A 483821-nucleotide genomic window follows, 5' to 3' on the forward strand; every position below is an offset into this window, starting at 1 on the left:
GCTGTAAGTGTCTATTAAATGCACAGAAAGGAGGAATAAGCAATAGGGCAGGATTCTGGCATGACTGGATTTTTGAACATAATATCATCAAAATATCGAAATCCATCAGAACAACATTCTGAGTCTCGGCAGTCACCATTGACTTTTTTCTCTCTACATCCGCCCCTCCACTCCAGCTTTATTGTGATGAGAATAACAAATAAAAAATGTATATAGTTAAGGTATCCAATGTATTGTTTTGATATATGTATATGTGAAGTGATTACCACAGTTAAGCTAATAAGCATATCCATCACTTCACATATTACTTTTTTAAAATTGAAGTATAGTCAGTTTACAATGCATCAATTGTTTCTGGTGTACAGCATAATGCTTCAGTTATACATATACATACATATATTTGTTTTCATATTCTTTTTCATTGTAGGTTAGTACAAGATATTGAATAGAGTTCCCTGTGCTGTACAGTATACACTTTTTGTTTATCCATATTACCTTTTGTGTGTGTGTGTGGTGAGAACATTTAAGATCTATTCTATTAAATGTCAAGTATACAGTATATTAACTGTTAACTGCAGTCACCATGATGTACATTAGGTCCTTTCCATTGACTTTCTAGTAGTCAAATTCAGTGATTTCATATGAGTTTTTATTCTTTTTGATCTCTATGTAACATATTTGATTGTCTTAGCCAGTCCCTCTCTCTTGAAGTGCTTTACTTGGCGTTTATGCCATGTTACTTCACTAGTTACTTATGGTAACTCAATCTATTAGTTTTATTTGCCTGTCTTTTGGCAAAAAAAGTACCCCTGAGATGTTATGGGAATGCCCTCCCCCTGACAATCTCAGCGCATATGATCTCCTTCCACTAACAGCTCAAGAGGTGGGCAATTGATTGACTCTCACATGTGAGTGGAACAGGAAATAGAGCGTGGAGCTTGCTGTGGCCGTTTGGCTACTACTTGGAATTTGAGGCTAGAGCCTAAGTGGCCAGAAGCAGAGTGGAGCAATGAAGCTCTTGGTGACATCCTGGTTTTTGAGTCCCATATCCAGATGTACTTGAAACGAGCCTATCAGAAACTTTTCTGAGACAACAGCCAATAAATCCTCCCTCTCCACCATGATTTTGGCTTAAACCAGTTTGATTTGGGTTTTCTTTCTTTTGCCATCTAAACAACACTAAAACAACGCTTGTGTTTCACTGTGTATATATAAATGAATAGAGAAAGTTCTGGAAATACACATTCCAAATGGATCGGTGTGGTTATCTCTGGGGAAAGGGGACTGTTATGATGGGAGACGTGATTGGAAAGAAATCTGTAGCTATATAGCTAAAACCTCTCTCTGCTTTCCCCCTTCTACTGTGGGTCCTTAGTGTTTCTGAAGGCTGTAAAGCAAATGTACTTACTAACTTCGGCTTTCGGATTTAGCTTGCCAGCTAATAATGGTGCTCATAATTATTATTTACTCTGCAATAGCAATTAGATCTGTTTCAAAATTCTTTTTCATTTCTAGTAAGTTGAGTCGTTGCTGTACCATTATCTGCTCTGAAACTAAGAAAACAAGGCACAAACTAATTTAGTGGTTTGTCCAGAGTTTTACAGTAAAACACTGACAGGGCTGAGATGCATGGCTTCTCATCCTTAGCCAGTGGGGCTTCCCATTTCATCATAATTTGCAGTCGGGACAGGCTTCACGGAACTACATTTTAGAATCATATTGTGGTGCTGAACTGAACTTGATTCCCTCCAAGGACTGAGAAGAACTCTGTTTAAGTCTGTGATGCCTTTTTTTTTTTTCATGTCATATTTCTTTTCAGATGTAAACTGATCCCAGTTATTTATTTAGGTGCCCCGATGATAGGCAGCAAAACCACTTTAAGTAGTTTAGTGTTCTGCGACACAAAAGCTGAATTCCCAGGAAAGGACGCTCAGGAGCCGAGGTGTTCCTGCTAGGAGCAAAAGGCAGTTGGTTTCATCTCAGCAAGAAGGAACTGTCAACAGTACCTGCTAATTCTCATCTGGGAAGCCCTGCTTTCTTTAAGAAAAAAAGAAAAAAGAAAAAAAATCAATGAACGAACTCACCACCAGGTGGCGCACTTTTATAACAGCGGGCACAGAAAAGGGCTCGCTCCTACCTGAATCTTTTCTGAGGCCTGAATATTACAGAGTTCATTGCTCCAGAGCTAAAAGCTCTCTCTGTTTAACTGATCCCTGGGAATTAGGAGAGAGCCTTTCTTTAAAGCCATACAATAAGTTTAAACAGTTAAGCCCTCTGAGCTCACTAATTCATTTTTCCTTGTTGCTGGAAATGAAAGTGCTATATTATGGAGATAATCATGACAGATAATTCAAAGGAAAGCAATTTTGACAAATTCTAATATGACTTTATATTGAAACTGAGACGATGACAAAATGCTTTTCTTTAAAAGGAAACAGTTTTAGGCTTCAGGGAAAAAATAGGCCTCAGACGAATTAACCTTTTGCTCAAATAAGGAAAATAAAAGAGCACTGAAATGCTAAGGAATACAATTATATGATGCTTTACCTCCTGCCCTGAGTCTGAAGAATGAAAGCAAATCAGAGAGACAAAGTCAATGTCTCTCTTCTAAAGTGAAGCTGTATAAAATGATTTGCTAATGACTTAAAGCGAGGGAAAAAAAAAAACCCCACAATGAACTCAACAGTTTAAAACACTGGTGGCAAGTAATATCATCTTTGCTTTGTTTCAAGCAAACAGGCAGTTAAAATTGCCCTACAAGTGGAAGGCAATAGTGCAGATTTCTCAGGGGAGAAAGAGCCTTCCTTTGGGTGGGCATGTTGGGAGAGTTAGGTGGAGATTGCCTGTTAAACACCAAATCGGATCAAGCCTTAGGTTTACTTTGTATCCGTGGGAGCTACCTCGTGATGCAAGACTGGAATGTATAAATGTGAATTTTCCTTCACACACCAGGGATCCCTGGAAGGAGGTTTCAGATTCGCCTGGTGGGAGATTATCTCCGTCCTCAAAGGAATAACATGTACCATGCCTTTAAAACAAGCGTACGTTGAGGAGGGACTGGCGATGAGAGGAAACTGAATTGCTCCAGAGCCAACTCATTTATGTCACAATATTATAAAAGGAGGAAGGGTACTGTGCCATAACAGGACATCTTTTTTCTACACCGTTCCAGCCTTGGCCATGCTCAAACTGTTTTAAAGGGTTCTCTCTTTGCCTTTGCAAACCGTGCCATCATCATCGGCCGGTTTCTCGGTCTAGAAGCCTATTGCTGGGCACTCAGACATGGGCCTGCTCCTCAGCAGCATCCCCCAAACTAGGGGTAATTCCTGACAGATGAGAGAGCCCTAAAAGGAGGAGCCTAGGTCAGGGGTCGCCCTCGACCTGAGGGCGGGGTTTAGGGGTCCGGGGAGGGCTGAGCCTGGCCCCGCCTAGGGAAGGGGCGGAGCGTGCCCGCGACCCCGCCCCGCCGGCGGGGCTGCACGTGACCCGCGACCCCGCCTCCCGCCCGCCCGCTCCGCAGCGCCAGCTCGGCAGGCGCGGGGCGTGAGTGTCGAGTGAGAGCCGCCGGGCGCTGCGGGCAGCAACTTTGTCCCCGGAGCGGCCACGGCGGCGGCGGCGGCGGCGGCTGCTGCCGTGGCAGTCCGAGCGGGCGCCGGGAGGAGGAAGGCGGCGGCGGCTCGGTGTGCGCGCGCGGGCCGTCCAGCCCTCCGAGACCGCCGGCCCGCGGAGCCTCGTTCCCCCCCGGGTAGCCCCGGGCCCCTGCCCTATGTCCCGCAAGGCGAGCGAGAATGTGGAGTACACGCTGCGGAGCCTGAGCAGCCTGATGGGCGAGCGGCGCAGGAAGCAGCAGGAGCCGGACGCGGCGAGCACGGCCGGGGAGCGCAGCCTCTTGGCGGCCGCGGAGTCGAGCGCCAGCCTGCAGGGCGCGGGCGGGGGCGCGGGCGGCGGCGGCGGCGGCGTCGGGGACCTGGAGCGCGCGGCGCGGCGGCAGTTCCAGCAGGACGAGACCCCCGCCTTCGTGTACGTGGTGGCCGTCTTCTCGGCGCTGGGCGGCTTCCTGTTCGGCTATGACACCGGCGTGGTGTCGGGGGCCATGCTGCTGCTCAAGCGGCAGCTCAGCCTGGACGCGCTGTGGCAGGAGCTGCTGGTGTCCAGCACGGTGGGGGCGGCCGCCGTCTCGGCGCTGGCCGGCGGGGCCCTCAACGGCGCCTTCGGCCGCCGCGCCGCCATCCTGCTGGCCAGTGCCCTCTTCACCGCCGGCTCCGCCGTGCTGGCCGCGGCCAACAACAAGGAGACGCTGCTCGCCGGCCGCCTGGTTGTGGGGCTCGGCATCGGTGAGTTCGGGCTCGGCGAAGGGCGCCCGGGGGCCCCTGGCGACACCGCCCTTGACCCTGGCCGCTGCCTTCCTTTTGCACCCTCCGGGGTCCCCGTCGGGTCTCGCCGGGTCCAGAGAATGCTCATCTTCTAGCTCCTGCTCCGAGAGCCCATCTGTTTGTTAGTCCGGCCTCCCGGACACCCCCGGGGTGGGGGTGGGCGTTCGCCGTGGGCTCCCGGAGCCCGCGTGGAATCCTTGATCGCCCCCAGACAAGTGAATCCGCGTGACTGTTGCCTCTCAGCACTTCCAGGAACCCCGCGCATCCCCAGCTTTTTGCTTGATCCAACCCTGCCTGATGCCCATCCAGAGCTTCGAAGGGAGGGTCGCTTTCCTTTCCTGCCTCGTTTCACTTTGTTTCTCTACTGCTAGACCCTTTGATTTTTCTAGGATCCCAGACTCCAAACCCAGTCAGTCTTAAAGTCACAGTAAGAGAATTTTTAAAGTTAATCATGACATCTGGACTTTATTCTTTGCTTCTCTTCTCTTTCTTTCTCTAGGCATTTTGGGGGGGGGGGGATGGAGTATTATTTTTCTCTTATTTTGCTTTTACTTTTCGTATTGCCCTTTACTTTCATCTTTTTCCCAAGTGAATTCTTGGCTTTTCCTGTTTTCTGACTTTTTTTCCTTTAAACCCATATTCAACTCATTCTCCTTTTGCCTCTCCTGCTTTCCCTTGGGCCATGTTCACTTCCTAAATTCATTTAGAAACTACTCACTCTGTGGATAAATGCCCAGCAAGGTAGATGTTTGCAATTTACTTCAAAAATGGAAGGATTAAGATTCCCTTGGCATTGATTTTTCACCCCGGTTGCTGAGCAGGGGAGGTGCAATTGGCAAGTTCTTGGCAGATGGAAGCTATTTGGAATGTGCTCAGTATTATTAGAAAGCACTTTTGAGGCAAAGTAGGGGGTTGAGACTTGAATCTCGCTAGTAATTTTTCTAGGATGCCGCTGATGCTTTTTTAATGTTTCGTTTCATGATTCAGATCTGTGTTTCCTGTAGGGTGCTGTTGAAGGATTTCTTCCCCATGGCAGGGGTTTTGATGAAAGAGCCTGTTAAGCCTGGGGCTCTTGATGGATGATCTGTCCATTCACCACTTGTTTGACGTTTATGCTTTTCACCTCTTCTCTGTAGGCTCTGAACGGGAGGGAACCACTGGCCTAAAACCCAGATCACTGCACTTTATATCCAAAATCTCTCATTACTGACTTCCCTTTTGTTTGTTTATTGCACTGTTAATTAGTAAAGCAGGGTAAAGCTCTCAGTAAAGTGTTAAGTTGGCTCATAAAGTCCAAAATGATCAAAACGTACAGCTGAAATGAAACCTGTTTATATAGGAGCAGCCTGTGTCTTCAGGACTCTTTTCTCAGTCTTCTCTGCATGGGACACCCAGACCACCTTTTTTATCTCTTCTGACATTGAAATAATGTAATTTTAGGTAGCAACATTTGTTCAGTAAGACTGAATCTGACTTGGGATTCAAAATTCAGTGCTGTTGTGCAGAAATCTGTAAAAGTTCCCTTGTGTGTAGCTCTGGTAAGTGTTGGATGTTTGGATATTATGTTGACTCTTTTATCTGATAGGAAAATGGAGCACCTACGTGTATAAGGCCCCCTCCCAGAGGCTGTGAGCAGAACAGTGAGGGGCGCTGATGCTCCAGTTAGAGTGGCAGATCAGGATGAAAGCAAGGTAGAACTTGCCAAGCTCTGTTTAAAAGGCTCGCAGAGAGGGCTGCTGAGTTAGAAAAGGGTGCAGTCACCCCTGACAGGAAAGCTTCAGCTCTTCCAGGTTGAAATGGTGTGTTGATAAGTAGTATTTTAACGGTAGAAATGAGGAGAGGACTTTCTAAGTCAGGGATCGAATAAAGAAAGGAAAGCAAAGGCCGTGCTTTGGGGAACCAGGTGGGTGCAGCAGAGAGGACGGAGCAGGAGGTAAGATTGGAAAGGTTGATGTGCAGGAACTGTGGATGTGCTTGTGTCTCCCAGCCTCGTTCCCTGGCACCTGGGCTGCTTGCTTGAGGATGGAGCCAGCTGGGATGTGGTCCTGAGTTAGTCTTGGCATGGCCTGTCTCACTCCTGGGGGATCGCCCCTTCGAATAGCAGTCCTGATCCAGAGTTCTGTTAAAAACCCTTCTCACTTATAAAATCAAGAATGTTTTAAGGTCATAAGCAGGCTTTGAAATAGGCCGCGTTAAACACCACCACCTTTCACGTAAAACCCTTAAACTCACGAAGGTCACTAACCATTCAAGAAAGAAGTCACAAATATTTTTAGCTACAAGGAAATGGGTCCTTAACATGAGCATTTTTGAGGGGATGCAAAATCAGTTTTGCTTATTTTAGTACAATAAATCTGGGTTTATTTCAGGCCTTTTTAAGTAGTTAAATTTTATGTGTGGTCAGGAGCTTTTTTTTTTTTTTTCCATCCTTTTGATATTTAGTAAATGTTGACAAATAACAAAATGTGTCTTCTGATACCTTTTCCCGACAGGTTTGCAGTGATTCTTTCTTTCACAGATTGACCTGCAATACATGTAAGGCCGGCAAGGACAGGGCTTTTTGCTCTTCTTGTTCACTTGATGTCCTCCTAGCCCACAGGAGTACTTGCTAAGTAAATGAGTGACTAGTACGCAGAAATGTTAAAAAATTCCATTGCTGATAGGGTATTGCTCTAAGTTAGGATTGTTACTAAAAAAAAAAAAAAAAGGTGTATCATGAAATATTTGAAAGGCCATCTAAGGGTTTTAGTTTGTAATAATGCAGTGACATCATTTCATGCATTCATATGTTCAACAAATACTAATTGAGCTTCCATTATTGATTCTGTCAATTTTGGGGGGAAGGGCAGTAATTAGACAGATAAAAAGCCAACCCTGGAGGTGTTCATTCTCTAATGGAACGGAAAGGCCATCAACAAGCAATTAAAATACAGTAGAGGTTTCTCTAAGTGCCATGGGAAATGCAGAAGTGTAGGCAATTGAATTTGGGGTGAGGGGGGCACGGAGAAAATAGAACACACAATTAAGGTTTTTCAGAAACAGATATTTGAAGGGTGAGTAGGAGTTCTGCAGATTTACAGACAGCCATGAAAGGAACTAGTGTTTGTTTAGTGCTTTAGTATATGCTGGGCACCCTGCTGTTCCTTTACACATTATCTCACTGCATCCTTCTAGCGTTTTGAAACAGGTCCCCCTTGGCTGGGTGTGGAAACAGCTGACAGGCAGAGCTCAGAGGTAATGTGAGTTAGGTTCCAGACCAACTCGCCAAAATAAAGTGAATATTGCAGTAAAGCGAGTCGCACAAACTTTCCGGTTTCCCAGTGCATAGCAAAGTTATGGTTACACTATGCTGTAGCTTGTTATGTCTCAAAAAAACAACGTACAGATCTTAATTTAAAAATACTTAATTGCTAAAAAATGTTAACCATAATGTGAACCTTCAGGTAGTAATCTTTGGGTGGAGGGTCTTACCTCCTTCCATGTTGATGGCTGCTGACTGATGGGGGTGGTGGCTGTTGAAGGTGGAGGTAGCTGTGGCAATTTCTTAAAATAAGACCACAGTGAAGTTTGCTGCATCAATTGATTGATCCTTTCACAAATGATTTCTCTGTAGCCTCCACTGCTGTTTGATAGCATTTTACCCATAGTTGGAGCTTTCAAAATTGGAGTTAGCCCTCTCAGACGCTGCCACTACTTTATCCACTAACTTTATGCAGCATATTCTAAATCTGTCATTGTCATCTCAGCAGCCTGCACAGCATCTTCACCAGGCGTAGACTCCGTCTTGAGAAACCACTATCTTTGCTCGTCCAGAGGAAGCAGCTCCTTAGCTGTGAACATTTTATCGTGAGGTTGCAGCAACTCAGTCACAGCCTCAGGCTCTACTTCTAATTCTACGTCTCTTGCTGTTTCCACCACATCTGCACGCACTTCCTCCACCGAAGTTTTGAACCCCTCAGAGTCATCCATGAGGGTGAAAATCAACTTTTCCAAACTCTTTGGAATGCTGATATTTTGACCTCTTCCCATGAATCATGAATATTCTTAATGGCACTTGGAATGATGAATTCTTTCCAGAAGATCTTCAATGGACTTTGACCACATTCATCAGAGGAATTGTTGTCAATGGCAGCTATAGCCTTACACAATGCATTTCTTAAAAATAATAAGACTTGAATGTCGAAATTACTCCTTGATCCATGGGCTGCAGAATGGATGCTGTGTTAGCAGGCATGAAAACAACATCGATCTCATACATCTCCATTAGAGCTCTTGGATGACCAGTGAGCAGTAATATTTTGAAAGGAATCTTCTCTTCTGAGCAGTAGGTCTCAATAGAAGGCTTAAAATATTCAGGAAACCATGTTGTAAACAGATGTGCTGTCATCCTGGCTTTGTTCCATTCACAGAGCACAGGCAGGGTAGATTAAGCCTAATTCTTAAGGGCCCTAGGGTTTTCAGAATGGTACACGAGCATTGGCTTCCACTTAAAGCCACCGGCTGCATTTGCCCCTAACAAGGCAATCACTGTGTCCCTTGAAGCCTTGAAGGCAGACCTTGACTTCTCTCTTGCTATATAAGTTCTTGATGGAATTTTCTTCCAATATAAGGCAGTTTCGTCTGCACTGAACCTCTGTCGTTTGGTGTGGCCACCTTTGTGAATTATCTGACCTAGATCTTCTGGATAACTTGCACTTTTAGGCCATCAGGATGGCTTCTTTCCTGAAATCTCAGGAACCAACCTCTGCTCACTTTAGACTTCTCTTCTGCAGCTTCTTTGCCTCTCAGCCTCCATAGAATCAAAGAGAGTTAGGTCCTTGCTCTGGACCAGGCTTTGGCTTAAGGAAATGTTATAGCTGGTTTGATCTGGTTTGATCTTCTGTCCAGACCACTACAGCTTTCTCCATATTAGCGAGAGGACTGCTTTCTTATCAGTCATGTTATTCTCTGGAGTCGTGCTTTTAATTTCCTCCGACTTTGCATTCACAGCTTGGCCAGCGGGTGCAAGAGGCTGAGCTTTTGGCCAGTCTGCGCTTTTGACACGCCTTCCTCACTGAGCTTAACCATTTCTAGCTTTTGATTTAAAGTGAGAGATCTGTGACTCTTCACTTCACTTGGGCACTTAAGAGACTAGTAAGTGTAGGGATATTAACTGGCCTAATTTAAATATCAGTGTGTCTTGGGGAAAATGGGAGGCTTGAGGACAGGGAGAGAGAGGCTGGGGAGCCTCTGGTTCCTGGAGCAGTCAGAACAAACACATCACTGACTGATTACGTTCCCATCGTAGATGGGTGTGGTTTGTGACGGCCCCAAGCAGCCGCAATAGTGACATCAAAGATTGCTGCCTGCAGGTCATCGTTAACAATTGTAATAATGATGGGAAGTGCTTGAAATATTGTGAAAATTACCAAAATGTGACACAGAGATACGGAGTGAGCAAATGCTGCTGGAAACATGGTATCCATGGGCTTGTTCCATGCAGGGTTGCCACACACCTTCAATTTGTAAAAAATGCAGTATCTGCAAAGCCCAGTGAAGCAAGGTTTGCAGTAAAACAAGGCATAGCAATTAAATAACAAGGTCACTGGTACAGAATCAGGACTGAAAAACCAAAACCTCAGAGTCTTGCTCTTTTGATTACTGGGCCTTAAAGTTAGCGTTAACAGCAGGTGTAAAGGCGTTGAAAAGTCAAAGCAGCAATGAAGCATAAAGTCAGTGAAGGGTGATGATGGGGTGATCGTAAAACTGGAATGATTCTTTGAGGGTGTGGACTAGGCTGAAGAGGGTTTATCTGGCTGTGACCATGAGGGGCAGGCTTTGGAGGTCATGAATGATATAATTAGATTAAACTGACCTTGAAAAAAAATTTTTTTTCTTTAAACCATTCTGCTTTTAAATTCCTCCTTTCTTCTCCAAACTTTGGTCAACAACAACAACAACAAAAAAGCAATTAGAAAGAAAGAAAAATACAGGAGGCTGCATATAAGAAAAGAGTTTATTTGGGATCTTAAGAATTGTGATTTGTTAGACAGATTCAGGTCAATGCAGAAAGAGTGCTCCAAGGAAGGGAGTCAGGTAAAGATAAAAGGTCATAAGGTTGTTAAAAGTTGCCGGGCGAGAATCCTGACTGTCTCAGAAGCAAGTTGGAAAATTCCTAACCTTAAGGAATCACGAGTTGTTTTAGGATAGGGGTCCAGTAAGTAGCTTGAGTTTCTGGTGGGTGTTCTGGGTGACTTTACTAGGTCAAAAGGCCAGATTCCATCCAGGCTGAGAAATGCACTTTCCTAACGGCCTCCCGGCTCTGTTTAAGAGAGCTCTCTCTGCATTACATTCTTATTTTCCTTTCACACCTTCTTCTTTGAATTTATTAGTATTAGAAATCTTTTGCCAAGATGATTACTAACGGGTGAGTAAAACGTGTGGCCGTGAATTACTGGAGTAGGAAGTCGGTGGTACTACAGAATCAGCTTACTGAGAACCTGTTTTGAAAATGGCGTTGTTTGAGGTTTTTGGCTTCACCAGAGGTTCCTTTAGTTCCTCTGGTTTGTTTTGCTCTTAACCATGACTTGAGTCCTGGGACCAGACTTTCTCCATTTTTTCCTGCCCTGTTACCTCTGACATCAAACTTTTTAAACTTCAAGGCTCAAATTTCAAATGGGACACACAGTTGCAAGCTCAGAATGTATTGTATTCTTCAGAGTAATCTTATTTTGTACGTCCTTGACACAGTTACATTTTGCAAGTTTGTGTTTACCAGTATTGTACCTACAGGCAAAGTTTGAGGTGTGGTTCGATACAAAAGTATTGGAGGAATGTGAGTTTGCACATTTGTTGTGTGATTGTTGTCTGGGACCTTGTGTCTCTCATGCTCAACACACACACAAGGTTGTGAAAGGACAGAGTATAAGAACATAGTACCGTTATCATTGTTAGCATGTACGTAACCAAAAAGCAGTCAGTGTAATTTAGCCTGCTCCATGGTGTTGGCATTTACTCTGCTCCCCATTATAAGTGGTGATTTAGCACCTGTGTAGGGCACATCCAAAAATCTCTTAAGTTCAGATGTTACCAGTGTTCAAAACCTTTACTGGGAATTGATGTATTCACTTACACAGCACGGGTTTGCTGAATTAATCTTTGATTTACAAGAGTTTCTCGTCTGTCAGCCTCTGTTTCACTACTCCCTCTCCTGGAACACACTTGGTAGCTGCATTTTGCAGCTTGTAAATGCTATGTTACAGCCTGTTGAGTAATACTTTTCAAAAATACTACTTTTTTTTTTCAAGCGGCACTTTGAATTTTTATCCTTTAATGGAAAGCAAGTAAAAATCTCGTTTGATCAGAAAGTCATGCAATACTGAGATTCATATCAATAAAGAATTTCATTTAAGGTAACCATGGTTGGTCAGAATCAGGCAGATTTTTTAATAGCTCATCAGCTAGTGCAATTTTTTTTGTTTTTTGCAATCAAGTTTGTTCCACCTGCCCCCCACTCCCCCAACCACGATTTCTTTCAGTTTTATATTCTTTTAAAGCAGGATTTCTGTATTGGATTTATTCTTGTTCCTGGTGTGAAACCAACATGTAAAGTCAAACTTTGACTTCTGTTTCCTTGTTTCATACACACTGACAGTTTGTGCGCACCGCCCCGCCCTCCTACCCCCACACTTTTATATCTGGCACTGTTGACGTTGTGGTGTTATAGTGAGAATTATGACCTGATTATGTTTACCTAGTAGTATTGCAACACCCTTGTCAGTAAGATGACAAAAGTCTGTCAATGTTGAGCTCCGTGAGGTTGTTCATGTGACTTCTGCATAAAACATGTTTTTCGCCCATCCTTACTTCCCTCTTCTCTATTTTAAGCCAAAGTAAGAACAGTCTGAGTTGACTGATTCACACTCTTGTCTTTGGCTTTAATACCTCTAATGACCCACCTGCTGGTAGATCTCAGACAGCAAGCAGTCTTTGCCATCTTAACTCAAAAGCACACATAGCTGTTGTCCTTTTTTCCTCCTGATTGGACTCGGTCCCTTTATGCCTCCTTCCTGTCTACAAGGCTTCTCATTTCCTTAACTTCTATTTCCTTTGACCTTCAGAGTAAAGAGTATGCAACACTTCTGTAGAGAAAACGTCATTGTCTGAAAGACAATCTCTACCCAGCAGAAAACCCCAAAATGTTTTTACACATTTAAAATTTAACTTTCCTGGATGTAGAGAGAGAAAAACAATAGCCGAGTTTTACGGATACTTTGAAACTCCAGTTGGGAGTGATGCATGCTTCATACTTGGGCCTGTTTATTAAATAATTAGCACCATTCTTTGGAATGAGGTGGTCTGGAATATGTATCAAAAGTTACACAGCAGAAGCCTCATTTTACAAAAGGCTGAGTAGTGTGACGGAGTCACCAGTGCCACCTTGCATGGTGGCATCAGGGTGGCGCCATCACCCTCTGCGCTGATGCCAGCATCTCCCTGTCCCGCCCCCAGGGGGTCTCCACAGTTACTTGGAGGCAGAATGTGATTTGGCAATCGATTTAGCTGCCAATACCCTGGAAGTGATAATACCTGGCATTTGTTACATGCTTCGCCTGTGGCAGACACTCTCCTAACCCTTTTGCATATATTCACATAATTTTCATAATAACCCAGTGAGCTAATACTATTACAGGCATACCTCATTTTATTGCACTTAAGAGATAATTGCTTTTTTTTTTTTTTAACAAATTGAAGTTTTGCGGCAGTCCTGCATTGAGCAAGTCTGTTTGTGCCATTTCCCCAACAACATTTACTCACTTGGCATCTATGTGTCAGATATTGGTAATTGTTGCAATATTTTAAGCTTTTTCACTATTATATTTGTTACCGTGATTTGTGATACCACTGCGAAAAATTACGACTTGCTGAAGGCCCGGGTGATGGCTAATATTTTTAGCATTAAAGTCTTTTTTAATTAAAATATGTACATTGAGTTTTTAGACTTAATTTTGACTTGCTTTATTGCCATATTTTCCTTATTGTGATGGTGTGGAACTGAACCTGCAGTATTCTCGGGGTATGCCTGTATCTTCTTTTAAAGAAAAAGGTATTTCGGCAGAAAGGGGTGAAGTAACTTTCTCGTGGTCACAGGGTTCCTGAGTGGTGGAGCTGGAGATCGCTCACCAGAGGTCTGGCTTCAGAGTCTCCATGCTCAACTGCTCTGTAGCTCTGTCCCTTCTCCCTAGAACTAGCATAATTGTTTTTTACCATGATACGTTGTGTGATTGTTACTTTTAAAATATAAAAATTTAAAATGGGTTTTTCAAGAACCCAGCCATAGCGTATCAAGGAGAGACAACGGGGAAAGCAAAGCTTAGGGGTTAGAACATCTCTGCTTTGCTAAGAGCTTGTGAGCAGGGATGCCTGTAATCAGAGCTGCTCTGTTGCACAACTCCAGGGGGCGCATTCCCACTGTATTCACCCTCGAGGGGGAGCCTTCACATGAGATAGAGTGAAAATGGGGTCCCCTGGATTTGGATAACACACAGCTACTGCCTGTGAGACAGCAAATAAAATTTTCAAAGTGCTTTTTTCTGCTTTATCCTCACAGTTCATGATATCCTCTCTGCATGGAACGAGCTTTTCCATAACATTGTCTCTGCCCCTTGTCCTGACACCATTTATTGAGTGAGTTTTTTAGGTGTTGGAGAGACAAAGATGAAACTAGTCCCTTTTCTTCAAAGACCTAAGTCTAGTGAGTAAAAGGCAAAACCCAGGAGCACAGAAACGTGTCGTTAATCCTGCGGTAGAAGTATCTGTAGGGTGTTCACCATCCTTCCAGGTCCAGCTTTACTGTGCGGGCTTTCTCAGTTGGCCTCTGCTAAGCACTGACACTTTCTCTGAACCGCACTTGTGGCATTTAACTGCATTATTCCTTGCAATATACATCTTTTTGGCGGTGATTCATCTCCCCTGGTAGAACAGAAACTCATGGGGTTAGGTAATTAGGTGTTAATAGTTTTGATGTCCTTTTACTGCACTTAGTAACACTATTTATATATTAAGCTCTTAAATATGTAGCAAACTAAGGAGTGCATAAAAGTAACACCCAAAAGCACATCGCTGTAGCTGCATGCTAGAAGCCTCCGATGTGTACTTAATTGCTGCACTGTTAATTCAGAAACTGGAGTAACATGGTGGTAAGGCTTTAGCCATCTGGATTCACGCTGCCTGGGCTCACACCCTGGCCACTAGCTCCCTGGGCGACAGGATCAAGTTCTGGGCTTCAGTTTCCTCATCTGTAGAATGGTGATAACACCTGCCTCCTAGAATGTTATGAGGATTAAATGAGTCCATGTTTAAAGTGTGCTTTCACAGTGCCTGGTAAAGCAAAGCATCAGAGTTTACTAGACATCCGCACATAAGATACATAACTTTGGGCATTTAGCACTGTGTGCCTCAGTTTCCATGTCTCTGAAGTGGGTTTTATGATAGCACTTAGAAATTAGGTTGTTGTAGAAAGTAAATGAGCTAATGCATGTGAAAATATCTGGCTGTGAATAAATGGTAGATCTGAGGAGCTGTAGCCACCTTGATCATTGCCTTATCCCTGCTGTTTTGCAGTCAACAGGAATAAAAGTACCCTTAGACTTTTATGTTTATCATAACTAGTTAACAGAAGAGTAAAAATTCTGTAATGTAAAGCGGACAGTCAGACTTGAAAGACTGAATGAGTAGTTTAAAAGTGGGCAGTACTCTTTCTTTCAAGTGTTAGTTACATTATGTGAAATTTCCTTCTAGCAGGAGAGATGGAGTTTTGAACTGGATCTTGCGGAAAGTTACAAACATTGGTTGTCTGAGGGAAGGGTCCGTTTCTGGTGGGGGAAGACGGAAGTGATAACTGTAAAGCATTGAGGAGGTCAGGCAGTTTTCTTGGCTAGGTGGAGGGGCTGAATACGAAAGTTAAAATGTGAACCTGTTTGTTAGAACCAGTAGTAAAGAACCAGTTGGAGCTGTGGTATTAGATCTGTCTTGTCATGTAGTATTTTATATGCTTATTTATAGACAAAACAGTTAATTCTCAGTGGAAAAGATACATCTGCTATTTAGGATGCAACGGATGAATAGTTTCAATAAAAACTTGAAAGTAATAGTTTTGGAATAAAAAGATTTTTAATAATGGAAGCTTTCATATGAAACTCCATTATCATATTTTTGGGTTTGGTTTATGACTCCATGTCAGGAACTCATTCCGTACAACATAGCAAGAAAATTGGGAACTAAAATCGTGTACATAGTATTTCAAGGACTAAACATTAACCATTTGATGTTTGCTTAGCAACTGCTTGTATTTTTGAAAGAAAAATTACAAGGGCTGAAAATAAGTTGCAAACACATCTCTCAGTGGATTTCAAAGATTCTTGAAATCTAGTCATTATTAGGAATTAATATCAGCATAAAATTTGAAGCAGTTACTGCTGTGTCTACTCTACCTAATTCTGATATATACTATAAAATCATAAAGAAAATTGCTTCTAGAACTCCCCCCTCCTCTATTTTTGGGTGGCCCAGTATAGTCAGTGTAACATGACTCTCTGTGATTTTGTAGGTGGGAAAGCATGTATATCTGGACTATCTCAGAGGTAATGGCAGGGCCCCTTCTTCCTGCCTGCCAGTGAAGTTGGTGAGGCTGGAAAATGCACAAAAAACACACAGAATCAAAACTGTTCAGATCCTTGGTCATGCCTCGTGAAAGCAAGCTTGCTGGGAATTTTTGTAAAATATTTCATTATATTCGCTCCTATGTTAGAAAAATATTTAGAATTTTTAGCAGTTTACTATTCCTTCTTCTGCATGTTTGTCCTTTTTAAATTATTTTTGATGTTAAAATTCATCTAGTACTGCAAAGAACGTAGAGCTCAAACACTTTGTCATTTTTCATTAAATACTCTCTACTGTGAAATTTGTAACCTTCATTTCCTGGGATACAAGAGAGGTATTTTAAAAACTCAAAATAGAGGAGGGTATAGCTCAGTGGTAGAGTGCCTGCTTAGCATGCATGAGATCCTGGGTTCAATCCCCAGCACCTCCATTGAAAAAAAAAAAAAAGCAACTAAAATTAAACCCAATTACTTCCTTCCTCCAAAAAAATTAAAAAAATAAAAATAAAAGCTCAAAATAGGGTAGGCCCTAAACAAAGTCCATTCTTTATGCCTGTGTATGTATGTGGTTTATGTGCATTCAGTCATTAACCAAGAAGGTTATTTTCCTTAGGTTAAGAATGAATTAAAGGAACTGCAGAGAGGTTAGGTAAGTTAGTACCGTTTGTGCTGAGATACAAATCCAGGTTTCTGATCAAGGACCAGTGTCCTGTCCACTATGTGATAAATGCAGTTCTTGAGTGTGAAAACTTAAGAGGAGTCACGAGGATATATCCTAGGTTAGGACAAATATATAAATAATATGTTTAAATACTATAATAATATATTATTAAAAGCAGAAAAGAGATGAACAGAGTAAAAGTTTCAGTAGTAGATCCAACTATTTGTAAGAGTTTAACTTTGAACAAATCAGAAAAGACAACGGGAAAAAATAATTATTAATAAATAATTGAGAAAAAGAAATATGAAAAAAATAATGTAGATGAAATGTGATCTCATATTCTCAATACCATATTTGTTTAAGAAACTACAGTTTAGAAAAGAGGAATGTTAACAAATTGAAAAATAAAAATCATATGGCTTTTATTATATCTCATATCTCAATAGATGCAGAAAAAGCTTTTGACAAAATTCAACATCCATTTATGATAAAGAGTCTCCACAGAGTGGGTACAGAGGGAACATACATTGCCATAATAAAAGCTGTATTTGACAAACCCGCAGCTAACATCATACTAAATGGTGAAAAGCTGAAAGCATTTCTTCAAAGATCAGGAAAAGGCAAGAAAGCCCATTCTAACCACTTGTATTCAACACAGTATTGGAAGTCCTACGCACAGCAATCAGACAAGAAAGAAATAAAAGGAATCCAGATTGCAAAAGAAGAAATAAAACTGTTGATGTTTGCAGATAGTATGATTCTATTCATAGAAAATCCTAAAGATGCCACCAGAGAACTACTACAGCTCATCAATGAATTTGGTCAAGTTGTAGGATACAAAATTAATATACAGAAATTGTTGTGTTTCTATACACTAACACCAGCTCTTGGTTTGATTCATTTTTTTCTATTGTTTTTTAATCTCTATTTATTTCCTCCCTGATCTTTATTATTTCCTTCCTTCTGCTGACTCTTGGTTTTGTTTGCTCTTCCTTTTCTAATTCTTTTAGCTGGTAGGTTAGAATGTTTATTTAAGATTGTTCTTCAATATTGTTAACATGGCCATAATGCCAAAGGCAATCTATAGATTTAATGCAATCCCTATCAAATTACCCAGGACATTTTTCACAGAACTAGAACAAATCATAATAAAATTTATATGAAATCACAAAAGACCCAGAATTGTCAAAGCAATACTGAAGGAAAAGAATGAAGCTGGAGGAATGACCTTCCTGGACTTCAGACAATACTACAGAGCTACAGTAATCAAAACAGCATGGTGTTGGTACAAAAACAGACATATGGATCAATAGAACAGAATAGAGAGCCCAGAAATGAACCCACAAAGTTTTGGTCAATTAATCTTTGACAAAGGAGGCAAGAACATACAATGGAGTAAAGACAGTCTCTTCGGCAAATGGTGTTGGGAAAACTGGAAAGCTGCATGTAAATCGATGAAGTTAGATTACTTCCTCACACCACACACAAAAATAAACTCAAAATGGCTTAAAGATTTAAACATAGGACAAGACACAATAAAGCTCCTAGAAGAAAACATAGGCAAAACATTATCTCACGTACATCTCAGCAATGTTCTCCTAGAGCAGTCTACCCAAGCAATAGAAATAAAAATAAACAAATGTGACCTAAATAAACATACAGGCTTTTGCACAGCAAAGGAAACCATAAGCAAAACAAAACAAAATCCCATCCTATGGAATGGGAAAAAAGTATTTGCAAAAGATGATACTGACAAGGGCTTGAGTTTCAGAATATATAAACAGCTCATATGACTTAATAAGAAAAAAACAAACAACCCAATCCAAAAATGGGCAGAAGACCTAAACACACAATTCTCCAGTGAAGACATACAAATGACCAATGGGCACATGAAAAAATGCTCAATATCACTAATTATCAGAGAAATGCAAATCAAAACTACAATGGGGTATCACCTCACACCAGTCAGAATGGCCATCATTCAAAAGTCCACAAATGATAAATACTGGAGAGGGTGTGGAGAAAAGGGAACCGTCTTCCACTGTTGGTGGGAATGCAGTTTGGTGCAGCCATTGTGGAAAACAGTATGGAGATTCCTCAAAAGACTAAAAATAGACTTACCATATGACCCAGCAGCCCCACTCCTGGGCATGTATCCAGAGGGAACCTTAATTCAAAAAGACACCTGCACCCCAATGTTCATAGCAGCACTATTTGCAATAGCCAAGACATGGAAACAATCTAAATGTGCATCGACAGATGACTGGATAAAGAAGTAGTGGTATATTTCTACAATGGAATACTACTCAGCTATAAAAATGATAAAATAATGCCATTTGTAGCAACATGAATGGCCCTGGAGAATGTCATTCTAAGTGAAGTAAGCCAGAAAAGAGAAAAATGCCATATGATATCACTCATATGTGGAATCAAAAAAAAAAAGACAATTGAACTTATATAAAACAGAAACAGACTCACAGATGTAGAATACATACTTGTGGTTAACAGAGGGGAGGAGGATGGGAAAGGATAAACTGGGAGACTGAGATTTTTCAGGTGCTGACTGGTATATATAAAATAGGTAAACAAGTTTATACTGTATAGTACAGGAAAATATATTCAATATCTTGTACTAGCTTATGTTGAAAAAGAATATGAAAATGAATACATGTAGATCCATGAATGACATTGTGCTGTACACCAGAAATGGACACAAAATTGTAAATTGACTATACCTCAATTAAAAAAAAACTCACAAAAACAATTAATTAGATGTGTGGAAGACTTGATTAGACCTTTTTCCAAAGAAGACATACAGATGGCCAGCAGACATGTGAAAAGATGCTCAACATCACTAATCATCAGAGAAATGCAAATCAGAACCAACAAGATCTCACCCACACCTGTCGGAATGGCTGTCATCAGAAAGACTACAAATAACAAATGTTGGCAAGGATGTGGAGCAAAGGGAACCCTTGCATACTATTGATGGGGAATGTAAGTTGGTGCAGCCACTATGGAAAACAGTATGGAGGTTCCTTAAAAAACTAAAAATAGAACTGGCATTTGATCCAGCAATTCCTCTCCTGGGTATGTATCTGAAGAAAACGAACACACTAATTTGAAAAGATACATGTACCCCAATGTTCATAGCAGCATTATTTGTAATAGCTAATATGTGGAAGTAACCTAAACTGAGTAGATAAAGATGTGGTATGTACACGTACACACACACACACACACACACACAAAATATGGAATACTTCTCAGCCATAAGAAAAAGTGAAATTTTGTCATTTACATCAACATTTGTGAACCTGAAAAATATTATGCTTGATGAAGTAAATCAGAAAGACAAATACTCTGTAATGACTTATATGTGGAATTTGAAAAATGAATATAACAAAACAGAAGCAGACTCATGGATATAGAGGATAAACTAGTATTTATCTGTAGGGGGAGGGTCAAGATAAGGGGTAGGGGATTAAGAGATTCAGGCTACTATGTATGAAATAAATCTATAAGGATATAGTGTACATTACAGGGAATATAGCCAAGATTTTTAATAACTTTAAGTAACTTTTAAATCTATAAAAATTTTGAATCACTGTGTTTATGCCTGAAATTACTATAATATTGTAAGTCAACTATACCTCTATTAAAAAAAAGTGTTAAAATGTCATCAAAATTTAAAAGGAATGGAGTGATTTTCTTTCATCTGTGTCAATGACATTGTTATTTATATTCTAATTTTTACAATCTCCCAGTCAGAGGTTTTAAAAGCAGATGACACATTGGGAAAATATTGTGGTACATTTTTTTTTTACATAAAACTAAATATATTTATACTCAAAAGCATATTAAGTAGACTATTTGCAGCACGAGAAAATGCAATTAGTAAGTAAACACTTGGGAAAGTGTTCAACCTTGTTAAAAATTAGAAGTGAAAATTAAGACAACATTGTGTTTAGTAAATTAGCGAATTAGAAAAAAACTCAGGGCTAGTTGCACCCTAGGAAAAGATTTTCTAGTTTAAAATATGTTGGAACAATTTTCTTTGGAGAATGTTCTAGATAATGGCCTGGCATATTTAACATGTTTCATGCATTTGTTCTTTTGTTCATTAATTCTACAGACCTATTTTGAATTACAAATATATTTCAGATACCAAAGTAAATACTTAGAATATGGAAGGCGAGGTTCACTTTGAAAATTGTTGGTACTCTTTGATTTGGAAATTTCACTTGAGGAATTATAATATACAGAAATAAAAGAAAAACTCATTTTGCATGAAGATATTTATAGATTACAATATGTAATTTTTTTTTAAACTCGGGGGAACCTCTACCTAGTGATTGAGAAATGATCAAGTACACCATGGTATGTGCTAGAACATTACATCACCATTAATATGAAAACGTGGATCTGAGATACATATAAATCCACAAATAAAAAGGCTGAAGGAAAAAAAGTAAGTGTAAGGACAGACTGATTACACTTATCTAAAAAGTTATGGCTGGACATGGAGTTTGGAAGAAGGCATAAAATTGTAAGTATAATTTAAAATGGTCTGTGAATTTAATTTTAAAAACTATTTTGTATTTGTCACTATTACTCCACCTGGCTTTCAGATTTTTGTTTTGAACTACACAGACATATATAACAGAAGACTTCAGCGGTAGGATTTTTTTAACAAAATAAATTTTACCTTTTATGGAATGGACTTTTAAAGAAATGATGACAAAAATGTTATAAAGACTCTCATCATATGAAAGTTGCATTGTTGTATTTGTCTCCCAGTTTTTAACTCAGTGTGTTAATTATCAGGACTTTGTGATATGTGATGTGCATTTTTTGGATTTTTTTTTTTAAATGAATCTCAGGAAAGTATGTTGGTTACTTCCTCACTGATAAAAACAGACACATTCAGAATGAGGATCTGCGTCCCCAGACTCCCTCGTCTGCATGCTTCCTCACATGTCCCGGCCTGCACCTTGCCCAGAGGTGGTCTTCCTGTTCTTGTGGACCCACTTTTCCTGGCCAAGGCTTGTGTCTGAGATCTCATCCCCTCTGTCCTATTCAAAGCCAGCATTCCAGCTGTTTCCCCCTTTCTTTCATAAATTTCTCTTTCTCCTGGGTCATTCCCATAAGCATGCACACATGCTGTTGTTTCTACCATCTTTAAAAAAAAAACACAACTTTTCACCCCATTTCATCTTCCAGTTACTGTCCCATTTATCTTTTTTTCTTTACACAAAACAGTTGCCTCGGATGTTCCTTCTCTACAGTTCCTCTCTTTCCATTTTTGTGACCCCCTTTCCAGGCAGGATTTTGCCCTCACCGCTCCACCAGAGTTGCTCAGGGTTCCGTGCCGTCTGTGGCGCTCAGTCCAAGGGGAGCTTTGAGTCCTCATCCTGCTTGACCTGTCAAAGTCGTTTGACACAGGAAATCATGACTTTGTGAAACACTTTCATTGGCTTCTTGGAAACATACTGTCCTCTTCTGCAATGTCCTTTGCAGATTCTTCCTCATCTCCCGCCCCCCTTTACCGTTGGCAAGCCCCAGGGATGATCACTCCTTGGAGCTCTCCTCTACGTTTACATTCACACCACAGGTGATACCGCCCCATCTCCTTAGCAAGCCTTCTGCGGGCTGCCCAAGTCTAGATTTCAGTCCAGACCTCTCCAGATCTCCAGACTCCTATCCACAGCTTCTCACCCAGCTTCCTGCATTGCCTCCCATCTTCTACATACGAGGTAAGGGCATCCTCTGTTTGGGCCCAAAGCCTTGGAGTTGTCCTTGGCTCCTTCTCAGGCCCCACATCCAGTCTGCCAGGAAAACCTCTGAATCTCTATTCTTACAGATTATATAAGTATAATCAGCTTCTGTACTAGACTATTTCTCATCACTTCCACTGCTGTTTCAACCCGATCCAAAATGCTGTCTCTCATTTGGAGCATTGCAACTCTCCTGACACTTCTCTGCTTTCTCGTGACACTTGTGTCATCTTTTCTCCACATGGCAGCCAGAGTGATGCTCAAATAAATCAGATCGTGCCGTTCACTGGCACCCTGCTGCCCTCACTACTTCCCCACCTCGCTCAGAGGAGAAGCCGCGGGCCTGCTGTGCTGTAGTGTTCCTGCCCTGCCCCTCCTCCTGTGACCTCACCTCCTCCTGCTTCTCTGCCCTGACTCCAGCCACGCTGGCCTCCAGGGGACTTAACAGTCATCCTTCCAGGCCTTTACAAGGGCTGCTTCCTCTGCTACGAAAGCAGTCCCCAGGTACGCACTTGAGTCCCTCAACTTTGCATCTCCTCAGACATCTCTTACTGAGCTCCTCCTTCATCTCTCTGTTTGAAGTTGCAGCCCCCACCACTGGCACCCCTATTCTCTTTTTAAAAACTTCATATTATTTTACCCTTTTATTCCTCCCTGCTTTATTTTTCTTTATAACACCTTGCACTAACTGATATTTATGTTATTACACATTCTTTCCCTCCGCTAGAATGTGATCTCCATGAAGGCAGGTTTTTATTTTTCTGTTTTGTTTACCCTCGTTCCACGAGTGCATAGCATAGTACCTGGCACACAGCAATGAGTAGGTAAAAACTAAAGCCGTATAACCCTGGTGAGTAATTTTGAGCTGAGACTGGATTATCTGTGCACCAGGGATATTGTAGAACGTTTGTGCGGTGGGTGGAGATCATGTTCCCTGCTCTGACAAGTCTGTAGTTTCAAACTTTTTAAAGTAGTTGGAAAAAAAAAACCACTTTTAAGTTTAATTAAGATGTTTTAAACTCTTACATTATTCTTAATACCTGGGACAAAAGTGGATCTCTTCGTCAGTCTTGCCAAGTCCAAAGAGATGGAAGTTGATTTGTGTATGAAAGGTGATCAGGCAGACTCTCAGGAGTGGATTCACAGTCACTACATTGACGTACAATGGTAGAGTGATTTGGGATGCAAGCGTAGCACATGGTGCATGTCCTTTCCAAGGGCTACTAATGCGCTAATGTCTCTGCTCTTTCCTGGAAGGGAGATCTGTGGGAAGAAAGATTATGATTCAAATAGTTGCATCTTTGTAGCTGAACCTGGAATTAACACAAAATGGGAAGGGGTGTTAAAGAGGCACATTGCACCCAGACTATAAAAGAGACCTGGTCAGGTTTCCCGACCTTCAGCCGTCTCTGTGACGAGTCCAGTTTACAGAGTTCATTAACTCTTTCTCCTGGAGAATACTGGATATGGAATTTGAAATCTCTTGTTCTTTTTTTAGTGCTTAATCCATATTTTATATTCTATAATAGATTTCATTAAGTAGTTACATGCTTGTAGCTTGGGATTCAAAACATAAAAGACTTTTTAATTTACAGATTTACTTTCAAATGTAGGGGACAAAACCTATTGGTAAGTGTTATTGTGATGTGATAAATTTTAAAAGACAGTATGAAATGTATGGAATTTAAAAAATGAGTATTCTGATCTTGAGGATTCCTCTGATCCCTATTTTAATTCTGGGTATGAAAAGTGGGGTTATGTTTCAAGTGAAGCCAATCTGTTACTGTTTATACCAGTGAAGTGGCGTCACCACTCTAAGTTGTGATAATTAAAATTCTAGTCTTAGATTACATTTTAAGCTTACGCTTGACTCTTCAGTGCTTCAGATAAATGTGGAAAATTAAATTGTCCAACAAAATAATCAAATTATGCTATGAAGACCTGGATCAAGCCAGGTTTTCCAGTTTACTATTCTAGTTTATAATCTTGTAAACCCCTTTAACTCTTAATACCTGTGAAACAATCCTTGTATTCCAGACACACTTTCTTACGCTTTTATACCGTGTCTATTAACATAGGTGATATTCAGATCTCATTGATCTAGATAGTAATAAAAAAAATATGCAGGGCACAGTAGGACACGTAAAATCTACCTGGAGCTAGCAAGTCAGCTTCACAAAGAATTTACTTCGTAGAGTTCTTGTATTGGTCAGTTGATAAAATACTTTCTGTTAAAAGCTTAGTGTAGTTCCTAGTACTCAGTAAGTGCTCAATAAATATTAACTGAATGTTGTTGTTCTTGTAATTGTGTCTTTACATAGCTGTTTTTTCTACCATAAAGTAAATTTTAAGAGTATAGAGACCATGTCATTTGCCCTCCCCCAACCCCCATTTTAATCCCTGTGGTCTAGCTGAGCGCTGGCACTTGTGTTTGATCTGAATTTTTCCTCCCATTTTCTCTCTTTTGTAGACAGACATCAGTGCCTGTTGGATTGGTGAACAGAGCTAGACTACACTGATTAACTTTTCCTGGCACGTTAGTAATGAAAACCTTAGGTAGAGCTATAATTTGCATGTTTGTATGAGTACAAATAGGCCACTTAACTAGTAGCACATCCATAATTCCTGGCTAAATGCATTTGAGAGAAATTTCAAAATTTTCATAGTGTGGTTTGAACCTTAAAATTTAGGACTGGGTAGAAAGAAATAGAAGTTACCGTGTTAAATAGGTGACTTGTCATTACTCTTTGTTGTTAATAGTTGGCCAGTTTGAACTTTAATTGCTGTTTACGCTGTTGTATGGTATAAAAAACACAACAAAAGATGCTGACAATATGCTTTTACTTTTAAATCAGATGTTCTCCTTATCCTGTGAAATAAATAGGAATAAATAAATGACACTTTAAAGCATCTCATGATATTCAGATGAGTGAATTTATTCTGTCAATATTTAACTCACTGCACAAAGTATGATGCATAAAGTAGAATTCAGGGGTCTTATTTTATATAACAGAGGGTATACTTGTGTACATTTTTACCAAGAATCTCTTACTAAAGATTCTATGGTAGTAACTTCATTTTCTTTTTCATAAGGTGATATAAAATAGCCACAAATACGAAGGATGTTATTTATTGTGAATGAGCAGATATTGAAATCTGGGAAGTAAGAACTCATTTAAAAAAAAAAAGAGTTTCTTAACCTGATTAAGAAAAACATGAAAACAAACACATAATTCTGTGATATTCATTTGGTTAATTACACAGTCATTTATTTAATCTTCATCTGTGCAAAAGATCATTTTGTTCTGGACGTTTTCAAAATTATATTTTAAAATTTAATACCATTTTCAAATACGCATTTATATGTTTTGAGCATTGAGAATTGTAGTTATTGATAAGAGTTAAAGCTTTGCGTATAGATAGCTGCTGCTGTGGTTAACAGTTATTTTTTAGTTGCTGTAAGTGGACAACTAGTAGACTTAATCCCACTCAGATTAGAAAAATTGTTAGACGTGGAAGTGTCAGTGCATTTTTTATTTCTAAGCAGTCATGGAGATTAGGTACCCAGACATAAGACATAGAAAGTGTATTTTGAAGAATCTATGGTTCTGACCTCCAGGCAGTTGAATGGGTATTCAGGTGCAGTTTCTGCTAACTTGTAATTGTTTTTAATGTGTGATTTGAGGTCAGTCAGAAAGACAGCAATTTTAAAATAAAGTGGTCTAGTAAAATCAGTGTTTAAATGTCATCTTTTTCAGGTTAGATAATATCGATAAAATATTCAAGTTCTACCAAGTAGATTTCTTTTTCTTCTTCTTCTTTGTTTTTGAATAAGAACTGCCTACACTTTGGGACTTATTATCTTTAACTGTTCCTCTTTTGGGCTTCATGTCCTGAAAGAAACGTTGTACCACTGATTGCTTTTATTTAATAGATTAAACACAGTTTCAGGCCATTAAAAAAAAATGAGGGTCTCTCTTCCTCCCTCCCTTCCTTCATACAAAAATTTAGTTAAAGACAGTGGAAGGAAAAACCTGGAGGGTTAGGATGAGTTTTTAATACTCTTTCTGTCTGTAGTCTTTAATTTTTTAATTTAAAAATTTTTATTCTGATAGAAGCACTTAACATGATACCTCCTCTTACATTTTTCAGTGTACGGTGTTGATAACTAGGTATAGTTATCAGAGCTCCAGACTTACGCATTGAGCTTAACTGAAACTTTGTGCCCGTCTCCTGCTGCCCACAGCCCCTGGCAACCACCCTTCTGCTCTCTACTTCTATGCGCTTGACTGTTTTAGATACGTCATTTAAGTGGAGTCAGGTAGTATTCCAGTCTCTCCAGCTGGAGCTGTTTCCTTTGTCTGAAACATATTTCTTCCCCTAGGCATTGTTCAAAGTATTCTTGTGTGTTAACTCACTTAATCCTCACGCCATGCAATAATGTTATTATTTTATACAAGTGGGATCATAGACACTGGGGAGATTAAATAACTTTCTGAAGGACATACATTTAAGTTGTGGAGGTGAGATTTGCACCCAGTAGTTAACCCCAGAGTCTCGTCTCTTAATCATTACATCATGCTTTCTAGAGCTGGTGATAAGGATCTGTGTCTCACAGAGTTGGCCTGGGAAATAAATGACACAAACTGTACAAAGCTCTTAGGGCAGTGCCTGGCACATAGCAAATATCTACTGAATGTTAGCTATTAACATATTAGATTTTGATTTTAATAAGTCTACCATGTGTCTGCCTCAGTGGGATAGTGTTAACAATATTTATGCTGATTGTGTTATGAGTTGTTCCATGAGCTTATATAATTTTCCAACCACTTCTGAGTCCTTGGTTTCTTTGCTTTAATTATAGGGAAAATAAAACCCACTTCATAGTGGTTTCATGAGTATTAAATTAGGTAGCATTACATAAGAGTCTAGTAGTGTTGGCGTACTCTGCTCCTTTATGAGACGTGAGTTCCTTAAACACAGGGTCGGTATTTTATTATTTTTGTGTCCAACCAAGGGTGTATCACAGCTCCTGGCACATAGTACGCATTTTGTAAATGCTTGTAGAATAAGTGAATGAGGGCAACTTGGAAGGGGAAAGAACTAAAGGAAGGACATATGTGTGGAAATTTTTCTCCTGGACGTAATTTTCTTCTAGAGAAAAAAACAGATCATTTGAAGGCTACGTGGATCTAAAAGCTTAATTTTAATTGTATTTAATTCCAAAATATTATGCAACTCATGTGGCCACTTAAGGCCTGAAGAATGGGCGAGAAAGTGGAAAGGCAAAGAAAGGGTAAGAGACTCAGTAAGTAATGTAGACGTGTCACACTCTGAAACTCAAGCTAACTCTTGAGCAGTAGCTTTGCGGTCTTAGCACCAATGATCATGGGCCTTTGGACATCAGATTAGATGATTAGCCTTTATTTTCACAAAAGTTATTTACTATTTGCCTTTCGGTCTTTGCTGAATCCTTTCTGAGTGGGCCTGCGTCAAAGGTGGTAGTGAGGAGGCGTGGGAAGTTGAAAGGGGTGTGTGTGTGTGTGGTTGTATCACCAGTAACAAGAGCAGATAACTTGGTATTTGATTAAATTAAACGGAGAACCTACTCTCTACGTCCACTGTCAGAGCTGAGGCAGCAATTGGGAGGGAAGGTCTGTTTCTAGGGTTAGATGTGATGTTCTGTCTTCGGGCCTAATTATGCCTCTTGGGGTGAGGTAGTGAAACTTACGTCCTGGGACTGACCTTTGGTGACTACATGAGAGAAATCTAGCTTGACTGGTCATTCCTTCAGTTTGGAGACTTCTCCAGAAATATATTGCAGTGTTAGCTCAAGGGAACAGACCAGGATCTGTCCTTGGCTTTAGAAGCACACCTAATCACGCTATCCATCAGTCGTGTCCTGGCACTTCGGAATGCCCCGATCACGTTGCAGGTTTTTCTGTGTGTGGACGAGAGACAACAGTGCCTCCATTGTCTTTTCCTTAGTTTCTGTTTAGCTTTTAAGACTGAGTTGTCTGGTATACCTTCTGCTCGTGATACAGTGAGGAAAAGCATGTAGTATTTTTTCCACCAATGGGAAAAATAAAATCTCTCTTACTCTTAGGGATGAAATATGAGACTGGACATGTAACTTCTTGCTCGTGGGCCTATCTTGTTTTTTAGTTCAGGTTTGGTTCTCCTGTGTTCTTGGTGACCCCACAGGTTAAGAAAACAAGTGTCATCGAAGGAAAAGACCACACTTTCTTTTATCACAGCAGCAAGTGTTTACTTTTACTTACTCTTTTATTTACTTTATGAATAGATAAAATGAGAAGTCTTCAAATTAAATTGTGTTTCAGAAGGTTGATATCAGGTGGAAACAGGAAGATAAAGGAAAAAAAATCGCCCTTCTAGGCCACCTGCGTTTTGGCTGCCAGTGTATCTGCGGCTGGTGGTCAGATCTCCCAGGTGCTGTTGCTTCAGAAGTTTCCCAGTCTTTGCTCTTGCTTGGAAAGCAGCATGGTGTAGTGGAGTGAAGGGAACTTGGCATATGAAACTGGAAATCCTGTGTTACGGTCTTGCTTTTGTCCTTACTTAAATATGTGATTTTTGAACAAGTCACTTAACCCCTCGGCGCTTGCTTTCTCTTCTGTAAAGTGACAGAGGTCTATCCGATTCTGGATAAAGTTTCTTCTAACATAGGCACTTCATTGACCAGGTGAGAGAAGAGAAAAAGGAACAGGGAGGTGATCTGCCACCTTCTCAGGCCCCCTTCTCAGTGTGAAGTGGACACAAAACCAGTGTAACAGGAGAGAGAGCTCAATCCTGGTCTCAGAAAATTACACAATGCTACATGGATAGCCTAAGGTCATTATGAAAATGAGGCATTAAGCCAAAAGCTGTCCTATGGTAAATCTTCTTGCATTCATCCCTAAATCATTTTAACTTTTAATAGACTGCTGTTTCCCTCCACTAAGAATTGGTGCTCAATTCTGGACAGTTCTTCAGTTGAATGACCTCATTTAAGTTGAATTTTGTTCTTTGATCCAGCCCTGTGAGCCAAGCTTGCTTTGCTGGCTGTTTGTGTATTTCTTGTTATTTAAAGCGTCTTGTTGAAACTGAAGTGTACAATCTTTGAAAGTGGTTTTTTTTTTTTAATGGAAAAGTATTGCATTGAAAGGTGGCTTTGTGTTTTCATAGACCGCACAATTCTAAGCCAACTGACATGGTTTCAAAGTAGTTTTTGGTGGATAGAATACACAGGTAAGTACTTGAGGGCCCAGTGGTAGTAGTTTGAAGTGTTTGTAAGTATTAAGGACGGAGAAAAAAGCATGACCTAGGTCTGGAGTTTCTTGTTTGTTTCTGCAGTGTCTTAGAATAGATGGATGCTTTGCTGTTACCTTGCCAGATGTGCACTTCACCTTTAATTAGATACATTTACATATGTCAGGTAAAGGCATTTGGTCTAATAGCCAATATTCTAAGCACCTACTTGTCACTGATAATGTTGGAATGCCTTTTACCACCTTCCAAATCCAGTTTTGAATCTATACTGTATGATCTAAAGGAAAACAGTTGCATTTTAAAATATGATGAGTGATGTCTAGTGCTGGTTAAAATGGAGCAGTAAGTCCTCTACATCCTGACTCTCCACTGATTACAGCTAAAACCTCTGGAAATGATATAAAACACAACTGAGGACTGAAAAGTAGATGACAGCAGGCAGATTAGGGAGGGAGTTCAAAATTTGAAGCCTAGCTGGTATGGCAGTGAACTAGCTTTCTTTTTTTCCTCCTTAATCTCCTGGCTGTGGCTTGTGGGTGGGCTTTTTGCTGCTGTTTTCCTCTCCTTCAGCCTAGGCCGCAAAGCCGTGCTGCTGCAGTTGTGGTGGCGGTGGTGCAGGACACTGGGACGGAGCCCACTTCCTGTCGAAAGAAACCAGGAAAGGGGTCTCTGGGGTCTAGACAGTGTCAGGGGAAATTACTATCACTTTTCTCTCTAGTTTCTCTTGCTGCTTTGCCTCCAGGGCAGTCCCAGATACGTGGAACTGTGTGACAGTGTAGAAGATAAAAGTTCTGAGAGAAATCCTGAACCTCTAGACAACAGATTGTGAAAAGGGGACCTTGGGAGCCAGAGAGTGTCAGGGAGATTTTGGAGAGGAGAGAACTGAAAAGGGGGAGCCTCTAAATTGTGTATCAATCAACAGAAGTCTCAAGTTCACCCCAAGCTGCAACTGCACAGATCAGTTATGCTCAAAGAGGCATAACAAAGGTTTTGTGAACTCAACTATGGTATAAACTACCATTCAAGTCCCAGACTACCCCCTAACTAACCCAGGTAACTTAACTGAAAATGAATTTGACATTAAACTATTTCCTACATAAGACAGGGAAGAATTTGTGTTCTAAACCTAACTAGGTTGATTGACTACTCAAATAAAATAATCCACATTTGCTAAAGGATTTTAACAGTACCTAGAGACTCATAGCATAATTTTCAATGTGTCTAGAATATAACCTAAAATTACTCGACATACAAAGGACCGAGGAAATCTGAATGGCTCTCAAAGGAAAAATCAACAGATGCTAACTGCAAGATGACACAGATGATGGGTTTATCAAAGAATTTTAAAACAGCTTTTATAACCAGGATCCAAGAGGTAAAAGTGAACATTTTTGAAATGAATGAAAAGATAGATGTTCTGAGCAAAAAAAAAAAAAAAGAAATTCTAAAAAAGAACCAAATGTATATTTAGAACTGAAAAATACAATATCTGAAAGTAAAAAAAAAAAAAACTGAAAAACAAAAATCTGCATAGGCTTTACAGAAGGGATAAAACAGAAGAGTCAGTGACTTAAGATAGATCTGTAGAAATTATTCAAACAGTAGAAATTATCCAAAAGAAAAAACAAATTTTGATTAAGCCTAAGGGACCTGTCAGACAACATTAGAGGGTCTTAAATTTATGACACGGGGATCCCAAAAGGAGAGAAGAAAGAGTTGGATTCGGGAAAAAAAAATAAAGAAGTGATGGCTGAAAACTTAATTTGGTGAAAGATATAAACTGACAGTTTCAAGAAATTCAGTGAATTTCTGTATCCTGATTGTGGTGGCGGTTACATGACTATATATTTGTCAAAATTCATAGAACTGTACACCAAAAGGAGCAAATTTTACAGTATATAAATTTAAAAATAAGTTCATTCCCTTTTATACAAATGAGGGATCTGAAACTTGGAGATGTTAAATTTTTTAAGCTAATAAGTGTCAGAGGCCTCATTTCTTCCTTTTAATTCTTGGTTTTTCAGTCTTGGCAGTAATGATATATTAGGCTGGACAGTTCTTTGTTGTAGGGAGTATCTTGTGCACTGTTTGATAGCACCATCTGTGGCCTGTACCCTTTTGATGCCAGTAGCAAACCTCCTGTCCCCATCTGAGACAATCAGAATTTCTCCAGATGTTGTGAAATGTTCCCTTAGTTGTTGGAACTGGGAAGAGTTGTCCCCGTTTGAGCCCCACTGCTGTCACCCATACATTGACTATATGCAACCTGTTTGGTCATCAGTTTCCTCATAAGAAACGGGGCTGATAACTGGTCCTGCCTATTTAAGAAGGTGGTCCTAAGCATCAAAGTAGATGATAACGTGGAAGTGCTTTGCCAAGTGCAAAACTCCAAATAGATTTTATTATTTAAGGTTGTTGGGAATAAAAAATAAAATTCTGGGGAGAAAAAGATGCTCAGGGGAGAAGGGGAGTACCTATTATGATTACAACTAAAGAATAAATATATTTTATGTTTGTTTGTTTGTTTGTTTGTTTATTTATTTATTTAATTTTTACTTATTTATTTTTAACACCTTTGTTGTGGTATGACTCCTGTACAGTACACTACACATATTCCAGATGTACAATTTGACAAATTCTGATCGATGTATAAACCAGTGAAGCCATCACCACAATCAAGACAGCTAACATTTCCATCACTCCCAGGAAGAGCAGGAAGGGATAAATTGAGAGATTGAAGAAAAACATCTTGAATAGAGATTGAGAAGATTGATGTTTAAGGAAAGATGTAGAATGACTGTTCAAACAGGACCTCGTTGGACGGTATAACTTCAGTGGGGTCTCTAAAGTCCAGGTGCTGGCCCACAATTTTCAAGTCTACAAAATCGATTTTTTCCCCCCAGTTCCTACTGAGGTGATGAGGTTGAAGGACGCCGTTTCCCACTAATCTAGCGCAGAACGGGTGGAGGAAGGACCAGAATAAGCCTTTTGTGAAAGCAGCGGAGCGAGCGCCCAGTGGGCAGAGTGCACAGTTTATCTGCTCTGCTTTTTTTGTTGTTGTTTTTCCCTCCTTACCGTTATGGAAGGATGCTTGGTGAACTTGCCGTCAGCACGGAGGGAGTTAGTAGCTTACCTGCAATATAGTTGGTGATATTTAAGCACTCATTTTCCTTCTGTTTATTTCCAATCTGGAGAGAAAGTGACCAAATCAAGTACTCTTTAATTTTTTTTTTTTTAGGGCGATTTTTTTTTACCTTTTCAATGCTGGAGACACATTGACAAGTCTCACTTTGGCTTTTTTTTTTTTTTCTCACCCTGGATTTCATGCAGACATTCTGTTGGCATTCTGTTAACATACTTGTTGTTCAAACCAATAATAATTCGAGTGATTAGTTTACATCAGATTCCATTCATGCCTTCCTGAGGGCGTGTTCTGACCACCTCGATTTATAATAGCCTTGGTGTTTGGAAGCCTCCAATCAAGAATTTGTTTATAAACCTCCTTTTAGGGAAAGGAGCCATAATAATAACAGCTCTCTTGTAATGATTACGAATAACTCTCTTAAGCTGATTACACTTCAGAAATAATGAGCAGTATAAAATCAGTGGTGCTCAGTAATTATTTAATGTGAAACCTATTGATGACATCCAGAATTTGAAAAGTCATAGCAAGTAAATAATGTGTGCCTGGTGGACTTGTCTGAAAGGAAAGTTTAAATGGCAAATGATTAGGAGATTTTAAAGCATGGGGTGTTTGATAAATAGATAAAAAAAACTATTGAAAGTCATCTGCTTTCTGAGATGGAAGGTAGGCACCATTCTCTCCTCTTCTCACTGCAGTTCTAATTAATTTGCGTATTCTACATTTCCAGGGTAGCAAGATAGCATCTCTACACACTAGTAATTTGGTAGTTGCTAATGGTTTAAAAGAAAATGTACTGTCACAGAAATGTCAGCTATTATGCTGGATACTATAGTCCAGGAGATACTTCTTTTTCTTTTTTTCTAACTTTCTCCTGTCTGTTACTTGACACATGCAAAATCTACATTGTCTACAAAATTAATATTTCATCTTACTGAAGATCCCTTATTATTATTATTGTTATTGAATGTCATCAAAAAGATTGCTTAGAAACATTAAATGAGTAAGTGTAATATGCAGTTTCTTTCATTAATCTGTATGTACTTTTCTCAGTGTATCTGCTGTACCATGAAGACTTGGAGATCTTAGATAAATTCTAATTTTTCTCCCTTTCCTCCCTCTCTCTTCCATTCCACAGATATTAAGTACCTAATATTTGCAAACATACACCAGGTTTTCCTTATACTTTGTTTGTATGACTATTATAATTATGAAATATATAACTATCTTGTCTATTAAGCATACATCAGAAACAAATGTGTAAAAAGACTCTTCCTCTGCTCATTTATATCTAGACATTCCTAGACATGGCTGGTCATACGTGATTTGCTCCCAATTTGTTGCAGGCGAGCCCTGTGGTCAACTCTTGGTTACTCAGGCACTTTTCTAGCCCTTTCTTCCTAGTCCTGTTTTTGGGCCATTTCACATTTGGACAAGAAAAAAAAAAAAGAGAGACTTTAGATTCAGTGGGATAATTTGATATTTATTCATTTTATCTACATTTATATTTTGTGGAATATTTTCATAATTATTTTAAAATTTATGAAAAGTGCCTAAAATTCGGAAGGCTAAGTTTTCCATGAAACAATACTTGTTCATCATGGTAAGAACAAACAGTTTTTTACCAGAAGCAACCTGTGTGTGAGGCTAAACCATGAAGATGGGGAAAGAGGAAAGAAAGCCAATGAAAAAATTGGTATAAATGACAAATATTCTTCGAGTAAGTAAAATAGAAGTTGGAGAAAGAAAAGACATAGGGGAAAACATATCTGTTAATTTTAGTGGTTTCTTCAGCCCTACATTTTACCAACAACATACTGGTGACCTGAATAGACATGTCATAAATTAGTAATACTAATTAGTATTAGTAAAGAGGAAAATAAAATAGAAATTTATGTTTAAAGAGACTGTAGAATGATGCTGTAAATTACCACTGATTCCAAAGAATGAATACTTTTGTGTAAATTAAAAAAGCTAGTTAAACAAGATTTTCAAAATAATATTAACCATGTTTACTGTATTTAAATAACAGACCCAGCCTATGATTTAAAGTTCCTTCAGAGAAAATTCTTAGATACAAAAAGCAGAAAAGCTTATTTAATTTAGGCAATAAAATGAACACTTTCACTTTCTCCCATACATGATCTGATTGAATCCAAAAGCCTCTTGGTTTAGGATTATCACCCACATTTTATCGATGGATAAAAACAGGTTAAATAATTTGCCCATGGTCACATATGAAGTGTAACAGAGCTGCAAACTGAGTATTGTCTGTTACTGAAATCTAAATACTTTGTTCTCTCCATATGCCACTCTGTGACTTGCTTTAGTAGTTTAATTTCCCTAGGAATGTTAAAACTAAGTCTGTAAGATCATTAAGTCTCATGATTCTAGAAAAAAAGAAACTTTTTAAATTTAACTTTGGGATTTGGCTTTTGACAGTTATGTGACTGTGATATAACCATTCATTAAGATGTAATAATTTTCTTTTCATTAAATTACCTCCTTTTCACTTGCAAGCCTTGCTCTTCCATGGCACTGCCTGACAGATCCAAAGTGATCCTCCCCGCCTACGAATGTAGGAGCACTTCTTATCTTTAGTGTTCATTTCACACTACCTATTATGCATTATTATTCACTGGTTGTGTGTTTTGTGTCTCCAGCCATGTTATAGGTTCCTTGTATTTTATCTTTATGTGTAGACATGGCATCTTATGATAGTGTGTGTTCAGTGTTTCCTGAATGAGTGATTATTATTGCTTGTTTATATCTTAGCTCTACCCCTAAAATATGATGGGTCATCTCCTCATAGTGAATGTTCATCAGGCAGAGTTTGAAGATGATGAAAACCTTTGCTCCTCTGTTGCTTCCTGAAAGAGTGCATCTTATTTCTTTGACCAGACCCTCATATGATCATACTCGAGTTTTCCTTTAGGGTAGTTATATTTTAGGTAGGGAAGATTGGAAGAGATGTCTATGGCTTTGTTTTATGGCTGGCTTTAGGACCTTTGATATTATCCTCCGTACAGCTTGTCTTTCCACTCAGTGCTTTAAAGTTTTGTCTAAAACTTTCTGGCCAGACCTCTTTACCTGCAGACTGTGGTTCTAGGGACTCAAAGTTACTTTAATCAATAATTAATCTCAAATGTCTGCTTTTAGGTACATCCGTAGACAGCTTGTTTTAATTGTGTGTGTGTGCGCGTGTGCATGCATGAGCTTTCTTAAATTGTTTTTAATATGTATGTGACCTTGGGTATTTTGTTTACTTCATTTAAGCTTCTGGTTCTTTAGTTAGTTGTATAACAGGGCTAACAATGCCTATTCCAAAGTGCAGTTGTGAGAATTAAAATGAAAGGTGTTCAAGAAATTATTATTGTTCATCTCCTGATTTACTTCATCTCCACTGTGGTTAAATTTTGTAGAGTATCACAATCAAATATCCCTGTCCTTTCGAAATAATTTGGCTCTTTGGGTCACTTCAGCTTGCGGTGAAGAAGTTATAAGCTATCTGTGCCATGTAGAATTTTTATAGAATCCTAGTAGACAGCTAACAACATTTTTTAAACAGTCAGGTTTTGAGGGGTAACAGAGAGACCTGGGTACGTTAATAAAATAGCCAGAAGGATCTATAATTATTGTATAACCGTAGTAGTTTATTTTCATGTTGACAATCCTGATGTAGAGTGTCCTTCATTTTTCTTTCTGGTCTCACTTAAATATTAGTTCTCTACTTACTCATTTTTTAGTAGCTAGACGTTAAGCTTTTCAAGATTGACTTATAACGTCCTGGTATCCTCAGTTATAGACCATCCACAGTATTTGCTGAATGAATTATATTATAAATGAAAAATAGAGGATTGTTTTGTGTCATTTAATGATGATGATATCCATGTGTAGGTTTAAAACTTTTTATTTTAATCTGTGTTGCTCGGTTTTAAGGAAAAAAGTAATTTTTCTTTGAAATAATTTTTATATTGAAGTTTAATGAGTTTTGATTTACTAAATTATCATCAAATTAACAGGTTTTTGAAGGGTTTCTAGTAATATGCCTAATGATTACCATGATTTCTTCTGTACTTCTCACAACTAACTCTGTAGTATTTTATAGGAGCCTCATATAACATCCTGATGGAATATTAATGTTCTTGATTAAACATTCTGCTGTATTTGTTGTGATGGAAACCTAATATATTGAGGTATAACTATGAGATGTAGCAGGCTTGTTATGGCTTCCTATTTTAATAAGTAATTTTAATAAGGCAGAAAGCTGTGGGGCACTTACTTGAAGTGAAATTCAGTTGATCAGGAAAAGAAATTCCTTGCACTGTGGGAGTTCATTAGCTTTTTTAGAATTATTGTCGTATTTATTCTTTATTTCCTTCTTTCATCAATAAATAATTACTTCATGCTAGGTATTTTTACTTAAATTGAAATGCAACAAAACTACATTTATTATTATTTTTTAAACTTACAAGTTAAAAATTTAAGACCCCTCAGTTGTAAGAAATGGACCTGATATTTTAAAATATATTTATAATTGATACGGAAGACTTTTTCACACCAAGCCCACTGTAGAAAAATAACCCAGTGTTTGATATGTGTTGCATAAGCACTGATGTTTGGTTTTAACAAAAGGAAAAAAAGAACAGTTCATGAAACCCACCATCATTACTTTTCTGAGGTAAGCTGAATAAAAACAAGGTGAAGTTAAGTCGGTCATAGTTTTGGAGTTACACACCTTAATTGATCTATCCTTGTTGACTCTCTGGTTGGAATCATTCCTTGGGTTTATAAATAGCCCAGATTTGGTAGACCAGATGAATGTGTGTGGTTATTGTCATTTCATTGCTATGGTAATTCTACAATTAGTGTGGACGTTGCTGGCAAGCTCCTGGGCCAGTGTTTTGATGTACTGACTTGGAAGTGGAGGAATAAAACCCTTCTCACAGCTGCTGTGTGATTCTGAATAGAGAAGCAGCAGCTGAGGTTTTTTTTTTTTTTCCAGTTTTATACTAATTTAGTATATGTAGACATCATCCTTCAAATGAATTGTTGGCAGGAATATCTCCTTTTTTTCTGCTATTTGTTAAAGGGAAAGCAAATTTAGGTTTCAAGTAAATATTGGGACAAAAATTGTGAAAGTTCCAGAGAGTAGTCTTGGAACTAAAATTTCTTTCTCTCTTTTGACTTTAAAACTGAGATGTTACAAATGGTGGAACAATCAGTAATCTACAAAATTTGACTGGATTTTTTAACTTATAGAAATATATAGACTTATCCCATTCCTTGGGATAAAATTCACAGTCTTTCAGAGAGATGGATGAAGGAAAATCTATATTAAAAAAAACTGGAAAATAGGTACTGGAAAATGCTAGTTGTATCTGCATGTAGCTTACTGGCTATTAACTTTTTCAGTAAATGTCACTTTAAAAATGAAATACAATTACTTTTTACTCTTACACCAGTCACCAAGTTCTCAGAAAGGTAGATAAAGCAGTATAAATAATTCAAGCTTTCAAAAAGAAAACTTTTCTCTAAACTTAGTAATTAATGTTAATGTTATACTCAAACATTTTAGGAAAACTTTTTCCTACTCAAGGTAGATTTGATTGTTTATTTTAAAGTCTTAAAGTTTTTTTTTTTCTAACAGCTTAATACTTTTTATAAACATAGAAACCCAGTGTAATTTTGTTTTTCTAGGAATATAAAAGCTTATACCATGCAGTAGAGTTTAGTTTAACCATTGGTTTTTATTCTGAAAGTACTCCTAAAGTAGTTTAGAGTTGGCTTTTAAATTTACCACTACTTCTTTATCCAGTCATCTGTTGATGGATATTTAGATTGTCCACCGACAGATGACTGGATAAAGAAGTAGTGGTATATTTCTACAATGGAATACTACTCAGCCATAAAAATGATAAAAGAATGCCATTTGTAGCAACATGGATGGTCCTGGAGAATGTCATTCTAAGTGAAGTAAGCCAGAAAGAGAAAAATACCGTATGATATCACTTATATGTGCAATCTAAAAAAAAAAAAGACAAATGAACTTATATATAAAACAGAAACAGACTCACAGACAAAGAATACAGACTTGTGGTTGCCAGGGGGGAAGAGGGTAGGAAGGGATAAACTGGGAGTTTGAGATTTGAAGATACTGACTGGTATATATAAAACAGATAAACAAGTTTATACTGTATATCACAAGGAAACATACTCAATATCTTGTAGTAGCTTACAGTGAAAAAAATATGAAAATAAATATATGTATATTCATGAATGACTGAAGCATTGTCTGTACACCAGAAACTGACACAATATTGTAAACTGACTATACCACAATAAAAAAATTAATAGAATAAATTTTATTTTTAATTATAAACATCTTTTTCTCATTTTCCCTGAAAATCCTCAAATATATAAAATCAGATATGCTTTTTTCTTTCTGTTTTGTGTTATCAACAAATAGTCAATATTTTATTTTTTATATCATCTGCGTGTTTACAAGCTGTGAGTGCTTTGCTTTCTCTTTCTGATGCTACAAAAGTAAGAAAACAAGAAATTTAGTATTTTTTGTGAATCTGTACTATAGTAGTCTCAATTTCTGGTCAGTGTGCTACCCTCTGTCATCAGCTAGGGTAGATTAAATCAAGAATTTGCAGATCTTCTCATTACAAAACAGTGGCCTCATTACAAACTTTATAGGTTTGATTTTGGAATTTCTTTCTTTAACTCAGCTTGAGTTGATATAGTGAGAGGTAGGGGTCAATTTTATTTTTTAATATGTTGATACCCAGTTATCTCACCATGGTTTGTTACAAGGTCCATCTCTTTTCTTGATCTACAGTACCTCGACTGCTGTATATCAAGTGTTGGTGTATGGGAGTGTCTCATTCTGAATGTTCTGTTCTATTGGTCTCGATGCAGTATGTGGTTATCATAGCATTATAATAAGCCTTGACACTATGGGTGGGCAAGTCGTCCTTTATTTTTTCTCAAGAGTATAGTGACTATTCTGTGTCTCTTGATTTCCATCAAAGTGTAACTTGCAAATTTCCAGTTTTATTTTCAGCTTGACAAGTTTAAAAAAAAGGGCCCACAAGCTTGTTGGGGTTTTGACTTAAAATGTGTTGAACTTATCTATCAATTTGGAAAAATTGGCATCTTTATAATACTGAGTTTTCTAATCTATGAACATAATTTATCCATCAATATTGAGATATTCTTTAATTTTGTAAAAACTAGGTCTTATAATTTTCTCTTTTAAAGTCCTTTTCCACCCCCGCCTTTTAGTAGTGTGACAGCAGTGGGGTTCAGTAGAAAACTGTACTTCGAACTTTGAATTTTGAGCTTTTCCCAGGCTAGCAATATGCGATTTGACACTCTTGTGATGGTGGGCAGGGCAGTGAGCCACAGCTCCCTGTCAGCCATGCAATCATGAGGAGAAACAACTGATATGCTTATGACCATTCTGTACCTATTAATCATCCTGTTTTTAATTTCAGTACAACATTCAGCAAAATTATATGAGATGTTCAACACTTTATTATAAAATAGGCTTTGTGTTAGATGATTTTGCCCAACTGTAGGCTAATGTAAGTGTTCTGAACACATTGAAAACATGTTCGGTAGGTTAGCTACGTTAAATGCTTTTTTTGACCCAAGATATTTTCAACTTACAATGAGTTTATCTGGCTATAACCCCATTGTAAGTCAAGGATCTGTCCTTGAAACTAGACACTTTATATTTGTTGATGCTGTTGGTAATGGTATATTGTAAAATTTTATTTTCAGTAGCTGCTAGTGTATAGATGTATAGTAGATTTTTGTGTACTTTTTTTTAATCCAGTGATACTGTTAAGCAATTTTATTAAATTCTAGTAATGTATCTGAAGTATTTTGGGGATTTAAAAAATACACAATTTGATTATTTGCAAATGATTTTTTTCCCTTTCAAATCTTCTACGTATTTTCTTGTCTTATTGCACTGGTTAGACTCTCTATAGTTCAATAGAAGTCTTTGTCCCAACTTCAGATAAAGTACTTTAATCATTTTCTTGTTAAGTATGCTGTTTGCTATGAATTTTTTGGTGCATACCTTTTATCAAATTAATAATAGTCCTCATTTATTTTTCACTTGCTCTTTTTAAAATTTCTAATCATTGATGTAGAATTTTATCTAATATATTTTGTGTGTCTATTGATAGAAGCATATCACACTTCTTTGATCTCTTAATAAAGTATAGACATTAACTGATATTGTATTAGGAGCCTAATCTTGGTTCGTGGGATAGGATGATACATTTTTATGCAGTGGTGGGTTGCTAAGTTTGGTTTGTTACATGTTCTTAGGATTCTTTTTTTAATCTGCTCACTTGTGATACAGGACTTTGGAATTACGCTGGCCTTTTTTAGGTTTAAGCATGTCAAGAACTGTGAAGGGTGTGAGGTTTTTTTCTGCTTGTAAGCCGGAAGTTAACCTGCCATAGTTTTATGGATTCTGGGAGAAGGCACAAGTTTCCTGGGTCAGAGATGAAGGACAGATTTTTATGCAGAACAATACCCAGAGAATCAGCATTTTTGTTCCTGTTCCCTGAGCCCCAGTTCCTACATGGTAATGTGAAGAGAACCAGATAACACTTGTGCATACAGTGGATTTTGTTATAGGAGAGGATCTCTGAGCTTAAGAAATTCAAACTTTGTAATGGGCAGTAAGCATTCCTGCCTTCTACTTTGGTGGGAGATACGATGTGTATCTTCAAGGCTGTATTCAAAACGACCCTTTGCTCTGAAGAGAGACACTCTTTCTGTCTTCTGTGGTATACTAAACATCTTTGAAAAGATAGTATGGAACAAAGCAGTCAGTGCCTACTTGTAAGACATGCAAAAACGCAAGAGATCCTTGAAGAATAGTCTCCCAATACAATTTGTTTCTTGAAAGTTTGGTAGAACTAGTTATATAAAACCATCTAGACCTGAAGTTTTCCTTATGGAAATATATATTTTTTTGACCATTGATCTTGTTTCCTTGATGGTTGCAGGACTATTCAGGCTTTATAATTATTCCTGAATTGTTTTTCCTTAGGAATGTGTCCGTTCATCTATTTCTCTGTCTCTCTTTTTTTTTTTTTAAGTATCACTCTCCTGTTAATTGCTTTAAGGTTGGAAATCATGATCCATATCATTTTCACCCTTTGATATGGTGAGGATTGTTTCATGGATTAGTTGATGGTCAGTTTTTATAACTGCTCCATTTGTGCTTGTAACAATATGTAAATCTTCCCTTGTTGAATATAGAGATCATAAGGTAGACAGACATAGGTCCACTTTAATTGTATTGTTCACATCATTTGTGTTTTTTGACTGAACTCATTTCCTACATCTGCCAAGTACTGATTTAGATGCATTACTGTCACCTACTATGATTGTGGATTTATCTGTTTCTTCTTGTATTTCTGTCATCTTTTGTTCTGAATATTTTGAAACCACATGTTTAAGGTCAGATACAGCTTAAGAGGTGAATCGAGCCCTTTATCATTAGCAAATGATCTGTTTGGTCTTTAATACTTTTTGCTCTAATGTTTATTTTGTGTGGATGAATATGCCTACTTCAGCTTTCTATTGTTTAGACTTTTCATCATTTATCTTTTTTATTCTTTTGTTTTCAATCTTGACCCTATGCTTTTACCTTGTGTTTTTTTGGTACAAAAATCAAGTGTGCATTTTAAATGCAGACAGATTGCTTTAAATCCAGGCTGATTGCTCTTCTTTTTACTTGGTACATTTGATCCTTTTACACATATTATAATTATTGATGTAATTGTATTTGTATCTGTATTTACACCCCTAACTTTTTGTGCTTCTTTTTCTCACCTTTTTGAATTACCTTGTATGTATATATATTTTTTCTCATGCAACTTTCTCTCAACTAGTTTGGAAGTTATATTTTGTTTGCTTTTATTTTTTAGTAGTTGCTATTGAAATTTTACTCATGTGTATTTAACATAACAAAGTCGGAAGTTACACAATATCCTTATCTTTCTTCTGAGTAATACAAGCAACTTAACAGCACATTAACTCCTTTAGCCTCCTCTCAACTCTAATTCTGTTTCTTCATGTATTTTGATTTTTTTCATGAGTTTGCATTTATACACCACAAGATATTGCTACTGTTTTTTTAGTTGTTTTTTTCTTTAGATTTTTGTATATATTTACCAAATTCTATGTTCTTCATTCCTTCTTGCATCTGTATTTTTTGTGAATGACTTGTTTGAATCACTTTTTGTCTGAAATACAAAATACTGTGATTTATAAAAATATGTATTTGGTTATTCAGGTGTCCAAAATATATTTCTTATAGGTATTTGGTCTTCATCCATAGTTCTTGGATCACACCTCCCAAAATCTTTGGAATTTTGTAAGTGTTCAGAGTGATAAACGTGTCTTTTGTTATGTTAATGAGGTGATTTTTGGAAAGCACTTAAGGATGGGGGTTGGTTGCCAGTACAGCCAACCACATAATTAGAGGGTTGGAACATTCATTTCCACCCCCAGTGACCTCTGGGGAGGAGGGTAAAGCAGTCACCAGTGGCCAGTGATCTAATCAACCATGCCTATGGATTGAAGCCTCCATAAAACCCCAAAAGGAAGGTCCAGAGAGCTTCCAAGTCAGGGATTACATGGAGGTCCTAGGAGAGTGACTCGTGGAGAGGGCATGGAAGTTCTGCATCCTTTCCCCGTACCTTGACCTATGCGTGTCTTCCATCTGGCTGTTCCTGTGTTATAACCTTTTATAATAAACTGGTGATCTCATATAAGTAAAAATTTTCTCTAAGTTCTGTGTGCTGCTCTCGCAAATAAATCAAACCCTAGGAGGAGGTTGTGGAAACCTTTGGTTTATAGCCAGTCAGTTAGAAGTACAGGTAAGAACTTGGACTTGCAGTTGGCATCTTGAGTTGGAGAAGGGCACTGGAATTTGCACCCAGTTGATCAGAAGCGCAGCCAGAGTTTACAACTGGCATCTGAAATTGGCAGCAGGGAGAAGGTGCGTGGGGCGGGAGGCAGTCTTGTAGGACTGAGTCCTCGACCTGTGGAATCCAATGCTGTCTCTGAGTAGCTAGTGTTAGAATTGAGTTGAATTCTCAGACACTGTTGGTATCTGAGAACTGCTTTTGATACAGGGAAGCAACCCCGCCTCCCTTGCCAAACACACACACACACTCACACACACACACACACACACTGAAATTGGGTCCTCAAAGAAATATGCTTTTGGAATTTTGCCTTTGTTCTTTTTTTTCAAAGTTAGCATAATAAACATTTCTTTATCTCTCATTATATATGTGTAATGTGTCAGACTGTCCCCACAGTCTGTCATGGATCCAGGCTGGTGGAGGATCCACTACCCCAGAGCTGGACCATCTGAGACACATGGACTCCCTCATATTTGTTATAGGGGAAGAGAACCCTGAAGGGTCTATACAAGAGTTACAGGAATGTGTATCCCTTCAGCTCACAGCTTGCTAATCTGTCATGTACAGGGCAGCGAACTCCTCTTTCAGGCTTGGTAGGAGAGGAGAAATGGATGTGAATAATCACTCTGAGACTCTCTTCAGGTAGATTTTTTTTAAATTGTAAAATCATTATTTTTCTTTTTTTCCATCTAGTTGTACTGAGCTATAATTGACATACAAGTCTACATAAGTTTAAGGTGTATAGCATAGTGATGTGACTTACATATATCATGAAATGATTATTACAGTAAGTTTAGTGAACATCCATCATCTCCTATGGATACAGAATTAAAGATATTGAGAAATGTATTTTCCTTGTGATAAGAAATCTTAGGATTTACTATCTCGGCAGTTTTCATTTATAACATACAGCAGTGTTAGTTATATTTATTATGTTGTGTATTATATCCCTGGTACTTATTTATCTTATAACTGGAAGTTTGTACCTTTTGATTGCCTTCATCCAAGTCCCCCCTTGTTCTTGAAAGTGAGTTTCTTCTGTTGGAGTAGAAACTTAGATTGATATTTATATTCTCTCAGCACAAGGAAAATTTAACTGTTTTCTGGGTTCCATTGTTACTGGCTAGAAGTCAGCTGTCATTTAACAGAGAAAGTCTAATGGTAATTAGAAGATTGGAGATGGCCAAAATACTATGGCATTTCTTGATTTTTACTATTGTATTTTCAAAGAAACTAATTATACAGGAGAATCTCCCTTCTCTCATTTCTGATCACCTCCCATACGTATGAAAAAAAAAAAAAAACTCACAAGCTTAAAGTTCGAACATACCTGAAGAAAGAAAACCTCAGGACTTGGGGGATCCTTTCCAACTTTCCAAGACAAATGTTAACAAAAGGAAGTTTTAAATTTTTTTTGCATTTAAAGCCAGCTATTTAAAATTTCATCAAGTTTAAATCAGTCCTTTGAAAATGAACTTAAATGATCTTTAGGTATGTATCTATTATTTGTCATCGACTCATGATCCTTCACGTCTGTCTGTCCTCTGTACAGATAATGTCCTTCTACCTACTCTACCTTCTCTTGAATAGGAACTTGACTTTCTATAATAGGAACAGATTGAAATATGCCACTGACATATTTACAGATGGAGATTGCAAATTATAATACAAAAAGGAAAAGACAATGAGCTAGGTATTTTTACAGTTAAATCATTAAAGTAAAATGTGAGTAGCAGCAGTGGTAACAGTCATCTTACCTCATCATTTGTCAAAGAGTTGGAAATCACTACTCCTGTTCTGGCGTGTTAGTGTCACAAAGCTTCTGGAGCAGATATAGATGATTCCGGAGTTAATGCTGGCTAATTTGTGCCAGAGCTTGTCTCTGTTGATTGAGTCAGAGCTGCCATTAGATGTACAAGTAGAGTGAAAGATGTTTATAAGCCCTGGAGAGTAATACAGGGGTTCATTTTAATCACCTCTTTCTAAAGCTAGCTCTTTTCACAGTCACCTGGCTTGGTATTTGTCATACCACTTGGAGTCTATTTCTAACAGTATTAGTTGTGTATTTGCTTATTGCTTAAGGATCCATATACTCTCTTCAGGCCTTATAAGAAAAAAAAAAAGTGTTGCAAAACATTGATAAATGTTTCACTGTGATTGTTTCCTACAATGTCAAAGAATCAAGCAAATAGTCTTAGAAAGTTACACATACTTTCCTGATATACTAAAGAACAAAATATGAAGTTGATTATATCTATTAAAATAATCTTAACTCTGTGCTAAAGAGAACCTAAAGACCTTCTCTCTCTTTCACTCCATTCCCTTTTATCATTTGTAAGGTTTAGCTTTCTTAAAGCTAGATGATACAGAACTAGAGCTTCTAAAAGCAGACTCTTTGTTTAATTTTAGTGTGGCTCTACTTCTTACAGGAAATTTTTCCATTTTCTATTTCAAATGTTTCTTGGACTATTACTGAACCAAACTTGGGTCCACTTGCCCACATACAGTAAAGCCAATCTGCTGACACCGGGTTGTGGTGAAGGAAAGTACAGCATTTATTGCAGAGCACTAAGCAAGGAGAATGGGCAGATCATGCTCAGAACCTACACTCCTAATGACTTTTGGGAAAGGGATTTTAAATGCAGTGTGAGGGAGGGGGCTGCAGGGTGCATGATCAGCTTGTGCACAGTGGTTGACATCAACGTGATGTTTCAAGTATCATCAGCCTTCTGGTTTCAACTGGTCTGGGGCCTATGTGCTTGTGGTCAGTGTTTTCATCTGGTGATGGAGGGGGTCTGCTACCTGTAAAACAATTTAGGAATATGTGTCAGGCCTTTATCTATATCTTTCAGGGAAGAGTTTGGTAATTCTACTGTCTGGCAGTTTATAGTCTAAATTGTTAACAGCTTTCCAGCCTAGCAGCTGTTTTTTGCTTCTTCATCTTCACATTTCCTAATTATTAACTCTTGAGCCAGCTTTTTGAGACTCAAGGGAGGCCTGGGATACTAAAGCAAAAGGTTTTTACTTCAAAGGACAGGGACACAGGGGCTTGTATGTGGTTTCAGGACAGAACCTGCAAAAAGTGTACATGTAGAAAATAATTCCCTATTTTATAGTAATGAAATGAGAAGTGAAAGCAAACTTAGCTATGTTCCTCATTAAAAATTTAAAACGTTATAATAAATCCTCATGATTACTATGGATTATTATTGAAGAGTCTAGGGAAGTGAGTGTGTGTCATTGTTTGTAGATCTTAAAAGAGTGTACCTTTTTCCTTTGCATTTTTACTTGGTAAAGTTATGTGTACTGATTTTGAGTAAAGCAGCATAGGGATATCCATATGCTCTAGATAGAAAGATAATATTAGAAGAGTTTGGGAAAGATGATATCTGTTGGTGGGTGGCTTACATGATTTTTACCACTTGAAAAAACTCAAAAGCCAGGATCATTCAGTCTACTTTTTAGAGGCACAGGAAATCATTAATAGAGATCATTGGTAATGAAGATGGACATTATGTTGTGCTATGAATCTATGCCTCTTTGAACATTAAAAAAAAAGCAGGAATTTTAGTGTAATAATTACTCAGGCTTAGCGTTCTAACCAGGTAAAATGTTTAGTGATTGTTACCAAGTGCTGAAAGTGGAAAAGGCCAGTTAATGCTTTGAAGTGGTTATCAGACAAGCCAAAAAATTCTTTCTATGTAACTGAAGAAATGTCTTACTTAAAACTGGGGAAAGAGATGAGCCCCAAGTAGAATAATTGAATGAGCATGCAGTGGTCCACTATTCAGCTAGATTTCTGTAGTCTGACTAAGTGAGGGGCAGATTCTCTGAGCCATTGATGCTAGTTTCCCTCTTCTTATAGCTTTTGTGTTGTTAATCTTGGGGTTAGAGTAGAGATTGTTACAAAAATAGTAAATTGGTGATTTATCTTCTGAGATTTTTCTTACTTGAGAATGGCTTTCAGGTGCTCATGCCTGAAAGACAACTTGGCAAGATATAAAATACTTGGATTACATTTTCTCCTTAAATTTGTCAGTTAGTGTTATATGGCATTTTATATTGCTTGGTTTTTATTACTTTGTATGTAAGGTTTTTTTCCCCTCTTTCTGCCCTATCCATAAGAAAACTGATCAATTTCTGTTAACTTTGCAACTCAGAACTATTCCCAGGATGTGTCTAGCTGTTACCACCTACTCTTGGGCCCATTTATTATTTTTCTTAATAATGGTTTATTTTTCAAAAATATCTTGTACAGTTTAAATTCCTTTGATTTCCATTTCTTAAATTGAAGTAAAATTGACGTTATAAGTGAGGTATAATTATATTAGTTTCAGGGGTCCAACATGATTATTTGATATTTGTACCTATTACAAAATGATCATCACAATAAGTCTAGTTAACATCCATCACTACATATAGATGCAAATTTTTTTTCCCTTGTGATGAGAACTTTTAAGATTTACTGTTGAAGCAACTTTCAAGTATGTAGCAAAGTATTAACAGTAGCCGCTGTGCTGTATGTTACATCCCCATGGCTTATCTATTTTATAACTGAAAGTTGGTACTTTTTGATTTCCTTCACCCATTTCTGCCACTCCCAATCACTGACCCTGTTAACCATTAATCTATTCTCTATAACTATGAGTTTGTGTGTGTGTTTTTAAAAAATTCTACATGTAAATGAGATTATATGATATTTGTCTTAATTTGTCTGGCTTAGTTTGCTTAGTATAATGCCTTCAGAGTCCATCCATTTGGTCACAGATGACAAGACTTCATTCTTTTTATGGCTAAATAATATTTTGTTGTATAAACATACCACATTTTCTTTATTCATTTGTCCCTGGACACTTAGATTGTTTCCATAGCTTGGCTATTGTAAATAATCATTCAGTGAACATGGATGCATGTACCTTTTCCAGTTAGTATTTTTGTTTTCTTTGGATAACAGAAGTGGAACTGTTGGATCTTAATGGTAGTTCTATTGTAATTTTTTGAGGACCCACCATATACTATATTCCATTTGAAGTCCTGAAGGGGAAAAATGTGTAACCTAGGATACTCTACCTAGCAAGATTATCATTTAGAATAGATGAAGATAAAGAATTTCTCAGACAAGCAAAAACTAAATACAGAAATACTAAACCTACCCTAAAATACATACTGAAAAGTCTTCTTTAATTAGAAAAGAAGTGATAATCTATAGGAAAGAGAAAGTCACAATAAGAAAGACAAATATATAGAAAGATTGAAGATCACTTAAATAAGCTAGTACTTAATCTGTACAGTACAAAGACCAAAAAAATTTGTAAAGGTAATTGTAAGTACAATTAACAGCAAAATGATAAAAATGAATATGTGATATAGGACATCAAAATCACAAAATGTTGGGGAATGGAGTAAAAGATATATATCTTTTAGAATATGTTTGAAGTTATATGACTGTCAATCTAAAGCAAGTAGATATAGTTTGGGTTAACATAATTGAAAACCAGGGTAACAAATCAGAAACATAAAATAGATTCATAAAACCCAAAAAGAAAGGAACTCTAGAACAATAAAAAAGAAAACCTTCAAACCACAATAGAGAAAACAAAAAGAAGGAATTAACAAAGAATTACAAAATAAATTGGAAAACAAGGCTTAAAATGGTAATAAGTACATATCTTTCAATAATTATTTTAAATGTCAGTGTACTAAATGCTCTGATCAAAAGACATAGAGTTGCTGATTGGAGAGAAAAACAACCTACAATACGCTGTCTACAAGGGACTGTTTAGGGCAGTAAGAATCAGATTGAAAGTGAGGAGATGGAAAAAGATAATTTGTGCAAATGGAAATGACAGGAAAGTGGGGGCAGCAATATCAGACAAAATAGACTTTAAAACAAAGTCTATTACAAAAGATAAGGATAATATATAATGGTAAAGAGATCATACCAGAAGAGGATATCATACTTGTTAACATATGTGCACCCAATATAGGAGCACCTAAATATATAAAGCAAATACTAGCAGACATGAAGGGATAAATTGAAAGTAATACAATATTAGTAACAGACTTTAACACCCCACTGATATCAATGGAAAGATCTTCCAGATAGAAAATCAATAAACAGGGATCCTAAATGACACAAACAGACCATGGGGAGTTAATTGATATCCACAAGGGACTACATCCAAGAGAAACAGAATACACATTCTTTTCAAGCTCTCATGGAACATTCTCTAGGTTAGACCATATACTAGGTCACAAAACAAGCCTCAACCAATTTAAGAGGATATAAATTATTTTAAGCATCTTTTCTGATGACAATGATATGAAACCAGAAATCAACCACAGAAATAAAAATGGGAAAAAAGCTATCACATAGAGACTAAACAACATGCTACTCAAAAATCAGTAGTTCAACAATGAAATCAAAGCAGAACTCAGAAAATACCTTGAGACAAATGACAATGAAAACACAACTTTACAAAATCTGTGGGGTGAAGCAAAAGTAGTTCTGAGAAGGAAGCCTTTATGAAATAAGAAAAATCTCAAATGAAAAACCTGACCTACCACCTAAAAGAATTAGAACAAGAAGAACAAATGAAACCCAATTTCAGCAGAAAGAAGGAAAGATCAGAGAGGAAATAGATAAAGATTTTAAGAAATACAAAAATATCAGTAAAACCAAGAGCTGTTTTTTAGAAGCATAGACAAAATCAACAGACCTCTGGCCAGGCTCACCAAGAAGAAAGGAGAGAGTATCCACATAAAATAAGGAAAGAAAGAAGAGAAATAACAACCAGTCAACAAAAGAAAGGACAAAAACCACATAATCATCTCAGTAAATCCAGAGAAAGCATTTGATAAAATCCAACATCCATTCATGATAGAAACTCTTGCCAAAGTGGTAGAGGGAGCACATCTCAACCTAATAAAAGCTACTTATGACAAACCCACAGCCAGCATCATGCTCAATGGTGAAGGCTAGAAAGCCTTCCCACCAAAATCTGGAACAAGACAAGGATGTCCATTCTTACCACTTCTATTCAATGTAGTATTAGAAGTCCTGGCCATAGCAATCAGACAAGAAAAAGAAAGAAAAAGGACCCAGATTGGAAGGGAAGAGGTAAAATCATCAATATGAAGATGACATGAAACTATATGTAGAAAACTCTAGAGACCCCACCCAAAGTCTACTAGAACTGACAAACGAATTCAGCAAGGTGGCAGGATACAAGATTAACATACAGAAATCTGTTGCATTTCTTTACACTAACAATGAAATACCAAAGGAAAGTAGAATTTTTTTTTCTTTTAAAATGACCTTAAAAAATAAAATACGTAGGAATAATCCTGACCAAGAAGGTGAAAGATTTGTAGGCAGGGAACTACAAAACATTGATAAAGGAAATTGAAGATGATTTAAAGAAATGGAAAGATATCCTATGTTCTTGGATTGGAAGAATTAATATTGCTGAAATAGCCATAGCAAAAGAGAATGTGACAATGAATGTATGTATGTTCATGTGTAACTGAAAAATTGTGCTCTACACTGGAATTTGACACAACATTGTAAAATGACTATAACTCAATAAAAACATGTTTATACAAAAAAAATAGCCATAATACCCATGCCAATCTACAGATTTAATCCCTATCAAATTACCCATGACATTTTTCACAGTAGAACAAGTAATTCTAAAATTTGTATGGAACCACAAAAGACCTAGAATTGCCAGAGCAATATTAAGAAAAAAGAACAAAGCTGGAGGCATAACCCTTCCATACTTCAGACAATACTCCAAGGCTACAGTAATCAAAACAGCATGGCATTGACACAAAAACAGACATATAGATCAATGGAACAGAATAGAGAGCCTAGAAATGAATCCACACACCTACAGTCAATTAATGTACAACAAAGAAGGCAACAATATACAGTGGAGAAAAAAGTCTCTTCAGCAAGTAGTGTTGGGAAAGCTGGACAGCTACATGTGAAATCGATGAAACTAGAACACTGCTTCATACCATATGTAAAAGTAAATTTAGAATGGTTTAAAAACCTAAATATAAAACGTGACACCATAAAACTTCTAGAAGAGAATATAAACAAGACATTTCAGACATAAATCATGGCAATATTTTTTTAGATAGCTCTCCCAAGGCAAAAGAAATAAAAACAAATGTAAATAATTGGGAACTAATTAAATTAAAAGCTTTTGCACTGTGAAGGGAAGAATCAACAAACCAAAAAGACAAAGTACAGAATGGGAGAAAATATTTGTAACTGATGCTGCCAACAAGGGGTTAATATCAAAATAAGGAAACAGCTCATATAACTCAATATGGGGAAAAAAAGCCCAATCAAAAAATCGGCAAATTACTTAAATAGACATTTCTCCAAAGAAGACATACAGGTGGCCAACAGTAGAAAAGGTACTCAACATTGTTAATTATTAGAGAAATTCAAATCAAAACCAGAATGAGATATCACCTCATACTGTTTAAAATGTCTATCACCAAAAAAATCTACTAATAATATATGCTGAAATGATAAGAAAATGGAACCCCTTACACAGTTGGTGGAATGTAAATTGGTGCAGCCACTATGGAAAACGGTATGGAGGTTCCTTAAAAAACTAGAAGTATTACTACCATACGTAATTCTAGTCCTGGTTATATATCTAGAAAAAAACAAAAACACTAATTTGAAAAGATGCATGCACTCCAGTGTTCATAGAAGCACTGTTTATAATAACCAAGACATGGAAACAGCTCAAGTGCTCATCAGCAGACTACTGGTTTAAGGAGTAGTGATATTTATACACACACACACACACACGCACACACACATATATTTTTCAATATCTTGTAACCTTTAATGGAAAATAATCTGAGAAAAATATATAAATGAATCACTTTACTGTATACCAGAAAACACAATATTGTAACACAATATTGTAAATCAGCTATACTTTAATAAAAATATTAATTCTTCCAAAGCATTAGCCCAGAATATTTTTCCATTTATTTTTGTTTTCTTCACTTTACTTCATCAGTGTCTTATATTTATTAGTGTAGAGCCCTTTCAATCCCCTGGTTAAGTTTATTTCTAGTCATTTTATTCTTTTGGATGCAATTATAAATGAAACTGTTTCCTTAATTATCTTTCTGATAGTTCATTATTAATGTGTAGAAATGTAGCAGATTTCTGTATATTAATTTTATATCCTGGAATTTTACTGAATTTATTTATTAGTTAACTGTTCTTCAATAGAGTCTTTAAGTAAGGATTTTCCACATATATTATCATGTCATTTACAAATAGTGACAATTTTACATCTTCCTTTTCAATTTGGATGACTTTTATCTCTTTTTCTTTCCTAATTGCTGTGGCTAAGACATCTAATGCTATTTTGAATAAAAGTGGAGAAAGTGCACATCCTTGTCATGTTCCTGATCTTAGAGGAAACACTTTCAGCTTTTACCATTGCATATGTATTTTGTGGACTTGTCCTATATGGTTTTTATTATGTTCAGTACATTTCCTTTGTATTCACATTGGTGAGAATTTTTATTACTAATGGATGTTGAATTTTGTCAAATGCTTTTTCTGTGTGTATTGAGATGATCATATGATTTATATCCTTCATTAATATGCTGTATCACATTGATTGATTTGTAGATATTGACCCATTCTTGCATCCCTGGGATAAATTTTGCTTGATTATGATGTATGATTTTTCTTAACATATAGCTGAATTTGCTTTGCTAATATTTTGTGGAGGTTTTTTCCTTTATATTTTTCAGGGATATTAGCCTGTGATTTTACTTATTTATTTTTATTTTTAGTAGTATTTCTATCTGTTTTTAGTATCATGGTTATACTGGGTTAGTGACATGAAGTGTTCCTTGCTGTTCTATTTTGTTGGAAGAGTTTGTGAAGTACATGTAGTAATTCCTTTTTAAATGTTTGGTGGAATTCACCAGTTAAGCTATCTGGTTATGGACTTTATAGGGAGTTTTTAAACTACTGAATGAATCTTATTAGTTGTGATCTGTCTGTTAAGATTTTCAATTTGTTAATGATTCAGTCTTATAAAGCTGTATGTTTTTTTTCTTTTTAAAGAAACAGCTGTTGGTTTCATTGATTTTTTTTTCTATTGTCTTTTTTTTAGTTTCTGTTTCTTTTATTTCTATTCTGATATTTGTTATTTCCTTCCTTCTACTATTTTTGGGTTGTGTTTGTTCTAGTTCCTCTAGGTGTAAGGCTAGGCTGTTTATTTAAGATTTTTAAAAATATTTTTTTGAGATAGGCATTTATTACTCTGAAATTCCCCTCTTAGAACTGCTTTTGCTGTATCCCATAAGTTTTGGTATGCTTTATTGTTATTTTTGTTTGTCATAGGCATGTTTTGATTTCACTTTTGATTTCTTTGTTAACTCGTTGTTTGTTTAGATGTATGTTGTTTAGTCGCTATGTATTTTCAACTCTTTTATTTTCTTTTTGTGATTGATTATTAGTTTTATACCATTGCAGTTGTAAAAGTTACTTGATACGATTTCAGCTTCCTTAAATTTGTTTAGATTTGTTTTATGGCCTTACATATGATCTATCCTGGAGACTATTTCATGTGCACTTGAGAAAAATGTGAATTCTTTTGCTTTTGTGTGGAATGTTCTGTACATACCTGTTAAGGCCATCTAGTCTAATGTATCCTTTAAGGCCAATACATCCTTATTAATTTTCTTTCTTATGTAAGTGGGTTATTAAATTCCCCTAGTATTATTATGTTGCTGTCTGTTATTTCTTTTAGGTATGTTAATATTGCTTTATATATTTAATTGCTCCTTTTTTGGGTGCATAAATATTTACAAATGTTCAATTGTCTTGTGAGATTGACTGCTTTATCACAATTTAATATCCTTCTTTATCTTCTATTACAGTCTTTATTTTAAAGCCTATTTAGTTTGATATAAGTATAGCTACCCCACTTTTCTTCTGGTTTCCATTTGCATAGAGTATCTTAACCATCCTTTCACTTCTCTTCTATATTTGTCCTTACATCTGAAGTGCATCTCTTACAGGCAGTATAGTATATGGGTCTTTTTTTTTCAATCCATTCAACCACTCTGTATCTTTTCATTGGTGCATGTGGTCCATTTACATTTAAAGTAATTATTGATAGCTGTGCTTATTTCCATTTTCTTAATCATTTTGGCTGTTTTGTATTTCCTCTGTTTCTTCTGTTGCTCTCTTTCTTTGTTGTTTGATTATTTTCTCTAGATGTGTTTAGATTCCTTTCTCGTTATCTTTTGTGTACCTTTTTTTGCATGGTGGTTACATGTAACAATTTATAACAATCCATTTTAAGTGGGTGAAAAGTTAAATTTTAATGCATTTAAAAACTCTGCACTTTTACTCTCCTTCCCACATTTTATTTTTGATGTTATGTTTTATATCTCTTTATATTATATATCCTTTAAGTAATTATTGTAATTACAATTATTTTTACTATTGTCTCTTAACTTTTACATTAGTTTTATAGGTGATATATATGCTACCTTTACGGTATATTTATTTGCTTTTACTAGTGAGACTCATACTTTCATATGCTTTCTTGTTACTAATTAGCACCCTTTCTTTTCATCTTAAAAAAAAGCCTTTTTAATATTTCTTATAAGGCCAGTTTAGTGTTCATGTACTTTTTTAGCTTCTTCTTATCTGGAAAACTCTTTATCTCTCCTTCAATTCTGAATGATATCTTTACCAGTTTGAGTATTCTGGTTGGAAGTTTTTTTTTTTCTTTCATCACTTTGAATATATCACGCCACTCCCTTCTGGTCTACAAAGTTTCTGCTGAAAAATCTCCTGATACTCTTATGGAAATTCCCTTGTATATAAGAAGTGTGTTTTTCTCTTGCTGCTTTTAAGATGCTCTCTTTGTCTTTATCTTTTAACATTTAATTGTAACATGCATTGGTGTGAGTCTCTTTGGGTTCATCTTTTTTTGATGGTCTCTGAGCTTTTCAGATCTGGTTGTCTTTTTCTTTCCTGAAGTTAGGGAAGTTTTTAGGCATTATTTGTTCAAACAAGTTTTCTGCGCCTTTCTCACCTTTTTTCTCCTTCTGGGACAAGAGTAATGTGAATGTTAGTTCACTTGATGTTGTCTCATACGTCCCTTAATTTCATTTTTAGAATTTCTTTTTTCATTTTGCTGCTCTGTCTTGGTGAGTTCCACCACTTTATCTTCCAACTCACTGATCCAGTCTTTTACTTCACTCAGTCTGCTATTGGAACCCTGTGGTGTATTTTTCAGTTTAGCTATTGTATTCCTCATCTCTGTGACTTCTGTCTGGTACTTTCTTATGTTTTCAGTCTTTGTTGAAATTCTTGCTGTGTTCCTCCATTGTTCTCCCAAGTTAGGTGAGCAGTTTTATGACCATTACTTTGATCAGGTCGGTTACTTATCTCCATTTCAGTAAAGTTGTTTCTTCTAAGGTTTTGTCTTATTCTTTCACTTGAAACATATTCCTTGGTTTCTTTCTTTCTTTTTTTCCTTTGCTCTCTGTTTTGGTTTCTGTGTATTAAATGAAACAAAAAAACCTCTCTCAGTCTTGATTATTGGCCATGTATAGAATATGAAACTTAGCGATTGCTCAGGCCTGCTCCAGCTCTTGGTTGTTTCTCAAACCTTTGTGATTGTCCAAGCAGCCTACTTTATTTTTAATAGCTTCCGTTGAGGGTGTGCCAAGACCAGTCAGTGTCCCAGTGGAGAGGGTCTTAGTCAATACCTACATTCAGGCTGATGGGAAGGCAGACCCTCAGGCAATGTCTCTTAAAGAGTACAAATATATATAGTCATGTGGGACTGCCAGCCCTGTGGGCTCTTCGAGTCAGGTGATCTGGAGGTGTCCCCTGGGCGGCAGTCACAAAAATCAGGGCTTCAGACAAGTGTACTAACTTCCCTCTCAGAGATACTGATGAGCTTAGCGAGGTGGAGGCGGAGTGAGTGCAGCAGTGTTGGTCCCCATTCTGCTCTCTGGGAGGTCACTTCCAGCCTCTAGTTTGCCAAAGCTGAAGCCTGCCCCTCAGGCTGAACCTCCGTGACTAGCAAGCAGGCTTCTTTCACAGAAAGCCTAGGAGTGTGTTTCAGTCGGCTGTCTCTGTTGTCCTCTGGGGGTGGTAGCCTGCTGAGAGGTGTCCTTTTGACTGTTACAGTCCTGGGTCCAGAAACACCGCCTTCACTCCCAGCCCCGGCCACCAGAGCCAGGTGATCAAGGGCTATCTCCTAGGCAGCAGCCCTAAAAACCAGGGCGCCAGTTGTAAAAGTGGGGGAACCAGACATATAAAAGAGCTCCCCTTGGAAAGAGTCCAATGCCCTGGCGCACTGTAGAGGGAGAGGGTGGAGTTGGTAGCCTTCCTCCCAGGTCTCAGGACAGGTTGACGATCAGACCTTGGATGTGTGTTTAACCGGAAGCCTGCCCCTCAGGCTGCTGCTGTGATGGCGCCCAATAGGACTCTTTCACAAAATTGAGCACCTGACTCCTTGTTCTTCCTGTGCTCTGGGGTGGGGAGCAGGCAGCGGTTTAAGCACTCTTTCTCTGTTGGTTACTGTTCTGTGGGACCCGCCAGCCACGCCCCACTGGCCACCAGAGCCAGGCATCGTAGAGGTATCCAGCCCCTGGCAGCAGCCACAAAAATCAGGGTGTCACACAAAGGCATAAGCTCCTTCCTGTGAGATACCTGTGAGCTGGGGTGGGGCAGAGAGAGAGCGCAAAGATTACATCCCCCTGCCTGTGTTCACTGACAGCCCCTCTGTAGGCCCTGTAAGTGTGCCCAACTAGAAGCCAGCCCTCAGGCCAAAGCTCCCAGACAGGCAAATAGGCTTATTTCTCGGGAAGGCTGGAGTGTGTTTTAGCCTGCTATTTGTGCAGTGCTCTGACTGTGGCAGTCTGCCAAAAAGTGTTTCTCCAATTGTTACCATCGTGTGGCACCCAGGGACACAAGCCCTCCCCACCCCCACCCCGGCCTCCAGAACCAGGAGCTTCAGGAGATCAAGGAGCATCCCCTTGGCAGCAGCTGCACAAAAACAGATCACAAGTAAAAACTCAGGCTCCAGATATGTGTGGGAGTTTCCCTCTGGGAGACACTGGAGCTCTTGGATCATGACAGAGATGGGGGGTACAAAGACGGCACCAAATATAAAAATGAATACGTGTATATTCATATATATGACTGAAGAATTGTGCTGTACACCAGAAATTGACACAACATTGTAAACTGACTATACCTCGATAAAAAAAATTAAAAATAAAGATGGCACAGTTGAGAAAAGGAAAAAATACCGAAGGAAAAGAAAAGAAACAAAAGAAAAAGAAAAGAAACAAAAGAAAGAGAAAAAAAAAAGAGGAAAAAGGGAAAGAAAAAAAAAGATGGCATCCACTGGCTTTAGCGAGGCAGATGGGTGTGTGCAAGGTGGTACCCACTGGCTGGAGCATAAAGATGCACCAGCAGGAAAGAAAAAAGTAAAGCATGGGGGTGTGTGTGCCTGCCAGGTTTAGCAGGGCAGAGAGAGAACAGGAAGATGGTGCCTACCAGCCTGTGCTCTGGAGACTATCCCAGGAGGCCCCAGCCCCTCAGAGTTACCCTTGTAAAGTGGAAATGAGTCTCATATTAAGTCTGATCACTTTTCAAAGGACTGCTTCTCCACTGGGGTGGGTGAGTCTTTGCATTGGCCCTTTAAGAGCCATTCCTCAGTTTGTCCCAGGCTGTGGGTCTAATGGATGTGAGTTCTATTGGTTTTCAAAGCTAGATATTTTGGGGGCTCGTCTCTCAGTTGCCAGTCTTAAAAGTTGGGGTGCCCGATGATACTTGCCTCTCATTTGCCTGATGTGAAGGGGTCACTCTGCCAGTTTTATAAGTTTTTTCCCAGAGGAAATTGTTCTATATAATGCTATTGATTTGTTGTGTCTGTGGGAGGAGGTGAGTCCAGAATCTTCTAACGTTGCCATCTTGAACTGGAACCTCTGCTTTCCATTCTTGGACAGCATCTCAAACTGATATCCCACACTGCTTCAAATTTCACACAGCTTCATCTCTGTTATTTACTGTCTCCAAGGTGGTGCTTACTTCTGTAATTATTTACATATTCTGCTAGTAAACTTCTAGTGTTCTTGCAAACCCATTCCCTATTTGATTTCATTTTGTTGTCTTTATTTGAGTCGATTTCCTCCTCCTGGCTCCTAGTTCCTGCTTTTTAGGTAAGACTCAACCCTATATTGAAGAACAGCTTAAACAGTTTTGGTGAGGTGTTTTCATTTATTTTGATACTTTCCTATTTTCTTTAATAGTTCCTTTTCTTTTACTCCTCCAGTCTTTATATTGCATGAATATTTCTATAGCTAAATTCTAGCCCTAGGTTTATTTTATTCTGTATATATATCTTTTCTATATTTTATCTACACCTATTCGTTTACAATCTATATTCAGATGATTCAAAGCCTTTTAGCTCCAGTTTGGGTCCACATTGTTGTTGTCCTTAGAACATTTACCTCCAGATGTCACGTTGCCTTGAATATGACAGAGCACCACTTATGTTGCTGCTGCTGAATTCACTGCCTTGAGGAAAATGTATTGATTTCTTATTAACCTTTGTGTGTTCCATTTGTCAGGTGGATGCTGGAATGTTATGTTGTTAACTTAAGATGATTTTGTACTGTAAGGGTGCTAAACCAGTATCAAGATTGTTGGATATGGCTACGTATGGATCTGTTTTGTGTGGCTATTTTCTTTGGCCTACAGAGTGTATTGTATCTTAGTTGTTATGTAAGCCACTTTATACCTTATATCTTAAGCTCAGTCAGCTTCTATATTTATGGTACCTGCCTAGCTTATGAAAGAAGTCATGCCCCTTAATGGGAAAGAACAGTTAGAACAAAAATATTTGCAATATAATGAGTTAAAGCTACTCAGAAAGACTTATGGAAAAAATATTGCAAATTATAACCGAATTTTAATAGTGGTTATCTATGGGTAGTGTGATTAGAGAGGTGCTTTCTCATTACCTTACTTCTTACTTGTAGTTTCCAAATTATCTTTAATGAATAACATATTTAGTATAAAACCAGTCGAGACTAACTTAAAAGGATGTGGTTTTGTGTACGTATCCCATAATACTAAGCACCAACTGTTAAGCCCAGGTCTGTGCTTGACACTTAGACAAATTATAATTCAGAAGATACATGAGATACCAACATTCCATTAAAGGGTTTGTCGTCCTGCTTTGAGAAACAATGTGATACAGGCTCTACTGAGATGTTACCAGTGAAAAAGAACACGGGCAGATCCATAGAATATTCTCAGGTTATATAAAGGAAGAGGCCACTTAGGCTGTGAGGGACGGCACTGGGTTGAAATGATGGTGATATGTTTGGAATGTCATCTCCATAGATAGTCTTTCTCATAACCTGGTTCTTCTTTGTGTTGTATGTATTGTCATCACTTTGGGACTTACTGCTCTTTGACGTTGCCCAGTAGATTTTTTGAGTGTGTTAAGCCTTGTTGTTCGGGAAAGAGGCAAAAACAAAAGCAAAAACTGAATTCTAAGGTGTTAACATCCTGGTAAATGGAGATACTTGACTCTTTGGAGGAATGCGGACATACCAGTCCCGGGCAGGACCGCCAAACTGAAACAGCTACGGTGAGGGATACTATTTGTTTAGACAGATTCTTTTTCTTTGTATTAAACTTCATTCTTTAGAGATCATAGAGCAACAATTTACAAAATGAAATTAGGACCTCATAATCCTTTTTGTTCATGAAGCATTATTAGGAAAAGGTAGCTTCATGTGCTTCTGGGGAGCTAATTAGTTGCTGCCTGGCTTATCGTGCTGAGAGGCTGCTGTGATTCATGGGTATTTACCCATCACAACAGGATTTTCTAATGCTATTTGGTTATGAAATTATTTATACCCTGACTCAGGGCTTTAAAAGGGCTTCCAGCAGTTTTTGAAAGCCAACTCTGAGCTCAGGAGCGTTTTGTGCGGCTCATGGTCAATCAGCGGGGCAAGTGTGAACTGGGGCTTCACAGCAACGTCTGAGGTGTGGCTTTCTGGTGCGACTCCTCCAGACAAATGTGATAATGAGTTTCCATCGATGTAGGCCTTTTTGTTTTGTAAGAAGTCTTAACTTTTAATAAATATTCAGAAACAATACCAACACAGATTTTTGTGGTTGCGTTTACTCTAATAAGCTAACGATGACAAGAGCTTGTACCGCTACATTCTTTATGTTCATTTCAATTCACGAGTTCAGTGTGGATAATTAAGAATTTGTTCTTTCTTTATGAGATATTCTTTTTTTGGATTACTGATTGGAATAGGGCAGAAATCAGAAGCTCTTTATAGAACACTCCCCAGCTTTAAATATCTTTAACTACATTCATTTATGAAGCACCTCATTTTTAATTTGGGGAATCTTAGGCAGTATTACTTAACTGTCCTTCACTGGGATAGTCAGCTTTGCTGTTTCCCCAAAGTGAGAAGGAGATTTTGGGGTGACATAGCCTTAACGTTCAAGGCTTTCCCAGCGTGGGCATTACGTTTAGGAATCCACAGATTATGGTCTGCGTGGGTTGTTTTATTGACGGCAGAGTGAATTGACAGGACCTGTGCTTGACGTGCATGTTGGACAGGTGTAATCACAGTGACCCTGCAGCCTGTTCCTCTTCCTGATCATCAGTATTCTTTTATGGTCTCCATTTTCATTAAGCAGTTTTATGAAAGCAAATTTTAAACTTGTCTAGTTTGAAATTATACAGTGAAAAACATTTGGTTCTTACTTTTTTTTTTACTAATTCATCTGAGCTCTTGAACATGACATTTGGTGGCAGTGAGTCACATAGCAGACAGCAGAGGCAGGGAAGAGATCCACCCTTCCTGCCCCTTGAAGTTCATTTTGTGCTCGCTAGGGTAGGAGGGCCAAAAATAAAACGGGCCTGAGAAAGTGCCAAAGGGTCACATCCTAAACAGAGGCACGTCACTCAGTCCTTCAGTGACACGTTAACAAAGATTCGGGGACCTGAATCTATGAGATCCACCTTGACAGTAACTTATTATGTGACTTTCTAAAGATCTTTTCTTGTCTGTCACTGAGGCTGGGTTTCTTTACCTTTTCTAAAGGCTAGTGAGTGATACTTGTCCCGCCTGCCTACTGAAAGGGCGACCGTACGTGAAATGCAAAATGGTAATATAGAAAGACTTTAGAAAATAACATAGTATTCAAGGGTAAAGTAGATGCTTGCTGGTCACGTCTCTTTCTTCCTCCTTAAATATCGGAGTTTTTCAGGACTCTCTTCTAGGCATTCTTGCTGTGTTCCATTTCGGGGAAGTCTCATCCATTCCCATGTTTTCAATTGTATGTACCGTCCACACAGAACCATCTTTTGAGATCCAGATATTTTATAAACCCCAAACTCCACGGTACCCAGTCTCAGTTTGGAGTTACATTGAAAGAAATGCAGTCTAGCAACTAAAAGCAATTAAATAGTAATACTCCTCCTTTCTTGCTTCGCAAAGAATATAATAGCACGGAGGTTACAATTCAGCAATATTTCAAAAAATCTCTTAACCACCCTGCCCCCCTACCACAGCCACAATCAATCTCTGTGTTCTAGGCTCCCAATTTTTTTCCATACTGACCCTGAGTCTCTCACTCACAACTCCCTCCAGTCTTTTTTCATTTGAACTTCTCACAAACTAAATCTTCAGCCCATGTTTTTTTCTCTCTAGACTTTTTTTTTTTTTTTTTTTTGCCTAGCATGGTAATAGCTTAAGAACTAGGCTGGCAAAGACCAAATTCTCCCTTGAGGATGAGAGAGGAAGAAAAGTTTATTTATTTTGGCAAAGACTCTTATTTGGGTAGGAGAAAAGAGGAGTCTGGAATATTTACATGTAAATGATCTGTATTCCCAGCACTCTTAGGGAGAGCTCTGCTTGTTCTTTACTTGAATATTTTGCAGAGCACTTCTGACTCAGCCTGTCTAAAACTTGACATGATTTTCTACCCAAACTTAATTTTCTCTAATATCCCTTATCTTCGTACAAAACATGCACCACGTTCCTAGTTGCTAATTCAGGGCCATGAACACCCTCGGATTCTTCCTCTCCTCCTCATCCTTCACAGTACCACTCAGATTCTCTTTAGCCTAGATACCAAATACATACTTCTGGAGTTTCTCCATTTTACTCTGTCTCTGCTGTTGCCACCACAGGCTTTTATGTTTAAGATCATTTGTTTTGTCTTTTTTTTTTTTTTTTGGTGGGGAGAGGTAATTAAGTTTTTATTTCTTAATTTTTTCAATGAAGCACCTGGAGCTTGAACCCAGGACTTCGTGCATGCTAAGCACACACTCTACCACTCAGCTTTACCCTTCCCCTCTTTAAGATCATTTGTTTTTGAAGAGTGGAAATTCCTAAAGTGCTGTCCGTTGTAAGCTGTTTCTGAAATGTACATCTGGCCAACTGAATAAGGCAATTTAATGCAGAGATTTCTAATGAGTAAACCAGTTAAGAGTTTTGGTGTGTCGACTGGAAATGATGACTTTGAATAGTTAATATGTATTTTGGGGTGATTTTTGATTCTCCCCATTGCCTGATTACATTTCCATGAAGACTAAAAATACTTAGGTAAATTTCGTCTACTAGAGAGCATTTTCCTATTTTCAGTCTTCAGAAAGTTGTAAAGCATACTTCCGTGCATTCTAAAGTCATCTGAGATCTCTAGGGGTACTTTCATGTGTCAGCTTTCAAGTGATAATGTGAAAAATGATACTCAGATTGGTATCTCAGAAGTCCTTACTTACCTGTAGCAGTCACTAGTTATAAACAAAAGCTTTAAATATACGGTAAATCTTTGTTTAAAGTAGAAAGTCAAGCGCATAATGTGTGTATCTGCATATGTCTTAGTGTATCATTAATATTTGTAACAACAGGAATCTCGAGTAAATGTCTAATGTTCACTTTGTACTGTTTATTTACAGGCATTGCTTCCATGACGGTGCCCGTGTACATCGCTGAAGTCTCACCGCCCAATTTAAGAGGTCGATTAGTCACCATTAATACCCTCTTCATCACAGGAGGGCAGTTCTTTGCAAGTGTTGTTGATGGAGCCTTCAGTTACCTCCAAAAGGATGGATGGAGGTCTGTAAATAGTCCTTACATTGAATTTTCAAGTAAATTATGATTTTAGGGGAGGAAGAACAATTGAGAAATGATAGGAAAAAATCTAACTGGGTATTTTGCAGCATTGTAGCTAATTTATAAGTGATGGCATTCAGCAAAATTGAAAGTGGACAAGAAGCTGACATTTGTTTTCATGACAGACAAGGAACCTACCATTAAGAATTGATATTTACAGGGCTTTTAGCATTTAGGTGACATTTCTGACACTGTGTGTAATATTTTACAATATTTGTCTAAACATGAATGCAGCAATATATATGCATGGCGTTTCTGAATTGTATCAGTGATTGGCAAGCTGTTCATGAACTACAGATGTAGCTGACATCCTTTTTGGATTTAGGAAGCTCTATTCTGATCTGAATGAAAGAAACCTCAATCTTTAAAGATACAGATTTAGCCTTACAAAAAGATGTTGTGTATGTAAACTTAAAATACACAGATTATTTCTTGATCATTATTTGGTTTACTTTGAATCAAAAGAGATGAGGGAAATATTTTTACAACTGCTTTAAAATATTTTCAAACTGAATATGGTGAAAAAAAAAGACTAATCTTATGTTAAAGCTTAAAGATATTTTGGGCTCTGGATTTTTGTATGCTTCATGGTATGCAAAACAGCAGATTCATGTAACCCTTCCAGGGTTTTAAATTTTAATGAAAATTTCCTATACTCTGTGTAGGTTTGGGGATAAAGTATTGAACAAGACAGACTAGTGCTTGTCTGCATGTTGTTTACAGTATTGAAGTTAGTTCTTAATAGCTGAAGAAAAAGGGTTTGCTGCTGTGGATGTAGGGAATTGAACTTCTGTGTGTAAGCAGCACAACAAATCACATGGCTTAAGATGAGGCATTAATGATTTAGACTGATGAAGTTTTATTAAAAGTCACTGAAGCCAGTTAGGACCTACGTTTTTCAGGATCATTAGAGAGAGAACACCGTTCTTTAAGGTATTGCTGTCTGTAGATGTTGCCAAATCACTAAATCTACCTTTGAAGGAATGAATCTCTGCCAAAGTAAGAAGAAATTACTGAAAAACTGAAGGAGCAAGAAACTTCATCTTTCTTTTTCACTCTGTAGAAGAACTGAAAGAGGAAAGTGATAACTTGTTATTAGGATAACCTGATGTTTTGAGGTTTTTTTGGAAGCTCAATGGAAGCCAGTTAATCTTCCAACTCCACACAGCTTTAAGACGATCTAAATCATCTATTCACATTATGTTAAAAATTTTATTAACATAGATAATATAGATATATATGCTTTTATAAAAAATCTGTTTTTAACTGAAAATATATAAAGTATATATCATGTTTTTAATCTAAGTATAGCAATTTTTATTTATTTTATTATCTTTTAAAAAGTAAGCAATTTATTTAAACCAAAAAAAAAAAAAAGTTTACCCATTTCTGTCACCTCCAGCCACCACCTCTGGAAACTCCCTGTTTTCTGTGTATATGAGCTTGGTTTTTTGTTTGTTAGCTTTTCTGCTTTGTTTTGTATTTTTAGATTCCACATTTAAGAGAGGGTATACAGTATTTGTCTTTATCTGCTATTCTAGCAGTATGAAATGATATATCATCATGGTTTTGATTTGCACTGTCTTGATGATGAGTGATGTTGAGCATTTTTTCATGTACCTGTTGGCCATCTGCATGTCTTTGGAAAAATTACTATTCAGATCCTCTGCCCATTTTTAAATCAGATTGTTTGCTTTTTTGCTGTTGAGTTTGTATGAGTTCTTCATGTATTTTGGATAAAATCCCCTCATGAGATACATGATTTGCAGATATTTTCTCCCATTCGGGAGGTTGCCTTTTCATTTTGTTGATGGTTTCTTCTGTTGTGCAGAAGCTTCTCAGTTTGATACGGTCTCACTTATTTATTTGTGCTTTTGCTACGTTTCCTTTTGTTCTCAGATTCAAAGTTCATTGCCAAGACATATGTCAAGGAGCTTCCTGCTTATGTTTTCTTCTAGGAGTTTTATGGTTTCAGGTTGTGTGTTCAAGTCTCTAATCCATTTTGAGTCAATTTTGGGGTATGATGTAAGATACTGGTCAAGTTTCATTCTTTTGCTGGTGGCTGTTCAGTTTTCCCAGCACCACTTAAATATAGCTAGCTATTTATTTATTTATTTATTTATTTATTTATTTATTTATTTATTTATTTATTGACTTTATTCTTTTAGAGCAGTTTCAGGTTCATAGCAGACCTGAGCAGAGAATACAGAGTTTGCACATAGCCCTCCCCATTTTGGCATATTTGGTACAATCGATGAACCAACATGGACAAATTATTATCAACCAAAGTCCACAGATTACATTAGGGTTCACTCTTGTTGTTGTACATTCTATGGGTTTTGACAAATGCATAATGACATGTAGCCACTACTATAGTATCATACAGAATAATTTCATTGCCCTAAAAATCCCTTGTGCTCCTAAATATAGCAATTCAGATACCTTTTCTCCATACTAGTTAGGAAAGAGAGAAAGATTATACAGTAGCAAAAATAACTTATGAATGTGGTGCCCTGTGTAGTTCACATTACAATGAAGAAAAATTTCAGCGTCTGTTACTGAATATAACGTAATTCTTACCAAAATCTTGAGCAGCTCGCATAACTAGTACTGTTCCCAATTTGCAGATTAAAAAAATTCTCAGAGAAGTTAAACATTTGCCTGCAATCACATGGTTATTAGTGGTATAGACTAGAGCCAAATCTTTTCTGCTCCAAATCTAACCACTTTTTTCCTCATTCTACTTCTAAAGAGTTTATAAGCTAAAATACTATCACTGATAATTTTTCCAGTCGCAATCAGATTAATATATACAGAAGATGAAACTGACAGAAAAACTTAGTTTTTGATGTTGTTGAAAGACTAACTGAACTTTTGTGCCAGATGAGTCAGAGATTCTGTCCTCTTATTGTTTGAGTGCCATAGAAATAAATTGTTTTCTGCTGAACTATTGGAAGATACATTTTCTCGGAAAAAAAGAATTGCCAGTAGAAGACTGCATGTTGATATTTTTCTAGGACTCTAGCGTCCTAATACATTCTGTTGCTGGGAAGGGAGTCATCTGGCTTCATGAGGAAAAGAGAAATAAGCATATTGAAAATATTATTAAAGATTAAGTTTTTAAAACTAACTGGATGGAGATAAAATTCATATACCATTTAATTCACCCATTTAAAATGTACAATTCAGTGCCTTTCAGTATCTTTGCAGAGCTGTGCAGACATCATCACAGTCAAGTTTCGAACAGTTTTTCATTAACACTGAAAAGAAAACGTGCACCCCTTACCTGTCATCCCCAAACTTCCCAGCCCCTCCCAGCTCTAGGCCACCATTCGTCTACCCTCTTTCTCTATAGGTTTACTTATTCTGGGTATTTCATATGAATCAATCTGTGGTCTATTGTGACCGGCTTCTTTCACTTAGCATGTTTTTAAGATTCATCCATGTTGTAGCATGTACTTCATTTCTTTTTACTGGCAAATAATGTGGATATACCACATTTTGTCTGTTTAGCCATTCATCAGTTGACAGACTTTTGAGTTGTTTCCACTTGTTGGCTATTATAAGTAAGGCTGCTATGAATATTTATGTACAAGTTTCAGAGTGGACATGTATTTTCCTTTCTCTTGGGTGTATAGATTCTAGGAATAGAATTACTAGGTCACATGTTAAATGTGTTTACCTTTTGGGGGACCGCAAGACTGTTCTCCAAAGCAGCTAACCCTATTTCACATCCCCACGTAGCAAAGTATGAGAACTCCAGTTTTTCCATATCCTAGTGAACCTTTATTATTGTCTGTCTTTTTGATTCTCGTTGTCTGAGTGGGGTAAGTTGCATCTCGTTGTGGTTTTGATTTGCATTTCCCTCATGACTACTGATGTTGAGATTCTCTTTTTACTTAGTATGTTATTAGTGCTTATAAAGATGGTAGTTATTTTGCAGTTACCATGTGACATTTTATCACTGTTTGCCCTTTTCTGTGCTAATATTTTTTAATCGTACTTATTGAACATAGTGAGATTTCTTGCCACACCTCAAGCAAAGAAAGGTTTTCTTTTTTTAATTGCAGAGTTAAAGCCTGGCTCGTGAACTTACCCACCACAGCGATCTGTCTAAAGCAGTTCTCTGGGTGTGCCACTGCTAACATGCTTAAAAGACTTTCCATTTCCTACAGGGAAAAAAAGCCTCGTTATCATGGTTTATAGTGTCTTTCATAATCCAATCATGCCTGCTTTTCTAGATTTTATAATTCATTGTTGCCACCCCCACTCCCCCTTTATACAACAACCATGCCTGTAAACCAGTCACCTCTTGCTTTTTCGTGTTGATTTTTTCACCTCCTGCTCACTTTGCCTGTAACGTCTTTCTACCCTGTCCTGGTTTACTGGTCCAATATTCGTTCTTCCTTTAAATCTCCACTTGTACAGCATGTGAAACTGTCTTTGTCCCTTTGTCCTTTCATAATCCTTTGTATACATGGCTTCACTTTGACTTTACTTCTATACTCATTGTCTTATTTTTGAACTGCTTGCTTATTTTGTCTATTTCTTCTAACTCACTTTGGAGCTTCTTAATGTCACTGACCTGCTACTCATTTTTAGGTCTAGGAAAGGGCCTGGATCATAGTAGATGCTTAATAAATGCTTATTGAACTAAGCTGAAATTGTGAAAAATTGATTGGGCCCCAGAGAAGAGACTCTTAATCAAAGTAAAAAGATATTGATTATAAACCAAAATATCACTTCATTAATTTATGCAGAGGAATAGATATTCTTTACAGATAGCTGAAAAACTAAGTTATTAATCATATGTGTTTCTTATTGAACATAAGAATCTGAGACAAAAACTTGGTTTCTGAGCCTATGAAAGTGCCCATCCCTCAAAATAACATGCGTCTCTGGGCCCCAGAGCCCTCCTTGTCCTCTCTTGGTTAGAGCTGATTTTCAAATATTCCTCTGTTTATGGTTACATAAATCATCATGTGATTTATATTTTAAAAGAATGGGTATATCTATTGAGGAGCTAACTTCTTCCCCTTTATATTGACTTTTACTAATTCTCAAGATTTAATTTTGTTAAACTACCATTATCTTGTTCCACATCACTAGACTATATACAACTACTTGCATTGTATCCAAGTGTGCTGGGTAATTTTGCATGTTTCATCATTCACATGATGTTCTTTTCTGTTTTGTTTTGTTTTCTTGTTTTCTTTTTGCTGAAGAAGGAAAATATGAAGTAGTGATAGGTGTTGAATGAAAAGCACAGAGTATCAGTGCGAGTGACATTTATATGAGATATTTTTCTGGAGTATCTTCAGGCTAATTCATGGACAGTGTGAGGCTTGTGCTGAGCTTTGAAGAATGGGCAGGATTTCAAAGGGACTGAGGTGAATGTGGGAGCAGAGAGTAGACTTGACAAGTTCAGGATCAGGGGGCTTGAAACAGAAGTGATGATGTACAGGTAGGTTAGAGCCAGGCTGTAGGGGGTCTGTGAATTGTAGGCTCGAGGTCTTGAACTTTTATCTGCAAGCAAAGGGAAGCTATCACTTTTTGAGCAGAGCGTGCCATCATGTGAGTCCATGATTAACATGACAGTGATGTTCAAAATTTACTGGCCCTCTTGGCACCCACTGCATACTACTGTTATACTTGTTACTAGAGATAGAAAGATAGACAAGAAATGTACCTGTCCTCAAGCAATCAAGCACCTTGCAGACTAATGAAGAAAAGATTTTTCATCAGCATGTTAAATAAATGATAGTGTTACGGGAGCTCTCAAGGGGAAGAAATAGCTTAGCTTCACAATAGAATGATATTTGAGCTGAGTCTCTTAGGAACAAAAGTGTTCCAGGCAGAGTGAGGGGGAGGAAGTTTCTAGGTGAAATATGATTTTCAGAGTGTGAAAGAGCCAGTCGTGTTTGGGCAGTGGTGAGAAGTTCAGGGTGGCTGGGGGAGGCTTTGACTATACTGTTTGGGAGTCTGAGGGTGAAGTGGGAAGGCTAGTCTTCAACAGGTATGAATAGAACTTTAAATCCATTGCGCTGTCTTTAACAGTATACTGAGTTTGGGTTTGAGTTTGGGTTTGTTAATTGACAGTCCTAGAAAATAATTTTTTAAAAAATCAACATTACTTTAGGATGAAAAAAATTTATGCGCCTCCCTCCCCTATAATATTTTACAGTTTAAAGAACATACCAGTAAAATGCTTTTCAGATTCATGTTTAAAAGAGGGTGACATTTCTAAACAAGTTTATGCTAAGGAACTTATTCTTGTAATTTTTGACATTGGCCGTTTTAAGAAAGATGGATTTGGTTAGCAGCCTGACTGAAAGTAAATATCCTAATACTGAGGATATTTGTGACTTTATTATTGACAGAATTAGGACACAAGATATATTTCTGTTTATCGTAAAGGTATCGTAGTATAGTGGGAAGAGTACATTTGAGACTTGCTTTAACAGCACATGAATTAATGTATCTAATCTCTATCATCCTCTTTTAGCTAATGCTTCGGCAATTGTACAGTGTTATTGTGTGGATTAAATGAGTTAATAATGGCTGTGAACATACTTACAAACTTTTAAATATTCCTAGGTATTGCTCTTATTCCAGTGAATCTTAGGATGAGTCTCTATCCTGCATAAAGCTGGCGATAAAAAAATCACCCTCACGTTCAACTATGCGAATTTTCCAGGTAAAAAGTTAACAGAGTTTGCTAATGAGACTGATCTGTAAAAGACTAATCTCCCCTGAAGATAGCCATTGTACATCAAAGACAGAATATAAAAAACAATTTAAGACACTGGAGAGCCCCAGCACCAAGGGTAGGTTGGAACTGAAGGGGGATTTGATCCTTGAAGAAAGCAGTTCATGGTGGTATCTACACCTGTGGCTTTTTCTCTGCGGGCAGTCCTCAATCCATGACGCATCTGAGTCTTAAGCAGAAAACTGCAGTTTTATTGACTTATGTTATCAGTGACTAGAGTTGGAATAACTAGAGTAGCTGAAATTTGAGGGGGGGAATCCAGGATAAGCATGACCCAGGGAGGAGGAAGCCCCCAAATCTGAGCATTAATTTGTCGCAGACATCCCTGGACTATGACTGTTACAGGGGAGGTCTATGGAACCTGCAGAGAGCAGTAATTAGAAGATGGTGAAAGCTGAGAGAGGTTGTAGTTCCTGCCCATAGTGGTGACATATTTGAATTTGAAATCTGCCCGGCTAGAGAGATTAACAGCTCAAAATTTCCATCGAAATCCTAGAGGCATCACACCTTAGGAGTAAAAACTTTATTGCATGATTAAGGAATTTGCCCTAACACCAAGCCAAAACAGAAACAGATTTACGCTAAGTATAAATCAATGTCCAGAGATTCAAGGTGCCAAATTTAAAAAAAAAAAAAAAGTCAATGTTGTTTAGAAGAAGAGACCAAAATCTAAATCTCTACAGTTTATCCATTCACAATACTCAGAGTACAATAAACAATTATTAGATATGCAAGTAAGCAGAAAATGTGACCCATAAGTGAAAGAAAAATTGGTCAATGTAGACAAACCCCAGGATGATGCAGATGTTGGAATTAGCAGAAAAATACTTTAAAATAGCTTTTATGAATGTGTTCAAGGACTTAAATGTAAAGATAGTCATACTGAGTAACCAGGTGGAGAATCTCAGCAGAGAAATGCAAACTACATTAAAAAAAAAAAAAAAGAACCAAATGGAAATTCTTGTACCAAAAGTACAATATCTGAAGTTAGAAATTAAAATGTAAAACATTCACTGGATGGGCTTTAACAGCAAATTGAAGATGACAGAAGACAAGTTCTGGAAACTTGAAGAGGGATGGATATCATCTAATCTGAAAAGGAGAGAATAATAAGGTCAAAAAAGAAATGAAGGGCGCCTCTGGGAACTGAAGTACCATAGTGAGTAGTCTTGCGTACATCTAATTAGTATCAGATAGTCTAATGTACATGTAATTGGAGTTCAGAGGAAAAAGAGAATGGAGCAAAAAATATATAAAGAAATAATGGCTGAACATTTTCCAAATTCAGTGAAAACAGTAACTTACCAATTCAAGAAGCTCTGAGAATCCCAAGGAACACAAGAGGACCACATGCAGGCATATCATAACCAAACAGCTGAAAATGAAAGACACAGAGACAACTGGGATCCAAGGAAGGAAGGCACATTACATGAAGGGGGAGGGCAATTGAAATTGACCGTTGACTTTGCATTAGAAACAGTGGAGGGTAGGAGACAACCTGATGTCGTCTTTAAAATACGGAAAGAAATATGTGTCCATTTAGTAGGAGAATGTCCTTTAAAAAAGTATGTAAAATAAAAACATTTTCAGGTAATCTAAAATTAGGACAGTTTGTCACCAGTTGACCTCCTGCATTATAAGCAATGCTAAAGGAAACTTGCCAGGCCAAAGGGAAATGACACTGGTTGGAAACCCATCTGCAGTGAGGAAGACACACACCAGCTGTCATATATATGAGATGCAGAGGACTTTGTTTTTTCCTTCTCTCAATTTTTTTGAAAGACATGTGACTGTTTACATTTAAATGTATTGTGCAATTGATAATGTAAGTTGTAAACTATATGATGACAATAGCTAAAAAATTGGGGGCAGAAAATGGAATTAACTGTGTTTGTGAAGAATTACAGTATCTCTTGGCAGACTGATAAATCAAGATGCATTTTTATCCCTAGAACAACCACTAGAATAGATTACAGGAAGATACCACTAAGAAGCCATTATAAGAATTAAAATGGAATACTTAAAAAATCTAGATAACCTGAACAAAGACAGGAAAAGAAGAACACAGGAATAAATAGCAGATGAGACAAAGAGAAAGCAAATAGTAAAATGGTAGACTTAAAATCGACTTACAGCAACAATTATGTTAAATGCAAAAAAATTATCACTGCAAAGCATGGCACAAATTTATGTTGTCTAGAAGAGGCACTCTTTAAGTTCAGTGCTGTAGATAGGTTATAAGTGAAAGAATGGGAAAAGATGCACTGTGCACACTGTAATTCTATGAAAGCTTGTGTGGCTATATTAATAATTACACAAAATAGACTTTAAGACAAATGGTATTACGAGGGACAAAGAGGGACATTTCATCAAAAGTTTCTTCTGTATAATGCAGGGAACTATGTTCAATATCTTGTAATAAACTTTAATGAAAAAGAATATGAAAACAAATATACATATGTATCTGCATGACTAGGACATTGTGCTGGACACCAGAAATTGACACACTGCAATTGTACTTCCATTGAAAAAGAAAAATAAAGCTAAGGGGCAAGCCACAAAAAAGAGGGACATTTCATAACGATAAAAGAGTCAATTCATCCGAAGTAAGAATGATAAGTGATGTATAGTTTACTTCAGAATGCATAAGCAAAAATTGGAAGATGGTGGTTGGATAGCATTGTGAATGCTACAGATCTGTACACTTAAAATGATTAAAATGGGAAACTTTATTATGCATATTTTATCACAATTTTAAAAATTACAGCACTAAAGGAAAAAAACAGACAAATCCAGGCTTATATTTGGAGAATTTTTAACTTTTTTCTTAGCAACTGAGAGGATAAGTAGACAAAAAATCAGTTAAGTTTATAGAAAAACTAGAAAACACTCTTAACTGCCTAGCCACAGTTGACATTTGTGGATGGCTGCACCCAATAGCTGCAGTATACATGTTCTTTTTCAAATTCACAATCAGCCATTCTCTGAAACTGACCACATCCTGAGTCATAAAATAAATGTTAATAAATTTTAAAAAATGACTCTTACATAATATGTCCTCTGACCATAGTAGAATTAAATTAGGCATCAATAACATGACAAGAAAACTTCAACTATTTGGAAATTAAAGCAGCATGTTCTAAATAACTCATGTTTCTAAGGAGAAATCAGAAGGAAACTTTGAAAATAGTTTGAGTGGGAAGAAAATACAGTCTATCAAAATGTGTAGAATTTGTGCTTAGAGCATAATATAGAGCTAAAGTGATTTTATTACAGAAGAGGAGCTCTCAGATGACCTAAGTTTCATGTTAAGAAGCTAGAAAAATTTAAGCATATTAAACCAAAATAAAATAGAAGGAATGTAATAAAGAACAGAAGCCAACGTAATAGGAAGCAGACAAACAATAGGGGAAAAAAAAAACCCAATGTTGGTTCTTTGAAATGATTAATAAAATTGATAAACTGACTGATTTAACTGATTAAGAGAAAAAGCTAAAACACAAGTAATCAATATCAAGAATAAAAGCATGTCATTCCCATTGACATAATAAGGATTATGAGGGAATACTTTGAACAGTTTTGTGCCAATAAATTCAAAACCTTAGATGGAATGGACATAATGCTTTGAAAATCATAACCCTACTAAAAACTGACACCAGGAAAAGTGGAAAATCTGAAGATCTCTGTATTTATTAAGTAAGTTGAATCATTATTATTAACCTACCTGAGAAGCTAACTCCAGGCCCAGATGGTTTCACTGGTGAATTCTGTAAAACATTTAAGGAAGAAATAGCTCCAAGCTTAAACAAAAGCTTTAAGAAAATAGAAGTAGAAGTAATACTTCCCAACTGGGTTTTTGAGGCCAGCATAACTCTAAAATATTTTGGCCTAAGGTGTTACAAGAAAAGAAAATTCCAGACACAGATTAAAAATATCCTTAAAATACTAGTAAAATCAAACCAAATAATATATAGAAGGATAATAAATCATGAGCAAGTCAGTTGTCCCAGCAAAGTCAGTTTGTTTACCATATGAAAATTAATTTGTCCAAGCTACCATGTTGAAATTATTCAGAGGAGGAAAACCTATATGATCAACTTCAATATATGCAGGAAAACATTTGATAGAATAACATTTATTTGTAATAAAACCTTTCAGCAAACTAGAATAGAAGGACGCTTCTTCAACTCAATAAAGGGCATCAACAAAAAAACCTGCCACCAACTGTATACTCATTGGGGTAAGTCTGACTGCTTTCCCTTACGATGGAACACAAGGCAGAGGTGTCCACTGTCACCACTGACATTCATTCAAATTCGTTGAAATGGCCAAGTGGATTCTAGAATTTTTACAGAAAAGTAAAGGACCTAGAATTGCCAAAACTGTCTTGGAGAAGAAGTTGGAGGATTCACTATCTGATTTCAAGACTTACTATAAAGTTAAAATAATCGAGACAACAACATGGGTGTATCTCAAAAGTATGATTGAAAAGCTAGACACAAAAGACAGTGGTGCCTATGATTCCGTATGAAGTTAATCAATGTGCAGAATAAGTTGTTGGGACAGAATTTCAATCAATGGTTGTTTCTGGCAGTGGGGATTGACTGGAAAGGGGTTGGGGGATTAAGGGACTTTTTGGGTTGATGGAAATGTTCTGCTTCTTGATTGGGACGGTAGTTACAAGGGTACATAAAAGTATCTCTCAGAGCTCATAGAATGGTACACCTTGTATCTCTTCATGAAAATTTCACCTAAAAAAAAAGTGTATCTCAATCTATGTTGGCTCCCTCCATTATATTCCTTTTCTACATTGGCCAGTGATCATTTAAATGTTGTTCCTGCCATGACACTTTTTCCAATATCCTCTGTTGAGATAACTCTTCTCCTTACTGTTTCACTGTGCCTAAATCTCAATCATAGCAATTACATAATCTTATTTTGTTACATGATTACTAAATATAATCCCCTTGAAGCAAGGGAATGTCTCTTATCATTACTGTATCTCTGAAATCTCAAATGTAGACCTTTACTTATGGAAGATATTCAGAGTTTCCAAAAAGAGGATTGTATGTAGGTATGGTTGTGTGTGCATTATTTTCAGTGCTAGTGCTGTGAATTTTGTACAAGTCAGTGCATTTTGCCATGTTGTTTAAAACTATCTAATATCTCTGCAAAATACCACACTCATTTACTTAAGTAACATCTAATCTTATTCTATCAAAGCAAATATGTCTTGCTGCTTCTGCTCTAACCATAACACTAAATAAGTTTGGCCAAGCCACTTGCCTTACATACTGATATTAAATTTCTTTGAGAGATTTTTCCCTGTGTAGATATAGTTAATATTTTCTTTGGCATATGTCTATGTTTACATCTATAGCTATGTTTTTTTTTAACAGTTTACATAGACTCATTCACTAGGTAACACAGATTTTGCTCATTTGCTGAGGCTGTATCACATCACTTCTTTCTTTGAAAGAATCCAACCTGACACATTTATTTTTTTATTGTATACCTCTAGCTGGGTGTCTCATGTTTACTCCCTTAACTGCCATCAGATTTTCAAGTGGATCAGCTATTGGTTTTGATGTTCTACATGGTCCTTAATGACAGAGGAAAATTAAGTCTGTTATAGTTTGACTTACAATGAAAGCCATAAATCGTTACTAGACTGGGGTCTCAATTAGGAAGTATTTTCTTATTTTAATTTCTTATCTATTGAAATGGAGCTGTGAGTGATGAACAAAAATTTAAAAGTATATTGTCATGTGAGTTGTAACTATAGCAGGTAGCTAAGCTCAGTATTATTTTGCATTTAAAAACTTTTGCATTAACAAGGAACATACATAAAACATAATTTTTGTTTGGTGACTCTCAAGTAAATATTCTAATACGATATATGAAGGTAGCCATTTCTTTTGTAAATCCAAGAATAGGGATCTTGTAGTGAATGCATTACTCATGTAATTATTACTTAACGTATATAAGAATTATGTGAAAAAGCTCAGAATCCATAGGAGTGTTGAAAAGTGAAGGCGGGTAGCTCCAGATGTAGGTCTGAAGGAACAGAGCTCTTGGATGTGGTTTGAAGGGTCTGGGTTATGCCTTTTTAAGGAGAAACTCTTTCACTACCCTAAATAGGGTATAATGATGTATATCACTGGAATGTTGCAGCTTGGGGAGATCTGAAAAGATTTACATTGACTCTCTCTGGAAAGTTTTTTCATGATGCCCCATGAATGGCTTAGAGTTTGGCACTGAACTTCCATTCAGGAGATGTTTGCTGGGTAAACAGCTGAATAACATCTCAGCGAGATGACAAAAAGTTCGACCTTAACTTTCTAAGCAAACACAGTAAATCTTCATAAGGTAACATTTGCAAAGAATTTACTGATTCTGACTGCTAACCCATTTTATTTTCAATGAAATGTTTCAGGGGGAAGAAAAATGTTTTAGAGTTTACTTCATGGTTATATGTGAACACATGCCAGTTTGAAACTGTGGAGTTTTGTTTTAAAGAATAAAGCACAGCATCTTAGTATTTGTGATATTCCTTTAATTTATTTGCATTATTACAGTGGGCTAACACAGACTTGGTTGTAAATCAGCAGCAAATAGAGATGAAGAGAATGCAATCTAGAAGACAGAGGATGGAAACAAAACTATTGGAGTTACAAATACAATTTTGTCATTTGATTTTGTTCAGTTTAGTGTAAGACAATGGATGGATATTGTTAGAGAATGTAGCTAAAAACCATCCCTGTACTCAGGGCAAAGTTTCCGAGATTGTTACTGAGCTAATCTCAGTGTTTCGGAAAATATCAAGATTCTCTGTGACTAGAAAAATAAAAGGTGGGGATTTGGTTTACAAATGTATACTTTTAACAACATGAGGTCTGGAGACAGGTAAGGAGGTGATTATTGAACTGTACCTTAATGCTTTCATGGCCTGTTAGGAGGATGGTTGGTTCAATGACTGCAGTGCCCGGAAGATCCTTCCTGTGCTGCTCAGAGTGAAAAGTGTCTTCCCTTCACAGAGTTCAGCGCCTCAACAGCTGTCAGAAATAACTGCATACGCTTTGTTCTAAATCTAACGTTTTGTGATACAGTTCCCTTCAGCTATGGTAGTTTTTCTGTCATAGCTTACAATTAAAACCGTAAATCCTATAGCTCTCCCATTGCAGGGCATTGGCAACCTTTTCCCATCATTTGGGAATTTAAGGAGGAAGGAAAATAGATGAGAGAAAAGAAAGAAACAGTATGTGAGGCAGGATACAGTTCTTCACTGCAGCACCGTTCTTTTTGCGGAGGCGTCTGGGAGGCAGACATTGGAAAACCAAGTGCAGAGAAAAGCAATTTGGATCCATCATGTCTGTCATAGAAAACATTTTGGAAGGATCAAATCTCAAGTCAAAATTTCTTGCTCCCCATCACCTTTTACACTGCCTACTGTCTTATTATCTAAATTTTTGGTACATGGTCATTTTACTTGTGTATGGGAAAGAAAAATGAAATCAAAATTCAGTTTGGCACAGTGTTCAAAGCAAGCAGTACACATTTACCTTTACAAATGAGATACTTTCTTTTAACTAACAGTCAGCTGTTTTCATAGTAACACTCTGGGGTCCAGAGAGTAACAGGATATTCCGTTTGCCAGTAGCGGGTCGGTGTTGTGAGATCCAGCGTGCAGTTCCCCAGCCCAGGGGCTGTTTCGGTGTCTGGGCTGTGCTGTGCTTGGCAGGACTGGGAGGGACAGTGGCCAGTAGCCCTTCCCCTGTTACTGCCACCCAGCTTACTGCATTTCACAGAAGTGCGTGAACAACAGACTTCTAAAGGCATCCTTAAAAATCTTTAAACTTGAGACTAAGATAAATTAATGCCCTCTCTTATGAGTTCTGCAGAATTATTATCAAGTCATTATTAAACATCTATTATAGCTTGACTCACAATAAACCTTTACTACAGGGAGCCTGGGTTTTAACTGTAGCTCCACCGCACGCTTGTTCTGTATCTTCGCTGTGCCTCATTTCTTCGTCTTTAAAATGGTAGTAATAATGGTCCTACCTCATAGGGCTGTTGTGAAGATAAATGAGTTAAGGTATCTTAATCCCTTTGAACAGTGCTTGGCACGTGGTAACCAGTGCTGTGTGTTAGCTATTACTGTTGCTGCTGCCTTTGTGAAATGACATATGTCCAAGCTGAGTTTGGACATTCAAGTAGATTTTCTTGTGTTTGGAACGTAATAATCACACCTGTGGAACTACTAGAGATAAAGTAACATGTGTATCTGTTGACCATGTTGTCAGATAACCGTGTTCTCACCTGTTCAGAGAGGGGCAATTATGAACCGCAAAATTCTCTCTTAGATGGCCATTTATTAGAGGATACTTGTGTTCAGTTTCATAGGTCAGAGCAATCGGATTCCTTTAAAGCAAGATTGAGGGTGAGTGTTGAGTTCAGTGAAGGACTTGTTGGTTTCGTGTGAGGTGCCTGGCCGTCTGATGCTAGGTGCTCAGCCACAGTAAGGAGGGCTGGCTTCCAGGCATGCAGTTTCAGTTCCTGACCCTGGGAAGGAAGGCTTAGCCTGAGATGAAGTAGCCGGACTTGTCTCCTTTGCTGATAGCTGGCCCAAGCACACTGTTTGAAAATATTGCTCACCATTTGGGGGCCCCTCCTTAGTTTTCTGCTAGGCAGGTGCTGGTCTGCTAGTTGTACCAGAAAATAGCTCATTTGTAAACTTCAGTTTACAGTGTTTTAAAAGGTATCTTTCTGTGAGTGATCGTGATGCTAAAGAACATGATAAAGATTTTTAGAACTCACAGAGGATTGGCGTTTTTGCTGAGCCATCTTTCTCCCCCTTCTTGGTATGCTGATTTGCCTCCAGGAGGTAAATGGTTTTTGCCTTAAAGGTATGAACCTTGGCTGCTCACTGTTCACTTGGCTTTTTAAAACACTGAGATCAGTGGTTCTCAGCCCTGACTGCACATCAGCACCACCAGGGGAGCTTTTAAGACAACAGAATTCCCAGGGCCTGGAGCCCAGACCTATTAATCAAAAGCCCTGGAGTACCAGGACCTGGACACTGGTGTGTTTTAAAAGCCTCCTGGGTGATTCTAATGTGCAACCAGAGAGCATCCTGGGTGATACGCGACCAGAGTTTAGAACCCTTGATCTGACTTCTAGTAACGAGATCTCCCATGTCACTAGGGGACTGCTTGTTGGCATGGGGATTGTCTGCCTGGATTGTCAGTACACCCTTGTCATGCATGTGGTTCCTGGTCTCCTTGGATTTAAAGGACTCGTGGTGAACCTCTGATACTGCCTTAGCTAATAAGCCTATAGAGGTCCTCCTCTTTCAGTCTCATGTTAAAATTTTCATCAGCATCACAGCAATGCAGACTCTTAATTTGTTCTTCTTATTCTTCAATCTGCATATTATTAGAGGAACAGTTTTTCCTCAAGAAAAAAACTGGTTACTTCTACCTACGGAAAGTTTGGGTAGGTGATACAACTGAGACTGAAAAGTTGGATTGAATTGGTTGAGGGGAGGGAGGGTGATCAGCGAAGTTAAAAACATTTTTTACTGAGTTTCATCTTTATGCTTTAATACCGACAGAATGATTTCACTTTCCCCCAAAAGTCCAGTGAAATAGATGCTGTCACCTGTGAATTAAATTGTTAAGTAACTTGACCAGGTTTTTCTGGTTCCTATGTCCAGAGCTGAAGTGTGACCCCCAGGCTTGCTCCCATGCTCTCTCCATTGCAAACCACAGCTACTTGTGGTCTTGCATATTTGGTCTCCACAAAGCCATGGTAATTTGCTCCTATCGAAATATTTTCATCATGAAGGACAATTAAACTATAGTAAAATATGCTCATTTGTTTTACTTTTAGAAGAGGAATGTTAGGACGTAAATGCATAAAACATGTTTTATCTTGACTAAAACAGGGCTTGATAGCCATAAATTTTGGCAACAGGGTGTGGCTTCTTTTCTCCTACCTTAGTATTAGAACATCGAATTGTAAATACCAGATCTAGGCTCTCCGCACATAAAGATTTCACAAGGCTGGAGGGCTTAAAGTATTCTGTTTTCTATGGCTCGCTTAAAAAACATAGGCTAATTTGATGTTTGCATTTTTCTTTTTGTCTTTCCCCTTCTCTTCCCTTTTTTCTTTATCCCATGAATTTTTTTTAAAAAATACTGTGTTCTGGAATTAAATAGTGAGTAGTAAAATTCAATGTCTTATGTGAGCATCTTCGGGCCTAAAAATGTTTCAGTTTCTGTTTTTATTTCAGTCCTGCTTTGAAGTATTCAGAGAGGCCCTTTAATCATCACTAAGGGAGTTTGGAGAACAGAAGGAAAGATCAATAAAGGCACAGAGACATGAAAGCTAAAGGCGTTCATCGTTCATACTTTTCGCATTTCCTAATGCAATGTATTTACTGTCTACCTCTTTATCACTTTTCTTTTAAATAATGGGCAATACAGGTAAACCTTTTCTCTTTATGTTTTTTAAGAGAGAACACAACTGAATAGAAATTTCATTCATTTACAGGAACAAAACATAACATGCATTTAAGTAACAGATTTGGTTATACAAGTTAACATCTTAAGAGGAAGAGGCCAGAAGTATGCCTTTGTGTGAGCTGATCTCTCTGGCTCTCATCGGATGAGTCTTCTGAAGGAAAGGTCTGGTTATATCTAGAGTAACAAATGGTTTCATTGGAAAGAATTACTGTGCAAGTAAGTTTGCAGAGCTAAACGATCCAGAAGGGTTGCTGCATAGAATATTGCTGTCTGAGTGTGAAGCAGTTGTTTTCTGTTTAGTTTATATAGAAAGTTTAGATAATGTAGCTGCTTTCGTATCATTTCATGAAACATTTACTAAATGCCTGCTGTGCAAGATACTTTATAAGGTGCTATGCTGAATACAAAATTAAATATGAAGTCGAGTGAAATAGGTAAATAATTTATTATAATACAAGGTATAATGACTTAAATTGAGGCTAAAACTTCCGTAGGCAAGCAGAGGAAGGGCGTGATTAAGTATTGATGTAATTATCACAACTCATGGATTAAAGTACAAAGCACATCTAATAAGATTTCTTTTAATACTGTAGGCCAAGTGATTCATTTAGTCATTCATAAACACTTTGTTTACTTTCTAAATCTGATTTAATTTTTCTGGGTCTGTGTGCATCTGTGGCTAGGAGGCGTAGGAGGTTGCTTACCACCCATGGAGCAACTGTGTTTTGTTTTTCTACTCTTTGGAATTAAAACGAAACTGCCTGGAAAATGGGGGACTTATTCACAAGATAATGTGGTTGGAGTCTGCATGACTGCTATACTTTTGGTTTATCACAGCTTAAACGTCAGAATAGCTTTGAAAAGTGTCTTGAGTCAGATGATGTCTCATTGATTTATGAGCGCCAGTGAGTATAGGTTGTTATGTAATCAGAAGTGGCCTCCTGAGCTCCACCGTCATGAGTCCTCCACGGAGCACACTCTGGGAACTTGGACCAATGGAGAACATCCAGGTGTCCGATTCACAGAAGTCTCCAGGTGAAAGGGACTTTGAAGTTCATCTACCTCTTCATTTCAAAAAGCTTGAGGCCTAGAAATGTCAGGGGATTAGCTTGGTGGTCGCAATAATTTGGAGAGATCTTTGATGTAGCTGTACTCATATTACTGTTTTTGTTATTTCTCTGATGGATTTGAAATGATATGCTTATTTGCTATCGACAATTTTGTTAGTCATTAAGAACAGACATTTGAAAAAGATGACAAATGACAGAACAACATGCACAACAGTTTCTAGTCATTTTATTTTTTTAAACATTTTTTATTGATTTATAATCATTTTACAGTGTTGTGTCAAATTCCAGTGTTCAGCACAATTTTTCAGTCATTCATGGACATATACACACTCATTGTCACATTTGTTTTCTCTGTGATTTATCATAACATTTTGTGTATATTTCCCTGTGCTATACAGTGTAATCTTGTTTATCTATTCTACAACTTTGAAATCCCAGTCTATCCCTTCCCACCCTCTACCCCCCTGGTAACCACAGGTCTGTATTTTCTGTCCATGAGTCTATTTCTGTCCTGTATTTATGCTTTGTTTTTGTTTGCTTGTTTGTTTTTGTTTTTGTTTTTTAGATTCCACATATGAGCGATCTCATATGGTATTTTTCTTTCTCTTTCTGGCTTACTTCACTTAGAACGACATTCTCTAGGAGCATCTATGTTGCTGCAAATGGCATTATGTTGTCGGTTTTTATGGCTGAGTAGTATTCCATTGTATAAATATACCACATCTTCTTTATCCAGTCACCTGTTGATGGACATTTAGGCTGTTTCCATGTTTTGGCTATTGTAAATAGTGCTGCTATGAACATTGGGGTGCAGGTGTCATCCTGAAGTAGATTTCCTTCTGGATACAAGCCCAGGAGTGGGATTCCTGGGTCATATGGTAAGTCTATTCCTAGTCTTTTGAGGAATCTCCACGCTGTGTTCCATAGTGGCTGCACCAAACTGCATTCCCACCAGCAGTGTAGGAGGGTTCCCCTTTCTCCACAGCCTCTCCAGCATTTGTCATTTTTGGATTTTTGAATGATGGCCATTCTGACTGGTGTGAGGTGATACCTCATTGTAGTTTTGATTTGCATTTCTCTGATAATTAGTGATATTGAGCATTTTTTCATGTGCTTTTTGATCATTTGTATGTCTTCCTTGGAGAATTGCTTGTTTAGGTCTTCTCCCCATTTTTGGATTGGATTGTTTATTTTTTTCTTATTGAGTCGTATGAGCTGCTTATATATTTTGGAGATCAAGCCTTTGTCGGTTTCACTTGCAAAAATTTTCTCCCATTCTGTAGGTTTTCTTCTTGTTTTATTTCTGGTTTCCTTTGCTCTGCAGAAGCTTGTAAGTTTCATTAGGTCCCATTTGTTTATTCTTGCTTTTATTTCTTCTAGGAGAAAATTTTTGAGATGTATGTCAGATAATGTTTTGCCTATGTTTTCCTCTAGGAAGTTTATTGTATCTTGTCTTATGTTTAAGTCTTTAATCCATTTTGAGTTGATTTTTGTATATGGTGTAAGGGTGTGTTCTAGCTTCATTGTTTTACATGCTGCTGTCCAGTTTTCCCAACAGCATTTGCTGAAGAGACTGTCTTTATTCCATTGTATATTCTTGCCTCCTTTGTCGAAGATTAGTTGACCAAAGGTTTGTGGGTTCATTTCTGGGCTCTCTATTCTGTTCCATTGGTCCATATGTCTGTTTTGGTACCAATACCATGCTGTCTTGATGACTGTAGCTCTATAGTATTGTCTGAAGTCTGGGAGAGTTATTCCTCCAGCCTCTTTCTTTCTCTTCAGTAATGCTTTAGCAATTCTAGGTCTTTGATGGTTCCATATAAATTTTATTATGATTTGTTCTAGTTCTGTGAAATATGTCCTGGGTAATTGGAATAGAAATAGCAATTAAAAACCTCCCTACAAATAAAAGTCCAGGACTGGATGGCTTCACTGGGGAATTCTACCAAACATACAAAGAAGAACTCGTACCAGTCCTTCTCAAACTCTTCCAGACGATTGAAAAGGAGGGAATACTCCCAAACTCATTCTATGAAGCCACCATCACCCTGATACCAAAACCAGGCAAAGACACTACAAAAAAAGAGAATTATAGGCCAATATCACTGATGAACATAGACGCCAAAATCCTCACCAAAATTTTAGCAAATAGAATCCAACAACACATAAAAAAGATTATACATCATGACCAAGTGGGGTTCATCCCAGGGACACAAGGCTGGTTCAACATATGCAAATCAATCAGTGTAATACATCACATCAACAAGAGAAAGGCCAAAAACCACATGATCATCTCAATCGATGCAGAAAAAGCATTTGATAAAATTCAACACCTATTTATGATAAAAACTCTCTCCAAAGTGGGTATAGAGGGAACATATCTCAACATAATAAAAGCTATATATGACAAACCTACAGCCAGCATAGTTCTCAACGGTGAAAAACTCAAAAGCTTCCCACTAAAATCTGGGACAAGACAAGGATGCCCACTATCACCACTCCTATTCAACATAGTCCTGGAAATCCTAGCCACAGCAATCAGGCAAGAGAAGGAAATAAAAGGGATCCAAATTGGAAAAGAAGAGGTAAAAGTGTCATATGCTGACGACATGTTACTATATATAGAAAACCCTAAAAGGTCCACACAAAAGCTACTAGAGCTGATTGAAGAATTCAGCAAGGTAGCAGGTTACAAAATTAATGTTCAAAAATCAGTTGCATTTCTTTACACTAACGATAAATCAACAGAAAAAGAAAGTAAAGAAACAATCCCCTTTAAAATAGAACCCAAAGTAATAAAATATCTGGGAATAAATCTAACCAAGGAGGTAAAAGAATTATACACAGAAAACTATAAACCATTGATGAAGGAAATTAAAGAAGACTTTAAAAAATGGAAAGATATTCCATGCTCTTGGATTGGAAGAATCAATATTGTTAAAATGGTCACACTGCCCAAGGCAGTTTCTAGTCATTTTAATCATGATTGTTTGCATCTGACTCCATCTTTTTTCTGCCATGGGCTGCTATGTGCTTTTCTAATCCCCCCCACCCTTTATGGTTAAATAAAGTACTTTTTGTCTGAAAAATGATACTTGATGGCAAAATGAAATCATAACTAATCATTTACAGAGAAGAAATAACTATAAAGAAATAAGCAGGGGCATTTATTTTAATGAAGTGTATCTTTTCAGCAGATATCAGAGTTTTGTCTGAGCCCCATTTTATATTATACATTACAGAATTGTACTCACATGAGATAGGAATGGGGATTATGGTGTTTCGCATGATGTGTTTGGTTCAGAATGCATATATGTAATGATTGTGACTTTCGTCCATTCTTTTTTGTTGTAATTTGTGGGAGAGAGAGAAGAATCAGACTTTTCTCATTTTTTTTTTTTTTTTTAGTTTCTCACCACAGCATAAAAATATGCTTGTTTTCTGGTGGCGCACACATACACGTATAATGAAAAAATCATCCTGGCTGATTAACATTAAGTGTTATTCCTAATGTGGTGAATGCAAACCTTTTACTCATAGTCAGTGCTAATGAGACCACATTTTACAACAATACCCTGGCTTCTTGTTACAGGTACATGTTGGGGCTTGCGGCAATCCCAGCGGTCATACAGTTCTTTGGCTTTCTCTTTTTACCTGAGAGCCCTCGATGGCTCATTCAGAAAGGACAGACTCAGAAGGCCCGGAGAATTTTGTCTCAGATGCGCGGTAACCAGACCATTGATGAGGAATATGACAGCATCAAAAACAACATTGAAGAAGAGGAAAAAGAGGTTGGCTCAGGTAGGTGGATTTTAGACTTACGTGAATTTTAAAACTACACCACGGTTTTGTTTAGAAATTATTGTCTTAGAATGTTTATTTATTTATTAAATTGTATTTATTATTGTATTATTTAATTATTTTATTTGCAGGGGGAGGTAATTAGGTTATTTATCTTTGGTGGAGATACTAGGGATTAAACCCAGGACCTCGTGCATGCTAAGCATGAGCTCTAGTGCTTGAGATATACCCTGCCCCCTTATAATATTATTTAATGTCTCTAAATGAGGTAGTGGTTTTATATGTATTACTGAACCAAAATAAATATATTTTAATTTTAGAAGCCATATAATAATGTTAGAAAAGAATGAAAGGAACACCCCCATAATGCCACCGTCCTCATATAATTACTGTTTTTATTTTTGCAATCTCTTTTATTCTAAGTTGGAAATACTTGACATAGTTGTCATTTTCTGCGTGGGAGCATTTTTTTGACTGTATGTATATTTTACGTATAAATATCTGATATAAAGATAACTATGCATTTTGACCTTCCGTATTAAAAAGTCACTGTGAACTGTTGTCAAAATAAATCACTTTAGTAAAATTAAATACCTTGTTTACATGTGTTACATTAATTTCCATACTAGTTTTTACTAAGATTAAGAATACCTTCGTATACTAATTATGGAATAATTTTGCATTCCTCTATTTTTATTAAAAAGTTTAACTAGTTGCCTAATCCAGATTTCACCATGTTAGGAAACCAAGAAAAAAGGGAATTTTCTGGTTTATTTATACTGATGAATTTATTTTCAGAGAAGAAATCATGTAGGGATTTAAAAATTCTCAGGCAGAATCTATAGTCTTGACAGTCTGATTTGAATGTGAATGATAGGAGAAAGTAGACATTTCACAGCGACCTGCTGGATTGACATCTCCCAAACCGTTTCATTTTCTCTCAAGCTTCCTTTTGTGTCTACATTAATTTGTAGGTCAAATGGAGATGCTGACTTTTATTAGTTAAGTTATTTTTCTTGCCTGAGAAGAGACCAAACACACACACACACCTTTATCGATATCGATTGTATGAAAGTCTTGGAAGGTCTGTTCACCCTCCTCTCCTACCATTTTTTGGTGGAGCTGAAGAAGCAGTAGAATGAACACTTGCAGAAACTGGTCCCTGTGGTAGCCACACGTTAACTTTACAGATATGCAGCACAGTAGTGTGATCTTGCTACCATCTTGCTCAGACCAAAGCCCCTTCTAGGTGAAGGTCGTTTATAACAAAGTTTGTGAGCGCTTACCATGTGCCTGACATGGTCAGCATCTCCAGTGCTCAGCACATGTGTGTGAGTATGCAGGAGACTTTTGCTTTAACAAAATAATTCACTTTTACTGAGTTCAAGATTGTGTTAATTTTTAAAATACAGTTTTAAATGTCTATTTAAATTACAGATACCTTCTATTATGCTCCTGTCAAAATTCTTCTTGGCAGTTGATTAAATGAAACATGAGGTTTTTTTTAGTAATCAGTACACTCAAAACCCATGTTCTAATGTGTGAGTAGAAATCTTTTCAGAGTGTTAGGTTATATTAAATAGTATGTAGAATGTAAGTTTTTATTAATCCATGTAAAGTATAGGACAGCAACTTAATGAAAGAGCCTCCTTGTTTAGGAGTAGGGATACCACTGACTTTACTATAAAACATTGAACACACAGCTTGACTTTAACTACACAAAAAGCTCTGACTGGTCTACCCATGGAATTGTGGCCGATGCACCCTGTTTGAGTTTCTTGACTATTTGGGATGTATAACCAAATAGTTTTTTTTAGAAACTTGAGGTTCATAGAATTATAGTTACATCTGCTTTAGTTTTTATCACAAGACTTTGGGGGCTAAGTAGAGCACTGTTTACTGGGTACGTAAAATATTCAGCTGTTCATCTATTTCCTCATATTATTTTTTATGCACATTTGGCACAGATTTTAAAAAAATACCATAATGAAGTCCTCTGAGTCGTAATTGGTCTTATGCTTGGGTAAACATCCTGAACTTTGGAACTAATAGGATTGGTAACTCGCCCATTTCTGGATTTGTATCATTTGAGTACTATCATCTTCCTTAATTTGAAAACTAACCCCATATTCTTTTATAAAGGTAAAGAATGAATAGCGTTATGGCGTGAAGACACACAGACAGTTTTGCCAGTGTTACGTGGCACCAGTAACTTGGGGCTTCATTTTTGTGGTTGAGAAATCTGACCACAGTGAAACATGGTCTGCACAGTGTGAATTTTATTTTAGCATTTTCATGTCCAGAAGCAAGACTGCGTTAGTTTGGCTGGAAAATGGAGAGCAGTGCTAGGACTTGGGTTAACAAACCAGAAGGTCCTGGCCCTCCGTCACCTTACATTTGGAAAGACAGGCTAGATGGACAAATACACATGAAGAAACAGCTAACTTTGAAATAACACAGATGTTCTGGCCCAGGGAAGATGAATCTGCCATTGTGTTGTGGACAGGTAGACAGGGACCTGCTTTAATCCGTCTGTAGAACCTGATGAGGTGAATTTTGATTTAGGACTTCAAGCTTGGGGAACTCTGAGCAGTGGAAGACAGCTGCCTAGAGGAAAGAACCGTGACCTAGTGCCACAAAATGCTCAGATATTCTAGGAGGTTAGAAAGAAGTTGTTCATAAGATCACTTTTTCTTCTAGGCAGAAATGTTTTATCATCAGACATGGTGGCTTGGTTACCTGCTACCTGTGAGCCTGCCACGTCCTTCCCTCAGAATTTCCAGATGATTTGTGACTTGTCACTGTTATGGTACTTGCTTATGTGACCCTTCTCTTCTTGTAGGATTTTTTTTCCTGGTCACTTGAGTTTAAATTTGATCTCTTTGAAGAAAAGAGGCATAGCCGCTAGAATTATGTCTTAGCTAAATTAATTATTTGATGTGTGAAATGTCAGTGCATAAGGGACTGACACACTTTATGACTTCACGTGACTGGTGGCTGCTCCGGCCAGGTCAGCAGCAGAGGTGAGGCGTATCAGCCGAGCTGTTGACCAGGACTGAGTTATAATGCGGTTTCATCTCTTCTTCTGCACATGGCATAGAAGTCGGCTCCTCAGCTTGAAACTGCTCCACTGTAGTCGGGGCTAAAAAGGAAGTTTATGGGAAAAGAAGCAAACAATTAATTTTTCACATGTGTTCAGCCCTGTTTATACATCCTGTAGGACTAATGAGTGAGACTGGAGGAAACAACAGCTTGGCTGGAAAAGCTCCAGGAAGTGGGAGATGGCGAAATGAAAGGCTAGTCCTGGCTCCACCCCAAATTTGTACTCCTAAAAGGATTTTGGGGGAGTCACTGGGCCTCAGTTTCTTTTTAGGTTTGTAAGGAAAGAGAGGCAGATTATAAAAGCTCCACGGTCTGATTTTTCACTTTAAAAAGTCTGGGAGAAATGCCTGTTTTAAAATTTCTAAATACTGTGCAACAGTCTTTCATTCAAAAATACTTATTGAGTGGCACTCAATGGAGATGTGGGGCTGTGGCCATAAACAGACAGACAAGGTTCTGGCCTGCTGGGAAGAGGCACACAATGATAAATAAAAAGTGAATAATTACCAGACAACTGCAGATTGCGGTGATGGCTTTGAAGGAAACAAACAGGATAATAACGTACTTATAAAGGGGCTACTTTCGGTGAAATGGTTAGGAAAATCTTCCTTGAACAGGTGAATTTGAAGGGCAAGAAAGAATCAGCAGTGTAGAGAACTGAAGGGAAGAGTGTTCCAGGCAGAGGGAACAGCAAATGCGAAATTATGTGTACCATTAAGTGGACCAGATTAATTTTTTGAAGAATTTGATTTCATATATCTATATATCTATATCTATATATCTCGTACATGTTCACTATATATATAGTGAGTTTATATAGAGTTTAAAAACATTGCAGTAATAACTACCTATTTATTCATCTTTATTTATCCCAGGTTGCCAAGCCTAAGTGTTGAATCAGTAGGGACACAATAACTACTTTAAGAATTAAAAGCACATTTGGGTACAAAATAATATACATACCATTTCCAGCGTTTTGTTGCTCACCTCATATGGTTTATCCTCCTAGTTTCTTTCACGTTGCATAGATGTATAATAGAGTCATGACTTGTATGTACAACAAAGGCAGAAATCTGAGAAAGACCTAGGTGATTACTGAAAGCAGTGATTCACAAACTTTCCCACTTAGCTTCAGTGGAGAAGGGAGGGAGGCAGGCCTTTTGGGGCTGAGTACCATAGCAAAGAAGGCAGCTGCAGTAAGTTCAACATTTATTTGAATTTTTATGCTTTGTCCAAGAAATTAACTAAGTTTGTATTCTGTTCCACATTATATCATGTTTACTTGATTCTAAATTTTCCCCTAAATACCTCCAGTGTTTATTCACTGGCTTTATGGGTTCCATCTGTCTCTTACATCTCCTGGGATGTGCATCCCTCAGGTTCACAGACATGAATTTGAAGTGTTTGGAGTTCCTCTCTTGGGCAGATCTGTGATGAAAGGTCTTAAATGTTTGCTCTGCCTGCATTACTAGAGATAGATGGTCATCTCTTAATTTACTAGGCATGTAGAAGGGCAGAGCCTTTGTCAGGAGCTTTAGTTTATAACAGTAATTATGTCCCACAACTATAGAACTAAAAACCATCAACAAAAGAGGTAGGATTCTGCAGTGGACAAACTTAGGGAAGAGCCTAGAAATGAAGGTTGTGCATTCACATGCTTTATAGCACCTTGTTTGAACTTCTTAATTTCCTACCCCTAGCTTGCTCCTCCCCAATTCTCTCTCCCTACTGGTAACCACTAGTTTGTATTCTATAATCTGTGGTTCGTTTCTATTTTCTTATATTCATTCATTTGTTTTATTTTTTAGATACCACATGTAAGTAATATCATACAGTATTTGTTTTTCTCTGTCTGACTTACTTCAATAAGCATAATACCTTCCAGGTACCTCCATTGTTACACATGGCAAAATTTCATTCTTTCTTATGGCTGAGTAGTAGTCCACTCTGTACACACACACACACGCACGCACATATCACTTGTGCTTTATCCATTCCTCTGTTGTTGGACACTTAGATGCTTTCGTATCTTGGCAATTGTAAATAATGCTGCAATGAATATTGGGGTGCATTTATCTTTTTGAATGAATGTTTTTGTTTCCTTTGGACATATGCCAGGAGTGGAACTGCTGGATCATACAGTAGTTCTGTTTTTAGTTTTCTGAGAAACCTCCATACTATGTTCCACAGTCCTGTACCAATTTACATTCCGACCGACAGTGTAGAAACGTTCCCTTTTTTCCATTCCTCACCAACATTTGTTATTTGCGGTCTTTTTGATGACAGCCATTCTGACAGGTGTGGATGACATCTCATGGTCGTTCTGACTTGCATTTCTCTGATGATTAGTGATGCTGAGCATCTTTTCACATGCCTGTTGGTCACCTGTATGTCTTCTTTGGAAAAATGTCTATTCATGTCTTTAGCCCATTTTTTAATTAGGTTGTTTGTATTTGATTTGAGTTGTATAAGTTATTTATATTTTTGTATATTAATCCCTTATTGGTTATATCATTTGCAAGTATCTTCCCCCATTCCATATGTTGTCTTTTCAGTTCGTCAATGGTTTCCTCAGCTGTACAAAGGCTTTTAAGTTTAATTAGGTCCCATTTGCCTTAGAAGACAGATCCAAAGAAATACTGCTTTGATTTATGTCTTCTTCTAGAGTTTTGCTTACATTTAGGTTTTTAATCCACTTTGAACTTATTTTTGTATATGATGTTACAGAATGTTCTAATTCTTTTTTTTTTTTTTTTTGATATCTCTGTCTGGCTTTGGTATCAAGGTAATGCTGGCCTTGTAGAATGAATTCAGAAGCATTCCTTCCTCTGCAGTTTTTTGGAATAGTTTGAGAAGGATAGGTGTTAATTTTTTAAATGTTTGGTAGAATTCACCTGTGAAGCCATCTGGCCCTTGACTTTGGTTTGTTGGGAGTTTTTTTAATTATTGATTTAGTTTCATTAGTGGTAATTCGCTTTTTCATAATTTCTATTTCTTCCTGACTCAGTCTTGGGAGATTGTACATTCCTAGGAATTTGTCCATTTTATTGGCATATAATTGGTCATATGATCTTTGTATTTATGTGGTGTTGGTTTAAGCTTACATTTTTTATTTTTTATTTTATTGATTAAAGCCCTCTTTATTTTTTTCTTGATCTGCTAAAGGTTTGTCAATTTTGTTTATTTTTTCACAGAACCAGCACTTGGTTTCTTGGGGGGTTTTTGTTTGTTTGTTTGTTTGTCTCTGTTTCACTTATTTCTGTCTGATCTTTGATTTATTTCCTTCTACTAACTTTGGGTTTTGCTTTTCTTCTTTCTCTAGTTGTATTTGATATATGGTTAGGTTGTTTATTTGAGATCTTTCTCATTTCTTGAAGTTGGGTTGTATCACGATAAACTTCTTTTTAGAACTGCTTTTGCAAATCCATTAATTTTTTATTGTTGTTTTTTTGTTTTCATTTGTGTCCAGGTATTTTTTGATCTCTTCTTCTATCCCCTTACCTCTGTCTGTGTGTTTCTTTAAATCTGAAGTGACCCTCTTGCAGGCAGCATATACAAGGGAGGTCTTGTTTTGTATCCATTCGGCTACTCTGTGTCTTGATGGAAGCATTTAGTCCCTATAAATTTAAAGTAATTATTGATAGGTATGTACTATTGCCATTTTAAAAGTTGCTTTTGGGTGGTTTTTGTAGCTATTTTTAATTTGTTTCCTCTTCTCTTCCCTTGTGATTTGATGACTGTCTTTAGTGTCATGCTTTGATTTCTTTCTCTTTTTTGTATATATCTATCATAGATTTTTGGTTTGTGGTTACCATGAGGTATATTTATAGCAGTGTATATGTGTATATATGTGTGTGTGTATGTGTGTGTATCTCAACTTAAAATAATCATATATATATGTTTAGGTTGCTGATCTCTTAATTTCAAATACATTTTAACAACCTTGCATTTTTACTCCCCTCTCCCCTGATTACCATTTTGGCATCCTATTTTACGTATTTTTGTTTTGTGTGTCCCTTCACCACTGACTGAAGACACAGATGATTTTACTACTTCTATCTATCTATCTATCTATCTATCTATCTATCTATCTATCTATTTATTTATTTTTGCTAGAATAGTGCCTGTGAGACTCCTTGTGAAGGAGACACGGTGGTGCTGAAGGCCTTTAGGTCTGGCTTATCTGTCAACCCGTGGGTCTCTCCATCGAACCTGAATGAAAGCCTTGCTCAGCAGGTGTTCTTTGATGTAGGTGTTTCCCTTTTATCCCTTTAAATGTACCGTTCCATCCCTCCTGGTCTGCAGAGCTTGTGATGGCGGAAGTCAGCTGGTAGGCCTGCGGGCCTGCATCTAAGGCCTGCTAAGTGTGTCGGGTCCTGGGCCGTCTGGTGTACAGGGCCATGTCCGGGGCCATGTCTGGGAGTGGCTGCGGGCTCAGGGAGTCTTAAGGCAGCCTTCCTGCTTTTGGGGAGCTATGTCCCTTCCAGGCTAGTTACTTGGCATGAGGTGTCCCGGTACAGGTTCTTATAGGCTGGTGGGCAGGTCCAGGCCTATAGGCTCATAAGCTAGAGAGAGGTTCCCAGAATGGAGCTTGCTGGCACCACTGTCCACGTGGCAGAGCAGACTCCCCAAAATGGCTGCTGCCAGGGTCTGTGTCCCCAGGGTGAGCTCCAGGTGCCTCCTGCTTCTTCTGGAGAGCCTCTAAGATCAGCATGGGGTTCAGACCCAGGCTCCTTTCAAATGACTGTTTTGGGTCCCTGGCATGTGAGATTTTGTGTGTGCCCTTTAAGAGTGGAGTCTCTCTTTCCCACCTCTTTCTGGCTCTCCTGAAAGTAATCCCCGCTGACCTTCAGAGCCAAACCTTCTGTGGGCTCATCTTCCTGGTGGAGGACCTCTGGGATGCGGAGCTTGATGTGGGGCTTGGAGCCCTTGGTCTTTGGGGAGGACCTCTGTAGTTGTAATTATCCCCCCATTTGTGGGTTGCCCACTTGGGGGTGTGAGTCTCGGCTATTTCGTGTTTCTGCCTCTCCTACCCATCTTGTTGTGGTTCCTTCTTTATATCTTTAGTCGTATAATATTTTTTTTCTGGTAGATTCTGGTCTCTCTCATCAGTAGTTACTCTGTAAGTAGTTGTAATTTCGGTGTGCCCATGAGAGGAGGTGAGGTCAGAGTCTTCCTACTCCACCATTTATGGCCAAGCTTTCTTCATTTTCCTTTTTTTTTTTTAAGTTGAGACAGAATTGACATATAACTTTATATTAGTTTCAGGTGCCCAACATAATGATTTGGTATGTCATTATGAACTGATCAGCACAATAAGTCTAGTTAACATCCATGACCACACATAGTTAAGAACATTTTTTTTTTCCTTCTTCAATTGCTCTTTCCTGCATCAGAGAAGAAAGGTGTATTCCTGGGGTGACAGGAAGGAAGAATGAAGGCTGCTGCTCACATGGTAGCAGAAGCCCCCTTGGGCAGGGCCTAGGGAAAGTCAGAAAAGGCACCATCTCTGCCATTCCCTCTGGGCTCTCCACCAGGGGATTAAGGCCCCATCACTGGAGGGAAGATGGAAACAAGGAAGCTTTCTCTCCCTAGAGATACATGCAGATGTTGGTGTTAGAACCATCACAGGAGACCAGGGAGAGTGTTTTGGGAGAATGGAGTTGTCAGGGCAGCTTTGGCGCAAGACAGGTTGAGTAAAAGGAGCCGAAGTGCAGACCTCGGGTTAGCGGGCAGCCTCCTGCAAATCTGGTCATCTGTTCATAGCACATGGGCAATCCGAGGAACGTCAAATGCATGTGGGCTTTTTTTTTTTTTTTAAGGAAAAGGCTTTTTTGTGTGTCCTATTTTTATTAACTATATATCTATATATAATTTTTTACAGTTAATATTACCTAGATCACCTAGATCATAGAAATTTCCAAAACTGATTTACTGAACATAAGAATGTCATTGAGAAAGCTGGCTCTGCCCTTTGGGCACTGAAATCTTAGTATTTAGGCATATGTGAGAAGTCAGCCCAGAGATGCCATCTGATGCTTTAAACTGAAGTCAGACCCAGGCCCACTGGTTGCTAGTCACTGTTGCAGTGCATTCAGTTTACCTGCGCGGTGTATAATCTATGCAGAAACATTCCAGTCAGAAAGATTTGCACCGTTTAACTGTACCAGCTGATCAACTCTGGGGAGAATGTCAGCTCTGTGTTTTGCCTTTGTTGGGTGGTTTAATCTCCAGCCTGGAAAGGAAGAATGTTGTCAGGTAGAGAATTTATTCAAGAGCCTCCTGTCAGTTCATTTTAAAACCTGGTTTGATTTACCTGCAGCTCTTCGGGGGTCACATCTATGGTGTACTGGAAAGAACCGCTACATCTCTCTCCCATTTTTCCTCCAGTAATTTTACAGTTGGGTCATCAAGACTTATCTCCTCAGAAATCAGTTTATTTTCCTGTGAATTGATATTGCCTGTGGCCATTTCAACAAATCATATTCTGCAAGAGAGGTCAGAGAGAGTAGATATTTATCATCTATTTTGATAGAAACCCGTCCAAAAGATTCTTTAGAAATCTAATTCCAGCTGATGACAGTGCAGGGGAATGCTCATTGCAGTCGGCATCTGCACACTTAGAGCAAAGTGTCATTTTCCCCAACATTTCTGGTAGTTTTGCTTGTATTTTCTTTATTTGGTAGTCCAGTGTTTTCTGGCCCAAAGTAATGCGTCTGTGCTATTTACTGGATGGACTTGAAATAGATATTAACAAATCATTTCTCAGCAAGATGACCCCTAATTTCCTGCACGTAGGCAAAGAAAGCATTTCTATAGGTAATATTCTCGAGATTGTTGCAAAATTGTCAAAGTGTGAGGCTGTTGCAAAATCGTCAAAGTGTGAGGCTGTTAACCTCCTCCCTTATGGTTAATGGAAGATTTTAAAACAAAAGGTCAAGTAAAAAGCTGCTTTAATTGTCTGTCCTTGTGTTAACAAACTATAAGGTGAAGGACTATTAAAACAATACACAATTCTATTCAAGTTTTAGTTAAACTTACTTCCTTAGGCATGATGGCTTATTTAGAAGAAACTATTTAATTCAACACATCTTTAAATAAAGGTTACTTTTGGTTTTCTAAACCCCAGAGAACTTTTAAAATTATAAGCATATATAAGCAAATATAAGCATATATAAGCATGGAATAGTTCTTAGATTTTACATTAAAACGTTATTGACTCTCCTCTTACATGGAGATAAGGAACAGAACAGAGAAGATTTTCCACTCAGCCGACTCACAGGAGAAGGAAATGTTTTTCAGAACCCTTGTAGTCTTTCAAGCCATTTCCCCTGATTTATATTGAAAATCCAGATTGTCTTAGTTAAGTTGATAAGTATTACTTGAAGCTTCATCTTTTTGCTTTCTTGCTAAGATGTACTTAAATCCACATCTCATAAAAAAAATCCCTGCTGAAGGAGTTTTGGTTGTGTCAAATTTTTCTTCCCCCCTCACCCCAACACATTGTGGGGATCTTTGTATGTAAGAACTAATAAGAAGAGAAAACCCAACAAAGTAGGTATTTCAAAAGGAATACAGTTCTTGAGTTGCTGCTTCAGGGCAGTTCATTTCCAGCGTCACACTAAATCCATCATTCAGCACAAGTGATGTCTGCTTTGTAAATAAAGCCGTGGTCTGGAGATTTTTTTCCTTGAGGAAAGACAAATTGCTGTGCCCTTTAAAGGTTACCTAGTGTTTGGAGAAGGTTAGTGGAGTATCCTGAAGAAAAACCAATTGTCTCCATCTCAAAGGGGAAGGCTTCTGAGCCACTCTTGGACATTGGGGTTTTTAGTGATAACAGGACAATTCCATTGATGGGCTGTCGAATCAGAATACTAATAACTATGTCAATGTGCTGTCTGAAGAAATTTGCCTACTTAACAAACGTTAGAATCTGTCTTCTCTAGTGCTTCTCAAAGATCAAAGGAATTACTCTTATTTTTTCTAATATTTTAAATTCAGTTTATATGGGGAGATGGGGTCGTCAGATAACATTAATTTCCTCCATTTACCACTCTATATCAGGTCCTGGAAACCCTTTGGTTTACCCACTGAGGAGGATTTTTTAATCAGTTTGATTTAACTCAATTAATTAATTTAATTACTTAATTTAACAATGAACAAATTATTTAGTTTTTAATCTTAGTGACATTTACCACTGATGTGTACATTTCAGTTAACTTACTTTTCAGCATCTATATTGCTTGAAATGTAGTAGGCTTCAATAAGGAGATGTGTACTTGTCAGGGCAGATTGAGGGGAAAATTACTAGGTTTATAAACCTAGACATAATAAATTGCTGCTGAAATATCTCACATTTTTAGTATAATTTTTTCGCCCCTGAATTTTTCAAGATATTTCCTTGAAAATGATTCCCACTACACATCTCTTAGAATAAAATAAACCTTCAAAATACTTTCTTCAAAGAATCGAACCCAGTAACTGCTCCTTTTGTAGGGGGCGGAGGAGACCCAGACCCTTTAAAACCAGCTTTGAAGAAAAGCAAAGACCTTTCGGAGTTCTGTTTCATTCGTTCATTATTCCTAGTTGAATAACAGTAGTGTGAAGATGTAACAGTAACTACGTAGAAACAATAACTACGGAATGTCTGGGTCTGTAAATGTTTCACGTGTGTAGGCATGCACACTCACACACACATGTTCTCTCTGGCTCTTAAAACAGCCCTAAAAATTAGGCATCATTATCCGTATTGGATTGAGAAAATGCGCAGCTGGCAAAGTGAAACAGCTGGGAGGGGAAAGAGGCGGGATGTGAGCCCCACCGCCACCTCTCCAGCCTCCCCTCCCTCCACGTGGCCGACTGTGCGTCCCACGCCACCTCCACACCGGGCAGTCTGGATGTAGGTGCTGAAAAGAGAAGTTAGACGTGGTCCTTGCTCTTAAGGAGCTTATAACTTTTATCATTTCTTTCAGAATGTCTTCCTTTTCTAAAGGGAAGAACACAAATCAACTACAAAATAAATAAAATTATATCATAAATATTTTTATATTCTATAAAATAGAATATATAGATATATATATATATTTTACTTATAAAATATAAAACATAAATGTGAAGAACTACACAAAATATAATATATAAAAATATATAAAGACAACCCTCAGAGCCAGTTGCTTCAACTTTGAGAGCATATGTCCCATCAGTTTCCTCTTCTCCACTCTTGATGTCCTTGGCTGGGCTGTGTCCCCGGGGTTCATCCTCTCTGCCCTGGGAACGGTACCTTCCACTGCTCTTCTTGCTTCTGCTGTCTCCCCCTCTTCGTTTCCTTTCCTCACGGCTTCCAGGGATTTTCATCCTAATGCAGAGACAGCATTATGCCCCTCTTCAGAAACAAGTTCTCCAGCTTGTTACTGAACTTTCTCTGAAATCTGGTTTTAATTTATCTTTCCAGTTTATCTCACTAGCCAAGACTCCACATCATCAAAAGGAAGAAGCCACCCCCATTGACCGAGAGCCTCCTGACTCCCGGGGCCGGGAGCAGATGACTGGGTTGGCGGTGGGGTGGAGTCGGGACACACCCCAGAGACGGTCTGGATGGAGTTCCTGGGCTTCGCTGTAATCCAACCAGCAAACTCCACAGAGAAAATTAACTATTGTCTCACAAAAAGAATATATTAAATTTGAGAACTTGCAACATAGGGATTTTCTGTCCTAAGGTCTTTTGGTACTACGTCGCCTTAGCAAATTTGACATGAATCATCATTCAGTTTATCTTTAGAAACTTTTTTTCGTAAGGACTGAAATAGAAGTACTTACGTGTTTCTTCCTGCTTAGTCCAGTCGGTACATGCTAATACTGTTTATATTGAGTTGTGCAGGAGTAGAAAGTCTACAAATTAGGTAAAAGGTGGTGAAGTTGTATGTGAGTGTGTCCGTGTGTAAGTGTGACTACACGTCACAGTGCAGTCACAGTCGAACCAAAAAGGGAGTGTCGCAGGGAAGCCTCAGCATAATAATAAAAGCAGTAAGCTTTTATGAGACCACTGCTCAGAGAGGCTTGCCCTTTTCCGAACAGTTTGACCCCCTTGTTCACACAGGAACAGAAATTGTCACCCTTTTTCCTTGGATTATTGTCAAATAATATATTTGGCTCCCTTCCTTTGTGGGAGACAGAATGCACTGGACAGTTAAGGAGAGAGGAGAGAAGGTTCATTAATGATGAACTTCTCAAAGAAGAGGGAGAAAACCTGGGATTTTACAGCGCAGGTAAGTAAAGAGTCCTGGGGCAGGGTGGAGGCGGGGCTTACCTGGGAATGGGGGAGCCCGGCGCCTGCCTTCTCTGCGCCTCTCCAGCACCTCAGGAATGCATCTCGGTGGCAGGCAGCTTTTGAGTTTCCTATCCCGGTCCCACTGGGGACTCAGCCTTATTTATCTTTGCAGCCTCACTACCAGATACAGTCCCTGCCTTACCTCAACAAGGTACTTACCATTTCTCTGATTGACTTTCCACCCACGTGGGAGGAGTGGACAGTGAAGTCTGATCTTTGATCCCTGAGATTTGGAGGAGGAAATGAAGTTCTTACTGCATGAGGAGCCTTCCCTGTGTGTGACTCAGTCGTACTGAAGCTCCAGGGAGCCCCAGTGGTTGGTGAGGAGGAGATGTAATTCACTACACATGATTATTGTTGAATGACCCTGTTTTCAGGGACAGATTATCTATCTATCTATCTATCTATCTATCTATCTATCTATCTATCTATCTATCTAAAATCTAACTGTGGATTTTACCAAGACTATTTGAAATTTGTGTGTGAAGAGTTAGTACTTTCTCCTGGTCTCTAACATGTTGGCCCAATTTAAAAACCATAAACTTTTGAGGTCAAACATGTATTAGTACAATGAAATTTCAAAATACAAACGTTATAAAATCTTCTGTGACTTATTATTTTAGAATTAGTAAAGCAGATCCTTTAAAACAAATCAGGAAATATCACTTACAAATGAATGAATTAGGCTTTTGTTTACAATTACGGGGCACAGATTGTAATTCAGGGTAGGCCCTTACAGGCATGCACACTTCAAGATGTGGTAGAATCCCCTGCTATGAAAGGTGAGCCTTCTGAAATCCAGGTATTTCTTTCACTAGCCATGGCTATAGTGGCTTTGACATTCTTAAACAAATGATAATCTTGACCATAGAATTGTAGTCAGAACCCTAGATGTGAAATGTGGGGTGTTTGTTTTCTTTCTGCTCTTCTCATTAGCTAGTTTATATTCAGATGTACCCAGTTGCTTCAGGAATTAATTGGAGACTCATATTCCTCAGAAATGCTCCATAAAAAAATGTTTACTTTTACTTTTTGAAACAGCTTTCCATTCATTTTACAAGAATTTATTAATGAAATAGAGTTGGCATCATTAATATAATAGTTCTGTAGATTATTCTATCTCATGCGTCATAGTCCTGCTAAACATCCATTCAACTTTTTAAGTAGTGTCTTTAAAAATTTTTTTTTCATTGAGTCAGTTTACAATGTTGTGTCAATTTCTGGTGTGCAGCACAATTCTTCAGTCATACATGAATATACATATATTCGTTTTCATAGTCTTTTTCACCTTTCACTTAAGTAAGCTACTAAACAAGATGTCGAATATAGCTGTCTGTGCTATACAGTATAAACTTATTTACCTGTTTCATATATACCAGTGAGTATCTGCAAATCTCAAACTCCCAGTTTATCCTTTTCCACCTTCTTCCTCCCTGGTAACCATAAGTTTGTTTTCTATGTCTGTGTTTTATATGTTCTGTTTTATATATAAGTTCATTTGTCTTTTTTTTTTTTTTAAGATTCACATGTGAGTGATATCATATGGTATTTTTCTTTCTCTTTCTGGCTTACTTCACTTAGAATGACATTCTCCAGAGCCATCCATGTTTCTGCAAATGACATTATTTTATCATTTTTATGGCTGAGTAGTATTCCCTTGTATAAATATACCACAACTTCTTTATCTAGTCATCTGTCGATGGACATTTAGGTTGTTTCCATGTCTTGGCTACTGTAAATAATGCTGCTGTGAACATTGGGGTGCAGTTGTCTTTTTGAATTAAGTTTCCCTCTGGATATATGCCCAGGAGTGGGATTGCTGACACCAGTCAGAAAGGCCATCATTCAAAAGTCCACAAATGATAAATGCTGGAGAGGCTATGGAGAAAAGGGAACCCTCCTTCATTGTTGGTGGGAATGTAGTTTGGTGCAGCCATTGTGGAAAACAGTATAGAGAGTACTCAAAAGACTAAATAAATAGACTTACCATATGAAGTAGTGTTTTTGTAAACAGCGTGTTTTAGAATATGCATTCTGTACCCTCATGTGGAGTAACGGCTGTTGCTGCTCACCTAATCAGGTGCAGGTACACATTTCTGGCAGCAAAGAGAGAATACAACCACTTAAAGTCTCATTGCATTAAAAGAGAAAATTTGACAAAAACTCATGAATATTCTATTTGAATTTATCTATTAGCAATTTGAAATTAATAAAAATAATGATCATTTTTTGAGCACTCACCATGTGCTGTGCCCTGTGCATAGCACTTCCCGTGGTATTATTGTATCCTTTAATTCTACAACAACCCTGTGAAACAATAGTGGTAGTTGTTGTTATTATTTGTTGTCATTATCACTATACTGTTTTAGGGACGAGAAAATGAAGCTTAGAAAACATAGATCTCCTTGTCTCATACGTGGTAAAAGTCAGAATTCAAACCTGTCTGAATTCAGATGCATATTCTTAATTATTACCTTATATTACAATGAATTTTAAGATCTTTGCACAATAAGAAAAGTATTATTTCCATGCTTTAAGATTTGCTTTTAAAAATATTTGTTTTATTACAAATTCATACACATAGTATTTTTGTTTATACAGAATCACAGGCTGTTCAGCTTCTTTGACAGTTTTTCTTGAACTGTAACATGTTGTCACATCACTTTAATAGTTGAAATTGAACAAAATGAAGCCGTCGCCGATGCCTGGGATCAGTTCATTTGTTTACGGTTCCTGCCGTGTTAAAATGCGTTCCCAAAGATAATCGTCCAAACTTTTTCTGACTCAAATTAGAGAAGCCTTGTTTTTTAAATAAAATTTGATCAAACTTTATTTACTGACTATGAACTGTAATAGAAGAGAGGCAGTTATGAACGCAGACTGGAGTCTGTAAGGCTAGAATAATTCGTTCATCCATAAGCGTTGTTTGACTGCTTTCCATGTGTCAGGTGTGGGGCAAGGGGTTTTACAATAATGATGGCGAATATTTATTGAGCAGTTTTATGTGCCAGATATTACTCTAAGTCCATTATGTGTCTAGAGAATATAATTTCACAGCAACAGAGGTAAGTTCTGTCAGGATCCCCATTTCACAGATTAAGAAACAGACTCAGAGGGATTAATTTGCCAAAAATCACAGTGGCAGAGCCAGAATTTGTTTTATTTGTTCTAAGTAGTCATCTCTTAACCACCATACTCTACAGCCTGTCACACTGAATAAAATAAATGGGGGTCCCTATTCTGATGGACCTTATTTCTAGCTAAAAGTCACTAACAAAATAAACAGACATTACCAGCTACTGTCAGTAAAACGGAAATCTTTCCAGGAGGAATGGGAGAATACTGTAGGATGGGTGGTCACAAAAGTGCTCGCAGAGATGGGGCAGATGACAGTGTGGCTGTGTAGATGCGGTAATACAAGGGACTCAGGTAAAATTATGATTAAATCACGCGACGCATTCAGTAATGTTATCTGTTACTGTTACACGCATGTAGCCCCTTGAAGTACACAAAGTAAGTGCCGTGACTCAGCGTGCAGTTTTCAGTATCAGTTAGGGCAGTCTATCATGTGATACATTTTTGTTTCTTTTAAGGATTCCTTTAAACAGTGAAGAATATTTAGTCGACAAATCAAAAGGCTTTAAGTAAGTAAGAAAAAAGGGTTTGTTTACTACATTTCATTATTCAAAATCTAGCTTGTCCCTTGAAAACTTGAGAGACGCGAGTTCAAGACATATGATCATTTTCTAAAAGGAAGTACAGCTTCAGAAGTAGATACAATGATTATCTCACAAAATACAGTTTACCAAAATATACATGATGCCAAACTTCTTATGAACTTCTGCAAAGAAATGATGAATCTTTTATACTTTGTTTTTTATTTCCTGTTTATTTTAAAGTCTGGAAAATTGATAAAATTAGAACAGAATCTGTAGGAAGTGGTAAACTTGCATATCTGCTGGCAACAGACTTTCATTATGTTCATTAATTTATCATTTAACAAAAAAAGGGGCACCTACCAAATGCCGGACTCTGTTCTTACTACAGCAGTGACCCCAGCACAGACTGCCTGCGTGGATCTCCGTTCTGGGGAAGGAACACAGACAACAAAGGGGTGTGTAACATGCCGGTAGTGCAGTGCTAAGTGTGATGTGGAAAGGTTGAGTGGGTGGGAGAGACAGCTAGGAACCTGTGGGTGAGACAGGTGAGGAGCGGCCTCTCTGATGAAATGCCCTCTGAGCAGAGTCCTGAGGAGGTGAGGGAGCCAGCCTTGCACATGTCCCCAGGAGTGGTCCCAGAGAGGGGCCAGTAGGGGGAAGGTCCCTGTGGGGCCATGGTGCTTGATACGTTCAAGGAAGCCAGCGCTGCTGGTGTGGAGTGAAGGAGGGGCAGAAATGAGTTTTGAAGGTGATTGAGGGTCAGATCATGGAAGTGGCCATAAATCATTATTCACCATAATATACCTAGAGGCTGGGAAAAGTGCCTGGAACTCGGTGATTTGAATGAGGCATTTAATTTTAGGAGGATACATTCATCAGGACACTTTGGATTATGTTTTGGAAAACAGCTCAAAGTATCTATAAGTTATGAAGGAGGGGTGATGTAGCTTATGAAGGCTAAAAGTTCAGCTTCCCTCTCATGTGTGCACATGAATGATAATATATGAAAATTTCGGAGAGGGCTCTGTTTGGCCTGCCTGCTTCATATGCCCACCTCTGAACTAGACCTGTAACTAGGGCTCACGGGGGCTCATTAGTCATACTCCAGACAGCGTGCACTGAGAAGCGGGGAGGGGTCATTCTCCAAACCAGCACTGACAGGTGAAAATGCATGCTTGTAGAAGAATAAGAAATGGAATCCTAAATTAAATGGAAACCAGAAATACGGTTGCTGTTAGTTTTATTCTGAAGGCAAATCGGTACTAAGCAGCTCCGCCCGTCAGGTGAAACAGCAAGCTGCCCAGGAGCACCAGCCAGAGACCTCGTTTCTGGGGCGGCCTCGGTGTTGATGACTTGCTCTGTAAGGGACTCCGTGAGGCAGGAGGATCTAATGCTGCAATCTTAGCAGTGGGACAGCATCTGGCATTTGGTAGGTACCCCATTTGTGTTAAATGAATAAGGATCTAATTCTACAATAAAACTGGAAACAACTGTTCAGAAAGGTGCTATTTTCAACATCAGTATCATGTCTGTTATTGAGAAGAAAGAAAGATGAAGAAAGTAAGCCACGCGAGGATCGGCTTTCTGTCTTTCTCTTCTCATTTTGTAACAGCTCAGCACTATAAACAAGGGTGCCAGGACCACTCAGGAAGGAAAGAATAGTCTTTTCAATAAATGGTCCTGGGCAGCTAGATATCCACATACAGAGGGATGAAGTTGGAGCCCTTACTTTACACCATATACAAAATTAACTAAAAAATGGATTAAAGACCTTTTCTTAAGTAAAGAGCTAAAACTATAAAACATTTTAGAAGAAAACATAGGGGAAAAATTTCAAGGCATTGTATTTAGCAATGATTTCTTAGATATGATACTCAAAATAAAGGTGGCAAAAGAAAAAAGTAGGTAAATTAGACTTCATCAAAATTTAAAACTTTTGTGTGTCAAAGGGCATTATCCAAAAAAACGAAAAGACAGACAACTGAATGGGAGAAAATATTTGCACACTGTTATCTCATAAGGCTTTAATATTAAGAATGCCTGAAGAATGATTACTGTTATACCATAAAAAGACAAAAAACCCAGTTTAAAGAATGAGCAAAGGATTTGAATACACATTTTTCGCCCAGAGAAGATAAGCAAATGGCCATGAGCACATGAAAAGATGCTCAACATTGTTGGTCATTAAGAAAATGCAAATTGATACCACTGTGAGATACCACTCCACACCATCAGGACGGCCATAATTTAAAAGACCAAAAATAGCAAGTGTTGGTGAGGATGTGGAGAAATTGGAACCCCACACCTTGCTGGTGAGAATGTAAAATGGTCCAGTTGCTATGGAAAACAGTTTGACAAGTGGAAACATCAAGTTATCATATGGCCACCACCCTCATCCTCAACTCCAGATACATACACAAGAGAATTAATAACGTGTTCACACAAAAACCTGCATGCAAAATCTTTACAGCGGCATTATTCATAGTACAAAAAAATGGAAATAAATCAAATGTCCATCAAGTAATGAATGGATGAATTAAATCTGGTATATCAAGACAATGGACTCTTTTCCAGTTATGAAAAGTATATGTGATTTGTGGCACAACATGTATGAACCGTGAAAAGATTATGCTAAATAGAAAGAAACCAGGCACAAAAAGTGTACCACTGAGATTAAATATGCAGAATAGGCCAATCAGTGGAGACAGATAAGATTTGTGGTTTGGCTCAGGCTTGAATGGGGAGTGAAAACTAATGGGTATGGTATTTCTTTTTTGGATAATGAAAATGTTCTGGAATTCATGCTGATTTTTGCACAACCTTGCGAATATACTAAAACCATTGAAGGACATACTTTTAAATGGTGAATTTTATGAATGTGAATTATAGCTCAGTAATTAAAAAAAAAAGATTCTCATCCACTTGGGAGGTAGCACATCAGGATCTAAGACAAAGTAGTCAGATGCAGTATTTTATTTAGCCTGATTGTTTTATTGAGGACAGATTCCTCAGCTTGTAAAATAGTCTTAGGTTAATTGTCTGATCTAACGTGTGTGAAAGTATTGAGTAGGATAGAGGCTGTTCCTGGTGGTGAGGAAGCTAACACCTCATTAGTGAGGTGGGAATATTAATGTGCACTATTTATAAACAGAATCATGTTGATTTATCTTTGATTTTACGTGAACTCTAGGCATCATTATGTTTTTTATCTAAATACCTACGAGATATTTTAATTTTACTCAATTTACTAAAAATAAATTTTGTTAAGTAAATGAGACTCTAAAGCTGTGAATTAGCAGGTTGAGTTTAACCATTTACATAATGCTAGGATTACGGATGAGTTTTTAGAAAGACTCTTAGTCTATGAGTTGAATTGCAAAATGTTTCTCCTCTTGAATGTGCCATGTAAGGTTATTGTTCTAACATTTTTAAGTACCCAGATAAGAATAAACTATAGGTATTAATAGATTATATTTATATATAATGTGAGAAATGTCCTTTTAAAAGATTCGCTCATATACTTCATTACTAGTTAATTGATATCAATACAGGCATTTGCCTACATGTTTATTTAGAGCTGTAGAATTTTTGCCAGTTACTGAATTCGCTTATCTTAGAAAAACTGCTCTTCCCAAAACATGGTCATTGGCATAACATTTTTTTTTATTGTAATGATCTCTGAGATAAAAATTGGCTGGATCTAATACAGCTTATATTTTACATAGGCAGATGATGTTTTAGGAATGTCTTTTGTAAACTGGGATGAGTCTAACCCTTGATTTTAAATCCTGAAATGGAATCTTTTATGGAATTCTTAGGTGATTTTTCTCTCGGCTTGATGTTTTGTTGCACTAGTTTGCTAAGTTATAAAATGTTCCCCTTTCACAAAAGGGACAAAACAGTTTCCCTACTTAGGTAACTTAGTGCGAGCTAGAGATCTCCACCGTTGTGAGCATGTTGTGCCTTGCGCTTAATTGGCATACCAGTCACACACACATCAGTTGCTTGGTGAATGTTTCTTTCCTCTGGGCCAGACATACATATGCATTCATTATTTGAAGCATGTTTATCAGGAGTTTACTACCTGCGGGTTATAGTATTAAATGCAGTATAGTATACAAAAGATTTTTTAAAACAAAGTTTCCTGTTTCCAGGAGCCTGTATAATCTACAAGATAAGATTAAACACCTAAACAAGGAGGCAGGAAATTGGGGTTATATAATGTCTGAATATAGATATACATGCACAGGGATGTTTCAGTAGACTGTATTTTCTCATTTCTCTTGAAATTATGTGGTTTTGTTTAAATACAAGGCTGACATATTGCTGTCTGTGTAACCATGAGCAAGATACTTAATTTTATTTCTAAGTATTAAATCTCTTTAGCTTTAAAATCAGGTGACGTCCGCTCCACACTGTTACTGTGAGGCGTGGACAGGACCGAGTATACACAGTGCCTTCTGCTGATGGTGGGGGGTCTGCGCACAGTATGAGCTCATTGAAAGTGGATTCCTCATGCTTTGTTTTGTACAAACTAAGCAAAGTAAGTTAAGCTCCAGAAGAACGTGCCCACAGTCAAATTATAAGAAATTTATTTTTGTTCTACAAATTATATGTAAAATGTCTTAAGTGGCTTGCCATTATAGGTTTAGGATAATGAGTTCTTACACAGGGGGATCAGCTTTTCAAAAAGGCATATGTGAGTGGGTTCAAGGCCTAGCTGTGAATGCTTGCGACTTGGGTAAGTTACTAACATTTCCGAACTCAATTTTCTCCTCTCTAAGATGGAGATAATACTGTCTCAGAAGGCAGTAGTAAGAGATAAAGGTTCTGGGCAACTTTTGGAAATTATTTATTGTCAAATGAATGAGCAACTTAACCTATAACCTCCTGGTCAGTCTAAGACTCATACTTTGCAGTGGTTTCATGAATCTACAAGTCTTCTGACGTCAGTATTGGTTATACATTCAGTATTTTATGTCTGGAGAGCTGCCTGCTTTAAAAATCTCTGGGAATTGATGGTGACCCTAAGGGCTTAGATGGCAGTTGTTAAGAGAGAAACTTGCGGAAGACACAGCTGCCATTGTAGCTATCATAGGAAGAGCATCACTGGTTTTCTTAATTTAATAAGGGTTAAGCATAAAAAATGAAGGCATTCCCTTTGAACATCGTATTTCCATATAATAATCTCTTTGGTTATGCGTCCTGAATTTATAAGCCTAAGCAATCCCCCAGAGACCAGGTGGGCTGAGAGGGAACAGAGGCCAGTTAGAAGCCCTGCTGATCTTATTAGATGTGCTCCCTGGAACGTCCCAGCGGGTTCTAGGCTTGAATCAGTATTTGTTTACTGTGGTTCCTTTCAAGAATAAGCTGCAGTGCACAATGGTCTCTGAATTAGAACTGAGGGGCGAAATGGCACAAATTATTGCCATAATTCATTTTGGAACAATGTGGGAGAGACTTTAAAAGATAGGTTAAAAGAAGCAAAGAAAGTCATAGACCATAATAAAAAAACGAACAAAAGGATCTTCAGCTTCTCCTTATACTGGAAAACAACACAAAACAAAACAAAACAAAACAAAAAAAATGTTAATCTTGTTTTGCTATAAAATTTGCCAAAGGACAACCTTATTTTTATTGGCAACATAAAGTTTAATTTTCCCTACATTTGTGAAATAATGATACACTTACTATGAGTGAGATAGGAAAGCAATGCTTTTCTGTCCTGTCGTTTTCTTTATACTTGTTCTGTCCTGTCGTTTTCTTTATACTTGTGGTGTAGTAAAAAGGTTAAGAACATGGACTCCAGAAACAGAATGTGTTTTCGTTGCAGTTGTGCAATGTTAGGCTGACCTCTCTGTGCTTTGGTTTCTTCTATAACATGGAGATAGTTATGTGTCTCAAATAATTATTTTGAATATTGAATGATTTAATGGGCAAAGCTATGAATAGTGCTTGATACATTATAGGCTCTATAAAAATATTAATTTTTATTATTGAGGTTAGCCTACCAACAAAGTAACAAACAGTGTGCTAAAAGGAGTTAAATTTTTGCACACTTCTTGCATTTTTAAAAGTAGGTCTTATATAAAGAATGTGAAGTCAGAATCTAATCCACTACATGCCGATTTATTCTACTGTCTTTAGTGAAAAGCATCTGTTTTTTTCTCTCATCATCAGAGGTGATAACTGATTTCATTCATTCAATAAATATTTTTTGAGTGCCTGTAACATTCTAGGCATGGGGAAGAGGGTGATATCAAGATTCTCTGCTCTTGAATATTAATCCATCCCTTTGCCACTCTACTGTAAATTTTAAATCTCATTCAGCCTTTTTAGAAAATAGTTCATTTTTATTCCATTTTTTTCTTTGCATCATTTAGTAAATCTTAATGACTTGGGCTACCCTCTGATTAAATAAAAATCCATATTTTAATGGAAAAGAAGAAAAGTTTAAACGTAACTGTTTTTTTCTACCCGTTTTGGCCTCCTCCCTCCCGTCTAGTGTGCTTTGGGCATCTGCCTTATGCATTAACCAGACCTCCCCAATAGCAGAAATATGTGCTCCACCATAAAGATCTATTTTTCTCCTTCTGGCGCCAGCAGTGGAACCCCTGAGAAGATAACATTCCTTTCTCAATCGTGTAAGGGGTCATGATGACCCACCACTCACCTTGTACTTGCAGACATCTTTGGTGCACTTTATGTATGATGCCAATATATCATTTTCCTTAAAGATAGTGGTTAATGCAGAACAGACTGGTCATATGGCCTGGGGAGATGCTGGGCTGCACCTAATGGAAATTCTTAGCTTAAATACTTACTTATGACCTACTAATGTTACTCTCTATATGACTTGCATTCTGCCTGTTTTATAAGATTATTGTTTCTTGCGTGACCAAATGTGACTGAGCCCATATAAAATAACTGATGATTAGGCAGCTTGAAAAGATTGATTAAATAATGAGCTATCAAGCCATGAAACACATGGAAGAAACTTAAAAGACATATTACTAAATGAAAGAAGCCAGTCTGAAAAGTCTACAAACTGTATGATTCCAACCAAATGACATTCTGGAAAAGGTACAGCTACAGAAACAATAAAAAGATCATGGTTTCCAGGGGGTTCGGGAGAGGGAGGGAGAAAGGGATGAACAGATGGAGCACAAGGGATATTTAGGGCGATGAAACTATTCTGTATGATACTATAGTGGTGGCTACATGTCATTATGCACATAGAATGTACAACATCAAGAGTGAACCCTAATGTAAACTATGGACTTTGGTTGATAATAACATGCCCATGTTGGTTCATCAATTGTACCAAATATGCCACACTGATGAGGGATGTTGACGGTAGGGGAGTATATATGTGTGGGAGGGGAGGGCTAAGTGTGAACTCTGTATCTTCTGCTCAATTCTTTTGTGACCTGAAACTGCTCTAAAAAAATAAAGTCTATTGAAAAATTTGATCAAATAGATAGTTCTGTAAGATCAGTGATTGTTAGAGTGTAACTCTAGATATGAGAAGAAGCAACAAGAGGGTACCACTTCCTGGACCATCACAGACAAGTAAGACAGGCAGTCCAGAGGCTTTCGGCCACTGTGAAGAGGGGCCAGTCCAGGAAGAGCACATTGGGTGGCCTAGCAACAAAGTTGCCTGACCTGGGAATGAGCATTCCTAGAACCATGGGACAGTTGGTCATGAAATGCCTTCCAAACAAACCTTGGTAGAAATTAAGACTGAAAAGGAAGGGACTGTAAAATAAAGAATGTTGCCCACCATCCAGTTCTGTAAGAATCAGGTCATTAGGCACTGCAGTCGCTGACCTCAGTATACCCTGAAGGGAGTTCAGGGTGAAGATCAGGTGTGCTCTGGGAAAATAATTAGGTATTTTCAGAAGAAATTTTTTACAGACCTGATTCTTGCATCTCCCCATACTTAGAAAAGCACTAAAACCTTTAACCAAGAGATCTGTTCCCAGTGACTAGAAGCAGCCTTCTACCGAGATGTGTCCTTGGTTGCTCGAACCCTCTTCACCAAAATCACACACATACTGACCCCCTTTACCTCTTTGGAACAGTTCTCAGAGCTTTCTGAGAGACTGTCTCCTGAATTATAATCCTCAGGTCGGTTTGAATAATATTTTCCACTTCTTTCTTAGATTGAATACTGATTAATGTTTTTCATTGGCACGTTTTTGCAAATAGTTTCTTAGAAGCTGCCCTTTGTATATACCTTTGATTATACAAGTTTTTGAGACTTTTTTTTTTCTGTAGCTGCCACTGTATATTTTGTTAGTGCCTCCTTCTGTCTGAAGGATCATAGAAATATCTCTCGAGGAGATTTTTTTTCTTCCAACACCCTTGAATTTAGAAACTGAAAAGCACAGATTTAGAAGTGACATCTTCTGTCAAACGTTTCCTAGCAAATGCTTTTAACAGCACTGTCAGTCAGTCCTGATTTCAGAGGTGCGCTGATCAGACTGCTGAAGTGTGACTTCCTATGACGCTTTCTATTCTAGGAAGGTAAAGTCTGATTCCAGTCACTTGTTGGGATGACGGTGATTTGTAGTTCTGAACATTACTGAACCGATATGGACTAACCAGCTACCTGTGTTTTGGAAGCAGGCATACCTGTGCCAGAGCTGTCTGTGCTTTGTTTATTTACATTTGGAAGAATGTTTTAAAAAAGACAAAGGAAAGCAAAAGATAGGGTCAGCTGTATCCTAGTGATCTTTAGCAAGTAAGACCAAACTGATGATGATAAAGCTAGATTTTAGGCTCATTGTGGTCACGCACATGCAGTAGAAAGATACAAACATCACATGTTTAATTGACACATATTCTAACGTTTTATAGTAAATGATTATATCTCCCTTGATTATACTGAAAACAGTAACAGTAAATTGTTTGCTAACTTCCACACCTGGAGTCAAAACACTTGCCAAATGGTAAGATTAATTTAAAGAATTAATCCATTGCCAAAGAAAAATTTTGAAGAAAAAAAAAAAAAAGAGTATCTGTTCCCAAATGGCAAAAGAACATCATTAAAATCTTCTCCAGCATCAAAGACAGGAGACAGATGCTACTAATAAAATATTATGAACCTCTCATGGTTGTTTCCAATAAAACACAAATGATTTCATGGTCCTGTAATTTGAACTGTCAATCTAATTTAGTAGGTTTGTGTTGAAAACCTGATTTCTAAAAAATCGAGATAAGAAGTGGATTTACTATTGTGTGCAACATCTTTTTGTGTGTGTGTGTGTGAACTATAGGGAATATTAACCAAAAAATCTGATAAAGGAAAATTATCAACCTGAAATATCAAAAGTCACTGAAAAATCGTAAAGTAACTCTGAGTTTAGTAAACAGCACCAGGAATCCCAGGTCGTAAGCCCCGCCCTGCCCATGCCTAGCTGCCATCGGCAGGGCTAGCCTCAGGGACCTTCACCTTCTGCAGTTGCCTAGGGCTTTGCCCTCAGAAGGGCCCTGTGCTCAGCTCAGTGCTCTGCTGTCTTACTAATTTTTGAATGAGGGGCTCACATTTCCCTTTTGCTCTTGGCTCTAGGAATTATAGAGCCAATCCTGGCCATTGACAGGTTACTTCTCCGAATTTCAGAGAAGGCAGCAAAGATCCTGAGATCCAGAAATGTGACGTTCAGAGTCCCAACAAAGTTTCCTGCAAACGGGAAGCTCCGCGTTCATCCTCATGCTGTGGTCGTCAACCAGGAGCAGCTTTGCCCCCTTGTGGACATTTAGCAAAATCTCTGGAGACATTTTTAGTTGTCCCAGCTCTAGGAAGGACGCTCCTGGCATCTGGTGGTTTAAGATGTTTAATCTTACAAATGCACAGGCCAACCCCCACAACAAAAAATATTGGGGCCCCGAATTTCCACACTGCTGAGGTTGAAAAACCCTGCATAACTCATTATTTGTGTCTCCAACACTTGCTACAAACCCAGGGAGGTTACTCAGTGTTTGTTGAACCAGTGGGTGCAGCCTGGATCTTAGGTGGTTGTATTCCTTACCAAAGAGCGCCTGAAGCACCAATCTGGTGGTTATTAAGTGGAATCTAGCATTTCCACAAGGTGCAGTACACAGATGCTCTCGTGTCAGGCACGTCCACTTCTCACACTTACCCATTAACTCGCAGGCTCCTGACCCTCTCAAAACTGTCTAAAACAGCACACTCAGAGTTGGCAGATGGCTTTCCAGGATGCCCTTGGACTTCTGCTGCCACCTGTTGGGCTGTCAGTTTACCAGGTCCTTGGGTTCGTTCCCAGATCTGTTCACGCCACTGTGCCGGTTGCTGTTATGATGCAGTGTAGTCAACTATTACAGAAATTTAGGGAAAGAAAAAAAATGAAAAAGGAGAGCGATCTCAGTGAAAACCTAAGTTGAGTGCTTTGGAAAGATTCAATAAAGGTGTCACTAAGGAAAATTGTTCTTGAATGACCTGTAGGCAAGATGACTCTCAAAGATTTGGAAGAGAGTCATTAAAATTAGACTCTTTGTTGAATTTGCATCACCATCTTAAGTTTTCACTGTTCTGCATGGAGATTATGGACAATTGCATCTGTGGTTTTTGTCAGAAAGACAAGACTTTAGCTAGCTGATCCATGCTCAGAAAAGGGCCTGAGCCACATCAGAAGATTGCAGGACGGCATTTATAGATTTGGGGATGGTATACGTTGTTTTATTTGGGAATGGAACTTAAGATGGTTTTCTTAATAATCAGTGCATCGCACAACAGGATTTCTACCGTATTTGCTGGTGGCAAAAAAAGAGAGCTTATTCAGATATCCCCTTTTGTCACTTCTAAAGCCTAACAGCTCTCAGCTCAGTAAAGTCTGTGAATAATTTTCCTTACTCACCGCCACCTTGTATCTGAAGAAGCTATTCCTTTAGTTTTTGATTCCACAAATGCCAACATAAGGTCTGTCTCTTGCCAGGTTCAGTATCGAAGTGTTCCAGAGCTGCTTGCTTCCTTTTTCATTCATTTATTTTCTTCCTTAAACTCTCCATGTGCCCAGATAAGTTAGAGGTGATGTGTCACATTCTTTAAGAATTGAGCAAATATAAATACATCATACCAGAAGTGGAGTCAAATCAGTTCATTTCAAAATACTGTTAGAGTTGAGGTAAGAGGCGTTTATTTGTCAGTCTGTGTGGTTTTCAGGATAGCTCTTAACTTGGTCTTATTTTGTTAGGATGCATGTCCCTGAATGGGAGCAGAGCTCTGGGTCTCTTAATCATGAGTTTGCCGAAAGGAAAAAGTGGACAACCTCTTTAATCTAAATCAGCCCTTGGTACTTTTTGTCATATCCCATATAACACATTCTTGTTATAGTCAATAATGTTTTATTTCCTATCAGTTGTCACAATTTTGCATTTATTGTCTAACAATTTATAGGCATACACATCTTATCTGGCTAGTAAAATAAAGGATTTAACATTTATGATCAAAAACATCAGGAACTTTTTAAAAAGTAGTTTTTTAATTGATTTATTTTAGGGTTTTTTTGTCGGGGGGGAGGTAATTATGTTTATTTATTTATTTTTTTTTTTAAGAGGAGGTATGGGGGATTGAACCCAGGACCTTGTTCATGTTAAGCATGAGCTATACCCTCCTCCCAGTAGTTTAATTTAGCAAGTATCTAAGTATAATCTCCATTTAAAAGGTTAGCACATTAGAGATAAAGCTAAGTTCCTCTTTGCCCATCTGATACAGACTTGAAATGTACCCTTCCAGACACGGACACACGCATACACACACGCTCACACACACGCCCCTAGAGATTTTTTTTATCATCGTGTTGTCATACTGTATGTATTGTTTAGTTATTTGATTGCTTTTAGTCAAGTTCAGTCAGTTTGGGTTGGATCTTACATAAATCTGGTTAATTCCTTTTAGCTGCTGTATGATACTCCAGATGTGAATGGACCACACTTTATTTTTCTGTTCCTTTGTTAATAGGCATTAAAGTTTTTTGGTATCAGTGTTGTAATGAACATCCTCTATGTTTTATTGAGCACTTGTACATACGTTTCCTGAGGCTAAGTCCCTAGAAAGTAGAACTGTAGACCGTCTATGTCATTGATTACAGTGTTGCCTGAATTCATTTGTTTCTGTGGTAGCTTCTTTCTTAGCTCCATGGTGCATAGGACAAAAGTCACAGACTCATAGACTTTGAGGAATCTCAGATATCTTAGGTATCACCATATGACACAAAGGAAAATTTAATTTATTTCTCCATATTAATATTATTTAATATTTTTACCCTGGAGATTTCTCCCACACCCCCCGGCCCTGCTTTTGATGCCTTAATAAAGTCCTTTTGGCTCTTCTGTTCTGTTGCTTCTACTTTTAGTAACAAATTTTTTAGTCAACAAAATGTATTATTGTAAGGAATTGTTTTAGCTGGTGTGTTACTATATTCAGCCCAAAATTAAAAAAAAAATTTGGAAGATACTTTCTTAAAATGCTTTGAGTGACTGATTCTTCCAGAATTATACTTAGATTGATTTAACATGGGGGGAATCTTTGGATACTGTTAAATTACCTCCAAAATGGAATATGCTTAGATTCAAAACCTAGGGTTTCCTTTAAAACCAGTTGGGTGCTATAAATGTGCCATAAATAAAGGACACGTGTATGGTGTGAAAACTTTATGGGCCAATTGCCTCCTCTTATTCCTATTTGGATAGTGTTTCTTCACCTGAATGATCATGCCACCACTCATACTTAATGGCTGCTGTGTGTGAAGTGTTATGCCCATGTTTTTCCCTTTGATTCTTACAGCAAACCTAAGAACGTGATAATCTTCTCATTTTTCAGTTGTAAAATTGAGGGAGAAGTTAAGTAACGTTCCCAAGGGTCAGCCTGTTAGGAAGTAATGGAGCTGAGAATTCAAAACAAAAGTTCTCCCATTAGAACCATTTCCAGTCTTTTGTGTCTATAAAGGGCTGCCTCTCTCCCACCATCATCTAAAAATGACGAAAGTCTAGTTTCTGGAGATAGGCTTAATTTTAAAATACTAATGATTTTTAAAAATCTTTAATTTGCTCTCAGGCCTAATTACAAATAAAATGGTTTTGCGGTGGACAGTCACAGTTAATTTTGTCTGCTTTTATTTTTTTTCCAAGTTGTCAAAAGAACTTATCAAGGTTTAGAACATTTAGACTATTATTTTCATTTATTCATGAACTGTTTATGGACTTTCTGTTACGGATTAGGCCGCATGCTTAAATTTTTTGTATGTTGAAAATAAAACATGAAAAATATCCTAAATTATTAAGAAAGAAAATGAAAATTATCGGTAATTTCATCAGCTCTGTTTCTAACAGCAAAATGAACAGTGGCTGCTCCCTCCCTGAGCATGAACTTGTTTGCCTGCACGCGCACCGAGCGCTCCTCCACCACGGTGGGGAGGGGGGAGTGGTTTAGTAGCTTCAAGAAATCATGATACTGGGTCAAGTTTAGTGAAAAGGAAAGTAAATGAATAATAGTACACATGTGTCTGTTTTCTGATTAGAATGTCTGAGTCATCTTTATAAATAAGTAAACTAATTAATGGCTCACTGCTGCAAACTGGAAAAATCAGCAGTAAATGTGCATCTGTTAGCATTAAAGATATTCAAATGGGATTTCCTTTTCATTATTAATGAAGAACTTACAAATATGATCTTGGTGTCTGGGAGAATAAGGACTCTTTATCCATGTTTGAATACTGTCTAGCAGACACTGCAGGGATGGGGTTTATGACTCCTTTGAAGCTCTTTTTCTCCAGAGAGACCTGAGTGAACAGCTGGTTGCTTCCATCCATAGGAAGTTAGGGAAGGAGATTGCAGTGTCCACACTTAGCTGTACCTGCTGACTCCACATAAAATAAGGAGAACTTGAATATATATGTATATTCATGTATAACTGAAGTATTGTGCTGTACACCAGAAATTGACACAACATTGTAAACTGACTATACTTCAATTAAAAAATTAAAAATAAATTAAAATAAAGAAAGAATAAAATATGGAGAACTCCCCTACCATTTTAATATTGCTTTTATTACTATTTTGGGGGCAGGGGGGAGATAATTAGGTTTATTTATTTATGTATTTGTTTTAATGGATGAACTGGGGATTGAACTCAGAACCTTGTGCACACTAAGCATGCACTCTACCAATGAGCTATACCCTCCCCTCCAGTATTGCTATTATTTTAATACTTTTTTCTTACCTTAGAATATCACAGAGATGTTTTACCAGACTCTTAGAACTTACTCGTTGTTTCATTGCTATATTTTCATTTCAGTATGATTTTCTTCTTACCCTAAGCGTACACATATTGAGGGTATGATATGTGCCAATTATTGTGCTCAGTGCTTTACATGCTTTATGTATTTAATCCTCACAACTTCACTTTGATATGGGTTCATAATATTGACAATTTTATAGATGAGAAGTGGAAACTTAGGAAAGAAAAATGAAATTAACCAAAAATGTTAACAGCCGACTGATGGCAGAGCCAAAATCTTTGGCCTGCCTGTACCTGAGTTGCAAAGTCAGTTTTTCTTACCACTCTCTGTTAGAGCTTACGTATTTTAAAATTTATTTTTTGAAAACACAATTTTTCCAGTCTTAATGTTTTTCACAATTGACTCCTGTTAGTTTAATGTTAAACCTGTGTTATTAATTTCAACTTTGTATTTTTGCCTAAGTACTAGCTAACTCCATGTAGTTGTTTTAGTTATTTATTTATAATTACTTGACAAAAAGAAGAGTATTTTAGTTTTTGTTTTTGTTTTTGTTTTTTTGGAATGGAGGCAATGGGGGTTGAACCCAGGACCTCATGCCTGCTAAGCATGTGCTATACCACTGAGCTATTTCCTTACCCCAAGAAGAGTATTTTTGGACTTAAAATATTAATATGCTGTTTTTCTTTCTTAAATTTTCTTTTTAAATTTTTTATTTTTATAAACATTTTAAATGTTACTTTCCATTTACAGTTATTACAAAATTATTAACTGCATCCCCTATGTTATGTAATACATCCTTGAGCCTATTTTATACCCAGTAGTTTGTACCTCCCACTCATTCACCCCTGTACTGTCCCCCCATCTCTCACTGATAACCACTAATTTATTCTCCGTATCTGTGAGCCTGCTTCTTTTTTTGTTATATTCACTAGTTGGTTGAATTTTTTAGATTACACATATGCAATATCATACAGTATTTATCTTTCTCTGTCTGACTTATTTCACTTGGTATAATGCCAAGTCCATCCATGTTGCTGCAAATGGCAAATTTTACTCTTTTTAATAGCTGAGTAATATTCCATTGTGTGTGGGTATGGGTGTATGTATCACATCTTCTTTATCCATTCTCTTTATCCATTCATCTGTTGATGGACACAGGTTATTTCCTTGTCTTGGCAATAGTGAATACACTGCTATGGACATTGGGGTACATGTATCTTTGTGGATTAGTGTTTTTGGTTGTCTTGTTTTTTTAATATACATGTGTACCCAGGAGTGGATTTGCTGGGTAATATGGTATTTCTGTTTTTAGTTTTTTGATACACCTCCATACTGTTTTCTACAGAGGCTGCAGAATTTACATTCCCACCAATAGTGTACAGGTGTTCCCTTTTCTGCACATTCTCTCCAACATTTGTTATTTGTGTTCTTTTTGATGATAGCCATTCTGACAGGTATGAGGTGATATCTCGTTGTTTTGATTTGCATTTGTCAAATAATTAGCATTGCTGAGCATCTTTTCATGTGTCTGTTAGCCATCTGTATGTCTTCTTTGGAAAAATGTCTATTCAGGTCTTCTGTCCATTTTTCATTGGGTTATTTGTTTGTTTGTTTTTTAATGTTCAATTGTATGAGCTGTTTGCATAGTTTGGATGTTAACCCCTTGTGGGTCACTTCATTTGTGGATATTTTCTCCTATTCTATGGCTTGTCTTTTTGTTTTGTTCATGATTTCCTTTGCTGTGCAAAAGCTTTTAAATTTAACTCTGTCCCATTTATTTACTTTTTGCTTTTATTTCTTTTGCCTTAGAAGACTGATTCTCAAAAATTTAAATCAAAGAGTGTTCAGGCTATATTTTCTTCTAGGAGTTTTATGCTTTCCACTCTTATGTTTAGGTCTTTAAGCCATATTGAGTTTATTTTTGTTTATGGTGTGAGGGAACATTCTGATCTCATTGTTTCACGTGTAGCTCTTCAGTTTTACTAGCACCACTTACTGAAGAGACTGTTTTTCCCTCCATTGTATATTCTTGCATTCTTTGTCATGTCAGTTAACCATAGGCATGGGTTTATTTCTGGGCCGGGTGTTCTGTTGCATTGATGTATTTGTCTGTTTTTGTGCCAATATCACATTGTTTTGATTACTGTAGCTTTGCAGTATAGTCTGAAGTCTGGGAGGGTTATAACTTCCGGCTTTGTTCTTTTTTTCTCTTAAGATTGCTTTGACAATTCAGGGTCTTTTGTTTTTCCATACAAACTTTAGAATTATTGTTATAGTCCTGTGAAATATGTCATGGGTATTTTGATAGGGATTGCATTAAATCTGTAGCTTGCTTTGGGTAGTATGGCCGTTTTAGCAATATTAATTCTTGCAGTCCAAGAGCTCAGAATATCTTTTCCTTGTTATCATCTTCAGTTGCCTTCATTAATGTTTTAGAGTTTTCAGAGTATAGGTCTCACCTCCTTGATTAATTTTATTCCTTGGTATTTTATTCTTTTTTGTGAAATTTTAAACAGGATTTTTTTTTTTTTACTTTTTGTTTCTGATAGTTCATTATTAATGTATAGAAGTGCAGCAGATTTCTATATACTCATCTTGTATCCCGCAACCTTGCTGAATTCATTTATTAGTTCTAATAGTTTTTGCATGGAGGCTTTAGGGTTCTCTATATAAAGTATCATGCAACCTGCAAATAGTGACGGTTTTACCTCTTCTCTTCCAATTTGGATACCTTTTATTTCTTTTCTTTATCTGGTGGCATTGGCTAGGGTTTCCAATACTATCTTAAAAAAAGGCAGCAGGAGTGGGCATCCTTGTTTTGTTCCTGAGGTTAGCAGAAAGGCTTTCAACCTTCACCTTTGAGTATTATGTTGGCTGTGAGTTTGTCATAAACTGCCTTTACGTTGAGACGTGTTCCCTCTGTACCCACTTTGATGACAGATTGTCATGAATAGATACTGAATTTTGTCAAATGCTTTTTCTGTGTCTATTGAGGTAGTTTTTATCCTTCCTTTTACTAATGTGTTGTATCACACTGATTGATTTGTGAATGATGATCCTTGTGTCCTGGTAACCATCAGGGCAATGGTGGCCTCACAGAGTGAATTTGGTAGTGTTCCCTCCTCTTCAGTTTTTTGGAGTAATTTGAGAACAGTAGATATTAGTTCTTCTTTATATGTTTGGTAGAATTCCCCTAAGAAGCCATCCAGTCCTGGACTGTTTGCTGGGAATTTTTTTTTTTATTATTATTATTACAGGTTCAATTTCACTTCTAGTGATCAGTCTGTTCAAATTGTCTGTTTCTTCTTGACTCAGTTTTGGCAGGCTGTATGTTTCTAGAAATTTGTCCATTTCTTTTGTGCTGTTCAATTTGTTTACATATAACTGTTTGTAGTATTCTGCTATATGATTTTTTTTTTATATCTCTGTTGTATTGGTTGTGATTTCTCCTCTTTCATTTCTTGGTTTGTTTATTTGGTCCTCTCTCTTTTCTTCTTGGTAGTCTGGCTAAAGATTTATCTTTTAAAAAAAACAGCTCTAGGTTTCATTGATCTTTTTAAATTGTTTTTTTAATTTCTATTTTATTTATTTCCTCTCTGATCTTTATTACTTTCTTCTCTCTGCTGACTTTTACTTTTATGTTCTTCTAATTCTTTTAAATGGTAAATTAGGTTATTTGAGATTTTTCTCGTTTCTTGAGGAAGGCCTATGTGGCTGTTTACTTCCCTTTTAGAACCACTTTTGCTGCATCCCCTAGATTATGGAAAGTTGTATTTCTATTTTCATTTGTCTCAAGATATATTCTGATTTCCTCTTTGATTTCATCATTGACCTATTGATTTTTTAGTAGTATGTTTTTTAGTGCTCATGCATTTGTTTTTAGTTCTTTTTGTGATTGATTCCTAGGTGATACCAGTGTGGTAGAAAGGAAAATGCTTGGTACAATTTCTGTCCTCTTAGATTTGTTGGGACTTGTTTTGTGGCCTTGTATGTGATCTATCCTGGAGAACATTCCATGTGCACTTGGAAGTATGTATATTCTGCTGTTTTTGAATGTAATGTCCTTCAGATATCTGTTAAGTCAAAGTGGTCTACTGTGTCATTTAAGACTATTGTTGCTTTGTTGATTTTCTATCTGGATGATCTATTGATGTCAGTGGGGTTTTAAAGTCCTCTACTATTATTGTATTATTGTCAGTTTCTCTCCTTGTGTCTGTTAGTATTTGCTTCACATATTTTGGTGCTCCTGTATTGGGTGCATATTGTTAATGCCATATTGTTACAACATTTGTTTTAAAGTCTGTTTTGTCTATTATGAGTATTACTATCCCCCACTATCTTATTGTTTCTATTTGCATGAAATACCTTTTTCCATTCTTTCACTTTAGTCTGTGTGTGTCTTTAGCCCTGAAGTGAATCTCTTGTAGGCACCATTTTGAAGTGTATTGTTTTTATCCAATCAGCTACCCTATGTTACATGATTAGAGCATTCAATTCATTGACATTTTTAAGTAATTATTGATAAGTATGTTCCTATTGCCATTTTATTACTTGTTTTCCAGCTGTTTTGTAGTTCCTCTCTGTTTATTTCTTTTTTGTTTGTTTCTTTCTCCTCTTGTGGTTTGGTGATTTTATTTAGTAATCAGCTTGGATTCCTTTCCTGTTTTTTTTTTGTTTTGTTCTGTTTTTGTTTTTGTGTGTGTGTGTGTGTGTGTCTTTTACAAAAGGTAAAAGGTTCATAAATGAACCTTGAGGTTCATAAATGTTGACCTGTAATTATATCTTCCTGATTTAAACTGATAGTTATAAATTCACACACACTGTAAAAGATCTACATTTTTTTTTTACTTCTCTCCTCTGCATTTTGTGTTTTGATGTCATGTTTTACATCTTCATTCTTATCCCCTTACTGTTTATTGTGGTTATAGTCGCTTTCGCAGTTTTTTGTCTTTTAGTCCATGTACTGCCTTACTTAAGTGATCCTCAGCCCTTACTGTATATTTGCCTTTCTTCTTGGAATTGTTCCTTTCCTATAGATTCTTACTTCTTTTCCATTTAGAGAAGACCCTTCAGCATTTCTTTCAGGGTGGGTTTAGTATTGCTGAATTCTTTTCAGTTTTTCCTGTCTGAGAAGTTCTTCATCTCCTTTTGTTCTAAATGATAATCTTACTGTGTAGAGTATCCTAAGTTGCAGCTTTTTCCCTTTCAGCACTCTGAGTATATCATGCCCCTACCTTCTGGCCTGTAAAGTTTTTTTCAGAGAACTCAGATGATTGCCTTATGGGGATTTTCTTTGTATGACTCTTTGTTTTTCTCTTGCTGCCTTTAGAATTCTCTATATTTTTAACTTTTAGCATTTTAATTAGGCTATGTCTTGGTATGTGTCTGTTAGGGTTCATCTTATTTGAGATCCTTTGTGCTTCTTGTACATGGATAATTATTTCATTCTTTAGGTTTGGGAAATTTTCAGCTATAATTTCTTCAGATACATTCTTGATACTCTTTGCTCTCTTCTCCTTCTAGAACTCCTTCCATGTGAATGTTTGCAAATTTGATATTATCCTTGAGATCACATATGTTGCACTCATTTCTTCATTTGTCTTTCTCTCTGAAGTGTTCTTTGGCTGATTTCCATTATTTTGTCTCCCAGATCACTTGTGCATTTTTCTGTGTCATTTAGGTCGCTATTCATTGCTGTTAAAGTGTTTTTTTTAAATCTCAGTTATTGAATTATCTATTTTTGATTGGATCTTTTTTTATATTTCCTAGTTCCCTGTTAAAATTATCTGTGTTTAGTACAATTCTCTTCCCTAATTCAGTTAGCATTTTTATTACCAATGTTCCGAATCGTTATCTGGTAAATTGTTTATTTATGTTTCACAATTTATGTTTCTAGGCGTTTTCTCTTGTTGTTTGCACTAGAGAGTGGTTTCTCTGCCCTATCATGTTACTTGTTTCTCTGTCTCTATGAAGTTAGTTGAAACAATTACCAGTTGTGGTATTGAAGGAGTGTTCTTACTTCGGAGCATGACACCAAACGCATGTGCCCAATTCCTTTGGTGGGAGGACTGCATTTGACGTGGATGCCAGTCACGTCTTTCCTCAGAGTGTGCTGACAGCCTTCACTTTGATAGATGGTGGGGCTGGAGGTGGAGGAGCTAGACCCTGCTCAGGGTTGAGGCAGGACCTCCTCTCTGTTTAGTGACTATCACCACCCTGTCAGGGGCAGGGTCTGCTCCCAAGTTGCTGGAGTGGAAGCCCTGAGGGTCAGTCTCGAGCTGGCTCTGTTCCCAGTAAGTGTATGTTTTTCCTTCTCCCTGTACTGGGACCTTTGCCCTAATGCAGGGGAGTAGTGATGAAGCAAATGGGGCTTGAGTGCTTGCAGTGGTCCAGTGCTTGCCTGTGTAAGTATCCATTGTTTCACTCAAGTGAAGCCCACGATTGTGTCTTTTCCCCAGTTGTGGCTGCCCCAGAGCTAGTGCTAGTAGGCTGTGGTGTGGAGTGCATGGGACTGGAGCGTTCACTTGAATTGGACTGGGCGGTGTGATGTGGCGGCAGCCACTGGGACAAATCTCTCTCCACTCTGCCTGAGGGCAAGCCAGCACCCATGCACTCCTCACAGATGGATTCCAGGCATCTCCAGCCTTACTGTCTGCCACAGACGTTCTCTAGTCAGTCAAGGGAGGTTGTCTCATATGCATAGGACCCCAGGACTGAGATGCCCACTTCCCAGGGTGTGTGTCTGCCTATCCTAGCTCCCACTTCCTCTGAGTCCCCTCCCAGAGGCACAGGTTCCCTCCTGATCACTTTTCTTCCTACATGATTACTTGTGTATCTCTCTTACAGCCCTGGTTGTACAGAGCCCTTCTGCCAGTTTCCAGTGAGCTTCCCAAGGGAACTGCTCTCCATGTAGACTGTATTTTTGATGTGTTCATTGGGGGAGGTGAGCATCATGTCCTCTTACTCCACCATCTTGATCTCTGTCTAAATCTCACACTCTATTCACATTTTATTGGTTTTACTTAATGTCCTTTTTTTCTGTCCCAGGATCCTATCAAGATACCACACTACATTTAGTTATCATGTCACTTAGGCTTCTCTTGGCTGTGACAGTTTCTCAGACTTTCCTTGATTTTGATGACCCTCAGAAAAGAGGAATGTTGGTCAGATATTTTGTAGAAAGTCCCTCAGTTGGGATTTATCTGATGTTTTGTCATGATTAGACTGAAGCTGTGGGCTTTGGGGAAGGAAACTATGAAGATACAGTGTCATTGGCATCACATCATATCAAGAGTGCATACTGTCAGCGTGACTTGTCAGTGCTGATGTAACCATGGTGCACGTGTTCTCCGCCCCCCCCCCCTTCTGTACTGTACTGTTTGCAAACAAGTCACAGCATAGCCCTTACTTAAAGTTTGGAAGTTATAGCCACCTCTTTGAAGATAGGTATCAGCATAATTATTTAGAATTTTTTTCACATGGGAGATTTGTCTCTTTTCCTCTATTTATTCAATCATTTGTATATTCAGTATGGACTCATGAATATTTACTTTATACTTTGTGTTATAATCCAATATACTCTATTTTGCTGCATAATGTTTCATCTTTGGCCTCCACCAGCTCTTTTAGTTGGCCTTTATGTCCCTCCAACATACTCCTGTTATTATGGGAGTTTTGTTTGGTTTTGTTTTTAGCATTTCCTTAATTTCGGACTCTGCTCCATTTGAAGAATAGTATTAGAAACCAAAGTCTGGCACTTGCTGTGTACATTGCTATTTAAGTATTGCTTCTGGGCCCTCTCAGCTGAGAGCAAGGAATTGTGTGTGTACAATTCCATGTAGATACACATATCCATAAACCATATGTAACCATGTGTATTTCTGTATAATTCATATATATTTCATATATATTTCTGAATAGTAGTGGTAATAGTGTACATGAAATGAGAACAGAGGGGAGAAGAGACATGACAGCTGAGGAAGAGAAGAGGATGAGGATGGTTTGGACAAAAATTCTAGAATTAATGCTCTAACCCTAGCTTCTGACTGTCTCTGTCTCTCTTTCTTTCTGTAAGGCAATTTTGAAAATTTACCCATTTAGGAAGATTTTAAAAATATACATAATTAATAAAAAGACAATAAAATATGGAAGGCTGATATTTGTGATGAGTTGGCTTTAAAGCTTGTATGTCATAAAACTTCTACAGGGAATTTTATTCTTTTTTAAACATTCTTTTAAATATGGAATTATATTTTGAAATCCAGGGAGAGACAAATAGACTGTGAACGGAGAAGGAGAAAGGAAGGCAGAGAGAGAGTGTAAGAGATTGATCAATTCATGGGGTAATATTGCCACCTCCCAGACTTGAAGGATTTCTACTGAAATATTTTTCACCTTCATATTTATGACTGAGGATAAGATATCTTCATCATGTTTTTATGTGGAGGTGGAGCAGGTTTGATTAAGAACTCTGTCCCTTATTTCCTGGGTAAACGTAGCGAGTGACTTAACTTACATGAACCATAATGTTTTGATTTAAAAAATGGGAGTAGCAATATCTATCTTGCTGAGTTTCTGTGAAGATGAAATGAGATGAAGTTTGTAGAGCATGCTGATTGGCATAGAACAGAGAATTACCAAGTGTAATTTCCAGCTTGACTTGTGTGCTGAATGCCATTGAAAGGTCCAAGGCTTTGCACCATTTACCTCATATGTCTTTGGGAAGCTGGATTAATTCTGAGACTTGGGTATGACTTAGATCTGGCAGTATATGTGCTTCAAACTTATTGTCTGCTCTGTTGAAAAAAATAAACATTTAGTTCAATGTTCAGTTTTATCTCATATTAAATTTTACGTATGAGAAACTAAATTTATAGAGAGTTCAACAGTGGGATTAGTTTAAATAATGAATTCCCATTATGCATTTAAAGTTGTTTGAATTGTTTTACAAACTTGGAATTATACATTTGGTCACATCATTACACTTTTTTTTGGCAAACAAGACTTTTTATTTGTCCCCATTAAAAGTCTGAATTTTAAAGCGATTCTTGGACTGAGGACTCATATCCTTCAGCTTGCTCAACTTTAACACCTACCTCATCCCCAGTAGCTTTTCCAGAACGACTACCTTCCCCATGAAATTCATTTGAGTTTTCCCAATTCAGATGAGGCTTCTTTATTATTTTTACCTTTCTAATGACTACATCATGGAGGGAATAAATAGATTAGCAAGTCTTTTCTATATCTTTTCCAATGCTATCTGGAATCATTTTGTTGACTGATTATTTCAAATCATTTGTCTGCACCTTTCGGGTCATGATTTCCATTTTTGTTGAGATTTGGTGGACTTGCTGGTGCTGCGCATCAGAAGTCTTCTCAGTCTGATTGCTGCATTTTGTTTTTTTAGTAAAACCAACACAGAACAGAAAAAGCAAATGACCGTCAGTAGCCTTGACAGCAACATGATTTCAGTCATGATCTGATTTTTTTTTTTTTTTGACCATAGAGCACATTTTGTCTTGAGTAAGAGTCACATCGTGGAAGTTGGGTAGTTTTTTTGCCTGGAACATTCTCAGTAATTAGGTTGAATTTTCTAAGTGCAACTTCATCATTCTGCAGACCAGTAAGTCTCACTTCAGAAACCCTTGAGGCTACCAGAGCAATTTTGATTCCTTTTGCGTTCTTGTGACTAGTGTTTACCCAGTATTTTGTACATATTGAACATAGCTGGTTTTCACACCATGCCAGTTTTTCTTAGAAAATGGATCAACCTTCCTTGTTGGCTCCCTTTTGCCACTTTTCATAAGATGCTTGTTTTTGCCAACCAGCAGATGCTGCTCAGAGAGCCAAAAGAGCACATCATTTAAATGTATCCTTTAAGTTGAATCCCTTAAGCCCTTGACTGTCTTATTAAATGAAATCCGTTATCACCTTCGTCTCATCTGAAAGTTCTTTTTGCCATGTAATGTAACAAAAGAGATAATAGATGATAGATATAAGGTAAAGAAGGCTGCAGGTGTGAAGATTCCGGGATTCAGGCATAGAAATCTCTTGAACGAGGGGCACACCTCTCTGCCTACCACTGGGGTAAGGGTCTTGTTGATTCACACAGCCAGACTCCACTGTTTCTCCACAAATCACAGCAGCTGGGCCAGAGGCAGATCCTGCAGCAGCCATGCATTCAACTGTACTGAGCCTTCTTTTTCCACAAGCTGTCCTGGTCTGATGAGGGACGCATGTCACTAGCCTACGTGCTTTCTTTCCTCAGCGTCTGCATTTCTATTTCAGAGATCTTGCTTCACATCCCTACTAATAAGCTTTTGTAAGGTGACCGCCTGGTCTGTTATGAAAACATGTCCCTAACCTCACCACTCTGGGAGCTGAGGAATTTTAGATTCAATGCATTTCTTAAAGTAAAAACCCGAGGCTTATTGAAGTTTTCTTCTCTTGGGGGAAGATTTGCTTTTTTTTTTTTTTTCAAATATCAAGAGTTAAGGCATATCAGGGATTTGGAATGCTGTTTAACCCCTTCAATAATTAACCTTAGTAGAATTAGCTACTCTACTGCACAGTGCGCCCAAGACTTAGACGTAAGGATTCAAGAATCTCATAGGTGTTTGCCTTCAGGGCAACTCTGACTTTTAAGTTTGGTTCTTGCTGTCAGCTCCCATTCATTATTTGGTTGACTGCTGTTTTTGTCTCTTTTCTTCCTTGGTCCTTGGAGATAACCCATTACTTTCTTAGGAAGCTAGAAGTATTAAAAATCATATGAGTTGAAAATCATCTTCTAGTTGTTGGAGTAAGTCATACATTGTTCTGCTTGAGGCAGAAGTTAATTCATAAGCTTTCCTTTCATAAATATTGCTCTTTTAAAAATAAATTTTTATTTCTGATTACATAACTTTTAATCTACAAAATTTTACTTGGTGAACTGTCTTTTAGTTTCCATTTCTAGATCAGTGTTTTTCACACATTTCTGTCTCACCCTCATTATTGTTCAGTCATTCTTCACAGGAGAGGAGGGTGGAGGTGGGACACAGAGCAGGGCTGTGAGCCTGTGACTGATATGCCCATTAAGTGAGCATCCTTTGCTCACCTACAAGTCACAGGTATAAATTATTGACCCATAGTTTGTGTTATGAACAATCATACTTTACACTGAAGATTAAAATCTCATGTGGTATATTTTTTGCTCTGCTAAATTCCAGTATAGAAGAATGATGATTTTTTCCTCTGTTAAATCTTTATGTGGGCTTATAAACCCTCAAAACTGGTGAGTCACCACAGTTTTAGTTGATCCAATTTATGTTGAGGCATGCAGTTTCTGGAAAAGTCATTTTTTTTCTAGGTACTTTTTATTTTACCTTTGATGACTGCAGCTTTCAGAGTCCAGGAATTAGACAGATATTGATATGAGAAATTGCAGAATGAATGAGTTGATTCTAACTTGTGTTAAGTCAGGTGGCCATCTCTGCAGAACAATTTCAGAATCTCTGTAATATGAGTCATACAAGACAGAAATATTTCTAACTCCAATATCCACCTTACAGAAAGCCACGTCATCTGATGGTGTAACTGGTGACTTATGTTACAGTCACCTGAAATTGTTCATTACAAAGCAGTCTTCTGAGATGATTTTTAGGTATAGTTAATAGTGTTTTTACCATCAGAAGAGTCTAAAACAGTTAGACTCTTTTAATAGTCTGAAACTCTGGGAATTGCGATTCATTAGTAACGACCCATTTCATGTCACTAATGGGTTATTGCTGGTAAATAATTAGATGGCATTTTAATAAAATCTTATTAGAATTACCTGTTCGACAGATAATAAAAGGTATTAGCAGCTGTCAGAATTTGGAGTTCTTGGAACTAGTATCAGAGATTCATTCATTTAAAAAGCAGTAATTAGAGTTGACTCTTGAACAACAAGGGCTTGAACTGTAGGGAGTGGACTTATATGTGGATGTTTTTCAATGGTAAATATTACAGTACTGCACAGTCCATGGGTCCCTGAATCCACTGATGCAAAGGAACTGCAGATACATTGGGCTGACTAAAAGTTATATGCAGATCAACCCCAGTGTTATTCTGTACTTGTTTTTAAAATACAATGCCCCATCTGTGCAATTTCCAGATAAAATACTCTTATATATATATAAAGTGGTAAAGTAGCAAATGTTTAGTTTGATTTGTAAGTCACAAACAAGTTAACTATTTTAAATCTTTTTTTTTTCATTTTGGAGTAAAGGGAGGTATAAATAAATCAATAACAAAAAGAAACTGTAATAATTTTTGCTACAAAGAATTAAAAATTTCTAACTTTATTTACTTAGCACTTTGTTACAAAAAGCCTCCAGAAATTTTACTCTTGAAATTGCTGACAGTATGTTTACCTTTTCATGATGTCACACCATCTTAAGAGCCATCATGATTTGTCAGATTGGGTGCCTCATAAAAATGTCAACTGTGTATTTGTACTTGACAGCGACTTTCAAGTATTCTGATTGAAAATAAATTTAATAAGGGAGACTCATTGTACAAACTTGTGGTTGATTTAGTATGAAAGAGGCATTTGTGAGTGTTGATTAGTAAAACAGAGTAAGGCCAATTGATGATTATTATCCCATACATTGTTTCATGTTAAAAGTGTTTCAGTGTTTATGTTGTTCAGAATAGTATTTTTCTCTGAAAAATACATTATTTTGATGAGACAGCATGAACTCCAGGTGGATAAGTGAGAAGATGTGGACAAGATGATTTCAAACTGGGTACTTGCAGTTACTTAGTACAAATATAACTATTTTTGTTTGCTTTTTGAAAAACTTAGCATTCAGGCTGTACAATAAACAAACTTTGAAAATACGGTATTTCTTTCTATGTATTGTAGTATTTACTGAATTTAAACCCTATATAAAGACATGAGTCAAAATAGAGAGAAAAATGCAAAAATATTGAGCATCATGAAGAGTTCCGTGTATTCTGTCTCTAGTCTCAGTAACAGCCTTGTTCAGTGCAATGTAATTATAGAATTTTATCTTAATAGATGCATCTTAGTGAACTACGGATACTGAAACATTCCTTTGGGTCAGAACAATGCTCTGTATAACATTTAATTGTTTTAATTTTGGGGGACTCAAAAGTTAGAATTCATTCATTCATCTTAGAAACAGAGGAAAATATGGCAAAGGTGCCTATCCCTGGATTCCCTCCTCTTCTTCCTCAGTCTCAGAATTAGGCACTGGATGGGCTCCACAGGCCTGCTGGATGCAGCCAGGAACGTTGAGGGCCTAGGCCTCAGTGGGTGTGTCATAGAAGCTCTCCATGTCCCATGCGGTCCTCTGGTCATTCTTTGTCACTGTGGTGATACCCACACCCTTGTGGCCAAAGCGTCCACCATGACTGATTCTATGGATGTAGTTTTCCGTGTTGAGGGGAGAGTCACGGTTGATGACTAAAGCAACCGGCTGTACATCAGTGCCTCTGGCCCATGTCAGGAAAGATGACAACTTCAGTATGTGGATGTGACAGGGACACTTGAGCAAATATGTAGGCAGACAGATGTCAAAAGGAAACATCCCCTTACCCTCACAGACCTTGGGCATGCCAGATTTTATCCCAAGTTGCTATGTTTCTGGGAGCTTGGGGAGCACTAGTTGGCCTGTTGGAGAGGGGGACCACCGTGGGAGGACATACGATTTAATATCCATGAGTGATCAAGTGAATATTTTGTGTAAATGGACAATAATGTTCATGCATGGGTAATATTGGAAAGTTACCAACGTAGTGTTTGATCTACAACCTTGTATAAGCTCTTATCAGGTTCCTGTCTCTTCCATTTATATTGCTAACCTACCGAATCACTTAAGAACCAAGTACTCTTAATTGGCGTTTCATCGCCTTTTTCTTTGTTATTTGTATTTGCTTTTATGTATTTCTAAAAGCCGCTTTAAATTTTGTGTGTAATAAGGTAGATATAAAAAATTGAAATGTCACTGTATAAAAAGACGCTAACAGCTGGGGGAAGGGGGGAGCAACATGATCACTTACTCCATTTATGATGTTCATTTGATAAAGATGTCTAGTTGCTTGGAAGAAATGCAGCTTTTCTCGTTATTGAAACGTGAAGTTTGGTTCGCTCTGCTGGCTGTTACGGAGGAGACGTTGCTGTGCGGTGGGATGACTCATCAGGAGTTTTTAAAATAGCTTGACTTGAATTCTCTCTTTCATGTTATGCTTAAAGGTCGGTTTCCAAAAAAAATTAACATTTTGAGTAAAATTCTGAAGGCTATATAATTCATTCATTCTTGTTTAAAACATTTTTTTAAAAACTCAATATACAATTCATATACCATAAAATTCACCTTTATTTATTATTTGGATAGTATTACTATCAAACAGTTGTCTAATTTTGGCCCATCAGAGATGTACCTTTTCTCAAATAACAGGATATTATTATGTCACTGGCTTGCAAGGAGAGTGAAAACCAGCTTTGTGAAACCCCTTCATAAGGCATTTTTGTAGGTAGTCTATGCCATCACCCATATCAATGCCTTTTAAATTTTCTTCTCTATGTTTTCCTTTCTTGGTAGACTTGAACTCTTCAAGGGAAGGGATTATGTCATATTCTTAGTGTCCTAAGGACCTAGGAGAGTGCCTGGTTTGTGGCATGTGCTCTGCAGTTTTGTTGCATGGAAGAGTGAATGAATGAAGCTAATTTTTTCTTGTCTTTTTTTAAGACTCTCAGAGGAAATTCCATCATCTCATTTGTTACTTTGATGTTTAAGCAGTGCATCTGTTTAGAAATTTATTTCTGTTGCTCTTATGCCCATTTCTCCTCCTCTTTTCAGTTGTGGTAGGCAACATCTCATTCTTCTTTGTGTTCAGAATTAAGGCAGTAGAGTGATGAACAGACACAGGCTTTGAAGTCAGACAGAGGTGGGTGTGAATTGTGTCTCTGCCACATTTTAAATATGGGTTATTGGGTGCATTACTTAACTTCACTGTCATCTTTTCATTTGTAAAATGGATATGAGATTGTACCCACTTCATAGAGTGGTTGTGAAGATGAGTCACATAATGCACATGAAGCACTTAGCCTGGCACATAATAAGTGCTCAATAAAGCAAGTTTTTATTGTAGTTGATATTTGATGGTTGGTTTTTCCTTCATCCTAAATAAGCATAGTTTCTTTGACCTGATCAAAGTTTAATTGTCCAGTGGTTCAATTGTTGTCCTTAATTTCAGTTAGCAGAAGAAATGTTCATAGCCTAGTGAAAAAGTGTGCTGTAGATTAATAAGATCATCTAGTTATTAGGTTAAATTTTGCCTTGTATTATTAATTATGGAAATTTCTTTTGTTACTTTGAACTTTTATTATATTTACCAAGTTATTTGATCTGGTGAAATAGATTTGCAACAAAAATGTTGCTTCTAAAATTTAAGATGATTGGTATCTTAAAACCACTATATTTGTGGAAGTGGTCAGAATTATTTTTATTTCAGACTAAATTCATTTTGTGATTATGTGCAGAATTTCAGCAAATCTAATTTTATTTATAGATTTTTACATCCCAGTGGTGCTAAATAAAGTGAATTTTGTAAGATTATAGTTTCAATGCCCAGAATGTCATTAGGTCCCAAGAATAAAGAGTGCTGACTTAGAAGTCAGATGACCTGCATTCTTACTCTGATTCCCTTGGTTATTATTTTATGACTTTGGGTAAGTCATTTAATGTCAGTCAGCTTCATTTTCCTCTTTTCCTGCTTTCTCTACCTCATAGAGGCATTATGAGGGTGAAATGAAAAAATAATAAAGGAAGGTAAAAACTGTAGAAATAAAGGATGTTATTTTTTGTGTAAGGCAATGTTCTGTGATGTTAATTTTTTGGACGAGATTACAGCATAGACTAAAACAGTGAAAATGTGTCTATTTATCTGACTTTTTATTCCAAATAAGCTTCAGAAATATTCAAGAGCTCTTTTAATGACTGTTTATAGCTCTCTTTGAAAGAAAATTTGCAAAGTCATCACATAATGGCCTGTCATTTGTGTCCTTTCCCCAGTGTTGGCCGCCAGTTTGCATTTTAGCAATGAGGTTCTTTCAGTTGAAGACCCAGCTTAAGTAAATGCCAAAGTCAGCAGAGAGGATTGAGGAAACTTTCTGAGAATAGCTGAACATACCAGTGTTTATCCTTTCAGTTTCTGAGTCTAAGAAACTTGTTTCCTCAGCCATATTGATATTTGTGGATATTGACATAATTTCCTCGTGAATGTCCATGTCCTCACTTGCTGTTTTCTTTCTTGATAAAGACCTAAAGCTTTTGGAGAGTAGGGAATGCTTTCAGCTTGGGTGTGGAGCTGGCCATCCATCCAGCGTTTCTCAGTGCTTAGCATCCCACTGAGGTCGAGTGGAAGTGGAGTGTTGTGGACTAAATCGTGTCCCCCGCCCAAGATGTCTATGTTGAAGTCCTAATCCCTGCTACCTAAGAAAGTGACTGTATTTGGCAATAGGGCCTTTCCAGAGGTAATTAAGATTAAATGAGGCCACATTCACGGATCCTAATTCACTAAGCTGTCCTTATAAGAAGAGGGAGAGACAGCAGGGGTGCCCGTGCACAGAGGAAAGACTGTGTGAGGACACAGTGAGAAGGTACCACCTACAAGCCAAGATGAGAGGCCTCCAGAGAAGCCGGACATGCTTGACCTTGACCTTCCAGCCTCCAGAACTGTACTGGGAGAAAATACATTTCTGTTGTTTAAGCTACTCAATTTCTGGTATTTTGTGTGGCAGCTCTGGCAAACCAATACATGGGGTCTCCCAGATCCAGGGTGCTTGGCATCCCCCATGATGTGTTGGCCCGTGGGATTGTAAGAAACACCTTAGAAAGAACCCTTAACCCATGTGTAAATTCAGTTTCAATTTAAATTTAGCAGAGGGTCTAAGATTCTACAGCTTGTAAGTTCATTCTTTTAAAGTTAGAAGCGATGGCAAAGCTACTCTTAGTTACCATGTCAAAGACAAAGGACATTATTTGAGATAATTCATTTCAAAACTTACTTTACATCCTTCATAGTTTGATGTACTTTTCTACTTTAAAGCTATGGAGGAATTAATGCAAATGACTTAACCTTTTTAAGAGGCAAGGTAAATTCTTTCTTGTGGTTATTTTTTGTTTAGTTTATATCATTGTTAGCTTCTTAGTAAATCACATCATATGTTTTGATGTTAGTATTATTAATGAAACAGTCTAATTTATGTATGAAATTTTTGAAGGAAAAACCCCTACCTCTTCCATTAATGATTTTTAGTGGCTTAATTTTGATTGTCAAATATTGAGCCCTATTTACATGCTGATTCACTGAATTGGCCATTTTATAAATAACTATACTCCCTTCTTATGTGTACTGTACAATTTTAAAATGCTTGCACATGCGAGATCTCATCCCATCCTCCTAAAAACCTATCCAGATTAGCATCACTCTGTTAATTTTCTGGGAAATGATTCCCAGAGAAATCAAGACACTTTTTCAGAGTCATGCAGTGGGTTCATGGGTCCTGTGTTTCCCAGCTCTCCATTCAGAGTGCTTTTCTTTTTCTTGCAGCTCAGCGAAACCAAACCCCAAGGACTAAGATGCATTTGATGTGATAGGAGTGTCTTTTGTTCTAATGAGGTGACTCTTGGTGGACATCTGGGTAGAGGCCTTTCGCCAAAAAGACCAAGCCATGATTAGAAGTTTGGAACATTCAACACCTGCCTCCTCTGGAGAGAGCCTAGGAATTGAGCTAATGCTCAATCATGCCTACTTGGTGAAGTCTCCATAAAAATCCCCAGAGCATCAGGGAGAAGGGTTTCAGAGGGCTTCCGAGTAGGTGTCGACGAGGAGGCGCGGGGGGAGTGGTGCGCTCAGAGAGGGCGTGGCAGCTCGGCACCCCTTCCCACTTGCCCTGTGCGTCTTGTCCATCTCGCTGGTCCTGAGTTGTATCCTTTGATTAGAAGCCAGTAAGCTGATGAGTAAACTGTTTTCCTGAATTCTGGGAGCTAGTCCAGCAGTGGAACCTGAGGAGGGGGTCAGTAGGAACCTCCAAATCGAATCCGATTGTCGGAAAGCCCAGGTGAAAACCTGGGCTTTTTATTTTTTGTATGTGTACACGTGCGCACGTGTGTGTGTGTTTTCCCTTAACTTGTTTCTCGTTGTTTCTCCCTTTTCTCTTCTACTAATTTTGAGCCAAGTACTTTATTGCAGTAGTGCTGAAGTATGTGTTTTCTTTTTCTTTTTCATTTCTTGTGTATCCTCTGTGTGTGCGTGCTCGTGTGATTGTGTATACATACATTTGTGCACAGCAATACCAAAATACAGCTTGAGGCAGTGAAGAGATTAGTTCTTACCATCTTTAAGTTTGGATAGCAGGCTGGGTGCAACTTCTGGCTGAAAAATTATTTTAAGATGCCTACAGCTGTTACTTCTTGTTTCAGTGGATACAAGAATCTGCTTAAAATAGTTAAAGGGTAGGACTCAATATGTGTTTCTCTGGAGAAGCATCACCTGTAATCTTCAGCTTCCTAAGGTAGGCAATAGTTAATGAAGGCTACGAGTTAGTGTTCAGATAACTACCAGCTAGCTCATTGTTCCCCAGACCTAATACTGAATCCCTCTTTGACGTTTCCTAGCAACTGACTCACGTGGAGGATGCGGAAGGAAAGCCATCAGGGACTCGCTCTGCATTTCTCAAACAGCATCTGAGAAATGGTACCCAGACTACATTGTTTCTCTTCATGGTTTCTACTAGAGGCATGCCTCTTATGTTTATCAGCTTCTGAAAGGGATAGTCATAGAAGATGGGCACGAAAAATTGAGCAGTGATGATAAGACATCAAGGTCAAATTATTGGAAAGTTTCATCAGTATTAAAATTTTTAAAATAGCCATTGCTATGTACATCTATCTTGAAATGATGGTTACTGAGATGAGATGGAATCGATTCTGTTTTATACTTGAAAATTAAAAATCTTTTTTATTATAAGGTTATTCCTCTTCGATGCCTAAGTACTTGTTCATAATTGCAAAATGAGATGCATCTTCATTTTTTTTCCCTTAAAGGAAAAGAGGCACTATACCATAAATATATTACACATATATGTATGTATGTGTAATTGTTGTACACACATCTGTGGACTTTAAACCTTTAGATTGGCAGTCTGGAAAATGCTTTGTGAGCTAAATGATAAATTTCATTCAGTTTAAGCAAAGAAACAAATAACATCAGCTGAGCCCCAGTTTCTATTTATGAAAAATTGACAGTAATTTGACGTCAGTTTTAGCACATGTTTAAAATAGAAAGTATGATTTTGTACTTTCGTTTATTCTCATTGTCATTTCATCTTATCACTTTATTCTGGTGATCTAAAATGTAAAATATAATGATATTAACCTGTTAATATTAATAATACCTAATTAGATGTACCTACTAGAAAACAATGGCTTTTGGATGACAATACTCCAAAATGAGGTCTCTTCCTTTTTTAACTGTCACTCTGCCACTTGCTGTAATTGGCCCCAGCAAGGAAAGGGGAGAGTGATGGGCGAAGGTGGGACAAAAGAGCAAGAAGAAAATGGAAGGAAAGCTGCAGCATGAGTAAAAAAAAAAAAAGGCTCTGACCACTGAGAGGTGGGTGGTGGAAATTCCATCTTTTGCCTTACCACCTCTATAAAATAATTTTCTATTATTCTCCTGCCCAGTATTGAGTTTGCTGACCAGCTGGCACCTACCAGGGGAACTGGTGTTATCCATGACCTGTTCAGAGTGAAAGAGGAACATAAGCACATCACCTGGGTCCTTCCGTATGCGCTGAGCACCATTTCCCTCGTGTAAAGTGAAGGCTTGGACTAGTTCAAGTCTTTCCGAACAGCCACTCTGTGGGCCCGCGCTGATCCACAGAGAGGGTTTCCTTGATTAGCAGCCAACTTAGAAAACTAAGTATGTTACATCTGGTTTATTACATAGTTTCAACTTCAAAGATTGCCAGCGTAGAAATATTTTATTTTTTCTCTACTCACTGAGCCCAGCTGTGTTTTGTAGAATTGCCTTTTCTCCTAGGTAAGCAGAGTTCTCAAATCCTGTTCCCCATTTTTATGAGGCCTTTGGATTTAAAAACTTCAATTTCATATCTGAGTTACAGCTTTGCCCTTCATCTCAGATGAGCCGACAGTGTCATTGTTGTTCTGCCGGATGATAGTTGTCCAGGCTGCTCCATTGCACCCCCCTCTCCCCCACAATCCAGTCTCCCACCTATTACTCTGGCTACCATTACTCTCCAAATCACCCTCCTTTTACTCAAACAGGTGCAGGAGGTGGATCAGCAAGGATACCTCATAAACCCATGTCCAGCCAGGCGGTGACGTGTTGGTCCCTCCCATCCATGCAGGCACCTCCTCCCTTTACTGATGATTTTCTTGATCCCTCATCTATTTGCTTGAGAGACGAGGAACACCCCCTCTCTTCTCACATGGGACCCCTTTTTAGGAATAGATTACTTAATTGCCCTTGGGCCACCATAGCTTTCAGCCCTATTCACACATCAATTCAGGGCAATTAAAAAATGTCCCACTTAACCAAGTGTGTTGGTATAAGGTTGCCTAATGTTCTTTCTTTGGAAGTACCGCACCTTGTACTAAGATTATATTCTTTCTACTTTTTAAGTGATTTGTTTATGAAATAGTGATAGAAGATGGTAATTGGTTTTCTTGTTTGTTTGTGAGAGAACAGTTAAAAGCTGCCAGCCCTTTTTATAGCCCACACACCCATTATTGGTAAGCCCAAATATTCTCTAGGCATTCTTTGTCCTCTTTTTTGTCTTTGATTACATGTAAGCTGTGAATAAAGTACATCCACTGTTAACCCTGAAGCTGATTTAAAAAGGGGAGAGAAACAGCAGCTGTAAATAGGGACCACAGCTTTATCCAAAGCACTGACCATCGCTGAGCTTCCCCGGCATCTGGCTTGTCTGGCCTCCAGCCTTGGCAGCGGCTGCAGCACTTGTGACCTTTTCAGGGCTGGTGGGTGTCGCGGGTAAAGGAGAGGTAGAGAGAAGGGTCTTAACGTGGGTGGAGAAGGCAGTGGTGAGATACTTTTTGTTCACAAAGCCAGGAAGGGAGCTGACACTGCCTGAGGGGACCTGAACCAGGAAAGAAAGAGGGTTCCACCTGGCAGCTGTCTGGACTGGTCCAGAGGGCACTCTTGATAACGACCTGCAGTCACTGACAGGGAATCAGCAGGCACTGGAGTTCCTTCATAAGCCAGTAAAGCAGAGCTTCACATGTGTTATAAACACAGAATGTCTTTTGAATGATGCTAATAGCCGTTCTTAAAATATATAACTTGGGGGAGGGAAATAGCTCAACAGTAGAGCACATGCTGAGCATCCATGAGGTCCTGGGTTCAATCCCCAGTACCTCCATTAAAAAAAAAAACAAAAAAGCATATAACCAAACAATGCATAAATGAACAAATGAGTAAATTTTGATAGCAGCAGATGAGATGGAGGGAGGGAGAGAAGAATGGATGCTGTAGTGATGGAAAAACTAGAGAAGACCTTGATGCCTAGGTGTAAATTTTACACAGTTGAGACTAATTTGAGTGTGTTTGTGTGTGTGTGTTTAGAGATTTGAGAAGCAATAATATTTTGACTTTTACTGAAGCTTTTGTTATAGTGACAGCTGGCATTGCTTAAAGTTTCTAAACTATGATCATACAACGCACACACCAAGTATGGATAGTAACACGCTGGTGTCCCAGGCACAGATGCTACTAGGGGGCGACAGAAAGCCCTGCAGCATCACTTCCGTGAGGCAGGGACACCTGGAACCAAGGTTGCTGAAATCCCTTCGCCTTCTTTGGCCCTGTTTCTCCAAGCACTGTATCATCAGAGCAACCGTTTCCCAGACTTGATGCTTCACTGAGATGTGCTGAGACACGAGTCCCACACGTGGTAAAGCCAGAAATGCAAGTGTGGACGCAGTTCTGCTTGTACGTTTGATAATGTCATTAAGGAGAAGAACTCTTTCTCAGGAGACAGTACTGCTAAAACACAGGCTGGAAGTTAGAGTCTTAACTCCCAGTGTGAAATATTTATTTATTATTTGCATTTTATTTATTCCCTGAGCATTTATTGATTGTTCTGTGTGCTTGGCATTTATCAGACCCTAGGGATACACTGGACAAGTCCCTGCTCTGTTAGAAGGGATCCACTTTCTAATGGGAAGAGAAGAAATAGACAATAAAGTCAGTAAATATGTGGAAGACCATTTCAGATAGTAAAATGAGGTAGTATTTGAAAATATCATTCCAGAATGCATGGCCATAGGTGTCAGCTGAATAGATGTACCACAGTGGAACTCTGAAGTCCGACACATTGAATACTTTTTTCTTGTGCTTGGTTTCCTGTTTAAAATCAGAGCTGTAGTCCCATCATATAGGGAGAATGATATGAAATCTTATAGCAAAAAAATATTGAGGCAACAGTAAACATTATTATAGCAAAATAAAAATGGAGGCAACAATAAACAGATAAACAGAGCATGTTTGTTGTTCAGGAGCTTAATAAATTTTACACTAATTTCTTATCTGTAAAATTTCATGAGAACTGTGGCGGTTTTCTTATTGTCAGTCCAGACCCTGACTTTTTTACCTCCATCATGGGGATTAATTTCTTTCCTGGGGATTTTCACAGCTTGAAGGTTAATAGTCTTTCCTACAATATATTCTTATGTCTCAAGATTTTGTGGAAAATGTTGCACATATGACAATGATGTTTTTAGCCCTTTCCATGTCGGACAAGCTTGAATATTCTTTCAAGACTCAGTTTCAGTGTCATCTGTTTTGTGTCAGTCTGTCCCTGACACTCCCCATAAACAACTGGAGTGAAGTATCCATCTTTGATGATTCATTAATTCAAATATTATTTGAATGCATATTATATACCAGGCACAATCCTGGACACTGAAGATTTAGCAGTGTACAGAAGGAAGCCTTCTCAAAGTTTTCTTTCTAGTGGGGAGTGGTGACCAGTGAATACATAAACACGAATGGCAGATGTTGATAAAAAATAGAGGTGATAAAAATTAATGAGTAGATAAAGAGTGGTGGATGACAGCGGGGCAAAGCAGTCGCACTTTTTTTTATCGGTTATTCCAGGAAGGTCAGAAAGGTGGCATGTGTTGAAAAGTCTAAAATAAGTGAGGAGAGCAGACCATGCAGGTGTCTGGGCCAGTATGGCTAAAGCAGAATGTCCTGGAAACTTTTAAGAGGTGAGCTCAGAAAGATGAGCAAGATTACAGAGGGACTGAAAGGATTTGGGCTTTGATTCTGTATGAGAAGGGAAGCCACTGGAGGGTCATGAGCAGAGAACTAACACAACTGACTTGGGTTTAGAAAGGTTCGTCTGGCTCCTGTGTTCAGAATAGACAGTGGTGGTGGAACCAGGTCCCTTAAGTTAGGGGTTATTGGAATAACCCAGGAACAAGAGACCTAGGTCTAGGTGATTGCTGGGGGTGGGATGAGGGGTGAGAAGGGGTCAAGTATAGAACTGACAGGGTATCTGCGAATGCCCTGGAAATGGGTTTTAAGAGAAATAGAGGAATTCAAATGTTCTGGAATGTTTTGGCTTGAGCATCTTAAAAGATGATGTAGCCCTTAACTGAGAGTGACCATGAGTAAAGCAAGTCGTTATTATTCTTTGGGGAGGGGAATTAGGGGTTTGCTTTGAACATGCCTAGTTTGAGATGCCTTTAGACATCCAAGGAAGAAATTGAGCAGACAGCTGGGGGACAATTTTTTTGGTTAAGGAGCCAGGGTAAATTTGGAGAAATCCTTCATGTTTAGATGGTGTTTGAGACCATGATCTTTATACATGTCTCAATTATAGCACTTAACTCATTATCTTGTCATTGTTTGTTGGCATGTCTGTCTAGGTTAAGAGCCTTGAGGGCAGAGACTGCATCTTTATTTGACATTTAATGTTTCGTTCATGGGAGTCTGGTGAGGTGTGAAGTGTAGGCTTCTGGTTTCTTTATGGGTGTGAGCAGGTGGCTTACAGGTAGCGTTTTGTCCAGGGAGAGTTACTTTTCTTAAAACTAAAAGGTCATAATTTAGAAGCTGCCAAAGGGGGAAATCAGGATGTTAAATTTACATTTTATTGTCAAAACTTAAGATTTTATCATCTCTAGGTATTTAAATCTTGCTCTCAATTGCTATTACCCTTGTGTCTCTAAGAAATATATGCCCTTGGGTAGCCCAGCGCTGCAGTCATGGTCCAAGTGTACGTGGCAGCTTTAACCACGACCAGTGCCTTGGATGCCCTGGAGGAAATAAACCTCATTCAAACCCAGACCTGTAACCTGTTGGCAAGCACCATAGATATGTATAAGATTTATGCTCTTTGAAGTTGGTCAGCTTGATCAGTGTGACCTAAAGTGAGATGCATAAACCGTGCTGTCTTTAATTCCCCACTCCTCCTTTTTTTAAAAAAAAAATCTATTATAAGTTAAATACAGAAATTGAGAATAAGCCTTTAGAAACTTTTATAGCATTGGACAGAGTAATTTTATGTCTGTTGAATCTAACAAAGATTGCTTGTATTTTGTCTTTTTTTATTTCATTTTTCTAGTAACTCTTTTTGTATTTAACAAAATATCAGTCCGCAACAAATTGGAAAAAATTTTAGAAATTGGCCCATCAGAGATAATTTGAGAACCAGCATATGGGTTCATTATATCAGAAGGCACTTCATGAATTGAGGACTCAGCTAACTCAGTAATTCTCACTGGAGGTGAGGTAGATGAAAATGTAGCCAACAGGTGTTGTCTGTATCTCTAGAAAATAAGTGTACGTTGAAAAAAGTTCTTTATGTTTGATATAATGACTTATTGATGGGGGGAGGTGCGATATGGTATCATGAGAAGAGGTAAAAGAATCACCCTCCTGCAAGAAAACTGAGAGATTTTGTGATTTGCTTAATTTTTCTTGGTCTAGCTGCCTGTAATCTTAAGTCTGACATCTTAACGGGTGGACTATAAGGTGCAGGACCACTGCTGGGCTTTGTAAACATTTCCTTTTAGCACCAAAACTTTAGATGTTTCTTCACATGTCAGTGCATTGTTTTATGGTTTCCTAAAAGTAATCTTGTGGTCTACAGCTCACCTACGCACCAATACCTAACCTTGTTTCTTAGCTTCTGAAATGTTTTTAAATCTCTCATTTATCTTTTTGACACTTCAAAAGGAAGTTATCGAGAGACACACTGTGAATTAATAATCATTTCGGCCAGTTCTGTGATACTGTCCTTAACCATTATTAGCCTCCCATGAATAATTTTATTTCATTTTTGATTTAAGTAAGCAATGGTAATATACCTCACAGAATGCAATGAATAGCTTACCTGATAATTTCAGGAAAAGGAAATGAGCAGATGTGATGAATAAAAGTAAAAGGAAGCTATGGGAATTCTGTCAAACCACCTGACACTCAGAAATAAACCGGGTAAGTGGTACACACAATAAATCTCTGAGAAGAGGAACAGGATCAGGATAACAGTGGCTTCTTCTGGACCGTGACTTTGGAGATTGTCTCTCCTGTTTTTCGTTTTTTAGGGGGACTTTCCAGATTATCAACATTAACCATATATTTATTATTATTATTATTATTATTATTACTACTACTACTACTACTACATTATTATTATTATCATTATTATTATTATTATTAAAATTGTTTTGATTTAGCCCTCCCCCTAGCATGTAACTATAGGTTGCAGAAGCAGGTTGGTGGATTTGGTATTCTAGTTTTGATGTGTTCGCTGTTGAAGAGCTTACAAATTATTGTCAGAATTCTTCATGATTTCCCCAGTGACATCCCATAGTTTGCTGCTTCCATCTTCACAAAGATATATGACAGCGAATCTCTGGCAGTAAATGAACGTGTGAAAAGCTATTTGTCAAAGAGCTGTTTGTTTTGCTACTTACAAAGCCTTGAAGATGTTAACAAACATGTTTCAATCTCCATAGAATGCTCTCAGTTTTCAGTCGACAAGGACATTCGCCACTTAAAAAAATTCACTGAAAGAAACTGTTAGCTACTTTTTATGAACTATTATTAAAGAAGTCAGTCATTTTGATTTTAAAATAATCACTTTAAAATAATAAGTGGGATCATTTACTAGATGTTAATAATCCAGAATTTCTGCATGAAACCTTGTTAAGTAGTTGTAGTAATGGTTTTCTAGTAATTGGCTTCTTTTATATTTATAGTATGTCATATTGTATCACAGTTTCAGTACCAGAAGTTTACATTTAAATTGAGTAGAAACAAAATTTTTCTTCATTAAGCCCCTTGTTTATAAAGGACTGCATGTAGTATTGCTTTATTGTCCTACTCTGTAAACAGTTTATTAAAGAGAGAGAGTGACTCTCACAGTTTCTTAATCAACCAAGAAGAATTTACCTATTCTCTCATTTTGGGGGAGAGGGACTGTAATTTAGTGACACCGCCATTTCTTACTCAGAAGACTTCTACTTTTGTTAGAATTACCTTGAGAGCCAGTTTTTGAGTCACAGAACTGTATGTTCCATCCATTCCCTCAACAGAAATTTACTGCTTTCTTACTTCTGTCAGTTCCCTCTAGATGCCAGGTATACTGTGGTGAGAAAACCACATGGCTACTGAGCTCATTATGTTGTAGGCTAGACAACATAACAAAAACATGCACATTAAATACTTTTAGTCATAATGATGTGAACTCTCAAGAAAAGAAACGTGCTTATGAAGGATCATAATTAAATAGAAAGGGACGGGCATTTCCAGAAGGCAGAGAATAGGCAATAGCTTGGCATAGCTCGTTTATTGGCATCTCTTCTTTTTCATCTCAAATGTCCTCACTCAGCTAAACAAGCCGTCTTATCAGTGAGGCTTGTGTCTGACTGACTCCACTCTCAAAAGCCAAATTGCTTTGCAAAAGATGGAGATTGGTGACCACTGAGGTTATTCAAACCACTGGTTCCGAAGACGGTTCTAAAAGATTCCCTGAAATATTTTGATCTGTAACATCGTCACTGAAATGATTTTATAACTTCCTTCCCAAGGTGACGTTGAAGGAAACAGATTCTGAAATTCTGATGTATTTCTTCAAAAATCAGCCACATTACTTCATAATCAATTTTAATGTAAGGAGAATAGAAAACGGCTGTACCCCTTTTTAGAGGGACCCAAACCACTGCTTTTCCTTCTAGGGAAAGTGAATATTGAGACAGAATGATCCCTGTAATCTTGAATGAAGTTCTGTTTGTCTCAGTTGCTTGTTCAACGACTGAAAGAAATTAGAGAAACAGTTTGATATGTGGAAAGATTAGAGACTTTTTTTGGACTTAGAAGGCAAATAAGCATTGACCTTAGCACTTACTAGCTCTTTGATCTTTGAAAAGTTACTTTGCCTCTCTGAGCCTGTGTTTTCTAATCTGCCAAATGAGATTAATATTGCAAATCTCTTAGGTAGCAGTGCAGATAAATTTACATAGACCTTGAATCTAGTAGGAATTGAATGAATATTAGCCATACCAACTTTCCTCTCTCTGATCCCTGCAACCACCACTGTACCACAGACATCAAACCTAATGAAATCCAGTGGTTAGCTTAAAGTACCTATGTTCATTTTCATGCTTCCTTTTCTGATTTTTTAAAATTTGATTTTTAGTAAAACATGTTAATGTGTTATATGAGACAACAGTGGTGGGACTCGGGTAGAGAAAGACAACGTACTTGAGTTTTTCTAGAAGTAGATTTTATTCTTCATCTAATAATAAGACCAGAAAACTTAGAGATGTAAGTGTCTAGAAAGGTGGGAGTTTGGGTTTTGGTAGATGGAACATATACAATGAAAAAAAAAAAGGTCTTCTATAGAATATTTAATAAGGGAAGCCAGTTTGGTCCTCTACACTCAAGTGATTTTATATTTACATACCTGATTAGAAGTTAAAACATTGCTGTATGTAGGAGACACCAGAAATTATATTTATGAAGGTTAATGATGGTAACTCAAAATGAATTGTGGGGCTAATAAATGTGTTCATCTGTAGTCCACTTGAGCTAGAATAGCTCTCTACTGTTCTCAACTCCTAGGTCATTTATTCACCTTTTATGGTTCTTATCATAGCCTGTTGTCATATGTGCCATCTGCAGTGTAAGTTTCTTGAGGGCAAAGAGCATGTCTGATTTATTTTTGAGCTCAGCAGTGATTAGCGAGTCCTGGTCATGATCATAAATTGCATTTGATGGCAACTAGAAAGAACTTGCTTTGGTGCTGTCATGATGGGGACCTGAGGCTGTTTAAGGGAGTAGCTATTTCAAGGTCTGTTTTGAAACCTGTTAGTAGCCAGGAAGATGAGCTTCTGAGCAAGGCTGATGACAGTAGTGCCTCTTCTGTGATTCACATTTCTGAATTGTCGTTGTTTTAATATATATGAGTCGTTATATTTGGACACTTACAAGGGAGAGCTCCTCGTCTGCTGTTAGGATGTATAATTATTGAGAATGTTCAAATTTAAGAACATGTATTGACCTTTATTTATGACTCAAGATTTATAAGCAAATATACATTGTTGAGCACTTACGGACTTTGAGTTCATTAGAGCTGCATCCATTTGTGTTGCATGGGAATGAAAAATGAAATAAAAACAGTGTGTTTAAAGAGCTGCGTCTGTTGTGTGCATGGATTGTTTGAAGTTTGGAAGGCTATTCTGATCACATAAATAAATCCCCAGACAGGTGGCTTACTTGAATTCTTATTGCTTATTTTCAGATTCCTCCTGGGAAATCTTACATTGGACTGCAATTTCTAAACTGTTCTATCTGCCAAGGATAAGCAGGGAATCGGAAGCTTCAATTAAAATTAATGGGATCTATCATGAAGTAATTTTTAAAAATTTCACTTCCTTTTGTGGCACAGTAAAAATACAGGCATTGCCAAGTAGTCACTTGAATACAGCTTATTACGTGGAGTTATTTTTGTATGGGAATTCAAAATGCAAATAGGATGTGTGTAGTTAAAATGACTGTGTCGGCTTAATATTAGAGAGTACAGAGTTTTCTCAGTCCTCTCCTTGGGGCATTGTTTTCTTCCTATTTCAGAGCAAAGTGTAAGCCCAGTGGAGAGGGGTAATTTTTTCCCTCTACCTTGATTTTCTTAAATTAGTATTTAACAGAAAGTATACAGTTTGCTTAAGTGAAATTTGCTCTTCAAATCTGTCTGTTCACGGTGTCTGTCTGTCTTCCCTGGAGGCATTTGTGAAAAGGATCACCTTAGTGGGTAGCAGTCCTGCCCTTTGCAGGCACGGCAAAAGCATTGGGTCATGTGACATGAAAGAAAAAAACTTGGAGGCAAAGAATGAATGCTTTTTGATGAACTATGGTCTACTATGAACTTTAAGATTTCTGAATAGCAAAGTAAAACTGAGCTGTGATTTGGTTATAACACATAAAAGTGCTTGAGCATGAAACATTTGATTAATTCAGTATTTAGGACATATTGACAACAGAAATGAATTTTGCCTCTAAGTTTTCTGTGAAAAAATTACGTAAAAGTTGACAAGGAAGATTTATAGTGTGAGCACACTAAGGGGAGTGAGAATTATTTATCAAAATTCATGATGGAATTTGAACGGTTTAAAGGCAATGATTTTCAGTGATATTCATTATTGTTCCATGACATTTTTCTAAAATGGTACAGAGTGCTATAGATGCTTTAATGAGTTTGAACATACCTTGCAAAATAATCTTGTATTTACATTTAGATTCTCAATGAAGAAGTGCTTCAGAAACACTGGAGGATAATACAGGGACTTAAAGCTTTCGGGGGGTAAAAAAAGAAAAAAGCTTTCAGAAACAATAAGAAGCTTTTAAAAAGGCAGTCAAGTGTACATAACTGTCAGAACTCAGGGCAGGGAGCTAGTAGCCGTTAAGTACAAGTCTCGTCCAGGCAGTGTGCACACATCAGCTTGGTTTGTGTCATCATCACCTACTTTATGGATGAGGACTCTGATTGCATCAGCACAGTTACTTAAGAGCATGAGTTGAAGTCAGATAACGGCCTTGAGTTTCTCTGTGCCATTCATAATCACGTGGGAGGTCTTGGACAAGTTGTTGGACTGGGGTTGTAAGAGGACATGTTGCTTAAGAGGAGGGGCTTCGGAATCAGGTCCTCACCTAAGTCCTAGCCATGCCAGTTAGCATTTCTCTGACTCGTGAAACAGGAATGATTGAGAACACGTGCCCCAAATATTTGTTGTTTGAACTAAATGATGTGTATACATTAGTTACCATAGTTTGTGGAATATAGTAAGTGCTGAATGAATGATGTTGATGACAAGGATGATGGTGCTGGTCAGAATAGGGTGGTAGGGCAGAGCTCATATGGAAACTCAACATATCTAATTCCAGAACATGTACTTTTCCCGCTGACTCTGATCCTGGAAAGGTCAGACAGAATGGTACAGAGATGTGCCTTGAATTGCAAGAAGTTGCAGTTTTTGAAGCACAAGAAATATGCAAGGCGCAGACTGTTCGAGGGAGAGGCATTAGAATTGAGGACCTCAACTGCACAGAAACTAGTCCAGTAAGAGAGAGAAACAGTATGCTAGAGAACAAACACATCGTGCTATGGAGACAAACCACCTACATGTATAGGTTTAACTGACAGGTGTGAGGGGTAGATGCCTCCAGTTGCTCACACAGCTGGGTGAATGAGATTTTATTTTATAGAAAAGGAGAGGAGTGGTGAATTCCTGGGAGAGTCAAGAGGACTGTTTGGGCTAGTATCATCTGAGATGATGATTGTAGATAGATTCAAATGCAGATGTGGTGTAAAAAGCTGGTGTGTGTCTGGAGCGCAGAGATGAGGTTGGCGTGGCAGCGTTACTTTGGGAGTCCTGGCATTGAAGCTGCATGGAGAATGCATACATGGAGAGAAAAGAAGGCATCTGGACCCTTAGGGCATTCCAAAGTTTGGAGGTCAGGTAGAGGAGCCGGATCCAGCAAAGGAGACTGAGCAGAGGCATCCAAGAGGAAATGATTTCCGGAAGCTGGTGATGGAAGTGTTTCAGGAAGGAAAAAAAAAAAAAACTGCTTCCTATGTTGCTGATAGTTCAGATTTGATTATTGAATTACTTGGAGACCTTTACAGGAACAGTTTCAGTGGATTGGTGGGCATGAAAGCCTGCTTAGAATCGGGTTGAGAAGAGAACAGGAGATGAGGAAGTGGAGATACAAGATGCCTCCTAAGGAGATTCTCTGTAAACGAGGGCTGAAAAATTAGGTATCAACTGGAGAGTGATGGGAATTTTCTTAAAAGTTGATTTTTCAGTTTTATTTTACTATGGCTATCACTAAACAAAATTGTATACTAGTGGGAAGGATCCAATAGATGGGGGGAAACTGATGTTGGGAGAGAGGGATGAGAATTACTACAGGAGCAGTATTTTCTGCAGGCTCAAAAGGGTAGCATTCAGAGCTCAGGTAGAAAGGTTGGCCATATCCTGGGGGCGATGGCAGAGTATACATCTGGGCTAGGATACAGGGAGATGCCTTTGTGGTGGTGAGAAGATGAATTGGTTGTAATTGCTTCTGCTGCCTCAGTGAGGTAAGAACCAGGGTCATTAGCAAGTGCAGTAATTATAATGGGTGGGTCATGTTAATTAACCACCACCTGCATAAATTGCATTCTTTGGGCAGCAGGATCTTGGGAGATGTGTTTCCCAACAGAAGCGTTTTGGGCTTTGTGGGCTGTGTTCCTCGCCCGACTTTAGCCATAAATCCCGTTCCATAAATGTTTCTCCCATGTGATTCTTACAGATTTCAGTTGAGCAGTGAGATGTTCACCAGTCAATAAATGAAATGAAAGTCCCCAGTAAAGAGCCTGCTTTACACCTGCAGGTTTTCACTGTGTTTTACCAGATGATTTCCTAAGAAGTAGGGGGTCATAGGCAATCTTTGTACGTACACAGTATTTCAATATTTTCACTTCTTGTTGGAGGCATGTCTATTGTTCCAAACCCCTAATATCGTGAGACATAAAGTAATGAGAAGAACCACCTGTGTATTTCACTCAGTGCCATAAAAAATCTGTAGCATAGGATTTTTATCTGCCCAGAGATGTTGACATAACCCAAGCCAATTCTGAAATGATGGAAAAGCTTGTGATCTGCAAACTTGTACCTTCTGAGAAAGGCTACCACATTTCTCATTATTTGTTAATGTTAGACCTTAACGAAAATAAATGCTTATTAGAGGAAAACCATTTGAAGGGAATATTTTGTATAAACCAAATTCTCTTTAAATTCAGATTAACGATCATTCAGTGGGCACTTGCCGTAAGCTGCACTGAGGAAACAGACATGTCTGTAACACATGGACTAAGCTGTTAAAGGGCTTAGCAGATAAAGAAATGTGTAAAACTGATCATCGTACAAGTCAAAATCTAAGTGATGTTAAGAGGAGTGTGAACATAATCCGATCAAGCAAGTAATTATGACATTTGAGTCAGATAAGGGAAGGACCCCGTGGATGATTTTATTTGAGCTGGACCTCAAGGGATGGATAGGCTTTGGGAGGAGGAGATTTGGGACTGGTTAAAGCCCTCTAGGAGCATGAAGAACTTGAAATAAGGCATAGAGGTGCAGCATTGTATGTGTGACTAAGCGGTGACAAGTTCAGTGTGGCTATATTATGGAAGGTAGATTTGAAACCAGATACTAGACTGTATTGAACATCACAATAAGGAGTCTCTAAGGTTGGAGGGAACATTGAAATTATGTCTTGAGTGAAATGATTATAGCTGCTTATGACTTTGATAATTGGTCACAAAGTATGGAATGGAAGTAGGGGATAATCTGAGGACATTTGACGTATTTATTGATCAACTCAAAGTAGTATATAAGGAGCAGAGAGAAACCAAAACTGAGCTGATAGTTCTAGAAAGATTTTATGTTTTGGTATCTTTTATGCAGAAAAAAGGACACAGAGCAGGGATACCATATTTATTTTAGTGTGTGTAACAGTGTGTAACAGATATAATGAATTTGACTTTGCTGAGTACCCATAATTGTTATACTTTGTTTATGTGTCTGTTTCTTTATATCTTATTTTCTAAATGATTTTAGGAAGTTTACAGTAAATATATCAAAGCTAAAATGAAAATAAACACATAATGATATGGGAAATTAAAAATGAGAAGAGAAAGTCAATGCCATGGGGACCGTGAACACGTGGATACGTATTACTGACCACAGAGGCATAAACACGTAGTCACGACTCGTTGCATATTTGATTCTGAGCCTTCTGTCAGCTGAAACAGGAAGAATAATGCAGTCAGTTACATGATTCTCACTGTCCACGAGGCAGAAAATGGACTGATGCTTTCATAGGCATTTTCATGTTTTCTTAACACAAGGCTTCACATAGGGGACCCCCAGTGTGGAGAGTGGAAGATGTCCTCTGTGACAGTAAATGCAGTAATCTGGTTTATAAAGTTAGTTAATAAGGATCAGGACACATGTATATTCTGCTTTGGTCATCAACAAGGAAAGGATTCTAAGTAAAACTTTCACGTGTGTGCATTTAAAACTTTCTTACATTAAAAGATGGGTTTTGGAAGTAAAAAAGACTGGCTACAGTAGAATTGAAAAGACTTGGGGTGAAACTTCGGAGGATGCCTTCATGGAGGAAACGGAAGAAAAGGCTCCAGCAGGGGTCAATGAAATGAAACCAGAGAGATGTCAGAGGAGCAGCAGAAGTCTGCAATATCAGAGAAAGCAAGGGATAGGGGAGTTTTACAGAAGAACTGGCCACAGCATGAAATGTCAGATCAAAGAGAATGGCCACTTAATTACTAGTATTAGCAATGAGAATGTCATCAATGACCATTGGAGAGAGTTGTTCCAGTAGAATGGTGGGCGCCAGGGCTGGGGGAGCTTACAGAATAAAATGGCAGAAATTGAGAAAGTATGTGTAGACTTATTCTTTCAGAGATGATAAAATTGTAGTTTGAAGGATTGATTGAAAGGGAAGAACAGGGCGTAGGATGTGCAGGATCCCAGAGGGGGGAAGGATGCAGAAAGACGGACCAGGTAAATGGAGGCTTGGGGAGGAAGGCATTACTTTCACTGAGCTGGAAGGGGAAGAGAAACAGGTAATGATATTGAGGAACTTTGTACTGGAAAGGGGCTAAGTAGGTTACAGGAATTTACATCAGATGTCTTCTGTATTGGTTCAAGATTTGAGGTAATTTGCAAAGTGAGGTGGAAGCTATGTGTGGATGGGGAGTGTAAGTCATGGCTCTCTTAAGTCAAAATAACACTTTAGAACAGACATTTTTGAGGTTGTGAAAATACCATTTTCTAGTTTTAAATATGTCAGTTCTTTGTTTCATCAGTAATAATTTAGTTTGCCTTGCCCCTTTATAACCGTTCAACTCCCACACCGACGTTTTACTTTTTCATTAAAAGACCAGATGGATATATAACAATAAAGTGAAAGCTTTATAGCAATAGGCTAAATAGAATATTTATGAAGAGTACTTTTTAGGAAAGTGCTGGAAAAAATGACTTTTCACTATTTTCCTAAAATGTTTATAGTAACTTGATGAATAATGAATGGGGACTAATTTATAATGTCTACAGACCTCACTCAAAAGCAACATTTGTTTATACTCCTACGTAACAGTTACATCATGGCTGTATTTTGCATAAAGAGCCATGTATTTTAAACATAATTGTTGCTAAAATAGTTTCATTCAACAGAGGCACAGAATCTTTTTGTTTTAAGGGCCCTCAGAAGACAGAATGTTCTAGAACATCCCTGAAAAGCATGCAGCGACACACTGCTTCACTTCTGTTTAAATTTTGCATTCAAATGATCATGAGCCACTCTAGGATACTGTCTAAATAAGCCATGAACAAGTTGAGTACTGAGATAAGAATCATCTCCACATCTCTGATAATGAGTATAATGCTATGCTTTTTATATATATGCGTAACTGAAAAGTATATAAAAATGAGTTTTATTTTGTAATTGAATTTTGCAGAACAGTGAGCAGATTGCATTTTTAAAAGACTGAGCTTCAGCATTCAGAAAAAGTAGATGGTTCAAAGCATTTCTAAGTAGAAACTCACTGCCGTCAGTATTTTAAATAGACACATCCTGACTCCCTTCACAGATTGCTATTGACCATATGGTAACTCCAGACATGCCTCAAAATAAAACGGCCATATGTAGATTTTCAAATACTGACCTCATCCCTAGAGAGCCATATTTATCGAGAAGAGCATCTCAAACCATATCAAGTAAAATTAGGGTCTGTGTCATGTTAGAAGATGAGAAGAATCTACCTAATGAAAAGCAATCAGTCGTTAAAAATGCCAAGGCCAAAAGGTTGGGTACCCACAGACATCTAAAAGCAAGGGCATCTGGAGAAGCGTCTTTTGAATTCTCCCTGCCCAGTGGAAGGCAAGCTTATTGCCTTGTTCCTTTTTCAATAGCATTTACATTCCACCATACATGTGTATGTATTTCAGAAGTTAAACCTTTATTAAGTGAAAGATGAGAGTACTGGAAAATCCATGTTTTGAATCAACTCTTCTTTTCCATGAACCTAGTGCTCTGTTTGGGGGTAGTTCTATTTTGGAGAACTTAACACTAAATTCTTTTTATAGAATATAGTTATTTATTTCAAAAAATATTTTCTTCCAGTTTTATTGAGATACAGTTGAAACAGAGCACTGTGTGAGTTTAAGGTGTACAGCATAATGAATTGACCTACACACATGGTGAAATGATTGGCACCAGTTTAGTGAACATCTGTCATCCCATATAGATGCAGAATTAAATAAAAAAAATTTTCCCTGTGATGAGGGCTCTTAGAATTTACTTTTTTAACAACTTTCCTATGTACCCTACAGCAGTAATAGTTATGTTTAATCATGTTGTATATTATATTCCTAGTACTTATTTATCTTGTAACTAGACATTGGTACCTTTTGACCACCTTCATCTAGTTCCCCCTCCCCTACCGTCTGCCTCTGGTAACCACAAGCCTGATCTCTTTTGCTATGAGTTTGTTTTTGACGTATGATCGACTGACAGCACTGTGTTAGTTCCCGTCACACAACATAGTGATTCAGTATTTCTATACATTTCCAAATGATCACCAGCATAACTCTAGTTACATATGACACCATACAGAAATACTACATAATTACTGACTGAATTCCTCATCCTATACGTTCCATCTCCTTCCTCCTTTGTTTTCCAGTTTGTACCTAATATCCATAAACATTGATTATGACTTGCACTTCCCTGGGGGGCTAGCGGTGTTAATCATCTTTTCATGTGTCTTCTGCCCATCTGTATATCTTTATGGAAAAATGTCTGTTCAGATCCTCTGCCCATTTGTTAATTAGGTTGGTTTTTTTTGATGTTGAACTGTATGAGTTCTTTGTATACTTTGGATGTTAACCCATTATCAGATAAGTCATTTGCAAATACCTTCTTCCATTCAATAGGTTGCCTTTTTGTTTTGTTGATAGTTTCCTTAGGTATGCAAAAGCTTTTCAGTTTGATGTAGTCCCATTTATATTTGCGTCTGTTTCCCTTGCCTGAGGAGATGTGCCCAAAAATATATTACTAAGACTGATGTCAAAGAACTTACCACCTACACTTTCTTCTAGTAATAGTTTCATGGTTTTAGGTGTCATTTTTAAGTCTTTAATCCATTGGGAATTTATTTTCGTCCATGGTGTGAGAGAGTCATCCAATTTGATCCTTTTGCATGTAGCTGGCTGGTTTTCCCAGGGCTATTTACTGAAGAAGATGTCTTTTCCCCACTGTATATTCTTGCCTTCTTCGTTGTACATTAATTGCCCATAGAAGTGTAGATTCATTTCTAGGCTCTCTGTTCTGTTCCGTTGATCTATATGGGTCTGTGTTTGTGCCAGTTTTCTGATTACTGTAGCTTTGTAATACAGTTTGAAGTCAGGGCACATGATACTTCCAGCTTTGATGTTCTTTCTCAAGGTTGCTCTGGCTATTTGGGGTCTTTTGTGTTTCTGCAAATTTTAGGATTATTTGTCCTGGTTCTGTGAATTATGCTGTTGATATTTTAATAGGGATTACATTGAATTTGTAGATTGCCTTGGGTAGTGTAGTCATTTTAACAATGTTAATTCTCCCAAACCATGGGCACAGTGTCTAATTCCATCTGTTTGTGTAGTCTTCAACTTCTTTCATTAATGGCTTATGGTTTTCTGACTATAGTTCTTTTACCTCCTAAGTTAGATTTATTCCTAGGTGTTTCATTCTTACTGATGTGGTTGTGGATGGGATTGTTTTCTTAATCTCTCTTTCTGATAGTTTGTTGTTAGTGTATAGAAATGCAACTGATTTCTGTATATTAATTTTGTATCCTGCAACTTTACTGAATTCAGTGATGAGCTCTGATAGTTTTTTGTCAGTGTCTTTAGGATTTTCTATGCATACTATCATGTCACCTACGAACAGTGGTAATTTTACTCCTTCCTTTCAAATTTGGATTCCTTTTACTTCTTTTTCTTGTCTGAATGATGTGGCTAAGACTTTCAATAGTATGTTGAATAAAAGTAATGAGAATAGGCATCCTTGTCCTGTTTCTGATCTTCGAGGAAATGCTTTCAGTTTTTCACCATGACTTTGTATGGCGTTAGCTGTGGGATTGTCATATACGGCCTTTATTATGTTGAGATATGCTCCCTCTATATCCACTTGGTTGAGAGTTTTTGCCATAAGTGAATGCTGGGTTTTGTCAAAACCTTTTTCTGCATCTATTAAGATGATCATAAGATTTATAATCTTCAGCCTGTTAATGTGGTGTATCATATTGACTGATTTGTGGATAATGAACCCCCCCTGCATGCTTGGGACAAATCCCACTTGATCATGCTGCATGATCCTTCCACTGTCTTGTTGAATTTGGCTTGCTGATACTTTGTTGAGGATTCCTGCATCTGTGTTCACCAGGGTTAACTGGCCTGTTAGTTTCCTTTTTGTGTGATACTGTTGACTTCTTGTATATTTTTTATTTCAGCTATATATTCTTCACCTGTTTTGTTCTTTATATTTCAAACTCTGTTAAAAAAAAAAAGACTTCTAACTTCTTACTCTGTTCACTCAGTCTTCTTCTGAATTCTTGGAGCATCTTTATGATCATGACCTTAAACTCTTTATTGCTTATCTTTTGCTTATCTTTACTTCACTTAGTTCCTCTTCTGAAGTTTTATTTTGTTCCTTCGTTTGGAATACATCTCTCTGTCATCTTGTTTTGCCTAAATTCTTGTTTTTATTTCCATGTATTTGGTAAGTTGATTACATTTCCCAACCTTTAAGAAGTGACCTTATGTAGCAGACATCCCATAGATCCTGGCAGCCCACTCTCCCTCTGGTTAGTATATACTCTGTGTGTGTCCCCTACGTGAGCTGCTTGAGTCATTCTGTTGTGGCAAGCCGACTACTGTGGCTGGCCCGGGAAGTGTGGCTGGCCCCTGCTCTAGTTGGTTGCCAGCCTGCTTTTTGTGGAAGCTGCTGGTGTGGGGGGGGTCTAGTGCTGACCCACTGGTGAGCAGTATCTGGGGTGGGTGGTTGGGGGCCAGGGGTTCCAGATACAGTGACAACTTGCTGATGAGTGGTGCTGGTTCCTAACATAGCTGACTGCAGGGTCAGGGTGTTCTGAAGCTTGTATTGGCTCACTGGGGGTGGGAGGGGTGGGGAAGAAACTGAAAATGGCTGGCTGAGTGATCCAAGATGTCCCAGAGTTGCTGTTGTCCTACTGGTGGGCAGGGACAGGGCACAGGAGTTCCCTGGGCTGGTGCCAGCTCGCTGGTTTGTGAGCTGGATACTGACACAGAAGGCTGTGGGTCTGTGGTGGTCCTGGGGCTGGTGTTCACCCATGGCTCACTGGTGGGGTGGTGTTGGGGCACAGGGGTTTCTACCACTGGTGCTTGCCTCACTGGCGGGTGAAGCCTTGACCTGGGACTGGTGCCTACCCATTCTGGGGCAAGGTTCATGCTGGGATCTCTGGCTACGGGGTCCTGGGGGTCCCAGAATTGGTGTGTGGCCTGCTCATAGGTGGGGCCTAGACCTCAGGTGTCCTAGGGCAGGTGGCTGCCCACTGGTAGGTAACGCTGGTCCTGCAGCTAGTGTAAGTTCACTGGTGCAATGAGCTGCATCCCAGGGTCTCTGGCTGCAGGGCTGTATGGGTCCCGGGTCTAGTGCCAGCACCTGGTATGCAGGGCTGTGTCCGGGGCCCTCTGGTGCACATGCCCATGTCCCAGCACGGCTGTGGGCTCAAGGAGTCTTAAGGCAGCAGACCTGCTGGTGGGTGGGGCTATGTCCTTGCCTGGGTAGACGCCGGACTGAGGCATCCCAATACAGGTGGACAGGCTGATAGGCTTTACTGGATCCTGGATCTAATAAGCTGAGAGAAGATTCCAAAACGGTGCTTGCCAGCAACAGTGTTCTCATGGCAGAGCAAGCTCCCAGAAGTGGCTTCTGCCAGTGTCTACGTCCCCAGGGTGGGCTCCATTTGACTCCTGCCTCTCTGAAATTCTCTCCAAGATCAGCAGGTGAGTCTGACTCAGGCTTCTATCTAATTACTGCTTCTGCTCTGGGCCCCAGAGCATGTGAGATTGTGTGTGCCCTTTAAGAGTGGAGCCTCCAATTCTCACAGCCCTCTGGCTCACGTGAAATTAAACTCTGTTGGCCTCCAAAGCCAAACATTCTGGGGGCCCATCTTCTGGGTGTAGGAGCCCCTGGCAGGGGAGCCTCCTGTGGGGCTCAGACGCCTCCCTCCTCGTGGGGAGCCTCTGCCATTGTAATCTCCCTCCCATTTGAGGGTCGCTCACCCAGGGGTGTGGGTCTTGACCACACCGTGTCTTTGTTCCTTTTACCATTTCACTGTGGTTTCTTCTCCATATCTTTAGTTGTACAACAACTTTTCTGCTAGTCCTCCAGGCTTGGTCATCAATAGTTGTTCTGTAAATAATTGTAATTTTGGTGTGCCAGTGGGAGGAGGTGAGCTCAGGGTCCTCCTACACCGCCATCTTGGCCACGCCTCAGAATGTTTTTATTTCTTACTCTATATTTAGTAACTAACACTGATGTTTTTTAACAGGTAGGAGGCCATTATTTTTCATTTTCTTTCTTCTTCTTCTTTTTTTTTTTGTAAAAGAAGTAATTGAAGAGTGGGAAAGAGAGTTGGGACAGGAGAACTGCTTCGGAGTTAGAAAATATGTACATTTATAGCCTCATAGATTTGGCTCTTTTTTATATCTAGTTCCTGGGTATTTTTGGAATAAATATGATCTTCTGAGAATCGTGCTGACAGAAAACACAGCCTCTTCCCTTTAAGAAGCTGTACTGCAGGGTGCCACACACGCTTGCCACAGTCATGCTTCCAGAAGCTGGTGGGATGATCATGATGTTAGATATTCCGTCCTACTGTAAGATCATGAGCCCTTTAATTTGGCCTGAGCTTTATCTTTTTGATGTCTTTATTCGTGGTAACCATCACATGTAAAGCCAAATATAGCAAGAGACAACAGTCAAAAATGCATGAATCATGGTTAGATTTTCATCTTTATTCTCAATAGCACTTACTTGTTGAATGCTTGAATCTAAAAAAGGATTATACTAACAGAATATTGTTCAAAAACATATAAAATTTAAATATCTATATGGATGCACTCTTTTAATGAAGCAAATAATATTTAGAAACATAGTTCATATATCTTAAAATATTTAAACTGATAGTGATACAGAAATACTTAAATTTGACTGAAGTATTTAAAATGATTTAAAATGTGATTTAAAATGAAGGTAGAGGAATAGGGTAACTGATTTACCTGTGGTTGTTTGAATAGTTTAACAATGTATATCATTGAATTTGACAGAACTGTCTTATTATTGGAGCCTGTAGTGTAGGGCCTATTGATTTATTACCTTGTGTTTATCAGTAGTCTGTGTAGCAATGTTAATGATAAAAGAAATAGAAAATTTAAATATGGACTTTATTTATTTTTATATGAATGAAGCTCTTTGAATTATTTTATGGGATCTTAAAAATGAAATCTATTTATTTGTTTCCATGGGAAGAAAACCCATGCAATTTATTGACAGTTGTTCATTTGAAACTTTCAAATTGAATTCAGCTCTGGAGAAGTTCTGCAGAGCTGAAGGATGAAACCAGAGCATCATTATTTGCACTTTAGTGTAATATACTTCACATATATTACCCCCTTAAATTACCAAAACACAACTGTGAGGTAGATGTTCTCTCATATGAGGCATGTGAGTCTTAGAAAGCGTAAGGAAATTGCCCGAGGTCACACAGCTTCGACACAGCCGAGCTGGATTCAGACCCGGTTTTCCGTGATTTGGGACTCCTGCTCTTCGTACCATTCAACACAGCTTACTGCTGGGTAGCCTTTAGCAGATGCGAGTCGTACATTGTCTTATATCTTAGTGTTTAATATTTATTGAAAGATTAGGTAAATGAGAAGATGTATATCACTAAGAATGAAATACTTGTTATGAAAATACTCTCAGAATACCGTCAGGTTAAAAGTATGTGTCCTTTCATGTTAAGAATATAGTTGTTAAAAACCACTCATTTATTTATTAAGAAGTATTTATTTTAAAAAAGGATACCTCTCTTTGTTCAAGAAAGGTTTTCTAAAGTCGCAGTTCTTAGTATTTTCCCTCTGAGCTACCACATCACCCTCCCATGGCTGTTACGAAGTTCAGAGACCTCTCATTTGAGAATTGCTTGGCTCGGGGATGCATGTTGCCTTTGCTTACGGAGATACTTTGGATGAAGGAAATGTTTTAGAATTTAGAAAGAATTATTCATAGTAAGTTTTTGAAAACAATATTTGAGTTACATTAGACCCTATCACCATCTGCCCTTATGAGTAGAAAAAGTCTTTACTCTAGCAACCTGGAATGATAGTGACTACATTAATTCAGTCAGTGCACAGAGGCCTTAATGTCCCACGGTCAGCTCACAAGCACGCATCTATGGACAGCTGGCCCAACACAGCATCCTGGCAAACTGATTTCTTTAGAAAGATCTCAGAATGTATTGGCATAAATGCCAGACTGTGAAGGAATGATTGAACCACATGGGGTTGAACTGATCGATAGCAACAGTCCATCCTTCCCAACGGAGCATGTGCCAAGCACCAGCTTATAATCACACACATCGTCTGCTGCATACTGAAGAGGAAAAAGCATGGGTGTGCTCAGGATCCTAGTGGTAGTTTATAATTAATCACAACATTGTTTAGCAACTTGCAGGGTATTCAGACTGCTTCATTCTGGAGTTGTCAGTAACCATTATTTGCTCTGGTGTTCTTTCCTCCCTTCTCCCTTTCCTCCTTCTTTTCTTCTGCATACTCATTAAACAGATACTTATTGAATCTCTTCTGTTTGCATGACCCTGGGCTAAAGTACAATGGGAAGCAAAATGATAAAACAGAGATAAAACCCGAGCCATTCACCCCACATAATCCAGTGTGGAAGAGACATCAGCTACATAACCTGCAAAAATTAGCCATCCGTGAGACTGTAAGAGAGGCATAAAATTGACACCATGGTTCAGATGACAGGATGTCTTCTTTTAGGAGCAGGAATTACCTCACAGAACAGAAACATACGAGACAGAGATACAAAAATATGAGACTCCTTTATATAAAACAGGTTACCCAAAGGCTGCTGAAGCATTTGTGTGTTAGAGGAGAAGTGCTGGGAGATAAATCTCAAAAAGTAGGCTGGGGCAGGAGTGCCCTTCATGAAACAGACCCTGATGGGTCTGTTGTCAGAAGTTCTGAGCCAGTACGTGAGGTCAGTGATCAGCGGTATGCTTTCACAGAAGGGGTGGCAGCGATGTGGAGAGGCTGGATTGATCCAGTAGAGGCTAGAAACGGGGATGCCATACACAAACAAGGCTTTGTTGTTGAGCACATAACATATTAGTCAGCATTAGTCAGGGCTCTCTTCAAGGAAACAGTACCAATATGAGATAGATAGATAGATAGATAGACAGACAGACTGATAGGTAGATAGATAAATGAATGAGATTTATTTATCATGGGGAATGGGCTCACACAGCAATGGAGGCTGAGAAGACAGTATAAGCTGCCCTCTGCAGGGACCCAGCAGACCTGATGGTGTAAGTCCTGGTCTGGGAGCGGGAGACCAGTGTCCCAGCAGGATTGGATGCACACTGGGGAGGGCAGTCTCTTTACTCGGTCCACCGATTCAAATGTTAACCTTATCCAGAAACACCCTCAAAATCCTCTCCAGAAATGATGTTTCACCAAGAACCTGGGCACCCTGTGAGCCAGTCTGGTTGACAGAGAAATTAACCATCATGCGTAGTGTATGTCAGAAAGTGTATTACCTGTAATTGTCACCATGGCAAGTGCTCCGACTGTGTCCACTGAACTGAGGAGGAGATAGAGGCTTACTGAGATCGAATAACATGCTCAAAATCTCATGTGGGCTAAGCAGTTGGAGCTGGAACTTCGATGGTGGTCTGCCCAAGGGCAGATGAGAGCCCAGCGGCACTAGAGAGCTGGGGAGGCAGAGAGGGCACAGATGCAAAAGCAAGAGAATTTTTTTCTGACATTTTGCAGAAAGAATTCAAGTACAGATACATTAATTCTCGTTAGAATTTAGCAACTTACTGGATGTACAAAGGAGGAAGAGGGAATGAATGGCCAGATGCCGCATCTTTTCTTTTTTATCCTGATTTAATGTGAAATTAGGTAACGTTGGGTTGGGAGTAAGAAACGATGGCTTCTCTTTTGTATGTCCTCGAGCTGGCCTGCCCTCTCTGGGTTCTTCCCTGTTCCTCGGTCCCGTAACACTTTACACGTGCCTCTGAGTGAGCCCGTCAGCTGTTGTGGTGTAGCTTGTCTTGTTTCTGTGTGTGACCCCCGTCGCACCTCAGTATTATAGCTCCTCCAGGGCAGGGCCTCTTCCTGTCTCTGCCCCTCACAAAGAGTAGGTGCTTCAGGTATGATAAGTGGGTGAGGGACTACTTGTCCAAGGCTGGAGAGAACAAGGGAAGTCCAAGGAGGAGGACTGTTTGAAATGAATGTTGTGAGAATGTAGTTGAGAGCCAACTGGAGGTGGATGGGAGGCTCCTCTGGTCCAATGGAGGGAGGGCCTGCCTCACAGACATGCTGAATTTGCCATGAAACCAGGGTGGCCTGTTTTCCTAATTATCTGTAAACAATGCTCAACTCCCTGGATATAGGAATGGAGAAAGGAGTAAGTTGAAATGAATGATCTGCACTAATTACCAGAGAAATGCAAATCAAAACTACAATGAGGTATCATCTCACACCAGTCAGAATGGCCATCATTCAAAAGTCCACAAATGACAAATGCTGGAGAGGCTGTGGAGAAAAGGGAACCCTCCTACACTGCTGGTGGGAGTGTAGTTTGGTGCAGCCGTTATGGAAAACAGTATGGAGATTCCTGAAAAGACTAAAAATAGACTTACCATATGACCCAGTAATCGCACTCCTGGGCATATATCTCGAGGGAGTTCTAATTTGAAAAGACACATGCACCCCAATGTTCATAGCAGCACTATTTACAATAGGCAAGACATGGAAACAACCTAAATGTCCATCGACAGATGATTGGATAAAGAAGCTGTGGTATATTTATACAATGGGATACTCCTCAGCCGTAAAAAATGATAAAATAATGCCATTTGCAGCAACATGGATGTGCCTGCAATGTCATTCTAAGTGAAGTTAGCCAGAAGGAGAAAGGAAAATACCATATGATATCACTCGTATGTGGAATCTAAAAAAAAAAAAAGACAAATGAACTTATGCATAAAACAGAAATAAATAGACTCACAGACATAGTAAACAAACTTATAGTTACTAGAGGGGGAAGGGATAAACTGGGAGTTCGAGATTTGCAGATACTGACTGATATATATAAAATAGATAAACAAGTTTATACTGTATAGCACAGGGAACTATATTTGATATCTTGTAGTAGCTTATGGTGACAAAGAATATGAAAATGAATATATGTATATTCATGTATGACTGAAGCACTGTGCTGTATGTGAGTAATTGATACGTTGTAACTGACTATACTTCAATAAAAATAAATAAATAAAAATAAACAAATAAATTAAATAATGATAGTAAAGACAAAAAAAAAGAAATGAATGATCTGAAATCGATAACTCTGGAATTAAGGCTGGGGATAGTGGCAATGGAGGCTACAAACAAGATAAAAGGAAAAGAAGAGATTAAGGGATTGAAATTATGATGTGTATTCCTGTAGCTGGAAAGTCCTTCAGTTTTGTGTTTTGTTCCTCAGACTGTTCATAATTGTTGATTTTTTTATGCTAAGGAAAGTCAGCTCATTTAAGTATACATAAAAAATTTCTTGACATTTGTGGCATGAACAAGAAGATAGCTCAAGCCCTAGCTGTACAAAATTATTAGTGTGTGACCTTGGGAAAGTTACCTAAGCTCTGTGTGCTTCTATCTTCATTAATATCACCTGCCTTCCCTGACTTTGTAGGACTTTTACGATAATGAAAAATGGTTCATAAGACACGAAAAGCTATTGAAATTACCAGAAAATTAATTGAGATTTGAACAGATACCGAATACTCTTGGTGGTATGCGCTGAGTGTTGTGTCTCCCCCAAATTCCTAAGTTGATGCCCTAACCCCCAATGTGATGGTGTTTGGAGGTGGAGACCTTTGGGAGATCATTAATTTAGATGAAGTAATAAGAATGGAACCCTCTCTCATGAAGAAGAAAGCAGATCTCTGCCACCCCACACATGCACTGGGGACAGGCCGTGTGTGCACAGTGAGAAGGTGGCCGTCTCCAAGCCGGGCAGAGAGCCCTCACGAGGAACCGAACCTGCCGGCCCTTTGGTCTTAGACTCCCCAGCCTCTGGAACTGTGAGAAATAAATGTGTTGTTTAAGCCAGCCAGTCTGTGGCATGTTGTTGCGGAAGCTCAAGCTGACTGAGATACTTGGTGATTGATAAAATAATTAAAGTTAAGTTATGACTGCCCAAAACACGTGCTGGTCAGTGAGATATCAGATATGCCAAGCTTTTTTGGCTGGGGGATAGGGGGAAATAAAACCTTGAAATGCTCATTGGGGTTTTGGTGTCGCTGTGGCCAGCACACCTCTCTTCATGAAGGCTCGCGGGGTGTGACAGCAGCCTCTGTGGCTGCCTTCAGGAGCAGGCCATGGTGTTGGGTCCTTACTGTGGTTGCTTGTGCAATCATAGGGCCTCAGACTGGGGAGCAGGGAGAGTAATATTTGAAGCCAAACAGTGATTATATTGCTCCCAGTGAGGACCCTACTTTCTCTACAGAGGTATCTTTACTTGTAATAAGATTTAGTCTGTGAAGACGGTCAGCGGTGGGGAGGCCTCTGACAGTTTGCTTGTGGCAAATCATTAGTCACAATGTATTCTACTTTTTCTTCCTTAAGTTTTATTTAGTATATGGTAAAATGCATAGATGTATAAAACAGCCAAAAGAGGAAAATAAGAGCAAAGAAAACCGTGAAGACCTTCTAAGGGTCCTTCAGCCTTGTCAGTTCTTGCATTCGTGGCTTGGTAATCTTGCAGCTGACTTCATCAGTCCAGTTTAATCCAATGTTATTGTTGCTTCTACTTAATAATCCCTTGTGCCCTTGTTTGAGTGAAGGTCATGCTCTTTGAATATCTGTATTTTCTCCTTATCATCCATGTCATCGTTTCAGTCCTCTTGGGATCTAGAACCTCTTTATTTGTTAAGTTGTTGTGTTTTTTATTTTTCAGCAGCTCTATTGACGTATAATTTACATACAATAAATGGCACATAGTAAAAGTTTGTAATCTGATGAGTTTTGACATATGTATACACTGAGAAACCCTCACCGCAAATGAGATGGTGAACATATCCATACCTCTCAAAAACTTTCTTTTGTGCCCCTTTGTAACTCCTCCCACAGGCCACCACTGATCTGCTTTCTGTCAAACTATTTAGACTTGGCAGAAAGTTTGTAACTACAAATTCAGGGGGAAGGGTATAGCTCAAGTGGTAGAGCGCATGCTCAGCTTGCAAGAGGTCCCGGGTTCAATTCCCGGCACCTCCTCCAAGTAGAACTCAATGAAGAAACTTAATTACCTCCCCGTCAGAATATAACTACAAATTCAATATTTTAAATAGTTTATTAGTCTGTGTATTCAAGCTGTTTCTTGAGATAGCTTTGGAAGATTTCTGTCTTTGGGCGAATTTGCCTATTGTAGCTAAGGTGTTGAATTTAATGCCATAAGGTTGTTCATGATGCTTCTTTATTATTTTTTTTTAATATCTGTAGAATCTGTATTGATGTCAGTTCTCTTATTCATGATACCAGTAATTTATGTCTTCCCTCTGTTTTTCCTATCTTTCCTATGGCTGCTATAACAAAATACCACAAACTTGGTAGCTTAAAACAATAGAAACTTATTCTCACAGTCTGGTGGCTGCAAGTTCAAAATAAGTTTTACAGGTTTGAAATCAAGGTGTCAGCAGGGTCATACTCCCACCAGATGCTCTAGGGGACCACTTGTTCCTTGCTCTCCCTCCCTTGCCCCAAAAATGATAGCCAGCATTCCTTGGCTATGGCTGCATCCGATCAGTGTCTGCATTCATGGTCACGTTGCCTTCGCCCATTCTGTGCTGAGTCATCTCCTTTTGCTGCCTTTTATAAGGATACATGTGATTGCATTTAGGGCCAACCCAAATAATCCAGGATAATCTTCCCATCTAAAAAATCCTTAACGTAATCACATCTGCAAAGTCTTTTTGTGTGTGTGCTGTTTGACATCTAAGGTAACATTAACAAGTACCAGGGGTTAGGACACATAACAAGTGAGAGGTCATTATTCAGCCTTCTACAGTCTGGCTCTAACTTTTTCAATTTTCTTGGTATTTTCAAAGAACAGATTTTGATTTCATTTCTTTTTTCCTCAGTTGTCTCCTTATCTCTTTCTTGGATTTCCATTCTGGTCTTTGTTATTCTTTTTATCTTGTGCTTATTTTGGGTTTCCTTTGTCCCTCTTTCACTGGTTTTATGAAGTAGACACCAGGGTCATTGCTGTAAATTTTCCTCTGTTCTGCTTTAGCTCCATTCCACAAATATTCATCTGATGCATTTTCATATTCTTCCAGTTCAAAATACTTTCTGACTCCCATTATTTATTTGATCCATGGGAATGTGTTATTCAGTTTCTAATCTGGGAGGAATTTTCCAGTTACCTTTCAGTTTCTCAATTTCTGTATTAATTTTATTATGATCAGAGAACATTCTCTGTATGACTTAAATCTTTTTAATTTAATTGAGACTGGCTTTATTGCTCAGATTATAATCTATCTTGATAAATGTTCCAAGATATTTACCATGCATTTACTCTTGGAAAGAACATTTGGTTGATAGCACGTTATGTAAATGTCAGGTCAATTTTGTTGATGGTGTTGGTGAACTCATCCGTATTTTGGTTGATTATCAGTCTACTTACATTATCAATTCCTGAGAAAGAGGCGATGAAACATCCCAAGTGTAATTGTGGACTTTTCTATTTTCCCTTGCAATTTCACTAGTTTTTATTTCACATATTTTGAAACTTTTATTAGGTACAAAGACATTTAGGATTGCTATGTCCTATTGATGAATTAATCCCTTTACCGTTACAGGTTGTACTTTCTTGCCTTTTTGCATGCCTGGTAATTTTTTATGGTATGCCACACATTACACATTTTATCTCACTGTTGAACTTAGTTCTGGCATGCTCTTCAGTTACTTGGAAGCAGTTGTGGATTTTAAGCTGTTTTAGATGGTATCCAAGCAGTGTTTAATCTAGGACTAAATTTATACCATTACTGATGTAAAATCCATTCCAAATATTCTTCCTTATGCTCTAGGATTTTCACTCTCAGCCTTGTGTAAATTCCTGGGATTCATTTCTTTAGTCCTTTCCTGTGGCTCTTTTCCCTGCCTTGGGTAGTTTCCTCCCACACATCCACTGATAAGTAGTCAACCGAAAATTCAATAACTGCAGACCTCCCATGTTCTCTTTCTGAATCTCTCTCGTCTCTAGCATGCTGCCCTGTGGGCTCTAGCCACCTGGATCCTGAGCTGCATCTTTTCAATTCATGGAGACCACCAGGTTCTGCCTGGTGTCCCCTCTCTGTGCTGTAGCCTGGATACTTTTTCCAGGTATTAGCTGGGGCACCTGTAGGGTTCATCCCATCTGCTTCCTGAATCTCAGGGGTCACTATCCTTTGCTCCATTATCATGAAAACTATTGCTTCATGCATTTTTGCCTGGCTTTTTAGCTGTTTCATGTTGGAAGTAAATCTGATAACTGTCACTCCATCTTGGCTAGAAGTAGGAGTCAATAGCTGGGGTTCTCTACAAAGTGTGTTCTGGTGCAATTTTAATAATACCTGGAGAAACTTCTGTGGCTCAGCTTGCTCACGGACAGCCTGTCTGTGGGAATGCTCTTATGGGACTGTCCTTTTCATCTCTGCCACCAGAGACCCTGCCACAGGTGGACAACCATTGTGAAGGTTACTTAGTATGAGGTGTTCAGAATGAAGGAAAAGATGAACCCATCTGGGGTTTTTGTATCTATTGTTTTATTATGCGTGATAGTTTGAGTCCTGCATTTCCAATCTACTTTAGTTATCCAGAGGTTTTACTTTCTACTGTGGAAATTTCTGTATTTCAGCAACAAAATGTTTTGTTAAAAATAAAGGATGATATGTTTGTAGGCACAAGATTGTTTTTAATTACAAAAATCAAAAGAAATGTAATAAGTAGAGCATGACATTTTAGATTTTCAGTTATGAATATTGAACCAATTCATACATGATTTTTTCTTCGCTTCATAGCTTCTATGTTGTAAAGATGAATGGTTTGCATTTGTTAAGTCAATTTTACTGCCTAATAAAACTAGGTTTATGATTTTAATGAAGGAAATTTTTTGATTTTGTTTATGCGTAATCAGATGCTCAGCTGTTGTGACCAAAATTTATCTGTTAAAAAAATATAGTCTTATAAAGGCACTACCATTATTTATCCAAACCAAAAGAAAATCCGAAACCCTGATTGTTTTAAAACTAGGAAATAAATATGTGATGCTTATGTAACAGTTTATTTCTTCATATTTTGGCAAGTCAAACTTAAATCCTAATTTGTCATAATCTTCTCTTTGTCTGCCCTGCAAAGTCATTATTACCCAATCTGTCCATCGAATCATGGAACAGCTTAATAGTGATAGTGGATACAGCTATCCAAAGGTTATAACAGATTTCTTGCAGAAGGCCAGTTTCTCATCTGTGCAATTTCCTAAAAGCTGAAAAAAAATAGGGTTTTGGTGTTTTTTTAATTTAGTTTTGTCATCATAGATGTTTTTGAAATTTCCCATGGTGTACAAGATAAATTATAATCTTTTATTTGGATTTCTTGATTTATGGAAATAGGTAGATGTTTCTATGATCCTGTGTACCTTTCTTATTTTGTGGCTGATTTATAGACACCTAAATTTGCAGGTGAGTCTGCAACTGACAACTGATCCAGATGTATTTCAGCATTGTCACAAAGTCTACCTATTTCACACAACCTTTCTGATATACTAGGTTTTAAGATTGCTTTGCTTGAATCTAAAATAATTTAACATTTGTAATGTTCTCAGCCTGCTTTCTAAATGGTTTATGTCCTGTCTTGGCATTTAGAGACAAAATTGTTTGCGGTAAGTCAAGTCTTCCCGCGATTATAATCATACCTGTATAGAGATGAATACACTCACCCCAGTAATGTTCAGTTCTAATTAATGCCCTGGCTTGACATCCCATATTAACTTTTACTGCTAAGACAACAGCATGTTCTGTTCCATTGCCGTGACCTGGAATATTAGATTTCCCAAAGATCATGAAACAGTGAAATTTCCTTGGATTTTGATTTATTTGACTTGGTGTAGGGGTCACTAATGAAAGCGGGCCTCCAGGAAAAATGCCTCCAATGAAGCCATTAGCATCCCAGCGACTCCAGGCTGTTTCTTCCAACAGCAGGGATACCAGAGGTCCTGGGGTCACTCTGGCCCCAGAAGGACACTGTGTACAATAGCTCTTGAGGCTGAGGTGAACGGTGACAAGTGCTTCTGAGAGGAGAAAGGGCACCTTTGGTAATTATGCCCAGACAGCAGGCATCAGTTGGCTACTCGCCTTACTTAAGACCTCAGTGTTTCAGACCTACACCTTTCCAGAACTGATCTAGAGACCAAGGGTTCTGCACCATTGTGAAAACCCATTTATATTTACTTTTTTAAATGATCACTGAATCTCACTTAGGGAAGTATTAAAAAAATCTAGAAATACTATATATATACATATATATATACATACCCACATAAAATGGACTTCAATTTTTTAATTAACGTTTTGGTAATTTTTCTTAATAATATCTATTGCAGTCATTACCAAGTCTAACATCATCTTCAGACTCCTTAACTTTAGTTAAATAGATTGGAATGGATTTTATTCCTTTAGTTCAATAAGTTGTAATGAATTCTGTTCCTTGTTTAATTGTTTTTAATGAATGCCATTCTTTTGGCTGATTAAAGCAATTTTTCCAGTGACCTTGTATGTAGTCCCACATTGAATGGATTTGTAAGTAGTAATTAATTGCAACGTAAGTAGGAGAACAAAGAGTGCTTAACACAGCTTGTAGGGATTTAAAGAAGCACACTGACAGTTACAGTTATACAGACCTTCCTAGTAGACATAAATGGCTTTAACTTCAGTTCTCTCATTGTTTTTTGTGGTTTCAACTTAAATATGTACTGTTTTCAAAATCCATTGTGCCTCGTTTTCTATAAAAGCACATATGTTTAATTTTAAAATGCCCAGTCATGTTGATTTCACAGAGATTTGGGGATATTTACCCTAATGGGAATAATTACTGTGGGAGCTAAAAATAATAGACATGTCCTTCTTTTTCTTTCTTTTTTAAAAAAGCTGGACCTGTGATCTGCAGAATGCTGAGTTATCCCCCAACTCGCCGAGCTTTAATTGTGGGTTGTGGCCTACAAATGTTCCAACAGCTCTCAGGCATTAACACCATCATGTATGTATTTCTTTCTGGCTTTTTACTGAAAAGATTGTGAAGGAATTATTTTATATGGAAAAAGAGTAGGACTCTGGGTGGTTTGTTTTTATTAAGCATGTAGGATTCTCCTTTTGGAAGATACGTTAACTTTATGATTTTTTTTTAATCCTATCATATTGTAACTAGAAGGAAGTGGCTTATTTGTTGTGATTATTGGCTTTATTTGATTTCATTCAATTTCTCTTTTATGCTATCCAGTACTTTCCTATATTCTGAGCTCCTGAATGTATCATTTTCATAAGCTATTTCTTGATTCACATTAAAATGTAAAACAAAAGAAAGTCACCTGGCATGATCAGAGATTAATGGGTACACTGATAACTAGATAATTTCCTTTTAGGGCAGTCAGTTACAAGGGCAATGTGATAAGAACATTAATAGAAGTATATTTTTTTTACAACCAGCGTACAGTGGACTGGAGGTGAGGTGGGAGCAGAGAAATGGAGAAAACACAAAAGTTCCCTGTTTTCTAGTTTTCAGACTAGTCTCCAAAGTTGTGAGTGTTGTGGGTGGAGCAGGGTGAATAGTGGGGGTTCTATCATGTTTCATTCATTCAATATTAAATTCATTTTTGATGGTCTATTTTGTACTAGATACATAGCAGTGAGTGGAGTGGAGGAAACAACACATTAAATAAACTCACAGTTTAATACAGAATTTCAAATTGTGATAATGCATATATAGAACTATTCCAAGAGGAGACTTTTAAGATCCTAAATGATAGAATGTGGGTTAGAGAAAAGCCATGAGTTTTGCTGAGAAACTTGTTGTTGGGTGAAAAGCTCCTAAATCTTAGAAGCTTTCCCCTCACCTGTTGGTAAAAATTAATCATTAGAAAAATGCCAATTATATAAAATTAAATTTTACCTAGTAAGCCATTTATATTTGAGACTCTTGATATTTTCCTATAAAATTACTTGTGTTGTGATGAATTATTCAGTGATAATTTGAGAAGAATCAATTAGTTAAAATAATAATTAGGACCCAGTGACCCATTAGATTAAATCAGGATTTGTTAAGAAACTCTAGTTTAAACACAGCCACGCCCTTTGTGAATTTGACAAATTTTAATAATAATTCTTATTAGGCTTCCACTTCCTGGACCACATTTTTTAAGATGTGGTTCTGTGCTCTTTCCCTCTAATGTTTATTGCCGTTTTTTTCCCCTCAGCTTTACCAGCTCTGTTAAGGCCCTTCTGTCAGGATAGTGCCCAGCATTTGCGTTCTGGACGTGGCACACCATGCCTTTTTTGAGACACGTTCTGCTCTCAGTGTGGTGATGGTGTGGAATTGTAACAAGGCTGGCACCAGAGCTTTCAGATAAAGCTGTGTGGTAATAACCCCATGCGCATATCTAGCTTATCGACCTAATTTAAAACATGTCCTGTTCCTGAAAATCTTTTTCATTTTGTTCTACCCTTTCTTAGGCATTTAAAAGCACAGGCAGTGAATTTTTGTTGTGCATTTTTGCATTCCTGTAAAACACAGATCACAAACAGAGTGCATTCAATTGGCAGGTGACTGAGGCCAGTGTGTTCCTGGTTGAAATGACAGTCATATAGTCTATTTGTAGTATCTTAAAAAAATATGCTGATGAAAGTTTTCAGGTTTTAATAAAGCATGCATTTCGGCAAATCCTCAGTCTTTTCACAGTGAGGTTGGGTGATATGACTATAAAGCATCTTGACATTCCTTGAGATCTATGACAGCCTTTCATGTGCTTTGCTTATCACAAGCTGTATATGATCATCGGTAACGTCTTCAGTACAGCTTTTGCTTGCAGTTGACTATTAATCCTGGAAAGTAGGAAGAATAAAATAAGGTAAATGATGGTTACATTTAGACTGTGTTTACATGATCCACAACAGCTGACAACTCCCTGAAGGAATTAATATGACATTAGTATCAGGAGGCTAGAAGGTTGAGCACTTCAATGACATGATACCTATGCTAAGTAACTGTTGGTTATTCATAGTACTTAATTTTAGACATTCATATTTTATGCCCATAAAACATTAGCATAAATCAGTTTTTTCAAAATAGACTATACTGCTGTCATTATTTGGATGGAAAATGACTAATCTGGGATTCTCATAGAATGTGTTTTCTTCTGTTCTCTCTAGTCTGTATTTGTGTGTATGTGTGTATATCTTTTTCCATTATTCTTAAGGTTCAGTAAATACCATCGTAATTTGTGTTTCTTCTGATTTAAGATAATCTCTTAATTGCAACCTAATAGTTTACTTTTTGTCGTTTTTAGTAGAAAATGTTCATTTCATTTTTGCATATTTTAAAAATGTTATTTAATTCAGAGTTCTGTTTTTACGGATATTTCGCTATATATATTTCATTACTCTTACTCTTTCTTTTCCGCTTCTTTCCCGTTTAAGTGGGAAAGAAAGTAGGCAGTGCTTTTTTATCTTCTCAACCCAAATGTAATAATCTGTAGACTTTGAACTGTTTTTATAAAAATCTATCTTTTACCCCAAGTTGGTGTGAACCTGAAATACGAGGTATTTTGAATTCTATTTCTTACCAAGAGGAGTTTGTAGAAAGTCACATGGGAACACACTGAAAGATAAATCATCCTTGCAATTGCATTATATAATCTTAGCACATTTAGTTTACTGTCTTCTTCCTCATGGGATCTTCATTTCTATCTCCTTGACTTATTGAATATTCTATCCCAGTTAAGGAAATAAATCTTCCTCCTGGAATATTTAGGTTTTTCATTTTCTACCATGAAATATACATACATAGAGAATATATAGATAGATGTGAGATATATAGATATATATATAGTGTGAGTGCATCTATCTTTTGTTTATCTAACTCATATTTATATCCTAACCCATACCTTATCATCATCCTCCATCCTATTGAACAGAGGACTTAGAAGTTCTTAAAACCACTACATACTTCAGACACATTTAAGTTTGAGAAGAAGCAATTTTCTAAAATGACTCTCATCACTTAATAATTTCAAACATGCAGCTGAATAGATTATTCACAGGAGAGAGAGAACAGAGCAAATGGAGTTCTGTTCTCCTGATATATTCCTGTTATATTATTGCACTATCTCATAGACCAATAAAATATTTGTACATGCATCAAAATGAAAGGGAGAGGAGTGATAGATGAAGATGATAATGATTAATGTGAAGACAACTCGATTAAGAAATTCTCACTGTGATCTGTTGTAAACCCTAGTTATAATGCCAATAATTTTCCATTTTCTGCCCAAGAAATTTTATTTTACTGTAAATGGATCCTTCCCACATTATTATTCCCACAACCAAAATGTGTATGGGTGAGTAATAAGGTAGGTAGATAGGTAGGTAGGTATGGAGAGAGAGAGAAAGAGAAAGAGAGAAAGAAAGAAAAAAAGAAAGAAAACACCTGGTTCTATCTGGGTTTGATAACATCTTGCCTCTTTTGAGGGACTTAAAATAACCTATATTTTGTTATGTCGTGGTAAACATGAAATTGGTCCATCTTAGACAGGTGGAAGGTATCAGATTTTTACCTGGGAAGACTAAGTTATTAAGTAGCTCTTTTTAAGATTACACAGAAAATCAGTAGTAAAGAGGAGAAGGAAATCCACAATTTTAAGCTTCTGTGTCAGCTTCAGATAAAAAGGATCGTGGGGGGAAATCAACATTTTTTGGGACACTCTATACATGTCCCCTCCTTCTAAGCCACTCTTGTTTTAGACTAATGCTCCCAGATTCCTCTCTTCCTCCTCTTCTTCCCTTTTCCACTAACTTAAAGTAGGGATGGGAAATAGGCATTTATATTGGATGGGCAGATCATTCTTATCTCTGTAACTGCTTTCCCTTAATCCCCATGAGATCACCACTTACATCATATTGACAAGAGATAATAACAACCTCTGAAAACATGCCTTTGGAATAATAATCTTAGTAGCTATCATTTATTGAGTGCTAAATACTGGGTACTACTCTAGCGTGTATTAATTCAATAAATATTAATGGAAAAGAAAAGAAAGACAAAACTGTTAGCCTCTCCATTGGTGCAATTATTTATTATTGTCATGATAAAAACAAAAATCTTTACTGCTTTATGTATATAACAGTATGAAATATTTTTGTAGACACGATCTCTCTTGTTCCTTATAAACATCCTGTCAAGTAGGCAGGACAGTTCTGTTTAGTCTCAAGCGCAGGAAGCTAAGACTTAAGGAGTTAAAGTGACTTGTACACTGTAATACAATTACTCAGTTTTAAAGCTGAGGGTGGAACCCTGATTTTCTCCACATAACCTGGGCTACCCTCCAGTTGTGGAACACCTAGAATGCCCAGGGCTCACTCCATCAAGCTTATTTGGAGGCAAGAAATCAAAGTTAGTGAAATTCAATGCCATCCAAGGATAAAAGTCTAATAAAATTGCATCCTTCCAAAGAGTCGTAAAACGTATCCAAGTCTTTAATCTGCTGGTGCCCCCTTGAGGCCTCTGCTTTATGCTGTGAGGCAGAATTCTTGGACAGGCCAGCCTGATGGTTGGATGAGTCATTTATATTTGTTCATCATATTTAATTAATTTAATTTCGTAAGCTCAGTATTTCTGAATCTGTTCCATTCTCATATTTTATCCTCAGCAAGCTCTCCTAGTACAAAAAATTGCCATGCAATTGGGCTGCATGGCACAGCAAGCAGGTGTGATCAGATGGTGGTAAATACAGAGAAAAATAAAGGCGATAGGAAATAAGAGGAAAAGAATAAGGATTTATGTACTCTCATATTGTAAGTCTGAACCAGAGCTGAGGTTTTGCTGTCTCTGAGATCCTCAGCAGGCAAAACGAGTGGACCAAGGTACCAACTTACCAATGTGCACCTTCTCCTCTCTCTGCCTCCTCAGGAGGGCTCAGAACATAATCCAAAAACCTATTGAAACAGAACATGCTTATCTCATTGGAATGTTTCAAGATGAGCGTTTTAGTCGTTTGGTTTCATTGGATAAAGTTACTGAACAGATGATAAAATGTTAAGCTTCATGGTTCGCTCTTCTGAAAGATGAGTTTAGTGTGCTGGGAAGAATATTGACCCAGGAATCAAGATAAATAGTTTCAGGATCTGTCTCCACCATGGTACTCTGGGCATGCCAGGTGATTGCCTTCATTCTAATTACCTATAATAGTGAAGGAGATGGACTTTAATGTACATTTGAATGAGGAAAAATGGAGTTCCAAATGAAAGTGGAGGCTCAAACATTTGTATTTGAAATACTTTAAACCCTTCTTGAATGAAAAGTTATCAGGAGGTTGATTTTAGTCTAAAAAGAAAAATCTATTTTGTTCACATGATTCTGGCAAGGTTAAATGCTTACCACATGCTAATTATTGTATCCTAAAGGCTTAGCTTCTTACATATTAAGACGACATTTTTATTTCCCAAGTATATCTTTGAAGAAGGACCATCTTGGTTATGGTTGACAGTGCATCTTTATCCCAAGATTGCATACTAGACCTATAACTTGATATGAAAGAACATTCCTTGGCTTCCCTAATGTTGTAAGTGTGTGCTTAAGCCCAGTGACCTTCACTGGCCTCTCAAACAATGTCCATATGGAATGCAAGAGAAGGGATTCACCTTCCACCTCTGGAATCTAAAGCCATTTTTGGTGGCAGATAGATTTCTATTCTAACATCTAACATGCAAAACAAAGCATTCTCCTTGGGTGAGGTTTTGAACAGAATGACTTTATAATGGAATAATCAGAATGTTTCTAATCGCTGTCCATTTCTCTCTGTATATGGAGCACACTTGTTCTGTCTGGGTTACCCCAGAAAGACCCTAGGACAAAGACTTAAATACAGAGGATTTGGGATGGGAGGAGTGATACTTAGAAGCATGAATGAGAGAATGGGAGAAATGTGAGGAGCAAGGAGTGGAGAAAGCATGATAAAGAGTGCACTGGTAAGCAGGTTCCCTCAATAAGCAATTCGAGCAGAGGAACAGTAATAGAATGAGCTTCTGAATAATTCCAAGAGTATTTATTCGTAATCCTCAGTCCCTCTGTGTGAGGGTCACGCCTGCAGATAGTAAATGCAGCCCTCCTGGGTTTTCCTGAGCAAACTCATTTTGTGCCAGAACTCTCAGGCAGCAAAGTAGGGAGACACAAAGGAATTTAACTGTCAAATTCTATGATGAGTTTCCATGAGTTCAGGGAAGGGCCAAGAGCATATGGGGCAAGACATGAAGAGCATCTGTTTAAAATCATGCATCTTCAAATATTGTGTAAAAATAAGCTTACACAATATGGCTATGAGCTTTCTGATTACCTTTCATAGATAAATAGCAAATCCATTTTAGTGGAAAAAATTCACTAATATAGAAAGTAAGCAATAAAATGGCAGTTTCACAAGAAATGAGAATGTATTTTCTTGCATTTTATAATCTTTGGCTTTCTTTGTATAATTCACAAATATTTTTCATCCTGTCATAGGGATCTTAAAACTACATCTGCTGAAGTATTCACTTATTTATTCCTTCCACCAGCATTTACTCTATTGGTGATAGAGCTTCAAATATTTGGAAACTAAAATCCTTACCTTTGAGAAGTCTATGTTCTACCTGAGCAGATAGACCAAATAGTTACAGTGCAACATTATGAAAAACCAAATAGGTGAAAGGCACTCTTCCAACAACTGGAGATAGGCAGTGTGATGTAGCCTGTCCCCAGGGAGCTTCTTTTCCCCTTATCTTTAAAGGGTAGCTGCCACCTGTCTTGAAAGGTTGCTTTGAAGATGACTTGAGGCAGTGAAATGTCTGCCATATGGGAGGTGCTCAGAGAATGCTGGGGAGTTTGGCTCTCCTCTTCCCCCCCCCCACACACATTTGTTATCCTCTCAATAAGTCAGCTCTCTGGGCTTCCTGACTTGGAGGCCATGGTTCTTACAGATTTCCCCTTACTGACACATCACAGCATTTCATCTGTCTCCCTCATGACTTTTCCCACGCAACTGCACCTGGATGCTGGTGCCCGCCAGGCTTTGGCTTACAACTCTGCAGAGAGATTTTGTTCACTTCCATGGTTTTAGTGATCATCTCCGTGTTAGGGATGACCTAACCTACATTTCCAGATCAGAACTCCACTGAGATGCACAATGATATCCAACTGCTGGGCATTTTTATTTGGATATCCTGCTCTCAGCAAAACTGAATCCCTGTCATTGCCCACCAGTTCTGGCCCTCCTCTTATTATCCCCATCTCAGTTATGGGATGACCAGTGGGTACCCAAGACTGTGACTGGGAAGTCAGCACATCCAAATCCAAACAGTTGCAATTTACTCCAATGTTACCACCTTTACCATCTCTTATAACCTTCCTACTCTCTTCATTTTCTTTGCATGTCCAAGTTCAGGCTCTGCTTTAGTTAGGGTGCATTGTATTTGCTAGTAACAGAATCTCACTAAAACCCAACTTGAGAAAAGTAGAGGCATTTACAATATAGGGCACAGGGACTGAAGGCAGGAAATACAGTTGGACCTGAGATGGGGCTGTCAATGAAGAAAGTCTTACTTGTCTGTTATGGTCCTGGGAATGGTTCTCTGGTGTTGCTTCTTCCCATATCTAGAGCTACACAATTACAATCATCGATCTTATAGAACTGTATATTTGATCAAACTTCTCAAGTCACCTAATCATCATTAATTTTATCTGAGGCTCAGTCACGCATTTGGTAATTCAAGAAACAATAATCTTGTAAAATAAGCAGAATGCAAGTAATATATCTAGTAACGTTAGTAGGTCATTAGGTAAGTATTTAAGGTATGAACTTCCATTAAGTACAGCCCCGTATCTCTCCAGGTTGTCTGCCCAGTTTGTTTCCCACCAATTGCTATCTTTAAGAGGAATGATATGTTGGCATTGTACATACATAAAGTTCACCAAAGATGTCTGCACCTATAAGCCGAGTCGTGGGTCCTCGTGACCCCTTACAGGATTGAGAAAGCAGTGTTATCTTCCAAGGGGCTACACTGCTGGCACCAGAAGAAACATTGATCTTTATGGTTGAGCAGGTGTTTGTGCTGTTGGGGAGGTCTGGTTAACACAGAATGCAGATGCACAAGGCACACTAGATGGGAGGGAGGAGGCCAAGATGGGCAGGGAAAATTTTATGTTTAAATTTTTCTTGTCTTTCCTTAAAAGATGAATTTTTATTGCATAAGGGCTAAAACCAGAAACTGGAGAGTCATTTGCTCCGCCTCTGTGTCCACATGGTATTTTGTTCTTATTTCTCTCTGGCTGTATGCCTTCTCTTCCTCCTTTTTCTTTGAGATCTTTCTCTGATTTTGCTTGTGTGGTGACCACACTCTGTCACCATAACCTTGGATGTCCTTCGAAGCTCAAGCATCCACAAAGATTGACTGGAATTGTCCCAATTCCTAATTCCTTAAGAGAGGGAAAAAATCAGAGTGGTCCTACCTGAGCCCAAGTATGTGAGGCCAGAGGGCTGGGCAACACTGTAGGAAGAAATGTTCAGAGAATTTTTCTGTCTTAAATCTCACCTCCCTCATGTCATCATTATTTCTGCCTGTGAATTTGCTGAAACAAAATCAAATCTTACAATCACATCCCATTTTGACTTAAAAATCATTTAATGGTTCCCACAGCATTCAGCAGAGCTCAGAGTCTGGAGACTTTCGTAGGCTGACTTCTGTCCATCTCTGTACTGCCCTGTGTTCACACGCTCTGCCTCCTGCTGTGTGGGACATCCTGTGCTTCTGGTGATGTTTAACCCAAGCCCCAGGGCCTTCATGCATACCGTTCTCCCGGCGCAGGTCACATGCCGTCTCCCTGCACTGAGCTAATTCAGATGATCTTCCTCTAACTTCCGATGGCCCGCCAGGTAGATACCTGACGTAACAGTTACTGTGCTGTGTTTGCTTGTGCATTTTTAACTGTTATTTATGTTTTATGAAACTGCGGATTTATTTGTCTTATTTCCCCAGAAAGACTATACAAATAAAAAGTACTCACCCAGGGGGAGCCAGCTAGGTTTTTGTTTTTTGACTGTTTGGTGTTTATTCCATTTGTTGCCAGGGTAATGGTGTGGCATTAGAGCTGGATCTGTCTCTGACTGACTGTGTGAGTGTCTCCCTTACCTAGTTTGCAGATACGACCTTAGGAAAACAAAAGCCGTGACATTCAAGGTTTGAGAACAGGATCTTTTCAAACTACCACCAAATGGATTCTTATCTTTAGAATGAGTGACAAGCTATAACATTTCTAACAATGTATAATATTGGATAGTACTCTTAAGTTTAGTTTGGGTTTCAACACTGAAAATCTCATGACAAAAATTCTGACGGCAGATCTCTTGGTTTCTTCTTTCTCTGGGCCGCTGAAGAGCTAAGAGAGTGACTTCCATCCAGGTTTGTGGTAGAGCTTCCTGTGGTTGACAGAATTGCAGGATTTCAAATGCTATTAAGCTGCCTGATGCAGAGACAAACAGTCTGATGACATGCCATTCAGAGCAGGGAGAAGAATGAACAATGTTCCTTGCTGAAATATCTTCATTTATTTTGATAAGATTATTTTTTTACTGGACAGATTAAAATACACAGAAATGAATATAAGATGCTCCTGTTTCCATTTCTGTAAAAACACACAGTACCAGAAAATAGAAAATGTGTAGACTTAACTATATGATTTTATCTTTAGTTTCCTGCATAGAATGAACAGTCTCCTCCAGGATTCTTCTAATGATCTTCTTAAAATCCCTCAAGGTTCTCCCCCAGTCACTTATCATAACTATTTTTGAGAAATTTAATTGTGTATCTAAGACTATTTGCAAGGACTAAATTTAGCCCCTAGGAGTGAAAGTGCAGAATTTTTGCACTTGTTAAATTCTGCACTGATGTCCTGATTTCAAGGGACTGCGATGCCCACTGGGGTGTGTGTATTTTCTCGGGTTCCCCACACTTCCCTGCTACTCTCCATGTCCGGGCATCATCAAGACTTGAAGTGGTGCCACTGCCCTTAGGAATCCACGTTCAGTGAACATTCTACTTAGAACTTTCCCCATGTGTGTCCTGTTCAAGGCTGGACCAAGATCAGGGCAGATTATTAGATTGCCTTGATTTTAGGAATAGAAATATAGTCTAATATTTACAGCAAATGCTGCGGACATTTGTAAAATATTCAGTTTCATGTTTTATCACCAAAACCTTCATTCACATTAAAAAAACCTTTTTTTTTTTTTTGAGGCTAATGTATGAGACTTCCATTTGTCATTTGCCAATGGCTTACAATCACTTTTATCAGCTAAGAGGGAGTGGAGTTGTCACTGACTTTGGAATCAGACAGATCTATTTAATAATGTTAGAATTAAATGTGATATTATATTGAATGTACTTTAATGTGACTAACTCGTAGCAGCTCATTATTTATTATATTATCTTATTTGGCATCAGATAGACCTGGAGTCAGTTTTACCATATTTCCTGACCAGTTGTGCTACCTCGAGGGACAAGTCTCAGCTTTCTTATTTGCAAATGGTATATAATCTGCCTTTCAGGTTTTCCTGCATTCTTACCCATCTCGCTGAGTGGTACTACCGTCTGTCTCACTGCTCAGGCCCCAAACCCAGGAGTCATCTTTGATTTTCTTCCTTCCTTCCTTCCTTTCTTTCTTTCTTTCTTTCTTTCTTTCTTTCTTTCTTTCTTTCTTTCTTTCTTTTCTTTTTCTTTCTTCCTTTCTTTCTTTTCTTTCTTCGTTTCTTTCTTTTCTTTCTTTCTTTCTTTCTTTCTTTCTCTTTTTCTCTTTCTTTCTTTCTCTTTTCTTTTTCTTTCTTTCTTTTCTTTCTTTTCTTTCTTTCTTTCTTTCTTTCTTTCTTTCTTTCTTTCTTTCTTTCTTTCTTTCTTTCTTTCTTTCTTTCTCCCTTTCTTTCTCCCTTTCTTTCTTCCTTCCTTCCTTCCTTCCTTCCTTCTTTTCCTTTCTTTCCTTTCTTCCTTTCTTTCTTTTCTTTCCTTTTTTTCATTCCCCAGTCCAGTTTTCCAGTAAGTCTTAGCTCTAAAGTCATGCTTTTCAAACAGTGCAGAGGCACGAGACACTCCTCACAGGGGAACTTAGAGATAGTTTAAGTTTGTGAGGGAAACACTGACATGCTCAGACTACCACTCTTAAGTAGTTCTAACTTAAACAACTGTTAGGTACTTCTTTTGGCTTAGAGGTGCTGTGAAAAAAATTACTGAGACAGATGCTCCATGAAGCAGAAAAGTTTTGGAACTTCTGCTGTGTCACATAGTGTGAATCTTTCCCCGTAACCTTCAACTCCACAGCTAGCACCGCCCTGACCACATTCTCTCTCCCTTGTTTATAGCAATAGTCACTTTCCTAACCCGTTTTTCTGTTTCCTTGTTTACCTTCCATAAACTGTTCTCTGCAGAGCAGCCAGAATGGCCTTTAAAAAGTAAGATCTTTTTCTTTAAAAAAAATTTTTTTTTATTGAAGTATAGTCAGTTACAATGTGTCAGTTTCTGGTATTCCACATAATGGTAAGGTCTTAACTCTTCCTTACTTGGAAACTTCTGGTAGCTTTTCCATCACACTGAAGGTCAACCCAGCTCTTCACCATGTCCCTCAGACTCTGCCCATGTGGCTCCCATCTCATTCACCAGCCTCATCCCTGCTGCTCACCCCCACCACATGGGGTCTCAACCACGTGGCTTTTTTGATTTCCTTTCATTTGCTTCTCAAACTCTCTACTTTTGTTCCCACCTTAGAGACTTTGTAGTTTCTTTTCCTTCTGCCTGGAAAGAACTTCCTCTTGATCTTCATGGTGGCTGGTCCCTCGTCACTTGTGCCTAAAATTGAATGTCAGCACCTCAGAGAGGCCTTGACCCTGTTTGAAATAGCCACCCCTCCCATCAGATGGAGTTGTATCACTCTGTTAATTTTCTTCATAGTATTTATCATTGCCTGAATGATTTTACTTGTTTGTTAATAAGCTCATGAGAGTAGAGCCCTCGTTTGTCTTGTTCACCTTTAAACTGTGCACCCAATAAGCACTCAGAAAACACTAGCTCCATGGGAGATGTGGACAAACACTTGTCCGATGTCCCTTCTTCAGAGCCAGATGATGTCATTGATGGTCATGTGCCCTTTGCTGTTTCTTACAGTAAAGTCTTGCTGAAATTTTGAAAGATGGGGAACTAAGATGGGTCAAATGTTGGATCATTTATTTATTTTGCTTCAGTATTCAACGACAAAAAATGTAGCCATTTCTTTCTCTTTATTTGAAGTGCCTGACTTTTCAAAATCTGTAGGAAGTTTGTTATACAGTTGAGAGGAAATCCCGTTCCTATTTTCCTCCTTACCCACATCTCTCTGGACTGGCAAACCTCATAGTTGGAGAGGTACTGGAGTGATAGAGAGTAAAATCAAAATCACCCCTAGACACCCTTGATCCCATTAAAACACAGAAGTATAAACAGCATGGAAGGAAGGTATTTATATAACCTTTGGGTTTATCCTTTTACCTTTTCTAGGAAGTGAATGAATTTAATTGCTAAATTATATTATGCAGAGTCTGTGTGCAGTTAAGTGAGATGAAACTTTGCAACCATCAGTAAAGGAGAGCTGTATGAGTAACAACATGAGGACTCCATGAACGGACCTCAGCAAAACTGTAATGTGATCATACAGAATTATACACAATAAAGTAAAACCATAATAATATTTTTGCAATTAGGACAACAAAATGCAAACAATTAAATTTGATAAGTATTCACAACTGTAGGTATTTATGTCCTGGCTATTTGTTTTGTGGGAGAGTCTTTCTTTCCCTTATCTTTGTGGAGGGTACCTCGAACTTACTCACTGGCTATTTTCTAAGGATTTAAAGTTCAGTTGGAAATTTCCCAGCAGTAACTGAGTGGCTTTGTTAAACTGGTCGACCAAATTCCCTTGTGCCTTCCCATATCTGCACTGTCGAAACAATCATGTGATTGCTGTTATAGGAAAACTACCAAGTTACAATTCCAGATTCCAAGTGTATTTTCCCTCAGCTCACAGATGGGAGTGGAATGAGAGAGCACAGGTGCTCAGGAGGCCCAGGCATTTCAAGGCGCAGGTGTAGGTGTGGGTGTAAGTAGGTGCCAGACCCTGACATCAGGTGAACAGGCACGCGGGAGAGGGGGTGGCATCAGCAAAGGCACCGGCGAGGGCAGCTCACTGTAGTGATGAAAACTCTGGTCGTACATAGTAGGGCGTTTGTCTTGCCCCTGGCTGGGGAGGAAGGAGGTAGCCAGTGTTTATAGTCATTCTAACAGCCATTGTTCGAAATGAAAGATCGTTCCCATGTATCAATCGTTAGTAAGTTGTATGTGGATGTATTAGTTGATAATTCAAATGATTTCTAAAATCAGAAAAGCTGACATGACTAGGGCTTCTCAGCATGAATCATATAGTAATATCGTATTTGTTTCCACATGTTCATTAACCAATTTGTGAATTAACTTGGTTTTTAAAATTATACTACTAACTTAGGTTGACCTATATAATGTTTCAACAACCAGATAAAAATGTTGGTTAGCTAGTTATTTTAATAGTAGAATATGAACTAAAAGACTTGATTGATTTGGAGAGTGAGCCATTAAAACCCAGTAAAACAAATTTTAAAGTTTCTTTTAATAAACAATAAACTGTACATTTGAATTTGGATCATTTATGGGGTAGATTTTAAAAGCCCCAGACTTGTATTAAGGATATTCATATTTTTAATTCTGAGTTGAGTTTTTATCGTGGTATTGTATGTACAAAAATCAAGGTAGTATCAAGTTTATCATCAAAACTATTGTCTGTGTCCTTCATCCTCTCCCTCAAGTTCTGTTCTCTAAGGGCAATTACTTTCACTTTTTAAAGATCTTTCTTCCCATATTAACATCTAAATAAATACTGTTTATGTAATTTTTATTGATTGCAATTTTTGAACCTCTGTAGTGACTTTTCTGTGAGGGAAGACACTTCCTCCAACCTCCAGTCCCCTGCATTCACATTTACAGAATCCCCCCACCCCTATCATGATATCTCAAGTTTTTGGATTAATTTATATTTGCTGCTATCATCACTGTGACTACAGAAATACTGTTTGCAGCCGAGCATCTCAGTGCCCTGTGGTGATGTGTACCTCGCTGTTGGGCTGTGTGTTTTCTGTTTCCTACGCTAGTGACACCGCCATCCTTCTCCATCTTATTCTGTGTCCCAAGCCTGACCTGGTGAACCAATATATTTTTTCCCTCCCGTACTGTAAAGAATTGCCTCCTCTAATTTGCTCAGTGGTCAGTGCACCTATTATTAATCCTTTCTGCACACCCTTCATGGGAACTGTAAAACCCCTCACTTTTTGGTTAAACCTAATGAGAAACATCACGAAACTCATCCTTGTGATTCTGCTTCCCCATCCCTTGTCTTCCTTGAAGACCTTCCTCCTGGAGCTTCCATTATCCTGGCCCCCAACCCCCAATCTGGTTGCTGCCTAGATGCAGCTGTAGGAATTCTCTTTACTTCTTTTCTGGTTAGCTTTCCTGTTTCCTAGACCCCATGTCCTCTCTTTAGACTCATTCCTTCTTTTTTGGCGGTTCTTATTCTGCAGTAGTTGCCTGTGAAAAGCTTAATGGGAAGTTTAAAAAAAAAAAAAAGAGGCCATGAAAATCATTACTCTTCCCCCAGACTTAATTGTTGGTCTCCCTCAGAATTTTCAAGGCCATAGACTCTTTTCCGACTGTGCCTTCCAAGTGGCCTTCATTGTACCTTCTGTCCTCAGGTCTGCAAGCTGGGTTGCTCACTGTCTCTAGACAGGAAACCTGTTTCCTTCTGGGTGTGGGGAGAGTAAGAGGTCTGGGAGGGAGACAAGGGGCGCTAACCGAATGTTATAAAGATTCTCAACCAGTCCTTTGGTTGTTAGTCACTGTCCAAAATATCTGCTACCTCCAGTCCTTGGACTTTTCCATAGTCCTGCCATGTAAGCCATCTTACTTCTTCCCAGCTTGCCCCCCACCCCCGTCCCTTGTTTTGCTGTTTTAAGCAAGTCATCACTTATCTATCCTCTTATCATTGTCCAAAACTTCTAGCCAAAGGTTCTTTATCCTTCCATATTTTTTAAAAACTTTAATTACTTTATAGTCATTTTAGTGGAGAAGGTCAGGAAATAAAGGTACTGAGTTTAATTGGATGCATTTTAAAATATTGAAGGAAAATATAGCCAAGTTTATAATTGAAATGCTTCTCAGAAGTCAAATGCATATTTTTTTTAAAAAAATTAGTTCTGTATTAAATATCTTCAAATTTTTTAAGTTTTTAAATTTTTAATTCTCATTATCTGTATAGTAGAGGATCTCTCGTTTTGGCTCCTATTCATGCATCCCTCATTCATTAGAGGAAGCCCTCTTGATCCCACCACTCACACTGATAATGCAGTTAGAGCCTGGATTGACAGGCTGTCAAATTATATCAGGAAATTTACATGTTAGAAATAGATAGATTAACTTTGTAGACTTCTTTAATCTGAGCAAGGTTTTCCACCCAACTAGTAAGCAAAACTTGGGCCCAAACATATCAAATATTAATAGTCTCTGAAATTAAATTTTTTTCTGATGTGTGAAATAGCTATCTTTTTTTGATTTTTGAAGAAGATATTATTGAGATAAAACATTTTTTTTCCTGTAGTGATAATGTTGATATAGGAAAGAATCCAAATGAAATAATGTAAGTAATAAATTCTTTAGTATATATTAGGCTCTTGTTATTGGAAACTTAATTCCTTTCCAACAATATATGCATTTGATACTAGGCTTACAGTTACATATATGTTTTAATTTATATCTTAATGTTTGTGTGTCCAGTTTACTTGAAGTTTATTTAATTATTTGTTTCAGGGACTTCAAGGGTATGTACTGTTTATCTTTGTATTCCACATTTCCATAGGAACTCAATAGATGTTGAAACAATCACATTTTGTATCTTTAGCATAATGTTTTGAACGTAGTGAAGCTTAATAAATTCACCAAATTAATCAAAGTGTATTCTTCAGCTTTTCTAAATGTTCCTTAAAATAAAAATCTTTGAATATGGAATAAACCAAATTTAGCCAAGCTTCTAGAGCACTGCATATTGATTTTGAAAAGCAGCTTTGAGGATAACAATACCAAATGAATATTCTTTTTTCATTTGATGTTTTATTGTTTTAGAAAATATGAATTCTAACTAGATGTAGACCACATCTGATGAATCTGCTTTTCTGAAGTATTGAATATTTTATTAACTTTAATAGACCATGAAATCCTGAACTAACTTGTATTGTTACATATTTAAGGTTTTATATTTTAAATGACATTTGATGGAGGAAAATCCAAGGATATGCTTTGATTAATGTGTTTATATGCTTTCCAGGAAACATTTTTTAACTCATATGACTGACTGATTTTCAGTTAGCTTCCTTTGTACATTGGTCATTCTTCTATACCTAGAAGAAAATGTTAAACTCCACAAGTATTTTGGTATCAGGGGGTCAAAGGTAGAAGTAAATTTGCAAAGTTTAAGATTTTTTATGGGTTCTATCCCCAGTACCTCCATTAAATAAATAAAACTAATTCCCTCCCCTGCAACACAAGTAAAAATTTTTTTTTAATTTTTTTTAATTTTGTAAAATGCACAAAATATGGCAGAGTGTTTTGTAAAGAGAATGAGAGGGAAATGTTATTACTGGATTCAGAAGCACCAGCCGTTTGATTATGATACATGAACTGTAGACTTCTGGCTGAAAGAGTGTTATCTGTTTCAAATGCTTATTGCATAGACTATTACTGTTTCATTTATATGTGAACAAATTAATGCTTTGGTTTCATAGGTACTATTAGTTATGTCCCGACACCTTGATGGATTGCTCTATCAGATGCATCAGAAAGAGATTTTTCTCTATAAATGCAACCCCAAAAACTTTAAAGTTAGAGCTATATACAGCTTATAAGAGTGTAAAGATAGTTTATCTATTGAAATGGTGACATGGCTGTTAAAATACCAGGGAAAGATATGTCAAAATACTAAGGAGCAGTTTACAAAACAGTGTCACATGTCTCACTCCTAGGAAGGGTGACCATGCAATTCACATCTCTGCTCCAATTTTTGTAAATGTCAGAGCCATATAAATATGTTTGAGTTCTTAAAATTCCCCAGAAGAAAAGTTTCTGTAATGTTTCCTGAGAGCACTTGTTATAGCATGTCTTTGTAATGTCCCAAGCCTCTAAACCTGAGATTTACAGGTAGGTTGTTCTTAAAAACTGACGAAAGGAATATTATTCACTTCCTCAGAGTAGTTATCACTCACTCTTTAATAAAATATTCCCTGTCTTTGAGTGGGAAGAATTACTTAAATACAAGGATTACTATTAGTCACATATTTTAATAATTGGAGAATTTATTGTATTTTGAGGGACATTTTCTTCCTCACTGCTTTAATATTCTGAATATTATTTGCATTCTCTTCAGTAACTTCCAAACAACCTTTCTTTCAATATTATGAATACTTAATTAACCAAATAAAGAAGTTCATCAAATCCATGCCCAGATGAAACAATAGGCTTCATTTTTATTTTGGACTCTGTCCCTTTCATGAAGGACTCCATAGGATCTCTTAACAACTAGGTGAGAGCCACTAAGGAAATTAATATGATAACTAAAGTAAAATTGGAAAATTATTTATTATACATTAAACTCTACTACTAGGAAAGATTGGTAAATATGGATAAGTGACTTAAATGTGGTATTAGTCGATTTGGTTTTAAATGCTTTAAACAGACTATTTTCATATTCAGTTTGGTTTATCATTGATCTTTCTACGTACTAGAACTGAAGCATTTTATGAAGGAAAGAAATATGCATTTTATTTTATTAAATCATTGACTCCTCCATGTTAAGAATCTAATTAAAATGCAACTTTTCTAAGGTAATGGTCATTTTGGTTTTGTTTTAATTAATAAATGTTTCACAGGCAACCCCAGAATGAGCCAGGTATTTGTGTCATTAGATAACAATTTTAAAGCATCTGTTTTAACTATGCTCAAAGAGATATAAGATGATATGTTTTAAATGAATGGAAAGATAGGGAATCTCAAGAAACTATGAAGAAGAACCAAATGCAAATTTCACAATTGAAAAATAAAGCACCAGAAGTAAAAAATTTGCTGGATGGCTTTAATATTAAAATGAAGACAGTAAAAATCATCTAATCTGAAGAAGAAAGAGAGAAATTTTTTTTAAGTAAAGAGAGCCTCAGATCATGTGAGACAATTTCAGACGGTAAATGGAGTCCTAGATGGAGAGGAGTGAGATATTGAAGCAGGAAAAAACTGAAGAAATACTGTCAGAATTAGAAAAAAACAAATTTTTGAATTCAACAACCTCAAAATCTGTTCTTTTGTTATTGAGTTTTCTATATATTCTGGGTATCAATCTCTTATAGGGTATATAATTCACAAATATTTTCTCCTGTTCTGTGGGCTGCCTTTGTACTCTGTTGATATTGTCCTTTGATGCATAAAATGTTTAAAATGTTTAAGAAGTCCAGTTTGTCTGTTTTTGTTCTTTTGCTGCCTGTGCCTCTGGTGTTACATCCAAGAAATCATTTCCAAATCCAGTGTCGTGAAGCCTTTGCCCAATGTTTTCTTCTAAGACTTCAATAGTTTTTGGTCTTACATTTAGATTTTGATCCATTTTGAGTTAATTTTTGTATATAGTGCTACGTAAGGATCCAATTCCATTCTTTTGCGTTTAGATATCCTGTTTTCCCAGCACTGTTTGTTGAAAAGGCTGTCAGGATTCCGTATGAATTTCAGTATGAGTTTTTCTATTTCTGAAAAAGGCATCACTGCGATTTTGGTAGGGATTGCATTGAATCTATAGATCATTTCTTTCACACACAAAAAAACTATTTTCATCATGCAAGTCTTTCACCTTCTTGGCTAAGTTAGTTTTTAAGTATTTTATTCTTTTTGATGCTCTTGTACATGGAATTATTTCCATAATTTCTTTTTAGATTGTTCATTGTCAGTGTATAGAAATGCAATGGACTTTTATGTGTTGGCCTTATACCCTGTTACTTTGCTGAATTTGTTTCTTAGTTCTGGCAGAATTTTTGTGGAAACTTTAGGATTTTCAGCATAAAAGATTATATCATCTGTAAACAGATCATTTTACTTCTCCCTTTCCAATTTGGAGATCTTTCATTTATTTTTCTTGCTTAACTGCTCCGGCTAGAACTTCCAGTACTCTACTGAATAGAAGTGTAAGTGGGCAAGTGAGAAAAAGCTTTCATTCTTTCACCATTGAGTATGATGTTTACTATGGATTTCTTAGGTGGCTTTTATTATGTTGAGATATTTTTCTTCTATTCCTGGTTTGTTGAGTGTTTTTGAGGGTGTTGAATTTTGCCAAATCCTTTTTCTGCATCAATTAAGATGATCATGTGAGTTTTTCTCCTTCATTTGGTTGATAATGAGATATTACATTGATTTTCATATGTTGAACCATCGTTACATTTTCATAATCTAACTTGTTTGTGCTGTATAATCCTTTTAGTTTGCTGCTAAGTTCAGTTTGCTAGTATTTTGTTGAGGATTTTTGCATCAATATTCGTAAAGGATGTTGGTCTTTAGGAGCTGTCTCAGTTACCATATCGATAGTTGAGGTATTGCCCTGCTTGTGTTCAAGTAACCCTTGTTTTACTTGATAATAGCTCCAAAGTATTAGAGTAATGATGCTGGCAATTCGGATACACCAAAGAATAGCCATGAACTTCCTTTAAGTGAAAAGATGAAAGTTCTTGACTTAATAAAGAAAAAAAATCTTATGCTGTGGTTGCTAAGATCACTTGTAAGAACAAATCTTTTATCCATGAAATTGTGAAGGAAGTAAAAGAAATTCATGCTAGTTTTGCTTTCACACCTCCAACTGCAGAAGTTATGGTCTTGGTGCATAGAAAGTGCTTAGTTAAGATGAAAGGGCATTTAGAACAGGGCCTACTGTATGGTATAGGGAGCTATATTCCGTTTCTTGTAATAACATATGATGGAAAAGAATCTGAAAAAAAATACGTATGTATGTGTATAACTGAATTGCTTTGCTGCACACCTGAAACTAGGGTTGTAACTCAACTACACTTACATAAAAATCAAAATTTTTTAAAAAGGTGAAAAGGCATTTAATTTGTCCAGTGAGATATTTTTGAGAGAGACCACATTCACATAACTTTTATTATAGTATATTGTTATGATTGTTCTATTTTATTATTAGTTATTGTTAATCTATTACTGTTTCTAATTGATAAATTAAACTTTATCATAGGTATATTTGTATAGGAAAAAACCACAGTATATGTTGGACTTGATACTATCCATGGTTTCAGGCATCCATTGGGGGTCTCAGAACGTATCCCCCGTGGATAAGGGGGATCACTGTAACAGTATTGGGGAATAGGAATATGAACCAGGTGCTTGTGTGGGTGATGATAAGGAACAGTAACAGGAGCTAAATCCCTATCTTTAAATGAGATAATTAATAGGAATTGCTAAAAACTTTTTATCAAAAAGTATCAAGTACAGACAGATATAGCAGTAAATACCAACTGAAAATAAAGTGACAGTGATGTCAGAAATGGGTGAGACGTGATATAGGGAACTAGTATTATTAGATACTTGTGTGGCTTTTTAATTGTAAAACCTTAAATAATGTATGTAAAAATGGTTAATCCATAAAAAGTGATACAATTTCTGAACCGTAACTTGTAGGCTTTTGACTATTTCTTTACGTCCCATTGAAAAATAATTCTTTATTTTATTAAAAATTATACAGATGAAAACTATCAATGTACTGTCATTGTATATGCTCAGCTTATGTACCTAAATGCAGTCATTGAGATGTGTTACTACAGCTGCTTATTTTTAAAGAATGACATTCAGTGGTAAAAGAGAAATGACAGAAGTTGAAAGATTTTTTCAGCTCATCTTATTATTCTCTGATTTGTTTTAGGTTAATATTATAAATACAAATAATATATCTGTATACATAGGACAGCTGACCTATTCATTCATGTGGTATATTACATACCATATTCCCTAATATAGATGGTGATATTAATAAATGTTGAAGAATGTTTGAGAAGGAACAGTCCTTGGCAGATTTACTGCACTGTATTAACATAGACGAGCAAAGAAACATGTACTTATAACTAGTATCTATGTGGAGTCAGGAAAATGTGAAGGGCTTTCAACCTGCTGAGTGACTAATTCAGCTTCCCACATAACTTACATTAAGAAAACCCTGGATATCTCTTATGCTAGAATATGTGGTAAAGGTATTCATTTTAATAAGTTTAAAATTGTTGTTTTCAAGAATGTTTTAGGTTTTCCGACAATCAAAAATTATAGGATATTTTGTATAAACATCATTTATATTTGTTTAATAGTTTATGTTATTTATATATTCAGAAGAGAATGAAAGTCATTTTTACATAACACTTTTTCATTCTGTTTTGTTTTTGTTATTTGCCTTGTTAAACTATATTCAATACAAATAATTTTGGAGCCTCAAGTATAAATGCCTTCACCAAAAATAGAATTATTATTGCTTTAGTGGAGAAATGAAAATGATAACATATTTGGTGGAGGGTTAATTCTCTTCCCACATCTTTATGCTTTTCATGTTTTATGTTTTAAAAAAGGGATATGGATGTGCTAATTTCACCTCATAAACAGGTTAAAATTTACTTTGAGGGAGACAGAACAGATGTTGAGGTGCCAAGAGATTTGTAAACTATTTTTATTTGTAGTTTTTCCAATTTTGCCTCTTTTAAATCTATTTTTATTGTGATGAAATATATGTAACAAAATTTGCCATTTTTACCAATTTTAAATGTGCACTTCAGTGGCATTAATTACATTCACGTGTTGTACAACTGTCACCACTATCTGTTGCCAGAACTTTTCATCACCCCAAACAGAAAATAAATACCCATTAAGCTTTAACTCCCCATTACCCCTTTCCCTTAGCCCCTGATAATGTCTAGCTTATTTATTTATAATAAAAATAAAATATAAAGACATTTATAGATAGTAACATATAAGTTATTAATCATATTTATTGTGTATTTAGATTAAGTGGCTTTATCTTACTGAAAACCTGATTTCAACATTACTTTAGTTCTTACTTGAATTAGTCTTTTGGCACATCAAATGCATTCTAATTATGATATAGTAATTTAACTTTAAATTAATTTTCCTTTTCCCTTTGGTAGAATGTTTAAAACACACTTACAAGGGTTACTGGCATTTCTGATATGCTCGGTCAGGGTTACTTATGGAGATATTTTGACTCTTACAAGCTGCCTGATGGCCAAATCAGAATTGTGAATTGCCAAATTAAAATAAGATCCAAAAATATAATCCTTATGCCCTGCTTTAACACCCTTTGGAGAATATTTTGAGGGTGATGCATATCACTTGAAAACGGTTTCCTCGTGTACAGGCAGTTAGAGGTGCTAGACGCTCCATGACTCTTCTGTGCAGGGGGTGCTGGGGCACATTCCTGAAGGCTTAGACACCCCAAAGCCTCCTGAACTGGGGGAAATGCGACAGCAGGGCACAAGAGAGCGCCCTTTCATTATAGTGGCTTGTTTGAACTAAGAGGAATCTTCTCTTCAGAAAGATTCTCCAAGCTGTTATTAGTAACTGAAGATCATCATTTTCCAGGAACAGAAAAAGGGACATGCATGCACCCGAGAACAAGCTAATCTCCCAAGGCAAACGTCAGAGACTGTACACAAAACTCAATTCTTACTCTCGAAAATTACCCCTTTTGCAGCTTTTATATATGCAGTCCCATTGCTATAGGCAATAATATCCCAATTAGAAACTCTATGCATAAAACCAAAATTGGTTAATTATGTTTTTTAATTTAATTTAATTTTTTTCTTTTTGCATTTCAGTATCACCCTTAATCTTCCCTCACGCTTGTGATTTTCTGTATTTGAACTAATCTTTGCAAAAAAATTTTATGCAAAACACTAAAGTTCTTAGTTCGATGTTATTTAGGCTTGCTGATTAGTTATACCATCTAATGAGGGCAGGAAGCAGGTTTCCTTTATCTGTCCCCTAGCTTTTGGCACATTACCTGGCATATGGTAGGCATTCTAATGATAGCTAAGGTCTGTTGCGTCTGTGTGCCAGAATGCTTTCCACAGATGACTTTCTTTAATCCTCACAATACCTTTACCCTCGTTGGTTTGATTACTATGCTAATTTTGCAGGTAAGGAAGCTGGAGCTTAGAGAAGTATTTTAGCCTGAGGTCTTAGAGCAGTGATCTGGGATCCAGGGCCTGGACTTTACCCCCGAGCTCTCAACTGCTCCACTGTACTATGTTGATAAATGATCATTGACCGGAGTGCTTTGTTAAATGAAAGAAGGATCCACGATGGGTTCGGCTGTACTGTTTGGTTCAGTTTTCAGGTTTGCACCCCAGTTCTCATCAGGATAGAGATAAAGAAGTACAATGATACTTCTGGTACTGTTCTCTCTACCACCAGCTAACCTTATCCTAATTTGCCTCTTTCCATGGTGTAAGCCATTAACCAGTCAAAGGAATTGGTTAAGCATGTACATTGTTTAGAACAATGTTCTAGATTTCCTGGGAGATCATTAACATGTAGAAATCCACAGCCTCTTGTCGTATACATAAACACACGTGGAATATGACTAATTCCACATACAGGAATTCACATACAGAAAAAAAAGTTAAAAAATATGTATATATACATATACTCTGTGAGTATTGGAAGGGTTCAATTTTAAACATGGTGTGGTGGGAGCATCATGAAATGTGTCTTGGATGATGAGGAATGTAAGAAGGTGTGTTCCCCTTTATGAGAACAGACCAGACAGGAGTCCTTTTTACCAGGGATCGGTTTGCTAATATTTGACAGCTATACTCTTAAGTAACAAAACTGATTAAAGTAATATTATTCAGAGCTAGTAAGTGTATCAATGTGCCAAGTCTGGTTTAGGAAAAATTATTTGAAATTTAATATTATAGCTTTGAGAAATGAGAAACAATGTGCTGTGGACCTTTTCACATCTGATCATCATCACAGAATATCTATACATGTGTGAAGAATTCTCTTTGAATAAATAAATTTTATTATAATGACACATTTTTTCAATTGAAGTATAGTTGATTTACAGTGTTTCAGGTATACAGCAAAGTGATTCAGTTTATATATATATAGGTTATTACAAGGTATTGAATATAGTTCCCTCTGCTGTTTAGTAGGCCCTTGTTGTTTATCTATTTTATATATGTTAACCCCAAACTTCTAATTTATCCCTCACCACCCCTTTTCCTTTTGGTAACCATAAATTTGTTTTCTAAAATGTCTGTGAGACTATTTCTGTTTGTAAATAAGCTCATTTGTATCTTTTTTTTTAGATTCCACATGTAAATGATATGATATTTGACTTTCTCTGTCTGACTTAACTTCACTTAGTATGATAATCTCTAGGTCCATCCATGTTGCTGCAGATGTCATTATTTCATTCCTTATTATGGCTGTGGGTTGACAAATTTTTTTAAATTACTATGTTAATTGTATATAATAGAGAAACTTCAGACATATGGGTAAACATTCCTGAAAAACAAAAAAGGTAAAATGTAGTATATTGTTAAAGATATCAGCTCATCTCGATTATTTTTATTTCACACGGTACCTTTGTTCACCTTAGTATAAAACAAGATACAAAGATTTCAATATTATTTTATCATCTGTAATGTAATTATCCATAATCATAATTATCTTTTTTTAATATTGAAATACCAAGGGTTTTTTTAAGTAGTGGCATTTTACTTAAACATTAGCCAAGAAAAATATTTACCACATATACAGTTTATATTCTTTCACAGTAAAGTTTTCATAATCTGCTAATGTCTAGAAACTTCCTGTCTGGTTATAACTAAAAAGTTTTTCTTTAACTCTTTCTAAAACTCTGTGCACATGTGCATTCATCACCCATCCTATTTCGTAGGTAAATATAAAGTATGGTAAAAATAATTGAATATTTCTTTCTCCTGAATCATGGTTTATTGCACCTCAAAGTCAGCTATCTGATATTCACAATTATTGCTCAGTTTAAAGATGGTGTCAGATTAAATGGAAACTTCCTTATTTAGGACTAACTGTAAAATTTACATCGAGATATTAATGTTTCATACAGAATTATTTTATTTGAATTAAATTCTTTGTTTTAGAGGTTTAAGATGTGGAAAAAATTCTTTTTAATCAGGGAAGAGTTCTAATTAGTCAAATAATTTTTATGTAGGAAAGCCAGGGAAAAGACAATGGTAACTATGTAAAGTGATAGATACATTAATTAGCTTGATTGTGGGGCTTATTTTACAGTGTATGTGAGGATCAAAATATCAAGTTATACTCCTTAAATAGACACAAATTTTATTTGTCATTTTTACCTCAGTAAAGCTGTTTTTTGTTCTTGGGTTTTGTTTTTTGAAGAAAAAATAAAAAGCCAGTGTAGTGAAGTGGCTCAGAGCATAGCATCTCATGATGTAAGCTATGTGAGCTAAATATTATTAAAATACTTTTCATCTAGTATTTTCACTTTAGTGAATAATTTAATTCTACTCAAATATAATTAGTTAGTATACACTGTATATATAGTACCATTGGAGCACAACAAAATTAAGTAGATAAGGTCCTTGCAGGTAAAGAGCGCCTACTGTATGTCAAATAGTGTTTTAGCCACTGGGGATTCCTTGGGAACAAAACAAAACTTGCTGCCTTCTTGGAGTTTAAATTCTCCTGGAAGACAGATGATAAGCAACATAAAGAAACTATGTAATATTTTAGAAGGCAATAAATGCTGTAGAGATAAATAAAACAAGGAAGGAATCATAGGACTGCAGTGAGGAGGAGATTGAATTTTAAATTGTGTTCAGGGAGGCCTCACTCTGAAGGTAATGATTGAAGATAAAGTCTGAAAGAATTGAGGCCCTGAGTATGTCTGGGGGGAAGAGCATTCCTAGTGGAGGAGAGAGAACGTGCCAAGGCTCTAAGTAGCACTTGGTGTGTTAGAAGCACACCGAGGAGGCCAGTAAGACTGACAGTAAGTGAGGGGAGAGGTCAGAGAGGTAGAGGGGGTTGGTGTACAGGAGCTGAAATGCACAGACTGTGGACTGAATTGGTTTGGGGAAGGATGAGGAGCTCACTTGTGCATACATAAATTTGAGTAGCCTATATATTACTGCATTAGTATGGAAAGGAGTTCAGGAAAGCTGTCCAGGCTGGGGGTATGAACCTGGAAGTCAGCAATGGGTACATGGTGTTTAAAGCCATGAAACTGGGTGGAATCAGCAAAGAAACTGAAAGACAAGATCAAATCCAAGGATGTCCCTGTGGCACTTTGTATGAGATGGATCCAGTCAAGGAGAAGGAACAGCCTAGGAAGTGCTGTGTCATGCAGACCAAGTGGGGGGAAAAGCTGATTTCAGGGAGGAGGGAGTTATCAAGCTGTGTCGGATGTTGCTGATAAGCCAAGTAATGGAAGGACTAAGAATTGGCTATTACATTTAAAATGTGGAGGTTGTTGGTTGACCTTGAGATAGGGTGGTGCAATCAAAAACCCAATTAGAAGAATAAAAGAATAACAATGAGTAGTCAGGTCTTTTGAGTTGCCTTTTTTTTTTTTTAAAGGGGGAAAGGAGGAGGTGGAGCCAAGTAAGTTGCGAGTTTGTTGGTTTATAGGCATGTTCCAGTAGGGAGGAAACGTAATGCAGGAGAAAGAAGGAAGATTGCCAGAGGGGTGCTCTTGAGTAGGTGAAGTGTCCTCAGATGAGCAGAAGAGCCCAAGTTTCATACAGAAGCACATTTTGTTTAAGAGAGAGTGGAGACTACAAAGATTATGTAAGAATGTAGTTGCACAAATTGATTACAGAGTGCCTGGAATGTGAGACAAAAGAGAACTGAACTTTGCTGGGAAGGTAGTGGGATGCTGTTAAAGGGTTCTGAGTGGGAGGCTGACAAAATCCTCACTTGAGACAATGGGTCTGTCATAAGTGGACAGGATAATTGGTCATAGAGAGACTGTGTATAAGGAGAAAAGTAGAAAGGCATCAATCACATCGCAAGTCTGAACAATGCGAAGATGGAGAAAACACTGAGGGGTGTGAAGAGGAATAAATAAGGCTATATCCAAAAAAGGAGTATCTGGAAACACATGGGCTATTTGGTAAGAATGAGCCAGAGGCACCTGGTACCATCCTGGTAACTGATAAATAATTTAAAATAATGGTAAAGAATGTTTGTGATGAAGAATAACAATGGATACTTTCTAAGTTTTTGTTTATATTTTAGTTATCAAGGCTAATCACTTAATTAAGAATATGAAATATTAATTATATAATACGTAAGGAAATGCTTAAAGCCTAGTTACAGTTGTCAAGAGATTATCAGTGCACATCATTATTTAACTATAACTTGACTTCTGGTCTCCCTCTACTGTATTTCTTTTTATCTTTCACTCTTACTAACTCAGAGCAATGTTGGCTTCTTATTCATCCTTATATATGAAGAGAGTAGACAATAAATGTGGAAAGAATGATAAATGCCTTTTTAAGTCTTCTTTGAACAATCAGCTTTGAGACAATTGGGGATATTTGAGTATGGACAGTGTATTAGATTATATTATAGAACTATTATTTTTCTTTGGTGCGACAGAGGTTGTTGGGGGTGGTGTGTGTGTATGTTTATGTTATGGATTGAACTGTGTACCTTCCAGAAACATTGAAACCTTACCTTCGATTGAAACTGTAACCTTTGATGTGACTGTATTTGGAGATAGCACCTTTATGGAGGTAATTAGGTTAAATGAAGTCATAAGGGTAGGGCCCTAATCTGATAGCACCGATGTCTTTTAAAAGAGAAGTAAGAGACACCAGAGAACTCTCTCTCTCTCTCTCTCTCTCTCTCTCTCTCTCTCTCTCTCTGTGTGTGTGTGTGTGTGTGTGTGTGTGTGTGTGCATAGAGAAAAAGGTTATGTGAGGACACAGTGAGAAGGAGGCCATCTGTAAGCCAGGAAGAGAGCTCTCACTAGACACTATCCCTGCTGGCACCATAGCTTGGGAATTCCACCGTCCAGAGGTGTGAAAAAAATAAATGTGTGTGTGTGTGTTGGGGGTTATAGTGGTGAATCTGAGTGAAGAGTTGACATGCTTTTTCTACAGAGAGCCAGAGAGTAAATACTTTAAGGTTTACAAGTCTTATGATCTTTGATACAACTACTCAACTCTCCATTTTAACATGAAAATAGCCACAGATGTAAACAAATGAGCATGACTATGTTCCAATAACTCTTACTTAATGGATACCGAAATTTGAATTTCATATCACTTTCACATGTCAAGAAATTGTATTTTTTTTAATTTGTGTTCATCCTTAGTTGATGGGCAATACAAAAGCATGGGGCAGACCAGATTTGGCTCCTGGGCCATAATTTGCGACCCCGAGCTAGTTAAAGAGTAAACAGATGTTTATTGTGCTATATTTTAAACTTTTCTGTAGAATTCTTAAAGCTCTCACAACAAAAATATGGAGGAAAGTGATTAATCTTTAGAATAAAAGTAAAATCAAAGAATAGGTTCAAATTTGTTAATTATTTTTCACTGCTAGAATTAAAGGATAATAAAGAAATTTCTCAAGAGAATTCATCTCTTTGAAGAAAGCCAACTCTTGGCTTTAGTGGAGAAAGATCAGTAGCTATATACAGGGCCAGGGAAGTGACCATAATTTATCATCCAAATGGGGACACTTTTGAGAATGGAGAGAGGTACCAGTGATCATTTTTCCTGGACAGCAGGCACAAATCAAGATGGGTGGCCACCCTAGATGTGGGAGTAAGAAGGTTGTATTCATTTTCCAGAGCTGCCATAACAGGGTGGCAAAAGTGGAGTGGCTTAAAACAACACGAGTGTATTTCCTCACAGGTCTGAAGGTCAGATACCTGAAAGCATGTTGTCTCCTGGGTCATGTTCCCACTGAAATCTCTAGAGAAGAATCTTTCCTTGCCCTTTCCAACTCCCAGTGGTTGCCGGCCATCCTTGGCCTTCCGACCCTTCTGGACACATCACTCCAGCCCTTCTTTCATGTATGTTTCTCTGTCTGTATCCAAATGCCCCTTTCATTTTTCTTATAAAGACATCAGTCATTGGATTTAGAGCCTACCCTAAGCCAATATGGCCTATCCTGTCTACATCTGCAAAGACCGTATTTCCAAATAGGATCATATTCTGAAGTCCTGTGGGAACACCATTCAACCCAGTAAAACATTACTTGGTTGGCTGGTCATTTTGGGTGGTTTTGTTGTGAACAGGAGAGACTTTGGTATGCTTAAGGAATGAGAGGAAGTAGTTAATATAATAAGGGACATAAAGATGTGTTTTCCAGGCATGTCTCTAATTTGTATTGAACAAAAACCTCAGTTAGGTCAGGGAAAAAAAAGTCATCGAAAGGTTCACAACAGAAAATTTCATAGCATCCCAGCACTGGAAATAATGTGTGTCTTGACAAGGGGCATCCTAGAACTTAGAACTGAGTTGTCTCCACTGTCTTTTAAGCTGCCTGTGCCTTGTCCCTTCAGCCCCTTCATTGTCTGGCTTCTTTCTGCAAAAAGAGGGAGGGACCAGCATGTGAATGTTGGTGATAATAAGAAAGTGGAGAGAGTGCAGGTCTCAGTTAAGTAGGAGTTGAAATTATTTACTCAGGGAGAGCACATTGGGTGGGGAATAGGTCTACCTCACAGGTAGGCTATTTCTTCTTTTTTCAACATGTTTTGTTGCCCTCTCAACATGTCAACAGGATCTTTTCGTCCTTTTCCACAGAACATACTGTCAGTGGAGAGTCACGAATATCCCTGGGAATCTTGCCTGAAATAGTTCTCCAGACTCATGTATACCCTCCCCCCCTACACACAGATTGGAATTTTATATTCTCTTCTGCTACATTCATTCAGAGTTTATTTTAATTTGCTCCCCTTCCCAAAAACGTTCAAGTAAGAGGTACCGTTTGACTCCTGGGATTTTGTGCTGTCTTGGACATGGTTGTGATCCCGGGGGTGTGAGCACTAAAAGTTACATATTGCGAGAACATTCTTGGACTCTGGATGTGTGAATGTCGTAGTGACCGTGTGTTTCTTAATTGGAAGGACTGTGCATAGTAGGTACTCAGTGAATGTTTAACTTAATTAATATTTGGATGCACATTTCCTCATTTGACACTTAAGATTTCTCTGTTTTTTTGTACTTAAGCTACTTTTTAAAATCTTTGGAATTATTGAGAAATGGGAAACTGAGATTAGGAAAGAATAAGGAAAACTGAGATAAACTGAATAATAGAGAAAGGAAAGGCAGAGGAAAAAGCTGCTTTGATTTTCAGCTGCACGGGTGTTTGTGCTACCACGGACCTTTGCACATGCCGCGTCTTCTGACTAAACAACCTTCCTTCCCCTTTTTTTTCTGCGATAACTCTTAAGGACTCTATTTAATCATCCCTTCATCAGGAAAGACTCTTCTGACTACTCTGATTAGGTCATATTCTCAAATCTCCACATGCTTCTCTGGCGTCATTATCACATTCTAACTTCAGACTTATTTGAACACATTTGATTGATGTGTGTATCCTACCCTAAACCTGAACCTCCAGGAACAGAGGGACCATGTTTGGTTTTGCTACCAGCATCGTCGATGACCCATAGCGGGTGTCCAGTGACTGTTTGTTGAATGAATATGTGAAGTGTGATACACTTGACCGATATAATTAAGGAAGGGAATTCTTGAAATCCCATGAGACCATCCAAGGTGCATTTTCCCTGTCCAATATGTTAGGGAAAATGATGAAATTGCTAGCACCTGTGCCTACCCCAGTGAGAACTATCTTCTGTTTCTTTCTTGATTATTTAAGTTATATCCCTTCCCCAGGACCATGACTACTGAATTAGGAGGAAAGAGATACTAAGTTCATTAATTCCTTAAACACATGCACTGAAAATTCTTGTAGAGGTCAGGTTATCGCTGTACTCTTGATAGATGCTTTTAATACATAAGGATGATGTGAGCCAAAGCTGACCCAGCTGCCTGGTGAGGTCTGTGTTCCAAAGGAACATTTATGGAAAACATGATTAATTTTAAAACTGTTTCTCTCCTCGCATATAAAAAGACAATAATTAACCTTTATCGTTAATGCCATGTAGTTTTAGAATGCCAACGTGTGTGATACTGGGATACAAGCAGTGTATGTAATTGCGCTAGCAGTTGAGGTTTCCATTATCAGAACTAAGATTTTAGCAGTAGCAGGAAGGAGTTAGTTTTGACTCTCACTTTCAGTTTCCTTCACAGTGAGCAAGATCAGTGTCTTTTTTTTTTTTTTTTTCATTTTTCTGAACGGAAGCACTGCTGGCCTTAATTTCTCAGAAAATTTTTCTCCAGACAACTGAGAACAAAGGAAAACCAATGCATTTTGGCACCTGACTGTGTTCAGTTATGTTCTTTATTATGTGCTGCCCTGCTTGGGGTGTATCTGGGCCGTAATGGAACTTAAAAATCACGCGTAATTTATGCTTCTTAAATTAACGTTGCCCCTGCGTAGTAGTTATCTTGGGAATCTGGGAAGATACTGTTTTGTTATGTTTTCTTTTCTTTTTGATTTTCCTTTTTAATTTGCTTTCCGATTCCTAAGGCAAGTTCTTTTGAATATTCTCAGTGGTAGGAGATCTTTGTCCTTTGAGCATGGTTTGATTGTGAGAACAGGCAGGAATAAAAGGCATTTTGAAGATATTCTATCTCTTTTGAATTAAGGTATGTGCTCAAGCCTTCTTGATTACTTTCTTTTTTTTAACTTTTTCTTAGAAAAATGTGCCGTGAATCAGATTTGTCACGATGGAGACGATCATTGAGCTCCTGATGTCACATTTACTCTGAAATTTCAAAATGTCTTTATCTTAACTATGATTAACGTTTGGACATTTGGCTTTCTGCAGTTATTTTTAAGTCAGTAATGTCCTCGTTTGTCATGGCTGTCATTTTGATGAACCAACTTGGTCTTGATATTTTTAACCCTAGGAACTTGTTCTTTCTTTAAGTGTAATACTCCAGGATTCTCTTTCGTTGCTGGCTGTTTTTGAGTTCCCTGTGAAAGATGACAATAAATAGTATGTCTTTCACTCATTGAAAATTGATGAGCTAATTGTTTCAAAACTCCTCAGAAAAGTTTCCTTTCTGAAGGGGTCTGTATCCTTTTTTTTTAATTGAAGTTATGCTTTTAACTCTTTAGCCATGATTTGTCTTTGGGACTGAATGAGGTATCTGAACTTGCTGTAGGAGATTTTACTTCCGCCTGAGGGCGTTTGTGTGACTCTTTTATGCATCCTTATTACTGTCTGCCCAGTTAAAACATTGCTCTTGCTTTGCCCTAGTCACTCTTTTCATGTCACTGTTAATTTATTGTCAATATGATCAACTTTACTGAAAATTTTATATTAGCTCTTACTGGTTTTAATGCCAATATGAACATACTAAGGCCTTGCCCTAGTTTCCTAGATTTTGTGTAGTATCTTTGCCATTTTTCTTTTTATTAATTTATTTTGCTGCCATCTTTCCTTCTCCATAGGAACTTAGTATATCTATGTATTTAATACTCAATATATTTAATATATATTCTTTCAGTCTGCTAATTGATTGTTTTGATTAATTTTGCTTTGTGATATTGTCCTAGAAGTCTTGTTCTCTAACTTTTCTTCTCAGTGTTAGGTTGTTATATGCAATTTTAATACTTTGATTGCTGTGCTTAGCATGCACAAGGTCCTGGGTTCAATCCCCAGTACCTCCTCTAAAAATAAAATAAATTAATAAACCTAATTACTTCCTCCTACCCCACCCTCCCAAAAAAGAGGATTGTTATCACACAAAAAATTAATACTTTGATTGCTGTATTTTATCCTAGTATATTTAGTTAACACATTTAATGTATCCAGTTTTCTACTGATGGAGAATCTAGGTACCTTGAACTCTTAGCTTTTATAGACAGTCATGGAGTGATCTTCCTCTTATGTATTTCCTTATAAATTTCTATGAGCATATTTCTTAAGTATATATCCAAGAATGGGGTTTGTAGCTTCTAGAATATTGTTCTTAATTTGACCAAGTCTTTTCAGATTAGTCTCAGAAATGGCTTTATCCATTTCCATTATAAGTATTTGTGTACAAAGGTTTCCATTCCCAATTCCCACCCCTCCTAACACTTTATTTTATACAACTTTCTAAACTTTGGTAATCTGGTGGGTATATATTATTATCTAGTACTGTAGTTTTGTATTATTCTGATTATTGAAATTATTACTTATTGAAAATTCCTTTTCTATGAGACTGTCTGTATGCTTTACCCATTTTGTTATTGGTTTTCCTGGCTTTTTCTGGCTGACTTGACTTATGTGTTGAATGTATCAACTCTTTTTCTAGTCTTTTTTCTTAATTCAAGTCTACCATCTACCTATTAATTCTGTGTTGTCCTTTGTTGATGTAGTCAACAATTTTTCCCTTCATTATTTGTGCATTTTAAGATCTTTAAGATATTCTGTTTTTTAATGAAGTCACAAAGATATTTTATTTTTTCTATTAGTTTATAGTTTTATACATTTAGTTCTTACATTCTTTTGGGTTCTTTTGATTATGTAGGATTAGGGATTCAATTCTATATATTGAGTCAGTTTTTCATTCTCTACTTAATACATAGTCTATCATTTCCCACTGGTTCATTATGCTGTTTATATCATAAGTATGTATTTATACATAGGTATGATTATAACATGGAACTTTATTCTTTTGCACCTTTAACAGGATTTTTAATATATCCCTATGAAGATTTAGTGCATTCTTTGTTAGGTTAATTCCCTGATTTTTTTCTTATTGTAAAAGTCATCTCATTTTCTGTCAAATGTTCAACCTGTGTATTTTTGATGTAGAGAAGGTTGATTTGATTAGCCAGGACTATGATACTGCTGAACGTAAGTGGAAAATTAGCCATCCTTGCCCCAGACATAAAGGTTTAAATTTGCTACACTAAGTGTGGTGTTTGCCATAGCATTTGGTAGCTATTCTATACTATTTATTCTGTATTGAGTTATGGAAGTTCTCTTGTTTTCTGAGTTTTTATTAAAATTAGGTATTTGATAATACACACTTACAAAATAATCCTGAAAATGATTTGGGTGTGAAACAGTTTTTTATTGGGGCATGGAGGAGGATGGCGGTGTAAGGTTTTAGATACGTTTCAACTTCTTAAATCATTACTGATCTCATCATATTTTCCATTTCTCATTTTTCTGTTTTATTTTTCCAGAATGGATCTATTCCATTCAGGTGTCCAAGTCATTGACTTATTATACTTGTTTGTAATATTCATTCATCTATTTTGTGCTTAATCTCTGTGTTAGTCCATAATAGGAGTTACCTGTGTTTCATTTCCTGTGGTTAATTTGTATTTTCTCTCTCTTCTTTTTGACCAGTCTTGCCAGGGGTTTGTTTGTCTTATAAATCTTTTTGAAGAGTCAATTTTTGGTTTTGTTAGTCATTCCACATGGAGGGTTGCTAATCAACTCTAGTGTGGTATCATTTATATGAAATAAAATTCACCACTTTTAAATGGTCAGCTGTGTGAGTTTTGAGTTTTGGCAAATATGTACAACAATAATAAAGAATAGTTCTATTACCCCCAAAAGTGTTCTCATGACACTCTAGTCCAAGCTGGCCCCTGACAGTGACTCACTTGGTTTTGTGACTATAGGCTTGCCTTCCTAGAACTTCATATAAATGGAATCACAGGGTATTGAGTGTTTATGTCTGGTTCTTTCAGTTAGGATAAGGCTTTTGAGACTCACTCATTCTGTGTACATCAGTCATTATTTCCTTTTTATGGTTAAGTAATATTGCATCATAGATATACTTTTTAAAATTATGTATTCATTGATGAATATTTGAATTGTTTTCAGTCTTTGCCATTACAAATAAAGCTGCTATATATATATGTGTGTGTGTATATATATATATATATATATACACACACACATTTATTTGTGTGTGTGTGTGTGTGTATCTACACAAATCATTGTGTAGATATATATTCTCACTTTTCTTGGGTAAATAGTTACTGATGGAGTTGCTGGGTCGTATGGTAAGTCTAATTTGAACATTTTAAGAATTTGCCAAATTGTTTTCCAAAGTGACTGTAACATTTTACATGTCCATGAGAGTTCCAATTCTTTTATGTCCCACCAATATCTGGTACAGTCAGTCTTGGTAATTTTAGCCATTCTAGTGGAGCTGAACTGGAATCTCATTGCGGTTTTAATTTGTATTTCCCTAACGACTAAAGGATCTTGGACACTCCTTTATGTGTTTATTTGCCATCCATATATCTTTTTTTCAGCTTTATATAGTTGAGAAATTAAAATTTAATATATTTAAAGTACACAATATGGGGATTTGATATACATATATATTGTGAAAGGGTTTCCCCCATCAATTAATTAACCCATCCACCACCTCACATATTTAGCTTTCTTTTCTTATTTTCTAAGAATTCTTAAGTTCTACTCTTCTTAGCAAATTTCAATTATACAATGCAGTATTATCAGCTGTGGTCATGATGTTATACATTAGATCCTCAGACCTTTTTCATCTTATACCTGAGTGTTTGTATGCTTTTACCAACCTCTCTGTTTCTCACACCCCCTGGCCCCTGATAACAACCGTTCTACTTTTTATTTCTGTGACTTTGACTTTTTTATTCCACATATAAATGGTACTGTGTAATATTTGTTTTTCTCTGTCTAACTTATTTTACTTAGCATAATGTCTTCCTCGTTCATCTGTGGTGTTGCAAATGGCAGGATTTTCTTCTTTTTTAAGGCTGAAAAATATTCCATCGTATGTATATATCATATTTTCTTTATTGTTGTATTCATTGCTGTATACTTAGGTTATTTTCATGTTTGGGCTATTCTGAATAATGCTTTTGTGAATATAGGAGTACAAATATCTCTTTGAGGTAGTGATCTTGTTTCTTTTGGATATATATTGAAAACTGGAATTGCAGTGTCACATGGTAGTTCTGGTTTTTATTCTTGAGCAGTGATCTCAGTACTCGAATAGAAATATTGTTTTCCATAGTGTCTGTACCAGTTTACATTCCCAGTACAGTGTACAAGGACTCCATTCTCTCCACACCCTCCCAGCATTTGTTGTCTCTTGTTTTTTTGATAAAAGCCATCCTAACAAGTGCCAAGTGATCTCTCACTGTGGTTTTGATTGGCACTTCCCCGAGGGTTAGTGATGCTGAGCACCTTTTCACATCCCTGTTGGCCAATTGTAAGTCTTCTTTGAAAAACTGTCTGTTCAATCCCTGTGTCTATTTTTTTATTTGGATTATTTATTTTCTGCTATTGCATATTGTGTTCCTTGTATATTTTGGAAGTTACAAATAAGATATGTAGTTTTCAAGGATTTCCTCCAATCCCTTAGGTTGCATTTTCATTTGCTGATTCTTTCTTTTGTTATGCAGAAACATTTTTGGTTTGACGTAGTTCCACTTTTTAAATTTTTGCTTTTGTTGCCTTGGTTTTGGTGTTAAATCCAAAAGATCATTGCCAAGATCAACGTCAAGAAGCTTTTTCCCTATTTTTTTTTTCTAGTAGTTTAGTGTTTGCTGGCTTTACAATGAAAACTTTAATCCATTTTGAGTTGAATTTTGTGTCTGCTGTAAGATAGAGTTTCAGTCAGATTCCTTTGCAGGGATATCTAGTTTCCCTAATGCTGTTTATCCTCTCCTCATTGCATAATTTTGGTGCCTTTGTTGAAAAACAATTGATCACATATGCATGGATTTATTTGGGGGCTCCCTGTTCTTTTCTGTTGAGCTATGTGTCTGTTTTTATGCCAGTACCCTGTTGTTTTGGTTATTGCAGCTTTGTAATATAGTTTGAAATCAGGGAGCCTGATACCTCCAGCTTTGTTTTATTTTTTTCAGGATTGCTATTTGGGGTCTTTTTTGGTTCTATGCAAATTTTAGAATTGTTTGTGCTCTATTTATGTGAAAAATGCCATTGGAATTTTGATAGATATCACATTTAACATTTAACAACATCAATTCTTCCAATCCATGAGCATGGAATGTCATTCCATTTATTTATGTCTTCAGTTTTTTATTAACATATTATCATTTTAAGTGTACAGATCTTTCACCTCCTTGGTTAAATTTATTGCTAAGTATTTTATTATTTTTGCTGCTCTTCTACATGTAATTGTTTTCTTAATGTCTCTTTCCAATAGTTCAGTGTTAGTATACAGAAAGTGAACTGATTTTTGTATATTGATTTTGTATCCTGCAACTTTACTGATTTACTTTATTAGTTTTAGCTTTTTTTTTTTTTTTTTTGCTGGACTCAATTTTTTTTTATATAATGTATCATCTGAAAATGGAGACAGTTTTAATTTTTCCTTTCCCATTTGGATGCCTTTTAATTTTTTTTTTCTTGCTTAATATGCTGGTTAGGATTTCCAGTGCTATTTTGAATAAAGGTGGTGAGAGTTGGCATTCTTGTCTTGTTCCTCATCTTAGAGGAAATGCTTTCAGCCTTTCACTGTATATTATTATGTTAGCTATGGGCGTATAATATATGGCCTTTATTATGTTGAGGTACATTCCTTCTACACTCAGTTTTTTAAGAGTTTTTATTGTTAAAGGATGTTGAATTTTGTCAAATGCCTTTCTGTATCTATTGAGATTTTCATATGATTTTCATCCTTCATTTTATTAATATGGTGTTTCACATTGATTTGTGTGCATGCCTGAAATAAATCTTGCTTGATCAATTTTGTATGATCTTAATAATGTATTGTTGAATTAAGTTTGCTAATATTTTGTTGAGAATTTTTGCATCTTTGCTCATCTGAGATATTGGTCTGTAATTTTCTTTTCTTGTAGTGTCCTTGTTTGTCTTTGGTGTCAGGGTTATGCTGGCCTCATAAAATGACTTTGGAACTATTTCCTCCTTTTCTATTTTTTGGAAGAGTTTGAGAAGGTTTGGCATTAATTCTTCTTTAAATGTTTGGTAGAATCTAACATTCAAGCCATCTGGTCTTGTACTTTTCTTTGTTAAGAGATTTTTGATTATTGATTTGATCTCCTTACTAGTAATTAGTCTGCTCATATTTTCTGTTTCTTCATGATCCAGTCTTAGTAGGCCATATGTTTCTGGGAATTTGTTTGCCTCCCAAGTTATCTAATTTTTTGGCATATAATTGTTCATAGTAGTCTATTATGATTCTTAGTATATTGGCATTACCAGTTGTATTGTCTCCTCTTTTGTTTCTGATTTTATATGTCTCCTTTTTTCTTGGAAGTTCTATCTGAAGATTTGTCAATTAGCTTATCTTTTCAAAGAACTAGTTTTTAGTTTCATTGGTTTTTTTCTGTTGTGTTTTTAGTTTGTATTTCATTTATTTCTACTTTGATCTTTATTTCCTGCCTCCTACTAACGTTGTTCTTCTTTTTCTAGTCCTTTGAGTTGTAAAGTCAGGTTGTTTATTTGAGATTTTTCTTTCCTTAATGTAGGCATCTATGGCTGTAAACTTCCCTTTTAGAACCACTTTTGGTACATTTCATAAGTTTTGTTATGTTGTGTTTCTGTTTTCATTTGTCTCAAGATATTTTTGACTTCTTCTTTGATTTCTTCTTTGACCCACTGGTTGTCTGGAAGCATGTTGTGTAATCTCCATGTATTTGTATATTTTCTAGTTTTCTTCTTATAATTGAGCTTAAGTTTCATATAATTGTGGTCAGAAAAGATGCTTGATACGATTTCAGTCTTCCTAAATTTATTAAGACTTGTTTTGTGGCCTAACACATGACCTATCTTGCAGAATGTGCATTTGAGAGGAATGTGTATTCTGCTGTTGGATGAAAATTGTGTATATATCTGTTAAGTCAGTCTGGTCTAACATGTCGTGTATTTCTAATGTTTCCCTATTGATTTTCTATCTGGATAATCTTATCCATTTTTGAGAGTGGGGTAATGAAGTCCTCTGCTATTATTGTATTTCTGTCTGTTTCTCTCTTCATATCTGTTAATATTTGCTTTATGTGTTTAGGTGCCCCTATGTTAGATATATAAATATTTGCAAAAAGTTACATCCTTTTGATGGATTGACCCCTTTTGACCTTATTTAATAACCTTTGTCTCTGGTTACAGTTTGGCTTGAAATCTGTTTTGTCTGATATAGGGGGTATAGTCTCCCCTATTTTCTTTTGGTTTCTAATTTCATAGAATATCTTTTTCATCCCTTCATCTTCAGCCTATCTTTGTCCTTAAGCTGAGGTGAGTCTTTTATAGGCAGCACATAGCTGTTTTTTTTTTTTAATCCATTCGGCCACCCTATGCCTTTGATTGAGAATTTACATTTAAAGTAATTATTAGTAGGTAGTGAGTTACTATTGCCATTTTGTTCATTGTTTTATTGCTGTTTCTTAGTTCCTTCCTTCCTCTCTTATCTTCCTCTATGTTTTGATGATTTTCTATAATTGGGTGCTTTGATTCCTTTCTCTTTATCTTTAATGTATCTACTTTAGGTTTTTCCTCTGTGGCTACCAAGGGGGTTACATAAAACATCTTATAACAGTCTATTTTAAGGTTATAACAACTTAACATTAAATGCATAGTAAGGCTCTACGTTTTTAATCTTCCCTTTCCCCAAATTTTATGTTTTTGATGTCATTCTCTACATCTTTTTATATTGTGTATCTGTTAACAAATTATTACAGTTATATTTAATACTTTCGCCTTTTATTATTTATACTAGAGTTATAAGTGATTTACCCACCAACATTATAAATCTCATTGTATAGGGTTTAACTGTATGTTTAGTTTTACCATTTAATTTTACACTTTAATATCCTGTTGCTAATTAGCATCCTTTCATTTCTGCTTGAAGAACTTCTAACATTTCTTTTAAAGCTGGTCTAATAGAAATGAACTGTTTACGCTTTTGTTTTTTGTGGAAATTCTTAATTTCTCTTTTATTTCGGAAGGACAACTTTGCTGGGTAGGGAACCCTTGATTGGCAGGGGGGTTTTCCCCACTTTTGTTGCTTTAAATATATCATTCCATCGCTTTCTGGTCTGCAATGTGTCTGCTGGAAAATATACTGATAGTCTTAAGGGGTTCCTCTTGTATGTAACAAATTGCTTTTTTCTTGCTGCTTTTAAAATTCTTTTCTTGTCTTTAACTTTTGGCAACATAATTAAGTATGTCTCTGTGTGGATGTCTTTAGATTCTTCTTATTTCAAACTCTCTAGACTTCCTGAGCTTTATGTTTATTTTTTCCCCAAGTTCAGGGAAGCTTTCTGTCATTATTTATTTAAATAATTTTTCTGCCCCTTTCTCTCTCTTTTGGGATCCCCATCATTATGTATTGTTATACTCAGTGGTGTCCCATAATTCCCTTAACCTATCGTCACTCTTTTTTTAATTCTTTCTTCTCTTTGCTCCTCTGATTGTATAAATTCCACTGCCCAGGCTTCATGTTCTCTGACCCTTTTTTCACTTGTTGAAACCCTGTACTGATTTTTTTTTAGTTTAGGTATTGTGTTCTTTAGCTCTTTGATTGCTGTTTGGTACTTAGGTTTTCTATCTCTTTAAATTCTGATTTTATTCATGCTTTGGTTTCTTGACCTCAGTGAGCATCCTTATGACCATTATTTTGAATTCTCTATCCAGTAAATCACTTATCTCCTTTTTATTAAGATTGGTTTCTGGAGATTCATCTTGTTCTTTGATTTAGAACAGATTTCTATTTCATCATTTTCCTTGACTCTCCATATTGGTTTTTACACATTAGATAAAAGTCATCTCTCCGAGCCTTGACAGACAGGTCTTATGTAGGAGATAAAACTTACAGATCAGCCTGGCCTGAGCTCCTGGTTCCCTCTCAAAGTTGTGTGATGTCCAAGCCACCATATATGTATATTCACGTATGACTGAAGAATTGTGTTGTACACCAGAAATTGACACAACATTGTAAACTGACTATACCTCAATTAAGTTAAAAAAAAAAAAAAAGGCCAAGCCCTCAGGTGGCTGCTGGAGCTCCAGAGCTGCCATGGTACTGCCCTGCTATTTCTGAATGATACTGAGCAGGAGGTGGTGCTTTTTTGTCATACCATGATGACTGGGCACATGATATTTTAACCAGGGAATTCTGGCAGAGAAAAAGGGCCAGTTAGAGAGCCATTCCCAATCCATCCTCAAAAGAGTGGCTTCTGACCCTTCCACTTTAGATAACTTTCCCATCCATATTAGGACAACTTCTTCCTGCTCCCCAGGGTTTCTTGATTGTGGTTATTTTTATTGTTACGGTTTTAGTTTTATTCACTAAGTAACATTCTGAAAACTCCAAAGACTCAATATTATCTGTAATAGCTCTGGGATTTGGCTGGGAAAGGAGTCAGTCAGTCCATGGTAGTTCTCCATCTTGACCAGAATTGGTCCTGGTAGAATTTATTGTTATTTATTATTGTTATTTGATATTATTATGGGATGCAAATGCAAATGTGAATTAATACCAAGAGAGTTTTCATGGATGATTATCAAGCACATTCTTAATTTAAAAGAGAAAAGCTATGAAATTTAATTTCCTTTATACTCAGAAACTTCTCAGACCCTGTTTCAGGGAAGGATGCCAACACTGCTGACTGCAGTGGAAATGGACCTTTGTCTAGAAGTAACAGAAAAAGGAAAAAAAAAAACCTGTGAATTTTGTGTACTGTTCTTACATGGAAACGTAACGTAAAATGGAGGCTGGAACAAATGTCAAGAAAAGGTGAGGGCTGTATAAAACCCGTATTTAATAAATCCTCGTGTACTTTTTTCTTTTGTTCCTGAGTTTGTTTTAAATCTAATTATCACAAAGGGAGAAAACAGAATGAAGTAACAGTATCCTAAAACAACAAAGCAGGTTATATGTGTAAAACAATATATTTAGTAACCAAATAGCAAAATAGTTGACTTTAAAATAGTGTCCATAATGAAAAGAAAGTATCAAAACAACAGTGATGTACTAAAGGCAACTCAGTAAGTAAAAAGCAGACATTAGTTAAAAAATACAAAATTTTATTGTTGTTTTAAGCTAAATTTACTCATGTTCTCGCCAAGGCCAAAATTTGAACATTCACTCTGCCGTGTGCGTGAAGTATCTAGCAGGAACACATGGTAGAAGTATATTGTTATCCTGAGCTTGTCAAAGATCAGTGCAATACCAATTCCTATTAAAATGGAAAAGGTTGAGCATGTTGTTCTTCCTTTAGCCAAATGAACTGATTCAACCACACATGTGCAGGTTGTGGTTGAGTTTTTCCTGTCAGAAAGTCTCAGTGAGTAACAGTTTGTTAAACTGAGGATCCGGATCCTGTAGCGATCAGACATGCTCTTTGGGTTCCTGAGATGGTCGATTTCCTTTGCAGTAACAGGTAGAGCGCAAGAGAACAGAAGACAATATCCATCTAACAGGAGGCAGGCAGATTAGGATTCCGAATGCATTTGTGTGTTAAAGCCAGTTGCTGGTTGAGTCTGCAAAAGATGCTTCAGACTCATAAAAATATCACCTATAACACATTGGTGGCTTGATAATGGTTATAACTTTTAAAAAAAAATCGCTTGATATTTATTCAAGTATTAACTACACCATGTAGGTGGTTAGGGCATAAATACATACTTTCCATAAACATAGACTAAAAGCTCATTTGCTTCAAAGAAATGGTTAATGAGAAAAATACAGATCTGTTTATTTAAATATAACAATTATTAAAAATTGAAATATTCATGTAATAGTAAATGTCACTTTCTAGGTTTGCTAGTGTGTTTGTGCTTTAATTATTCAAGAAGGAACTGTATTTGCATGTGATGCAGTAGGCGGTACTACTCAGGGAGGCAGGTCATAAGGTTCTCATTCTTCTCTTGCCAGAGCTCTTGAGAAAAGCCATGTAACTCTAGGAGATCTAAGAACTCTTCTTAGAAGGGGGGACGCTATAGTGCCTTAACTACCCCCAGATAGAAAAGTAGACCAGAACTCCTTTTAACTTGCCTTTTATTTCAAACATCTATGATTTCTTTCTTAACTGTAATCTGCAAAAATGGCAAGGAAGGGTGGAGAGAGCTAAACATTTATAGATTCCCTTTGCATCAAGGGAGACATTTTCTATGTTACCTAACCTCCTCAAAAGAAAAAAAAAAAGTTAAAAAAGAGAAATGAGAAGTATTCATTGAGTACCCAAAACTGTGCAAATTACCTATATTTTCTCGTTTCATTTTCAATGAAATTACGTAAGTATGTTTTATTAGCACCATTTAAACAACTCACACTCAGAAAGATTAAATAAATTCTTCAATGCAAAACAGTTAAAGAAGGGGGCTGAATTTAAAATCAAGTCCCCTGACCACCTTGACTTTACAACTGAAGCTGTTTCAAATTCACCTTCTAAATGTTCATTATTTTTGTATCTGCAGATCTTCATTTCTGTTCAAAGACTTCATTTTTTCATAAAATCAACATTGGTTTTTGATACTTTTTTGTAATATTGCACATGTTATGTCAGGCCTGTATGTATGTCATGAGTATTCAGCAATATTATAGCAATAAACTGAAGGGTAACACATTCTTGTGAAATATGCATGGTAGGGAAAACAAAATACTGAGTTAAAAAAATTCATTGGCAAGTTTTTTTTTCTTTTTGCCACATTATTGACAGATACAAGCTGTTCATATTTTGTTATTGGGTAAATTTGTTAGTCCTGTTATAAATGCCATCCCTCTCATTCTGTAAAACCAATTTCAGAAAAGAAAAGCATATTTAAAATAGAATTTAGAAATAAGAAGAAATGACTTATGAAGGAATTACATGGTTGGGAAATATTACACATTTAGGCCTCACAGCAGTGTATAATGAAAAGATTTTGTTATAATCCTTTTATCTTTATTTGAAAATTGATGTTAATTTTCTTCTTCTGTTATTAATCTCTGTGCTAGAGGTTTCCAAACATGGAAGATATATGTATGTCACTAAATGTCTTGTGAGCACTACTTTTCTCTACCTCCATGAATTACCCCTTTTTAATATAATTGTTTTTAAAAAAACTTTCTTAATGCTTATTAATTTTGAATTTTTATTTTGATTAAATTTTATCAGTCCATCTCTGACTTGTCAGTATCCTTCACTTATAAATATCTATTCAGTCTTATTACCAGCTACACGCTGGTTCTGAATTGCACCATAGAATTTCCTTCCATCTTCTTCCTACGTCCAAAGTCTGTTTTTCTGGTCCTCCCAAACAGCAAACCCCTTTCTGTTTTTTGCCTTGCCCCGGCCTTCAAGGCCTCAAGTGGTTGTGGTGAGAGACGTGCTGATCTGGATATCAGGATGAAAGGAAGCTCAATGAAACACCCTCTCACTCCCGTGAAACACCCCTAACCCCAATGCCCGCATCCCCAGCTCCCACCCCTTGACCGTCTCATCCTCTTCATCCACACCCTGGTTTTCCTCCCCTTCCCTCCCTCCTTCCTTCTTTCTCTTCTTCTCTCTTCTCCTCCATTAACACAGTCTGTTCTGTCAGCTCTACGTTTCTCTTCCTCCTTGGGTTTTGAAAAAAGGAAAGCAGCCACGTGGAGTTTTCCATTTACCTATAACCCCGAAGCAAGCATGTAACTCTTAGCTGTTGCCATGGGGAGTGGTTTACTGTTAGAAACACTAGGATGCCCAGCAATGGGTTTAGCTATAACAGGAGAACATTCACATTTCAAGCTTCACCATTGGAATCTGTATCACCTTCATGCAACTCTATCTGTTTTATATTTTTTCATTGCTGTCAGAAGAAATTTCAAAGAGAAGTTTGAGAAGAAAGGTGCTCTTCAGTTTCCAATGCCCGTAAGAGATGGTCAGTAAGTTTCTTTGATTCATAAATTTTGCAAGACCCCCTTGCTTCCTTTGTAGTTCCCATGTGGCCACCCCCTGTGGCTCCAAGACACTGAAACTTCTGAAGGTGTGGTTGTAAAGTTGGAATGATCGGGGAAGGAGAATGGGTGGACAGGGAATGTAGACTCTAAGGCTCCCTTCTCTTTACAGTACTGAGGGGAGGAGAGAGAACACTTGAGCTGGAGCAGAGTTAGAGTCAGTGGATAGAGAATCAGGTAGGCTAACTCTAATGGCATGTAAACGAGAAGCTACTCCCAGGACCAGTATCTAGTCCACATACTTTCCAGACCTTTAGAGCTTTCTACAGAATGGTTAGTAAGATGTACCTGGTTCTACTTCCAAGATAATGTGTATGGGGTAGGCAACTTTAGCACTCACAACTGCATCATTTAACACACATTCCACCAAAATACCACTCTGCACTGTGGATAGTTTCTATATTCTATTGGTACTATATATATCAGGTCCACTGTGGATTTAATAGGGCCTCTAACTTCCTTTTCTTTTATGACAAAACTTGTCCTGAGTGCCACACAAAATCGATTTTTGGACTCTTGTAAAACTAGGGATCAGCTTGTAAACTCAGTGAACAAACATTTGCGGTTTCTCAATTGAGAAAATTAAATAAGGAAATCACCGTAAGCTTAAATTTAAATCTGCTCACTAGGCCTATAAGTGATACAAGTATGTTCTTTTTCATCATTTTATATCTTGATGGATTTTCATGAATATGTAAATATTTTAAAGATGACATACCCTACTCGTTAGAGCCAGTAAAATGGCTTTCCTATTTAGAAGGTTCATGTATTGTTTTAATTACCAAGCAAATTGTAAAGGATTACTAAAATGCAGTAACAACAACAAATTAGGCATTAATATGAGAGCGTATAAATATAGTAAGACTTCTATTCATTTACCTTGATTTATGTGTTAATTTGCTTAGTTTCTGCCTATAAATAGAAATCTAAGAGACAAAAATCAAAACAATTGACTTTTCTATATATAAAAAGAGTCAAGTAAATATACATTTTTACTTCCTAGTGGACATTGCAAAACAGATTTTATCTTACCTACTTTGTCTTCCCCTCTAATGGTATTGCCTCCTTTCCTACTTCAAGGAAAGGGGGGAAAACATTACTGCGGTCATCACTTTATCTACCTTTAATTTAAAATAATCACAGAAGGCACATGAGCCCCCTGCATTTAAGTAGCTCTCACTTTAATGAGAATTTTAGTAATTGATTTAATATTTTCTTGGCCTGAATAATGCAACCGAAATTCTCTGCCACCACTCCATCCTCATCCTCTGGGTTGCCCAGCAACACAGAACAGAGCAGAGGCCCAGTAGAACAAAAACAGGTTCAACTATCACAGAAACTGATGAAACGGAACTGTTTCTTTCAGAATAGATAAAACACTGGGGCAAGTTATCCAGTGGTTTATGCATCTAATATGCATGAGTATGCATGTATATAATAGATATATATATATATAAATTTAATCCTCATAAACAGTAGGAGTTGTGATAGTTACCTCTGATCAAAGTTAGTTAACAAGCTTGATACAGTTATTCAAATAGAATTTCAGTGGTAATTCAGGCAGTAATTTGCCCATAGCCTCAGTTTCTTTCCTTAAGATAAGAAATGAGAGTGGGAATTACTGGATTGCGGACTGGGGGTATATAAGCCAGTAGAAAGCTGTGCCTTATAGAATGGTCTCAGTTGAAAAAATGCCACAGTTCCTTATGTGCAAGAAATGAAACTAATCTAACACACACAGTGAATTTTATCGCAAACAAGTTTGTCTGTAGCAATAAAGTTGAAGTGTTTTTGGAATTTAGATGTTTTTCAGATTATAAAAAACTTAAATCACCACTCCCACTGTTTATGAGAATTAAAGTAAAATTATAAATATACTGTTTATGCCAAATATCATTTAACCTAACAGAAATTATTATTCATCACAGCCAAGGGGATTTGATTTTTTAAAAAATTGTAAAGGCTATTTCATCTAAGAGAAGTAATGGAATGAGGTACCCGTGGAGGTACGGAAATGTTCTTCTGGGTATTTTAATATAATAAAAGCCTAATGCCATATCGGCATTTGGAGCAAGACTTTTATCTTTAGGTTCAAAGGATATACATGATTGCTTCCTGAGATTTCTCAAGTTCTGTGATTCTGCAGTATATTTTAGACTATTAATATTTATAGGTATTAGATGTCTTAAAGGATGGCATTCTAAATTAAAGTCCACATCATTTTTAAGACTTAAACTGAGGGAAAAAAACTCACTCATAACATGTTTACTGTACGCTGATTCAAAATGCCTTATTTACTTAAAAATAGTATTTATTCTTAGCCCATATTATAAATGAGAAAGGGAGGGTCATGCCACAAAATGAAGCAATCCTTCTATAAACTTAATTAAAATCATGATGACCCATTCAGCCTGGAGTTGAGTTTTATTTTCAGCTAGTCATCTGTAGCCAGGCTTCCCACAGAGGGCAGTTGCCAGTCTCACAGCACATTGTGCAGCTTGGATGAACAATATTACAGGCTGCTTATGAGCAGATTACATCTGGGATCTGTGGAGAGCAGCCAGAGCAGCAAGGCAGAGATGTTGAGTGCAGGATATTTTCTCGGTAGATTTCCTAGCCACCTAGACGCTCATCCCTTTTCCTGCAGGACAGTATTCAGAGTGTGGTTAAAAAAAAAAAAGAAAAAGATAGATTTCCAAATTAATTATTGTTCCTGATAAGACCCACAAATCATTCTGATTTTAAAATTCTAATTTTAGAATTGTTTATGTGAATGTTAAGTTCTACTCCGTGGGCATACTTGTGCTCTTCAAGTTAATTTAGTGACGTGTAACTGAAGCGGTAAGCTAGCTTTTAGCTCCAGCAACTGAAGCAGCCATTCTGCTGCTGGCACTTTGCTAGCTTCCCTGCATGCCTGGGTCAGAAAGTGTCAGGCCTTTTGTGTGTGTATGAGCATGAGCACGTACATTCAAAGGACAGCTACACAGCAAAAAGGCAACCCGGAAGATCCCTTAGTTCAGGGGCGTGGCAGGGTTACATCTTGGAATGTCGGTATTCATTCAACAAATATGTGTTAAGTAACGTGCACTAAGAACTCTGGATGCAAAAATAGAGTGTTGCCCTGTTCCCCAGAGCTTCGTAGTCTAGCTTACTTGGCTGCATGCAGCAGAGCAGGGCATAAAAAGAAGGGTTGGAGCCTGAAATGAGGTCCATTCATCTATTAGAAGAGGGCAGATGGTAGGACGTAGACTTCGTCTGCAATATCTATGATGTCTAGTCCAGCAAAGAAGAAAAGCTCTCTGCAGCATGTGGTGGGTGGCAGTTGGAAGAGAGGGTGTCCTCACTTGAAGTCTTGAAGTATCCTAAAAGAAAGGTAGGGTGCCAAGAGGAATTAATGTACCAGACCAAAGGCTTGCAATCCTTACAAAGGCTGGGTTTTAAGGTTGGCCTTTGGCTGGTGTTCAGGAACTTGAATGATAAACAGTTTCATGCACTGATTTAAAACTTTCTCTAAATGGCAGGCGTGGCTCACTGGTTACTGTATCTAAACTATTTTTACAAATAGTTTATGTGGTTTATACTGAACATTCCTTTTCTCTTGTGGGAGGCTGGGATTTTTGTGCATGTTAGGCAGAGGATGCCTGTGTGACTAGCCACCAATTAAAACGCTGGGCACTGATTCTTTTCTTTTTAATTGACGTTTTAAAGTGTTGTTCAATTTCTGGTATACAAGATAATGTTTCAGTCACATATACACATACATATATTCCTTTTCATATTCTTTTTCATTATAGGTTACTACAAGATATTGAAAATAGCTCCCTGTGCTATACAGTGGAAACTTGTTGTATATCTATTTTGTATGTAGTAGTTAGTATCTGCAAATCTCAAACTTGCAGTTTATTCTTTCCTACCCGCTTTCTCCCCAGTAACCATAAGTTTGTTTTCTATCTCTGTGAGTCTGTGAGTCTATTTCTGTTTTATATATAAGTTCATTTGTCTTTTATTTAATTTTTTTTAGATTCCACATATAAGTGATCTCATACGGTATTTTACTTTCTCTTTCTGGCTTACTTCACTTGGAATGACATTCTCCAGGCCCATCCATGTTACTGCTAATGGCATTATTTTATTCTTTTTTATCACTTAGTAGTATTCTGTTGTATAAATATACCACAACTTCTTTATCCAGTCATCTGTCAATGGACATTTAGGTTGCTTCCATGTCTTAGCTATTATAAATAGTGCTGCTATGAACATTGTGGTGCATGTACCTTTTTGCATTAGAGTTCCATCCAGAGATATGCCCAGGAGTGGGATTCCTGGATCATATGGTAAGTCTGTTTTTAGTTTTTTGAGGACTCTCCGTACTGTTTTCCATAACAGCTGCATCAAACTGCATTCCCACCAACAGTGTAGGAGGGTTCCCTTTTCTTCACACTCTCTCCTGCATTTATCGTTCATGCACTTTTGAATGATGGCCATTCTGACTGGTGTAAGGTGATACCTCACAGTTTTGACTTGCATTTCTCTGATAATTAGCAATATTGAGCAGTTTTTCATGTGTCTATTGGCCATCTTTATGTCTTCACTGGAGAATTGTTTGTTTAGGTCATCTGCCCATTTTTGGATTAGGTTGTTTGCTTTTTTCTTATTAAGCTGTATGAGCTGTTTACATATTCTGGAAAGTAAGCCCATGTCAGTCTCATCTTTTGCAGATACATTCTCCCATTCCGTAGGTTGTCGTTTTGTTTTGCTTATGGTTTCCTTTGCTGTGCAAAAGCTCCGAAGTTTAAAGTCCCATTTGTTTATGTTTGCTTTTATTTCTATTTGGGCACTGATTCTTTAATGACCTTCCCTAAGAGACAGTACTTCACAGGTGCTGTGAGAAGCTATTGCTGAAGAAATTAAGCACGTCCTGTGTAACTAAACTGGTAGACTCTTGGAAACTTACACCTGGTTTCCTAAAGACTTCACTCTAATAGCCTTTTCTCTTGCTGATTTTACTTTGAATCCCTTTGTTGTAACATATCTTAGTCATAAATATAACAACTTCTTGGTCCCGTAAGACCATCCACTGAATCACTGAGACTGAGAATGGTTGTAGGGACCCCCAACAAAGGCAGAAGCTTAATTGCAAACTAATATGTAGCAGCAGGAGGTCTGGTGGATAGTAGCATCTTATCTCTTATTCTTAAGTCCAGATATGAGACTCCCAAGAGATATCGCTCTATTCTGAAATGCCTCTTCTTCACGTCCTCTGACAATGTAAGAGGCATCCTGCTTTTCCACCTCCCAACCCATTACTTTTGAGTGATGGAAAACTTAAGCTAAGTTGGAATTATTGCTTCTCATACCTGGACAATTAATTCTGGGACACAGCTTGCTTCAGCTTGATGCCTCCATTTCTGAGTTCTGCTGATCCTTTGCTGGTTACCTTCTCCGACAAGGTCTTCCCTATTGTCCAAAGGTGTTTGCTGCAGTTCCAGGATTCTTCCCTTCAACAAGGAAAAGCCAAAGTTGAATATTAGAGCTCATGAGTTTTGTTTTTGCCACATGCCCACATGAACCACATACTGAGCCCCCTCCTCCATAGGGATTGGCATGAACTTACCCTTCCCCTGAAAAAATCAAGACCGAGAATGATGGAAACAGAAATAGGGTGAAGAGAGACTAGGAGGCCAAAATCACAGCCACTGTTTACTACCCTCACTGTCTCCACTATTTAAGAATCACTGATACATCAACAGATGCAGAAAAAGCATTGGATAAGATTCAACATCTATTTGTGATAAAAACTTGCAACAAAATGGTATGGAAGGAATGTACCTCAACATAATAAAGGTCATATATGATAATAAGCCCACAGCTAACATACTCAGTGGTGAAAGGTTGAAAGCTTCCCTTTAAGATCAGGACTAAGACAGATGTGTCCACTCCCACCCCTTCTATTCAACATATTACTGGAAGTCTTAGCCAGAGCAATCAGGCAAGAAAAATAAATAAAAGGTATCCTAATTGGAAATTAAGAAGTAAAATTTTCTCCGTTTGCTGATGGCATACTATTATATATAAAAAATTCTAAAGTCCACCAAAAAAATGTTAGAACTAATAAACAAATTCAATAAAATTGCAGAACCCAAAATTAATGTACATAAATCTATGTACTAACTTTGAATTAACTGAAAAAGAAATAAAGAAAACAATCTCATTTACAATAACATCAAAAATAATAAGATACTTAGGAAAAATTTAACCAAGGAGTTGAAAGATATACTGAAATTTCTAAGTATACTGAAAACTCTTAAGATATTGATGAAAGATATTGAAAAAGACATAAATGAATAGAAAGATAGCTTGTGTTCATGGACTGGAAAAATTCATATTGTTAAAATGTACATATTACCTAAAGCCATCTATAGATTGAATTCATTCTCTATCAAGTTTCCAACCGCATTTTTTTTTTACAAAATTAGAAAAACCAACCATAAAATTTGTCTGAAAAACCAAAAGACCCTGAATAGCCAAAGCAATCTTGAAAAAGAACAAAGCTGGAGGCATCACACTTTCTGGTTTCAAACTATATTGCAAACCTATAGTAATCAAAAAAGTATGGCACTGATATAAAAACAGACACTTAGAACAGTGGAGCAGAATAGAGATTCCAGGAACAAACCCATACATTTCCAATCAACTAATACTTGAAAAGGGAACCAAGAATATTTAATGGAGAAAATTAAGTCTTTTCAATAAATGTTGCTGGAAAACATGCAAAATAATGAAAAGACCCCTTTACACTACTCACAGAAATTAGCTCAGAGTAGATTAAAGATGTAAAAATATAAGTCCCGAAACCATAAAACTAGAAAAAAGCATCAGGAAAAAGCTTCTTGATACTGGTTTTGGCAATGTTTATGGATGACACCAAAAGCACAAGGAACAAAAGGAAAAAGAAACAAGTGGATTTACATCAAACTGAAAAGCTTCTGCAAAGCAAGAGAAACAATCAACAAAATGAAAAGGCAATGTGTGGAACAGGAAGATATTTGCAAACCGCACATCTGATGAGGCATTAATATCCAAAATATTCAAGGAACTCAAACAACTGAATAGCCAAAAAACAAGTAAGCTGATTACAAAATGGACAAAGGAGTTGAGTAGACATTTTTTAAAGAAGATATGCAGATGACCAACAGGTACATGAAAAGGTGCTCAACATCACTAATCATCAAGGGAATGCAAACCAAAACCACAGTGAGATGTCACCTCACACTATTGGGATGGCTATTATTAAAAATACAAGAGAATAAAAAATGTTAAAAAAATCCAAAAAAAAAAGTTATATATGTAAAATCACAATAAAAACGCTAGTGTCAAAAAAAAAAAATACAAGAGATAACAAGAGTTGGCAGAATGTGGAGAAAAGGGTACCCTTGGATGCTGTTGATGGGAATGTAAATTAGTGCAGCCACTGTAGGAAACAGAATGGTGTTTCCTCGAGAAATTTAAAATCGATCCAGCATATGATCTAGAAGTTTCATTTCTGGGTGCATCTCCAAAGGGAAATGAAGTATCTCAAATAGATATGTGCTCTCTTGTGTTCATAGCAGCATCACTTGCAATAGTCAAGACATGGAAACAACCTAAGTGTTGGTTGATGGATGAATTTGTAAAGACAATGGTGTGTGTGTTAGGACATTATTAAGCCCTAAAATACAAAGAAATCCTGTCATTTGCAACAGTGTGACTGAGTCTTGAGTGCATTATTCTAAGTGAAATAAATCAGAGGAAGAAAAATACTGTATGATCTCACATTTATGTGGAATCTAGTAAAACCCAACTTACAGAAACAGAGAACAGATTGGTGGTGGCCAGGGGTGAGAGGTGGGGGAAATGGATGAAGGTGGTCAAAGAGTATAAACTTCCAGTTATAAGTACATTCTGGAGATATAATGTACAACATGGTGACCACAGTTAACAGTACTGTATTGTCCATATGGAAGTTGCTAAGAGAATGGGTCGTGAAATTTCTCACCACACACAGACACAAAATTGTAACTGTGAGGTGATGGACGTGTTAACTAACCTTATTTCACAATATATTCACATACCATATTTTAAAAAAAAAATCACTGGGTCATTTGATAAATTTTATAACTGTGTCTCCAATATTTTCATGCCTTTTAGAAAAATTCTGCCCAAAGTAAATCTATCTAATACAGTATTTTGATTAAACGACTGATCACATAGATTAGTGCCCACTTATGTAATACTCTATTTATATCCCAATTAAGTTCTACACCTAAATGAATGAGATAAATGCCATATTCAGGTTCAGAATATTATTCAGACTTTCTGTAAGTAATTGGGCTTATGCCTATCAGATCAATTTAGATTTTAGCCTTATTTTTCCATCTAAGTTGGCTAATTGGATTCAAATTAAGTTAATTACTGGATTTCTATGGCCTTTTAATTCTGTCTCTTTCCCTTATTACTCATCTCCTAAGCACAGTAATTTAACTATCCATCACCTTAGGAAAGGAAATGACCTTTTTTATGAACAAATGTTTCCCAGAATGTGGTCAACCTTTTATATGCAGCTCAATAGGGAATAAGACACAGAATAAGGCATTGAATTCTTAAAGAATTCATTTCCCAGTTGCTTATTTCTTTTGAGTTTGAACATGAACCTGTTATGCCAGTTACTGCATTCACAGTAAACAACTAAGAATCTATAAATTATGTAAAAATAAAATTATATTTATATATATCCCATCATATCTTATACTTTCTATTAGCCTATAAAGTATATGAAGATGACCCTGTGGGAGTCGGGAGTTACAGGCAGAGCAAGAAAATGCTGATCTCTGCCTTTGAAATGTTAAGCCTACTGTGAACGTACCTTTTTCTAGAGGTCGCCATGGTGAGAAAAGGAATTTGTTATTTTAATTTAAATACACTTGGCAGAGTTTAAAAATGACATGAGATCTTCTATGGTGTGTACCTGGGATATAACACTGTTTAATTTATTGCGAGCAGCATGAACATAGCATTGAAATAATACTGCACATTGGTCTGGGGAGGGAAAGACACATTTCAGGTTTAAAAATAGTTCTCTCGTGTTTACACACAGTTTTTCATTCTTCATTTCTTTTTTTTCCTTCCTTTTTCTTCCGTCATTCATTTTATACACAGAGATAAAAGAATGTGTTGAATAGCCTAAAAAGCAGAGTCACACCATGTGCACATTTAACTTGTTCATGCTGAAAGAGAACAATCCAGAGAGATATAAACTGAGTGGGTGACGCTGGTTCCCTTCCATGAACACAGGCCCCAGACTGAGCAGTAAAATGGGAAATTACCGTTTGCTGTTTCCTCATGATTTCTTAGAATGTGAGTGTGATGCAGACCTGAGTGTAATCCTTAATTTAAAGATACATATGTTACATATAAAATCGCCTTAAGGACAAGTCGGCTACTTTAGCTGGTGTCTGGCTGACGAAATAGTCATTTGTTCTGTGAGAGAGGCGAAAACCTGGAGCCATGGAGCTCCTGAGTGGCAGAATGTCAGTCTCCCAAAGGACATACAAGTACTGTTTACTGTAATTTGGGGGTTAATCAGAGGATTTTCAGAGATAATTATGAGATCTTTAGAACCTAATCGTCTCCACTGTCTCATCACCATCTCTTCACTCTAATGGTACAGGCATAGGGGTTTGTAAGGCTTACCTTATATTTTCAAAAGAGGTTTGTCTTTTCCTCGGTTCTTTTCAGTTTAGTAATTTGATAATCTTTATCCACAGCCTGAAAAAGAGACATTTGACCCATCAAAGCCAATTCTAGAGGTTTTTCCTAAAAGAACATTCCTACAACTAGAACAATATGTACAAATATGTTCCCTGCGAGGGGATTTGTCTCCTCCACGTGGGACCGCAAGGCTGGGAAGTGCAGTCGGGGCTCAACCTGCTCGCTTCCCAGGACAGGCGTCCACTCGGATGCCCACTTGTGTATTATCCAATTTCCTCTGAGGCCCCCCGCAGGGGCACAGGTCCCTACCCAGTCGCTCTACTTCCCTTCCTACCTGAGTACATGTCTGTCTTTCTTACAGCCTTTCTTGTGCAGGAGACCTTCTGCCGGTTTCCAGGCGATGTTCAGTGAGGATAGTTCTATATGTAGATGTATTTTTGATGTGTTTGTTGGGGGGAACTAAGGGTTAGAACTTGTCTCTTTAGTTTTTTTTTTTTTCCTTTTATTGTCCCATCTTTGTGGCTAAAATGAGATCAGTGAAGACATAGATCACATTTCCACTCCACCATGTACCAAGTTGAAATTCTAATAAATGAAAAAAAGGACATGTGTTTTTCCTGTGCATGTACTTGATTATAACAATTATAAAAGCCATAGATATTTTTAGCTCACCGTTGGCAAAATAAATTGTTTCCCAGTAAAAGTATATGTAACTTGATAAGCTTTTGATTATATGAAATATGGTAGTGAATATGAAGATGTTTCATTAGGATATACTGAATAGTATTCAAAGTCTTCAGCTTCTGAGCCAACTTTGGGCATTTTTAAACCCTGCTGGGGGTTGTTACTTTCTTCTAGAAATTATATTTTTTTCTTTGAAAAATAACTTCTGCAGTTTAGGCTCATCCTCAGGTGCATCCATGAGTGGCTTAGTGTTCTGCTGCTACTGACCGTGGTTCCTTCTCTTTCCTGCAAGATTTAGGTCCCACTCCTAGAGTGCTTCCCAGACACAAGTGTGGTAGAGTTTGTGCACCAGCTTTCTGTGTAGCATATTGTTCGGACAGTTCTTGTTAGTGGTTTCACCTCCATTTCTTCTCCTTGTTCTTTTTTTTTTTCTTTTTAATTGAAGTGTAGTCAGTTACAGCATTGTCAGTTTCTGGTGTACAGCACAATGTCTCAGCCATACACACACACACACACACACACACACACACACACATTTGTTTCCATATTCCTTTTCGTTAAGGACTATTACAAGGTACTGAATATGGTTCCCTGCACTATAATGAAGAGTCATCTCCATGTCTTCTTTTTTTCTTTCCTATGTTTTCCTTTCTTTCCCCTTTTGCTTGCTTTTTCTCTCTTTATCTTGTTGCATCTCCTTGCTTTATTCCTTAATCTTTACATCTGTTTTACTCTTATTTTAATTACAACTGAAGAACCAGTACTCTCAACAAGATCAGTTTAATTTTAATTTGCCCTTTAATTATTTCGATGTTACAATTTTTAATCTGTCTCAAATATGGTCTGGGTTCAACCACTCCAATATCCAAGCTAAATCAATTCAGCAGGACGAACAGTTTTTGTAAACTTGAAGGCTAATTTTATCTCTTCTTGACAGTCTTTTCTTACATCAAATAAATCTTTTCCTTAAAGGTTTTAGTAGCTTACTTGTCTGAATGTTGACTATGAATCAACATTCAAAAAAAAATACAAAATATTATTGTTGTAATCTACTTTTATTCACCGTGTTCATGAATCTTCTGTTAATAGCATTGAAAATGTGAATAACCAGTATTCAGTGAATTAGAATTAAGCAAAACAAGGCAAAACAAAATTTTACCTCAATGGCTGTCATAGCCATATTTTTTATAGATAAGAATTGAATTCACTTCAAGGCTTTCAGAATCCATTTTCAGTTTAGTTGCTAGAGCTGCTGCTATGTGCAAAGACCTAATGATGTGGTACCACAGCTAGTAGAGTCTGCTGTGACCATACTTACTAAATGTTTGCAAAACTGTTTAGTAAAATACACTAAACATTTACCGTAATGTACCAACTGCCTACCAAGTGCACTGAAACATTTCAAAGTAAGTTTCTTGCCTTTTGAAAACTTGTATAGTCACCATCTTTTCAACACTTATGTCACTCCCTACTAACATAAATATGTTGTAAAAATTAATTTATTGTTTAATAAAAAGAATGGCTAGACTTTTTAAATTCTACGTTGGTTGTGAGTTGAAAAACTGAAATTTTATGTTTTCGGTATTAACAGAATCCAAAGGTACTACTTTGTGGGGTTAAAATAATTGCAGAAAGTGTATTTCTTTTAAATATAGTTAAAAATAACTTGAAAATTAAGACTTTAAAACCAGGTCCAAGATTCCTCTGGTAAACAAGCCCTCTCCCCCAATAAAAGAGCATATTATTTATTTGCACAAAAGATCAGTTTTTCCAGTTGGAATCTGACTTCTTACTTTTAAATTAACCCTGAATTTTATTTTTATTAGAAAAGAGTTGTAAATTTTCAAACCAGTGTTTCATTTTCTATAAAACAGATAATAGGTGAAGTAAATTTTCGGAAGAAAACAACATTCAACTTAAAATGTCACTAAGCATTTTCCTATATAGTAGGACCAAACTCACTTAAATAACTGAATGTGGTTTAACTGTCTTACTCTCTGTAACTTTCATTGGTTTTTCTCATTTATTTTGTACTGCCTTTCTTGGTAGAGACTTTGTGCAAAGACTACATTATTATGGTTTTTATCTCAATAATATGGAAATTGAATTCAATTAATTGAATTTAGAGCAACTTAAATCAGATTGTAATATCAAAATTAGTGTCCAGTTAAATTTTTAATTTTATTTTTTGATTATAAGGTTTGGTAAATTATCTGTATAAATGTCAGTATTTTTGTTCTTTTTCTTTGCAAACATGATATTACTCTACAACTTTGGTTTATGTAAAAGGCAGAAAATCTAATTCAACTTTGGCTGATTTTTACCTCTCTGCTTTTAATCTTACGTCCAAACTCATTATAGGGAGAAATTTTTGTCCCTTCTGTTACAGAGAATTTTTCTGTCACAGTTGGGAACAAATACGATATTTCTTGTTTGTTTTTAAAGAAAGTCAACGAGGTCTGTATTAATTGGCCAGGCTGCTGCTGATATTCATTAATTGCTGTTTCTTTTGTTTGGGATAAATGGCAGATTTGTAAGAATCTGTCCAAAGAAATAGGTTTATTGTTTAATGCACTCGTTTATCAGTTAAAAAAAAAAACAAGAAAACAATAAAAATAAAAATTAGGATAGCAGTTTTTTTTTTAAGTGTCTTCCCCTTGACTAAAGTTTAAGCCTCAACAGTTCTATGGACTGTGTCCCAATGATAAAATCATAAGCAATCCGGAGCTCATCCAGTGAAATCTGTTACAGCACCGTGTCCATCATAGTCCTGTTACTGGGCCAGACAGCACCATGGGTCTCCTTAGGGAGAAGTAAAGACATGCACACGCCAGCATATCTGTCCCTGTGTTCTGAACAAGTGAATGAGTAAGGAAAGGTGGCCTTGCCAACCTACTGCAAGACAGGGAAATTAATGAGAGAGACAGGGGGAGATGGCTTTGTTAATTACAGAAATGTAACCATGGTTTTCTCTAGCTCAGGCTCCTTTTATGACTTACAGTATAAATGTGGTATGTGCAGCAGACATGCAAGTCTGAACTGCAATAAGATGCATGCTTATTGGTGGCTTGCAAACTTTCAAGAACAGAAGTTAGATCTCCTCTTCTCCACAGGAGAGAGTTAATGTGTGAATTAGCAGACTTGATTAAACCTACTAACAAACTCATATATGTTATTGAGATAAACGTATTTCCCAAGGTAAGTATTATTTTCCTTCTATGGTATCTACAAACCCATTTAAAAAAACAAAATCATAGACAGCTAATGAAGGTGATCAGACCACTTATAAAAATGGTAACTTCACAGTAAAGGAGAGAGGTTGTATCAGCTGAAGGTCTAAGAGAGGCTGTAGATAAATGTTGAGCCCGTGTAGATTTAAGCAGCAGTGTGATTTAGGGAAATGAGCTCATTGCAACCACTAACCTGAGGCAAGTTCTTTATTTCTCTAAACCTCCAGGTTTCTAATGTGCAGAATTGCAAATCTTAAGGATTACTGGCAGTAAAGTAAGCCTGCAGCAAATGATACCCATTATTTTCAAGTTTCTGTCTTAATCTTTACTATAGAACTCCTGAAGTAACATACTTTCATTGCCCCTAAAATTCGTTAACCAAAGAAGCAGTAGAGTTGAGTATATTAATCAGAGGTGTTCTTATGCTTTTTTAAAAATAAGTTACAAACTTCCTGTCTTTGGCCTAAACTATTCATGACTTGACTTACAAGCCAAGCTCTGTGAACGCATAGGGCTATGTGGTCATGAGCAGAATAGGGTGCCCTTCCTCAAGTTCAGTGGAGGAGTCAGAAAAGTAAAGAATGTTATCCTACAATGCAGAGATGCTACGTTCATAGTAATCACATAGTAATCACAGAGCGTGGGTGGGACTCAGCGCCTCACGGAAAGGGTGGAGGGAACTGGGGAAAGGTTGGCAAAGGTTTCCCAGAGGAGAAGCTTCTTATTTGCATCTTCAAAACTAGATCTAAAAAAAGTACTTTTGAAACTATGAGAGGCTCTTAGTAGTTTAGGTGCCCAACATTTTTTTGTTACCGTTTTTTAAAAATATATATGCAATAAAATTCATTGTTAACATATGAAAAGATATAAATAAATAAATTAAAATGATTCATAATTTCACCTCCCAGAGATGACATTTCATTTTCCATGTGTGTGTATCTACTTTGACTTAAGAATTAAAATCATGTGGTATTTACCCACTTACAAAATTTTTACTTAATAGTAGTAGTGTTACTGTTGTCCCATGTTGTTGCTTATCATTTTAAAACGTGTTTTTAATAGCTTTATAGAAATCTTTTGCATGGCTAGACCATAGTTTGTTTAGCCAATTTCATAATATAGGGTTTCACTGGGTAGGGCCTTCTGTTTCTGCTGCAAAAAAATGCCCACAAATTTAGTGATTTATAAAAAGCACAAATTTATTATCTTAAATCCTCTATGTCAGAAAGCTGACAGGGGTCTCATTGGGCTGAGATCAAGAAGTCAGCAAGACTGCATTCCATTCTGGAATCTATGGGGCAGAATTCATTTCTTTGCCTGTCCAATTTATAAAAGCAGTCCTTAACTTGTGCCCCTCCCATCCCTGACCCAAAATCCATCTTCAGAGCCTGCAGTGGTGAGCTGAGTCCTCACATAACATCACTTTGATCTCCTTCATAGTCCTATCTCTCTCTGACTCTTCTGCCTCCCTCCTTTACTTTTAAGACTCTTGGGATTATGTTGGACCCACCTGAAGAATCCACAGCAATTTCCCCATCTCAGGGTCAACCAATTAGTAACCTTCATTCCATCTGCAACTTTAATTTGCCTTTACCATGTAGCTACATATTCACAGATTCTGGGCATTAGAAAATGGACATCTTTGGAAGGCCGTTACTCAGCCAGCCGCAACGTAGTTTTATTTTATTTTTTTCAGTTTTGTAAATAATGTATGATAATAATGATGCTCTAATGAACTATGTGAAACTTCAATTACATCTCCCCTATTTTGGGTAAACAGATAGGCAACATTTTCCTCTAAGTTGAATAATATTCTACTTACCTTCTTCATTACGTATGACTCCAGATTTTATATTACTAGTAATTGCTTGATTTCATACTAAAAAAAGTGATAGAAACATATATTACTTAATATTGGTGACTGGGTTATTTTACAGATTGAAGTGTTTCTATTCACATGTAGCAATTTCAACTTACTGTAGAAGTATAAAATATTATTGACCAGAGGCAAGATGAAAGTGGAAGCTGATAAAGATAAGAAGAATTACATTTATTTTTTTCAGTTGAAATAATCATATGGGAAGATAAGAACAACAAATGAGATTTTAGGCCTTGAAGCAAAATGTTTTTCATCACTAAAGCATAAATTCTCTGTGCGCTCACTTCAGGTATGTAATAGTGTCTAAGTACCCTGCATGAATTCACATCCCCGTAATTATAAAATGCGGAATAACTTGTTAGAGAGCAAGACTATACTTGTGTTTGTATTTGTTAAAATTTCTCATATAATATAAAAAAGCCCAAGAATCTACCAATATTTAAATGCTGAGAAAGGTTATGTAGCATCCTGAGCAAATAAGGTAGAGTTTAGAGATGCATAATGAAAAATTTAGTAATAAATAGGGGATTGATAACAAATCTGGGGATTTGAATTGATGATCTATCAATGATAAATAAGTGAGCGGTCAGATATAGGTGACCAACAGAAAGACAGACTAGGCCCAATAAACTTTAAAACGAAATAGTGTGAGAGGACAACGTGATCTGGCATCTGGTTTGATTTTAGTAAAGACAAGAGCAGTCCCTTCAGGCTAGTTTATAAATAATTTTTCTAAAGACCACAATATCAAAGCTACCATTTAAGTTATATTGTTCGACACAGGGAAAGTTCTCATTTGTATTTTTGAAAAGTAAACCCTTTGAACTATTGAGAAGAAATGTAGTTCAGTGTTTATGATGTTTGAAAGTCTGGAATAAGTATAGTAGTTTTTATTCAGATATAAGCAAATCATAGCTGTGTGAGTCAGGATATAAAGTTAAGTCTCATCAACTATTAATATTTGATACTAAATTTGATATTAATATTATAGTATAACATTGTGATTACTTTATAAGAATTCCAAATAGAAGAAAATGCCATATTCAAAAGGATCTCTGTGTTGAATTTGTTTGCCTTTTATGCCACTGAGAGCATATTATGAACGAGTGACAAGTTAGTTCAAAGCTCTCCTGCAATTCTGTCCCATCTGGTAAAGGGTGAATATTCAAAAACAGGGTAAGGTTTGCACACTGTCGTTAATTATAAATACCATGCTAAATTGTTTGTTTTAAATGAAAAACCTAGAAGGGTTAAATACATAAGCATTTTCTCCCATGAACCAGACAAGAAGCAGAACTTGAGCAGAACTCAGCCTACCTACGTGTCCTTGCGTCTTTCCAGAGGGACATGGTTTCTGCAGGGTTTTTTACTAAGTCAGCCCAATTGTTTCATTATGTGATATTTACCAGAGCAGTTCAATAGCGTTTCCGAGCAATCCATCACAAGGCTGAGAGCGGGTCTGGGATGCAGGTTACAAAGCGAGAGTAAACTCATTTCTGGAGGTTACTGAAATTAGAAGGAAGAGAGTTGTTGATCACCGATCTGTTCACACCACTCCCCTCTGGCTTCTGCCTTATTTGATCTGTAAGGGGACAGAGAAAGAGGAGAGCCTCAAACAGTGACAAGAATAAACACATATTTCTTGGCTCCAGGTTCATGCCCTTCCCTCTCTTTGCCAGCAATGCGGTCACTTCTGCACCTTCCTTGCCAAGAAGAAAGAACTAGAAATTAAAAGAAAAAAAAAACAGATTTAGTTAAAATATAACAAGTCTTCACAGCAGAATAACAGGTTATTTTCCCATGGAGCTGGAAGAAGAGGAAGTCTATCTTCTGTTGTTTAAGAAAAAACTCCTGCTCAATGTCTAATATTCCTTTGCCCACCATCACCGACCGTGCCAGAGGGAGTGAGGAAATCTACTTCTCCTTTTTCTCATACATTTGTGAAGATGCTCTTTTTGTTATTTATATTCCCCTTTAATTCTGCTCTTTCAGTTTCTTTTATTGATTCTGGAGCTCTCAGTGACTGAGGAGAGTTTAACTGGCTTTAAGCCTCTAGGACAAGCTAGTGTTCTGTGTCCCCCTTAAGGGACCGCGTACTTCCGGGATTTCTCTTGTCACAGACTGGCTGCCCCTCCACGGGCCCAGCTCTGAAGGTCTCTTTCAAACTAAATGTAATTTTGTGGTTTTTATATCTTATCAATTTCACTGTTAAGGACCACTTATTTGGTAGCAAAAGTATTCAACAATGCGAAAGACTTCAGCTATGGAAAAATGAAAATGCTTTTTATGCAGGAAGGAAATGTAAAGTGGTAAACGTGCATAAGGGTTTTATGTTTTGCCTTGTGCATAGAGTGAATCCACTGAGTAAGAATTTCCCTGGCGGTCTCTTTGGGATCTTGAGTATGTGTGAGAATGGTACATGGAGCTTTTATATGGAGTTAATTACACCTCCAAAATGCAGACCATTGACTCTTACCGAGTTTGCATTTCCATAGTGTTTGTGGTGATTGGACGGTACGTGAGCATCCCGCACCTGGATACTGCTTGACATATAGTAAATGCTCGATAGACGTTATATCTCCTTTTCCTCTTCCGTCAGGAGATGAGTTCTGATCATTTCCAACTCGAAAACTGAGTTTCATCGACTCAGAAAAATGCTAGTAAATGTTAGCCATTATTCTTGCTGCTTTTCTTTTCTGTGTTCTCTTTGGAAGCACCTTTAGATTTTATCATAAGAAACACGAAGCGGACGGGGATTTATAAACCTCATGCTACGTATTTAAAGGAGAGTGGAGGATTAAGGCAAGTCAGTCAATTTAAATACAAAAAAGTTTTAACTCAGAAGTATTTTCCTCATTCTCTTGGTTTCTCAGAATTAGCAAAATGATTCAGTGCTTTTCTGTAGTACTTAAAATGAGTATCTTTCATGTAGTGTCCCCCCAATAAATGTACACTGACTCGCTGATAATTGCTCCTCTTCTGTGCATCACACGTCACATGTGCACACAGGCAGAATTTTTCCTGTCGTCTGTGAAAGGTCCTGCAATTCTGCTCCTAATTGAACAAGCATGTCCTGGTGCTGCTTTAATGTACTTGAAACGAACTAAGTGCAGTTTTAGGTCTTTCTTTGAACATCAAAGGACACGGGGCTGTCAACATGCTTGCGTCAAGTCAGCCTCATTTACTGTTAAATAATACATTGGTGTGGCAGCCTTCTCTCTGCGGTCTTTTTCGCCCAGGGCTGTTACAGCTCAGCTTGTTCCTCTGCTGTTAAAAAATTGATCAGCTTTCTTTCCCTGAAATTTGGAAAAGGAAAAATTAGATTTATTCATACTAACTCAAATGTCTTTATTCATTTCAACCCTTCCTGTTCCAGAAAATTTTTTAAAGGACTTAATTAAACATACAGAGAGTCAATAGTTACAGTAAACTTTAAAGACAGTGATGTAGGAAGCAGGTCAAAGTAAGACAAGCTGACTTCTACATGCAAAGCTTGCTGTAGAGTGGTGTCTGTACGAGCGAGGTCACAAAGCTTATCTTTTTCAAAATGGGCTTGGAACCCCTTACATTAGAATCTCTTGAAATGAATCGGAATCCTGGGCAGGGGTGAGTGGGTGGAGGTTAGTAAAGGGGATGGACAACTTGGAATCTTGTATTTGTTACAATCTCTGGATGGATTTTTTAAATATATTTTTGTTGAGGTAGAGTCAGTTTGCAATGTTGTGTCAATTTCTGGTGTACAGCACAATACTTCAGTCATACAGGAACATACGTATATTCATTTTCATATTCTTTTTAACCATAAGTTGCTACAAGATATTGAATATAGTTCCCTGTGCTATACAGTAGAAACTTGTTGTTTATCTATTTTATGTATAGTAGTTAGTATCTGAAAAGCTCGAACTCCCAATTTATCCCTTCCCTCCCCCTTCTCTCCCTGGTAACCATAAGTTTGTTTTCCATGTCTGTGAGTCTGTTTATTTTGCAAATAAGTTTGTTTGTCTTTCTTTTTAGATTCCACATATAAGGGATATCATATGGTATTTTTCCTTCTGGCTTACTTCACTTAGAATGACATGGATTTTTATACACATTAACGTTTGAGAATCGTGTTGCTCCAACCATACAATATATACAATACATGATTCACAGTGTCCCTAGAATAGAAACAAGTCAATATCCCAGAGAAGCACATGAATTCCTCCTTACTAAGATCAGAGAGAATTTCTCTGCGGGTGCTTCATTGGTAACTGTAATATCCATTAATATTCATCTCTTCATAGAAAGTTGATCGTAATCTCTAAACTCGTAAGTAATGGTTTTCATATCTTGAGCAGTTAAGTCATGCCCTGCAATTCCTTCGTCCACAGTCTGGCAGGAAAGAGAGAAGAGAAGAGCTCTCTCTCTCACTTCTTTATACATGTTAGATGGTGGAATTCTCTGGTCCCTTGTTCACAGTGTTGCATTCCGCTTCCCCTGCTGCTCGTGTTCGGCATGCCCACCCTTTCTTTTCCTCAGGAAATGAACTCATCAGTTTGGAGAGCTGAGGAGTGAGCATCAGAGGGGATTCCAAGTAGTCAGTCTGTATGTTCTTCTCTTCGAGAACTGAGCAGTCCTGCCGACCGTTCCAGCATCCTTTCCCTCCAGTTTGCCATCTTCCCTGCTCAACTCTTTGGCTTCAGGAGCCTCTTTTCCACTTATTATGGGTGCCCTGCATCAAACATACACCTGAACTGCAGTCACATTCGGATCCCTGCCGTCTCCTATGAAATCAATTTCCTTCCTGGCAGTTACATCCATCTCTGCCACTACCGTTTTTCTAGTCAGTCAACCAAATAGGTATTTGTCACCCTGGTTAGGACTTACAGTCTCTCAAGTGCTTTCTGGTTCTCTCTGTGCATGATCCTTGAGCTGGTTTTAAATGCTCTCCCAGACTAAGTCTTGTGGTAACTAGCATCTGTAATCCTTTGCCCCTTTGTATTGCTTCAGTCTTGGAATATGAGAAGTAGTAATAAGGCTAATTGGAATCACTGATTAACTATTCAGACTGTTCACTGGCGTTAATTGCTGTCTTTGTGTTCAAGTAACACTTTGCTCTTAAATGCTCCATAAAACTCAGCCCATTGGGAGGTGCTTTTTTATGTGCATGGCAGTTGCCCTCAGTGGAATCAGAGACTTCCACAAATGCCTTCCTGAAACAGTCCCAGAAATTGCTTGTCTTCTTATCTGCCACATGGTAGGCCTTGAATACGTGTATTTTAACTGCATGTAATTGAGACGTTTGGCCATTCTGTACTTGTTTTCCATTAAAACATCTATTACCACTATCATGTACAATGTGATATGATATGATATCATATGAATCATATGAATAATAATAATATATGAACAAGTACTTCTTGAATTAAATAGATAAGCTACAAATTTATTACAGTGTCATGTTTGTAGCGTTTTGGGCACTGAGACATTAAAAAAAATGTATCATTTCATTTAAGAAAATACTAAGTTTGGCTAAGAAAAAAATCAGTCAACTGTGTCTTTATCTGAAGACAAACACACTGTGTTAGTTTCTCATGGTTATTATTTCATGTTTGTTTTACTTAAAATAATATTAGAGGTTCATGGTGCCTGAATGCAATGATTAGCACTTGAATTACTGGGCCTGAATAAAAGTTTAATACTTTTAAATAATGTGTATTTATGATAGAAAATCGGAAGCATATAGAGAAAGAAAAGGTACCTAAAATCTCACCACCCTTATACAGTGTGTCTTAACATTTTGGTGTAGTTATTTGTCTTATTTTTCTGTGATTAATTTCAATAGTTGAGATTCTGCCCTCTAAATAATTTTGTATTTTGCTTTTTTGCTTTATCCTGCATACTCTTGGTCTGTTTTCCAGTCTGTGATTCCACAGAGATTTACAGTTAGAAATAATGTGTATAAATCTATGTATCTTTGCATAATCATAGCTTTGTATGGCCATGTTCCAAATATTGCTTTTATATAGAATGAAAGTTCTTACAAACTTTTGATTACAAACAATCCTTTGAATATATTACAGCTTGAAATAAAATACCATTTTATACCCTTTTGATGGTGCCCCAAACAGTTTTTTCATAAAGCAAATGACATGATCTGCCCTTTTTCTTAACTCAGGCTTTTAAGCCTCTTGAGAGAAATTTTAAATAGACCATTACCTTTTCCCCTCTTGTTTGCTCTAATGAGGTGTTGAATGTGTACAACTTGGAACCAGAGACAGTTTGCATCATTTGAGTAAAAAAGCTCACAAGTCAGATAGTCATTTTGTGGGGAGGTGGTGGGGTAGGAAATATTTGCAAAATATATTTTTATCAAAAGTCTGGTATTCAGAATACAGTGAGCTCTCTAAACTCAAAAGGAGGAAAACAAACAATCCAGTTGTTAAATGAACAGAACAGTCACACAAACACTTTACCAAAGAGGATATGTGACGGGAAAATAAGCATGTAATAAGTATATGAACAATTGTCCAACATCATTAGCCATTAAAGAAATGCAAATTAAAACTACAACGAAATACCATTCCACTCTAGATATCAGAATGGCTAAAATAAAAAATACTCACAATACCAATTTCTGGCAGAGATGCAGAGAAGTTGAATCACTCAAACATTGGTGGTGAGTGAGCGGTACAGTCATTCTGGAAAACAGTTCAGTGGTTTCATGTAAAGTTAAACATTTACTTACTTTACACTCTAGCAATCACACTCCTGGGTATTTATGCTTGAGAAATGAAAAACTTATGATGACACAAAAATCTGTACATGAATATTCATCATAGCTTTATTTGTTTTGGCCAAAAACTGGAAACCACCCAACTGTTTGCCATTGGGTAATTAGATAAATATACTATAGTACATCCATACAATGACATACTATTTGTAGACCTTCCTCAACTTACTTTTTTTTTTAATTTTTTTGTTGAAGTATAGTCATTTTACAATGTTGTGTCAATTTATGGTGCACAGCATAATGTTTCAGTCATACATACACATACTTGTTTTCATATTCTTTTTCATTACAGGTCACTACAAGATATTGACTATAGTTCCCTATGCTGTACAGTATAAACTTGATTCTACACACAGTAGTTAGTATCTGCAAATCTTGAACTTCCAGTTTATCCTTTCCCACCCACATCTCCCTGTAATAATTGTAAATTTGTTTTCCACAGTCATTTTTTAGTGTTCTCCTCCCCAGTCTTGTGGATACTGGGAACTCTAGTCTGGCCAGTGTGGTAGGCAGGGGTGCAGCTGAATCAGGAAAGCACGGTGGTGAGGAGTGTGTTGAAACTCTCTCCCCTTCCCTGTCACCCTGCTCCGGGGATTTTTTTATTCTTTACACCCTCTAGATTGTTTGAATACTTTATTTTGAACATAAGTAATTATTATTTAAGAGATTTAAATTTATAGACATACTAAAACCCACTAAATTACATACCTTAAAAAGTAAGTTTTATGGTATATGAATTATATCTCAATATAAGTTTTAAAATCAGGCACACACACACACACACACACACACAAAACAGGTAAAAGTCTATTTCATCTCTTCATTTATTTAAATAGGCTTTTACCAAGTGTCGAAAAAGTAGAAGTCTGCTCTGGTGGTTGCAAAGGTGAATCACTCATAGACTATTCTTTTAGGACTTTATAGTCTAGTAGAGGAAGCAGAATGTGTATTTAAGTAACATTAATACCAGAAAGAAAATGATATGTATTTTAAGAGAGGTACAGATAAATTGCTGAGAAAAAGCAAATGAAAAGATTAATAATTCCAACGGCAAGTATTGAAGAAGGAATCTAGAAGAGAAATATTTGACGGCTGGTTGATTTTCCATGAGTTCATGTAGAATTGATCGGGAAGGCTGGTAGACTTGGTGGTGGTGAGATGAGGTAGCTCCTCTCTGCTTGTTCACACTTTTGCAGTGAATGTTATGCAAGATTTCTCCTGGGGCTGTGTTTAGAACAGTGGAAAGAAGGGAGATGCTATGAAACCATCCTTTTGAGAGTCGTAGAGTTTGCATCTTAGGGAATTTCAAGTGAAATCAAATTATGTGTTTCTCTCTGGAACCTTTCAACCTCTAGGTCTAATTGCTGAGTAGAAGAATAACTGAATATAAGTAAGCGGAGTTAGAATTTATGGCATGAATATGACAAGAGGGGAGCAGGCCAAGGAATTTGAGAATGATGAAAAGAAGATGATTATAATGGTTTGGGGTAGTGAGTTTTCAAAGCAGCATCAACATCACCTGGAAACTTGTTGGAAATGCAGATTCTTAATCTTGGACTTACTGAATCAGAAATTCAGAGTAGGGCCCAACAATCTGTGTTTTATCAGGCCTTCCAGGTGATTCTATAGCACATCGATACCTGAGAACCACTGGTTTGGGAAATCTGAACTACTTAAGGCAGTAAGTGCTGTTATGGGAAGGGAGCGAACAGAGAGGCAGAGTGTGTGGATTCAAGTGTCCATGAGAGTGCAGAATTGTGAGTGGAGGAATTCAGGTGAGCGGGCTGTGAGGGCAGGTGACGCTGGCCAGAGACGAGGATGCTTGAAGGATTAAGGGGAGTAATTAAGAGACTCAGGTGTTTTATGGGTGGTCCATGTTGGTGCTACTCTTACCAGGAATCATGACACAGAGACAAGAAGGGAGAAGAAATTGTGAGGCAGGTACTGAAACTGCCCTTGTGTGATAACTGACCAGAAGGTAGGGCCAACAACTGAAAAAGGGTTAGAGGATGGTCTAGTTCATTTCTTTCCCTTCGTCATCCTACCCTCTTCCTCAGGCCTCCTCTGAGTTTATAGAATGTGGGAGAAAAACAGTTTGAACTCTACATCCAGGCTGTAAGAAGGCCACGGTGCCCTCGTGTCCGGGCTTAGTCGACAGGGCCCAGGGATAGATTGTGGGAGGGCTGGGACAAGAGGAAGACTGGTTACTGAATCTGTAGGTTCATATGGAAGTAAATAACCAGGTGGGAACAGATGACCTGAAAGCCGTGGGCTCCTGATTATTGCTGAAATAAGCAGGGATGTGAGACATGATGAGGAAAGGAAAAAGCCTTCTGAAGTGGCATGATTAAGATCAGCACTTGTTTGGTTAACTGGAAAAGACAGTCATGAAGAAATGATGCATATATACCTTCATCGGCTTTTTTAGGTGTACAATAATTCATAACACCCACTGCTTGAACTTCCAGGTTGTTTGTCTTGCGTTAAACCACACTCAATATTGTCATCTGTGAATTCCCGGTTTAGTTTCTTTTGAAAAGAACTGAAAGACAGTTGAGAAGAATCCTAAGGGCAGAATCTTTTTACACTTTTATATTTTATCCCCAGTTGTTTTATGGTTGTGTTGCCCACAAAATTTTGAAAAAATAATTTACCTTAATTGGTTCTTTTCAAAGCATATAGTTTTGTTTTTCATATAACTGCATCTTATATTACAGCATCTTATATTCTATTCATTTAGGTATTATTTGATTAAATTACACACTTACCATGACAGGCCTAATCAGGTATGGGAATAAACACACCTGATCTGATACAGATCCAATTCAACAAACGGGAGATGCAAGCCTGAATGAAGTCCCAAATGTTCAATGTCCTGTGGCCATATATTTTATAGAAAGAATTAATAGGTTAATATGATAAATTGATGAATTGGAAGTCACATTAGAGAGCTTCTATCATTGTTCTTAGTGATGCATAGAGGAAAGTCATTGATGTGATTGAAGTGGGTGAGATATGTTAGTTCTGTTTAGGCTCGCAGAGTTATTAAGCCAGGGTGAAGGGACTGGTCTCTGAGATGGATTGTGGGTCACACTGGATGCACTGTGGGTCTCTAGAAATCCCTTTTAACTTCCTTTGGCACATTTTTTCTTTGTTCTTCTCAAAAGATTAATAAAATCATTTAAATTATGAAAGTCATCCTCTAATATGTTAAATATGACTAATAATTATGCTTTCTGAGGATTACTATGATTTTTGGATTATTACTTGATTTAAGAATATTGTGATACAATAAACTAGTATGTTAGTTCAAAACACATGTATGATATACATGAAATCCTAATTTCTACTTTTCTAACTTTTATTTTTGGCTTTACGGCTTGCATCTAATAATATACAAAGAGAATTTCTCAATATACAAAATACATAAAATAGATTTGAAATTTTTAATTATTTTTAAATTATAATTTCAGGTTTTTGTATTTGGGTGAAACATTTTTCTCTTAAAGCTTTTGATGTAGTTTGAATAGTTATCCATGTTTTTGACTATATAAACACCATCCCAGTAGGAGAATTTTTTTTTTTTTTTAGGTAAAAGAACATCTTCTGCTAGAATGATATTTTGAATCTGCAGTCAGTGTACTCTGGCAAATGATACAAGTAAATGTAGTTATAATACTAGGAACTACAAAAGCCAAACAACATAACTTAGATAATGGGAATCTTTCAGGGTTTATAGTCCTTCAGTTCTGCTCCATGAGTTCCAGTCTTCTCATTGAACTTGATCTTTATCCCAAGTACAAACATGACCTGGGAGAATGTTGACCAGGTTTGTCTTTGGAAGCTATCCACAACACTGCTAGAATATGTCACCTTTGTGCCACTTGAATTAGAATAATTATGACTACATTTCATCTATTAATTTGTCCTATTTAGACTGGCTGTCAGTGTCAGAAAGAGTATATTTCATATCTCTTTTATCGTGAAATTAAAGACTTTATAGTTTCATGCCAGAAAAAGTTTGTCTTCATTATGAACTGATTTTTTTTTTCAGATTTAAACTATCATTTACTATTTTGCCTTGGCTGCCAGAAATTTGAGAGCTTTCTTGTCGTGATTGTGTATCCAAAGTTTTCATATCTTCCTCCTCTACCTCTCCGACTCTGTCTTCTCAGTGTTCTGTTCGTGTTTTAGCAATTCTATCTTGTTATTTTTTTAAATTTCAGATATTCTTAATTCCTTTTTGAAAGTTAGTGGTAGATTAAGTTCAATAAATTTCACAAACCCTTACTGGGTACCTACTTCTTGCTGTTAAGTTAACTCTGTTATACTAGCAATAGTGAAAAAGTCAGGTTGTGTCTTCAAGCAGCTGGGAAAAATAACTTTCAGAAACTTCTGCAAAATGCTTTGTTCAGATAGGAACAGCAGATATGAATTTGGCCAGGCATAGCCAGTACTCATGTTTATTCCTTCTTTGCTAGCCAAAAGTCATCATTAGGCTAGACTGCCATTCCCAGAGCCTACATGCTTTTTAGAGCTATTTTGTTTTACTCAGATATAAACTTCAGGGCTGGAAGCTGTGTCTCACATTATCTCCGAGACGGGGATGGCACGTACAGTCTGGCTGTTTCGGTTCTTAGACATCTGCAGAGACTTGTGAAGCTGGTCTTCTGTGAGAACACACTGCCCTCAGGCCTTTCATCTCCACTCGGGGGGGGGGGGGGGGGGATGATACGTGGGAGATAACCAGAGGTTGCCCCGGGGAATCTTTGAAGAAGATGATAGTTTGTCTGATAGATGATATAAAATGATGTTGAAAAGAGAAGGCATCCCTACTTTGAGTCTAAAAAGAAAAGAAAGCCTTCTTCAGTTGTTCATCGTGTTCTTTGGTGAAGAAAACACTCTCATGTCTCATGCAGTCCTAAACTGCTACATAAAGGCTTGCAAGATGCTAAACACAGTGGTCGCCCATTACGTAAATGGTTAGCCAACAGCTTCACTTAGAACGCTTTGGAAATCACACATTTTAAAATGTAAATTAAATGCGTCTTTTCACCACTCCATGACCTGACTTTTAAAGACAAGGCTCATGAATTATTCTGACCTAGATATGTCACGCCCTGCCCTTGAAAGAGCCCCATGAAAGAGATTTATTGTCTGAATTTTTCTGGAACTGATTAGCCTTTAAGTGAATATCCTTGTGTTCATTCCTCACCTTCTCATTCTACCTGTTGGCCTTTTGCCGATTTTATTGCTTATCAGCACCTTTATGTGGTATAATAACCCACCCACCCCCAAGAACAACATGTCGCATGTCGCCAACAACCTGGGAGTATGTTACATTACATGGCAAAGGGAAATTAAGGTCGCGGATTGAATTAAATCTAACTAATCAATTTACCTTAAAATAAGGAGATTATCCTGGTTATCTGGGTTGGCCTGATGCAATCACAAAGGTCCTTAAATGCAGAGGAAGCAGACAAGGACATTAGTGTGAAGGGACCAGAGAGGGGCTTGGACCCATCTTTGCTTTGAAGACTGAGGAAGGGGCTCCCCCGAGTCCAGGGCATGTGGGAGACTTAGAAGCCGAGAAAAGCAAAGAAACCTATTTCCTCTCGAGCCTCCAGAAAGAAAGGCCCAGCTAACACCTTTGATTTTTTTGACGACCCAGTGAAACCTGTGTCTGATTCTGACCTATAGCCCTGTTAGAAAATAAATTTATGTTGCTGTAAGGCACTCAGCTTGTGGTCATCTGTTATGGCAGGAATAAAAACTAATCATTTACCGATGTTTGAGAAAGGAAACTCCATCCAGAAAAAGACTGAGTGTGGGTGGGAATTTCAGCGCCTGCTGACAGGGAGATGTTAGAGCATCATCGAATTCCAGCCCCTGCTCTCACTGTTTCCCATTAAGCCAGAAAACCTACAGGGGCCTGTTGCCAGTGTAATGACCTGAAATATGCTTCGAAACAGCATACTCTTGTTTAAGTCTGCGTCCCATCTGCCTACTCGGCTACCACTAGGGTGATCCTTTCATAGAACAAACTTAAGCATGTTATTTCTCTTTAATGTCCACTTCACGGTCTTCCATTGCCTGCGGAATAAAACCCAGACATGGAGGTTGGCACTCAAGGCCCGTCTACAGAAAGGCTTCGGCTGCAGCCTCATAGCATCCTTCTCTTTCCTACGTACCTTGCTGTGTTCAGCCAAGGTAACGCGCTTCTGTTCTGTGAGCCCAGTGTAGTGTTGTGTACTTTTCTCCTTCGTATGTGGCATTTCCTTTACCACCAGTGGCCTCCCAGACCCTCATACCTGTTGGCAAACCCCTATGAATTCTTCAAGACTCAACTCAAACATTTAATTCCTTGGAAAAAAATCAAAGAACTTTGCACAGCAGATAAAATTCTTTGGCCTGCCCTTCATGCCACATTGTGATTTGCATACCTTACTGTTTTAAAATTATTTCTTTCCATTTCATCCTCTTATACTAAATGGTGAGCTTTCTGAAGGCAATAACTGGGTCTGATAACATCCTTGTGGAATCCTACTGACTCACATCGCTTATGTAGTAGGTACTCATGCAGAAATATTGAGTGTACAATGATTATGTACCTGATCTGCCCAACGTACTGCACAGCTGCCATTAGAATGCAGGGTTTTGATTCCCAGGCCACTCTTTGGTTATATTCTGCCTCTATAACTTAAACGTCATGAAGGAAATTCCTCTGTATACCTGAGAAACATTTTCATTAAAATATTTTCATGATTTTATTGTGCCAGAAATGAAAACATCAGAATACAGTTGTCCCTCGGTATCCACGGGAGACTGGTTCCAGGACCCCTCGCGGGTACCCAAACCAGCGGATGCTCAAGTCACTTATGCAAGGTGGCAAAGCACAGTCAGCCCTCCGTGTCTGTGGGTCCTGCATCCGCAAATACAGAGGGAGGGCTGTCTGTAATTTCTGCTTTGTTTAGTTTTTTATGACTCTATTTGAAAGAGTTATTTTGTGCAATACATCTTTTTATTCTTAAAACCTTGAGAAGATTCTGAAATGTAATAGAATAGCACAGCAAGGATCAAATTCTTTTGGCTTTAAATATTTGAATTTTCTCTCAGCATTTCTACTTTCTGCCTTTATTGTCACTTTCTCAGTGGTTACATACAGGTTTGACCTTACTGCACAGGTCTTTATGATAATGAGTTAAGGTGTACACAAGCACTTGGAAACTGTCGATCACTATTCATATGGACTGAATTGTTTTCATAATTTTAATAATCAGTTTATACAGTCACTGCAGAATGTTTACAATGGCCGTGATGATGGGAGAGCTTCCACTGGGAGTTTCTCTTTTGACAACAGCTGTCAGAATTCAGAATCTTAAAGTGGTTGGCATAACTGTTAGTGTGATCAGTAAAATACATCTTTCAAGCTGCATAGTCATTTATGTTTGGTTTACTGTTTTAAAAAGGGAAAACACTTTTTATTAAGATGAATGAGTCCATGTTGATGTTAATATTTTGCATAAGAGCATCATCAATTTCAAAAATAGTAGACAGAGGCCATTGATGAATCAGTGAGACTTAGATGTATTTAAAAGAGATTTTATTTTTGAAATATGTTGAAGAAGTTGATAAGTATTCAGATGCTGTAGATTGTAACTATGGACATATCCAGCTTGATTGAACACATTGCTAAGATGCCTGCTGTCGGATTTGGGTGAAGCTCACTTGTTTTAAAATGGCTAAGAATGCTCGGCAAAGCCATGGTCCAGAATGTGTCTTCAGGATTTGAATTCTGTCACATTGCATAGGTCATTTACCAGGAGTATTTCACTTCCTTTGTTTTAAGGGCCACTTTAATCTTCTGATACATCTACTGATATTTCACTAGGAAAGAAGCGTCCTGTGAGAAACCTGTCATCCTTAAATGTAGCAGACATATTTCCCATTGTGCATCAACAAGTCGGCATTATGGTTTTTCTGAGCCAGTCTCCAGTATATTAATTTAGAACCAAATGAATCTATAGAACCTAATCATGCAGGTTGTGCTGGAGACTTTTACCAAGGAGCACACCTTTCTAGGAACCACAAAGCCACCCTTTTGTACATCATATCAGTTTCTCATCGTCTTACAGTTTGCCAGATAAATTAACATACTTACTCCTTGTGTCTTTGAAGAAATTCTCTACTTGTACCAGATTTTTTCCATTGTATCACATTGTCCAAAAATATTCAGCAAGTCTCTTTATTCTATTAAGTACCTAAAGTCACAGTGTATGATGACTCTAATTCATTCCGTGGGCTTGGAGTTTATCCTTCATAGTTTTAGTGAAACACCAGCTGTCACTGTTCCTAAGTGTGTTAACTTACAGCCTTCAGCCCTTTATTCACTTGCTTGAGTATCTTTTCTTAACCATATAAAGCTCAAAATGAATTTATCTGAACACAGTCTCTTATATGTGTGATCCCCTAAATCGTTTGCATGAAGTCTCCTGTTAACTTGATGTTATTACTACAGTGATTCATGGTCTTTTTTTACTTCGGGTAGGTATTTTTCTATATGGACAACTATTTCCTTGTATAACTTACAGCAACAATTGTTTTATTCTTCCCCCCTCAGGTACTACAGTGCAACCATTCTGCAGATGTCTGGTGTTGAAGATGACAGACTTGCAATATGGCTGGCTTCGGTTACAGCCTTCACGAATTTCCTTTTCACACTCGTGGGTGTGTGGCTTGTTGAGAAAGTGGGCCGCAGAAAGCTTACCTTTGGTAGTTTAGCAGGTAGGTGTCTGGGTAAAGAATTCAGTTATAAACTTTTCTCTGATGATGACTGGTCAACCTTTCAAAATATAATTCCAATACCACTTTTGATACAGTTTTCTTAGCCAAATAATACATAGAGTTCCTCTTTAAAAAGTTTTTTTTAAAGTTTCTTTTTTTTAAAGAACTTATGATATGTAACTAGAAATTAGAATTCTAACAACAATCTGAATTTACTGAGGGCAGCATTTTGCTGTTACTGAGTTTTGCTCAAAGGTACAAAAGTGAAAAAGAAAATTTGGTATTCATAAACACTTTTTAACAGAAGTTTTAAGTTTGGAATAATGTGGAAGTAAATTTGGAGCAATTTTTCAAAGCTTTTTGAACAGCAGAATATTAAAATCATCTAATTTCTTCACAAAGCAAGGACAAACTCGTTTTGTGTTTGAACTAGGCCTAAACTGTAGAGTAAATTCTGACTGGCTAAATATGTTTTCTGTGCTAACTATGACAAAACCCTTTCTACTTTCAAGCGTCTTTTGTCTTTAAACTCTGCCCATTTCATTTATTATTTCTCTGTAAGCAAGGGCTGTTTCAAATGAGACCCATCTCTGCCATTGTCTTCACATGATCACATCATGTAATTATCTAGTCTTTTGCAAACAGACAGGCAGATTCCCACTTATCAATTAGCTGTCCTCTAATAGCTTCTTTGTAAGTTTATTTAGAGTTAGAATATATTTTTTCCATTAAAATGTGCAGTTTCCAGGCCAGCATTAACTAAATTCTATTTTAACCAGATTATACCTAAAACATTTGATCTCACAGAACTGCTTCAAGGCACGTGTCCCAGATTTTGTTGAGAAGGTAGTTCGGCGTTTCATACTCAGTTATTAAGAACACATACCCTCTCCCGCCCTGAACTCCAGAAGGAAGAGCGGGCTGCTCCCACCGTTCTGTCCTAAGCAGTGGAAAGCCCGTGAGTTCAGTAATGTGAGTTAAATCGCAGTATCAGCCCTGAGGGGAAGGCGAGCAAAGAGTGTCTGATTAAAAGCCAAAGGTAACCGTGACAGCCAAGGTGTAAAGAGGAGCGAGAGGGTAAGCGAGGACAGGTCAAGGACAGGTGAGGGTTACAAACCGCACATTTATAAACCTGTTCAAGGAACTAGAAGTGCTTAGCCTGGAGGGGGAAGAAAGGTAAAGAGACACCTCATAGATATCTCATTCTAGCAGATGGTAGAGGGTATAAATTTTTACTTCATATAAAAAAGCTGTTCCTAGTAATTAGCATGATCCAACACTGAGTTAAGCTGCCTCATTAGAATAGTAAACTCTTAAAAGGACAGGTGACCATCAGGCAGCAATGTACTAAAAACAAATTCCCACAGTGGGTTGCAGGTTGGATTTTCTGACTTACTGAGGTTCAGGTCAGCTCTAAGAAGAGGTAATAGCTGCTTCAAAATTTCTTAAATGGACACTTTTTCTTTTCGACAGGGCCTTAGTGTACTGCTATGTCAAGAGGTCTAGTTTTTAAATAGAACTTCAGGTCTTAAATTTGGAACTTGGCTTTTGAGATCTGGAGGAAAAAAATGCTGATTTTGCGATCAGGGGAAAACTTTTTCTAGCAGCTTCTGCCCCTTCATTTGTTGTGTTCCCTGATTTTGAGGCATTATAAATATGAAGCCAGACCACTTGGGTCTGAACTGTGACACTGAACAAAGTTCCATTTTCTTATCTGTAAATAGGGATTAATTATAGTCTCTACTTCCCAGAGTTCTAATGAGGACTGGGGACGTTTATCCATGTGTAACATTTCAAACACTGCCTGTCACAGGCAGTGAAAGGCCCAAAGCATTTTGCTATCACAGTGCTGTTACTGTCAAAAAGTGATTCTTGGTTGTTTTAACCACAGTGGAAAGTCAACTTGCATCAGAATTCAGAGCCTTTCCTGAACTCTTCTTGTTGATGCCACATTTCACTCCTTGTAGGCCCTCTGCCCCAAGGACTTTCAGAGCCCATCCCTGACTGTTAAGAGGAAGTATTAAGGCTTGTGGAGGAGGACCGGGACATTCCAGGGACTGCTCTTATGAGCAACCCGGAGACACTTTTCTTTCCTGCAGAATCAAGAGGTTGTCATTAAATCTGAAATATTTACAAGAAAGACCAGTTCTCTAAGCAAGCTCTGAAAATATTAAAAGTCAGAACACCACAAAATGTCCCACATTTGAAATTATTCATGGAATATGTGTTTTATATTTCTTTGTATAAAGAGTTTCTTTGTCCAGGTCTAGCTAAATATAGTTTATTTGTAGCAATTTTTTTAAATGAGCACCCAAAATTTTTTTTAAAGAATGAGCACCTATTCAAAAAATTATTTTAATGATTTTTTTCATTATTTTTCATCTAATATAAAATAAATCATAATATATTTGATAACCTTACTAGTGCTAAATGTTAGAACACTGGTCTTTTTAAAATTTCTTAAATTAGCCTAGAATTTTTTAAACTTTGATTCAGTTTTATTCCCTATTTTGTGTTTTTATTATGATTTATTTTATTATATTGGTTGAAAAAACTTATATCAAGATAATTTTTCAAATAGGTGCTCATTCTTTAAAAATTACTATAAATAGATTCTATTTAGCTAGACCTGAACAAAGAAACTCTTTATACAAAGAAATATATATATAGTCCATGAATAATTTTAAATGTAGGACATTTTGTGGTGTTCTGACTTTTAGTATTTTCAAAGCTTGCTAAGAGAACTGATCGTTCTTGTAAGTATTACAAATTTAATGACAACCTCTTGATTCTTTTAATAGAGGAAGGTTTATATCTATGTAGCTTTATTGCTTATAAATCAGAAAGCCAGAAACACTGTTATTTTCTGCCAGATATTTTGGTAATGGAATATTTCTAAAAACATCACTCACAGACCGTCTTCATCAGAATTACCAGGGGTACTTATTTTAAATTGTGAGTTCTTGGGCCCTACCCCAGATCTACTAAATTAGAATCTCTGAAGATGAGGTCTGAGCACGTGCACTTTAAACAGTTTCCCCAAGTGATACTTAAGCGCAAGAAGTGTGCTCTGTTAGCGGGAGTGGAAGTTATTTTTTTCTGAGTATTTACTAATAATCCAAGCCTTGTACCAGGCAGCTAAGGTAACTTATTACATCAGATATTTTTGAGAAATGCTGTTTATCCAACACATTTTATCTCCTCTGGAGAACATTTTTATTAGGAAAATGATATCAGAATTCCAAAATGTAATAGTATACTTGGTTAAAAGGGACTCTTCTCTTAAAATATAAAGAATGGGCCCAACTGCCCAGTACAGTGGAGAAGAGCCTTTCATCCAAGGCCATCCTGTATTAGCCTCAAATCTAGGTTGCAGTGATGAATAACTGACAATAACTATAGCATCTCTGAATACTAACAAGAGACTAATAAAGCATCTGTAATTTGTTAAATGAAAGGAGGTATTTGAAGTAGTTTTAAGCCTTAAAGATATATGAGTATAAGAAAGGACTAGGTGATCATTTTAAAATTTATTCCATAAATAAAGTCATTTAAATTTACCACTTCTTGGGGGGTGGGTATAGCTCAGTGGTAGAGCACATGCTTAGTATGCATGAGGTCCTGGGTTCAATTCCCAGTACCTCCATTTTTAAAAAAAAAAAAAATTTTTTTAACTTAAAAAAAAAAGAAGATACCACTTCTTTCCCTTAAGGAGTTTACCGTCTCATAAGGGTTTCCCCTGTCTGGGCATCACAGTCACCTGTGGAGTTGTATTATCTGATCCCCGTTTACTGGAGGCTGAGGTAAGTTCCAAACATTTGCTATTCCAATAGGAAGTGAGGATCAAGAAACACTGCCATATGGAGTAAAGGAAGTGGAGGTATAACACTGACTTCCAAAAGATTTCCATCCACAATGGATGGAAATAAAGAAGAGTAAACCTTCAACTATGTAGGGATTGTGTGTATCCAAAATGGCCTGTTCCCCGAATTTTGCAGGTTAGTTGGACTCTTTAGAGATGGATGGAAGAGATTCGCTGTCCACACTGAAGAACTCTAATCTAGTATATTTCTCCCATACTGACCCCATGACCCTAGTTGAGCATTCTTCAGAACAACAGCCAGTGTTACAGAGATCCGTGGGAACATGAGATCTGCTCTATGCCAGGCAGTAGAACTGACCATATGTGTTTAGGGAGACCGTCTTAGAGTATTGTTTATCGTGGAGACAAGTTACTTAAGTAGCGTTATGAAAGAAAAGTACCATCTTTCCTTAACATTCTAAAGTCTCACATCTTCCTGGTTGAAGGAAATCTTACCTGTCCTATGGCAACATGCTATGGAGGTAATTTGGGAAAATACTCACGAACCCAGCTTCTTTGATAGACAGATTAACAGTAAAACTCAGGTGGTTTGTTTTGCTTCTTTTGAGGAAAGGGGGATGATTTTAATTAATGGACCTAATGTATTTTCTCTCCTTCTAAGAGAGAGATTTCTTTTTTGTTTCCCAATTCAAGTCTTTTGAGAAAAGTAATGCCTCAAACTATTTCTAGTTCTGGTTTGAATTTAAAGCCGACAAGGGGAAAATGAACTGTGATTTTAGATTCGTGGCTTTTTATCTCAGTGTCGTATCTTTTCTTCTGATCTTTTCTTCAATCCTCCCTTCCTTCATCTTTTTTTCCACAGTTTTTGAAAGTATGCTGTTGCTGCTTCTAAGGATAATTATAGTCCAATAGCTAACATTTTTAGCATGATGAAGTCTTTCAAGTATGTTATGATATTTAAAATTCACTGCGATTCTGCAAAGTCAGCATATTCTCTAAGGCCCATTTACAGCAGACAAGACTGAATTGCTGGCAGGTCGTGTGCTTTGCCTAAGATCACTGAGTCAAGAAACAGCAGAGCTAGGACTTAACCACAGTGCTTAACTTGACATCCCCTATATCTTAACCACAAACACCTCAACTATTATATAATCCCGTTGCACGTCCACAGAGCTTCCCAAAGCTGCTGTCCCTTTACCCATTTTAAAAATAATATTTTTGATAAATTACTTTCCAGTTTACTGCTACATAACTTTACTGCTACATAAATGACCTCCTTAAACCCTGTATTTCAAGCATACTGCCTCATTCAAGTTAATTGTACAAATAAATGCAGCGATATTTTTTTCTACTTTCTTCCCATTACCCTCTTTGTTTATCTTCACAATGGCTGAAACAATAGTCAGAAATTTGGCGTATTTCCTGTTTCAGTATTTCATATTCAATATCGTAAAATCAAAGACAAATATCCCGCTTCCAAGTGCCAACAGGAAAAACAAATGAATACATGTGTTATATCGTTTCTGGCATCTTAAAGTCTTCAACAAATGCGACTCCTCTTTCATAGAAAATGCTTTTTCAACGGGTTTTGAAATATTCAGTCTGTTCCTTTTTTTAGTTTACTTATTTGGGTCTTAGATAATCAAAGACCATTAGAACAATTTTCTTTATAATGAAAGGAACACTTGGTGTAAATCTGTTGCCTTTTGGACTTCCTGACGTGTTAGGTATTCAATAGTGTCGGTTACATTAATTGACTTCGAGACAGTCAGCCATCCAAGATAGTTTTTGTTTAAAAAATTATTACCAATATGTTTGGCTAGCAAATGTGTTTGATTTATTAGATTTGAATTTCACTCTTGACATGTCTCACAGTGAATGCACTAATGAATTTTTGTGACAATGTGTGTATGTATGAATGGATAGATAGATAGATAGATAGCATTTTTTAAATCAGTGTAGATAGATCAAAGTATTTTTTCAAACATATGTCTTGCCAAACCCAGTTTGCTTTGGAAGAATGTTGTCAACTCTGCTCTGATGTGAAACTTTTTTTTTTTTTAAGGTACCACCATAGCACTCATTATTCTTGCTTTGGGATTTCTGCTATCAGCCCAGGTTTCTCCACCCATCACTTTAAAGCCAGTAGCTCCTCCAGGTCAGAACACTACTTGCACAAGATACAGGTGAGATTTCATAATGGTCCCCTTCCTTAACCTAACTCTGGTAACGTCTTTGTTTGCTTATAACTTTCCTAAAACAGCAGAGATGAGTAGAAAGATTTCTAGGTGTCCAGATGGATGGTGGAAGGGAAGAAAATGGGAGAGGTGTCAAGGAGGGACTGCCAGGAAGAGAAATAGCATATACAAACCACACCATATGCAAAGACATGCTTAAGGAAAAGTGAATGCTTAGACACAATTTTGGTGTCATGTCTCTGGAAATTGAAGGGATAGATGAATACAGAAGCTAAGCAGGCACACTGTAAAACTATCTTAGATCACATATGACTTAGTGACATCGACATTCTAGGTGAAATAATGAACTTCAATCGGTCATTGAACTTTTCCATTCTTACCTGACTGATGCAGTTGATTATCATCTGGGTGTTCTAACAGGTAACCTTCACTGTGGTCCACAGGCACCCCTGCATTCATTTAGACAGAAAAGAAAGTTTGCTCTCACTGCCAGTGTTCTTTCAGAGTATTCAAAATTGGAAAGAGGTGATACAAAAGAGTGTTTTAACGGCCAGCTGCAGGTTTAAGAACTCGTGAAATTTAACAGTGTACGCCCTATGTGACAGCCAGGGAGATGGAGACATGGAAGCTTGGAAAATGGGCTGACAGGTGGGCTGAAGAATGCACAAATGAATTAAAGGTTAAATGACTGAACAGATCGATTAATACAGAGTTTCAGAATTTTTTTTTTACTTCATTTTAGTGACTGGAAAGGCTAGCAACTGCTTTAAAATGTGGATAGTACAGCTTAAAAAACAAAAAATGATATCCTTCAGCCTCAACTAAGCAGGCATTGTCTCAAATCAATGGGTAAGTGATTTGTTGAGTCAGGTACTCCTGTGTGAAATTAAAACACTGCATCGATACACTAAATTCCAGTCGGAATCCCTTGGAGCTTCTTATTGAACAGAATTTGTGGTGCCTTCTCATTACAACAGTGAGGAAGATATATTATTATGCTTTTCTGGTTGCAGATTGTGACATCCCCTTTGGAAATGAATAGCTCCTCCTTTCTTTTCTTAATATGTTTATATATTTATTGCTTTACTGTTTTTTAAAAAATATTCTTTATGTTGTAAAGAAGATTTAAAGTTATCTCAAAGGAAGTTAACCTTAGTGTAGACTATTTCTGGATGCAGTGATCTTTACTGTCTTTGGACATCCCATCTCAACTGCTGGAAAGATGATAAACTATTGCTAGAATTCTACATGCTCTACTTTTGTTTTTCTTGATGGATGTTTTTTGGGAGGGGGGAAGGTACTTAGGTTTCTCTATTTATTTATTTTAATGGAGGTACTAGGGATTGACCGTGTGCGTGCTAAGCATGGACTCTACCACTGAGCTGTACCCTACCCCACCTTGATGGATATTTTAAGTAAAATTTCTAACACAGTTATATCTAACAAATTATTTTAAAAATGACTGTTGTTTGAGCAACATGGAATACTGTCTAGATCTGATATCTAATTTAGATGCAACGATGTAGATTCAGAATAAGACTGATACACTGTCAGGTCAACTAATGGCAGAGGGAGAAAGTCAGCCAGAGAATATGAAAAAAAAGTTTAGGAATTCTGATGCAAGAAAGGAATGGCTAAGTTTTAAGCAATTTACTTAATGAAATAGCTTTTCTGATGTCGACTTTTAAAGTTTAAATTAAAATACTTATTGCCATGGTATAGCTCGTTGCACAGTAATTTATGGTCATCAGTCTATTAATCTCCCTGATCCTTCTAAGTTATCATCTAGGTAGCTAGATAATAGGTAGGTGTCTAATATTTCAACATAAAATTGTAGTGAAGTAGGAGAAGTGGTACAACCTAATTTTATTCTTATCACAAAAACGGGCAGCAATTTTTGAAAACAGAGCCAGATGTCCTCTGAGAGTCGGTGAGTATGCAAAACAATTATTGATTGTCACTCCTTTCAGAATAACGTATGAGGCTTTGTGGGAATTTGACAGCATGTATTTATAGTCTGAGTGATTGTATACAGCGTGTCTGCAGTCCCCTTTATTGATTGTGGTGTTGTTGTTGAAACTTCCTATATAATTTCCCCTTCCTTTGAGATAAATATGAAACATACAATATAGACCATGTATGAAAGTTGTTGAGAGTAAATCCTCAGAATTCTTATCACAAGAAAAAGATTTTTTTAAATGTCTTTCATCTGTATCTATAGGAGATGATGGCTGTTTAGTAAACTTTCTGTAATAATCATTTCATGACCTGTGTAAGTCACATCATTAGGCTGTCCACCTTAAGCTTGTGCAGTGTTCTATGTCAATTACATCTCAATAAAAAAGGAAAAAAATAATTTTTTAAAGATAAACATGAAATAGTCATGTTTGTATTGCCTTAGGAGGAGTAATACGCATGCTGTAGAAACAGGTGGCATGCTTTCCTCACGGAATGATTCAGATAGGAAAATTAAGGAAATAAAACATTTAAAGGGCGAGTTGGTTTAATATCTGTCATAGGAGCACTGTCTGCTATTGGTCAGAATGTAAATTTTTCTCCATTTTGGAAATTAATATACTTTTGCCTAGTAAAATTTAAATGCCTAAGCCCCTTGACCCAGTATGTGCACCTGGGGAAACCTGTGGACTACAGTGATGAGCAGGTAGTGCATTCTGACTAGAGTAGATTTAAGAAAGTGAATGGTTCAAGAACAATGGCTCTTCCTTACTTAATTCAATAAATATTGATTGCGTAGCAGGCACCAGATAGGTTAGAACCCAAAAAATTGTGGGTTGGGGCTCCCTAATGACTTTGGACCCAAGAGACTGACTACCCCAAATAATTTCTAATAAGAGTGTACTCTCTTTACAACATTTTAGCTTTTTAATTGGTGATATTTTATTCCAAGGCCTAGTTAGATTTTGTGAACCAAACGCCTTAAAGAACATCTCTCAGATCTGCTTTCTTGCAGCAAAAACTGTGTGCAAAGATAAAAGTGAATGCAATTTACTATAGGAAATATGCAGCTACCTGAGTAAAACCTGTGACAGGTACCAGCTGAGGGTAGGAGAAATAACTATAGCGTGGGTACCATCTGAATCACATATTTGTATACGAATACACATACATCCCTCTAATATGTCCTTCAGCTCCACACTCTCAAATTACGGATTGAACATGTTGTCTTATGAGAGCTATCCAAGCTTTGAGGATTCAAACCTTTCCTGGGTAACATTTCCCTCAAATCTTTGGCACTTTATTATTTATAAGTATGATCGCAGTGTATTTAAGTCTCTGTTGTAAAACCCTTCAAAGTAGACAGGTATTTTGTAAAGTATACAGCTTAGAACTGCAAGATACTCTTGCCCTAAGGTTTTTATCACATCTCTATTTTTTCATACATGCATTCATTTTTTTTCCAATTCTATTCTTAGAATTTTTATTTTAAAATATACTATAGATTTAAAAGTTTGAAAAGTATGTATTCATAGTTTACATAATAAAAAATCAGCACCCAGATGAAGAAATAGAGAATTACCTTTAAAAGTTTATTTGTTTAACGTAACATCTATGTCATTGCTCTGATTTTTCCCACTCCGATTAGTATGCAAAGATTTTCAAAAACTGTGTCATTCAAAACTTCTCTAGCTGTCATTCATTCTTATTTCAGTGCTGTCATTTTCATTAGAGTCATGGTGTGCTAAAAACTCTTTAAGATCTCACTATAATCTTATTCTGTTTAAAAATATTTGTTAAGTAATTACATGCGTGCATTCATTTTAAAAAATATTTGGAGCACCTACTCATAGGATCATAGTGAGTGTGGATTAATATATGGAAAGCACCTAAATCAGTGCTCAGCACATTCAATAAATATTATAATTATATATTATGTTATAATTAATAAAACCTGTAATAGGAAATGAGATTGGGACGATGGATAGAAGTCTTCCTCATCTTTTGAAGAAGGCTACCCTAAGGCTAGAACATTTGAAATGAACTCTAAAAGAGGGCGAAGAACATTGCCAGGCAGAAGAAACAGCAGGTGCAAAGACCCTGCACAGCAGTAAGGAAGTTGACAAGTGCAAGGGATTAAAAGAAGGCTAATGCGGCTAGAAGAAACACACTTTGTTTGTTTTCCATGGTCAAGAAGTTCCTTACTGGGGATCCTGAAAGACGAAAGAGAAGTCTCTAGGTTTGCAAAGAGCGAGGAGAAAGAATTCCAAGAAGAGGGAACATTATGTGTAGAAGCCCTAAGCAAGGAGTATAGCTTCCTCAAGGAACTTACCAGTGAGGCTGCGTTATAGCAAGCAAGCAAGCAAGAGAATGACACAAAGGTAGAGTGGATGGCAGGCCAGGGACAGACCGTGCTGGGACCTCACAAACCGTGAGAATTTTACACATCATCATAGACTACTGAGAAGCCTTGAAAAGGTGATCAGATAAGAATGACGGAATCAGATTGGGTTTTTAAACGATCACTCTGGGTGCAGAATGAGAAGAGTTGGTTAGAGAAGGACAAAGGGTGGTGAAGGGAGATCAACTATAAGAAATCGGGAGCCTAGGCGAGGACTCGTGCAGCCTTGATGGTGGAAGGGGAGGGAGACGCAAGAGAGATTCTGGCGGGGAGTGACACGGCTGGGTGTTTGGATGGATGACACACAGGAACAAATGCTTTCCGCATGGTGAGGACCATACTCAGGTGAGAGGAATCCAGGGATCCGAAGCCTCCCTGGAGCCCACTTCTGGGAACACAATCTCAAGGATATAAATTGGAGGCCCTTTCCCTCGCTCTCCAGGTGAACACCGCAGCCATGCAAGAGCAGTACTTGGTGTTTGCTGTCAGGTATGCTCTGACGTGAAATGCCATCTTTACTCTCTCTTGAACTCAGAAGACTTTTGACAAAAGCTCTTCTGAACTTACGTCAGAAGTAACACAAAAAAAGTAAAGGGGAAAACGTGGATCTCTGATAGCTCGTAAGGACCTATATTCTCATTCTGGGGCTCTGGTCACTGCGGTGAATAAATAAAATCAACCTGGAACTTTGTTCACAATTCAAGTCAAGCCACTGTAGACCATCACCCCTGTGTTGTCCTGTATAAACAAAAGGGGCACATCATCTAGTACTGTGACAGCAATGGCTGTAATCATAGCCACTGGTATGTTTCCTCAGCATAAAGAAAACTTTCCGTAAGTGTTAGGTAAGATTTCTTTTTTGTTTGTTTGTTTGTTTTTGGGTTTGGGGGGGGGGGTTGGGGTTTTTTTGGGTTTTTTTTAACATTTTTTATTGATTTATAATCATTTTACAATGTTGTATCAAATTCCAACTAGGTAAGATTTCTGAAAAACCTAGCTGTCCTCCAATTAAGTTTAAATAAATCAAAGATCACCTTCTTGTAAATCATGGTATTGAACAAATGATGAAAACAGTTTAGGTATTAACATTTAAACATTCTGGTTTGTTGAGTGGAAGTATTTTCCATCATGTTGTAAAAGCATATTGCAAAGCCCCTACTCTGCTTTCCCTGTCTGAGGCTGAAAAATGCATATTGCTAGGGACCAACATTTTTATTGTTTGTTTGTTTGTTTAAATAAAGTATAGCAACCTGGTTAAAAGAATCTCTTCAGTGAAAGAAACTTTGGAAATTGTTATTTTGGTTGGCTGGGTGGTTGGGTGAGTGAATGGATGGGTGGATGGATGGTTTTGACAGAAGGTAGATGATACTGACTAAAGGAAGTTTTTAGTATAATTTTTATTATGGAGCTTAGATGTATGTGCTAGAAATTTTGGCAACACTTTGTTGTATGAAAGAGTGGATGATTTAGGAAGCTTCCGAATCTTTGGTTTCTTCCAAGTGTTTCGTTTTTGCTGCTAGTCATGGCAGCAGCGTGGTTAGTGGTACCCCTTGCAGGCATTTTAGCAGAAAGAGCAGTGTAGGCGTGAGGATCTCCTGGCACACAGCAGGTCCTATGTTGTTCAGGTAATGCTCCAATGAATTTTTTAGATCGTTACATGGTTGTAGGAACAAGAGAATGTTGTCCCAATATTAGTAAGTCAATAACCAAACTAGATAGTATGACATGTGCCTCTTGGACTATACCATCTGGGTTATATGTGGATGGAATAAATTAGAAGACTAGAAAAATGAAATCATGTCCCCTAAACAAGCTGGTTTTAGAAGCAGACAGTCAGCAATTGAGTTTCCTATGATTCTATACAGTTTAGCAAATCAAAGAATACAGCATTTTAGGAAAATGTTTATACACATTTGTGGTAAGTTTATTCATTTAATCAACTTTTTTGAGAGCTGTAGGAGGTCAGGGGATGTTAAGATTAAAGAAAAAAAAAGAAACCTTTCTCCACATGGAGCGTGGAAAAAGAAAGTTACCATAAATAATTGCAAAGCAGTGTGATAAAGCCTGAAAGATGTAACAGAGCCTGCCCGGGCATGTGTCCCCTCTCCTGGGGCCGTCACTGAAGGCTTCACACATGGGGGCTCTTAACCGTAACATTATTCTCGGTCTGTTACAGTAATGCTTTTAACTGCATAAAATACATTCTTCAGGCATACAAAGGAAATCAATTATATTGCAATATGGTTGCCAAATTATTTTTAAATAAACTTATTATAAAGCAATGCATGCACTTCTTTATTAACATATGAAAAAACAGATCTAGTGCAGGCTAATACTGTAGTTTCAAAACCATGGCGAATGTAAATGGCATTTCGAAATTTCTGCAATTACTGTATTAGGTTATAGAAATGTATGTGATTTCTACTGTTGTCAGTAGTTTGTCACCTCATTTTATAATTAAAGGACATGCTAAATTTTAGCAAAAGGTTAATGAAATAGAGATGCAATTTTTTTCTCGCCGGAGTTTACAGACTCTATGTTAAGAAGCCCTCACACAGGAGTGATCTTGTCTGATTCTTTAAGGGTGAGTGGGAGCATCTCAGGCCAGTGGAAGTGGAGAAGCCACCCAGGGCATGAGAGCAACCTGTGCAAAGGCAGAGACACGTAAAACAGATTTGCAATTCGGGAAATTATGGAGTTTGATACCGTTGGAGAAAGGGGTCCTGATCACTTGATGGCCTTATATGCTAGGTCAGGATGGATGGTAAGGGGAACCATTAACAGCGTCAGGCAGGGGAGTAACTTGATCAAGTGAGAGCTTGATAAAGAGTTTTCTGCATGTTGGAAGGACAGAGGAAATCCTAGTGGCCCCAGACAGACATGACAAGAGTCTGTGAAGTTGTTACGTGATGGTGAGCGTAAGGACAAAGCTATCTGTGGAGATGTGATTTGAGAAGAACTGGTTTAATGTTAAATGGAAAGAATTAGGGCACGGGTGTTTGGGCAGTTCAATTTTATGGGTATTCGGGGTGGGTGTTTAAGTGACCCCAGGTGATATAGCACGGAGGCTAGTTGGACCATAATTCCAAGCATGCTTTTCATTTTAAAATAATAAGTTTCTTTTAATTCCTTACTGTACGCAGACATCATTCCACATTCTTTTTGAATATTATCTCATATTAGCTCTAAACTTCCCTAAAAAGAAGAACTGTCATCTAATTTTACATATAAGAAAATGAGGCTCAGAGAGTTTATATAACCTGCCTGGAGTGGTGTCACTGGTGGGCTGCAGACCCACCTTGTTCCCTCTACACACACACCCACACACACACTTTAGTCCAATTCATGGCCTTTCTTTGACTATGTCAATCCTTCCCAAATTCCTTGAGTATTCTAAAGAGACTCTAAGTATCAATTACCCAAGAAGTGAAGGGAAGAGTTTCAAGTTCACGTATTTAAATAAATGCCAGTTATCTAAATACTGGATTTTTATTTAACAAAACACTGCCTTGAAAATCAAATAACACGTAATGAAAATTGTTAAAACCAGAGGCACCCAAATGAAGTTCTGTCCCCTTTAAATGTGCCGTTTACATGAACTAACATTAAAGCTCTTCCAGAGATGTCCAATAGCCAAGGCTTAGTAGGTAACAGAGATGAGGCACTGAGCTCATGCACAGATTCCTAAACAGACACAAATTACAAAGCTGTTTTCTTTAAAATTGCTTCCAATCACTTAACCTTCTCAGCAACTCTGATCCTGGCAAAATAGGAGATACCTTGATTAAATGTCATGCCATAGTGGCCTGAATAAAGCCCTTACTGACTTCTAGGTGAATCATTTATGAAGGTAAAATGTTGCCCAGCTGCCAAGTGTAAGGACTAGGTTTATGCATCCCTGCCGTGGGATCTTGTCAAAAAATTGAAGATGACTCCATTCTCCTAGGCTTCCTGTTGATTCTTTTTGAAAAGAAGTTAAGTGAGAAGTTTTAGGACATTGAGCAAGAAACCAGTCATAAAGACGGTTTGTAGTGTAACCATTGTTCTCTTTCCAAGATAACACTGAACAACAGCCTCTGCTGATGGGTGAGATTTCTTGATTTTCCAGAAAGCAGGTCTAGTTCTGGACCCCCAAAGACAGAGCACAGTGGACATAAGACACAGTTCCTATAACTGAACAGCATTCTTTTGGCATATTCTTTGGGCATATCCTGCTTCAAGTAGGCAGGATAATCTGACCCTTTTATTGTCTTGTACAAAAAAAAAAAAAAAAAAAGCTTGCAGGTGGCCTTTGTCAGCCGTAAGTCTGTTATCTTCTTTGAGGCACACTCATCAGACAAGTCCCCTTTTTTCTCTAAAGCAGCACTGAAACATCAAACAGGACGATCATTTCTGGACCCAGAAGTCTCACAGGAATTGTGTAGCATTTTAAGTTCCATTTATTGTACTCTGGACAGTGCATGTGAATTTTAGTCTAACTTACTCAAGATGAGTTGATATGACACAGTCTGTGTGGTGATGTCAAAAGGTCTTTATGCCCATAAAGAGTAATTTAACTAGAATACTGTTCCTTTTTATTTCTCTCACCTAGATCAAGTTATTTCCGTTGAAAGCATTAACCTATGTGGCTGAATGTCTGATGAAAACATTATTATTTACTGAGCTGCTTATTTTATACAAACTTTGTAACAAGCACTGTTAAATAATTGATAACCACCTTCAGCTTCTCACCTTACCCAAATCTACACACCCCTGTTTTGTTGGCCTTTCTATACCACGCTCTGCCTGCAATTGCAAATAGATTCCATGACAGCTTTCAACTTTCCATTGTTCTGAGACGACAGGGTCTAAAAGATGTGGAAGACATTGTTCCCATCCTCAGGGAAGTCTCAGTTTATGGAAAAGAATGATGCTTTTATACAATTGCCTGCTTTTCACTTGATACATATAGAGTAACTGGCATTTTCCCCCATGTGCATTTAGCACGAATAGTTACCAGTTTGGGGGGAAACCTGTCACTCCTTGGCATGGATGATTATGTCAATGCTATGGTAATTTCAACATAGAACAAAATTTTTTGAAATAATGTACATTACAACCAACTTGCAGACAGATAATAAAGCCTCTGACCTCCTCAGAGGTTAAAAAATGAACCATTCATTTTTGTAATTATGTGTTGTGAAGTCATTGCCAGCAGCCCAGATGAGAGTCAGAATTTAATTTTTTAAGCTTTTTATTTTCTTTTCCTTTGTTTGATTTTTATCTTTATATTATAATATTCCATGCTGATTAGTCTTATCAAATCAGGAATAAAAGCTGTTCATTGAGAGAACTTAATAGAATTTTCTAATTCATCCATTTTGAAAGCAAAGGAAATCATTATTTTATTTAAATTGATTAATGTTTATATAAACGTTTAACTTTGTGGGGCCTAAAAATATTTAGCTTTTCCTGATTTTTTTTTATCATTGTGAGATTATGTGACTATGTCAATTAGATATCTTCACAGAACTTTAGTGTAAAATTATAAACCTTTGAAATTAAAATAGTAATTTACCCCTAAAAAAAATAAGAGCTCTTGGCCTATGTAATCAAATTCAGCAAGAATATATATTAACATTATTCATATATGCTATACAATTATGTACTGTACTGTGGATAAAAACCACAAATAAATGAATATAAATTCTTGGCAGGTAGCAGGAACTAATGTTGACACAGAATTCTTTGTTAGCTATAATTCCATCTTTCATATTACGTAAGTGCATGCATGTTGGCTTGCTATAAATCATAAGAATAAACTTCAGAAATCTAAACAGGCTAAATTAATATTACTGCTTTTTGTCTTGCAAATGTGTGTACCAAAGTGGTCCTCCATTCTTATATAAACTGACAGTGCTGTGCTCAGTTCAACTGCAGAAGAATTATGAGAGGGGTTAGTGTGTTGTACTTTTTTTTTTAATATCTGTTCTACTACTTTTTTTACTTAATATCTAGATTGTTAAAGAAAATATATCTGTGCAGAAGAGGAACTCAGTATTATAAAGAGCCATTCATCTAATTATGTTTTAAAGTAATCACTCCTTATTACGGAAGTCTTCGCTAAGCTGGGCAGTGAGGAACCGGTTGGAGTTGAATGGAATAAGCAGAGGAAGGCAGCCTTCGAGACAGAGGGGATAGCGTGTGTGCATTAACGGGAGGAAGCTTAATATTTTCCAGAAAGTACAAGTGCTGGCTATTCTCTAGTTTCAGGTGCTTGACTCCAACAGAATCCATATTTTTGTTGAACTGTGTGCATAACTTCTTGGAGGTGTTCTGAGGAACAGTCATTTTCATCTCTGGCTCGGGGACAGTGGCAGTAGGAGAAAAGGCTAAGCCATGGAAGGAAGGGGTCCTGAGGGTTGGTAACAGTGCTAAGGCCAGCCTTAGCAGAATTCCAACTCTGAGGATCTACAACCGTCTTCCGACCCTCTCCCTTTCTCCCCTCGCCAAGCAGAGGGGGCTTGCTTGCCAGCCATGGTCAGCGTCCCCCTGAGCATCCATTCCTACAACCTGGCCAAGTCACCCTCCCATCTCCTGTCTCCAGTAGACAGGTGGGCATGTGGTGAGCTTCACCAGAAATGGCCTCACCCACATGGTGGTCTCTGCCCTGTTGTCCAGGGAGGACAGAGTCTCCTCCACTCCCTCACCCCCTACCGGCCTTTAAACCCCCTCCTCCAGGTGTCTGTCACAGGCTGGTTCAGAAGTTCAAAGAGCAGGGGGCTTTCCAACCATCTTCCCCATCCCTGTGGTGGCAGAGCACAGTCCTGGAGGGAGGACGCTGGTCCAGTGCCCCTCGTTCCCAGGGTATGTCCTTCTAAGGCTTTCAGATGTGGAGTTTCAGGCAGACTTTCAGAAATGAGATGCTGCCTAGAATTGCATTCAGGAAACATGTGGTAAACTCTAAACAGTGGTAGGAAATGGGCAGGAGTCAACCCGAAGAGGCTGTTGGGAATTTAAATGATGAGAAGTCGTGTGTAGGGGTAATAGGGATTTGAGACGCTCTCATTTCAAAAAGAATTATGGGAAGCTATGAAGAACAGCATTATCAGATTTGCGTTTCACAGAGATCGCCCTGGAAGCAGAGTGGGGGCGGCAGAACAAACCTTGGCGTCTAAATTGAGGCGCACAGTGGGGGATGGGCTCTTGCCGGGTCTTGGTGACGGAAATGACTTGTAATGCGGTTACAAGTTAGTGTCAAGGTTGCTTAACGGCCCAGGTTTTTGTGGCTTGTCTTCCCAAGTGGAAATGTGTAACTTGAAAGCAGAAATTACGTTTCCTTTTTTTCTTGCGTTTTTCCGTCTGTGCTTCCTTCCTTATAGACTTAGCAGCTGACATCATTACTTACGTGATGTATTTGTTTACTGATTAAGCCAAGTACAGAGTCCGATGTGTACATGACTCTGGTGTTGACTGGATTTTCTTTCCTCTGTGACTGCAGTAATTGCATAAACTGATTTGAAATTCAATAAGAGATTTTTCTGACGGTCTCATGCCTTACCTCAGCTAATTGACGGTTTTCAAACAAATCCCCTGCAGTGCCCTGTAAACTGCTCCTCGAGCCTGGTAACACACTGGTAATGTTTCATTTCCATTTGATTGGATTCTTGCACTTGCCTGTTTTGTTCTGATCAACTTAATCTGAATTGAGTTATCAAGGAATATGTGGAAAGACACAAGAATCTATAAAGATTTTTAACTGAAGACTAAAAGAAAATTATTAATAACAAAAATAGTTCTGCTGGGCCCTTTCTCGCTCCCTCCTCTTTGGAGACGGCCCGCACTCTGTCGGTGGAGTGTGTACCTACTTTTACTTTAACCTGAGCACCCAATTCCCACACCTCTTTCCTGGCCTTCTTTTGCCTTATACTCTATGCAGTATGCATCCCTCTAAATAAATCTACCTTTACTCAAAAAAACAAAAAAAAAGTTGTGCTGTACACCAGAAATTGACACAACATTGTAAACTGACTATACCTCAATTAAAAAAAAATAGAAGAAACAATACCCCTCTGAGAGAATTTTTAAAAAATAACAAAAAACAGAATTTTGAAATATAACCAGGAAAAAAAATGGCCACAGAATTCTAAAAGTAACTTAGAATCTACAAGATCTTTGCAGATGAAAGTATTGAAAGATAAAGGCAACAAACTGAACATACACAAGAATAAAAGGTAAGAAATTTACACATAAATGAAACTCAAATAAACACAAATCTGTGAAACTCTAAGAGAGACACACTTGGTTATTATTCCATCAGAGAGAAATTGGAGCAACCGAAATTGTAGCCCTAAAAAAAGAAGCTTAATTGCTCTGTTACCCTTGATAAGGAGGAGTCACAAAGGAACAGTTTACTGCCTCAGTCAGAGAGGTGCTGAGGTAATAAGATGGATGCAGTCACGAGCATCTCAAAAAACAGAATCGCAAAGCACAGTAACCTTGTCGAGCTGGAGCACTCACTGGCATCATCACTGCCGAGCCCAAATCTTACAAATGAGAGGCAGTGCCCAGTCAGGGAGGCTCAACCATTTTGGGGTGAGTGAGGTTAATGGGGTGCGGCATTAACTCTTTGAGAATTTCCCATCACCTTTCGTGGTGTCCAAGGAACTTGAAGGATGCAGCATGCTTGGCAAGTGCCCCATTCACCCCTAGACACTGACTGCATCCTTGGGGAGATGCAGAATGATGAATCTTCAATCATAGGTACACAGAGACACCGTTAGGGATTTTTTCCCCCAACTTTTTATTCTTTCATTTCACCTGCATTACTGACCATTTAACAAGAGTTGTGCCAACTGTTACGAAAACAAAGCACGAGCTGTATATAGCTCCTCGTCAGGAGTTGGCAGTATCTTAGACTGGCTTTTATTTATATTTTGAACCCATACTCAAGTCTCACATCTTCAGAGAGATGTTGGCACTTGGGTGGAAGCTGAAATTTCAGAACATATTTAGAAATGAGCAAGAATATGTTTTAAGCCTTTGAATAAATATTCTTCTATCAGTGAGGAACTGAGCTGGGCTGTGGTAACAGAAGAACACCAAGTAACTGGCTTAAAGAAGGAGGAAGTCTCTTTCTTGCTCACGTAAATAAATTCAAAGGGAAGGAGTTTGGAGCCAATATGTTAGACCTGTCATCAGGGCTCCAGGCTCCATCTTTTTGCTGTACCCATACAAGTATTCTTCACAAGTCCATGAAGAAGGCTCAGGATGTCTGTAGGAGACATGAGTGTGAAACAGGCCAGAAGGAGAAAAACATAGGGGCAAAGCTGCCTGGTTGAATTAGCTCCTCTAAAATAAACATTAAAATCTGGGCATTTGGACTCAATACACTTAGGTCTGAATCCCAGCTCTGCCATTTTAGCTATGATAACTTAATTTCTCTAAACCTCAGATTTCTTGTCTAGAAAAGAAGAAAATAAATGCTCTCTCATAAAGCCAGTGGAAGGATTAAATAAGAACATGTAACTGTTTAGTACAGTGTTCTTCATGTGATGAGTTCTCTGTGATGCAGCCACAGAAAGGCTCGTGATAAAACTCACCCTCCACAATCTTCCTCAAATCTATGAATGCGAATTGACTCGGTATGTTGGCAGACCTAAAAATTCCAATCTCTTGGTTTCTTCCAATATTTTTCCATCTCTTCAAAAATGAATAATGTATACTATCACTAGAGAAGATTAATTACTGTTTTTTTCCTTTGAAAGTGGCATGCTGCACACTAATTAAATTATATTTAGGTGCTTATGTGTTGATTACCAAATTGTATTGTAAATCTGATTTTACTCCAACTTACAGGCTGAAAATTTTGTATTTAAATTTGTGTGCACAAAAATATATGTGTGTGTATATATATATATACACACACAATATACACATTTATTTACCTAAATACACATCTGTACATATGCAGACACATGAATATACATGTCATCTTATATTTGCAAAGTTGGAATTGAGGTTTTCGTTTTTAAGTATGTTGGCCAAAGGTTCATGGAGTGTAACAGGAAAACACTTAGCCCTGTTGAGGGTGGCAGCCTTGGCAGACAGAACTGTCTTCTTTTTCCCTCCCCTTTGGAGAGTTTGTTGGTGTACTTTTCTGAGATAAAAATAGGCAACCAGTCCAAGACTTCATAAAAGAAGATGAGACAGTTCGTTACTAGAAATTAGAACCTAAAATACCAGTAAATGTTTTTTAAAAAGAAACTCTCTCTGACAAATGGGCTACCTTTTTCCTATTTAATAATGCCAAAGAGCAAGGACCTGTGCTTGCTTTTAGTCCACAGGCCTCACTGCTGTGAATTACATTTTTGCCTCTAACTCGAGATTCCATTGCATTCTCAACCTCAGTTTCTAAGTGGCAGAGATGAGAAATATGACTGCGTTCCAGAAGGTTGCAAAAAGTTATATGTGGATTTGACCTGAGAGCCATGAATTGTGAGGAACAGAGCACAAGGCGATGATCTCATGGACCAAGATATGGGGAATGAGATGTAAATTCTCTGACGGAACTAGAGAGAGCTACTAAATCTGCTGTCAGGATAAATGACATTCATTCATCTCTTTATTTATTCAGCAGTTATCTGTTGAGCTCTTATCTATCAGGCAATATGGAAATAACTAGGAACAAATGATGTGCAGGACAAACATCTCGGCCTTGAGAAGGTCACAGTGCAGTCAGGGAAAGGACATCACAAACCCTTAGAGAAACAATGAGATAGGCAGTAATGATAGTAGACTGGTGGTCCTCTGACAGCGCAGTGATGCATCCAGTCCTGCTGGGGCCTGGGTTTCACAGAGGAGGTGATGCCACATGTAAGTCCTGAAGCACAAGTGGAAAGTAATGCTCCAGACAGAGAAAACGTTATGAGGAAAAACATAAGAACGTGCCATATTCTGAATCCTGCAGTATGAGTGGACTGGCCAGAGCCCCTGGCATCTGCGGAGAAATAGCAAAAAAGGATTGACAAGATAAGAAGGGGCCATAGTAAGGAGGTTGGTCTTTATCATCTAGCCAGTGGGAAGCTCTGTCAGGATTTAAGCAGGAGAAGAGGTCTGATCAGGTTAGATTTAGGGCAAAGTAAAAGATGGAGTGGAAGGAGTCTGGAGGCAGGAGGACTCATCAGAAGACTGTTGGAAGAGTTCAGGTGAGAGGTAGCAAGTTCAAGTCAAAGTCCAGGTGAGAGGTGCTACGAATGGAGAGCAGGAGACCTGCACATGCTTTGGAGACAGACTTGTTGGAGTTGTAGCTGTTTAAAGGTGAGTGGGCTCCGATCACGCTCAGGGTATTAAACTGTGAGACACAAAAGAACAGTAAGGAACGCTTTGACGGGAAAACCAAAGAGTGAGCTTTAGGTGTGTTGAGTTTGAGGTACTTGTGAAATGGAAATATGGGTCTGGCACTTAGGGAAGAGAAACAACTGGAGAAACAGGGCACGGAGTCTCAGTGTTAATGCTGGTCGTACGTGGCTAATGTTTCCCGGCAAAAGTGTACCGAATAATGAGAGAAGATGTGCCAAGAACAGAAACAAAGAGGAAGAACCAAGAGGAGAAGGAAAAGATGCAGTCTGAGAGGTGGAAGAAACATACATAAAAGGAGTAGTGTCAAGGGGTAAAAATTTTAGGAAAGAGGGAAAATACTTGGGATATTTCATTATAAACTGATAAATCAGGAAAGAACAGTGCCCAAAGTTAACAGTGAGAGCTCACAGCAATCTCTGTTAGAGCAGCTTTCGTGGCGTACTGAGGCACGGCTTGCTTCATAAAATCAGTGCCAGTAGTCCCCTGCTTTTTAAATTAATTTCCAGCCATTTACTTAAGTCCCCAGAATTTCTTATTTTTCATGAGCTCCCTACTTACACGGCCCAAATGGGGAGAGGGAGTCCGCTGACATCTACACTTTGGCTGAAAAAGAAGGCAGGCACCCTGGAGTTCTTTGTGCAGTGCTCATGTAGCAATCTGGCCCTGCAGAGGGCTACCAGCAAGGCCAGTGTGCCCCCAGTAAGAGTAAACTGGATTCTAAGTCATCTGCTTAAAGGCAGTGGGGGCGGTTAGGAGTGAAGAGGATAGTAAAGAAGGCAGGGAAAGTTTCGAATAGCTTTCTGGGAAAGAGAGCGACATTACTGCACCAAGTAGGGTGTTAAATTCATGCATTAGGAATGAGCGGAGGGGAGCGTATAGCTCAGTGGTAAAGCACATGCTTAGCGTGCACCAGATCGTGGGTTCGATCCCCAGTACCTCCATTAAAGTAAACAAATAAAGAAACCTCATTACCTCCCCTACTCCAGGAGGAAAAAAAAAAAACATTAACTTAGGAATGAGTGAGTGAACAGTTACTCACAGAGAATCAAAGTGGACCTGTGGCAACGGATTGTCCTAACACCTGCGTTTGCCACGGCTGATTTTTGGAAATTCAGGCCACACCAGAGAGAGGCATTTTAAGGCCCCTGTTCCTAATGCTCTGTCTCATTGGATTTAATGAAACATACTTAAAAACAAGTGGACTGTTTTCTAGCAGGCCAAGTTCACACTTGACTTCACAGAGTAGAAACTTAAAGTGTTCCAAATTAACCCAAATCAATGTTTTAAAGATTTTCTCAGGAGAGAGAAGAGGGCACATTCAGTTAAGACCCTGGGTGCCATGTGACACATGTAAACGATTGATTAAATGAAAATAGGCCATCTTGTCTCTCCCTTAGACACTAGGCTGCCTTTCATTCTGCTCTTTTTTTACTTTAATTGGAAATGTTTTAAAGTTTTAGAACCAGTTCTTGTTTTCTAAATATGTGAATACATTTTTCCCCCTTTCTGAAAAGAAAGGTCAGAGATTAAAAAGTTAAATCTTCCCTCATTGAAACTAGAAAGAAAGGAACTGTTTGGTTCTAATTGTAATTATTGTCTGGATTATTTATCTTCCAATCTCCTGTTAGAGTTTCTAGTAGGCCCTGCATTCAGTTTCCCTAGCAGTGTCATCCTCTAATAGATCATTGGCTATTGTGTGGTCTCCCCACGTGAGAGTATCCAGAACCAAGAACCATAGCACAAATTCGGAGCGCCCTTATTTACCACAAATTCTCTCTGAAGAGCGTAATATCCCTTTACTATGAAATTTTGCAGGCTCTGATTTAAAAGAGGGCATTCAACCCTTTGTTGTGGCTCTGTTCTTTGGGCTTCAAGGAAATTGGCCCTCGCAGCTGGTTTTTCTGAAAGTGAGTTATCAGCATTACTAACCGGTTCCATTTGGGTTGTGGATTAAATCTTTGCAAATGGCAGCTTTAGCCTCTGGCAGTTTAAAAACTGGGCTTGGTTTAAAGTACCATCTGACAATTAGTTTTATCCTCTTTTACCTTTATTCCAAAAAAAAAAAAAAAAGACTCAGATATTCACTCCAACCCACCCACCAACCCCTACCAAAATTATGTTCCATTAATGGGCAGGAACAGATGAATGAACATACAGTCATGCTCAGATTTATAGAGCTACATCCTTTGATTCATCCCATAAACATGTGTTGGGTGTCTAGCCTACAATGAGTGCTGCATTTACAGAGCTGGTGCACATGGCCATTTTTCCGTTGGGTCCTCACAAACCAGTCAGCAGACAGCAAACCAGTCAGTAAAGAATGGCATCAGTTCCTCCGTAGAAGTGTGCACAGAGCAAAGAGAAGGGCCATCACCGTCAACTGTACTGCGTATAGATTTGTCTAAAATTTTAAATATTTTTTTGTCAAAAGAGAAAAATTCCTATTTTATGTAATTCGTTCCACAAGTCCTTTTATAAAGTGTAATTCTTTTGTCAGTGCCTTCTTAATTCATTTCCTTTGTAACTTTAGAGTTTCTTAAAGTAAGGCACGCCTATCATTTCTGCCCTCGAAATAAGTATGTTAAGAGTAAATATTTGTGAGCTGTCTTACACTGTTAAAGTTTGTGTGAATTTAGAGTGAGGGTATATGTATTTCTGTCTTTTTCTTTCACGTAGAATCTTGCAACCAGGTAGGTTTTTTGAGATCATGTAGTCTTGGGGAGGAAATCTTGAAGTCCAGAATTTAGAACTCACTCAGGTCATACTGTGAAAGAGGGCAAATAGGGCCTAATGTACCAGTTTTGATTTTCACACACAAAAAATTTTAATCTGTGCTTAGAATATCCTTATAAGCATTGATTTAGTGCCAATATATTTATGTTCTCAGCTTTTATATTTAGAAAATCTCATGTAAATTTATCCGGTCATGTTCAGGAAAGTCTTAAAGAGCAAACCTTGAATAAAAAATAGCCACTTCTGGAAGTTATTCCGTTTTTTAATACCATTTCTTAAAGCCACAGGTATGATATATGCTCCCTGCAAAAGGTCAATTAGCAGATTTCCCAGGATATTTAAAGTTCTGTGTTATCTTCTAAATGTCACGTTGAAGTTAGAAATGTTGTTACATTTGGGAGAATTTTGCCATGAAATAGTCCATATGATGAACAAATAAATATTCCAGGTCAAGGATAAGGGAGTGGTAGGAAATCTTACTTTGCCTCCAGAAGCCTGAGATAAAGACTGATAAGGACTGCCACCTCAGTTCCCAAACAGTGGCCCGCTCCCTGACTGATGCCATATTGAAGTAGTCCTAGGACAGGTTTTCATGCTTTTTTAATATGGGAAAGGCCTGAGCCGGCACAGAAACTATGAGGTATGTCCTAGGAGAGGCTTGAAAGTATAAAGAGAAGAAAATAACCAATGTTGACAAAGTGTTGGTCCCAGTGAAGACCAGAGGGAGTGAGATTAAAGGCTCTGGTAGAGGGATGACCTTTGAACACCTCTTTTTCAGAGCCTGGAGGAAAAGGGGTGAGGCTACACATGGCTACAGATAACTTTGTTCATGTCTGAGTTTAAAGTTGGAAAAGTTCATGCCCAGTCCCTTCAGTTTTCCCTGTGAAGCAAGGCAAGGCCATCTTCTAAGAGATGTGCTGTGGGGAATAAGGGTTGGGATTGGAGGACAGTTGTGGGCATTTGGGATATCAGTTGTGGGAGTGGGGAAAATCACTGATTAGGGGCAGGTAAAAGTTTCCTCACAGCAGTGAGCATCCAGCTACAGTTGAATGCTATGCATGTGTAGTTTTATCAGTATGCCTGGTTAGGTTAATTCTCCACTAGTGCAGCACAACCTAGGTATAGAAAGAAAGAACAAAGATGATTGGAAAGATCCAAACATAAAAATTTCTAAGTTGACTGTATAGAAGGACCAAAATACAAAGACACTGAGGGTCTGGTGAGAGTGGTAATAGCGGTTCACCATGAGAGTTTGACAGAGGAGGACACAAAGCCATGAAGTGAGTGGTGCATCGGGGGAAAGGAGTGTAAACGGTCTCTGAGATGGAAGAACAGCTGTCCTAGGAGCAAGGAGATAAGAGATCTTGAAGGAAAGGAATGAGGAATCTATATGTGTTTTAAATCAGGGGTCAGCAAACTTCCTGTAAAGGGGAAGAGAGTAAGTATCTGTGGCTTTGCAGCCATGTAGATTCCGTTAGAACTTCTCAGCTCTGCCCTTGAAGTTGAAGGCAATTAAGATAAATAAAAAAAATAATAAACAAATGGACATAACTATATTTCAGTACACTTTATTTACAAAAGCAGGTGGTAGTCTGGATTTGTCTCAAGGACTATAGTTTGCTGACCCCTGTTCCAGATGATGACAATTTCCAGGATGTGGAGGAAGTTAAGTGGAAGTGAAGGTTGTTAGAAACCAAGGGGCTAAGATGCTATAAGACTAGTATATTGACTATAAACCACCTGGAGCTAACAGACATGGAGAGAACGCTCCACCCAATAACAGAATACACATTCTTCAAAAGTGCACAAGGAGCATTCTCCAGGATAGATGATATGCTAGGCCATATAAATTTTTAAAAGACTGAAATCTTAACAAAGTATGTTCTGTGATCACAATGGAGTGGAATTAGAAATCACGAGTCACTAGCAGAGAGAAAGTTGGGAAATTCACAAATAGGTAAAAATTAAATAATGCACGCCTCAAGTGTCAAAGGATCAAAGAAGAAATCACAAGGGAAATGATAAAATACTTCAAGATGAATTAAAACGAAGCCATAACACACCAGATCTGGGATGCAAATAAAGCAGTGCTTACAGGACAATGTATAGCTACAAATGCCTACATTTAAAAGGAGAAAGATGTCAAAATCAAAAATCTTATCATCCGCCTTAAGAGAAAGAAGGAGCAATAATGAGGTCTGAGATGACTTAAGGAGGTGGAATGGGATGAAAGCCAGACAGAGAAGTTGCCCTTAGGTGAGAAGCACAGTTTTGCTCCGTGACTGGAGCATAGCAACGTAGAATGGTCTACATGTTTGCTGTAAGACTAGAAAGTTTCCATCTTTACCACTTTCATCTGTTTTCTCTGTAAAGCTTGAGTTGAGGTCATTTGAAGAGAGTAAAGGGAAATGGAGCACTGGAAATCTAAGGCATAGTTTTTGGGTAAGATGATTGAAATAGTCCTTGTATGGCATTGACTAGAGGAAACTATTAAGAATTTAGGGCTGCTGAGGATCCTTTTGAGTCCAGTAGCAGTGTGTTACAGAGGAACTCCTGCTGTGCCCTGTTGTGTGAGTCCTTCAGCTGCATATGGGTGTGTGGGTGAAGGTACAGAAAAGGCAAATGTTTACATGCATATGCAGTTAGGGTTTGGCTAGGTGGGTGAGATGAGGAGATAAATAGGGAGGGAATCTGAGGATGTTGAAATGATGGGTCATGGTCATAAACTAGATAAGGAGAGAACTTAAAAAAGGAAAAAAGCTAATGAATAAAGAACAAAGAGAGGTCAGTTAACTGGAAGTCACCAGGAGGTCTAATGGTCACACTAGCTCCATGAGGGCAGAGAGCCTGTTTGGTTTGCTAATGCCTGGAATAGTGCCTGGCACATAGTAAATGTAAAATATTTGTATTTGTTGAGTGAATTGTCATAGCAGAGCAGGGATTGTTTAGTAAGAAAGCTGGAAGAATGGGAGGTTGTGGTCAGATTTGGATGCTTGAGTGAGTGATGGAGGAAGTGAAGCATTATGGGTAACACCTCGTGTATCTGACATGCACCTGCAGTAAGTTCTCAGTAACTATTAGCCTTTACCATTATGGGTTTTTTTGTTTGTTTGGTTTTTGGTTTTGGGGTTTTTTTTTTTTGCCTTCTATAGGAATTATTTATTTTTAGAGAACTTAAGTAGAGAGTCATTTTTCTACAAATAGGTGAGTTGATATTTCCCAAATAAGTATCATTTAAAGCCATTGAAACAATCAGGGTTGTTAATTCCACCTCCTAAGGGCAGGATAAACCAACAAAATACTAGTAGGAATGAACTTCTTTCCAAATGAGCCTAGTCTAGTTCTCAAAGCCAGAAGCTCAGAGTACTTCTAAGGCTTTCTGTTGATTTATTTAGCTTGTCACCGGTTTGGACAATTTTAGATTCGCAACCCTTGTATGACTTCTCTAAAGTATACTGACCTTTTGGTAGGCTTTGAACGACCTCTTTTGGCTTTTACAATAGGCCTGAAGTCTCAGTTAAAAATAGGGATTGCTGTTTGCGGAGGAAAAGTTTACAGAAAGAGACTGAAATTGGCAATAATCTGATTTTTAAACAATGCCAGTCTTTTCCCATTTAGCAAAATGTATCAAAGAAGTATTTTGATTCAGAGGATTCATGGGGTTTTTTTTTTTTGATAACTTGCAGTAATTCTCACCCTGTTTCTCTCCCATACCACACCGTATAATTGTACACAGTAGATAGTCCATAAGTCTGTACTGGCTGGTCTTTAATTATTTAAGAAGCAGGTCTCTGAAATGCCCTTTTCTCTACCTCTTTGCCTGGTAAGTTTCTCTTGTGATCCAGTTCAAATATCTGTGAGATTATTCTCCGCTCTTACAAGTGATAAGCAAGCCCCCGTCCTTAGAGTAGTTCTCAGCTGCTTTCCGTCATGTTGCCATTATTTACTTGCATATCTATTCCTCATCCTTGCCTTTTATCCACCAAGGAGCAGAGATTTTGGCTTATTCATCTTAGTATCTCCAAACCTTACGTGTGCCTGCCGTGCACGAAGTGCTCCAGGTTTGTCTGGCAAATAGTATGGCAGTGAGAAAACTCATTCTACAAGCACACTGTAGGCTTATGTTGGAAAACACTGCCCTCCAAAGGCTTTTGCCTCTTTAAAATCTTCCTGCAGTTAGGATATTACTGTTAGGTGAGCAATGATTAATTGAGTATAGCTCTGTAATCCAACCAGTAGATGTAATCAACTTAGAGAGAAGTTAGTCTTTTTTCCTACACTAACTTTTTAAAATCAAGCATAAAGCATAGTTGATTTTCAATATGTGTTTATTAAAAGTACAGATGTCCACCAAAATGTTAACAGTGACCTTTATTTTGGTGGCTTTTTTTTAACTTTTGTCTTTACTTTTTTTTTCACTTTTTGAATTTTCTATTTCATGATATAAATTGCGGATTAAATTTGTTTTTTAAGAAAATACAGTACCTGATGAAGACATTTAAGAGAAATAAATGCTTTTGTACAAGTTGGAAGCAGGAAGCTAGGTCAAGATGGACGAGTCTGCGCTCTGATAACAAATCTCAGTGGCTTAGGAGAGCACACGTGTATTTACTGCAGGTAGATGGGGCTTCTTCTACATCCAGCGTCACGCATCCAGTCCTCCTCCATCTCAAAGTGGTTTCCAAAGTTGCTGCAGCCCGAGGAGGGAGAGATGGAAGAGACCAGCCGGCTCTCACCTGCCTCAGCCCATGTCACTTCCCCATGACCAAAACTAGTCCCATGGCCCCAAACTTACTGCAAAGTAGATTGGAAAATGCAGGAGGGCGCATAGAATGCAGTGCGTGTCTCTGCTAACATGGCTATAACTCTTTTCATTTTACAGTTACTGTGATGAATGTATGTTGGATCCAGACTGTGGTTTCTGCTATAAGATGAATAAATCAATCGTCATTGACTCCTCCTGTGTTCCAGTTAATAAAGCGTCCACAAATGAGGCAGCCTGGGGCAGGTATGTCACTCATTACATGCCATAAGAATGTACAATACGATTTCAGAATGAGATTTATTTTTAAACTTACAGAATGACTGCACTTATAGTCAATGACTGTACCTCTTTTAAACTGGTCTTCTTTTAAAGAATCTGTGAAACCGGTCTTTATAATTACATTACTTTGCAGCATATTCTGATGAGAATGTGCGCACAGCATTGCAACTGTATGTTTCACAAATTTAGAGTAGAAACTCACGCTTAGACTTCTGGAAATCCAAATACCATCTCCAAATCTACCCTAATAAGCTACAGAAGTTTGAATCTTGAGGCAGGTGTTCCTAAATATTGCCAAGACAGTTTCTCCCACTGGGTATTATCTAATTGCACCAATAACTTCCAAACTCCCCAAGTTAAGTGGAAGACGGAAAAACTGTCAAGTCAAAAAGAATTACTATCACTTTAAAGTCTTTAAATTCTTTTATACTTAGGGTACTTTCCTAGAAGTCAGAGAAATTAGGTAAAGTTGGCAATCATGGGCATGTAACCGGTTTGAGAAACTGTAAACCCTTCTTTTTTTTGACAGATCACATTGGTTTGTAGGAGGCACATAAATGAAATATTTGTGTAGAACAAATATACCTCATAATTATGAACTAATATTCATATTTATGGACACAAAATATGTAAATGTTATTTGATATGGCTTTGACCTCTTCTGTGTTTTAAATTCTCATAAAAAGCGTAGCATTCTCTCATTCTGTCTGCCTCCTAATACTGATGATGAAGGCAATGGAATCTGTAACAAAGCGCTTATATCTCTTAGGAGCCATAAAATAAAATGTATCATTATTAATCATTATACTGTTGTCATTAATCCTTTCATTAGAGAATTATTCCAAAGAGGTAGAAATAAATTATATGGTAATTGGGTGAAAATCCAGACCACATTTTAAATACACTGATTAAAAAGAAATGCATAAAAGAAATGCAATTACTACTTAAAATGAAAACTTGAAAGAGATTCTTTTAAAAACACTCAGTGTATAATTTTCATCAAACTTTATTACAAAGTTAATTGGTTAAATATTTCTGGATGTAATAGTTTACAGTTTTAGTCCTTATTTTTTTTAGTAGAAAAAAAAACCTTGCAAGTTACCAGTCTAGAATTATGAACATGTTACGAAATATGTGTATGTAGTTTCATGTATTTCATGGAATTAGTTTACAGACTTACTGGAAATGTCTACTAATGGTAAGAGGACATTAAAATTAGATGTTTCATCCTCAGTAGAAGGTCTAGAGGTCAGAGTTTTGTTCTTTTTGCAAATAGCAAATTGTACAACATTTTAATAGAAATGTGTATTACTTCTTTTAGTTCAACTTATTAGATTTTATTTATATTTTTGTACCATTATTCCTTGACTGCACACATTACTAGAGAAAAGTGAGGCCAGATAATACCCAAGTAGGAAAAATACAAAGAACTAAACAAAATATACAAAGAACTTTTATGCTTGTATAATATTCTTAGAATAATCTCAAACTCTTTACCCTACCTTCCTTAAAAAAAAAAAAAGACTTTCTCCCTCTTCTCTGTGATGAGTAGTAACCCTCCTCCTAGCTTGGCCACTCTGGTGGGTCGCCTCAGTCTGTCCTAGAAAGAAAGCGAAAAATGCAGGATGTGTTTACCATGAAGAATTCCTACAACAGATTGTCCATTTGTAGGTAAAATAGCATTCGCTGTATTTTCATGTGTTGGTTGACTGATAAGTTTTATGCAATTACCTAGAATGGAATTTTCAGGGCAAGATCTACCATTACTTGGATTCATATCTGAGATATACTATTTATAGACGTCTTAGGGTCAGGTATTGAGGCAATTCACAGCCATAAATTCTGATCTCTAATTGTAGCCATTTCCTGAAAAGACACCACCGGGAATGGTAATACCATTCATGATGGGGATAGTATGCCGATTTTGACGTACTCTGAATTGTCTCCACATGATGAAAACCATTTGTCCAGAAACAAAACTTTAAGTCAATCAGCATGCTCTTCTATATCTATGTTGTTAAATTTCAATCAAAAGATTTTTTTGTTGAATCATTTAGTTTTCCAAATAGATATACAAATGGCCAAAAAGCACATGAAAAACTGTTCCGTATCACTAATGGCTAGGGAAATGCAAGTCAAAACTACAGTGAGCTATTATCTCAGACCCATTAGGTTAGCTACCATCATAAAAGCAAAACAACAATTGTCATGGAGGATATAGAGAAATTAGAAACTGTATGCACTGTTGATAGGAATGTAAAATGGTGCAGCCACTATGGAAAACAGTGTGGCAGTTTCACAAAATTTTAAAATAGAATTAAATATTATCTAATAATTCAATTTCTGGATATATATCAAAAAATATCGAAAGCAAGGTCTTGAAAGGATATTTGAATACCAATGTTCATAGCATTATTCACAATAGCCAAAAGATGGAAGCAACCCAAGTGTTATTTGACAGATGGATAGATAAACAAAATATGTATACGTACAATGATATATTATCCACATTTAAAGGAAGTAAATTCTGGTGCGTACTACATGAGTGAAACTTGAAGATATGATGATAGGTAAAATAAGCCAATAGTTAAAAGACAAATAACCACGTGACTCCACTACTGTGAGGTACCTACAGTAGTCAGGTTTATGAGAGACAAGAGAGGAATGGTGGTTTCTACAGGTAAAGGGAAGAGAGGAATAGGGCATTGTTATTTGATGGGTATGAAGTTTGTTTTGCAGAATGAACTGAGTTTTGCATCCATTGAGATGATCATGAGATTTTTGTCCGTCCTCTTGTTGATGCAGTATATCAATGAAGTTACTGATTGATTTGCGGATGTTGAACCATCCTTGTGTCCCTGGGATGAATCCAACTTCATCATGATGTATGATCTTTTTTATGTGCTGCTGGATTCTGTTTGCTAATATTTTGTTGAGGATTTTTGCATCTATGTTCATCAATGGTATTAGCCAGTAATTTTCTTTTTTGGTAGTGTCTTTGTCTGGTTTTGGTATCAGGGTGATGGTGGCTTCATAGAATGAGTTTGGGAGTATCCCCTCCTTTTCAATCTTTTGGAAGAGTTTGAGAAAGATTGGTATGAGTTCTTCCTTGTATGTTTGGTAGAATTCCCCAGTGAAGCCATCTGGGACTGGACTTTTGTTTGCAGGGAGGTTTTTTAATTGCTGATTCTATTTCATTTCTAGTGAGCAGTCTGTTCAAGTGGTCTATTTCTTCTTGATTCAGTCTTGGTGGACTGCATGTTTCCAGAAACTTGTCCATTTCTTGTAGGTTGTCCAATTTGTTTCCATATAGTTGTTCATAGTATTCTCTTATGATATTTTGTATTTTGTTTGTATGAATTGAGTTTTGGAGATTGCTTGCACAATAAGCTGAAGACACTGAGCTGATGGAAAACCTTCTCCTGCCCATCATCCCCCATACCTCCTACACACACTTGCAAACACAGGTTTAATTCACCACTATACTAGAAAGAAATGTCCAGGTGCCACCAAGGAGAGTGAGAGCAGTGAGCCCATGTGGAAACCCGACAGTCCATGGGACTATCAGAAGAGAAGCCTGCCTCCAGGGGGTGAGGCTAGTGTCTTAGGTGCTGAGGAAGACAGAGAAGTTGCCTCTGGAGCTATAATAGGCTATCTTGGCTCTGAAACAGAGAGAAGAAAAGCTGCTGGGCTGGGCTGGGCAAGCTGCCAACTTCTCTGCCACCCTCTTGGGACCTTGAGTAGAGATAGTGTCACATATGAGAAAGCAAAACCAGGAGCCTTTGCTTTGGGGAAGTATGCTTTCTCATCTTACCCTGCCTTTGTGAAGGGGGAACCATAAGTTGAGAAACATGAATAGTAAAAAATGTGGGTCGCAAATGGGACACATCCATAGAGCTAACTCAGAAATAAACATGCAGTTGTCAGAACCCAGGACACATGAGACTTCCATGGAAAGCAAATATGAGATGGCAGTCAAAAATTTAAAACTACACTAATTTATGAAGGAAAGAAAGCCACCAAGTGTGACAGGTAAAAGAATGAATACCTAGAGAACCTTGCATACAAAAGAAAATTTTTAAGACTTTAATATGTTTAAAAGAAATAAAGGAAATAGTATAATTTTTTCATTATACTGAAAGCTGCACACTTATGATTTGTGCAGTGTATGAGTTTGTATGTGTGTATATATATATGTACACATATATAACAAATTAATCCTTAAGTAAACTTTGCAGAAAAAATCTTGGAAAGCTAAAATTCTAGATAAATAACATAAATGTGGTATGGGAACTTTTTTTTTTAAAGCCCTCTAAATTCTTTTGTTTGTTTTCAGAAAGAAATGGAGATTACAATTAGTTTTACAACTTGATAAATATAGATGTTAAAAGTATAAGTGTACTTTTAAAAATATATACTAGTACAAGAGAATTAATCAAACTAATAAAGGCAAGAAAAGGGAAAATTATAAGAGGAAAAAACCATGGTTAAAAGAAAGCACCAAAAAAATAGCAAAATTAGTTACATGTAAATATACCTGTCATTAGAGTAAAAATAACTAAGTAAAACATACCTATTAAAGACAAAGATCCTCATGCCAGATTCTTTTGATGCAGTTGTATTTTGTTTACAAGAGACAGTGATAGAAAGTTAGAAATAAAGGAGTGGAAAAAATTGGGTAAGTTTTTTTTTTTGTCAAGAAGACAAAAAAATAGCAGAGATCAGAGAATTCAGAAAACTTACTAACAAGCTTGATGTAAGAGTTAAATAATGAACCTAACACATAGAGAATTCCATTCTTTTTAAGCAAACATAGAACACTTATAAAAATTTATCACATTGAAGCACAAGGAGTAAATTTATATAAATGTAAATTCCAGAAAATTCTAAGTGAATCCAGCTAATGTTGTGTAAAAGTCTTTTCTAACCAAAATGCAATAATAATACCGTCAAGCAAGAGAAAGGTCTGTATCACCCTTCTACTTTAGTCTATAAAAGAAAAGAAAAAAAACACAACTTCAAATTCATTAGTGGGTCAAGAAGAAATCATAATGGAAACCAGTTACGTTAAAATTAGTAACTGACAAACCTATAGGAAGTGAGAGCTAGAACATAGAGTTAACCCACGGAGTAAGCGGAGGATGGAAATTAAAGGGTAAGAAGCAAACATAATGCAGAGCAAAGGAATATTAGAAAGGATCAAAAGACAGAAGCTGGTTCTTAGAGAAAGCCCAATTTAATGGAGAAACCTCTGGTAATACTGGTTAAGAAGAGAAAGAAAGCACAGATAAACAGTATTTAGAATGAGGTGGGGAAAGGCATATAACAACAGATGGTAAAGACTTTAAAAATTATGAGAGAATAGTATTAATAATGTCCAATGCATTTGAAAACAGATAAAATGGACTATTTTCTAGGAAAAACAAATCTAACTTTCCAGAACCAACTCAACACTTGGATAAGTGTGATTTTATACAGATGAGGACAGATATGCTTAGAGGGTCTGAACTTTCTTGAAGTCAAAAAGCTAGTAAATACACTGCTTTTAGAGGAGCAGCAGTTGAGTCACTTAAAGAGGCACATTTTCGACTCAGATATTTCAAATTTGAGCTTCTATCATTTACCTCGTAAGTGGCACTGGGACAGCCCGAGCCTCTCTGAGCCCCAGTCTTCATCTGTAAAATGAGAATAATATAGTTGCTATGTTGAACAATATGTTTTTTGTTTGTTTGTTTTTGTTATTCTCTAAGTATAGCTGATTTACAATATTGTGTTAGTTTCAGGGGTACAGTATAGTGATTTGGTTATTTTTTCATATAATATTCCATTATAGATTATTACAGATATTGAATATAATTCCCTGTGCTATAGAGTAAATCCTTGTTGCTTATCTATTTTATGTATAGTAGTTTGTGTCTGTTACCCTCGTACTACTAATTTGTTCCTCCCCTACTTCCTCTCCCCTTTGGTAACCATAAATTTGTCTTCTATGTCTGTACGTCTGTTTCTGTTTTGTATAGAGATTCATTTGCATTATTTTTTAGATTCCATGTATAAATGATACCATATAATATTTGTCTTTCTCTATCTGTCTTACTTCACTAAGCATAATATTTGCTAGTTCCATCCATGTTGCTACAAATGGCAATGTTTCACTCTTTTTTATGGCTGAGTAATATTTCATCATGTATATATACACATCTTCTTAAGCCAGTTGTCTGTTGATGAGTGCTTGAGTTGCTTCCATGTCTTTGCTATTGTAAATAGTGCTGCTATGAATGTTAGGGTGCATATAACTTTTTCAGTTAGCGTTTTCATTTTTTTTATGGATATATACACAGGAGTGGGATTGCAGGATCATGTAGTAGCTCAATTTTTAATTTTTTAAGGAACCTCCATACCACTTTCCTCAGTGACTGCACCAATTTACATTCCCACCAACAATGTATGAGGGTTCCAGTTGCTCCACAACAATATGGTTTTTATGAAAATTAAATAAGACTGTCTCTAAAGACACTTGTAAAATTGTAATGTTCTGTGCAAATGTAAGTAATAAATATCCTGTACTAAGTTTTTTTCGTTATATTTTTCAATAACACATTTTCTAGATTAGCATAAGTATTTTCTGACAGATAAGGACAGTAGAATACTTTATTTATCTGTGTCTTTTCATCCACCTCCATCCCTCCTGGCTCACTATCCACACAAAACCATAAATCATCCATGCTGGTACTTCAAACATCCTCACTCTTTAAAAGTATTGCTAATGCAGAATACTTCCTTACTGTGCTGATTCAGTATGTGTTTTCTATAATACAACAATTTTGGTCTGTAATTAGACACACCAGAATAGCTAGATAGATTCCTTATTTGGCAATTCATTGTTCTGACTTGCACTGAATGCCTGGTTTATTGTATTCATTCAGGGAAGATGTTTTTCTCAAAGCTGCACTCTGCTACAGTACCCAGCCTGCTTCCCCAGCATCCCATCCCTCTCCCACAGGGAATTCTAGTCAAGCCACACCCATTGGAATCACCCTAATATCCACTCTGATTTCCCATCTCTATGTCTTTCCTCATGCTGTGCCTTCTACCTAGGACTTAACCCTCTCCTCCCTCTTTAGGGTCTCTGCCTCTGACTTCTAATCATTATTTTTTGCCCAGATCAGATGATACTTTTTCCTTGCAGTCTGTCTGATTAGCTCCAGAAAATGATGCATATTATATCCCTGTCTTGTTCTCTAGCACAACCCTGTATAATTTATATGATAATTATACTGTCTTACGTGATAGTATTTTGACTTTAGATGTATCTTGTCTTTTAGACTGTAAATTCCAGCATCTGTATCCCGCACTGTTATCAGTGTCTTGTTCATATCAGACATTCTGTCATAATCTTAAATAACAAGATGGGAAAAGGCTGCCATCACCAGAAAATATACAAGGGGTTGAAAGTACCAAAGCTCCAAATGAGAGAATATGATGTTCCCATCATTTTATTTTAATTATATCTTATACACTCATACTTATTTCCAGGAAAGGAAACTTCTAAAGGAAATAATGAGAGTGATGTGATTTTAATTAACAATGTTTAACATTTACCTGGTATTAATTAAAACTGTAAAACAGTTTAAAAAATAAAACTTTACCACATACTTCAAATATACATACATATTTGTACACAGTGCATACAGGATGCATACAAATACACATATTGCTTGTAGTCACACTATGTGAAAAATAGTTTTTAATAATTATTGGAAGGAATATTCAGCACAATTCTTCAACATGCACTGGTATGCTAGGGAAGCAATGTATATCTATGGTGAAAGTATGAGATCAAGTGACCTATGAAATTAGGTCACATAACAAAAACAGGATTTTCCCTTTATCACCTCTCCCTTTTAATTTTTAAAGATAATGTATCAGTTTTGCATTTAGAAAAAGAAGTTTATTTTATCATTAACAAACTATATCATCATCTTAAATACTCATGTATATTATTAGTTATTCATATTAGGATTTAAAATCCTTAAGCTGTGCTCCTAAATTAATAACAGTATTGTTCAAAATTAATTTTTGCAAGTGTATATTTTATAGAGAAAGAGAAGTAAGAGAGAATCTAATATAGAATATTTTAATCAACTTTGCTTTTTAAATTACACTTTCCTTCCTGCTTTTGCTTGAATAAAAGTCATTATGCTAGATTAATCTCTTTAAGATCTGTAGCCATACTGTGTGTTTGTAAGTTTTGTCTACCCATAAATAATTTCAGAAATTGCATGCCTCTGGGCTCTTCTTTTTGCAAGTCCAGAAACTTTCCCTCCCTTAGATTTGGTGACTGTCTGTATTGCAGACTCCGATGCATGTACATTGCAAAGTATACAAATCAGAAAAGGAACATTTCTGAATGATTTATCTTCCTCCTCCATGTTAATTTGTCCAGTTTCTTAGTTGACATTTAATTATAATAAACGCATTTTAACAGTTTTATCCAAGTGTTAGTATGGGTGATGTGCTTGACTACCCTTCATCTTAGGCCAAAACCTTACATTTCTAGTCAGTTCCTTTTCCTTTTATATTTTAAAATTATTCTTCAGTTCATACTTCATCTGAAAAGTAGTCTGTTGGTTATTTCTCACTAACAAAGACTGAGACTTTTAGTATGAGGTTAAGGGCCAAGGCATGAATTGCATGTGCTCGGTAAATGTAACAGAGGCGAGTCTTGGTTCATCAAATAATGGTGCAATTACACAACAGAAGATGTGGTACTACAGAGATGAAGCCTGTGGAGGTTGAGATTTGTCAAAAAGGGAGCAGAGGGAGCAATGGGAACAAGAGGAAGAAAAATGCATGGTTGGAGCAGATACTGGAAATGCGAGTTTGGATCAGGGTGTCAGAGCCTTATTTAGGAGTTCTGTTCTGACTTTTATGGATAGATTTTCATAGGTGTGGAAGTCATACTGGCAGTGATTTTAGGTGAATAACTTTATGTGATACCTGAATGTGGATATGACATTGTATCATATAGTGAGATACAGTTCTCTTCCAAATATTCTGAATAAGTTAATAAGAAAATCAGGGGGAAGGTATAGCTCAAGTGGTAGAGCACATGCTTAGCATACACAAGGTCCTGGGTTCAATCCCCAGTACCTCCTCTAAAAAAAAAATAATAACAAATAAACCAAATAAACTCCCCCTTAAAAATAAATAAATAAATAAATAACAATAAAGTAAATCTGCATACCAAATTTAAAAAAAGAAGAAAAAAAATCAGTTGGCACTAGCATGATTTTAACACTTGGCAGGAAACATTTTCTGACTAGAAATTAATAACATTGTGTTTTCATTCCATTTTTATTTTAATTTATCTTCTATTCTTGACAAGCGTGGTTGATTATATTATTGTTCAGAATCCCTGCTGAACTCGCTAGGGAAGGATTAGATTTCCCAGGCCCCTGCAGTTTTATCCACATGACTTGCTCTAGCCAAGGAAATGGAAGTGGAGCCCATCCCTGTCACTTCTAAGGTGAAGCTTTAAGGGCAAGGATTTGCAGTATCCTCTTTGCCCTCTTCAGTTAATTTGGTAATGTCCCAGAAGAGAAGGTGTTCCGTTAGCTTTTGTCAAAGTAAGGAAAACATAGAGCAGAATCATGACAGACCTCAGATGGACCAGTAGAGTGAGCAAGAAATGAACCCACTTTACGGCACTGGGATTTGGGACTCTTTTGTTACCTCTGCATAACGTATTCTCTTCTGACTGATAAAGCAAGATAAACTGTGTTCCGCTGTGCAAGTGGCACAAATTTCCTTTACTTAAGTTATAAAAGGATGCTCATTTTTTAAACTATTAAACAAATAATACAGGAAAGGGGAAGATATGGTAAACAATGACAAAGGGGGTTACCATTTGCTTTAAGTTTGAGGAATATTGCCATCTGTGGTGGGGAGCTGTTAGGGTTTTAAAAGTCGGGACTAACATGGATGGCTTTGGGTTTAGAAGATAAAATTCTGGTAGGAAAAGGTGGGAAGAATTTTTAAAAGAACAGGCAGGCTATTTGGAAATTTATTAATATAAGGATACGGAGAGGCGGTATCTGCATTTTAAAATGTGGTTGTGTATTTTAATAAAGATATTTAAAGGAAGGCCATACACATTGCTGTGAGGCAGAAAGAAGAATAGCACTGGAAGTCCAAATATGCTCAGGGAGGTCCTTGCTAGACAGCAGGTGGTGAACTAGGATCCAATCATTCAGATTAAAGAGAGGCTGCCTCAGTACATGTCATTTAGTACTCAAGTCCTTCCTGCTATCGTGCTTTCAGTCTTGGCTTCATTAAAAATAGACAGCATTGGTTTTCCACGAGGTTTGTAACTTCTACAGTTTGTGAAGTAGCAACTGCATATTTTATCACCTGGAATTTGCATAGACATTCATGAACCAGTACCAATCAGAATTCCTACTGTTTCACAATAATGCCAGAACGGCAGCCTGGGAACTGAGAACATAGTACTCTGTCCCCATGATTTCTGGGAAGAATCCATTACAGCGCTTTTCTGTATCATCACTTGTCCTCTGTTGTGAGAGGTGCTGCCTTATTTCCTCTAAGAATTTTAGTTTTAAAATAAATAGTTCCAAAGTTATCAGCCAACTTTATTTTCATCTGAGAGGCATATGTGCCCTGGAACCCTCTAAAAAGTAAAATAGATAAAATTTTTTTTTCTTTTTTTTGTTATTTGTTTGATATATGAGTTATGGAGGAAAGGTTGGAAATAGACCTGCTGTGCATATACAAACCCATATATGGTGATACACACATAAAACCACCTTTTCTTTGTCCATACTTTCATGCACAGACACTTACATCGTTTCCATATCTTGGCTCTCGTGAATAATGTTGCAGTGAACATTCTTCATTAATAATCTGGGGATTTTTTTTCTTTTTTTTTTTTTTTTTTGTAAGGGAGGTAATTAGATTTACTTATTTATTCTTAGAGAAGGTACTGGAGATTGAACCCAGGGCCTCATGCATGCTAAGCATGCACTCTACCACTAAGCTATACCCTTCCACCTCGTTCTTTATCACTCTCGTTGACAATTTCATTGCAAGCTTAAAAATGAGATTGATGTGTGATGCATGGAAACCCATTTGGTAAAGCACTTGAGCCACCAAAACGTCTGCAGCATCAGGAATGGGAAACTCTTGTTCATATAACTGTACTGATTTTGTTCTCTGGGGGTGCAGGCTGGTTGACTGAAAACTGGTTAGTAATGGAAATCATCTTACTTGTTTCAGCATTGGGCTGTTAGGAAGCAGCTGGTTTTGAAGACCTACTATTCCTTTTTAATTATTTGGCTTAGGAAACAGGAGATCAGAGTTCTATTCAAGAGAATCTAGGAATAAGGCAAGGGCGGAACAGAGTTAAGTGAATATTTGACATTTTAGTAACGTCTGAAACTGTTTTCTACATCTGTGCTTTGAGACTTTAGCTGTCATCTGGAGGAAAACGTACATGAAACTTACTATCTACATGTATTCTCCCTATTTACTTACTCAACAAACATTGACTAATAACTTTGCGTATAACCTAACGTAAGATTGCAAAGCTTGGTATTCCTAAAACTTGAGAGAGATCAGGTATGACAGACAAACTTGGAAAAGAATTTCAAAGGTGATTACAAAGCAGAGATATGTCCTTGCCCCTGGGCCATTGCCACATCATAGAAGCCACTTTTAGTAACATCAGAATTAAACAAAGGATGTAATATTGCCCAGAACATCCTCTTCCCTGTAAGTTTTTCCTTGATTTATAAGATATCTGATATCTCGCGAGCTGTGGACGTTCTAGCAAATGATGTTTTATCTATTATTACAACTTGACTCCTTTAAATAGAAATTAAGGAGGAAATACTCCATGTCTTTCACAATTAAACCAGAAAACCTATTTAAAACTGCTGCTCAATTAAGTCAGGATTTCTGTGTGATTATTTCTGTCGGCCCTGAGCCAGGAGGGAGGCAAGCTCTGGGATATCACATAGCGGAGGAAAATTTTTTCCTCTACTCATCTTAGCTTCTCAGTCAGGCTCTGTAACAAGACAGACCAACCAGAGAAAATAAACAGAAGTTTATTAACATCTGTCCATATATACATGTTTAGGTAAGAAGCTCAGGGATGAATAACTCAAAGAGCTGGCTTACAATTCCGGCTTTATAGCATTTGCAACAAAGAACAATACATTTTAGAAAAGTGATAAGACAAAAGAAAAGGATCTTGAGTCTCTAGAGGGGGCAAATTGTAGGAAGGCAAATACACGGGAGAGGAATGGAAGATAAAGGCTGGTTTGTAAAGTTTGTTCTGTAGATTGCTCTGGTGCCGTCTCCAGGCTGATAAGTGTCTAAAGTTGTTCTCATGATTAACTAACTTTTGTCATTCCTGGTAGAGCAGGAGGGACACCTTCGTAAACCTACGTCCGCCTCTTAGGCAAAGAGGGGAAGGCAGAGAGCTTGCTTCTTTACTGCTTTTAGCTCAAAACAATGCTTATGTCAGAAAGGCTATTTTGATGCGACATATTCTGGTTTCCTTTATTTAGCGTAACTGGGAAGGGGGATCAACGCACCCAGGCCGTCAGCTGGGTCAGAGGAGCAGCCCAAAGAAGCTCAGGGACCAGAGTCCAAAGGCGGGAAGTAAATTAGAAAGCATGGGAGGGGATAAAGAGCTGAGAAATGTCATCCAAAAGGTGTCCAAATTGGAAGGACAATGTAGAGAAGAAAATGGAGAAATAGAATGAAGATAAAATAGGGCAAGCCTAGACAAGTTCCAGGAAGGCAGCTCAGGAAATGCAGAGAACACAGCCAGCCTTCTCTGTCGTGAGCCTTTTCTCACTGCAGTTCCCTCTTGGCTGGACAAAGAACTGCCTTTGAACTAAGCAGAATCTCTCTTGTTATGTTGGCAAAGTCCTCGTAAGGGTGAAGCTCTTGAGTTTTTCTTACAGATTCCGTATTTGGTAGTTATCTGCATTGGGTATAGATACTTCTTAAATGCATATTTAACATACATAAAAAGCTAAAGATGAAAGAGTATGTACAGTGTTAAATTTTATTATCTACTGTGTACAGATAACTTGTGATGAATGTAGATGAAGGAGACTGTATCTTGGTTTCAGTAAACACTCCCCCCTCAGTCATCATTATCTTTTCTCAGCTGACTTCTATAAATTTTCCGTGTCCTGTAGTGCGACCATTTCATTTCAGGCAAGGCGTTGTTTTCTGCATTAGATGAGGAGCTGACAAGAATATAAGTTATCAAGAACCTAAATCTGTGGAGCATGTAGTCCACAACTGGGGAGCTGGCAGATCCCACCCTAAATTGAAATAGGAATGGTGCTGATCACCCTGTGGACTTACTCGTGACTTGGAGCCACAGTGGCACCTAGATGGGTGACCTCCTCCATCCTACCCCACACACATACACCACCCCTAAACTGAGTGACACAAAACTAGTTGTGAATCAGTCTGAGTCTTTGAAGAGACACTTTCTGGCCCTTGTGAATTTGTTTTGTGTGCTGCTGAGTAGATGTTCAAAGAAGTCAGTGCTTTCCCAGTACCATTCATTCTTCTTTTATCTTCCAACTCAAAAAAACTGAATGAGATATTCTGTGTGTGCTGTTTTGAAAAAGGAAGGAGAAAGCCACGCACTACCTACATTTTCTTTTTCCCCCCTCAAAGCCTTTGTGGCTCCTAGCATTCTGAAATTGAGAATGACCCAAACCACATTGGAATAATAATATACTTGTCCAAGATAAGAGAAGTGATCAGACATACCTGGCATATTGGATATAAAAGAGTTCAAAGCATCTGATCCTCTGTGCCTTTTCTTTTATTAAAGTCTTTGAAATTCTTAAAAATAATAATATTCAGAATTCTGAATCACCAGCTTATCCCGAAGAGCTAAGTAGGTTAAAAGTGGATGCACAGAGGTCTGGCAGCACAGTCCAAAGAGATCCACGAAAAGGTAGGTTGGTTTGTATTTGCTTGTGGTTCTTTTTTCTTTTTTCATTGAAGTATAGTTGGTTTACACTGTTGTGTTACTTTCTGGCATACAGCAGAGTGATTCAGTTATACAGCATATATATAATAATATATATATTATTTTTCTTTATAGGTTATTACACGATATTGAACATACTTCCCTGTGCTATACAGTAAGGCCTTGTTATTTATCTATTTTACATATACTAGTTTGTATCTGCTAATCCCAAACTCCTAATTTATCCCCCTCAATTTATTTTTTAATCTAGTGTTTTATTTTTTAATTCATATGAATTTTTCTTTATATTCTAAAATACAGCCATATTCAGTTTAATATTATAATTATTACTTACCCATTCACTTGTCTGGAAAACACCAACCTACCGCCTCTCACCTGATACTTTACCCCATCAGTAAAAAGAGGAACATTTTTGTTCCTAGGAAATGTGCTTTTATTCTGTTTAGCCCATGTGCTAATTTGAGAAGCATGATGATAAAGCACAGGCCCAACCTGAAACACTCAGTTCACTAAAATTTAAGAGCAATAGGCAAATCATAGTGAAACAATTTCAGACCTCATTTCAATATCAATCTACGGCACATTGTATGCCTTATGGATTTAAATGTTACAGTTAGAATTTTGTGAACACCTTGGGTTTACAGTATAGCTAACTGAATAAGACCTGACCATCTAATTGAATTTCTTGAACAAAAAAATGTGCTGTGAACATAAGGGAAAATATTTCAGAAACCTGTCTTTATAATATCGCTGATTCTGAAATGTAAACATTAAGAGATCATTTTACTTCTCCAGTTTTTTGGCTACATTTATTTTATATTTGGCTCTCTTACAGAGTGGTGGCCTGTGATATAATTTATCAACTAAAATTGTGGTTAATTATTTCTCCCAGACTGGAAATGTAGGAAATTTTTTCATTACAGCTAGTAATCAAGACAATGTGATATTAGGAGAACAGACATACACATGAAGGAAACAGGGTAGAGTCTACAAATAGACCATACATGTATGGCCAACTGACTTTTAACAAAGATTCAAGATTAATTCAATGCAGCAAGAATATTCTTCTCAACAAATGATGCTAGAAAAACTGGCTATCTGAATCAGGGAGAAATGAACCTCAATTCTTACCTCACACCATGAAAAAAAAGTAACTCAAAGTGGATGACAGACCTAAATGTAAAAGTTAAAATCATAAAACTTACATAAGAAAACATTAGGAGGAAATATCTGTGACTTCTAGGTAGGCAAATAATTTTTAGGTAGGTCAAAAAACACAGACAGTGGGGAGGGGATAGTTTAAGTGGCAGAGTACATGCTTAGCATGCACGAGGTCTTGGGTTCAAACCCCAGTACCTCCTCTAAAAGCAAATAAACCTAATTACCTCCTCTCCCCAAAATAAAAAAAAAAAACAATTTAAATAATCCTATAATAAATACATAAAATATTTTTAAAAGCATAGACAGTAAAAGAAAAAATATTTGATATATTATATTTCATCAAAATTAAAATCACCTACTCTTTGAAAGACACCGTTAAAAGAGCGAAAGACCTACAGACTAGAAGTCATATTTACAGACCAGAAGTAAATACTTGCAATACATATATCTGACAAAGAACTTTATGAAGAAAGAATTTTTACAACTTAATAATAAGATCAAAAAGGTAGCAATCACCAAGAAGAAAAATTTGGCCAGAAGACTTGAAAAGACACTTTACAAAGCACAACATAGAGATGGTGAATAAGCCCATAAAAAGATGCTCAGCTCAGAGAAATGCAAATACAAATCACAGTGGCATGCCGTGCCACAGCTACCACTGGAAGAGCTAAGATGAGAAAGTCTGACCAGTACTAAGTGTGGGTGAGGATGCAGAGCGTCATGCAAAGCATCACTGAGGAATGAAAACTGGTACAAACACTTTGGAAGTAATCTGGGAACTTTCTTACAAAGTTTATCATACATTTTCTATACAGTTCCAGTAATTTAACTGCTACATGCTTACTCAAATGAGATTTAAAAAATGTGTCCAACAAAGATTTATATGTTATTATTCATAGCAGCCTATTCATAATAGACCAAACTGAAAACTACTCCAAAGATTACATCAGTAGGTGAATGGATAAATTATGATACACTCCTACAGAGAAATATCACTCAGAAGTCAACAAAATGAATGACTGATGACATATCGAGTAACTTGATAGAATTTAAGAAGCATGTTGAGCAAAAAAATCTAGACGCAAAGTAACATTTACTGTATTGTTGTCTTTGTATGAAATTCTAGAAAAGCAAAACTAATCTCGAGTGAACAAAAGCAGATCCATTTACTGTCTAGGGCTGGTCGTGAAGGAATTTTATGGAGTTATGGAAATGTTCAATATTATATTCGTGGTGGTAGTGCTTACATGGGTCTATACATTCTCAAAACGCATGGATTTACATACTTAGAATGAGTTTATATTATGTAAATTACACATCAATACGTGGTTGAATTCCTGGATTATTTTGTGTCTATGAGTTACTCCTAGTGTACAAATTTATGCTTTTCTAGCTATTCTCAAAGGGCAAAATCATTCTACTTTTAGCAAGCAGCATTTGGTGATACCAGGATCCCCTTCAAGGTTCTCCTGGCAGTTATTAAAAGGCAAATTCTGAGTAACTTTATCAGTTTACCTTTGAAAGTGAATGATTAGCCAAGCTCATAGATTTATCAACTCTTCTAACCATGCTTTTTTAAAAAATATTAAACCATTTGATTTTAAATAATTTTAGATTTTCATGCAGTTTTAAGAAACAAAGGGTGAGTGACATGAGCATCATAGCAAGGTGGGATGGCCCCTTTGTTCTCCCTTTCAGTCAACAACTAGTAAAACATCCATAACTCAACAAAGTTTCCTCTGCCCAGCACACCAAGATGCTAGAGAGATCTACACATCTGAGCATCTGGACTTGAGTAGATTGGAACCTATAGAGGAGGTGGAACAAGGATAACAGGGGAGGTGGTGTCCACAATCCTGGCCCTGGCCAGTGTCTGATCCCACAGCTGGGGGTAGCAGCAGGGGAGGCGGTGCACTCAACTCCAGCCTCCCAGCCGGAGCAGCAGCCACAGGCAGGAAACCGGGCAGTGGCAGCAGGCCCCATTGACCCCTGCTCCCTCTAGCCATAGTGACCACAACTCAGGCCACCATCTCTTAGTGGTGGTGCCCACAAACCCAACAATCCTGGATGCAGTGGAGGCACCCATGACCCCAGCTCTCACCACAACCCTCACCCTCTCCCTCCCGTTGTGGCAGTGTCCTCCATCACCATGCCCTCAGTGGTGACACCAGCAACAGCAGCAGCAGCAAGCCACCAGGAACTCTGGAGGCACAAGCAACAAAGAGGGCGACATAGCTCAAGTGGTAGAGCACATGCTTAGCATGCATGACGTCCTGGGTTCAACCTTCAGTGGCCCATACCTCATACAACTTAATAAAAAAAGCAAACAACCCAATCCAAAAATGGGCAGAAGACCTAAGCAAGCAGTTCTCCAGTGAAGATATACAAATGGCCAATAGGCACATGAAAAAGTGCTCGGTATTGCTAATTATCAGAGAAATGCCAGTCAAAACTACAATAAGGTACCATCTCACACCAGTTGGAATGGCCATCATTCAAAAGTCCACAAACAATAAATGCTGGAAAGGCTGAGGAGAAAAGGGAACCCTCCTACACTGCTGGTGAGAATGCGGTTTGGTGCACCCTTTATGGAAAACAGTATGGACATTCCTCAGAAGACCAAAAATAGACTTACCATATGATCCAGCAGTCCCACTCCTGGGCATATATCAGGAGGGAACCTTAATTCAAAAAGATACATACATCCCAGTGTTCATAGCAGCACTATTTACAATAGTCAAGACAGGGATACAACCTAAATGTCCATCAACAGATGACTGGATAAAGCAGCTGTGGTATATTTATACAATGGAATACTATTTAAGGATTAAAAAAGAAGAAAATAATGCCATTTGCAGCAACATGGATTGACCTGGAGATTGTCATTCTAAGTGAAGTTAGCCAGAAAGAGAAAGAAAAATACCATATGATATCACTTATACGTGGAATCTAAAAAAAAGGACACAAATGAACTTATTTACAAAACAGAAACAGACTTACAGACATAGAAAACAAACTTATGGTTACCAGTGGAGGAAGAGGGTGGGATGGATAAATTGGTAATTCAAGGTTTGCAGGTACTTACTACTATATATAAAATAGATAAGCAAGTTCATACTGCATAGCACAGAGAACTATATTCAATATTTTGTAGTAACTTATGGTAAAAAAGAATGTGAAAACAAATATATGTATGTTCATGTATGACTGAATCATTTAATGCTGTGTACCAGAAATTGACACAACATTGTAAACTGATTCTACTTCAATAAATATATATATTTATATACACAAACAAACAAACAAAAACAAAAACAAACGAACAAAAAAGACAAGGGCACCACAGACACCTCTGGTCGAGGCGGTGGAGGGTGGAAAGTGTTGATTTTCAAATATTGCCAGAGGCTGCTCAGGTGAAAGAAACCAGAAACTTGTGCTGTAGTGCCACCTACTGAAAAACAAAGCAAGGTCTCTAAACACCAATCTGTTCAGCCGTTAGAATCAAAGTAAACTAAGCTTTGCCTAATCAAGAAAGTTGTTCACTACTTCAGATATGCCAGCAGAGGAACAACTCTTCAAGCACCATGGAGAACCACAGTAACACAGTATCACAGGAAGAAAATGATACAGCTCCCGAAACCAAACTTAAAGTCATGGAAGACTGCAATGTGATAGAGAGTTCAAAATGCTGTCATGAAGAAACTCAGTGAGCTAAGTGAAAACCCAGAATGGCAGTTCAGTGAGCTCAGGGGTAAAATGAATGAACAGAATGAACACTTCACCAAAGAGATTGAAACTCTAATAAAGAACCAAGCAGAAATTGTGGAGCTGAGGAATTCACTAAATGAGACGAAGAATTCATTAGAAAGCATTGGAAATAGAGCAGACCATATTGAAGAGAGATGTAGCGACCTCAAGATAGAAATCTAAAAATGACTTAGATAGAAGGGGAGAGAGAACTAAAATTTTTTTAAATGAAAAAAACTCTGCAGTGATTGTTCAATTTCATTAGAAAAGGCAACGTGAGGATGATGGGTATCCCAGAAGGAGAAAAGTGGGGGGGTTACCAGAGAGCTTACTTAGAGAAAGAATAGCTGAGAACTTCCCAAACCTGGGGGTTGAACTAAATACACAAATAAACAATGCTAATAGAACACCTAATTATCTAAATGCAAAAAGGTCTTCTCCACAACACATTATGTTAAAAATATCAAAAGGCAGTGATAAGGAAAGAATTTTAAATGCAGCTGGGAAAAATAAGACACGAATTAGGGTGATATCCCATTAGGCTATCAGCACATTTCTCAGCAGAAACTCCACAGGCCAGGAAAGAATAAAATGAAATACTGAAAGCATTGAAAGATTTAAAAAGTGTCAGCCAAGAATACTCTATCCAGCGAAGTTATCATTCAGACGTGATGGAGAAGTAAGGTTTTCCCCAGACAAACAGAAACTGAGGGAGTTCATCACCACTAGGCATGCCTTACAAGGAATGTTGAAAGGGGCTCTTCTACCTGAAACAATACTGTAAAGTGACAAAAACAGAATCAGAAAATTGCAACTCTGTATCAGAATAGGTTGTTAAATGGCTGTAGCATAAATGTTAAAGGGAAAGAAAGCATTAAAAATAACTAGAGTTACTTCAATTTGGTAACGGAGTCACAGCATAAAGAGGGATGATTTGTGACAACAAAGTGTAAAGGGGAAGATGGGTGAAGCCTCTGTAGGCAAGTGACTATGAGAATGCTGTCAGCAGAAGAAGGACTAGTTTATCTATGAGAGGTTTTAGACAAATCTCCACAAAACAAAAATCTACAACAGAGACATGAATCATAAAAAACGAAAAAATGGAAAAAAATCATAGAAAACCACCAAATTAAAATAGCAGACAGAAACACAAGGGAAAAGAAAAAATGGGGAACCAGAAAACAAAAGATAAAATAGCAGTCCTCAATCTATCAGTAATCACACTAAATGTAAATGGACTGAATTCACCAATCAAAATACACAGTGGCTGGATGGATTTAAAAATAAGACCCAACTAGATGCTTCCCCCAGGAGACTTAGCTCAGTTCTAAAGACAAACCTAGGTTTGAAGTGAAGTGGTAAAAGTTGATACTCCAAGTATATGGCAGCCAATAGAAAGCAGTGTAACCATACTCATATCAGACAAAAAGATTTTATGCAAAAAAAGTTATCAAGAGACAAAGATGGATATTGTATGATAACAAAGGGAACAATGCATTAAGAAGCCGTAACATTTATTAATACATGTGCACCTAACATAACAGCACCGAAATACATAAAGCAGTTATTAACAGACCTAAGGGTAGAAACTGACAACAATACAATAATAGTAGGGAACTTTAACACCCACTTACATCAATGGATAGATAAGCCAGACAGAAAGTCAGCAAGGAAACATCAGCTTAAATGAAACTAGCTCAGGTGGACTTAATACATCTGTATATAGAGAGCATTCCATCCAAAAGCAGCAGAATAGGTATTCTTAAGTGCACTTGGGACATTCTCCAGAGTAGATCACATGCTCAGCCACAAAACAAGTTTCAGTAAATTTAAGAAGATTGAAATTGTTAGCAGATAGAGGGACCCTAAATTGGAAAGCCCACCAAACGTGTGGGCAAGCCCCTGCAAAAACATGTGGGTCCTTGCCCACCACCTGAGGAAGAAGAACACATTGGCAGTGCACTTTGACATTGGTCTTAGCAGTGTCTTTTTGGATACTGGCAAGAGAAACAAAAGCAAAAATAAACAAATAGGACTACCATCAAACTTAAAAGCTTCTTCACAGCAAAGGAAACCATCAGCAAAATGAAAAGAACCTACCAAATGGGAGAAGATATTTGCAAATCATATTTCTGATAAGGGGATAATATCCAAAATATATAAAGAACTCATACAACTCAACAACAACAAAAAGCAAACATCCTGATTTTAAAATGAGCAGAGTATCTGAATAGGTATTTCCCAAAGAAGACATACAGATGGCCAGTAAGCATATGAGAAGATGTTTAACATCACTATCAAGGAGATGCAAATCAAAACCACAATGAATTAGCACTCCATACCCATTAGAATAACTATTATCAGAAAGTAGCAAGTGTCGGAGAGAATGTGGAGCAAAGAGAACCCTAGTGCGTTGTTGGTGGAAATGTAAATTGGTGCAGCCACTATGGCAAAGAATATGGAGATTCCTCAAAAAAAATTAGGCATAGAACTACCATCTGATCCAGCTGTTCCACTTCTGGGTACTTATCCAAAGAATACAGTAACACTAATTTGAAAAGATACATGCACCCCTATGTTCATTTAGGAATTTTTTACAACCATCCATCAATGGATAAAGACGATGTGATATTTTTATGTCTGTACATAAATACACACATATATATATATATAATGGAATATTACTGAAATATTATTTATTTATTAAGAATGGTATCCTGCAATTTGGGACAACATGAATGTACCTTGGGTGTATTAAGCTGAGTGAAATAAGTCAGAGGGAGAAAAACAAATACTGTATCACTTCACTCATATGGATAATATATAAATAAATAAGTAAACAAGCAAACAAAACAAAAACACACAGGTACAGAAGACAGAACAGTAGTTACTACAGCAGTAGTGCATGGGAGGAGGGCAAAATGGGCGAAGGGGATTAATTGTATGGTGACAGATGTAGGTAGCCTTTTAATGCCAAGCACATTGTAGTATATACAGAAGTCAAATTATAATTTTTTCACATGAAAATTATATAATATTTTTACCTCTGTTTTTTATATATAATAGTTTTACCTCTTTTTTAAAATAATGGAAAGAGATCCCATGTACTTACTCACTACCCAGTTTCCCTCAGTGATACGCATCTTGCATACACTACAATATCACAACCTGGATATTGATGTGACTGCAATTCACAAAAATATGTATTCTTTTTCAGATTCTTTTCCATTATAGATTATTACAAGATATTGAATATAGTTCCCTGTGCTATACTGTAGGTCCTTGTTGTTTATCTGTTTTTTTAAATACAATTTTATTGAAGTATAGTCAGTTTACAATATTGTGTCAATTTCTGGTGTACAGTATAATGCTCCAGTCATATTGGAACATACATATATTTGTTTTCATATTCTTTTTCACCATAAGTTACTATAAGATATTGAATATGGTTCCCTGTGCTATACTTGTATAAACTTGTTATTTATCTATTTTACATGTATTAGTTAGTATCTGCAAATCTCAAATTCCCAGTTTATCCCTTCCTACCCCTTTTCCCCCTGGTAACCATAGTTTGTTTTCTATGTCTGTGAATCTGTTTCTGTTTTGTAAATAAATTTGTTTGCCTTTTTTTTTTTTTTTAGATTCCACATATAAGTGATATCATATGGTATTTTTCTTTCTCTTCCTGGCTAACTTCACTTAGAATGACAATCTCCAGGTCTATCCATGTTGCTGCAAATGGCATTATTTTCTTCTTTTTTGTTGCTAAATAGTATTCCATTGTATAAGTATATCACAGCTTCTTTATCCAGTCATCTGTGGATGGACATTTAGGTTATTTCCATGTTTTGGCTATTATAAATAGTGCTGCTATGAACGTTGGGGTGCATGTATCTTTTTGAATTAAGGTTCCCTCCTGATATATGCCCAGGAGTGGAATTGCTGGATCATATGATAAGTCTATTTTTATTCTTTTGAGGAATCTCGAAACTGTTTCCCATAATGGCTGCACAAACCTACATTCCCACCAACAGTGGAGGAGGGTTACGTTTTCTCCACACCCTCTCCAGCATTTATCGTTCGTGGACTTTTGAATGATGGCCATTCTGACTGGTGTGAGATGATACCTCATTGTAGTTTTGATTTGCATTTCTCTGATAGCGATATTGAGCATTTTTTCATATGTCTATTGGCCATTCGTATGTCTTCAATGGAGAACTGCTTGTTTAGGTCTTCTGTCCTTTTTTGGATTGGGTTGTTTTTTTTTTTTGTTATTAAGTTGTATGAGTTGTTTATATATTCTGGAAATTAAGCTTTTGTCAGTCGCATCATTTGCAAATATTTTCTCCCATTCCATAGATTGTCATTTTGTTTTGCTTATGGTTTCCTTTCCTTTGTAAAGGCTTATGAGTTTAATTAGGTCCCATTTGTTTATTTTTACTCTTATTTCTATTGCCTGGGTAGACTGCCCTAGGAGAACATTGCTAAGATTTATGTCAGAGAATGTTTTGCCTGTTTTCCTCCAAGAGATTTATTGTGTCTTGTCTTCTATTTAAATCTTTAAGCCATTTTGAGTTTATTTTTGTGTATGGAGTGAGGGAGTGTTCAAATTTCATTGATTTACCTGCTGCTATCCAGTTTTCCCAATATTACTTGCTGAAAAGACTGGCTTTTCTCTATTGTATGTTCTTGCCTCCTTTGTCGAAGATTAACTGACCATAGGTCTGTGGATGTATTTCTGGGCTGTCTGTTCTGTTCCATTGATCCATATGTCTAAAGCAGACAAGTTTTTTTGTGTCTCTGCCAGTGGGTGAATTTTTCTTCTTACACATTTTTGTATCAAGTACTCTATGCTTGTACTTAGATAGAATCCAGTCTCCTGCAAGACCCTATATGAAGTGGCCCTTCCTACTTCTCTGGCCTCATTTTCTACGACTGCATTTCTCTCACTTTCATGCATCAGTCTTCTTAGTCTCCTTTCTATTGCTCAAACATGTCAAGGTTTTGTTGCTGTTCCCTCTCAAAGAATGCCCTTCCACCATTGTCACATAGCTCCTTCTTGTCATTCAGGTCATACTTCTCTGCAAGACCAGGGACATGCGAGGCTCAGTGTAAAATGAAAACATAAGGCCCTTTGTTAAAAACTTTCAAGACAGTGACAGCAGAGCATTAAACCAGCTCTTCAGGAGAGCATGGGTCCGTGCAGTCGTGCATCACGTGCTCACAAGGCTGACCCTGCTTCTCCTGACTAGCCAGTTGAATGCCCATTTCCACTCAGTTTTTCTCTATCATATCACTCTGGTATTTTTTATTCCATGACAACTACCATTATTTGACATTATTTATTTGCTTACTTATTTATTGCCCATCTCCTTCTGCTAGAATATAAAATCTGTGCAGACAGGGACCTATGTGTTGTTTACTGCTGTAGCACCTAGAATAGTGCCTGGCTCAATGAATACTTTGTTTAATGAGTGACTAATTTAGTCCCTTTTATTTAGGGTTACCAAAGCACTCTACTTTGAGGCCAAGGATACTTCAGAACAACTTACTCTATCTTTAAAGCTAGAAAATTCTCAAACAACATGTGTACATGACAGATAAAACAAGTAAGCCCATGATCAGAATTTTTAAAAACTAGCTTAGAAACAAGAAAAATATTCTTCCCATTCAGTTGCTTCATGATGAGTTCTAGGACCAAAAAAAAAAAAAGACATTAAATAGTTTTATGTTTTTGTTCATCTAATACAAAATGATGTCTGGTGATGTTTATTTTAAAAAATGGTTAATGTTATCTTGGTTCCCAAGAACTTGTGAAGGCAGATTTTTACTTGCGCTTTTTGAATAGCAATGTTATTTTATTCTTTCCAGAGTTCAAGTAAAGCTCAAAAATATCATACGGACTAGAAGCAGGTTGTATTACCTTGAAAATGTCAGTGATATTGAAATTTATCATTAACATATTCTCTTGCTACGGGATTTTACCATACCCTTGATCCAAGGACAGTCAGTCTGCTGTGGTCAGATAACTCAGTGCTAAGCCTCACAAGAGGAAATGAATTTGAATTCATTAACTTCTGAGGTTTCCTTATACTTACGTGATTTTACAACTTTATCAGAATGTACTTTAAAACATTTTTACAAATGTCTAAATTCTTCTAGACTAAAATGACTTTACATCATTTCACATTTGTTGTTTGGTTAATGTATATTTTTATCTAAGCTTTTGTTGATTTATAGTAATTAAGAAATAGTTTGATCATCTCTCCAGTAACAACAGCAATGCTGCCAATTAAAAGTGTGAGTCAACTGCCAACTCTATTTCTTACTGCATTTTCTTTTCAAATTTAAGTGGTAAAGCCTACAATAGTTTTTTAAATGCTACTCTAGCTGGTTAGAATTTAACAATGATGTGACAAGCAAAGGATAAGACACTTTAATGAAGTGCTTGGTGTTATACCTCTGGTAGTTAATATTGCCTCAGGACTATGAGATGCAAACCATGTTCTGATCATGATCTTGGAGTTTTGTCTATGCAACCTAGTACCTACCGTTGTGTCCATTTTTTTTAACTGAACATCAATTGCTTTAATATAATCATTATTATCTCTTCAAATGAACAGCCTTTAACAATAAGGAATGTTCCTTCTGTTCATTGCTAAGCTCTTTTTGTTTCCTAAATGTGTATTTTGGTTGAAAGAATCTATCATGGGCTTCCTGGTTAGTTATGTTTAGTGAATTAGTGATGGAATGGTACAGCTAGAAGTGCCCTTAAAGACAATGGAGTCCAAGGGTACAGCTGTGCCCTTCTCCAGCCGTGCCCCACCACGCCACAGACATTACTAACCAGTGACAGTCTCCTTTCCTAAGTGGCTCTGAGCAACCTGAGAATCTTCCTCAGCGCATACGACTAATTCCTAGATCCAAGTCCAGTTCTTTCATTATACAGATGGCGCAAGTGAATCTCAGACATTTTAAATGATTTGCTAAAACTCACAATGTCAATTAATAAATGGCCAAGCTGGGACAAGAAATTAAGTCAGCTGACTCCTGATTAAATCCTCTTTCTTCCCACAGTAGTACCTTCAGTGGATTTTCCCACTCTAGTGATCTCTGTATTCAACTACCTGGCTTATTAAATAACCTTATCGTGGAGCATTAACAATTTTGGCTCTGATCTTTGTGCCAAGGAAAATTCAGTTAGGTTGGAAGGTCAGCCCTCTCTAGAAGATAGTTATCACCTCCGAAGGAACTTCTCAGAGACTTTATGACTCTGCGACCCCTGAAGCCCCCTCTTGGAAATGGGGCTCAGCCAAATCTTACTCAGCATGAGTTGCATTCCTATTCATATTATTTTCAGAAGAGATTTTTAGCCACAAATTTTTCTTTCATTTACAGTTCTCATTCAAAGCATGTCAGTATCAATTATCTTTCTGCAAAAATGCCAGAGGTTTAGAAGATGTATGGCTGGTTTGGGAAGCTCAGTGACAGAGCTGCCCTGATCGCTCCATGAGCTAAGAGACTGGTATAGCTCCAACGAAATATCACAATCAGTATTGCATATACGTTTTCTCAGCAAGGAACTGAAGAAGGAGCTGGGCATCAATCTTCATTACATATTTTGTGTGCATCAGCTGCTCCAGTGCAAATCCGGAGCAAATTCTTACTCTAAGGATTCTGACTGGTTACAAATTATGCTGTTATAAATTTGATTCTTTCTGGACCAGTGAACTGAAAGTTCTACCAAGTTTCTTTCTGAGTCATGTGAACTCATGATTCAGTAAACCCTCCTCGATTGTCAGACTTTAGTAATGTGACAGTATTATTCCTCTTTGTCTCTGAGCATCTTTTCATATAATTGGCCTTTAAGAAGCACTCAGATGCCGGATTTCACTGACATGCAGTCCCCCACCTTTTGAATTGCTATTAGTTGTACAGACCAATTTGTAGCCTTAATTTTTCCAATCTTTTTGACCCAAATCTCAGATCTTTTTTTTTTTTGAGCTGTCATACTTGTTTCCTTTATGAGGCTTACTCTGCCAGTGGCAGTGGAAATGAAATGTACTTTTACTGTAATCTTGGAGATTACTCTGTGTAGATCCCTGTAAAAGGGGCTGCTATTGCTCAAAATAAAAGTACAGTAGTGATTCTCCAGGTGTTTCTGCCCTTCCTGCGATGGGAATGGGGGGTAAGGTTGATGCGATTGTATATAGTTTGAAGGCAGAAGGTACCTTTGTTTCACTACCCCAATTTATTTGGGGGACCATTTATAAAGTATTTTGAGCTTCACTTAGTACTAAAGGAGGGTGAGAGATTTTTACATTAATACAGAGGTGTCGTGGAAAAGGTCCTAGAAGTTTAGGACAACCTTGAATGGCGGTGATGTGTCCCCTGAGTCTCTCTCCTGCCTTGGCACTAGCCTGGGGTGTCCCTGGGAAGTGTGGGCGTGTACTTTGCAAAGAGGTGGGACACAGGAGGCTGGAGGGCCTACCTAGGAGAGAAGCACTGGAGAAAGTTGAAGGGTTTTCTTACATAATAGGCACGTTGTAAATTTCTGATGAATTTAAAGTTCTTGGGAACATAGGTTTTCAGTTACTATTAAGGCATCTCCTTTTGCTTCCCATTTGTTACTGAGGTTAATTGATCTTCATTTTATATTCAGAAGCTCCTGTATTAGTAATCTATTGCTATGTAGCAAGTAACCCCCGAATTTAGCAGCTTCAAACCACAGACATTTGTTGTGCCACACAGTTTCTGTGGGTCAGGAATCCAGAAGGAGCTTAGCTGAGGGATTCCAGCCCAGTGTCGCTCGTGTCATAGACTGTTGTCATCTGAAGTCTTAGCTGGAGTGAAAGGATCCATTTCCATAGTGGTTCACCTCGTGTGCCTGGCAAGTTAATGCTGGTTGTGGGCAGTCAGGCTTCAGTTTCTCTTGATGTGTAAGCTCCCCATCAGGCTGCTTGAGTGTTCCCGTAAGGTGGCATCTGGCTTCCCCAGAATAAGGGACCCAAGAGACAGACAAGCAGAAGTCATAGTATCCCTCACTGACTAGCTTCAAAAGTCGTACTTCATTCACAGTATTAGTGGCACAGGTTAACCCTATTCAGGGGCAGCTACCCAAGGGCGTGAGTACCAGGAAGCAGAGTCACTAGGGAGCATCTTGCAGGCTGCTTCCCACCACTCCAAATAAGTCATGTGTGAAGTCCACTTCGATCAAAACAATAGGTTTTCTAGGTTTTAAATGCATACAGACAGAATGTATTGGGTTAAGTCATGGCTGGTTTTCAGTATGTGTCTGTGTATGTCTGTGTTTACCATAACTGGCATATAGCATGTATCCATTAACCTTTCTTTTTCTGATGTTATGAGCACCTTTATATCTTGGACTAGGATTAAATTATCTGATTCATGTGTATCATTCTTCCAGAATAAAAACTACCAATATGAGACAACAAAATCAGGCAGTTGTCCTCATCATCTGCGTGAAAACGACTGAAATATTTAGCTGTTTAAGAGGAGATGGGTTATTGGATTAGTTGCTCATTTTGTGTCAAATCACCACTTACATATTTTTTACATATTGCTGTTGCTTATGAAACCAGAAAAGCATTTTCTGCTACAGAACTGCAAGGTAAATGAGAAAATATTGAGCTGAAATGGGAAAATAACATTATAACTATAGCTCAGGAAATGCAAGTCAGAAATCCAAAATAAGCTCAGGGTATGCTGAAAATGTTAGCATTTTTTTTAAATGTGCTTAAAGATAATTATATTGCAAACATAATAACAATTTTTATCATTGCTTCCTGGTGGAAGGGCTTAGGGATACTTGTATGCTTACTATAAATCCTTTTGAAGAGATACATGTTGTTTTCTTAGCATCAGAACGTATACAAATAATAAAATGAATAGTTTTTACTATTCATTAGTTACTATTATTTACCCTAAGCAAGTTATCAAACAGGGCTTTTTAGGTTTTGTTTGGGGAGGGGGGTGTTAGTTTTTTTATTTTTAAATGATCAGAAGCACTCTACTACACTGATGTCAAGAGCAAAACAAATCATCTTTCTAGACAGAAGTATGTTGATACTATCAAGAAGCTTAACAGCGTCCACACCCTATGGTTAGTAGCCCCACTGCTAGAAATGTGTTATAAGGAAGTAATTGGAGAGGGAAGTCAAGGATATATATGTTCATGGCAGCATTACTATTATTATTTAAAATATTGGAATAATATACAGTAGGCAAGTGATGAAATAAATGATGCTACATTCTAATTATGTTAGTTAGTGTACAGGCCAAACCACTGCAATAAAAAGGTCTACCTAAACAAACTTTATTTCAGTCAATGTCAACGTTCCAGGGGTGCCAAATCTTGTGGCTGTGCACCACGAGATGGTCAGGGACCGAGGTGTCCACTCTCTTTCTCTGTTAATTAGAAGAATACCTTCCACGTGGTTTCAGTCAAGACTGTGCCAGCCCACGGGAAAGGGGGGAAAAGGAAAGGAAGGGCAAGGAGCTTTCTTTTAAGGAAATGACCTAGAAGTCATATGCCTTATTTCTGTTCACATTCCAATGGCTAACCCTTAGCCACTTGGTCACGCTCGGGTGAAGTTAGGACATCAGGGGTGACGCCCTGCACTATGAGAATGAATGAAATGTGAGAGCGGCCCATGCATAACCTTGAAAACATTATTTTAAGTGGAAGAAGCCAGTTATAAAAGGCCACATACTATAAGATTCCACTTACATGGAATGCCCATAATAGGCAGATCTTTGGAGGCAGAAAGTAGACTGGTGGTTGTCAGTGGCTAGAGCAGGTAGGACTGGGGAGTGACTGCTAATTGGGATGGGAGTTCTTGGGGTGACGAAAATGTTCTGTGATTAGATAGTGGTTGCACAACTCTGAATATACTAAAAAATTACTGAATTATATACTTTAAAATGATGACTTTTATGGCATGTGAATTGTATTTCAATAAAAATGTTCCTAAAGAAAAAAACTGTTCTAGTGCAGAAAAGTCAAACAAGGAAACTTTCCTTTCTCAACCTTTGCATGAATACATGGGAAACGACTCTATCCCGAAAAAAAATTAAAACCAGAAGTCAGCCCTTATGTGGACTCCAGCCTAAAGTCATGCTCCCCATGTCTGTAAAACCTCCAGCTAAGGATTTAATCTAAGTGATCTCGGTTTCTACAGCAGCCCCAGTGTCTAACAGAAGCAAATATAAATTACCTCTGGAATTATCAACCTCAATCCAAACCTCAAATCATTCCCATAAATAGCATTCCAAGGAAAACCAGCAGTTCCAGACCAAATCACACAACACCCAAGGGTACGGGGCACCGTGAATGAGAGTCAGCGAAACACAAGACAGTAGTAATTGCCTACAGAGGTTTCGGGGGTTAGGTTTGTTAAGCAAATATAAAATCACCATATTAATATATGTTTTAAAAAGGAAAAGGTAATGTTGAAAATGTGAGCCAGGAAAGAATAGGAGGATTTTTAAAATAATTATAAAATTCTGTGATAAATTAAATTTTTGGTAATACAGATTTATTAGCAGATTTGACTTAGTAGAATTAATGGACTGGAAGACAGATATGAAAATGTTATCCTGAACAAAATCTAAAGAGGCACAAAGATGAAAAATATGAGAGAAAGGCCAGGATAGAAGATGGGTTTGGTCAAGTTTGATATATTTCAAATCAAATTCAAGAAGGAGAAAATGGAGGGAGGAGGCAATAGTTGAAAATATAACTGAGAATATTCTAGAACAGTTGAATTCACAGCTTTAAGAAGCCCCCAGTGTCCCAAGCAGTGTAAGTAAGATGTTCACACTAAACACACTAGTACAGAATTGCTGCACAAGAAAGAGAGGGAGAAAATCTTAAAAGCAGCTGAAGGAATCATCTTCAAGGAAAGAGCAAGCAAACTAACAGCTCTTTTCTCAACAGAATCCAGAAGAGAATTGATCTATGTCTTCAGCACGCTGAGAGACAATAGACATCAACTTACAATTCTCTCCCCATCGAAAATATCTTTCGAGAATTAGAGTAAAGGGTGTCAGTTTCTCCAAAATTCTCTGAATCTCAAAATACAACAGAAAAGGTAGTTCTAAAGATGAAGAAGGAGGGAATTTTATGCAGGAAAGAGGCGACAGCAGTTATGTGCCACAAGGTTGGTGGGCTGTGGTCAGGCAGGTGTTAGAATCTTGCTGAAGGGAGTTGATTTCCTTGTGGTTTGACCATCCCAGGCCATTATGTCCTGTTCTAAGAATTGTTGACTCAAAAGAGGAATTTAGAAGGAGTTGGGATAGTTTCTCAGTACCAGAGATCAAGGGAGTTGGTGTTAAGTTCAGAGCAGAAAATGTAGACAGCTGTCCACAGCCTCTCCTCTTGAACAAAGTGGACAGAGTCCAACACCTGCCAACTTTAATGGGTGGGCCTGTTAAGGTAAAGAAAAAGTCACTAGAATGGGGGTCAATTAAAGGGTTAAAGTTTCCTTTGGCTTCTGTTCTGAGCTCATGTTCTGGGATCAGTTATTTTGAAAGGATGTTGCTGCTTAGCTCAATGACCCTTGAAATTACACATTTAGTGAGAAGGGTTCCTTCCAAGAAGAGCAGGTAAATCATCAACACTGGGAGAAGTATTCAGAGCCGAGACTGAATTTCTGTCAGGAATATCCAGAAGACGTAGCCCAGCCCCATCCATCCACCCAAGGCATCCTCCATCCCAGGAGTCAGGATCGAGTTGTCCATACAGAGGACGCTTCGGTTGGCCTCACATCAGAAAGGTTCTGAGGAATATACACATAGACAACACCTCCACCTTGCAAGAACCCCAGTCTGGAGGCTGACGTGGAAGCAAAGCTGTCTTGGCTGCTTTGGTCCCTCGCAATCCCAAATGCATTTTTAAATCAGCTTGTTATTACAGAACGCCTGCTGAGATTTTGATTAGGTTTTGTGTTAACTCTTATAGATCAAGTTCGGAAAAAACTGATGTCTTTTACAAGAAACACAGTATATCTCTACTTTAGTTCATCTTTAGTTTTTCCGCAGTGTTTTGTAGTCTTTAGTGTATAGATCTTACACATCCTCTGTCAGATTTACTCCTAAATATTTCACATTTTTGATGCTAGCATTAATGGAATCTTTCTTAATTTCCAATGATTTGTTTTAGTATGTAGACATACAGTAGGTTTTCATGTACTGATCTTTAAAAAAGGCAACCTTGCTAAGTACACATATTCTAGTAACTTTTTTTTAAATTCCATGGGATTTTCTACATATATGACCAAGTTATTTGCAAAACCCAAAACTTTCAAAAGACGATACAGTTTTTTACCCTCATGACACAGAGAAAGTGGAGGATTTTTTTAAACCAGCCTATAGAAAATGCAGACCATAATGGAAATTATAGATATATTTGAATACTCAAGTTTCAGGATTTTGAGTCATGAAAAAATACCTTAAAGAAAGTGAAAGAAGAAGCTCCACGCTGGTAGAAGATTTGTACAATATATGTAGTTGGCAAAGGCTTAGTATTTAGAATTTGTGCTGCCTAATAGGGTAGCCACAAGCCACTGTGGCTTTGAGCACTTGAAATATGACTTGGCTTAATTGAGATGTGCTGCAAATATAAAAATGCACACCAGATTTCAAAGACTTAGAACAAATATAAAAGAACGTACAATAACTTCTTAATAATTTTTATATTGAGTGTACACTGAAATGAAAATATTTTAGACATATTGAGTTAAATAAAATATATCATTAAAATTGATTTCACTTGTTTCCTTTTACTTTTCTAATATGGCTATTAGAAAAATTTTAACTATATATGTGGCTCACATTATATTTCTGTTGGAAAATCCTAATCTACAGATTAATCTAGAGGATCTGGAAAATCCTAATCTACAAAATTAATCTAGACATGTTTCTGTGAACCAATGAGAAAAAGAAGCCATCCAGTTGGAGAATAGGGAAAAGCAGACACTTTACAAAGGCAGATACTCGAATGGCCAATAAAAATATGGAAAAAGTGCTCTAGCTCTTAATTAAGAAAATGCAAATTAAAACTACAAAGGATTATGATGTTCATCTACCAGATTAGTAGATATAAAAAAAACGTCTGGCTAGGTTTCAGTGCAGTGTTATCTCTTGTCCACTGCTGGGGAGACTTTAAATTGGCACAACTTCTTGGGACACAGTATGGGTTATCCATCAAGTTGACTGTGCACATACCTATGATCCAACAATTGTACTTCTCTATATTCAATAGAGACAATCTTAGACCGAAATATGTTCACAGCAACATTATACGTAATTTTTGAAAACTGGGGAAAAGCAATAGAATGGGTATACTGGTATATCCCATAGAGCACTGAAAATGAGCTACAAGCTGGAGACATCAAGATGGACAAATCTCAAAAGCATAACATAAAGAATGAAGCAAGTCGTACAAGAAAGCATACAGTAATCCATTATATTAAATTCAAAATCAGGCACAACCCCAAACTATTTTTTTAGGAATGCATGTGAGTAGTATCATAAATACAGAAAGACGGCATAATTAGCACAGAATTAATGATGGTGATCTGTGGGACCAAGGGAGAGGACACAATAGAAAGTGGCCCACAGACAGCCTCCAAAGTCTGAGAATGATATAATTCTTAACCTGGCTGATGAGTGTATCAGTGACTAGCCTGCTAATGTTCTTTAAAGTGTATGTATATATTTTATAAGTTCTTTGTATTTATGATAAATTTTAATAAATTAAAACAGACTATATACAAAACAGACTAAAGCATGAACCTACTTTTATTTACATATACACAAAAACTAGATTTTTAAATATGAATGGGAAAAGAACTCTAAGGAAGTACACCAAAATATTTATTTCCTGATGAAAGAATGCATGTAGATGAGTAATTGGAGTTGAAGTTTGGAAATTGAGGTTCCGGAGCAACTTTGACTCCTGAGCTCCTTTCTAATAAAGGTAAGCATTCTGCTAATGGTGCTTATGAAAAACATTAGCAGCTTTATATCACCACAGGCCTAAACAGGCGAGCTGGAGTATTTTTAGGAAAGTTCCAGATCGTTCCTAATTCTTTTGCACGTATAGAAAGTTATGATTAGTCCATTTGAATGTACATAAGTCTCCTAGAAGTGAAATATATTTTGTATACATACTTCAGGAAGCATGTGTAATAGAAGATCATTTTGATTACTGTGTAATTGTTCCTCAGATACATTCTCACACTTGAGTCAGATTTCTTTGATGAATGAACCCTATCATGTGTAACAGTATCGTGTATCATTTTGGTACCAGTACAACTTGTACTGTGCATTTAGTAAGTAATAATACTCTCCTCTCGGTGGATTCGTGGCTGGCAAATAGCAGTTTATTGTCAATAAACCTGGTCAATTTGCCCTTTTGATTTTTAGACAATGAAGAATTCTGAGCTAAGTCTCCCATCTGTTCCTACTCCCTCTGCATCACCATTTGCTTATTTATTCCCAGGCCACCTTCTCTCGTCTCTTACCCTTGCTGTTTATTCATTTTCATCCTAAAATTTATCATAATGTTCTAAAAGACAATGCTTACATTACTGAAAAGAAATACAAATGAGTGTATTCATGATTGCATGAACGGAAGACTTGTTTCAATAAAGACTAAAGAAAAAGCCAAAGAAATACAGCGATTTATAAAAAGATTAACAAAAATATTGTGACTGGGATAAATAAATAAAATGAGCTGAAGGAAAAAATAATGTCCTAAGAATCCAGAAGATGTTACTTCCTTCTCCTTTAGGAAACACATCATATCTACAAGGGAATATTGCAATGTTTAGAGCTTTCTAAAAGAAAAAATATGTATATTCTTTGTTTGTCTTTAGGAACCAGGCCTGCAGAATACATGCATTTTATTTTTTACATACATTTTTATTAATAGCAACAATAATTACTGTTGTTTTTGTAACAATTTCATCACAGGCTCAGCATTTTTAAATGAAGATAGCAAGCCTCAGGTAGGTTAAATAACTTACTTAAAGTCATTGGTGGAAGCCAGTAAGTAGCTGAGCCAGAGTTCAAACCTAGGTCTGCTCCTTTGCAAAGCTTGTGCTGTTAACCTCTGTCCAAAACTGACCATATAACCAAGTCCATCTTCACTTATCCTGTAGCTTTTAACCAAACTGAGTCTCTCCTGATTATATGGATCAGAGATTTATTTTAATATCTAGGTTGATTGCATTGTTTTACTACATTACAAGGCCCCAATTTTAACTTTTTGGGCAAAAAACTTACAGATTGTGGCTACGATTTGACTCATATAAAAATGTTCTAGCTGTTGTAGGCACTATGCCAAAAACGAAAACAAGTGGCACCAGAAAAGAGCTCAGAGTAGCCCATTTACTGAAATCTCAAATTTAAGTTAGCACTCTTTTCCAGAGAGAATAGTCTTTTATCTGTCATGGGAGAGAGAGGATTTAGAATAAATGTTGAGCTAGCTCCTATACTCCAAATAGGGTAAAGATAGTACAGAAATGATTCACTGACCAAGGTCGAACCCACATTTAACATTCTCTGTCTGAAGTTTCCACAACTCCTAAAATTTTGTGACACTGGGCTTTCTGTGTTGTGATTAGGGTGACCAGACTGATGGAACTATCTCTGGGGACCCACCTCTCAATTTTGTGTTCTCTCTGTATATGCCAGTGTCTGCTTTGAATATGTGTTTCACATGTTTGGGACCCCCTTTCCCTTAAGGGGTAGCATTTTGAGGCATATTACCAGCCCCTCAGGATAAATGCAAGGTTTTCTCAGTAGGAGACTACCTTTTCCTTTGTAATAAAAATTTAGCGAGCCTTCCTTAAGTTTGAGTATGTGCTTTTCACCCTAAAGTTTGTCTTTATCCTCTAAGACCTTTTTTTCTAAGCATCGTTCCGTTACCGTGGTTACCCAAACCCCACAGGGTACAAGTTTATCTAGGATCCAAGCGAGAGCCCAGACATTGAATAATTCCCCGTCTACATGTTTATGAGGTACCTGTAATCTCAGGTTGTCCATTGCTTATTCACTTGCTCAGAATATTCCTCCTCACCAGGCGTTAGAGCTGATCTCCTAAACAAATACAGGCAAATATGCCTACGTCCCCTCCTTCAGGATGTGTCTGAGTCCTACCCAAGCCCACCGTCCACTTTTGTCCATTGCTACCAGACCCTCTTCTCTCTTTGTAAGGAAGAAGTAGCAGATTTCTACAAGTATCTCTTCTATGGTCCGTGTGTGTGTGTGTGTGTGTGTGTGTGTGTGTCAGGAAATGTAAAAACTCCCATCTCACTTCACCTGCCAATTTCCATTTGTCTATGTATCTTAATCATTTCAGTTGGCACTTAGCTTGTAGTAAATGACTGTTAAATGATGGAATGATTTAATATTTAATCTCATCTATTTTCATGCTTATTCTCATGCCTAGAACAAAACAGACATTTATTTGCTGAAATGCTAAATTAATCAAGGGAGGGAATACTTGGAGTTAAAATATATGTACCTTTAAACACCTGCTGTAGACTATCAAAATATATGAACATTCACACAGAGAATAAGGGGTACATTATAGTGCTAATTCATTCTCTCCTTGTATGAAACTGCTTTGGAAATAAAGAAGTTTCAACATTGTAAGACGATGTTTATTGTTACGTTGTCAAATAGTGAAAATGATTTATTCATTGAACAAGTGTTCGATGAGCCCCCGCTGAGCGCCTGCCTCTGTGCTGGATTCAAAGGCACAGGGGTGATGGCAGGGAGTGCAGTGGAGGAGGTGCTGAGTAAGGCTGGTGCAGGGGGCTCCCCCCAGTGTGAAGCCACAGCTGTTTTTAGGAGGTTGAGTACGATAGTGGGTGTGACCCGATTTGCTTTGCTCCAGTACCAGGAACAAGTTAGGAGGAAGGATATGGTGGGTTTTAATGGACCTGTTAAGCTCTGTATTCACATAAACGGTAGAAAAACCATCTTTTCTTTAGAAGGATTGAGACACACCTTTTCTGTTTTATAGCTCTGTTTCCTTGCTGGGAAAATATTCTTTTTTTAATATATTTTTATTGAAGTATAGTCAGTTTACAATGTTGTGTCAATTTCTGGTGTACAGCACAATACTTCAATCACATGGGAACATACATGCATTCGTTCTCATATTCTTCACCATAGGTTACTACAAGATACTGAATATGGTTCCCTGTGCTACACAGTATAAACTTGTTTATCTGTTTTATATAATTAGTATCTGCAAATCTTGAGCTCCTAGTTTATCCCTTCCCTCCCCCTGGTGACCATAAGTTTGTTTTCTATGTCTGTGAGTCTGTTTCTGTTTTGGAAATAAGTTCGTCTGTCTTTTTTTTTCTTTAGATTCGGAAAATATTCTTTTTAATTCCTTATGACTGTATCAGACAAAGCTATTACGTAGCTTTGTGTTTTAGAATCCACTATTTTAAAGGCTGCTACGCTGCCATCTCCTTGCATTAGAATGACGGCTCTCCTTCTCACACATTTGTGGTATTGGCATCGCTGCCCTCAGATGACGTATCCAGCTATTGAGATCGTTATGTGCTATTTTAACGTCCAGCTTATTTAAGCATCCTTTCTCTTCTAATTATCGTTGTGTGCTTTGGGGAAAAGTGGATACTGAGTCAAAAGAGAATATACAAGACACAGAGGCCCAGATCTGCCAGGATGCTGCTTATTTTAATTCCTGAAGCTCTTGTGGAAACATTTTATTCTACTCATTTTTTATAGAGATTTTAATAACTGACTTTACTACTGACATGAAGGAAGTGACTTAGGGGTGATTTCAGGCAGAGTTTTCATCTCAATTCTTTTTCCATTGAATCGCATAAAAAGTAAGGTGCCCCAAGGAGGAAAGGTTTTCCTAAATACGTTAGCTGGTGGGATGATTGTGTAGAAGAAGGAGACAGAATACAGGATTTCAATCTACTATGTCGTCTTGGGAAAGCGACTTTATTTTCAAAAGACTGGTCTCATGCAAAACGGAAATAACAATGCTATTGCTTTGGATTATTATGAGAATTAAACGAGTTAATGTATATTGAGGTGGTTTGTACATGGTAAAACTACAGAAATATTAGTCAATTTCATCAAGTGAAGATTTACAGTTATTCAGGGGCATTTCTTTTGGGAGCGAAATGTTCATAAAGCTGTAGAATTCACACTTGATAGAAGGCAGCTGTAGAAAGGATTGAAAAGAATCCAAAAAACAAATTATACCATTGTTTGTATTAAGAGAGCTGACAGCAATAAATCAGCCACATTCATTCTGATGCACCTGCGCATAAACACAAGTGAGGAGTCCTGGGCACACATTCCTGCAGTGGAAAGAAAATCAGAGTGGAGTTTTGGGGTGACTCGAAATTCTTAAAAAGTTTGAGATGATACAAATGGATGTTGTAATGCTTATGGTAAGGAAGCATGCCTTTCCTATACCACCACAGGCAATAGCTTTTTAAATTAAGTAGAGGTAACTTTCTTAGAATCTAAAACATGTTGACAACAAATATATCTGTCTTCTCTAATGCTTGCAATATAATGGAGAAATTGGTGTCAGATCAGATGACCAGAGATCAGGTTACTGGGAACTGATGAAAGTATTTTTAGTGTCTGATTTAACAAACATTTATTGAGTGTTGCTTACGTGTAAAATGTGCTAAGCACTGGCGTATGAAGCCGAGGGAAGATAGGCGTGCTGTGTCCTCACTGCAGAAAGGTCCACAAGTGAAACAAGGGGAGTAAAGGAAGTCGAGGGGAGAGTGAATCCTTAAGTGTCGAAAACCTCAGGTCTCTGAACTGAAACTTGAGAGGGATGTACAACTCCTCCTCCTGCAATGCTCGTCACAGCACAGCCACATGAGGGCCAATCGTAACCCTATTCCAGAGAAATAGCTTTAGTCCCATTATAAACTGCATTATTAATTTCACTTACCTTAGTATTATTTTTGTTTGAAAAGTTTGTTTTTAATTGGTTTGGTTTTAATGGTAATTAAATGGCTATTAAATTACTAAATCAGTAGTAACCAGCACCATAGCTCTTGGAATACATCAAGTCTTTTCTTCTTTCATTGATTTGACACGTGTGTGTATCCACTGTGCCAAGTATTGGACATCATTTAAGATACCATAGCAGGTGGCTCTCGACTTACATCCCAATGCCTGAAGCAGTGCGCCTGTGGCAAACCCCGCTTAGCATCCCCCATCTCATTTCTCATTGCCCTAGAGCCCACAACACACAGATGGATGCATTCTCTGTGTTTGTTGCTGTTCTTTCCTTTGCACTGCTTTCCTGCCTCCACTCCATTTGGTTCAGTCTCTCCCTCTCCCTCGGAGCTCTTCATATGATTGCCTCATGATGGCAAGAAATAAAAGGAAGTGGGAAGAAAGGGAAGAGAGCCTGAAGTAGAAAGTTAAAAAAATAAGCTTGGTTTTCTTGAGTGACAAAGGAGCCGATTCTGAATATGATTCTAAAAGGAATTCTAGAAATTATGAGCAATACAGTACAGCATAGTTGATGACATGGGGAAAGGTTATCTTTATTTTTATAACCACGTTTTCAATATTTGAAAGAAAAAAAAAGCATTGTTGCAGGAATGGATCTGTGTGGCCATCATGACGGATGCTATACACTCTTTTGAGGACCTGTGGGATTTTATAGATTTAGAATCAGGATCAAGACTCTTAGAACTTATCCTTGACTTTGTTAGAATTTCTCATGTTGAGAAGGAACAGACACACACTTGGATCAGGACTCCTCTGACCTGGCAGATCTTTACTCTGCATTGACCACAGAGCTTCAGAGACAAGTCTGGAAGGAACCAGAGAGGCAGCAGGAGACCTCGGCAACTTACTTGTGTCCTTGATCATAGTAGGTACATCTATTGCATTATTTGTTGGCCGGTTTGGTACCAAAATGAAAGGAACTGAAGGTAAACCTAAGACTAAATTATGGCCAATCTTCAAGCCCAAATGACCCTTTGTAACTTGTCCCAGCTTACTGTGTAATTATTATTTTAATGGCTTCTTTATCCCACTCAGTTGTGGTACCTTAACTGACAAAAAACTACCCTCCATTGTAGTGTATCGTCATCATTTCTAATTCTTTATCTGTGTTACACTTGTAACAAAAGTACAGTACATCTTTCACTATATATTTTTTTTCCATTTAGACGATTGTTTAAGGACAAATTTTAGAAATGAGAATTTGGGTCAGGAATATTTGGATATGGATATTATGTAAAACTTCCAGATTTCATTCCAAGAGGAAGTTATACAAACTTAAGTTCTTACCAGAATTAGAGACGGTACCAACATCACTGTCTCTTCACCAGCCTTAAGTATTAGAACTATTATTTTCATTTGCTTGCCCCTCATTCTGTCCATATCTTCCCCATACTTAGGGCATATAAGCTAGCCAACAAACTAGTAAATGGTTTAGATACAGTGATATATATATATAAACAAAACTTTATTCATTCATTATTAAAAATGGCTTTTAGCTCCAAATTTCTAGTGCTTTTGAAATCTACCTATGTCTATGATTTAACTGTCTCAATATTACTGGTTTTTATTTTTACCAGAAAATAATAGTAATTAACAAAAGATAATAGATGATTTTTTTTTCAACTTGCCATTTTGTGTGACAGTCCTCTGCAGGAAAATTGTAAAACAACAACAACAAAAAAAAAAAAAAAGAGGGGAAAGGCTTCACAATGGAAAATCATCCAGGGCCGAGCTTCGTGGTCTGCACACTGCAAGCTAGGGAACTCTGCTTTCCTACGATTACTCACCTACAGATGAGTTAGAGCTTAAATGCTGGGTTGGCACCTTTGACATAAGTGTACCTCATGTGATACTATTATCTAGGAATTACCCTAGTGAACAGAAATTACAGTATCTGAGTAGTAATGAGTCAAGTTTATAGCAGTAACTTTTCTTGGTTGCTTTGATCATCAGATGCCGCAAAGTTGGAATTCGTCCTGGCTGGGATCTCTTGCAAATTCACATCATCCTAGTCCTCTGATTGATTGGCATTGTGTTTCTTTATTTCTCCTTAGACAAAAAGGACAAAAAGCCCTTTCCTGGGGAGGTACTCTTTCCTTTCCTGGGTACCTCTCCACTGCCACCCTTAGACTATAAGTGTGTAATCAGATCATAAATTCCTACAGATAGAGAACTATTAGATTTAACCTTTATCAGTATCCATTTTGTTGTGAGATGAAAGCTGAATGGTCTTGTTCAGAGAAATCACAGTCCTGCATCAGAAATCAGAGATGAAATGACGCCTAACTCACACCTCTCAGTGACGGGGTGGGAGGTAACGCATGTGCAGTAAACCCAGAGGAACGTAGGTGTGTCACGGAAATCGTAGTGAGCCCTCCCTCCCCATCTCTAAAATCCCAGGTCTTCTATAAACTCTTTCGGGCAGGCGGCAAAGTTCTGTAGGTTTCCCAGTGATTAAGATTGGATGGATGAAATTTAAAGTTTTGTGCTATAAATACAGGTTGTATTTTCTCCCACCCCCCCATACATGAACATGAAGTAATTAAATAATTTCATCAGAGTGAATAAAGGCATGTGCTGCATAGGAAGCAAGGAATATATTACTTATGGTTAATTGTGGCAAGAGGAATTGCACCACTTAGTTCCTTGGATCATTACTTTGGTTGAAAACTCTTTAGATATTTGATGGAGAAAATAACACCAAAAAAATAGGCAGAAACACAGAGCTGTTTCAGCTCTATGCACGAACCGATTTGGGGGTGGGTGTTGAGTAGGCAAGGGAGAATTGTTCCACCTTCAAAGAAAGCTGTTCATTTCTAGATGTGTTATTAAAAGAAGCCACTGTGGGTTCCTTGGCTGGAACTGGGAACTGATCATTTATTTGGTCTACGTGTGGTGTTAAGTCTCACCTGCTGGTAAAGACTAGAATGAGTCACATTTTGCCTGCTTGCGTGTGATTCGGCTTCGTCCACTGCAGCATCCCCTGCACGGTGCCATGATCGTCGTCGCTTCCTGGTTCTGCTCTAGGATGTGGTGAGAAGGTGCCCCGTCAGGGAGCATGACTTTTTCCAATCCCAACCCACATGCTGATGTCAAAGTACTTTTGTTCTTTCCCCGGAGCACTGTGTTCTTCCACAGCTGTCACTAAGCCAGGAAAACACGAGGGTATTTCACAAGAACATTTGGAATATACATTTTTATTTTTTTCAGTTGGAACTTCTAGTGTGTATATTTTGAAGGTCAGGTCTGATGTCACATTCTTAGTCATAGCTTGTCTACGTATTGCTTGCTGGGTGTGTGACTCTGCCAAGTCTGTGCCCTGCGCACGTTCCTAAAACCAGCACAAGGATGAAGAGGAGTTACTCAGCCTTTTTACGCACATAAATGTGTGTGTCCAGATGGTCCAAATCTCAGCACAGCAAGCACAGAATCTACCTGAAAATATGCTGCTTTCCATTGTTCCAGGAAGAGATGAAGCAAGGAACTCTGACAATAATGGGTATAGATAGTAAATAGGATTTTTCAGTGAATTTTAGTGATTTGATTATTCATAAGCATTTCCTTCCCGAGCAGCCTGTGTTTTTATCCCTTCTCCCTGCCTCCCTCCCTCTTCCCCCTCCCTCCCTCTCTCCCATCATTCCGCTCCCCTCTCCCACTTTCTATCCTATTTTCTCATTTTAAGATCCTTCTAACTCAAAAGACCATTTGACTGGTGGGGGGATGAAGGTAGAGGATTATTGATGAAAGGATTTCTGATGCTGTGTGCTGCTCACAGTGAAACAAACATAAAGGCTTCATTCATCATGCAGTGCCCATTGATGTCTATGCAGAGTGCTATTACGGAGGAGAGGGTGAGATTTTTTAAAAGGAAGGGGGGACACAAAAATGGCAAACGCTTAGAGAAACTGTTTTCTTTGTGCCAAGCAACTAATATTTGTAACAAGTCTACTATTAGGGACTCTTTATTTTACAGATTAGAAAGCCTGGGCATAAAGAGGTTAAGTAACTTGCCAGAAGTTCAACAGTGGCAGAACTGAGATACAAAATTCTAGACCCTCTGTCCCCAGCCCTGTGCTGTGCCACCTGGGATAAAAGCCCAGGACAATAGAAGAGAAAGTATATTCAGGTACCATGACACAGAGCTCTGTGTGGTAATGATACAGACGAGGACAATGACAAGGCAGTGAGGGGAGGGAGAGACTATTTCAGACAGGTGGACGGGTGGCCTCTGTACCAGCCTTGAGGGCTGAGGTCGATTCTGATGGTCGCGATCAAGAGTGAGAGTTTGCCCTCAGTTAGAGGAAATGGTATGTGTTCCTTCCATGCTGGGTCTGCAAAGTAGGTTCAGAAAAGAGTAGTCTGGGTTAGTGGGAGAAAAGGATTATATACAGGAGTGCAGGATAAGGCAGGATGAGGCTGAATGTAGGATGCTGGTCCAGAACTCATAGTCTTAGCCACCCTTTGATACTTGGACTTAAAAGTATAGAGGATTTAAAGGGAGATGGTTAAGAAAATATTAAAGATAACTCCCAAGATTTTAATCCATTTCAACTCAAAGACATGTCGTGAGTGACATTATTAAAGCAACGAGTATTGTGCGTGCACTACATGCCAGGCAGTGTGCTGAGCACTCCGCATGCGTTACCGTATTTAATGTTGCCAGTAGCCTGACAGCAGTCCTTTCCTCTGTTTTACAGATGAGGAAACAGGACTGTGCCTGTGCCCACTAAACTCTATAGTTTCCACAAGTGCAAAGGGTGCTTATATTGTTCACAGCAATCTCTCTAATGTCTGACACATAAAAAGTGCTCATTCTATACATGTCTGAATCCGTGAGCATCCTTAGAAGCCCTAATTTGAACTCAGAACAGCCCCACCCTACCTCCTGGAGAAGACAGTGCATTCCCATTGTAGCCATAGGAAGAAATCTTGATATGAATATTCAGCCGATATATAAATTCTTAGTGGAGCCTGAGGAAAAGGTCCAGGCTAGGCTCCCTGTCAGGGAGCATCCATCTGGAGATCAAAAAAAAATATATCCCTAAAGTTAGATGGGATGATTAAGGGAGAGGGTGTAACCTCTAAACCAGAACACCTATATTGAGAGGTTGAGGGGAAGAGGCATTTAAAAAAAGCAGTGAAGACATACAAACTGAGAGATGAGATGGATATACAGATATAAAAGCAAATGGGAAAGAGAAGGAGGGTTTTCAGTAATATCAACCACCACACAGTCATCACGAGAGCGTGGGTGGGGAGGGTGGAGCTCACTGGTAGAGTGCAATGCCTAGCATGCATAAGGTGCTGGGTTCAATTCCCAGTACCTCTATTAAACCAAATAAATAAACCTAATTACCGCCCCCCCCCCCCCCGTGAAACCAAACAAACAAAAAGAGCCTCAGAACTAAGGCAGGAAAATTGAATTTGGGGATTCATAGGTCATCAATGACTCTTGGGTGAGCAGATTCAGAAAGGGTCTAGGGAAGAATTAGGCTGGTACCTGAGTGGGTGGGGAAATAGGGCTGTTTAGGAAAGAGTGGATAGTCAATCGTATAACCTTCTTTATAATTTCAGATGAGCTAGTAGTAGTAATATGACAGGGATGAAACATTTGAATAGGAGTAATCTTGTACGTTGTAAATAGAAGAGAAGTCTCCATTCAGTTCTCAGAAGAAACTAAAGATGGCAGGAAGAGAACTGACTGCTAATGGAACGTGACCCCAGAGGAAACGGGAGAATGAGACGCAGGACCAATAGGAAGGGCAGCCCTTAGAAACGGCGGGAGACGTATTACCACTGGAGGAGGAGAAAAACCTGAAAGAAAATACAGAAAAAAGAGGTTCAGTAGAGAAAAACTGAGGGCATTCAAACCGAAAGTCCTCAGTTTTCTTAAAGACGGAGGCAAGTTCTTCATACCTAGAAAGAGGGGGAAAGATTTCAGGAGCAGAGCATGGCAAGAAATATTTTAATTAATTGAAGCAGCAGTTGACAAAAGTTTACTGAATGTCTACTCTGAAATAAACAGAGAATCCAGAAGAGAAGACAATGAAGGATAAAAATCAGCATAATTAGGGGCCCAACTGAGAAGAAACAGCGTGAATGTTTAATAGAATCCAGCAGCACATTTTCATCATTTTGTTCAGCTTCTGAGAAGTGGTTGTTCAAGGAAGTGAATGGTCCCTGCCCAGGGTTGGGAACAGAAACCGTGAGAATAGCAGGCAAGCGGGGGGAGCGAGAGATGAATTCTAGAGGTCAGCAGAAACAGCACGGGCATGGCCTGAGCCGACAATGAAGTGAATGAACCCTGAGATGAGTGCAGAATCTAGACCATGTGACTTGGGTATGGAGCAGGTTATCAGAAACGAGGAGATCAAGGGCCTGTCATCAGAAAAGGGATGCTCCAAGTTTGAGACCTTGAGGTGAAATAGTTCCAAATCAAGCAAATTATAAATGTCATCTACAGTTTCAGAGGTTAAATAAGGAACTATAAAGCCAAGGTTTAGACGGGCCAGAAGTAAAAATGTGGCAGAGGATGAGGAGCTGGACGACCGACCAGGCAGCAGGACAAGTAGGGTGTTAGGATGGGGGTCATAAACCCAGCAATAAGGATAAGGCTTGGGGGTCAAGGTTCAAAAATAGACGTTGATGGAGACAGAACAATAGCCTAAACGTGACAGTAGAGGATAAGAATGTATTTGGGGGCTGATCGTGTCTTCAGGTGCAATTCAGATTTCAATTAAGGTAAAGACTTGAAAGTTCGATTTGAGAATCAGTCTAAGACCAAAGGAGACTTTGCTTCACCATGGAACCTTGAGGCAAAGTCAGCAGGGATGGAGAAGCAAGAACACACAGCAGGAAGGTAAAGGGTTAGTTAGAATCAGATATGAGCACTGTTAACAACAACAACAAAAAGATACGAGCATTGTTCCCTGCCCTCACTACCCCTTTGCAGGTGACCCTTATAATTTTTTAAGTTACCTGTAAGGCATTATCCCCCTTTTACAGATGAAAAAAAATCTGGTTCTGGAATTTGGATCTTGTCCTGACTGGAAAATCTGAAGTCTTTCTACCACAACATACTGACTTTCAGTGGCTTTAAACTGTTACTGCAGCCTTCAAGGACTAACTGGAAATCATGTCTGACATATGAAATGGTGTAAAACACAGTGTGTTCTGGGATTGTTTCAGTTATAATTGACATACAACATTATATTAATTCCAGGTACAAAACATAATGATTCAATATTTGTATATGTTGAGAAATGACCCCCACAATAAATCTAGTTAACATCCATCACCATACATAGTTACAATTTTTTTCTCCTGTGATAAGAACTCTTAGCAACGGTAGCTACCATGTCATACATTACCTCCTCATGACTCATTTCTTTCACAAATGGAAGTTTGTACCTTCTGACCCATTTCACCCCACCCCACGCTACCCCTACCCCTGGCAACCACCAGTCTGTTCTCTGTATCTGTGAGCTCATTCCTTTTCTTTTTTTTAAGACTGTACATATCAAGACAGTGAGATCATGTGATATTTGTCTTCCTCAGACTTATTTCACTAAGCATAATGCCCTCAAGATCCATGTTTTCTCAGATGGCAAGATTTTCTTCTTTTTATGGCTGAATAGCATTCCAGTGTGTGTGTGTGTGTGTACATACCACATTTTTTTAATCTATTCATCCATTGATGGACACTTGGGTTGTTTCCACGTCTTGGCTGTTGTAAATAATGCTGCAGTGAACATGGACGTGCAGATACTTTTTCAAGTTAGTGTTTTTGTTTACTTCAGGTGTAAGAAATGGTATTGCTGGATCATATGGCAGTTCAATTTTTAAGTTTTTAAAGAACCTCCATACTGTTTTCCACAGTGGCTGCACCAGTTTACATTCGCACTAACAATACAGGAGGAAAAGTTCTCTTTTCTCTACATCTTTGCTGACACTGTATTTCTTGTATTTTTGCTGATGGCCATTCTGACAGACGTGAGGAGATATTGTGGTTTTGATTTGCATTTCCCTGATAAATAGTGATGTTGAGCGCCTTTTCATGTACCTGTTGGCCATCTGTATGTCTTCTTTTAAAAAATGTCTACTCAGATCCTCTACCCATTTTTCATTCGGTTATTTTTTTGCTGTTGAGTTGTATGCACGATGTATTTCTTTGTACTATTCTTGAATTACAGTCAGCTCTAAGTCTTAATTTTTTCTTTCCAAGAAAAACATTTTGGACTCTTTTCCTTAATGACATTAAGGAACTTCCAAATACCTTCTAGATAATCACACTGAATTTTTGCAACTATACCCTAAAACCCTAAGTTAATATTTATATTGCTTATTTTTCAGGTGTGAAAATGAAACCAAATTCAAAACAGAAGAAGTATTTTGGGCTTACAATTTCTGCCCTACTCCATACTCCTGGACTGCACTGCTTGGCCTTATTTTATATCTTGTTTTCTTCGCACCAGGTAAGCAAAGGCTTTGTTGTTATTATCGGTGTGTTAATTAAATTGTCTGTTTTTAGATGAGGCAGGCTAATCTTTCTTCAATTCCTTATGTACTACCTTTCTGAAATTTATAATTTTGTATTTCTCAGGAATGGGACCGATGCCTTGGACTGTGAATTCTGAAATCTATCCCCTGTGGGCAAGAAGTACAGGAAATGCATGTTCATCTGGAATAAATTGGATTTTTAATGTCCTGGTTTCACTGACGTTTTTACACACAGCAGAGTATCTTACATACTATGGTAAGAGAATATTTTCTCCAGCTCTAGCTTCATTTTTGTTTTCCTTGTCTCTTTTTAGATATGCTGTCATTTGTGATTAAAAGGCTAGCTGGTTATATTTTTGCTATTATATATATATATTTTGCTATTTTATATTATATATATATTAGATATATATATATACATCTAAGTGGCTTTCTTATTCCCCAAAGTCCTTGGAAATGTTTCTGAGAAAAGATAAGAGGAATTCTTTCCTAAGCACCATTGCTTCTTGTCCCTCAGTGCTTTAGAACCTTCACCTACCCACCTACTCTCCAGATCCAGACGTCTCCCAGCCATCTCCCTAGTTGGAAATCCTCACAGCAAGACCTTCAGTTGAACGAGAAAAGACATAAACAACAGAGAGTGGTAGAAAGATGCAAGAGTCTAGTGACCCTTGACGACGTCTCCTGACAGAGATAAGAGTTGTGTCAGTGCGGTATCAGAGCAGGGTTGAAATTAGCCCCTCGCAGATGCGCTGTGAGCTCTGTCTTCCACTGAAAGACTGGGTCTTCCATGCTGTTCAGGCCGAGACCAGCACTTTCGCACTGCCGAAACTGTAGCCGTGACAAAAGGGTTCAAGTGAAAATGTGTGGAGACCTTAACTCAAAGAAAATAATATTGAAAAGTGACCAAAGAGGGGAGGGTATAGCTCAAGTGGTAGCTTCCACGAGGTCCTGAGTTCAATCCCCAGTACCTCGTCTAAAAATAAATACATAAATAAACCTAATTACCTCCCTCCCCAAAGAAAAAAAAACAAAAAAACAAAAAAACCTGAATTAAACTTTAAAATAAAAAACAAAGCGACTGAGTTAGGAAACACTTTGGGAAGGTACCTGAAGTGCATTTTTACTAAAATGAAAAGACTTTGTCTTTTTAGCAAGAAGATTTCTTTATTATCTGTATGAATGTATAGGTCATGATTGGATTCTAAATGACGAAGTAGGTTTTCATTCTAACCTTCTCATGAACCTCTGTGACGTACATGGACTGCCTGCCGCTTAGACCATTAAAGCCCCTTCCTCATCCTTCCTCACCTCACCTCATCCCACGTCCTGCCTACTCGTATTTCCTTTTTCTAAAAACAGGTTTATTTGTCGGCTCCCCTACTCCACCCCTCACTGCTGGACCATAAATCCTTCGAGCTTCTGCCAGGATTATATTCTTTGTTCACCATTATATTCCCAGTGCCTTCCAGAGCATCCTGTTCACTTGATAAGCACTCAGAAGTGTTTGTCAAATGAATCAATACACAGGTGAACTTTGTAGGTGAATACGAGGGAACATTATGAAAGCCGATTCTGCCTCTCTTCCAAACATGCTGAATTGATATTTACTTGTATTTAAAACTATTTATCTAATGCTTTTATTATCTTTATAAAACTCTTTTCTCTCCCAATCACCATTTAGAGCATTTAGAAATATTTATTTTCTTGGCAAGGAAATGTACTGGCATTTTAAATTGGATACGTATTTAGTATATTTAGTATATTCAACTTTGGCCCATTTGGCAATTAAAATTTTTTTACCTCATTTCATAAACTTATCTTCTCAACACCCTAAATATGAACACATTAAATATTTGAAGATCTATATATAGACTAATATCTTGAGAACACTTTTTTTTAATAGAAAGTCATAGACCAAGTAATAAAAGTCTATGTGGTAAGGCTTTCGATAGCAAAGCTCCTCTTTCTTAAATAAATTTTGCCAGAAAAACACGAGGCAACAGAAGTGAAATGTAAATAGGGCATAGCCAGGGTTCTTTCAAAAATATCTCGTTCAAAGAAGCTTTCTGCTTTGAGTTCAGCCAAGCTTCCGTCTTATCAGCGCTCCGGTCCACTTGGCCTACTGCCTTCCAGTAGTGGGACCACAGCTCAGCTCAGGTTTGATTTTCCTTGTTTTTTGCTCTGTATTTTAATCTCTATGTTACTGATCTATGTCAGGTGTATGTTTATATTCCTGATTTCACAATTATACACCATAATGATGTATTTCTCTGGAAATATTCATGTTATCTTTTATTTCCTTTTTAAATTGTCTCCTAAGACCTCAAATTTTTATTCCTTCCTAAACTATACTGCCTATAGAGGTCTGCCTTGCACCCCACTCAGTAATGTTTATTACTCAAAATCATCATTAAAGTGTCACCCCGTGCCATTTTATGTATATAGCACAGGTGACTAAGTAGATCCCCCAGAGAAGCATTATATCAAAGTTCCTGTGTCGAAGTACTGACATTCAATCACAGCCCATCAAAGTTATTCATTCTGTAAAACTCAAATATTTGTTATAATCTGAAATGTTAATATAGGGCTCTAATAAGATTTATTTCCTTTAGAATAAAGCTGAGGAATATTTATACTGTTCAACAATCCTAGCAGAGCTGTGACAGACATTTTTTTCATTTTCATTACAAGAGGGAATAATTAAGAAAGTGAATTACACAATTGACTTGCCCACGACATGGACAAGGTCACAGACTCTCAGGCCTCCCCTCACCTCTGTGGCTTAACCACAGGTCTCACCAGTGAAGCCACTGGGCATTTGCCTGCTTTAGATTCCTCAGACTTTATAGCAGGATCTTTTACTTTAATGGATTTTTCTTGATGTTATTTGGCTTTGGGGATCTGGTTCACACACAAGAAACTGTATGGCCTTTAAGAATCTTCCTAATTTATTGAATTGTGTTTAATTGTAAGAGTTTAGCACTAGCGTATTTGATTTTTTACTTCTGCATCATGCCACTGTACCTAAATTGTGAAAGATGATGAATATTTTCTCAATAGTATATTTCATGAAGCCAGACTATATTTACTCTGTTAGATATTTTAGAGTTTAGCAGCCTGGTTTAGTGTGAAATGTTTCCCCATCCGCCCTTATTTCTTTTTTTCTGTATTATCATCATGATTACCATGCTTTCTTTGTCCCTCCCTACCAAAGATTCCATTTCTTTTCTCAACCTCCACAATTTTGCTTATTTGTAATCAGAACACAGGACTTCCATCTTCCCTTTTTTCTCAAAGTTCCACATTCTTCAAGAGCTAGCTTGTCAATATCATCCTTTTGTTGAAAACACTCCCAGCTTACTAGTCACGCTGATCTTAATAGCAACTATTGTTCGTTCCCTAGTCATTTAGTAGAATTTAATAATGCTCTCTCTATCACTGTTTTGAGCCACTAATATCCAAAATTCTAATCGGCATGTAATACACATTGTTTCTATTGTTTGCAGTTTAGCCAGGCAGGAACTATTTTCCCCTTAGACAGATCAGGAAATTGAGGTCAAGGCAGTTAAATAAACTGCCCGTGGCTTGCGGCTGGGCCACTTTCAGACCGATGCTGTCTACAGAGCCACGGTGCCTTCCTCGCACTGTTAGCACTCAGCCATGCATCCCAGATGACTTAATATTCTTTTCTGATTATTTATCACATGTGAGACATAAAATATATAAACTTTTGTAGTAAGTGGTAATGTGAACCAAACTAAAATGAAATAAAGGAGCCTTATATTTGTAAATGGAGTTATATTTTTAACAGAATTTGATTTACACAAATCCAGCTCCTTAAAAATTGCATAGCTTCCGATGACTGTGTGACAAACTATGTCTTGATTTAATCAAGCCTTTCATATTTTTTTTCCTAACATCTCGTAGTTTACCTTTGTTTCCCTTTTATTTTCTCATGGCTCCTCATTCTGCAGAGCAGATTCTTTGGGGTGGCAAATTCGGCAGCATTTTTTCCTCTGTAGTTTCCCTTCAGCTTTCCCAAGAAATATTTATGTGGATAGTTCTGGAATGGTTACTTGCAGGCCTATCTTTAAGAAAGTAGTCTTAATAATGTCTTTCTGCATTCTGTAATGATTCAGCAGAACTGAGAAATTATTCAGTTCTTTAATTGCTATGCTATTCAGCTTAAAGCTTGACTTTCAAGTGTGTCTTCATGTTGTCTTGTTTAACCCTTCATTTCAGATCTGCTACCCAATGTAGTCCATCTGGCAGTCACCAAGAGCACAGTCATTCTCTAGACCCTCCAATGTGTCAGCACTGTACTTGGCAAACCAGAGACAATCCACTGACTCTGACCCTGAGGAGACCACTTCTGCTGGTCTCCTCCGCAAGCATCTCATAACCATCTCCCCTATACTTGCTCCTGATTTGGGTGGTAAAACATACAGAATTATAATTTAAACCACAAATTTAAAGAGGAGCTGAGAAACCATCTTATTTTACTTAATGAGAAACTAAGGTCCAGACACGAGGTTAAATGACTATCTAGAAGTCACATAGCAAGACTTAAACCCAGATCTTCCAACTCCCAAACTGATGTCCTTTCTCCAGCCATTTGTCACATTAGTTTGTCATCTTCCTTCCCATGTGTCATATACAGGATGGTCTGAACTGAAGGCTAGAATCAGGCAGAGACTCCATTAAGATCAGTTGTTCTCCACCATCAAAAGTTGAAAGCATTTAAGTTCTTGTATTTAAATTGGTAGACCAGAGACACCAGTCGAACAGTGGAAAGTGATCATCTTCAGACTGTATTTGAAGGTAGATCCAACAGGGCTTCCTAACAGGTTGGATTTTGGGTAGGAGAGTAAGAGGAAAATTCAAAGTTGACACCCAGACTTTGGGCATTGACTCATGAATTCAGCAATGTCATCATTAGATATGGTTCTGGAAATATAAATGAGAAGGAAATTTCTCCCTCAAAGTGCCTCCAGTCTAGTAGACAAGACAAACACATTTACATAATCATAATACTTCTTAGTTGTTATGATACCACTTTGCCTCAGCAAAGGACTGTGAAAGCACAATTAACTCCAACTGGGGAAGTGAGGAAAGACTTCAAAGCAGAAGTTCCATCTAAGTATGGTCTATCATCTTCCTGAGTTTGGCACTGAATGACTTTAGAAAGATAAATTGCGTTATAATCACAGCATTAAAACAATTAGAGTAAACCAGGCTGAAAACAATTTTCTTGTTCAATTTCAGACCACGGTTATACACGATTGACCAGGAAGAAAAGGTAAAACCAAGTCCCCTTTCCAACGTAGTCCTGTAACATATATATTATTTTCCATTGCAGGAGCCTTTTTCCTCTATGCTGGCTTCGCTGCTGTGGGTCTCCTTTTTATCTACGGCTGTCTTCCTGAGACCAAAGGGAAAAAGTTAGAAGAAATTGAATCACTCTTTGACAACAGGCTATGTACATGTGGTGCTTCAGATTCGGATGAAGGGAGATACATTGAATACATTCGAGTGAAGGGAAGTAACTATCATCTTTCTGACAACGATGCTTCTGATGTGGAGTAATTGTCAGCTGCTGATATATTTAGTTATTTAAACAAACTTGGGAGAGAAGAACAGCAATTGGTGACCTCACTGCCCTGCTTTTAATCTGGTTCTTTCCACAGCCTAGTTTTGAATGACTACGTATTCTAGAGTATTTGATTCCAAGGAAGATACTTTACCATGATGACTTTCTGTTTCACAAGCAGAGACATTAAAAAAAAAATTACAGAGGTTTTAATCTAATAATTATTGAACAAACACGTGTAATTCCTTCCTGAGATAGTCTAAAATGAATATTGCATCCAGTGACTTCAGTGACATCCTTTTTTTCCTAAGACCATATGTAATTGTTAGTGGCAACTGAGTTAGAGCTAATCTAGCCAAATCGTACATGTATGATATACTCATCACAAAAGATTCTGGGATATGGTCCAAGGGTGTTTTCTGTCAAAGCATGGCCTGTTGGTCCTAAATTTTCCTAAAGACTAGGAGCTCCTCTGTGATCAGCTTATTAGAAAGTAAATTCCATATAAGCATTCATCAACGAATTCCAAAGTGCCTCCTGCCAGGGCATGGCTGTCCTCATAGCCTTTGGATTCCACATTTTGGTTTTTCTCTCCAATTCAGATCTTAAAAGTTCTTCAGAAATGGACTCTGTACAGGATCTTTTGAACATGATGAAAAGCAGGTCTTTTAGGGTTTATTTTCCTACGTATTTTTGCATCCGTGATAAGTAGACATTTGCACAGATAGGCTAGCGAGTTTTGATAAGTGTATTTTATTGCCAGGAAGAAAGAAAGAAAAGATTTTTATGGACCTTAAAAGATTTTTTTTTAACCCAGACTGAGTTGGTCACTTAGGTGTGCACCTGTAAACACAAAATAGATCTTCAAGTAGATCTTCAACTGTCTTTCTAGGTCAGTTTTTGTTCTCACCGAAATCTCCTGGTATTCACCACGCCTTTGCTCATCGACTCTCGAGTCCTACTGTTTGTGCCTTCCTTTGTGTTATATAAATAGCTGCTAGTGGACTATTTTCCCCCTTCTTTTAATCAAATAAGTCCTGAGACACAAAAAGAAGGAAGAAAATCAGTGACAGAAATAATCCTGCAGTTAACTGATGTTTGTTTAAGTAGTGGGACTTATATTTTTCTTAACTTTTTATTAACTTCCTAAGGGAACTGTCACATTTTATGATTTAATGGTACTTGTCTTTTTTTTTAATCCTAAGAACATAAACTGGTTTTTATTTTGCACACCTTTTCTCATTTTCCCTGACATTTTATTTGTAAGAAGAAGATACATAGATTTGTATGTGGGTGTTTTCTTTTTCTCATGCTTGGCTTGGATTTTTTTCCCTCTTGTCTGAAAATTGGGGTTTTTTTCTGTTAGAACAGATTGATGGTTTTCATATAGCTTACTACATTGCTACAGTGTCTTTTCAGAGTGTTCATTGGTTCTTATGCTCATTCATCAATGAACTCTAATTTTTGCTCAGATACTAAGAACTATATAGTAAGTAAAAAATTACTCACAAAGCTACTTGCTAGTTTCAGTGAAAATATGAATGACTTCTGTGGCCAGTTTAGGAGTCCATACATTTGATGCATTTTAACATGGCTCTAAACATCTAATAAGGTACTCTTTGGAGTGCAAAGGTGGCCATCTCTAAATTCAGTTTGTCTCTGCCAGTCGCCAAGATGGTCTGGTCTCAAAGTCCGGCTTATTCCTATCACGGTGATCAAAGCTGAGAATGTTGCCAGGAGGTTCATTCTCTAAGCCTAAAAATCTTTCAGCCAAAAAAATTTTCTTCCTTTTGATCATTTCATGTAATTAAAAAAAAAAAAGTCAGAGAGATATTTGCCTTGAATTAGGTGCTTTGACAGTTGATTTCTAACAGGATATCAGTATTGATTTTTCCCAGGAAAACAGATGTGCTTTAATAGAGAAAAGTATTATTCCACGGATATTTCTTATCCCATAAGAAATTTCTTATGTTTACTATTTCACACAGGTAAAGTCAAGTGGAAAAATGAACTACCGTGTGGTAAAATCAGAGTATGATGGGAAGAAAGGTATTTAGACCAATAAAGTGATCTCTTTAAAAATTTGTTTTTCTAATTTATCCGAATAATTGCCTCAGTTCTTCTCTTTATCGTATACATAGCCTTAACTATATGCTTACATACTCAGCTGAGCTGAATGCACAGTAACTTTATTAAAGGAGCAACTAGACTCATTATTTCCTAAAGCCGAACAAGGCCTATTTTCCCTGACATTAGCAAATGATGTTTTCAACTCTTTATCCACAAATGCACATAATAACAGGGAAAAATAGCCACAGTTCTCTTCCCCTGTTTGCCTCAATTCCTTCTGTAAAGGACTACTTGTTATTTATATAGTGATAAAGATAATATTCCGTATCTTTGACGTACAAGACAGAGAGGCACAGTATAAGAATTATTTATAATTTTTTAATAACAACTACTTGAAAAATAACCTTATACAATTAGTGTATTATTTTTAGATTCAGTGAACATTTATAGTATATTAAAAATTAAATGAATTTTGCAGGTTTTTTAATATGCACCTTTAAGTTATCAGCATCTCTGCTACCACTGTCAACATGAAAACATTCCATCTGAAATATCATCAAATATGTATTTTGTAGGATAATTTATATATGGTATGAGTTGACTTACCATATTAAAACACATTAAGCATCGTGCTTTTCACTGAAATTATCAGTTTCCTTCTAAACATGCTGCAAATTCAATAGAGGTATATTATGATTTAGGAAAATATAATGACGAAGATCATAACACCTACTGAGGTTTAGCTAGATAGCTAATGAGATCTGCACTGGACTTAAGAGAATGTATCTGCATCTGAACACTTAGGGGTGAATGTGACGTCAGATAGGTTTTAAAGGTTTGGTATTAATATTTTTTCTTAAATGTAAACATTCCTAATAATTTTGATTGCTGCATCTTAGTAATTATCCAAAATGTGATTTTTAGTATATATGTAAATGATCTAAATTAACACTAGATTTAAAAGGTAATATTTCCATTTGAAATTTTATCCCCAAGTCATATGTTAGTAGTTAGTTCCTTGACAGATAATGCTATGAGAAGAATGCTATCAAGTGCTATTCATAATTTTATTTTACCACTCAACCATTTTAGTATATATAAGAATCTAAATATTATTTATTAAGTTATTCATTCTAAAGTGGGAAATCTGTTAAAGCAAAGAATTTAGAAATTGTTTACTATCATTCCGAAATCAGTAATCCAGAGGAAGAATTAACAGGAAAAATGTAAGCTGACAACTTATCCTTTTGCTTTTATATCAGAAAGTAAAACTTAAATGTGATATGATAATTCATAAATCCTGGGGGGGAGGATATTCTAGAAACTACTACTCACACGTTATCTAAGAAAGTCTCACACTTTAATGACACTAATATATTTTATAAATACCGTAATACAGTTGGAGGAGTCACAGGGAAGTTGTTTTGACTTCATTTTTAATCAGTACAGTAATTAAGAACATTAAAATTAATAAGATGTTTTGTTATAATCAGATTTTTTTTACTATTCTCCTAGTTATAAAATCTCAAGTCATATTAAGCACCTAACAACTGTCATTTATACAGTTATTTATTGTGACATATTTTAAATTGCCAAAATCAGACATTTTCACTAACTGCAAATAAAAGAATGACCTATCAGGCCAGGAGCAGAGAATTCTTAATATGTGCTTTATACCAAAATGTATTAAACTATGGATAGAACTTACAGCTCATGGGTCGCTTCTGCCTATAAAAAGACTCAGAATTGTTCTCTGGATTAATTTTAACATCCTGTTTTTTGTCACTTTCTATCAATTTTCTTAGCCTCATGTGTAGTCATGTTAAGCTAATTTGATGAAGTGATTCAGGTTGTAGCAGCATATCAGTTTTCAGGATCTTCGGTTCTTCTGGATGAGCAACACTGCTGCTGTTTTCCAGAAATAGCAATCATTGTAAAATGCCAAACAGCTCACGGCTACCAACTCTCTGGAATAGCATCTCTTAGAGAAGGAATTTTCTGTGTGCCAATAATCATCAGAGAGAGATTCTGTGTTGATGATGCTCAGAAGCACATGAAAGAACTTTATCTCATAATGTGCTTGTGAGTGTAAAACAATGTAATTCTTACAAATCTTTACTTTGTATGTATAAAACACAGTCTGCTGCACTTGAGTGATTTGGTCTATGGAATGTTAAATACCTACCTTCACTTAGTAATATTCAGGTTTTGATTTTAGACAGTTAAGTCCATGTGTTTGATTTTGTCATATCAATATAAATGAGAAAAAGAAATATAGCTTACAAGTACATAAAACTTAAATACACCAATATTTCACAAAGTTTTAAAATTTTTAGCAAATCTTACATTATTCCATCTCATTTGAAGGTTAAAAAAGATGTGACTTAACTCTAGCCAAAGTAGAAATTTATATTCTACGTGTCCATACTGTTCCTAGCAGCTTTTGGACGATATCTCACTTGATGTTATAGTATCTTTTATTTGTAATAAATGTTCAAATTTCTATTTAAAAGCTCTAATGTACATCAAGATTAAATGAAAACACAGTTTTGTGCATTTAAAATATGTTTTCAAAATGTATATTTTCATTTCTGAGTGCATGTTATATAGTGTTTAATATTTCACGTCTTAGCAAATCCAATATGAATATTTATTCCTACATGTGACATATGGGATATCTCTTAAAAATTATTAATATGTATCATTTCCTTCAAAGTCATTCTAGCCTATAGCTGTATCAAAATTATTGTATATTTTATGGAGATTTAGTGATGTATATGTAAATGTTTTTTAAGTTATTTTATTGAAGTTCAATCTTTACATAAAATTTAAATCTTTTTTTTTAAAAAAAAGTGTCAGTGCCAGAACTGTAAATGAAAATAATCAAATAAAAGTTAAGACAATTCATTACTCATTTATGTCCCTTGCACCTTTTGTTATTTTCTCCAATTCTCTTCCTTGGATTTTAGGAATGAGGTGACATAGTGAAAGCCTCCACAAAGATTACCACCTTGGTATAATTTATGCAGTTGTACTCATTTTAATATTTTACCTCTTTTGATCATGGGTAAGCTTAACTGTCTTTAAAAAGTATTTTATAATACCTAAACATGGTTCCAAGGAATTATTCTAAACAGTAAATATAAAGCTTTGGAATGAAGTACTCAGGAACCCTTGAAGTATTATTTCTTATTGTTGGCAGAACCAGCCGTCGACATGAACCGTTATGTCAGGTTGGCAAAAATTGTGGTTGAACTTTGTGAATGAAAGCAAAATGCCTGCTAGATAACCAGCTGACAGTCCTTTTTGGAATTCTGCAGCTCTCTGTTGCCATTCTGCCCCAATGGTCCCTTTATCAGCAAGTACTGTATTATTGTTTGATGTGGGCAGCCACCAGACTTACCTTCCTGGTTAGGATGTGCCATCCTGAGCTCAATTATAGAACTAGTTTGAGGAGATTCTCTGAAGATACTAGATCCACTGTCATTCCAAGGCTTAGAATGGAATTGCATCTTCAGCAAGGACTCTGATGTCAGCAGGTAAGGCAAAATCCTGCAGTCAAAAAATGACCCTTGACAATCCCGTAAGTTATTCATGAAGTGTCCACTCATCTGAACGGCTGAATAGTGCAGTTCATGTCTATTATCAGTGGTCAAAGTCAGCATTTAATTGTCCAGTCTTGTAGGGTAAATGTTGTCATCCTTCTGTGGATACTAAAACTTAAGTTTAGAACATTTTGGTGACTTGCCCAAGATCACACACCAGGGTGTACAGAATTTATCTCTGCAGTGACTACTCCAATAGTCTTTCTCTTTGGTCCTCATTTGGAATGTCTTCTTGTCAGAGCCAGGAAGAAAGATTTAAAAATACACTATTTCATTCCTGTGTTATAACGTAAAGGGTGTGAAGAAGAGTCAGATACTTCATTCTCAATGCAGTTTTATTACGTACCCCCTCTGGGATTTTTTGTTGGTTGATTGGTTTTTGTTTTTTTTTTTTAATTTTTATACAATTTTTAAAGGTTACTTTCCATTTACAGTTATTACAAAATACTGGCTATATTCCCCATGTTACATCCTTGAGCCTAGCTTATACCCAGTAGTTTGCACCTCTCACTCCCTCAGCTCTACACTGGCCCTCCCCTATACACACTGGTATAACCACTAGTTTGTCTTCTTTATCTATGAATCTGCTTCTTGTTTGTTATATTCACTAGTTATATTTTTTAGACTTCCACATATACGTGATATTATACAGCATGTCTTTCTCTGATTTATTCCACTTAGTATAATGCCCTCCAAGTCCATCCATGTTGCTGAAAATAGCAAAATTTCATCCTTTTTATGGCTGAGTAGTATTCCATTATATACCACCTCTTCTTTATCCATTCTTCTTCTGTTGATAGACATTTAGATTGCTTCCACATTTGGCTACTGTAAATAATGCTGCAGTGAACACTGGGGTGCCTATAGCTTTTTTGAATTAGTGTTTTGGATTTTTTTCAGATATATACACAGGAATGGAATTACTGGGTCATATGGTAGTTCTATTTTTAGTTTTTTAAGAAATCTCCATACTGTTTTCCACAGTGGCTCCACCAATTTATCTCTCCATCAAAGTGTAAGATGGTTCCCTTTTCTCTACATCCTCACCATGTTATTTTTGTTCTTTTTGACGATAGCCATTCTGACAGGTTTGAAGTGATATCTCATTATGGTTTTTATTTGCATTTCCCTGATACTTAGCAATATTGAGTATCTTTTCATGTGCCTACTGGTCATCTGCATTTCCTCTTTGGAAAAATGTCTATTCAGTTCTTTCGCCCATTTTTTTCTGCCCATGTTCTCTGTTCCTTTCTCTGCTCCTTCTGGAATCACCTATAATGTGAACATTAGTAAAATGTCCTCATTTCTTTTAATTCTCTCTTCCGTTCACTTTCAGTCATTTCCACTATCCTGTCTTCCAGTTCAGTGATCTGTTCCTCTGTATCATCTTATCTACTACTGATTGCTGCTAGTGTATTTTTATTTGTTCTTGTTTTCTTCATCTGTTTGTCTTTGCATTTTCTCTTTGTGAAAAATTTTAACTTCCTATTCTGTCCATCCAGTCTTCTCTGGAGTTTTTGCACATTCACAATCCTTACCTTGAACTCTTTATTGGGTAGATTGCTTATCTTCACTTAGTTCTTCCTCTGGGATTTTATCTTGTTCCTTACTTTGGAACTTACTCCTTGGTCATCTCATTTTGGCTGATTTTCCCTTTTCCTTTCTGTATATTTGGTAGGCTGGTTATGTTTCCCAGCCTTGGAGAAGTGACCTTTTGTAGGAGATGTCCTATGCATCCCAGTAGTGCACTCCCATCTGGTCCCCAGAGCTATTACCCTCAGGGTGCCCCCCATGTGGAGTGCATGGGTCCTCCTGTGAGGGTGGGCTGATTACTGTGGACTCTCTGGCAGGTGTGGCTAGCTCCTGGTCCAGTTGGTTGCCAGGCCCTGCCTTATGCAAAGGCTGCTGGCTGCTGGTGGGAGGGGCCAGGTCATGAGGCAGCTAGCTGTGGCACCCCAGGAAGTCTCCAGGCTAGTGTTGGCCTATATCAGCAGAGCCAAGTTCTGAGGTGGGTGGTTGTGGGGCTGGAGTTCCTAGATCTGGTATTGACTTGCTGGTGGGCAGGAGTGGTTTCTGACATGGCTGGCTGCAAAGTCCAGAGTGGCCCAAAGCTAGTGTCGACCCACTTGTGAGTGAGATTGGATCCTGGTGTAGCTTAGTGAGGGGTCCAAAGTGTCTTGAAGCTGGCGTCAACTTGCTGGTGGGTAGGTCAGGGTCCAGGAGGTCCTGGAGGTAGTCCTGGCCCATGGGTAGGCAGACCCATGATGCAGGTCCTGGGAAGCATGACATGAAGTTCACACTGACTGATGTGCAATTGCATCCATAAGAAAAACTAGGTGCATGCACAAAACTAAACCCATCTGAACTGAACCACATAGGTATACACAAAATGAACACACACCTATTAAAAAACCTAGCAGTTACCTCAGTTCACTGTGTATATCATCTTTGAAGTTTTCACATTTTTGGATATCTGTATAAATAGACAGATATATTAGATATCAACATTCAAAACATGTCTAAGTGTCTTGTTTCAAAAAGGCCAAACACTGCATGTAAAAGTAAAGCTTTAAGTATTAAAGAGAAGTTTGAAATAATAAAGTACTTTTAAAGAAATGAGACAACATGTGGTATCTCCTTCTCCTCAGCAACAGGCATAAAGGAACAAACTTGGCAGACCATCAGAGGCAACACTGGAAATATTTTTAAAAGTCCATGGCAGGAACTTCACTGCTGCAAAGTTAATAAGAAGGCCTAAAAACTAGAAGCAGTGGGAAAATTGAACATATGTGTTAAAGACCAAACAGAAAAAAAAATTAGAAACTTCTTCCACAAAGAGAAAGCAGTATCTATATTCAAAAAGTGTAAATATAAATTGCCGAATCCTGCAAAATTGGTTCCTTCCTGATACTACTGGCTAGTTATGGTGGTTTCAAAGAGTGTTAGATCTGTAGGGGTAGAAACACAACTTTAGGGTGACTGTTAATCTCCCATCAGGATTTGGATGGTATTGTTGCATCGTCCTTTGGCTTCCATTATTGCTTTTTAAAAGTCAGCTAACAGTACAGCCGTCCTTCTAGGAAGGTAGTCTTCTCTCCAGTTGCTTTCAAGACCTTCTTTGTCTCGGAGTCTCCGCCATTTTACTACACTGGGTCTAGACATGGATTTCATATTACTTATCCTACCTGGAAACTTTCGGCCTTCTTGAATTTGTGGATTAGTATAACTGACGAATTCTGCAATAGTCTTAGCCACTCTCTCTTCATAGCATGCCTCGACCCCATTTCTCTTCTCTACTGTTGGTACTTCAATTAAACGTATGTTGGAGCTTCTCTTTATATCTTCCTTATTGTTTAATTTGCTCTCGTTCATATTTTCTATTTCTTGTTCTCTCCTGCATTTGGATTATTTATTATGATGCATATTTCACTTCATTAATTCTCTCTTAATTCTTTTATTAATTAATATATGCTGCTAGTCCCATTTACTGAGGTTTCAGGAGGTGGCAGAAATGGAAAACTGGATCTAGAGAATTGCAAAACTAGAAAAATTAGCAATGTTAATATTTGAGTTATACCAATAAAGACAATTCATTTACCCATTTGTCACAGTCCCTAATTTGTCAGTATGGATTACTCCAGAAGCAATCCGTAAGGCAAGAATTCAAGTGCACATAGTATGTTTGGGGTGTGATCTCAAGAAACACTGGTATGACACTGAACGAGTGAGACAGGAAAGAAAAGAAGCTATTAAAGGGTTTATTATCAAGCAAGTTACCACTGAAAGCAACTGAAGCTTAATCCTTCCAAGGAACTCTGGAAGCACAGTGTTTCTCCAACTTCAGAATGTATGAACATCACCTAATTAAGCAGAGATTCCTGGGCCCCACTCCCAGAGATTTTGATACTGTAGTTTTAGGGTGAATTCTAAGAATTTGCATTTCTAACTATCTGTCTAGCAATGGTGATGTTCACGTTACAGATCACTGGATCACACTCTGATTAAGCAGCGGTGTAGAACACACTTCTGAGGAACTCATCCTGCCCAAAAGGCAAGGGAACTGGGGTATTTGTTCACCATCTACCATTGGTCACTGTTTTAAAAGACTACTTTCAGCAGTATTAATTTCCCTGTACTTCGTGCCCGTCTGCACACAGGCGGAACAAGTGTCTGCAGCCAGGAGAAATCCCTCAGGAAATGAGTCACAGGTGCTGGCAGTTGGAAATCAGGTTGGCATGTATTGATATAGAAAGTGCCAAGGAGATGTGAGCATAGTACTGAAAACATTTGCCACACTGCTATATATGGTGTCATGGGGAAAATAAACATTAACCAAGAAATTACACAAATAAATTACAATTATGATAAGTGCTATAAAAGTAAATTGCATGAGGCTACACCTAAATATAGCCTCATATTATTTCAGATGTCAACTTCTTTTCACACTCTGTTAAACACAAGCTCCAGATCAGTATTATATATAACAGCCATTATTGAAAGTATGCTATTTTCAATAATGGCTATTATATATAATATTGAAAGTAATTTATTTGAAGTCACTGTGATTGGCAGATTATATTACAGTTACATTGGCAGTTTATGTTATTAAATGTGTGAAGAATCATTAAGTTTTCCATTTTGTTTCATTTGGATAAAACTTACCTAGGATTTACTTTGTTTTAAAAATCTTAAGTTGTAAACATGTAAGAAAGCTATGTTTACTTCAATTAATTTTTTTCATTAAATTATTTAAGCAAGAGAAAATCTAAAGTAATATTGTATTTTGAGAAGGACATTGTAATCTATTCAATTATATAAGAAATGTCTTTTTTATTTTGTAGATCTGTACTCAATTTCCTACCCAAATACATTTTATTTCCTTAAAGGGTTAGCAACTGCAAAGTTAGGGAACAGTCCAAAAACATCAAGGGTTCTAAAAGCACCCTCAGATATGATAATTTCCTAAAAGGACTCAGAACTCTCTGAAAGCTGTTATATTCACAGTTACAGTTTATTACATGGAAAGGAGAGATTAAAACCTGTCTAAGTAAGAAACACATAGGACAGAGTGTAAGAAAGTAATAAATACGGAGAGTCCAGTCTTCGAGAAGTCATGGACAGTGTTACTTTCCTGGTATCAGTGTGTGACAACACACAGTACAGCCAACCAGGGAAGCTCACCTGAGCCTGGTGTTCAGTCTTTGCTGGTGCTCCATCACAGTGACATCACTGACTGCCTACATGGTTCATTTCCGTTTCTAGCCCCCGAGGAAGCTGAGCTGATACTGTTTGATTCAATGTCCCATACTAAATCACACTGTTAACTGTCTTGGCCCAACGCAGCCAGGCAAACAAAGACACTTCTACCAGCCGTGACACTCCAAGAGCTCAGAGATTACTGCCCAAAAGCCAAGGGTAAAAAGTCAAGACTTCTTTGGGGGCAAAATTAAATTCTTTACTACACTGTACCTTACCCTGTTCTCATTGTGTGCAGTCACTGCACTAAAAAGTCCCTACATTCTTCTTCACCTAAGCTTAACTGCCACGTTACGATATTGATAAAAATAGAACTATATTTGGATTTTTTAATGAATGTGCTTTTAGTACTGCTAGAGTTTGATCTGCATTTGGGAAAAACTCAGTTTATTTGATATCTGAAACCAACCCAAGATTCACTCAATCATCTCAATCTGATTCTAATTCATCTCAATCTTATTCTAATATCACCAGTATTTTTCATATATAGGTCTTCATTACTACAGTATATCACATTTTGCAAAATAATGCTCAGGATAATCAATCCATGGTGGAATACCTTTTATTAACAACAGGATGAAAATCTGGCCTTTGAAAAACTATCACTGTACATCAGAAAATCATATTCCCCTTTCATGAGATGATTACTATATTTTAAGAAAATGACTGAGAAGTTCATTGTGCCCTGAGGGAGCAAAAAGAACTTACTAAAACTAGCTAAAAACATGAAGATTGCTGTTAAATATTAGCTGTTAGTGTTTCTAAATCGTTGTGTTTCAGATCACCTCTAGAACACAAACTATTGCGTGATATGTGTACATGCAAAAATTCAGTATCTAATCATCCCTTTCTTTAAACGCACAGAAACTCCCTAACAATTTTATTTTTGTTTCAGTTAGATATCAGAATGCCCCCTGCTGGTCACTTGGTAATATATCCATATAGATGTTCATCTTCTAAAATGACTAGTCTGGACATTTAAAATCTTGACAACAAAAATAAATGTTATGTTCAAGACAAAGCCTATATTTTACTAGTGAGAAATTCTGATGTAGTATTTATGAAAATCTTAGCAATATTAAAATCAGTAAACAAGTAATTTTTCCAATGTTGAACAATTCTTTTACAAAAGCACTGAAACGCCTTTTTTAATCTTGAAAAGAAAAACCATTCCTTCGAATTAATACAAGAACCAATAGAAAATGTTCTCCAAACAAATCAGAAAAAATATTTTATCTAAAAATCAATGCAGAATTTTAATGAGGGTATAATAACATTTAAGATAAGAAGCTAAGAAAATTCTTATAATGAGGTTATAAAATATACTTGCTATTATTTAGTATTATTTTCTGTCTTAAAATCCTGGAAGAGAACATTTTTGCTAAAAGATGCAACTACACTAAATTTTCAAATAACTGCAGTAAAGAAGGAAGCAATCTAACATACCTTAATCTACAAACAGCAACATGTCATAATATAATGAATAACCACCATAATAATGACAGATAGTAAATCTACATATGTATTATTTTCTAAAAACTTTAAGATATACTAAAGCTATTAAAATATCTACATGAAACTAAATGCATAAATTAACAATATTAAAAATTTTAAAACAAACGTATCTTTCAAATACTTTCACCACCTGTTTAACTACAAAAATTTTCTTTCTTTATTATGCTAATGAAATTCTAAACATCAAGTCAAATGTTAAATCTTGGACTGAGATTTTAGAATATTAGCTGTTTTAAAGGATTGTCTGCCCTCCAGTGGTATCGGCCTTAATATTTTCATTGCACCTTTCAACATTACAAAAAGAAGCCACATCACTTCTACATTTACATTTTGAAATAATATCACACTGTACAGCAGCATCTAATTTTCCTTCCATTACAGGCTCACTCTCTGTTTGTGCCCATGCATCACATTTTGCAAACTGTAGAATGTAGTTATTACTGGTTTTGTTATGCAATATGTGTGCTGAGTTATTACACTGAGGCTGTGGAAACTGATCTGTATTATTTTTCATTGAAAGCTGGTGAAAACTCTCACATTGTTTATGAAAATTGGCGTTGTTTTTAATAATCCTATCATATGGAAGTTTTCCCATGCTTTCTAAATTAAAATTACTACTTGTTTCTTTGGTTTTGATGGATCTCTTATTTGAATCTTCAGTTTGATGCAATATTTGATCTTCATCTTCAGATGGCTAAAAAAAAATTAGTAATTGTGCTGTAAATGATGCTTAAATTTTAAAAAATCATTCAATCACTTCAAAGGAGACATTCTTAAAATTCACATTACAGAAAACCTCAAAATACAGAAGAGACTTTGGGAAGTGGCAAATCAACCTAGATTTTTAATCTTTTTTAAATCAAGGAGGTTATGGATTTTACAATAGCATGAACAATAATAATAATCCTTGTATTAAAAATGCAAAAGCACTGAAAAGAGAAGAGAACTTTTGTTTTTTATTAGTGCCTTAATCATAGGCTACTTCCTCCTCCTACCTTTTCACACAGAGGAAATGATACACAACACACACTCTTCAACCACTTAAAAAGAATGGAGTAGAAGTAAAACTTTGAAAGAAGAAGAAACACATAAACTTGTTCTTATTAACTCATTAACCCATTAAGTAAAAAAAAAAAATCTGTATTTTATCTTTATGGGCTCAGTCTCAAAGAAGATTCAGGAAGAATATCAGCGAACAGGAAGTTAAGTAGTAATAAATATCACAACTGTTATCTAAAAAGTAAAATTTTAAGAACTTTAAAAACATCCAGACTCCAATTTAGTAGCTTGAATTTTTCAAATGCATTAAAAATAGAATTTTCAATTACTGAACTAACCAAAATACTCTCTTAATGAAAATTTTATATAAAAGTATTGATTATTCAAGTTAAAATTAAAAAGCAAAGTTAACATAAAAAATCCTAAAATCAGGTATTGGTCTCAGCTGATTGGCACTAAAATAGAAAAAGTAAGCCCCAGAAATAACCCTGAAACTGGCTCGGCATACATTAGAGAAAACAGGATCAATACATTTACTTACTCAAGAAATAAATGATCATTTAGCATCTGCAACATGAGTGAAGCAGACATGGTTGCTGCCCTCATACAGCACACATTCTCATGGGTGGAAATGACATTAATCAAATAGCTACACACAAGCATATGGAATTACAACTTGAGAAAAACATTCTGAAGAGCAAGCATGAAACACTTCAAGAGCATAACTGAGGGGCCTAATTTAGATCAAAGAGCCAAGGAGGGGCTTACAAAAAAATTTTTGACTATTTAAGCTGAGCCCTAAAGGATGAATAACAGAGGAAACAGGACACATAAATGCCCTGAAGCAGAAAAGAGACTAAGCTAGGAAACCACAATGTCAGTGTGTGTGAAGTGTGAAAGAGGGCGAATATGAGAAGCTGGAGATGTAGTCAGAGGCCAGATCACAGATCACACATGTCCTACAGTCACTGCAAGAAGTTTAGAGTCTACAGTGAAACAGGTACTCACTGAGTAGTTAAATATAGGAATAACATCATTCAATTTAAGTTTTCCAAAGATCATGATGGCTGCTAACTGGGGGAAAAGTAGGGCAAGAGTGAAGTAGGAGATCTCTTGGGCAACAACCACAATAGTTCAAGCACAAGGTGAAGGTATCTTAGGTTGATGTACTGACACCAGAAGTTGAGAGAAATAGATAAATACGCAATTTATTTTGGAGGTTGAATTGACTGGATGAAACGATGGAATGAATGAGGTTAAGGGAGGCAGAGGAGACAGAAAGAAAAGACAAACTAAAGTTTCTGGCACGAGCAATCGAGTGGATAGAAAAGGTATCTACTAATATGGGAACCATGAGAAAAACTGATCTGGGGAGAAGATCAGTGGTGTTCAGTTTGGGGTGTGAAAATAAAGATTTTTGTGAAATATCCAAGAAGATAATCCAAGAAATAGGACATCTAATTAAGGGTCTGGACTAAAATCATAAAGTTGAGAACTGCCGTCAACCAGGCAGTAGCATGTAAAGTCACTGGAGTGTGTAACGTCATCTAGAGTTTGGAGTGTAGGTTAAGAGAAGAAAGGGTCCTGGAGTAAACCCTAAACATTACAATATTTGTACGTAGGGAAGGGTGGGAGAGAAGTAGGCAAAGGAATAAAGAAGCATTCAGAGAGGTATGAAGGAAACTAAGATAGTGTGTATCACAAAGGCAAAGTGAAGAAAACGTTCCAAGAAAAGATAATAATCATTTCTACTAATATTATTAGAGATTCTTGTAAAGTAAAAACTGAAAAATGTCCATTGAATTTGGCACCATTAGAGGTCACTGGTGTCCTTCCTTAGCAACAGCAGTTTGAACAGCGAGCCAGAGACAAAAAGCAGATGAAATGAAAATGAAGTATGAATGGAGAATTTCATTTAAACACGTAATTTGTGAGAAACTCACTCAGAATAGAAAGTGTCATTCCAACTCTTCAGATTACAGTTCCCTCTAAGCATTAAATATGTCACTCCAAGTACTCAGATTATAATAACATTTTATAGTTTTCTTCATATAAGCCTTGAGACTTTCTTTTTGTACATATTCTGCGTTGTTTCAGGTTTTCAATTATTGTGAATAGATTCTTTTAAAACGAAACACAACTTTATCACTTACGTACGCACATTCATTTTGATGAGACTGGGTTTTATAAATAACACTGAACACATTCATCATCTTTGTAAATATGAATGAATGATGCACACTTACATTTTAATTTATATTCTTCTTGTATTTTTAATATTTTCATACTTTTGTTTACATTTATTTTCACTATTCAATCTCTCAACTAGTTTTTTCCAGAATGAAAAGGTAAACTATGAAAAATACAAATCATTCCAAATTAGTAGAGCATATATTAATAAGTAAAAAAAATAAAGAGCATAACTTACCATCTCTGAACTGGAACTGAAACAACTGTCTGTTGGCCTTGGAGAGTACCCAGTAGACTGACTACTCTGTGAAGAATCGAGATCTGAAAATAAAGATTCAATTTGTGATAAATGGTATTTACTAATACATAGATAAGCAGAAGATACCTGCTAGTAAAATAAGTTTAGCTGACACAGTGCGGAGCATTTAAAGTGTACCAAAACTAGTTAGAACTTTGGATACTTGGCAGCTTGCATTTCTGACAGGTTGTTATGGGTTTATTCTACACACACAAGATGTGTATCTACGAGTAAAATAATGGCATAAAACCTAAGGGAAGAAAGGAGAAGGGAGAAAATTGAATTGATTTTTTTCTAACATATGAACCATTTTTTATAAACAAATAATTTAAAGTTTCAACCTGTAGGAAGGAAGAATAAGCCAAGTTTACTAAGTCTCAAATTACCAAACATTTGCTAATCTAGTAAATAGAGCTTCACCATATAATCAAAACTATATTAAGGGGGAGGGTAGAGCTTGTAGCAGTGTGCTTGCCTAGCATGCACAAGGTCCTGGATTCAGTCCCCAGTATCTCCATTAAAAATAAACATATAAAAACCTAATTACCACCTCCCCACCAAAAAGAAATAAATTAAAAAAACTATATTTAACCTAAAATATAATTTCATAAATGTAGAATTTTAAAGCCACTTATGAATTCAAAATAATATAAAAAAGATACTATATAATTTATTGACATTTGATGCTGTGACAATTTTTTTAAAACTGTATTTAAAAAATCAACTCAAAGCATGTATAGTATGTTAGTCTTTCAGTATCTGTTTAATTTGTTCTCTTATGATTGCAAGTAAAGTTTAAAAATGGGCCTGAGAAATAGGTCATGACTCCTTAGAACACACAAACACTACAGATCAACAGTAGAATCAATCACTCCCTTACCTGTTTGTGAAAAGGGATTTGCTATCAAAAAGAAGCAAAAGGTAATGGGATGTGGTCCAACAACACATACCAAATCACATGCCTTCCTATATGCAGCAGACCATAAGCACTATGTATTCCTCTCGGATCAGAACCAATGCTTTCTGTAACAGAATCTAACCAGCAGTCAGCCGAGAGGTAGAGAGAACTTAGGTAAACTCAGTCACCCTTAGTTTATCCTTCCAAAAGGAATTTACACCCTCACAAAGCAGGTTCTCCTCAACAGCGGAAAGCAGAGTACAGAAAAGTGAACGGTAGGATTTTACTAACAACATGATCTAAGGGCATTCCCCCACAATAAGGTTCATTCAGTTCATAGGTACAGTAAACCCATAGTTATTGGTAGGGAAGATAAACATCTTTAAATGGATGTCTTCCCTCTAACAGTGTAAGAAACGATAAGCAGATTAAAATATAAATTCAACACTTATTAAGTGCCTTATGTAAGGCATGGTAACAGCTTTTAGGAATATATGACCATAATGCTCAAAATGTTCAGAATCTTAAGATGGAGAAAAAGACATACAATTAATTTCTGAAATAGTCACAAGATTTAGTGCAACAGTGGAGTCATGTAAGTTACCAAAGCAGCAGAAACCTAAGTGCGACGAGCTCTAGGGAAAGAGACTGGTGAAGAGTAAGTGAGAAAGCGCAAGTATAAAGAATAGGCTTTGGAAGATGAGTAAACAACTTCAAAAAAGGGAAGATGAAAACCAGCATTTGGGACGAGGGAAAAGAAAGTGTAAGGGCACACTTTAATATTAAAGGAAGTTTAGACCATCCACCAAGGCATCTAATTGGGGATGTATTAAAGAAGGGTGAAACTGTATGAAAGCACGTCAGTTAGGAGATTAACCCAATAATCAAGTTATGAAGTGATTAGGATATGTAATAAGGCAGTGGGACTGGGGTGGAGAAGAGGTAATTCAAATTTCAAGAAAGCTTTCAAATAGCCTCAATTTTTACATATATGAACTTAAATTTTTTTTTGTGAACCTGGTATAACATTAATACCAAAATATGAGGAAGATTGCACATGCACATACATACACACACACTTTACAGACCAATATCATAATATCAATGCAAAAATCTTACATCAATATTAACATTTTTAAATTTAAAATTAAAATAGAATAGTAAACAGAATCATAATACATCATGACTTGGTGGGATTTATAATAGGAATGCTGGGATGTTCCAAATCGCTAAATCCATTAGCAAAATTCACTATTTTAAAAGATCTATACCACAATGAGATATCACCTCACACCCATTAGGATGGCCACTCACTGAGAAAAAAAAAAAAAAACAGAAAACAGTAAGTGTTGACACAGATGTGGAGAAATTGGAACCCTGGTGCACTACTAGCAGGAATGAAGAATGGTGTAACTGATATGGAAAAACAGTATCAATGTTCTTCAAAAATTTTAAAATGGAACTTCCGCATGATGCAGCAATCCCATTTCTAGGTTTATATCCAAAAAGAAGTGAAAACAGAATCTTGAAGAGATACTGGTACACCCATGTTCACCACAGTATTAATTACAATAGTCAAGGAATGAAAGCAACCTAAATGTCTACTGACAAATGAATGGATGTAGAAAATGTGGGCTTATAGATAAAATGGAGTATCAGTCAGCATTATAAAAGAAGGAAATCCTGTCATATGCTACAATATGGATGAAACTTGAGGACATTATGCTGAGTGAAATAAGTCAGTCACAAAAAGACAAATACTGTATGATTCCTCTTGTAAGAGAAATATTAAATATTCAAACTTATAGAAATAGAATAGTGTTTTCCAGAGGCTGGGAAGAAGGGAAGGTATACTGTACCCTTGGAAATCTTTTGAAGGGTGAATTTTACATTATGTGTTTTTGACCACAATAAAAAAAAAGACACATGAAGAGAAAGTAATAACCAAAGTAATAATCATTTTCACAGAATTGAAGAATCACTCTTCCCAAAATTACTGATTGCTTCAAAATCACCTCTTAAAAAACTATCAATAAAATAATCAACACACATGTGCCTAAGTCCAAAATTCAGACTCTTAATGTAGAAACATAGGGTGTGCATTCACACCAAAGTAGGAACAAAAACGACAAAACATACCTACAGCTAAATCTAACAAGAGACATGCAGAAGCTACTTGAGGAACACTTGAAAGTGGAAAGGCATTTTAAACAGTTATTTAAGATATAAAATTAGACTGAATTAATAAAAAGACATCCTTATTCCTAGAAAGGACTACTCAACATCAGTACGATGACAATTCACACTTAGTTTAATATATACACTTAGTATTTTCCTAATAAAAACTAAAACATTTCCTTGGAGTTACACAAGTTGATTTCAAAGTTTATACGTAAAAAAGAAAGCCAGAAAAACTCTTTAAAAAGTGCAAAGGGAGGTGTCATTGTTTTAGAAATTAAACCTACTATAAACTAATCATAGTAAAAATGTGATATTAGCAAATGAAGACTAGGAGAGATCAATGGAACAGTAAAGAAAGCCCCCAGACTCAAGTATATACGGAAATTGGTATATAAAAAAATTTCGCATGTAAAAAAGACCTACGGAAAAGATGCATTTTAAAAACTTCTATCGATGGCTACCTCACACCTTAAATCAGGATAAACTCCTAATAGATTAAACATATAAATGTAAAAATATAAAATAATACTAATACTAGAAGAAAATATAAGTGAATTCATTCGTAACCAAGGAGTGTAGAGAGTCTTTCTAATGAAATCCAAAGGTATAAAAGAAAAGATTGATAATAGCCATTACATATTTTAAAAAGATGTCCAACTTCACTCACAAAAAAAGAAGTGCAAACCCAAACTTCGATGTTTGTAAGATTCACAAAAATTCCTAAATTGGACCACAGCTTGTTGGTGAGGCTGTGGAATAAAAAGCACACTTCTAGTGGGACCACCAAATGAAACAACGGGGAATTTGGCAATATCTATCAAAACCGAATTATGGCAATAACTATCAAAAAACCCCACAATGTATCTCTCCTTTGACTCAGCAATCCCACTTCTAGAAATTACCCTGAAAATGTACCTGTACAAGTAAGACATGTGCACAAAGTTGTGCACTGCAGCACTGTTGTTAGAGTGAGGTACTAGAAATAACCCAAATATCCACCTCCGGGCACTGACTGAGTAAACTATAGTTCCCCCACACAATGGATTACTAAATGGTCATAGATAAGGGATGAGTAAATGTCCAGTACTTATATGAGAAAATACATAGAAAATTTGTTAAACAAATTAATCCATTTAATTCATCTGTAAAATATCTGGTATTAAATAAAATACCACACATTACATTAAGGGTAAGAAAGGCAGGGAATGAAGATACATATACAGGTGCATTTATATGTTTAGGGCTTTATTTTCGGGGAAAAAAAACCCACTGGAATGATAAACAACAAACCAACAAAAATAGTTACTCATGTGAGGCAGAAGGAAGTAGGGCAGACAGGACAGGGGTAGAAATCAAATTAATTCTTTACATATTTGAAAGTTAAATTAAATGAAAAAGAAAAAGTCTACAAAGATTTCTAGGCATCCTAGCAGACTAGATAGAAGAATCATTCTATCACAAAATATCTACAAAGTGCCAGAAAGTGTTGTCCATTAAAAGACAGTATAGAATAAAAAGATCACTCAAATATGAAATATTTACTACACAGAAGTCTACAAGCAATTCAAATCTAGAATATATAAAAAACATATAGGACATAGATATACAAAAGACACATTCCATAAGGAAAGACAAACTTCCTAAAAGGAACATGGGCAACAGACATTGAAGGCATGTTACAGATGAAACATGGATGGCCAATGAACCTAATCAATAATAGGAAATATAAATTAAAATTACAGTGAGATATCACACTGTCAACAATGATAAAAAGCTGACCCAGTGAAAGTGAGAATGTGTAACAACTAAGACTCCTATTTATTGCTTGTGGAAGTTTAAACTGGCACATCTACTTTGGAAAACAATTCTGCATGACTTAGAAGAGTGCATATCACATAAACGATACCCTAGAGGAAGTTTTTATGGATGTGTGCCAAGAGAAATGTCAAGAATTGCCAAAGTAGCATTGTTTATCATAGCAAAATATTCAAAACAGTGTAAATAATCATTGCCAGAAGATGCATAAATAGATTATGCATCATTCACACAACAGAAGGCTGCATAGCAGGAAACAAATAATGAAATGTACCCGTGTTACAAGTATCAGAGTGGATGACCCTCAAAATATATTACTGGGTGAAAAGAAAAAAGGTAAGTTTCAGAAAAATATACATTTTGCCTCAGTTTATAGAAAGCCCAAAACCAAGCAACTGGAAAAGCCTATGTGTGATATCACCAAAAAAAAAAAAAAAAAAAAAAAAAAAAGTTGAAGATAATAGTTACCTCTAGGGGGCAGGATAAGAAATGCAATTAAGAAGACAATCAAAAGTACTGATTATGGATTATTTCTTAAGCTACAAACTAAGAACAAGAATATCTGTTTTCTTTTATTCATTAAGCTGTATATATACATGATAAATACTCTTCATGTATATCATTTTATAGAAGATAAAATTAATTTTAAAAAGCCAGTTGCATTACTAGCATATTCTAAGGTACCTATAAAACATATTTGCTGCAAAAATCTAAAAAAATCTTATAATTTAACTGATTTCCATTTAAATGTTAATTTTTGTAGAAGAATAAAATTCACTTACAGTTATACTGACAGTTGTTCTTAGCAGACATTGCTCTGCCTTTTAAAGAACACATTCCTCTTTCTTCCACCAAAATCTAGAAGAAAAACAAAAGTTTAACAATTCTCAGTATATACAATGATATTCACATTTATATCTCCCTTTTAACCACACCAATTCATCTTACTGCATTCTTCCTTCATAGTACTTTAATTCAACAAAGATGATTTTAAAACGACAAAGAGAAATTTGCCTGTGATGAACAATAAAATGAAACAAAATTAAAGTTGGTTTTTGAAAGAGTGAGCAAAAGAATAGGTATCTGCCAAGGGATGGATTACTGACAAAAAGAGAAAGGCTTCAGGTAACCCTAGTAAATGCAGTGGAAAAAAGACAAAGATATTAAAGCAATCTACTTACTCTGTTATTCTCTTCCTAATTTCTTAAGATAGATATCAGTTCATTTATTTTCAGGTTTTTTAAAATAATAAAATAAAAGCTCTGAGAGGTATACATTTTCTGAAGAATACACCATTGGTTTTGACTTTCATCAATTTCTATGTAATTCATAATATTTTAATTTTTCTCATTTTTTCTTTTCTTTTTAAAACTGACAGTGCTTCTTAATTTCCAAAAAGGGAGGTTAAGCATCTTCTGTTGTTGTTGATTTCTATCAAGTAAATTTTTATTAGAGAATGTGGCTATGAATCTCTAGTTAGATAAATCTCTTTTCACTAAAGGTTATTACGAGATACTGAATATTGTTCCCTGTTCTATAAAGTAGAAACTTTGTTTTTAATCTACTGAGATTTTTCTTATTTAAGGAAGGCTTGTATCACTATGAATTTCCCTCTTAGGACTGCTTTTGCTGCATCCCATAGATTTTCTAAGGTTATGTTTTCATTGTCATTTGTCTCAAAGTATTTTCTGATTTCTATGCTGACCCACTGGGTTTTGAGTAGCATCTTCTTTTTAGTCCATGTTTGTTCTTTTCCTGGTTTTCTTTCTGTATTTGATTTCTAGTTTCATACTGTTGTGGTCAGAAAAGATTCCTGAAATAATTTCTACCCTCTTAATTTCGTTGAATCTTGTTTTGTGTCCTAGTACGTGGTCTATACTAGAGAATGTTCCATGTGCACTTGAAAAGAATATGTATTCTGGGGTTTTTGGATGAGTCATACACCCTTATTATGAGCAAGGGTTACAACTTAAATAACCAATAATTATAGACGTTTCAGCATTCTTAAATATATTACTATGTTTACCTGTAGCACGTTGAAACCTAAAGCAATTTCATCTTGAAAGAAATTTTATAGGACTTACAGAAAGAACTTGAATGTTATTTAGATTGGTCTGTCTGAAATAAAGCACATTACAGTTTCTGAAATATTGTTTATTTTATTTCTAAATCTAAGCTATAACATCCCCAGAGCAATTTATATATAAAAGAACAAGAGCCTAAAAAGAAAATTTTCAAAAAAGCTAACCTTAAATCAAAGTAAATTGCAAATACTAAAATGTGACATAATAATACAAATGAGTTATTTGGAAAGACAATGTAAGATACACTTTACCTCACCACGTCCGAAGTCCTGTGATTGCTTAGAATGCAATTCTTCCAAAGAGATATAACCCCTAAGGGACATAAACAAGACAGTATTAGAATTTGCTTTATTCCCTCTAAAAATTATTATTCTAAATTATACTTCTCAAAGTTGGCTGCAGATCAGAATTATGAGGGAAGTTTCACAAAAAATATTCATAATCTCCATTTTATGGAGCCTTTTCATTATAGGTAGGTCAATCTTGGTATTTTACATGTTAATGATGTGATGAGAATGTTCTAAACCACTTTCATAAATCACATTTTAAAATTCAAGGTTTAACATTCTGTACTTCATTCATAAGTCTCTGAATATTTGGAGACTAGACAATAAAGTAAATTTAATTTGTTGATTTCATTAAATAACTTGTGAATCAATTTTTTAATTCATTGTGCCAATCCCATAAAAATGGCATCTAATTATTCTTTTTAATAATAGATATTTTAAATATTTCCATAAGAAAGTTCTTCCAAAATAAAAATCTATGCTAGTTCAGTATTTTCAATTACCAAGATTTGACCAGATCACAATTACCAAGAAAGTTAGGCATAATTTGAAGCTGCAAGTATTCTTTAATTACCTATAATTTCACTTCCATAAATTATTTATGCCATTAACATTTGAATTCTGTTACTCCCTTGTTCTGATTCTATACTACCCACGCAACCTTCCCATGGAGAGCTGCCAAAAGATAGAAAATAGGCTTATCATGCCAGTAAGCTTCCTATACATGTGACCCTTCTATTTCTTATGGTAAATTAATAAATTGACATTCTAGTAGGGAAATAAGTTTCCTGAACACATAAATCAGTTTTCCAAAATCTAATTAACTAAGTCAAATAAAAATATATTTCTGCACTGATAAATATGACCAAACTCTCAACTAGCACCATATTACCAAGGTTCTGACAACTGATAAGCCTTTATCAGACCAGTCAGCTGATCCTGAGACAGCAATATGCCTACTTCATTTTGCATTAGTTCAAACCTTCAAGATACATTATACTAGACCCTGATTTGCTTTCCCCAGATTTACCTAAAAACTTACATATGGTTCACTGAATATTTCTGTATCTTTTTCTGTGGTGTCTTCTCTTGGTAATCACTTTCAAATTTTCCTTTAAAAATAAAAGTATACATTACATTAAAACTTTAGTAGACTATTTGTTTTTTAATTTGAAGCTTATTAGCATGACACATAGAGAGGGATATCACTGGTCCACAATGTCATATAACAGAATGTTGTTTTATTTTTAAGTTCATATTCCTACATACACACACACACACACACACACACACACACAAAATGAAAACAAAAAACCCAATAGATGATTACATTTTCTATACATAACACCAACCTTTTTTATCAGAGCTGGATGGGTAATAATCCTTCTCAAAAGACGTACTAAAATTATATCTTTCATTATTGTTGTATTCTTTCTGACAGTTCTTGTTTGGTTGACACTTTTCTGGATAATGTTCTTTATTAAAAGTAGAATTACTTAAAGTCAAATCTGGATCTGTAAAAATACTTCTAATGCATTGATCTGTGAAATGGTTTTTATCAGAACTAATGACTCCACAAATATCTCCCATGTTGTCATAACCACACCCATCAAAGGTTTTCTTTATCTTCTGTTGATCGATGTTTAACAAATTAATTATATTTTCACTAATAAAAGAGGCAGAATTCTCTGATTGAAGGCTTGAGAGTGGCTGGTTTACATCTTCATCTGAAGCCTCTTCTCGGTTTTCTCCCCAAATATGCTGCAATGATTTTTTTTCAGTAATGAAGTCTGACTGTCTTCTCTCATCCATGCTTCCACAATCTTCACCTATATCTATAGCAGGTCTCCCAGTAAGGACATCTCTATTTCCTGGACTTTGGGGTAAATAAAAACATATTTATCAAGAAAAACATAGAACATTCTCGTGTAGAAACACCTAAAGTTAAATTTTTAGAGAACATGTTGAGTACTACTAACATTTACCTAGACTATGTTGTCATTTTTTTAATTTAAATAAATATTGCTTTGGGTGGAAATTTGTCAAATATACTCTTCCAATGCCTTAGTGAATATAAAAATAATCTGTACTTAGTTTAGTACTTCAACATGAAAAACTAGTATGTGGTTCAACTAACTAATATATAGTATGTCTCCTGTAATAATATCTAGAGAATAACCTGGATAACCACTGTACAGAAATGTTGCTCCATTTAGCCTGAGAAAGATATTTTGAGGACTGCAGAGAGAAATATTATCACCAATGTTAAAGCATCAAATAAAATAGTTATGAGAACATTATAATAGATATTCCCTAACCTATCAAGGAACTTAACCTAACAAAACAACTGAAGTGCCCAAGGAAGAGCAATATAGATACAAATTCATATATAAATAATAAATCCAAGAGATAAAATGAATTAGATGAAAAGGTTAGACTAGTTAGCTTGCAAGTTCCCTTCTATTGGAGAAATTATAATTCTAAGTTATGTCCAACTTGTATAAAAGAATAAAAGTTATCATAGAAAATAATTACAAATCAAGATATTCTGAATTTTGCTGCCACTGACTAGCTATAAATTTACTTGCAATTGAGTTTTTTTTTTTTTGGTCAGAGATTGGAGGTACCAAAGAAATTCAGAAAAGAAACACGGAAGACTCTGATTTCCAATTTTATTTTTAAGATATTTACTTAATATTTAATGAGCAGGAATACCTACTCTGTTCTAGGCACTGTGCCATGTGTTGGGGACAGAGAGACAAAATATTTCAGTTTGACATGAAAGAGAAAGAGACGTTTTGTCCATGAATCTCACAGATCATGATTCTTCACTACTTCTCAATATGGGTCTGTTTGGTGTTTGGGGCAGAATAATGCTATTCTGTTATAGCAAAAGGCACAACCTATATAGTATGCAATAATGTATACCATTAACATCAGAGAAATTTCTATTACTCTAAATAAGAAAATAAATGTAAGAGCACACCATAAGTTAGAAAGCATACTACAAATGTTAAGTCATTATTTTTAAAAGATATTTGAAGCATTCAGATTTAGGAGAATCACTAACTGAAAGATCTAGGCAATAAAGAAGTGCATAGTGCACATTCATTGCTCACAAGAAATAGTTTAGAAGAGGCAAGAAAAATTAGAAATTGATAAGCACTATCCTACAGCCAAGTGTTACTACCGAAAATAGAATAAATTGTTTTGCTTAAGAAAAATGAGGTATCTGACATTTGAGTTGGGGACTAAATGTTTAGAAGGATTGCTGCTTGTAAAAATGGAAGAGAGAAATGATGCTAAAAATTTTTAAATCTTAAGACAAATCAATCCAACTTCTTTAACAATCTATTTTTTCTTATAGGTAAATACAAAATTCATTAAAATTATGGTATTTAATATATGCCTACTGTATCATAAGGGGACATACAGCTTATATTCTAGTGAAGAAAGATAACAAACAGATAAGATAATTAACCATTAATAAGTACAATGGATAAAAGAAGTAAACAAATAAAAAAGATGGTTATAGGTGCTAGAAGATCACATGATGGAATAACATGTTGGAGATCCTATTTCAGATGGTATGGTCAGGAAAGTTCCTAATAAGGAAGTGATAAATAAGCTAAAGATACAGAAGGGTTAGACGTGTGAAGAAAGGAGCAAGCATACACCAGGAGGATGGAAAAATAAGCACAAATGCAAGACTTGCAGTATGTTTGAGAAATTAAAAAAGAGGAATAAAACTAGACTAGAATCAGTAAAAGAAAACTTATGACCTAAGACTTGAAAGGTACAAAGAGGTCAAAATCATGCAGAGTTTTATTTCTGAAAAGAGCAGTAAGAAACATTGAAAGATTCTAAACACAAAAGTAAGATTGGGGCAATCTGTCCAAGAAAGAGTTTAGAGTAATGATGATGAAGATGTTTAGAGGAGTATAGATACACAGAGGAACATTTTTAACAAAGAATTAGCAAATATAATAAATGCCCAAACAGAGCTGAAGAATATAATTACTGAAAAGAATAACAGGCTAGAAGGAACCAAGAATAGACTAAATGAGGCAGAAGAACAGACCAGTGAGCTAAAAGTCAGATTAATGGAAATCACTACTGCAGAACAGAAAAAAGAACGAAAAAAAAAAATAAGGATAGTTTAAGAGAACTCTGGGACAACATGAAGCACACTAATATTCATATTATAGGGGTCCGAGAAAGAGAAGAGAGAAAGGACCTGAAAAAATATTCAAAGAGATAACAGCCAAAAAATTCCCTAACTTGGGAAAGCAAATAGTCACCCAAGTCCAGGAAGCACAGAGAGTTCCAAACAGGATTAACCCAAAGAGGAACACACTGGGGCATGTAGTAATCAAATTGACAAAAATTAAAGATAAGGAGAAAATATTAAAATTAGCAAGACAGAAGCAACAAATCACATACAAATGAACTCCCATAAGATTATCAGCTGATTTTTCAGCAGAAACTCTACAGGCCAGAAAGGAGTGGCAGGATATATTTAAACTGATGAAAGGGAAATGCTTACAACCAAGAATACTCTATTCAGCAAGGCTCTCATTCAGATTTGATGGAGAAATCAAAAGCTTCACAGATAAACAAAAGCTAAAAGAATTCAGAACCACCAAACCAGCTTTACAACACATGTTAAAGGAACTTCTCTAGTCATCAAACCACAAGAGAAGAGAACAAAAAGAAGAGAGAGATTTATATTGCTGATGAGAATGTAAAATAATACAAAGCACTTTGGAAAACAGTTTGCCACCTTCTTAAAAAGTTAAACACACAGTACCATATGACCCATCCATTCCACTTGTAGATATTTACACAGAAGAAATGATAGCATATGTCCAAACAAAAATTTCATAGCAGCAATGTTCATAGCAGCTTTACTTGAAATGGCCAAAACTGGGAGGAAAAAACCAAATGTCCATCAACAGATGAATAAGTTGTGCTACGTCCATACAATGCAACACTACTCAGTAATAAAAAGGAACAGACTTATACACACGATAAACAATACAGATGAATCTCAAAATAATTATGCTGAGTGAAAAAAAGCTAGACCAAAAAAGGGAGAAACTTATTATGTATTATGCAACTTACAGACTAATCACTAATGACAGAAAGCAGATAGCAGTTGCTTTGTAATGGGGGTAAGGGATGTGAAATGACCAGAAGGGATTACTAAGGTGCCCAAAAATTGCTGGAGATGACAAATATGTTCATTATTGTTCATATATGTCAAAACTTATCAAAATGCACATTTTAGATAAGTTCAGTTCAGTGTATGTTGATTATATATTAATAAAGTTGTAAAAAAAAAAAAAAGATCTCAGGGCAAAGAGGAAACAAGAACTGTTTTGTGGCTGTTACAATTCTCCAGGTAAGAGGCAGTGGTTGCTTACAGTGGGATGGAACTCGTAGAGATGAAAACATAAGCAGAAAATTTTTAAGTTTATTAGATACAGAAATGACAATACTTTGTTGGTGAAATGGATATTGGGAGTTAGAGAATAGGGAAGAATCAAGCATAACTTCTATTTTGGCTTAAGCAACTGGTGCCATGAGGAAGACTGGAATAGGATTACAGAGTCAAGGTTTCTCACCACAATTATCAAGAGTAATTCAAACTGGCTTGACAAGTTTAAAGGATTTTAAAACAAAGACCTAGGATTCATATACAGACATCTAGAAAATAAAAATAGGGCACTGATCAACTATAATAAATATGAATAAGAAATTAATATGTTTATGACACAGTAAGAGAAACTAGTAACTCATGAAGATTATAAAACAGATGCAAAACACCTTGGCCCAAAATATTTTTTAAATAAACAGAAGGTAAATGTGTACATTAGAAAATAATTACTTAAAAATTCTTATATACTAAATCTTATTTCTAGTGTTTTTTTTTCCTATAAGTAATAATTAGGTCTGTTTACATTTCTAACTAAGATAATTGTGTCCATTAAAATCAAATTAATAATTCAAAGAAAGAATGCTACAGGTTCTTTATTACTGTCAACATTTTTACTTACCAATTTAATCTTTCAAATAATGTTCCAAATTGTGCAGTTTCATATGATGAGCTGAGAGCATCTTGACTTTCATTTAGTTTAGAAACCAAGGAATTAGAATAATTAACATTACTCAGCTGAAGAAAAGAAAGGAAGAACATGCCAAAATGTAAATGTACATAAATACAATTTAAATTATTTACCATTAAATAACATTTAAGTGACCATCTATATTCAAAAAATGTGTTTTTTAGTGTAATAAGTAATTGTGTCCTTATTGAAAACAAAATAAATACTGTTCTAACAATGAAAGCAATATTAGTATTTGAATGATTATTAAAGTAACAGGCTTGATACTATGGTCAGCTAACCATTTTCTCCAATGTTTAAAAAAAAAAAAAAAAGATTTAAAAAGCACCCAGGTCACCAAAATCTTTCCTCTCCCAAGAAAACAACTGTACTTATCTCAGTTTTTCCACTTACTGAATAATTCTAGACTGCTACTTTAATCTTTCTGAGTATCAGTATCATTGAGAGCAAAATGAGGAAAATGTTGGAAGACTTGTGAAATGCAGATGAGATAATGCATTTGTTAATGTGCAAAGTACCATAGAAATATATTATATTGGCTCAATAATAATCTATTCAGCAATAATAATTTATATCTATAATATATATTATTTATAAGCCATGAAACAGAAAAGAGAATTCCAAAGATGATCAATGACAGAAATAGAAGAAAAAAAAAAGAAGGGGAGACAAAAAGAGATGCTGAAAGTTAAAAAAAAAAAGTCTAAAGTAAGAAAGAGCTGAAAAAGTCTGATAATACATGTCACATCTCAACCTCAGAGAAAGGGTGGCAGATAAGCAGAGACAAAGTCATCCCCTGAAGTGAGAAACAAAGTCAAAAGAGAAGGGAATCTTATAGATTGGCTCACATACGACTTCTCTAGGGACCAGTGAACCCCAGGCCACTTTTTCTTCTAACTTGTTTTTTTCAACATATTTTGTTTGTATCTTATAATTTCATTTTAATTCTTCTCACTTTCTTGAAATCCCTCCAAATAAACTACTAAATACTTCCCTGATACTCCACATGTGATAACATAACTTAGACTGGGACTTTAGCCTCTCTTTGCTCTCTCCTGCTATGTGAACTATAACATTATTTATCCCTCTGGAGATTATAACTAACCTGCAGTCTGTAAGTAGGGGATTATTTAAGCAGAGATTACAGAGAGTTTCATTCCCTATCCTATGAACTATTTAACAGAACAAAGATGAGTTATAAGCTGATGTAGGATGCAAGTTTTAGTCTTTGTAAAATGCAAACTGAATGGGTAATTTAATGTTTTTCATTGCAGCCTTCAAAAATTAAGTCCTAAAATTAATAAAGCTAGCACATATCATTGGAATATAATACTTAATTTTCTCTTTTCTGAAAAACAGAAAATACACTTAAATAAAATTGAATCATGTCATATATTACATATAACTAAAATATACCATAATTTATAACTATATAAATTTATAATTATAACTTAATTTATAAATAATAAATACATAAACATGTAAGACTGCTGCATGTTAAAAATGAGAGAAATTCAAAACTAAATATTTGTTATTAAGACACAGTGTTTGTATAACCATCTTCCTCACTACTATTATACATTAGTATGACTTGAATAATTGTATTTTTTAAACTCTACATAAATTTCATAGAAGATCACTATTTGCTATGTTCCATGGAAGATATATTTCAGAATTTTAAAATTCAGATGTCTTTTACATCTGTAACTTTGGAACATACAATGATCATTAAGGTTAACGTATGCCTATTCACAGGATCCTTTCCATGTCATTCCTATTGGGCTACAGTGACATCACAAGTTAGTCATTCACTGTGATTATAATCATCGATCACTACTTCGTACACTGAACTATCTTCAATTTCACTATCAACTTTATAAAAAAGATGATTTTTTAAAGATTTTTAAAGAACACTCCAGTTTTTGGATTCATAATCTTCTAGAGCACAGAGAATTAAGTTTTTGACTTAGGAAGAAACATTACACTCAACTTATCTCCTACTTTGGTTATATCTATAGCAATTCACAGCTAATATTTTTTAAATCTATAAAAAGAGAAGATCACATCATAGAAATATAATGGTATCAAAATGCTTCATGATTTAGAGGTACCTGTTCATTCTGCTTTCTTTTATATGCAACTTTCTGAGAACTAGGTGCTATTCTGGGAATGAAATCTTGTTTTATATTTTTATTAGAAGATGATTCTGCTGAAAAAGATGGTGGAGTGAAACTGCAGTTTTCTGTTCTGTTGAACTGAGGTTCAGACATTCTATTTGAGTCCATGACTTGTGATGACTATAGGAAATAAGATGCAATCATTTGATTTGCCAAAATGTATAAACTACAGAATAGAAAAGCCAAAATAGCAGTGAAAAAGGTCATGGATTGCCAAAAATGTCCCAAGGAAAGGCAAGCCAATCAATAATTGGCAGGACTTATTAAGACAGGAGGTTACCAAGTAACTTAAGAACTCCTTTCTATCTGCCTTTATTACCCTTGGCCCCTTCCCTCTTCGAGCACCATTCTCCTACATGCCACATCCTAAAGACAGGAAACTTGACATTTATTAACCCACAATTCAGGTGAAAAGACCTCTCAGAGATTTTAGTATCACTGTTGTTACCTTTCCACGTTAACTTCGGCAAATCAGAGGAGAGAAAGGACAATTAATAACATGGCATTAGACCTAAACATTTCAAGCTTTAATCACAATTAATGCACTTCCTAACTGATTAAAATTTTATGTGCTAAAAAAAATCATTTGCAATACTTTGAAATAAAATAATCTTGGGATCAATGTGAATATTGAAAACCATAATTTGATATAAAATAAATTAATCCAGTCATTGTGTTTGAAGAGATGAATTGCTCAGTGATCACATAAACCCAAAGCAGGAATCCTCAAATGATTTATCCTGTGCACCTTGTCAGTAACAAGCAGAATCAAATGTTATGCACACATAGGCCTAGTCTACATTACCAGAACTCCAAAATGTTTCTCATAAGTGATCAGTTATAATATTCTTAAGGTAAAGGTTCCTTACATTAAAAACTTTTAAAAGAGTAATTTCAAAGACTACAAAATAATTTTAAAGGATAACTAGTTTTCCCTAATATTTGAAAAATTTATATCACCTGGTGGCATGTCACAATTGTTAAAATAATCAATAAAATTTAAAAAAACCCTCACCTGAGCTGGGCCAAGTTCTTCCTTGCTGTCTAGTCTTTGATAGTATTTACTAATAAAAGTAAAATGTTAAGGTTAAAAATATAGCTGGCAATAAAACAGACCATCTTTTTATATCTATTTAAAATTTCTACTATTCTACACAAATATACTAAACTATATGGAACTCTAAGTAAATCATTCCAGAGTCATAACATTACTGAGTTTTCTAAAAATTATCTTATTAGAAGAGAGACCCAAGGGGGTGGGAGGTGGGAAGAGATAGACTGGGATTTCAAAACTGTAGAATAGATAAACAAGATTATACTGTATAGCACAGGGAATATATATACAAGATCTTATGGTAGCTCACCGAGAAAGGAATGTGACAATGAATATATATATGTTCATGTATAATTAAAAAATTGTGCTCTACACTGGAATTTGACAACAGGGTAAAATGATTATAAATCAATAAAAATGTTAAAAGAAAAGAGACATTTTTATGATAAGGAAAGTCAAACTACATACAAAAAACAGTATGGACATTTAGTCATTTGATAAAGGCCTTAAGAGTTTAGTAACACTGTAACATTCAAACAAACAAAACCTGTAGCTAGAAGGCTAAGTCCTTTGTATATTTTCCAATAAATAAGGGTCAATAATGACCTATTTAAACACTTAATAATATACACAACTTAGCTTAAACCTACTTGTTTTCTATATCATCAATGCAGAGGTTGGATGGCGCACAGTGAGGCGACATTGGAAGTTCCAAATCGTGTTTCCTCAGGGGCATCTTTATGTCTCTATTCATATTTACATGCACTGGTTTTCTCGCAGTTTCTGTAATGACAAAAATTACAAACATAATTTATAAAAAATATAAGAATGAATAATACGGTCTTTTAAAAGCATTGTTTCATATGCTATGTTCATTAGATAAATATACATTTTAGAAAGTTACTAAGAAGACCTAAATTCTACATCTGTTAGAAGAGGTTATTATGATACAGCTACCACAGATAATTCGAATCATCTCTTTTTCTTCATCATCTTACGTACTCCTCCTGAAAGGGGCTCTACTAATTCAGTTCTACTTTCTTCTTCCTCCAAGACTTCCCTGGCCCCTAGACTAATCAGATGCTGAGTTATACATGCCCACAGCACTTATGTAAGTTCTTTATTCTAGCACTTACCATAGTTTATTGTGCTTGACCAACTCTCTTTCCCTCACTAAATTTTTTAACTTTATAGAAGTAGCATCCTTGTCTCCCTTTATAGAATAAGTCACTATTTCGTTCAGTACTTTTTTGAGAAATACTTTTTATATATGCACCAACTGCATATAGTTCTAGTGGAGACTTTCTATATTCTTATTAAAATTTTGCCTTTCTGGAAAAAATAATTGGTGTAGGGGGAGCCATCTGACTCAAGATGAATCAGTAACTGTATCTCATCCCTCTGGTTATAAGTAATTGTTCCACTGCTGAGACCTGGCAACAGAAGACCAAGGCAACATCCTTCAAATTTAAAAATTCAGAACCAGAGAAACAACTCTCAATACTTCTCTGCTGGTCAAACTAGGTGAGATGAGCAATATTAGTTTTTTAAGGTTAACATTTTAGGCCTTAACGATGAAGAAAGTCTGAGAGAATGAAGCTAGTGTCTGAAGTGAGAAAGAATCTTGGTTGTAGTCAAGTCCCTGACTCAAGCTGTTTCTGAGGCCCAGCTGCGCCACTGCTGCCCTTCCCTTTAGTTAAATGCTTTGGTCCACTCAAGGCTGCTGTAACAGAATACCATAGACTGGGTTGATAATAAACAAGAGAAATTTATTCCTCAGTCTAGAGTCTGGACAGTCCAAGATCAAGTGCTGGCAGATTTGGTGCCTGGTAAGGGCATCCTTCCTGTTACACAGAGAGGTATCTTCTCCCTGTGTCCTCAGGTGGTAGGAGTCAGAGAGCTCTCTGGGGTCTTTTTTAAAAGGGTACCATTCCATTCATAAGGGCTTCCACACTAATGACCTACTCACCTCCTAAAGGCCCTAGCTCCTGATACCATCACATTAAAGGTGACAATTTCAACATATAAATTTGGGGTGGGAGGACACAAAAATTCAGTTTATAACATTAAGTACGTATTTTAAAATGCCTGTCATTTGCAGCCATGAGTCCTGACTAATAAAGTCTTCCTTTTGTAGGGGAGTAAAAACGTCTCTATTCTCTACCTTTCTAAATTCTCAGCTGGGGCTCCTGGAACAAAAGACAGACTAACAAGAGAAGAGTATACAAATTTATTCAACATAAGTTTTACGTGGAAAACTTTATAAGGAAATAAAGACCCAAAGTAGTGGTTAAACCTAAGCAATTTTATACTAAGTTTGATGAAGTGTAGAAAGTCATACAAAAAAAAAAAAAGGATGAGCAAAGTGTAGTACACTGAGGGCAACAGCAGACCTGTCCATTTAGATCCCTCTCAGTGTCCCTCTGACTTGAAGATAAAGATTTCCTCCAGGAATAGGGCACCTCTCACATGAGACTCCTTCCTGCACATGCTGCTTCTCAATTTTGTTCACTTAAAATATTCAAAATGCCAAGGTACTATACTTTGGGGAAGCATGTCTTGACCCTGTCACTTTCCGTTCTATTTCCAGCATCTAACTGAATACTTATGGTAAGTATTTAATAAATATATGTTGAATATATGAGTGAAAAGAAAGTGAGGGAGAAAGAAAATACATAAAGGTAATTTCATCACTGGACAGCACATGCAAAAAAATGAAAGTGGAGTCCTATCTTACACCATACACAAAAATCAACTCAAAATGGATTAAAGACAATTATAAAACCCGAAGCCATAAAACTCCTAGAAGAAAACATAAAGGGTAAGCTCTTTGACATACATCTTGACAATGATTTTTGGGTTTGACACAAAAAGCAAAGGCAACAAAAGCAAAAGTAAACAAATGGAGCTATGGAGCTACATTAAACTAAAAAGCTTCTGCACAGCAAAAGAAAACATTAATGAAATACGAAGGCAACCTATGGAATGAGAGAAAATATTTGCAAATCATATGTAAAGAACTCATATAACTCATTAGCAAAAAACAGACAATCAAACTTAAAAAGGGAGGAGGACCTGAATAGACATTTTTACAAAGAAGACACAAAATGGCCAGTAGATACACAAAAAAGTGCTGAACATCACTAATCATCAGAGAAATGGAAATCAAAACCACAATACTTTCTCACACCTGTCAGAATGAATACTATCAAAAAGACATGAGATAAGTGTTGACAAGACTGTGGAGAAAAGGGAACCCTTGGGCACTGTGATGGGAATGTAAATTGCTGTAGCAACTATGGAGAACAGTATGGAGGTTCCTCAAATAATTGAGGGCAAAACTGTGACATGATTCAGCAATCCCACTTCTGGGTATGTATCCAAATGAAATGACGTGGAAGAGCTATCTGTACTCCCATGCTCACAGCAATATTATTCACAGTAGCCAAGATATAGAAGCAACCTAAGTGTGTCAATAGATGAATGGATAAAGATGTGGTGTAGAGAGATAAATAGATAAGACAGACAGACAGACAGACAGATAAAATGAAATATCCTTCAGCCATGAGAAAGAAGGAAATCCTGCCATTTGTGACAACATGGATGGACCTCGAAGACAGTATGCTAAGTGAAATAAGCCAGACAGAGAAAGACAAATACTGTATGGTATCACTTACATATGAAATCTTAAAAAAAAATAAAAGTCAAACTCATAGAAACACAGAGTAGAAAAGTGGTCACCAGGGGCTGGAGAGTAGGGGGAAAAGGGAGAGGTTGGTAAAAGGGCACAAACTTCCAGCTGTAAGATGTAATTAAAGTCTAAGGATCTAATGTAAAATGTGATGACTATAGTTGATAACACTATTATTTAAGTGAAGAGAATAAAAGGTAAATATATCAAACAGATGTATAACAAAACTTTTATTCCTAAAGTCCATGAGTAATGTATTTTTCACTAAAGTAATTAGTAACTAAATTTACTTGTGTAAATTGCCATCTGTGGAGGGAGAAACAAAAATGGAAGAGAAAGGAAAAGAGGGGATACTAACAACACTATAATCAATTTCTATCCATCATTTATGAACCATCATTTTTTTAAGCTTTCACTTTAGCATTTGTTTAAAAGTTAAATATCAGACACAAGTTCCCTTGAGAGAGAAAAAAACATACTCTGATAAAACTTTTTATTTACTTAAAGAATCAAAATGCAGGATAAAATGAACTTTATTTTGAAGCAGTAGACTACCATAGTTAACAACTCAGGAGTGCCTAAGAAATAATTCAAGGTGTAACACAGACTAATTACTGAGGCAAAAATCTTTTCAGCTCTTCCTTTCAAACAAAGTCTCTAAATAGTCTAAGAGAGTAAAGGTATTTATTTCCAGCTCTTTAGCTAAACTTTGGTAACTTTCTGCCAAGACAGAATAATGTATTAACTGAAACAGCTGCATTATAATAAGTCTAACCATATCTTGTAAAATTAACTTTATATAACACTTACACAACCTAAAAATAAACGTATTAAGCAACAAAAGATGTTAAGAAAAATTAACAAAGTTTCTTACTTAAGAGGGCAACCAAGTTTTAAAATTAGTTCACTTTTCACACTGAGTTCTAAAATTACATTTATTAAGAAATGAAATCTTACAGTCATACCAGAATCAAAACAAAATGGTATTAGAAAAACTTAACTTACCAGATGTTTTCTTCTGGCAGGATATTTGATTTACCATGTATAGGTTAAGGAGGTCTAAACTGACAGCAGAATTTTTGACAGGGGATAAAACTCCCAGTAATTTCATTTTTGATTTTAACCTTTTCTTTTCAAAATATTCCTAAAGTAATTACAAATAAAAAGTTAACGCAGCAACCATGTGGTTCCAAGCAGAATCATAAATAATAAAAAGCAATAATGCAATCAAATAATTGACTTGGTATTTTTATATTCTTGTGACACATTCTTTATATTTTTACATATAAATTAAAATCAATCATTATAACTTGCAGAAGTAAATGGAATCCAGATCACAGACAGACAGATCTTCCTTTGACAGGGGGAAACTACTTCCTTAGTTGCAGGAGAGAAAGAGAAGATGGGTGAAGATTCAGATAGTTTATAGAACTGGTGGTAGAAATCTGAGATAATTCTCATCTGACAGCTTCTATTCCTCCAAAATATGAGCCAAGGTCATCTAATGAGTACAAAGAGATAAATAGGGTTGGGAAGAGAAGTTTGAGGAGGCAAAAAGTTAGAGCAGACAAATAGCTAAAAATAAGCAGTCAAGGGGGCACAGGCCAAATGGCAGGAATTGGGCAGAAAGGTGGGGCACAGGCCAAATGCAGGAAACCGTACATTATGTAAGCACCAGGGGTCCCTGGGCAGAGAAAGAAAAGCAGGAACCCCTGGGCTAATAAGTGGTCACAAATTCTGGGGTGATGAGTGGCCTGGAGGCCAAGAAATAAAGGTGGGAAAAGGCAGGAATCTCCAGTGTCCAAATGTAACCTTTTGCTCTTATGCCCTCATTTCAATAAGATTATCCTTGCAGATTAGAAGTACCCATCACGCATGGATGCCATGATACAGACTAAATAAAGACAAAATCCCTCATCCCTTCGGGAAGGTGGAGTTGGGATGATAATCAGGGAATATGACCCCAGACCCTTCCCTCCCTAATGAATAATCTGCCCATTCATTTTTACACCCTATGTAACCAACTTGCCAAAGAAACTCAGGGCAGCTGCTCACCTGAGCCTGCCCGCTCTTTCCTAGATAGTGTACTATTCATCCCTTAATAAACCTCACTTTACTTTCTTAACCTCCATGTCTTGTCTCTGAATTCTTTCTGGGATGGGACAAGAACCTGGACAGCGGTTACATCTACCATTATATCTACCGGCAACAAAAGGAAGGTATGCAATTTTCAAAATAGGGAAGTGACATGACTTCCAAAGAGATCAACACTTTGAGAGAGGGCCATGAGTCTTTCCCTTTCTTAAAAATATTCAAAAGAATGATCCAAATAGAGTTAGTACAAAAGAGTAAATAATAAAACAAAGAAACTTTAATATATTCAATGACATTAAAATTAAGAATTTTCCTTCAAAGATATTGCTAAGAAAGTAAAAAGAAAAGCCAGAGAGTAAACATATAACTGACAAAGAATTTCTAAATATATAAAGACACAATAAGAAAAAGTCAAACAACCCAAATAAAAACTGAAAAAAATACTTGGAAAAGTACCTCACGAAAGAGAGAATCTGAATGAAAAGATAATCAAGAAAATACAAGTTACATTAACAATGAGGTATTATCATTTCACTGAGTTAAAACTATCTTGCTTTCATCATAATCATTCCCTTGCTTTTCTTTAAATTTTACTATCTTTGAACATGTTTTGCACTGTTTTGGAACTTTTTGTAAATAGAAGCTCACTTCTTGTATTCTTCTGTGAGTTGCTTCATTTGCTCAGCATTGTTTTGGGGATTTATCTACATTAATTACATGTATCTGATATATTTTCATTGCTGTACCCTTACTTTGTATGCCACAATTTGTTTAAGCATTCTACTGCTCATGGATGTTTGGGTGGTCCCCTTCTCTTCCCCATACCCTGTCCTTTTCCTTCCCTTCTTTCTCCTTCTCTTTTTTGTGTTTGCTACTTAACAACAACAGCGATCCAAACAAGCCTGTATATATCTCCAAGTGCACATGTGGAAGTTCCTCTGGGATATATACTGCTCAGTTGCAAGGTATATACATGCTCAAATTTACAATGTAATACAATCAATGTCATAATTTTTTTTAAAAAACTCCAAAAAAAGCAGGAGATAGGTTATAAGGCCATTGTAAACTCTGGGTAATAAATGATAAAAATTTGAATCAGGAGGCCAACTAATAATATAGTTATTGAGAAGTTATCAGACTTGGGATATACTGGAATTAGACTGACAAGGATCAACAATGATCCTAATTCTCTGCCTGAGCAAACTGGGTGGCTAATTAAGCTATCTACAAGGATGACAAAGACTAAAAAAAGATGGTCTTCCAGTTTCACTCTGGTCAATTTATTAACCTTAGAAAAATGCTTCAAAAGATGACTGTTCTCATAAGGCTATGATACACAATAAAAATATTTTTCTTTACCTTTTGCTTTCTCCTTTCCTGCTTGATCAGAACCCTGGTCCTGAAAGGGAGGCAAGATAAAACATACAATGATTAACGAAATGTTCTCTAAAATGACTGTCATTTTAGTTGAATGGAAGACTTGGAATTAAAATCTAAAAATGGAGTGATAATTACATTATTTTCTGAAAAGAAACCATGAAAATGTCCTTAAGGTACATATAAATTATTTATAAAGTATATCCTGCTTCGCAAAATTTTCTTAGAATTTTCAAGAACTAATAAGAAAGACATTAATAATTAAGCATAAAATAAATCTGTTCTAAACATCAAGATAAGCAAAGAGAAATCAATGCAGTAAAAAGGATGTAGCAATGAAAAATTATCAACTGATAGCAATATTCTTAGTAAACAGTGCTACTTTCTTTGTCTTTCCTTTTATTTCAATATTCTGCTAAAATCAATGTGGAACAGAAAGATTAAAATCTATATAGGATCTAAGGATATGTTAAATTTATTAGAGCAACTACAGTTATATTAATATGTAAGCTATGTTTGCCTGAAACCTCAAAACTACTTTCAAAATAGCTAATCATGTTTGGGCTTCAAACCACATGATCCTTGGTGCCAAACACTGCATTGAATCCCAATGATAATGCAATATTTATCAGTTATAATATATTTAATCTATTAATAATAATGGAATGCTATAAAACATTCATTGACAACATAAGCAGATAGATCTATACAATATATCTTTTGGATATACATGAAACTATGATCTCAAATTTAAGATACATACAAGAATTACAATCCAAATAACAAAATGTATCTTGGCTATATGAGATTATGTAATAACATGAAAAAAAATTGTTAATAATGAGTATGATATATCTTGCACCATCTACATACTTCAGACACTTTACATGTATAAACTCATTTAATCTTCACAGCAACTCTATTTAAGGAAAGTTCTATTTTTATTCCCCTTTTACTGATAAGAAACCAAGACACAGAGAGGTTAAGTAACTTGCTGAAGGGAACACTGCTAATAAGAGCTAGAGCCAGGATTCTAATCCAAGAATTCTAGTTTTCAAGTTTTTAACCAGTGCTTTTTATTGACTTCCAAGAATGCCAACTGTGAATATACAAAGCTGTTCATTTTCCCAAGTGATTTTCATAAACTACATGAATGACAGTTACCGAATAGTCCCAGACTTTGCCACTTACTGATCTTGTTCTTTAACATACTTCCCAATACCTATTTCTTAACTGACCATTTTGAAATCATTGAACAACAAATTCAATCTATTCTGCTCCATGCAGCATCATAAGTGTACTGGGGGCATTCAAACTTTAAAAAGAAAAAGAATAAAGTAACTTTCATTAACTCATCAAATGCTAAGACTAGAGAGGACTGTAGAGATTAGTTTATTCTCTATCATTTTAAAACTTTAAAAAGTTAGGCACAGAAAACAAAGTGACTTTCCAAAGTTCAGAAATATAAGAAGTATGATAGAGTCTACAGTAATATTAAACAATTCAGATTATAAAGAGAAAACAGAAAGAAGTATCAATTCAATATGCAGTTCTCACATTATAAAGATCAACAGAATTAGGGACAAGTCAAAGTCTAAACACAGTCTTCATGTATGTATAAACCAAATGAACTTATTCCAGGCTGATTTTCCATTATCTAAGACATTATCATTTGGCTTTCACCAAATTCTATGTACTACACAATCCCCATTCCTACATGCTTAAGAAAAAATTAATCAGGAATTCAAGACCAATTGATAGATCAGCCTACTAATCACTAAACCAAAGTGAAAGTGAAAAAGGATCCTGATGAATAAGTCAAGGGTAATTTCTCAAACAGAACATTTTTAACTATTATTAAGGCAACCAACGCCACTAAACAGTTCTCTATGTCTAAATGCTTTACTAAATATTGTCACTTTCAATTACCTGCAGTAAAGAAGAAGACTGCATTATTCAAGATTCTTAGTTACAAGAAACTGAAAGCATCTTTGGTAAATTTAATTGAAAACAAATTAGAAGGAAATTGGGTAGCCAGTATCTCAGCCAAGAGGGCTGATGGTTTTCAGGGGAAAGTTTCTATAGGCAAAATTTGGGGAGAGGGCAGCAGGATGTGTGACTTTCTTCTGATTGGTTGGTGGTAAGGTAAGGACCCTAAAACACTTAGCACAAGACTATAGAAAACAAATAAGCAATTCTTAAGAGGTATGCAGCACTAACCACAGCTATCCCCCGAGGGTTCAACATGGAGTAAGCAGGCAAAATGCCCATCTCCCAGTCTTTCCCTGAAAGAGATTTATCAGCATACTTCAAAAACTGCTGCTGCCTGAGAGCCAGGCTTGTAATTCCAGAAGGCACTAGGGGTGGGCTGCAATACTCCCCAGAGACAAGGGGAGCTGGAGGATACCTCTCCTGCCTTCTACTTCCAGCCCACTCCAAGCATATCCCTGAAAGGAGCTTATGTACGTCTGTGCCCAAGACTTTATGGATGCCACCTAAGGAATGGGTCACAGGATCCCCTGGCTCTGATAGCCAAAGGGGCTTCCAATCCTGAAACCAAGAGGACTGTAGTAAACAAAGAAACAGTATTTAACTATCACCTGAGGGCTAAGCACAGAGGAATCAGCCAAAATCACCCATCTCCCAGTATTTCCCTAAAAAGCTTATCTGTTTACTTAAAAGCTACTGCCTGAGGGCAATTTTTCTAATCTATCTAGCATCTAGCTCGCTGGCTGTAATCTTCCCCAGAGACCAAGGCTGCCTTGAAAATACCTCTCAGGCCTTTTCACCCTAGCCTACTCCAATGACAGAAGCAAATCATCATCATCATCTCCCTGGAAGGAGCTTGTACACATATCTCACATCACAGCTTTTGTGACAGTCACACAAAGTACTGGGTTTCAGATCACCTGGCTCCAATAGCCAATGGGGCTTGTATTCATGAATCCCACAGAAATGTAGCAAACAAAGAAATCATTCTTAATGGGCATAGGGACACCATCCAGAGGATATAAAGCAGGCCCAGCACAGAGGGAGTGGGCAAAAAATGCTCATCTCCCAGTTTCTCCCTAGAAGGAGCTTAAGTATAAAAATACCCTGGCTGCAGCCTGAGGGTCGGATTTCTAATCAGCTGGCATCTTTGTGCTGACTCTAATCCTCCCCATTGGTACACTGATGGGTCTTGGCACGCCCTCACCTACAGGGAGATACTCAGAACAAAGAAGGAGGCTTAGACAATCACAGAAGTTTGAGAGACAATAAAGAGCTAGGGCTGGGCTGATCAATGAAGTTCATCACCCATACAAGAACATTCTGTCAAAACTGGGAGAGCTGGCAGTTTTATCTAACTGCAGAAATCAAAACAGAGGGTAAAGGAAAATGAAAACAAACAAACAAACAACAAAAGAATGTGTTCCAACAAAAGAACAAAATAAGTTTCCAGAAACATAATGAAATGGAGATAAATGATTTGAATGATGGAGAGTTCAAAATAATGGTCATAAAAATGCTCACTAAGGTCAGCATAGAAATGCACAACAAAGTGAAAATTTCAATAGAGATAAAAAATATTAAATGGTACCAAACAAAAATGACAGAACTGAGTAATAATACAATAGCTGCACAAAAAAATTCAATAGAGAAGTTCAATAGCAAGCTATATGAACCGTAAAAAAGGATCGGTAAACTCAAAAACCAGAAGAAGAAAAAGAAAAAGAATGTAAAACAGTAAATATAGCTTGAGACATAATGGGAGAACATCAAGTGGACTGATAAACACATTATAGGGGTCCCAAAAGGAGAATAGGAAAAAGAGTAGATAACTTATTCAAAGAAATAAAGGCTGAAAACGTCCCTAACCTGGGAAAAGAAACAGACACCCAAATCCAAGAAGCCCTAAAGTACCAAATAAGAATCCAAAGAGGCAAACACCAAGACATATAGTGATTAAATTCTTGAGGACAAGGAGGCAATGTTAAAAACAGCAAGAAGAAAGCAACTCTACATACAAGAGAAGACTAAAAGCAGAATTTTCAGCAGAAACTTTGCAGGTCTTAAGGGAGTGGCACAATCCATTCAAAGTGCTGAAATGAAAAAAAAAAACTGCAAACCAAGAATGCTCTATCCAGCAAAGCTGTCTTTCAGAATTAAAAGAAGTAGAACTTTTCAGACAAACAAAAGCTGAAGGAGTTTGCCACCACTAACTAGACCAGCCTTACCAGACATGTTAAAAGGAGTCTTCAAACTGAAATGAAAGGATGCTAATTATGACAGGAAAACATATGAAAGCATGAAACTCATTGGTAAAGGTAAATACATAGTTAAATTCAGACTACTCTAATGCAATGATGGTGTGTAAATCACTTATAATTCCACATGAAGGTTAAAAGACAAAGTTATTAAAATAAGTATTACTGCAATAATTTGGTAATGAATATATCATGAAAAAGATGCAAACTGGGACATCAAAAACATAAAATATGGGAGTAGGAGAATTTTTATATGCATGTGGAGTTACTTACTCCCTGCTAAAAATAAATCTTTTTTTTAACTTAAAAAAAGATTTTCAAATTGAGGTATAGTCAGTTTATAATGTTGCATCAATTTCTGGTGTAAAGCATAAAGTTTCAGTCATACATATACACACGTATATTCATTTTCATATTCCTTTTCATTATAGGTTACTACAAGATATTGAATATAGTTCCCTGTTTTATATAGTAGAAACCTGTTGTTTATTTTATTCAATCTTTCTAAAATGTTTATTGAAGTACAGTCAGTTTACAGTGTTGTGTTAGTTTCTGGTTACAGCATAATGTTTCAGTTACATACATAATACATATATTCCTTTTCATATTCTTTTCCATTATAGGTTATTACAAGATATTTAATATAATTCCCTGTGCTATACAATAGAAACTTATTGTTTATCTATTTTATATATAGTCGTTAGTATCTGCAAATCTTGAAATCCCAATTTATCCCTTCTGGTAACCATAAGTTTGTTTTCTATGTCTGTGAGTTACAAATAAAAACAAAACTGTTTTTGTTTTGTAAATAAGTTCATTTGTGTCTCTTTTTTAGATTCCACATATAAGTGATATAATATGGTATTTTTCTTTCTCTTTATAGCTTACTTCACTTAGAATGACAATCTCCAGGTCCATCCATGTTGCTGCAAATGGCATTATTTTATTCTTTTTTATGGCTCAGTAGTATTCCATTGTATGTATGCATATATGTAAATATATACATATGTATGTGTGTGTGTGTGTATGTTTATATACCACAACTTCTTTTATCCAGTCATCTGTCGATGGACATTTACATTGTTTCCATGTCTTGGCTATTGCAAATAATGCATGTATCTCTTTCAGTTAAAGAGTGTCCTCCAGATATATGCCAGGAGTGAGACTGCTGGATCATATGGCAAGCCTATTTTTAGTTTTCTCAGGAATCTCCATACTGTTTTCCATAGTGGCTGCAGCAAATTACATTCCTACGAACAATGTAAAAGGGTTCCCTTTTCTCTGCACACTCCCCAGCATTTATTGTTTGCGGGCTTTTTAATGACAACCATTCTGACTGGTGTGAGGTGATACCTCATTGTAGTTTTGATTTGCATTTCTCTGATAATTAGCAATATTAAGCATTTTTTCATGTGCCTAATGGCCAATAGTATGTCTTCATTCATATCACATCATATATCTCAAGTAAAATGAAATTTTATGTCTTCTTTGGAGAATTGCTTGTTTAGGTCTTCTGCCCATTTTTGGATTGGGTTGTTTGGTGTTTTTTGTTGTTGTTGTTATTAAATTGTATCAGCTATTTATATATTCTAGAAATTAAACCCTTGTCAGTTGCATTATTTGCAAATACTTTTTTTCCCACTCTGTAGGCTTTTTGCTTTGTTTATAGTTTCCTTTGCTGTGCAACAGATTGTTATATATATGTTTAATGTAAGCTTCATGGTAATCACAAAGTAAAAGCCTATAATGGATACCCAAAAGATAAAGAGAAAGGAATCCAAATATATCAAACAGAAAATCATCAAATGACAAAGGAAGACAGGAAGAAACAAAGGAACTGCAAAACAACCAGAAAACAATCAACAAAATGGCAATAGTAAGTCCATATCTATCAATAATTACTTTAAATGTAAATGGTCTTTAATGTTCCAATCAAAAGACATGATATGGACCCATAAATATGCTGCCTACAGGAGACTCAATTCAGACCTAAAGATACACATAGACTGAAAGTGAGGGGATTGAAAAAATTATTCCATCAAATGGAAAACAAAAGAAAGCTGAAGTAGCAAACTTATATCAGACAAAATAGAATTTAAGACAAAGACTGACAAGAGACAAAAAAGGTCATTAATTCATCAAATTAAAAAGTCAAAGAATGGTCAATTCATCAAGAAAATATAAAAATTCTAAATGTTTAGGTACCCAACATTGGAGTACCTAAATATATAAAGGAAATATAAAACAGAGCTGAAGGAAGAAACAGCAATACAATAAGAATGAGTCTTTAAAAGACCACTTTCAACAACAGATTGATCACTATGATATCGCAATTTATAGTAAGAAATACATATTTGGTCTTAATCTCCAAGCCTGGCAACAGAGCTCCTAAAACCTTTTAAATATCCTAAGTGATGAGAGCTTAGAAGGTATCTTTTGTTATGTTAATCAACTGACTATTGGAACATACCTATATATAGGGGTTGGTTACCAGAATAACTAAGGATGTGATTAGACGGTTGGAACTTTCAGTTCCACCTCTCCCTGACTTCCTGGGTGGGGAGAGAAACTGGAGGTTGAATCAGTTGCTAACGGGCAATGATTTAATCAATCGTGACTAATAAAACCCCAAAAGGATGGGGTTCGGAGAGCTTCCAGGTTGATGAACACTTGGGAGATTTGGGGAACGGCACACCTGGAGAAAGCACGGAAGTTCTATGCCCTTTCCCCATTCCTTTCTTTTGCATCTGAAGAGATGCATCTGGATGTTTCAGAATTATATCCTTTTAAAAATAATCAAGTAAGTAAATGTTTCTAAGAGTTCTGTGAGCTTCTCTAGCAACTTAATGGAAGCCAAGGAAGGAGTCACTGAAATTTCCAGTCTACAGCCGATCAGTCAGAAGCACAGGTGACAACCTGGACTTGTGACTGTTAACTGAAGTAGGGGGTGGGCAGTCTGGTAGGACTGAGCCCTTAACCTCTGACTCTGATGCTATCTGGAGGTAGATACTGTCAGAATTGAGTTGAATTGTAGGACACCAAGCACATGTTGGAGAATTGCTTGGTGGTGGGAAAACAGATATATCAGAGCTGAAATCAGAATTGTAATCATCCAGATATAAAATCAATGAGGAAACACTGGACTTAAACAAGATGGACATGTGTAGCAATTTTTTAAAAATCCTGTGTTTCCTATATTAAGAAAAAAATTTAAATAAGCTACCTAACTTTTCACCTCAAGGATCATTAAAAAAAAAAAAAAAAAAGAAAAGAACAAACTAAGCCCGAAGTTAGCAGAAGCAAGGCTATAACATAGATCAGAGTGGAAATAAATGAAATAGAGACTGAAAAGACAACAGAAAAGATCAATGAAACTGACAGTTGGTTTTTTGAAAAAATAAATAAATTGATAAACCATTCGCTAGGTAGACTTAACAAGAAAGATAGATGACTCAAATAAAATTAGAAATGAAAGAGGAGACATTACAACTGATACCATACAAATAAAAAGAATCATTAAAGTCTTCTATGAACACTTAAAGGCCATAAACTTCTGGAAACAATCTACCAAGATTGAATCATGAATAAATAGAAAATCTGAATAACTAATATCAATCCTTCTCAGTCTCTTCCAAAATACAGAAGGGCAGAGAACACTTCCAAACCCATTTTACCAGCCAACATTACCCTAATACCAAAATAAGATAAGGATACTATAAGAAAAAAATTACAAGCCACATCCCTATTGAACGTAGATGCAAAAATCTTCAACAAAATATTAGTAAATCAAATCCAATGTTACATTAAGAGGGTTCTTCACCATCAAATGGGATTTCTTCCAGGAACCCAAAGATGGTTCAATATATGCAAATCAATCAGTGAGATATGTCACATTAATAAAGTGAAAAATAAAAATAATATGATCATTTCAATGGTTACAGAAAAGCATTTGACAAAATTCAATATCCTTCCATGATTAAAAACTCTCAACAAAGTGAATACAGAGGGAACGTACCTCAACTTAATATAGGCCATAAATGACAAGCCCACAGTTACCCTCATATTCAATGATGAAATACTAAAACCTTTTCCTCTAAGATTAGAAATAAGGGTGAAATCTTACCTACCAAAGAATTGAGAGTAGGGAGGTGAGAATCAGACTCGTCTTTTTAACAACTACTATGTTATCTGGAAAATGAACTAAAGACATACATTACAACTGTCTCTTCAATAAAAAAAATCTGAATGAACAACATTAGTTGCCATTATAGCTACAAACTAAAAAGAAAATCAGTAGGTCATATCCCCTTCATAAAACACTACATCAGGGCATTCTGCCCCTTTTTATTCTTTCTAGCAAGGAAAAATTTAAAGGAAAATGTTAAAGAAATATTTCTTTTTAAAAAAAGACACAAAGGCAATAAAGTTGTCAAAGAAATATCAAAAACAACACTAATGTACATTTTACATGTAGTCTGCAGGAGATATTGAAACTACATGAGGGATTAAAAATTATGGATGTCAGATGCCTTGATCATCAGTTACTCTTGAATCGTTCTTTTTTGTTTCTTTTATTTTGTTCTGTTTTTCAGTTTCCTACTTAGTTTATTTTTCAGTGGCATGCTGCCATGCAAAAGAAACTGTTTCCAGATTGTTAAGATCTTATAATAAATATCTTAAGTGTGCTTAAAAGTGGAAAATGTAAATAAATAGAGCAATAATTAAATGAAAAAATAATTTAATGGCTCATGTTACACTGAAATTAATATTAATCAAAACATCATAACCTAACACTGTTAGCTAGCAGACTTATTAAGATTCAGAGCAGTAACTAGCCTAGAAAAAGTACTTACATTGGCTTTGCACAAAACGAAAGCAAGTCTACCTGATGTGTTAGGAATAGTAATGATATATGTTAGAATGTTATGGCTTTAAATAAATCCTTCTCTTAGGATACAAGAAAAAAGTTTTTAGATGTGCATGAATTAGAAAAGATAAGATATGGTGGAAAAACTGGCAAATCAATAAGGCAGAAACCCATCTAAAACTCAGAATACAGAACCTAATTAAAATAAGTTCTTAGAGACGGAATTCTTAAAGTATTTTCACACAGAAAACATTTCACAGTTACAGGCTGTAACGATAAACACAAGCAGCCATCTCTTGTGTCACACTGGAAAAGAGATTTTAGAATATGAGTAATACCTCAACACAGGTGTAGATTCCAAGCCATTCACAATTAAGTTTTTAAAACTTCATATTCAAAAATAGCAATTCACTAAAATCTTTGAAAGTTGAGGGTTTTTTTCACTGCATTTAGGGAATACTTTGAATAAAGATTTCCATATGTTTTTGAACTATGTAGGACAGACACAGATTGATTTATAAAGCAATTCCTCAAAGACTCAAATGTTTGTGAAATTCACCTCATGAAAGAAAACTAAGAGAGAAAGCTTACAATGGCATGCCAAAGTATTCTTTTTGTATTCATCATTAGCATTGCCTCAAAAACATTGTAACTCAGTTATATAAATTGGGCATATACAAAATTGTTTGAAATTTTGACAACTGCAGCTTCTGTTTGGTAAATTAGAAAGCCTCTTTGAATACAACTATGAAATACGGCAAACCATAACCAGGTATATCTTGGCTATGTACATTACATAACTTAGGAAGAACTGTTTTACTCACGATGTTATGATTCACCAAGTTTGTATTCATATTATCACTGCAGAAATAATTTTATATTCAATGTTCTGTAGTTCCATGTGTCAAATTATTGTCTGCAGCCACAATCTCCTTAAAATAACAACTAAATCTGACAGAAAGTCTGATGCTTTTTCAGCAGGTTTGCATTTTCAGAGTGCCATGTGATCAATGATATAACCATGAGAGATGTTAAATATTGGCACACGTCTTACGCACAAGTTACAGGTTCCCCAACAATTTAATTGAAAAATAAAATACCAGAACTTAATTTATCATTGCACATTAATTTCCCTTTATTTGAGCTCCATGCTGCCAAAAAGATTACAAAAGCATTACCAAAAAATATAAAAAAAGAAAAGTTATTGACAAAATCACTACAGCAACAACATTCCTAATACTCCTCGTGTGCTCTCTGAAAAGACTGATTAGCAGCTATTCTTTGTAAATATTTCACTTAACACATAATCCAAAATTTTCCGTGTTTCCTGTTGACCCCAACCCCAGCCATAGTGTCTATACAAACCTCTCCAACCTAAGCATGCAATGGTACAGCTTGCTCGTACAGCAAGTGGCCACAGGGATGGCAGCATTAAGTACTTCTCTCACCCCACTCAGCAAGCTAGTTGTCCCTTGCTGCTCATGACCCAGTATGCTTTATTTTATCAGCAAGTGCCCTTCATGCTGTCTTTAAAAGGAGTTGTTAATTACTTTCCATTTGGAAAGTGTCAGGCCTGGATTATCACTGGATGTCTTCAGATTTAACCTCATGTGAAAATGAGAACTCTCTTCACTGCATGCATGGCTCACGCACTAATAAAGACCATGGCAGAGGTTTAAAAAAAAAAAAAAAAGGATATTCATCGAATTTATCTGGGCTCATTTAAACAGGACTATTAATGGTAGTTTGTATTTAGTTAAAAAACAAAAACTCCAAGACAAATGCTGAACTGGGCATGCCACTAAGACCACAAGCATAAACCACAACTGCCCCAGGCAACTGGGATGATGCTCACTGTACATCTAAGCATTATCCCCATTTAACAGAAGAAGAAAGAGATGCATAGAGACCAAAGTCAATTTACTGGAAAGAGAATTTATTGTAAAGCTTAAGCTTCAGGGCCCTTCACCTGAGCATGCCCACTCCAAGCCCTGTACATAATTCTGTAGTCATAATTTTGTATTCTTTTTCCAAAAGAGGGCTTCTCACAGCTTGGATCTGCCCCTGTACAGAGAGGTTTAATAATTAATGCAAATTCATAAAACCCATAATACCTACAAAGGAGTTAGCACTGGTGTTGATTTAATTTGGAGAATATACAGTCATATCAGAAAATGAAAAAGTAGTATTAGGGTTCCCCCCCACCAAGCAGAATTCTAATTGTTAATCACTATCTTGGAGTCTTCCCCTGCTATATTCCAACATACAGACCACTAACACCACAAACAGTCATAAAATACCATTTTCATTGTATCACTTCTGAATTTGAATGACTTCTCAGTAACTAACAGATTGAAATTCCAACTTCTCTGTCTTTCCATCTCAGCATCAGGCAGAGAGACACACACAACACACACACACGTAAAAATTTTAAATATAAAAAGTCATCTCCAATTACTTATGTAATGTTTATTTTCTTCTTTGCACGTAAAAATTTTAAATATAAAAAGTCATCTCCAATTACTTATGTAATGTTTATTTTCTTCTTTGTTTTCCTCCATTTGAACTTTCTTTTATCCTTGTTTCCAATTTACCAAACCCTATCTAAAACTATCCTATGTTCTACTATTGTTTATAATATGTTTTTCAAATCACATGTTTTGGCCTCTGATCTTAAACATTTTCAAACTTAATGGCATATTCTACCCCTCCTCCCCCAATAAACTACAGATCTCTCAAAAAAAGACTAAATTTCAGTTATTTTGTACCCTCACCTGGCACAGAACGTGATGCACTGTATTCAATATATGTTTGCACAGGTGATCATTTTAGGCCTACATTTACAAATTCAAACCTCTCCCTCACCTAAATTGAAGCAAGATTTTATCTGTCTTTCTTATGACACTGGTTGCATTCTTCGATCTAAACAGTAAAAAGTCAATCTCATTCTAAATAGCATATTGTGGCCCAAAGACTGGTTACATCTTTATTTTCTACTTCCTCTCCCCTCTCATACCACCATCCTGTCTGAGATGGCTATGAATTTGGTGAAACAAGTCACTGATCAATAAACAGGAAAAATAAAAGAGAGAATCTTGTCCAAATTTTAAAAATCAGTGTTTTTATCTGTCCTCTCTCAAATTTACACATTAACCTGACTAGGAAAATACAGGGTCTCAGTGGTGACTTGTAAAAAATACAAAACAAAAATTAGAGTTCTAGGTCAATGTTCTACGTCCCAGACAAGGAATAAAAAAAAGTTTTAATTGGTAAGACTAACAAATTAATGATATTTTAATTTTGTCAAAAAAGGACTTAAAAGGGAAGGGGCACTTAAAAACAAAACAAAACAAAACAAAAAACCCAAGAAGAACTTTGGAAAAAAGGAAAGAACAGTAAATTGAAAAACTTGACATTATCACTGATTAGCAAGTTTCAGGGACAGTAGATTGGGAACTGCTATCACAGATATGTAAATTAGTTTCAGTTTAGATCAAATATCTTTACCCTAAAGGAGACTTTGTTTGAAATGAAATGTTATGACATCTTGCAAAGATGTCCACAAACCATAACACTAGACAAACCAAGTAAGTAATTTAAAATGGAAAACAAGGGAAGCTTACTTCTTCTCTAGCTCTTTCCCTCACACACACACAAATATTTTATGGATAACTGGCAGAGTCCCTAAACTGAAGAGCAGTTAAAAAGTCAAATGCCAAGCTTGTTTTACATCAGGAATAACTGTAAAGACCTTTGCAGTTGTAAAGATGCTCCAATCAAAGGTTTCTGCAATTAAACTTAATATATATCAGATTCCTATAATATACAAGAATACTCTGCTTCAGGTTAAGGTATACAGTCAGTTTGCTAAGACTTGCTATAGCCTGCTTTATCCGTTCCCTTGACAAAAATGTATGTTTTCCTGTCTAAATGCAGACCCATCTACTATTTGCCACTCCCTTTCAAGTTCTTTAATACCTCCCCATCCCAACCCATCCCTTCTAAGAAGCCTTGCTAAAATTTAGGTCTCCAATTTGATTAATTACTTATTTCTTTTCAGTATTTAAGAACTTTTATTTCATTGCTCCTCTGTGGTGTTTGTTCTGTGGAGTACTGCTATCTTTCAAGGCTTAACATAATTCCCTTTTTCTCGGTTCTCTAAATATCCACAGTCCTTTATTTACCCGCAGGCCACTTTCACAATCCTCGTATTTCTATTTAGCACAAGATTGTGGTTAAGCACACTGTGCCACTGATTAGCGAGGCGACCTTGAGCAAGTCACTTAACGTTAATGGTTTCCCCACCAGTAAAATGGGGAAAACATTTGTACATACCTCAAAGGATTCTAGTTAAGAGTAAATGAGCTAATATACAAAAAAGCACATAGAACAGTGGTTGCTACATATTAAGTGTATTTAACTATCTAATATTATAATCATTTACCTAATTCTAATCTTACTATTCTACCATATATTTTTGGGTGGGTGGGGAGCCAAAATTGTATCTTTTTCATTTCTGAATGTCCCCATACAGCTTAACAATGTCCTAAACAGGTAGGCATGAAAAAAACTATTTGTTGAATACTTAACACTGACTCTTCTGAGGGAGCAGTTGTTTCGAGGGAACTCTGTAAATGTTTTCAAAGTACTTCACTTCTCTATATTTTAAGTTCTTCACAGTTCCCAAAATTTTCAACCACAAAACAATCCTAATATAATATCAGAGGGGAATAAACAAGTACTCCAGAACACCCTGGGACAAGGTTTAAAATTTCTATTTTATAGTAGCTCCAATCAGTTGCCAGTGATTACCTAGCACTGTCTTGGATGAGGCCCTTTAGGGTCTCATGATCAGATACCATGATCAACTAATCTTTTCAACTGTAATACTAGAAAGTGAGATACTCAGTTTTTCATACCAATCTGGGGTTTGACACTTAAGGAGTTCCATCTCACCTACCCTCCCATCCCCCACCCAGTGTAAGAAAATTTATTTAAAATTGCATACTTTATCTTAAAACTTCACAAGAGTTTTGCATTTTACTCTATAATGTATCCGTGTTTGTTTAAATTTAAAATTATGTTTTCCTCTGATCTCTGAGGAAAACTGATGCTCCAAGATGTGTTACGTTTCTTTGAGGTTTCTTAAACCCCCGGTACCTAATACCTCCCGGTACAGCACTACTTCACTTTGAGAAGCATAATCCTCGACTACATGTTTCCTGCAGTATATTGGTTTTACATCCTCCCAATAGCAACTAAAATATTACTCTCTGAATAACCAGAAGTTTGAGGCATATGACAGAATAATAATAGCACCTACATTTTCATGCTTAAAATACAATACATTAAATGCTTAAGCATTTGTAAAATGATTTCATATCTCATTTAATATTCACATTTTAAAGAATATTATAACCATACATCAACTAAATCCTGTGACGCCTGTAAGTGAATTTTCACTTTTCTCCGAAGTATAAGTATGATGCTAAAATACTAGCCAGGAATAATTCAGATAAACTCTGAAATACGATGCTAATATATTCTTCAACAAGATAAATGCTCCTGAAGTTAATGAGCACAGTTACAACATTTGGTGAACACAAAACCTGTCTTTCCTCTTAGAAAATTCCTTAGAATTTTGAAGTTATATTTTAAACATATACCACTCTTCTAGGTCTACTTATGACAAAAATTGCATTTAATGTACAAAAACTGTAATCAAAGTTTCAATCAGAACAATTCTTTTCATCATGGAATTTGATCAAATGTAAATATAGGCCTACACGATTTCCATCCTAGTGGACTTCAAGGTCAATAGCAATGAATAGATCATATAAATCTAAACTGTCAACCTATTATGTTTTATGTGATTACTCCTAAATACAGAATATATTGTAAATTCTCTGTAAGTTGTTAAAATAAAAACTGTTTATTTGACTTCCCGTTAAAACAAACTATATTGGATTTTTATCGTTCATACTCCCCCATCCCCAATCAACGGATTTAAGGGCGGGGATTGGCCTCTTTCAAAATGCTTTGAGAATTCATGCAAAGATTATATATGGACCCAAAAGAAACTCCTCCTAAGAAAGGGGGGCTGAGCAGGAAGAAGGCAGAAGAGGGCACAGGTGCTCAGAGGCCTCAGGTGCTCAGATGCCTCATTACAGAAAGACGTGGGACATCTGGTGAGCAGAGAACCTGACCCAGAGCGGACCCCTCGCGTGAAGCTTTGGGGAGAAGCTGAGTTGCTTTTGGTTTAGGCATAGAGACATCGTGCTAGGGTATCCCAGATTCGATAACGATTAAAAGACCCACTCGGGGCAAGTTCTTTCCAGCTGAGACCGTGCACCCGCCTCGAGGGTCTAGGAAGGAGGCGCCATTTTGGAATGAACGGTTACATACAGTCTCAAGATCCAACGGCACAACTCACCGGGAACCACCGACCCAATTCATCTCCCCAAAACTTCGAAGCGAAACACCGTCGTCGGACAGCTAGTGCTCAGGCGTCTCCGCCTGGTGCGGAGCTACAGGCTCTCAAGCCTTAGCTGGCTCCTCTCCGGCTCTGGGCCTCCTGCCAAACACCCGACAGCCTCAGCGTCCTGGGCTGGCTCCTCCCGGCCTCCCGGCAGCCTCTGCGTCCTGGGCTGGCTGCTCCCGGCCTCCCGGCAGCCTCTGCGGTTTCTGTGGAGTATCCGTCCTGATAGGACTGCAAAGGAAGCGGGAAGGTGATTAGCGCGCCTCAAGGAGGAAGAACACGGCAGTTTTAACTACTCAGGCAAGGTACACCTAAGTAAATGAACTATCGGACTAGGGCCACTGGGTTAGCGTTTCAAACCACCCACACCATAATTTTATTTAGTTCTGTGTTGGCCTCAGCCTCCTTTTTCAGGTCAGAGACCAGACTTGGTGGAGAAAAAGAAGGCAAGGGCAGTTATAAATCCATAACCCTAAAGCTGTATTTCCATTCTCACTTACTGCTCTGTATTCAGATCCTTAAAGTATCTTTCACGTGTAGTTTTAAAATTGAGTAAACAGTTGTTTGATAGAAACATTTCACCATAGTAATTGACTATTCTGTACATTTTGTGAGTTTCTGAGAGAGTCTGAGCAAAACTTATTTAGCTGTAAAGGTCCAAAGACTTTAAACTCCTTACTGAAAAAAATGTCAAAACAAAAACTGGATTTTGCTGTTCATTTCTGTGTTACGTTGGTATAGCCTCACAAGACATTTATCTTACAAACTGTTCTATGATATTTTTGGCTAGAAACTACGAATCTCTTGTCCCAAACAAATACACAAAGTACTCCCCACCCACCCCACCCCCCAATTGTCATGATTATTTTCTAGATTTTAACCTGGGGAATATCTCATATTTTCAAATATAATACATTTTCTGTTAAATCGTTAGGAAATAGTACCTAAAATAGGATTATGTCCCAGAGTAGACATCTTGTTTAATCACATAAATACTGATTTTTAAAACAAAAATTCAGTAAAGTACATCTATCATTGGTTTGAATTAGACCACTTATTAGGTAATTTGTAACAAATGAAAGGTTGACCTACGATCTCATCTTCAGTGTTATGTTATGCCTCACATGAATAAGGCTAGCGTGACCATAGATAATGGGGCAAATATTGTGCTATTTTAGGGCCAAAGGGTAATTAGGTAATCTCTTGGGTCAGGAAACACTTCAAGAAAGAAATACAGCACAGATAAACTATTACTTAAAATTTGGTGAAAAGGAAATCCATCCAAAATTATAAACTTTAATTTCTGTCTATTACCAAAATTATTTACTTTCTTGATTTACTATCTAAACACACAGCACATATATTATCTACATTATATACATTGTTTTAACTAATATACTGGTATATTTAGATCTCTTTATTGTAAAAAATTACTTCTGATGTTTTACAGTTTATAAAACACATAGTTTTTCTAATATATGTATATTCTTTATAATATATGTAAAATTTATTTAATTCTGCTCTTCCATGGACATAGGCAGTGTCTACTCTGATATGGACATTGAGAGTATCACACATGAGAACAGAGTAATGTAATAATGATTGCTAATTTTTAATTTTTATTTTTTAGTATCTTTTTTCTAAAATTAGTTCTCCTCTCTTAAGAAAATTTTAATACTTTCCCATATAAATGAATGTAAAGTTGAGCAACTTGGATTATGTTTACTATAGTAAGCAGTGATTTTTCTTCTACCTTATTTTTCTGTAGTTTGAAATTCAAACTAAGTTAACATTCTCTTTGCTTTAATTGCATCATGCTCATAAAAAAAAAAGAAACAAGTATCTTGATATTTCTTAGTTTCTTATTTAAATGGCATTTATTTCTAACTAGAATTATCTATCTGGTTTTCTGTCATCTCAGAGAATTCGTCCTCTGCCTTTCCTGAAGGCTTGAGCCTAGGCTCAGATGCTTGGACCTATCTTGAGTGAAATATGGGAGTGAAATATAAGTGGTTATTGTTAGGTCTGTGCTTTAGTAGCTCAACAGCAAATCAAATCTTGTATTGACCTTTTCCCCAGTTCTAGTAACTAGACTTCACCCTTCCTTGAACAACATTTCTGTGTAACCAAACTTCTATCTTGATTATTTTCTTTAAACCCAGTTCCTCATTCTAACAAGTCTTTCATTCCAGGCATTAAAAGCTTTTTCCTGTACCCCAGCTTCATTATTAGTTGGTAAACTGACCTACCTACAACTGAGTGTGTATTTAGGTCTCTAACATCCTTTGCTTCTAGATTTCCCACTGCCCTGCTCCTCCCTTGATCTTTTTGTCCTGTGCCAGTGATGCAAGCCACTTGCTTCAACTGCCAGCTGCTTTCTGACCCATGAATTTGTGCACCACGTTTTGCATGCTGAACGTCCTCCCATCACACCCAGTTAAGTTTACCCTGGCTCTCCACATGTCCTATCGAAATCAAGAGCTGTGACATAAAGAATTAACATTTATCAATGTAAGGCAGCCTTATTTTGACACATAAGAAGCAATGAGATTTGGAATGAAAACATTTGAAAATAACCCCTATGACACCATGATCTCTGTGAACAGACTTAGAAAGTCTTAATGGAATGACAGATTGTGCTACTAACATGGCCAGCTATCAAAGAGTCTCGCATGAAGTTGCCATTCATGTATTAGTAAATCTACTGAGTTGAATGCAAACAAATGATTCTTGGTATTCATATAGGTACCTGGGAATGGAGGAATTTTAAAAGTTTAAGAATATGGTTACTTATAAAAGTGAGGGTAGTCCTTTATTCACAGTAAACTGAATAATGAAGAGCATTCAATACTGAGACAGGTTTTACATTCCAGCACAGGGTTTGGCAAGCTTCTGTAGAGGGCCAGATATTAAATATTTTAGGCTCTATTTCATCTACCCAATTCTGCCATTGTGGTTTAAAAGCCATAGACAGTAAGTAAATAAATAGGTGTGACTATGTTCAAATAAAACTTTATTTATAAATGCTGAAATTAAAACTTCATATAATTTTCACATGTTGCAAAACATTATTCTTTTGATGTATTTTCAGCCATTTTTAAAATGTAAAGCTATTCTTACATTTAAAGGACTATATAAAAATAGATGGTGGGACAGATGTGGCCCATTGGTTTGGCTGTAATGTGCCAACCTCTGTCCTAGTTTAATGCGTGTTTTCCCTGGCTCCCAGTTGACTAGAAGTGTGTGTATGTTGTGTGAGGGGAATGGGGGTGGAGAAACGTTTTGTATATTTGAGAATAACTCATCCTTGCCTAAAAACATGCCCTTTACATTTTTTAAAACATGCAAAATTTTGCTTAAGTCCATTAGGGATGTAGAGAATTTTTTTTAAAGCTTTTGATTTTTATCAAATAACCGAAATGGAAATGGGAAGTAGTAGATTATCTCTAAACCTGAAACAAAACAAACAAAACAAAAGCTTGCAAAAGGCAAGGAACTCTCGCAAAATCAAGTAAGAGCCTGGAGAAGCTATTACTGCAGTTTAACGCCAGTTTGACTCCCAAATGGTTAACTTTTGATTTTAAAGTCACAGACCTCCAAGTAATGACTATCTAAAAGACACAAGCAGGTATAAGTGAAACACTGCTCTCATTTATTTAATAGTCACCTTGTAAATAAATCACCAGTGCATCAGATTTCCATTGCTAAAAATAGCATTTATGAGGCTGCAAGATTTTCATTATAAAAACAAGTAAACATTGGAATGGAGGCATAGCAAAGAATTATTTTCAGTTATACAGAAGAATTCTCTCCTACTTATTTACAAAAAGATACCCTCAATACAACTTGTCTGATAGGTTCTGGAACTTCACGTGAAATCACAGACAGAAGGGGAAAAAATTAAAATACGAGAGGAGGGAGTACTGTAAAATAGATTCAAGAGTTTGATATTTTGTTTTATCCGGGCCCCCCACCCCCTACCCCAACTTGTCACTTTCTTCTCACTCCCTTTCAGATTCGTTCCGACCCTTTTCATATTTATTTTATGTTGATCCTCTCGTTCCTCCTCCCTCATCTCCCCAGTTCCGTCTCCCTCATCTCATTTTAAAGCTCTTGGAACTTTCCCTTTCATTTTGCTCTTCCCTCTTCCCCTGTGGTATTTACTAAAACCTTAGAAAAGTGACGTATTTTCTGAAACTTCTGTGGTTTGCGAGTGACGCTGAGCATGCTCAGTCGCTAGGGCAGGTTTTGTCGCCAGCCCTGATACGACCTCTCCAAAAATAGACATTTAACTCTCTGAACTGTTTAAGGATGTAATTCGTTTTGCTCTCTCCTCATTTTCAAGGTTCAGAGGAAAGCAGCGAGGATTCCAAGGGTCCCATCGCCCTCACAGCCAATGAGGGGCCTGAGAGGGAGGAGCCTGGGGCTGCTTGGTGCAGCCTGAGCTTCTGAGGGAATCATCCCCAGTAGATGCAGTGGAGACCGAGCTCTCCACGGCTGTCACAGCAAAACAAAATTTAAAAAAAAAAAAATACAATACAAAACAAAACAAAACAAAAACAGAAGAGGAGAAACGCTGCAGATTATGAAACGCTGTAGAACTTTCTGAAACACTTGCTGGGGATTCCCGTGAAGCATGTTCTTTTAAAACCGATTCTTTTTGAAGCCGGTTTGGGTAACTGGGAAAATGATACATATGCTAAATGCAGCAGCTGATCGAGTGAAATGGACCAGATCGAGGGCTGCTAAAAGGGCTGTCTGCCTGGTGGCCGCAGCATATGCTCTGAAAACCCTCTATCCCACCATTGGCAAGCGTTTAAAACAGTCTGGCCATGGGAAGAAAAAAGAAGCTTACCCGGCTGCAGAGAACAGAGAAATACTGCATTGCACCGAGGCCACTTGTAAAAAACCTTCGCCTGGAGTGGATGCAGATTTTTTCAAACAGCTGCTAGAACTTCGGAAAATTCTCTTTCCAAAACTTGTGACCACTGAAACAGGATGGCTATGCCTCCACTCGGTAGCTCTAATCTCAAGAACCTTTCTGTCTATCTATGTAGCTGGTCTCGATGGAAAAATCGTGAAAAGCATTGTGGAAAAGAAGCCTCGGACTTTCATCATCAAATTAATCAAGTGGCTTATGATTGCCATCCCTGCCACCTTTGTCAACAGTGCAATAAGGTACCTGGAGGGCAAACTGGCCTTGGCCTTCAGAACTCGCCTAGTAGACCACGCCTATGAAACCTATTTTACAAATCAGACTTATTATAAGGTGATCAATATGGACGGGAGGCTGGCAAACCCCGACCAGTCTCTTACTGAGGATATTATGATGTTCTCTCAGTCCGTGGCTCACTTGTATTCCAACCTAACCAAGCCTATTTTAGATGTAATCCTGACCTCCTATACGCTCATCCAGACTGCTACGTCCAGAGGAGCAAGCCCCACTGGGCCCACCTTATTAGCCGGGCTTGTGGTATATGCCACTGCTAAAGTGTTGAAGGCCTGTTCTCCCAAGTTTGGTAAATTGGTGGCTGAAGAAGCTCATAGAAAAGGCTATTTGCGGTATGTGCACTCCAGAATTATAGCCAATGTTGAAGAAATTGCCTTTTACAGAGGACATAAGGTAAGAAAGAAATTAAGGTGATGGGTGAAATGTGAGACTGTTCAAGCTGCCCCTGCAGTGCTAGATGTCATCTGTTGTACTGCTGATAGACCCGCTTCTTCAGCGTTTTAGATTCTTAGGACGTTTCAACCTGTGTTAAAATATATGCTTCATTACTCTTTTTAATCACAAGCTGTTAAAGAATTATACATAAAGTGCAAACTTTTCTAAAGTTTCACGAGAATGAAATGTTCAGCACTCTAAAAAATGCTACTTAGCCTCAGCTACCCAGATATGCTCAGAATTACCTCTGAATGCTTTTCTTAAAAACTTAAATCCTAACTTAGTAGATGGTTCTAGAACATTGGAAATAATGTATGTTTAGAAACTAGTAAACATATTTCCATTGAGATGCAAAATTTAGGGTGGTAATCTTTGTTTGTTTTTCAAGAGGAAAATTAAAAAAAAAAAAACATGCTTTTCATATGAAAAGCAAGTTTGACAGTTTTTCATGTCTGGTCCATGATGGAGTTCCTCAGTCCTAAGAAATGCAGGAGAGTTTGTTTTACAAATGGTATTTCCGTTAGTCTTAATGCTTAGCACCATATTTTGACACAAGTAAAGAAAGACAACAGTAAAATGAGATTTTTGTCTAGCTTTGAAGGAAAAGCTAAGATTAGAGAAGAAATGAGGAAGGAAAATGAGGAATTCCAGAATGTTATCTTTAAATATTAAAGATTTTCAATATTAAGCAGGTCCCTAAAATAGCCTAATTACATAAATTTGCAGTACATTAAAGAATATTAAATATGACAGAAATTTTTAAGGTGATGGATCTGAAATCTTAATACAAATGACTTGGCAAATGAAATAATAAGGTATTCTGAAGTTGAAAATGGTATCTTAATTATCAAGCAGAATATTTAATTTTTGAAACATCATCTATTATTAAAAAAATGTTATAGTAGTACCAATCTGAAGAAGCAAATTTAAAGCAAATTTAGGACTTTTATTTCCACTTGAAAATTGGCCTCACATGTTGCATTAATCATATTTATTTGTCATTCTTCTTGAATCATTGAACTCAGTGATGTGAATTATAGCCTGTTGTAGCCTTCTTGCATTTAAGACAAAATCTAGTAAATTAAATTAGTTCAAAATTGAGGAGTCTAATTACACATATACATGTCATATGTTTATTTTCAGGTATTTTGATGTGGTCAAGAAGGATAAGGTTCTAACACTATATCTCACAGAAAATCATTTAATTTTAACATCTTATAAGTTTGAAAACATAATTGTAAATCACATATATTTATATTTAACATTACATTTACTGAATATCAGATGTTTAAAAAATAATGCAGTTGTGATTAAAACTAAATAATGAGTAATTCTGACATTAATCTGTATTTATTGGTTGTTAGAATTATAGATAATAGTATACTCAGTTAAAACAAAATAATACGTAATCATCTTTAAAGAAAGTCCTCAAACATGCATTATTTATTTTTATAGCTCATGCTAGATTAATTCTTATCTCTTTTTCCCTCTATAGGTAGAAATGAAGCAACTCCAAAAAAGTTACAAAGCTTTAGCAGATCAGATGAACCTCATTTTATCCAAACGTTTGTGGTACATCATGTTAGAGCAGTTCTTGATGAAGTATGTTTGGAGCAGCAGTGGACTAATTATGGTGGCTGTGCCTATTATCACTGCAACTGGCTTTGCAGATGGTGGTAATGACATTTATGCTTCATCTCAAATATATGTTTCAGATTATTTCTCTTGAAGGTGTCACTGCTGGTCTTGTGTGAGTGAATTGTGTAGCCATCATTCTAAAGTCATTAATGGTCAGAAACAGTGGCAGACTTTGCAATATCCAATAACAAGACCAGCAATATGAAAGCAGGAAACAAGTGACTCAAAAGACCTTTCCAGTTCTGAGATATTTCAGAGACCTCTGATGCAGTGTTTTTTTGAAGCTGATCTTGAGCAATTTTAATTATACTGTCTAGTATAGAATGATTCTCTAGTTTACATTTAAACTCAACACAAATTAATACCTTCAAAAAGAGTACTTCTATTAGAAGTTCTCCCCATGTTGTAAATTTCAGTTTGGCACACAGCATGCATTTAGTCTATAAATATTCTACAACTGTGTCTGCCCTGATCTATGATTTAAAGAGTTGGTTGACTACATTAGGCAACCAAGAATATTGTTTCATGGAGTGCTTCATGCCATGGAACAAGGTCTCCTCCACTTGTGGGTAATATAGATAATCTCCCATGTAACACGAGTTGGTGGTATGGTGGAGATACAGGTTGTCAAATTCAAGCGTCTAATCCTATCACTGTCTTCAATGAATTTTACCAACATATTTCATCCTTTGGAATAACTAAGAAAGATAAGAGCAAGAAGGACTGTATTAAAATGTTGTGTAATACTTAAGATGGGAGCTCAGGTCTTAATTGGCAGGACAGAGGGGGATTAATTAAAAAGATGCATTTTCTTCTCTTCTTCCAAAATGAAACATTCCCCCTTCACTTTAAAAACCACTTGACTGAAATTGGCCTTAGTGTTGAAGGAGCTAGACAAAAACATGGGCTGTGTGGTGAGACAGAGCTTTGCTCATCTCTTGGCTTTCCCTCTTTCTACCTGTTTCTGCTTAGTCATGTTAATTAAACTCTCTAAATCTCAGTTTCCTCATCTGTAAAATGAGAACAGAAAGGCTACTTCAGAGCATTGTTTTGAGGATTTAGCCGAATAATGTTTATAAAATACAGAGCATGCTTTTGATATTCTTGATACATGGTGACAGTATTACCTAGAAAACAAAAGGCACCAATAAGAAAAATGTAACAGAATTCACACTATTTTACAGTTATTTTTGGTGTAGAATTAAGGATTAGTAGTTACTTGTTTGAAGTCATCCAACAAAAAACAAGTAAAAATTTACTTTAATATTTTAAAACAGTGCTTCAATGCTTTAACCAATTCTTACAAAAACACTTGTCAAATTTGTGTCATTCCTAACCTAAAATTGTTTGTGAACCAGAATTTGTCAATCCCTTGTGATAAGTGCTATACATATACCAAATATACTCTACAACTTAACTGTCTAACAGACAGTGTATTTAGACTACTAGGAAAACTGAATTTTTGTCTATTAATTTTATGTTTTCAAAATTTGTTTTAATCATTAAAAAAGTTTATATTGAAAAGGGTATTGTTAGTAATAGTATTTGAAACTTAATCCTTTCATAATGAAATAAAATAAATTACTTCTTAGGGGAAAAAAAGACACTTAAAATGTATCATCTTAAGGTTAGTTTTACTAAGAAATCTGACAAAATTTGTCAGATATTCATAGTGAATATCTATAAATTTATGGATATTTTAAAGGTTTTATGTAATATGTATATTAGAGACAACCCCAAAACAAAATTATGGTGTTGTTCTGTTAGTCCTTGGAAGAACTGGTCTTATTCGAAAACCCTGGAGCATTCAACATAGAACAGAGAAAATGCAGCTGTTAATGGTGACAGATTAACCCCACAGAGACCAATAAGAAGTAAACAATGTATGCAAAAAATCTAACAACCTTACTACTGTAGGTGATGTTATAAGATATTTAAAAATAAATCCTACAAATCCTGAAAATATATTCAATTAAAGAAACAAGATTAAAATTTTAGATTGAAATTATAATAATCATGTTGATGCAAGCAAAACTTAAAATACTACTTAAAGCTTCTTTTCAAAAGAAGAGTTTTTTAGGGAGAAAACAGTATAAGATTTTCCTAGAAGAATAAAATGAATTAAAATGATAAAATTATGAGAGTGTGCTTCACTATCTTCAGTAATTTCTAAGGTTTCTATATGTATGTATATGTTTGTATGTATTTATCTACTAAATACATTTGACTTACAATGACCCAACACATGAAAATATTCAGTTATTATTTTACTCAGACAAAATAATTACTTTTTTAAAGCAATGATATCTCTGAGGCTTTAGGTCTTGAAATTAAATACTATATCTTCTAATTTAGTCTTCAATCTTAATTTACACTTATGCCCTGAATTGTCTAATATATTAGAGATAAATTAAATGCATTATTCTATGTATTTAATGCGAAAAGATTAGAAAATGGGTAAATAAGAAAGGAATGGCAAAGAGAAAAGGGAGGAAAAAATAGAATAGGGGGGAAAGAAAGAGAAGAGAATAAAGGAAGAAGCACACCACTATTCATGTCTTGACCCTGCTCCTTAGCAGTTATCCATCCTTGAGAAAGTTACATAAACTTCATATGCCTCAGTTTTCCTATCTTAACTATGGGGATCATAGTATATTATCATATTATTGGGCAAATCATTTAACCTTTTTGTGCTTCAGTTTCTTCATTTCCAAAATGGGGGAAATTATAACAGGGTTGTTATAAGGATTTACGAAGATCACATGTGTGAAACATAGAACAATGCCTGCGTCATAGGAAATGCTCAGTAGATATTTGCTGACATGATTATTGTTGATAAAGGAACAAGGCATTTGAAAGTGATCAGGAAGTCAGAGGTAGAGATGAAGATAGGAGGAAAGCCTACATAATTTTTATTTTGAGAATGAAAAAATAGTTCTGTAGTAGATTTGTTATACCATCTATCTACAACTTTAAGTAAAATACTATGGTAAGGACAGGATTGCATTTATATTCAAGTTCACGTTACAAAACTGCATATGGAATCATGTTATTTCCACATCAGAAAAGGAGCTTACAAGTCATCCAGTCTGGAGCTCCAGATCTGCCTAAAGTCACAAAGATGGTTAGTGGAAGCACTAAGAATAGAAGACATTATGTAATTCCTTGTGCATTGCTTTTTTTCCTTCACCATGTTGTCCCCACATTAGCTATATTGAAATTTATTCTATAAGGGACTTAACTTAATTTGAGACCAAATAATCATGAAACCAAATACTTGAAAAAGAAGCATTGAAATAGTTAATTATATGTCATCTTTATTATTTTTAAAGGACATTACCTCTTTATTTGTGCTGTATTAAGAGAACGACTGAAATTATGTGAGGAAAACATTACCTGGAAGCTATGATCTCAATTGTTTAATGTTATAGGCCACTTTTCTTCCCTTTATATCAAGAGCAGTTTTTTGACAAGGCCAGGGAAAGCTACCTATAGGTCCCTCCTGCTAGACCTTATTGCAGACACCTAAAAAAAGTAGGAAGAGGGCAGTTAAGCTACTAGCACTGCTCAGTGTCCACATGTTAGTGACCTGCTAGTGTGAGGTGGCACATCAGAAGGAGCACCTGAGAGATATTACTCTTAGGAATAGAACTAAATTCTACCCATCACCCTAGTAACATGGATGATGATTTTATTCTCAAAATGTACCTCCATCAAAATTATTTCCACAGCTCCCACTGCATTAGTATGTCTCATACTCTAATGCCAAATTACTGAAATAAAATTTTATATTGTGGGTCAATTTGGTTATGATTACTGTCCTGTTGACCAATTATTGTAGCAGTAATTGTCAGTACATATCAAAGACATACTTTTAGTTGTAATTAGCTGTGCATGTAAGTAGGTACAATTTTAAAGTATAACACACATATTCACAAGGCACAAGCATTAGTGTCCCAATCAATGACTTGTCACAAAGTTAAAACATATGCATAATCACCACTCAGAAGAACTAGAACCTTACCTTCATCCTGAAAGCCCCATACCCCTTCCCAGTTTTATCCTCATCCTTAGCCCCTCCTCCCATTCCCACTTACTCCTGCCTCTGCCATGCCACAGCAAAGGTAATTATTTTACTAACCGTTCATTAGTATTTGCTGGTCTTTGAATCTTACATAAACAGTATATTCTAGTTGCTCTACATCTTTGTAGAGCTTATTTGTCTTTTTTTTTAAGATTCCACATATGAGTGATATAATATGGTATTTTTCTCTTTCTGGCTTACTTCACTTAGAATGACATTCTCCAGGGACATCTATGTTGCTGTAAATGGCATTATTTTATCATTTTTATGGCTGAGTAGTATTCCATTATATAAATACACCACAATTTCTTTATCTAGTCATCTGTTGAGGGACATTTAGGTTGTTTCCATGTCTTGGCTATTGTAAATAGTGCTGCTGTGAACATTGGGATGCATGTATCCTTCTGAATTAGGGTTCCCTCTGGATATATGCTCTAGAGTGGGACTGCTAGGTCATATGGTAAGTATATTTTTAGTCTTTTGAGGAATCGCCATACTGTTTTCCACAAAAACTGCATTCCCACCAGCAGTACGGGAGGGGTTCCCTTTTCTCCACACCCTCTCCAGCATTTATCATTTGTGGACTTTTGAATAATGGCCATTCTGACTGGTGTGAGGTGATACCTCATTGTAGTTTTGAGTTGCATTTCTCTGATAATTAGTAATACTGAGCATTTTTTCATGTGCCTATTGGTCATTCATACGTCTTCATTGGAGAATTGCTTGTTTAGGTCTTCTGCCCATTTTTGGATTGGTCTTTTTGCTTTTTTCTTACTAAGTTGTATGAGCTGTATATATATGCTGGAAATCAAGGCCTTGTCAGTTTCATCTTTTGCAAATATTTTCTCCCATTCCATAGGTTGTCATTTTGTTTTGCTTCATGTGGTCTTATTGTGCATTTCTCTGATGACTAACAAAATTAATCACTTTTCATTCATTTATTGGCCATTTGGATAACTTTTTAATGAAGTGCTGATAAGTTTTTTGCTTATTTTTAAATTGGCTTATCTGTTTTTTTCTTATTGACTTGTAAAAGCTGTTATATATTCTGCAATGAGTCTTTTGTCAGACATACACACAATCTCAAATATATTTTCTCACTGATTCTTCCTTTTTCAGTCTCTTAACAGTGTCTAGGAGAAGTTAATAATTTTAATATAGTTGAATTTATGAATCGTTTTCTTTGCAGTTAATGGTTTTATGTCCTGTTTAGGAAATATTTGCCTAACCCGAGGTCATAAAGATACTCTCCAATTTTATCTTTTAGAAGTTTGTTGGTTTTTCATTTCACATTGATATCACCAATCTAATTAGAATTGATATTTATAAGGTATGAGGTAGGGAAGGCCATAAGTTTTGCCAGGATTTGTCAAGGTGACAAAGGTAAAATGTGAATAAGAAGAAATAAACTCAGACTATAAAACCAAAGGAAAAATAGTACTAAAGAGTAGCCTAATTTTTTTTAATTTTTAAGAAATTAGACAATATTCTTGGGGCAGTTTTAGGTTTACAGAAAAATTGATCAGGAAGTACGGAGTTCCTAAATATCCTCTACCACCCCCCACAGTTTCTCATATTATTTACATCTTATATCAGTGTGGTACATTTGTTACAACTAATAAACCAATATTTATTCATTGTTAACTGAAGTCCGTAGTTTACATTAGGATTCACTTTTTGCATTGTACGGTTCTATGGGCCTTGAGAAACATATAATGACATAACCTTAGTTTTAAAATTCTTTCTCATTTTTCAGTAAAATAGCAGCAGATGTGACCGTGTTTCACTATATACTTATTATTAGAGGAACTGAAAAGTAGTAAAATGAGCAGATATAATATTAACTATTAAATCCTTAAATGAGGAACTTTTGACAAAATATTTAAAATATTTGGTGAGGAAAATGAAATATATTGACCTGGGATACAAAGCAGGTGAGTGCTTTAGGTCGTGAATTTATATCTCTAACACTAAGGAATCTGATCTTGTCATCAAGGTTGTGCAGTTGGCTGTTGTGTGCATGACAAAATGCTACGGCACTGACTTCAGAGTCCTAGCCAAAGGACAACCAGTACAGTAAAAGTCAAGTGAAATCTGTCCAGATCTATTTGTAATTTTGTTCCTAAAAGCATTAGGAAAACCCAGTAGGTATTCATCTGCCAAAGCAACATAGAAAGTACCCTGTCATATCAAACATCAGCCCATCTGTGCTAGTGTTTCTTCTTCTTCATAGAGGCTGTCAATGGAAGCTATTATTCAAACCCCTTTTAACCCAAAGTCATAAAATCCCATAATTATTTTAGATCATCAGCCAGATTCTCTGAGACAAAACTATTCTCAGCACTTTAACTGATCCAGCAATCACTGCTTTGGTAGCTTGCTGAGAGGACTTTGGAACTTTTTTGTGGCTGTCTAAATTTTGTCACACATTTAAATGTGTTTAAGAATATCTCCATTCTGTTCCCAGCCTATTTATCCAGTCACGTTTTTCTGTCCTCACTTATCCCAACACCCAAAGCCTTTCTTTTTTCATTCTTCAAAGAAACTAACTGACTTCAAGGGAACTAAATATAGTTCTCTAGAGCAGTGATTAACTGTCGAGCTAGGAGGGACCATGTTGGACTGTCAAAAAGGTCCGCATGAACTCACAGTTATTCTGATACCCAAGTAAAATCACTGCTTGACACCAACCCATACTGTAACTTGACCAGGTTATTAATCATTCAATTGGCATGGCTTGGAATTTTCCTTCTCTGTGCCATTGCTTCTGCTGTACTTGTGATCCTTAAAAACTGTATGTGGTCTTCAAGGCCTTACTCACAATGTACTCCTCTATGAAGCATTTCCTCTTGCAGCAAGAAATGATTTTTGCCTCCTTCAAACACCTCACATTAACTATCATCATGGACTCCCTGAATTGCCATTTTGGGAACTTTTCTGTCTCCTACCAGGCTGTCAGCTCCCTAAGGAAAGAATCTAAAAATCACATTTAATCCTTCTATGTTCTGTGGCATCTTACCAAATTTCTCACAAATCTTGCTGTTCAGTAAATATATGCTGAGTGCATTTTACCTTATATTTTACATGGATCCCTTTCCAACTCAGCTGAGCTGTCTGTGAGCAAATAAAGGCAAAAGTATCTGATAATTATAGCAGGGCACAAGTTAAATATTTGCATTGTCGTGGATAAAGGTTAAAAAAAAAACCCTTTACACTGAGATAAATTGGAGAGAAATAAATATCAAAGTGAGTCTGGCTATTTATATTATCCTAATTCTTCATTAATTTACAGTTTTCAATTCAGAACTTTGGTGAAAATCCATGGAAAGACCGGATAGAGAATCAGATTGATGGAAGATTTAAGTAATGACCTGGAGAGAATAATTGTGAAGAATAAGACTAAACTGAGTAGACAAACAACAGTAACAGTAACAGAGAAAATAACAGCTAACGTTGAAGAACATTTATTCTAACCCATGGATTAGGATAACACTTTATTTATATTTCACCTTTAAGCCTCACAACAACCCTTTGAGGTAGAATTATTTGTGATAGTACTAGTATTTCCCTCATTTACATGTGAGAAAGTAAACATGTAGAACATAGTGGACTTGCTTTACTAACCTGACTACTTGCCAATAAGGATTAGAGGCTGAACTCAAACCTTGTCTGACTCCTGACTCTTAACCATAATTCTACATTGACAGCAATTTAGGATAATTATCTATCTATCTATCTATCTATCCACCCAGCCAGCCAGCCAGCCAGCCATGCATCCATTTAATACACATTAGGAGGTATTACATTCTAGACACTCTGCTGAGTACTAGGAATAAAAACTAAACTACAGTCTTGACCCTTAAGGAACTTATAGTCCACTGAAAAAGCCAGACAAGGATTTCCAGGGAAACTTGTACTAAAGAGTTAACTCTTGAAGAAAGCACTCTGCAAAAAAGAAACTCTATTAAATAAAGTCAGAAGAAATCGTACATGCAAACACTGGAGGATAAACAAAGTATTGTGGGGTTGGGGTGTTGCTGAACTGGAAGGTGAACGTGTTTGAAACAGGTAGACAGAGTTCGATTATGAAGATCAGCTACTTTGCATTTCTGTTGAAGAAATCACACTAGAAATATTTGCTCTGATTTCAGCTCGTAGTATTCTACTGACTGAATCAGCAGTATTTTATTTCCCAACTGTAACAAAGGCAGAGTTAAAATGCTAAGAGCTGAAAAATGCTGAGTGAAAGTACTCTTTAATTCCTATAGATTTAAATGTTCTAATTCTCCTCCTAGAAAAAAATAGTAAAACAAAAGGAAGAATTAAATAAGTCTGGTACAAATACTGTGTTTTTAATAATTCATTAATTTCCTAGGAAGTTGCTGATACTAATGGAAAATTTACATACGGCTGCTGTAGCCAGAATTTCATTTGTATAAAATAAAAGGTTTAGTTACTTGGAAAAAAAACTCAACAGTTTTGTAATTTGCTTTTAGATCTAGAGGATGGTCAAAAACAAGCTATGGTTAGTGAACGGACTGAAGCCTTTACCACTGCTCGAAATTTATTAGCCTCTGGAGCTGACGCTATTGAGAGGATTATGTCTTCATACAAAGAGGTACCACATTTCTTGTTATCAATTTGATTAAAATAGGATATATGAAAATCAAGCAAAATGTGAATTACCACATATGCTTATTATTTTGGAAACATCTTTTCTCTACCAAAAATTGCTAAGAGTATAATCAAGATAAGAGGATAACACCCAAGTGTATTGCTGCTAATCACCTTTAATTTTTACGCTCTCAACTGTTAACTTCTGCTTTTCTCTCTACAGTATGAAATCTTTGTTATTAAATTTTGCAAAAACGCCCTTTGGTGTGGAAGTAAATTCTTGCTCCAGTATTTATAAATTATGTGAACTTGATCAAGTTTCCTAACTGATGTCTGTTTCCTCATCTAAAGTATAGGGATAATGATAGTGTTGACTTTGTAGAGTTGTTGTGAGTTAATACATGTAGAATGTTTAAAATAATACATAGTAGTAACTCAATAAATGTTAGCCAAAATAATACTACTTATATCCCTTGCAAACTTTCACTCATCCTTTGTGACAAATCAAGTCTTATAAAACCCTTTGGTGATTCCACCTTCTTCCTGACTTTCCTACAGAAACTGGGTCTTCTTTCTCTGTGTTCATAGTATGTCTGGTACTTTACCATATTATAATTGTCTATATCCTCCATGAGACTTGAGTGGAAAGCAGGGACTATCTTACTGTTCTTTATATTCCTAATATCTATTGTAATGCTTTGAATAGTGTATGTGGTCAGTAAATATTTGCTGAAAGAATGGTAATAAGACATACAGGTATCATAGAGTTAAGATTAAAAATGACTTTATTCAGTTCAGATATTAAATAATATTACCATGGCTTTGTATCAATATAAATTGCCAGAGCATCATTTTAAATTTAGCTGCTTGTTAAATTAGATTTGAATAAATTATTACGAAATAGTTACCAAGTTTGTGATTTGCTGACAGAACTTTTCAATCTCATTCAACAACTGATTGAATTGGGCTTAAAAAAAAAAAGTAAAACCAGTTGTTTAGGGCTACATTAAAACAACTCAATTAAAAACTTTTTTTTTTCAAATAGTAATTTTGATAATCTGGAGACACAGTTTGGGGGATAGGCTTTTTGATCTCATAAATTACTTATTATTAAAATTAAATGACAAATAAACATTTTATCCATCTTGCATTAAAATACTTTGCTATCTAAGCCACAGAGAGAATATCAATTCATTTCTCTAGATTGTCTCCAACACAAAAATGATTGCATTTTGTGTTATTTTGCCTGTGTCTGCATTGAATCATAGACATTTCACTTCTAAAGAATTTTATTACTGCTGTGAACTGTGCATAGAAGCATCATGCATTCTCCACTAGCTCCAGAGAGAGTGGGATTTCAAGAGCAGAGTACCAGGGCAGCCCCTGTCTCATATCCCAAAGAAATTTGTCCACGGTCACATTGTTAGTTTTTTTTCAGACCCTCTTTGCCCATTCCACTCTGCAACCTGGGCTATTAACTCAGTGTCTCCTGCCTTTCTTTAACTGACCTCTGCATTTAGTTTTGGATCATTTTTTGGTACAAATCTATTTACCCAGGTTTCTTTTGGATCCATAATTTGTTAATCCTTGGTTCTGTTTTCCTCTACCTGGGAACACAACAGATTCTTCTAGATAACATTTTAGAAATTGCCCTATATAATATCTGTAACATTAATATGTAGAAATGAAATACTAATCTAATTACAGACCTCTCACACAGTAGAGACATGTGGTAGAATGTTTTTAACAATAATACCTGCTCATTTACTGCTTAAGTTTTGCACATGTAGAAATCTTACACAAACGTCGGTGTTGCGTTATTCCACAGTTTATTGTTTAAGAGACATTTATTGGTGACATGTCTTGCTTATTGATACCGATTTCCTAGTAGACATTTCTGAAAGGAAATGGTTTTAGTGCTTTTCTTTCACTGAGAAAGATGGTCTTGATAGGTCATGTGTCACCTGCCACAGTACTCTGATAACAAGATGTTATTTTACTAGAAAAGCAGCAGGAGATTCAACCTAAATTGGACAACTGGTAGAGCAGGAGCAAGACACCACTCTACTGAGCCTTAAGAACCAAAGCAGAGATTAATCTCCATCTTACAATTTCACCTAGGAAAAAAAAGTTGTATTTAATGTTTTTCTTTGGGCATATAAATCATGTTTGGCTTGAAAAGAAGCTGAATTGTGTGGGATATGGACTGAAAAGAATTTAAAACTTTTCACGAGCTCTCTCCCAATATTGGTATCCTCCAGCAGGGGTACTTTCTCTGGCCAACCTTAGGGATTTTGACAATCAGTTTGACTCAGGAGCAGCATTTCATAATAAGAAAAAAATGTATTTTTCTTCTATTTAAAATCTATTTTAAATTGAAAAAGGATACCAAAATAAAAGATCATTATTTCATTGAATGAACTTAAGCTTTTCACAAACTTCTAATTTCTGGGAATGAAATTTGTCTTGTAAACAGGGGCCAAATCAGAAATTTAACTGAAAGGTCTTTAGCTCTCACTACTTTTTGAAATCTTTGCATTACATTTTGAACCCTGACTTGAACAAATCATTTTTATATGTTTTATAATTCCAGTCAAACTTAAACTGATGCCTTCCTGTTCTACTTTTTGGTACACTTTTTAGTGTTAACCTGGTTTTACTCATTAGACATACTATCTATTTTTCATGTATAATAAAATAGGATCATTAGCATTAAGTCAAGAAGCTTATATGATTGCATATTTGTTTAAATGTCTGTCTTGAATGTATTCTCTCCATCTCCCTGTGTTGGTTTTAGATCACTGAATTAGCAGGCTATACTGCTCGAGTGTATAATATGTTTTGGGTCTTTGATGAAGTAAAGAGAGGCATTTTTAAGAGAACCGGTGTCATGCAAGAGTCTGAAAACCATAGCAAGAGCGGAGCTAACATAGAATTGCCCCTCAGTGAGACACTGGAAATCAAAGGTATTAAACTCAAATGTTTTCATATTTTTCTTTTTTTTCATATTTTTCCTATATTTAAGTGTTTATCAGCAGAACCAAAGTTTTTTAGAAGATAGCTTTGGACAATTATAAGGAACCAACATTTAGTTATTTAAACAGTTATTCTTAAAATTAGTGCTGCATTTTGAAGAGTAGTGACTAACATTACCATAAAAACTATTATGCTACCTTTATTTAGGACAAAATTTCTAGAATTATTTTTAGAAACTGCACATATGGCAAAAATGCATGTTTGCTTTTAAAATCCAAAAAACAGAATTAAAGCTAATGTCAATATTATTCTTCATTATTCTGTCATTTGGTTTGGTTATCATAGTTTTAAAAATTGTATTATTCCATGTCTTAATTTCCCTTTGCAACATTGTGGGTTTTTTCTGTAGGAAAGGTTAATTTAGAGAAATAAGTAGTTATAGAGTGTGGCTGGGTTATACCAGATAGAGTTTAGCTTTGCTCTCATTATGATGTTGACATACTATTGTCAATATTTCTGAAAAAGATTTTCCGAATAGATGTGTCAAAATGTGCAAATTTACATTAGACTTTGCTGTAGATACGGGTATCTATATTTACATTTGTGTCTTTGGTTTGTTACTGTGACTTATCTTTATAGTGAATTTATCTGTTATGCTGTATTTATACTTGAACTTACTTAATTAACAATAACACATGATAGCTTTCGAAACTTAAACTGTTCCTTAACTTATAGGAAAAGTTATTGATGTGGATCATGGAATTATTTGTGAAAATGTTCCCATAATTACACCAACGGGAGAAGTGGTGGCTTCCAGGCTAAACTTCAAAGTAAGATGATATTCAAGAATCTTCTGATTGTTGTCAACACACTAATACAAAACAACTCAGAATTCATGTACCTTATGTTAAATACTTGGAGGATCATATGGAAAGGAGGGGAAATCAAGAAAGGTATGCACAGTAGCTCAGTTACAGAAGCAGTTACTTCCTCAGAAAGCAGGGAGAAAGAGGAATTTGATTTCTACTGCTTTATTTCCAGGTTGAAAATCCAAATTACAGTACCCTGAGAGCCCATACAAGGTAACTTTTGGGAACCATAGGAGACTTCCCAGAAATTAATATCTGAAAATAAATTTTCATTTTTTCCTTATAAGAATTACTCAAAAATATAAGTCTGTGTCATTACATATGTACTAAAATATGAGAGTAGAGGTCATCAGCAAATTTACCTCCATTAATTCACCTTCTCTAAGTTTAATTTATATTTTCAATCACATCTTCTGTTAGGAAAAAATAATCAGAAGATTCATGAATTCGAATTTAGTTTTTAATTCAGTTGAGAATAATAGTTATTTGTTACTTAATATTCTGTCTTGATTATAAAAACTAAGATGTAAGAATAGCTAATAAATCTGAGGCTCTGATTTAAAGCATTGTAAAATTCAAACAAACATTTTGAAATTCAAGTACAAAATAATTTGCTGATAAGCATAGTGAAGTTATCTGTGCTTAGTTCAAACAATGACATAATTGGACTTGGTAACAGAACTACAAATATGACAATACATGTGCATTTAATGATTTTAATATGGACTTTAGGTTTAATTATTAAAGATGTATTTACAAATGCATAAGGCTGCTGGAGAGGATGAGAGGTACTGAATGGGGGAAATTCTGTGTTAATAAATGTAAGAGAAATTGTGTTTTGACTACAGTTTGTTTGCGCTTTATTTTTCCATTTATAGACCTAAAGAGTACCAGTTAGGTGCTAAAGATCCAACATAATCTTAAGTAGGTTCAAAGTAAAACCTTTGTAGAGGCCTACATGGGATAAACTATTTACTAATAATTTAGCAATTTATAATTTACAACTTTTTGTATAGTGGTTTTCCATCAGGTTAGGTTTCATAACATCAATTCTTACTGCTTCATTTATTAAATAGAAGAAGAGTCTTGAATTATGCCCCCTACTAACTACATTATTGTGAGTACATCACACTCTTTCTGTGAAAAAATTCAGAGCTCAGTTTATTTTTATAAAAAATGAACTTTAAAATATTTAATCTAGTGAAAGTATCATAAATTTTGATGTTATTCAAAGATATATGTTAATATAGTGTACTCTTATGATAATTGTTTATTTCTGAGTCAGGAAGTTTTATTTAAAGTCTCAGATCCCTAAATATAATAGAAAGATCCCTAAGATATAATAGAAACTTTTGTTTTCTCTGTGTGGATTGACAGATAAACAGGTTTCTACAGGAAAATACTCAGTTTCTTATGTTGGCCTTTCAGAACTGAAAAACCATTTGGAGAAAAAAATTCAGTAAACACGGGAATTCTTTTGCCTCACACTCACTGTTTACTAAATATCAGGAAACTAATGCTAAAAAAAGAATATGAATGTAGAAAAATCTTCTTTTATGACTCAAAATGTGTTCAGTTTCTGAGGATTCCTAATAGAGAATGACCCTATTAAAATATTTTGTTTATATACCTTTTGCTGTGACACATGTCTTAAAAAAATGATTTGACAAGTATTTATGCCTCTACAAAATTAAACTTTCTTAATCCTCTCTCTACTGAAAGAGCATAGAAAATTACAAAATTAATTCTTTCTGGTCTTCCCAGAATTTTTTTGAACTTTGGTCTATCAAAATAGCATTTCGTTTGGCCATATAGAGGGAGAGAAAATATCTATGGTCAGATTTTATAGACTCAAGTCTTCCTCCTGTCTTATGTCCCTGTGGTAGCTGTCTTCCTTGCCTGGAATGCTCTTCCCTCAGATCTCACGGGTTCCTTTTTTGTCACCCAGGCTTGACTGAAATGTTACCTCCTCAAAGAGGACTCTCTTGATCACCAGATCAAAAGAAGCCCCACCTCCAACCTCACAACGCCACCACCTTTCCCTAAGACAATCCTTCTTTTTGATATCATGCTAGCATTTATCACTAGTGAGTTTTCTGTTCATGTGTTTATTAACATCTTTCTCTTTGGAAAGCTCCATGAGAACAGGGACTTTGTTTTGGGCAGCACTGTATGCCCTGTGCCTAGAAGAATGTCAGGAACATACAGATATTCAATCAATGTTTGCTGAGGAAATGTCTAATTATTTAGACAAAATATGAATCTGAACCATTTTATGTTTATTCCATACATTCTTAGTTCCTTTATCTAATCTTCATATCAACTCTTTTTTCCTTCCCTTCTTCCTCCTTTCCTCTCCCCACCACCTTCTTTCAACAAAAAGATTTTAGCTTATATGCAGCAAATAAGTAATGAATATAAATGGGACAAGTTCCTTATACTGACATTTTACAAGTAATAGAATGCTCTTTCATCTTTGAGTTTTCAACACAATGTATTCTACCTCACTGACACTCAGATATTTGTATCTGGACTACACAAAGCTACTTCTACAGACATACTGTAGATTTCTGTCTGTCAGACTTTCATACTATATTCATTTTAAAATCGCTGATTATAAAATATCATTTGTTCTTAGAAGTAGACCAAATTCTTTAATGGTATTCCTTTTCGTTGATTTTCACAATGCTTTTAAATACCATACACTGACAACTTCCTAATCCTATTGGGTGGAATGAGAACTCATAAAATTTAACTGTTTGAATTTAAATGATAAATAAGATGGAGGATTCTAAAGAGAAGCATCCAATCAACAATGAATAGATAACTTTTTTATTGTCATATGTGTATATATGTAAATATATGCATATATATACATATTTGTTTTAATTCATTCCTAGCCACAAGACTAAATTATAGTCCTCTTGCTTGTCTCTGTCTTGTGGTAAACATATTTTCTCCATCTGTGAATAAAGCAGAATAAGTATTGTTTTATCTTTCTGATTATGGGCTTTTGTGATTTCTGTAACATTTCAGACTACTGAATGAAACAACCCAACTGGCTCTTAGAATAACTGCTTTGTAGATAGTAACTTCAACCTACAAATACTACAAAGCTGTATTTTAATTCAAATAAATGTAATCAAAAATTAATATAAATAAAGTAAATTTAATCTATTTTCATTTGAATTTAAGGTTTTGCAGTTTCCTATCTCCATGTGATAGGAAACTCCATGTACTTATGTTCCTACATATGTGTGTAGTATCTGATAAGACCTCAATTAAAATTTTGGAAAGTCAGTGCTCATTCCAAGAAGATCCATTTTCTTTGGAAGGGGGTTATTTCATGATGCTTTTAGCTTCAGAGCATAGTCCAAAGCTAAATTTGATGTTCTCAGTCCTAATATATTTTTCTTTGATCCATTGCCCATCCTAGGTTATCATGTGTTTGAAAAATTTTTTTTAAAAATAATCACTTTTAAAGCTGCCAAATAAAATCATTTTTAAATATTGTAATTTGTAATTTTATTTTTTACTTTAGGTAGAAGAAGGAATGCATCTTTTGATAACTGGGCCCAATGGTTGTGGGAAAAGTTCTCTCTTCAGAATTTTAAGTGGCCTGTGGCCTGTGTATGAAGGAGTCCTATATAAACCACCTCCACAACATATGTTCTATATTCCACAAAGGTAGGTAAATTTTTTATATCACAAAAAACAATTTCCTTTTGCTTTTGAATTATCTTGATTCCTTAAGCTCTTCTGTAAGCAATCTTTAAGAATGTTTTCATAGAGAAAAACTATTAAAGAAATAAAAATTCAGTTATCATAAAAGTTTTATTACTGCTTTAATTAAGTAGTTTCCAATACAACACCACTTCTTGTCGTTTTCACATCTATCTAGTTGTAATGAACGCTCAAAGACTACAGATGTTAGTCTCAAGGAATAGCAGGCTCACCCAAAGAATAATTACATTGCCTTAGATGTCAAATTATCTCGTCTCATTCACAAAAAATGGTACTTGGGTAGTATATTAATCTCTCCATCAAGCCACATACATTTATTTCTATGTTCTAAAATTGTTCATTTATGTTTTAGAAGCCTCTGTAAAATAGTCTTTATTACAGTTATTCTATATACTTAATTAATGATTTGAAACTACCTTAATTAAAAATAGTTTAAAAATGAGTGTAAAAGCAAGCCTAGAAATATTTAAAAGGAACATTGTTTCTTCTGAAGTTTTTAGTTATCTTCCCTTATGACAATTTACAAATGTCTAAACAGAAAATTACACTTGGAAAATTTGGAATATTTATTGTGGGTGAGAGTAAATGAATTTAAAGAAGAGACACACCTCATGTTCATTTGACCCAGTGATTTTTCCATCTGTCATCACCCTGAGTTAGGTCGACATCACAAAAGTCCTCCTACTGTGCTAGAGGACCGTTCTGTGGAAACTAATAGAGCACCTAGGCTGAGGTACCTAGAGCAAATACAAAAGTTCCATCAGATGTGGTGCTGTCAAATCCCTCTTGCTCCTTTTCCCTTGTCAGAAAGTGCTTGTGCTATCCTGCCCACTGGTCTGATTTGTAGATCATATGTTGCAGTTAGGCAGATGAGGCTTGTGCGGCTTTTTCTGTAAGACCTACAGTGGTGGTAGGAAGCTACCTGAAGTGTAGAAGGATGAAGATTATGGCTTAAGCCAGAAGTGATAAAAAGAGACAAAGAAGGTCATTATATAATGAAAATCGGATCAATTCATCAAGAAAATATAATAATTGTATACACATTCAACATCAGAGCACCTAAATATATTGAGCAAATACTAACAAATCTGAAGAGAGATAGATAATAATACATTAATAACTGGGGACTTCATTGCCTCACTTTTAACAATGGATAGATCATCCTAACAGAAAGCCAACAAGGCAATACTAGATTTGAACCATATTTAGATCAAATGAACTTAGTAGACATATGTAGACATTCCATCCAACAACAGCAGAATACACTTCTCAATCATGGATGAAACATTCTCTAGGAATATCATATGATAGGCACAAAAATAAGTCTTAGCAAAATTAAGAAGACTGAAATCATACCAAGTATTTTTCCCATTATAACACTATGAAACTGGAAATCAATAAAAGGAGGAAAGCTGAAAAATTTACAAATATATGGAAATTAAGCAACACACTGCAGAGCAACCAGTGGGTCAAAGAAAAAAATCAAAAAAGAAATTTAAAAAACACTGAAAGAAATGAAAATGGAAACACGGTTTCTATGAGATGTAGCAGTAGCAATTCTAAGAGGGGCATTTATAGCAATAAATGCCTATATTGAGAAAAAAAGAAGTCTCAAATGAACCTTACTTCACACCTCAAAGAACTAGAAAAAGAAGAACAAATGAAGCCGACAGTTAGCAGAAGGAAGGAAATAACAAGAGAAGAACAGAAATAAATGAAATAGAGACCAGAAAAACAATAGAAAAATGAACAAAACTAAGAACTGGTTGTTTCTAAAGATAATATTGACAAACGTTTAGCTAGACTAAGGGACGGGGAGGAAAAAATAAAATCAGAAAGACAAGAGGAGGCATTACAACTGATACCGTGGAAATACATAGGATCATGAGACTACTATGAGCAATTATGTGCAAACAAACTAGAAATCTAGAAGAAATGGATAAATGCTTAGAAATATACAACTTACCCAGATTGATTCATGAAGAAGTAAAAAATAACATTAACAAGTAAGGCAATTGAATCATTAATCAAAAACCTCCCCCAAAGGAAAAGCCCAGGATCAGTTGGTTTTACTAGTGAATTCTAACAAACATTTAAAGAAGAATTAATAACAAACTTCTCAAACTTTTCAAAAGATTAAAGAGGATGTAACACTCCCAGACTCAATTTATGAGGCCAGCATTACCCTGATGCCAAAGCCAGTTAAGGGACACTACAGGATAAGACAACCACAGACCAATATGCCTGATGAAGATAGATGCAAAACTTCTGAACAAAATACTAGTAAACGAACTTAACAACTCACTAAAAAAAACCTACCATGGTCAAGCTGGATTTATTCTTGGAATACAATGATGTTTCAATATATGCAAATCAATAAGTATCAAACATCACGTGAATAAAATGAAAAATAAATATCATATGATCATATCAGTAGACGTGGAAAAAGCATTTGACAAAACTTAACATCCTTTCACAATAAAAACTCTTAGTAAACTGAGTATAGAAGGAACATACTTCAACATAACAAAGGCCACATATGACAGACTCAGAGTTATATCGCATTCAATAGTGAAAGGCTGAAAGTTTTCCCTCTAAGATCAGAAACAAGACAAGGGTGCCCACTTTGATCATTCTTACTCAAAATAGTACTGGAAGTCTGAGACAGACCAATCAGGCAATATAAAGAAATAAGAGGCATCCAATCCAGCAGGGAAGAAGTAAAATTGTCTTTGCATATGATACGATCTTACGTATAGAAGATCCTAAAGATGCTACCAAAAACATTTAGAACAAATCAATAAATTCAGTAAAGTTGTAGAATACCAAATCAAAATACAGAAATCAGTGTGTTTCCATACACTTCAGCAAACTATCTGAAAAAAAAATTCAATTTACAATAGCATCAAAAAACAATGAAGTACTTAAGAAATTGTAACCAAGGAAGTGAAAGATCAGTAAACTGCAAAGTACTAGACTTTGATGAAAGAAACTAAAGAATATGTAAACAAAAGGAAGGATATCTTATGTCCAGGGATTGAAATCAATGTTATTTAAAATGTCCATACTACATAAAGCCATCTATAGATTCAATGCAATTCCTATAAAAATTCCAATGCCATTTTTCACAGAAATAGAAAAAACAATCCTAAAATATGTGTGGAAGCACAAAAGACCCTGAAGAGCCAAAGCATTCATGAGAAAAAAGAACAAGGCTGGAGAAATCACATTTCCTGTTTTCAAACTTTTACCAACCTATCGTCATCAAAATAGTGTGGTACGAGAATAAAAAGAGACATAGACCAATGGAACAGAATGGAGGACCCAGAAATAAATGCCTGCATTTAGTCAATTAATATTTGCCAAGGGAGTCAAGACTATTCAAAGATAGTCTCTTCAATAAATGGTATTGGAAAAACTGGATAACCACATGCAGAACAATGAAATTGGACTTCTCCTAACTTACACCACTCACAAAAATGAACTAGAAATGAATTAAAGACCTAAATGTAAGGCCAAAACCATAAAACTCTTATAAGAAAACTTGGGGAAAACACCTTGACATTGGTCTGAATAAGTTCAGGGAATCTAACACACAGTATTGTGATTATAGTTCATAATGGAAATTGTTGAGAGTAGAATTCCAATGTTCTCACAAAAAAAACACAATAATTATGTCAGGATATAGAGGGGTCAGGTAATACTGCGATGATGATTATTTTGCTGCATATTCAAGTGTCTCGAATCAACATGTTTATAACTTAAACTTACACAATGCTATATGTCAATTTTATCTCAGTAAAGCTGGAAAAATATCACTGAACAGTATACTTAAAAACAGATAAGTAAATTTTATTTTACATGTATTTTACCACAATTATTTAAAGTGGGAAAAATTGCTTAAATTCCAGTCTTTTCCCTCAGAGAGACATAACCATGTTACTTTGCAACAAACATAAATCACTGGGAAATTTTTTCTTAGTTATTAAATTTACTGTTGCCTAAGCAAAAGTCAACTTGCAACTTAGTTAAGGAGAAAAATGAAAATGAAAAGTCTATTTTTTAAGGCTAAAAATGTTTTTTAATAATTTATGTTAAAAGTCATTTTATCTTCATTGTATAGCTTCTAGGAACATGAAAATTTGTATTTGTTAAAAATCTCATAAGACCAATATCTTGCCCAAAAGTGTAGAATTTATTTAAATATATGTAAACTAAGAGAACCTAAATGTGCTGCTGCTGATGTTTTTCAAGAAAATTTGAAAATAATCTTATGAGTCTTTTTTTGATTTTAAAGAAATCTGCTACAATCAATTTCAAAATATTTGTCAGATAATCTAAAATTTTTCTTCTTAGGATATTCTCATTAATGAATATTGTCTGATATTTCATTGCATCAATGTATAGCAATAGAATATGGTTAAGTACTAGTTTGGAATAAAAAAACGTAAATTAAATATAGAATTGAGTCTTAGGTACCTGCAGAATAAACTTCATAAATCACAAACAGACCTTTATAGTAATACCTCTGTTTTCTTTTTCTGTGATTGAAATACTTCTTGGTAGAGGATAGATCTCTTTATGCAATGATCAAATGTAGGTTGTTATTTTCATGGGGAAAATAGAGTGTTTTGTTAAAGTGGATTTCTAATAATGTCGTGTAATGTACAGAAGGAAAAAGTGAACTTCTGAGGGAAAAAAAATGTTCTGATTAAGTATATTGGGACTACTTAACTTTTTTAACCAAATCTTCAGAGAATTTGAAAAGCTGCTATGGCTCAGTTTGCAAGTTGAGAAACCTGATTTCCTAAGAAATTATGAAATCACCTCAATGTTTTTCCAGTTAATGTCTTCTGGTACTTTAGCAATGTTAATAGTGAGAACCAGAGAAAAGGGAATCTAGGCCTTAGTTCAAGAATACAAATAAAAAGTTGTGAGGATAAATTAGTTTCAAAGCAGTTTTCTCTCATTCCATTTTCATTAATGATTGGATATAATTACCGGAACATTTGATAAGTTTTCGCAAGGAACATTTCATCTAAAAAAGATTTAACCACTCTAAATCTATGGGGTGGTATATGGTAAAACACTTATTTTGCTCAGATAGTACTTAGGAAAATACTTTGGCAATTTTAGGCTGTTTGAGACTAAATTTCCTGATCAATGTGGCTGTACTCTTTAAACTGATCATTGTAATTCATTGTTCTCTCCTGTATTAGCCATCTGACCCTCAGGAAAATTCTTACACTTGAATTCAGGTCCTGAATTTCTTTTGTCAGTTCTTGGTGCAGTTTCTCTGTCTTCCCAAACACCTAAAGGTAGATTTATGGTCTCCTGCTCTTACTTTCACCCATTCTCTAATTTATGGCTCATTAGTCATACAGCAATTCCCTAGTACATCTCTATCTCCAGCCATTAAAGCCTCAGAAGCCCAGCCTTTAATTCATTTGTTTAGTTCACCTGCTAACAAAATATTATTGTATGCTAACACTCACCAGAATGGGAAATTGAAACATTTGGTGGAGGTTGGGGAGACAGAGTAAGGGAGAGGAAAGGAGGGAGAGAAGAAGGAAAGAGGGAAGGAAGGGATAGAGAGAGGGTGGAAGGAAGGGCAGGAAGCAAAACAAGATAATAAATGTTTACTGACAACAGGTAGCAAAACCTTAGGTTCCTTTGTGCTACATTTTTTTTTTAATCCTCTTGGGTATAGTTTGTATACATCACATAATTCTCCTGAGCAACAGTCTCCAGTTTGGCAGCAACCCACCATGTAATTCTGTTCCCAAAGCTCCTGCTATCACTACCCTTTCTTGGTAGAAATATCTGGGGACAAATTTTAACCATAATCTTATTACTGTAAACTTCATGCCCAAATACTTACACTAAGGCCAACAGATCTAAAATAGATTCAGACTTCCCACAATTTTTTTTTAAATGTAAAGGTAATTGGTACAAATTCCTAGCCATCCTTGACTTGGGAGTCTGAGGAGTAAAATTTAAGAAAGTGAAAGGATTGTATTATAAGGATTGAATTAAATTTGACTAAACATTTTTAAAAAGAAAGAGAAAATAGAACAGAAAAAATGGGGGTGAAATAGCAGGGGTATTGTATTTCATCTCTTGTGAAAATTGCTATACTTTGTTCTTTGTCAGTGCGCTACTCTCTCTTTTTGGAACAGTGTTTATTAAAGCCCTGCTATAAGATGCTGTGGAGGGCAGACAGTGAATAAAGGCAGAGTCCCTCTCAACGTGAGAGTGAATAAAGGCAGAGTCCCTCTCATCGTGTGCTTATGTCTCATTTGGTTATAAACAAAAACATGTAACTTAGCTTTAATAAAAGCCTGAGTTAGTGCCTCAACAAAGGCAAGAAATGCTATACAAATGTTCAAAATGAGAAGAAATATTGTAGAACAGTGTGTCATTTGACCTGGGTTTTAAAAGTTAGGATTGTAACAATTGTCATAAATTGAATGTTTCTCCAGTATCTAAATACATCACAAATGTTACAGATTCAAGTAAGCACAAGTTCATTGTTTTTCTTTTTTGGATACTTCCTTCTAAGCAAGATTGTCTTAGTCCCTCTCCCTCTAAAACACCAAGCTTGAGTCTAATATATAGTCTTAACAGGTTAAATTTTAGAGTGTTAATGCTTCTTGAAAAACAGCAAAAGAAGATAGTAACGTTTCTACAACATTCGTTATGTTTTTTCTCAGAAGATATTCTGAAATTATAAATAACATGTTATTTATCAGCTCAGTATTTGCTTACTAACTACTTCATTCACAGGGTAGTATATTCAAGTACCATGTTACCTAATCTTCTAGACTAAATGTAAATGCTGCTTAATAAATAAAATAGTTAGGAATCATATTTTAAAATTAAATACAATGTAAAAATCCTAAATTTGGCTGTACATGGGAATGATAGCATGACTATTTAAATTGTGTAGAAAATTAATAATGGGTAACTTCTGACTATCTTTTAACGTATGAACAGTACCTATTGATTATGCTCTGCATTAGTTAGGCTGAATAGAATATTTTAAATAATTAAATTAGAGTTCAAAGGGATTAGAAACTTTAATACTTTGAGTTGCATAGCAGTTTAAAGCCAGAATTAGTATTCACTTTATTTTTGGATATAAATCTTCTGTATTCACTGCCTCTTATTTCAGATTAGTAATATAATATTAACAACATCTACCTCTGATTGGAAAAAACACCCCACTCTTTGATCTTAAATATTTTCTCAGACAATAATTAAAGCTTCTTTAGCACTGTCCCAAATTCATGGGGAATAACAAACTACATTCTTTTATAATTTGCATCCACTTTAAAAACTTTCTGTGTTCTTCAACTGTTTTTAATGGAAGAGCTTATGACTTGAAATCTCATCTTTTCAAAGTGCCAACATTTAATCCATGTTTTCTTTAATGACATTTTACTCATCTCTTTAAGGATATAGGCTATGTATTTTTAAAATAAAGTGAATTAGTATTGACTTTTATTTTGATAATCTTATGACCTTCTGAGATAGTAGTGAATCCTAGGACATCTTGAGCGAGAGCTGAGCATCTCTGACCTATTGCTTTTAACCCAAGCAATTACTGTGTATTAGTCACTATTCTACAAATATTACATGTTTCTAATTTTTCTATATGACAACCCATAAAGTTGGTGTTAGTATCCCTATTTTATAGATGAGAAAATCTGGAGAGGTTGAAGGCCTTCAGCTGATAAATGTTGGAGCCAACATTTGAACTTAGGTGTGTCTAACTCTAAAGTTGCTTTGTCTTGATTATTACTCACAGCAGGGGACGTGTTTCTGAAAACGTATAACTCTCTTGCCTCACCTTGCAAGTGAGTATCACCAGTTAAGATTGTTTACTTGATAATGCTTAATCTGTACCAATATCAAGCTATTGTTTGGAAGCAGAGATCCTTATAATGGTTGGGGTACAGGGCAATCCAGGCCAATGCAGCATAAAGTTTAGCACAAGTACTTGGCTGTCATTTACTTATATTAATGTGAAATAAGCCATATTCTTGTATAAAAGTGAAATTCACTTGAACTATTTTCAGATCACTTTCAAATGACTGTATGTTCTCTATTCTTTCCTATTCTTCTAAAACCCACTTCTCTATAAAATTTAAAATCATCTCTCAATAATGTTCCCTTAATTTTAAATCAGACACTTCTTGCGGAGATAGTAAATAAGCAAATTTTAATTTTTGTGGCACATTATAGCATACAAAATTATTATTTACCCTTTATGTTGTCAATTAGACAAATCTGGACTTGTTACTGGAACAGATTTTGCTCTTGTTGAGTCACTGTTGAACAAATCCTCATAAGATATAAGGGAGAAAGGGCATCTGCGTGTCTATGTGCAGCACTGGGGGGTGTTCTAAATCTATTGTATGCCTGTTGGCCTGTAATAACTGTGCAGTGAACGTCTGTTAAATGCTTACATAATAATGAATGTACTTCTCCACGGATTTGGTTTCTACTGCCAAACTGGTCTGGCTTCTTAGGAAACAGACTATTTTATTGCTTACACTAGATGTATCATATAATCCTCTTTATGATGGTGATAAATATTTGTCCCTTAACATGTCCTTTTTAAAAGAAATTATTTTACCAGGAATAAGGTTCAGTAGTATTGCTGTAGCTAATTCACTTCTATTCTTTTGCTTTCTGACTGTTAGACTCAAAGCAAGTAAACTTTGCAGATCTTTGGGCAGTTGGCTGACAGAATTGTAAATCGTACGTTTTACTACCTCCTGGGTAGTACTCGGCACAGTTCAGCTTTTAAAATTTTCTTAAGGAGATCTATAAATAGAAGCATAATTGCAGCTTTTTGTTTTTATTTATTGCTAGTAAAACTGTTGAGGATACTTTTTTTCATGTTTAACTCTTTTATGGGTTGATTAATCATGGAAAAATCTTCCTTTGCGTCAAAATTTTCAACATTTCATGAGTCGATTATTAGGTTAAACCGTATGGAATTGCAATTTTTGTAGGTCAAAAAGTCAAGTACCAGGAATTTCATATAGTGATCTAACATCATGATACAAACTCTTAACAAAGTTGACTTTTAAGAAGTTTGCAGTCTTATCAGTTTGGGAGTACTTGATTATTGCAATAACAGTATTCTCATTACTTGAAAACAAACACCGTCCCTGCTCTTAAGAGGCTGTGGTACCTAGAAATATCTTATCCTAGAAATATGATTTCAGTAATAGTAAATATGTCTTTTCAGTTAAGTTTTTTTTTGCACATATTTATTTTAAGAATATTGAGTGATTTATTCATTGAGGACTCAAATCTAGTTCCCAATGTTCATGAGAAAAATCTGATGACATGATTGGTCCCAGCATGTACATTTATATGAGTAGCTGGATTTTATGGCTTTTATGTTGCTAACTTATTACTGTGGCAACACAGCAGTACATGGCTGTAGCTTATTCTTAACATCATTTCATGCCTTAAACACTATATTGCTGTACGTTTTTTATCAATGTTGTTCACAATTAAATTCTAGATGACTATGAAGTATTTAGCTTTTTGGGTGATCATTCCAGAGACTTCAGGTACAGAGCTAGTATTTCTCAATGTTTTCTCCTGCTTCCTGCTTTGACATTATTAAAGGGGAAAAGAGATAATAATATAAAAATATATGAGTATAAACCCTAATAAATGTCAATATATTTTACCAAATAATCATATATTGTCAGATATTTAACATGGAGAAGTAGAGAGTAAATACAAGTTGTAAAAGCACCCTGAGACATTTGTAATAGACCTATAAAAAGCCATAATCCCTGGAAATGGATATGATCTCAAATAATTTCACCTCAATTTTACTATTATAATTAATAATTTTAAATAAAGATGCACTCAAAGTGATTCCAGATTACAAAGAAAATTTTGATAATTGCTTAAGTAATGATGATTTAAATTATAATGTGATACCTATACGTTTATTCCAATACATTTTCCACAAATTCTAGGTTTTACTTAGAGAAAGTAAATTGACACAAGATAGTGTTTCTTTTTCGACATCTACTGATTATAAGCAATCTATCTCTTTTGTTGTTTCTATTAGGTATGTTGCATGCTCTACTTTCTGATGGGCCAGAGCAAGTAAGCTAATAACATCTGACATGGTAATTGATCTACCTGAAATATTTAAAAGATAATCTGAATAGGTCTACATATCTCGAGAGGAAAGTTTAGTAAAGGGTACTTTAAGTGCTTATCAATTATGTATAGCTGTGGTAGGACTAGAGAAACTTGAGCTAGCTCAAAATGTTAAATTCCAGGCCTTTGAGCTGGAGAAAGGCTCCCATGCAAACTAATCATAGAGACAGCGGATATAGGGTCCTTCGTTTTCTTGTGCTTTCAGATAGATTCAGCATCATCCCAAATTTTCTTAAGACAGCCTTTGCAGAGACTTCAGTGGCAACTTTAACTTTATAATAGTATTTTAAAATAATTATATTAACAATATCTATTAGAGTATCCTTAGTGCCTGTGTACCTCAATAAATACATATAAAATGTGTTATTTTTACCATTTCACATGATCACAAAATAATAATTGAGAGAAAATGGAACTTTAATAAAGCACTGTTTATTGGTTCCTTAATGAATATATCATTCTATGAAATATTTTTTGTATAATTTCATCAGCATTCTCTTCATATAAATTTTCAAAGTAGCACCTTTCATGCTTTATTAAGTCACTTTGAGTAACAGTAACTCAAATGAATGATGTAGACACATTTGCAGTTCTTCATTTAGTGTCATAAATGTTTATTGTCTGGCATTTTATTTAAATCTTATCCTGACTAAATTAAAAAAAATAACTTAGTGGTTAAGAATGATGTTTTGTTTTTACTTTTTTAATTTCAAGAATGCATATTCCACATATTATTAGGCTTGTAAACTCAATAAGAAATTAAACATTGCAAAAACAAAATTTAATTATAATTGAATTCTTATGAGATAAATTTTCATATGTATTTATCAAACAGAATTGACAGATTGCAGAAGGCATAAATAAATTATAAATATTAATCTTTTAAAGAAGTGACGAGGTCTTGCTTCTCCAGATTCCTCTTACAAAGAAAATATTTGACAGCCTTGTGCATATTGATACCTTCAAGTTCCCATAAATTGCTCTAATGAATTAAGTGGTGCTCCAGTTACTAAAAGAAATACTTCTGGATACACTTGAGAAACCTTCTTATGTGCTTACCAAAATACATTCTCTAAAATCTAGATAATTAGGTAGTTATTATTTATTAATCATTTTGAGAATAATAAAAATTTAGTATGGGATATAAAACAACACATGTCTTAGCTTGCTAAATAGAAATTCTTTTGCATCTACTCTTAAATATTGCCTTTTCACATAGATAGATAACATAAACCTAAGTCGAAATGAACATTTTTGTTTTCATAATAGTTTATTAAATACTTACTGTGTGCCTGTACAGTACTAAGTGCTCTGACTACACTGCTTCATTTAAGCTTTATAAAAACCCACTACTTCATTTAGTCCTTATAACGAATGCAATAAAGTAAGTAACTTTACAGAAAGGTAACTATAACTCAGAATTTGGGTCACATTGCTAGTAAATAGTGAGATCAGGATTCCAGCCCAGAACCATCTCTGCAAAACCCATTCTCACAACCACGACTCTATACCATCATCACTGAAATGTACATATAAAAAATAATTTCATCATATATTGCCAATTAAGTCTTATGGTGGAATCCTGTAGAAACACTTTTGAAATTAATGTTCAGATGTATTTTAATCACTGTAGTCTCAATTATGTGTTGTGTCATGGCTGTTCTGTAGACTGAATTATTCCTGGGGTTTATACCTTAGGAACTGGCATCACTTTGGAAGTTAGAAAAAGTACTGATTCCTAAGACTTCCTTGTATTTCTTCTTCTAAGTAGTCTCAGCTTACTGACTGAAAAATTGTTCACTGGCCTTAGTGGTCAACACTTATTTTATGCTACTGTTATTATTACCAGGTATTAATTTAAGATAGTCACATTATTTGAATGCTTAACATGATAGAAAATATGTCTTCAAATCCTTCTCAAACTCTTCCAAAAGATTGAAGAGGAGGGAACACTCCCAAACTCATTCTATGAAGCCACCTTGAAACCAAAACCAGACAAAAACACTAAGAAAAAAGAAAACTATAAGCCAATATCTTTGATGAACATAGATACGAATTCTCAACGAAATATAAGCAAACTGAATCCAACGACATATGAAAAAGATCATATGCTACAATCACGTTGGATTCATTCCAGGGACATAAGGATGGTTTAACACACACAAATCAATCCATGTGATACACCACACCAACAAGAGAAAGGACAAAAATCACATAAGCATCTCCATAGATGCAGAAAAAGCCTTTGATAAAATTCGGCAACCATTCATGATAAAAGCTCTTACCAAAGTGGGTATAGAGAGAACATATCTCTACATATTAAAAGCTGTATATGACAAACCTACAGCCAAGTTGAGTACTACACTCAACAGTGGAAAGCCAAAAGCCTTCCCAACCGTGGGGACCGTGGGTTGAGCGTGCATTCCAAGGCCAGGAGAGAGGGTGAGGAGCCTCAAATTGCCTGGGTCCAGCTCACAGGTCAACTGACAGTCAGATGCTCTTAATTTCCTCCTCCAACAAATTTCCACATTCGAATCTGACCAACTGTCATAATACTATTCTTCATAATAATTTGTTTTTCTCAATCCAGCTTCATACATTGCATTTTTGTTGCCGTGTTGCTCTAGTTTCTTTTAATCTGAAAGAATTCCTCAGCCATTCTTTGTTTTCTGTGACACTGATATTTGTAATGAGTGCATGAATGCTGTTGTTCTTACTGTTTATTTGTAAAGTCCTTCAATTTGGGTTTGTCTAATAGTTTCCTCATGATACAATTTAGGTTACACTTTTTTTTTTCAGTAATACTACCTGTATTAGTTTCCAACATCTGTTGTAACCAAAAATGTGGTGGTTTGAAACAATAGAAACTAATTTTCCCACAGTGCTAGAGGCCAGGAGCCTAAAATCAAGGTATTGGCAGGGTCCCCCTCCCTCTGGAAGCTCTAAGGAAGAATCTTTTCTTGCCTCTTCCAGCTTCTAGGGGTGCCAGGCATTCCTTGGCCTGTGACCACAAAGTCCAGTCTCTGCCTCTGTCTTCACATGACTCTCTCTCTTCACTATGTTTTTCCTCTTCTTTAAAGGCACTTATTGGATTTGGGACCCATCTGGTTAATCCAGGATAGCCGTTAGATCCTTAATTTAATTACGTCTGCAAAGACCCTTTTTCCAAATAAGGGCAATATTCACAAATACCAGGGGTTAGGACTTGGGCCTATCTTTTGAGCCCCACAATTCAGCTCACTGTCTAACCTAAATGCTGTTGTATCCTTCTCAAAGGATATCAGCATACACCAAATATAAACAGAGCTAGGAAACAGATTTTTTTTTTAAATTGTGAATTCATACTGATACTCTAATTCCAATTAAGTATTACAGGTTTTTTCTTGCATTTCCACGTTCCACATTTGTATCCTTTTTCTTCCACAGTGAGAACCCTACCTCCTAACATTATTAAAACGTGTTCTTATTTGGTCAGTCCTACAACATAAATGAAATAGTTTCAGAATTGCTACACCTATACACACTAGCAACAGGAAACCTGACAAATAAGATTTAAGATGTCTTTGTGGGTCTTTTGGTCTTCAACTGAAATTGTGTAACTAAATTTGAAAGTTACTTGGATCAGTCCCACCTTCCCCTTCCATGTGGTATTCATTTGATAAACTGTTCAGTTCTTTTATTTCTGTTTGTATTCAGATTTAGGGTTTCTCCCTTCATCCTTATTGGTTTAATTCATTTTGAATAATAGCACTTTAACATGATTCTAAAAGTAAAAACTGTATAGAAAGCATACTTGGAGAGGTTGCTCCCTCCCCTGCCCGTTCTGCCTTGTTCCTCCCATCTCCTATGGATAACTGATTTTATTAGTTTCTGGTTTACTGTGTTTCCTTTTGTAAATAAATATAAGCAGATAAATGCATATCTTCTCATTTTTCTTTCATTTTACATAAAGATGGTATATTACATATCAGTAGTTCTATCAAATGAGGATGGTTTTGTCCTATCTGGAGACTTTTTTTTTTTTTTTTTTTTGGTCACTACTGTAATGAATATGCTACTAGCATCTAGTGAGCAGGAACCAAGTATGTTGCTAAATCTTATAATACACAGAATAGACCTCAAAAACAAAGAATTTGTATACATTGCACTTGGCTTTTCAGCTTAACAATATATTACGGAAATCACTCTATATCAATTCATGGAGCTCTTCACGTCCTGTTTGATAGCTCATAGTGCAGGTGTGATAGTTTACTCAGTCAGTCTCCTTTGTATGGGCATTTAGGTTGTCCTCAATATTTTGCAGTTGTAAATAATGATGTATTGGATAACCTTACACCCTCTTTTGTTTGTGGTGGTATATTTTTGGAAGTGTATATTCAGAATAAATTCCTAGAGGTGGGTCAAAGGCCAGACTATTGGTTAGCCAAATCCTCTCCAAAGAGTTGTACCATTTTGCATTTTCACAACGGTATAAAAGTACCTGTCTCTCTGTAGACTTACCAGCTGAATGAGTTGTCAAGCTTTTGAATGTCTGCCAATCTGATAAGAAACTCAGTATAGTTTTAATTTGCATCTCTCTTATGATAAATGGTACTTTTTAAAAAGTTTTATTTGTTCATATTTCTGGATCAAAACCTCAAATTTTATAATATTTAACCCAAATAACTTTAGATGTAATACTGAAGCAACTTTTATAAAATACAAGAGAACAAGTATGCATGTCTGTGCTGAAAATATTCTAGTATTTCTTATGGAAACTTTTCTTGTGACTCTATCTCAATCAATTTTTTACATGAGTATAACAATGTATTATCCCTCCATGCCTGAGAGAGACATACTCACCACGAGATAATACATGTAATCCTAGAAATATGCTATTCAAAGTTTACTCTAGAGTTTTCAGGCCACCAGGATGTCACACTGAGTAAACTAATTTTTGAAGTGATTTTGTACTGGGACTCTTACGCACTTTGTGTTTTACAGGCCATATATGTCTCTTGGAAGTCTTCGGGATCAAGTCATTTATCCTGATTCTGTGGATGACATGCATGATAAAGGCTACACAGACCATGATCTAGACTGTATTCTACATAATGTTCACCTCTATCATATAGTTCAGAGAGAGGGAGGTAAAGTCCATCATTCATTTTTTTTTGTGCATTTATGAAAAAAAATGTGTTTAATTTGAATGTATACTATTGTTGGAACATAAGCACACAAGTAAAGATAGGGTTCACAGCTTTTATTGCTTTTCTATTATTGACATCCTCTTTTCCACTTGTGTTATATTTCACGCAGCACAGTAGGCTTTTTATTAAGTCTGCTGCTAGCATTTGAAAACAGTTTTTTTTTCCATGTTTGAATGGACATGTGTCCCTGAGACCATAGTCAAACTAAATGTATGTAAAGTCCAAGACAGAAATATTCTCCTGTCAAGCTGTCAGCTTACATTAAACATAATCATTTGAGAAGAAGATGTCACAGAACGTTTTTTGTTTTCAGAGCCAGTCTTACAAATACATTTTTTTTTCTTTTCAAGCACCACATAGAGAATTAGATAAAATACAGAAACTTTTGTGCTATAGTTTTTCAATAGAAGACATTTTTGAAAAATTAGGAATAATAGTTATGTATATTAGCTTAAAAAAGAATTGCTTTTAAAAAAAAGAGAATTTCTTCCAAATAACGGATACCATATAATTTGACAGCCTAGAAAAACTACAGAAATAGCAAAGCTAGAATTCTAGGTTTAATTTTGTATGAATTTCATGTTTTATTTTTTAGCCTGTTTACATTGTCAAAAAAAGCAGAGTAGTACAGTAACTGAGCATAATCTTTGAAGGTGGAGTTCTGGAATCAAATCTTAAATAGCTCTGTTCTCTGTATCTTCAGCTGTAAAGTGGGGGTGAATATCTACCTGATAAAGATTCTGTGGAGATTAAATAAGACTATGTGTTTAGAGCAGTGGCACATAGTAAATGCACAAAAATTAATAGCTAAAGATAACAGAACTAGTTATAATATTGATACTATGATATTTTGTCTTTGTGTGATGATGCTTGATATTTTACATAGAAATTTCACATACATTATTTCATTTGATCCTTACAACAAACAAGTGAGGCAGGCAAGAGAGGTATTGTTATATTTATTTGATAATGTTTGTATTAACATAGTTCATAAACGTTACAAATATGGAAAGCAGGTTGTCTTTTTGTTTCGTATGGTCAAATTCTTCTCAATTTTAAAACCGCCGGAATAATGGCTGCATGTTAGTCATGTGTAGGTTTTTTTGGTTGCCTGTGAAATCCAATAATCCAAATAGAAATTTATACTAAATATGGGATATTCTGCTTTCTTAGAAGTCATCAAGAAGTTATAAAACTTTTTCAATAATGTTCCAACCTGAATAATGTAAAAGTAACTGTTGCAGTTTATTGAGAGCTTACCATACAGTATATAACTTATTAAGCAATTTATACTATCATCTTATTTAATATTTATAACTGCTCGGTGCTATGGGTTTTTATTAGCCCATTTTTACAGATGAAATTCAGAAGTTTGGTAGTTTCCCCAGAGGCCCTCAGCAAGTGATGGAGCAGGGATTCTAACACAGATCTGACTTAAAAGTCAATGTTCTGCATTAGGCTGTGCTATCCTATCTCAATTTCCCAGACACAGGAAGAATTGTTATATCCTTACACATAGAAAAATGCCCAGGAAAGCCACTTTACTTGCCTAACCCTTAAAACATGAAACGTGTTTTTAAGCAAAGCAGGAGAGCACTTAAATTTACAAGGACATGACTTATTTTGGAAGAAGCCTGAAGTTGAAGATCTATTTAGATTAGCTAATACTTTGTTTAGAGAAATGCTTTGCTTTAGTAAAAGTTGGAATTTAAAACTGTGTTTCATTCCATCAAAGAGGTAACAAAATAGCAGTGTTAACAAATAGACATGAGCTAAAAGCAGTTTGTCTATCTTCAAGAAGCAGGAAAACCATTCAAATCTTAGCTGACTTAGTCTCACTATTTCAGCATCAGAGGTGTTATTATGACTCAGAGTTCTGATTTGTGTGTTCTGTGATCAAGAAATAATTGCCTACTGAAACTCTTGAGTTTAGTGGAACAAATGACATGATTTATTTAAATATGTAAAATGAAAATTTCCTTTGACCCAAATACTTTTCTTTTGTGCCTTCTCAGTTGGCAGGGGGAGGGGAAATGTCAGCCTAGAATATTTCTCCACTGTGTAGCAATCCCAGCCTGTTTTTCAAACCCTTACTTATGTTTCATAAATGCTATAAAATTAACTCATAGAGAAACTTTTATTTCAACAGTTTTCACTAGCAGCAAGAACTTTGAATCAGTTAGCATTTTGAGATTATTTTCCCCTAATTACATGTTTTTAAATGGATAGAAATTTTTGGAAGTTTGTACAAAAATAAAGAACTCTGGTCCCTAGTGAGAAGTAACATTGGGAAATAGAGAAAATCTTTACAATCCGGTACACAAAAACAATGAAACTCTCACTTATTTTCTTTGCCTTTGACCAACTTTACTTAGAAATTTTACTAAAGGTGAAAATTCAGCTGAGGGAGGAAAATAGAGGGCAAAGAGCCTGAATTTTTTCCAGATGGGAACATTAAGCCTTGAATACTTGGGATCTGGAAGTATTCTAAGTGTGTATGTCAAGTTGTTTGTGTGAGTGTGTGTCGTGTCTTGACAGTCATTTTCTTCTTTGAAAGTCAGGCTTTACCTAGGCTGGCTGCTCGGTTTTCCAGTTTCCCACTTCATAAGAATATTTGATATGACTGTCTGTCTAATAGGCCCCATGGTTTTATTTTTAAGTAACTTTTTTTTTCTTGTTACAGAATTAAGAAAAGTTTCAAAATAATTTTAAAATCATAAATTTTTCAAATATGATAAAAATGTTTAACTTAGTCTCATAATTTCATTCCCAGAGATGTGTGTGTGTTTATTTACAGAAATGCAATTATAATTTGTATATATGTATATGTATTCTTGCTTCCAGTGAAAACTGTTGAAATAAAATTTTCTCTGTGACTTAATTTTATAGCACTTATGAAGCATAAGTGAGAATTTAAAAAATAGGTCCAGATTGCTACACAGTGGAGAAATGTTCTGGGCTTAATGTTTTTTTCTCCCCCTGCCAACTGAGAAGACAAGAGAAAAAAGTATTTGGGTCAAAGGAAACCTTAATTTTACATATTTAAATAAATCATGTCCTTTGTTCCACTACACTCGTAAGTTTTAGTAGGCAATCAAAAATCTGCATATGACTTACAGTAGGCCCTCTGTTTCCAAGATTCTTACGTATCTTCGGCCCTGCATTTGCGGATTAAACTAACCACAGACTGGGTAGTACTGTAGCAGTACATGAGAAAACTCATATAAAGTGCCAGGCACATGGAAGCCATTTAAGTCAGCCCCTCCCTTACCCTCTGTAGACTTTATAATAGGCCTATGCATGTTTGTTGCTCTTTTCTCCTACCACCCTCCAAAATAAGTATAAGTGTACCAACTCTTTGGAGACATTCAGAAACAAATTTTTAAAGTGTCATTATTTAGAACTCTTCGATGTTTTGTCAATATAAGTAATGATTACCATTAAAAATATCAAATCTAAAACAAAATGCTTAAACATGAGACTCTGCAGTTTATCCAAGCATACATTCTGTGAAATATCAGATTCTTTGTATCAATAACTTAAACTTTTAGAAACCACTTGTCCTGGTAAAAACAGTAACAACTAAAAGAATGCTGTATAAAGTACGTATCTTTTTTAAAGGATGGGATGCTGTTATGGACTGGAAAGACGTCCTGTCAGGGGGAGAAAAGCAAAGAATGGGCATGGCTCGCATGTTTTATCATCGGTAAGTATATTATACTCAAGTAACTACTATCCCATTGTTGGAACCAAAAAACCTTTGGACAGGATTCAGTGTTCTCACCTTTAGTCTAAAAATATCTTCCTGAAAAACTAATGCTTAGAATTTACAGTTTTTTAATTTCTTAGGTTATTTTTTTATGTGACAGGTATCTCCAAGTATTTTTTCTGTTTCTTTTATGTTGAGTAATATTTGATGACAAAATTAAATTTTTATGTGTCCTAGGTTTGAAAGTAAGATTATTACTAATTTGAGAATGTGAAGACTGTATTACCACTATTATACTTTTGTGAACACAGTAGGTAGGCATTCAGTAATATTTCTGAATTAAATTATTAAATTCAAATTAAATTAACTTTTTAAACTACTCAGTGGCCTATAAAGCTTCATAGTGCTCTCCTCCTTGAAAATCAGAGGCATAACCAATGTAAAAAGGAACCAGCCAGCATGAGTCTTATCAGACTCAGAAATAAAAAGATGCAGGAAATAATTTTTCTTTTGATAAAACTTTTCTATTTGCAACCAGCTTCATAGCCTTTTGAGTTGAAGGTACTAAGCACAAGGCACTGGAAAGAAATACTGAAGCTATTCTGACTTGTTCCTCTTGTTTGTCCTGTTTGTCTGTGAAAAGTAAAGTCTCTATTTTTATGTTAAACCTCTGGGTCGCTACTCCCCTTTAATACTTATGCCTTGGGCAAAAAAGACCAAGTTATATATATGAATGCCTGAAAGGCGCATAAGCTGGGGTATATGTAATACTCTTGGAGAAGTTGCAGTGGAAGCAGTACTTTTGTAGGGAACTTTTAAAAGCTGATAAGAACAGCAAAAATATATTTATGAAGTAAGCCCCATTAAACACTGAGCAACTAGTTGGCTATCAATTTAAAAAAAATTTTTATTGCAAAAAACATTTAAACTTCATCAAAGAAGAGAAAATTGTAAGATGAACTCCTCATACCCATCACACTGATTCAGCAGGTCTAACATTTTACAACACTTGATTTATCTATTTTTAACTTACGAAGCATTTTAAACCAAATCCCCAAATCACAGCATTTTTTCATTAAATGCTTTGTCATCAATCTCTGAAATATTAGGATATTTTCTTATATTTGTAACATACCATAATCATAACTGATAAAATTGATAATCATTTAAAATAATCGAATACGTGGTTCATGCTGTTTCCGATTGTCTCAAAAATATCTTTTTATACTTGGTTTGTTCAAACCAAGACCTAAACAAATTTTACAAATTGAATTTTTTTATTGTATATCTCTTAATTATTTTTTAATTTAAAAAGTCTCTGTTTTTCCCTGGCTCTGCCATGCCTATCAGTCTTTTATGCAATTGGCATGTTAAAGAAACCAAGTTAATTGTCCTGTAAGAATGTCATCCTTTTTAGATTAATCTGAGTGCTTGCTTCCTCCTGAGGTCCCTTTACCTCTTTTTTCCAATCTCTTATTTTTCTTGTAAACTGGAAATTAGAGCTAAAAGCTTGATTATATTTAAGTTCAGCCTTTCTGATAAGAATATAGCATATAGTATTTTTCATTGAAAAAAGAATGTATCATTTCAGCAGCTTTATTAAAACATAATATATAATAATATATAATAAAAATATTATATATATAACATGCATAATAAAAATAGTGCTTATTTTATAAAAGTAGAACACTTAGATAAATAAAAAGAAGAAAAAGAATCTCTTATCTCACTACCTGTAACACAAAATTTTGGTACAGTTTTTTCTTTATTTTGGTATACAAAAGTTGGTTGTTATTTTTTTAATGTAACTATTTTCATGAAGTATATTACAGTTTATAGCCTTCTTTTTACTTTATATGCTACTATGTGTATTATTAAGTAATAGCTAGCCAGTGTTTGTTTATTTTTATTATTATTATTAAACATTTATATACCAAATACACAGACCTTAAGTACATAATTCAGTGACTATATTACTATTATTTTTCATTGAAGTAGTTGATCTACCGTGTTGTGTTAGTTTCTGGTGTACAGCATAGTGATTCAGTTATACATATATATAATCTTCTTTATATTCTTCTTCATTATAAGCTATTATAAGGTATTGAATCTGGTTTCCTGTGCTATATAATAAGACTTTGTTTTTTTAATCTATTTTATATATAGTAGTTTTTTATCTGCTAATCCCAAACTCCCCTCTCACCCCTTTGGTAACCATAAGTTTATTTCCTATGTCTGTGAGTCTGTTTCTGTTTTCTGAATAAGTTCATTTGTGTCATTTTTTGGATTCCACATATAAGTGATATCACATGATATTTGTCTTTCTATGACTTACTTCACTTAGTATGATAATCTCTAGGTCCATCCATGTTGCTGCAAATGGCATTATTTCATGCTTTTTAATGTTGAGTCCGTATCTTCTTTATCCAATTATCTGTCCATAGACATTTAGGTTGCCTCCAGGTCTTAGCTGTTGTAAATAGTGCTGCTACGAACCTTACATATATCTTCTGGAGTTTTTTTCCAGATATATGTCCAGGAGTGGGATTGCTGGCTAAATGGTAACTATTTTTAGTATTTTAAGGAACCTCCATATTGTTTTCCATAGTGGCTGCACAAAATTACATTGACATCAGTAGTGTTGGAGGTTCTTTTTTCTCCACACCCTCTCCAGCATTTATGGTTTGTGGACTGTTAATGATGACCATTGTAACTGGTGTGAGGCGACAACCTCATTGTAGTTTTGATTTGCATTTCTCTGACAATTAGCAGTGTTGACGTCTTTTCATGTGCCCATGGGCCATCTGTATGTCTTCATTGGAGAAATATCTGTTTATGTCTTCTGCCTATTATTTGACTGTGTTGTTTGTTTTTTTTGCTATTGAATTGTATGAGTTGTTTTTATGTTCTGGAAAGAAACCCTTGTCAGTCACACTGTTTGCAAATATTTTCTCGCATTCCGTAGGTTGTCTTTTCATTTTGTTTATGGTTTCCTTTGCTGTGTAAAAGCTTATAAGTTTGATTAGGTCCCATTTGTTTATTTCTGTTTTTATTTCTATTGCCTGGGTAGACTGCCCTAGGAGAACATTGCTAAGATTTATGTCAGAGAATGTTTTGCCTATGTCCTCTTTTAGGAGGTTTATAGTGTCTTATGTTTAAGTCTTTAAGCCATTTTTTTTCCTTTAAAAAATTATTTATTTATTTATTTACTTGTAGAAGGAGGTAATTAAGTTTATTTAGTTATTTAGTTATTTTTGTGTGTGTGTTCTAGGCACTGGGCTGGGGATTGATTGATTGATTGATTGATTTTTAACATTTTTTAATTGAGTTATACTCATTTTACAATGTTGTGTCAAATTCCAGTGTACAGCACAATTTTTCGGTTATACATGAACATACATAAAGTCATTGTCACTTTTTTTTTTCTCTGTGAGCTACCACTTTAAGCCATTTGAGTTTATTTTTGTGTATGGTGTGAAGGAGTGTTCTAAGTTCACTGATCTATATGTAGCTGTCCAGCTTTCTCAGCATCACTTTCCAAAGAGACTATCTTTTCTCCACTGTATATTCTTGCCTCCTTTGTCAAAGATTAATTGACTGATGGTCTGTAGGTTTATTTCTGGGCTCTTCATTCTATTCCATTGACCATCTGTTTGTTTTTGTGCCAATACCATGCTGTTTTGATTACTGTATCTCTGTAATATTGTCTGAAGTCTGAAAGAGTTATACCTCCAACTTTGTTCTTTTTCTTCAGTATTGTTTTGGCAATTCTGGGTCTTTTGTGATTCCATGTCAATTTTAGGATTATTTGTTCTAATTCTGTAAAACATGTCCTGGGTAATTTGATAGGGATCACATTAAATCTGTAGATTGCATTGGGTAGTATGGCATTTTAGCAATATTAATTCTTACAATCCAAGAACATGGGATATGCTTCAGTTTCTTTAAATCATCTTCAATTTCCTTTATCAATGTTTTGAGTTCTTAGTGTATAAGTCTTTCGCTTTCTTGGTCAGGTTTATTCTTAAGTGTATTTTGATGTGATTTTAAAAGAAATTATTTATTTACTTTCCTTTTCTGGTATTTCATTATTAGTGTAAAGAAGTACAACAGATCTCTGTATGTTAATCTTGTATCCTGCTACCTTGATGAATCCATTTATCAGTTCTAGTAGTTTTTGTGTGGAGTCTTTAGGGTTTTCTATATATCGTATCATGTCATCCACATATAGTGACAGTTTTACCTCTTCCCTTCCAATTTGGAAACATTTTTTTTTTTTCTTGCCTGATTGTTGTGGCTAGGACTTACAATACTATGTTGAAATGAAGTGGTGAGAGTGGGCATTCATCTCTTGTTCCAAATTTTAGTGAAAAGGCTTTCAGCTTTTCATCATTGAGTATTATGTTGGCTGTGGGTTTGTCATAAGTAGCTTTTATTATGTTGAGATACGTTCCTTCTATACCTACCCTGGTAAGAGTTTCTATCATGAATGGATATTGAATTTTCTCAAATGCTTTTCCTCTTTTTCTGCATCTATTGAGATGATCATGTGATTTTTGTCCTTTCTTTTGATGATGTGGTATATCATGATTGATTTGTGTGTATATTGAACCATCCTTGTGTCCCTGGGATGAATCCAACTGATTTTGATGTATGATTTTTTTATGTATTGTTGGATTCAGTTTGCTAATATTTTGTTGAAAGTTTTTGCATCTATGTTCATCAGTGATATTGGCCTGTAATCTTTTTTGGTAGTGTCTTTGTCTGAATTTGGTATCAGGGTAATGGCGGCTTCATAGAATGAGTTTGGGAGTGTTCCCTCCTCTTCAGTCTTTTGGAAGGAGGGGTATCAGTTCTTTGTCTATTTGGTAAAATTCCGTAGTGAAGTCATCCAGTCCTGGACTTTTGTTTGCAGTGAGTTTTGTTTTGTTTTGTTTTTTTACAGATTCTATTTCACTTTAAGTATCAGTCTGTTCAAATTTTCTATTTCTTCTTGATTCAGTTTTGAAGGACTTTATATTCCTAAAAACTTATCCATTTCTTCTAGATTGTCCAATTTGTTGGCATATAATTGTTCATAGTATTATCTGTGTTTTTTTTTTGTATTTCTGTTGTATCAGTTGTAATTTCTCCTCTTTATTTTCTTATTTTATTTATTTGGGTGCTCTCTCTTTTCTTATTGGTGAATCTAAGCCAGAGTTTGTCGATTTTGTTTACTCTTTCAAAAAACCAGCTCTTAGTTTTATTGATTTTTTTCTATTTTCTTTTCAATCTCTATTTTATTTATTTCCTCTTTGCTCTTTGTTATTTCTTTCCTTCTGCTGACCTTAGGTTTTGTTTGCTCTTCTTTTTCTAATTCTTTTAGGTGGTAGGTTAGGTTATTTATTTGAGATTTTCCTTGTTTTTTGAGGAAAGCATGTATTGCTACAAACTTCCCTCTTAAGACTGCTTTTGCCGTACCCCATAGATTTTGTATGGTTGTGTTTTCACTGTCATTTATCTCAAGATATTTTTTAATGTCTTCTTTGATTTCATTGTTGACTCATTGGGGTTTTTTAGTAGCATGTTTTTTAGTCTCCATGCAATTATCTTTTCCTTATTTCTCTTTCTGTGGCTAATTTCTAGTTTCATGCTGTTGTGGTCAGAAAAGATGCTTGAGACCGTTTCTATCCTCTTAAATTTGGTGAGACTTGTTTTGTGTCCTAGTTTGTGGTCTATTCTAGAGAATGTTCCATGTGCACTTGAAAAGAATGTATATTCTGCATTTTTTGATGTAATTTCCTGAAAATATAAATTAAGTCTAACTGTTCTATTATGTCATTTATGATCTCTGTTGCCTTATTGATTTTCTATCTGGAAGATCAGTCCAATGATGTTAGTGGGGTGTTAGAGTCTCCTACTATTGTATTCCTGTTAATTACTCCCTTTATGTCTGTTAGTATTTACATATTTAGGTGCCAATTCAATGACTTTTGGTAAATTTATTTACATTATGTAAACAACATCCCAATTAAGATAAAGAATACTTCTATCACCCTATAAAGTCCCCCATTTTCAGTCATACCTCCCCATAGATAATTTCTGTTCTGATTTCTATCCTCGTAAATTAGTTCTTCCTGTTCTACAACTTCAAATAAATTAAATCATACAATATATATTATTTTTGTGTTTCAGTTGATGTTTTTTAATGAGAAAAATTATTGTGTAATAACATGATATTTGTAATAATGTACATGGTTAGTTCAAGAATATGGGAAGCTAAAGAAGTATAAACCAAACTTTGCTAACTCAGAATTTTTAGTTAAGCATATTTTGGAATGCCCTTTCTCAGATGTGTGGTATGGTTCAAGAGCAGACTTTACAATTTGACATTTATGACCAGCTGTTACCCACTATCACCCTGAATCTGTTTGAGCCTTGTCCATAAATATTCAGTAATGTGATCACCAGCATAATTGGTGAAATATAATATGACACAATGTAAAATGTGAGCATAAATTTCTCACTGTTTTAGTGTGTTGATAAAATAAACCCTGTAAGAAAAAGCAAGAGGCATTTATGATAGCCTAAAGAGATTTTACATACCTATAACTTTAAAAAAGTGCTTGATACTTGTGAATCTAAAGTATTTTAGATATAATGTGTAGACTGAGTAAAGATCAAGTTATTAAGTATATCAGTGGGAAGAACTTAGTGATTCGTAGGAAGATCAATGAAGATAAACAAGTCGAAAAGCAGAATCTATTGAGAAAAAGTAAAATGAAATAGAAATATTGAACCCAGTGGAAGAAATATATAATAATAAGAAGCTACCTCCCCTCATCCTCAAAGGAGTAATAAGATTTGAGTTGTAATGTGAAAGACTTGAGCTTACTAAAATGGAGATTTGGCAGGGAGTATTAAGTATCACAATAGTAAACTCTTTGGAGAGGATTAACTTTAATGCTTAAAGAATGATCAGAAAAGTCCCATTTTATATGAAATAGTTTACATCCTACTTGAAGCTCACTCTCCTGATGATATAACAAAAGAGGAAAATCTGAGAAACAATATTATGTAATGTTTTACTTGGGTATATATGTTCCAGATTACAAGCTAACGCTTAATATATTTAAGTATGTGCACACACATACACAGGCACGCACACCAGTCCCACCAAGGAAACAAACATTCAACACATCTTACATAGGCTAAACTAGGGGTTGCTATGACAACAGAGTATATGAAATATGCTTTTTTCTGTTTCTAAAATGGCATCTCTTCTGTTTAGCTCAAAGCTCTCTAAAAAGTAAGACACATTACAATAAGTAACTTAAGTACTAGAAAGAGGTTTATACAAAAAAGAAAATTTTATAACCAATCTCTCTCTTCTAGATTTCCTTTTCTTCTCCCTCTTTTCCAATTATAGTTATCAACTCTGAGAGAAAGAAGTAAACCATAACAGTAACCAAAAGGCAATCAGCAAAACTACTGCTGTCATGGGGAACGTATGGTGATCTTTTAGTTCTTTGCATGGAGAGCAGTTATTAAAACAAATGGAGTGTTAAAGTTGCCTTTAGATAATATAGTAATTATACTCCTATATCTATTACCCTTTACTACACTCCCTCCAATAGGTAACAGGATCCTATTAATGAGCAAATCTATCATAGAAAAACAAACAGTTTGCAGTTCTAAATAATTATTTATGCTGTAATTACTACTGGTTTTGATGTTTAGCTCTTCATTGCTATTTATTTTAAAAAATCAAAATATCTTCATGGAGGAAATTATCCTGATAAACACTTAGTGCTGATTTTCAACCCTGAAGTAAACAATAAATTGTAGTGTGTGAGTTGACCTTTGGATGCATTAACAAAGCTAAGTCACGTTACTGAGTACCAAATATATGCCTAAAGTCCAGACAGGCTTGAAAGAAGACAGGCAAAGAAAAAAGAAAGGTAAAGAGCAGGGGAGTGAAAATGAGAGAAAGAGTAAACAGAAGAAAATGGCGGCAAGTTATAAGTGCCTCTGACAGTAGCAGACATTCATCCCCAAAGTAAAAAGTGATCTAGGGAAAAAAAAAAAAACTGTTAAGTACAATCAGAAAAATATTTGAGTTCTTTCCCTAAGAAATTTGTCTCAATATTAGCAAGTTAAATACCTACTCTAAATTTGTCAGATAATAGGCATACTTATCTTTGCAGAGTCTTGGATCAATGAAATTCCAATAGTGATCAGGTACTCACATTGTTGATAAAATTATCTTCTCAATAAATCTTTGCTAACACAATTGTGATCTGTTTGATAATTAGGTACAGTAATGTATTTTTCATGGAGTTATTCAGAACCTTGTAACTAAGAATGAACCTGTCTTCTGCAGGAAAATGCATTCAGTGGCCTGCCCATCTTTCCAATTCTTCAAACTCATGATTCACTCATCTGCATAACAATAAAGCTTATTTTATTGTGAGAAGGTATCAGAAAATCTATTTAAAATCTAAGAATATGATATTCTAGTCCAAAGAGGGGGAGAATGACTGCTTTTTTGCTTTAATATATATCATCTTTATAATGTCACATACTCTTTTCCTCCTTTAAAGTTGTTTAACATTGCAACTCATGTTGCCAAGTAAAGATTTGTAATTCAAATATGAAAATCATTAATTTATTTGTGCTTATTTTTTAAGACCAAAATATGCATTGCTGGATGAATGCACCAGTGCTGTCAGCATTGATGTTGAAGGAAAGATATTTCAGGCTGCAAAAGGGGCTGGAATTTCCTTACTTTCTATAACACACAGGCCTTCTCTTTGGTAAGTGTTTCCAATGCTAATTTATGATAGACAATTTTTCTTTACATTTCTTAAAGAATAACTTTGCTAAACTTTTCACTATACAGCATAAGACATTTCACTTATTTTTCACCTGTATTTCTGTTAAGGTTAAACTATGTCTAAAAGAGTAAAATCACTCTCAAGGTGAAGGTTGAAGTTCATATGTTTGATAACTCACAACAGAGGTTAATGATCTTTTTCTTACACTTTTGAGTAACTATCTTTAGGGTTATAAGTTTTTCAAAAATTTTATCTCCCAGTAGGTGGAAACTTAGAAACAAATTAAATTAAAGATAATGTATTTCTATGTCAAGGGAAAATTAAAATGTGAAAATACTGCTATTAAAATATGAGAGCCAAAACAGAGATAACAGAAAAACAAAAGATATTTCAAACCTAACATTGTAACATTAATGTCTTGTTTGAAAACTATCATCATATTCCAAAAATTCTTAAAAGAAGTAGAAAAATCCTGTGATTTTTTTTTTAAACTGAAAGTAGTCATAATTCCATAACATGCACTGGGAAAGAATATATTTATATAATTTTACATTAGTTCTTTCTTTTAAATTAAATTTTTCAATCCAGGAAGAAGAAATACCACAACTTGTTCCCCTAAGTTCGAGAAAACATTGGGGGAAAAAAAGCTTTTTTTGGTTTTGTTTTAGGGAAAAATAAACAAAAATGTTTTATAAATAATATTTCATAAAACCTAATGTGATTTTCCCTTTTAAGAAATGATGACAGCATTTTTATCATTCCCCTGCTTTCCCATTGATTTGTCATCATAATAATAGTTGCTAATGCAGATTCAGGACCCATTTTGTTCCAGGCTCATTTTATTTACGCCTAATAGCAGCCCTGTAGAGTATAGGCAGTCTGATTATTCCCATTTACCAGTGAAGGAACTGAGAGCTAGAAACATGAGAAAAATAACTTACTATGGTCATACTCCCTGTACTACAGTATATTGCTCTACATTATGAGGAACTTAAAATGTATCTCGTGCATAAACCATAAAAACACTTTTTCATTCACACTCTATTCTACTGTATACTTTAGAATTTCTATTTCATCAATCAAAATCTTTTATTCTGACCCATTAGTAACTACAGCGGACACTATACACTTTGGCTTTCTACTTCCCGAGGGACTGGCGGGATTCCTCCTCTCTTTCTGACTGGAATGTTCTGTGACAGGTGGCTGATCACATTGTATGCCAAAGCCAGTCGTTATATGCATGACTTCAAACCTAGACTAAGTAGCAAGCTTTATGTGAGTTAATCCTTTAAGCCTTTCCAGACCTTTTACCTTTTAGAGAATGTTTACTTTAAAATTGTGAGTAAACTCAGTATTTGGTTCAGGTCAGGATTTAACTGTTCAAAGTTCTTTGACTCTAAATTCTATTTCTGTTGAGAATATGATAATCTATTTCACATTTCATTTTAAACATTCATATTTTTCTTTCCTCAGAGACTTTATCTGAAAATAGAACATTTCATGAAGAGACCGTTTGTATGGAATTTCATAGTTTATCTTTCTGTCATTAAATAATTAATTAGCATCTGGAGTGACAGGAGCCTGATTTGCTAATCTCTCCAGAGGCAGTTTGGATCCAGTCCCTGATGAGTTATAGTCTATGTCAGTGAGTGTAGTTCCCTTTGACTTTTCCTTGAAGAAAACCGACAGGAACTGGTTTAAGATAATTATGACATATGCCTGTAAATTCTCTGAGTCAGGGATGACACAGAACCAGGCCAGAAGAACTCTTGAGTCATTTCTGACATAGACTTGTCAATCCAGACATGCTTCCCAATTGATCACACGTTGAGGTAACATGGAGTTAGCTCTTAGTCCTGGTGTTTTCCTGACCTCTATCAATGGATTTATTATGCTTTCCTGTTATTCATTTCCTATCTAAGGAGCCTAAAGAGGCATTGAAAGCATATTCAGCTATTTTTTTCCTCAATTTAAGGAACAAATAAGTTTTTGTTGTTGATGTTTTTAAGGCTTTTTTTTTTTTCAGTTTTAGGTTCACAGCAAAATTGAGAGAAAGATACCGAAATATGCCTTATCCTGTCCCTACACATGCATACCCTCCCCCATTATCAACATTTGCCATCAGAGTGGTACAGTTGTTCAATTGATGAACCTATATAAACACATCATTAATGACCAAAGTCCATGATTTACATTAGGGTCCCCTTAGTGTTGGGCATTCTATGGGTTTGGACAAGTTTATAATTACATGTATCCCAATTACAGTATTATACAGAGTATGTTCACTGCTCTAAAAATCTTCTGTGCTCTGTCTGTTATTTTCCCCTCCCTCCCCAAACCCTGGAAACAACTCATCTTTAACATTTCCACAGTTTTGCCTTTTCCAAAATGGAAAATGTCTGAAATCCTACAATATGTAGCCTTTTCAAACTGGCTTCTTTAACCTAGTGATTTTCATTTGTTTTCTCCATGTCTTGTGACAGCTTGATAGCTCCTTTCTTTTTAGTGCTGAATAATACTCCATTGTTTGGATGTATACAGTTTATTTATCCATTCCCCTACTGAAGGACATCTTGATTTCTTCCAAGATTTTGGCGATTATGAATAAAGCTGTTATAAACATTCATATGCAGGTTTTTGTGTGGACATGAGTTTTCTCAAGTCCTTTGGGTAGCGATCAAGGATTGCAATTACTGGATTGTACTGGTAAGAGCATGTTTAGTTTTGTAAGAAATGCAAAACTGTCCTCCAAATTAGCTGTTATCATTTTGCATTGCCACTAGCAATTAAAGAAAGTTCCCATGGGTCCACACCCTCACCAGCATTTGGTGTTGTCAGTGTTCTGGATTTTGGCCATTCAAGTAGGTGTGTAGTGGACAAATAAAATATTAAGCAAGTAACAAAATCTAACTTTACACCTGCTAACAAGAAAAACATGTTTTTAATTGCAGCTACTAATAGTATATTTCTTCATAAAACTAAAAATCATGTTAGTTCTACTTTATGAATTAGTTTAGCCATTTTAGGTTGTAGAAATCTATTATTTCTGATTATCCTTTATTCCTATATGAAATTCTTATTTTCCCTGAAAAGATTTCAGAAGAGGAAAAAGATATGTTCTATTATCCCCCATACCAACAAATGAGTAATTGTTGACTGTAAAGATTAAAATCAATGCCATTATCTGAAGAGGTCAAAAATTATAGAAGCTTATTAAATTATTTGGTTTCTAAATAGAATTATAACTTTATAATTGGCACTTTTCTATGCTTTATTTTGTTTCTGCAGGGAGTATGCAGATTATTTCCAATGAGCCTCTGTTATAATTATAGTTTCTTTTAAATTCTTCTGGCTAAGATAAACCTTGAAATATTGCTTTAGCCCGTAATACAGAACACGCCTTTGAATATCAGGTCATGAAACACCTATAGAGTTTCTTCCCTCATGTAGAAATCAAGTAATGTTGTAGGACCTGAGTGGTGAGTCAAACCTTCAGTACACATTGATGATGGAAGCCACCCAAGATCTAAACTACCGCACTTCAAAATTGCTCCTGATTGTAGATTCAAAGTTAGGAAAAGCCCAAGAGAAGTTAAGAATGGCATAAACAAGTTGTTTTTTTTTTTACCATTATTTCACTTTCTTATATCACCATCCTTTATTTACTTTTCTATTACCCTTGTTTTAGCTCTCATATTTTAATAGCAGTAGTTTCACATTTAAAAATTTACCCCCTTGACATAGAAATACACTGTTTTCAAGTTAATTTTTGTAACATCACACCTATTGGGAAGCCAAATTTTTGGATAACTTAAAGTCTTAAAGATAGTTACTCAAAAGTATATGGAAAAGATCATTAATCTCTGTCAGAAGTTATCAAATACAGGAACTTCAGCCTTCAGGTTGAGAGTGATTTTACTCTTTTAGACATAATTTAACCTAGCTTAGTTTCCCCATCTTACAGCATGTTAAGACCATCCAATCAAATTGGGATGAAACCTAAATCTCCATCAACTGATGAATAGATAAAATGTGCAGTACCATACAATGGAATATTATTCAGCCATGAAAATGAAGGAAGCACTAATACTACCACTAGATGAACCTTGAAATCATTTTGTGACTGGAAGAAGTTAGTCACAAAAAAAGCCACATTTTATATGATTCCATGTATATGAAATGTCTAGAATGGACAAATCCATAGAGACAGAAAGGAGGTTGGTGGTTGGTGGGGCTAAGCATAAGGGGAAATTGGGAGGGATTGCTCATGAAATGAGATTTCTTTTGGGGGTAAAGAAAATATTCTGGAATTGGATATTGGTGATGACTGAATGTGAATATGCTAAAAAAATCACTGAATTTTATACTTTAAAAGGATGAATTTATGGTATATGGATCATATCTCAATTTTTAAAAAGGAGATCAAACTACTTGAAATACCCCACTGATCCTAGTGAATAATGACAGATAAGAGCCTAAAAGGAAATAAGAAATGAGAAAACCAGTGTTAAAAAATAAATAAATAAAGACCAAAAGCAAAGGAAAAAAAAAAAAAAAAGAAATGAGAAAACCAATAAGGGAAAGACATAAAAACTGAGGACACATACAAATATGTGCCACTTAACAAGGTGACAAAATGCCATGGCTCAGCCATGCAAGGCCAACTCCACCAATATAACTGTCTCCACATACCATCCCCCCAGCCCCCAACTCCCAGAGATTGGTGACCTTAGCCTTCATTTAGGGGAAGATAGATTGCCTCCTTTCTCATCAGTAAAATCATCTCTGTACCACTCTGAAGTTCCTAATTATGGACTGGAGCCATGAGAAAAGAGATGAAATTATATGAAAGCATGGAAATATCTTTAAAAGATTTTTATCAAAGATTTTATTTTTAAAAAACATTTTAAAACTTAATTGTTGAGCATTTTTTACTTATGTTGAGTAACTCATTCCCAAAGGAGAGTATACTAATGAATGGGTGTTGTATTTCCTTTTTTTTTTTTTTTTGCTTAGCTTTTTTTTTTAATAGCCTTTAAAATTTTACTTTCTTTCCTCAGCTTCCTTTCTTTATTCTCGTTATAAGTATGCTTTAATATTTTTTCAGAAGCTATACTGGGTTATGAAGATAAATTAAGCAGATTCAATAGCATGTCTTCCTTTGCAATTCACATACATTTGAATGTGAAATAGATTTAATATAAACAGTAGAATTTACCTAGAGATGAATGACTTTAGGAGTAAAAGGAATCACAGTATTTAACCTCTTGAGGAATCCTTAAAAATCAAATGTGAAATAGTTACCTTACTTAAAATTTGCCTTTGAATATTAAGTAGAATGATAAATCTATAACTAAAATGGTGTTTTACAATTATTACTAATAGTATTATTTCATTTTGATTATGCAGGAAATACCACACTCATTTATTACAGTTTGATGGTGAAGGAGGTTGGCGCTTTGAACAGTTGGATACTGCTATTCGTTTAACATTGAGTGAAGAAAAACAAAAGCTAGAATCTCAGTTGGCTGGAATTCCCAAAATGCAGCAAAGACTCAATGAACTATGTAAAATTTTAGGAGAAGACTCAGTGCTGAAAACAATGAAAAATGAAGATGAGACATCCTAATTGTTTTGATTATGTTTTAAATGTTTGTTTTTAGTTAAAGGCTCAGAGACACTGTTATAGTGCATGCATTGTGTTAAGCTAAGCACAGAGAAAAAAAGGCAGCAAGAAATGTTTTAGAAGATTTTAGCATCAAGGAAGTAGATGATCTGACTTTTCAAAAGAAAATAAGCAAATGCACTCTGTAAGATTAGTGATCAGGGCTTGTTCTAGTTCCTAGTGAAAACCTAATTCATGTAAAACAGGATTTTCTAGGTGAATTCACAGTGAATACCAGATTTGCTATGTGTATATAATGCATCTGAAATTCTTAACAAACATGGGAGATATCCTGAGAATTGAACAATTGAAGAGCAACTTTTGGGTTGAAACCAGGTGCATAAAACTAGAAATTTGAGTAACATTTTAGTCCATTTATGATTATTAGATAACACAGCTAGAATTCATGTTGCTAGTGGTCAACTAATCCTGTATACAGAATAGCTAATAGTTTGAGAAGTAATTTCCCTATGAAAAAAAATGATTTTAATGACAATGGTTGAAAGAAAGAAACATGAATGTACATGTATAAAATATCATTTTTTAATTTTAGATTTTGAACGTCTCAGGATGGGCACATCACAAATTCATTTTAATGAGAATCTGACATATTTGTTAATAAACTCATTCATCTTAAAAAGAGAATTGCCAGTACAAAAAAGAAGTGTCCAAACAATGTTTGTCTCAACCTGTTACCTTACCTGGCAGCATTATCTATTGCAACTTCTGTCCAGATATACTTAGCTTGTTTTTGTGCACAAAGGAGGAGTCCACCACATTTTTAAATAGCAGTGCTGTAACAGAATAGAGGCATTTTCAAAATCATAATAGTCGTAACATACCTTGGAATAGCACTTTATAATTGACCATCCTCATTTATATGCATCTTAATCCTTGTGCAATCTTCTGAGGCAGATGTTATTTCTCCTAGTTTGCTTTTGAGAACTTGGCACTCAGATTTGCCCTAACCATGCAGTTTATTTCGGGACAAATCCAGAGATCAGATGAAGTTTCCCTGTTTCCCTGGTTCAGTGCGATTTTCACTATTACCCTTGAAATTCAGTTGGGCTATAATAGGAATAAAAGTTAGGTGAGATGTTGAAAAGAAAATTAATTTGGTAATGTTAGTGTTATTGTTATTTGATTATTGTTTATAATATATGGAAATTAAGTACAAAGTGGAAAGTTCGTTTGTCTCTGGTCTAAAACGTGACAGGAAAGTTAGCTATCTTTTAGCAACTGTGCATTCATCCTCAATATAATTGGATCCCTACAGCCAGCAATCAGAAGGGGAATTATGTTATAGGGAAATTTAATATTTATTGAACATAATGAGAAAGAATCTGAATGGAATAGTCATGTGCAATACATTTTATGTTTTCACTTGCCCTGGAATTGGAAGTATGAAAGCCAGGATGGCCATTTTAAACTGCTCCTGCCTATGCCTCCAGGCTGAAGGGACAGAGAGCTGGGAACGCTCAGTTACTAGTGGTTCAGGATTTGATCTGCATGTTTAGACACCGCCACAATAGATGCTAAGTCAGTGATTCTCAGGCTTTCTCAGGTGGTGAAGTACCTGGAAGTCATTCATGATGACTGTCATAAAACATCATAGCATTTTCACATTTTGGATTCTTCTGTGCTTTCTTTAAATCAATTTTTAATTATCAACAAATGTAACCACCTCATATGAATACTCAGGACATCTGTCTAAGTTTTTCTGTTAGTATCATTAACTATTCACTTAGTCATTTGTCAGTTACTGCTACTTCCTATTAGAAAAGTGAGGCAGGTATCAAAGGTTTTAAAGAAATGCATGGAACAAAAACTTAAACTGGATCAAAATTATTCATTAATCTAAGTTCTGGATCAGCAGTTATCCAATTTATGCTGCTGTAGGAAACAGTCTGGGGCAAGTGTCTTAACTTTTAAAGATACAAGAAGAAAATGGAAAGTCTTCATTTGAAATGTGCATAATTTTCATGCCTTAATTTTCATAATTTGAAAAGTAAAGCATGTAGGACCCAGTATATTGTGTTTTGAAACTTAGAAAAGAATGCCAAAACAAATACTAGATTTGTAATTAGCCCTTATTTAATACATCCTACAAATTGGCTGAAGTTAAATGACATTATTTATAATGTACAGGATTCAAGAATGTTTAAAATTCTGTATTAAAAACTATACACTCTGCAGTTTAAATGGTAAAGTTCTAAGAGAAACATGTTCTGTGTGAGCTTTTTTGTGCCTGTTTATTTTCTGAATTTTTTTTCCAGGACCAAAATCCTCTAACTTGGAGTGAAAAATAATCTGTGATTTTCATTTGTATTTGTGTACATTTAACTGTTTACAAAATGGTCCAATGAGTATACCACATTTTACTATCCTTACAGTCTTATTTTGTGAAAAATGTGAACAAGATGAAAAACTAAATAGCCATCTTTGAATATAGCAAGGAATAAATGAGAGAAGGAAAAAGAAGTGATATTTCAATTTTCAAACAGGCTTTACAGTGTCATCTATTTGCCTCAATTATTTTGACTCCTGTTTGTTCTATTTTGTTTTGTTGTGTTTTGTTTTGGTCAAAGGAAGCTGTAAATTTGTGGAGATTAATTTTTAAATGTGCTTTTTTGGGGGGGGATTAACTTTTAAACTTGGAAAATAAGTTGCATTCTATGAAAATGTTGCATTATATTTCTACAGCATGTAGTGTTACGCACACCAAGCATGAATCTAAAATAGTGTGTGTTCTTGTGTAAACAAGATAATGTGTAAAAATCTCTCTCTAGTAATCTCAAGGAGAATGATACATCTTGAGATTCAACCTGAGTATACATTTGTTTCCAATGGGAATGGTTTTTCCTTGATAGTAACTAAGTTTTTGTCAAATTTTGTTCTTCCAGTATAGGTATAAATGAACAGGTTACTTGTTTTTTTATTTGAGACTTTGGTTCCAATTATAATTTCATATTTGTCAATAAGCTTAGCCTATTAAAATTTGTTTGGAATAGTTTTTGGATTCCATAAGCGTAGAAAAACTTGTTACACTTTGGAACTCAAATCCAGAGAATGTTATACACTTCTGAGATATGCATAAAATGGTAAAGATTATTAAACCATTGATTAAAAGAGATGTCTTTGATGCAACTACTTTATGGGAAAAAATCATTCTCATTTAGAAGTGTAAAGTTCTTTCACATAACCCAGGAGATTTACAGGTCTGATGATATGTTTGGGTATGTCAAATATTTTTTTGAGTTGTACTTGTAACGTTTGCCACATGAGAGCTTTCAGGTGGATGCATAAAATATTTTTATTAAAAGCAAATCCCTTCTTCGTTGCTGGTGTCTTTCCTGATTACCAAGCACAAAATGGCTTTACAGTTTGTGTTGTGAAATTTCCAAAACCAATTATCTACACTTATAAGCAGGGGGTGAGTAGTAGGGGGTGTATTAATGAAAGCAAGTGATAAAAATGTCCCTAATGGTAAAAAAATCACTATATGGCTAAAACAGAATGTGGCTGTGGTGTGAATACACAATACTGTAGTCTGCATCCAATATGCAGTTACTGGAGCTCAACATTGCTCATTACTTGTAGGTCCCTAAAACATGAAAAAAAAACTTGAGTAATCAAAGGAATTACGAATTGTTTCAGTGATGGAAAATGTCCTATTTCTATGTTTTTAAGTGAGTCTGTCGGGTGTCTATATACACTTTAGTTACAAGTTGTGCAGTGTACAATTGTGTGGAGTGCTACACACAAGTCACCAAATAGTTGCTTAAATATTTATTTTCTTTATTAATTCAACACTTATTTATTAAGTACCGACCTATGCCAGATGCTGTGCCAGGTTCTAGGATAAATAAAATATTATAGCTATCCCAAGAAGTTTACAGTCCATTGAAAACTAGGAAAATGAGAACCCTTATCCAGAGGAAAATTTAATAGCATCTATTTATTATTTACCAATAGGCACAAAGCATTGCATATACATTAAATCATCACAAAACTCTAATAAAAAAGGAAAGGGGGGAACAGGGAAGTTAAGCAATTCATCCAAGCTAATATAGCTACTAAGCTAAGAGCTGAAATTTGAACCTAGCAATATTTGATTACAAAGGCTATACAACTCCCCATCACCTTCCTTTTAATTAGCTTAGGTCATTTTTTTATTATTATTATTTTTGGCTCTAAAGTTTGGCTCTAAAGCCTTTAAACTGCCTCAGGGTTTCTGGTTAACTAAAAAGATGCAGGTTTTCATCTAAAAAGGAAATTTGTGACACGAATTATGTTTCTCATTTTTTTTTATAAATCATGGATGTGGGGTTATGGGAGAAGGATAACAAAAGACACATTTTCAAACATTTTGAGGAAGAAATGTCCAAACTGGTTAACATTTATTAATTCAGTAGATATTTATTGACACATCCTAGGAATTCAGAAGTGGATGAGAAACCTGGTCTCAGCCCTCGTGAAACCCTTTAGTACATCAGGACTAAACAATTGTGTGCCTGTTAGATGTTGTGGTCCCATCTAAATAAATGGTCTATCTATTTTGTAGTGTCTTCTCAACTTTTGTATCTCTTGCCTAAGACCACTCTCTTGCAATATTTAAGCAATAAGCCTTCTAGAAGCCTTCTGTGATTATACAATACACTTAAGGGCTTCATAATCCTCTTGCCCTCCAACTTGGTGTAAATTACAAGGTCCAGTAAGACCAGTCTGTAGGACTGTATCACCCTCCACCAGTAGGTGCTCCCGTACATTTAGCGTGTTGTCCTGAAACCTGAGAAACATTAGCTTCTCAAGTTCAGATCATGTAAAGTGAGCCAGTTTTGTACGATGAAAATCATCTCTGTCGTGTTAACACCAAACGCAGATAACTATAGCAGGAAAGCTCTAAAAAGCAAAAAGCAAAACAAAAACAAAAACAACCAAAAAGACCCAATAATTATAAAGCTAAATACACAAGGGTTCCAGACTTAAAACACATTTAAAATTACGTGCTTCATCTCAGTTCTTGTGTCAAATGAAGAACATAAGGTAAGTATTTACTTTATATATTTTTATGTAATTTAATAGCTATAAAAAGATTATGCAGCAATGAAGCAATGGAATATTAAACCCTGAATAATATTCACTTGCCTATATTATGTAATTATAGTTCATTTAATCCATATAAAAGAGGAGCCAACTTTATGTATCAAATATATTATTTAATTTTATGTATTGAATATATTAAACTTAATAATTAAAATGTATTGGGCTAGACATTATGCAAATGTACAAAACTACAGAAGTTTACACTAGAAAAGTGTCCCAGAACTCACACCAGGATGGGGCAAAAGAGGTCCTATAATCAGACGACCTCTTAGTGGGAACCTAATGTAATGGGACCTTTGTCACAGGCAGATACTGATCATTCAAGAGTGATGAAGACCAAGGGAAAAAGGATCAAAGTCTCCTTGTTTCGGCTTGCTTGTTGCTCGATATAGAAAAATACAGGAGAATTTCCAAGATTCATATGGGTGGGGTTTAGATAAATGAGATTAATGTAGATCCAAGCCGATAAATGTATTTTCCTGCCACCTAACACATACAAACACACACACACACATACACACACACACACACCCCTTAGAAGTTTAATACAAAAAGCAGCATAACAATTTTGAGAGCTTAAATGACTGAAGAAATTTTTTTATCATGATAGAAACAAAGTTTGCCATCGTCACCATATTGAAGTGCATAGTTCAGCGTGTTAAGTATGTTCACATTGTTGTGAAACAGATTGCTAGGATTTCTTCATCTTATAAATCTGAAACTTTACACCCATTGAACAATAACTCCTGCCCCCTCCCCTCCCGTCAGTCCCGGTAACCATCACTCTACTTTCGGTTTCTATGAATTTGACAATGTTAGACGCATCATCTAAGTAGAATCATAAAGAACTTGTCTTTTGGTAACTGACTTATTTCATTTAGCACAATGTCCTCACAGTTCATTCCTATTGTGGTATGTGACAGGATTTCCTTCCCTTTTAAGGCTGAGTAACATTCCGTTGTATATTTATACCACATCTTGTTTATCCATTCACCCATTGACAGAACATGTTGCTTTCTCCTCTTGGCTATTGTGTATAGTCCTGCTATGAACATTGATATGCAAATATCTCAGGATGCTACTTCCAGTTCTTTTGAATATATACCCAGGAGTAAGATTGCTGGATCATATGGTAAATCTGTTTTTAATTTTTTGAGGAACTTCATTTTTTATCTTCTGCAGTGGCTATACCCACTTACATTCCCTCCAACGGTGCACAGGGGCTCCCTTTTCTCCACATTCTCACCAACACTTATCTCTTGTCCTTTGGATGGCAGTTATTCTAACAAATGTGAAACAATGCGTCATTGTGGTTTTGATTTGCATTTCTCTCATGATGAGTGATGCTGAGCATCTTTTCACATGCTTCTTGGTCATTTCCTTATCTCCTTTGGAGAAACATCTATTCAAGTCCTTTGCCTGAGGAATTTTTTTTAAATTAAAGCGGCTTCACAATGTTTAAGGCCTCAATCTGTTTCCTCTGCTTCCAAAAAGCTGTCTCCCCTTTATCCCTCCTCTATCCTTCTGCACTTCATTCCCTTGGCTGGGCATGGCCAGTGTTTCCTTTTGCTTTGTCTCTTACTCATTTTTCTCAAGTCAGGAATGTCTTTCTTCCATCATTTCCCTCTATTAAAACCCTGTCTAGCTTAAATTCTTTCCGGTTATATATCACTTTCTTCGTGTTTATGCTTACAGAACACTTTATTTAAAATCCTGTTATCACATGCTACCTTTTATTATTTATTTGTGTACCTGTATTCCCCATCCATCCATTCATTCAATTATTTATTCACTTGTTACATAATCCAAAAATAACCCCCCCACCAGTTCTTCACATCAGTCAGTTTTACTTATGTAACTTACTTCTCCATTTACCTTATTGACTTATTTGTTAGTTGTTTCTCTCTATCTACCATCCTTACCTTTTTAGACTATAAACACTGTAGACTAGGAATTTTGATTGTCTTACTTACTGCAATATTCATAGCACCTAGAACAGTACATGGGAGATGGAAGACACTTAAAAAGGTATTTGTTCAACAGGTGCATAAATGGATGAGTGAACAAATGAATAAAAATAGTACAAAATGTATGTACAAAAAAATATGAAAGAATGAAAACAAATTAATAAGAATGAATGAAATCACTGAGGAAGAGATAAAAAAAAGAAGTACACTCTCTCTTTCAAATTCTTATATATACTAAACCCACACTACTGGGTAAAACTATAAAGTTTAGTTTTTTTCTTTTCTGCTGAAAGGAAAATTGAGTGTCTTGGAGTTTCATACTATTTGCTTCATCTACCTTCTTTCCTTTTCTCTAGAATAAGTTAAGAAATAATACACTGGTCTTTATCTTCTCAACAGAATGCTGATTGTAATAGTTTCACAAACAGTTCGAATTCACTGATTCAACAGAAATTAGATATCACATTACCTGTCTAGCTGGATCACCTAGCTCCATATTTTCTTTCTCTCTGAGATCCCACAAGGCTGTATCCTTCCTCTTTCTACTTCTCTGGGTGGGTCTCCACACCCACACGGTCAGATAGAATAGGACCAGGAATTCATAGATCCTATACTCTCATTATTATCATTCCCAATGACCATAAAGACGTTTTTCCCCCCAAATTAGAGGCATGAATAGAATTTTGCTTTCTCTAATGTTTACCTAAAATTCAATACCAACAGAACAACCTTCCTCTTATGACCACTGGACTCCCGACAGTAAGAACAAAAGGGTCAATTCGAAGCAGAAAGCAGATTTCAATTCCAGCCCATAACAGAGCCTGTTGGAATGCAGCATCTCTCCTTGCCTCACCACAAGCCTCAGGTGCAGGCTCCGTGGAGCAGTGGTTAGGAAAACAGGCTCGGGAGAAAGACTGTTTGATTGAGTCCTTCCTCTGTCACCTCCCCAGTGGGCATGTTCCTTAATCTCTCTGTTCCTTGGGTTTTTCATTTTTAAAATGGGGATGGTAATAGTACTTACCACATGGTATGTTGAGAAGATTAAATGTATTGACAAAGTGCTTAGGAGAGAGCTTGGCATACATTTATAGTTGTTACCATTTATGCATCTGTTGGCATCAGTTGTTTAAATAAAGTCAAATCAGCATACCTCTAGAAATAGTTTTTTGATTGAGTCTTGGAGAGGAGAGGGCTAATGTAGGAGGGAGGAGCAGTCCTTCTGGGTTGAGAGACCTCGGGTATGAGCTGTTAGAAGCCAACCAGCTCAGTGTCTGATGCATAGTAGTTACTCAATATGTTTGTGGAATAAGCGACAGGAAAACTGAATGAATAAATAAATGAGTTATTAGCTGAAGAAAGAGAAAGGGAGACAGGTGTGTGACCAAGATAAATGAACTTTATCACACACCTGAGAACTACATTGACCACACCTGTCTGGCAAAACACCAATCACGCGTGATCCTAATCGCTGGTCCTCTTCATGCCCAGACAAGAGCAGCTAGCTGAGTGTTGCTGGAGCAAGTCCCTCTTACAGCTCAAATGTTCACTATAAATGAATGACGATCAACTTCAAAAGACTTTTTAGGACCACTCTGCCATTCTGTTCTATTTCTTTAGTTCATTTACTCTCCCACCGTCCACAGCTACTTTCTCTGCTCTCTGAATGAACCCAACCCTGCCTCTGCCTCCTTTTCTCAAAACTCACTAGTGAATATTCTGCTTTGAGAAGTAGAATTATTTTAGTAATATTAATCCTTCCAACCCATAAGCACAGCATATCTTCCCATTTATTTGTGTCTCCTTCAATTTCTTTCATCAGATGTCTTACAGATTTTAGTGTACAGGTCTTTTACGTCCTTGGTTAAAATTATTGGGGTTTTTTTTCCTCTTTGATGCATTTTAAATGATTGTTTCCTTAATTCTCTTTTTGATAACTTGCTATTAGTGTATGGAAATGCAACAGTATATTGATTTTGCATCCTGAAATTTTACAGAATTTTTTCGTTAGTTGTATTTTTTGTTAGGAGATTTTTTTTTTTTAGGGCTTTCAGGTTTTCTGTGTATAAAGTCATGTCATTTGCAAATACTGATAGTTCTATTACTTTCTAATTTGGATGCTTTTTAATTTATTTTCTTGTCTGACTGCTGTGAGTAGGGCTGCTAATACTATGTAGAATAAAAGTGGCAAGAGTGGGCATCCTTGTCTTGATCTTAGAGGAAATGCTTCCATTTTTTCACTGTTGAGTATGATGATAGATGTAGGCTTGTCATTGTGACCTTTATGATATACAAATATGTTCCTTCTATGCCCACTTTGTTGAGAATTTTTATCATAAATGGATGCTGATTTTCTCGAAAGATTTTTCTGCATCTATTGAGGTAATCATATGATTTTCATTCTTCAATTTGTTAATATGTATCACATTGATTTGCAGGTGTTAAACCATCCTTACATCTCTGGAATAAATCCCACTTGATCATGGTGTACGATCCTTTTAATGCATTGCTGGACTTGGTTTGGTAATAGTTTGTTGAGGAGTTTTGTTCTATGTTCATCAGTGATATTGGCCTGTAATCTTTTTTCTTTCTTTCTTTCTTTCTTTCTTTCTTTCTTTCTTTCTTTCTTTCTTTCTTTCTTTCTTTCTTTCTTTCTTTCTTTCCTTCTTCTTGTTGTTGTTTCCTTGTCTGGTTTTTTTTTTTTAACATTTTTAATTGATTTATAATCATTTTACAGTGTTGTATCAAATTCCAGTGTTCAGCACAATTTTTCAGTCATTCATGGTCATATACACACTCATTGTCACATTTTTTCTCTGTGATTTATCATAACATTTTGTGTATATTTCCCTGTGCAATACAGTGTAATCTTGTTAATCTATTCTACAATTTTGAAATCCCAGTCTATCCCTTCCCACCCTCTACCCCCCTGGTAACCACAAGTCTGTATTCTCTGTCCATGAGTCTATTTCTGTCCTGTATTTGTTTTTGTTTGTTTGTTTTTGTTTTTTAGATTCCACATATGAGCGATCTCATATGGTATTTTTCTTTCTCTTTCTGGCTTACTTCACTTAGAATGACATTTTCCAGGAGCATCCATGTTGCTGCAAATGACATTATGTTGTCGGTTTTTATGGCTGAGTAGTATTCCATTGTATAAATATACCACATCTTCTTTATCCAGTCACCTGTTGATGGACATTTAGGCTGTTTCCATGTTTTGGCTATTGTAAATAGTGCTGCTATGAACATTGGAGTGCAGGTGCTTGTCTGGTTTTGAGATTAGGGTAATGCTGACCTTGTAAAATGAGTTTAGAAATGTTCCTTCCTCTTCAATTTTCTAGAAGAGTTTGAGGATAACTAATAAATCTGATCTGACTGGTAGAATTCACCAGTCAAGCCACCTGGTCCTGGACTTTTTTGTTTATTGGCAGGATTTTGATCACTGCTTTAATCTCCTTACAAGTAATGGGTTTATTCAGATCTTTACTTCGTCCTGATTCAGTATTGTGAGATTATGTATTTTTACAAATTCATCCATTTCTTTTAGGTTATCCTTTGTTGGTGTATCATTTTTCATAGTAGTCTCTTATGATCCTTTGTATTTCTGTGGTGTTGACTAAAATTTCTCTTCTTTCATTTCTAATTTTATTTTTTTGAGCCCTCTCTTTTTACTTAGTGAGTCTAGCTAAAGTTTTGATAATTTTGTTTTCATTGACTTCTTTTCCTATTGCTTTGTAGTCTATAGTTTGTTTATTTCTACTCTGGTCTTTATTACTACTTTTTTCCTACTGAATTTGGGCTTCAATTACTTTTCCTTTTCTAGTTCCTTTATGTGTAAAGTTAGATTGTTTGAGATTTTTCTTGCTTCTTGAGCTAGGCCTGTATCAGTATGAACTTCCATCTTAGAACTTCTTTCTGCATCCCATAGATTTTGGATTTATGTCCATTTTCATTGTATCAAGGCAAGTTTTGATTTCTTCTTTGACTTCTTCATGGACCACTGATTGCTCAGTAGCATATTATTTAATCTCCACATATTTGTAATTTTTCCAGTTTTCTTCTTATAATTGATTTCTGCTTTCACACCATTATAATTAGAAAAAAAATGCTTCATATGATTTCAGTCTTCTCAAATTTATTGAGACTTGTATTGTGGCCTAGGGTATGACTTATCCTGGAGAATGTTCCACGTGCAGTTGACAAGAATGTATTCTGCTGATTTTGTATAGAACGCTCTATATGTATCTATTACAGCCCTTTGGTATAAAGTGTCATTTAAGGCCATGATTTCCTCACTGGTTTTCTGCTTGGATGATCAATGCATTGATATAAATAGGGTGTTAAAGTCCCCGTATACTACTGTTGTATTGCTGTCAATTTCTCCCTTTACATCTGTTAATATTTGCTTTATATATATAAGTGCTTTTATATTGGGTGCATAAATATTTACAAAGTTAGTATCTTCTTCTTGAGACCCCTCTATCATTTCTTCCTCTCTGGTTACAGTCTTAGTTTTAAAGTCTATTTTGTCTGATGTAAGTATAGCTACCCCAACCTTCTTTTGATTTCCATTTACATGAAACACCTTTTTTCATCCCTCCACTTTCAGTCTGCGTATGTCCTTGTATCTGAAGCAATTGTCTTATAGACAGCATATAGATGGGTCATATTTTTTTTATTCATTCATCCTTCTATGTCTTTTGATTGAAGAATTTAATTCATTTGCATTTAAAGCAATTATTGACAGATATGTACTTATTGCCATTTTATAACTTTTAAAAAAAGTTAAGTGTCAATTGTACATTCTATTTTATGGACAAATTTATGTGCCTTTTCTTAAAATATAACTTAAGCATGAGAATATATTTGAACACTTCCATATTGTTGAAATGTTAACCTTGGAGCTTCCAACTACTCAGTCCTCTCCAGTGCAGCTCTAAAGTACAGACAGAACTCTCACTGCCACCAGCATTTCTATGGTAGAAATATGCAGGGTCTGGATTGCTCTGAAAAGTGTTACAGCAACATTTTTTAAATGAGAGAATCATGAACAAATAACAAACATAAATACAAAGTACCATCCCAGAAGTAAGGACTCAGTATATGTGTGAAAAGTAGATAAATAAATATAAAGTACAACTTCTGGATTAGATAATTCACATGGATTTTTTTTCTTACTTTAGAGTTTAAATTTTCAGTTGATACTTTGAATAGTATAGGATATTTGCTTAAGGTTATTTTTCAATTATGGCATTATAGCTTCAATTAGTTTCTAGGCAAGTGTAAATACTTCTTTGCATATTTTGTATATATTTATGAATAAATGGATGTTTAAAATTAAGAAATGGCTTTATGTTTGAAGTTACTTGGATATCTAAGTACACATTAATTTCAATTTGTTGAATGTTAAGCAAAGTAAAAAATAAAATATATCCAAGATAAATAAATTTAGAGATTATACATTTTTAATTGAATGTATGGATTTTTTTTGAACTTTAAATTACTTGAATTAAATTAAAGAAAAAACCTACAAACTGGCTTTGTTGCTAAAGGAGGTTTGTTTGCTCTCCATCTGTCTTTTGTCTTTTTTTTTCAGAAAATGGTTTACAAGTAAGAAAATAAAATGTATTTTTTAAGTATATATATTTGTAGGGGGGTAGGTATAGCTCAGTGGTAGAGTGCATGCTTAGCATGCACAAGGTCCTGGGTTCAATCCCCAGCACTGCCATTTCAAAAAAACAAACAAAAAAGAAAGAAATAAATTTTTTTAAAAAAGAAGAAAATAAATTAAAAAATAATAATAAATATATATATTTTTAGGGGTAGTGATTTGAAAAATACAACAATTACCTGTTCATATTTGTTGAAATATCTAGTTCCCTTATCTTTAATATTATGTGTTGTGTTAGATATTTTCTAATATCTCTTCAATATTCTAAAATTATTTGAGTCATCTTTGATTTTTTAATTTTTATCCTCTGATCCCAATGTGATCAGGGTGAGTGGAATTGTATCTTATTATGTAGCCCTCTAGTGGCAAAAATTTTTAAGGGGTGCAATATTAAGAAGAAAAGGAATCACAATTGTGATCCAGAGAAAGAATTCCATTTAGAGAGGGAAAGGGGCAAGGAAGGACAGAAAGTAAGTAAACTAGAGAGTGAGAGAAAAGTTAAATGAGAAATCAGGATTAGGCAGTGTGAAATAGGTAGATGAGAGGGAGATAAGTAGTCAATATTTTCCAAGTAGATATTGTACTAAGAACTTTTCATGTACTTTCTCACTTAATGTTCACAAAAGCTCTATGAAGTGGGTACAATCACTATTTTACAGGCAAAGAAACTGAGGCTTAGAGGATGAAATAACATGCTCAAATCATACAATTGGAAACTAATTTTCTAACTGTAGGAAATTGTTCAGGATTTGTAGATACTGACTACTATATATAAAATAGATAAACAACAAGGTCTTACTGTGTAGCACAGGGAGCTATATTCAATATCTTTTAATGGCCTATAATAAAAAGGAATATGAAAGAGGATATATATATATATATATGAATGTGTGTCTGTATAAATAAATCACTGTGCTGTACACCAGAAATTAACAAAACAGTTTAAATCAACTATACTTCAATTAAAAAAAAAAAAGAAACTACAGAGTTGGAATTTGATTCCAAAGTCCATACTTTTAAATAGCCAGTTGAAGCTGAAACACTGAAATGATGGAAGGAAGTTTTCCTTTATTCATTACAGGGTTGCAACTTCCTGTTGGCTCAACAACTGGATAAGCAGGGGTATGATAGATGGATGTGACAAGGCCACCACCCTAACACATACCTACCCACCTACTTACAGTTCTTGTGGAACAGGAAGAGAGGGGTGGAGTTCACGAAAGACGCCCAGGCTCATAGCTCCAACCATAATACATTAGCTTAACGGATGGAGGGGAAAAAAACCCCCAAAAACCAACAACCTAGTAATAACATGACCTTTTGGGCTAAAGAAGTAGTTTGTACACCTCAGTTCTGCAAAACACAGGGTTCACAAGCAGGAATTCTTCACATCCTTAGGTTAAGAGATAGTAGCCTTCATCTTTCTCATATGCTTATTGTTTCTTTTTTTTCCCTCCTTCTTTATCTAGTTTCATAACATGTAATACTCTAGCTATAGTAAAGGCTAGGGATGGGCTGTGTTAAGTGAAACACTACACTGGTTCCAGGCAATATCTAGATACTGTGAGTAGTTTTAAGGATATCTCTCAGGCAATGGAACAAGATACATGCCAGGGAGTGCCTGTCAAATTCTAAATATTGCGTGTCAAAATCTAGAGATTATTGCTTTCTAGAGTAATTTTTTTAAAAAATGCTTGAATGAACAAAATTTCCTATAAGGTATATCTCATTATAGTATATTGTCTATATGAATATTTGAGGATTAGATTTTTGAATAGGCTGATTTTCTTTTCTTTAAAAATGTGACTAAGTATGAGAAAAAAAATTCTCAGGGCTCTTCCTGTCGACTATGTCCTGAATAGATTATTTATTGGTTTTTCAACGTCTATCAATTATTTTGTCTCTTGATGCTATCTGTATGCTTCTCCTTTTATAAGATTTTAAATTTTCTAAGTGAAATAAGCCAGAAAGAGAAAGAAAAATAACATGATATCACTTATGCGTGGAATCTAAAAAAAGACACAAATTGACTTATTTACAAATCAGAAATAGACTCACAGACATAGAAAACAAACTTATGGTTACTGGTGGGGAAGGGAGTGGGAAGGGATAAATTGGGAGTTCGAGATTTGCAGATACTAACTAATATATATATAATAGATAAACAACAAGTTCATACTGTATAGCACAGAGAACTATATTCAATATCTTGTAGTAACTTATGGTGAAAAAGAATATAAAAATGAATACATGTATGTATATGTATGGCTGAAACATTACGCTGTACACCAGAAATTGCCATGACATTGTAAGACTGACTATACTTCAATTAAAAACAAATTTTTTTAAACAGAAAACCCCAGGAAACCCCCCCTCCCAGCCAAAAAATCTTCTGCATAAACTAGGTACTGTTTAAAAATACAATTGGCAGCATTCAACTGTTTCAAAGCTGCTTCATGTTGATCTTCCTGCTATGCTTAAAGTCCACAAAATAAATTGCTTCTTTTTTTTTTAAACTATCTTTTAGGAAAGTCTAGTTAAGCATAAATACCACAACCCCTTCAAAAACAGAGTTAAGAGGCAATTATCTTAAATAAGCAGGTATTCATCAAATTTCTCGGCAGCTCCTCTTGAGAAGCTGTACCATCTTGTTTGAAAACAGTGTACAATGGTTAGACAATACAAGATAGTTACTATATGATCCAACAATCCCATCCCTGGACATATATCTAGAGGGAACCTTAATTCAAAAAGATACATACACCCCCGTATCCACAGCAGCACAATTTATAATAGCCAAGACATGGAAACAAGCTAAATGTCCCTCGACAGATGACCGGATAAAGAAGCTGTGGTATATTTATACAATGGAATACTACTCAGCCATAAAAAATAATAAAATAACACCATCTGTAGCAACATGAATGGACCTGGAGATTGTCATTCTAAGTGAAATAAGCCAGAAAGAGAAAGAAAAATACCATGTGATATCACTTATATGTGGAATCTAAAAACATAAATAAATAAACGAACTTATTTGCAAAACAGAAACAGACTCTCAGACATAGAGAACAAACTTGTGGTTACTGGAAGGGAAGAGAGTGGGAGAGGATAAATTGGGAGTTAGAGATTTGCAGATAATGACTAATGTATATAGAATAGATAAACATGTTCCTGCTGTATAGCACAGGGAAATATATTCAATATCTTGTAGTAACTTATGGTGAAAAAGAATATGAAAATAAATATATGTATGTTTCATGTATGACTGAAGCATTGTACTGTATAACAGAAATTGACACAACATTGTAAACTGACTATACTTCAATAAAAATACAGAGAGAGAAAAAAATAAACTATATTGGGAAAATGGGGGAAAATACCAGATAGAGTGACAGTGACAAATCAAGGTGGAATTGCATTGCAAAATTATGGAAAGAAACAAATTACCCAGGGGAGTAATTGTTTGTGCCAACAAAACTCAGACACTGAAAGAAAAAAAATATGGCATCAGTAAAGCTTGTGAATAAGCACAGCACAAAATTGAATTTTTAAATATTTGAATTAAATCCTATGCTTATTTTTGGCAGTGATCCCATCCTAGTTTTGTGATAACCCAGGAGTCTCCAGTGATCTCAAAGGTGTCATGAAGTTTTGTAAAGAAAGTTAATTTATTAAGATAAATAATTAGGTATAAGAAAATAGGATCTCATGAGATCAGACTCCTGTTCTAAGTAGCCAGTAACTAGTCGGAATTTGAGCAAATGAATTCTCTTTCTCATCCTCAGTTTCTTCACTCTTAAGTCAGGGAGTCTGACTTGTTTGTTTATCCAGTCCTATCTAATGGTATAATTTTGTCCTTCTGTACATCTTGGGCCCCATATGTGGCGGTGGAGTGGGGTAGGGGATAACATTAGTGATTTGGAGATTAGAGTTTTCCAACCCTTCAAAGCGAGGGATTCATTATTACGTGTTAAAGAACCTCATACTTTCTTTGGGAAGAATGGGGATGAAAAATTGTCTTGCAGCTGAGAAGACCCACAGAATCTTCAACAGAGCACATGGACAGGGAAGAGTAACACTTACTAGAGGCTTGAGTCTGGCAGTGAAGACAGAGAATGGGCCAAAGAAACCCATAATAGAGGATTTTCTGCATATCTTGTTGTTTACTGGGAGCCTCTGTTATTTTTTTGTCTTTCACGCTAATATCTGGCTCAAGAAAGTACCAGAGTGTTCCTTTCCTGGAATCTTCTCATCCCTGAAGTCATGTCACTAGCAGCTTTACTTTAGCTTTGGTGGAGAAGCAGGTACCCGACCCCTGCTTTTAAATGGTTTACAGCTAAACAAAGCCTTTTGTTTTCTCCTCTTAATCGGGAAGAACAATTGATTTTTTGTGTTGTGTTTTTAATTTGAAGGAATCATTCTGAGCTGTAGCCAACTCCCACTCCAGGCGTGTAGAGTCAATTGTTTCGGCCAGTCAACACTTCAATGGATTGGGAAGGTGGCTTTTGGGTCACATATTAACCATGGAGGGACATACAGATATTTCAACTACTGGATTTTAACAGACTTAACTTGTGATGAAATACTTACATGCAAGACATAGATAGTGGCAAGAAGTGTGCAAATGTTTACACTGCCACTACTTCAAGTGGTTGCTCACAACACAACCAAGGTGTGGCATTTGTACCACACAGGTCCCATCTTGCCAATTACTGATGGTAATTACACAGGAGGTAAACACACAGTGCAAGCTGCGAAAATAGAGATTGTGGGGGGTTGAGGGGAAGGCAACGAGGAAAGGGTAGTGAATAAAAAGGGTACGGTATATGTCCTGGTTCTGAAACCTTCATGTCTGTTAACCATGCAGTAGATATAAAGATCTCTGAAGCATTAAAACTGCTAGAAATCCCCTTTTAAGATTTTATTCCTAACTATTCCTTTTACAATGCACCCCATTAAGTGTACATTAGAACTGTAAAGGAACTGTTTTCTAATTGAAAGCAAAATAAACTGGGTTGCTTTTTCTCTTGTCTGAATCTTGTGCCTATCAGACCACATATTTAGGCATTTTTAATTATTCTTCTTCTGCTAGACTGCAGAGTAGCTTTTTCCAAAAGCATCTAACATTTTTAAAACATGGATTTCAAAAGAGTTTCTCACTTACAGTATTTCAAAACCTTTTGTTCACAGTACTCTGACTAAAAAAAAATTAACTGGGGAATACTTTGTATTTTGCTTTTTCATGATTTGATATTGGTATCTATACTTTTGCTTTAGTGTGTATTTGGGAAATTTATTAAACTGTCCAAGCTTCGGTTTTCTCAGCAATAAAATGGGATTTGAGAACTTCCTAAAGATTGTTGAAAGGATTAAATGAGATAATATAGACAAATCATCAAGCACAAAATCTGACAGTGGTTATTAACTTAATCCTTTCACTTGGAAGTTATTGCTTTATATCCACATTTAGCCTAATTCTCTGTGGTTTCTTCCCTCTATATTAGGTAGATCAGCTACCTCTCCCAGTCTTGAAGGAGTGGCTTTCTGTGGGACCCAGTAGTATGGTCTCCCTGGTCACCAGATCCAGGTCCTTCAGGAGTGTCCCCAGTCTGGGATGCATGCACCCTCTTGCAGCTAGGTCATGGATACCACAGGGACGCCAGCGTGCAGGGCTGGCCACCCACATGGCCGGCTGTAAGGCCCAACCTCAACTGTTGAAGGTGCTCTTGGGTGTGGGCCAGCCTGCAGGGCAGGAGCAACACCATCAAATTTTATTAATATTGACTTCTGATTTGGAATGGTATAGTAAGTATTTAATATCTTTTTCAAAGTTTTTAAAAAATTTACTTTTCTCTTAACCTAGCTTGAGTTGATTTTTCTAGCTTGCAACCAAAACACAACAGTTGAAAGCCGTGGAGCTACAAAACAGCAAGCAGCTTAATATTCATCAACTCAGTGCGAAGTGGAGAGGAGCAGGGAATTTAGCTGGGAAGGTAGGCAGGCACTAGATCATTGTGGTTCTGCTGTATATCCAGGTTCATCTCCTTACAAATGACAACCTCAAGTTATAAGAATAACTGAGTGTAAATCATCCTTCTTGCTGTACAGTTATCTGAGGATGAAGCCTCCAAAGCCTTATGTTTTATAGCACAAGAGAATGTTTTAAATACTTGATGCATTTTCAGCTAAAATTTTGAATCTGTTCTGGGCTTGGTGGTTGTAGGAGAATGTTTGTGCTAACTTGTTCTCAATAAATGCTTCCAACTGATCAGTATCAACTTCTAAATCTATAAACGCCTCCATCTTTTATTTGACATGACATCTAGAAGAAGATGACAACAAACTTAGCAAAGATGTTTAAAACATCTAGACACATACAGAATAAAAATATACCATCCAGCTTAGGCAAACCCCCAGGGAATAAGGAATAAGATCTTATTTCTATTTAAGTATGTTTCCCATAATCTCATGCCAACATTTCTAAATGAAAGATTTCCTCTCATCACTAAAAGATAACATTCTAAGTTGCACACTAAAGGTCTGTATACTCACATCTAGATTCCACGCAGTTATAAATAACCCCTCAGTTGTATCAGTTCAAAAATTACTTTATATCTTCAAAGAAGTAGGCAGGTTCAATTAACTATCAGAGTGATTTTTTAGCCTATTTTTATTGCAAAATACAACACGTTCAAAAGAGTTTATAGAAAAATACAAGTGTTACCACCATACATGTTAGGGAATAGAACATTGCTGGCAAATTACAAGCCCACCCTTGTATGCTTTCTGGAGTGTCACCTCCTCACACTCCCCTAGACATAACCATTATTCTGATTTTATAATAATCACTTCCTTGATTTTGTTATAGTTTTTTTTTTACCATATTTGTATGCATTCCTTTTTTCTGAACTTTATGTAAAGGGCTATGTACTAATAGTTTTCTTTTGTATCTTAAATCTTTTGCTAAACATTCCAATTACAAGGTTTATCCATATTTATATATACCCGTTATTTGTTGGTTTTTATTCCTGAGTAATATAATAGTCCAGTATAAGAATATAACATGTTTTTGTTGTTGTTCTATTTTTGCTAGGCAAAAAAATATAAACCCTCTTTAAGATCTAAGAGAAAATAAAACTTGGTGTGAATCTAATCATTTTACCCAAAGCTTTATTTGAAACTGTATTTTTATAAAACAGGAATCTCTCCAGAGCAATATTCCTCAATAGAACTTTCCATGATGATGGAAATGGTTCAAAAATCACTTTCTAGGTTTTCCTTTCCTTTTTCCCTTAGAAATTTTTTCTTTCAATGAGATCTTTTATAAAGTTATTCTGCCTTTGGAAATCAACTATATTTTATTACTTTCCACAAGTTAAAGGTGAAAGGCAGGATAGAATCTCTCATAGAAAAATTCGTTGAGGATATTGTTACACTTAATGCTTTTCATAGGAATTCTTAAAACAGCAAAGCATTTGCACCTCATATGAGAGGAATAACTACCAAGCACGCTCCCTGCATGCTTTGTCCCTGTTAGGCTGTCGCTACAGCTGTGCAACAGGTGCACAAGCGGTTTTTCCTTTTCAAAAGTAATTGCAAATAGGCTTTCTGTCTTCACTCACTCAGTAGGTGGTCTTGAGCCTTAAACGAAACAAGGAAGTGGGGGAACAGTCTCCTTGTTGCTGGATTCTGTAGAGATGACCACTTTCCAGAATTAGCAAAACTGATTGCCATTTTCTACTATTGCAGAATCGAAGCACACGATCTACTGCTTGGCAAAAGTAGGTGAACAAATGCTCAAAACTTGGAAAATATCTGTGTGATGTATTACTGAGAGCATTAATCAAACACTAGAGCAAGAAAACGTGACAAACTTAGTGGCAGTAAAATAAAAAGTGTTTGGTTACTTGCGAATGTTAAATTCCATGTTTACCTAAGGTACAAATAGAACAACAGGTTACTCTCTATTTTTGTTATGTAAGGAGGAATTAGGTAATCAATTTATAAAAACATTAAATAATAAATGATCACAGAAAATTTCCAAATTAGTTAATACTTTCTGTAAGTAAATACTTCCTTTCACCTGGTCCCTTCCTTGATTGAATTAGAAAAAACTAGGGGAAATGCCTGCTAACAGCCTGGCTTGGTTTAGTCGCTGAAACTAGGGGTGACTGGGTAAGTAACTGGCGGCTTCTACTAGAAAAAGGTGGTCAGGGGAAAATTTCTACAGAAAAAAAAAATGGTACATTTAGGAAAGGTAGAGGGGTTATAGTGTCAGATTACAAGGCAATTCATATATTAAAAGTTGGGAGTAATATAAAATTTACATCAATCACTTTGCTTATTAATAGCAGGCTATACAGAAAACACAATTGGGGAAATGGGTTACTGGCTAAAATGTGATTTCCAAAATGTTGTACCTCTACCAATTTGAGCAGCCAAGAATTTCCTGTAACCATAAAATAATGTTTCATCTTACCAGAAGAGATTTCATAAGCTTAATAGCATAAACGGAAATTTAAATTCAGAGCCAAAATTCTTTTGGTATGAAGATACAAAGTATGAAGAGAGTGAAAAATGAAGACTTTCAATTTATAGGAAAAGAGCCAGAATGTTTTATATTTAGGTATCTAGTGAGTCTTACATCCAAAGCTTCAATTCCACTGAAATATTTGGAAGCCATTCTCACTGAGCTGGCTGATTCCCTGTACAGAGAATGAATAGAATCATCTCAGCTCTGATTGACTGAGCACAGCAATTTCCAAAACAGGAAACTATCTGCCTGGGACATATCAACACCTGACCCAGCAATTCCCTTTTCTGAATGCATGTATTTATATTAAACTGGAAAACATTTCTTTACAAGCTAGAGAATCATGCTTTTGTTAATATTTCACAATTTATAGCATTAAATGAGAGCAAACAAAAGCTATAAAAAACGATTTCAACTTAATCTTTTTTTTCTCACCCTCAATGTTTATGAATAATCAAGAAAAATATTTATGGTACAATCTATCTTGGAATTTGTCACAAATAAACAGCCACAGGAATTCTGCATGTTTGTTTTTAAATATGTACCAATATTATGAACTGAAATAGATTGTATATTAGAATAGGTAATTCAGAACCTCCAAACCTCTGAGCATGAACAGGATTATTTTTTGGATTAAATTCTCCTTATTCCAAAACCAAAGAAAAACACTTTATAGAGTGTGGATGGATTTTATGAAGCAAACGTGCTCATCAAGCTGAAGATCTGAGGTAATAAACAATGAGGGTTGAACAGAACAATCTGTGGTTTATTTTTCTGTTTGTCTCCTCCATTTAAAAAATATACATTTAAAAAATAAAAAATAAATAAATAAAAAATACACACTTAACAATAACTGAGCTTATACTGGAAGGGAAAATATTTTTAATCATTGAAGAGGCCAATTCAAAATGCCTTTAAAATGATATGTAAGTCCTTATAGGTATAATATCTTCATAAGCTGTCTATATCATAGGATTAAATTTTGCTTTAATTCAAAATTTCCCTCAATAGTGTATTTAATACACACATACACCCCCCCAGGTAATCATTATATATATGTTATATAAATATTACATGTGACAGTTTTGACAGTTTTTCGCTATTCAAATCTCTTCTCCATCACTCTGATTAATATCATTCAACTATTAAAATATTAAATTCATAATTTTAGAGATTGCTTTATAAGGGATAATTTATTCTGGGCTTTGGCACAAACCCATATTATTAAAGTAAGTCACAAAACTATTTATTAATAAAAGGGCATATTTTCTCTTCCTTTCAGCCTTCATGAGGAAAGAAACGAACAAAAATCACTAAGTACTGAAGAATGTGAAGACATTTCCATTTATGTGCCAAGGGGAAATAATATTGAAATCTGAGCTGGATTACGTATTCTGCTAACAATCTGGTAAATTATACAAAATTAAGTTATCTAATAAAACTAAATTAAATTTGATAAGTATTAACTAGTTATTTCTAAGCAGAAAAACCCACACCATAAATATTCAGTGATTAAGTATTACAGACAAAATGCTATTGCTGCAGGAAAGCTAGGAGTGAGTGCAGTTGTTAACTAGGCTGACTTGCCATTCTTAAGTAGATCGCCTGGCTTCCCTTTTCTGCAGGTAAGGTCAGAAGGGAATTGTCTGTGGGTGTGCGGATGCATCGTATCGAAGTACAGGAAGGTGCTCCTGTCTCTAGGCAGATTCTCACTAAGGTACTGTTGAAACCCTGCAGAAGAATACATCAGTCAATGGAGGTGTTCTTTCAGTATCACAAAGAGCTGGTAATCTAGCTTGCTGGCTTCCACATCCAGATTTGCCATTGAGTTGCTCTGATAAATCAGCCCTCAGTTCAGCAGTCTAAAATAAAGGCAGCTTTGGTGCAGAAATGGTAGTAGGTTTTGTTTGTTTGGTTTTAGTCTTTATTGAAGTATAGGTGAATTACAATAGTATATTAGTTTCAGGTGTGAAGCAGTGATTTGATATTTTTATAACGTTTCATGCCACACAAAGTTATTACAATATTGATGACTATTTTCGCTGTGCTGTTCATTAATTCCAGTATGACTTACTCATTTTATAACTGGTTGTCTGTGCCTCTTTATCTCTTTCACTTATTTCACCCAAAGTAAATATACAGAAATCATTTTTATACAATAACAAACTATGAGAAAGAGAAATTTTTTAAAAATTCCACCTACAATTGCATCAAAAAGGTAAAAATATCTAGGAATAAATTTAACCAAGGAGGAGAAAGACCCATATTGTGAAAACTATAAAACATTTGATGAAAGAAATTGAAGATGACACAAATAAATGGAAAGATACCCTGTGTTCTTGTATTGGAAGAATTAATATTGCTAAAATGCCCACACTACCCAAAGCAATCTACAGATTCAGGGCAACTCTTATCAAAATACACACGGCATTTTTCACAGAACTAGAACAAACAATCCTAAAATTTGTAGTGGAACCACAAAAGATCCCGAATATCCAAAACAGTCTTGAGAAAGAAAAAGAAAGATGGAGGTATCATATTCCCTGACTTCAAACTATAGTACAAAGCTATGGTCATCAAAATGGTACAGTACTGGCACAAACACAGACCAATGGAAACGAATAGAGAGCTGAGAAATAACCCCACACACATATGGTCAATTAATTTATGACAAAGGTAGCAAGTTTAATTGATCTACTTAAGGAGCTCCAAAATCTCTGGCTATGTGACTAAGGAAGTACATAATTAAGGATTCTGGTCTTTCAGCATGGGAAAGCCCTAGGCTAAAAAAAACTCATCATAATGAACACAAGCCAGAAATGAAACAATTAAGTGTTACATACAGAAGTTTAAAAAGAAGATAAATTAGCCTAGGGAGAAATATTGACAAAATATGGTCACCTAATGATCAGCATTAGTTTTGGTCAACTGAAACGTGAGGCTCTATAAGTACCCAAAGATGTAGAAGTCAGGGATGACTTGTTGTTTAAAGGGCAGTAATATAAGTAGTACTATATATTCAGAACCTAACTATGTTTTAAGCATTATCTGAAGGCAGTTTATGCATATTAATTTATACACATACACCTTGAAAGGTAGAAATTGTTGTCTTCTAAACACATTAGCAAACTGTGGCACTGTGGCATTCCTTAATTTTCCCATGGTGACACAGCTATTAAGTGGCAGAGTCAGCATTTAAATCCAGATATATTCTCACTCTGAACCCTAGACTTGTCACTCTAGGTTACAGGAGATTGATATAATCTGGGTCTTCATACTACTGCAAGAGGAGGACTTGTTGGATAATCGTAATAAAGAAGACACAATTTATTCCTTGGATGCTTTATCCAGAGAGATGTTGTCCCTGAGGCTGAGTAATCAGATGCTGTTCATCAGTGAGAAGCCCGACAGAATGCCAAGAGAAAGAGAGTCATTTCAGGGGCTGAAGCAGTTAAGGGCACATTACCTTCATGAATTTCATGCCATGAGTGTCCCATGGAAGATATCAGACTCTGTATGAGCAATCTTAAGGATTTTAATGGCCAAAGCTGCACAGACTGCTTAAGGAAAATGAAATATAACTTCAACTTATATTTGCACTGCTGGTATAGTCACTGGAAAAGAATGGGGTTCTTAGTTTACCTGCACAATGAAACGGCTACCTGAGATGTTGTAAAAAACAAATGTAGATATTTACTACTGACCATATGTTTTTATGCCTAAGTCTTCCTTTAAAATATGGGTCCTAAGCTATGTTCCTCAAATCAGTAACTGACATTCGACTGAGTGACACTAATTTCACTTAGTTTAGTATTTTAAAAAAGTTAAATGTAACAAATTTTTACCAAATGACAGTATCTCTGAAAGAGAAACATTCTGATATTTTTGCATCTTTAAAAAACAGAATAGATACTATAGCATAAAAAACATAAATATGAAATTGAAAAGCGCTCTTTGTGTGAAAATAATTACTTGGAAAATCCATCCTTAGTTATATTACAGAAGGAACAGAAGTGATATAAATAAACTCACTTATTTTTACATTAAATAACTAGGAATCAGTGTCATGAAAAGAAAAGAACAGGAAGCCTAGGCTTTAGTTTCATTTCTTCCACCAACTAGATCCTGGATAAGTTTCAAAAACAAGAGGATTGGATTTGGTGATCTCAAATGTTTTGTGCAGCTCAGAGTCAATGTGTCTCAGTTTCCTAAGACCAAGATGAGTAACTTACAAAGTATTTTCTCAAGCAAGGGTAGAATCATTACCGCTTGAGTCACTGAAGTGTTCACTGGACAAGCTACTCATGGAGGTACCTCACGAGAAGATCCTTTCTTGGCTCAGTGTGAACAACATGATGTAATGTTTTAACAGGCCCCACCTTAGCCTGGTGGAATCGCTTTATCAGTTGAGTTCTGGGCTGACAGCTATACGAGGGCATTCAAAATGGACTGTATTTGAGATTTAAAGTTCTTTTATTATGTTGCATGGGGAATTTGGAAAAAATCAGAATTTTAATTGTATTGAGAAGTTAAAAGTATCACCATCTATCCCCACTTAGAGCATTTTAGTGTGTGGTGTGTAAAACACGCAGTTGTGCAGAAAAAAAGGTTTACTTGGCCAGGAATTCACAACCGATGACTGGGAAAGAAGTTCTAATGAACTTACAACTCATTATCATGATGTACTTACACAGTTACTTTTTTTAAGGAAATCTTCTTGAAACTTTTTCCAAGCAAATTGGAAAGATTGGCATTTAGCCATAATGGAAGAATCACCATGTGATAGTTTTCTATGTGGGTGGAAGAAATTGCTTTGCTACAAAGACAACTGGAATATTCCCTCAATGAAATAATAGGGTGAAATAAAATAAATAAACACATTTTGCTGGCACTCCCTCCTCTCTCTTCCTGATCATCTTCTCTTACTTTACCTGTGTTGCTTTTAAAACCAAGAAGTATACGCAAGGAAAAACAGATTATAGACATGCAAGTATCCTTGCTTGGCTTTTGCTGAAGTTTCAGTTTTCTCACTTTGAAGTTATAAGCCAATTTCCTTCACGTTAAAGATTTGGGAGTTTAATTTTTAGTTCAGAACTGTAGATCAGGCAATCAGCCTTTATGGTTCAATAGGCCAAGTGTATTGTTTCCTTCCTACACCTCCCAGTCCAAGAGATCAGGAAACATAAAGAATATTTATTCTTTACATTTCTTTTGGTAGATCATAAACATAGTTCAGTTCAACAAACATGTACCAAATGCTATGCTAGGTATGAAGCTTAAAAAATAATGATTATTGTGCCCATAGAGCTTCTAGTTAAATAGATATGTAATTGTAGTAGTAGTCATAATAATAATGCCTAACATTTATTGAGTGATTCCTATGGTGCCAAGTAGCAGTCAGTGTTTTAGGTGAATTATTGCATTCATCGTCCCCTATAGATTATTACTATCTCCATTTTACAGATGAGGAAATTGAATGCTAGGAGAAGTTTAGTAATTTGTCCAAGGTCACACTTGAAATGAGTGACAAAACTGCATTCAGAATTTGGTCTGTGGATTCTGGAACCTCATCCCCTTAATCAGTAGCTTAAACCCCTGGGAGTGTATCTATTAAGAAAGGGAAGAGAAGCAGAGACAGTTCACAGAAGGACCTGGCAGTCATTTATCGCTCTGGAGATGTTGTCCTGTTAACACTATAGAAGAGGCAGTGAAAAAAAGATAAAGGTAGTCTGAATTCTAGGACTTCATACGGCATCCGAACAAGCTTTGATCAGATAATAATATATTCTTTTCCGTCACTTTATTCTCTAATTTAGATATTTACAGAGCTCAAGGTGAAATGCTAGGAGTTGAACAGGGAAGACCATGGCCCCATCCTCATAGATCTGAATATTCTGGGAATTCACACAAAATCCAGAAACTGAATTTTCAGGAATTTGTAAAAACAAAACCAAAATGAAAACAAACCAACAAAACACTGCAAATATTCAAGCATAATAACTCTTACTGCTATCTTTAGAATATATATATATTTTAAAATTTTTTTTTTTTTTTTTTTTGCTGAGGAAGGTAATTAGGTTTATTTATTTATTTAAACAGAGGTGCTGGAGATTGAACTCAGGACCTCGTGCATGCTAAGCATGCCCTCTACCACTTAGCTACCCCTTCCCCACCTAGAATATATTTTTAATTGGAGGGTTTGAGCCCTTTGCAGAAAAGAGTCAGAGAATGTGTCTACATAGCAAAATTAAAAGGTGAATTGAGGTAGATCTCAATATACCTTAACAGTTTTTATAACATTTATAAATAATATGTAATTAAGGAAGACACGTTGGAATTTAACCAAAGAATAAATATTTTTTAAAATTTCTAGAGATGATAATTTTTTAAAATCCTGTCTGCTACAAGATTTTCAAGGTATATTCACACTATACTTAAAGGAATCTATTTTATGGGAAAAGCTTGACAGTGAGAAATTATATTTTTTGAGATGAGACACTAACAGGTCTGGTAATTCAAGGAAAGATACTGAGAATTAAGAACCAAACACAAAGATAGAAAAGGCTTATGAAATTTTTTTTATTATTGTTTGCCGCAGGAAAGATAGAGTTTTCATTTTTATGATAACTCCATGTTAATGAGGGTTTCGTAAAGATTAGAGTCGAAAATTCAAATTTAACTATAGTTGTGAATTTCACTAAAGCAGTCCTTAATATTTTGTTTGTATACAACTTACTTTTTTTTTTATTACATCCATAACCATGACTAACAGATGATATTGCACACAGACCACCTTGGGATGTGTAAAAGAATGTATCTTCTTTTAAAATCGATAAATAACAAAGTATAGTTATAAGGCTGATTTTTCTGAAATGACCTTATCAGACATAAACATTCCAATACTCCTTCTCTTTCACGTGATTGTTGTATATCATCAAGCTCGACCGTTTGATCTATTGAGGCCACTGCTACAAATAATTTTAGAAATGCTCAATTGAATACAGCCTTCAAATTCAGAATTGCATTAGAAAAATGTACTATTTGTCAAACTTCACCCTTTGAAACTGGGCTTAATTTTTGGAGTAAAGCTAAAATCAATGAGCCAAGTCTTCTAAACAAGATGGATTACTTGTAATGCAAAATGAGCTGCTGCATCTTCAAAATAAAGAGACTAATTCTGATATGAGGCTCTGGAAAGTGGAGCAGTGATGGTAGGTGAGGCATGTTGCAACAACGATTTGCTTGGTTAACAATGTTTAGTGGTTGATCAGCTAGATTACCAACTGAGGGTAGAAGACATCTGAGTAGCGTATTCATGGTGAACTCAGCAGAACAAACAGAATACACAGTTGAGCTTTTATTTGAGGATATAATACTCACTTGGGTGGAGCAATCATTGCTTGTCTGGGCTGGACTAACCAAAATGACGAGTTTTATAGTGGGACAAAGAGCAATGAGAAGTTTCTGGGATTTTGGTGGTAAAGAGGAAGCTTCTGCGTATTTTTTTTTCATTTGCAAATATTTAGTTTATGTCAAGATTTGATTATTGGGCAAACTATTTATATGCACTAAACTTTCTCTTTTTTTCCAGTTTTTTTTTTATTGAGTTATAATCAGTTTACAATGTTGTGTCAATTTCTGGTGTACAGCACAATGCTTCAGTCATACATGAACATACATGTATTTGTTTTCATCTTCTTTTTCACCATAAGTTACTATAAAATATTGAATATAGTTCCCTGTGCTATACAGTATAAACTTGTTTATCTATTTTATATATACCAGTCAATATCTGCAAATCTTGGTCTCCCAGTTTAATCCCTTCCCACCTCCCTCCCCTCTGGCAACCACAAGTCCATATTCTATGTCTGTGAGTCTGTTTCTGTTTTATAAATAAGTTCACTTGTCTTTTTTTTTGTTTTTTAGATTCCACATGTGAGTGATATCATATGGTATTTTTCTTTTTTTTTCTGGCTTACTTCACTTAGAATGACATTCTCCACAGACATCCATGTTGCAGTAAATGGCATTATTTTATCTTTTTATGGCTGAGTAGTATTCCATTGTATAAATATACCACAACTTCTTTATCCAGTCATCTGTCAATGTACATTTAGGTTGTGTCCATGTCTTGGCTATTGTAAATAGTGCTGCTATGAATATTGGGGTGCAGGTGTCTTTCTGAATTAAGGTTCCTTCTGGATATATGCCCAGAAGTGGGATTGCTGGATCACATGGTAACTCTATTTTTAGTTTTTTGAGGAATCTCCACACTGTTTTCCATAATGGCTGCACCAAACTACATTCCCACCAACAGTGGAGGAGGGTTCCCTTTTCTCCACACCCTCTCCAGCATTTATCATTTGTGGACTTTTGAATGATGGCCATTCTGACTGGTGTGAGGTGATACCTCATTGTAGTTTTGATTTGCCCTTCTCTGATAATTAGTGATATTGAGCATTTTTTCATGTGTCTATTGACCATTTGTATGTCTTCATTGGAGAATTGCTTGTTTAGGTCTTCTGCCCATTTTTGGATTCAGTTGTTTTTTACGTATTAAGCCATATGAGCTGTTTATATATCCTGGAAATCAAACCTTTGTCAGTTTCATCTTTTGCAACTATTTTCTCCCATTCCATAGGTTGTCATTTTGTTTAAAAAAGCAGGATCAAAATAAAACCCATGGACACATCCACACATCCTGTATGTTCAGTAAAATGTGCTGCAACTTACTTCATAAAGCTTACTTGTATGAAGAGCAGCTTTTCCTTAACTAATATTTGTGTCTGAAGAAAGTGCCACTCATTTAATCCTTTTGTTGAGTAAATATTTATTGAGCATCTACTTTGTGTCCCTGCACCATAGTAGACATGGGACACAAAGGAATGAACAAGACACATGGTCCATGCCTTGTGGGAAGTTGCAGTCAACTGAGTAGAGTTTTCACCAAATGGTAAAGAAAAAACAGAATACATCAAGAAGACATGGATTTGATAGAGAACAAGGATTATGGATGTGATCGAGGTGGAAGTTTGAACGAGGAAGCTTAAACTGTTATGATGACAGAGAAACTCTGAAAAGGGCAGGGGGATCTCAGGTACAGAGATGGTAAATAGTGTGCCTTAGAAACATAGATATCAAACTCTTCTTTGATTTTAATTTGATTTTAATTGGAAGCCACACTATTCTGTTATCAGTTAATAGAAATAGTGAAAAACTGTTTTTGGAAACATTATTTTAGAAAAATCCATTTGTATATAGCACTTGACACCATTAGTATTTTGATTTTGTACATTCACTAAATATTTTTCAACCAAACACTCAAATATTTCCAAAATCTTAATGACATAAAAAGAATCTGCAGATAATTTGATAGCTTTTCTGGTGCTCAGACACTGATGTGTGGAATGAATTGAAGAGAGGACAGGCTGGAGTCCAAGTTACTATTTGGGAAGAAAATGTAATAGTTTTGACAATTGCTTTTCTTTCATTTATGTCTTACAGATATATAATTTCTGTCTTTATATTTTACTGTTAGATAACCAAAATCTGTAAACACTTCAAAAATTTTACTGAAGTTCTATATTCTTTAAAAAAAATCTAACTTATCTTTGTGGACTACTTCTAGTACGTTATTTTCTATAGTTTACAGTGTATGAGATATTAGTTACAGTGACTTTTGGGCCCTGTCAATAATATTCTGAGGAAAGACCAGCATTGCCTTTCTTCCCTTCTTCCCTCCCTCCTTCTTTTTTGTCTTCTTTTTCCTAATGGTTTATAACTCATAGAATAAAATAAATACCTACAAGTCCATACTGAGGTAAATAATGGAAGAAATAAATAAACAGAGGAGAAAAGACAGCTATCCCTTATGGTAGAATTCCATTTAATAAACAGAGAAGGAATGATGGAAACAGAAAATCACTCTTAGGCAAACATCCCAGTAATATTTATTGGATGCACAAAATCACTCATTGGCAGATGCTAGAATTGGTGGATATAAGAAAAACAGTGATCATACAGTCAGCACATCTTCCCATAAAATATTTACTCATTACAAGGACAAAATAATAAATTTCAGTAAAGAATCACAACAGACATCACCTCAATCTCATGGTCAAAGTTAATCACTATCGCTATGGGCTGAATTATGTCTCGTGCCCAAATTCATATACCCAATGTGATTGTATTTGGAGATAAAGTTTTTACTGAAGTATTAAGATTAAATGAGGTAACCATAAGTTTGTTCTCTATGTCTGTTTCTGTTTTGTAGATCAGTTTATTCGTGTCCTTTTTTTCAGTTTCCACATATAAGCAATATCATACAGCATTTTTCTTTCTCTTTTTGGCTTGGTTCACTTAGAATGACGATCTCCAGGTCCACCCAAGTCGCTGCAAATGGAATTATTTTATTGTTTTTTATGGCTGAGTGATAAAACAAATTGGCATCATATACCTCCTGACATGATGCACTGGAAAGGACACAGCATCATTTCTCTGGTTTTCTTGCCAAACATGCATAACCTCAGTCAAATCCTGAGAAAGCAGCCGATGGACCTAACTGAGGGGCATTCTGCAAAGTAAATGGTGAGTGCTCGTCGAGAGTGTCAGAATCTCGAAATACAAAGGAATAACCACAGATTGGAGAAGACTAAGAGGGCATCACGGCTAAATGCAATGTGGAATCCTGGATTGGATTCCTGGAACAGGACAAGGACATTGTATGAAGTCATGTTGATGTTCTGGTTTGATAAAATGGTATATTTATATAAGTTGTTATATTAGGGGAGCTGAGTGTACTGGAACTGTTTGTTCTATTTTTGCAACTCTTGTAAGCCTAAAATTATTTCAAAATAAAAAATTAAATATAAATGAATGCACTCACATACTCTTATGCGTGTGTGTGTTTATCTCCTGAACTTGACCACTTCTTGCTACCTTTATTGGTACCAGTCAGGTCATCTCCTGCTTAAATTACAGCATTGGCCACCTAAACATTTCCCATATCTCATTCCTAGCTTCTGTCAGTTAATTTTGAACCCACTGGTCAAAGTGACTGCATTAAAACCTAGTCAGCTCTGTCATTTCTTAGCTCAATATGATCCAATGGCATCCTATCTCACTCAGCAATTTCAGTGGCATACAAGGTCAACCTTTCATGATAATCTGATGGCATTTAGCCCTTTCTTCTTTGTACTACCTCCATAACCCACCTCTCTAATCTCATTTCCCACTCTTTTCTTCCTGGTTTACTTTGCTGCAGCCATATTGGCCACTTTGTTGTTCCTTAAACAAAGTCAGACATTTTTTCATCTAAAGGTCTTTGCATTTACTGTTCCCTCTACTGGGGATGCTGTTCCTCTAGGTTCTTCATGTCTCATTCCTTCACTTCTTTCAGGCCTTTACTCAATGTCATTTTCTTATTAAGTCTCTGATTATTTTCCTTAAAATACAAAACCTTCCCATCACCGGAGTATTCTGTATACACCTTCTCTTTTTCTACAGCACTAATCATTAGACGTGTATTACATTTTACTTACATTGCATATTGTCTTTCTCTCTCTTAAAAATGCAAGCTGAAGAGAGCAAAAGTTTTACCCATTTTGTTTTCTGATCTATATCTCCAGTGCCTAAAATGGTGTTGTAAGACACTCAAAACATAGTTACTGAATAAATGCTTGCATGAATGGGGAGTAATCACCATATAGATTGAATTTAAGCAGTGGGATAAAGTATAAAAAGGAAAGGAGAAAGGACTTTGGACCAAGACTTGAGAGTTTCAAACTTGGGAAAGAAATGCCTGCAGAGAAGTCCAAAATACAGTCACCTGAATTAATGATCTGAAAGCAGACAGCAGCTCAGGAAAAAAGAGCACAGTCAACTCTTAATTGCTATTTGGAATTCAAGAGCCGTAAGGAAGGACTTTTAGTCATCTATGAACATTTCTAAGTATCAAATGACATGCAATGTGTTTGAAGATGTAACTATGGTGAGCTTACACTCCAGTGGGGAAGACATTTTTAAACAGATGAATTCAAAGAAAATTAATAACCTTAATTATGCCTATGTATAATGTGAATATATAAAAAGATTCTTGGTCTAATCTAAGTGTGAAGGCATAAAGAAAAGAGTCTAGGAACACTTTCAAGATGGGGTAGAATTTTGGCAAAGAAATATCGGGTAGAATGTAGATAGAATGATGAAAGTAGTTTTAAATATGTCATTTAAGCACTGAAACATTTATTGAATCGATGTAATGATTTACAAGTAGAGATAAAATTTAGTTCAAACTCTTTTTTTTTATCTTCATTATAAACTCCTCAAAGGAGTAAATTGCCCTCTTGACTTCCTATCAACAATTCTTAGTTCCCTGGACACCTAGCTTTCCTTTCCTCTGTCCAACTAAAACTACTTCCTATGGTTACAGTTAGCTGTGTTGATCTGATAGATGCATTGATTCTTCCTCGGTCCTCATGCCCTTTGGTTCCTCCAGTGCATTGATGCTTGTGTCCTACCCACCCTTTGACATTATCTGTACCTTTATTTTTGTCACATTGCTTCAACCCAAGATCTCTTTCTACTGCTCACTTTCTGTTTGCTCTTTCTTCTATCGGATATGTTCTCCCTTCCTTCCACCCAATTTGTTTGTTTCAGTTAGTGACACTATACTCTCAGTTGCCTATGGTGAAAGAAAAATTCCAATTTTAAGGCAAGATGAAAAAAATTTAAACATAAACCTTTTCTTTGTGCTTTTCCTTCCTCCCTCCCATCTAGTGTGTCTTGTGCATCTGTATTCTGTGTTAACCAGACCTCCCCAATGGCAGAAATACACTTGACCATAAAGATCAGTTTTCCTTCTGGTGCCAGGCATGTAACTCCTTAGAAGATAACATTCTTTCTCAATCCCGTAAGGGGTCAGGATGATGCATCTCTTGCTTTGAACATGCAGACATCTTTAATGAATTTTCTGTAAATGCCAATACATAATTTCCCTTAAAGATAGTAATTGGTGCAGAACAGGCTGGTCAGACAACCTGAGGAAATGCTGGGCTCACCTTACGGAAGTTCTTAGCTTAAACACTTACTTTTTATCTTATTAATGTTACCTGCTATGTTACTTGTATTCTGTCTGTTTTGCAAGATTAATATTTCTTGCATTACCAAATTTGTGGCTGAGCTTCCAGTAAAATTAATGATGATTAGGGGACTTGAAAAGATTGATCAATACATAGTTTTATAAGATCAGGGATTGTAATAGTGTAATAGTGTAACTCTAGATATGGGAAGAAGCAAAAGTGGGAACCATTTCCTGGACCATCACAGACAAGTAAGACAGGCGGTCCAGAGGCTTTTGGCCACTGTTAACAGGGCTTGGTCCAGGAATAGCACATTGAATGATCTATCAATGTAATCCTCACCTGACCTGGGAATGAGCATTCTTAGTGCCGTGGGACAAACTGGTCACAAAATGCCTCCCAAAACTTGGTTAAAATTAAGAGTGAAAGGTAGGGGATTATAAAATAAAGAATGTTGCCCACCATCCAGTTCTACAGGAATCAAGTGATTAGCCACTGCAGTTGCTGACCTCAGTACAACTGAAAGGAATTCAGGGCGAAGATCAAGATGAGATACTTTATGCTCTGGGAAAACCACTGATCTTCAGATAGTTAGATACTGTCAGGAAAACATTTTATGAATTTGCATCTCCCATACTTTAAAAAACACTAAAACCATTAACTAAGATGTATGCTCCTTGTGAATAGCAGGGACCTTCTACCAACATGTGTGCTTGATTGCAAGTAACCCTCTTCACCAAAATCACGTATATACTGGCCTCCCCCTTTACTTCTTTGGAACGGTTCTCAGAGATTGCTGGGAGGATGTCTCCTGGGTTATGGTCCTCATGTTGGTTTGAATAAAATTTTCCATTTCTTTCTTAGATTGACTATTGATGAATTTTTCATAGATACCTGTATTGAACAATTAAAAAAATACTATATAAATTCATAATCTCTGATTGGAGGGACCCTTTAAGACTCTTGAACTGGCGTGTCTCTCCTATTCTCCTGGCTGATGCCTGCATCTTTTTGGTGTTGTCTTCATCCAGTGGTTTTCCAGCCTATGCTTGAACATTTTCGATGACGGTGAGTTTAATATCTAATCCCCTTTTATTCTTTTCCCACATTGCTAAATCCTGTTAGTTCTTCCCTAAGGTTACTTTTCATTTTTAAGTCCTACTTCTCCATTTTCACCATAGTCTATTAAGATGCCTTGTTTAGGCCTTTACCATGTCATAATTACTTCAGTGTGATACAGTTGCCTGACTGAGTCTCCCCAATTCATCTCAGATTTGGCCCAGACTCACTATTCTTTTCAAGATTTTATTTTACTTTACATATTTTAAAATACTGCTTCAGTCTTATTAGTGTTACACTCACAAGATTTAAATGGCTTCCTATATTCTACTTTCATCAATCTAAACTCCTCTGCTTTCTAGACGTTACCCACCTTATTTCTCATTGATGTTGAAACACACCTTTTCTGTGGTGTGTGCATAAGCAAGTGTGTTTAGGTGCTGCCATTATCTTGTTCCTAATTTACTGCCCATCGACACCTTATTGTGTCCATCTCTCTATTTTTATCTTTATTGCCAACACAGGAAGTAAAAAGAAGCACTTTAAATACTCATTTTGGGCTAAAAAGAAAGCTTAACAACACTTTTCCCACCAGAAATGGTTTTTCCCTTTCACGCTTCTGCAAAAATTGAAGGGTGGCTTGGGATCATAAAATAAATGCAAATGTCACCAGTTTCTCCTGTCTGGAAGGCCTTTCTTGGTAGAAGTCTTGGTAGGGTCTATTGTGAAATAACTGATTTCTGATCAAATCAAGGAATAAGAACAGAGCTGTATACTGATCTAGGTAAAGCATCTTACAAATTTAACTTGGGTGTTTTCCCTTAAAAAGCACTGATTCTACCAAATGGGTACCTTTATAAGGAACACTGAGATGAATCTAAGCATATGATTATTACAAAAGCGGGTGAAATATTTGTCATATACTTAAAAATTGTCATTGACCTTAACTTCATATTTTTAATTGTAGTAGGTCTTCTGAAATATAATGAAGAAAAATCCAGAGCATCATTAACCTTTCAGTTTCAGGGTATCCAGAGCTATGAGGATTTGAAAAATACCCATGTGGAGGTAACAAGAAAAGAAAATGTTTAGAAAAGAGAAAAGAAATACGAAAATGAATATATGTATATTCATGCATGATTGAAGCATTATGCTATACACCAGAAATTGACACAACATTGTAAACTGACTCTACCTCAATAAAAACAAACAAACAAACAAACAAATAAATAAATAAAGATTTAGTACCTGCATGGAAAAAAAAAAGAGAGAGAAAATAAAGGCAGGAATTTCAATCAACAGATATGGGAAAAGAACAGTCTACTGATGAATAAATAAAAGAAGATGGGCTAGTAAAAGATGAAATGTTCTCAATTAAAAACACCCAATAAAATGTTAAAAATAAATAAATAAAAATACCTGATAAAATTATGTTTCAGTGGTTAAGTTCTGAAATATTCCAAAATGAAAAAACACAAAGAAGGAGGTTCTAATGACTGATTGACTACACCAGACTGCTTATCAAGTTCAGTCCTGCACAATAAAGAAAAAAACACACTCCTCTTGCAAACTTGGCTCAAGATGTTGGCTCAAGACCAGCATGACTTAATAGCTGTAATTTGCATTTGAATGCAATTAACTGGGCCAGTACTTTGGGGTAATCAAGCTGTGTGCAACACACATATGCTGCAAACTCAGTAAAGTCCAAGCACTGGAGAGAAGGGTCTTTATTCTTTGAATTTCCCTTAGATGTGGAACTCAAGTCCAAGACTTTAAATGCAATTTTAGACTTTACACTCTGATTTTAAGGGTGAACAACAAAATGTAACTTTCATTAAATTGTTTATTTTTCATAAAGAATTTAGTTACCTGTCATTTTTTTTTGTCTTAGGAGAATAATTTCACTGTTTCTGTAAAAGTGATTTATGTTATTTTTAAATTTTCAAGCATATGTGAAGAAAGAAAAACAGGAAAATTCCTCAAACCTTTATTTTCTCAGATAAAACTCTAACCAATATTTAAAATAAACATAAATGAGAAGCATGTATATAGTTAAAAGTTGCTTTTCTAGTAATGTTATGAGCCATTAAAAATAAATTTACAAGATGTTTAACTGCTTTTTATCATAAGGTAAAAACTACTACTATAAGTATTTAAGTTCTACCTTGTGTTACTTCTTTTTCTTTCTTTCTTTCTGTGGCAGGGAGAGGTAATTAGTCTTTTTAAAAATTTTGATAGAGGTACTGGGGGTTGAACCCAGGACATCATGCATGCTAAGCATGCACTCTGCCACTGAGCTACACCCTCCCCCTCACTTTGTGTTACTTTTCAGTTATATATTCTGCATATGCAAGCACTAGCAGCATAGGCTGAGATTTTCCAAGCCCAAAGAATAAAATGTGTAATAAAACTAACAGTGAAGAACAAAGAACCCAGAACAGGGAGTCAAGATGCCTGGATTCTTATTTAGCTTTTTACTGTGCAATACACATATATGTTGGGAAAGGGAGGGGACGGGTGCAGTGGTCATTTCTTATCTCAGAAACTGTTTCCTTATCTGTAAAATGAAAAGGGTGAACTAGAATTGTAAAATGCCTTCCATCTCCAAAATCAATGAAGCCTAGCTTACATTTGATGGGCACAGCTACTCTGGTTTCTTTCCTGATAGTCCGAATGCCACTTTCAATAGACACTATGGTCTGGAAATAGGCTCTCAGAGAACCATAACCAATAAGCAGCAGATGATCTACAGAGAAAACTTGTTCTGTGTTGAAACCAAAACACAGCATGCTCTTCTTCTGGTAGTCACTGATCTATACAAGTGAGCATTGGCTGCGATCTTGAGTTTTCTACAAATTCTGCCCTTTAGAAATTTATGATCTAGTTGAGGAGTTAAAAAGTAATCATTACAACAACAACAAAGACATAAATGAACTACAAGGAGATGTGGCAGAAAAAAGAAATCACATATCTGGTCCAGAGGAAGAGTGAAATCAGGAAAAGTTTGAAGAAAGAGGTAATTTTTGAGTTGACCCTGAAATATAGATGAGATTTCAATAGTTAGAGGTTGCTGGGAAGGCTCTGTTTCCTCGTGCGTAAAACGGAAGTAATAACTGTATCCACTTCCTAGAGTCATTGAAAGAGTCAAGTGAAATAATGCATGTGAGTCCCTTAGCACATTGCACTGACATGGTGGACAAGCCCTTTAAATGCCTTCCACCGTTCCTAACAGGGAAAATGCATTCAACAACATGGACTGCTGAAGGAAAATTGGTATTTCTGGTTATGGTATGAAGGATTAGTTTCCTAAAGTGTTTTTTTTTTTTTTAAGATTTCTGAGGACATATTTGTCTAGGCATGCTCTTTCAAAGCCATTTGTCCATGGAATTGTAATCAGAACTTTTTCTTTTACTCTTTCTGCTAGCAGCAAAAAGGAAGAGGCAAATAACTTTAAATGACTGAATGGAATGTGGAAACCAGAAAAACACAGGGTAGATAGCCCAGAGGGCAAAAAGCAAACAAACAAACAAAGAAACATACAAACTAGGTGATAGTTGCCCTTATGCACATTGTAGCTTCTTTTTGGATGCTTGCTTAGGATGTGCTAGAATGTATCTTTCTTCCAAACATACCTTGTGTAGGTGCAGCTAAAGCATCAGTATCTGCTTTTTAAAACACTTCATGTTTACAAATATATATATATATTATGAGTTAGTGCTGTGATTAACATATGATTAACAAAGCTCTCCATCTCCAAAACAACTCCATAAGGCAGAAAATAACATTACTTACATATAAGAAGCGTCTTGCCCAAAGTCACATAGTCATTCAGTTGATGTTTAATGACCCACACGTACTGTGTCAGAAACTGTTGTAGGAACTACAGATACATCAGTAAATGAAACAGAAAAGATCCCTGTCATCTTGCAACTCATTTTCAAGTGGGGGCGGGGCAGACAATAAATGAAAAATAAACAAAAAACAAGAAAATATCAGCTAGTGATAAGGGCTCTGAAGATATAAAATAGTCCTGTGATAGGGAGGAACTGGGGGTACAGTGCTGGTTTCATGGGTGAACGATCAGTGCAGTCACACCTTTGTTTAATGTGCTGCTACCACTGTCTTGAAATTCTTAATAATTTTACCTTTGGATATGCATTTTGTAAAGGAGGTCTGCTATGACACTGGAGCATTTGGGTAAGCAGAGGACATATGGGCAAGAGCCACATCCTCCATTACTTGGCACACCATTCTCATAGAGCTATTGTGAGTCCCTGTGAGCACAGAATTCTGATTGACCCGCGATGTGTGGGAGCTGAGTGAGATTCAAAGCCAGTACGTGGTAGACATGTTATGCCTACAACTGACTACGCAGGGATGCTGAAGCCGTGGGAGGCCATGTTTCCCTCAAATCAGAACTTGCTTCAAATGCAAAAGAAGCTAATGGTATTTTAAGAAACACAATGATCAAATAACCCTATCTTATTAAGTATTACTTCCTTGTAGCTACCAAAAGCTGCCTCTGAAGAAGATTTACATAAAGGAAAGGCAAGCATAAGAAAGACAGTTCCTCTCCCTTTCAGTTCTTCCTCACTCATCTGTAAGCCAAAGGTGAGGAAGTGCTCGTAGAATGTAGGTAGATCAAGAAATGGATTAAAAACAGCTGAGTTAGTTTTGCATAATGTTTCCAGTTTGGTTAAGAATTCAGTTCGCATGTATGTATGAACTACACAACAGAAATTGTATAATTTATAATCCCATATATGAGTTCAGTGCTTTTCCAGTCATCCTCGAAGCTGGCATTGAACAATAGAAAGATGAATGATGCAATTATGCCAATAATTAAACAGTTCAATTTTTCTTTATGGAAAATGAGATTAAATAGCAAGTAAAAAAACACCATGACAAGTTGAGTGGGAAAGCTCAGAAGAAAGGAAAAAGTTTTATATTTTAATATCTTTAACGACATTGTTATATTGCTTTTCTAACAAGACATCTGCATTTTCACTTTGCACTGGGCCATGCAAATCATGAGAGCTAAAGTGCTACTTTAGATTGAATTATCAGGAGAAATCTCTCTGAGATGTCATTTAAACTGATATCTAATAGACCGAAAGGAGCCAACAACCATGGGATGATCCAGAGAAAGAACATTCCAGGTACAGGGACTAGCTAGTGCAAACATCCTCAGGCAAGAATGAACTTTATGTTTTCAAGAACAAAAAGAGGGCAAGTTTCACCAAAGTAGTGGTTAAGACTTGGAGTGGCAAAAGATAAGGTTAGAGTTTGGAAAGTTTCAGGCAGAGGAATACCATAAATGACTTATGCTTCAAAAGGTCGCTCCTCCACAGTGTGGAGGCAAGAGTGGATTCAGGGGGATCATCCAGAATGGCATAGATCTGAAGAATTCCTCACCCTTCCAGATGGAATTCATCATTCTCTTGTCATAATTTCTATTACTGTACTTATGGATTTTCAAATGTATCGCCTTGAACTAGGTGGTAAGACAATGACGGTCTTAATTCTCTCCGAATCATTGGTGTCCAGCATTATTTGTATATTGCAATGACTTATCAAGTATTTATTGAGTGAATATTAGGATAGGATTTAAACCACTCTTACACTAAAAGCTCTGTCCTCGGTTTTCTTCAACTTAAGTTAATTAATTAGATGAGCCATAAGGAAAAGGGTTATAGCAGCCATGAGAAATCTGTAGTAAATATAATATATACAATTGATTTATAAATGTTGAAATTTGGGCGAATAATACTCAGTTATCAATATGAATTTGAATGTTTACATTACCTCTTCCTGAATCCATGTACAACATGCTGTTATGGGTGCTAATGTTTTGGCCAGAAGTTCCAGACTGATGGCTTGGGACTGAAGTTGGCCTGAGACCAATTTTGATTGGTTTGCGTGGTAGGTTGGTTTACACGGAATGTAAATATGGTGCTGAATTAGTTACTGATGTTTAAAACTAAGGAATTTTCACATAAAAGTCTAACTTTTGTCTATCTCTTGAGAAGTAACACACATACAGCAAACAAACAAAGAGCTTGGCAGCTTTGGGTCTGCATTCCAGCAGGCCAGGGCCGAGCAGGGCCACCGCCTTTGCAAGAGGCCTGTGTTCCTCTCTATTTTATCACTGTCCTCACCTTGCCTGCTTCACTCACTTAAGTTACCTGCCTGGCTCCTGGTGGCATGTGTGTTTATGACAGCTCCTAGTGACACAGAACATGCACTGGTGCTATTTTAAAGTATAATTAAAAAACATGTCTGAAGTTATATGTATTTCTCTTTAGTCTTCTTGTTAAGTGTGCTTGGCTTTACTTGCCTTCCTTGTTGCTTTTATCAACCCAAGAAGCAAGGTGGTCAATCCAGATCCACCCAGAGGTGGGCCTGCCAGGGTGGGAGGAAATAGTATTCTGATTTGTTGATAGACAAACACTGAGGGGAGAGGAGGCTCTCCAGAGGGCAGCCATGGGAGAGCTTCGCCACTAATTTGATCTGAAGAAAATAGTACCCATCTTTGCCCTCTTTACCTCCCAGTTATGTGTCTGTTAAGGCTCAGGAATATTGAGGTTAACGGGAGGAATAAATTTAAAACTACTTAAGATCATTAAACACTTCTCGTTTGTCTCAATGTGTGCTGCCTCCTCCAACCAACACTGCCGTGTCTCTGCTGACAAGGATGATCAGGTGTGCAGATTTGGGGCAGTGTCTTTATTTGGATAGTGCCATTTAATGGATTATACTGTTTTGTACGAACCTGCATGTTTATTTAGAGAAACGTATGGGGCAGCCAACAAAAGATCCTCTGTGGCAAAGCTAATAAAGGCTGTTCCCACAGAGCTGTCTCAAGGCTCGGGAAGCACAATAACCACCAGCAGGAACCACAGTGGGTCAATGTTGACAGAATCCCGGCTTGGGAGGCGCTTTCTGAAGGCCAGTTGAGAGGGACTTACTTACTCTATAGCAGATCTTGGTGCTTATTCAGTTCTTGGGACTCTTGGCAGTACCAGGGCGCAGTTCATTTACCAGTGTGCAAATGATTGAACAGAAAGGCATTCAAGAATCTCGAGTCGATCATTTCCATATCCCACA

The 483821-nt window shown here is 36.4% G+C and overlaps 3 protein-coding genes, 1 long non-coding RNA gene, 2 other non-coding genes and 1 pseudogene across 12 annotated transcripts; 3 read left to right on the forward strand and 4 right to left on the reverse strand.

Moving 5' to 3' along the window:
- The first annotated feature begins 3525 nt into the window (after positions 1–3525).
- On the forward strand, positions 3526–333802 carry SLC2A13 (solute carrier family 2 member 13). Its single transcript, XM_006203113.4, has 10 exons — positions 3526–4334; positions 63868–64027; positions 86045–86253; positions 169777–169885; positions 246044–246207; positions 252096–252216; positions 275541–275666; positions 323077–323198; positions 323327–323479; positions 328586–333802. The coding sequence occupies exons 1-10, from the start codon at positions 3767–3769 to the stop codon at positions 328810–328812; spliced, it is 1959 nt and encodes a 652-aa protein (XP_006203175.4). The 5' UTR covers positions 3526–3766; the 3' UTR covers positions 328813–333802.
- Positions 126884–127405, reverse strand: LOC140700435 (small ribosomal subunit protein eS1 pseudogene; annotated as a pseudogene).
- LOC116282737 (small nucleolar RNA SNORA67) lies at positions 131144–131286 on the reverse strand. Its single transcript, XR_004192317.1, has one exon. It is a non-coding gene; the product is annotated as a small nucleolar RNA SNORA67 (small nucleolar RNA).
- Positions 217550–234143, reverse strand: LOC140700436 (uncharacterized). 2 transcript variants are annotated; one of them, XR_012078827.1, is made up of 8 exons: positions 234059–234143; positions 233128–233947; positions 232058–232157; positions 230595–230651; positions 224841–224915; positions 220469–220609; positions 218264–218473; positions 217550–217752 (listed from the first exon to the last, which is right to left on the reverse strand). It is a non-coding gene; the product is annotated as an uncharacterized lncRNA (long non-coding RNA). The 2 variants fall into 2 exon arrangements; XR_012078828.1 differs by lacking the exon at positions 230595–230651.
- Positions 249781–249853, forward strand: TRNAT-AGU (transfer RNA threonine (anticodon AGU)). The gene has a single exon. It is a non-coding gene; the product is annotated as a tRNA-Thr (tRNA).
- On the reverse strand, positions 329764–384277 carry REDIC1 (regulator of DNA class I crossover intermediates 1). 5 transcript variants are annotated; one of them, XM_072972993.1, is made up of 13 exons: positions 384083–384277; positions 368518–368557; positions 366070–366208; positions 362024–362156; positions 361335–361383; positions 360254–360439; positions 358074–358189; positions 353367–353890; positions 353057–353126; positions 351979–352039; positions 350426–350501; positions 344690–344772; positions 329764–329853 (listed from the first exon to the last, which is right to left on the reverse strand). In XM_072972993.1, exons 1-13 carry the CDS (start codon positions 384103–384105, stop codon positions 329839–329841), a joined length of 1515 nt encoding a protein of 504 aa, XP_072829094.1. In that variant the 5' UTR covers positions 384106–384277; the 3' UTR covers positions 329764–329838. The 5 variants fall into 5 exon arrangements, with proteins under 5 accessions (XP_072829094.1, XP_072829091.1, XP_072829092.1 ...); XM_072972990.1 differs by lacking the exon at positions 329764–329853 and adding an exon at positions 340294–341956; XM_072972991.1 differs by lacking the exons at positions 329764–329853; positions 360254–360439 and adding an exon at positions 340294–341956.
- On the forward strand, positions 384073–444636 carry ABCD2 (ATP binding cassette subfamily D member 2). Of its 2 annotated transcripts, XM_006202857.4 has the most exons (11): positions 384073–384432; positions 388473–389750; positions 391288–391468; positions 400011–400132; positions 402926–403094; positions 403840–403934; positions 407515–407660; positions 422904–423049; positions 426731–426815; positions 435488–435613; positions 441044–444636. In XM_006202857.4, the coding sequence occupies exons 2-11, from the start codon at positions 388815–388817 to the stop codon at positions 441261–441263; spliced, it is 2226 nt and encodes a 741-aa protein (XP_006202919.1). In that variant the 5' UTR covers positions 384073–384432; positions 388473–388814; the 3' UTR covers positions 441264–444636. The 2 variants fall into 2 exon arrangements, with proteins under 2 accessions (XP_006202919.1, XP_072829090.1); XM_072972989.1 differs by lacking the exons at positions 422904–423049; positions 426731–426815; positions 435488–435613; positions 441044–444636 and adding an exon at positions 417826–417881.
- The last annotated feature ends 39185 nt before the right edge of the window (positions 444637–483821 follow it).

Source organism: Vicugna pacos, chromosome 12, assembly GCF_048564905.1.
Source record: "Vicugna pacos chromosome 12, VicPac4, whole genome shotgun sequence".
Classification (NCBI taxonomy): Eukaryota; Metazoa; Chordata; class Mammalia; order Artiodactyla; family Camelidae; genus Vicugna; species Vicugna pacos.

Bases quoted from the DNA above. Each gene is read 5' to 3' on its own strand.
- SLC2A13 (XM_006203113.4), top strand. From the start codon at position 3,767: ATGTCCCGCAAGGCGAGCGAGAATGTGGAGTACACGCTGCGGAGCCTG. The intron at 169,886-246,043 runs GTATGTATTTCT...TTCCCCCCTCAG, and splicing joins TCAGGCATTAACACCATCAT to GTACTACAGTGCAACCATTC. The intron at 275,667-323,076 runs GTATGTCACTCA...CTTATTTTTCAG, and splicing joins AATGAGGCAGCCTGGGGCAG to GTGTGAAAATGAAACCAAAT.
- REDIC1 (XM_072972990.1), bottom strand. From the start codon at position 384,105: ATGAATTGGGTCGGTGGTTCCCG. The intron at 361,384-362,023 runs GTAGGTTTAAGC...TACTTTTATTAG, and splicing joins ATTGATGATATAGAAAACAA to TAAATACTATCAAAGACTAG. The intron at 344,773-350,425 runs GTAAGTGAATTT...CTTTATTTTCAG, and splicing joins GAACAACTGTCAGTATAACT to ATCTCGATTCTTCACAGAGT.
- ABCD2 (XM_006202857.4), top strand. From the start codon at position 388,815: ATGATACATATGCTAAATGCAGCAGCTGATCGAGTGAAATGGACCAGA. The intron at 407,661-422,903 runs GTAGGTAAATTT...TGTGTTTTACAG, and splicing joins ATGTTCTATATTCCACAAAG to GCCATATATGTCTCTTGGAA. The intron at 435,614-441,043 runs GTAAGTGTTTCC...TTGATTATGCAG, and splicing joins ACACACAGGCCTTCTCTTTG to GAAATACCACACTCATTTAT.